The sequence below is a fragment of the Anopheles coustani genome, chromosome 2 (genome assembly GCF_943734705.1).
Source record: "Anopheles coustani chromosome 2, idAnoCousDA_361_x.2, whole genome shotgun sequence".
Lineage (NCBI taxonomy): Eukaryota > Metazoa > Arthropoda > Insecta > Diptera > Culicidae > Anopheles > Anopheles coustani.
Window position 1 is genome coordinate 62,009,490 of NC_071289.1, and position 571,147 is coordinate 62,580,636.

Genomic DNA, 571,147 nt, shown 5'->3' on the forward strand with positions numbered 1-571,147 from the left:
ATACACATGAAAAGGCTGTAATTTTAAGAAATATAAACAATATAAAAAAGGAAAAACCCGAAACGAGAAAGTCAAAACCCGATAGCATGGAAAGGCGAAGTTAGAAAGAATGAGAAAGATACAATAAAAGAAAATTATACATAGATTAAAAAACAGTATGCTAAGGAGTACTATTAATTCAGTCAATGAAGAATGAGAACCGACAAATTCAATAAAAGTATAAAAAACAAAACATGGTATATACACAAATAAATATATATATACACTATTACATAAACACTCACATACACAAGAGACGAATAACCGAAGTGGTCAAAGGCTCTGAAATTAAAAAAAAACTCACATACACAAACACACTTGACTAGCATCTCTAGTTTGCATAATGAAAGCATATTGGCAGGTGAAGAAAAGCACAGAGAGTCAAATATCGGGCGCACCTTCGCACCTGCTCTGCAGACATTCAACATTGAATGAAAATAGTGAAACAACAAACAAGTGACAAGTGTTTCATCCAAAGCCAAACTGTCACCGAGGGCACCTGACAAAAGGAAAGTTGTTCTTTAAGAGGGTACGAACGAACGTAATAGGAAGCATAGTTGCGGGTGCTAGCTAGTGGTGGGCGGTAATGGGTGATCGCAATGCTGCTAAACGGCCGTTAGGCGTAACTGTGAAAATAATGTCAAATGTATTTAAATGTAAGAGAACAAGAAAAAGTCAAAATAAAGTCTATACATCAAGAGAAACGACGAACAGAAAAGATAACCGAGCGGGAGTTTGCAATCGTTTTTGTTATTTCGTTTTTCTACTATCATTAAAAGCTAAAGAATTTGATTTTTATTTCCTATTGGGCATTTAGTTTTAAAGATGCTTCAAAATAAAATAAAACCTAAAACTAGTTTACAGTTTTGGTAAGTACCAGGCGTCTCCATTGCGTCGTTTGAGGACTTAAGTAAAATATTGTATTTAGTTAAAACTATAAACCTATAGTTTTGTTTGTTCAAGTTATCGAGCAAATTGGCCGTCTTTTGTTTATTTTTTTTTTTTTTTTTTGTTAAATAAATGGTATGTAAATGCAAATCTATACACAAATTGCAACTAACAATTTGATGACTAATGCCTGTAGCCGTCTATCTCGCATCGGTAGAAGTCTACTGTGGGAAAAGCGCACTCTGTCGCAAAAAGCTTCCATTGCACGAAGAAGCTACATTGGACAAGCGGAAAACACAGTGGTCGAATGTTTTCCCGTGTGGCATATGGAACGAAAGGCCTCCATCGCGCGTCATCGGCGCCGTTAAACCGAAAGGTTTTGAAGAAGCAAACAAATTCCGTTCCAAGAAGCGTTTACCCGCTTCAGCGCCACCCCATCTTCCACTACTTGGACCAGCGGCCTGAACCTGGAAGTGTGTTCGGTTCCGTGAATCGAGCCCCATTCATGGGCTCCACAATGTACGGCCGTGTTCGGTGCCAATCTCCATTGACCGAGCCACTCTGTCCGTGGGTAGAGCAAGAGAGCGAGAGAGAGGGAGAGCGAGTCCAAGCAGTCCGGTATTTTCCGGCCCGCATCAAAGGAAAGTTCCACGAATTCAGTGCTCGGTGACTTGAATTTTCCTCGCCTTCTCGCTGGAAGGCGCCTAGCCTATCGGGCCTTTTAGCCCGACGCAGTAGGCATGCGCTGGAACATCCATTTTCCAGGCTCGCGCGTCCACCCGCCGTCCGCCCTGTCTCTCGCCTGCCTGCATCCGGCAGCAAACGGCAACCGTGGCTTCGGGTCGGGTTTTCGCGGCGTTGCGCTCGCAAACGGCATTTGGACGTCGTCTAGTCGAGAGTGGTAGCTCGGTGTCTACTGTTTCCCGCAGTGCGTGTGTGTGTGTGCGTGTGTCTATTCGAGTGCGGTCCTTTTCCCCCCTACGTGTGCGTGCCTGTGCGAGTGATTGTGAGTAGGGCAGGTGCCTTTAACCAGCTAGTTCCCAAGACCTCTTTTTCTCGTCCTGACACTCTGATCCTCTGGCTTGGTCTGGGATTGTTACGAGTACAATCGAAGCGATTTCGTTTGATAGCAATTTGTGATCACAGTAGCAGAACGTTTTGTCGATTTGGGTGTATGAGCCACGTATAAGAAACACACAGAGAAGCGAAAAAAGTGCACTGAAACCAAAAATAAAAACTGCCCAATTCTTGGTTCTACTCGGCTCGACTGCAACATTTCGTCCTTCACCGTGCAGAGAACAGTCAAACAGATAAATCGATTTCCCGTTTGCGTCCTGGAGTGGCAAGCAAGAACAAGAAAAAAAGGAACACACACTCATCGGTCAAACATCTTCCCAACAGGGAAAGAGGAGCGAATTTTCTTTCAATTCCCGTCGTGTGTCACAAAGAAAATACTTGTCTTCTCGTCATTGTTTCCATAAGGCATACGTGTGGAAAATTGTAAAAAAATGTGTCAATCTGGTTTCCTTTTCCCCTTTGTATCTCCTTCATCCATTCCGTCTTCGGATTGTGGCTTTTCACGCCAGAAAAAAAGCCTAGATTACGATGACCATTGTGATGTACAATGAAGTGGGTGTTAGAATATGTGGTTCCTTGCGTGTGTGGTTGGGGTATGTGTGTGCCTTGCCCTTTACTCTTGGACGGTGCAATGGGTTGTATGTTTGGAAACTCTGGTCAACTTTTCATCCCGAAGCTTGTGTTCACGTGGCTCGGGTGGAAGAAGCGTTTTTCATCTGCGTTCAGGACGAAATAGCATATCACTCCGGCACACATACACAGACGCGTGCGCGCACACGCATTCGCTCACACAACAGGCCATCTATTGTTGCCCGTCCCATTCCAACCGTAGGCGGGAGTGAACAGGATGGATTTAGCGTTTTTCTTCCACGAACGTTTACGTTTCGATTTTTCCTTCATCCTGCTCGCTCACTCTCCCATCATAACACTCACACACGAACATCAGGTTACGATTCGATCCGCATTGTCTGCCCACACACGGCTGACGTTGTGTGTCCTCCAAAATAAAATAAAATGCCACTGTCCTGGTTCAGAAAACATTGTAGAAGCTATTATTATTTTCACCCAAAAGTTAAGCTTTTTTGGTTAAGGTTTGTCAAGCTTAAACTCGTGACGTGCCAAGATTCGTACGCCCTGATTCATGTTTTTTCGTTACGCTCCGGTCAGTGCTGCTGGTCGATGACATTTCGTGCCGAAAGCGGCTCATCAGCGTTACGACATTTCTCACTCGCGCTCTGCTCACTCGTGAGACGCTTTTATGGGGCATGGGATTTTCATACGGCACTAGGCTGCTCCATTTGGTTTGTGTTTAATATTTTCAATCTCGTCAAATAATTGTGTATCATTAAGATAACATTTTCGTGATACCTCTTCTTTTAAGTTAATTTGTCTTCATTTATATGGATGTTCCTTAATGCTCGCCGAATCTAGTTTAGTAACATCTTTCTACTTTACTCTCTTCCACATTGTTTCCATGTGTCATTTCTTTAGTTTGTCGTTCGATTGGCTCTCACTTTTTCATATCTTTCTTGCTATCTACTCTGGTGTTTTCTGAGTTTATACTCCATCTCTTTTTATTCTTCACGATAATTTCATACCCTTCGTGTTCTGTCTTCACCTGCCTCAGAATCCACCGAGTACCGCTTTCCCCAAAGTTGAGCAAAACTTAAACGTTGGAAATCGATCAAAGGCAGCCAGCATAAAACGTCAGTCAGCCAGTAACTGAACTCTATAACTTTCGTTTGCTTTTCTTTTTCCTCCCACTTCCTCTGCTTGCAACGGACAGATTGAGCAGAAGGTTTATCCCAATTGTGCGAAGCAATAGTGAATGTCATCCGACAGCTAGCGACAGCGCAGTGTGGCTGGCAGGATACACGGCAGTGAAGGCGTGAAAATCGGAGAGACCCGTACACGACACGACAGCTCGAAAGTGTTTGTGAATGTGTCTGCTCCCTTCTTCGAGCACTTCGGTGAGTTAATGAAGTGCAAAGTGGCAAGTGGAAAGTAAAGGTGCGAAAACCGCGTCTGCAAAGCGGGCAAAAAGCTAAGAAGAGTGGAAATTATACCAAAAAACGACGCGTAAACGGTGGCAGTTGGTGTTTGGATAGGAGAAACCGGTCTAAAACGAATAGGAAATCGGATAAATCAAATCCCGAACGTCAAAGGATATCGGCGGAATTGTTCTGAAGGCCCCCACATCGTACAAAACTATCACAAAATTAAAATCACTGTTGATAGAAGACCGTTCTATTGTACTGCCAACAAGGAAGACCCGTGCTAAACACTAAACCTAACGAAAATGTAAGTATTCAGAGGAAGAAACATCCAAACAAATTACCCTACTGCATACAGGCAGCTGTCAAACTGGGAATACTGTGAAAAGGGATTGTTCATCTCATATGTAACTCACGTCTATGGTCGAATGGTCGTGAGGGTACTTTCATATCATATTCTATAGTTCTATAGGATGTTCCATCTACATTTTAATCGACTTTTTTATATATTTTTGTATGTTAAGATGATTGCGTCATGTCATTCAAATTGTCCATTACAGGAATCTGTTAAAGAGTTTATAAATTTCAAGTGACTCGAAAAACTCTTAACTTGCTAAACAAAATAAAAAATGCATAGGCTGAAGAAAAAGATATTTTATTTTCTCTTTCATACATTTTTCAACGTTCGCTTTTTACTATTGAGATCGTGAGAAAGGATCCGTTTAACGAACGTGTTGCTGTTCCTTGCTTGCGGCCATCCTAGAGGTTTAAGCGTTTTTACTCACTTTTTTCGCATCTGCTATAGCGACATTGGCAGTCGTGTGAAAAATGTTTGTATGTGTGTGTGAAGGTAGTGTTTTTGTGAAAAGTTGTATGCAAGCGAACGGCATCCGCGATGCAAGCTTCACGGTCTACTCGGATCGATGATACTTGCGTATGTGGCGATTTTCCAATGCACTTTTCGCTCTCACTTACTCTTCCACTCGCTGGATGTGCTTGGGAAAAGTGTTTCGCACTCGCATTATTTTCAACGCTCTTTCTTCTCTCGGCGTGGAGTCGGGAAACGTTTACTTTCTCTCGCAGTTCCATTTTCTTTCGCCCTACAAATCATTGTGAGAAAAGGGGCGAACGTGAAAACAAATTCTTTACTGGGGCGGGTTGCAACCAACGATCAATCAATAAGACCCCAATCGTACTCCAAAACGACACGGTTTCGTAATACGTTTAAGAAATGGCTTCAGGCACATCTTTCCCCGATAAGGGCACCAAATAATTTGGTCTTTGGGAAATGCACGACCGATTGACACGTATCCTATTTTTGGCCACAAACGAGAGAGATGAATTTCCCCTGTTTCACATACAGGCATACAGCGAGTAAACCAGCGTGCTGTTGCACACGTGTGCGATTGCAATAAACGCCATCGGAGATTTCTGTGGTCGAAATGGGCGATGCAGCATTTCTGCATCTTCGGGGAAAATTAGGCAATGAGAAACCGAAAGAGGTATCCATATTTTCGGAGTGAACCGATAAAACGGTTCTGGTTTGAAAGGATTTTGAATCCAATACTATACAACTATGTTTAAAATCGAGAATCAATCACAATTTTCATTATTAATGTTAATGTAAATTTTAACAGCCTCTCAAATTTCGTTAAAGACAATATCCAATTAAGCGGCGATGTTAGTAATAATGCTCAGAAAATGTGTTCTGTTTTATGGATCTTTTTGTTTCCAAATACTATTTCATCTGCAAACTATTCTTTCAAAAAAAAATTCATACACAGCTCGCGAGAAACAACAAAACGATACTCGAATACTGGTCGGATTTTCTAAAGTTTTGTTTCAAGTTTGATGGCTTCCAAAGAAAAAAAAAACAATTCGTCCAGAACAGACGGTATTTCGACCAGACAAAAAGGGCAAAGAATAGAAAGTCTTTGAAAAAAATGGCGAAGCTGTGGCTTTATAAAAATTAACCACCAAACTAACCGGCCTAAGTATTTTTTTGTATTCGGAAAAGGCCCAAAAGTAATAAGTTGTTAACGGAATATATTGAGAAAATTACCGCTTTTTTAATTCCATTTTGCTAAAGAGTTTTGGAGGCGAAAGGAAAACCAATTCAGTCAAAGCAATATTCTAAACATATTCTGTTTCAAAATAAGTGACACAATTTATGTGAAGAAATTGTTAATTCAAAAACAAAAACAAATAACCATATTCAATCTCGTTACAGTTTTGATATCCTACTAAATTGTTGACCATTGTTGACCATGTCTTTCAGGAATCACTAACCTGTAATTTGTTAGATGCTTATAAGCCATTTCTCGATTTCGATTGAATATTACGAACCTTTCTGGTCATTGAACCTTCCTGGTTATAATCCGTTCGTCAAAAAAGCTTGATTTGTTTCCTGCGCCTGGTTGACACATATTTATTCCACTACGAAACCAGACGACATCTAAATTTAATCTCTATGCATTGCGTGTCGCATGGCACGTAGACAACTCCACTTCAACCCGTTCCAACCTTGTCGCGCTCCACAAAACAAACGCATTCAAACACAAACGATTTATCGAAAACGCTACCGCTGATGTCGAAAACGCAGTCTCGAATGTTCTAGAAACAAACCGTGTAAAGCAAACAGCGGTTTCGGTTCACCGACTTGAAGTGTGAAACCACGTGTTTCGGTATGTAACGAGAACGTTTTGAAGAGCTGCCATTACGCGAAGGTTAACAACAGGGCTTGTTTTGTGGTTTGTTGTTTATTTGTGGGATGTTACGATACTAAACTCTAATAAACAAGTCAATTGTGGGCTTCTTGCTCAAGGGCATATGGGGTTCAAATGTAGCGATCATTTTATATCATTTTTTGTTTCTAAATTGCTCATCAGTCTTTGTATTTGTTGTACATTTTTGAGGATGTCTCAAAAACAGTAAACCTCATTCGCACACTTTGATCCGATGCATTTCAAAATAGTTACACCTTCGATTCCCATACCTTGGGTAAGCTCGCTCCTCCCGGAAGCTTTCGCCTTTAGGTAGTTTTCGCATCCCGCGATTGTCAATGTAAGAAGATTCCATCGCATTCGCGTTCGCTCAGCCCTTTGTGTGTTGTCCGGTTTTTTTTCTGACTATTTTTGTCCGAACATCGCGCTATTCCTTTGCCGGGAGCGGTTATTAAAAATGCTGATTGCACAAAACGCTTATCCGGCGGGAGAAGGGCATCACATAAAAATAGGCCACACTGGCGTTATCTTCCCGTGTTGTGCCTTTTTGTGTGTATTCTTCCACCCGTAACACGATAAGGGTTATCACCGGCGACCATCGAATTCGAGCAGGGCTTATGGAAGTTTCCTTTTTTTTCTTGCACATAAATCCAATATATTGTAACTACCGATTAAAACCGTTCCCTGCGCAGGCATGGGAAGCGCTAACAGTAAGAGGAAAACAAATCCAAAAACAACTTATTTCTTCCCGTCATACCACCCGTGTTTTGGCGGTGCCACTCCTGATAACTTTCACCTCACCTTCTTCCGCGCGTGGGGCGATAAAGTTTTGTTTTTACCGGGGTTTTGTTGGTTTGCTTGTTTTCTTCCGACCGGCTTCCCGAAGACACCCGGTCAAGAAACTTGACGCGCAGTTTCAAAACCCCGAGCGCCGAAACAAAATGTGGCAGGGAAGGTGACGCGCGTCGGACGGCACCACGCACGGTGTGTGGAGGGGTATTTACACACACGCCACACACACACACACGAACACAAAACGACCGAAATCGTTGTGCAAGCACGTCAGCTAGAAACATATGCTCGCGGGAGTTTAGAGGACTTTAGAAGGCCATAAACCTGAACCTAAGGCGCAGTAGATTGATAAACAACATTGAATGTAACGCTCAGAGCCGCAAGGTAAGAAGTGTAACTCGTTGGAGAATGAAGAAGGCAATCAGATGACTCCCGCATACCCCAGGCTAAAGCATAACAAAAGAAAGAAGGAAAAGACAACAACATATGGTTTTGCAGTATCACGCACCCGGCATGCAACGGAGTATTCGTTCCATCCCAAGGTGCCTGATAAGGGCTCTCTTTATTTTAATAGTATCTTATATCTAATTTTTAATCACACAAAGGGAGAAAAGTAATTATTATTCATTAAACACAGCTAGCCTTGGCCTTGTGTGTTCGAGCGCAACATGGCCGCGCACAAACAGCTAAACCTGCTTCGACATTTTTTTTCTTCTCTAGTGTGCTTCAACACAACCAAAGTTACAACTTAATAGCTACGCAATTAAAAAAAAAAAAACCTCGGCGATAAAAAACTTGTGACTACCGCTTTTCACCGGGGCGATCCTCTACCCTATGGCTATGCCCTTCCGCCTAACTTCCTCTGAGACTCGCAGCTGATGGGCGGCTTTGCCGTGTGCCTGCTTGTCGTATCCTTTCCCATTTGCTCGAGAATTAGGCCGCCCCGTCGCTGTTGTTGTTGTTGTTGTTGTTGGTGCGTGTATGCTCAACTGGTTTCTGCGATGCGTAGACTAAACGGTGTTGCAACCGAAGCGCCACAAAACAGCAACGCCAACAACGCCAGGGCACGGCAGGGTCAGTCGATATATTGCGTATTCCTTCCTGAATTTTCTAGCCAGTAGCAGCAGCAGCAGCAGTAGTAGCAGTAGCAGCACCCACGGTTCGCTCTACCAGTTGTTGTTTTTTCTGCCCCTCTCGCTCGTTGCCTCTTTGTTTTTGTCTGTTGCTCGCTACCATCATCAGAATTCCGAACCTGATGACCACGGCAGTGGCGCACGCGTGACCGGGAGACAGGAAAGAGAAGCGAGAAACGAAGGTGATCCGGGGTGGATGCGGGGGGCGAAATCGAAAGGATAGTGTGGAAGTAGGCAGCACGGACGCGATCGATGTTGTACGCGCTGGGAGAGGTCGCGGGGCGGCCCCGTTCTTCTCGACGACCATCTATTCCCCTACTTCGACGGCGTTTTCTTGTTTTGCTCCGTATTTTTTAGCTTGGTCACAATCTTGCGCGAATGGCCGCTCGGATCGTTATGGTTGGTGTGGTCGCTCGCTTCCTTCTTGCTTCGCTGCTTGCCACTGTGCCCCGAGTGGATGTGCTTCTCCAGCTCGATGTCATACTGATCGTAATCGTCCGACATTTTGTTCGACCGTGTGTGGTGTGCTTGTTAGAATAAGTTCTACTACTGCGGTGTAATGTACACGAACTGCTTGGTTGATACTCGCGAACAAAGCAGGCCTGTCAGAGGGCTTGTGCGAAGAAGAATATAATCCACTGTGTGTCGCAGTACAACACTTCAAGGTTTTGCTAGGGGTACTATTTGTTACCCGATGAGACGCCCTCACTACTTCTCGTAGGTCTTCACTGTTCCGTTGGCTAACAACGACTGGTGCGCTTTGTGCGATGCAGCGCTACTTTTTTGTACCTCCTACTCCGATTGGTTAGCATGATTTCGATGGCCGCTGTTCGGTTGTGTTGGTACCTTCGCCACGATGGATTCGCTGGGGTTGGTGCGAACCCAATCCTCTCTCTTATTTTTATGCGATCCGTGATGTCCCAAGCAACCAGAGTTGCTTTATGGGAAGGTCGATTTCCTGTACTATTCGGAAGACGAATAGCAGTAAACTTTGACAATTTGGGGTTTTACATTTGATTATCTGCTTTGTAGTTTTTTATCGTTTTCCGTATTTTGGAGACTTAGGATGTTTCCTATGCTCATTCAAACGATGGCTGCTTTTTATTCAAAGCGTCTCTGATACTCTGATGTTTTTCTTTAATTTAAACACCCAAACTTCTTGTTGAAAAAAGTTTTTTTTTACTGTGGTAGTTTTTAAGTTTTGGGGGGGTGCCCATGGCGCAGCGGTAGCGCGAGGAAACACCACACCACAGGTGTGGGATCGAATCTCGAGTCTGGCACCCTCCGGTATTACGAACGGCTGACCACCAATCTATAATATACCGTCTTTCGGTCACACAAACTCTCTTCGGAGAGAGGCCTTGTCCCAATAGGGGATGTCGTGCCACATAAAAAAAAAAGTTTTTAAGTTTAAAATCTCGCTTTTCATAATATACTATTATTAGCCGGAAGATTAATGAGACTTATTTCAGTTCCCCGATATCCGGGGAGTCGAAATACTCCAATTATAGTGAATTATCCATGAGACTTGTGGCCCCAGAGTCGAACAGGTGTAGACCAGCAAACGTGGTATGGATGCAATGTAAATATCGATTTTTCATTTCCATAGGCCCCCAGAGCCATGCAACGAATCATTGGACACAGTATGCGTCTATTCGTGACGGTGGTTACTTTCTGTAATGCTTTATGAAAAAAACAACGGGTATTCCTAAAACGAGGGGGAAAATTGAGGAGCTTTTTTTTATCTCCACAAAAAACCTCCATAACAGGCACATTCGTTGCCACTGTCATCCGACAGCCCATCGCGGCATCGACAGGGTGGCGCATTGTTTTGCATGCGAGTCGACACGAAAGCGTCGCCATGCAGGCGCGTCACCCGGACAGTCAATGTCATCCACAGTCAGACCGGAGAGTAAATATCCTTGCGGCACGGTCGCAAATAGAGACCAGCTGTCGTAATGAGCCCACCGTGGAAAGGGGTGTTTTTTAAAGGATCTGTTTTGCGTGTTTCATGGCGAGTAGAAGGATAAAAGGATTTCCATAGCAAAACCCCTTTATTCAATTTTCATCATGCTCAAACTGTCACTCCATTTGTTAAGCCATATAATTTTAACTTTACTAACACTGCGTTTTCTTCTGTTTGAATAAAAACAAACACAACCAATTTCAACACAAATTTCACAAATAATTAACCATGTGATGCCCGACACGACAACACATTGCACACACAGATGAGTGGAGAACAGACAGAGTAAGTCTACTAAACCTGGATCGTACAGTTCAAACTACAGTAAACAGTTAGCATGAACACAGCATTTAATGAACAGCATAAACAACTTTATTACACTGCTTTTTTAGTTTAAACGCAGATTTTATTACATTGTACACACTCTTCTGCCGTTACCCAATGCCATTACTGGTTGCTGCAAATCATGGCTTCCATTTTGTTACAGTTACTAGTATTTATGTTTTGTTTTACAATTACTATTTGCATGTAATTTTAATTAATTCTTCTTTAAATAATTTTTATTCGATTTGAGACAGGAATAGTAAAATAAAACATCTTATAAAATAATATACTATTACGGCTTTGTGAAAAACAAGAAAATAGTTGAAAGTTGTGGTTCGCTGCCTTTTATTGCTGTTGTGACATTTCTGCCCCACCATTAACGCTACAAATCCTAGCTGCAAGTCCAAAACAATTTTAATTGACTACATTACTGCGTTGGGCACTCCGGTAACGTGTTACTAATTAAGGTAAATTGATTTATTCAACGAGTGTTGCGGAAGTCCTTGAGTCGCGATAATAAACAGTCGCTCGCTGTCTTACGGTAGATTTTATTTTTATCACCCATCGTGGCTTTCCTTCCACCGATTTTCCCATTACACAAATGTACCCCACCACCGGGGACGCTGCGGTGCGGCCAGTGGGTCACCGGGTGGGCAGGAATGAAATAGGCCATCGGTATTCGGTTCGGTCCGCACGCCGGGATTACCTTTCCGCTTCCGCCTCGAGCGCGTGGCCGCTTTGCGACTTTCCACGGCGCGGTGGAAATGCTTTTCACTTTGCTTTGGCTCCCCCCAAGTAAGGATTTCGAATTATTCGGGTCGGCACAGAACGCCTGACGGTGCTGGACTGCTGCCAGCGCATGCGTCCTGCGCCGCACTCTATTGATTTCTTTGCACTATTATCTCCCATTCCGGTACATTCGTAACACGAACACACTCCTATAACACATTTTTCACACTTGTTGTGTGATGGCCCGTTCCCGGCCCGTGCTGGTTATGAAGGGATGCAAGGTGTGGAAAGTAAATTCTGCGGAAATCGGTTCTCGAAAGAGGCAAGTGGACTTACAACAAAAAAAAAAAAAAAAAGAAACTCTACCAAAGGAGATACAAAATGCCGCAGGAAATGTAAACGGAAGTTACTACCTTGCGCGAACGATGAGTGGAGCATCCTTCCGCATTACTGACACTCGTCATTAGCGCCACAACAATTGGCACAACTAGCCCGGCTTAAAATGTTCCCTGATACTTGGCGGTCAATCAAGTTTTTTTTTGTAGTCATCCTTATATTTCCATTTCCTCAAAGGTACCATATGCTCTAGGTACTGTTATACTTTGCTCGAAACATTTTTTTTACATTGTAATTACAATAAACATGCCTCCACAATTGTGCTAAAGAAAAGTTACTCAGCCACGGCACCCACCGGTGTTAGGAAAGAAACAGCTTAATTTAATTAGCTCTTGTTTAACTCAATACACGACAAGCGGATTCCGAATTCCTACTGCGCACCAACAGGTAATGTACTTACATATCGTTTAGCGGCCGATTTAGTTTCTTGTTGCGTAGTTTATTTTTCCAACACAACCGATAACATAACAAAACACAAAATAGGCATACTACTAAACACAACTGGCAACCAACGTTCCAATAATTAAATACGTGCAACAATTTGAAAGTTGGTGCCTGGAGGGATCCAATACGAAAATCGATTAAAATTCCATCACGAATCCTTTCGGTTTGCCGTTGCATTTTGTTCCACGTTGGATGCAGCTGCACAGTGATACCGTCAGAGGGAACTCCGGTAGGAAGTATGGATTAATTTCAAACCGTTGTTTTTGTCGTTCTTTTCCTTTAAACTTTCTCTGCAACCGTTGGAGAAACTGGCTTAGCGACATACTGGAGTGACTGTTATTGATTTTTTTTTCTTCTCCCTTCTTCTCCTTCTTCTTTCCCCTATTCGATGTTTTCTACGTGCGAACCAGGTCGGGCCCAGATGGACTCGCACCGGGAGCGGCAGGCGAGCCGGGAGCGGACGGAATCGTCGGAGGACCAAGGACACCCCAGCAGATCGCGGCACAGAAGCGACTGCAGCAGACGCAGGCACAGGTCGATGAGGTACGAGAGAGGGGGGAAGGGAAAAAGACAGCTTCCTTGTCTACAGTTCAGAAGGAAAATGGTTCTCATATACTTCGCTAATACACACACCCGCAGGTTGTGGACATCATGAAGACGAACGTCGAGAAGGTGCTGGAAAGAGATCAGAAGCTCTCGGAGCTGGACGATCGAGCCGACGCGCTGCAGCAGGGTGCGTCACAGTTTGAACAGCAGGCCGGCAAGTTGAAGAGGAAATTCTGGCTACAGAATCTAAAAGTGAGTGTTCTCCTCGTATATGTCATGATTTTGAAGTTTTGCTTTACGTTTTACCATCTTGTCAGTAAGTTTCATGTTTTATTATTTTCTTGCATTAACTTAACTCCAAACTAACGGCCTTTCTGGTGTGTTTTAGATGATGATAATAATGGGCGTGATTGGTCTCGTCATACTCGCAATTATTGTAGGTAAGTGAGCGTACGTAACCGGTGAACGGTGCAAAATAATTCCCAGATACAAAAGTCCCTCCGATTGTTACATTTTGCAGAATGATTTTTTTTTTTTATTTTCTTATTTAAGATTAATTTAGTCCCACGTTCTTTTTCGGTTTAATCTTACTTTAGACTTTGCAAATTTTTCACTTGCGCATAGGCATCTCGAAACATAGCGTGCCGTGTACTAAAAACGTGTCCATTTTGTACTAAAAAGCTGTCTCCGTCTCATCTTCATCCCGTTCTTCAGCGAATTACATGTAGACAAAATGGCGGGCACAACTGGAATGGCGAAAAGAAACATGGCAGCGAATAGTGTTACTATAAATGAATCGATAAAAATCAAATACGCACAAAATATCAACCGACACACGATCGTACACGAATGACGGAAAAAGGGAATTTAAATTTGTAAACAATAAAATAAATAAAAACCCCGCGAATTGCTGATGATGTCAACATGTTCCGGTGCCCCTGGCAGAAGACACGTGCCACGCCATACCCAAGACTCGTTTGAAATTGTTACCTCTCGTTTTTTAGCTTTACTGTGAAGAGATCGATCTGCTTCTAAGCTCGAAGAAAAAAAAGCTAGAAAAAATAGCAAAAGAACATCCAACGGACCTGTTTAGAAAATTGAAAATGGAGTTGATCACGTGTATTTGCAAAGAAGAAATGGTCCCAGCAAGCTCGTCCTGCTCGATCTGGGTGATGTACGAAAAGTAACACACTATTCTCATGAATGTTGGTATTTGGAAGCGTCTTTGGAGTGTGGCTTTATTGATTGATTGCTAGCTATGTCGGTACCCTTGGGTTTCGTCCGTTAATTTTATACCCAAGCGCATTCTCAACCGGCCTTCCCGTGTCCAAGATCGTATGCGTGCTGGAACGAAGCGCATGCACGTTATACTATGCCTTCTCTGTGCTGACTGTGTGCTTTAGGAGAGCCTGGCCTGTACTATGTTGCGTCTTGTATATTAAGCTTCTATTCTGTACCTCTTCAAGAAGGACCAAGCGGTTCAGTTCACCTTCTTCGATTCTACTGCAAACATCCCCCTTCGTATTCGTAAAATGTTCGTATCAAGTGCCAAATAATACTGAAGCAATGTACCGCGACGTACCTAAGTATTCCGTTGCCGGTCAGAATAACGAACCCAAACGCCCCCGTAGTGTACAATTACCACTGTTCGAAACTATAAACTGATGCTGATCGCTTTCTTTCTTTCTTTTTTTCTCTTCTTTATTCTACTTTCCCCTTTTAACGCCACATTTACAGCAAGAAATTAAGAACGGCCAATGCGGAATGCAAGCTTACCCAACCAATCTTAACTCGAACCGAAATCGAACGAGGCTTTCACGAAAGCCTTGTGTACCGAAATCCGACGGCAAAATTATTTTTGGGCAACCCAGCCCCAGCCCCGTTATTATTCCTCAACCTATTCGACTTCATCCTGTTCATCACCAAAAGTCCCCAGATGCAGATTGTTGTTCGACAATTGTAACCGCGCGACCGTTGTCCATCTCTTAGTCGACTTAGAGTTGTGAGGATCATCATCATCATCTTTTACCTCGTTTGGATTTCACCACCCCTTAGACTGGTGTATAAATTCCCACGCCCCACGTTTTTCCTCGCCATCCATCGTCGACCGACAAATGAGGAAAAACGAAACCAAACCCATCTATGCTTTGACGGCGGATTGAAGAGGTTGAAAACAGTATCTAACTAATATAACACTGGACTCGGAGATTGTGGACGATTTGTTTTTGGCTCGAGCGACCGACGACTCTAACGAATGGCGACTGGACGAAGATCGTCGGTGATCGTCGGTGAACGAATAGGCGGAGAGAAATCTCAAAGCGAACCAGTGTACTAAACCATATCCAACGTATATTCCAATATTACTCACCATTACTAAAGTGCGTTGTGTGAGTTGATGGTCCGAACCGAATGAAAACCCCCCTGATTAGGAAGGAACAGTTTCCTGGAGGGACAGTGGAGAGGAAAGTTTCCGCCAACGACCAGCGGGAAACCATTTTGGAGCTGAAAGATTGTGTCAAAATTGATTTGCCGGTTGCACGAAAAGTTCATCACGTTCACGATTGTCAACGATCACAACGTTCTCCTGGTGCTTCGACGTGCGCGTACTGCTTCGATCGGTCCTCCTTCTATCTGTCTTGCTCGCACTCCCTCTCTCTCTCTCTTTGACTCTTCTGAGCGTTTCCTGTCCTTCGAACTCCGTCGAATCGAAGTATATTGGCATGTCCATGTTAAAAATAGTAAAAACTACCGAACCATAATCCCAAACCTCAAACATTCGACATTGGACGATCGCGATCGATAGCCGCCATCGGGTGAGAACAATTTGACTTAATGTAGAGCCTGCCTTCCTAAATGATCAGTATTAGCGTCCGAAGCTACTCTTTCCCTCGCGCACTGTGGCTGCGTACTGTGCCTAGCCCTGTGGTTCTACCATGTGTTACGTTGTAGTGTGTGATAGTTTTAGCTCTAGCTCGTTCCATTCGTTCCAACAAACGTGTTCCAAAAACACAACCAGTAGTAAATCACGATGCAACGTATCTCGCACTTAGTAATGCTTTTAGATTTGAAAACGTTGTGCACAACTATCCCGAGAGCCAGTCAAGCTTGGGGGAAGTTTAGATGTAATACATTCAAGACATATCAGATTATACATAAATATTCCCGGCCTAGGTTTATGTTAAATTTTCTTCGGTTTAAACGTTTATTTATAGTAATTAAATTGTATTATTTCAAAAAATTGTTGCGGTAACAAATGCTTGTTGGAAAATTTTTCAGTAATCAAATTCAAAGATTTTAGTTTTTAATGAATGAAATGAAAGTAGAAACATTAACGAATACTGGTATATGCAAAACAATTCCAAATTTATTAAAGTCCTACCTTCTAGAGTATTCCCCGAGTAGGGCTAAGGTAGAAACTCCTTAGCCAGCATGATTGTGTTACAAAGGAACCGTTTACGATATTCCCAAACTGCTTTGAAGTAGCTGTCGTTGTAGAACAGAAGCTCTGTACTAACTCGATGTGCATGAACATAGTTTCGTTAATATTCTACTGATAATAGCACATAGGAAAAGGGTTGTTGTAAGCTAGGTTCTAAACAATTTGTGGAAAGAAGAACATTCATTTGCATTATGCTTTATGCGCCGGATTGCATTTTAGTTATACAAAACACGTGGAAATAGCTAAATCCGCCAACGTTTGCTATAGCTTTACAAGAAACAGATTATCAAAATTTTTTGGCTGTATTGGAAATCAATCCGGCTCATAAATTGTAGCACAAGTGCGAGTTGTTCTTTTTAACGAGATGTCTCTTGCTCATTTAAAATTTGTTTCTTTGAAATATTCGGCCCAAAATTGTATACCAAAATTCACATTTAGATGATATAACACTACAAGAATCAACAATAGCCAACTCAAACAAAACACGTACACTAAATTGAGGCATTTACCTTTTTCGATGTTATTTCTTTCACTTTTACCTTGTCTATCTCTTCCTCATTTATTCAGCTTTTTTTCAAAATGTCACATTATATTCTCAAAACTTTTTAAGACATTTATGTATTTTTTACACGATTTCATTCTCTAAGTAATAGTAAACGATAGAATCACAGTTTCTTCAACACATACTCAACGCAGTGCATTTTGAACTTTACAAAACCAGCAGCAGGCAACATAACAATAAAAACGGCATACGCCAAACGACAGATCTTGCCGATCGACACGACAGAGAAACTGACATTGCAAACAGGAACAAAAAGAAATCAGACGACACAATATTCAGTATCCGTCACCCATCAGCGTAACCACATCTCTACTTTTGGTGTATTATTTTGGTCCCTCGGTAACACTTGGTTCTGGCCGCAATCTCATGTGTTCCCTCGATTAGAAATCTATCGTCTTCTAAGCCACTTTCTACTGCAGATGCTCTTCGCAAACTTTCGTTTGTCACACCTCTCCGTGTAATGCACTATGTATTTCTGTCTATCGGTGGGCTTCCTCTACCTATTTAAGCCACTAGGGCACCCATCAACATATTCCGGCTGGGCCCTGTCCTCACCTTAGAGTTGTCCTGTTCCAATGTGTAGGGGTTTCTATGGTTTTTATCTTTCGTTTTATGTCGGGTGCACCCTTTGTGATGTATGGATTGTGTTAGCCTTGGGCGTGGGTTGAATCGTTGTAAAATATTAGATCAAAGTAAGCAGTAACTATATGCCGAGCGGTTTGCAGCGAACCGAATGGTTGCTAGGCGGGTACAACAACCGAAGGAACGTTTGCACACTACGCTTGGTAGTCATGTAAATTTTTAGTACAATTTAGTACAAACTGAGAACTCAAGGGTAACATCAATGTGAATGTTATTCCATGTAAATGCTTCTTTCAACATCGTAATGTGCTTCTTTTCTCCGGAAATTGTAACCGCAGCATCAATCGGCTCAGTCGAATTTGTAAATTATGAATTGTTTAACCACATTGTAAATGCTTCAGTGGAAAGTTAACATAATGGTCTTATTGTGCGCACCCGTCTGTATGCCTGTGAGTGTAAATGTGTGTATACAAAGCCAATCCGATTCCAAAAATCCATTTTCCTAGGCAAAGCGTGCCTCAAACCACAATTGGTGATTCTACAATGGCCTTATCCCTTTGGTCAGTTATGGCGACATGGCGAAGTCACTGGACTTGTAATATTTCGTTGCATATGATAATATCTGGTTGCATGTTAATATTTGTTGCCCCCCAGTTTGACGTAACAGTGCCTTTTGGTAGTGTGATTAGGCAGGTCACCTGGGTGTGGGCGATTATGTCATCCACTCTCGGTTCAAATAAGTTTCGGCAGATTTGAACTATACTGAAAGATTTTAAATTTACTATGCATGTAATTGATTGCTAATAGAATCAAGAAACATGAATCACTTTCAAATAAGTTAAACACGCCAAAGATAGGATGTTCAACACAATGGCTGCACAATGAGCAATTTTTTCACTTGGACGTCATACTCGTTTGACAGCCCATGACTTTGCCATGTCGCCATTGGTGACCAATGTAAGAACGTAGTAAAACCCCCGAAAATCGCCATTCTCCCAGATCCTCTTCCTCTACTACCAATGTATGCAGTGTGTGCGTGGGTGTGTGTGTAGTATATTTCTGTTTGTTCCACTTTGGAGCCATACAGACCAGCAACACATAACCATCGCAATTATGTTTGTGTGTGTGTGTGTGTTCGGAAAATCCGCCTACTAAGCCATGAGTACTAATGCCGAATGTTTTTCGTTCTCTTCATTTTCTGCCCACGTTCGGTTTGCGTAGCGAAATTCATGCCAGCCGACCAACCGCAGCAGAATATGATGATGATGGGTGGCCAGCCGATGCAGCAGATACCGATGCAGCAGATGCCGCCGCCAGCTCCACCAGCGCAACCGGCAGCCCCAGCAGCCCTGGTGCAGGACGTGTCGTCGCTGCTAACCGGCGAATCGCAGTACATCAAAAATTAAACGAAACCAAGCGAGGAATGGAGCGAAGGAAACGTAAACCAAGATTGCGAGAACGGCTGCATGGGCAGACGGGTCGAAAGAGCTGGGGAGCGAGATAATATGCAGTGAATGAGAAAGGGGTAGGCAGCATACGAAATTAAACTGCAAAGCAAAATTACATACTACACTAACGAACCTGCTGTTGTTGCTGATGGTGATGCTGCTGGCTATCGGATACATTTAGCACCATTCCTTTCCATCGAGGCGTAAAAGAAGGGCAGCTGCAACAGGGTGAATTCCTAACTGGAAAATACATCCAAACGAGGCTGAATTTAGGCAACACACTTCCAAACAGAAAAATTCAATAGAATATCCATCAAAAACAGAAATAGTGCAAAAAAGAACATAGCAGAACAAGACAAACCAAGGAAATAAAAGACACGCTGGTGGAAAGAATAAAAGGGCGAGACAGTATGGGATGGGACGTGTTCGGACAAACTAGACGCTAACAGGACAGATCAGATAGGGACAGTAACGGCGCGTAGAAGTGTTAGTCTATATGTTTTCTCTTTTCCAATATTAAGGTAGGCAAAGTAAAGTAAATGAACCCAGGATTGGTTGAACAACTTGAGCGATTTTATTTAGAAGTTTCGTTATGATGTTGGGAATGGAGAAGAAGGTCTAGAAACAAATGAGAAACGATAGGTTGTTTGTTGTTTATGTTATGGAATGCATATTTCCGCATAAGAAGATGATTTGCGCGTGAGGCGTTTTCAATTGGATTTGGGTGTTGCCAACATGTCGACACCCATAAGTATCAGATAGGTATCGAACCAAGTATGTTTGAACGTATGCTCTGCATTAGAGCTTCCAACGTTTTTAAAAGTACGACTCTTCTAGTGTACAACATGCAGATTAATCAGCAATTTTAAATTAGTGTTTGGAAGCTTTTCGAAAGACACAACAATCAGGATGACTATTTTTCATGATTAAGCTAGCCGTTCCATTTTAAACAGTGAGATTAAATCGATTAAGGTTTTCGATTTCTGAGAAATTGGTGGTGAAGCTCTTGATGTTTTCGGAGCGTTGATAAAATTAGATCGCTCGTGCAAAATGACGAGCATTCTTCAGCATTTCCTTAAATTGTGTTCCAAATTTGAATCAATACGGGATAGGGAATGGATTTGAAACGCACATTTGAATGGCGAGAATGTTTCCCACAAGAAGATTGATTTAAATTTTGAATTTAATTGCCGTCGAGCGCGCTTTCGTTTGGAGGAAAACTTAATTTTCGATTCACATTTCCTATTCCACACCTGCATACATTCCAACCCTGGTCAACCATACATATATATATATTAATATCTAAACCTCCGAAGGAGAGAATCACAGTTCATTAGTAATCTAGAAATGGGCCCCGGTGGGAAGCGACTCATGTAGGTGGAATTTGCGATACAATTAAATTAAAGAAAATGTTAAAATTTTGAATTTTAGAACAAAAGAAACTACACAGAGAAGAGGGTAATAATAAAGAGAAAACAAACCCCCCAAAACAAAAACACCTCTCATCTCGGCAAAGGGGATTGTAGGATCAGCATCGCAAAATGAATTACTTAACGGCAAACCTTATACTTATTGTTGCTGCAACGTTCGAATAGTAAGAGACACCAGAGGAGTAAAAGGAGTAAAAGTAAAATTAAAACATACGTTATCCACCATCCTCCCCAACCCCTTCCGTCGCAGTGGGTCGGGTTACCATCCCAGCACTACCCTTTCCGTAAAGGAGAAGTAGAAGAAGAAGAGATCATGTTATAGCAACAAGCAACGAAGCAAGAGCATCAATGTCAGCTAAAATATTATGCAACAATAAACTTATTTCAAAATGGATCAAACTGGCGAATACTGAGAGTTGACCAAGAACACAAAACAACCCGAAAATCAGATCATGGATAACGTCCGTGTGTGTGTGTGTGTGTATGATCGGATATGAAAGAAACGAAAGTAAATTGTTTAAATTGTTTAACGATGATGGTTTCGAAACCCAATTCCTTGGGTCGTATTTTTGCTCCAAAACTTTTCGGCTTACTTGTAAAAATTTCAATAATGCTTCCAGCGGCGATAATTTTGTGTTTGCGTGTTCTCACAGGATGTAATTAACACGAAACGGTGGAAACAACCATCTTTCACTTCCGCAGCAAATTGAGAACTAGAATGTTCAGACAAAAAAACAAATCAATATGGAAAGATTTTATTCTTTTAATTTATAAACAAAATATATTCTCCACCAAAACATCAGGTAGCATAACGTCGAACAACAAGAGTGGGAGTTCGATCATCTTGAAATGGAAAAAAATGGCTAGAGAATCAAAAAAAGAAAATGCATTCAAACATTGATAAGATCAAGTTGTTTGATGAAAATAAGTAGACGGTAAAATAATAAGTTAATTCAATCATGACAAGCAAACTGGATTAAATAGAAGGCAAGTATCCAAGAATAGTATGAGGCATACTAGCATACGTTACGTACATAGTATTGAAAAACACACGCACACACGGCCATAGACATAGTGGTTAGGGCACCCAGTCACAAAACTGGACAAACGATGGTGAAAATCGCACCGTCAGTAACAAGCATTGAAAAAACAATCGGAAGGAAATTCTTCGTCGAATTTCAGACAAAAACTCCAAACACGCCAGCAGCTCGTCGAATCTCTCATAGTGAAAGGAAAACCAGGTACATAGTCATTATATGGTATAAAAACTTTGAATTAAATAGAAACCGAAAGCTACCACAAATAAGGACATTAGGGAATGGAAAAATGAAACAAGAAGTTATGGAAAGAGTGTCGGAATCGGTGACATGCCGTGGTTTGAAGGAAGGAAACAAATCGAACCCGACTAGTAACCGAATCTGCAGGAAAATAAAACTAGTCCGCTTAACACCACGGCTGGAAGGGTGGACATATTCACGCTCCTCGGCAACGGCGGCAACGGAGAAGGGGACAAATAAGAACAATGAAAGGTTAAAAGGGCGATTGGCCGTGGAACTAGATGAAATTGAGATGAAAACAAAGACGAAGAAAATGGAAAAAGGGCATCCACTTACACACCAAAAACCCTACTAGCAAAGATTGTTTTGGTTTTCACTATTTTCTTTAGAATAATAATCTTGAACTACGAAACAGCTCGGAGCGAATCGGAAGAAAAATTATGAAACAGCAAAACCAAAAAAATGAAGAAATGAAAAAAAAACAAGGGAAGGCTGCAGAATTCGAACAACAATGACGAAGTAAAAGGGAAAACAAACGAAAACAAATAAACAAAGAACACACACATATATATACATTGAATGGTAAAGTGCGAACGGAAGGAAAAAAAAACTAAATCATAAAAACATGGTAAAACTAATAAACAAATGGGAAAACAACATATAAATACAAATATATATACATAGCTTTGAAAATTGTAAAAACACACAAACAAAGAAGAACTACAAGGATACAAAGAACAAAAAAAACATGTACGTGCTTCATTGTTATCTATACTTCTGTACCGTGGTGCAGTGTGCATCGGGAAGAGCTGATCGGTGTTTGTATTTGTTTGCCAGTTTGCTTGATCTTCATCGGTAGAATGAAAGTAGGTGGGCAAGCGAAGCTTACTAAGCCCAGGGATCATGTTGCCATGGCAACGGTAACGCCAACGTAACGTGATTAGCTAACATTACCAGCATACAACTGAAGGTGAAAGAAAAACTATCCCAAACAAACAAACAATCTTCAACTGAATAAAAATAAAAGCCGCCGTCGGATGAAAACCAATACGCAAAACATGAGAAAATAGAAAGGCGCGTTGATGGAAAGAAAAAAACGGAAATGAGTCGTCAAAATAAACGAAGAGCAAAATGAACGAATGGGACGGAAATCGGAAAAATAGAAAAAAGGGTTCAATACAATACATGCGCAACGTAAGGGAATCTCGCAGAACAGACGAAAACAACAAAATATTGAACGATGAAAGTATAGATAATAATGAACAGAGAATATATAATTAATGATTAATAAAGACAATTAACTAGTGTATGTAAATAGCTGCATGCGCATGTGATTCGTGGAATATCACCGAGAATGCAGTATTACATTTTTTTCAGAAACTTGCAAACAAAATCGTAATAATTTCCCACGGTAAGTTAAAAATGGAGATTTTCAGTCTAAAGACTTGCTTGCTACTTCCTATAAGTCTTATCGTTATTTTTATTTTTTTAGCAACGCTCATTTTGTGGGTAACAAATTAAATTGCCCCTTATCAGATGCTCGCTCTTCAAGCATAAAATTCTTCTATTTGTTCGTGATTATTCTGGTTCATCTTTCGATGCATTATCATGGTCTATCCGTTAATATTTATCCTTCCCTTCACGTTCGCGTTTTTGGCCACAATCACAACAGTTTGACCTAGGCAGAATTAAATTACCTGAACAAGTGGATATCGGTAGCTACTGCTTAAAAGAAATATGGGGGTTTGGTTACAATGACGGTGATTGGGTACGTTTGTTATAAATTCAAAACTAAAACTGCGAAGGAAAATGCAGGAGAAAGTAGGGCAAGGCATTGAGTTAAATTAATCGGAATGTTTTGAGCCGAATTTTCGTTCCGCCGATTTGGCTCGAGGTCCTTCTGGGTGAAGCAAATTGTATGAGGTGTGAAGTTGTATCTGTTTTTCCTAGCTGCATTTTACATCAACAAGGCCGGTGCCGTACTATATTCTCTTTAGTATTCGATCACCGACAGAAGATAATCGTGTTCACGGCTATGCTAAACACGATTACGGACGATAGGGGCTCATTTCGCTTCGATGTGTTGAGTGTGCGATTACAATTTCAACAATCGAGTTATATAGTAGACTGTAATGAAGGTGAAGCAAGATTTTATTCTTTGTCTGTCTGTTAGTCTCATCGGATGTAATCTGTGTTTCTGTTCAGTACGTGTAATAAAACCAGAGTAGTGCAGTGGAAGAGAATCAAATAACCAACACGATGGAGAAACATTTACGTTTTCTTCATTCTGTCCTTGATTGATATTTACTTATCGGCAACACTTCACCAACGAGCCGAGTCAAAGGCAACAAATTCAACAGCCACATGACTAGAAAAAAAAGAACAAGTGTTGGTATGTAGGAGAAAAAACTAAAACTCTGTCAACTGAGCTCTAAGTAGAAATTGCAACAATTTGAAATCTCAGCCAACTGAGATCTAAGTACAGATTGATTGAATGCAGATGTTCAAAAACTTGATGGGTATAATGGGTATAATCGATGTTTTTCGTTGTTTCAGGTGCTGTAAGGAGCCGGTAGAAGTGGAGGATGTACTAGAAGAGCAGGAGGATGTACTAGAAGAACAGGAGGACGTCCTGGAAGAGCAGGAAGAATTTATGGAAGAGCAGAAGGAAGTTTTGGAAGAGGAAGAGGATGAAGGAGGAAGAAAAAAAGAGAGAGTTATGGTAGGAAAGAGTAATGGTAAGAAAGAGAAACAATAAAACCTTACGTGTAGTAAAACTTTACATTTCCTCTCGTTTCCAGATCTGGAGTCCTTCGCTTGAAGATGTACAAGAAGATGATGAAACGGAGATGTTTAACGAAGATTACCCCCAAGCAGCCTCGGTGCCGAATATTGAAAACGACGCCAAACAGGAAACAAAATCAAGGATGGATGAGTCCGCCTGCCATGGACCAGTTTTTGGCAGTGTTACTTAATTTTTTTAGTAGCTAAAAGTAGTTAAATTTTTTATTATATTAATTATTTTGTAAAAATGTTATAATTTTGTAGTTTAATTACGAACATGTGTTAATGTGTTTAAAAAAAATCAAATTGAATAAAAATTTAAATCGCTGCACAAATGATGTTTTTGTTTTTGATCAATATCATTATGCTCAAGGAACCACGAACTAATTGTGGGTTTGGTTTACCATCACGATGCTCACGTTCACCAGATGTTCCTATACGAAAGCTACTCGGCCAACATAGTCGCCCTGCTGCAGAACTCCTCGACGAGGATTCAATCGTTGGATAATCTGCTCACGTCCCGGCTCAAGTTTGGCAACGGGCAATACTTCACGCACGCCACGGAGCAGACTCGTAGAGCGCTGTAAAAGCAGTAGATCCACGTACCGGAAGAACGTGACATCTTCATCCCGCTGGAGAAGGGTGTCGCCTCAACGAACATGGCATTCACTATCGGGAGAATCTAACTAAAATCTGGATAATTTTGTGAGGCGGTGGGTTGACTGTGAGCCTCTTTGTGGCGGAGTTGATCTACTTCAGGAGTCTGTTGGAAACAACGCGCACCAAAACTAAGTTCGTTTTTCGATACTTCCGAAGGCGATCATCGGGAACAAAGGCGAAGACCTAAGTCCGAAGACCCGAATGAACCGACGAGAAAAATCGTAGAACTGATCGCAATGTGTACTTTGATTTTACTCGTTATTCTTCAAAACGGAATGTCATCAACGAAATGTTTGCACGCCCGGCAGAAACAATAGGTTATTTGGTTTTTAAAATAATTGTATTTACTCAAAAAAGAGAAACAAAAAACATATAGCAAGTTTTGCACATCAACATAAGTTTTGATTTTTCATTTCTTTGTTTTTCATACTTCTTTCGTTTTACGAAGTTCACGTACAAACAAAAGCAAGATACACTACACCAAAAGTCAAATGTCTAACAAAATAAACAAGTTACACTAATAACAAATAAAATCAAAATTAGAAATGAAATGAAGCCAAAACTAATTAAATCTGAGAAAACTGAGTAGAATAATGATACCCTTGTTTACCGGAATAAACCACAGAAAAAGACAGTAAAGTAAACTTTGGCTTAAACTTGGACATATCGTGCTTCTGTTAAAGGCTTTTTTATAGAGTCGATAAACATATTTAAAAGTAGAGATAAAGTATATGCAAAACTCAGAAATTTAGTAAATAACAATATAATATGTTCCGTTTGTCCTATTGTCCGTTTCTTTCATCATTGGTTCATACAGCGTACGCAAGGTTTGTTGATATAATGATTTGTTTTTATTCCAGTGTACAATGATACAGTATTCTTTTCCATTCGATTGTTTCCACCATCGCGGGATGAGATGGGAAATACTGTCATAGTAATTTTAGTTCGCGCGTCTACCTCCCATTGCGCACCGTCCCATTTTCACCCCGTCGGTAATTCCCGTAAGGGACGGTGTCATATATACGTTGGTAATTATCGACGATTATACGAGCGATTAATCCGTGTTCCTCTCATGTCCGTTACAACGCCCAAAAGTGGATAGTTTTTCTGCCTAGTTAGTGTCTCATCGTCGCGTTTCCATAAAGTTGTTGGCTTGCTTTCGAGTTTCCGGTGCCTGCGGGTATGCAATACGTACGTACGTCTATGCTTACAGCTATAAGTAATTCCCAAATTACAGCAACTCTTTTACGCTTCGTTACCCTGGTCCGCGCGTTCGATCGCGTCGTGGACCATTTGCCTTTGTTCCAGCTCCACGTTCGTTCTCAGATCACCTCAGATTGTTAGGTTCGTGTGTATAAAAATAATATGCAACGTTACACTCTCAGACGACTCACAGTTCTCTAGTTCAAACTTGCAGTTGAGCCATCCAATCACGTTTGTTCATTAATTTTGTTATGCTTTTCTTATTGGACACCGATAGTGGAGAGCCATTTACGTCCGGTTACTTCTTATTTCATACGCAAAGTCATCACTTTTTTGGTTAGTGTGTTTAGATTATTTGATTCTGTTAACTTATACGTTTTAAGAATTACATTTTTTTTGTCGCATTTCTCCCCCTAAGAACTAGTTATTGTGTTTTGTTTGTGTGTTGCTGTTGCTTCCTTCTTTCTCCGAACGCACCCGCTCGCTTTCTTATTCGGCTCAGCGTTTTCGCGTCACTCTTAAATTTTTATTTAAATTCAAAATTTTACATGCCATCATTTCGCCACCAGGACAGGTTGTTATCGAATTAAGCGATCTTATCAGTGCAGTGATGTGGTAATAATATTCGTACATATTTACACGTAAATTTTTACGAAAAATAAAGTAAATAACAATTGGTGAGTAATTGAGGACAAGGAAGAGTGCGCAAACAAATAATAAATTATGGAAATCGCTTCATGAGTTCCGTAACAAAATTCGTATATATTTATATTACAAGCAAATAGTTAATGGGAAAAGCATAAAATGCTAACAAGGTAGAAAGAATCTGATAAATAAAAAAAAGTAAAGGCAAGATAAAGTTTTAAATTAAAACTTCAAAAATTGATAGTCGTTCAACTGAGTCATAGAACAATACAAAATAATTAAAGGAAATATCAAAACAAAAATAAGATACTAACGATGAACAGAAAAAAATAAATATTGAAAACTACCGACAGTTTTCCATAACTTTAGCCTCTGTCTTACGTTTGGTTTATGGTGTAATTCTTCACTTTCCACTTTTTTCCCGCGTATGGTAGCTCTCCTCTCTCTTATTTTTCGCTGGTCGTCTTTGGTGGAAGACTGAACGATCTCTTCTAATGTTTTTTTATTTTGTTATTATGTATGTTGATGTTTTGCTGCGCTTAACCCAATAAGGTTGGCTTTAATTGATGATACGCCTAGTGGATGTGGTAAAATTTTAACACAAACACACGCTTCCTACTGATACCGACCGGAAAGATATACATACGCTTTATACGAGAGAGGGCTCATGGTTTGTTTCATGTTTTGTTTTCCAGACTTGTTCAGTCTTTCAGTGTTTGTGGCGTGTAACACAATGCCACGATGTGTTTATAAATCCCCGCATGGGGTACCAATTTATTCCTGACTTTGTATAAGAAGCTTGTACCAACTGTAGGATTCCCTCTTTATTGAACCATTAACTTGATACATCGATAAAAGTGGTAAATGGTATGTTTTGGGGGGGTATTGAATGGAAAAAATGGTGATTAAAACGGCTCGAACATCACATTCGGTCACTTCCGTACGTAGATTTAGCGGAAGCTACAAGCTAGGTGTAACATTAAAATGATGGTTGTCCTTTTCATACTATTTTTTGTTTAGTTTTTCTTGGACGTAATGTTTTATTGATTTTCCTCTCCAACAATATTCCACAAATCGGTTTAAATCCATTGTTTTGCGAACCGAGCAGCTTGTTTAGGGGTAGTTAAGTTTGTCTACTTTCTTAATATGTTTCCAGTTGCTTGTTTGAGATTTTAGTCTTTTATAAGTGTTTTATACTTCTTCCTACCGAAAACTTGTATACATGAATTACTCATCCAAAAAAATACTAGAGTGTAATATGTTGATTATAAGGCGTTTCGCAATACAACAGAAGGAGAGTAGCTGCGGTTAGTCTTTTTTTATCTGAGTGCCGTTTATGTTTGTGTGTGTGTGTATATTTGTATGTATTGTGTCTTCTGGTTATTTGTACAGACGCTGATATTGACGCCCATACTCGATAGGAGATTCATTCCTTAAACATCGACGATTAAGGTTAATAATTGATATACGTTTTTATTTCCACTTTTGACAAACATTGTGTTTACGTTTAAGCAGCTTCTCACAGCACGTATTTCTTAAATCCATTTCTAGATACGGTTCTGATCTGGAGTTCTGATTTCTTGTTTGTTTCATTTCATTGCGTTAACACTGAGTTTCCTTACCACTGGTGCAATTTCATTGTTACTGTTTAACGTTTCCTTTCTCACTGGCCAGTATATATATTTCGAAGCCAACATACATTTTCGATCGGAGAGCAGAAATGGGACTTTTATAAGGCTTTTTTTACGATAAGATGATGCCTTTCGATAACGTGACGAGAGGTTGACAGACGAAACGTGTAACATTACATTTAATCAATACTCCAATACCGCTCTACGAGAACGAGGAACAAACATGAAGTGTGGCTAAACGATTTTAGGATTTTAACTACACAGCAACTTATCGGGGGGGAGGGTATGCATTTTGCATACAATAATTGTTACTTTCTGTGTCGAAAACGTGTTTGTTCTAGTTCAAGCGGCTCCTTCGGGTAATATTTTAAGAGTAGAGCATGATAACCCAAAACAACTGATACCTTCGTTTTGAAAATCGTACACCTTGTAGCTGCTGAAAATCTAGAGAATATTCTTTCCAACACCCTTCCTCTTATCTTTTCCATGACAATATTGGGACGTAAGGTTTGGCAATCCAATAAATCACCGGGAGATATGCATCTTCTTCAGCCTATCAGGTTTACTACCCTTCAGTAGTGTCTGTCTTATTATGTTCGCGGAAGTTAACTAGGGTAGGGCCCAGCGATCTCATCACGGCCGCTACTGACCCGCTATAACCTCCATCCGCTCCCCTGGGCCATGTGAGCGGTGGCTAAGTGAAGAGGGGATTTAATGGTTCTTCTCCAGCCGGTGGGTGTGTTCATAATTCGGTGCGTACTAACACTAACGTAATTGGCGAATGATCACTTCAGTGCTTCAGTGGATTTTCGGTGCGCTGCGGTCATTGATTGTGCGGTTCCGTTTGAGAGTGGCACCCCGTTTGATCTGATCCATCAGCGACTCGTGGCAGACACGTGGGTCCGGCTGCAATGAGCAGGGATTTGAAAAAAAAACACACACACAAAAGAAAGGAAATTAGTACATAATATCGAGTGTATTAACGCGGGACAGCATTCCGATAAAGCACATAACGAGCGCGCGCGGCAGCATGTGGAAGCATTATAGCCAAATATATGTGATAAAGAGGGTACTGAACGGATGTGATAAAAACATTAGCACAGATTCATCGTCGGCAATTTAAATGGGGAGGTAAGTTCAACAAAACACGAAGTAAAACGATAAACAACGCTGCGTATGTTGTATTTGCTGCTTGCTTCAAGCGAGTCGAAAGTGAGTGAAATCTTAATACGTGGTGAAGTAATTCCTATCTTTGGTGAAATGTACATCTCTTGCTTATTTGAATTAAAAGGATTTACAGCATTTACTAGTATTTACCACTAAAGCCTCGCTGGTAACAAAACATTGTTTATTGCATTCCATATTTCAGAAATGAAACGCTATATTCAATTATGAAATTTCAAAGAAAATAAACGATTGTGATCTCACCATTTACTGCTTGTGCCTAAAGGTATGCAATAAGCATGGCAAGTTTATGGCATCCATATGCCATAACTGTGCATTGTCTATTGCATATTTTTCGGCACAAACGAAACATGTCTACGATTGTAGGTAGCGTTCCGATTTGGTAATGTGGTGCGTTATGATAAATAAAAGGTGTGTTTTATTCACAACTAAGTGTGAAAAATTGATAAAATATCTCAACATGTTCACAGCGAAGTTCGCCTTTAGAATTAAACAATGGGAAATGCTGTAACACAAATTAAAGATTGAACTAGAGCCAGGTATGTAGACTTAAACTAAAATCAATAGGAGAACATTTAAGAAACGTGAGAAAATATATGCTAACAAAACTATGGAAAGGCATAAACATGTCGCAAAAGGAATGAAAACTGTGAACATTTATTTGTTATCTTTCAAGCAACATTACAGTGCGGGTCTAGTATGTTTTCATTCTTAGGCAAACGTTTGCAGTTTCAAGTGAAGAAGGAAAATATATCTATTTTATTTACGCCTGTTGGTTCAGTAAATCATAGTTGGGAAGGTAACACATTCAAGAAGTTTTTCTGTGCATATTTCCAAACTAGAATTGAATTTGAAACATTTATGTACCCGTCCGCGCACGAAGATGATATAATTTAGTCGATGAGAGAAAAGAAAGAAAGAAAGAACAAGTTGGAACCGTAAGGTCCAATGAAAAGGAATTAGAAAATTAGAACGAGCGAAAAAACAATCGGAGCGTTAAATATGTTTAAATATGTTCGAAACAACAACCCGAATTGAGCATCGTTTTTAGAGCAGCGTGTTAGTTCGGTAATAAAAACAGAAACAAACCACACGTATTCAGTCGAAAATGAGCGTTCGTTTCGCCACCGGATTGTATCCAAACTTGCGAAAGGCCAGTGGAATATGTCTCCACCAAAGGGAAACTTTATTGGGTGAATTGTTGTGTAGTAGTAGAAAAAATAAATTCAAACAATGTTTGTGTAACTCGGTTAGGTGAATCAACAAAACAGAGCAAAGGTAAGAAAAAAAACACGAACGTGTGGTTTACGAACGTATATATGATTAGATGGGAAGCTTTTAAACGAGGGGGAGCTATAACTGCAGCCACGCTATCTCACCTCTCAGAACAACATCACTTCTTTGACTAATTACCCACCCAAAGCGGGTTTAAAAATGAAACTGCTGGCTATAGTAACGGTCACCGTTGTCTTGCTACCGGTTTGCACAATCGGCCGATCCAAAGAAATAAAAGAAAAGAGAAACCAATAAGAATGTGTAACGACAAAAGTTTGTTGTTTCCTCGTACAGAAAAAGAAACTCATGTTGCAACAATGTGGAAAAATAAAACTGAGACACAAAAACCGAAGGCAAGTTGCGTTCCGTATCTCCACCCAAAGTCAACACTACCCTCGGTAAGTCCCCATCATCAGACGAAGAGTTGCAACGCTATTGTTCAAAATTAAACATGCTTACCAGTGCCTTGCTGTTGATCAAATTTCTGACCGCGAATGCTTTGCCGGAGAGCCGCTGTTCCGCCAGCCGTGCGTTGAGATTCTCTAGAAAACCGGCACTCGTTTTGGCCAGCACGTTGTGCGTTGAACCGGAACCGCCTTGTGCTCCTCCGCCGACAGCGCTATTGCTGCTGCCAGCCGAACCGTTATTGTTGCGAAGGTGATGATCTGAAATGGATAGTTGAAGAAATGGAATATTGATTATGAAAAAGTACTGGAGAAACAAACGGGTGGAAAAATAGTTAATTGAGTAAAAAGCACATGCTGCGTAAAATAGTAAATCTTTTCAAGGCGTCAAAACACAACACGGCTTGTCACGAACTACAAAAAAATCGAAGCGTCACATCTGAAACAGTTTTCTCATTGTAACAGTTAAGAGAAAGTTCATGATGTGTCGTACATAAATTTGATACCACACAATGCTTCTTATGAGTTTGGATTTTGGTGAACACACGGTATAACACAAAATAAATCACTTTGCATAACTGTAGGGTCACAAGTATTCCGATATTTAAAAATACGAAAGCCTAATCCTCGGTATCGAAGTCTTAGCCTGTAAACATCATTAAACCTATTATCGTTTCGCCACTTTTTTACCTGATGATTTTAAGCTTAAGCTTGCGCCATAATGTCTAATAAATCTTTGGTATACGCACAGTGAAAAAACAAATTTTAAATTTTAAACATGCCCCAAACTGATTCCCTCTATTGTTTCGAAAGCAAGTGGAAACAAAAATAAGAACACCCGGTTGACAGAAATTGACATTGTTGCTGGTACTATGTAGTTCCAGCAAGAGTCCCAGCAATCTGCCATGGAAAAACTTGCTGGTACTACATGACAGCTGCAAAAAATTTGAATTTTTGCCAACCCGGCATACTTCTACAACATTGTACGTTTGCATTTTCTAAAAACGGAAAAATTAATACGAAACAGACCACAAAAAAAAAACAAACAGCAACATGTAAGAAACAAAAACGAAAAAATTCACACTTGAACGAAGCGCACACAAGCGTCGCAACGGAGAGGAAAATAAAACCAAACAAAACGCCAAAGGACAAGGATGGGAAATAAGTTATTACTTGTCCGATTGGGGGTACTAGTGCCACTGCTGGCGCTACCGCTACCAGCGTCATCAACACCGTGACGAGTGCCTTTGCCGAAGGACGAGGGCGAATAGCTGCTGGCACCACTAGCCGAGGCACCGGCAGTCTGGCTTGCCTGGACGGAGCTGGCGAAGGGATTCGTCGAGACGTAAATGTTTTGCGTCGGGTAGCCACTACCACTACTACTATTGCTGGCTCCACCACTCGGTGGGAGTACGTGACCGTACGACGGGAGCTGCTGCGAATGCTGTTGTTTCTGCTGCGCTTGCTGCTGTTGTTGTTGGTAATAATATTGTGAAGATTGCTGCTGAGGCTGCTGTTGATACTGTTGTTGCTGCTGCTGATACTGACTCTGATAGTACTGCTGGTGGTGTTGCTGCTGCTGCTGCTGCTGATAGTGTGCTGAATGCTGCGAAAGGGACTGATTGGACGCGGAATACATAAGATTTTTACCCTCTCGAGGCGGATGCTGGGGCGGTTGTTGTTGCTGCTGCTGCTGCGAGTGATAGTATTGTTGCTGCTGCTGTTGCTGCTGATTATTGTTGTACGCTCGCGGATCGTGCACCGGAGTGGATCGCTGGTAGATCAGCTCGTTGCCCGATGGTGCCGTGGTGTAGACGTAATTATTCGCCGCCTGTTGCTGATGCAGCTGATTGGGATGTTGTTGATAGGCCGCTGCTGATGACTGCTGAGCCGGAGGGGGTGGTTTATTCGGAGCAATTTTAGCGTTCAGCTGGGCCAGAAAACTACTGTTCGGTTTCTGGGGTCCTAAAAGGAGTAGAATGTGGTATGGTGATTAGGTGTGAGCAATTCCCTGACGGCCGATTCGATAAAAGATTCCATTACCTGGACTTGAGGTACGGAAGCTGGACATACTTGCGAGTTGTTTCGGTTGTGCGTAGATGCCTCCAGGTTGTTGGAGGTTCGTTTTCGGAGATCGATTTGACAGCTGTTCCCCGCGGACCGGTTAGAATAATCCCATGCAGAAGAAAGAAGTTAAAAACAACAAATATTTAGAACCCGAAATAGTGCAATTGTCTATAATTAAAGTATGGCAGCAGTGAGGATGATAATGATGCGAAACGAAAATAAAAGTATAAAGAAAGGTACCGATTTGTTATTATCAGTCGCGTGGAATGAATTTGGGGTGCTTGGATGATGATGATGATGTTGTTGTTGCGATGGAGGGCAATGTGCCTGCTGCGTGGCAGCGGCTGATGACGATGCTGTGCTACTATGATCGGAATGATGCTTCGAGGGCAACGTGCCGTACAGATTAGTGTATTGCTGGTGAGAGATGAGTGACAGGAGAAAGGAAAATTACATTAAATGGAAGTGATAACGGTAGCAAGAGATCAATGAAAGAAAAAAAATGGCACAACTGCTTGCGCCATTCGATTCGTGATTGAAGGTTAAATTATTCCCCTACCGTAGGTGATCCTTGGGTAGAGGGTGGATTGCTTTGCTGCTGAGCCCGCCTTAGCACACCAGGGCTGGCTGGAGTGTGCCTTATTTCGTTCAGTGCCTTCACCGTACCCGCAACATTTCCTGAAACTACGAAGATGACACAACATGGAAAGAGAGAAACATGGCCCAGTGGCCAAGAGCCCAATGTTAGAAAAGGCGGTTATTTATCGATTTTCGCTTGGGGTCAGCATTTACATGCGAGTGAGTGCTCTACGACTGCAGTGATGTACCAGGGATGAGGGTTCAATCAACTAGTTATGTTTTTAAACCTTTGCGGGAATTTTCCGAGCAAATTGATGTTTTTTTGTTGTAAATCAACGAATAATCTAACTTGATTTAACAAGTTAACTGCCATGGCTATCATTCTTGATAGCCAGGTGAGTTTTAAAATATTGTTTCATCAAAAATAAATATATAATGACACATAAAAGCTGAAGCGATTCCAAAGCTTCATTCTGAAGTCAGCCGTTTATGAATTTTCTTTATAAAAACATTTGAATAAAAAATGCACTAATAATAGAGTGGCAGTCACAGTGCATCATTTTAGTACAACAGGTCGACTACCTGTATCCATGGTTTGGCATTGTGGCATAGTTCACTACTATAAAAGCAATGAATGAATTATACAATAGATTGAAACTGTGATGCCAAGAAACAATTTTCAAAACGTTTAGAAAAGGTCTAATTATAGTCTGAACCATTTTGTTTTTTGTTTGGCAAGGTACATCACTGATGCGACCCAAACGAACTAATACCAGATCTTTAATTGATCGTTTTTTACTAGTGCATCAACGAGCCTCATGCAATGCTAATGAATGTATGGTTGACCGATGATGCAACAGAAAATTGTTATATGTTCTAAATCCAAACCAACAAAACAAGCGAAACTGCTAGACAACGTCCGCTATTGGGATTGACATGAAGGAATAGGAGATGTACAATTAATGTAAATCCAAGTGCAGAATGCACGGTGATAGCAAAATTCATAATGAATAAACATTTCTGAACGGGTGAGTTGTAGTATACTGCCCCCTAGGATTCGCTTGTTTCGTTCGTACGATTTAGTAAACTTAGGTATGTATAGTGAAGTAAACGTGAAACGCACTACTAGGTGAACTTCCAGCGGCAGAATCTAATAGATAAGCAGGTGGTGGAGGTAAACTTTCTGATGAGGTGTAAGCTAGGCTTTGCTGGGCAAGATTTGTGATGGTTGTGGTGGAGTTCTGTGGAAAAGAAAAGAAGAAAAAAAAACACAAAAAAGGACGGGACAGAACGGAACGCGGGAACCGGAAACCAAGGAACGGAACGGCATATCCAAAAAAAAAAGAAAAAAAAAGAAAGAGAAAAAAAGAACAACGGTGAGTCGCTTCTGAGACGTTCGCTTGGTCGCACTGTACCTACAGTTCCTACGCTAGGACTAGGCGTTACGCTTGAGCTGCGCCGCACCGGCGGAGGCGGCTTGACGGTGTTGATCGAGGCGCGCCGCGTAACCCGTGTCGGTCCTGTAAGGAGTGATACAAGTAGTAAATTAGTATATTCATTACATTCCGCATCGTGGACAACAAAAAAGTGAAAGATTGAAAGAGAACGTATAGAAAGAAGAACACATCCAAAAGGGGAAAAATTTTGGCTTATGTTCATGAAAACCGTAAAATTGTGGAGGTTTATATAGCTACTCTTCAATTCTATTTTGCTAAATAATTAAGAAAATATCAATTTCTCCCCATTTGGATATGAGATTTATAAAGTTCAAGCTCACTTGTGAACGTTTATAGTTTCATGAAGTAAATAAATCTTCTAAAGCAATATAACAATTCCGGCGTATGATGGACATGAATGATGTATGATTGTAATATTTAGTTTTCTATTTAGCGATATTTTTTATGATACACACACAGACGCACACACACATGAAAAATCAGAACGTATTTGAACAAACGGAAATGTGTTCTGTGGTGATTTGGTGATTCGTTTCGAGGGTGAAAAAAGCAAACAACGAACAAGTGATGACAACATGGTGATGGGTAAACACATACACAGCACATAACGATGGTACAACACATAGACAATGCTATTTAAAAATAAGTAGATAGATCTGTTTTTGGCATTTAATTTCGATTGCAACAGAGCGGCGATGGCTAGAATGCGTACCAAACTAAGGAGGGATGAAGAAGAGCAAACTTGTAAAAGATGGCAACAGCATCGACTAAACACCGTAGCTGCAAAATAATACCGCACGGATCAAGTAGATCGCGCTGTTTCGCGATGGGACGAAAATCAGGTTAATGAAGATGAGATAACATGGGAAAGGTTGAATATGCATCAGTGGGAGGAGTGGGAAAATGAGGTGAAAAGGTAAAATGAACAAACAAACAAACAAACAAACAAACAAACAAACCAGATAACGATGCAGGTCTCGGGGTGATGGCGGGTTTATTGCGATTGATACGATCGTCGTACGGTGCCGCCGGGTGGTTGCCGACGGCGGAACTGGCGTGGACATTGGACGGCAAATCGTTCGTTTCGCCACCATTCGGGACATAATGGTGGTGGTTGTGGTGCTGGTGGGCAGGCGATGAGTTGGCAGTGGCAGGCAGCGAAAGGGACGGTGTGGGCGAGCGGGATGTGGCGGCGTTGGTAATGCCAAAAAAGGACGTCATCGAGGCGGGTGATGCGGGCCTTGATGTGGTCGAGCGGAACGAGCTGAGGCGCTGGTTCGAGCCACCGTGCTCTCCACCGTTGTTGATCGCCGATCCGTTCAGCTGCATCAATCCACTACCGGTCAGCAAATCATCCGGGGCGGTATTGAGACTGTTGCGGCTCGTGTCCTTGCACCGCAGAACGACCACCTCGCTTCGGTTCTGACTGTAGTAGTTCTCCATCATAAAGGATGGATTCTCAAAACCAGTCGTCGCAATCCCATCCAGACCTTGGGTGGATCCAGCGGATGTGCCGACGGATCCCAGCATCCCGAACGCATGCTGATGCTGATGGTACGGATTGTACTGGCCCGTACCGACACCGTACTCGCCATCGAGTGCACTGTGGTTGCTGTACTTTGCCGCCAGGTTTGTCATCGACCCGTTCGTTTCTTCAACCGAGCCGGACTGGTTGTTGCTCAGATACTCGTCCAGATTGCTGTTGCTGGACGAGATCGACGAGGGTAGTCTATTCTGCTGTGGCGGCGGCTGCTGCTGTAGGCCATCTTCCGCGTCCAAGATGCCGGCCGATCCGGATCCGTGGCGCAATGGCGCACTGTGATTATTATTCACTCCGTTTGCTACGATCATTTCCGGATCGGAGGAGCCGAGTCCGTTCGCGCACCGTTGGTGCGGGTGCTGATGACGGTGGCCGAGCAGGGCACTTTCATGCTCTCTTTGAAAGAGATCTAGTTCACCAATCAGATTGTTTAGTTCTTCGATCGTTTGCTTGTCGATGCAGTCTAGGAATTTTGATATTCGATTTTTTTTTTCGTTTTCATGTGCGATAATGAACGCAAAGTACAACAATGTTGGGCGCAGGCAGCAAACAATCAAATATTTGAGGCATTTTGCGTTTTGCCATTATTTATTTTTTTTTAAGTTTGTTTTTGCAACAGCAATAATTAGCAGCATTAGAGTGGCAGCAGCACGCAATCAATGGTGATATGGTGAGACGGTGGTGGGTGCAACCAAACGTGTTCGATTGATTCATTTTTTTTCACATAAATTATAGCATTTATGTGCAGTAGTATATTTTTTTTCATAAGTTGCAAACAAGACATATTTTTGGTACATTTGTTGGTGCAGTTTGCATTCGGCGGCGCGCGTGTATATTATGCAACGTACAGTGAGAGCAGGAGCAGGAGCACATTAACATAGCAGAGAGTGTAGTGTACATATTTTGGAAAAGGATTTTACAAAATAAAAGAAACGAAAAATACAATAGAACACATAAAAAACAAAATACAACGGAAACACGTGGAAAACAGTGAGAGAGGTGAGAGGAAGCAAGTGAGAGTGTGATGAAGAGGTAAAGTGAAGAAAAACAGAATATTGAAGCAGGCACACGAGTGCACAAAACGACATCTAGCGAAAATCACATATTCAGGCAAAGACGATAAAAGTCTAACGTTGCAGTACAAGAAGTTATAAAATGAAGCGAATTTTTTGCAAATAAATCAATGTAATAAACATGCTGTTCACATTAAATGATCTTGTTCTTTTGCATCTGTAACAGAATTTTAATATGCATTTTAAATGTGTGTATATTGCTAATTATTTGACTTTACCATTATTTGATGATGTTTTGCTATCTTTTGCTTGAGGTGGTTAAGAGTAAACTACATGCAAACGAACATTCATTACTTTTAAATTATTCATTATCTAAAATGCAAATCAAATGTCCTATGAAATGCTTCAATCTTTTCAAACTGGATCAGGATTAGAAAATGTGTTGGCTGGCTCCCGACATAATGGCAAAGAGTTCTTTTCATCACCATGCCAAGGAGTTTGCTTGAGAGGTTAGGGATCACTAAGTAGAAAGATAGAGAAATAGAGAGCGGCGGAAAGAGGAAAAGACAGAGCAAAAGAGAAAAGACAAAGAAAGTAGATCTTCCATCGACGGGCTTACCTGCATCGCGATCCAGGAGCAACTGGCCGGCGGATTTGTAGATTTCCTCGTTCGTCCGTCGTCCATATAGGGCGTTCGGGTCGTTGCTGCGGGCTGCCGGTGACGTCGGAACACTGAGTTGCTGCTGGTGCTGCTGCTGAAGTAGCGCCGGTGTCGCCGTCTGATTATTGTTGATCTGCTGCTCGAACATGGACGTTTTCTCTAGAACTGAACCGGTACGTTTGAGTATATCTTTGTCTTTATCGATCACCCCCTTCGTGCCACCCGCCGAAGCCGGGGAGCTGCTGCTAGTAGTAGTAGTGGTAGTAGTAGTAGTAGTGGTGGAGTTGATGGAGATGGTGCTAGTAGTGCTGTTGATGATGGTGCTGTTATTGGATGCAACCGTACTGGAGCTTTGGGGAGGAGATGGTGGCTTGTTAGTGGACTGGCTACTGGCCGCGGCACTGGCGGCCGTGGTGGTAGTGGTGTTGTTGGTGATGGTGTTGCTGGATGTTAAATTTGCGGACGCGGAGGTGCTGGTGTTATAATGCTCATCGTTGTCGTCGATCGTGATGGTATGGTTGGAGGAAGAGTCTATATTACTTTCGGTTGGCGTCGTCCCACCGGCCGCCGGATCGCAGGATAGTGTGCCACCCACGGCCCCGGCTATCGAGGACGACGGTGTGGAGCTGCGGTACCCGAGCATATGCGCACCACCGCCACTGTAGTTCGGCGTTCCCGGCGATCCCGTCTGCGGGGTGTTCTGGGGCGTTTGCGTACTGCACGCGGACGCATCCGGCGAGCTGATGGGATTGGTGGCATTCGAATCGGGTGAAATCAGAGACGATGCGGACGACAGGACGGGCGAGTTCGGTTGCTGCTGCTGCTGGTGGTGTGTCTGGTAGACTTGGGAATGCGATAACAGCGACGTACCCGACGTCGACGAAGACTGCTGTTGTTGCTGGTGCTGATTGGGGAAACCAGCGTTACTGTGCTGTCCACCATTGCTACTGCCGCCGGCGGTGTTGTTGTTAATGCTGTTGTTGTTGTTGCTGTTAGTGTTTTTAGAAGCAGCCATCGAAGCCAATTCCGTCATGTTGACGTAGGTGGGCTGGAGTTGTGGGTGTTCTGTAAATGTTGGTTTACGTGTGGTTCGATATTAGTACTGGGCATTGGTTTTTGTATTTTGGACAGGACTTGGAGTGTGTTAAAACAAATCAAAACAGACCCTATGCATGTGCGTTTAATTATGCTGCCAGAAATTTGACAGGGGTGACTAATATTTGCAGTAAATTTAAACAAATTAACAAATTAAAAAGACCGGTTTCGAATCTTATAATTCGTTAATGAAGCTTAAAAATATCCAATCGAAGTTTATCGATTTTGCACCAAGGTTTAACAATGCCCTGATGGGTTTAAAAAATTTAAAAATATATGTATTTTTCCCAAGATTAAGGGTGCACTCAATTTATTTAAACATAAAAAGACTGTAAACTGATCACTTTATCATCATCACAGACGTTTCATCTTCGTTTTTGTTATTATCGATAAGCTGAGTTAAAAAAACGAAGAAGTTTTCTGGACTTGAGTCGGGATTTACAAAATAATGTAACATGTACAGTTCAATTGAGACATTGGCGTTTTTACCTCAGGAAGATCCTACTTTGCTACGTTTAAGACGTAATGTATATTCAGAAGAATTAATATGATGATTCTATAGAAAAATTTAAATGTCTATAAACACTGGACGTGCACACGATGGTGCAAGAAAACAGAATTTAATTTACATTCATTTCTTTACCAAGAGCTTACGAAATTAAACCCACATACATGCTTGCTGCTGGCTCATAATTGGACCGACAAAAATCTAGGCTAATTCTGTTAGTCCACCAAAGGATCTAAGGAAAAGTTCCAGTCCCATACCTTTGGTAATGTGCGGTGGAATCGGTGACGGACATTGCCGTGGGACATTCGGATTGGCATTCTTAACGGACGTAGTCGAAAGTGGCCGCTCGAGTGAAGAACAGCGCTATTGGAGGAGAAACAAAAGGGAAAGGAAACGAAATTAGTTATAGTCCTTTGCTAATGAGCTCGATTTTACGATCATTGCAAATGCGTACCACTGGAAGCGGCGGCCGACAGGCAACGTTGGCCGGAGATTTCTGCGTTTCGGCGATCGTTTCCGGGCTCTGGAAGGTGTAGACGGTGAGGGCGGGCCGTTGGTGGCCCTTCTCGTAGGCGGACGAAATCGTGTGCGGACGGTCGGTGGTGGACGTTGCATCCTGGGTGTGCGGTGGCCACGTCGAGACGGCGTGCGATTGACTAGCTAGGGTGGACGCCTGCGAAAGGGAAATGGTGGGACGCCCGCGTTCGTGTGGCGGGGGCGTTTCCTTATCAGTTGTGGGTTTCACACTTCGCGTACGGTGCTTTCTCTCTCTCCCCGACCGATAGTATGGTTGCCAATTTACATTAATACAAAACAACACAGTAATCTACGGACTGCTGCTGCATCGCGTCACTAGCCAAAGCAGCACACAACTTCCAACGCTAATCACTCAAAACACAAAAAAAACTAAAACCGTTACAAGTTGTGCTCCTTTGGCACCGGGGATTAGGCGAGCAAGTGCAGCCGATGGCAAGTGAAAAGTAAATAAACGAAATATGAAACATGAATGTAGACTACTTGATGGAAAACAAAAAAAAATTACAAAAAAACAACACGTTAAACTTAAACCAAAGGTGTTTATAACCTGTGAAGTTAAAGCTGGTGAAGAGCAAAAGCCGCTATCGCTCGATTCGCCTGGTTTCAAACGTATCGCCGGAGAGTACTAAAAGTAAGTGGAACGGAAAAGAGAACAGAAAACACAAAATATAAATGAAAAACAAACGAATAAGATAAGTCAACGGTGTGGGAAAGGTGAAAGGGAAGGCTAGGTAGTCATAGGAAGGGGGTTAGAAGTAACGTATTGCGGAATGAGGAATTGTGAGGCTGGGAGAAAAAATACCCGCGGCTTAAAGTCGTGGCAATGGAGAAAAGATCAATGATAAGGAAGCAAAAAATAAAACTATCTCGCTAATGCTAAAGGAGGGAAAAACAACCATAGACAAATTTAATACAAAATATCATGCATCCTGAAGGGCACAATGCAAACACACAGCGCGAGCGAGCAAATCGTCACCACTTTCAGCCGGTTAGGGACATTGCAAAAAGGGACTAGCGATTGTGCGAGCGTCGTCGTCAGCCTTCCTTTTCCCATTACCTGCGATAGTGATCGCTGGAACTGGTGATGCCCGGGGGACCCGCTGCTACTGCTGTTGATCGAGCTGATCGAGCAGACGGAGCTCTTGCGCGAGCCGAGCGAGTTCGAGCAGCCTCCCTGGGAGTTAGAGCCTCCCGGTGAGTCCGGGTAGAGGCTGATGTTCGCCTTCGACTCGAGGATTAGTTCCTCCGACGCTTGGGGCAGCTGAGCGGGATCCTTCGTGACGATCGCTATCAATTGCATGGCCTCCTGCAATAGAAATTCAAAGAAGACGATGGTTAGCAACAGATTCCCAAACTCCAACTATCGATATACGCGGAACGGAGTACGTTACCTGTAGGTGGCTCAGCTCGGACATCACCTCGCACTCCTCGTGCACCACCGGCTGCAGCATGTTGACGAAGGTGCAGTATCGTGACCGCTCCTCGACCATGATCGCCCGCAGCGACTTGCGCTCCACCTCCTCCAGCTCGCAGCGTCGGAGCGTGACGTCCTGCATCGACGACTCGACCAGCACGTGCAGGTTGTCCGCCTGGCCCTTCTTGGCCTTCTTCTGCAGCCGGAGCGTGTCGCTCGAGCGCTTCTTCAGCTCCGCCCGGCACCGCTTGTACTCTTTGGCGTGGTCCTTGTCGATCACGGTCACCTGCTTGCGCCAGTCCTCGAGCCGCTCCTGCAGCGGCACGATCAGGCAGTCCATGAACGCGCTGGTGAACGTTTTCATCCGGCTCTCGACCGCCTTATGCCGCAGGCAGACGCGCGTCAGTGCGGTGCCGATTTCTTTGGTCGCTCCTACAAGAAAGATAAAACACATTTGGTGTCATTAGCGACTCATAGAAGAAATGGCCGAAACAGAAACTCCCATTATGCTGAAGGCTAGATCTATTCACACTCCTCCGGCTCTACTAAGAAACAACGAAATGAGTAAAACATCCCGTATGCATGACGCCATTAGGGTAGCTGAGTAGGTTTTGCTGTCCAATCCAAACAAGGTAAAGAAGCTAATCAAAACGTGATAATTGCTGTCTGTACTATCTACCAAATTGGTTGACGCCCCCGCTAGAAGATTGGAACGGATATCCCAAGTCCGAAAAAGGAACGTTACATCGATCATGCACGATCGAACGAGGGCTCTCCTTCTTCCAACAGTAGAATGGACTAGACCGGACTAACGGTGATCGGTTTACGTCAACATCGAACAGCACGTGCCTTACAAAAACCTTCAAGTGCAGTTGCATCGAACACAAACCGTCGAGGTGCGGACCCGGCTTATCACGGAAACCACAGTTTGTGTAATCTGCCGCGTTCAACGATCGGCCCCCGTGCATGTCAGCAAACCGCAAACATCGTCACCACCAAAGCTAACGGAACAGGCTGGGTGCGTCGTAGAAATCGTTAAGGTTTCGCTCCCTTACTGTCCCCCGCCCGCTTTGCAACGTCACGATCTCCAGCCATGGACCGGGCTCTGAATTGAAGTCAATGCAAGGTGAAGGGAGCTTCCGACACCAATTCGAGGCAACAACACAAATCACCAGTTGTTTAGGCAAGGCGATAACCGGGCAGTTTATTGACAAATTTTGATGGCCCTTCCCTTCAACCATTCCTTCCTTCCTTGGAGCGCGCCAAGACACACAAACTAATCGCCCGGTCCTAACCTTTCACTCATTTACACATGAATCGATCGGTTTGATACCGGCTTCCGTGGTGCTTCCACCGATTATCGCTGCTTCTAAGGCATAGACAATTTTAAACTATGCAGATGGTGATGGTGATTGAAACTTTCTCGATTCGTCCTGCTGCTAGTTTTATAGAGAAGTTCTGTTGCTCGACCCGTAGGAATGGGAGGTTTTGAAGTGTTTTGAATTCAATCAAAGGAAGATTTTTATTGATGCTAACGTTTTAAGATTTATTTTGTGAATCATTCACGCAGATAAAATGAATATTAAATATTTCCAACGAAGCAATCACCAGAAAAAGTCTTTAGAGCAGTAGAAGAATACAACGATAGTTGGCGTTCCAAGAGATTCACTTCGTGAATAAATAAATTCATCAGAAAGTGGGAAAATACAACTACTTCAAAACATGAGGGAAAAAAGTAACGGTTATAATAAAAGTCAAACCCCAAAAACATTTCAATTGGACTTGCCAAACCTCGAATAGCACAAAAGAACAGAGATCAGAAAGAAAACCAAAGCATAAACAACTTAATATTATCGATTCTTCAAAAATGTTCATATTTGTGATTAAATTTCATACATAACAAATTACATTTGAACTTCCGTTAAGAGATTAAATTTTCTTTTTAACACTTTTTATTTTAAAAATATTTGTATTTGAACAACTCGGATCAAATCTTCCAGAAGTATTCAAATCTACCAGAAGTCAGCCTGCAAATAAGAGAAAAGATTCTCAAGGATTCTTCTTTCCTTAAATCGCGAACGCGTTACCTGATATCAGCATGAAACAGTTTGTTAAATCCAAACTGTAAAGAGCAATTAGATTGAGAATCACTGCAGCAAGTTCACTCAATGTTTACGTGGTGTTTCCATTTCCTAAAGTATTCTTTTGGCGGACGAAGAAAAAAGCTGGCAGTTACCGCCGTAATGCTGATTGCGTGCATTACGACTGACGGAATTAATGAAGTGCCTTCCTTTCCCGTGATAATTAAAGCTCGACCAGAAGTACGTTCGCCACGGTACGCCATAAACCACGGTCGTGGGAGAGAAAAAAAGGAAAGGAAATCAAATTAAGAAACCTTAACCCGTTTCGTTTATGATTTTGGTGTTTTGTTTTGTTTGTTCATTTTGCCTAAAATATTGCCCTCACAATCCACTGAACCAGATAACAGTATCTACAAACATAAATACAGCCCTTCTTTTCACTACTACTTCGTGCGTGTTTATGCACAAAATGATCAATAGATCGCGCAGCACTCGAAACAAGCATGGAAAACATGGGCTTTCCACTCGAACACCATGAAGCAGCAATTAGTCAACTAGGTTGGAAGCCCTTCACGGCCAATCAGTTTCGGCTCAATTCAGTCAGTCAGTCAGTCAGTGAGTTAGTTGGTCATCACAGTCGGTTCGTTGGGCATAATAGCCGGTCAATTGATCAATCGGTGGTGGTTTTCGGACGAAGAAAAACATTAACGGTTTGCAGAAAACCCATTTGGCCAGCGGGTGTGGCGTTATTGTTTTTAACGGGATGTGAAGCATTTCCTTTCCCCGAGTCTTGCTCTATTAACTGATTTACTTGATTTTCCACTTAGTCGTTTACGGCCACGCAAAACTGAAACGAACGCAAACCGAACACGTTGGCAAGCGAGTGGCGGTCGTTTCTTATTACTTCTTTGCGGTAATGTTTATGTATTCGTTAACCCAACTTTTCTGTGCTGAAGAGGTTTGTTTTTATTTGGTTTGTTTGTAAGCATCTGTTTAAGTTTTTGATGTGAATAAACTCGAACGAAGCTGTTATTTGCCAACCAGGAATTACTTCAGCGAGCAGCGAGTGGAAAGCGGTATGGAAATGGACAGTCCAATCGTGGTGGATCATCATCAACAGATGTAAGTTGCACGTTGCACGGGGTCATCCATCCAGTAAGTACCCATTTTTGTCCGCCGAGTTGAGGTTGAAGAAACTGTATGCGTGTGGAATAATTTTACGCACGCAATATTTCCGTGTGTACTAGCGCAATGCTGTCATTTAAACATGAAAGAAAGCCATTTTTATGAAATAAACACGACGGTGATAACGGGAATCCATGTGTTTACATCCACGTTCCAGAGCTTTGCTATTCTGAACTAAAAAAATACTTCATTCGTTTTTCTGGATTGATGTTAGGTCATGATTTTAACTTCTTCCTCACAGTATTATTCTAATTTTACTGAGTTTTATCAGTACACAAAATTTACAGAGTAAATGCAGATTTACACTTACTTATTCAGCTAAAACTAACCACGATAGTAACGTTTGCATTAAGAAAATAAAAAAAATTTCATCGGTGATAAGCACAAAAAAGTTAACCACGCTAATTTATTGAAGTAAATTTTATTGTAAAATTACATCTTTTAAGTCATTTAAAACAATGTTCGGACTGCCAATAAATCGGCCTTACGGTCCTTGGCCGAAACTTTAGCCATAGCTGACAAAACCAATCATGTAACGATGTTTTTCAGTTGTGAGGCATTCATGATCAAATGCTACTCCGTTTGGACTATAAAATGTTGGGATAGGTCCTACCTATTCAATTGTTTTTTATTTATTTATTTTTAGTTTTTTAAGTGTTGTAAATGTTTTTTTTTCGATTGGTTGTAGTTGAGAGGCATAAGGAGGAATAGCAGTGTGGGATATTTCAATTATATTTGACCCGTTCAACTCCCCCGATTCTCTTTGCGCATGAATTATTGTGGCCAGTTATGTCCAAACCACTAAATCGTACTCTTTATGAAGTTTTCTGATAAAGTTACCTAATTCCGGAAGACACTGCACACTTTACACTTTTCCATACGACTTTGTGCATACAGCCACGATATGGCGGTCTATGGGAGTTAAGGGACCCCGAAACATTTTAAATATACTGAAACAAGCATCAAAAGTAATATAAAGTACGAAGGTTTTTACCACTTGTTGCAGTCTGGCTTTAAATAATCTTTGGTCATGTGGATGTTTTAACAGTTGTCAAACATGTTTAAAATTTAAAAGAAATGCTACTCTTTATTTTGCTTTCAACAGAAAGTTACTAGCGTTTTCCGTTTTTGCATGAAAAGTCGTTAAAATTTGTCTATTTTTTTAATGAAAACATTATCGAGTTAACATAATTGAAATTATTCATCTCTACCACGTGTGTACAATTCAAACCAGACAAATACAGAATTCATAGATTATTTTACACATAATTCAAACTAAACCAATTCATGAATGTTGTTATGTCTGTTGTAATGGGCCAGTCCATACGTCTTCGTGGTTAATCCTAGTGAACGGTAGCACGTGTTTATTTTGCTGCCCGTCCACAAATAGGCGATCGGACGTTCTGCACAAAGTAGCCCAACTAAAACCCGGATAAACTAGTGATCCCCCCGGTTGGAGCGGACGCTCGTAAACCTTTGGCCACGGCTAGCGCGACACGTCTTACGAAAAACACTTGTTCGTGCAGAACACGACCACGAGAAAACGGGAGGACATTAGGCTATGCACCGCGCACGGCCCGACATACAACATATGTTTGCGGACCCCCCGGACCGCAGTGTTCCTCGGGCTAAAAATACACATTTTCATCTTGCATGTGGTATCCGCCGGCGTGAAGTTCTCGCACGCTGTTTTGGCGACCACCGCACGGCCAGCGATTGTCGAAAAAAAAAAAACACAACCAGAACACGAAAACGGTGCGCGGTCGTCCGCGCGGAACAAATAAACAACGGACACATCACGACGCATACATCAGCTGCCCATCAATGTGCTATAAAGGAGGGTGGGGGGAGGTGGATAGGCTGTCGATAAAGCATGTTGGTGTTCTCGATTTTATGCTATTAGCCTTTAAAATCCCAATTTTTCCATGGACTGCCGTTGTGGATGGCTGGAAAGTCGTAAAAGATATCACGTTTCCTACACCAGCACACAAGCTCACAACAACATCCAATGTACACTAGTAGGATCGGTAAAAGCGAAGGGCGCTCGAGAATGAACAACCAGCAAATCAGAAACTAACGCACAACAGCACAACCGCACCATTAATCCGCAATGCAGTCGCCTCGAATACGCAGCAGTTTGAAGAAGTAAGAAGCCGTCGTGAAATGGAAACTCAAGCCGGCTTCCATCTCGTCCCATGTCCACACACACTCCCGACACACAGCACAAGACGCTGACCAGAGTTTTGATGCTTGTTTGTTTCCGCCCATCAAATGTGCGAAGCGTTTTAAAGTGACCCAATTGTTTTGAATATCCAAGTCGTGCTCTAATAGACTCAACCGCTCATAAATATTGGCCTTTAATAAAAAACAAAACGAAAATCCTCGGGATTAATTTGAATTAATGAAACATATTCATAAACCGTTGTAGGAAGCTTTACGATACAATAACGAATCGAGATGTTTACGTTCTAACGTTTTCTAACTTTTGTAATCCTAACCAAGGGAATTAGATCTATTTTTTATCTGAGATTAGCTCCGACCAAAAGCATTTCGAACTATGTCATATCGGTCACTGTTAAATAAAAAAATATACTAAACTTTTACGACCATTAGTAAACATTTCTAAATTTATATCATCAAAAGAGCGATTGTTGCACTTTTATATATTGTTAATTTGAGACAACTGAAATAAAAAACTATCATTCAAATTATTCTTTTTCCCTCCACTGGAGAACGCATTTAAAACTCGCTAACAAACATTTCAACTTTTTAAATTTAATTCCCTCCCCTGTGGGCTCTTTAAATTAATGATCGAATTGGGATAATTATTTCGCCATGGTAGAGAGATAAAAACGTCCACTGGTCATAACACAGCTGCTAGTGACACACGCTCCCTGTGTCCCTCCCACCCGAGTGTGGCATCTTTATTTCCCTCCCCCCTCGACATTTCGCTTACCTCGAGAGTTGGTGGCAGCATCGGCGATTTTTTGGAATGCATCCAAATAGGCCGCCAACGCCTGAATTGCAGCCCTGAAATTGGAAGCGAGAAAAAAGAGTTGGTAAATAAAAAAAAAAACCACGGTTCAGTTAAATTATGCTAAATTTATGACCACCTTGAACACAAACACGAACGTACACATTCCGCCACCCGTAGAGAAATTTGCACGAAGGAGGATGAAAATATGAATGAGGCACCATAGAAGAAAAAGGAAGAAAACTTTGCAAAAGTAGAGCAGTCCAACGGAATTGGCTTCAATCTATGGGAATTGGAACTGAATCGAGATGATGCAACGAAAGTGCATATAAAATGGCAATGGAGCGAACAATGGAAAACTCTATTAGCCCGGGAGTGGGAAATTGGAGCGGGTGCGATCGTCTTTTTTTATTGCTTTGGAAATATGGTGTGCGAAATTATGCCTTGTGTAAAACGATGGCTCCGAAATTGGCACAAGTTTATAAAAATGTCTAAGTGAAGTGCATCCAAAGGTGTTTCGGTTTATCTCGTTGGGTAACCTTTGCGGAAAACAAAACTACATGAGAATGTAATAGCTAATCGTTTTGTTACGAACAAAACACAAAAGTAAGAGATTCCGTCATCGCCTTTTTGTTGTAAAGATTTTAAATCAACCGTCAAGCTGTTAATTAGTTGGCTATCTCTTTCCGGCTAAAATATAAAATTCGCCAATCCAAGTACGCTTTATGTTGTTTGGTGGGATGATAGTCGATTACATCATAAGACAATTATTTCTCCTTTTTTATCTTCCCCGTGGGAGCCTCGTGAAACATTACGTGACGGAGCATGTTGTTTGTGCATCGCAGAACCGAATCGATGGTTAACATAATTTGAACGACAAAGTTTTGGCGCACAATCAAATCGGAAGATTTACTACCAATTTCCTTCCCAGTTGGTACTCCACTTGAATCTATCGATCAAACAAGGCATCATAAATTATGCTTCAAATTAGAGAAAAGCATTACCAGCACAAAAGCGATGTCACACAAACACAAAACAAGACCAGCGGGCATGTAATAAGCAAATGAAAAAGTGTACACAAACAGAACAAAACAAAAAGGGCAAACCTACCTTAAACAAGCGTGTAGCTTTGTTGCTTTGGCGATGAAGTCCTCCCACAGTGGGCTCGAGTTCTGCAAAGAAAGGGGAAATAAAACAATGACATATTTTCATTAGTCAAGGAGAAAAACGACAGGATTTCTTTATCACAGCAGAACAAATCTTTTGCATGTTGCCCGTGAAGTTGTTTATTGTATGCAGCTTATGCTGGCTTGTTTGAATCCAGGCGCGCTAGTGATGGTGTTAATGTTTCGTTCGTTTCGTTGAGTCGTGTATGATGACCGAACGGCCACTAGTCATCAGTCATCCCCGAGCTGAGGGGCTTTGCTGTGACGAGCCAGCACACGAGAAGCAACGACAAACCGCTTTTCATGCAAATGGTTCTAAAAGAAGGCAAGGCGGACGATAGACAGACACCAGAACACAGGCATATGCTGCTGCCAGCGCTCGTTTGTTCGATGCTGGATGACGAAACGTCATCGGATGGAAGTTGGACAGACGGACGAGAGCCGGCATCGCATCGCTTCGTTTGTACAAAGAAGTTCTCTTGATTGTAAGAAAGAAAAACAAAACTACCCAGCTTAAATTATGTACGACTACAAAGTACCTCTCCCTCGTAAAATACTACTGCACAGCAGCAACAACGGACTGCTATTGATGCCCACTGCTTGATTCCTCCTACCGTAAACCCCAAACTGTCAGCAGCGACATAAGAAAATAAGAGAGAGAGAGTCACAAGGCGATGCTATAAATGCGCAATGTGTGCGCTTTTCGGAGGGACCCGCCTCCGCCATTTGGAGTCATTTGTGAGTGAAAAGATTTATTCACCGCACACCATCGGCCTCATCGTCGGCGCAACTTGTTGAAATGCCACCAAGGGTTGCCCTAATATGGAGGCCTGCCTTCGGGAGGGAAAAATTATTGAAAAGTGGTTTATAAATCTTCCTATTGAGCAATCGAGTACAGATGTTACGGATGCATTTCACAAGCGCATAATGGAGAACGCAATCGAGAGGTTTCGAATCGAATCGAATTATACGATGAAAAGTTCGGTTGGTGAAATTTAATCCGCTGTGGAAGTCTTTACTACTATCGAACTTTTGGGTTGCAATCATGCAAACTTTATCGATTCCATTTTATTCCATAATCGTATTAAACGGAGACAAACTTTTCATCCAACAAAAACCCATTGGCGATTTGTTATATTAAAGATGCAATTTCTCGGAATTGCAGCTATTTCCTGGGCATTGCTTGTGCAATCCAATCTGCTGGATAGCACACCTCTTGGAGCTGTTGTCTAAATAATGCCGGTAAGATAAAAACAATACTCCATCGAAGGTAGCAGAAGAAAACAGATAAATACTGAGATAAAACTGGCATGGCTGTCGGTCGTGTTCGGAAAAGTGTTCCTGACCAACACACCACTATACGGTGGAAAACCTCGCTCGAACAAAAAGGCGACCAAAAACACCAGCGGAAAACTTAATCAAGATAAATGAGCGAACGAATTTCGTAACCATTTTTCCCAGTGCAGTTTTGTCTTCACCAACAACAAAACCATCGCCTTCCCGGGAAAAGCCAAATTTCACTCGTCTGTCTTTTAAGCGTTTTGGAAACTATCGGTGTTTTCTGCTGGCCGCTTCTTCAGAGCACCCAAAACAGCTGCTCTCGAAAGCGGATGGGCCTCGAGGTGGTGGGTGCGTTTGAGGGGAGGTGCTACACAACAGAGCACCGTTTGGGGAAGGGCAAGTTAATCGAATACGTGATGCTGTTTAGTTTGAGCGAAGAAGGGGAAAAAACAGCGGGTGTGAAGCTAAAGACACGCGCCGTCTTGGAGGCGTCTTAGCGGAACCATCTCGGCTGTCGACAAACCATTCGGGCCTTCGAGAGTGCGGAGGTCGCTCCGAGCGCCGTACACAATAGTTAAGAAAGAAGAGGGCAAATCCTCCGTATGTTCAGCGAACTACAGCACCGCAAGAGACCGCACGAGGGAAGAAGAAAACTACCGAACTGAAATGCATCCAAGGGATAATGTAAACAAAATGTCGACCGAAAGTTGCCGGAAACGGGGGCGGCGAGGGAAGACAAAGGCGAAGGCAGGCGTCGGTGGAAAGTCTTTTTCTGGGTCTAGCGTGCAGCTCCAGTTGTTCTGCTTGCATAACGAATTGCAGGGCAATGGCGATGATGCCGAGCCTGTAATTGAGCTGCCGCGAAGTTCGCAACTTGAGGCGAGAAATCGTTACGCCAAGGTGGATAAGAGAGGCGCAAGGAATGCGTTGGAGTGGCCATTCCGGGCCACGGCGTATGACGGAAGTGGACTGTGCAGCCGTTGAGTGTTATATGTTAAACAGTTTGCCTGATAATGCAGGGCCTGCTCGCCAAGAAGTGGCCCGTAGAAGGAACATTTCTAGAGAGCTCTGAAGCTGATAAGTTTTGAATTTAAAAATAGAACACTGTAAGATATTGATTTGAACCTTGCTCTCACAAATAAAACTATATGATATTCTCGGCTATGTAACACTTGTATCATACACGTTGGTGCAACGTCGGACATTTCAAATCATTAATCAAATAAAAAGTTTGTTGAATCCCTTTCATTTTCCGCATTTAATTTGTGGTGTTAATGAAGACATTAAACGAATGTTTTTGAAATAATCAAACATGAAACTGAATTTTACAGAGTTTAAACAGGTGAGTTTACTTTCATACATACAGTTTGTGTAAAGAAAATAGGTCAAAAAAGATACGATAAAGTTATTATAGTTCAACTAATGCTCGTGTGCTTGTCCTTAAAAATGATGTTGTCTTCGACCAGATGAAATTTACTTATATTGAGTTTTTTTGCGTTTCAAAGGAATTATATTTATCGTTATAACTATTATTCAAAACATTAAAATCGTCGGGAAAACGTCGTAATATTAACACTCACTTAATAATTAGGGCATCCAGGCAATTTTTTCATTTTTTATGTGCTTCGCCAAAATGAAAAAAAAAGTTGCTAAAAATAAATAAACATTAAATCAGCCTGATAAAAATAGGCCAACTGTAATAAGTACCGTGATTGAAGACATCGTACATTGGAAACAAACTAACGTCGGAAACGTGACTCAAATAGTGGAGGTACCTAAGCGGGAAAGTGTGTTGCATTTTAATTAATAGCTCGCTCTACACCACTCTTGGTTTTGAATTATTCATTACAACAGGTTTTAATTTCTACGCTGGAACATAATAACATGCACCCCGTGAGGTTCATGATTTGCATCCATTCCGAGGTTCGCACAGGTAGTTCCCAAAATGGGCATCACTTTATGACGAAACCATCGAATAATAAGAGGCATTTTTGATCCCAGCAAAGCCGATGGTGACTATGGGACACACCTCCACAGGAAATTAGTGGAATCTGCACGACGGAATGTTCGGAGAAGGATGCTTTTTCCAACGGTTATCTCCTAACGTTTGCTTCCTCATGCTGTCCCACCTTTTCCACGTGGAAAGCCTTGTTCTCTTTCCCGCAATGACGCTCCCTGGTGCAATGGTCTGATAAACAAACTAAACGTGCCGGCCAAAAGAAAAGAAAGAAATATTAAAAAAAAAAAACCTTCGAGGAAAAGGTAGGAAAAGCTGCTCAAATATAGGCTTTGGTCTGACCAACCTACCCCCGGTCGCCTAGACCAGCGCACACCAAGGCGAATGTCATTGACACCTTCCGTCTGCGCGCGGAAGAGGCAGAACGGAGAGAGAGAGACATAGAGGAGCGAGTGAAAGAAGAAGGGAAGGGGATGTTGGGGCGTAAATAAAGGTGCTCAAAGGCCGTTTTCCGGCGCGGTCGAGGCAGTTGCGTGCGTTACGCCACTGGGGCAGGATGCAGTCGGATTTCCCTGCGGCCTCTACCTCCACCACGGACCGCATGGCCACCGAAGCGTGGGGACACGTGTCTGCTAACTAACACCATCTATAGCACTCACTTCCCCCCGTCCTCCAAGTTGTTAGGCGGAAAAATTGAAGCATCTGTTGGCATCTTTTTTATCTCCTCACGAAAGCTTTTCCCCGCCCATTCGGTTTATTTTTCCTTCTTTCTCCTCGGTTCCTCGGATGCAATGCATGCACGGCCAAAGCCCTTGCCACCGATACGATTCTTTTCTTTTCCACAGGCCATCGTTTACTCGCGAGCCGTGAAGATAAACGTCGGGAGGGAAAAGCAAATAAACTGCGCTCGTTGCGCGGGAAACACGAACGTAAGCAAACAGTTGACGCTGCTCGGTTTGGAAAGCCTAGGTTAGTCTGCGCGCTGCTTTGGGTAGAGTTTCACGTGAAACTGTAGAAGCAAACATCCAAAAAAAACATTCCTGATTTAGAAATTTACGGAACACAAAATGAAACTTGTACAAAAAGGTACAGTTGATTTTTTTAAGGTTTTCAAATAGTATGTCATTTCAGAGCGGTTGAGAAATTTGACTTTTCGAAACATCGTAAAACAAACGAATCGGCCATGGCAAACAGGTTCCATTTTACAGCAGTGGTGTAAAATAATGTATTGTTCCGACCGAATTGTATCAAAGAGAAACGATTTCGAGTCCCAACAATTTCTACCGAACGCGAGAGATTTGGTGAAACTTTTCGCATTCGTAGCGGCTCAAGTTTCTTCTCCTTTTAATATTAGCATAATAAATGGATGGCTAGATAAGTGAACTCGTAAAGCAGTCCCAATTTCCCTCATCAGACATGCAAAAGAACAGGTTTTAATAGATAAAGGTTAAAAAAAAAGAACACAATGCTCTTAGCATGTTGAAAAACCGCCTCCAGTGGTTATCTGAACAACTTTTTGCGATCCCGGAACCACCTGATCGATATCTTGACGTGGACGATAAACGCCATTGCCTTGCTAACTCCCCGGGTGAGCTACAGCACCCACACAAAACATCGATTACACAATACTTCGAGAGCAGATGATCGTTTGTAGCGTCGTCATCTTTGCTGAACGAATTCTCACGGTCTTCACTATTGTGCTTGGCAAAAAAAAGAAGCACTTGCTTTCGATGTTGTTCGGGTGCAAAACTGTGTTCTTTATCGTTTTTACCTACGCACAGCACGCTGGGAAGATAATCGGGTTTGAACATCGCGCTATGTACAAACATTCCACACGCCAACCTTGTTCCCGCAGCCGTCTTTTTACTCGATCCGAAATTAAAACATGCCGGACAGAACAGCGATTCCCCACCAATATTAGAACCACGTTTGCTTGTTGTTGTTTTGCAAATGTTTGCACGCGGAAAAAAATTGAATAAATAAAACGGCTCCAAAGCCGCCCAAGTAGGCGCCGGTTTAGGATGAAGAAATTCTTAAGTGCAAAGTAAGCGAAACGTTTAAAAGGGGGAAAAAATAGAGAAAGAGAAATTCAATACACCGTACACAGAAGGAGCAATCATCACTGGATGTAATTGCGAGTAAAAGTGCGAGTAAAAGTGCGATAAATTGCGTCAATATTTGCCATGGAACTTTGGCGACTGCTAACAGCTGTTTACTTCTCTTATTTGTTATAGGCCAGAGAACTTCACTACAACCATATCTGAGAGGCCAATGAGGGCATTGGAATGTAAAAAAACACCGTTGGACTAGAAGGTAGCATTCGACTTTAGTGGACGACTTGGGAGTCACTTGGAGAGGAGACCTTGGAGTCCTCCAAAAGCGGAGCACGGTGGACGCAATAATGTCTTTCGGTCGATCACCGGCTACGAGACGACTTCGTGGTTCCCACTACCTTATCGGTGACATTACACACTCTATCGGAGCGCCTTGTTGTAGCGGTGTTCTTCCATCGGTTTCTTCCGGCCAGCGCCTCCGGAGTTCAATGGAGCACCGATACACCTATACCTTATCCATGTTGTCTACACGCGACGTTCCACGATAGAGCACACCCTCATGGGGAGGTGAATGCGATGTTGGACACCTTCGGTGCAGCTGATGTCGCATGTTACACCTTCGACGAACGGAGGGATTTCGAACATTGACTGATCGAACCCGGCTTCTACTATTCGCGAAAGACTGTTAGACGGTGGCATGCGGCCCATGAAGGTCAGATATGGGCAGGAACAAGTTTCCTTCGACCCGCATATCGACCCAATGTGTAACTGTCTCTGAGCGGTAACAAGGTTAATGGTGGACCATAACCATTAGAGTTCCCTCACTGCCCTCTGATTCGCTCATCGGTTGCAACTTCTTCAGAAATTCGCACAACCTCAATATTTGGGAACTGGACCATCACATTCCCGGTAAATCTTCGTCAGTTTGTTTCGCTGTCTAACAGACAAAGAAAAAAGTGAACGTCCAGAAATACGAGAACTTGGTGAGCGATAATTTGTTGACGCCCAGGTCACAAGACCTTTGAGGCGTCATCGAGAGTGCTATGACCACCTTTCCGGACAACTAATTGATTATTGACACAACACCTTGTCGAGTGATAGGAAAATGTCGGGATGTAGAAGTCCATCGATAGAAGTAATAGACGAAAGAACTTCAAATAACTTTGTTTAAGCGAATTTCATATTAACGCCATTTCATTGTGTGCGTTACTAAGCAAGAAAAGTTGACTAAATCTGTGGTAAGCAGTGTTGAGAACGGTGACGTTCATCGACATTCAATTGCTGACATTCATTCTGTTTGAAGCTCTACATTCGAATTTCGTTCATTCACTTGACCGTCACGTCAAAAAATGTCATTTGATACGACGACATTTTCTTGGTGAAATCCTATGACACTAATTTTTCAGGGATTCAAATGATCAAGTTAGCATACGAATATCCACCATTCAACATTCAGTAAAACCTGTCATACGATTGTTTTGGTCTAATTCTTTGTGCGTTTCCAGCGCTAGTGCTAAGGTTTTCTTTTTGAAATACAAAAATTTGTGTGTTGTGATTAACACGTTAACCTCGCAGCGGTAAAACGAAATGACGCAACGCATCGAGGAACTTTGCAATCAGGTAGGGGAGCAAACTTCCAACTTCCAACGCAAAACTGATCGTTTCTAGTTAGTAAATGATATTCCTATCGATAATAAAACCTTTGAAAATCGTTGTTTTTCACTAAAGAACATTTTTTCAACTAAAATATAAAAACATTTGTAGCGAATGTAGTTGATACCGGCGCGGATCTAAGTAAACAAACAAATTACAAACAAACGAGGAGATTTGTGAGGTTTATCTAACCGGTCAACTTTATCTAACCGGTTGCGAAACTCCCCGTTTGATATACACATTTCCCTAAGGTGACTAACATATTCTCCTATATGATTGCAATATTGTCACTACCGGTTGAAATTATGCCCTGTGCTTTTGAAATGTTCTCTATACGTATTGAAACATCTATATGTTAGCAATCGAATAATTTAACATTTGAAACAACATAAAAGAGATAAACGCGTACAGCAACCTAGAGAACATCGTTCGTTCAATTTCAGGATGAAATTTGTCTTTGTTCCTTTTAATTTTAACCTCTTTTTCGTAATTTTCTTGCATTACTTGTCTCCAAGGGACATTCGAGCCGTAGATGAAATTTTCGGCATGAGATTTCAGGACGGCACGCACCCCGCGGCGAACAATTTGCTGCTTCATCGAAACGATATTTAGTTGATTAGCTTTCTATTTACCAGCGTGCTGTAGAGGAGATGGAAAAGGCACCAACAAAACCCTACCCCATCTCTTCAGCAAACCCCTTGTCTATCTTTCTTTTCTCTCCTCTTCCTACCCTAAATATGTTTGTTTATCTTCTTTTGGGGGCGAATTGTGCAACAAAATTAGGTTATGTTTGCTACTCGATATACTACGCTATATCCGCACGCGCGTAAGTAGCTCCTCGCTCAAGACTTTTGGTGCGTATTTGCCCCAGCGGATCGATGCTTTGGCTATGTTTAGTTTTGCCAACGGGGAGACTGTGGGTGTGGGGTTTTTCTTGGTGGTCAAGAGATGGTGGTGGGTCGATGGGATTGAGATGGATGAGTTGGTTAGGATTCTTTCGCTGCTCCGGCTGACTCACACACGTTGTGAAAATAAATGTACTTCGCTAATGCGAGCGCACCTCGATCCGGGAGGGTTCGCATCAAAGAAAGGAAGGAGAAGGTTGATGCCTCTTCTGTAGAACCAATTCGATCGCGGTGTGTGATGAGCATCTCGAAACCTTCGGGTGCGGGAAATCGGTGCGAAAACAAACTTATCGCACAAATAATTCACCATCAAACACCCGGGGGTCTGCCCTGGGGTTCGATGAGAATGTGTTAATTAGTTTGCCGAGCGAGCGGCCGCCTTTATTACCGCGTGCGTACTCTGCTGGCGGCACGATTTAGTTAGTGGTTCTTGTGCGTGCCCCCACACCCCCCAACCACCAGTACACAGTCCCTTGCGTAAGCGCCTTCTTCTTGCGTGTTTTCTCCTCCTTGCCGATGGATCAAAGGAAGGCACTGGTGCGCGAAAATTCGTGAGCTAATGGGCAACAAAACATTCGATACGGTTGCGAGAAGAAACCGATTGGGGCCGTTGGGCGGTGGTTCGGAAAGCGGTAGGTAAGGTTTTGGGGAGTTCGCGGATGACAGCCATCTCCGGATGTGTTGCGGTTATCGTGTGTTAACTATAGCAACAGTTGGCTAATTGAGACCCGGCGGAGTGGTGGTGTGTTGAAACTAGCGCATTTCAAATTTGACACATTGCCGATCACACACTGAACGACGTTGTTGCCTACCAGTGTGAGACCAAAACAAAGGCAAATACAAAACAGTTGACAAAATGTTTACATTGGAGACTCAAGAAGGCATAGCGTTGGACACAATTTCGCTACAATGATATAATTTTCAAATACTGTATTTGGCAATCAAGAAATCATATTTCATGTGAAGTATGATACAAATAACATTGAAAAAATAATTTCAAATTCACTGCCATGGCTATCATTTTTGACATCCAAAATGTTGTTACACCAAAAATAAATAAAAAATAAAGCATTAATGCTAGAATAATAAAAAAAATATTTTCAGAAGATTATTTCCGACCGTTTTTGCTTTTCACCGAGCTAGCGGAATGATGAAGAAATGCATTAAAAACCAAAAACGTCCAAAAATAGTCATCAAATATACAAAAAAGTTACAGTACGGCAAAATTATAGCGTTTTAAAAATAGGGGTCAAAATGACCTCTGAAAAGCATTCTAGGGATAGTCAAGTTGGTTCTCGGAACTAGTCGAACAGAAAAATCTGAAATGTTTGTTTTAGATGTAGCTTTGGATTTTAAGAAAAGTTTTATGTTTTTGTAATAATATTCAGTCATATAATATTTTTGAATAAATATTGCAGCTAAGCCACTGGCTTTCAAAAACCAAGCATGAATTGAGCTCCTATTTTTGAAGCAAGCTTTTTGTAATTTGCAAGCAAGCTTTTTGTAAAATGGCAGTCAATTTGTTTAATATTAGCAAAAGCGACACCCAAACTTCAACAAAAATATATTTGAAGAAGTAACTAGAGAATGGAAACTGGTATGGAAAACGATGTAAATTTTCCGTTACATTTACACCGAAAACGCCACCGTTATTTGTACAAACTTAATATCTGCGGTACATCCATTTTATGTTTGTGCAAAATAAATTGCGTACTGTTTTCGCTCATTGTTTTAACGTAAAAGTGCGTCAAATTAATCTGCCAGCACTGGCTCGGCGTTTTTCCCGCCGGCCATTAACCGGGGGGCTTACTGGTGAAAAATACTCGTCGTAAATAAATTATTTGATAACCCCGCCGGCCGGTTCGTCCGTGGTTAATGTTCAACGAACCCCGGTGCGTTCGTTCTCTGCCCTTATGCGATAGACATGAAACTTTGAGCTTCGTTGAAAAAAAATGAATGAAATCCCTCTTAGACGGTTATGTTGGCTCAACAAAACCCCTCGCAAGTTCCTCCTCCCTCAATGTCTAGAGGGCCCCCACGCTACCCTGGAGGGCTTTCCCCGGCGTGCTAGCTAATAAGCTTCTTTTGCTCATCACCTTCATTCGCCTTTATGAAATTTAAACGCCAGCTCGACAAACCTTCCCCACGCCTTCCGCCAACCACCGGAAGGACGAAGTTCTGAGTAAAGGGAGTGCTGTGTTCTGCCGGTTTCATATCTACATAATTATTAGACCATTTCCATGCGGCAGGCAAGCAACGAGCCGAAGCGTGGCATGACCGCAAAATCGAGGCACACTGTATGTGTGTGTGTGTGTGTGGGGTGGCCACCCGGACACATATACCTATTGAAGACAAAAGAGACAAAATGTCACGCGCGTCTGGAGGCCCGAGTAACAAAAATACGCATGTTGCACTATCAAAAGAGCGTTTTTCATGGTATCATCAGAGTACTGATGGAACCCGCGAAATATGTAGGTCGCGTGACAAAAACGGCGTGACGCGATGTTTTTTATACAATGCGCGGTGTTTTAATGGAGGCGATGTTTTCAATATTTTGTCATCACATACAAAGGAAAATTCCCGAGTCGTAATTAAATAATAAAAGAACATTTTTTATTCAAATATATTTATAAACCACGTTACAAACCGCTTATTCGCCAGGAGCCGCCTTTACTGCAAAAATCAGTCATCTCCGCACGTAACTTGCATTCCACCGTGTGAAGACACCGCGGTTGGGCTTCTGGTGCCGCTGCTGCTTGCGTTGAACTTTGGAAGAGAAAATGCATAAAAATTAGCACAGTTTTGGATTCTTTCTGATTATCATTTATCTCAAAAACGTTTACTTACCGAATATAAACGAAAACTGCCGCTCTATTACTATTTTCTTCACATTTTTGGTGAACAGCAATTTCACTCTGCAAGCGGTGGCAAAATCAAAACAACTCTGCTGACAGCAGGCAAAACTGCCCAAGGCTCATAGAGCGGTAGGTTGGTTTACTTTGGCTTGTTGACATTTGGTTCAAATTCATAATTAATTGTCAAAATAATATTTTATTATTTCTTCATTGCTTGGTAATTATGAGCAGTGTTTGAAGTGATCATTGATATCAAACTGAACACATTGATTTTATTTTGCGCAATATTTGGATCTGGTTCACTTATCTTGCTTTCAGTCACTTAAAAAAGTGTCTTTTAAGTCTCCACTACACTTCTACGACTGAAAAAAATAGCTCGATAGAAGACCCATGTTTTTGACATAATATTTTGTTTCTTTACATTATGAATCATAATGAATCATGCTATGAGAAATGTATAGCGATTGTTTTGGGTTTTTCGCATTCGCAGTAATCAATAAACAATAATTTCGACCAGCCGGACACAAAGAACATCATAGCGTTACGTTAACGATAGGTGGCTGTGCGAGAGATCGTTCTGACTCTCGCAACTGCTCAAGATAAAACAAGTGCAGTGCCAATTTTCAACCTATTGATCGAGTATATACGCTGAAGCAAGAAGTTCAAGAACTTCCTGCGAAGTTTAATTTCGCCTGAGAAGCGCGAGAGAAAGTCCCTTAATGCGTTTAACGCAGCAATGCATAGAAAATACTGGCAGTTACGAAAACTGATTTCATTGGTATTTAATATAACTCATTTTTTAAGTGCCTTCATCGTAGTCATGGTTAAGTTTTGATATGAATCAATTTTCCGATTCAACTTCAGGGTTTTTATGGTTTGAAAAGTTTAACGACATTTATCAAACCTACCCTGTTTAATGCGCCTTGGTCCGAACCTTTCCGTGTTGCAGTTCTATCTGCATGTATGGGTCCATCAGGGGTGGGATGAGGAAATTCCTCCTGATGCATCGCTTCGTCGCGGTGTTTTGTTCGCGATGTTGTGCTACCGCTTGCAAGTATAGACTCGCGGAGAGGAGCACTGGGGTAGCACTTTCATCGCCCGGGCGTTTTGTATGGAAATTGTTGCTCCTAAACTCGCCGTCGCGCAACTTTGTTCGTCGGGGCCCGACGAACAAAGTTGCGCGACGGCGGGTTTAGGTGCAACTTTTTCCATACAAAACGCCCGGGCGATGAAAGTGCTACCCCAGTGCTCCTCTCCGCGAGTCTATACTTGCAAGCGGTAGCACAACATCGCGAACAAAACACCGCGACGAAGCGATGCATCAGGAGGAATTTCCCCATCCCACCCCTGATGGACCCATACTTGCAGATAGAACTGCAACACGGACAGGTTCGGACCAAGGCGTGTTAAACAGGGTAGGTTTGGTAAATGACGTTAAACATTTCAAACCATAAAAATCCTGAAGTTGAATCGGAGAATTGATTCATATCAAAATTTAACCATGGCTACGATGAAGGCTCTTAAAAAATGAGTTATATTAAATACCAGTGAAATCAGTTTTCTTAACTGTCAGTACTTTCTATGTATTGCTGCGTTAAACGCAGTAAGGGACTTTCTCTCGCGCATCTCAGGCGAAATCAAATTTCGCAGGAAGTTCTTGAACTTCTTGCTTCAGTAAATATACTCGATCAATAGGTTGAAAATTGGCACTGCACTTGTTTTATCTTGAGCAGTTGCGAGAGTAAGAACGATCGCTCGCACAGCCGCCTATCGACAACGTAACGCTATGATGTTCTTTGTGTACGGCTTAATTGATTACAGCGAATGCGAAAAACCAAAACAATCGCTATACATCACTCATACCATGATTCATCTTGATTCATAATGTAAAGAAACAAAATATTAAGTCAAAAACATGGGTATTCTACCGAGCTATTACTTTCATTCGTAGAAGTGTGGTGGAGAATTGAAAAACACTTTTTTGAGTGACTGAAAGTGAAATAAGTGAACCAGATTCAAATATTGAGCATCAAAAAGAATCAATGTGTTCAGTTTTATATCAATCATCACTTCAAACACTGCTCATAATTACCAAGCGATGAAGAAAAAATAAAATATTATTTTGACAATCATTTATGAATTTGAACCAAATGTCAACAATCCAAAGTAACCCAACCTACAGCTTTATAGGCCTTGGGCAGTTTTGCCTGTTGTCAACAGAGTTGTTTTGATTTTGCCACCGCTTGCAGAGTGAAATTGCAGTTCACCAAAAATGTGAAGAAAAGAGTAATATAACGGCAGTTTTCGTTAATATTCGGTAAGTAAACGTTATTGAGATGAATTATAATCAGAAAGAATCCAAACTATGCTAATTTTTGTTCATTTTCTCTTCCAAAGTTCAACGCGAGCAGCAGCGGCACCAGAAGCTCAACCGCGGTGTCATCGATGGAATTAAAGTTTGGTGCAAGGAGATGGCTGATTTTTGCGGTCCCAAGCTTGCGGCTCCAAGTGAACAAACGGTTTGTAAAGTGCTTAAATATATTTGAATAAAAAATGTTCGTTTAATATAAAATTACGACTTGGGAATTTTCCTTTGTATATGATGACAATATGTATATTAAAAACATCGCCTCCATTAAAACATCGCGCATTGTATAAAAAACATCGCGTCACGTCGTTTTTGTCACGCAACCTACATATTTCGCAGGTTCCATCAGGAGCCCGATGATACCATGAAAAACGCCCCTTTCATAGCGCAACATGGATATTCTTGTTACTCGGGGGGGCTAACCCGACGAACAAAGTTGCGCGACGGCGAGTTTAGGAGCAACAATTTCCATACAAAACGCCCGGGCGATGAAAGTGCTACCCCAGTGCTCCTCTCCGCGAGTCTATACTTGCAAGCGGTAGCACAACATCGCGAACAAAACACCGCGACGAAGCGATGCATCAGGAGGAATTTCCTCATCCCACCCCTGATGGACCCATACATGCAGATAGAACTGCAACACGGAAAGGTTCGGACCAAGGCGCATTAAACAGGGTAGGTTTGGTAAATGTCGTTAAACTTTTCAAACCATAAAAACCCTGAAGTTGAATCGGAAAATTGATTCATATCAAAACTTAACCATGACTACGATGAAGGCACTTAAAAAATGAGTTATATTAAATACCAATGAAATCAGTTTTCGTAACTGCCAGTATTTTCTATGCATTGCTGCGTTAAACGCATTAAGGGACTTTCTCTCGCGCTTCTCAGGCGAAATTAAACTTCGCAGGAAGTTCTTGAACTTCTTGCTTCAGCGTATATACTCGATTAATAGGTTGAAAATTAGCACTGCACTTGTTTTATCTTGAGCAGTTGCGAGAGTCAGAACGATCTCTCGCACAGCCACCTATCGTTAACGTAACGCTATGATGTTCTTTGTGTCCGGCTGGTCAAAATTATTGTTTATTGATTACTGCGAATGCGAAAAACCCAAAACAATCGCTATACATTTCTCATAGCATGATTCATTATGATTCATAATGTAAAGAAACAAAATATTATGTCAAAAACATGGGTCTTCTATCGAGCTATTTTTTTCAGTCGTAGAAGTGTAGTGGAGACTTAAAAGACACTTTTTTAAGTGACTGAAAGCAAGATAAGTGAACCAGATCCAAATATTGCGCAAAATAAAATCAATGTGTTCAGTTTGATATCAATGATCACTTCAAACACTGCTCATAATTACCAAGCAATGAAGAAATAATAAAATATTATTTTGACAATTAATTATGAATTTGAACCAAATGTCAACAAGCCAAAGTAAACCAACCTACCGCTCTATGAGCCTTGGGCAGTTTTGCCTGCTGTCAGCAGAGTTGTTTTGATTTTGCCACCGCTTGCAGAGTGAAATTGCTGTTCACCAAAAATGTGAAGAAAATAGTAATAGAGCGGCAGTTTTCGTTTATATTCGGTAAGTAAACGTTTTTGAGATAAATGATAATCAGAAAGAATCCAAAACTGTGCTAATTTTTATGCATTTTCTCTTCCAAAGTTCAACGCAAGCAGCAGCGGCACCAGAAGCCCAACCGCGGTGTCTTCACACGGTGGAATGCAAGTTACGTGCGGAGATGACTGATTTTTGCAGTAAAGGCGGCTCCTGGCGAATAAGCGGTTTGTAACGTGGTTTATAAATATATTTGAATAAAAAATGTTCTTTTATTATTTAATTACGACTCGGGAATTTTCCTTTGTATGTGATGACAAAATATTGAAAACATCGCCTCCATTAAAACACCGCGCATTGTATAAAAAACATCGCGTCACGCCGTTTTTGTCACGCGACCTACATATTTCGCGGGTTCCATCAGTACTCTGATGATACCATGAAAAACACTCTTTTGATAGTGCAACATGCGTATTTTTGTTACTCGGGAAGCTTTCGCACGGGATACACCAACCAACCAGGAACCAGCAGGGATCTGGCAGTAGCAGGACACGCCACCAACACACATATCGTCCTTCCCAGCTAATTTCCTCCTCATGGGGAGTGTTTAAACATAGCCGCGTTCATCCAATAAGCCGCGCTAAGTGGTTGAAGTGGAGCACACACTGTCGCGACTCACCAACCCTGGGCTGGGGCAAGGGGAGCCAGGGTAAGGGGATCGTCGGCAAAATGGCAAATTGGTGACATGCAGCAAATGGGGGAGAACTGAACCGTGTGTCTACCGTAGAATGGGGCAAAGCTAACGCGATTTACGGGAGGGTAAGTGTAAATCGTCTACCTCGCTTGTGATTGCCTGGCGATGATAGCGGGAACGTTGTCGTTGATAGGAAAATTTAAATCCAATGTAACCCGCTAGAACTTGTTAGCCCCCCCAACATGGAACGAAAGCCTCCAAAAGGGGAGCCTGCTGCCACAGTACCGCCATAAGGGCTTTGGAGGAGGACTTAAGTATTTACACGCACGCAATCAGGCACACTGGAGATATAAATTGAATTGAAGGGAGAAGTGAAAAATGAGTTAGCTACAGTGTGCTTCAGGAAATTTTCTTTAAAATAACGAATGGTTTAACTAATAACGAATGGTTTAACTCAACTCGAATTAAATTTACTTTAAAATTTACTAAAACTTTAAATAACGAATGGTTTAAATCAACTCGAATGATAGACGGAACTAAGTAAAAAATATATTCTAATTTTAACTCCAAACTCAGGAATAACAGGTTTATTTGGCCTATAATAGTAAAACACAATTTTTTTCAACAAACAACCATTTAAGGGTGATAAACCGATTATAGACAGAACTCGTTTCAAAGTTAGTGCAAACTAAAAATAATATGGATTTAACGCCAAACAATTATCACCCGATCTGTTACTAATGTTCTGGAGAAAAGGATCCGCAAGAAAAAAAAAAGGTAATTTAAATATATTAATTTCGTTGCTAACGAACAGATTGTCCAGTACGATGAATAAAATCTCATAATAAATGCTGAAAATGTTAATTCAAAGTGATTGAAAACTTGACACCCACTGTAACAGAAACACCGGAATGTAGAAAGGAAGTGAAACGCATGATCAATGTGTCTGCACACGTTATTATGCAACGGACTATGTAATCCATGCTTCCGTTCCTTTATCTAAAGCAGGGGTCGGCAAAGTCCGGCCCGCCAACTGATTTTATCCGGCCCGTAAGAAAATTTTAGTGGTTCATACAAAAAACGATTTCAATTTTTATCAGATTTATCAGTTTTGTTTTCTTGCCAAAAATGAAGATTAAAATTGGTCAACGAGGTGTTCCTGCTATATGTTGGGATCCAAAACAAAAATTCAACAAAAACAAGTATGAAAATGTTTAAAAAAGTTTAATGCTAAAATTTCAAATATTTTATCTTTTACTACTTTTTATACAACTTTACAATTTAGAAAGATGATATTCCATTAAAAAGATTACTACTTTGAAAATATTCACTCATCGTTTAAGGTATCCGGCCCGCGGTTTCAGCTTCCTTTTAATCATCCGGCCCTTTAGGGAAATGTATGCCGACCCCTGATCTAAAGCGAAGCGAGGGGGAAAATATTCTACCACGTTTCGTTGCGTGAGGCAAATGGGTCGTTTTTTCTTGCTTCTCTATGCCTGCCAGGACATTATTACACCGACGCACACAATACCACCTAATTGTCCATACTGTCGCAAAGGTGTTCCTGCTTCCTGGTGCAACCAAGTGGAATCGAATCTGGAGCAGCTGGGATGGCTAGGGTGGCCTATCTTGGTTGGGATGGGTTGCATGCTGCATGTGCACACCACCGTATTTCAACCTAGAAAACGACAGCTAGTGTCCAAGACTAGTGTCCCAAGGGAAGCCAGACGATCGGCAGAGCGATTGCGGGCAATGGTGCTCAAATGTGCGGAATTGGACGCCTACCCAACCCATGCGCAATCTCGGATCGTACCAGAAACGGTCAGATTTTAAGCGTCGATACACCGAACGAAGCAAAAACGTCCACCGCGGAAGAGGAGCTGGCAATTCGCCACAATTATGATAAATTGACCGCTGGCGACATGTCGTTCGTTAAAGGATTTTATAGAATTAAACAACGGCACATGCGAGCGGCCCTTTTTACCCTCGAGTACTGAAGCGGTAACAAAGTCGTGGGAGCATTGGGCCGGTCGTGTTCAACGAGCTATTAAGCGCCATATTCCAAGACGTCGCCCGGGCTAGAGCAAAGGTGGTAGCAGCTATAAATGTACCGTCTGTACCGGCAAACTAAGTGCTCGCCGTACGGATTTTAATTTTATTCACTCGCCCGGAAGACGATGGAGCCAATTCGGTTCATTGAGCCACTTGAGTTTTATGTCTTGCATAAGAAACTAAGCAAAAATACGCAGAAGTGTCCTCTACGAAGCGGAGAATAAATATATGCAAATTTTTATCACATGCGTACACGAACGCAGATTTCATAACACACTTGCTTGGTATTGCATAAGCCCCCGATTATCCACCCACTTTGACGCAGTCTATCATTGGTAAAAATAAAATTAAAGCTATCATCGTCCTACTTCACGCTCATCATCCAAGGGCAACGTCACGAAGCAATAAAATCTCATTTATGAACTTTCAAGTGCAAAGGTGCCATCAACATAAAAATACAAACCGCAACCGATTGGCCCCGCCGAGAATGTCGGTGTGCAAATAAAGGCAATATATAAAAAAACACACACACACACAACAACCCGTCACAATCGAGAGACCTCCCAAAGCGAAAACACTGCTTCGTAGGTCAACCGTGAATTTGGAACAGAAACGCCCGGGGAGGGAAGGCGTAACAATTTAAACCCAAATATTTCTTTATGCTAAACGAGTCCGAACCTCACCGTCACCCGTGGGGTCCCCGTCCGGGTGGCCATCACGCGCGCACATACATACACACACTCCCCCCTTGAACACCAGCAAGTAGGAGCCCCGTTTCGAAATTAGTTTCGGAAGTCGGACGCCGGAAAAGTGGACAGAGATTTTTTAGTTTTTCCTCCGCCTCTTCGGTGGACCACCCGATGGGCGGGGGGGTTGGACTAAAACAAAAAGAAAGTGCCCAAAAGAGGCCACACTGTCATTTCCTGACCAACCGAACCGTCGGCAGCTAATTTGAAGTTTTCAGCTACGACGTGCGTTCCCTCCCGGAGAGGAAAAGGTCAGGGACAGTAAATGAAAAAAAAAACATAGAGAAAAAGTGATAGAAAAACCCCTTTCCATGTTGGGGTCCCGGGGGCATTTTCCCCTTGCCAGCATAGAACAGGTTCGCCGTTTCCGCCGCGTTCGTTTTACAGCCACCAGCAGCCGTTACGCCAATCATAAGCTTCCGGTCCCGGTCCCTGGAGGTTCCGAGGCGGAGGGTTCCGTGTTCCAGTTTTGGGCTCTGGCACCAGCCCTATCAGCGCCTTACTTCCTCCCTCCTACGAGCCCTTCATGCCTCTCCCGATAACGTAATCTACTGCGCTCGTTGATGTGTGATGTGGCTTTTAAAAGGAAGTTCTACTTAAAATAATGGTTGTAAAATGAAGATTGGCCTTCCGAGAGGGTTTTGGTGGTGGACATTAAGCACGATACGATTTAGATGGTGGAGAAATTTAGCTTTAAGAAAACATGACACTTAAATACTAGAACTACCGCGATTTTAGCGCTTGAAACTTTATTGCGATTTATGTTCAATATTAAAATGAAAATTTTATTTTTGAATACTTTAAAATTAACATTCCATTTGATTTGTGAAAGTCATGCATTAACATTTGGTAGAAGTGTTCAACCTTAAGAAATAAATTTGATTGAAAAAGTACCTGACCAGTCAAAATTACTGGTACGGTAGTTCTCTAGTGTTAAAGAGAGTGAGAACGAGAAAAGAAAGTAAACATTGCACAAAACAAAATTGCTGTACATTCTAACTTAAACATACAATGAACAGTACTTGAACTTCTGTTAAAAAACACACACATTGTTGAACACCATTGCACTCTTGAAGATCAACTAAACAAGAATGCACCAAACAAACCAAGTGGAAGAGAAAACCGAAACACTAGCCCAGCACCTCGACCTTGCTGCTTCTCGCGGCGGGCGTATGAAGCAATCGCCAGCCTCGCCCGGTCCAATTGGCTGCGAGCGGAAATTAATTATTTCCTGTGTGATTCTCCCATATGCAGCAGTTAAAAACAGATGCCCGGGAAGGGCGCAACGGCGTGAAAGTCCGAGAATAGGCCAACGGAAAGAAGTAGCTAATGCTACCGCTGGAACATGAGAGCAACAAAGAAGCTCCTTGTGAGTGTGTGTGTGCTTGGTTATAATAAATGTAATTAAGTAGGAAACAATTTCTAGTTCTTTTTCTTCTGCAAACTCGGCGCCGAAGCGGAGTGGGTTGGTAGGAATAGAAAATAAAACACCAGAAGCGTGTTAGATGGAGCTGAATATTACCAGACGCACCGAAAAACTTGAGTAACCATCGGTTTTATGCTCTCGATCGATGTCTAACTAGATGGATGTATATAATACGCAATTGTTGAGCTTGAGCTCGTTCAATTCAATATCTAAGAGAGCTATAACACATTTTCCGGTAACCGTACTAGTAACATATCATTTGAATAAGTTACAATAAACAAAATTATAAAAAATTTAATTTTATATTACACTTCATTAACATGTTGACTGCTCCGTGTCACCCAAAAAGCGGATGACAGCAACAATGCTCATCAGCTCTTTACACTAACATAGCAGTGGACTTATGTAGTAGCAGGCAATAAAAATAGCTAAAATGTATACTTTGGGTACAGCCTACTTTTTGCTTAGTTTTCAAAAACAGAAAACCAACGACTTTCGCTTTTTGGGTGACACGGCCAAGTTAAACATTTTGACAAATAAAAATCTAAAATTTATAAATCTTACTTTGGCAATTTGACATTGAAATTGAACTATCGTGATTAATTAGTATTTTTAACGATCCCTAAATGTATCCTTTTATTCCAAGATCAAATCAAAGGCAGATTGGTTGGCGACAGTTGGTTGAAAAAGTGTTTAAAAACTTACTTGCATACTTGTGGGAGGATCTTCACAAAATCGTAGTTGGAAATTTTTGATCACAGTGTCCATGGTTTCGCGGATAGAAACTTCTCTTCTATGTGAAATCATGGGATTTGAATCCGCCATCATGCGCAGTCTTCCTCCAGAACATATTCCCAACGCCTCAATTCCTTGCTCTGTTGATGAACCTAATTTGCAGTTTTACCCAACTTTCCTGGATCCTAGTAAGAAGTAAACAAAATTTCAACCAACTGTCAAAAATATTCCCACCTCTTTTCCATTGATCTTGGTTTATTCTATTCTCTTGTTATGTTTACTAGGATGCGATAATTGTGTAGAGTTTATTTATGAAATGTCCTGAATCAAACTTCGAGCTCAATTAATGCTATGATAAGTATTTGTTGTTACAAAGAAAATTCGTTTGTGTTATTGATTTCATTAGTTATTGCTATTACCAAATCCATTACAAATTATACGCTCGACGCGTACATCACTTCTAAAAATAAATAGCACAAGCAGATTCAAATAAAGTCATCAATTCGAGGGTTAATAAAGAGATACCAGTTCGTGCGCTCTTCCACCATTCGGTGAATCGACAAGAAGTGACGACTGCTTACGCACGACGACACAGCATTGCACTCCATTACGAAAAGTGTTATTGCGACTTGTTATTCCGCGACCACAGATAGACACGGAGCCATATGAACTCTTCGTCCAATCGAACCGTGAAGGAGGGTCCTGCTCCATTCTCCTTGCGACGGCAAGCGTAGAAGTAGTAGTAGTAGTAGCAGTAGTAGTAGACGGCAGCCATTCCGAATCCGAAGAACACTCCGAAAAATAAAAGTTGCTTTGGTTCGAGAGGCCGGTTCGGTTCGCTCTTCTAACCTATCTCGATGAATAATTCAATCACTTCGAAAGCATTATTGCTCCAATCGAACTCGCGCGCCTTTTTCCCTCCGTTACCCCCGGCGTCACAGCAACCTTTACTTCCGTTCCCGGTCGGAAGAACCCATGGTGAACGGTAACGGGGCGGGGGAGGACAGGGGGAGGTGGTTAGCAAACGTCGTCGCATTTTATTTCTCACCCATTTAGGTAGGTGGTAACAACCTGCCCACCACCCCCAACACTCTGTCATTCTTCAGCTTCCCGCGGCCCATAATTATGGGTAAGTATGGTGTGCCCTGTGCCTGGGGCAGCAGTTGGGGGGTCGGTGGTTCCGTTGCGTAAAGCACAGGAAGACCGGCTAAGGCAAACCCCAACAACGCGCCGAGGTTCGTTACACCCGCGCACAGTAAACATACTCAACCGTGGCACGGTGCGTTGTCGTCGTCGTTCGATGTCATTCGCTGTGAGAAATATGTTTATTTTTTTCTATTCTTCTACCACCGTTTTGCCGGTTCCTCCGTGATTTCTGTCGCGAGAGGAAAGGTGATTTGCATATATTTTCCTTCGTCGCGGGGTTCGCTTTCAACAAAATTGAAAGCGATGCGAGCCTACTCATTCGGAGCAATTTAGCATCCTGCGCGGGCCATACTTTTTTGCAAAATCGGCTGTGGGCGGCAAACCAACACACTCGCACGCTCACTCACACAATGTTCGTTTAACCAGACCAGGACTGTAGCTAAATATTATGCTGGAGAACAATTTAGTTATCAACGCCCACACGCGTGGTCAGTGTAGCAATGGCCGATGTACATGAATGAAAACTGGTTGAATGGTGTGAGTTGATACGTTCCGGTAAGGGGCTACAAATATGGTTAAAAACCTGATTAGAAAACTAATGATATTTGAAAATGTTTTTGTTTGATGGGATTCATTGAAAACTAAATGCAGTGTATATTTCTGTTCAGCACCAATTTTATATCAGCACAAGTTTTTTTTTTGGGCTGCCTATGGCGCATCGGTACCGAGAGGAAACACCACGCCGCAGTTGTGGGATCGAATCTCGAGTCTTGGCACCCTTCCGGTATTACGAACGGTTGACCACCGATCTTGAAAATACCGTCTTTCGGTCACAGAAACTCTCTTCGGAGAGAGGCCTTGTTCCACTAGGGGATGTCGTGCCACATAAAAAAAGTAGATAATTTTTCAATAAAAACTTTGACTGGCAAACGTACATTGGAAAATATATGCACAGAAATATGTAAAAATAACATTTATAATTGTTGGTCATACATGGAATGTTCGATTTCAACGTTATCGTCCACTTAAAAACATATGAAAATAATAACACATTCTCCACTGTCGACTGTCATACATCAAATAATTAAATTGCAAATGTTTCATTGCACTTCAGACGTAACGAACGATGGAGGAATTAATTAAAATATTGCAAATTTAATAAATTTTGTAAGAAAGTTTTCAACAATTAGTTTGAAGTAAAATTTTCATGTGCCACTTGACGCACATAAAATGTTTTATATTGAATTCAAAATAACAAATCAAAGTGAGGACATCGAAACAAGTTTAATGTGACCCACAATCCACAAAATTTGATAAACATACTAGATGCGTACACTAGTAACATAACTTATCAATCCTTGGCATCAGAATGCTACCGTCCTCCGATGGACGAATTTACGAAGGTCGACATCGACCTCCGCTCGGCGTCGTACACACACAACTGACCATAAACCATGGTTGTATTTTGTTTCTCTTTCCCGGTTGTGTTTGGGGTACTTTATTTTCGCGGCCACCACACAACCCGAAAGGACATCGCACCAAGTGACCGGCGACGGCTCGGGAGCATGGCGTAGGGTGGCGCACCACGCGTGGTCGGAAGTGTGTTACGTGAATCCATGAAAGAAAACCACTTTCTGCTCCCCGAACAGAGAGATCACGTTATTACTGCCCCAAACCCACCCGTTGGTGGCCAGCCAACGCACTTCTTTCGTCCCACACGCAAACGGGCGAAGAGGAGGTGGAGGAAAATGGACCGAAGCCCGACAGCAAACGCAGGATTATGTCGACACCCACTGGAGAAGGACGTTTTCAATTTTTTAGCTTAAATTTGTTGTTGAAATTTTTCACGCCGTTGAGTTTCGCTTGCCAAAAACTGAACGCCGCGCACGGGTGGGTTGGAAGCTGTTGAAAATCGAGAAAATTTTGTCTCCCCAAACCGTGAGACCGTGTTTCCTGCAGTGGTCAATTCATCCGCACGCCGCGATGCGTGTGTTTTCTTAAAGTTCAACGACGGCACAACGTCTTGAGACACCCTTACCGGCAACGGCTACTGGGCAATCAATTCATCGGCCACTCTTCTTGGGCTGGTCGGCGTAAAAAAAACATGCGTTGGCTATAATGAAGTAATTTATTTTTATGTCTGTTTGAACTGCGGTTTCAGTTTTATATTTTTCGCTCGGCCGCGAATTAGCACAAGGCACGACGACGATATCGCCACACCGTATTGGCAATTTTAAACCGAAACAGATCGGTCAAATAAATCTTATGGCACTACACATTTGACAAATGGATTTCGGGTCGATGGTAAATAAATAAAAAAGGACTTAGACCTTTAGAGCACTTGGGAGAGGAAGGAAGGAAGTAAAGAAGAATATAGCGTTTTACTTTTTCAATATTTCCAGCCATTATGATTTACAGGAATGGAAAGATTAATGGATTAAATAAAAAATGAGTTTTGAAGAGGTTTGGCCCGCCGCAGTTTTTTATTAAGTAAAGGCCAAAAATATTGGAATTGAGCCTTGCCCCCAAGATTCACTTAATCTTTGGTTATTCGAATTTCAGTATATTGATAAATTTACAAACTTTCTTCATTTGTTTAGATTCGTCCAATTGAGTTAAATCAACATGAATTACATCCGATGGTCTTGTACGACAAATTCGACATGTTTCTTACTAAAATATAAAAACTTAATTATGATCTAAAACAAAACAAACGAAAAACGTTTCTCCATCAATCAAAAGAAACGACGATATGGCACGCGCGGTTAGTTAATTTATCTAAGTCTCCGGAGATTCCGACGAATCGTGGAATGGATTTTCGAGGGATGAACTACATTTTAACCCACTTTCACTCACATCATCTATAAAATACGCTGTTCTGACCCAAAAACAAAACAAAAATTTGTAAATGCAAAACAACTCACACTCCACTCGCGTAAAATTCACGATCTGAAGATCGCGCGAAGCTTAGGATCGTGTGCTGGTTGAACATAAAATCCGATTAGAGTGACACCAAACGAGACCGAAAACCCGCGTCCACGGCGCCAAGGCGCCTCCCGAAAATGGTCACAACGTCGTGGGAGGAAGAGGAGGTGCCGGTTCATCAGCGCAGAAACTGGCCACTTTGGGCCACCTCCTACACGCATTAGCATCAGGCCATTGGAGGGTTATATGTCTGCTTCCTTTTACCTTTTTCCACTGGACTGACATCTACCGGTGGTTCGTCTGTTCACTCGAACGTGAGATGGCAGGTGTCACGACAAGCTGCCATAATAAAAAGTGTCCATAAATCGATGACACTGGGAAGAGCCAATGTTTGGTAGGAAAAATAAACCCCTCCATCAACATCATCATCACAAAGCAAGAAGTGGATAACTCGCGCAAGAGCTTTCGACAAAGAAACGCTACCACCAACCAAGCAAGACCTGGTTCGATCGATTGGTGTGAAGGTATTGGAACGGCTTAATAAATCTGGGGACTTCATTCTCCCGTCGGTGCTGCCGAATTTGGAGTGCCACTTAGCAGCAAAAGCCACTCCAAGCGAAGGCGGAATGAGAGCTACTCTACTGCGGCCTGCGAAATCAGCAAGAAAATGTTTTCGGATCGCTCTCGATCGGGTCCTTCTGGCAATCAGATTTGTTTGACAAAAAGCTGACAGAAGGTAATTTATTAGCATAACGACAGTGAGATTTTGAAGTTTGAAATTTAGCGTAGGAATGTTCATCCTTGAAAGTGTTTAGAACTTCTATATTGATTGCCAACCAAAACAGGGATATTTATGATAGTCCACAAAGTACGGTATTCTCTAATAGGTTTTTTGTTTTTAAAGTACATTACTTAATTTTAAGAGTATTTTTTTAACCGTTCTTCTCAACAATGACACCAGTTAAAAAAGTTCATAAATCAATAAATAGCGCTCGCTGGAATTATGTCATCTGCGTGAGCGGAAACTTACTTCACAGAAAAGATAAGAAGTGAAACAAATGAGAATAAATATTTACCCCGCGAGCTGCAAAGAGGGGTTGACTAATTTGCAGCTTTCGAAAGAACGGCACAGCATATGGTAAGCAAAACAGATAAGCCACGTGCACTTGAAGATAGGTTTGTCTCGCATGACGAATACTGCAAGGACCGATGGAGTTTGCTAACAAACAAAATAATCATCATATTTACGCTACATCCGGTTGTTTGGACGCACAGTAAACGTCTGGGAGAAATTATGAATTAAAAACAATAAACAAAATTGTAAAATAGTTTCGAAGATTTTTGTGAATTCGACGATGAATTTAATAATCTATCCACCATCTTTAGTAATTACCAAAAGGCCGGATATTTCTTTTACGTAAAGCAAAAAGGTAAACCGGGGGGATCACTGCCCGAAGTAAACATGTTCAAAATGTGTTGCCGTTATGCATTCAGCTTACTCTGGAATTTCCGCGAACATAAGCGTAAAAATACCACCGATTGAAAAGCAAGCTCATAATGGCACGCGAAATGATACGCGTGTGCCTCGGACCCATTTAATCTTTCATTTGTTTTCTTCTCCCATCCAAACAAACAAATGCAACGTCAGCGGATGCGAGGGCATCAACAGCGACGGCGATCGTATCGCGCTATAAATATGCTCCCACACGGCCGTCCTTCCGCCAATATTATGCAACGGCAGAACGCACAGTTGGTGTGTTGTAGCTGATGCTGCCGTCTGTGATGACGATGTTGTGCGTGGTTCATCAAGCTAAATTACCGCAATCGTGTGGCGCGCGAATGGGCGGCGTGTGGTTCCACTCCCATCGAATTCAACCACCACGAGAGCCGGATTTTACTCCACGCCTGAGTGGAAATGAAGAGCGAGGAAGGAAAAGCAACTAAACCTCGAACGAAGAAGATATGCGCTGGGTTGTTCAGTGTGATCGACATCGATCACGCACAACCCACGGGCCACCGATCCCCGCTGGGAGGGGGGTGGGGGCAGCGAACGAGGCTGTATCCGCCTCCCAATCCAACCCAACACACAACAGCTGCAACAGCAGCAACAGTAGACGAAAAACGGACAGCAAATGCGAATGCGAGCAGCAAGTGTTACAACACAACAGTGAACCAAATCTCCCAAAATCATTCCAATGACGACGAGACGTAAGGGAGGTGGGGTCCAGAGGAAGAAGGAGCGAACGGAAATGGAGGCAGCGGAAACGGCAATCGCAACAAGATGCAGATGCATCGCATTAACGAGGCCGGTTGCATTTCCCAACTGTGAAGCTTTTCATACAGGGTTGTCGCCCAACAGAAGATGAGCGATGTAAATTTGTTTTTGGCAATTTTATTTTGGGTGTTCAACTAAAAAAATGGCGAAATGGACAATAGGTTTTTACTAAATTAATCAAAATTATTTTAAAAATAAAAAGACAACCAGGAAATGGAATGCATCAAAACAAAAGAAAGGATTGTTAGACATGATTTATAAATAACAAATGCATATGAATGTAGGAAATAAATACGAAGCTTCTTAAAGAACAAATTCAGACACGGCATTGCCATGTTTATGGAGCACTTGCTTTTAACAGAACAGCTAAAAACCTCACAGTTTACAAACATTCAAGTCTTTAAAACGATCCAAATATTTGAACTAATTGATGTAGAATTCAAACATCAAGTGATTTAAAATCGGGAAGTTATTGTCGTCATACTATTTCTATTTATACAAACAGAAACATTACATCATAGTTGTAATTTTCTAGTAAATGTAACATGAATATAAAAAATTAGTGTGCTTTAAATTATCAAATCTTTTTTATACATTCTTTAAAGCATGGTGCTACATTTCACTTTATGGATAAATGCTTTTACAATAACTACAAACGTTTGCAAACGAATTTCGTTTCGAACGAATCACATGGCCCAAATATTTCCTACATTTGATTTCGAATACTTAACATCAGATGGGATAGCATTATATATGAAGTAAAAAATGAATAAATAATAAATAAATAGTTACAAATGTAAACCCTGTTGCTTCCAAACCAATTCTTTCTCAATCGACAGATAGAAAGAGGGAACACAACCACGCGCTGTTAAAAGAACATGAAGAGCTTAGCAATAAGCAACACATCGATAGAAATTGCTTCTTTTCATCTTGTTCCAAACCAGACGTTGCTTTTGCGCTCGGGGTGGTGTTTTCCAACCGTCCCGTTCAATGTTCAGATTGTTGCTTTTCGATCTGGTCTGTTTAGCTTTACCGACACAGAGGCGGATGATGGTCTATCCCGTTCGTTTACTTTTTTGTTGTTTCTCTTTCCATCCTTCTCGTTTACTCCTTTTTACTATAACACATCGCCGTCAGCTGCATTCGAGCATAGAAGAAAAAAAAGATTCACGATGCACTCGGGTGTTATGCATCAGGCCCCTTTTCCTGGACCAGTTGCAACCTGCTCGGTATACTCAAGTAAAACCACACACACATCTATACGCGCGTGGTTGGATAGCGCTCAAGATCGAGCAGCAGAACGAGAGATAGGTTGAAGTCGGCTCGCGACCGAATTTCGCGAAGGATTCTTCCGTGCACCGTTAGGTTGCAGCAGTAATCTTCATCTCGCTGGCTCGCGATCAAGATGAAGGGGGGACAGAATTGAAGAGAAACGACAACAAACTTCGCGCAACAGAGCGCCATCACGATGGAGCTGAATGAATGAAGGAGATTTTCGTACCATCTTGCGGTTCCCTTTTCTTCGTTAGTCCTGAGACATCGGGTTTTATTTTTCATTTAACTGTTCCTCTGCCACTTGCCAGCCATCATCAGCAGCGTCATCAACAAACGGGAATCTCTCTCCTCTGTAGGACGCGATGAAGAAATGGCTGCTGCAAGAATCAGCCATCGAAAAAATGGGAAAAATAAATGCAACCGGAAATTGGAGGCCGCGCACGTTGCATCAACCGGGCACAAGATGAACGTTGGATGAAAACAAGTTTTCTTGCCGTTCTCGTAGAGAAAGAAACAACAAAAATAAGCTGCCAGAACCAGCTGCACTTCTCTACTGTTACGGTAATTCCCGGTATAAGTTTCTTCTCGAGCTGTTTAGCGCTTGGTTTACCGATGAGTGTTCGGTCACATTCCTCGCAACTTTAATCGTTTCCGAAGATTGATCGGATGAATAATCCAACTTGCTACATTTCCTTACGGAACCAAGTGTGGTAAGGATAGATATTGGCGTATCCATATGGAATATTTTTCAAATTTTGGTCACTACAAAAATGCACAATTTACTCTTTTTAAATACTTTTTTATATAAGTCTTAGTGTAATCCATCATCTTCATCTTTACATTCATATAAAATAACCAAAATTACTGGTCACCATATGACAAAATTAAAATCAGGAGACAAAACCATATGAACACGAGACAAAAGTAGTTGTGTTAAAGGCAAACCCAGATGCCTTAGAGATAAAAGTTGAAACTCTATTTCAATCATGGATGGGAGGTTAGAGACAAAGATTTAGATTGTAGTTTTGGTTCAGTATGCCAACACAGAGTGTGTTTCCTGTTATGGTTTATAGAGTTTGATCACTTTCATTTCACAAACATATAAAACAGCTTCTAAGTTTATTCATCGAAAGTATGTAACAGATCGCGCTCCATCAAGCAACATTCGAGTGTGAAGCTCTCCCTTTTCCCACCCAAATCAAACCTCACCCTCCCACTCACACTACCTTGATTAATTTCGAGCCTCTATGAAAGGTGTAAAAATAACAATTACAGTTTCGAGTTACTCAAGAACGCGGAGGTTGCGCAAAGTGGGTGGCAGCGAGAGGCGTGGAAAGCAGACACCTTTTGATCGAACCGAAGCACGGAAGATCTTACGTTTCTACGAGTTTCACGGTTTAATCACCTTGGGGTGGAAAGGAACCCTAAGCACACATACACTCACACACACATTCCACCCAGCGGAAATACGCTTAACGTGCCAGGCGCTTGAACTCGGCCCACTTTGCCGATTCAAGCGTTGGTGTCTGAGGAGAACCGGCTGAAGTGAGCATCATGCCCCACTGTGAATGGGCCGATTGTCGGGTTTAATGTTTTAAAAATAATTCTATGCTGGCACGTCCGGTCACATCACAATCGAGTGCGAGTCATGCTGCTGCGTCATGCAGCGGGGTTTCCGCAGCACCCACAGACGATACATATTGATCCAAAGAATTGGATTGGTTTTTCGGACGGGTATTCGAGGAGAAAATGCAAACAAGAAAATAGTAAAGTGGCTAATAAGGTGAGCTGCACAACAATTGATAATTAGTAAAAATAATTCGGAAACGGAAATAAGCCTTTTTCCATTCAAAAATGGCATAATGAATAAATTAGAAAAAAGTCATTACAATTCAAAAATAACAACATAAACAACACAGAAAAACATGAGTATAATAAAATGGCCAACGGTAATTGACGCGCATTAAAACGAATCCAACGCCGTAGACTTCAAAAATTTCACCATTCCAAGCAGAAAGGAAGGAAAACCTGACGGACGGACGCATTGATTGGATTTAACATTTATTACCCTTAACCGTAACCCACCGCCACGACAAGTGGCGAATGAAAAGGTCCCAGAAGCCCCGATTCTCCTCCGACCCAAGCAACATCGCGCGTACGTGCCAACTCCGGTTGATTTATGTGATCACCGCATCGCTAACCCGGGCCGGAAGACCGATCGTCCGATTGGAGCGTTAGTTTTCCACCCGCTCTGAAGGCAAATCATCCCCCATTGCAGCCCAGTGAAGTGTGTACACACATTTGCGTGTGCCTCCTGTCACTGCTCGCGCACCGGGGGGAGCATAAATTTCCCCATGCCATTCAGCCATTCGCGACATGATCGATCGGACGCCAAATGTTCGATCCGACGATGATCGGAGCGGACACAGAACGAAAGTCGTGGGGCGGATGGATATCGCGGGATCACCAGCATTTAACGGTCGTCCCCGCCATCATTTGCCGATGGAAACCTACACAGCGCGATGCGGATGTTTATTTATGTGCAATGCGCGCACACACGTTCGAACGAATTCGATAATCACGTGCGTGAAAACCCTTGTCAAACAGAAGAGAGCATCGGGCTGGGAACGGCGATTGATTGATGGATCGAACTCAAATGTCACGCAATAATCGCGACGCGCGGGGAGGTTTGTGCTGCTGTTCGGGAGCATAGATTTTCTTATGCTGCTATTTGGTCTACTCCTTCGAGGTAACACACACCACCCTCCCTACCCACTCGTTTGTTTCCCGGGTGGAGAGATGGATTGATTTGTCAGCTTTTTCTTCTCGCCTAGCAGCGCGATGGCAGCAACATTGTGTCTTTGAGCCTTCCATCTAGGCTTTGTGACTATTGAAAACGTGTGAGTAATATGATTTCGATACGCTTGAACGATCTTCTCCACTTCCAACACCGGCGAACGAACGATCGATTTCAATAGGCGTTGTGTAACATATTTCATCGAATTATTCACACCATTATAGGCGTGTCAAAATATGGATCCCGTCAGGCATTCTGATACCCTTTTGAATAAAAAGCAACCCTGGCCGACAAAAGAAACGGATCAAGGAAAAGCGCGGATAAAAAGCATTCAGTTTTAAAAAACATTAGCTTCTTTCTCATGGTGTCATGATATGCATGGTGCCACGAATGGAAAATAAACTTCACCAAAACCATCGGAATTGACCCATTTCCTGGCGTCGCCCCAAGGGTCTGCCCAGTGGGCTATAAACATTTTTACGATTTTGACACAAATTCCCTCTTCCTTCCTACGAGACCGGAAGCCACGTGAAACACATGTGGAGTGGACAATATGGGGATTATTTGGTCGTTCGATTTGTCACGTAAATGAGCAGCAAAATAGTCAAATAACTTTGGAGAAGTTTTCTTATATTATCCAAGCAACACAATAGCCAGATGTACGGGACATAAATTACATAGAAATATTATTTGCGTGAAACGGTTTTTAGTTTCTTTCCGATAAGAAATTCATTTTTATCGTTTATAATCATACGATAAAGAGTGCATACATTTGCTAAAATATTTTGAAATTGTTTTACATTGATCTCAAACTTTGATAACACGAGATTACGAGATAAACCCTCTATTGGAATTACAAAAACAAAAACGCCGGAAATCAATCGAGCCATACTGAAAATGCGTAAATTCCAATCAACCGCCAAAGCATTCCCCAAAAACAACGCAGGGTTGAACTAATCATCCGCAGAGGAAAACAAAATGTCCACAGCTGACACTTTCGAATTTTCTTTTTTTCCGCTCGCTGGTGATTTGGCGGGCAGAACAAGAACAACACTGGGTACTTCCCGGTAAACGGGCAGCCCAGCCACCATTCTCTTCTCGGTTTGGCGTTGTTTGAGTTTTAAGAATTTATGACAGATCGTGCCGTTGCCATCTTGGGCGGAGATTAAAAATAAAAATTACTTTTATCTCATTTCCTCTGGACCCACCGTGAAGGAGCATGTAGAGCAAAAGTGCGGATAGGAGAAGGAGGGAGACAGCAAGACGGGATGTGTGAAGGGTTTCAAGGGGTTCACAAGGAAACCGTCTCTGCAGAGCACGTCGCTGCGTTTTCGTTCCATTTCCTGATGGCGCTAAAGGGACTCGAAGGATTGCTAAGGGGAAGAAAAAGGGAGGGGAAAGAGAGCACAAAATATACGGCATGCCTTTAGGAAGAACGCATTCACAATCCGGTCGACGAGTCCGGTCGAACTGAAAATACGGTCAAAAAGTTCAACCACTTAGAGAAGCGTGGAAAGTGTATGGTAAAAGGCGAAGAATAAAGCGAAGACGGCAACGGCAAGGCAAAATCATATCGTTGTTGGATGAACGATCTAAGTTCTGCGAGAAGAAGAAATCATTTTGCGCAAGGCAAGAAATAGAAACAAACAAAAATACAAACAAAGTAAAATATTCGAAACAACAGCGACAGCATCACGGACAAATACCGGTACGTGACATAACCCCAAAAAACGTCTCCTCTGTGACCCGCTGAAAGAGGGACGTGAGTAAACTCGAATGTGGAAAACTAACGGGGCAATCGCAACAAAGCTCCCGGGGAGCATTGAGAAACTTTAGTTGCTTATTTGCCGGAAACTAAATCCCAAATTTTATTCACGTCTGTGCGCACCACCTCGGGTCCACAGTGGCCATGTGCAAATTTCTAGTTGGAAACTTGAAGGGACGTAGAGGAAAAAAGGCGATAAATGGGTAACCTAAAACAGGAGATGAAAATTGGTACGATTTTCCTACCTTCATGTCGTTGACGATGTGCTGGAACAGGGTGCCGATGGTGGCGACCCCCGCATCGGTTCCGCTGCGATCCATCCCGATGTCCATCTTGCAAATATGTTCGGCCTTATTTAATTTGTTTTCCTGTTTTTTTTACTTTGTTCGCTTCCTTGCTTCACTTCCGCAACCGTAACCGGATTCGTGTTATCCTTTTGGCAAACTCCAACGGATCCGGCCGCGAATACTTCTCCTCTGACCCTCGGGATAGTAGGTAGATTTATAGCCTCGAGGCAATATTATTATTTTTCCGTCCTTCCTTTTTTTGCCTCCCCCGGCGAGAGGCACGTGAGCGGAAAGGAAGAGCAAAAGCACAAACTGGACGGCAGGATGCGGAGAGTTGGCTTTGGACGAAGTGGTTCCGCGCGCCGGGTTTCGAGGACGTAAAGCCGATCGTTTTATTTTTCGCTTTGCCGACTTTCGACCGACCGGAAGAGGATCGGTAAAAGCTGAGCTGAAAAACGCAACTGCTCGTACAGAACTTTCCTCGGAATGGTACACACAAACGCACACACACACACGTCGATGGTTTCCTTCGATTCACCTTGCACGATTTCCGGCAAACGTGTGTTTCCTCCTTTGGCTGGTGGTGGCGGGTATGTTTTAGGATACCATTGCAGCAAGGTTTTTCTGATCCTTACTCAAAATGGCACCCCCACCAAGACACACGACCGCATGTAGTAGCACACGCACGAACACCTACACACGCACACACACACTCCCGAAGGACGAAAATCGATTTTCCACGGAATTTGGCCAGCAAACGGCCGGTCGCTTTCAGGATACCGGCGTCATCGTGCACTACTTGCACACTGACACACACACACATACACAAGTAGAACGCTGTTGGGCAGCTGTTGCCGGTTGCTGGTCACACGTTACACAACACCAACCTACCTACACACGAGAACCGAAACACGTAACGAGCACGTGACGAAAAGGAACTTCTTCTACAACACCGCGAACAGAAGACCAAAAAAAGAAGCACTGCGCCTTTTACTCCGATGTTTTTCTTTTTTCTTCTATCGCTTTTTGTTTTGCTTCCGGGGTCACCGCACGCCGCTACTGCTCATCTGCCCCTTTGGCGCACCAGGAACGCATTATGGCCCCCGGGAGCATTAATCCGATTCCGACCGGAAATGTATCGTACACATCCGGCGCCGCAACCGACCGGGGGGAGGAAGTCGCGGAAAACGTACCCAACACGCAACCGGCCAAGGATGTTTTCATGAGTGTGCGCGGGGGGCACACTACCTCTTTTCGGGTCACGTTTACTATTTTTTCGTTTCGTGTTTTGTTTTTCTTCTCTGGGAATGGGCAGGTCGTGAAGAAACTGGTTTCTCGGGGGGTTTCCACGAGGGATTATTTCCTACATGAATTACTTTTTCCAAACTTCACTTTTCACATTGGATGCCTTTCGATGCACTTTTCAAAGTTGAACGACTAAAATAGGGAGAAGAGAAATAATATTTTTACTCTATACGGTGAAATTGAGTGTCGAAATTTGATGAAATATTTGAACAAATTTAAAAAAAAATAGAAATTATACTTTTAATCCGACTACGACCATAATTAGGTTTAAATCCTTGCATAAATTGTTTCAGATCACCTAAAAAGCTTAGTTTCCCTAATCGTGTTTATGCTAGTACAGTGCATATGTTCCAATGAATAAAAGATTGATTTCGAATCGACTTTGTGGTTATGGCTCGATGGCGTTAAGGCATCGTGGATACAATAGTATGAATAAAGACGTTTACAGGTTCAAATCCCCCGATGGGACACTTTTTAATTTATCAATCAGGCTGAGTGTTGTAGTCTTATAAAGACAATTCGTTTACGTAAAAGAAAAAATAATGGAGAAAGAACATTTATCTTTAATCCAATCACCACATCAGCCACTAGCGCTTCCATTTCAATTCCCATTTTGCTTGTTATTTTGCGAAATCCAGACGAATTACATGCCGGAATAATCGATTGATCGTTCGTTCGATCGATGCTGAAGGTTGCGTGGCTTTGCGGCAAACCATGAGAACCACCGGGAGGGTGGCCACACGATGTGAAATGTTCGTTTCTATTCCGTTGAATGGAGGGATGTGTATATCGTGGTGGTAGGCACACGATAATCGCTAGCTGCCGGCGTAGAACGCATGGAATTTGGAGCACGGTTCGATTCCATGGACACACATCATCTCTCAATCTGATGACTACACGAGGAAGGTGCCTCGTTTGGAGGTAAGAAGCTCGGACGCATTCAACGGTTGGTGGAGGGGAGGGTGTATTCCGTGGCTCGCGGGCTTGATGTCATGTCACCGCTGTCATTTCTGGCTTCGCGAAGGGATGGTGGCACCGGGTAGGTGGGCGGTGGTATCGATGTCAGCTGGATTAGCAGGAATTTGATGACATCTCCACATACACACACACACACACACACATACGCTTGTGAGTATTGAGCACGAAAAATCCGCTAGAACGAGCAAAAGAAAGAAAAAAACGAAGGGATTACTTTTACGGTTAAATCACATGGCATTCTCACACACATACGTAAAGATAAGGTTATAAGAGGAGCGGCCCTTGACAAAAAAAAGCGAGGAAAAAGAGTAAGATGCAAAAAAAAGTCAACTCCAACCCATAACAGTTCACCAATGTCTAGGCGGAAAATGCATAACACGTCGGGCGCAACCTAATCCATTTTCGTGCCACTCTGTCCATGCCGTGGCCCATCCCCGCGCGTGTGTCCCTCCGCAAGGGTTTTCTGATTCGGTCGCTATTTTTGGACACTCCAAACCGTCCCTTTTAAGTCCTAAGAACGCTCCAAACGCTGGCCGCTTGTGGAAGACACCGCTTTAGCGAAGACACCGGCCGAGTGCGACTGGAGTTATTTTTATTTTCCGATCAATTTGTCCAATTTGTGACTGAAGAAAGCGTAACGTTGGAAGACGATGGTGCGTTTTCCACGTGATAGTGTCGATGGAAATGGGGAAAATGTCGTGTTAACCCGGGGCACCGGATTTTACGCAACAAACAGAAGGCCGTTCTCGATGAGTTTCGTTGGAAAAGAGGAGAAAAACGGATTACTTCACGATGACATTAGACTGATGGATCCTAATTGCAATGAGAATGTGGAGTTGATTAAACGTAAAACTCGTTTTATTCTTTTTTGAGAACATAGAAAGTAACATAGAAAAATAAAAATCAAGTAAAGACACAATGAGGTAAAAAATGCATCATCAATTGTAGTTAAATTATGCACACCCAAATTGAGCAAATGTTTAACACGAATATCTTTACATGAAACAAGAAATTAAATCAAATGGTTAAGACTTAAGCCAGAGACAAAACAAACAGTGACTTTAAAAAGGCCGTTAAATGTTTTGCATACCGCCTCAGCACCAACCAAAAATACTATTGCGATTGTTCCGCCAGATGTCCCACCGGGAAAGCGTGCAATGGCCAGTTTTTCTCCCGCTCCTCGCATATATCAAGTGACAGACGGCCGTAAACATGGCTAAATTATTGAACGACCCTTCGGCCGGCCCGTACTCTGGCATTCTACACTACTGGGCGACGGCATCGTTAATGACTTCGTTTTCCCTTTCGTGGGTGTGGCAAGATTTCCTTTCGTTGCCGTGAAGGCAGGCAAGACTGCGAGGAGGGCATTCTTTACCCATTTCAACCGAAGTCAGCTGCAATAGCAAATGGACGAAACCAGTGGACGAACCCCGAGGAGCCATTAAGGTATCCACCTTTGGATCGGAGGAATCAATCGCAGGCAGCACCCCGGGCACATTAATGCGATGGAACGAAAACAACACGAAGCTATCCGATCGTCCCATCCTGCCCTACCGAGGCGAGAAAACTCATTTTCCACCACTAAACGGTGTGGTTTATTTTCTTATCCCAGGGGGATGGATGAACGAGAAGCGAAAAATAGAAATCAAGCAGTAGAAAAAGGGGATGGTAAAGGTTGGGCATGAATGAATTTTCCTAACCACATCACGATTCGATCGTTCCCACTCGTTTCCAAAAAGGAAATTGAAAATAAATCCTCCGAAAACATTGAACTACTATACATTTCCTTTCGGATTCAGCTATGGTTACCTGCGCATAATGACTTTTTTGCAATTTTAACACCCAAAGTACACCTTCGTTAAGATTACATATAAGAAATGTTTTCCTAGTAAAATATTTCATGAAGAAAGTACGTGAAAGGTTTTTAAAAAAACAATCTAAAAGTCTGAACCACTAACACAATTTTAGTACATAACCAGCAACAATTGACTAAAAGTCACTTATATTCCACAACCATTGATTTGAACATAGTTGAGGTTAAGAGACGTCGAACCACTCCTCAAAATATACGAAACGTTTAAAACGTGCAGTTGCAAGCATCGTACAAACCATCAACAAAATGATCAACGTACACAAAACTAGCTGCGATTGGATTGCAACAGAGAAAAGGGAGAAGGTGCATTTATTGCACCACGCCAACATTGCAATGGAAGGGATAGAGATGCAATTCGAGACTGTGGTTACAAACAGACAAAAAGAGCACGCCAACTACTTGCAGAAGGCGAAAAGGGCAGAGGCAAAACAACACACAAACAAACACACAAAACATAGCACCAGATAACAGGTTAATTTGTGGTAAATGTCAATTGCATCTATTGGAGTGTGCAAAAGCAACAGAAAAAGATACAAGACTACAATCGAGGGTCTTTGAAACTGGTCCACTTAATTAAAGTATTCAGTCTGATTTGAACGATAAAGCGTTTCAGAACAGATCACACAATTACGATAATTTGTAGTTTGATGCAACCATTATAAAGAAAGAAATAAACATCATCTTAGATAATCAAAAACATAAAAACTTTCATAAATCTTTGACTTCAAGTGAAATGTTCAGATTGTTTCCCACGTTTTGTTGATAAAACAGTTATGCTTGGAACCATCTCAAAGGTTTTCATTTTTAAATCATCACAATGTTTTGTAACACTTTTGTGATTTGAATCAAAGATAACAGAGATGCAGCTAAGACACGTGGATTCTCTATCTGGGGTTCGAAATTTTCCTTAGAAATCAAAACTCTGTGGAGATAAGAATAGTAAAAGAAACACTAATAAAATTCAAATTTCTGATCACAAAAAAGTTAGAAACAGATTCCAATCTGCGTGAATATTGTGCAGTATGATTTAAATCTCTTAAAATAGATATTATTCCCAATCACTAGTTTGAAAAGAGACTGGCGTTGAAGTTTAATATATTGTGGTTAATGTTTCCTGAAAAAACTGTGCAAAGATAGGGAAAACCAAATTATAAGCACTTTCTCTTTTTTAAAGAAATCTGCGTGAAGTTTCATCAGATTTAGTTGTGTCGGCACAAGAGATACACGTCCCCAGTCCCGGACGTGCAGTTTGCATTAATTCGAAACGACACACCATCGGTATGCACATGACATCACACACCAAAAATCAGCCAGATGGAAAGAAAAAAAAAGTATACTGAACGCGATCATTAGCGGGAGCGTCGCTCGAGCGCAAAACGATCGATGACTGCAACCGATCGACTTGGTGAAACCTTACTCCGCGTTTTAACATCCCATTGCCACAAGACGACTTCTTCGAACAGGATTGCGTCATTGCGATCGACCGCGTTCTCGATCGATCACGGAGTCACAACGGAAGGCGATCGCGACGTTTAGCAGTTCAGTCAGGGCAAGAAAAACGGAATCGATTCATCGATCGAACAAGAAGACAAATTCCTTTCCGTTTCTCGATCACACAGTTTACCCGACGCAAGATATCGTGCTGGCTTGACAAGATCGATCAAGGGGCGAGATCGATACACGTACGCACAGAGACAACAGACACACTGTTGCTGGTACAATCGGTCTGCTCTCATTACTTATGTTAAACGCTGAAGGTTACCATAGCTGGAAACGAGTGGAACCTGAGCCTACGAGAATCCGTATGAATGTTCGCTGAAGCTTGGTGTAAGATGATTCGAAAAATAAGAAACGATCAAACATCACCCACAAAGAAGGTGGTCTCCACAACCGACAACACCACCGGTTCTTCCGCTGTCCCAAAGCTTCAGGAGTTCCAAAATACGACCGAAAAACGTGCGGCGAGTTCAGATTACAAAATTAAAAGAGCGGCTCGGGTGGCGACCGATCTTAGTTGCCTTTCCGTCAGAATGAAGCCGTCGTGAGGGAGCAGGGTGGGCCACTTTTCGGGCGGTAGTTGCGATTAGAGGCGGTAAATTTATTGCTACAAAAGGGAAAAATGAAGAAAAGATGGCGCAGCAAAGGAACGTCTTGTAAGGTGTACGAAATTGAGCGCAAGGTTTTGGGCGCCCGGTAGGCTTCTCGCAAATAAAGCACACACAAAAAGGCGGTGGTGTACCAATGGTCATAAACGAACGACGACCTTTGCATGCAAAGTGAGTCGTTAGTGTTCGGTGCGACTCGTAATCGAAACCGTTGTGAATTTTAAACGTTAGCTACGTTTCGTGAGATTATTTTAAGCGACCACCACACCACTGCTCCAATTCTACGAACTATGCATCTTACCTTTAAAAAAACCTGGAGAATAGTTCCTTAAATTATATTTTTTAAATTCCCACTACAGGGTAGCTTGGGGTGATATATAATAGCGGCTTATATTACCTTTTCAACTTTCGTCTTTTGGCTACCGATATAATCTTTATCAAAGTAATTAATTTCCATTGTATGAAACCATGTGTTAAAACCTAAATTTTCTGATAAGAGATCAATTTTGAATGTGGAAATACCAATAAAACCAGCGGCTCAACAAAACGGCCGCCGACAAAAACTAAATGAACATTTGACACTGTTGTCCAAACGTAAAATATTTGATCCAAATCAAAAACTAATGCTATGTGCATTGAATAGGAAACGCAGTTGAACATTGCTTCTAACTGTAAAAGTATTCTACAAGACATGCATTCATCTCCCAAAAGTGGTTAAAAGTGGTAGAGTACTAAATTAAATTTTCAATTTCATTTTTCTGTGATGCCTTCTGAATACTTCGGTATTCTTTCCTTGGCAACAAATTAAAAGCAATAGAAATGAAACGCATAATAAAGTTAAGATAACTTGCATATTACAAGGGGTTTCATCCAGTAAACTTATCTTTTCGACACATTTACCGACGAAAAATAAAATTACAATGGCCAACCGATGGCTCGCTAAGATTGATATCCTTGCGTTAAGTAATATCTGAACATTGTGAAGCAAAGATGAGAAAAAATTTATTCAAATTCACCAAAAAAAAAATTTCGCACCCTGTATTACAAGAATACAGTACATGGCTGTTGTGATTGTAATAAGTTATCCTTAGGGACAATTAGTCTATTTATTATTTGATTAAAAACAAGTCATAGTATTTATAAACAAGTTTTATCAAATACGATTGTATTAAAAATATTCTAAGAACGCATGACAGTCAAAATGTTTACAAACCGTGATACTTATTTATAAGAACTTGAGTATTTTGTGGAACTAAATCTTCAGTACACCCCAACTTCAGTATGATATTAAGTATTCCCCAATTGTCCCTAAAAGTCGAGTTTCTTATAAATGGTTACCTATTTTTCAACCAGCGAACTTTTGAGTGCCAGTTAGGACCCATTAAACCTACTCCGGTTTTATCAGCGATCATTTATTCAACCCGGTTTACAGCCACGGATTTGCCAATTCAAACAAAAAAAAAACAGACTCGCAAGTCATTTTAACACCAATGGAAACCTGCTATCCAATCCAATCCAGGAGACCCAACCACCTGCCTGCCTGTCTCTCTTGCCATCTCTTTATTCATAGCACAATCAACTTAGCCCAAGGCGTCACGGAAGTAACGCCAAAGTCATGCAGTTAGCTCCCCACCACCACACCACATCCACCACCCAATCCCGACTTCAATGGGATGCTGAAACCGAAAACCTGCCACCCGAAGCAAAGAAGGATAGGAGGAGGAAAAGGATTCCATCCACCGCAAAGCGATCTCAATGTTCGACTCAGGTTTTGCGCGTTGCGCCGTTCCGATGGCGCAAACGCTCGTCGCCGTTTAGGGGTTTTGATATGGTATGATATTTCGCGAAAGGTTTTATTTTTGTTTGTTTCCTCCTTTTTCTTTCTTGTTTCGAGAATGCTAACGGAACACACCATCATCTCGACCCTTTTTTGTCCCTTTATTTACGCACGTAGGCAAAGCAATTGGCAGCGCAGCTCTACGCCGGCGTCTTTCCGACACCTTATGCAGGCCACATTTCCGTGTGTCTAAGGTTTTCTGCCTCGTTCCTCGCGGCTGCTGGAACGATCAAGTAACGCGACCCCTCGGTTCGGCTAGTGTTGCTTTATGTTTTCTTCCCTTATTTACCTTCGCTCTGTCGAAGTGGTCTGTCTGCAGCGTTCGGCTCGAAGCGCGGCCCATAGAGAGTGGGCTCTTGTACCAACCTCTTTGCGTGGCCTTGTGGCTTCGCCGAGATTACCTCCGCGTTTCAGATTTATATTTGCATAGAACCCAACCCGAGCCAAAGAGGGATTGACTTATTTTTCTCTGCAGCGCACACTGTTTTTGATTACTGCATTTAATCCTGCACCGACACCACCACCGGAGAGATCCGCTGGGAACCGTTTCCTCGTTTTCTTCCGCGAACTAGATCCAGCCGGCACAGAGTCAGCCATTGCGAGGGATTTATTTCGTTTCGTACATGTTTTTTTTCTCCATTCTTTTTCTTTCCCACTTTTCATGATCCTTTGCCTTCTCGGCTTAGGTTTGGAACTGCAATCTCCCTTCCGAAGATATTCCGTGCGGCTGGGCTTTCACCTGCCACCCAAACCCACACTCACACATACATATACACAATCGTAAGCACACCGGAGAAATGAGAACTCCAATTGATGTCACGTTCCCATCTTCCCCACCCGTCTGCTCCTTCCTTTCCTGGAGGTCCATTTCACCCGTTTTTTCGCAAAGCCATCTAGCCGCCTTTTTAAATCCATCGCCCTTTTTCCCGGCGTTTTCACTGCGCCGTTTCGGACGGATCACAATCTCGTCTTCAATTACACAGTCGTCGTCCACAGTTGGCTCGGCTCACGCGGTTCCGGGTGTTTCATCACCCAACCCCCTCCTGCTGCGCGCCACGTGAAAAATGCACTATAAAATGCAAAACTGCAACAACTGGGCGCATTGAGTTTAGGGGGCGGTAAGTGAAGGGGGATGGTTTGCTATAATGTCCGGCGATGCTATGGCATCTCACCATGGGGACAACACACGGCCTGAAAAGATTGCTAAATGATACGGAAATTTGCCGCCGGACGAGTCAGCGCCTCCATCATCGAGCGCGACCGAGAGACGCCGGAATGTCGAAATGGAAAAGAAAAGGAAAAAATAATGCTCCCTTCTCATTGGAGCTTCGTTGTGTTGTCTTTAGAGGTTGGTTTTGGCTCGACGGTTCAAGGGGTCAGGGAAAAATGGGCCGCTTGAAATCGGTCTCCAACGGGGTGAGAAGGTGCGATTTTTCCCGAGCACAATCGTGCGACGCTTTCACGCGCTTGGCGTTTACAAATATGCGGCGAAGGTACAGTTTAGCATTTCACTCACTTTCTGTTTGACCGATCGTGTAAAAACTGAAGTTATTGTTATTATCTCTTACCTAAAAATCTTAATACCGCTTTAGAAAGGAGAAAAAAGCTGTATCAATTTTCGCATCGCACGATTACACACAAGTTCGTGTTTCGTTAGTATGTTTAAATGTCACCATAAAAAAAAACAAAATGTTACCAAAACTATCTACTAAATGGACACCTGGCGATGTCTTCCACTTGGAAAATAAAAAAACAAATTCCGAGAAAACAGAAAACGAATCCAAAGCACAGCGTTCTTTTTCATCAAACAAATAAATACACCCCGCAGGGCTGTAGCAGCTTTGTTTCATCACCGAACAACAACAAAAATTATCATTCTATCCAAGAAAAACCACCTGAAAATCCTCGGCCTGAAAATATCTCTTTCGTCACCTGTTAAAACCAAGCGCTTTTGTACAAACGTCCTCCCATTTGCGTTGGTTTGGAAAAATGCAAACGGGAAAAATAGGAGCACAGTAAATGGCAACAACGGGACACTCGAGATACGCGAACACACACACACGTAAACAAACTGCGGATCTCCGACCGGAGTGGTTCGTTGTGATGGCGGAAAATGGAGCTAAATAATGATTAAAACATCACACGATGCGCGATAAATCCACGTGCACACCGAAACCCACCCCCACATCACCTTCCCTTATCGCCCTCACCTTTCCTCATGGTTTTTCCTGGCAATGATCGTCGGACGAGATCGTGGCGGTGATGTCGGTGAGCCGGTGGTCCAGATCCCCGCCGTTCGTGTCGGCCGAGTTAGTGTTTATTCGAGCGGGTCGGAAAAATATGAAACTTTGCAAGACATGGAACCGAAGCAAAAGACCAGACATACTGTTTTTCTTTTTCGGTTTATTTTTTTCCCTATTCTCGCAAGTGCTGGTAAAAGTTGCAACTAAAGGGAAAACTCTGTGTGGAGAGGAGAAAAAAAATGATTACAACAGAGACAGAGAATGGCTGGAGGGCAAGAAAAACCTGCCTGCCATAAATACACCGCCAGCAATCAGATTGGAACGGAATTGGCGGCTTGATTGCGGAACGCCGCACACCAATACACACGCGCAGACAAACCCTCACACGCTTGACATGGCATAAAAGTTTTCCCAACGGTTCGTCACATTCGCGGGATGCATTTTCCGCGCCGGTTCTCCATGGACCGAGAGGGGGTCACTTTGGCAACTCACTCACTTTTGCCTTTCCCTCCTCCCCGTGCCTTTCGCGGACACCGAAGGTCCGAATTTATTGACACCGTTTGGCCCCGAAAACTCTCGAACGGCTTGTCGGTGCCTTTCGAAGGAGGGGGTGGCTTTGGCAGACCAACATCAATCAATTTCAACCCGACGAAAACGGACAAACGGATGGAGTCGAAGGAGGTGTGTGGAAGCTTTAGCAACTTGTGAACGAACTTTTCTCGAGCAGCAAACTTTACCAATTTATTGCCCCAGCTATAAGTTTCTTTTCGGGTTTTGAAATGTACAAAATCTCGAAAACGAATATCCGACCGGCATGTGACCGATTGCTGTCATGTCACGTTTTAACTATTTTTTACGAAACAATTTCAGTGCAAAAAAATGCATTTCGCTCTGATTTATTCATAAAAAGACTGTAGCTTGAATTTCTAGATATTTTATATATATACATTTCAAACCTGCTTAAGGTTGGTATTAGAGCTTTGACACATCCAATTTTGTCATACAATATTGCATGGATTTTTTTTGGTTAAATCAAAATTATTTGATTTTTTCGGATCGTCGTATCCACTTTTGTCTGTCACCAAACCCCAAAAATAGTACTTTTATCTACAAAAACTAATTAAATTAATTTAACTTTCATATTATTTTGACAATCGAATGACAGATATAATCGCATGGCTAAATGCTAATAATCTCATGTGATGTGGAAGAATTATTTTAAATACCAAGATATTTTGAAAATATTGGCCAATTTGAAGGACGCCTAATCTTTTTTCTACTATGAATCTTCTTCGTTTTACCAATGCCGTGAGTGATCGATGGGCAATCATGTTCTCAATTCACCGTAGCCCCAACACACTGAGCACGGCGGTTTAACAGGACTCCGGTCCATAAAATCACCTCAAGCGAAGTCGTGCAGACAAATTATGCCATATTCATGAAGTGCGTTTACCATTAGGAAGCCGCCCACTCGCCCGACCGGCAACTCCAACTCGAAGGTGCACATGAGCAGTTTCACGAATGCACACAAGCATAAGAGCACTAAAGCTCAAGGCACGCAAGGGAGGAAATAATGGTTGCAATTATTTTCGGCCACCTTTAATTTTGTGCATCATTTTCAATTTGTTCGCTGCTCCGACTCTCGTTTGGTGCGCTCGGTTCGGCTTTGCTGCATCTGTTGCACCGTGGAGGAGTCGAAAAAAACGCTTCTGCACTGTGTCGATCGTCTGAGGCGGCGAAAAGTAGCGCACCTAATTGGGAGAGTCAGCTTCTATCCGGCGTTGCACAACTTCGAACCGTTGCGGCGACTACTGCTCTGAAATCGGCGATCCATGAAACCTTGGTGGAGGATGCACCTTTCCGGACAAGGACTGCCCCCCCAGGGGCTGTCCGTCTGAATGGATGGATGAACGGACGTTTCTGCATCGTCCTCCTTTCAGTTGCTCTCAAGGAAGATCTCATCCGTGAATGCCATCTTCGCGGTCACCTGTCGGTCGGCAAAGCCAAACTTCTATGTTGTCTCACTAAATTAGAATGTAGCAAGATATTTGAGGCGCGAAGAGAGGAGACGATAACGAAGAGCAAGGGAAGGATGGATGGTTTGAACGGTTCATTAAGTGCGACTGTTTTTGTACAATGAACTGTACTTTTAATTTTTGAAATGTGGTTAATATTGTAATCTGTGACGTTTACGAATCGAGAAACAAAAGCTCAGTGTCATGGAAAACGTAAAAGTGATAATATGTTCATTTGAAGAACAGGTTAAATTTTATTTAGTTTAGTTTAGAGCCTTTCATGCTCTTCACTTGATCATGCCTACATTTATTCCAATATGGAAGCAAAATTAGATGTTCTAACCATGCCACTCACTTACGGGTCACGGTTTTAAGCAGCCTAAGAAAGGATTTGCTGGAAGAGAATTTACAAATCTGTCTACATTTAAACCATCTCTTTCTTCTTGTTAGTAAAAACAACAGGGTCATCTGTAACCCTGTCCCAAGTGTTCACCAATGACGCAGATACATTTTCCGAAATTCTACGTTCCACGTGATATGAAGACAACAAAGCAGATTACTTTTCATTTGTCCCACATAAAACTAGCCATAATCGCCATCCACTAACCAACACCCTCGGTTGTACATAGACCTAGAAAGGGCAAACGTTCGATGAGTTCGATCGGTTCTTCCATCAAAGCTATCTCGGCTCGTTAAGCTCCACACGCCACTCTTGGCGATCCGGTTCGGTTTAACATAGCATAAGTAATTTCGACGAACGGTTAACCATTGCAATGGAGTGGTTGCTGTTGATACGGGGATGATGATGCTGCTGCTGCTGCTGTTGCTAATGTTGCTGATGGTGCTCGCCAATAAATAACTCATCGAGAGATAGATTACTAGCGGAGGCCCACGATGGACGATAGAGATTTTGCCTACTGCCAAAGCGGAGCAGCGAAATAGACGAAGCAGAAAAATATCGAGGAACCGTACGTCAGATCCTCGAAGGGGGAACTTGAAGGAACGGGGAGTGGTGCTGCGGTTGTGTTGGGTTTACTGTGCTGATTATTATTACACACGGCCCGGCAGAAAACGGGTTGCGGCCGCCGTTCCGGAATGTGAACCCTGGTCTAAATGGTGGGTGCTACCACGGCCAACTTCCAAGGCCTCCCCTACCTACGAGCAGGCTGCGGATGTCGATGGACGATGTGCCAGTCTGCAGCATAAGATCCGACACTCGTGGGGGGATCGAATCGAAGGAAAGAATCACGACAAAACGATCCTTTCATACACAGCTTCGTCGAGCCAGTGGCGCGTGAGGTTAGGGAAGCGAACGGAGGCTTGGCGAGGGTGCCTTGCCAGCTCCGGCTTCTGATGTAGTATTCCTGCAACACCTACGGCACTAGTAGCTCGCCAATTTTGCCAGCACGGAAATGGGCTTTTAATGCACCATGACGGGGTGGTGGCGGGTGGATGATATGAATATGAGATGATCGGAGCATCGTTCCCTCATTCGCTCCGTCTAGCATAAACGCCTTGCTGTAGCGTGCCAAACGTACCTCATCATCATGCTCGGGAGACCCGTGGTCACCGTCTGGAGGGTACTGTTAATGCCTTTTAATCAATGCGCTCTTTTGGTGGAAGTAGGACGGACGTCGCAGACCGGAGAGGTGTTCGATGAGTTGGAAGGAGTGCATGATGAAAGCCATGGTCTACCCGGTTAACTGATTCTAAGCCACCGTGAAACGAACCTATCTATCGGGAGTGAAGTAAATCCAGCACGTTACGAGACAGTATCGGATGGAAAGAGAATGATTTAATGAATAGCGTCGCGTAAGTAGCTGAACAGAATTTGAAACCATCTTCTCACTCACTTTAAATTATTTTTCATATGAAATCCTTAAAAACTTGCTTTTTTATGTCAAAATTTCATTGAGAAATTGGAGTTTTGCAAATGAAACTTAAAACATCCGATAATTAACAATCGTGTTGTCAATCAAACATTTTATTTGAGTTTGAGGATATCATAAAATATAGAGCTACAAACATAGACTCTCGGCGAGATTGATCCATATGAATCGTGCAACAAAAACAGGTGTATGCCTTTCTCATTATGACGACTTTGGGTGTATCAATAATCTTTTTCTTTCAACAATCATGAACTTTTATTAATAAATCTCCCATTTATATTACTGAATCTCATCAAAATCGAAGCAAAATGTCATTCAGCTTCATGAATCTGAATCTCTACTTCTCAGCTCTAGTTTTAAAGCAAAAGTCTTGGAATGTCCCATTTCATTACCAACGAATACACTACATTCAATCCAAATTAATTTTTGCGAATGCTCAATAGCGAATTTTTTTATGCGTGCTTCATAAAATAAGAAACAGTTCAAATTATTTAGGCACTACAGAAAAACCAGAATGGGAAGAATTTGATATTTACATGATGCTAAAACTTTGAACTTTGTTATTTTAAAATTGGCACAATAATTGATTTTTTTTGTAAATATTTGTTAGCTAACCTAGTCAACAAATTAAATTTCCTTAAATTGCGATTTCAATCATTAAAAAAACTAACTAATTTACGAAAGTCCCTCTTTCAATCAAGATATCACAGAAAACGATAGTAACCAACTCGCTTCAACCATTCACGATGTCCGAAAAAAGGATTCTTCAAAAGGATTCACCGCACGCTCGCTACCTTTTTACGAGCTACAACATTTGTGCTGATGTTTTGCGTCTCTTCAGTCCTTTTTTGGTCGAACTGAATGTCAGAGATTATTGCCGACCGAGCGAGACACAGCAGTGGTGTGGAGTATTTTAACCTAATTGGCTGCCAACTCGAACCGTAATGGATGGTGAGGTCTGTTCTTCTGCCGTGAACATAAGCGTGACATACATAAGCCGGCGTGATTAAAATCTTACTATGGAACCATTTCCCCCAACATTGGCTGATTGGGGCGGTGGGGGATAAACACTAAAAAACCATACAACGGACTGCATTGTGTTGGAGATCTTGCTTGTTGCAGTGAAAGGGGGAATGTTACCAGTTTTGTATGCGGACTTTATAGAGCTTTCCAGCCGATGATGATTTACTGAAAGCATACCAGCTGTAGAACGAATGGTCGGGCATTTCGTTACGCACGAACGCACAGTTAAAGTCCCCATTTTACTGCTTCGTCTTTTTAATTCTCGGTCCGTTTGTCATTCTTTATCCATTGGACCTTGGTGCACTTGAACATGGCCATGACAGAGAGCCACAATCGTTAAAGTTCACAACAGTAGAATCCAAAATAATCAATAGCAGGCCACTGAAAATGGTTGATCCAACTACAATATGCTGGATCAGCACCATCCACCACGCACGGTGCATAAACATACTTTGCATTCCACGGAGCATTCCTGCCACAAAAAAGGGTTAGATCATGATCGAGAGCCCATCAATAGAAGCAACCGTTCGGGGTTTCATACCGGCGCAAACAATAGTGAGCATCCCCCAAAAAAGAGGTGCGCATTGGAACACATCGTAAAGCTAATGGAAAATGCAACAGCCGCACACGGTTGTGACGGAAACGAACCGAAGAGAAACAACAAAGGGACGGACGTGCAAGTGATCGAAAATGATGGGTTCGATTGGATTGGGACAAATCGTTACGGACAGAAGTAGGACTACTTGCCTATCCCTTCCTGTTTATCTCATCCCTATGCTCAACTCCGTAGCTAATGCAGGCTGTACGGTCGGAGTTGCCTACGGTCTAAGCGCCGGGGAAAAAGGGAGAAGCAGAAGCAAAAAAAGGGGCGCTTCGTGTACGCCCGTCCAAATGCAAGCGCCATTATTGTGACCGCTGTGAACGTTTCCCCAAACCAACCACGAGAAAGAGGCCAGCGCGCGGTCCACACTCACACAAACGAGCGGCAGAAGTGCAGATGAACGGCTGCAGTAGCGTCGAGGGATAAAAAGAGGCGACTGCACCATGGGCAGTTACAATGGAAAAACGCAAGGAAAGTCTATTTAACCTATCAAAACTCCTGGATCCGTTTGAATCCATTTTGAAAACATTATGGAGGAGGTATTAAAATTTCTTATAAATTAATAATAAGATATTTTTTCTTAAAAATAAGGACTTCCAATTAAAACAACATATTCCAGTTGAACCGGTTCAGTGAGAAAGTTTGTAGTAGGCGTAGAATAAACTCACAAACAAAACTCTGGTTTCAGAAACCAATCAACTTGCAAGGAAAATAATAATAATCGTATCTAAAGCCAAACCACAATTTTGTAGCAATTGTGTGTAACCAGAAAAAGTCACATCGAAATTTGTCGACAGTGTGAGAGCAATGAACATAGGAGATAGGGAGAAGATTTCCTTATCTATAGCCCCAGAGTGATAATGTTCGGCGTTTGCTGCTTTTTGTTTTCCTCTGACAGCGGACCCACTGTGCAGAGACCGGGTAGCACTGGAAAAAATACTCGCTTTTGCAATTTGTTTGTTGTTCGTTGTCCGTCGAGCAACTCCACCTCAGCATCCGGAAATTAGCAACCGGGAGCAGAGACGAAAAGGCACTTTACAACACGCTAGCAGTCTCATCCTAATTGCACGAAGTAGGCTGATGATAGCTTCGCAACGAGAACTATCGCCAATGCCTGCCGACGTGGTGGAAGGAAGCTGTGTGTGCAGCAATCGATTATTCGCAATTTATCACAAACACGCGCAAACGTTCCTGGTTCAGCCACCCGAGGGAGGGAGATTTCTAGTTTGGGAACCTTTTTTTCATGGTCACCAGCGTTTGCAAAGGGGGTGTTGCTCCGCTGTTTTCCGGAGGAGATAGAACCGGGAGGGTGGTCGAATGGTTGGGAAATTGCTACTTTCCCGACCCTTCGTCGAGCGGGAAGATACGACCCATAGAGTGGATGTTGGAAAGCTTACCTTGGATCGCTATTCCATTCCGCTTCATCGGACGATACTCTTGTTCTACTTTCGTTTGCAGCTCCTTTAGCATTTGGGCATCATTTCATGCCACAGAACACATTGAACCGACGCCGATCTCCTCCATCCAATCATCCGTCAATTGCACGCTTTTCATCTTGAACTCGCTTGACGATGGCATCCTACTCTCGCACATATGATCCTTTTTCGCCTTTGCACAAACAGCACGCAATATTGCGATCAAATCCATCCGACGCAACCGAGAAAAAGGATACACGTCCTGGTTCCGTCGAGTGTGTGCGTGCTTTGATGCTAGTGTTTGTGCACTATTGCGTTACGATGATGTTGGTGTCGCCTTTCCCGATCCTGTGGGCTGCGCTTTGTCTTTTATCCTTTCCATCATCGTAGCAGCCAGCAAGCTTGATTGTGTACAGGCGAGTTGTGTGTTTTTCATCCTCACACCCGTCCTAATAACCCGGTGCGCACAAACGTGTGCGTAGGACGCGGTACAACACACTCCATCATTTTCGTCCATCCATGTTCACCGTTCGCTGCTGTCTCACTACAGTTCAGCTGCCGTTTCCCTTTAAGCACACTACCTGAAAGCACAAACACACACTCACAACACGGCACACGTCCGCTAGAACACACAATGCTTCGCATCGAACATTTGTTTCTTTTGTGTGTAGACGACTTTTGACTTCCTGATTTCCAGTAAAAAAAAACCATTGGACGCCGGAATATCGGTTTCCTTATTTCTGTAGATGCAGTTCACTAAACACTTCGCAGATTATTCAAACACCATGCCACCAAGCTGAAGTCATGCGTTTGTTGGTTCCGTTTTCTATTCCACGCAAATCAGCATTTTACCGCACCGAGGGGTCAAAGAGGCATTGGAAAACGAAGCGGCATTACCGTAGGAGAACTTTGCGACAAGAGAGGAATGGAGGAAAGTGTACGCAGTTGTCTGGATGAATATTCGTGGCAAAACGTCCCTCGGGAGAAGCTTTTAACAACAGTTTGCGTCGCTTCAAAAGTAACTGCACTTTAAATGGAAGTACACAGATGAACTCAAGAATAAAGCAAATTCTAATAGCAAACCGTGTTTCACTTCAAGCTGCTCCGTCGTCCAAACGTGATCTTACACCGTCGACATTCCGAACTGTACTGTTTCGGTAATCCAAGAACTACTTGCGGATTAAAATAGTTCCTGAAAAAAGAATCATGATTCCAGTTCCTGCGTACCGACTGAAAATGATGTTTAGTTCGTAAAAACATTCTTTAAATGAGGGATAACAGATATAGTATCATTCCACATGTGTCTCTCGCTCTGCTTTAATTGTTTTCTCTGTGAAATAAAACGGTACAAAACTATATTTTGATCTAAACTTTTTCTAGTTTGTAAACATTCGGTCTGATCCGAATCCGAAAAATGTTCTCCATCTCTAGTTTTAATTCGAACAGTAATCCACGCGATAATTACAATACTTTCGAAAATAAGTTCGAAACATTTTAACGAATCCCCCTTGTTTTTAATCATCTTGGTCGCCCAAAGACGTTTCAAAACAACATTCGAAATCGGTATTGGTTGATCAAAAGACTGTAAAGAAGTGATGATTTTTAGTATTACTTAGGTTCCCATTCTTCAACTGAAATACGTAAAACAACCAGTGGAATAAGTGCATTAATTGATTCACCTGAAAGAAGTCGTGAAAATTACAATCTTCAGGAACTAGGTACTTCGGTTTACTCGGTATATGGTTCGAGAATAAGTGGTTCCTTGTAGACGTGGTTCACTATCTCGAGTTCACAAATCGGTTGAAAGAATACAAAAATATTAATAAATGTGTCATTCCATTTGAAAATACCAACCAACTCGATTCCCAATAGAATCAAATCGTTAAATGGGATTCTATTCTTTAGAATCCGTCAAATGGGATTCGAATCTTTGGAATCCGTCTTAGGAGTGAATCTTCGAATCTTCCGAATCTCGAGTCTTCCAACACTAGTCTGGTTTGTTTTGTTTTGAATCCATCGTGGTACTTATAGGATCGTCATTCGCTATTTATATTTCTTCTTCTTCTTCAATTCGGCGAGGATTTACTCCAGTACGGCTATTGAATCCAGCTTCCTGGACTATTTATATTTCAATTTACATCGTTCAAGAGCAGCGCGCGGTTGTGCGGAGCTCGTGTCTCCGGAGAAAAGTTAAATCGTTCTACTAAGCCCACGGACTATCGCAGCACATCGCGGTTGGCACATCAAACCAAAACGTATGGAAGCAAGAAGCAAAATTTAAATAAAACTTGTTTTCAGGAGAGATTGGGTGTGTTTTGGTTTTGCGCAAGGCAATCGAAGGTGGTCCGCAGCTGATGTGCATCAAGTGAACGTGGCTTATCGTGGAAAAATATCAACGATTTCGAGCCCTTTACCTAGTTTACGTTTTGGTGACAATTTCAGGTGCAACAACTGTGCAGCAGCAAATAGTGTGATTGTGTGTTCATAAGTGGAAAGTGCAACCAAGTGTACCCTCAGTGCAAGTGCAGTAAGTGGTGCGAGGAGAGGTTTTCCAACAGCGAGGTGGTGCACCAACCGAACGAAATCGGTGTTTTGCATGCACTTCCAATCGTCCGAGTGCACTTCGATTATTCCTTGACCTTTGCTGCCTAGGCGCGCTTTGTGTAGTGACCGGTTTCTCGTTTACCCGTGGAAAGCCAGTTCGCGGCGCAATGGAGGAGAAAAGCCTACTGCTGAACGTGCACAGCAACCTGGAACCGCCGAAACCGGACGGAAGCACCTATCTGATGCGCGGCAACTATCACTACTACCATTACGGCTGCGATGGATTTCAGGACATGGTAACGTACCGCTTGCCGAGGGGCTTTGGGGTGGAGATTGTTTTCTGTGTTTCCTGTGGCCCAGTTTTCCTAAAAGTACTCCAAATGCGGAACGCTTCAATAACAGGTTTTCCACCACCTGTGCTGCATAAAACTTACAGTGCCATCCCGTTTTCGACAGTATCCATGTTTTCAACGCTTTCGTGGTACAATGTAGTTTAGTTTTACAAACAGCTTCAATGTATGTTTCATTGGTAATTGATTAAATTGTATGTTATGCTAAAGCATCATACACATATTAATATTTAAATACAGTTTGTGAATACATCTAAACATATAAACGGGCAAATCGAAGAGTATGGAGTCGAAGGTGTTGTCGAACAGGTTTACTAAATTGTTTATTGTACTGTGACTGGATAAAAATTTGTTCAATATGATCTAAGAAGAAATTCTTTCAGTGAGAGGTGTTAGTTTTTTAATTCGTATATGATTTAAATGATTTTCTTACACAACTTTTGTATAAGGCTTGAAAACCCTGCGATATAGATTTTCTATGATTTTCTCCAAATGAATAAAAGTTTGAAAATGTTTTACACGTACCAAATTGTTAAAATAGCATTACGAAACATAAAATTATTAATGGGTCATGCTCTCATGAAATAGTGCCAAAACGGAAAGGAAAATTTTTCAAATGAAGGTAAAGTGCAATGAAAACTTTTGCAACGGCGTATTGCGTTCTACTACTTCTTCTGTCTTTGATATTAATGTATTTGCATTCGATCTTTCGGGATTGAGAAACACAACTGAACCAAGCTGTGGGCAGAAACAGGGAACAGCACTGTGCCATTATTGTTTCCACTTCGGCCGGCCGACTGTTTGTGTTCTACATCTTGCGCCGTGTGGGCGCAGAGGACGTGCTCAAGCTTCGAGAGTGCAGTTTTTCTTCGTTCCGTTGTCTGTCGATCTTGTGTCCTTTCCATCCTACCCCTTTTCCCACCCGGACGTTGTGAGAAAGGTAGATACACAGACAGAGAGCGAGATAGTAGCATTTGTTTTCCACTGTTTGGATTTCCTATTAATAGAAAATCTCTTCGGACCCATGTCCGTTGATTACTGATTTTTCTCCGCTCCCTGGCATTGTACAACGGAGGCCTCCTGCAGGTTTTGTTTCACTTTCTTCCCCACTATCTGCTTCCTCCCTCCAACCGAGCCATTTTTCATTGTGTCCCCGTGGCTGGTAGCAAATTTTCCACTGTGAAGTCATAAATGTGTTTCCCACTGGGGTTCTCAGCTGGCCACCAAACACCAGTGAGTCATACGCCAGGCAAGGCAGAGGCAAGGCACCATAGAGTGTGACCCTTCCACACTCCTTCTTGGTGCTGGTTCAACGAACTTGTCGCTGTGTCGTGCAATTTTTCCAGGTCGAATCCTGTCTTGCCTGGCGGACTAGTAGCCAAACACATGCAGGCCCTTCCTAGGTGTAAGTAGGTCGGTGTTGTCCTCGCGAGCATGTGCTTGGGTTGGTTTTTCCTACCTAATATAGGGGAAGGGTGACAGGTGGCTGGGGGCGGGGAAATGCTTCCTCTGCACCACTTGTTTATACCTGTCCAATGTAGTCCAATGTCACTGCAACATCACCACCACCACGACTAAAGTCGGTGAGAAAAACCTACAAGTTTCTATGTGTCCGGTTGTTTTCTTTTCCCTTGGGACCAACCGCGGTTTTTCTCTCTTTTCCAATTCCTTCCCTGTGAGCCGCGGGGTTGGGTGTTATAAACAAAAATATGGATCATTTCATAATTGGCTTCTTGCCCAGCCACACAACGCCATCGAAATGTCCAAAGAAAAGTGCCTTTCGGTCTTTTACAACCAGCATTATTTTGCTTTAAAATATGATAATTTCCCCGTATCATTGGTCAAATAAAAAAAGGCAAAAATAAAAAAACAATATTCGCCTCGAAACATTTCGTTTTCTCCATCCAGTTTGTTTTGTAATGGTGCCAAAAAAATAAAATTTTCTCACAGCGGAAATCTAAACATAAAGCGCGTCGCAATGGAAATGGTAGATAAATGTAGAACCGGCACAAAAATAAACCTTTCCAACATTTTACCGTCTAATTATGATGTGGGTTTCTGTTGTTTACACGCATGTTCAGCGGGAACGCGAATTATGGTGTGTTTAGAAAAAAAAAGTAAGCGATGTTTTCCACGTATGACGTACGTACGCTACGTGCGCCACGTGCAGCTCTATCTCTATGTGTGTATTTTATTTTTCCATCCCAGAATTTCACCTTCACATTCGAAAAATGTGAAGGTTTGGCGTGCGCCGCCGCCGGGGGTTGCGATTTTTGCTGACCTCGCGTGGAGGTTAATGATTGACCGGTTGCTAAAATTATGCTCTACGGCCTGTACGGCGAGGTGTATATCACCCCGTGCTCTAACCCCGATCCGACGATTATGTAAACGTTAGGGGAGGAATAATGAGCTCTTACCTCGAGCCCCGCCACGCGCAGGGGATGAAAAATGTCTTTCTAATGAATGGCTACACATTACTGGTTGCAGTGTAGCTGCTACAAGGGGAAATCATACGAAATAGCAATAATCACACTACCTTCAACTACCCAGCATTCCTTAACAACTGTAGTTTACTCATGTTGGTGAATTAAGTTCACTTTTCTTCAGCTTGGTTTTACTGTACAGTTCGATTGTACCTTAATCTTTGATGTTGTGCCATTAAATTGCTTTACTGTTTATTTAATTCATTGTTTTGTTTGAAATTTATTGAACTGGTACTTTCCGGTGTTTGACAGAATTATCTTGCAAACCATTAAAGTTCGAACAAGTGTAGTGTTTGTTCCCATTATTTTTACTTTCTAACCAATTTATGTCCAGAAAAATTAGTAGGTAAAGCGAATGTTTTTTTTTTCATAATAATTCAAAGAATCAAAAGAAAAGTGTAGAAACAAGAGATTGCGTATGACCCCATCAATTACTCACTAAACAGTTTACATTCAGTCTCGAAAATGGGATCAATTGGAAGAGGTTAAGTTTGTTTGAAAACAGAATTGATAAGGTGTGCAAAGAACAAAATATTCAATGTTGAAACCCTTAATCTAAGCATTATCATATACATAACAAATAAAATCGCAATTACGAATGTTTCCATCATTTCAATTTATGTAACAAATTATGTTCAATGCAGAAAAAAGATTCATATCGGTGGAATATAAGGTTGTTTGAACAATAACAAACGTTATAAAGTATAAGTATTTATACCAGATTACGCATGTCCCCGTGAATAACTTACTAAACAGTTTACGTTTCGGTGCAGGAGCTGGGATCAATTGGCAGAGGTTAAGTTTGTTTGAATTCCAGTTGATAAGGTATGAAATGTTGAAAAGTAGGTTCGATTGTAAAATCTATGAAATAAGGGTGTTGTTTCGCACGGTGAACTCCTTTGGTTTTCTCAGAAATATAATCAACGCGAACATCAGGCAATATTTTTGTTATTTACATGATTGCATGCAACTTAAATCTTTAAATAATTTGTTTTACCAAATGTCTATTTTGATATTTAAATTATTAGCAATTTACTTGTTGATTTCATGCAATATTTGTTTCAACCATTTTCTGTTTTGGAAATTAAAAGAAAAGTTTGCAGTATACAGTATGGAATTCTTTACCTATTTCATTTTTTTCTAATTGTTGCAACACTAATAGTTTCATCTACCTTGATTTTAAAGTGTTTGTTTTGCTACGCATTGAAACCCCCAAACCTTTTTCAAAAAAATGTTTTCAAAAGCTAGTTTTTTTTTAGTACGAGCTTTCTCCTCTTCATTTCAGTGTTCAACAATCCACTTGCTAAATTAGCTGTCCTTTCGTTTTATTGTCATTTGGTCAGTAAATTAAAATAAAGGGCAAACCCGTTGAGCCGACAGTTAAACTGGCACTTGAACAGATCGATTCGATCGATCGGTTTAGATTTAAACCAAAGGCAAATGCAGTTCCTCTTGCCCCCCTCAGTGGTAATCAATTTCAACCGTTTGCGCTTGACTAGTCGCATGCGAGGCGTATCGTCGTAGGAACCTTTCCTAGTGACGGTCCCTAGAAGCCACCCTAGTGAAACGCCGTTTGCACCGAAACCGGGCCACAATCTTCCACTTAAACCACCGAGCTCGATCGATCGATCCGGAGAGGGAACGAATCGAAATTGAAATACGCACGAAAGCACAACCGGTGTGTTGTCGGTCACGGAATCATGGCTCGAGGCAAACCTTCCCTCCGTCCCGGAAATTGGGAAGACATGTATCGACGTCCCCGGTGACATTGAACCACTTACGAATGGTGCATTGTTTCGCGGTGGTGTCGTTGAAGCTGCTGCAGAACTATTGTGTTGTCCGCCGTTTTCCGTTTCCAGCACACACACACACACTAAGGGCCCCGTTCCGATTGTCAGGCAAGAAATAATGCTGCTGAACGGGAGAACATGTGCCGGATCGATCAACTGCTGTCTTAAGAAAGAAGGCGCACGATGGCGTGATTTACTTCCGGTCGTTTCTTTCTTCAACCGCGCGTAATTTTCCATTATTTATCGCCAACTGAAGAGGTTGCCTGGGCAACTGGGGAACTTATTTGTTTTTCTTTTTTATTTCTTCTAAGCGTGAGTAATTGTCGCTGCGAAACTTCATTTCCTCATTTTCCGCCGCTGACAGTTTTTGCAGCTGCAGTCTCGGTTGCTTTCGCTCTGGAATGCGCTTTTAGATGACAAGGCAAGGTGAATAATTTATTTCAAGAGAACTGGTTCCTCACGTTAACGGGAAGCCTTGATTGATGGTGTCAAGGTCAGGCTTTTACTGATGCTGCCCGGAAATGGATGAGTTTTGAAGAGGATTCTTTGGCATTTGTCTATCCTTACACTGTTTTCAGGGCCAGTTTGTTCGCATCAAGCTGCTCTTTAGTAGGCAGTGCCAGTAGTAGGCAGTGAATTACACGAGCAAGGTTTTTGTTTGGCATCGTTAGGAACCAGTTTGGGTTTGTTAAGTTTAACTTTGCCGTTATCGGTAGCAACATTGGCGCGACAACAACGCGACCTTTTCTCGTCGCACCAATGTTGCAACCGATAACGGCAAAGTTAAACTTGACAAGCCCAAAGTGCTTCCTAACGAAACCAAACAAAAACCGTGCGCGTGCAATTGACTGCCTACTACCAACAAAGAGCAGCTTGATGCCGACGAATTGGCCCTGAAAACAGTGTATAAGCTGCTGAAGATAGCTTTGGCCAAATAGATAGATTTATTTTAAATTTTAAATTGTATTACTATGAAATGAGAATTGTTATTTTATTTTATTTACGAAGACAACTTCAAAAATTCAAGGAAATCTTCAAACATCAATAAACTGTATTGCTAAGGTTGGACGGTTTGTTGTACAACCGCTCATATTAAACATGCGCACTAAAAGTATTTAGAAGCAAAACAATATTTTACAAGCACCAAAACAAAGTACGAACACTATCAAGTTGATGGAGAATTTGCCAGTTAGCGGAACAAAGGCCAATTTGACTGAAGAATTCCAAAATCGGTTGACAGTAAATAACTATCCTCATCTAATAAGGCATAAATTCGAAGACGCATAAAGAAACATGTATGTACTCTAGCATCTTCAAGGCGCGCCAGTAGTTGTCAGTGGACAGCTGGACAGAACCTCGACCTTGACACCCCCTCTAGGGGGATGGGGGGAGGCTAGACTGGTATTTCATGTGCGGACAGGCGAAACATTTCACGCCGTCAACGATTGTCACCGTTCGCGTCACCAGCATTGTCACGGCGTTGTGCTCCGGCTGAAATGTGATCGTGAGGGTATAGTTTACACCATCTTGAACATGTTTGTTTACAGCTTCTTGTTCCTCGAGCAATATGAATATTTTCCAAAACATGCACCAAAATATCGAATTTTAAAAACATGTTTTTACTACGAATTGATTACCTTTATGGTTTAATCATGTTGAGAAAATGTTACAATGTGGTTTAATAACTTATGTGTATTTTTCAAATATTATAAGTACGCTTTTTAATTATCTTAATTTATTAATTTGTTTTAATTTGAATTATTAATCTGTTTTAATAATTCTATCTTTTATGTTACACCTTAAAAATTTTGTATCATATCACTGTGACTTTTCAACTTTAAGCTTTTGATTGTTTCCCATGCGAGCACAACATCTGTTGACTAACCAGTTGACAAAACCCGAACTCCCCGGCACACGTACCTTTGTGATACACTAAAATAAGTACGAGTCAGCTTTCTGCAGAAAAACCTCCCTTTTCCTGGTTTTTATCGCTCATATTGTGCGAAACTACAGCGTTATCTTTTGCGCGAATAACCTTCTCGATCGTTGTTTCTTTCGCGTTACCGATTATCTTCTTCGTTGCATGCGATAAGATTGACGAATAAAATAAACACTTCCATAATTGCGGTTGCATAACACATCGAACGTGAGTGCATCTAATAAATCCACCGCAAGTGTTAATGAATCACTTCCGAATCGTTTGATTTTGTCATTTAGAGAGAGGTTCAAGATTTGTTTGTTTGCCTGTTTGGCAATTTCTCTTCACCATTGTGAGTCAAGGTGGGATTTGGTGCATTATGGGTATGCTTTGGATTGGATCTTGAGAGAGTTTACATTAGTCATTAGTAACGTGTCAACGTGTCGTCCGTTAGCTGAGACGCCGGAAACAAATACTTTCCCTTTTTATTTTGAAGTGTGTTTACTAAGAAATCGTATTCTAATAAAGCTTTGTCAAACAGTAACAGCTGTTGATGGTAATATTTGATGTAAAAGACTATAATCCCCGTATCTGAAGGAAAATCTCTTTTTCATCGGAAATTTGATATGACGACGGAAAAAATAGTTTCACTTTTTATTTTGAAGTGGGTTTACTAAGAAATCTTATTCTGATAAAGCTTCGTCAAACATTATCGTTCATGACAATATTTGACGTAAAAGACTATAATCCCCGTTTCTGACGGAAAATCTTTCTTTCATCGGAACTTTGATAGAACGACGGATAAATTAGTTTTCCGCTTTATTTTGAAGTGGGTTTACTTAGAAATAGTATTCTGATAAACCTTCGTCAGACAGTATCGTTAAGGGCAATATTTCATGCAAAGACTATAATCCCTATATATATAAAGGGAAATCTGTTTTTCAACGGAAATTTGATATGATTGATTTCCTCCAGAGCGGTATTCTTTAATCATTCGTGTGTTTATTTATCTTCTGATTCATTAACGGGAATTATTGCTGGCCGTGTTGTTTCCTTCTGATGGCAGTCTTAGTACAAATTTCCTACGTTTCCCCGGCGAGAAATGGCGTGCACTATGGGATGTTTTCTTTTCGAACAACCCGGAAAAGGAAACTAACGCCACTTTCGGTAGGGCCATGCTCTTGCGTGTGTTATCATCGCCGTTCGACAACGATACGTGATTTACGTCGGTTGATTGAAACGTATCCCTTTAAAAAAACCCTCCACGCACAAACCAAACACACCCGGTAGCCACGCGGCTTTTGTGGCCAATTACCATCATCCGGTGGTGTTCCGGGAGACCGCGACGACCCGGCCTCTCCAGTGCGCGGCTAGGCCAACTCCCTTCGTCCAGTTCTGGGTCATTCAACCGCCCGGCAAAACTCGCCAGTGACGGATGATTACGACGACGACGATGATGATGATGATGGTGGTGACGATATCGCGATGGTGTGTCGCAAACCGGGGGACGGGAAAAAAAGTCATCCGTCAACAGTATCCACAACATGAATGAGTAGGTTTGGTCTTACCCGGACCCGGTCGTGAACATTGTGCGTCCGAAGTTGCGTCACGGCTTGGAGTTGGTGGCAGCGGACGGACGGCGTCTGACACGATCCGAGGGTTTTGTGGTGTTGTGGTAGGCGAAAAAGCGTGGCCCCAGGCGAGCTGAACGTGGTGATGAACGAAATGTTTTCTCTAGGACGATCGCCGGACACCCCCCGGGTTGATTGCAGCACGATGAGGATGGGAGCGAAAGAACACAAACATGGCATGGATGGACGAGATATTCATTGGTTTATTTTAGAATTGATTGAAGGCGATTCCGGCACGATGGGATGCATGTTAAACCCGTTGTCACTCAAAAGTGGGTAAACATTTTCCAGTGTCCAGTGAGTGTGTGTGTATTTTACTTTCTTTTTATAATTTAGTTATACGTTGATATCATTTTAGAACATCGCAATCAGAACAAAGTTGATCGAACGTTTCACCACGTATTCCCATTTTTTCTTAAATTCCTTTCAAGTACAACCGTTTTTCTCGCAAAATTTCCCTTCAGTACCACTTCAGTCCTCCCCTCCCACAACGGGTGCGTCGAATGACGACCGCGGATGATGATGTCATGGTGGCTAACGCTAATGTTTGTTGATTTGGCTTTGCTGCGTTCCCCGTTCCCCCGGACAATTTCACTGTCGCGACGAACCGTTTGCTTTTTGATTTTTATTCAGCTTTTTTTTACATTTTGCCAACGATGTCAGTAGCCTTGAAAAGTGGCAAATTGGTGGATACGAAGGGAAAGATTAGCGTTAGGTACGTCGTTTGGCAAAGGCTACAATCAATATTGATATGAGAAACGCCAACCAACTGGATCGGGAATCTTTTCTATTTATATTACATATATGATATTTATGTTTTGATAATGTTCTAAAGAAAATATTAACAGGTTTATGATAATAGTTTTGTTGCACTACTGCGCGTGGTCACAAAATACTGTGTGTTGCCAAAATCCTCAAAATTTTTATGGTTTTCCTTTTTACTCGACGGCAACAGAAATTGATATTCAACATTGCCAAAATCAGCCTTACGGGTTTGTGAGTGCACCCTTTTGAGCGATCGACGTCTTTTGGGGACAACATGCTGAATCGTGTAGTGGTGATTCCATTTTCGATTATATTTTCTACTAAATCCTCCTTCCTGGCTCCTTTTCTATAACATCACGTGTTGCGTTTGTAAATTAATGTCACAAATCGCATAGTTTTTGTTACATCCACATATTGATGATCGTTTTGAAATAGGTTAGACAGACTTATTGTGCCACTTATCTAGTACACATGATGAGTTCTTGTGAATAAATGGTACGTGATAAGGTATTCTTAATTTTGTTCATGATTTTTGAAATAAATGCGATATTTAATAGAAGACTTCGATCAATAAGAAGCTCAATCAACTCATTAAAACTACATCAGTTATCTTTTAGTGTTTGTTTGAATTTACCATCAAAATATTCAGATTTTGAAAACGCCTCAAACGATCGTTTCAAAAACTTTCGTTCGTTTGAGGACTGGTATTATTATTTTATCAAAATACTAAAAACTACCTTATCATTTTCAAATATTCAATCCGCGGGATTGTTTGGCGTAATAAAGTTTAACGGATTAAATTTTGTTGAACTATTGTGTGGTCACAAGATACTGTGATCTATCAGATTCTTCAAAATCCTAAAAAACCTTTTATTGTTTGCCTTTCGAACGGAAAAATTGCCTTAGTAGTATTTTTTTAAATTATTATTTGCTTTTTGAAAGGTAAATTAAATAAATGGAAACAACCAAAATTTGTATGCTGTATTGATGCCAAAATTAACCTCATAAGTTTGTAAGTACATCCTTTGGAGTGATCGGTATGTTCTGGGGAAACATGCTGAATCGTGTAATCTTGTTTAAATAATCTTCTTTCTTGAAATTAGACATTTTCTTTTTGCACAAAACTTACCCTTTGGCTCTTTTGTAATAAATTCACGTGTTGCGTTTGTAATAAAAGTAATATGTCATCTAATATTTTTAATTTTGATGGTGATTTTTAAGATGACTACCAGTTGACATAAAGTTGAAGAAGCTAACAATGATGTCAATGGTTTATGGATACAACAATCAAATACCCAATGGATCTCGCCACCATGACAGATTCATATACCAGTGATAGGTTGTTTCCTTTAAATAATACTCATAACACATGTGTTTTGTATGAAAGCAATGATAATATTTCCTACACTCTATTGTTTTCGTATAAGCTTTTCTGTAGCTAATAAAATTAACGTGACCAACTGTTTATCACCAGTTCTCCTACCGGGGATGACTTTCGATGCACATTAGTGTAGCAGAAAGTTGGCTTTCCCCGTTCGCCATCAGTTCCGGAGGTGTCGGTACATTACCGTTTCCCACGAGAAACGACAGTAGGCCACATTTTCCTATTTCATCCCCATGACGATCGGTCGAACAGTCGTGTTCTGCCTGGAGCATCCCACGAAGCAAGGCGTAGCTTTCAAGCTCTTTCTTTAAAGTGTGTGGAAATTACTTCCATATGTTTTTTGGAACGCAAAAATCCAGCCATCGAGACTCTGCTTAGAGGATCTTATACCTTCTACCGCATTTCGCAACAGTTTTTTCTTAAAGAGGTAATCCCGACTACGTTCCTGACTCAAGTTCGTACGTGAAACCAGACGCGAAATACCACAGTTTTTGTCATTCATTTAAACGGAACTGACGACTCGGTCAGTGTGAATCAGCGCGAAATAATTACTTAATTACGTTCATTTAGCAGCACAAACCTACCGTCCCGCTTGCCAAGACCGACACCGGGACGCCGGAAGTACGACGACGGTGTAAAATTCCGTTCGGAATAATTCCGTATCGGAAAAACGACGATTTAACGACTATTCCGAGAACCGCCCTGACGTTGCCGTCGATGCAGTCCACGTGAGGTCTGTCTGCTGGTAGTGCATTGGGCTGTGGTGATTTAGCGGTGGCCAAGTGGTTTTTTTTCGCAAACCCAGAACGGGCAATGTCAAGAAGGGAAACCGAAGAAGGTATAATTACTGCATTAACGTCGATCGCGCGGCCACCGGTTTCGAGTCGTGCAAAGGCCCTCCCAAAGTGCAGCGAAATGATGTTTCCCTCCCATTTAACTGCAGCCCGCCCCCCGGGGGACACCTTATTCGGTCGTCGATGGTGGCAATGGATGGGAACCGGGTGATGGTTTGCGCGAGCCAACCGAATGTAATGAAATAAAATAAACTCCGCCGGGAGACGGATTAAATGCTTCTCTCGGGGAGGTGTGGAGAGGAGGGGCTGTTTCAAGGAAGGGTAAAAGAAGGTAAAAACTGGGATATTAAATTTCCCTCCCATTTGCTTCGACTACTCGGGGTTTTTTACTTCTGCTTTGCCAGCTGATTGTTTCAACATACTTCCACCAAGCATGACCTTGCCACGGACTTACAGCTGTAAATTACGAATGCTAGACATCGGTATCAACAAGCAAACAAATGGCTCAATACGCCGAGCATTACACGCCAAAGGCACGACGTGATGGACATTGTCGGTGTTGAGTCTGGTACCATGACAGAAAGCATTAATTAGAAATTCTCATTTCTAGTTCGACGCGGACGGTCTGGGGGTGGTTTGAGGGTAGAAAAAGGGTCACAAAGAATGCATTTTCCTGGATTGGAGCGCTCGTAAATGATGCTCGAAACTGCCATAACATGCATGGCTGGATGCGCACAACAAAGCACGCAGATTGTTTGAGAGACGCAGTTGCAAATTGTGTAGACAAAACAAGAAGTCGCGTGTGAGAAATGCTTTGCATTGCTTTGCGATAGAATTGACTCACAAAACTCTGTCTGGAGCAGTGCTGTGCGTACTGAGTAAGAATGAGTAAGTGAATGAAATCTCACTAGCAATCAAAACTTTTTTAATCTCAAAAGAATGCACAAGTAAGAAAAGGAGTTATTAATCAATAGAGGATATTTAAATAATCTAGCAGGGATTTACATCTCAAACAGGGAAGCGAGTATGAAATAGAAATTCCATTCCGAAACTAATATGGATAGGAGACCGAAGGGTGAATAAGATAGTTTAAGAGCAAATGAACTGAAGAGTCATTGGGAAAATTTTCTCTTTTCTTGTAAAAGTGAGTAAGTTTGTACATTTTACCATTTACTTTCACTTGTTCATTCGGCATCCAAATTCTTATTTTGGTTTCAAATCGTTTGGGTTATCAATTAAAATTTTTGTTTCCAATCATCTCAAGGACTTTTAGCTCGTTTTGCGTGTGTTATGATTATTCAGTCTAATTTCAATCCATTTCAAATAACTAAAAATACTTCTTCCTGTTCGTATATCCGTCTTGAGGTCTGTTAAAACAATTGTAACACTTTTTTTTTCGATCGGATCAAAGATCAGATGTTAGTTGTTTTACATTATTTTGTTTATAGCTGTTATCTAGAAATCATGCAGTTTATACATAAGTAGCAAACATAGAGAACATCATTTCTTTAAAATCAACTTTCTAATTTTTATCAGAAAACATCGCACAAAGCCCATTTATGAATCAATATTCATGGTGGTCAGCTTTACCATAAAGTAAAGAAAAAGATCGTTCAACCTGATCTAAATAATTTGAAACACATATAGGGAAATAATAAAATAATATACAAAAAATACTTAACACAACAAGGGAACAAAAGACATTGAACTGTAAAAAAGAGATCAAGTGTTGTAATAATAAATCATTTATATTCAAACTTATTATTCGAAAAAATTCCTAAAAACTTATTTAAATTTAGCCTTTGCATTCCAACTGATTAATAATTTCACACTGATAAACATCCATTACAAGTATATTAAAAAATACAATACAATAAACTCAATCCGGCCAACGGCAATCTGAAGCGCGTGGGTTCAATATGTACCGATGACGCGACGAGTGGCCGTCTTCATGTGCCAAAGCGAAGAAAAGAAAAGCCTCCCCCTTTTCTCGCCACCCATCAACCGATTCGAAGATGTGCATGAGAAATGCGCCAACGGGCGCGGCTTCGTACTTTGAGTGGAAAATTGATCTCCCCTTGTCCGGCCGCAGGGTAAATATCCAACATCAACCGTCCATACACGCGCACCGCCAATCCCCGGAGTGGCTCACCCTGAGGGAAATGAGGGTTTCGCTCGTCAACCGGGCGCCAGCGAGTGGGAAATGGATTCACTCAGCTTAGTGACGTACGCTGACTCGCCAGGTTTCGCCTGGTTCCGGCATCGATCGGAACAGCAGAACCGAAACCAAAACGCGCGCGTGGTTGGCAATGATCGCATCATGGGCGTTCGGCAGAAAAAAACAACAACGCTCGGGAAAGACGGAACCAAGAAAACACGGTTGAAGGGAAATATGATGTTTTTCTTTTGCCAGAAAGATTGCACTTTCATCACATCGAATAGGGGGGGTCTTCTGGTTTGTGGTGTTTTAATTTAGCTCCGTGTCCGCTCATAAGCACCGATCTTAACGGTCGACTTATCGAACGTTCTAGCGATTGGCTTTCATCGGTTCTATTACGGTCGTATGATGGGGTTTCAATTGTACGTGAAGGAAGTAATTAAAAATGAAATCCCTGGGGGGGAAACGGGATTGAGATCTTCTTATTTTGCCATAAGAAACTAGACCATAAGACTGAAATTGTCTATCCCATCGATCAGCAACAAGAAAGCTTGCTGAAGTTAGTAACAAACTTTACCAATAAAAGTTTAATTTAACCATCAAAAAGAATGAGTTATAAAAAACATCAGAAATTCAGATACTGAAAATATCAGCTGTACTTACTCGTGTATTTTGATATTTTGCCAATTTACTTCATGGATATAATTTTGAGAGCCCTGAAGTGACGCAATCTTCAGGAAGAAGCATGAGTTTTACTTTTTATTTCAAAAATAAACATTCTTCTGAAGCACATCCAAACAGTTATGGAAAAAAAAGGATATGACATAAACGACAAATAAAACTGTAAGTAATTTCAACATTTTCAGTGATCTGTTACGGATGAAATGAGGTTTTTGTTGACCTTTGTTTTTGAGATGCAAAAATGAGTAGTCACTCCCGAAAATTTTAAAAAATGAGCAATGGTTGATAGCAAACAACCACCGCATTTTCGTATTTATAAATATACTCTTGTGTAACATCTCCTCAGTAATTTTCATTCCCTTTAGCTAAAGAACGAAGTGTTTAGACACCATTTTTCTTTTTAAATGTTTTCTATACATAGTGGGTAGGTTATTTTGATAAATTTCTTTCTTTTGTACATATTTTCAACTATTTAAAAGCTTTGTTTCTCGTAAGTACTGAATAAAGAATTAATTTGCGAATTTTCCCATAAATTATTTTTATGAAACAGACACACACAGGCACAGTATTGAAAAATAACCATAAAACTCCTTTTCCCCCAACTAATATGAAACCATTTGCTAGAACAATCGAAAACTAAATGGGTTTCAATTTATTGCAATTAAAATATCTTGATCTGAAAAACATCTCCATTGTTTTTAATCGTTTATTACTTGAAATAGGGAATTCTTACAAATTAATTTGACTTTAACAATTGATCATGTTGTGAACAGTGTGTTCATGTACGTTCGTTACACGTTCGTTAAAGTTCACTATCGTTTATTTTTCCTATCAAAACAATTAGTGGAAAACAGTTAACTGTAAAAATTACAATTTTGGTGCCACTCTTATGCGAATCGATTAAATTTGGAAATCAAATGGAACGCCGCTGGCCAATTGTTTATTTATTGTTTGTGGCCGTATGAACGGGAATTTTCATGTCTGCTTTCCTCTTTCTCTTTTCGCTCCAGGGCTGGGGTTGCGGCTACCGCACGCTGCAGTCGATCTGTTCGTGGATCCTCCAGAACGGCGTCAGCCCGAAGGTGGCGGCAGATGGGACTGCGGGCAGCAGCGACGTGCCAAACATTCCCACCATCCAGCAGACGCTGGTCGAGATCAAGGACAAGCCGGAGCGGTTCTTCGGGTCGCGCGAGTGGATCGGTACGCTCGAGGCGATCTACGTGATCGACACGCTGTACGACGTGTCCTGTCGGGTGCTGCACGTGGGCCGCAGCGACAGCATCGCCAAGCATGCCGACACGCTGCGCGACTACTTCGAGCAGTACGGCGGGCTGATCATGATGGGCGGCGATCTGGACGCCGCGGCCAAGGGCATCGCCGGGATCCACGTGAGCGCGGACCAGGCCGACGTGTACCTGCTGGTGGTCGATCCGCACTACGTCGGGAAGATCCGCACCAAGGAGGAGCTGTACACGAAGCAATACGTCATGTGGCAGAAGGTGGACGACTTCGTCGATAGTTCGTTTTACAACCTCTGCCTGCCGATGGTCAAGAGCCGGGAGCTGGCGGCGTAGATAACCCCTCCCTCACACCAGCAGCCGTTCACATTCGCTTCCAGTATCATATCATCCGTGACATGGGAATGAAAGGAGTCTTTATTTTAAACCGTATTTAATCGACCCTGGTTTTGGTTGCCTCCAGTGTAGAGCATCCTGATATTTACCATTCGAGGACTTGTCGACGCTCTTATATCCAGCGTATTGAACGCCTCCATGGCAGACTCCGCGAATCGATTTCGAATTGATCAAGTTAGGCAAAACAGAAATTACATTTCGAAAAAAGAAAGTGTATTTATAAGGAAACAGTTCACCCAAAAAGCAACGCAGCAAGACGATGAAAGGAAAGGATATAACGAAAAGAGATTTTATTTAATATTTTTTATCATTGATGAAAAGCAACGCGTTGTTGAAACCTCATAAGCGGGTTGTTTTCGTACGTCGTCTTACCAAATAATGCAGCACAACATCTACGAAGGTCGCCAAACGAAAAAGCAAAGTCCTTTGCATCACAACACATTCACATTCACACTTAGATATTGTAGTAAAAATGTATTCCTCACCTTTCTCACACACGATCGATCGAAAATCCCCTCCTTACCAACAGGGACCAACGATGCAAGGGTGAAGGAAACACAGAGCAGAAATGGACAAAGGACCGACGATTGTTGCCATTAATGTGTACGAAACATTTAACTGTATCCTCTCGAAATGTAGCGTAAAAGATTAGTGCGTTAAAATGTGAACGTGTCATACAACAGCCAACAAACGAACTCGTACATGCGACAAACTTACCTACTCTTCTCTCCAGTTGTGATCCAGCTGTGTGGTGTCAATCGTTTTTAAAAGAGAGCAAAACTATAGTTAGAGGATCTCCTCCCCTGGTAACGTGTCCTGGGCAGATGGTTCTGCGCTACCCGGAACGAAACGCCACTGCCATAAAGTCTTTGCCCTTCTATTCGAATTGGCACAAAACTACCAAAATGAACCAAGGGAAGCTAGGGTTAAATGATACCTTCTCACATCGACTAAATGTGTAGGTGTGCGTTTGTGTGTTTGTATAACTGTGTACTAATTTAAAGCAAGTTAATTAGAAAAAAACATTGGCAGCCAGGCTCAAACTAGGGAAAACGAAACATAGTGAACTTAACTTACAACTGTAGAGAGCTTGTGAAAAATTGTGACACTACTATTGGATGTAGAGGAAAAATCCACCCCCACGACACTGTATTAGATAGAATTACCGCCCTTCCAAGAGTAGTAGTCGGGATTGTCTAGTGGACGTAACCGGTTCATTGTTCGATTGTGTTGTAACGTCTAGCGAAACGTCAAACGAGAGTTTTTATTTTATTTTACAACCCGTATTCGAAAATGTACCAAAACGAGCGCCGTCAGTGAGTGTAGCTAATTTATCTATTTACGTTGTTATGTATTTATAGATTTTAAGTGCCGTTTGGACAGTGGAAAATGATGAAAAATAAATATTTACTCTTTAATTGAAAAAAAGAACTAGAGCTACATTATTTTAGGACATCGTAGTGAAATGGTCACTAGATTGATAAATAACAAAACCGAAGCGAACGATAAAAACAACACAGTAGGCTTATTCTGGCATGGTGAGGGACTTTTTATTTCCGTTGTTAACCAGGGAAGGAGGTGTATAAAGTTTCATTTTAAAAGTATGTGTATCTGTGTGCGCGTGTGTGTGTGTGTGTGTTTGTGAGTCCGGTCAAACCTCTGTTTCTCAAAACCGTTTTTCGTTGCATCTGATGCGTCTGTCGTTCACTTCTGTTCATTTGCACTGCTGCTTTCTACTTATGTTTTGTTTTTCCTGTTTTTGCTTAACGTTCTTTTACGCAACCTTATCGCCGACGAAGCGAACTAGTGTTTTTCGTTTAGTTTACATTTGCTGTGTACGTTTCCTTTCGTGGGGATTTTGATGCACTACTTTGTCTAACCGTTTCCATAACTCTCAGCCCGTGGTGTTTCGGTCTGTGTTTTTTTCAGCTACTTGAGTAGATTAGTAAGTATAATAGAATATGATTGTGAATATTTGTTGATATTACACAATGCTTTCTCATCAACTTTAACAGTGTGTGTTTGTCGCGTGGGTGTTTTTGTTAATTTAGTTTAGTGTGGTTTTGCATTAACTTTAAGGTCCATGCGCACGGCGTACTGGAAATATGCGTAGGGTATGCTGTACATTCCCAATTTGAACAGGCTATCCAAGGTAAGAATCTTTCGGCTTATGCAGAACTTGTGGTATATGTGTTATTCTCTCTTTTTAATATTGTATCATTGTATTGTTTGTTTTCGATTTCATCGGTAACGTAATGCGTTGCTATGTTGGTATAAGATTTTCTTCTTACTTTATCTAGCGTATCGTTCGTTTCGAGTGATGTTCAGTATAATGGACCTGTTGCATGCCTGTTTCGCGTTGCTGCTTTTTGTTTTGCTATTTTTTTCTATTTATATTTGTTTTGAAATTTACTTGGCTTTCTATAACAAGCGCATCAAAGTACGAGAGATAATATGTTGTTTCATTGTGTTTTTGTTGTTGTCATTTTATTCTCCTTGTTGTTTGTTCGGCATTTTGTTGTAACTCTTTCGCGCAATAACGCCGTGCAGTAACGCGAAGCAAACGAAAGAGCTCAAAATATGGGTTTGCCTTTATATATATATTTTTATTATATAGGTATATAAATGTTTACATCCGCTCTACTCATACGACGATAACAGTGATGAATGACCTTCGTGGGCGTTGGTGTGCGATTTTTTTACTATGAATCAGGAAAAAACAAGAACCATATTCTACCACCTTTCTTGTACAATCGTTTGTTCAGCGTTAGAGCATGTTGTTTCACTTAAGACTTGTTGTTTCAATAGAAAATATGTTTGCTGTTAACAAGTACGGGGTCATTATCGTCTTTCTCTTGGGGTGTTTTTTCCCCCTTATCAGATCAGATCTCTCAGAAAACTCAATAACTGGCTATACATATTTTGTATCCGTAGTCCAACGTTCGTTTTTAAGTCAAGTTGCTACCCAACCAGTTTGCGTATCGCAATCGATTTGTAGCTTAACCAAACCATTCGGACAGATTAGATGTTGGTTGTATATCTTTACTCTTGCCACGGTTTAACAACTCTTTTGTTTGCTTCACTAACAGGCGTGTGGCTTATCCTCTTTGTATTCATCTGTTTTCCTCTTTCTCTCTCTCTGTATTTCTCTCCGTCAGTAGATCGCCCTGGACACGTAGGTTTGTTTCGCTACCTCATGTTTGTTTCCTGCTAAAGTTTTGCTCTATGTTATTTGTGCATATCACATTGTTTTGTTTTTTTTTATTGTTTTTCGTACTTTTTTTTCTTTTGCTATAACAACATTAGACTAAAACTGAGAACTTCAACATCATTTTCGACCGTTTCCATGCATTTTTGTTTTCCTCGACCGATTACTTTAAACGATTTATGAAAATCCTGTTACGAAGGAGATTATTGATGGGCTTATGTGCAGTGCTTGAATGAATCTAGAAACAAAACCAAGGAGATACTATCAAATGTGGTACACACCGTTTGCAACCAATCATTCGACCATTCGTCTGTCGCCCCCAAAGATGAATTTTTTCTTACGTACCGAGTATATGTTAGTGAGAATATAAACCCGACAAGTCGCTACGGGCAAATTATACGCTGAGATACGACCGATCACAAAAGCAAAACCATAACTGTAGTATAAAATTAACATAAAATGCCATTGTTCGAGGAGCGTTAGAGTTTAGAGGCTTCCGATTTCTATTTGCAGCAGGAAACGGGACGCACAGTTTGATGCAACTGTTTATTAATGTTCGTTCTAGTATCGTTTAAGGTTTCTTTTGCCCCTCATATATGTTTTCTACCGTCTCTTTTCTTTACCCTTATCTCTAGGATAACGTTTAAACTGGCAGCAATATGAGAAATTAAATGAAGAAAACAGAAAATATATTTTGTTACACTTTCATCATTCCGAAGACTTTTCTGCTTATCTCTAGTTTCTACTAATCCCTATCTTCACCTCAGTAGCATTAAATTATTGAACATTGCATGTATTGATTTTGTTTGTAATAGTAATAGTAATAATAGTAGTAATAGTAGTCTGCGTTGAGTGTATATAGATATCGGTATATCTTCATATATACTTACGATTCTTATCTACTAAGTGTTGCTACCATTGTTGGTGGTGTTATCATATTCGTTCGATTGCTATCTTTTACTATCCCGTTTCTCCAGCGTTAACCTATGCAGCAGAGGATTGGTGTAGATCCACGACTCCCCTACACCCTTGAAGTACTGGCGAAGGTAAAGAAAAAAAGAAAAAATGCTCATTACAGCCTGCGTTCCGTCGTCGGTAGCTCAGAGTTCCCTTTGCTTACCTTCGTTTCCCATTCGCCGTACGTTTCCTTTCGCTCTTTGGCTTCCTCGCGTTGCTTCTGCTCCACCTGGAACTTTGCATTCGTTGCCTTTTCGATGTCGTTCATCCTGAAAATGGGTGCAAAACGCAAAAATGAAACCAACTGGCGATAAAGATTCACCATCCGAGATCCGAGCCACTCACTTCAAACCGGCCGTCACCTCACGCCACACCTTCCGTGACTCGTTATCGTTCTGTTCTGCGACCGGGCGCACCTTCTTCTTGTAGATCGGTATGCTGTTGACATCGACGAACGTTTCAAACTTGGAGGGTTTACTACCGTCGTTGAATTTGTACTCCATTAGGCCGCTCCATTCGCCGCTAATGCTTAGGAAAGACTTTTTATCATTCGGTCCGTAGATCTGTGCGTGGCGGGAAGAAAGAAGGAATGATTGAGAATTAGTAGTACTGTTTATAAAAAAAGAAAACAAAAACACATAGATGATCACAAACCTCGCCCTGTATTCGATTCTTTTTGCCACCGTAGAATGGTTTCGTGATGAAATCAATGTCCGCCCGGTAGCCCGTCTTCGGGCAGGTGATGGTTATCGTGCCACCGAGCTCGATCCAGGGTATCGTCAGAATGGACCTGTACCAAACAACAACCAAAAGCAAAGAGTTAGATTGGAGTCATCATCGCAATCGGCCAGTGGAGTTCCACCGATTGCACCTACCGTCCATAGCCGTTCGGAAAAGTGACGATATAGTCTTCGTTGAGATCGCAAAGCGTTACCGTGCCCTGGCCGATGTTGTGCACGCCTATCGAGAGCCCGAGAAATTTGGACTTGGTCCACACGTGCGCGGAAAAGCTGATCTTCTTATCGTAGTGCTCAGCATAGAACGCTGATACTGGTGGACAAAGAAAACGGTTGGTAAGGCAGGGGAGTGCTAATGAAAAGCGAGCGCAGTAGAGACTTACTGGGAGGATGGTGCGAGACCTGCTCGGCTATAAACGTAAGTTGGTCCTTGCGACACCATGGTATGGGTCCTTCTTTTACCTCGTCATTCTGTGACTCATCGCTGGTCTCTAAGAATGGGAAAGAACGTGGCGGAGGACAAACGCATGAGAACTTTTTACAATGAGCCTCCCAACTGGCCGCCCTGATCGACACCTACCGAACTCCGGAATATCCCAGTGGCACTGGAAGATCTCGCCCAGGATCGGATTGTACGGCTTCTTGGCGACGGAGCTCTTACGGCCGGCATGGTACGCGCTCAGGTACCACCGGACGACCTGTATCATGCGCTCGCGCGGCTCCTTCAGGTCCGCTATCCGCAGAAACAGGTCCGGATGGGCGAAGTAGTCGGCGTACATCTCCAGCAGCGAGCGCCGCTCGAGTATGAACGTCGGCAGCACGACCTTCGTCAGGTCCATGCCGATCTTGACCTGTGACAGCAGGTGCGTCACCACCGAGCCGTGCGACTCCATCGACAGGTCGTTGTCGGACTCGTCTTCGTATAAGGCATCGTAGTCGAGGCTGCCATCGGTGCGGATCGGGAGGGCACGCGAGTCGTACGACTTGCGGGGCAGCACACTGGAGGAGGCCACCCCCGGTACGATGGCACCGCCGCCGCCCGCCCCGATCGGCGATGTGGACGGTGAGCTGCTGCCGGCGCTGACGTCCTGCTTCTTGAGCGACGCCGCCACGCTGCTGCCGGTGCTATCCTCCGCCGACGCATAGTGTTCCTCGGTCGACAGACGGGCAGTGTGCTCGGAGAGGGTGCGCGTGTTGCTGGAACGGTAAGAGATGGCGCAAAAAGAGATGTTAAAACATTGTTCAATTGCGAACTTTTACCCAAACTTTTACTCCCAAATTCTTCTTCAATACTTAAAAATCTTTATGCAACTTCGAAGGCATCGGTAGTCTGTAGGTAATATAAAATTTTCTATGAAAAAGTTCTATGTTGTTTAATTTGCTTATCTCTGGACTCTTAAATTGAAGAAATTATACAATAGATGAAAAAAGCATCAATCTCACGTCGCTCAATGCTTTGGAACTTTCCATAAATATTGTAAAATATTTTCTTCTTTCATTCTAGTAAATGATTGATAATTTAGAACGTAAAGATTGATATTTTAGAACGCCGATAAATTGTGAAAAAATTGTGTGTTAAAGAATGATCGCTTAATCTGTCGTCTAGCGATCATATTTGATTCATTTATCAATCGATTATCCAAAAATAATCGATCGTATAATTCAGAAAAAACGATCGTTTCGCACTCAGGATAATCCCAAAGTCTCAAGTCAATGGAAATTTATGATCGTATAACCATCGTTCAATTTAAACGATGCAATTCTGATGATTGCATTAAGAATTACAATTTTTTTCAAACGCTGAATTATATAGAAAGTTTTTAAAATGTAAGAAATGTTTTTAAATTTTAAATATGTACGATTTAATGCTTTTTCGATCTTGTAGTATCCATTCAAAAACCTCCAGACAACTTTAGCACGTGAGTATCGCTTTACAAATAAAAATAAAGACGTATACCATTTAGTTGTTGTTCGCTAAATGCGGTACAATTGAAAATGAACGGCCAGAACTGACCCCGCACAAGGTACTGGAGCGCCGGTGGACAGATCGACAAGGCCTGGAATCCATTTTAACGATTATTATAAAAAAAGCTTTTTACTACATATTTACGTGTTGCCTGTTCTTATACTTTATTAAGTTTTTTTTTTTTTTGAAAGAACGGCCTGGCGGAGCTAAAATATACTTTGATTAAACGTAAATATTGCAACTTAAAAGCCATTTCATTAAACTTTACATACAAGCATTTCACCTCGCAGGGGAATAAACAATAATTTTAAACCATTCTCGAAAAAAAAAATAAAGTTCGCCTTTTTATGCAACCGGGAAAGGCGACCGATTGGACTGAAAATATACTCCCGACAACGTTTGCACGTCCTCTGGCAATCAATAATAATCCGGTCGCGTTTTATTCCGCTCACGTGAACCAAATAATTGACCGCCGAGAGGAGGCCGCGCTTGCATAAATCCCTCCCTTTTTCGCGATGACTCGGTCGGTTGGTGCAAAATCGGAGAAAAGCTGCGAAACATGTGCGAATCTACTGCAGCGATAGGAAAAACAACAAACCAAAGCAAAGCGGGGGGTTAAAAAACAAAACCTTTAGAGAAAATAAATAAATTCCGATCTGCAGTGCTTTCGAATCACAGCGATTTATATGCCTCCCCGCGTTCACAATATATATTATGGATGAAATATATCGAATGTACTAAACAAATACCGAAGGAAGAAGGCAAAATAAAAGTGGACTTCACTCGGGGTCGATTTGGGAATCGTGTCTGGGGCGAAAATACGCCACTGCCGGTCTCGGGGAAAGCCCGACTGGCAGCGGGTGAATAAATGGCCAACTTAACACACCGACCGTTACAAGTGCCTGCGGCGGTTTGGCGATTGAAATGGGCCAACAACGAAAGAATGGCAAAAATGAGGTCGGAAAGCAACCAACGTCGGAGAACGTGTAGCAAAAGGACGAACCGAATAAGCAAACCTTTTGACCCAACCCGGAAGGAAAATGGTCCGCTCGGGTGTACGTGTGCACCGAGTTTTTACCGCCAGCGTTTGCGTGGATACAAACGGCACTCGGTTGCCGTTTATGTTTTATTCTGCTTACATTATGCTACCTTCTCCTGCCCCAGCATGGTTATGGGACCCGATTTGCAACGAGAAAATCGATATCTTTTCCTCCGAGATTTGCATCTACGGCGCTTAACGACGACGACGACGAGGACGACGACGAGGACGACGACGACAGTTTGTTGGGTTGCGGTTGAGGATTTTCCGCGAGTTTTCCCGCAAGTCAACATACGAGAAAACCCTTTTTTTGCGGCATCAAACCCCAAACAAGGTAGGCAGAGGGTAGGGGAAAGGGACATAAATCATACAACATGAGGTCTGTCGGAAATGAAAAATGTCTCGCCATAATTTTATATTCAAGGATTATAAGATTTGAAAATAACGAAACGTCAGGGATGGTAATTAACACGGCATTTAAAGAAAAACTCCATGCAAAATTCAGAACACACATTTGAGAACAAAAACCGTTTATTATGCTGTGTCATGCTTGTCAAAACTGTGACCGTCAGCGGTTAAACAGTATGCTTTAAGAGAGCTGTATAAAATGAAGGGTTTTTTTTTTTAATTTTTCATCATGTCAAAGAGACTGTTAAATTTGGTTTATATTTTTCATTTTCTATTTCAAATAGATTACCCTGGTTCACTTTTGTTTTTCTTTATAAGTTTTTAAAAGCAATAGTTCTATGTGTATTTTTTTATTGAAACCAACATAAAAAATCCAGGTTTAATACGTTTGTTCCACTCCAAACGCCTGTTGAGAAAGCTCAACAGAATAATGTAGAAGTTTTTAATGAACAGGTACAATATAAAAGTAGCACGACAAAGTGTACAAAAGGAAAAATTATGTGTCTAAATCAGAACTTCAAAAGCATAATTAATTAAAAAAACGAAAATATATAAATTAACCGAAAACTAAAAACATGAATTCTACAAAATAATTCATTGCTGTGATGTATTTTTTTTCCTCACGTTTACGTTTACATTCTCAATGTCTTACGACAAGGGAAAATTCCTTCAAGCGAAGTAAAATTGTTGCAAAAACTAAAGCATTAAAATATGCTTAGACATGTCGCTTTGCAGATTGTTTTTGGAAGCGATAAATTTAACCATCAAACACCCCGGGGAAGATATCTGCTTTTCGAATAACGTCGAAAGAGAAATTCCCCTGAAGGCACCCGCCAAAATATGGATTAATAAAAAATAATAAAAAATTTGATGAAAATTACGTGGCATTTCCATCATTTCGATATGCTGCCCTTTTGCGAACGTAACGTTTTTCCGTTGCCCAGTTCGCTGGTGCCGTGCAAGTAAGAACACGGTTTAGAAATACTTTCCCCCCCCCACAGCAGAGCATGTTCCGAATTGGTAGCAAAGTGCCGTCCTATCGAGGGTTATAAAGTGAAACCAGAACAAAGTGAGAAAAAAACAGAATAAAAACGTTGAGAAGCATGCATGTGGTGCTTGCAAAAAGTGCCATAAAATGTTGCCATTACTTCGGAAAAGCGGCACCAACAGCAGAAGGTGGACGCTGCGTGGAAAAAGTAAACATTAATGGCGACGTGGCAACAAGCATGCCGAGTTGAGTAAAATCTCGTGCGTATATGCAGGGGGCGACGTACGGCCCATGTGTATAGTGCCGTGTCGTTGGTTTCACGTGTTGTTTCATAGGGTAGGGGCCGTAATATCTTAATCCGCGCCACGGAGCGCTCCCCAAAAATGCACCTCCAAGCTGGGGTGGAAATTTGGAGAGGGCGGTCCTTTAGGGTCGGGCGGTGTGGGGGGGACGAAAAATGATAGCAGATGTCGACTAAAAATATAGCTAAAAACACACACAGCTGACCGACCGACCGACCGCGACCGGTCCCCGCCTTTCGAGTTTTCCAACTAGCAACAGGAAGGCAGAGGTAAACAAGGAATATGAGAAGGTGTGTGTTGGGGGGTTTGGAGTGGATGTTTGGATCGTCTAGGACGCCTCCGGTCTCTTCGAAGTTCGTGGAAAAATCGTTCCATTTTCCTTTTCATTCGACAACAGCATCCCCGCACCCGGCGGGAGGTTTATTGTATGGGAAATATTGAATAGACCCTCCACTTGAGGCGGGGTCAAGAGAAGTGGCTCATGTGGAGAGACGAGTAAAGGTTTATGGCGTCATTTCGTCGTTGCCGTCGTCGTCGTCGTCATCGTACTCGTCGCCCATCTACTGCAGTGGACGCCGGGCCAAGTATAGATGGAAAAGTTGCAAGGGTTTTCGATAGCGCCCTACACAGAACACACACAAACGAGTGTGTGTGTGTGTGTTCGGCACAATGCACCACAGAGAGAGCGAGACAGGGACGCGGTCCTATGTAGACGACGATGTGTATTAACCCTGAAAGGCAGAATTTTGTTTTCAAATAGCATACCGTTCACGTTGGGCCATTTTATGGGCTTTAAGTTTAGGGATAAATAATCCATTACAGTGATAATCTATGCTACTATTTACGACCCAAAAACTATAAGGATGGACCAACACACTCGTGAAAATGTGATACATTTTGTATGGAAAATGCTGGATTTTTGTGTTTAAAAATCTGAAACAAAATTTAAAAATAAGTTGAAAAATTGATAAAAACAGTTTAACTAACATATTTTAAATTTTTTAAAATGTGTTTTAGTTCAAATTTTCAAAATAAATTTGCGATAAAAATAAAATAAAAAAAAATAAATAAAAGAAATACGTTACAAACGGGTAAAAATTTTTGTTATTGTTTGTGTTGATGTTGATTAGTATCGATAACAAAAGGCCAAGTAATATGAAAATTATTTTAATACTAGGTTTAATGATTTAAAAACAATGAAACTAAACTACAACATAAAAATGTCTTCCTTTTATATCATGTGTGTAATGACTAGCTCGTACGAAAATAGTATAAACTATGCAAAAAGATTTGCACAATTCACCATATCGTTTTCAAAAACACTTGTAGAGCAACTACGTAAGAGAGTCGTTCATTTAATTAACTTTTTTATAAACGTCATGGTAAAGTATTGTTTACAAAACAATGTACGCATTTGTCTTGCTTCAAAAAAGTGCTTTAACATTGTGTTCCTTGAAGGGTTTAGGACGTCCTTCGGGGGATAAATTGTACGGTTCTTTCCTATTATTTCGTGACCAAACTTTTCTGAGTGCGTTTTTGGCAGACGGAAAGGCCGGATCGTAAAACCTTCTAGAAGCCAACCCGCGGCCATTCCAATATACCGTTGGTGTGGTGTGGGCGGAAAAACTTTGCCATTCGCTTACGGAATCGGAAAACCCTCCCCCCGGCGCACCAGTGGCACTTGTTTGGGATTAGAATTTACAATCGATGACATTTTTGGTCTCTGTCGTAAGTTTTGAATTTATTTTTAGTTCGCCGGTCGCCTCTCCGGCTGCGTTGGTGAGCTTTTGGATGGAATTAATTTTCCCGCCCAAAGAACGCCACCCGTTCCGTCCGTTGGTTGTCGGCGAATGCGGGCTGAAATCATACGGAATTTTTCGAAACAGTGATACGTAAGCGGAACCTATTTACCTATCGACCGTCACGGAGCTGGCGCGGCGGAAGGAAAATCGCTCCGCCAGTGATTTGAACATGGTTTTTCCTTTTTTGTTTTCTACTTCCGGGTAAGTTCGTTCAGCAAGCTTTCGGGCAAGAAAATCCTCCCGGCGCGCGCGATGATTGCGGGAAAAGTGTAAGCTCCGTGCAAGAAAAAGGTTCCGAATCAAAAGCAACGAACGATCACTTCCGCAACGAAATCGTTTTCCCTTTTTTCTCTAGGCACACACACGCACGCACACAAAAACATGTACACGGAGGGCTGCCAACTTCCGTTCTCTATCGTATTGCTTTTCACGGATCACATTTTTCGTATTCTTTGGTCGGTTCGTAACGATCACACTGTGGCGTTCCCTCTGCGGTGATGTTGACTCCTGCGTACTTTATTATCGTCATCATCATCAGCATCATCATCATCGCCGTGGTCGCCGCCTTCGTCGTTTTTTGGCAATCTGATAGGAGGGCTCCATTTTCCGCTGGGTGGATGTGAAAGTGTCCCGCTGCCGCTGCTTGGCCGTGTGCGTCGTCCACAGGCCAGAACCAGCAAGTTGGTAAATTTTTAAGTAGTTTCTAATGACTTTGAGCCGTGAGTGTATTCGTCTGTGGGCTTCGCTGGGAAGCTGACTTTGCTTCCCTTTCCCCTTCGATTCTTTCCGCGTTTGTTTTTCTTTTATTTTCTTTTACAACACGACCATTTCCAAAATCACTCTAACAAAAGGGAAAACACACTCACAGAAGATATCACAGGACTGGACCAGACATTGGTGCGATGTAAGGAAGGCAGGAAAAACTGTTAAACCACTTGCACTGGTAGACCGTCACACCGTCTTGTTTCCAGGACCATACACTACAGAGGCGAGCGACGGGTTGGAAAACTGTGACAAAGAAAAGCCAAAAACTAAAGCAACTTCAAGAATCGTGCCCGTCTATCTGCTGCTAATCGTCCAATCGATAACCCGACGCACGAAGCGAAACGCTCAATGTAACGAACTAGAGCATATCCTCCGTTTGGTCGCTTATGTTATGCACATACGGTTTTCCCAAACGAAGCCCCCCACTGATGATGGTGGTGGTGGTGGTAAAGTGGGATCATCATCACCATAGCAAGAAACGAGAACGTTCACTACTTTTTCTTCGCCCGAAGGGGAATGGTATTTTCACGCAAGGCAAATGATTTGTAGGTTCTAGAATGTGACGCATAACGCTCGCTTGTCCTACAGCGTGGTGATGTAGCTTCATCGGAAAGCAAATAGTAAAAGAATATGCATGAAAATCTTCCTCAACTGCCTCTGGTTTGCGAAGCGGAAAACTTTCACTCCGTGCAGATATTATGGTTTTAAATCCCAGCACACCACCACCATGTGTTTTGCACACCAGAGACAAACATGCGCTTTCCTCCGTTTAAAAAGACTGCGAACAGAAAGAGTAGGCCGTTGTATTTATTTTCACCACAATGTTGACAGTTAAAGAAGCAACAACACATGAGTGACACTTCATCGGTGCCTCTTTTCATTAGTGGAGGTTGCGCTTCGTTGGTTGGTATTTTTTCGTTTTTTAAACACACGGCAACTTTAATGACTCGCGATTTTCGAGCAGCTCGGGTACCGATCGACCGTAGGGCAGTGTGTTTTTGGCCTCCGCGGGAAGAACCCTTTCGTTCCGGATTGCACGAACCGCACGAGTACACGCAAAAACCGACCAGAACACAGGCGCAGATAATGGAAGACATAGATTGCAGTGAGCTATGGGGACCACAGAGAACCGTCGTGTCGGCGGCAACCCGTACTGTGGAGACGGGAGGTCCGAGATGGTGTCGTCGTCGGGTGTCGCCGGAAGCGCACGGGACACGGGCCCGTAGGGAAGCCAGCAGTGCCGAGTGCAGGCCAATAACAGCCAAACACACACTCCGTGGGCCGATCTCGTCCGACGGCCGGCGGGCAGTATACTGACGCCACTAGGTTCGTGGCGTGTGGTCCGCATGGCATTCCCAAGAATTCTCGGATGCGCGAACAGCGCTGTGCACGTCACGCGAACGCCACCAAACGGCCTCGCGCTCTCGCCATTGCATCGTCACACTCTCGTGGTGTCTCTCGGTTTTACGCCACATCAACTGATGTCCTCTCTTTGTTTCCGCTCTTAGAACGCAGATCGGTCAAAGAGTCGTATGGCCACGGACGGCCACGATTTGCCGCAGTTTACGAGGTTTCGGGTCGCGATAATATTATTCCTTTCCTTTCAGCCCTTTCTGTACGCCGAATAATCTGCGTTCGCCAATGTTGCAACCAGCGGCCCCCCCTTCATACACGCTCTCGTAGTTTTGCCGATTTCCTACGATAGAAATCTGTACCCAACTTCCCGACACACACAGAGCAGCAGAACGCTCCCCAGAGAACTCTGATGCATCAAATAATAAAATAAAATAAACGAAAGTGGCATGGCCAACGGGAAGGTCCCCACTGCTGGCGGAACGGGGGATTTGAGGGGAGCCAAAGCACGTCGTTGAATAATTTATTCCTAACGAGAGCATTGCGGCGCGTTGGCATCCACATAGGCACATAGTTTCGATGTGACTCTGCTTTGCCCCGCGCCAGAAGCATTGCTTGATTTGGTTGATTCCGTAAATTGGCCGTGCACCTTTCTCTCGGTTGCATGCTGCCGAAAGATTCACTTTTGACAGCCACCCTGACCTTCGGGGGTAAGCTCGGGCAGCGCCAGTGCTGCACGCTACAGCAACGATGGTTTCTAATAGCACAAGGCATTTTAATTTGATACACGCTGGTGCAATGTTGCAGATTGTGACATGAAGGTGAAATATGATAGTAAGCTGATGCAAAGTATTAGTTCAATAAAATTCGAATCTGATCAGTATTCAAAAATGTTGTTACACTACAAATAAGTCATGAATAAATACCCATTAAGTTAATCCAAATTGTGTCAGACTCAAGAACACATTTTTCTAAATGATTAATTTAAAAAAAATATTGCATGTGACGCATGTTAAAAATATTTTCCAAAACAAAAAAACTAATGGCTGAATAAACCAAATGTGAGTTATCCATTCGAGAGTCCGTGTTCGTTTACATGGTGTCGAATATATTCTCGTACAAATTCAAGCATCAGTTATTTTAATAACTGGCATTGAACTGCGCCAAAGCGGAAATGTAACTAAACACATTATCATCTTTCCTCTACTTTTATCTATTTAGGTCTTTTAGGGCATGCTGTAAAACCCACTATAGAAAATTAAACTTTGAGTTTTCAGTTTTGTGATGAAAACAAGTGGAATTTTTGACCATTTTATACCCCCTAAGCCATAGAGACACGGGATTTTGGAAACATGGAATTTTTCTGTTAATATACGGAAAATCCTTCGACCTATAAGACCACAATATGTCATTTTGAACAGTGTGGGATTGCTATAGGAGAAATAACTTGCATCGGAAACGACGAACTCTCTGCCAACGTGCCGCGGGAACGTTTCTTCATCTCCTTCCGGAATTCTTTAATATTTTTTTAAAAATATGTAGAAAGCGCATGAACTGTGGCACTACGGCTCGATGAAAAAAGTGTATGAGAAAATACTTTTTTGAATCATTGAGTTCGCGACTGTCTAAAATTGTTAGTAAAAACAATCAGCACACTCTTTCATTCGTAAACCACTATATACCGTAAAATCCATAAAGGCATCAATGGCAATTTTAAGCTCAAACATAATTCAAAACACCAATCAAGGGCCGATCAATAAAGTCGGGTGATGATCATAGCACACAGGAAAAAACCAAACAAACAAATACAAATCAAGGATACGACACTATTTCCCAAGCGGCAAATGAAATTATTTCCGTAATTGAGTTGCCATTAGGGGTGAGATGATTTCGTGAGTCGGGCTGAAGAAGTGAGGCTGAGGAAAGAACATCACTGGTGAGTGCAATCCTTTCTATTCGACACCGTACTGTGAATCAATGAGGCCTAATTAGGGCGAATGAATGTGCGATAATTATTTATCAGAAACCGATACTGGGCATTGTTCATCGATTGGTATGAAAACGGTACGATTATCAGCATTAAATGGGCCATAAAATAGCGTCAAGAGTTCTTCACAATTTTCATTTCTTTGTGTCTGCATATCCCTCAATATGAAGCGGTGCACTAACTGAAACTTAAATCAAAGTTGTAATTTAAAGAATAAAATGTTTTATAATGGCAGTTGGTTGGTGGAAACGCAAAATAAAAAAACTTTACAGCTATATCGAGCATGTGCATTTTAATCCACAGCGAAGTGGATTACTCATTTCATAATTTAACATCTTCATAATTAAACAGCAGCTGGCTGCGAGCCAGCAATGCGCCAACGCCAACCCACGAGCAAAACGGGAAGGTGGTACCCGATGTCCAGTCATAGTACTTTCCCACAAAAGCTAGCCAGTTGTTGGTGATGCCGCGTGAAACAAACACCCTGTTATAACTCACTCTCGGTAGGGAAAAGTTTAATAACTTATTCCACCAGTGGGTGGAAACTCCGAAAATCCAAAGCCAACTTCCGCTCGGCGTTTCATACCGGTTCCGTAGCACGCTGGATGGGCGCACGTGGCATGGACTTTCGGGCTTCCATTGCATCAATGCTGGAACTGTCAACAATTGACAACCAGTGCGGCGAAAGCACGTGCTAACGGAACTTCCGCATCGTGTGGCGCAATATGACCTTTTGGGAAAATTCAACGCTGGTGGGAAAGTTTATTGTTTAGAGAAACCGTTGAAGTTAAAACATAAAACCAAACGTTCAGGAGCATTTTGTGTTCAAACCACAGATGTCTAGCGTGCTGGAAGGGGATAGAGAAAGTTTCCGAAATCCTACATTGTACATTTCCCCCCGCTAGGCTACGAGTACATGATCACTTCCGAGACGATTTCCTTAGGATGCAACTAGATATACAGACTTACCTGGTCGGTGTGTTTAATTGACTAGACGAGAACGGGTCATCGTTGGCGTCGAAAAAGTCGTCCTCGCCCTCCGAGCTCGAGTAGGACGTTTCCGGCACTGTGGAGAAGGTATGGATCGGTTCGGTTATCATGACGATGCTCGGCCGCCCCCTGCGCCGTCGCCGCCGCCGTCGGTTGCGCTTTGCCGTCAGTAGTGCATGCCTCGCCAGTACCAACAGTAACACCAAGACCAGCGCCGCCAAGCTGCCGCACAGCAGAACACATACGCACTCCAACGCTTCACCGCTCGTCCTGCGAGCGGATCCAAACGAAGGTCAGCTCTAAACTACGCACCTACTCTGCGAAGTCACACTTGTTTACGGAATGTTAGTACGATACAGCCGGATAGCGTGCGTCCCTAAGGAGTGTCTTCTGGCGTGAGAATCCGATGGTTACCTGAGATAACGCCACGTCGTACAAAAATGCGTTGTCTAGTGGATCTAATAGCTACGGCTACAAGTCGAGTATCGTTTGGTCGACGGTGCTGTGCGTGTAATGCTATCATTTACTATGCACCGAAAGTTCCGATGTCAAAAAAGAAAACAAGAATCTTTCGCACAAATTCTACACCACACGACACTACTTTTGACGTTTGATTTCAAACACGAATTTTCCCCCGCGACCGTGCAAGGATATCTTCTTGCTTTGCCTCAGTGCGCCACTAGGATACCGCACTCGCACCACGAGAGACAGGCAGGACGTTCTCTCGGTAAATCGGACCACCAGGCACGCAGCATCCTCTACTTCTTCATCAAACTCTCGTGCCAAGGATAACACGGTGAAACCTCAGTAAACTCTCTCGTTCTCTTCTTTGTCCAAAAATGGATACTGGTTCGCGTGATCGTTAGGCCAGCTCCGGTTCCTTTCCAGCTAAGCTACTAGGTTTGTACTAATCATCCCGTGCGAACCGCGCTCTCCATCGACAGCTGCAACACTACACACTACAACTACTAAAACGGCACAACTAAGTTATCGCAATCCAAACACTGCCAAACGGTTTCCCTTTCAACGGTTCGTCGTAAAAAAGGCTCTCCTGCTGTGCTGCCCCGTGCCGAGGTGTCCGCACGCGCCGGAACAGGATACAATACTACCGCTGGCCCATTAATTGGCGGTCGCTGTAAACCCCCCGAACGTTGCGGCAGAGACCCGTTTTGGCAAGCAGTGGGAGCATACGAGAGCCCGCGGCGTTCGGTGATCGGGGAACCGTCCACTCTCTGCTCACCGCCACATCCCTCACGGTGCAAGGGATTCCCTTTCTTTTGCCGTTGGTTTTGTTTTTGCGCTCATTCGCCTCACATGCCGTGTCCTTTCCCCTCAAACACATACGAGGACACTAACAGGACCTCACAAGTTCAATTGGAGTTTTTCTCACCACCATCCGCTGTGTGTGTGTGTGTGTGTTTCTCTCTGTTTCTCTCTACGTCCACGTCCTGTCAGATGTCTGTGTCTGTCCTTTTCTGTTTACGTACAGTGTGCGCTGCAGTAAAATAAATCGATAACCACGTGATTTCTGTGAACTTACGCACTACTCCTCCCACCTGCATGGCGCCAAGTGCGAGCAGAACAGAGCATGATCGCGAGAGAGCAAAAGGGGGAGCCATTAGCCGGAGAGTGCTGGAAGCCACCGCTACAGAGAGATGCAAATATATTTGAGAGCGGTTGGGAAAATGGGGAAAAACGGTGGAAAACCTCCGTTTTCGGCACCAGTCGGTATATAGCGGCACAAGGTTCCGGCTCGGTTCGGTGGATTTTTCCGGACATTTCCAGCACAGCACCATTGCTAGGCTTAGCCGGGCCGCGGGCAGGTCGTGCATATGGATTCACCGGCCACCGACTAAAAAGTAGCAGGAAGATAAAAAAAACCCCTAATAACAATCTACACCTCCTCCCCCGGTCCCCCCATTACTCGCATTGCGGTGCTTTGTTGTTGGGTTGAAGGTGTCTAAACACTTTTCCAACTGATGTTCAATCGTATAACCGGAAAATTTGCCCCGCCGTAAGTGTGCCTTAGTGTGGTTGTATTTGTGAGTGTGTGTGTGGGTGCTACGGAAGGATTGAAGTGGAAGAGCAATTCCCCCGTCCCGGGCCCGGGGCCGGTTCTTGATGATGGACGTTCGTGTAAAAAAGTGATTATTGTTTCCGAAATGCAAAAATTCAGCCGCATTGTATGGCATGCTGCGGTTCTGTCGCTACCTAGGATACCAAAAATATGCGGCATAAATTGGTCTTACTTGTCGGTGAACTATCGTGCAAGATTGCGCAACTAAGAAGGGATCCTAGTTGCCCGCAAAATGGTCAAATGGAACCGGTTGGGTTCTTTTTTTTATTATATGTGCGTGCCGTGTTGCAGAGGCCTTTAGGAGCGCGTGTGCTCGACCGCCCTTGGTTCATCAGCAAGAGGCAAAATATTTTTGCTGTTGCAGCAAGAGTTGTTATGTGTCGCCAAAATATGTACAAGGCGTCGCGTCGCAACGTCGAATGTGCGGCAAAGATGGCCGCTAAAATATTTATATGCATTTAAATAGCGTGTAGGAAAGTTGGAACTAACCCCCTACCAAATGCAAGGTACCTGGGCCGCAAAAGGTAATAAACTGGTTTTTGAGCGTGGCAAGTGGAAAACTGTGCCACTGTTATCTGCAACCCTCCGTTTGCGATTGATTGCAACATCATGCAGACACATGCGCCCTCTATTCAATTAACGCAACAGCTGTTCAGTTCTTACAGCATACTACTCTGACCGTTTCGCACCACCGCTGATAGTCTCATGAAACCATTCAACACCGAGAACTCTTAATTGAAACACTCACATCCAGTGACTAGCGGCATCCCACAGTCACTGGCGGATGTTCTCCTAACGGATAGCATTCAGGTGACGGCTGGCGGTAGCTGTGGAGGCACAGTTTTTGTCTCGGCCATCGCGCACTACTGAAGACAAACGGTAAACCAACCCTCGCTATACATACCGCTAATGGAAGCGTGTGGAATGGTGGCCCGCCGGACACTTTCACGACACTCGTCGGCTACTTCAATGTCGGTGGCCAGCGATGAGGACAGCAAAACGGGTACAAGCCCTGGTCGTGGGCGAAAAGAAAGAATGTTATAGAAGATAATCATCGGATACGTCAAACTGTTGGTCCTGGTGGCGGAATGAAGCTACCTACCGGAGTCGCTCGTTTCCGTCTCCGTCTCCGACTTGCTCGATATGGGACCTTGGTAGATTCCGTTGATTGGATTTGCCGTGTTCTAGACAATCGAGGAAGCGAATGCATGTTTTTAGTAAATAAATCTTTCCCGAAAAATAATTGCACACCAAAACGGGTTAATGTCCGCGGATCGATAGAGCTTACCTTCGCTATTTGCAGCAACACTATCGAATGTTTTATGTTGTCCAGCAGGGCCTATGGTAGAAGGAGTAGTAGGAACAGAAATAAGGTTTGCAAATTGCCTCAAACACACGTGCTTGTCCGTTCCGTTCGTAACTTACATTCACGTGGTCGTTGATGGTTTTCAGCTGACCGGCTTCCTCCGTGTCGCCGAGCGTTTCCAGTCTTGCCTCCAGTTTCTGTTCGGGTGCGAAAACACACTATGTATATAGCTCCGACACATCCTTCCGTTCTTCTACCTACCGTTGTTTGCTCAATCATCAGCTGCAGGAAAGCGTCCGCCTCCGTTACCTTCCGATCGAACTGGACCAGATTGGCCGACCGGCGGGCGCTTGAACCGGGCGTTCCACCGCCACCCGCCATCCCACCGGGACCAACGGCCATCCCCGGTCCAACTCCGCCACCGCCAATACCACCGCTCAGTGCACTCGAGGCCCCACTGTTGCCGCCGTTGTTGTACTGCTGGTCCCAAAGGGCCCGGCTTCGGTTGGCGTGGCGCAGAATCGTGTCCTCCAGCCGGCGTACCCACTTTTCGCGCTCGTCCGCATCACGCGCCTGTGATGGTGGTGGATCGATTCCGAAGCCGGTACATTATTGTTGTTGTCGTGCCGACCGAACGTTGTTGTGTGTCGCCCGACGAACGGCGAAGAGTAATGAGAAATACGTACGTTTAATGACGCGTGAGAAAACGTGCCAGAAACCGAAAATGCCAATGGCACACGCGAGCGATAAGCAAGTGGAACACACTCCTACCTGAAAGTGAAACGTCTTGTGATCGACAGTGATCGTGAATGTGTTCACGTCCTGGTCATCGATACCGATGATGGCGCCCTTCAGTCGAACGCAGCCCCGCCGGACGCCCTTCATCATTTTTTCCTTGGACTGTAACGACGGAAAGAAAGGGAGAAAAATTCTGTAATGCTTCAGATGACAAGTGGTGTTTTCCTACATCAAAATTGCAAAAGGATGTGATTTTAAACTGCTTCACTTATTTATGAACGTGTACAGCACAGCGTAAAGTCGTATTTAATGCAACACTTGTGCTGGTTGTGAACTAGACCTTGTTTCTTATCCACAGGGCATATCAATACCAAACTGTGGAAAAAGATCACAAATTTGTTAAATACTTTGACTTTTTATGTACAATCACTTTTGATAAAATTTGGTTACAACATGAATTAAACCAACGGTTTTCGAAAATTAAGCAAAGATCAAGCTTCCCAAGGAATTAATTTTTGTAATAATTAATGTTGATGTGTTGCATTTTTATTTATTCATGGGGTAACACAATTTTTAGATCATGACAGCTGGCTATAGCAATATTAAATTGATTTGTTTTGTACTACGAATTGACGTCGAAGAATACGCAATAATATGTTGCGCTCTGTTTGATTATGATTAACGATTTGGTTGATCAAATTTATTAATATTTAATTGTTGGACGAAAGTAACATTCTTTTGATACTTAAGCAAAAGCAGCACTATCAAATGCTACACTAATTACTTATTAAAACGTAACGCACGAAAAAAAAAACAGGTACGGCGGAAACCACGAATGGTACAGGTTCGGCTGGGATTAAGAAGGTTTCCGAAGGTTTCCGAAGGTCGATCACATCGTTCTCGTTTCAGTTTTCGGTTTTTGTTTTGCAAACCGTGCAATCGGCATGGTAATTAAATGCAGTACAATAAAAACCCCGACGACGAGCGAAGAACCGGCCGAAAATCAGCGAGTCCCTACAGTTTGCTCTTCACTATCGCCGTACCATCTAATTGGAAGGGACGCGTACGGTATATAATGCGTACGCACTAGCAAGACTAATTAGAAAGAAGGGCAAATATCCTACGTCAGCCCGAGCCGGGCCGGTTTGCGACGACGGGGCTGAAATATTCATGGAGACCATTTTCGGTGATCTCTTGCGGAGTGTGATGGTGGAAATGGAGGTACAGCAAAGTCGTTCCTTTTTTATTTCTGCACGTGCAGTGAGCTTGTTGATCATCGTTAATGTATGGCGACCGGCGTCAAACACTCTTAGGTTACTGGCAGTAATTAGCCATAGTTTATGATTTTCGGGGGCGCTCCGGAATATTGACGGAAATAATGTTCAATGCTGCCGAACATCATTGCCACTTTGGGCGAGCGCTTCTCAATCGATACCGTCCGTTTCGTTACGGTGTATTTGTTTTCTCTCCTTTTATAGCCAAAAATGTGTCCCCGGAATGCCGATATGAGTGACAATCGAATGCTGCTGTTCGTGTGGAATCGCGTCCAATCCTAGACGAAGAACTAACGGAAGAACGCCTATCAGGTCCGCAGAAGGGAGCCCTCATTTCCTTCTCCACTGGTGTCCTTTGGTGGTGTCCCCTCACATACACACACAGCTACTTGGGAGGCCACAACTAAACGCTTAAAAACAAAATAAAACGATGCTCCTTCGCTCGCTCTCTCTCTCGCTCTCCCACTCACCCTCTGACGTACGGTAAGGTCCAGGGTCGACCGGAGGAGACCGAGTTCTGGCCGCGACCGAAAGAAGTGGAAAATGCCGCCGGTTCAAACTAATGTGCTTATAAACAGGCGCATGGCTGACGCGGACCCTCAGTACGAACGCAGCATTTCGACAAACTTGACGTCCACGGGGTGATGATGCCGATGCCGGTGCCAGTGTGTTGTTGAGTGCGAAAGAAAAAAAAAAGAACTACCACCTACCACCCTCAGCTGTGTGTGGGGGGAACACGGAGGGAAAGCCCGGCAGAAATCAAGTGACAAGTGAAATCCGCACGCCAAAACGGGGACAAGAATCGCTGCGTCGCGTGTTTTATGAGCAAAACAGAGCCGCCCGGGTCAGTTTGGTGGCGTGTGCGTGCGGGGGGGAAAAGTGGTTTGGAAAAGAAGTAGTAAATCAGCTGTAGGCACAGTGATCTCGCATGTTTGGTACGCACGGTTTTGGTGACGCAAGGTACGGACGAGATTGGGCAAAAACGGACGAAGGAGTTCACTCCACCATTAGAACGATCTCCCGCACCGTCCATAGTTTCTACCTCACCCCCCCAAAGTGTACCCTTGTGAGGAAGACAGTTTAGTAGTGTGTTCATTTTTTTTCGCCCCCCGAGCTACCTTGTTCGGTTACAACATCAAAATGGACCTGTACGAGTACTACATCTACCAAAATGCTGGTAAGTTTGGAGTTTGCGAATGCAATCCACCCGAAGAGGCTATAAACCGGATTTTGTAATGGTGCATGGTGCTCTTTACCTTTATTTTTTTTTCTTCCTTCGCACAGATCAACGAACTAAAGACTGGTTTCTGGCGGGGTCACCCTTTCCAATCGCTGGCATCATAATCGCTTATCTGGCCCTTGTATACTACATAGTACCATGGTAGCGGCACAGCACGATCAAAGGATCTTTGTGGTTTACATTAACACATGACTTTGCTTCTAGGTATATGCGGAATCGGGAGGCCTATCAGCTGAAAACGTTCATGGGCTTCTACAACCTGTCCCAGGTTGTGTACTGTGTCTTCCTGGTAGCGAATGTATGTCCCCGTGTGTGTCCTTTCTAGACTCTGACCGGATTTGTCTAACTTTGGCCATTTTTGCTATCCTCCATTTGTAGCTGGTGAAGGCTGGTTGGCGGCCGTACTACTTCTATCGGTGCGTCGAGACCGACTACTCCGACGACCCGAAGGCGGTGCGCATGGTCGAGACGACCTGGTACCTGATGATGATCAAGCTGTTCGAGTTGCTCGAGACGGTCCTGTTCGTGCTGCGAAAGAAGCAGAATCAGGTCACGGTGCTGCACGTCTATCATCATATCAGCACGTTTGTGATAGCTTACATCTACACCAAGTACATCGGAGGTATACGTTCGCTCGCTGCAAAGAACTACTCTGCAGAGCAGCCTACTCACTAGGGCTGCTCCTTTCGATGATTTGGAATCGAATTAATCTATCCTTCCCTTTTTTTCTAGGCGGCATGCTCACCTTCTCCATCGTGGCGAACTGCATCGTCCACATCATTATGTACTCGTACTACTTTATGTCCGCCTACGACGTGCCCATCTTCAAGTTTCTGGTGGCAAAGTACAAAAAGTACATCACCAAAATTCAACTGGTACGTGACAAGTGCACACGCCACTGAGGCACCTCAGATCTAGGGGGAGGCTGGTGACAGAGCCTAAACCATTCACTTTTGCTTGTGTTCTCCCCACAGATCCAGTTCTGTCTGATGATGGCAAACAACTTGCTTGGCCTCAATCCAAACTGCAACATTTCGCGCCCCTTCCTGGCGATGTACATACCGAATATACTGATCCTGACCTATCTGTTTTACGACTTCTACCAGAAAGCGTACACCAAATCCAAAGCCGCCAAAGCGAAGCAGTAATTCACCGGTGGCGACCTTCAACAGGAACAGGAACCAGAATGGTTGGTCAATCATACCAGGTCGACCGGGCTACAGACCTTGGCCGACAAGATAGATCGATTTTTCGGCCACCGCGGTGCATTTCTACCGTTACGAACGCGTGTTCCGGGAACGCTCACGGATAATATAAATATCGTTGTAATTTTGCCTTAGAGGGAAAGCTTTAATAAATGTGATTATATTTGCAAGGGGGAGGGAAGGTTTCGTTATCGAGGTTCCTTTGGAGGCCCGGGAAAATCGAATGGAAAACGTTGACAATGCAGAAAAGCGGGTTGTTTATGTTTGTTTTGTCATATTTTTTTATTACTAGTGTACGTAAAAAAACACAATTTCAAAAACCTTGCTGATGGCTGTGCAGTCATCAGTCCATCATTTGGAGCTTTTAAGTTCCACCTAAGGGATAGAGCTAGATCAATTAGCCTCTAGTGATAAAGTGTAACTTAAAATCATTAGGTAGCCGCTGCCGAAATCAAATATAACGAAACAAATCAAATCAATTTGCTACTTGCAATAAAGTTCAATTAAAATAATGCTGTATGACTATTTTCTCTTCAATTTTATATGTTCTTTAACTCCTTCAGTTGAAGATTTTTTTTTTTTAATATGTGTAACATTTGACAGCAAAAACTATTATATCTTGCAATTATAGACGTATTTGAAGAGAATCACAAAACAGGTAGGATTTATGTTCAGAACCGCTGAACTATGGATGATAATAAATCTTAAATCCATAATGAATGACAACAACTTTCATCGAATGGTAACTTTCAATCACTTGGATTCAAAGCAACGCGATAATTAACCAAGCGCCGAGGGGTGACAGAGAAATACAGTATTCGTCTCGTGTTCATCTAGTTTTGTTTCTTGATTTCAATTTTGTCTCTATCTAAAAACTTGGTTATTGAAAATTAATTTGTTATGAATTCAATTTAGAATGAAATAGTTAGTTAGAACCAAAATTATTTTGTGAAGCGGCCTACAAAAGGGAAATGGGGCAAAATTATTAACAAATATAAAGGTTGGTACTGACCAAAATTTGAAAAAATATACGGGACCGATTGTACATAAGAAAAACAAGTGACATTTTGCTGCTATGAAAATAAGTTTATATCCTAGAATTCATCGCTTCTGTGCGATGTTCGAAATGTTTGGGCTATCCACAAAAACTGATCAGTTAGAGACAAAGTCAGATGCGTTAGAGACATCATCTGATGAGCTATTTCAAAGATTGGTGCCTTCTAGACAATAGCTCCTGCTTTCATGGTTCTAGACAACAGCTCCTTGCCATGGTAATTTATGCTTGTTAACAAATCCTAGTTGAAGTTTTGACGTTTGGTGAAGCGTTTGACAACAAGCGTGAAGTGAAAGTTGTTATCGTTTAAATTGAACTTTATCGCTTGTCGAAATTACTGATACATTCAATCTAGTATACATTCGAAGTTCTATCGAATCTGCTAGCACTAATTAAAAATGCGTTCTTTACCACCGCTTAATTATTTTGAGGTGAAGAATGAACAACAAACACGCTTCATAAGTATTTGTCTAACTTTCTTTTTTTTTTATGCATTTAGAAGCAGCAAAAAAACGGCACTAAACAATTGCAGCATGTTAAATATATTGTTATAAACCTACGAGTTTATTATCAATAAAACCCCAACGAATTTACACACACATGGTTTACGAAAGTTTTTGAGCGCCGTTAAAGTTTTCGATTGTATAGCTATTTTATCTATCACTATGACCAAAAAGGCAGTTTTCGATTTTAATATCTCGAAAACGGCTGAATATTTTTACAAACAAAAATAAGGCTTTTCTTAAAATCCAAAGCTATATCTAAAACAAAAATTTCAGATTTTTCTGTTCGACCAATTCCGAGAACCAACTTGACTATACTTAGAATGCTTGCTCGGTGTATAGCAAAACCGGTCGAAATTGCGTTTTCCAGCTTTTATTCATTTAAAATCTTTGATGTAAATCTAGAAAAAAAAGTGTGCGCTAGAAAGTTAGTATGCTGAGCAACATTTTAAAAATAAAATCATATTTTTGCCATTACAAATGACTCCATAAGTTGGCCGCAAAGATTAAAAATAACGCCAATTCCCATTGTAACGCATCGCGCATAACGCTTCGAAACGCTCGCGTAACGGAACAAAGCACAGAACGGAAACTTCCTTTGGAAAATGTTAAAATCCACATCTTCAAGATCAATTTATGGCGTTTTTTGTTAATTTAAAAATAAGAAATGATTTATCAAAGGTAGCCTAATATATCAACATCATAGCGCACACTTTTTTCTGAATTTACATGATACATTTTGAAAGAATAAAAGTTGAAAAGGATTAAAACTCGACTCATATCGATCTTTTTTGCTATACACCGAGCTAGCGGAATGGTGAAGTGGTACATTAAAAAATTAAAAACGCCAAAAGATAGTCAATAAATATACTAAAACGTAACAGTTTACGGATTTGAAAATATTTAAAAATAATAAAGTTATAGCGTTTTCAAAAAAGGGGTCAAAATGACCCCTAAAAAGCATTCGGGCAAGTTTCCAAAGCAATGTATTCTAGTGTTAAACATAAAAAGTATCCACAGATGATACACGAAGGGTTAGTGTGCCGTTATCTATTTTTCCTCGTCTGTTCAAAATTGTACAATGTGGCATGCAATGTTGCACGCATCTAGTACGAAAGCTGAACGCAAGCCGTGTAGAAACTACGAAAGACATGTGACTCGGAAAGATTTAAAATCAGTTGAAAGGAACAAGTCGGTTTCAAAGCAACCAAGTGAAGACCTTAAGAAAATGGTCAAAATAGTGTAGGGATTGAGCCGAGTTAGATAGAACTGAAATAATTGAACGAATTGACCGGAATGAATGAGTGATGAAATTATTCGCAAGCTGAAAATTTGGAAGAGCTATGGCCTACTAAAACGGAAATAGATCTGCGTATTGGAACAAAGTAGGGAAAAGTAGATATATTGAAACGAGAACGAATGAATGGGCAGTCTTGTGATTGATGTTGATTTGAGCGGATGGAGATTGGATAAAGAAAAGGAGCTTAGCTAGGAAAAATTAGTCGATTTCGGAATTTCAAATATACATATAGAGAAATGTTTCGTGGAGATCATCACATAAAAAAGATATAAATAAAATTTACGAATCATATAAAGATATCAGTCGTTAGTGAATTAGGATAGCGTGATAGATGTTTATATTGTTTTCTGCAGATTACCTAAGTTCTATAGAAGTTCGGAGCGATCATAGACAAATACTAACTAGGATGGTATCAATTATGCATGGCGCACTCTGTTTAGTAATGTAACTATGTAACCTCAATTGTATCACACCTTTAATTTCTACCTTGATTTCATCTCTGTAGAATAAACTCGGTTAGAAGAGCATCTAGAAAGCCGGACCTTGACTGCCTCGTGTGCAGGACAATGCAATGAAAATGAAATCAGAATGAGATTTTCGTTGCATAAGTGCATGTTTACTTTAAGATTTCAAGGAATTGAGATACCTTCGACCAACGTAAACTATCGCCATGCTTGATGCTATCAATGCAGATTGCACATAATAGAAGGAGAAAATTGTCTATTTGCGTGCACAGCAAATTGATAGATAATCCACCACGTATTATTTGTACAACGTTGCGTTTAACCGATCATTTGTGCGCGATCTGTTCTGTTACGTTTCAATATAAGGAATGTGCGGGTGTTCGGTTACACCCCTGCATTTGGCCAGTGTAAACAAAATGGTATTACCATCTTTAAATCAACGGTGCTTTTTCACCCAGCACAATGAAATACATTTTGAGAGAAGTAAACGAAAAAAAACGGAATATGTTATACCTTATATCATATTTATATAACATAGTGCAAAACCGTCCAGATGAAGATGGAATGGTTTGAAAAGCATAATGTTTCCGAGCGCTTCTGTTGCATTAACCATATCGTCACGTATGAGAGTTTCACGAGAGATAATTCACTTTCCTCATGAAATTCCAAGCCAACGACCTGCGATCGTTTGGTGCCCAATTTATAGCTTTATCATTTTTTTTTTTTTTATTGTCAAAATAACATTCGGCTCGGCACACGGTAAAGGGAAAACTATGCCGAATCATCTTGTACGGACAAGAAAGCTCTTAGAGACGATTTTTCAACCGCTTATCCTTAAAGGAGCAGCCCAAGCGCAACATTCGACCAACCGCGGACCGCGCTGTGGGGTTCGACGTGCAGCTTCACACGCCGATTGGAATCGAAGTTACGCACGTATCCCCACGCCACACGCACGTCGTGTGACGGCTGGGCCCATGTAGCACGACATCTCGGCGCGGCCAGCACGAACCGAGTCGAGTCGACTACGCGGCCCCAATCTCGGTACAACACGCGACGCAGCACACACGGCGGCATACCGGCGGCTGGAACACGGCAACGACGACGACGACGACGACGACGGACAGAACCACGATCGCGATCGCAGCCGTCGCTGCAGTAGGGTGAGTTGTGGCAAAAATTAATTTCGCACCAGTTCGCGACCGTCGCACAGTTCGCTTCCGAACGGCATCCCAGTTGCACCATACCAGTGCTAGCTCCCTAGGCGGCCATCCGTGCGGTTCTGGAGTGTGTGAGTTTTGGGAGTTTTGATCGCTGCGGCTTTGTTCAGTTCGGTTTGTTGTTGGTGTACTCGCGCTCTTGTCCGGTTGGGGAACAGAATCGGATTAGGTGCGCTATCGATAGTGCATGAATACACCCCTGCTACTAGCATCGGTAGTTAGTGCGCACACGGGACCAACAATGGACTCCAACTACACCGGTGGAGGTAACCTCGGTGAGGTGATCCATCAGCAGCTCGACCAGTGGTACACCTTCCTGGTGGATGATCTGAGCGATAAACGTGGCGAAAACTTTCCATTCCTGCACAGCCCGCTATGGCCGGTGTCCGTGCTTACCGTCTACTTCCTGCTCGTGTTCTACTGGATACCGAAGTGAGTACAGGAGGAGGAGGAGGAGGATGAGGAGAGTGCAGCAGCACGTCATCAGTACGGGTGGTGACGTTTTTGGCAATCAAAATTCCTAACCACACACAACACACATGCCCCATCTCCTCTCTCCCTCGTATACGTTTCCTCCCCTAGCTTTATGCGCGACCGCAAACCGTACGATCTGCGCCGGCTGCTGGTGGCGTACAACGTATTCCAGGTGGTGGTCTGCTACTGCCTGATCCGGCAGCACGTCCGCCACGGCTGGACGTTCCGCTACATGTACACGTGCGAGCTGGCCGACTACTCGAACGGCAAGGACGCGATCGGGTTCCTGCACGGTTCCTACCTCAACTACCTGGTGAAGACGGCCGAGCTGAGCGAGACGGTGATGTTTGCGCTCCGGAAGAAGCGTAGCCAGATCTCCTTCCTGCACGTCTACCACCATGTGTTCACCTATGTGCTGGCCTGGATTTTTGCCAAATATGTCGGAGGTACGTGAAATTCTACCCCTCTGGTGCCTTTACCTTCCGCTACTAACAACCGCCCGGGACGATTTGCCTTTTCGTGTCCTTCGTCTATCGCTTTGATTCTCCACAGGAAGCATGCTGACCTACACGATCATCGTCAACTCGATGGTGCACATGTGCATGTACTCCTACTATCTGCTCGCCGTCATCCCCGACTACGTGCCGTTCCGGCTGAACAAGCTGAAGCGCTACATCACCTCGATCCAAATTGTAAGTACCAGCGGAGGGATGAGACCAGACTGCAAGGGAATTTACAACAAATGACGTACTTCGTTCAATCCACCCCTCATTCCCAAAAATCAATAGCATTGAGTCCCCCAAATTTATGATTGAAAAATATTCGTTAAAATGTATTCAGCTCTCATATTGTGTTGCTAAAAATTGGATAAACATGCAACATCCACGACACGTCAACTTCACATGTTTTATATACCATGCACATTTTGTGTGAACCTCCTTCGCCCTAATCTCCCCAGATCCAACTGGTAAGCATCCTGGTGAACATCCTCTTCGCCGCCCGTAGCAGCTGCGCCATCCCCCGCACCCACATTCTGCTCTACCTGCCCTACATGGTCGTGCTGATATCGATGTTCGTCAACTTCTACCTCAAGACGTACAGCGGGCTCAGTAAAACGCTCGGCGTCTGCTACATGGACGGTGGTAGCACCACAACCGCGGCCATCACCAAACCGCTCGCGAACGAAAGGAAAACACAATAAGCGCCAATGCGCCATAACATTGCGGGGAAAATGGCGATCTTCGAACGTTCTGGGCGATTGAGGTGATCAGAAAAAGGGAATTCAATTCCAACGTGGTACAACAATTCGAAAGAGAAACAGTAAAAGTTTAGAGAAAAAAAACTAAGTAGAAAGAGGGGGGGAGGGGGACGAAGTAGCAATCCGGAAGCATTACACAAACCGAACACGCAGTGATTAGGAAAAACTAAGTTCAGCGGGCGTACGCGGGGGAAGGAAAATTGAACCAGGTTTGAGGGTTAAGTGAACCTGGGCGAAGGGGAAACGGAAGTCCGTAGGGTTGCGACCGGATCCACCCCGCGCCGATCCCATACCTACGCGCCATCCATTTGCAGCGATAAGCAGATGCAAAATAATTGCCATACACACCACACACCGCCGATGCCGACTGGAGATAGCAATTCGCGAGCTCGCTGTGTGTGTGTGTGTGTATGGAGGGTGGGTGATTGTTTTTGTGATCAAAAGCTGACCAACATTTGTTATTTATCACTGCACTTTGATTCATTTGACGCTGAGCAGCTGGATAGCATAAGCGGTGCGATATTGAAGGGTACAACTTGGGCGAGAACGAAAGTGCCCCGAACAAACTGCAATCGTAGCAATGTACAATAAACGATTATTATAGAATTCCTGCGGGTGGAATTGTGGCTAAGAAATAAATTATCTTGTTAATCTGTAAGTGAGAGGGATGGTCAGGGCGGGAAATATAGAGAGAGAGAGCTAGAGAGTGAGAAAAGCAGATAGTACACAAAGCGATGTAAGCCAATGCATGTGATCAATCCTTGACTGTTTATGTCCTTCTTGTAGTGCTAGACTAAGTCACTTATTCTTCCGAATAAATAAATTACGATCATCGTCTGATACGATCATCAGAATCAATATTTAATTCAATGCTACAAAATTCAATTAAAAAGGTATGCTTTACACGTACATTAAAACTATACTACCGTATATTGTTCATTATTTTCCGCTCCATAGCTCGTTGCGTTGAATTCGCCGTTTTTGACAGCACCGAAAAATGTTTGCCTTGGACCTTATCATGCTAGACCAAGGCGATAGTCTGCAGCTGACTTTGAAACTGTAAACCCCTATTTTAAAGGTTAACCAGGTAATTTCCAATAAATGAACGCTTGTGATTTGCGCTCAATTCGCGACTATTTAGCCCATCGTTTTTCGAATGGGGAAAAAAAAGTCGATGCGCGATGTTGCCCAGAACATTCACCGACGTGAGAGCAAGAGACCAAGGCAAGTTTGTTTTTACTTTTGTGAACAGGCCGAAAAGTATTGCCTTGGGCTTCTCTCGGCGATATGCTGTATCGGCGTGGCCTTGGCGATATTCTGTCGCGACTTTAAAATTCTAGATTACTTCGTCCGATGCATTGCGAATACCATGGAAGTTTAAGAACAGTGTGGTCGAATGCATTCACAAACGGCGGGGGAAGACTACAGCAGGTTTATAAGCAAGTTAGCTTCGTTATTGTTCAGTACTGACAAAGGGAGACATGGCTTCAGTTCCTGGTTCTTAACCCCTTAGAGATCTACATCTCCAGGTAACCTTGAGAAGGCCCAGGAAGCTGGATTCAATTGCCGAACTGGTGTAAGAAGATCTGACAAGACTAGACCAGAAAAACAACATTCGAAAACCTTTTTAAAAACGTAAAAACAAACTTGCCTTGGTCTCTCGCTCGTAGGTGAATGCCCCCGACCACATCGATATCCTAAAACTTCCCTGCAGTTGGACGAAACATGCGGGATTGAGTTTTGCAGTCACGATCACTGGATCACTGGATTTTCCAGCAATTTACTGGATCAAAGAATAGGTTTTCTTAATTTTCAAAATTAGTAAATACAGTGTAATTCAGCATTTTCTAGTTCAGACTCTTGTCTTCTTTCCTACGCCTTTGGTAAATATTTCACCATTATCCCAAAGTTCGTATCAGTTTTTCGATGTATCTCAAATCGAATCTGATAGCAATTGAACTTGCTACGAAAATGGTAATTTAAAAAAAAACCCCTAAACTAAACGAAAGCGAAAACTGACCCAAAATGTATGTATCGCTAATGAATATTCATTCAAAACGCGTGGCACAAAGTTGCGCCTAAAATCAGCGTGTTTCGGTTCCGCAACTGATAGGGAAAGTATGTAATGTTTGCATAAAACATTCGATTCCGATTTTAATTCCTATTCTCTAGAAGCACCTTTTTGCCGGCAGCGCCAGTTCGCACAGAATATGGGGACTTTTAACATTTGGCCGTGAATGAATAAAACATAAATAGGCAACAGAGTTGGATTTGTTCTTTTGGCGATGTGTGATAACTATTTTTAACCTAACCAGACAGGACACAACTGTTTAGTGATCTGTGCAAAAACTTTACCTTGCGTCTACAGCATACTCGAGGTAGATAAACAAATTAGCTGGAAGGTCCTTGGAATGTATTAGAAAAACGAGACGTGACGAAATTAGCTTACGTTTATGCGCAGGCTAAATGTATCCCAGCAGCATCATTCTACGCGTTACTGTAAGGTCGTCTCGCCGCCACGTGTTAAAGAAAACTTTATTATAGCGAACATCATTCAGTTCAAGTAATTCCATTTCATGTTGTTGTTCCTGAGCTATGCGATGTGGTAAACTGTCCTCGAGAAGCTAGTGGACTAGCTGGAAGCAAACAACTAGTTAGAAGTTCAAGTATAATGAAATGGGGGAAAACCCTAGGCCCCACAAAAAAAGCACTGACTTATTTTATAAGCATCATACATTATTTAATCTCCGAACACTAATCTGAGGCGAACGCCTTTATTGGAGTCGCTCCGAGTTGGTAAGGTTATGTGAAGCAATAGGTAATTTTGAGCGAAACTCATTAATTTTTCGCAGTCCAGCCAAAACAAAATTACCCAAATTTTCCAAGGAAAAAGCTCTAAAACGGGAATAAAAACCAAGATTTTAATGCGCATTCTTTTTCTACGCGTTAGTAAAAATTCCGAGGACCACGAGACTTAAAGTTTTAACTGTTCTCTAATTCTCTATCTATCGGTAAAAACCGATGTTGACCATTGCTGGAAATTCTAATTAATTCTTTTTCTAAGTCCAAATGAAAATTCATTTTGCAAAAAGCAAGTTTTTGAATATTGAATAGTGAAATGTCGGACTAGTAATCATTTAAGGAAGCATAATAAGTACAACCTTTCGTTGTTCTAGTTTGGACACTATCAAATTTTACAAGTTTAAAGGCTTACGTGTTAACCATAAAGCGCATTCTGTCCAACGTGGCGTATTATCCTCGGATGAGAATGTTTTAATCCTTGCCACCTTTTTATTATTCGTTAATTATATAACGGAGCAATGGTACTTGATGAATGTCTGCTTGATTGCAATATCACATTTCAACATTTGTTATAGCTAACATTATCGCGAAGAAATCATATCTGATTTCCGACTACATTTGCTGTAACTTGTTTTCTATGTTAAATTTTAATACAATACAATACGTCGTGAAATGTCCATTGGTCGGTAATATACTTATTCTTTCGCTATCATTATTTGAAAATTGCATAATTGAACTAAAATTATGCCATTGCATCTTGCCCCACTTTCCCCTACTAATGAGATAATGAAAAAAAAAATTGTACAGTGTTTCTAAAACAGTGGAGAAGTTCTTAGCTGTTTTTTTTTGTATTTGTTTGTGCCCTTTTAAGTGTGGACCCATGACCCTGGCCCAGCACGCTTATGACACTTGCGAGTGGGGGGGAAATAGTAAATCACTGCATACATTGAAACGGACAGCCCTGGCGGAGTTGACCGATGAATCTAATGTAGGGACAAGCGGTTCGGTTTGCGTCATATAAACGGTTGCGCACTTCTCGTACTGCTAAAGGAAGTTCCTCGCCGCGGAAAGCACTGCCCCACGAACTCATCGCAAACCGGGGACCCGAGAAGTTCCTGGCCAGCGTTCGATTGACGTGCGTTGGCGCCCTAATATGCAGGATATACCTAATGGCCGTTTTAATTACTGCAGCTCGGGTGTGCTTTCGCCTCAATACGCGCATTTGTCTTCGCGCAATGGTTCACCACTAACAGCCGATGCGCACTCTCTCTCCCCCCCGCAAGACATTGCGCCATTCTGACGCCAATACGTAGCGTGCGCAAATCGTACGGATTCGTTTCGCTCGAATCAGGGCGCAACACGGAAAGTTTTCCCCAAAACACCAAGCCTGGAGGAAGAGCGAAATCTGTAACCCGACCGCCTCTGGGATTGCATAAGGCGCAGCATCAGCCATCAATGGCAGCGCTCGTCTTGACCACTTCTGGGGGGTGGTGCGACTCCCACAGAACAAAGCCACTCAAACCGTTTATGCAAACACCTCCGGGGATGGACCCGAGGGATGCTGGTGGATTAAATGATTCCCGGGCGTCATATTTACGTCTCGTCTCGGCAACACGTGGTATCCTAGATTCCGGCGCCCTTCCCTTTTGTTGATCCTGGGGCGCGGCGGTGTTTACGCCTGGGTCTGGGCATATTTTTTCGGCGAAGCGTCCACATCCATCCATCCGAAGGGGGCCAGTTATTTAATGTTTGTCTCTTGACCAATTATTGACCGACTAAACGGCTCGGCGCAAAAGTGCGTTTCAAATTCAGCACTTCAGCCGAACCCGCCGAAGATGGCGATCGAAACGGGGAAAAGGTGAAGTAAAAAACTAAAAGTGAAAGAAAACACGCCCTGGAGAAGTAACAAAAATGTATGCACGAACCAACAACAACAGCAACAACAACGCGTGCACACCATTATCGAATCGGTAAGAAAAATCGGTCTCACCAAAATCGAGCACTGGGATAACGCCGCCGAATGCCGCTCCCCGCACCGGCATGAGGTAATGCCGCCGGCCGGTCGGGCGCGTTACAGCGTTTTCCATCCATACTGTAGTGTTGATTTGGATTCCACAGTTATTCACCGATAAATCCACAGCGCCAGTTAATCCTACGTAAAATAACGTTATTCTGAGAAATATCACTCTCAGCAGGATGGAAAAATAATTGTACTTTCGTTTAGCTAAAACATTATAATTTTAAAGTTTTTACTTTCATGTCATGCAAACGGAAAATGTTAGATTTTTGTGGTCTGTGGTTTCTTCGAGTGGGCTATCATAGAAACAGAAACGTTTTTTGAAACAAGCTTCATAATGTTCAAAAGAACAATAGAAAAACCTGTTCATCTGTTAGTTGCAATATGTTTAATTCCTTATATTGTGTCATAAGTCCAAATCTAATTTTCTTGGAATTCAAATCAACGAAAATATTTTTTTATCAATCATTCTCAATAATAATAGGAGAGAGATAATAATATCTCAATAGGAGTCGTGCGATATAACCTGGAATGTTGTAGAAGTAAACCTTAAGAACAACACAAACGATCATTAAAAACACTAAACCGAACAGTAAAAATACTCTTCCGGCAAAACAAGAAACTGTTTAAGAAATGTAAATCATTTAATCCTATTGCGAAAAATATACATAAGATCAAGAACGCCTGATGGATTCCCATTACAAAGAATTACTTTGAAATATATTCGATCATCGATCAACAACTGTGTTCGACGATCACGCTGAACGCACCCAAAAATATTCCTTTGACAAATCTGAAACTGGTTGGTTGCTATTTGTTCACATTTTGCTGGAAAAATCACCCAGCTGGGCAACACTGTAATGGATTTTTCGAAAACTTGCAGCACCGAATCCATCGACCGGGCCGCGCTAGCGCCGATCTTCACACGTCGACAATGGGCGGCCGGTTTTTCCGCATTTACCCCGCGTTGGATTATGATTTTCGGCCGACCATGCTTTCCCACCCCAGCCTTCCACAGCAAATGTTTCTGGTCCGAACCCCCAGGCCTCCGATGTGCTAGATTTGGTTTAACCTACGGATGCGAGACGCTGTCAAAATCATCAAATTAAAACCCAACACCGTATCACTACGTGAAGGGTGGAGGAACGTGGGGAATCCACTCAGTCCCCTTTTTTATCCCCAGCTAGTTACAGCTCCGGTGGAGTAAAAAGAAATGCCGAAGAAACGTGTAACGAAAACGAAAGTAAGTCAAACTTTGTGCAAAATTACACAACGATTCCGATTCGCGTTAATCTTGAAACGAATAAATGAAAGAAAAAAGATAATGGGTGGTTCAGAAAAAAAAATCGAAGAGGTCTCAAATAACCGACTAATAGACCACTATTATAGAAACGGCCAGCGTAATAGGCACGCGACCGTGGAAACCTACCGCCGCCCCGCGATCACAGGCGATGGATCGTCTTGTGGTGGACGTTAGCCAAAAAGTAGCCAACTGTCAAAATGTGGTTGCCTTTTTTGATCATCTCCGCCCCGTTTAGGATGGCCCGCAGGTTAAAAACTAATCAAACTCGCATCAAGTGAATCGTTTCGCATGCAATGCGAAGGTACTTGGACGAAAGGACGCACTTACAATGTGCATACTTTTAAATTGAGGCCAAACAGCAGTTCGTGGGAATAATCGAGCGGGCTGAAGAAGAAACATAAATTACTTTCCTTGCTGATAGAAAATTAAATTGTCCTACTCGATAGCAGCAAACACCCATTTTTGAATGGTTAGTTGATAGATACCGCGGACAAAGCCTCCGTTGGCACATTGTTTGCAAAGAAAGTACATCATCGAATCAAATGGAAAAGGGAAAAGCTGAAAAGCACAGGAACGGGACCGATCGCGAGCTTTGCGAAAGATGTAAAATCCCTGGGTTTGAGAGAGGAGATGACGGATTTCGCGCAGGAACTAATTGTGAGCTCGAACCGGACGGTTGCCGAACAAAAGAGCATATTCTGCTGTTTTGAAGCCGATGAAAGTTAAAGCATTTATGTGTATGAGGGAGAAGGAGAAAGGGAGAGAGAGAGAGAAGGAGAGTGTGTAGACTTTCTCCCGTGGATGTCATCATGGATGCACTTCGCAGGGCGCCGAATGCACTTGAACCCTTCAAGTGAAGACATTTGTGGTTGTAAAACACAGCAAGTAAAGACAAATACAGTACAGATACCAAAGAAAGGGCACTCGGGCGCATTTCACTTTCTTCCCCACCCGCCATATACCGAATACCGTATTGTTGGTTATCGGATGCATTAATTGTTTGAAAATAATTTATGAAAAGCGATAAAATGCGTTAGCACAGGTGCGACGCTATAACAAACGGTTGTAACGAAACGGAGGTAGTAAAGCAAAGCTGGACAGCTGGGGCTCTGTCGTGAACTGGAGCCGAACCGGATGATCCTACCGAGACGGTTGCACGACAGAACAGGACCGCGTGACGCGTGAAGGAAAGTGAAACAGAGTTTGCGTGGGGTGTGCCGTGGTGCTGGTGGCCCGTGACCGTGGGGGAGGAGGGTGGGGGAGTGGGCGAGTGTTACAAGGCGTCTGAGGCTGGGAAATGGCCTTGCCAAAACTGCCACCGGTGACGCCGCCGACGACAATTTATGCTGCGTTGTTGTTACCTGATTAAAACGCTAAAGATCGCGTCACAAAAGACGCGAAACGAAAGCGAACGAAAGGTGGTTGGTGGGATGGGGTGGGGTATGAGGAAAACAAAACCACTTCAGACCCAAAAAATGGGAAAAAAACACCACAACCACACCAGCATCTCAAGTGACTTCGAACGAACGCGTTACGTCTAGTTACGGAACCGCGTTTCTTATTTTCGCCTTTTCGTGATGCACACCCGGCCGGGCTCGAACCGTCCCCCTGGCGATCTGGCCCCTGGCCCTGGCCTGGTAGGGCGGCCTCACGGTACGCGGCGGTAAATGAGATTGCTTGTCTTGTGTACACCGAGGGCTGTCCGTTGTAGGAGAAGATGAATCCCAAGCAATGGGATGTTTTTGTCGCTACAGCGAAAACAAAAAACCAGCACAACTGACCATAGGCTTTTGTATGAAATATTTGTTACAAGAAGAAGAGGAGGGCTGGAGGCCGGGTTGGGCGGGGGTACGGATTGGTTTTTAGTTTGGCTCGGTTTTCCCACACGCCAACGCGTGATTGGCACCATCGGGTTGTTTGTGTCGCCAAGGACGCGTGCGGCCTTAAAATACCCTCGTTAACTAGCAAAAATAACTAAACATCTTTGGTTTAATGTAGCGTAGAGCTAGGAAAAACTACTATGACATTCAATCTCTTCCATTAATACACATGATTAAATAGCAAACAAAAAAATCCAACTACCTACACCAAAAAAGAATCGCGCATTACTTGTAGGTAAACGAAATTCAACTGTTCGCACGATTAAATTGCTTCATTAAATGTAGTTGGGTATTACTTTTTTTTAGATCTTATCTAGGGATTGTTTCCATGTATGGCCGTGTCAATGTTTCTTTTGTTTATAGGTTTACAGAGGCCAGTGCAAAAAGTACTATTAAACTGATCGCCAAATAATCCACGTTTCTTACAAGATTTTTTTTAAAACGATGATCTCGGGAGCATAAACGAAGTGTAATCGCTAGTGCAATCGAAAATTACGCCCGTGTATCATTGATATTCGGGCCGAACGTAATCTGTACTTTGATAATGTGTCACATCCTTTGTGGTCGGCGTTTTATAAGCAACATTGTGTAAAAGTTATACCATATTTTTTCGAAGGTACGGCTATTATTTAGTAGTTTATTGTTGAAAAATACATACAATTATAGGGTATGAAAGCCAACATTCTTTTTGACAGATAGAACAGCGTAATTGCACGATTACACTAGCGATTACGCTTCGTTTCCCGTACCCTTCAGCCAGAAAAGCAAACCAGTCCGGTTTTTAACGAAGTATCAGATCAAGTCGTTTTCCGGTTTCTCTTGCTTCCTGTAAGACGACGTTCGAGAAAAAAATCTATGGTATTGATTCTCTTCCATTGCTACATATGCTTGATTTAGGAGCAAAACATCAACTACCTGTACCGTAAAAGATTTCCAATCAACTTTTAGATTTTACGTGGTGAAATTGAAGGCTGAACTGACATGAAACCGTTTTTACGAATATTAGTTGGTACACTAAAGAGACACACAGAGTTGGATAATGGTTGGTTTTGGTTTTGGTGTGACAGGAAACCTTTTATTTTCAAGGGTTCTATTTACAGACTGTTCTCTAGTATGTGTATAGTATCAATTGTTTATGAGCCTTTTAGCAGGATCTATTAAACTGTCCAAAACATTGATTCTTCTTTCTTACCGGGATTTTTGAAACGAGTTTTTAATGATGAGGATAAAAAGGAGGTTAAATTGTCAGACAGGAAGGCAGACTGGGACCTCTGGATACAGTATTTCTTCCAACAAAGCCTTATTTTAAGAATTCGTACAGTAAATTTGTTTTCCGGTTTCTCTTGCGTTGTTCAAGGCGACGTCTATAAGATCAGGAAATAAAACATAGCGTGGGCTAGAATTATAGCCTACGAATAACTAGGCATGTTTGGTTCAATTGGAAGTTTATAGCAAAGAAAAAAAAACTTGTTAAACTGGAATTTGGTTCCGGCATTATTTTAAACTCTCTCTTGCAGTCAATTGTTCAAACAGTTAAGTTAACAGTTCAGAAAGAACTATCAAAACTGTCCCACATATGATCTACGTTTCTTACGGAAATGTTTAAAGCTTTCGAAGAACCATAGCTAATGAAGATGAAACGGTTGTTGAAAGATGAAAATTGTAAGACAGCGAGGCAGACTGCGGCCAATGGATGCAGCGTGTTGCATAACCATTTTTTTAGAACTGTGGTAACTAGTCTTTTTTGCTTTTTTTTCATACACGGCGACATGTATAAGGCCAGGAAATAAAATAGTCAACATTAGTCATTAGTTTACAAGAATCATTAACCATTTTCAAAATTGTTCCAGTAGAATAATGCTAGCTTTACAAGTGACAAGTTTACTTTACTTCACACAAGAACGCAATTAGTTCTTGTATTTTGTTTTACCTAACAAAACAAATTTAAAATGGTTCCAAAGAATGTGTCCAATGAAGTAAGACAACCAAATTTTAAAAAATATAAATTTATTAATCACGTCGCCCCTGTGTAATCTGCAACCCCTCTCGCCACCCCCCCCCCCCCCCCCCCCCTCCCTTCCTAGCCCGTGTTCACATCTAACGTTTCATTGCTTTGGAGTTTTTGCCGTTCCACTTACTTCTTACTAAATTTGTTATGTACTATTCTTACACCTGCGACCCTGCTTTCACTTAACAGAAAAGAGGATAATTGATTTAATTTATTGTCACATTCATGTTTTAAATCTGCTTGTAACATATTTTAATCGCAGCTTCCCAGCAAGGAAGTAACGATGATACCACTATCCAGAAAGCTTGTCTTGTATAAATCAACCGATTCTGCGTGTGACCCCTGATGCATAGCAGCAAAGTCGTAATAAAGGAGGATTGGCCGGTAAAAACGTTAACATAACTTCACGAAGAAACCAAATAAGCCAAAGAACGTCTGTAGAAAGCCAGAACTTTTCCCCCGGGTGTACGTGACTTCGAACACGTTCAGTCAAGCGGGTCGGCGGTGATCAACCGTCGGCAAAATTGCCAAACCTATACCTACGATACCGGTTTTGCGGAAGCATTTGGTGGTCGTTAGCAGATAATGGTTTCGCACTGATTCGGTTAGAGATGAGTCCACGGGAAAGGATATAAACACTAATAATACCGGTGGGTACATTTGACGAAATGTCCGTCGTTTTTTGAGTTGCTCCGTACATGACATATCAAGAGGGATTTTTTTAAAGGAAAATTAGTTTCGTCAAATTGACACATACGGTTTAATAAGATAAACTATGTCCGGTTACAATAATGCAGAGATTTTTAACAAAAACATGCAAAATGTGGAAACAAATTGACCATCGTAGCAATCCACCAAAAATAGATCAACATCTTTGTAAATTTGAAGCACCGGTATAACACATGTCAATGACCTGAGTGATCATCGCTGGTTTTCTATAAACCTACGGATTCACTACCCTGGAGTAATCATAGAAAACCGGCCAAGATCTCGTTCTAGATCTAGAAAAAGGCCAGGATGTCGATCGGGCACAGGTGTGTGCTGTTGCCGGGTTCAGTTTGCCAGAATCGAGAACAAATATAACTTCGCAAAAACTAAACCATTACCTAAGGCAGAATGACCGGTGATGAACGAAAAAGCTTAAGGATCTTTTGATGGTGATTTTAGCATATCTAGCATAAATTACCAAAAATAACTTTAACGTGGGTCCAAAAGTCCATATCTCGAAACGAAAGGAAGGCAAAGTGGATCACAAAATTATTACCATAAAAATGTCTTCCCCTTAGAAACAATCGTTTTACGGACTTGTCATATCGGAGTGAGAATTTTACCAACATTTTTTTTTACCTAGAAAACACTACACTACTAATTAAATCAGTTAAGTGTGAGTAAGTAATCGTTTATCTCATCTTAATTCTCTCCATTCGCTTCCGGAACCTGGTAAATGCAGTTTTGGATACAACCCCACGATCAGCGAAGGTGCATCAGGTTACGTCCGGGCTGATTTTGATCGCAGTTCAAAAATTCGATCTCTTTGTTACTGAAGCGCTCATTTTACATCGAATTAGTCAGTAAATCTTAACCGATAGAGATCGTATTGAGGCACCGTAGCAAAACGGCAGTCGAAAAAATACGCTCCACGAGATGATTCTCACTCTTCATTGCATTCATCCGATGAGATCGAGTTTCGGCAAAATAAAAATAACTCGCTGCGTATATTGCTATGATAGATTTTAGGACTCTCAACGTACTGAAAGGCAATAATTCTCTAAATAATTTTATATTCTATCCTTGTATAAGTTGTCTCAGTAGCGTAGGCGAATTAGGTTATATTTTGTTTGAAGGTAATAAAGTTATGGTCAAGAGAAAAAACAGATAAAAATCGTATAGGGAAAATTACTAAGATGGATAATAAGCGATAAACGAAAAGAATCAACAGACTTGGCAATCAATAAGATTCTCGGAATCTGCGAATCCGCTTCAAATACTTGATAAAAAGATCCCGAGGGATCCTACCCCCCAATCCAAAAATGTACAGATTTATCTCCTAAGAGATTTGAACTGAGATCCTGAGATCCTGGATGTATAACCCAATTCAGGTTCCCGGATCCAGAGAATCTAGTACTTCCATCCTAGAACCCTCTACGGATCCAAGTTTCGAACACAAAATGTTAATTATTTTCATCAATATGGGAGAGACAAAATTATAGGGAAGATAATCGAAATACGCAAAGAACGGAATAGAGCATGTGGAATATTTTCCTCTTAATATTACGTAGTATCAACGTTAATTTGTATAAAACTACAAGCACATAGGTGAAGCACATAGTTTTTCATTGTTTTCATTGCGACTCATTGAAGTGCATTTCATCGTAACGACGTGATGTGTGGGACAAATTGAGATGGCATTGAGGCACCGTGGAAAAACGATAATCGGAAAATGACGGTCAACGAGACGATGCTCGATACAACACTGGCGGATGGGAACTAACCACCCGCTACGATCGAGATCAGCCTAAATGCATTCGATACGCACATGAAGCACCTGAAGGTTCAAAGTTACGGTCAAGGATAAACTAGAAGCAACTACCGTGAGAGGAGGGAAGTACTTCGTTCCAGAAAGATGTTTAAGATTGGTAGAAACTTGTTTGTAAAGCTCTACCTCTGAAGGTATTGGAACAAACGTTACGACGTTTGCAAATTTCCAAAAATCAAAACACCTGCGAAAATTTTTAAAAGAACTTTTGACAAATTCATTCCATTTCAAACGGAAAACGCAACGAACGCACTGTTTCATATCGTTTCCCAATCAATGAATTCGCCTCGTGCCGCGATGTCAATGCCTTGCCGATAGGTCGCTATCATCGTAGTTCCCCCCGTGTTCGTGAACTCAACAAACACACAGTCCCCGGGTGGTTATATAGTTTTGTTTGTCCTTCTCGAGCTTTTCTGCGGCCAAATTTCTCCGCCCTGTTCCGGCGGTGCAAGGTGCATGGAAGACAAGTGAAAATAGGTCGACCGAAGGTGAAAAGCGCAATGCGTTTCTCCCATTCCCGTCCGCGAGCACGAGGCCGAACGATGTGTGGGTTGTGGGAGGTGCGGTGACCAAAGGGCAAAACCCTTCCACATCCGTAAAGCAGGATGGCAACGCAACTGATTCGGTCCCGACCCCCGGCGAAAGTGAAATGATGCAGCGATCTACGCCAGATATGTTCACCAGACTATGGTGAGTCGTCCGTTCCGCCGGGATAGCTGCGAGTGCAGAATCCTTCCTTCGCGTCCATCTCGTCGACCGAACCGTCCGCGCCGTGACGAAGAAAAACTGTTGCGCGATACACTTCGCTGTGGCCTTCGACGAAGAAAAAAAAAACACATCATCATCCCAGGCCGCGGTACGCGTGGATCGTACAACACGGCGCTGCTCGCGATCGCCACACAACACCCCATCGCGAAACACTCGCGCGCGCTCGAATCTAGCTTTCCAGGCCATCGGCAAGCCGGGGCGCTCGCAGTTTACAGCTGAAACGTGTCGCGTGTGGACGCGCACTCGCCTGAACAAACCCGCCTGGGAAAACGTGGATCCGCGCCACCATCACCACCCGTTCGACCACCCGATCGAAAGACTTCAATCTTCCGACTGCTGCTGCATATCCTCCCACTTCCCGAAGGGTCGAAGTTTGTGCTTGTGTTTGTGTGTGGGTGTGTGTGTGTGAGGGTGTCCGTGTTTGTGTGTATGCACACGAACGAGTGCATGTGTGGTTCCAGAGGGGTGTTTGCTAGCCGGGAAGGCAGAAATCACGCTCGACACAGCGGCAAGCGACGAACCCCCGTACGCATTTTGCGGAAGCCCTATCGAGCGAGTAGCGAATAATTAAAGCCGTGTTTTTCGGTCGCAACCGAACCCAACGCGCACAGTTCGGCCGCGTTGGGCTAGATTTTGAGTCCCTTCCGCAAAGGTCCCGGTAATTTTGGGGACAGCACACCAAACCAGCGGGTCGGTAAACCGCGATCGACGGACGTGATCGGAAAAGTGGCACGGTGTGTTGAATACGAAACGGAACGCACCACAACCTAAGTGACCATCGATTCGAACCGACGCTTCCTTCCTTCCGTTCCGCTCGGTGATACGCCAACGAGCTAGCGATCGGCGTCTGTGATAGAACTTTAACGGGTTGAACCTAAAATACTCGAGTACGATACCGGCAAGCGTTCGGTAGGCACCACATTTGGGGGTTTGTGGTTTTGCTCGTGACACACGCACCAACCCACACATACACGCCTATTCCACGTTCCTAAACGGTAGCCCGGTTCCTCCGCACATCACGCCACCCCCTGCCAGGATGGATTTTCTTCAGCAGATGAACCTCACCGACTTCACGATCTACGATCTCTTCAAAGTCAAAGGAGTCGGTAAGTCGGCGAACACACATATTTTCCGTGCTGCACCCAGGGTACCCGGGAGAGATTTCGGTGTGCTACAAAGAAAAAAAGGCAAAAAGATAGTAGTGGCTGATGACACAAACATTAAACCAACTGTTTGACTAACTGTTGTTTCCGAAAACCAACCGCAACACCTACCGGGTGGTGGGCTGGCATTTGATGCGGTGCAGGCAAAAACATTCCTACAGCAACAACCGGTAGAAAGGGGGTAGGGCCCAGTGATAAACATACACCAAACACACACACACACACCGTATACCATCGTTCTACACCGGGGTTTTCCGTTTTGCAGTGTGAACTTTTGCAATATCAGCACCTAGCGCGCCCGTTGCTTCGTAAGGAAACGTTTCACTCGCCCGATCGCAGCCAAAGGTGGCAAAAGAATGTTAAAGAAAGGTGACGAGGGGGGAGGGGCTTGGGGACATCTTTATTTTTCCCTACTGGGAGAAATTAACCAAAAAGCATTTGGATTTCGAAGGTGCACACCAACGGAATGACGACAGGAGATACGCGGGGGGGGGCAAAGAAAAGAAGGATGAGCAAAATTTTCCTTGCACGGGACGTTTCCCCAAAAGAGACCCATCAAGCCACATGCATACCAATCACACTGGTTGGCCGAAGAACGCATTTCTGTCCAGACTATGTCCAATATGTAATAGGCAATTTAATTTTGCCTGTCCAAAACATTCGTCAACCGTCTGCCGATTCGTTTGCGCTATTTAGGGGAGGGTGATCAGAGGCCCCCACGATCAGGAAAGGATTGGAAACTGGAAGACGAATAAGAAGCCTGCACCACCTCTCGCGGTCCACTTGCGTATGCTGCGCATGCGCAAAACCGAGCCGGATAACTTTGGGCGATGGGTGAAAATTTATCATACGAGACAGAACGTCACGTTATCGATTCGTTTTTGTTGCTAAGCTCGATTGGTTTCTGCCTTTTGTTTTATCATATGAAAACGAAATGTATGTCGACGAAATGTATTAGCACTTCAAATTGTCCCTTCTCTTCGCTTTCGGATGGATCTTCTTCGCAGTGTGTGTCTGACATTGGAAACAGCTTTCTAATATATTTGGTCTTTCGACAGATGGCGATACTCATGAACGTGATCGAGAATATAAATTATTGTAATTTTGGAAAAGTCTTTTAAAACCATAACATGTTTATACTTCCATTTGATGAATCAGCTATTACGTATGTTATCGTTTGAATTGATAGGATTCGGAAGCTTTTTTTAACACAAGTTTACCGAATGTTATGAAGAATCAATATCTATTCGCTCTGAAAGGGACAAGGATAATTTGAATAAATGATGTAGAAAAATATAGCTTTCATGTAACTAACATATGGCACCCGTGAGTTTACACCCTTATTAACTACATTTGAAAACTATTATGTGTTAGGATTGAATACTTTATTATGCTTGAGCATAGTTCAAATTGCAAGACATTAATTCAAATCAAAAACCTCGTCAAGCTAATGCATATTTCAGACATACTACGTAACTTGGTTCTCAAGTGCTTGACCTTGAATAAGTATAAGTGCTAACACTTTAGCAACACTTAAATTCAACCAGCAAAAACAAACCTTGAATCCGAACTCTTTCTCACAACGGAACAAAAAGTTTACTGAGTTTTAATTCAGTAACTAAAATTTAACAGTTCGGGGAAAGAAGGATTTAACAGTTCGGGCACAAAAAAAAAGGCTAATTAAATTTCCACTTAAGAGGACACCCGTACTCAAATATACGCAACTGCGATGGTAAATGCAAAGGAATTAGCAAAAAGTAATTGATGGGTCACCTAAAACAAACAACACACAAAAACAACGACGAAAAAACATAATATGCCAAAAAACCCACCAACACACCACAAGCTAATTAATTATTAATGGGTGCACTTGAAGTAGCGCAGGTTTAATTATGCACCTCTGAATATGCAACTTACCAAAGGTGTAAGCTTTTCTTTGGTAAAACCGAACCTCGTTGCTTCCTCGCGAATGTTACTTTCATACGCGTTTCTGCCATGTCATGACCTTTGCCTTCGTTAGTTTGGGTTCTTTGGTAGGCTACTAAAGGTCTCTCTCTCTATCTAGCCGAGAGCAACTCGTTTAAGTATAGAGTAAGTACGCCTAGCTAATTGTTTAATTCTCGCACGATTGACGTCAGTTGATGGTAACGTTAAAAAATCAAATTAGTTTCAACTCCTAAAGCGCTCGCAAGGATCATCAGCGATTAAGTAGGATCAAGGATCAAGCAGTCGTTCGGAATGCAGCATATAAATACTAGCGGTCACGCATGATTCACATGGTTTTGAGGGATTTAAAATTCCATTCGTACCGTACCGAGAAACCCGGCACATGCAAGCACGAGCAGAAGGCACTAAATTTACAAACGATACGCTATTTAATGAGACCTACTCGTCTCTCAGGTCCCTTCGGTTTCGCTTTGAATTTTGCTCGATCGTCAATAATTCGATGCTTCCCACCGAAACTTCACCGATTGGCGACAGATTAGCTTGTGCAGCAGCAGCAGAAGCAGTGGCCGATCATATGATCCGTCTTCCTTTTAAGTGACAACGTTTTCACCCTGCCCCCCGTTCGCGAAATCACACTATTCGGTCTCAGCACTTCATCTTTTCTTTGTTTTGCTTCAAATTTATTCTACCATGCCATACTTGCCGTATTGAAACTCCTCGCCGACGCATGCGTTCCGTATGACGCATTCGCAACACCAACCACTCAACAGAGGAACACATCGATGCCTACCCTTTGATGGCATCGCCCGTGCCGAGCTCCATCGTGATTGCCATATACCTCTACTTCGTCTACAAATATGGACCAAGGTAAGTTTGCACGCGGGATCTTCTTCTCGTCACCACGCGGAAAGCGCTCTGCTCTTTTTTTTTTCACTCTCCGTTTATGATGTACAGAAGAAAAAAAAAAATTCATTCTCACGCAGTGTCGTGGCATGGAGCAACCTGATTAGAATTAAAATGATCCCTTGTGCCATGCGCCTGAAATGCCGCCCCGATAACAAAGGGCCTAAAAGTACGGGGCATAAGATTCAAACGGCTACTAAAATCACATAGTATAAATTAACCACTTTTTGATAACGCTCCCCTCGCAGCTACATGGAGAACCGGAAGCCGTACAACCTGCGATGGATCATTGCGGCCTACAACATCTTCCAGGTGGTGGCGTGCGCCTATCTGGTTCTTAATGTAAGTATCGTCAAAGACAAATACAGGGTGCTTGATGAGTTTTTGCGGTACATTTGAACAAATTGTTTCTCATCTTTAAGTCACAATATTAAGATTCATTTGAAAGCACTGGAATGGTTATTATGTAAGGCAGGGGTTGGGATACATTTTCTAAAAAGAGCCAAATGATTAAAAGGAAACCGAAGGTGCGGGCCGGATACTTTACACGATCATTTAATGTTTTCAAAGTAGTACCATTTGAATGAAGTTTTAACTTTCCAAATAATATAGTTACATAAAAAGTGGCAAAAGATAAAATATTTGAAATTTTATTGTTAAACTTTTTCAAACATTTTCATACTTATTTTCGTTGAATTTTGATTTTTGCCACAACACCTCGTTAAACAATTTGAATCTTTGTTTTTTGGAAGAAAACAAACGAGACATCGTGAACAAATCCGATGAAAATTGAGATGGGCTTTTTGTATAAATCACTAACATTTTCTTACGGGCCGCATAAATTCAGTTGGACTTTGCCGACCCCTGGTGTAAGGCATAAGAAAAAAATAACCAGGGATTACTTGACGAAAACGATGCCGCACTGAGAGAACGATGGGTTGACCATCGTCATTACATTTTGCACCTGCTATTAAAACATAAAGGACATATGAATGAGCAGTTTGAACGAGTTTTTAAATGAAGAGTGCAAGGCTTAAAGTCATTCTCCGTCTTTTAACTACGAAAACTAGTCGTTATCCACGTTAGCGATACAGTTACACCCATCAGGGCATCTTTGAACTTCGGTTCTGTCAGGATTTGTCCTAACGAGCGTAGGGAAAAAAGTACGCAAAGAAATTAATTGGAACGCTTGCTCGAGCAAACCACAAATGCTGTCCTTTTGTCCGTACTGTAGTTTTCTTCAACTGCCTGATTTTGCCCTCACACGTACTAGTTTTTTAAATTCCACCCGGTGTCGATGGCCGACCTCAGGGGGTCATCGATCGGCGACGAATCAGTGGATCGCCGAAGTTCTCCGTTAGGCGTTTACATTATCAATCGTGACAGCCCTTCGTTGGGCTATCTTTTCTGAGCCGAATTGACAGATGGCGTTAGGAACGAAAGTGTTTCTAGCAGGTAACAAATCGGTAACGTTGATTGGGTTAAACGAAACGAAACGTTGCTATTTAAACTGCATTAGAAAATTGCAAGACGATTTGCTATAATTTTTTACACTTAAAAACCAAACCGACTTCCAATATTATAATTTGCTAAAGAAGTTCAAAAACACCCTATTGAGTATTATTGATTTGGCACCAAGATGTAACGATCCCTTGATGGATTTACCGGTGCCCTAGTCAGGGTTAAATCAGGTGAGACGGTCCACGAAAGTCGATCCATCTCAAAACCTCGACGGCTTCGGTTAGAATCCAAACTGATACCGGAGCACCCTCTGTACGAGAGGACTGACTGTCCACGTACTTAAAAAGGGAACCCATAACGGGAAGACATAACCAAGAAGTCGTTACGCCAAGCAGAAGAAGAATCAGGGTTAACAACTATTTTTCGAAATTTAAGGGTACACTCTACTTTTCTTGAGTTTCCAAATAAAATCACTGTAAACCGATGTTTCCAATACTTTCGCCATCGACACAAAATAAAATGATGGTAGTGGACCGATTGCTCGCTTAGTTCGATATAAATGCGATAAAGATGATGTCTAGTAATTTTTAAATATATTGTTTTATACCTAACCTTTCCAGTGCGTCAAATGGTTCAGATTTATGGCAAAAAATCGTCGCGCACCTTGTACAACATATAGTATATATGAAAACTATGTTCAAAATATTGTTCGTGTCCATAAACATGGCAACTGTAACTCATCGCACGCCGCTGTTACTCAAGATCTTGAAGTTAAATAATGTTTACAATTGCAACCCGAAAAAAGTTTCCTTTTCTTGCTCCTTCTGTTGCTGTGTTGTGCCTGATGTAATCAGCTATGACTCACACAGGAGAGATTCCTTCGTAACTTTTCCGTGCAATCTATGAACGTTCATTTTATGCAAATACGCACACACACATTGCGTCATAGCGTTGAACACACCTGAATCCGCTTTGCAAAGTACGAAACAAGCGACGACTCATCTGTACTCCGTCTTCCTTTCGTTCGTTTTGAACCAGTACATTAAGGTAGGATTCGAGTTCAACTTCATCGGAAGATGCACCCCGAAGCTGCCGGTGACCGAGTACGAGCACGGACTGGACGCAGTTTACTATGGCTGGCTTGCGATGTGCCTGCGCATGATCGAGTTCATCGAGACGGTGTTCTTCGTCCTGCGCAAGAAGCAGAACCAAGTGTCGACGCTGCACGTCTACCATCACATCAGCACGTTCCTGATCGTCTGGTGGAGCCTGAAGCTGAGTTTGTGTACGTAATGCATAGCCGCATCTAAAGGCCGTATTATATCATTGTTATTTTTCCCGTTTTCTTTGGAATTGCAGCATACCAAGAGATGTCCATCATGGTGCTGAACTCAATCGTGCACATGATCATGTATTCGTACTACTTCCTGTCGTCGTTCAAGCCCTGCCAGCCGTTCACCAACCGCGTCAAGCCGGCCATCACCATCATTCAGTTGGCGCAGCTGGTCACGATGCTGGTGCACGTCCATGCCGCCCTTCAGCCGTCCTGTGCCGCCAACAAGACAATCTACACCCTGCACGCCGTCAACCTTGTCATTCTTATCAGTCTCTTCACCAACTTCTACATCCAAACGTACGTCCGGAAGGCGCGAAAGCTGAAGCAAAACTAATCACTTTCCCGACCTGAGCTGAGAGCGCGCCTACATTTTGCGGGCGATGGATCACCAGTTCCAGCATGGGAGGCGGCTAGAGAAAGCCTTCGGAAAATTTAGTTTTGGACGTGAGATAGATATGTTAGAAAGTAAGAAAAGGGGTCATAAGGGGGCCAAATCACCTTACAGATAGCGTAGGTTCTTAGGGGAGAGCTGAAGTAAGAAAATACAAACCACCAGGGTCCAGGGATCGTTGTTACGTTGCATGCACGATAACAATTCCTTCCCGTCATACCTTCTCTTGCTAAAATATCAACAAACCACTTGAAACCAACCTTTCGACATTCTTGCCGTACCGGCGTTCCACCGGGACACATTAAACGTGAATACGCAATTTGTAAACTCTGTATGTCGAATGAATCAGGTTCGAAAGGGAAAGTGACTTTTTTTTTGTTTGCTAGGTAGCGCTTTTGCTCATATTTATAAGTACTTCATGATCCTACTGTGTGTTTGGTGGTTTTTTTTTCAACAGTCGTTTCTGTTTCGCATGCTCGAATCGAGATTGTGAACAAGAAATGCAAACTAAAATCACCTTAGCTCTCTCCGTATTGGTCGAACGTTTTATTTATGTTTCTTCATTCCCTACTGGCATCGGCCTTATGTAATACGGTTTTCATTGATAAAAAGAATAAAAATATTGAAAACAACACCACTACAGTTACTCACTTACGATCAATTTGGGGCACAATATGAGTGAATAACCCCCAACCCAAAGTATGGGCCGATCAGTCAAGACACGAAGCATCTGATGATAATCAGTTTATTTTTACCACTCCGAGACACTATCGTTATCAAAAGTGCTAAAAATCGCGATCAAATTCAGAGAATTCTTATCTATTTCTGCCGAGCGCCGAAAGCGTCAGGGAGCTGATAAGCGAATTCGGGCATGCGTAAACATAATCTTGACGTATCTGGAGATTTTATCGAAGAACCGAGTTGAACAGGGAAACTTTGCTCAACGGATCCATCCGAAATAAATGGAGTGCAAAAAGATGATCGATGCGGTTATAAGCTTTCTAAAATAGATGTAAATGAAAGTGGTTAAGTATGGAATGGCGAAACATAGAATAAATCTTAATCACGTTTAGATAAGAAAGCAGTTTGCTCAAAGACCTTTTGCAAAAAAAAAAGTTACTCTTGTTATCACATCGCTACTGTACCGCTACTACTGATAGGCCTGTGCGTGCACTTAACGCCATGTATGCCATATGGTACAAGGAAACAGTTATTAATAACATTCATAAATTGTGCCAAGACTTCTTGATTAAAACGGGTACCGTTTAGTTAGAAGCTCGTGGAATCATACGCAACAAAAATTTATCATGGAAGGATGGAGAATTTTGTTGATGTAATGTACGGCCATGTGACCATGTTCGGGCTCAAAGAATGTTCTCGACAGATGCTTTGAATAGCACCACATCACGATAGTGAATTATTGTTTTTGTGCGCTTTATCGCGTGCGCTATACTATACCGCGTCTTTTTGTGATCTACATACTGAGTCCCAAAATGCTAGGAGAACCATACCAGTTATGTATGCGTGGAGTTATGACATCATTGAGAAAAATCAGATCCAGACGCCGTCGGTTCATTCTACGATCTTGGACTCTTCTTTCAGAGCTGCCCCATGTGTTGATAAGATAATTTTGTGTTACTTAGTGCAAGCCACATCTGCCTGATCGCTGCGCTTCATCTTCACATAAATGAGCATAGAGAAAGAATCAACCAGCGAGTTTCTGTTCATCTACAAGTTGAAAACAAACATAAATTGCCTTTCGTAGAGTATGGTTAGCATCTTTACAAGAAAACAATCTTGCAGCAAAAATGACAACAAACAGCTTTCACGGTAGAAACGGTGCGAAAATGGGGCCAACAGTGCGGTTTCTCCGACTTCACATCACCCTCCTCGCCTTCAATGCAACGGTGAAGTAGTTCATGCATGGTCAACTTACGGTGTAATACGACAGTAATCCGGCGTACTCATCCAGAACGAACCACCGATACTGCCATCCTTTCATGACGTTCGTCCATTTGGACAGTGTTCCCTCCAGCATCGCCATTGCCAGCGAATGTAAGCTTCAGAAGAAGACGCAGGTTCGAAAGCTTCTCTGCTGCTAAGCTGCAGCCCTCAGAATGGACGAAAAGTGCTTCACTTGAACTGATTGCACCGAAACACTGATTTTTGTCGCCTTCGGACGATTGTTTCGCGAACAAATTGCACCACCGGACGACCCGCACGAAAACGATTCTGCAAGGCAAAACAACAAAGTACACGCTAGTGTTGGCAGAATCGAAATTCGGAAGATCCGAAGACTCCTTTCCATGACGGATTCTACCGGATTGGGTCCCATTTGACGGATTCGAAAATACTCGATTCCAACTCGATGTGACTCGATTAATACACGATGCTTTTCGAAATGTAGTAGAATTCAACAAATGATAGAAATAATTGGCAAATTGGATGTGCAAATGTTGGATAAGACGAATTGGGATTTGGTTTTGGAGATCCTGATCTAAGATCGGATTTGATTCAAAATATTGGAATCCCTACAGGAGTTTGATTATTCCACCACTAGTCACCAGCAAATGAAATGACATTCGGTATCTCTCGCGCGGCCTCGAAAAGTCATACTTTGATGATTTAAAACCGAGTCTCTATGAGCATCACTAAACAAAGCTTTGCGATTCTTTGCAGAAAAATCACAAAGTATAGAAAAATTCAATCATATTATACCTAATTGATAACCTATCCGTATGAGCGTTTTAATGTTTAGCATTCAATCTATTAACTTCGTTTATAACGATCGACAAATAGTGTATTTCTTGCATCTCTTCAAACCGTTCGGTTAACGTTCAAATCGTCTACCGTTAACCGTTGTAAACCGGTTGACCTATCTGGCACGTAACGCTATGTGTAACGTATCGAAAGCAATTCGATTTCATATTCAAAATACAAATGTGATACCCCATGGCTTATAAGCCATATATTATATAATCTTTTTCTTCTTGGCGTAACGACCTCTTGGTCATGCCTGCCCAAGGGCTTACGCGACTTATTTCCCTGTTGTACGTGGATAGTCAGTACTCTCGTACAGGGGAGGGGGTCCGGTCTCGGTTGGGATTCGAACCCACGCCGAAACCCATATTAGGCCGCGTCCACACTGCATCGTAGCGTAGCGATTTTGACACTCCGTCGTAGTGTCAACTATTTTTTATGGCCGTGGCTAAGGCCTCTCGACCAACATTTACACTACGACGGAGGGTCAAAATCCCTACGCTACTATGCCGTGTGGACGCGGGGTTATATAATATGTATATTAATTTGATTATTATATAATATGTATTTGCGGGGGGTCCGCGACAGCCGAGCGGTAGCGCCGGCTAGAAAATCGGCCCATGAGCGCCGGGGCTCACCACCTCGACAGCGTGGGTTCGAATCCCAACCGAGACCGGACCCTCCCCTATACGAGAGGACTGACTATCCACGTACAACAGGGAAACAAGTCTCGTAAGCCCTTAACGGGCAGGCATGACCAAGAGGTCGTTACGCCAAGAAGAAGAAGAAGAAGTATATTAATTTGATTGATTTTAATCATTTAGGTAGGAGAACATTAGATTTTAAATGATCATTTTCGCGTGAATTTGCCTGCATGGTACTTGAAGTCCAAGCATGTGCGTATCACCTTCACACGTGGAATTGAGTTTAATTTTTTTCGCCATTTTCAGATTGATTGTTTCAAATGATAAATGATTAAATTGTCAGATATAGTGAGTCATATTACTTTATTTAGTGTTTCAAATAATTAAAAAAATAAATATATCAAAACGTTAAGCATTAATTGTCAGAATCTATTGCTTCGACAGAAGGTATGGTCCAATTGGCTGATGAAAACCCACGTGGTGGTGTTACGTCGAACTGAATGAGAAACACCAAATACATAGCCATTGCCGATAGCATCTGAAAGCAACCCAGTCATATGGATCAGCAGAAACAATTCATTCTATATAACTTACCGAAAACTTACCGATCCAAAAAGGTTCCAGTCAAAATGAAACAATCCACAAGAGAAAGACATATCCCTCATTTTGATTTGCAACGATAGTGTCGAAAGCTGAAATACAAAAGACACGTTACTGAATTATTACACTAGTTCGCCACCAAGGTGCCAATTTCAGTATTTTTATAATAAAAAAAATTATTTCGATACCCGTTCGATGACTTCATCGGAGAAATTTTTCTGATGCTTTCGGATGATTTGATGAACGATGTCCCCCAGTGCCCGACCAGTATCTTGTGTGACTGTTGTGCTTGTGATAACTACTACAATACTCAACAAATAGAAAACAATCCACGTAGTGTTTGCGAACGCCATCGCTTGAAACGCCCAGGAGCCGGAATTAAATGCTCTAAGGGAGAAAAATTTGTTTCTTTAATTATTCGATCGGTCATTAAAGGATACGGAAATTGGCGAATCTTCTAATACTTACTTATAGATGGTGAATAATCCAAACACAAGAAACACAAACATCGCGCCAAAGTGAAACATTAGCTGGAGTGAACCAATTCTATTAACCAGCCTGATCGCGTCGCACAGATGGTAGTGAAGGACGGACAAACGATTGATGGTTTTTAACAACGATTCCATGTTTGACTGCTTATCTACCGTCAGTTTCGTGACGTAACTAAATAGGAAGATATGGGTATACAATTCAATTCATTGATCGAAGTTGATCTGAAAAGTTACTAAGGATCCGCAGATCTGGCTTACGTGTTATAGACAGTGTCCATCGACAGTTTGTTGAATCCAGCCGATGCAGGAGCGACCATAGTAATTTTCGGAAGGGCGGTACGCTTGGTAGTATGCTGGGCTCCAGCAACTTCTGATCCACGGTCCTTCGTGGGTTTCCCATAGATTGTAAAGATCTCGTCGTATGCGATGGTAGGTGTTCTACTTTTCCGGTTCTGATCAAGTAAAATCGTCTCACTGTTGGATTCTTCCAAAAGTAACTGCTTCATAAGTCGGTTAACGACTGAGAAAAGGCGGCGTATGTGTACAGCGAAATAGGTGTATTCATTCAACAACGCCAATGTTGTGACATTCATTAAATAGTATGACGCATAAAAGTAAGAAGTTTTTATCTCAAGGGTTCTATCGATCATGATGTAGTATCCGACGAGAATCACTATGAGGTAGACATTCTCAGCAATTACGACACACCAAATAAACCTTGAAGAATTGTAATCAATATATTAACACCTTTGCGAATAAGCTTCACAATGAGAACTTAGTTCTTACGTTTGAACAACTCGTACTGGATTCTTAACATAAAACTCCTGCTCTACTATCTTTGTGATGCTGTCCAGCAAGCTCATGTACTCCCATTTTCGCTTATACTGCACAATATTAATGGTGATGATTACCAAACCTAATAAACAAAATCCACAGCTCATTAGAGGCATTCCTCTTGCGCACTATATCCAGTGCATCACTTCCGCTTACCCAGATAGAGCCCGTTCACGATATGCGTTTGCAATCCGTACCGCAAAATATCCGACCCGAACGGCTGCATGTAGTAGTCCCACAACTTCCCGTTGGAATTAACGAGAATACAGAAAATAAACATGGCGTACAGTACCGCCAGATAGGCTATGTCGAGCACTGTGGTCCCGGGAGATGCAGGCAGGAACGATTGTGGCCACAATCCGGATACCTTCGAGACGAAGAAGATCGGTTTCATTATCTGGCAGAAGGTGCTGTCGGTAGGTTTAACGTTTCCGTTGCTCATGTTGTCTTATGCACGTAACTCGTGGTGTGCCTCAAACTTCTTGCTGATAACTCTTTCGACTGGAATGAACAAAACTAGACTACATCCACCGGTTTATAGCTCGAGTTCTTCCGTTAGATCAATTAAAACAATTGGTTTTTGGTAGATAAAAATCAAATTCTTTTACACTTTATTGGTTATTAATCTTATCAACTCCATCTAATCCTAGGGTAAAAAAAAGAACTATACAACACTACACCATGTCGAAAACGAACTAAATTGGTACTGTAGTTTCGTATCAAACCGAACCAAACGTTAAACATTAACACACGTGGATTGGTGAAAATGCGTGGAAATGGAAGAAATTTGGATCTACTAGTACCCACCAAACGAACCAAACGAAGGGGTGGATAGAAATGGTTTGAATTAGGGAGAAAACAATGTAACGCCGGCAACGGGGTATGATAATCTAACCCGCACGAACGACACCCAGGCCGGTATCGTGCTATGGGCAACTATGGATTAATTGCACCTAATCAAAAGAAAAACAAACGGTGGAACGGCGGGCTGCTTCTCCTGGGTCTGGTAACCCGCGGTGTCACCGAGTTAGACTGCGGTACGGTACGACGACGGCGGCAACAAGTGGCAGTCGCTGCGAACGGGAGCGTGGCTAGAACACGGACGCAAACAGCAGCGAGTAGAGCGCCTTCCCGATGTAGTAAATGAGCCCACCGTAGATTAATGTCTTACATATCTTGTCGACCCACCACATGCTGGTTTTGGTGAACCGGAAATCGTACCGGAAAAGTGTAAGATAAAAGAAATTTATGAGTTAGTGAAAGGTGATGTTGACCAACAAAAGATATACAAGTGGAAGTCGATATTACACCAATATCCAGTACTTACACTCTCATGTGTCTCTTGGCGGCGGGAATAGTGTCGTCGGTTTCTTTAAGAATGTACCACCGTGCGGCTCGTATACAGTTCTCAAAGTACTCCTGGATTTCCACACCTATTTGATGATTGGTAAAATAAATAGAATAATAAGAAGCAAATTAGTTCATGCTTCTGACACCTGTGCATTGTAAAGAATTTAGTTACCTCCAGCGTCTATTTTAAATTTCACCTTCTCCTCGTCGTTAATAATTGTTCTTAGGTACAGCACGGTGGCGTTATCAAAGTCCCACTGGTTGTTGGCGTAGTACTCGAACACTTCAAAACCCTTGGCAATACGCTGATGTATCCTCCATAGTCTGCGAGCATTTAAGGAAAGAAACAACTTATAAATCCATGCCGAATGTATTCTACTTGCTTCGCAACACTTACATTGGCTTATATCCGAAGCAGTAGAGCAGACAATCGATGAAAAACGCCGGTATCCAGTGGAAGAATAACGCCGCCAGGTTGTGCTCCCATCGGGTACGCTTCATCGAACCACCCGGATACCAGAGAACGCCATTCAGTGGGATCTTGTTCGAGACAATCCATTTGCCCCGCTCGATGATGCCCTCCCAGGATACCTTGATCTCGGCCGAGCTGACCAGATGGTAGATGTTTCGCTTGAAGTCCCTGGAAAAAAGGTTTATCAAAGTGAGTCCTCCAGATTCCCAGACTACATGAATGTTCTAGCAAGCTTACTTGTTTCCAACGTAGTTCCAAGTGCAGACACACATGGCGCTAACGGCAAAGTCAACCGGCAGGTAGTCTCCATATCCGGTCGAGTTGCAGTACATTGAACGGATGACACCCTTGCCGGCACCGATCAGTAATCCCACCGGTCCGTTGATGTTGTCCGTCCATCCGGGAATTGGCTCCCGCCAGGTGGGAATGACGATCGACGGCCGGAAGATGACTGCCGGAATTTCGCTCATCGACTCTACCACCAGGGCTTCCGCGAGGGCTTTGGTGTAGGCGTATGTATTCGGACAGTCGCCCAAAATTCTGTCGACGGAAGCAAATCGTTAGAGATCTAAATGCCTTTGAATGTATGATAGAAACCTACTTTGCGGTCATGCCGTCGACGACGCTTTCCTCGAGCCACTCGACGGCTTTGATGACCTTGTGCGGATCGGCCGGCGGTGGGTACGGTTTCTCGAGCAACAGCTTTTCGTTCAGGTGACAGTAGGAGGTGGAAACGTAGCCAAACATCTGCCGAAACATATTGCCACAGTGGTACAGTCAGTACACGCCTCTCAAGTCACACTCCTTTCCCCACGCCCCCCTACTTACGTCCAACTTTTTACACTGCTTCGCCAAATCGATCATAAACTTGGTGCCTCGCGTGTTTAGCATGACCGCCTTCTTGAGCGTTTCGTCGAAGCGGATCGTGGCGGCGCAGTGGTAGATGATGGAGACATTTTCCGCAATCAGCTTGCGATCCTCGGGCGAAATGGCCAGCTCCGGCTCCGTCACGTCACCACCGATCACGACACATTGGCTTATCAATGTATCGAGACCGCGCAGACCTTTGACAGTCTCGAACAGCTACGCAACAAGCGTATAGGTGAGGTGCGTTAAAAACGATATAAAGAAAAGGAAAAGTAATTAATTTATAAATTCCCTTGCCAGTTTCTCTGTGCCCCCTAAAACTGGGTGCGCTGTGCGGGGCAACACCTTGGCTATGTTTTATAACAGCGAAACTTATTCGCCAATTTTCGCTAATGGTGTATCAGCGATTTTTATCTGATTACAAACGGCCTTTCGATCGACTTTCATTATGGTGTATCATTTGTGTACATTTTCTCTAAATTGATAAATAAATAGTATTGTGAAACCTAGATTGAGGATATTCGTTGAACCTACTATTCGTTGAACCTGCTATTTTTAAATGCGGATAAAAACTATGCGGATTCTATAGCAGATAAAGATTTAAACATGACCTAACTAAAACAACAACTTGTTGTTCAAGGTAATACAGCAAAAAATATACAAATGTGGCAGAACCACATGCCCAGGTGTTTAGGTCAATGTAAATTGTAAAAAAATTAACCTTCATACCTCTGCTAAGCTGAACTAAAAAGTTCACGGTCTCATTAAAATAGCTAAAGTATACAAAAAAATCAAACCTACTATGATCCCCAAAACCAGACCAACTAAGTTGTTAGAAGCACAAACTTGTACGTTAAAGTTGTCGAAATGGCCGGTTTTGCGACAACGTTTGGTTTGCAAAGGCAAAGGCCAAGGAAAAGTCGACGCCGGCATCGGACTTGATGGGTTGTAAGATTAATGGGTTTGCGTGGCCGTGTAGGTTTTGGATTGAGAAAGAGTGCTTCGTGATGGATATGTAAGTGCTCACTTTGTGATAGTGAAATTTAATAGGTTCGTATCCTTCTACGATTAACGTCATATGCTATAAAACCTGTAAGAACTGGTGCACTAAGTGTTTAGTTGATTTTAACTAGTTGTAAGAACTAGTTTTTGTTTAGTTGATTTTTAATGTTCTGCTCTCGGTCTGTGATTTGATTTGATAAATGTATTTTCATAACAGACTTTGTCGCATACATTCCAACTCCGTCTAAACGATAACAATTCCTATATAAACTGTTAGTTTTATCACCTATTAGACTTGATATGAAAGATTCGATCAAATGTATTCCAACATCTCGTCGGGAAATGTGCCACGCTGCCATTCCCAATCGTGAAGCTATGCGGCATGCTGTCAATTTACGTCACACCCTTTCACAGAGGGCAAGCGAACCCCTGCCAACCCCCGGATGTGCAGCAAATAGAATTTCACGTAACCACTTTTCCCGACCCACCGAAAGGGTGCATGCAAAATATTCGACGGCAGGTAATGTGCTGCAATTATGCGTAATTGAGGACTCGATCAATTTTCACTTGCGCTAGCATTGGTGCGACCAGACTGATGTATCGGGTTGGATGTATTTCTTGATACCGCGCTATTGCGTGTCCATAGGAGATACCAGTTTTACCAGGGAAAAACCACCCCGGGTACGCAAAGGTGTGCGTGCGTGTTTGCCGTGGAATGGAATTATTCATCGCTTTAGTGCAATTTGACCTACTGCCGTGGGCCGATCGTAAACGTAGGTAATATATCCTGCCGTACTGGAAAAAATGTTATAACTTGCTTTGACACGTTGTAAAAAGAGGTTAGATTATTTTCTTACGAGATAATCTAAAGCTCTAACAATTTCCTTTGGTCTTGTATAGTTCTGGATTTGCATTTCTGAAAGTCCTCATCGTAAAGGAGGAGAATTTTTATGGTCACATCTAGATAAATAATGAGTTTGGCTGAGAAATTTTAGATTGATTTGGGTCCATAGTTCATAGGCCGAAGGTTCATAGGTTCAAGCTGTCGAAAAAGGCCATTCGTTGGTTCGGAGTTCAATATTTTCAACACCATGTAGTAGTGCTCCAAAGTCAATAGAAAGAAATAACATATATTGATTCAACACGAAATGCATACAATATATACAGTATGAAAACACCATAAAAAACGAATACTTTCAGTAGCCACACCTGGTATACCAGGTGAAAAACTAAAGCATTCATCTTGAATTTGTTTCACCCCGTTTCTTAAAAAATCATCATTTAATCGATCATGGTCACACAAATCTTTTGAATTGGGTTCTTCAAAAAACATGCTTCTCACCTGCCTGATCGGGTTACCCAAATGTACCGTGTGTTGATGTGAACCCTACGGTTGAAATCCCGCGACCTGAGGGTCGAAAAACCCGGCTGCACGATGTGGCATCGTACCGGCGATGGCAACGGAACCAACTGGCGGGCGCATGCAACCAGACGGCGTGTGCTAACGATTGCCACGGCGATTGCCCCATCTGACGCTCAAATGAGTGGTTCAAATATTCCACCGCTTCTGCACAAGCGTAAGAAAAATAAGAGCAGCAGCATCCCTACCACCCGTGGCGCTTGATGGACGGGTTGCCCAACTCAAGGTTGGCTTCTTATGCGACCCAGCGTCGAGGCGCCCGCCCGTCCTTTCCATAAAAAACCGTTACTTGGTGTGCATGATTTTTGAGTGCCGATGTGGAGAAACTTGAACCAATAGAAAGATTTTCTGTGTATGTGTCTGGGGGTGTGTGTTTGTGTGTGTGCGTGTGTGATGTGTTTGAATGTTTGGTACTGAAGCTGGGGGAGCGGTTTAAATAGGGGTGGATGGGGTAATACGCACCCCTTAAGGAAAACTATAAAATTTTCTAACAACTTGGCTCTTGATTGTTGATTTCATCACTGAATTGGATTCATTAAGGTTCAAACTAGTTACCAGTTCAGGAATTTTTGCTTTTTTTGCTAAGAAAAACGTAATTTTTTCAGTTTTGAAAAAGTTCAATTTTTGATCGATCTGTATCTGGTTGAGGCAAAACGCACCTTTGCTAGGGGCAATACGCACCACAACAAAGGGGCAATACGCACCACAACAAAGGGGCAATACGCACCACAACAAAGGGGCAATACGCACCACAACAAAGGGGCAATACGCACCACAACAAAGAGGCAACATCCACCGTCAATTAAAGATACAATTCACTCCTCAAAAAACAGTTTTGGATCATTTAAAAAGCTCAAAAATATCCTGTGATTTGACCGGAAGCTAATGAAATTCAACAAGTCAATGCTTTTATAAATCAACATTTTTATTTGGAACGATTAAAAATGTTAACATTTACTTCTAAGTTCGAGATCATAATTCATTCCATATTATAATTATAATGATGATAATGATTAAAGTAATAAAGATAAAAGGAACAATAATAGTAATCAATTTAATATTTTACAGTATAATTCATTGCATGTAATAATAATAATAATAATAATAATGATAATAATAACTGTAATAATGGTAAAAATATTCATGACCATAACTAATCCAACATATATTACAGTTTACATCACTTCTTAGTTCAGTTATCACTTCTATCTTCGAGATCATAATTCTTTGCTTATAATAATAAAAACAAAAAAGGTAATAATAATAATAAAGAATTCAATATTTCACAGTCCAGATGTAGATCAGCACTCATCACACTTCTCCACGGTCTCAGCACAAATCGCATGATACCACCCTTGACAATAAATGCAATTGGACCACCCATTTCCTTTCGCTGACTGTGAAAACATTTCCCCGCATTTGAAGCAAAGCACATCGTCTATCTTGTCGGATGATTTTGATTTCTGGCTTGTGCGCTTCCGACCTATTTTTTTAATGTTGGAAATGTCCTTTAGTGCAGTGGTTTCTGTTAGTTTTTTTCGGTAGGGTGATGATGTGAGTTCAACAGCACCTTCGCTTTTCTTCCCATCTTTCTTGCAACGACTGATACGAGGCTTTTCCTTCATTTTGCAGATTGTACTCGGAGATATGCTGAAATTCTTTGGCACAGTCTTATTTGCATGCTTTTCCCGGTTGTGGTCCCAGCGAACTTTTTTTACAGGATCATCAGATGCTCTGTTCAGAGCAGTGGCATCGACAAGAGGACTTAATGTTGTCGATGCTTCTGGGCAAACCGAAGAGTCACACAATGCATCTGATAAATCGGTTGGTTCCGTCTGCGTGTGTTGCTCAGTAAAAGAGCATGCGAGACTCACAGGTTCTCCCTCTGTACATGTATTTGTGCTGCTCATCGACATTGGTCCCAGCTCATTTTGCTCAGCGAATGAATGGCCACTGAAGCTGGTTGTAGGATGGTCAACCAATTGGTCCACAATCTCTGAAGATTTGTTCTTGGTTGCCAACAAATAATTTGCACCAGCGAAATCAGCCTCAGGAAAAATTGATCGATTGAAAGGATGAATACCGGTGGCACGAAATCCGTTTTGAGCTGTCTGCATGGTAGCTGCTTTCACAAAAGCTTGTTTGACCAGCGCACAGATGTTGTATGGTGTCACTGCTTTTCCTGCAAATAAATTTTAAATAAATCTTGTACTTCTAAAATTGCCGTCATTTTCATTAATACCTGGATTATGCTTATGAAAGTTTCCAACTGCCGTTGCATAGTATGTTTTTAGTGGACCCATCATTGAGACGTCTAGCGGTTGTACTTTGTGCGATGTGTGCGGTGGAATACAAAGGAGGCGCACATGATTCCGTTTGGCCTTTTCCAGCATTCGCAAATTTTTTGTATGGGTTGAATGTCCATCCATCACTAATAGTACTGGTGATTCAGCAGTTGGTCGTGTACGTTCCACAAAATGATCAAACCATTGATCCATCGTAGTGCACGTGCTCCAGCCAGTAGGATTGCACGCGAAAATGGATCCTTCAGGGGCACCAACTTTCAGACTGTCGTTCATTCGCATTCTGGCGAAGATAAACATAAGGTCTAAGAATTCCCCGGCAGCTGACATGGCCACGACCACCGTTGTGTTTATACCTCGCTCGCCTGACGAAATACCCGACACTTGATGCTGCCCTTTTTTGGCTAAAATTTTTGATGACCTTGTTGGAACCTAAAATTGAATATTTATTATGAAATCCGGAATAGTACAACAACTAGATCACTTACCGTAGAAAAACCAGTCTCATCCATGTTCCATATGCGATGAGCTGGATATTGATGCTCTTCCAAAATGTGCTCCAAAAGATTGAAAAATGTTCCAACACTCGTCTGATTAAATCCGTTTGCTCTTGCCAGGGACGTTCTTTCAGCAGTCCGCAACGAAAGCGCCGGATGCCTTTTCAAAAAGCCCCTAAGCCACTCGTGACCCGCTAACTTTTCAGACTGGTCGAAGGGATGCGGGATTCCGTTCATGTCAGCAAGTTCGAAAGCCAAACTTCTAACATCCCGTGGCGTAAGCCCGTAGAAACATTCGCTCATTTCCAAAATGTGAGCCATCAGTTCATTCTCTTGTTCTACAGTGAAGATCGATTGGAAACTTCCAAACCTGGACACAGAAGGTGGAAGCTCCATCTTGGATAAATATCGCAGTAGCGTTTTTTTTGGAATACCGTATTCCCGAGCAGCACTATTCTTTGGAAATCCATTGCGAACCGCAATTATCGCCCGCCGCAATTGCTCCAGGCTCCACGATTGCCGATTTGACTTCCGGATGTAATTGCGAACCATTTCTGCCAAAGAAAGCTAACGTCATTCTAGTTTGTTTACAAACTGGTGCATTTTACCCCGACATACTGGGTGCATATTGCCCCCATTCATAGTTGAACACATTTTCAACTAAAATATGAGTAAATATGCATACTTACCGAAATTTTCATGACCAGTCTCGAGCACCGATTCACAATCAACTAAACTTCACATTCCTCGTGGGTAAATAACTGTTTTGGCACTTACTATTCCTTAGCGGAATGGTACGTCAAATTATAACAAAAACTGTCAGAGCTGAGAATGATTTTGTTTTGCGTTTATTTCGCGTTTTTGTTGATGTAGAGCTGCCAAACTCACAGGGGGACCATATTTTAGATTGATCTTACAGGGTGACTACTTTTTACGCGTTAAAAACTCGTCTTTCAAGGAAAATTGGAAGGGGTGCGTATTGCCCCAGGGGTGCGTATTACCCCAGCCACCCCTACACCTGTATCGGCACGCGAACACACTCTCGGCTCCGAGGAGCAACGCGCGCAGACGGTCACTCATTATGCTGCGAAAGCATGGCGTATACCCGCGACAACTTTCAGCCCCATCATCGGCCAACTACCAGAAGGCGTACGTTTGACCGCAATGTTTCCCCCAGTACCGCGAGAGGCTGCGTACATCCTTGTACCCAATTCGGTACGATCATCAGCGGGGTTACAAGGCCGAACGCTGGAGTCATCGCTGACACTTTAGCTGCCGAAGGTTGCGGAGTTGCGTACGCAATCCCCCTGGAACCAGGGAAGTGACTTACCGGATTGGCAAAGATGTCCTCCAAGCGTTGGCGTGGCGACTTGCCCTTCTTCGCTCTGACTAGAAGATAGATCTTGCCGACCTCCGGACAGCATCTGGCACGGGTAAAAACAGAGTAGTAGTAAGTAATGAGGTGATGTTTTCTAGTTCTATCATAAGTCGGTTACTTACCGGAGTAGCTTCTCAATCAGCGCCTTGCCGAGGAATCCCGTTCCGCCCGTGATCAGCACGTGGCGATCTTTGAACATTGGCGCGATACGGTCGCGTCCGTCATTCAGGTCGACGTCCATCACGTTGGCAGGAAAAGCTAGATGGTAATGATGAAAACACCATGATGTGTGAGATAAAATAATTACAGCGATGATGATGGGGCGTAATCATGACGCCATTTAAACAGCGTCGTGATTACCGTAACTCTCAAATAACGGATTGAAACGGAAAGTACAGTAGCGATGTGCTAATTTATTCAACATGAACTACACACGGCGACCGTGAGCGTTGTTTGCATTGCCCGATTGCATAATAAGTAGCTGCAAACATCGTGGGTTTCTTTTCCCACAGACGGATTGCACACCGGATCGCTTCCGAAGGCTTTGCTGCGACGATACACAGGAACTTACGATTCACAGCCACCACAACGATAAGCAAAATATTGAATGAACTGATGTCAATATTTTCAATATCAAAATACCTAAATTTAATCATTGTAATTAAGGTAAACATTGTATTGGGGGACTTTCAGAAGGAAATATAATAGCAGAGAGGAAAAGTTAGACCATGTCAAATGTTCTCCGATAGATAAATGGTTTGTTGATTCAAAATAAGACGATTCAAAGCTAACCTATCCTGTAATTATTGATTGAGATAGTAATCTTTTCCTTGATTAAAAATAAAACATATTTACTTTGAACATTTGAACTCTTTTTTATTCGATAATAAAACAAAATGAAAAGCAAAAAAGTTTAAAAATCCTTTTTTTATTGCACATTCGAAAATAAAGGTCGCTCCATTTGGTTATTTTGGTTGATCAGTGTGAAATCAAGTCTAAAAATATGTTTTAAGTGCTGGTTAGAGATAGAGAAGTAACGAAAACAAAAACAAAAAAACCCGGACAATCTCAGATGGAAAGCTGGCTTCAATTATCGCAACCGGTTACGTGCTTGAAAGATATGATATTCAAACATGAAAAAATTACCTCTTCCCTTGTTTTGTTACAGTCCATTTGTTATTTGGATTTTTCTCATAAGTTATAATTATTTCATAAAGAAATTGTTTGAAATTTGTGATATAACACAAATGAAATTTGTAAATCTCTCGTGTATAACATTGAATCGAGTCGAAATAAGATCCTAGCGGTAAAATAAATAATAAATTGGCAAACCAGGGAATGACATTTTCTGATTTGATAAATCGTCTTTGAAATTTGGGAGGCTATATTGTGTTTTTATCAACCTGTTTTCCTTTTAATGATAATGAAGATATAATTCCTCTTATCATGCTATCGGCTTCCGAACACTTGGTTTGATCGAAGGAGACACTTGGTTTGATTGATTGAGGGAACATGTTTGCTTTACCAGCCATCCGAAAGATTAATGGAAGAGATTATACAATGGTGGACGCTCGCGAAGTGTGCATATACATTTTACAAAGTGGACTTTTGTTCGTCTGCCTTGCGTGTAGAAGCTTGTTAGGTTTAACTTTAACTAGCATAGCTTAAGGTTGTCATTACGTTTGTTCTCAATTTCCCCTCCCCTCCTCAAAGTAATTGAGGTGCCGGAATGGAAAACGGTGTCGTTGATCGTCAAGTGAACGGTGACGCAGCATAAACGAGAGTGTATCACGTTTCGGATCAAGTAAAGATCGAATTCTTTTGGAGTCTTATAGTTCCCCCGAAGCTCTTTCGAGATTCCATCTTCCTAGTCAGCTGAACCAGTTGGCATCAATATTCATCTCCACTCCGAATGCTCCCATCACACGCAGCGTACGTGCGTATCCGTTGCAGGTTAGCAGGTTTTTCGGCCCAAAAAGAGCATTCAAACGGCATTCCGTCGTTAGTTTCGTTCGTTTTCTTGCTATTAACCGCTTGACAAATGCGGTCGCTAGTCGTCCAGCATAAAGGGACAACCTTGACAAGTATTGGTATGGATCTCCAGTTGGGCAGCTATATATATATATATAAAAACAAACAAATCTAACAACCGTATGGCTTCTCGAGACCCGTGGCACAGTTTACCGCTCGCCGCGTAAAGCGTTTGTTCACCTCGCCTAACAAGCCACAATCGGCGGCCAACGGTTAATTGGTTGAATATTTTTTATTCTTCGACCTCAGCCGTGGCACCGGTGCGCCGAAGGAGATGAAATAAAACAACGCCAGCAGAGGAAGCAACAGAGATAACAAACACACAGAGAAAAGCCTCCCTGTCGCCCTTAACATACACGCTGCAGAAGGGTTTGGTTTGTGGTTATTTATCTAGCTTTTCTAGCGATTCTCATGGGGACGACCTTCGCCCAGTGCGGTCGCCTTTAATCTCTGGCCGATTAATAGGCAAAATGTCCAAGACCCACATCGGGAGGTCCGGTGTTCCGTGACCGTCAAGACATGGTTGAAATGACCTGCAGCAGTGCCAGAAGATTTGGACATGTTGGATAGGTCCAGATGGCCTTACGGATAGTTACTAGAGGTGTGCCTTATGATACTTTTAGGGAGATTCATTTTTATGAATCTTGCAACCAAGATTGATTCATTGATCTACGAGAAATCGATTCTTAAAACATGAATGAATCTTTGGACACATTCATGAATATGCATCAATCTTCAATGAATCGTTCATGAATCTTCATTATTCTTTCGTGGGCATGATCGATTTTTTGTGTGATACGTCGGGTTTCCATTAAACTGTTATTCTTAGATCTATGAATCTTTCTCCTTATATCTTAAACAAATACCATCCATGTTTGTCTGACAAGACTAACTATATTTAGAAGAAAAGCAATAAAAGTGTATTTGAGTTGTTGAATCGCTTGCGGTTGTAGGTTTAGCTTTTTCAACTTTTTTTTTATTGTTTTTATTTGTTTTCTATAACCAAGAGTTGAACCTGGTGAAATTGTTTATCCTTCGCATTTTTAATTCTGTGTTTATCTTACTTCATTATTCAACTCCGTCGATATCAAAAATGCATTTACTCAACAACTTCGACTACTCGACATTTTTTGCAAAATGTGTGATTTGCAATTCGATCATTGAGATTATCAACTCATGACAATTCAGTTACGAGGTTCCCAAAAACCATCCTTCAACTAATGCAAATGCTCTGTCTCGGGTCGCTTGTTTACGATAACATACATACTAAAATATGCCGGCTACAGTTCCCTACGGCATCTATAGATAGTGTCGTCGGGAGGTCGCGTGAGATAAGGCCCTCAACATGTGACGATCGATCTTCGCAAGGATTGGAGACAGTGCTAAATGTTTTTGGACCTTCCCTGTTATCAAACCTACGCGTGGTAACATAAAACCCCGCGAAATACCTACGAGACGTCCTTGGCCACCAATTTCCAATGACCCACTTTGTATTAAGCCGCCTATCGAAATTATTCACTGAAAAAGAAACACTTTCGGCTGCGCTCGAATGCTTATCCTTAATGACGAGAAACATACTCGTTTAGTGTATCGAGGCAGGCGACGGAATTTCGAATGTGTTGTTGATAGTTCCAAGATTGATCGGACATTTTCAAATTAATGCCGCTCACTAGTTTTCCTCCCCAATAAAGTCGTTGATTACCTTGTAAGTTCAGACGTTAGTTAAATAAGAAATAGTCACGCATCGATGCTAATCGACGATCTGCCATTCGACCGTTACGTCAGAGACTATAGGAAATAAGCTCAAAATATTACGCACCATCACTTTAGTTTAACGATCTGTTCGAAAAGTCAACCACAAAGGTTTTCCAAAATCTTCCGCAAGCCTGATTTCACGTGAGATCCGAATGCGAGAGCGTCACCTGGAACGACTACGTCAGGAAACGTGCTTTCCAAACCAAACCCAAATGCGGGAGCGGCTGAGGTTTGCAAAAAAAAAAAACCAACCCTACACCTTCAAGGTCAATGTCGGCAAGATCCGTGCAAGGTTAGTGCGGACGAAAGTGGAGCAGGTGGTACCCGAAGACTACGTCAGGAGAAACTAAAAGCGAACTAAGGGAATGACTTAGCGATCGCACGTGCGTCGTTCGTTGCTTCGCTACGCCGCTAATTAATCATTTCGTCAATTTTGATTGCCTTTTTATTTAAATTTCGTGTATCATCATCGCAAAGCGGATGTGGAGGAGAGAAAAGGGAAAACATAGCTAGGAAACAAACTAAAAGTTGATGATAAATTTTCCCTCATCATCAAATAAATTTGGAACGTCGCTTTACAAGTTCAAAACAAATATGTTTAAGATGGATCATGTTGCTGAAAGTTGCACTTTGCAAGTCGAATTTTTAAAAAGCCCCAAAAATTTGTGAAATTCCAGGAAACGTTTTTCATATTACATTCATTAAAATTATTCAAATTCTTGAAAATCTTAAAATGTAATCGTAATATGAAATTTCATTCTAACCATTAAACAGTGCAAACGTGAAGTGTGAAACCTGAAGAGTTATTTTCACCCAACCTAAGGTAATGATCTAACAGCGAACCCACTCAAAAATCTAGCACAGAGAAATCGCACTAAAATATGCTGAAAAACCAATTTTCATCCATTTCCTGTTACCAACCAACAACAACGATTCACCCCCGACTAACCATATTCATCGTACGATCACCTCGTCGGCGAAGGTCAATGACATCAGAGGCGGCATCCGTAATACAAGCCGTGGCCAGTTGGAACCAAAATTTAGAAAATGCAGCCTCCCGCGATCCACCGACCGTGAGACGATATCGAAGGGTACAACACCTTGAGGATGACAAATCGATGTCCGCCGATAAACTCAAGCGCTCCGCCTTAGCTTCGGAGTAGCTTGGTCGAAACAGTTAAAACTAAAACACGTCATCGACTGACAAACGAAACGGACAAAAACAAGTTTCTTCGGGGTGCTTTTGGGACATTCGAACGGGGTCGAAAACACATCGACTAAACCGGCATCGCCGGATGCCACATGCGACGTAACCTTGACCAACGGGGGTCGCATTCGCTTCGGCAATCGGGAAGGTGGAAGCAGGATCTGAATTCGGTTGGAGTCACATGATCCCCGTGTATTGGAAGGAAGATGAAGAAAAAAAGACATGCAGGAAGTGTTTGAAAGTTGACTAAAGACGATGAAAATGTATCTTTGAATCAAATATATTTAATTTGTTAGGAAGCTGTACTCACAGACAGTGGTACAACGAGGCGCCCTAAAACACACGGTGTTGATTATTTATCGATCAGACACAGAGCTAATCGAGAAATGAATTAGCAAACAACGCAAACATTCAATTAACTAAATTGTACAGGCCAGCGCCATTGATTACCTAAGGTAGCGAAATTGTGGCTTCCTTTTGGGATGTTCAACGATTCCAAACCGCTTGCCGAAGCGGCAACGTTACGTAATCAGTTTTTGGAAGGGTAATGAACGTACTGGAAACATTCCGGTTCCTTTGAAACCTCCGCCACGTGCGCCTCGTTGCAGAATGTCGCAAGAATCGACGGTTGCTGAAGTCGACAGCGTGATTTCACTTCTTCCGCGCGAGTGCAACTGAAAACAAGAAATGCACACCGAGGGTAGTTTGGTTCAACGACCATGGACCACGAGAGGCATAGTCGCTAAGCCCACCGCATGATCTTGCATGCGCCGAATTGCATCATTCCGCTGGCAGGAAACAAGTGGGGTTAGGAAAGGTGCTACTCGAACACGTGCAGACGTTCTGCACGGTGCAGCAGATTTAGAAATGCGTGTCGGTCGGTTGGAAGTTTGGATCGTAGTTGGGCGAACGGTCCTATGCACATTCGTAAGCACTACCAACCACTTTCGGTTTACTCTCCTTGGGTGGAATAACATTCCGGACAAACAGGTACGGGCAGTTGGTACCTCTCCAAAAAGGGTGCGCAACTAAGACCGGGGGATTGGAGCACGACATAGTGCGCGCTGGAGTTGGCATGGACTTTACGATCTTTTGCTACTGAGGTAGGTGGTGGTTTAGTTAGATTTATACTTTTAGGTCACCAAGAGGAATGGAGACACCTGAAGTTTTTTAGAGGCACAGTGTAGAAATTGTAGAAAGTAAAAGCTAATCGATCAATGAATCACAATTAAAGTTTTTGGTACCAAAACATTGGCAACAAATGACCAAATCGGGTGAACTCGTCAAGATCGTAGATGGCGGATGTTGTCAGACTTTTACGATGCAATTTTAAGCAGCTTCTATTGACCACAAAATAACGGCAGATCAAGATTGGTCGCATTTTGTGGAATGAAACAAAACAGGTTACGGGCCAACAGCTGAGAAACGTTACAACCCGAAACCGTTCGAAATAGTTTCTTCGTTCGATTTTTTTTGTGAGCTACTACATCTTCTCCGCGTCTCTGAAGCCGTGTTTTTCTCCATGGATTTCTCGATCGTCTTCCAAATCTAACACCTTTGGACGAGTAATGAAACGCGCCGCATACTCTGAATGTCGACGCTGGCCAAGCAAACGTAACCTTTACGTTTTGGCCATTCGAGGTACAGCGCAAAAGTGTAGCGATGCTGCCCGGTACCGATTCTCTGCCGAATATTTGCCGAAAGATGGGTGTGCGATGATGAGCAATGGCGAAAGAGAGCTCTCCCGCGCTAGCCCGCGCAGAGCTCGAAGTCCGCCGCCATGCTGCCTTTGATGGCTGACCTACCTTGCTGGAGGCTTTTTTTAACACCTGATTTTTTCGTCTATTCCAAAGCACTCTCGGTTGTTTACGATCACGCTAAACTCACGCAATCTTTCGAAATACTCAAACAACCGAATGGCAGCACAAACACTTTTCGAAAGTCTGCTTATTGTTAGAGGAAATAAACTAAAACTTCGCTTCCACAAATGAACGTTGACTCTCTGTAGGTCTCTCTAAGTCACAGTACAAGAAATTTAATCTTTAAGACCATACATTGGAACTCAAAAAACAAGGCTCGTTAACCTAATAACACTTTCCGGCTTGGTTGGTCCACGTCAATTGCACAATCCATCGGTGCTAGGAAACATGGAACACGGTTCGACTCCAAGCAGCACACTGCAGGATTACATTCACTCAAGAGTAGCGCACCACTCCACTGACGCCTCACCCATGACCCAAACTTACTTCTTGCACTTGACTTGCTGCTTGCAGAGTTTAGTGGCACTTTGGTTAACCGTTAGAACACCACAGAATCAGACAGCTGCGTACCGAACCGCTCACCAGTGAATCTACCGATCGACTGACCGACGGATCCTACGCGATCGAGCTCCAAACCGCGATCGCGAGATTCGAAACCAGTGCGTAGTGGAGTGGATGTAGTGTTTTACGGTGGCTGGTGCTTTTCTCACAAGGTCTCCCCACCACGGCTCGCTTTGATTTCAGCAGATATCAAGCTTCGCGCCAACAAAGAACGGTGAGCGGTTGGAAAATCCGATCCAAAGGCTGCGAGTCGACGTCATTTCGGGCAACATACAAGCGGACTCGTTCAATCCGCGGCCATCGCACATATGTAGGCACTATATCTCTTTTCCACCCACAGGCAGCGAACGCGTTGTAGCGATGAGGCAATCTTCTGGGAGTGTTTTTGATGCTTTCAGACATGCCTGCGCAGCCTTCTCTGCTCGCAATGACCCGCGCACATCGCGACTTTCCACGATCGACGTAAGGCTTTGTATTCAACTGTACCTAAGCCGCCTAGGTTTCCTTGCAAATGCACCGTTGACTACCAAAGCTCGCGTTTTCGGCATGCACACTTATTCGTTGAGCTTTGCGATCGTGCGAGCTTTTCGCGGTGATGCTCTGAACGATGGGTTTTGGGCCAGGTTTCTCTCTGCCTGCCATGGTTGTTTTTCTTCTCCGTGGGGCACGCTCGATCAACCGTGATTGCGCACGTGTCGGAAGCTATTGTGACTTTGGAATCGGTGGATATTGCGCAGAAATTATCACAATGAGAAGGTTCACAGCGCACGGGGTTACGTCGACCTCGTGTTCAACTTTCAATGGTGATTAACGTGCTCTAATCAAAGAGAGTAAGCAAATCCATTCGCAACGGCATTTTTATGTATCAGCAATATCATTAATTAATCTAAGGCAAGCCAAAGTTTCACCAACTATGGCAGAGTATGGCCCCTTGTAAACACAGTGCTAAATAAAAAGCTAGACAATAATTGACACAACCAATTACAGGTGAAACGATCAATTCAGCAAAAACATTAACAAAAAAGAAAAGTAAACGAAAAAAAGATTAAACTAACTCTACATGAACCCACAGAAAAACAAAAGGTTTCAGCCTGTAACATGTGAAAAAAATGTTAATACATGAATGAATTCATATGAAAATAAATTAATAGTTCATAATGATAAATTAAAATAATATAATATTGTAAAATTGTTATCAAGAAACTTCCCTTTTTGTCTTGAGGAGCTATCTTCTTCTTCTTCTTCGTTTCGTCGAGGATTTACTCCAGTACGGCTATTGAATCCAGCTTCCTGGGCCTTCGCAAGCTAACCTGGAGACATAGACCTCTTTAGGTTAAGGACTGGCAACTAAAGGCCATATGTCCTGATTTTCTGTGGTTTTCGATTTTCTGTAGGCGTCGCCTTTTGACTGCCACCATGCGGCCAGGAGCACTGCTAGCCAACCACGCTAGTGCGCAGTCAAAATGCGGCTGTTCACCCGCCGTAACGAAAGGAATATTTCCTTTCGTTTGTCAGATCGCACGAAACTCGTGATCCGCTTGATTACTCAAACAGCACGAGATGTGCGTCGGCTAGGATTTCTCTGACTTGAGCTATCTATGTAATGAAAACCATAAAAGAAAAATTCAAAACGTCAAAACAAAAATTAAACATTAAATTACAAAGTTGAACCAATCGGAAACTTTGCAATAAAGTTTCGTGATGTATGCATCAATACAATGTTTTGAATCTTAACAAAGTAATTTAAACTCCTTCGTCCTCTTCTTTTTGTTACCAAGAATTTACCTTAGAGCTTCATTATAACTGTTGACAAATCTAATCTGTTTGGTCAATTTATTAAATTACAGACAGACATGTAGTGCTAGTGTTATTTTTCCCTTTCCTTTGTAGCAGCAAATATTTAATAGATTATCAACACAAAGCCCAGGGTTGAAACTTTGTTTTCAAACCAAATAAACCAAAGCTCCTGCCAACCACGGAAGGTCGAACATATTGTCCAAATATTCGCAACTATTGGAAGGCCACTCCAGTGGCAGCCAGCTGGATAATATATTCGATGTGAACAAAATACACTGCTCCACTCCAATATTCTCTTTCGCACACATACACACACACACACATCCATAAACTCTCCTCATCCCACCAAACCGGATGCAGACAGGATCGGATCGGCAACGACGAGGTGCCCAAAACCGACAATGATGATTGAAAATCGATTGACTATCGACCAAGCCACAAACGCAAAAGCCAGACATCAGCAAAGATAAAGAAAACATCAAGCGGTACTGGGCGCTGGGAAAAATCGAACGAAACCGTATTGCGCTTATCGGACTCATTGCCGGTTCGGGAGTCAGTTTGTTGCTTTTCCTGCATCTGAATCCCGGCGTCCGGAACGCATTTTCTTCGAGCTCGTGCGAGTTTTCATCCAGACCGTTGTCTTGGCAGGTTTCTTTCTTCACTTTCTGTTTCATTTCTCGTATCGCTGAATAGCGTTAATGATGCGTGCACACGAATTTTGTTGCTGATGTTCGATTCGGTGGTGCAAATTGTAGTGTACACCAACGGTGATGGTTACTATAGATGATGTATTTTTTTTTTCTTCATCCCAACGAGCCAAGCGATTTTTATTGCAAAATAGTGATGTGCATAAATCAATAGCATTCCCGTGAACAAATCGTCTAAAGAAATCGCACAGGACGAACAGCCGTCCAAAAGATAAAAATCTGGTTTTTCTTTGTGCTAGATAAAAGAGTAACATGCTTAAAAAATTGCTTCATTTTGTATTTTTTTTTTCATTAGCTGATTTAAAACTCGTGCGTGGAGCATAGTTATTGAATTAAAGAACTTGTACTGCATATTCCTTCGGGATTTGTTTTTTATTCTATTGTATTAAACGAAGTAACTTGTGAAACTATTATGAAAAACAATCATTTTTACGTTCTAATTCTGAATCTTATTTATAATCCATCAATTTAAAAACATACAAAATAGTTAGTTTTTCCTTCTGTGTGGTTAGATGTTGTTGTAATTTACCATCAGTTACATTTTGGATAATTTTCTCTAACATGAACGAACCAAAGCAGAGTATTTTTAAATAATATTTATGCCTCGCAAAAGGTTCACCTCCTACCACGGCAACTCTGACTTTATTTTCTCCCAATTCAAAAACTTGTGATGGCCAAGAACATTTTATAGCCCTGCATTGAATCCCATTCACCGCATTGGCCACTTCCGCTAATCGATTTCGCGAACAACCTCTATGAAATCGACCTTTTGGGAGTTTTCCTGATGCAATTAAATCTTCCACATTACCACTTACGCGAAGTGTGTTGAACTGGCATGTTCGACGTGTATCATTGTAAAACGTACATGGCATTAAATGTCATATAAGCCAAGGTAGTGAAACGGAGTATAAAATTATTGTTGGCCATTCAATTGATGACAAAGCTTAGGAACTTTGTTCATGTTTAAAACCACCGTCATTTCTGATGCTAAGATTGTAATTGAGATGTACGTACATAATTAACATTTGTCTTGCGTGTTTGAAGTATGTTATAGGTATTATAAACGTAGAAAACATGAAAATTTAACATAAAGTTTTGAGCACACACGGTCTTTTGTCGCTGTCATCAGTTCCGTTTTGAGACGTAAACCGGGGACGGTATGTATAGCATTGCTCGTGGCCGTTATGAACAACGGGTTAATGGCTTCCTAATGGTAAACAATTTTTATAGAACGTAATGTTTTGTTTTTTTTTCCTAAGATGTACTCTTTGCATTGTGATAATACATTCATTGCTGATGTAAACGTTCGTACACTTTTTTTGTCACATACTCCAGGATGAAGAAAGCCACCTCCACAAAGCTGATAAAACTACATCCGAGAAAAAGTGCTGCACTACCACCGAAGGCAACTGAAATGAAAACGTGCTTAGTTAAAAGATAGTAAACAATGAATTCTCCGGAAAATGTACCGATCAGGTTGCTTAGATCGTACAGAACGTCACGCTTCATTCGCATCCTTGGATAGATGATCTGTGTTTCCAGCTTGCTGTTGGCCTGTTCCAGTACCTGTTGCAACAAAGCTTATGAGTGGCCCTTAACCTTCAACGGACTGGGACTGAATTTCCCCTAGCTTACCTTTTTCTTCACCGACACTTGCCGCAGAGAGAGGGACTCGCAAAGCTGCGGGCAGACACAAGTATCGTTGGGCGTATACCAGTTCTTGCGCGACAAGCAGTATAGGCCGGCCGGGTTGCAGATTCGCTTCCCTACATTGGTGTTTGCAAAAAGAATGAGGTACAAATTTTCATTATTAATAGTGCGAATCATTATACCACTCTGGAGACCTACCTATATTGTAGAAGAAGGGAACACACTTGCACATCTTTAGTGCGGCCTCGATCCGGCAGTTTATTCGACACAAATTGATGGTGTAAACCTTTCTTGCAGGAAAGTGGACGATAAGTGGCGTATTTCCGGTACAGGATATGCATACTTACGCTGAAATAGGGGAGACGTTCGTTCGGCAGGCGACATTTGCGCCGACGGGGCGACAACTGCTTGAGGGCCTTCGATGCGACCACCTGTTCCACCGAAAGTGTCGAGCTGATGATGTCGTGCTCGCCGAGTGTGTAATGGATCGGACTATCGCCCGTCATCACGTCCTGCTCGATATGAATGTACTGGAAAGGGAACATGTTTGAGAAAGTGAGGATCACTAATCTAATAATTGTATGAACAACACGATTATCGTAATCTATCAAATTTTTTCATGAAAAGATATAAACTTAAAACAGCTTTATGGCGAATATCAATCTTACAGAAACATCTAAATAATAGATTGCATACAAACATTCTTACTACTACACTCAATCAGCCAGCAGTCGTGGCCGAGTGGTTAAGGCGTCTGACTAGAAATCAGATTCCCTCTGGGAGCGTAGGTTCGAATCCTACCGACTGCGTGCTCAAAAACCTCTTTTATTTATTCCCTTGCCATGTTTTAATACCATTAATGCAAGTTTTTCTTGTTGTATGTAAGTTTTTTGCACACCTTTTTTAAACTAAACCAATAGTCTTATGCAATCGGCACTTACCACGTCGTTTCTTTTCGATTCCACATGACTCATCGCCACCATCGTTCGACAAACGTCCAGCGTGAAGCAATCAGGGGATTTCTCCTTCGAATAGTTTCCCAGCGAGCTAATCGTCAATGGTTAAGAGAACTAGTTAAGATCACTTCCATATTGTACTCGTACCAAATCGGTGCCTACCGAAGGCTGTCGGGACGCTGGAAGCGATAGAGCATCGTCGAGGAGTAACAGATGCCGACCTCGGTCAGGACGGGCGCAAACGTTTTCCAGGGTGACGTCAGCGGATCGTTCATTTCGCGCACCAACGAGAGGATATCGATCTTGGCCAGTGACGTATCGTTTGCGTACTCCTCAAAGTCGGCTAAGCTGTCGAACCGGGCGCGGTTCACCGTCAGCAGGTAATTCCGGTAGTGATTGTATCTTGTGTGGTTGCTGTCCACGTCCCAGTAGCTGTCGAAGTTCGACAATAGTTGGGAATTGTATGAAAATATGAACGAGTGAACGTTAAATCATCAAGAATTAAAATTGATTAAAGTATCTCACCGCTTCAGCAGCTGTTCCAGCTTCTGCTCGTTGACGTGGTCGGAGCAGACGGTGGCGGCCGGCGGTCGAAACACCCAGTTAAGGTAGTTCGTCTCGACGTTCAGCACGGTCGCGTTCTCATTGAAGCGCTCCCAGTGACTGTTGCAGATGCTGACCGAGCAGACGACGGACACGGTCAGCATTACCAGCCAGAACACCTTCTCCAGCAAGTTCGTACGCTGGCGCACCAGGTGGGAAAGGCCGTGGATGGACGATTCGCTCGCGAAGGTATACAGCAGATCCATAATTCCACCGGACTTCCTACTAGACGGAGGATAAGATTCGAACTGACCAAAATTAGGAAGCAGTAAAATGTAGAGCTTACGTTTACGATTTTATCAACACAAATTAATTTTTAATGTTCGGTGCATTTGATAATGGGCGATGAAATTTGCGTGGCCATGTTACTATTTCAAGCCAATTATTTAATTGAAATTTCAAGACGTTATTCTGTTGAATGTTTTAGTTTGTTTTGTTTTTAGTATAGTTGATATAACTTTCAGCTTGACGTTTTTTATAATAACTCAAGCATCATCCCATTGTCCTGTCACACCTTAAACTGTACAATGAAAATGCATTAATGTAAATGAAACGACGTTTTTCGGAAGCTAATCGAAAATGCATGCCATTCTGCAGCCCATAATTATGAATGACCACACGAACGACACGTTCACCGCTAATCCAAAGCATTCACTTCGGTGGGGTTTTCACCTTCGTCACTGAAAGACGTCACGGTGCAATCCGGTGTCGAAGTTATGCTGTAACGGTTTCGTCCAAATTAATGTTCTGTGCTTCAGCATGAGCAAAAGGGCGAAGGAAAAAATGCATCGAAGTAGCAGCAAATGTGCTTCTTAACGGAATGCAGTCGTTGCAGTTTGTTGATGAAGTCGGCAGAAGGGAATGATTGATTTACTGCATTATGCAATCGAGAAGACCGTCTTTAATGGAAAATAGTAAAAGGGCTTTTGGAAATGGTGATGGTTTTGATTTCGCGTACATACAACTATCTGTCAGCAAGTAATTATAAGCATTAATTTAAAATGCCATGGCTGTAGATAAGAGACATCTCTTTTGACAAACAGATATTTCATAAAATCTGCAAAATATGTTTAGTTGTTTACATTATCCATGAAAATCTCTATTGATCAGTATAAAACATATAAATGTATTAGAGCTTCCCAATCAACAGTTTCATTTTATTTGATTTGAAATCTAATGCATTCAATTTCTAAAACAACAAAACTGTAGAACTTCGGGTCAATATGACCACGTTAGGTCAAAATATCGCTTTGTATCAACGCACACAAATTTTAAAGTTATTTTTTGTTGTATATGGACTTTTCTGTAACTGGAATTAAACTGTTTTGGGATATGTCATTAGAAAATTAACAAGATGATCAACTATAACAACAACATGTATTTATTAGTTTAGTAAAGCGGAATATACAGCGGGATATTGTTATTGGGATATAATGAGATATTGGAATATTATTTTGGCAGCAATAAAAAGAAATAAAGCGTTCTATAACGATTATGACTATGAAAGAATAACATGAGCTATTCGTTTATGACAAAAGAAATTCTTAAAGAAAGTTTTCCTTGAGAACCAGAAACAGCACATTGAAACTAATAAAAACAAACGCTTCTAGGTTCGCAAACACTGTAACAAACAATGATGAACCAAATAAAATAGACCATCAAACTATATTTTAAGAACTGGATGATGTTGTTTTTGGAGAAGGTTTTATAAATATTGGAAAATTTAAAATAAAATAAATCAAGAAGGAAAAATACCTACTTGCATTCCGAGCTCACAACACACTGCTTCGAACTGAACTGAAACATGATGACGCAGGTGTGGAAATGTATGAAAAATGTTTCAAGTGGTACTAAACCTTCCCAAAACTACTTCCTCACTTACCAAAGAATAGGGTGTTGCTCCGGTTGCCATCATTATGCCGTTTTCCAGATAATGAACTCTTAGCACACACGCTACGAAGCCGTCCTCCGGCGCTCGTCATAGCTGGAAGGAGTGCAGGGTGTCTATTTAGACCCGTGTCAGCCTTCGATACTTGAGGAGGATGACTTCTTCCCCCGGCTGAAGCTGTCCGTCCGGCTAGAGTCCGTGTGGCTAGAAAGCATTAAATGAGCCATGACGTTACTTCTTGAGCAAAAGATGAGTCCACTAACTCCCCTACGCGCACGGTCCACCAATGCAGCCAGGTCTACCCTTCCATGTGGACTTAAGTGCGGTCGGTCTGACGACACTTCGTGCTTTCGCAAGCGTTTGCGTGAAGAAGGTCGGCCTTTTGCGCTAGCCTCCCCTAGCGAAGGGAAAGCAATTGAAGGGTTTTCCACGCCGCCCCGAGGGAGTAAATGTGTGTACCAAACGCGGCCATATATCATGCCTTCGGTGCACACCTCCGAAGAGGAAAAGTACAATAGGAAAGAATGGCCATATGTTCGCTGTTTGGATACTGGCGGGAAGAGAAAAAGAAAGAAGTCTCTATTAGCAAGGAGCATTGGCAGGATTACATCGGACGACAAAGGTCACCCGAAAGCGGAGTGAGCCGGCAGTGGCTTTCGTTTTTCATCGCACAGGGCTCATCTTACCGGGGAGGTTTGATAAATCACACACCCGCCAACCTAGCCGGAGCGTGCATGGAAAGCAGGCCGGGTAAAGGTGGCTAGGCTCCGGTATCGGGTGGTTCCAACAAAGACTCGCTGCACGCACGAGATGAAGAAACCAAGGCGTCTCTAAACGAGTGAGAAAAACGGAGGAGTCGAGCAAGTAAAAAGTGAGATCATAAAGCGGTTATTTGTTGGCTGTTGGTTGGAGGGAAAATTAAAATTAACTTCTTTAATTACAAACCACATCCGACACCCAGGGGGTTCCGCCTGCATGGGCTGCTGGCTTTCGAGCTAGTCGGGCAAACCGAACGACCCCCGACCACGTGCGGCGGTTATTATTGATAACGGTTCCGATAACAATGATAGATGGTGTGTCTTAGGCGTTGGCGAAAAATCGCGCGCCCGAGAGACCTGGCGGCAGGAATTAGCCGGATCATCCGATACTTTCTCATATTAGCCCGGTCCGAGATTGTGGCCCATGGCTACCCTCGGTATGGAGTCTAATTTGCAGGCGCCAGCTGTATCGAAGGGGGCTTGTAAAGTATCCTGTTTTTCACTTTCCCACCACCAGCAAGTCAAAGTAATGTACAGGAAGTAATAATTTGGCCAATGCGTGCGTAGGAAGAACCGTCGGTTATAAAATCGTTCGAATATGGACCCGAAGAGTTCAGAAGTTCGTCACTGTCGGAACGGGTCAGCAACGGTTTTTCTTTAAAAACAAAACCCGGCAGGAGCTCCTGTCATCGTGACAAAGCGAATAAAATATTCGAGTCGTGCAAACCTATAGACTGAAAGTTTTGTTTACGAAAAGTGAGTGGATTAAAACATAAATAGTTTTCCCCAAAGTGCCTCCAAGTTGTGAAGTCCTTAGACTGTACCGTAGCGAAACAAAGAAAGTTAAAATACTGAACGAAATCGAAGCTAAAACGTAAGATTCTTATAACATAGAGTGCCTTATTTTGTTCAATTCATATCTGAGCCATAGTATACATAATGCTACAACATCGTGTCAAAAATATTGAAATGATTTTCTTTACAATAACAAAATGAAATACTGCTACAGCTGTTCAAAGTTAATTTCCATGATATGTGTTTGTAAAGCAAATGCTCGCTTAATTTATTAAAACTAGCATTGTCATAAAGAACTGCTTATATTACAAAGCAAATACATACTCTGAAGTCGTTGTCCATGTTTAGGTTATAAATAGAAAACATTTGATTTGAAATATTTTCTAGACCTGTGTAACGAACAAATTGTTCTAAATTTACGAGATTTCATGAAACAATCGTGTATTGAAAGTACAGTTATATTGCATTTTACCTTCTTCGCTTTCGATAAATTGTTCATGAAAACTTGTTTTAATGTACCGTTATTACCTTCTTATTGTATGTATATTTCATTTTTATCCGTACGGTTGTGCGTTTCTTGTAACGGTTATCATTTGAAGTGTGTTCGTTAAACAAACTACTCCCAAACGTCTACACCAACAAAAACGTTCCAAATCAATGGAACACGCGACAAATCTAAGCGATTGTCGCTCAAACTTTGATAGCATCAGTTCTTTGCCCCAAACCCTGGCGTGAAAGCAATCAAGTTTGAATGACGACAATAAACATATCCTTCTTGTCATGATGTTCCGCGTCTATGGCCGTCTATTTCACTGTAATCTCTTCCCCCTTCCGTGGTATTTGGAAATATGAATGATTTATGACACAATTCTCTCCCCATCCGGATCCATTTGGGTGACTGAAAGCACGTGTCGTCACTTTATTTGCGTTGCATCTTCAGCGCGCTGTGATCAAAATGTGGGCAGCTCAGATTGAGTCAACTGAACAACTCGAACGAATGATTGTTGCAAAGAAGTGATGGAGAAGGAACCTGGCAAATCTATCTCGGTTGTCGAAAAGATTTTATTTACATTTTTCTAGAAGAACGAGATGAGTTCGAACCATTTTCAAAACCCTTAACCTCCGGCTAATGGCCATACCTTTTCACAATCATTCCGGTAGCTTTTCGAACTATAGCAATTTGAAGGGCACCGCCAGTCAAAACTATTCGTTGCACTGCGCTGCTACCGGAATGCATTTGCAAGCAGCACTGCACCGGTTGAGGTGGAGCAATCTGCAACCTTACCTAGCACGCTTTCCCTCACTCGGACGCGTTTGAAACAAGGCACATTCACAAATTCGTTCCTTGGCATCGAAACCATCGCTTTAGGTATTCTATGGCGAAAATCAGCGAGAAGCGAAAGGAAAACGACGATCGATTGAACGTAAGGAGAAAAAAGAAGTGTTGGCATTGGAAGTGGATGCACTAAAAGTGCACTACAACACGCCTGCAGTCGGAAGGAAACTTATGCTTACTCACCTACTTTTGCAACTACTCTTCCTACCTGAAACGGGAGTGGTTGTTCCCGCAGTCCTTGGGGTGCACTAAATCTCGATCTTGGATCGCAGGAGCGGCCATCGGTCACTCGGGAGGTTCGGAGGTGACTCTCTCGATGACCTTCCAACATGGAGAAACATGATGATAAAACGCCCCGTTCTTCTTTTCGTTCCAAGCAACGGTTGCTTCGATGTACTTGAAACTTTACAATAAAATTATAAATCTCATCAGCACACATTCCTGCTGCCTTGGGAAACTTTGAAGACTAAGTGCGCCGAAAGCCCACGCAGAAGCTCTCTCTCTCTCACACACACACACAAACGCTCGCCCAAACGAAGGATCGCTACCCAAATGCGCAGCGGAGTTCATCTTTTGACTTTCCGACAATGGAGCAAAGACAACGCAACATGTAGAAATGAAAAGAAAATCCATCCTGGAAGCGGCTTGGGAACGAAGAGTGTATGACACTGTTTGGGAACATTTTCATTGTTCCCTGCACGGGAACCTTCAGTAAGATGGCCGTACGTAATTGGGAAGGTGTCCCTGCACGAGTCTCACACCCTGCATTTACCTCTCTGTCGCTCTAAGGGTTGGTGTTAGTCGATCGAGACCCAAGCCAACCAATGCCCAGCACCGTGTCAGCACAAAGAGCACAATGTCATATGAAAACACCTTCCCTCCCCGACGATGTTGGAGGGAAAGGAAAACCCCGGTGAAAAGTTCATCCTGTCCTGTATACGGAGCTAGTTTATGGACGATGTCCAAGTGCGACCATGTGTTCGACGCTCGTAAAAAGAGTGTCAGCCAAATCTGAGTAGAAAAGTTTCCTTTTTAATGTCCTCGCACCCACGCATCGTCATGTGTGGATGTGTGCGGCTGTAAACATTCAATGGGTACGAGTTTGGGAAATTTATGAGATGTCTGTGTTTCTTTTTTTCATTTCAACTTCACCAGAGTAGCCGCAAAATGAAAACGGCACTTTAAATAAATTCTCATGAGCATTAGCGTGTTTATGTGGCTAGCAAATTGATGAAATCGGCAGTTTAGTTGCGTGAAAAACTCATCATCTGTTATTTTCGGCCGGTTTATTATCCGACAGTCTATAGGCTTGTACTTTGCGAGATTCTTTTTTGAAGCATAAGTTACTGTAGCTGCCAGCAATTTGTGACCAATTCGTTGGAACTGCTAGAAACACTTAGTGTGTCATCAAAACGATGAGTAAATTTATAGTTGAATTGCTTCAGAGCATTTACCAAAATAAAACACTATTCAGCGAAGGAGGCTAGAGCTCGCTACTGCTATTTTTACAGCTTTACGAAATTGAAAAACATACAAATTTATTCCATTAATACAACTGAAGCATCGTAACGTAAAATGAAAGTTAAAGTATAGCGAAAAATATAGAGCAGATAAATTTATCTGAAAACATTGAACAAACCGGTCACAAAATAAAAAGAATTAGTTGTAGTTCAAAATAACCAAACAAAGCAACGACAAAGTTTTGAATATTGATAAAACTAGAAGTTCTTGATCTACAAAACAGTATTTTAAACATTGTATCATTTTGTTGAATTCCAACTGTCTATTAAATTATCATGTTCTTCTAAACTATAGTGAAATGTTTTCATTTTTAGTTTCTCAACCTTCTTTTACTCTTATTTTTGGAGCGCTACACTTGAATGGAAAACTGTTTTATTTTGAAGAATAAAATTAGTAAAGCCAGTAACCGTGGTTCCGTCAAGCACGTTGCTCAATTTTCGTAATCATAATTAGCAATAGCTCAAAAGAATCACCGGGAAATACTTCCATTTTCCCAAGCTTCAGCTGCATTTTCTCCATCTGTTAACGACCACAGAACGAGCACCCATCCCCCTTCATCGCGACCTTCACTGAGTATTTGAGCCGAGAGTTGCGCTGCAAATGAAAGTTTGGAGAACGATAAAGTTTTCCTTCGACGGCCTCCGACGTCCCTGTGCTAACCATACGTGCATTGGAAAAGCATGGGAGCTGCTTAGGGACAGCGAAAAAAACCCCAGCGAACCGAACGAGTCCCAAACACGTCCTTCACCGTGACGTGTTTCCCCGTGCGGAAGTAGAACAATCTCCGCCACTATCGGCCACAAAACGAGTTATATGCACGGCTTTTCACGTACACCGTTCGAGTTTGGCAACAGTCGACGGCAACAGGTTTTCTGCTCCAGGAGAAACGTGAAGCTACCTTACGAGATTGAGTTTATTTTTATTATTATTACTTTTTTTTGTAATAACCTGCGAAATTTCTTTTTCATTTTGATTTCAAACTCCCCTTCATTGATGATGCGCTTTCCTTTTCGCTCGCAAATATAAGCTGCGAGGATAAGCTGCGAAGCGTGCCGGCTCGATCCTGACGGTTAACTGCTTGCGACAGGTTTCTCAAAAAAGACGTGCTCCGCCTTCAGAAAAATTTGACCCATCCACCACACCGGGGTTGCTTCTCGATTTTGTTTAAAGATTGTTCATAATTTACTTTGCACAAAGTTTTCACGCGTGCCTCAAGGAACAGTGAAGCTTAACAATCTTCCAGCAGGAGAAAGCTGCTACTTGTTGCTCCCAGCTTGTTGAGGGAAAATAATACGTTGCTCGATAATGCAGTTGACACCCGCTTTTCACCTACGTTTATTACACTAACCGAGTAAGGCGATCCATTTGCTCGTACTTAGATTTAGCAAAAGTCGTTTGGTAAAGTTTTCTACTCGATTTTTGGGATCCGTTTCGTTTTCTTTTTTCTTCCATACGCTGTAACAGTCTTCGATGGCCAACACCCTGGTCTTGGCTGACCAAGTGTAGGCGCTTTTCCGAGCCTATTAATGTTTTATTTTGTTTGCTTGTGTATGAAATGTGATAACTGAGAGTGGGGGAATTGTTTTCGAGCCTCGTATCGCCCGATGGACGCTGATCAAAAGTGATGTGAAGGATTTTCACGGATTAGATTTCCCAAAATATCAGTATTTGGTATGTATTTTTATTGCTCCCTCACATTTGAGGCCAATTTTATTTAGTTTGCTTATGATGGAGGCGCCTAGTACAAACAGCGGGTACAAAATATTACAGCACCTTCCACAGTAGATTTTGAACACGAAATTTTTAATCTATGGATTGGAGGTCGGCAAAGTTCGACCCGCGGGCCAAATTCAGCTGAATCTACCCAGCCCGTAAGAAAATATTAGAGCTTCATACAAAAAAAAAACCATTTCAATTTTTATCGAATTTGATCACGATGTCAGGTTTGTTTTCTTCCCAAAAATGAAGATTAAATTTTGTCAATACCAGGTGACTTTCTCGTATACTTTTCGTTCGTTTTTTTTCTATCGTACTCGCATTATTGAGCGTTCTCAAATTTCCTAGTCTCGTGAGTCTCGTCCAAAATCCGACGGCAATAACACGTTTACTTTGCATCCAAAATAGCTTCATTCAATGCAATTTCCATAAACATTACGACATAAAATAAAGCTTACAATATTAAAAACTTCTCGAAGCTGAATTATTTTAGTTACTGAGAGTACGCCAGTAAATCCAAGATACTTTAATTTATTAGAGTAGAAGATTAATTTCAAGCACAATTGAAAAAAATTTAACATTTTATCTTTTATTATTTTTATGTAACTTTAGTATTTAGAAAGTTAATCAAGGGTACCAGTTTAGAAACATTAAATTATCGTTTAAGGTATCCGGTTCGCGCTGTCCGTTTCATTTTAATCATCTGGCCGATTTTAGGAAATGCATGCCAATCCCTGCTATAAATTCAAAAATTAATTAGGAAGTTAAATTCTGTGCATTGTTAAAATGATATTGAAAATATAATTTACATTTTTGACGACTGAACATTTTTAAACATTTTCAAAACCAATCAACTGACAAAGAAATGGTTTCTGATTAATGCAAACAAAAGTGAATTCGAAATAAACAAATTTCATTCTTCTCCAATGAGGAATACCATCAATACATCATTTAGAATGAAGAGGTTTTGTGAGCGCAAAAAAGTTCTTGAAAACACGTGAAATTGTTTGCCAGTCTGTTGTTAAACCAAGATCAACATTCTCATTCTTTGCAACATCGTTTACAACACCGCTTCAGTACAGTGTCTGGTTAGTTTTTACCACAGGAACTGGCGAATGAATGTCATGGCAAAAGATAAGTAGTGCTCAGAAGAAAAACATCGGAAAATCCTCCACACCGATTCCGGTATGGCTAAGCTACGTTCTCGGGTTCGGTAGGTGTACTTTCGCTGGCCCTGCCGGGTGCGGTAACTAGTTTTTCCAGCGATCGGCCACAGGAAGTCCTGCCACAATGGCTCGCAACGGCACGGAATCCTAGCAACGCCAGGTCGCGGCAGAAACGGGCACGATTGCGGCCGCCGGCGATGCTGGTTTGCACTACAATAAAAGCTTCTTTTACGCGCGCCAAAGTAAATCTCTATTAAATACATTCTTCTCCAGACCCACACGACCCCTCCAAGACGACCGGGAAGGCTCTGGCCGCGTGCTAGGTTTTTGTGAAATGCTCCGGAATGCTACTCTTCCAGTAGCAGCTCGAAGGAAGCGGAAAAAAAACATGCAGCCTTCTTGTCGCTTGTTACGGTCGGATTGTTGGCACTAGGTGTTCTTTTCTTCTTCAGCCCGTGTGGCTTTTACATTTTGTTGCAACCACAATTTCCTTCCGGTGTGCGTGTGTATGCGGTTCTGTGTTTAGTGGATGGTTTTTTTTATTATGCTTCCCTTCGTTTGTTACAGTTTTGACTTGCAGGCAATGAAAAAGATTGTATTATTTTTCTAAATACATTTTTCACATTGCAAAACATTTAAGACACTTTGCTTTTCTCATACTTTTTTATCATTTCTTTTACCGAAAACTGCACTACAAATTGAAAGTCATTAGCTGTCATTTTTCAAAATATTACATAGCACAGCCAAACGAGACCGAAGCCATTGGCTTCCTAAGCAAAGAAAATGGTTACTGACAACTATCGAAAAAAGGCGAAACAAACAACAAAGATCAACATGCTCTCTGAAGGCCGTTCAAGTGTGAGTGCCAAAAAATGGACCATAAAATAAATCCCACTCGAAGCGACAATCCCAAGCACCGGGACGTGGTGCGCTGGTACATTGTGCCATTGCATTGTGTAATATTTTCCTTTGGCATCCTTAGGCCAACCCCTACTCCTAATACGCGAGCTGAGAGACTCGTTGGCGTTGGCGTTGGCGGGAAAATTAACACATCCTGCCGCACACCACCGGTTATGGTTCATTAATGGCAAATTGCTAATGCCGTAACCGTATCATCGATCATGGTTGCATTGGACATGATCGGCGTGGAACAATCCGCACTTCCGTTGTGGAAGGGAAGACAGTTTCGAGACGCATTTTCTGCGCATCCCGCCTGTCCGAGCGTTGTCGCACTGACTGACAGCTGAGAAGAAAGGGACAACCACGAAGCGCCCAGCATGTTCCACTAATGCAGCCTCTTACGAATTACGCTGGAACGAGATGCGCGTCACCACGTGGTGATTGAAAGTAATGTCGCATGCCGCATATATGGCAGCTGGCTCTGTACCATACCTAAGGAACCTTCGTCTTCCGTTTCAGCGATACACCGTGGGCAAAAGGAACTAAAGTAAGCGTAGAGTTTCACATTCCGCCTACGTTCGCTTCATGGCCGCAATTAGTGTGACTGGCATGCATACATATATGTACATCAAAAGTCGATCATCCTGGCCGACATGATCCGTTGGAAAATAAACCAAAAGCTTATCCCACAGTAAGCTTACTTTTTCCGGAGCCTGATGGTATCTTGCAATGGGAGGAGGAAAAGCGTAAAGATGACGAAAAATTGTAATGATTCAACTCATAATGCGATACGCTTATCCCTTGTTAGACTTTGATAATGTAAGTTATTTCACCTCAACTTAATGAAATCAAACCGTACAGAGGGAATTTCGCTGAATCATTCAATTTAGTTAATAAATACGCTTTGACATTTTAACTTACTTGCTTAGAACTTTATTTGACGAATAATGAAGGAACGAGCGTATAAACCGATTTTTAATAAAAATTTGAATCATTCCTGTATGTTCATAACATATTTATTTCACACGAAAAACAAATTGGTTTGTGGATACAGTAGTTCCCGTAAGAGAAAAATTACCTTAACAATATATTTTATAATTAAAATCATAACAAACAGATATTATTTGTTAAATCAAGTAGTAGTCAATTGTATATTTCATTAGGATACGCATTAAAATTAACAGATTTTTAGTAAACTCTGTTTTAGGTAAGAACACTACAATATGGGTAAGGAAACTAATCAATTAAAAACCAAATGGATAAATGAAAGCTAGAGAAGAGACACGATACACATCTCTCTGTATCCTCGACGTCAGAAGGATAAATGGTTTAATGCCGTAAATCTATTTAATTATTTTCAATTTGCTCCTTTTCCCGATGAAACACTTTACTGTTTTCATGCTTTTTGTATTGTTTCTCAGTTAAAGTTGTAGTCGGCCTTTTCTTTTGCGTGGATTGATCATGCTGTTAAAAATATCCTTGCAGCTGTAAAATAGATTCTGTATAGCTTAAATTGAGCAATTATGTAACTATTCTAGTATTAATGGTAAGTCTAAAAAAACTAAAAACTTTTGTATGGTGTTCTTTGGATTAACTAAAAAGCTTTAGCAAGTTTTACCAGATGCGGTATGAATAAGACTAGTATAAAGGTTAGTACGGACATCATTACCTTCGTTTTAATGTTCGGTTTCCGGACGGCAATCCCACATTATCCTGCCTAATGAACACATCCCATCGGTACGAAAATACTCTAACGATAGGCAGACGCATGTTTATTTTCAACCCACGAGTAGTTTGGTACATAGAAAAAGCTGGAGGAGTGGATAACTTACTAGGACCGTGCGAAAATGGTTTCCCAACGACTTGCCGCCTGAAAAACATCGACCACCGGAACTGGCGCCATCGGTATGAAAAATTCCCATTGTTGACCGCAACATAAATCCGCAAAAATGTGTTTCGTGAAACTCGATTAGTCGTGAAAATCATTGTGAGTGTGGGCGGTGTATAAAGCTTAAACCAAAACCTTTCCCCTTAAGTCTCAACCGAAGTATCATCGAACAGGCCAGTCCCGATGACCTGTTGCTCAAAAAGGTGAAACGGTGATAGTGTTTCTAATGCACGCCGCCTGAATTCCGGTACTAATTATCAAACCCAATGGCCACTGGACGCACCGTCGCGTTGGCGGCTAACGATGGTTGGTGGACGCACTTTTCGGGGACATAAATTCTGAAACATCGCTAACCTCTGTCGCTAACCAGCCGACCGGTCGAGGCCTTTGTACCGCCAACGTTTCGGTAGGCTCCATCCGTAGGGATTTTAACTAATGAACTTCCGTCATCAGCAGCGTTCCCGGTAACCGGCACTGTGGCCCAGTATATTGTACCGGGGATCTACAAGAATAAGCAATAGAGCAAATTGTCAAACGGTATACTTTGTATAACCTAATAGACAGTAAGAGGAATAAAAGTAGTACAACAGGATAGTATTAGGATAAACAAGAGTAAGGGCATTAAAAACACCCTCAATAAATCAATAATTGCATAAATATTAATCATTAAATGAATATGATAGTTAAGTTCAACCGAAACCAGTATTTCCATAGGAAAAAAAACTAATTTTGTACTCATACTGAAGCTTTTAAATGACCAACATATTTTTAGCAGGCCGTGTATGGTTTACCCTAGTGGGACGGCAACTACAAGGTAAATAATTTAATTAAACCCAAAATGAGACTAGACAGTTTCCATCCGTATGATTAATAGACATATCGTAAAAATTATCAAAGAAACTGGTGAAACCAACACCACAAAAACACGGATTACAAATTCCCCACCATTCATTATCCTGAAATGGTGAAAATGTGGGACACATTTATTCATTACCACTAGCTGACCATTAGCTTTTCCCGTTTTTCATCCGGTTTTTGGGGCAATTCGATCGAACAACAGGCACAGGGATGTTGTGTCTCCTGCAGTTTCTGTGATGTAACGAGTTCGACGAATTTGGACAGATTAACCTCCCAAAAATCCTACAACTAAGTGTAACAACAAAGTAAATCCATCCGGAATAAATACGACAGCTATATGTAACTAAGTAAAATAGTGTAAAACGTTTTTGTATTTCATGCAAACTATACACGAAAAGTATCATAGGCAAGGGAAAAAATACTACACACACCCAACAAATTATTACTCTGTCACAGCACAGATCATTGATAACACCGAATATACGGTTTAAGCTTAAGGCCTGCAATATACAATCCTGGGTTAAAACCACCAAAATTCAAAAAAAGAAAACCAAAGTTTACAGGCTAAAATTGGCTACATGGCATCAGCCCGCCTGGACACCATCAAAATGCGGTATCGACCGTAAACTGTTGGGATTAAATTTAATTGGCAACTACCGACGGTTGGCAGGGAAAGAAGAAAAAACAGAACTAGTGTCCAAAACCCACAACAAAAACCCTTCCGCTGCACTTTCACCCACACTTGGGCATATTTTTGCCACGGTGCGGCTCATGTGAGGACGAACGACCCGGATCCCGACCCAGACCTAGCAAAAAAGCCACCGAACTATTTTCTTTTGATTATCCAACCCCCGCCTTGAAAATGAGTTCCTCCATCGGTACATGTGATGCTGGCAAATAACCTTGTCGTAGATTATATAAATTTTTGTGCTAGATTGTTTTTATCTTTCCAACCAGTACAGTCGTCCTTAGTAGCAGCAATATCGGATAACATCCTTTGGATTGATTTTTATTTTAATATTGGTTAATCCTGTTTTTCATTCCAGCTTTCACGGGAACCAAACCTTTGGCACTTTCGGTTTTTGGTTCTTTTGGAAAACGTTTTCATTTGTTTTCCCCTCTTTTTTTGTTCAGCATGAATGCGCGACGTGGTTATTTTATAAATTGATTTTATGTTGAAATGTTGTTTTGATTTATTCTTTTTCGTACATAATCAATAACTGAGAACCTTTTTCTATGTTATTATTTTCTACTGCCGTTTTCTATCCTTGACACTAACGCGGGTGTTTTGGCACTAGTTCCCTTGCTTTATTATGTATACATATTTTCCTATTCGTCATTCACCACTGACGAGACGACGGTGGTGCCACCCATTGTTCTAACCAAAAAAAGGTTTTTTTTCATCCACTTGCTTTCTTAAAACTCAAACTCAACTTATACCCAACGGGGGAAAGCGAAAGCCATCCTGAAAATGACTATACTACTATGAATGAAAAATAAAACTATCCATCCCCGTTTGCGCCCAGTGACTCATTCGAGAACTATAAAAGCAACCGCGTCTTAGAGACGTCGATGGGTCGCTGATTCAGATGAAGATTCTCATCGTTCTTGGCGTCATTGGCCGACGGAAGGATTTGTTGATGTAAAGTGGCTAAAACGCAGTCAATGAATGCCGTTCGTCACGAGATTTTTCAACAGAGAAGGGCCACTGATTCGTTCCAATACGCAAAAGAACGATTGAAAGTGCCGGTTATTTTTTGTATTTGTGAAGCTTATTATGGGTTTATACCGTCACTTGGAGGTTTATTTTCAGCGGCTAGTCTTAATTAATGTTTGATGTAAGCAAATTGTTTACTGATGCTGAGAGAGCAGTCTACCAACGAATATTGAGCGCAATCGGTTTCAAAATTCCATTTACTTTTTCCAAATAAGGCTATAGCTTTCGTAATCGTCAACGTACATTCAACGTTTTTGAGATACTTTAAGTACACCATTGTCAATTATTTGTAAAAAAATGAAGAATTGTTTCATAGTCTTCGAAATGGTGTGTATCACAGTGAAATCATACCGAACTTTATAAAGTTAAAACCTTTAACATTGTCCCTTTTCGTTGATAGTTTTTTTTTTAATTTAAGAGACAGAAACGCACTATAGATATTTTTATTTCCGAGTAACTGCCGAACTGGCTACAAACCACCACCCATCGTATTAACTTTTCCTATCAAATGCACTTTCCGTCACGATGTCCGAGCATCTCAACTGCCATATCATTGCTACGTACCCACTCATGTGCGCCAATAACGACCTAAAAAGTCAATCGAGCCCAGAACAGCACCGAGAACGCACCGTGCAGGGCAACGGAAAATCCCATTTTTATTGAGAACTGCATTAAAAATCGCCCTGCAAACAGACCCGCCGACGACGACAACGACGACGACAACGGGCCAGTCTTTCGGGAACCGCGAGGGCCACATGGCCATTTGCACCGGTCTTATGACCGATGGCGAGGAATAGAGGAAGCTCGAGTTTTCTCCTTCCTGTTTTTTTTTTGCAAGAGTCCCATTGTTGAAACCCACTTTCGTCTCCTGGTGGCTTACTGGCCTGCAGCTGCAGTTGCAGATGCGATGATGATGCATCGGCGTCTGTTGGCGCCAAAAAGTATGCACTGGTGGGTGTTATTGCAATGGCTCGGGAAAGCTTTTGGGGAAAGTCATACCAACTCGCCGTCGTTGGGCGAGTCGTTTTACCCACGCATTATGCGACACTTGCCTAGCCTAGATAGGTCTAGCTAGGCAAACATATTGAACGGAACCAATTGAACCACGGGAAAAAACAATCCTTCAGGTCCTGTTTCGATATTTGAAATGTACGTTGAAATTTACCACGAATTGCATACTCAAGGAGCGAAATCGCTCTCCTTACTAACTCGGGGACAATTCGATCTACATGAAAGATCTGAAGTGTGATCGGGGATCATATAAAAAAGTAACAGCTATCGAAAAAACACATAACGTAACAAAACTGACCCACCGACAACATACGCGCTAGGAAACGGAAGAAAAATAAAAATCCTGAAGCTGAAAACAAACAAAAAATCAGAAAGAGCGAATATCAAACATCGTCGGTTTTCGTGTCCTTCCGTAAGCGGATACCATCAGTTCTAGCCCCGAAGTTGGAGGAAAGATAGTGGGACGATACTGGAAGCTTTCTACGCGGTACAGTGGTCGATGAGGTGGCCAAAGTTTGTAACAATTTTAGAGTTAGTAGATTTGTAAAATAAATATTCTTACACATGTGTCAATTGATTACGATTTCCAAACATGTTAAATAGTATAGTAAATATTTAAATGAAAGTTAAAACCAATACAAACTGCTAGCATGATCAGTTCTTTCAGAAGCTTTTCATTGCCGTGAAGCTTTATGTTGTTGGAATCGAGTTCTATCTGTAACACTAGGACTAGCGGTATTTGGCATATATAATTCCAACGCAACCAGGCAAAATAACTGTTGGTTTGTGATTTAGTTTGTTTTTGCACGAAATGTACATTTATTGTCATAACTCATAAATTGATATTTTGTTAATATTCGCATTGAATATGGCAGAGTGAATACCAAAGCAGTGTAAAATGAAGTTCTAGTATTAAATTTGGGCTGGTTCATATTGAATCCTGATTCTAACACTATCAATATGATAGTAATACGATGTAGTGAAGTTAGGTAAGAATAATTTTTATAACTAATTTTAAGTGGGGGTCCACGACAGCCGAGCGGTAGCGCCGGTTAAAAAATCGGCCCATGAGCGCCGGGGCTACCCACCTCGACAGCGTGGGTTCGAATCCCAACCGAGACCGGACCCTTCCCTGTCCTCTCGTACAGGCTATCCACGAACAACAGGGAAACAAGTCTCGTAAGCCCTTAACGGGCAGGCATGACCAAGAGGTCGTTACGCCAAGAAGAACTAATTTTACATGAAGAACACATTTACAAAGAAGAACATTTTACACAATTCATGTTTTCTAAACCTAAAATTTGTTCAACTCTTGAATTGTCTGTAAATTGATCAACTATATTTATTTGAATTATGTAATTTCACAATTCTTTTCGAATGTACAGATATGAGTTGGATATATTTTCGGATGCATTAAACATCCAAATTTCATCAATCCTCCTGTAGCTGTTCTCACTGTGCGCGGCTCGAAGATGATACCGAGTGCGTGTTTATGTGCGTGTGTACTGTTCGGTGCACGCATACGCAAGGCCACCACCGAAGCGAATTGGCCTCGACCACGACCGAGTACGACGAAAGTCGAGCCGACCACCGCAGGACAAAAACCGGCAGGAGCAGTTAAAAAGCCACGATGGCGTCCGTTTTGCTTTCAGTGTCGCCACGGAAGAGCACGCGAATCGACGCGGTGGGAAACGGAACCAAAACGGCCGAATCGGTCCCCGAACAAACACGCACCAGAGCGTCTAGAAGTAGGTGTAGGTCTTAAACCGAGCAACCACGCGGCCGAGTGACTTGGTTTAGTTTCAGTAGACTTGGCGTCTCCATCGCAGGCGAACGTCACCATCGGAGGGTCCTTCAGGCCCAACGGGTGGCCCAGCGTGGCTTGTGTGCGCTCGCTTCTCCGAGTTTACAAAATAAGGCAGTATAATTTTATGTTTTTAGATCCAAGCAAACCGAAAAGTGTCACTAACGTGGATTTAAATTTCAACCGCTTTTTCGCCGCTCCCGAAATGAATTTATTGCCGCTGGGTGTCCGTCGCTAGGCAAAGTGTGGATTCGCGGTGAGGTTTGTGTTTGGTATGCGAGTGCTTCTGGTGCGTGAAACCCGCGAAAAGACGAGTGGAAACGCCGGGCAGTGAATGATTGACAAATGTGCCCGCTGTCGGCGAGCCGGAGTGTCGGAGTTTTTCACGTTTCGCACCGCCGTCCCGTGCCGAAGGAGGCAAAGCCTGCGGGCAGTTCACAGTGACCTGACAGTGAAACCGGAGTAACGTGCGAAATGTTTCCATGCGCTGGTAATGCGGCCCGAGAGGCTTTCCGTGGTTCTCCCTGTTTTCCCCCAACATCCATAATTGGCAATCGACATTTTTATTTGCTAAAAACATCCACCCCCACAAAGTAAAGGAAAACCAGACGGGCTTGAATTTCCTCGTAGGTTTATTTTCGTAGTCCTTCTAAATTAAGCCAAAGACGAGCAACCGCTCGGGGAAGTGGAGGCAATAGTTTGTCCAAAAAATTAGGACAAATCCAACAGAGCAAATATGTACCCATATGCAGACCTCGTTCGCAATGGGTGGTCCTTCTAAATACGGAAAAAATCTTTCTATGACTCCTTTGACGTTTCCGCCGGGCAGAAATCAGGACAAGATAACTTTCACCAAAACTATCCTGAATTAAATTTGCCAAATCTCAGTGTCTGTGTTGTGTCATGGAGTGAACCAATACTAGCATTTTGCTTTTTTTTATTTCCGTTTTGACTTTCTTTACTCTGTTTTTTTTCCTTTTTATTTTCATTAAAATCAGTTTTGCTAAACTTTGCATTTCTTCTCCCAAAAAATATTTGTCTCTAAGTGTCATCGGACGTTCTTTGTTTTTTTTTCTTTTTCTATTTTTTTTTTCATTCATTCCTTCTTTAACTTGCTCCATTCTATCTTAGCTCCATTTCGACTTTCTTTACATCATTTCCATTTTCAATCTCATTGATTTCAGTGTTTCTAAATTTTGAATTTCTCTTCCCAAAAACTATTTTCCTTTATTTCCCATCGATACATTCTATGTTTGTTTGAGTTGTTCTATGAAAGCCCCTGCCTGCTAATTTCCTTCCCTCGCCCCACACACCTACTTGTTTGTGAATGATTTATTGATCGAAATTTTGTTGGCACTCGGTCAATTTTCGTCGGCATTTCGTCGGTCCGAGATGCATCCTATTCCGCCAAACGGCCAAAAGAAACGTCATAAAGCGACGGACACCGTGGCGTCACACTCCCGTGTCTGTGAGTGTGTATGCACACAGAGAGAGATAGAGAAAGAGTGAAATTTGGCAAAAGGCCGTTAAAATCTGACGCACGAGATGGTTCTTTACTTTTGCCTTTTTTTCATCGCGCCCAACCAAAAGTGTAGGAAATCAGTTCTTTAGCTCCGGGTCGGGGGAGGGGAGTTCGTGCATGTTTTAGCAGATTACAATCGTAATCGTGACCGAGCGAAAGATGCTCCAATCTCAGCAAAAAGGGAAAGGGTGAAGTTCCAGTGTCAAGTTTCCGGACGTACGCCGTACACTTTCATAATTTGTGCGTTTTTTCCGACTATAAAGGGAGATTTTCTTTCCTGCTATCTATAGATAGATATATTTAGAAGAAAAATACTACAGCCTCTGGAATGTGCCAATTCTCGTGTTTCGATACTTTTCTGCAACTGCTTAACGATCATAGGTTGTACTAATTTCGTAATTAAATGCGCACAACCGTTTTGACCATGATGGTGAGGAATGAAAGTTGTTTATAGTGATTCATACGCTATGCGAAATAACTTCTTCTCTTCTGTCGGTATATGGAAGAAAAACTATGATGGACAACGTGAATATACTTTAGGTCCTTGGGGAGTATTGATATCCGCCGAGGATGAAGATGTATAATTAATTGTAGCTCATTTTTACAAGAGCGATGTTGAACGTGCATTCAAAACGGTTGCTTCCAAGAATGCATTAATAAGTAGGAAAAGTTTCAAAGGTTTACTGTAAAGCAAATACTATTGAAATCCGTTCAAAGTAAAAGCTCATTAGTTTATAACTAGAAAATTATTCGTTTACCGAAAGTAGATAAAATTCACTCTTTCGAAGTTTTGAACGGATCCGATAACTCGCATGGCGTCAGTTATACAAGCGAAATCCCATGTTCTAGTTTATTTTTAGGTCAAGGAAAATTAAAAACTACCATCATACGATGCGTGCTTCCTTGAGTCTAGTTTACGAGTCGAGGCGAGCAATTGAATCGAATTGAACAGTTTTATATCGTGCCAGTGCCAAAAACACCCTATCCTTAGTAAAACATATGGGAATATATGCAACGGAACAGCAAAGCATAAAGTTGCGCGTTTATGTGCTTCCTGTTTGTGTGCTCCCGGGGAAAATTCATGGTCAACCCCAGTCGATGTGCATTGAATGTAGGTTTGGAAGACACAGTTTTTTCCTAGCGACATTGAAAGTGAGAGAAAAACCAGATGATACCATAAACAACGCGGAAAACGTGTTTTTTTTTTAAAGAATACGAAACTGTTGCATCACCACAGTTTGACGTTTCCGCCAACATTATCGTCTATGTTTGGTTGGATTCGATGAACATTTTTAGAATGTTGTCTTGCAGAGAATATAATACATTGGATTTTTCTATTTTATGTATTCTTCAAATATTGCCGAATTTATTTGCTCCTCTCCCGTGTTAAAGTCAAAACATCCCGAAATACCTTCGATGCGATCCCACGTTTCTTTTCCGCTCAGCGAAAACGTATAAAACACCTTCATAAAATGAACGCGTAAGCTTTACCTTTCCACCGTCGGTAAATTTAGGAATAAATGTGCTCAAGCTGTTCAACGACGTGAGAATGGAACACTGAACCTGACACACACTCTGGTGAGGAAAAACCACTTGTTACGCCCGCAAAACGGCTCGCCGCCAACCGATCGAGACGAAAAGTCAACATCAAACAAATGGTCGCCGTCGGGGAAAAATATCTAGCGATGGGCTGGTTCATTTTTCTTTTCTCTTGCTTGACACCACCACCATATCGCACCTTCATTTCTGGCCACCATTTCCCGCGTCATTCGAACCATTTTTTCCCGGACCACGTGGTGGTTTTCGGTTGCACATGGCTGGGGAAAAAATTGGTTCCATAGAAACCAACGGGCGAGAAGAAAAGTGAGCCACGGTTGACCTACGCGAAACTCTTTCCTTTGAGGTATACTTTTCCCGATATCTGCTAGTGAAGAAAGCATTTCTTGGAATCGAATTGTAAAGCTACCGTACGCCGAAAAGTACATAAATGGTGTGTCTGCCATCAGCGACCGCAGCGAAAAATTATACATAGAATAAAATATAATAACAACTGCAGACAAATAGGAATATAAATATTTATGCTCGTTTTGGCACCCGAACACCGAATGATTTGAAAAATCATTAAACAGCTTACGGATTAATCTATTTTTAGCGTGATGCAAAAATACCCCAAATTGATTCCTCAAGAAACACATCTGAATTTTTCTCAGGCACAACATCTGGCAACATTGCTGACTTTTAAGATTTTAAAGAATGTGCCATCAATCGTGTTCACAAAGTAAACAGATAGTGTATAAGTTCGTGGGGGAATATGGAATGAGAAAGAATCGAAGATACTCCCTTTTAGTTAAAAAAGTACCAAACTTCAGTTAAGTGGGTCGTTATAACTTTTCGATTCTAGCTCAATGAATTTAAGCTAGAGTTAATTCAATTTATGCAGTTAGTGATGACAAGAATAGTGTTAGTGATGAAATTGACTATTACGTTACTGATAATGTGTTTGAAAACACCAGCGAAGGCGATATGGAACAATATTATCTACTGTAATGTAAATTGTGAATTGAATCAGTAGAATTGTCAAAAGACTAAAAGTCTTTTTTCCTAAACATTATTCATAATTGTTTTCTGAAAAAATAATAAAAAACATTCATAATTGTCAATGGAGGTTGCAAACCCATTGGAGCTTGTTTTACTAGGTAAAAGGCGGTAGTTTTCAAGAACATCTACTTCTGTCATAGGGAAGAAAAAAATCGATTGTGTTCCCGAACATTGACAAAACATTAGAATTAGCAAAAGAATGAAAAAGAATAAATTTGTTGAATTTATTCTTCGTGTTTTATTTAGAATTTGTTGCATCACAAGTTCATTAATAAATACAAATCAAACAAAACAAATCGCTTATTTGCTGACATCAACTGAATATTTAGCAATACATCAGTCAAAAACAAAAAAACTAAAGTTTTACAATTACATGGAACTTTACGTTTAAATTTTCTTTAATAGATGAAAATATTTGAATCCAAATCATGCACATTAATCTTCGTCCGTTCGAGGTTCTGCATAAATTTTCATCCAGTATTTCTACTGATTCATACGCGGGAGAATCTTTCGTTATTGTCAATGGCAGCGTTTTTGTGTTCTTTCCTACTGTTCTCTTTATTTTGTGGGAAATGCAGGAAGAGGAGTTGTCGCAAAACTGGTTATTAATAGTCGCACTTTTTAACTTCCGTCCCTTTACGTATGGAGATAATCATAAAGATTCCGAAACAAAACGACCCCAAGGGAGGAGTGTGAACTTTGCTATTCAAACACCTACTTAAAATCTTAACAATTATCTTGACCGAATTCGATGTACTGGAGCCGCACCACAGCAACAGGAAAGGGCGAAAGAACTAAAAAAAGGCACATTTATATGCCGTTACCACAAACGTGCGCACAGGAACTCTTTCGAAAGCGATACAAACGGAAGGCGGTAGGAGAATTTAGAGAGTAAAAAAGATCTCTATAAAGAAAGGATATCACAAAACGCTGGATTCTCGTCGTTCAGCAGCGGGTCGTGGGCACGTATAACAATTAAATTCAAATTTATCTTCTCACTTCCCGGTGCCTTAGCGTTTTTACTTTCCTTCCTGCGTTCCTGCTTTCTGCGCGCCGCAACTCGGAAGTGAGAAATTTTCCGAGCGCCGCTTTTCCGTTTTCTACCTCCCTCGTGGTGTGTTTTATGGAATTTATTCATTCACAATGCCCCGTTTTGCTAGCCCCGACGACCTTTTCACTTTCCCATGCAAACTATTGTAATTGTTTCTAACGGGTTTTCTTTTCTCCATTTTCTCTTGCTCCTGGCGGGGTTTTGGCAGAAAGCAACAGCGGCACAATGAAGCTCTACCTATTTCTCGCCATCGTCGTGTGCAAATCGTGCAATTACTTCTCCCACGCCGAGTACGACTCCCTCGTCGACTGGGCCAACCGGGGCCCGGCGGAAGCGGACGCGTCGCTCGAGGGCGGTGAGTTCGAATGGTCCCCGTACGGGCGGCCCCCGTGGACGTCGGCGGTGAAGCGCAGCGCCAAGGCGGACATTCAGACGCGTCGGCGGAGCTCCCTGGACAAGAACTTCATGCGCTTTGGCCGGGCGGACCCGCAGGTGGTGCGCTACTCGCGGGCCTCCAACCTGATGCGCTTTGGCCGCCCGGACCGCAGCTTCATGCGCTTCGGGCGTGACAGTTGGACGGGCGCGGGACCCGACCAGCTGGACCTGGGCACGTTGGCTGGCGCGGAGGACCTGAGCAAGGAGTACGCGACCTCGACCGAGCAGCTGGAGCAGGCAGACCAGGCCTCGGGGTTGGCCTCGAAGCGCAATGCGGCGGGCGGCGCCTCGGAGGAGATGATGGCCGCGGGGCTGTCGGAGTCGGGCGAGCAGATCCGACCGAAGCAGGTCGTCTACTATCGGCGGGACTCGCCGAAGAATCTGATGCGTTTCGGCAAGCGGCGGCCGGCGGGCGCCTCCGGTTACATGCGCTTTGGCCGGGCGAACTTAATGCGCTTCGGTCGGCGAAGCGACGAACCCGAGCTGGACGACCGTGCCCCGTTGATGTTTGGGCGCATTGCCCGTGCCGGCTCGTCCAATCTGATGCGATTCGGGCGCGCCGGCAACCTGATGCGTTTCGGACGCTCCGGACCCAGTGAGACGGCCCCGGCCGGACCCGCAAGAAACCAACCCAGCAATGGAACATCCTCACTTCCGGCGGAAGACGGCAGCGCGCCGGTGGCCCGAGCAACCGCGACACTTCCCGCGAATCTGCTCGAACTACTCGACGGCGATCGATTGGTGCCGGGGCTGACGAAGGACCAGGAACTGGCACTGCTCGACGCGATCGACGCTGGCGAGGGTGGTGCAGCCCAACGCGTCGGTTCCAACGAACGACTACCGCTGTACGTCGTCGAGAAGTAGTCGGTTCCTCGACCCGATCACCCCAAACGATTTCCCTCGCTTGCCGCTTGATGCAAAAGTACGGATTGCAAACTCCTTCCCTTCTCCCAGAGTAATCCGCAAAATGGCGTATTGTTGATAAAATAACATAACATAACGAACGCGAATAATCCAACAGGACACGTTTCGAACTGGATGCATTCCACAATGTTAACAAAACAAAAAACATAAAGGCTGGTATCAACAATGCGGATCATTTTGCACTACCTATCGCGGGGAGAAATGGGCGAAATTTAAAGAGGACTTATTTAACAAATGCCAAAAAGTATTAACTAGCTCGCCGGAAGAAAGCTACGGATGGACAATGGAAAAAGTGGAAACTGCTTCGATGGGAATAAAGAACATTTGACGACGGACGCAACCGATGCAAACAGAAGACGAGAGGAAAACGAAAGCGAAAGAAAGTGAACTATGTATCAATTATCCTTCGCCCCAATACCTTTGCACGTAGTTTCCAAGATTTAAGGGGGGATCTAGTGGCAGCTCAGCAACAAAACAAAACAAAACAAAAAAACTAATACTAAATTAAACCTTAACGCAACCAACCACGGGAGCATTAGATGCTCGCCAAAAAAGGTATATTTAATGAGAGGACAATGTTAATGATCTTAGCAATTGAGAATATTAATTATATTATTGTATACATATACACACAGCACATTAAAGCATCCAAGCAAAAGAAAACTCATATAAACAGGCAAACAGAAGGAAACAAACCATCGGGGAAGGAAGGAGTTGGTTGATTGTTGGTTTTCCTCCTGGTGTACATTATGGCAGAGATCAGTGTCGTTATAGTCGGAGCAAACTCGGAACGCAAACGGAAAACTAAAGAAAAAAACAACTGTAAAAATAAAGTAATCAATCGATTTTACTCTTCATTGGCAAGTTTACTGGTGGGTCGATCAATTAGAGTGTTAATTATTTACAGCAGCATAAAAGGAGCTCATGATGTTTTTAATCAGGGTAAGTTTGGTAATCTAGATTCCAATATTGGTACTGGTTTCGCAGTTTAAACGACTTTCACTTTTACAAAACAAAAATGGTCTTGTGGGAGTATACACAAACAAAAATTTTATTTATTTTTTTCTCGATTGCATTCTTATTTAAAGCATAATTAATGATCTAAACATTCCATACAATTGGCATTAATTATGACCCTTTTGTTCGATTCAATGTCTATAGCCTTGTTCCATAGCCACAGATAAGATGTAAAACATCTACAAAATGTCCATCCGAATCACAAGGGTAAGTAAAAAATTTAATTACGATTTTTAACTGTAGAAAATCGATTTTAACCGTTTTCTAAAGTCATCTAAAATTCGATATATGTGAAACATTTCAAACGAGTTTTGCAGTGAATTATTTCAAAGTCAAACATGGAACTTTTTTATTCTGGCGCGAAAATTATACAACGGACTTTAAAAACTCTAAATATAATGTTTATTTTATTGTTCTTTTTATATTATTGTAATTGCCTCCGTTCATTATTTATACTTAAAAATTATGCTAAAGCTTTATGCTTCAACGCTGAGCACTTTTAGCTCTAAATATATCAATACAACTAAACATATTTGATCATGGCAGGCTTGGAAAATTGTTTATCCACATCAAGTGCTAAAATCTTTGGCATTGTACCACAAAATTTCAGTAGTGAAAATACACTATAAAAATCGAAAATAATAAAATTATGAGTCACCTTCCAGATAGTGAAAAATTGGTTGAAAGTAACCGGCGCTTCAAGAATGTTTCGAAAGAAAGTCACGGTGCGCAGGTTAAATTTTCAGCTGAAAGTGGTATGTTCTCAGGATCAATGTTTGGAGATGGTTATAACTTTTCTAATATAGATTTTCCCTTTGCTTAAAATAAACCGAAGATAATGCTGATAAAAAAGAATTCAAAACGGTTCAGTTACAATATCGTAACCTTTCCGAAACGCCACAAATAGGCATTCTGGCTGGGTCAGCTGCGTACAACAAATCCTACAATAATACGTAAGTATCGCTGGTATTTCATTGAATTGCTCGAATGTATAACGGTTCTCCATTTAAACGTTTTCAGTGACGACATTTTGAAACATCTCTGCGTAGTTTACCTCTTCACATTCCTGAAACCACCATCGAAATGGACGCCCGAAACATTTACTGAAGTAGCGGAGCTGGAGTCCACCATCGCCGCAACAAACCTGAAAACGGCCCTTCCCATTCGAAGGGAGGATAAACTGTACCACATCCATCTCTCTAGCAGTCCGCTGGTCAAAGGCCGTTTCATACCCACAGCCCGGCAAAGTTCTAAAAAGGCTCGCCTAGGTGTCCATCAGGCGTTGGCTCGAATTAAGCGTGGAAAGGCTGCAGTTTGGACCTGCGATACGAACTACTTTCTGATCCGGCGAGTACAGGAAGGTTTTTACTTCTACACCATGAACCTGCAGGGAAGACCAACACTGATGTTCTTTAGCTGCCACCGGCTGATGGTGGACTTCGTTCAGGAGACGTTCGGTTGCACGGAACAATCGAAGTATTTCCTCACGAATATGAGACTTCACTCGGTTGAGGAGAACGATGTTGTCCGTATCGTTTGGAAGATGAAACGTTGCGTCGGTATGCGGCTGATAGACCCCCACGAAGCTATTCTGCACGGAAACATCTGCCTGATTGGACCGAATTTAGAACGCTCGTTGGAGATTGGACTCAACGTTCTCGAACGTGTAGGACCAACGCAACCTAAGCCACGTTCCTGGGACAATAAAACACTGAATGGGTTCTACAAGAGATCGGCTAGCACCTGGACTGCTGCCGAGAAAATGGCGACGTTTCTGCGTGATCGAAACGAGCCGTCATTATCGATTGGCCCATACAGTATAGCGTGTAGAACAACTGCTATAGGTCACCGTCAACGGAAACACTTTGAGGAGCTCGTCAACTACTTTCTCGCATCCTGTACGGCATTATTCGTCGTTGGTCTCGACTGTTGTCTGCTGCTGTGGACATACGATAACTTTTTCCACTGGTTCAGCCCGTTTCGGTACAGTTCCCTTCAAGAGGCGGCCGACGTGGTACCCAATCGAGCCAGCTTCCTCATCATGACCAACGCACTGTCCAAGGCTTCACAAACGTTGTACGAATATTTGTTCGAGCTGGGCATTTTCCCGGAGCATAGCATCGAGCTAGTTCCGCTGTGCGTGGACGCAAGGCGAATTTCCGACATGCGCACCGGCAGTGAGGATGAAGATTCACTCGATCAGGAAGGCTTCACCATTTCTCCAGCGAACGAGCAGGGCTGGACTAGTTTCTACGCACCGACTTCAACCTCTCCATCGGTGTTGCGGTTAGCTCGTCAAATGTTGGACATGGTCTACCGAACGGCAGAGGATCGATGTGACTAACCTACGGTGGGAAGTGTGCCTAATATTAAATATCACTCCGGCAAATGGTTTAACCACAAACGTGACCACAAAGCAGGTGACAAACCTTTTTACGTCGATTCATTGAATGCTAAGGATATATTTTTAATTTACTGATGGCAATGTTCAAACGAAGGCTAAATAAAATAATTCTTTTGTATGCGAATAACCTTTCGATCTGCCCAGCTTCTCAATTAAGTCATTTTTTAGTCAATTTTTCAGTCAATTGGACCTTTTGTCGATATTTATGTTCTCGATACGATTTATTGTATGTATAGATTTACAATATTTAAAGCAACTTAGGCCCAGTGGAAGGATTCCTACTCTTTCTGCCAGACTAAACAGAGCACCAACTTTCAGTTAGTGAATTACTTTGTAGTAGAATCAATTCCACGAGACCTCGGGAATCTTTCGGTTGACTGTGTACCATACTTCGATAAATAGAATAATATATACAGATCGCTTTTCATGTAACTCAAACATCCAACCCTAAAGTACAGGTTAATAATACACACTCAATAGAATAGGAGCGACCCGCTGTTTCACGTTTCGTTCCTCAAAATGCACCACGCGATCGATCAATACTATGCTGCTTATGCTGGGTTACTTTCAGTATCCTTCCGGGTTTCTCTAGTTTTCACGTCTCTCTTTCACTCTAACACCAGGTTCAAAACAGGCTTGGGCAATGATTTTCGGAAGGATCCATATCGTTTGTGCTTACGAGGAGCCAACGCTGGCGCTGTGCGTTAGAAGCATCACGTCCTCGGGCAGAGGATATCGTTTGTACTGTCGTTCCGTCACCAGAAACACAACGAGACCACCGTACACGATGTAGAGCAATCCGAGCGTGTTGATTAGGATGGCTTGCGGGGGCAGAGTGGAGTAGTTCGGTCTGCGGAGAGAATGGAAGAGGCAGTTGAAAAGCTCGTTCGTGATTCGAAACGTGGTTATGTACTTACACGGAGAAGATGGCCTTTTCAAGCAGTCCCAGGAGTGCCGCGGCTATGGCCAGCACGAATCCGGCCACTCCGAAAAATACGTGAACTGGCATGTAGGACGCCCGCAGTTGTTCGCGTACCCCGGGGAAAAGATATGCCGCAAAGCCGAACACGTACTGCAAGATAAAAAGAACGAAAATGACATATCAGTACTAAGGACTTTTCATCTTATAAGTATTTTTTTTTGTTTTGGTACAGGTGACTGAAATAATTTAAAAAATTTACTAAACCACAAAAACTTAAGTATTCAAACCTAACATTTGTTTAGTGCATTTGACTATCTTTTTGAAGTTTTGATTTAGTCGTAAAGAAAAAGAAATCGATTGCAATGAGCTGTTATTAGTTTTTTAGAAGGAGGAGAAAAAATTAATTGACATCCAAAGAAAACATGTTCACTCAAAAGAGAAAGAAATTTGTTAGAAGATATGCAATATCAGCTGTTCTAGCTTCTATGTCAAGATTAGAAGAATCTTCATAAATTATATTTGTAGCATTTGTAAAATGAAAAGACAAACCTATGTTTTGTAGAGTTGAAATAATATAATTCGCAATTCAATTCCTTCATTAATAGATTTTTTAAAATTTCAAAACAGAAGTTCCGCATCTCGGCAACAAATAATTTAAGTGTAAGCGTGCGTGACGAATCTTTACAGTAAATGTAGGAAAATTATTTCTCATGCGTAGGTAACAATATTCAGGTTAATTCGACAGTAATTGAAAGCTCTTTGTGCTAGATATCGATTAGATTAATGTGTAGGAATGAACAGCTTTCAAAAAATATTTATAATTAGGGCAAGCCCAAACGCATGTAGCACACACTTGAATGTCAAACACTAGCCATTCCTTACGTTATTAGAGTACCGTAAGATTTATCTGAGTATCGTAAAACTTCGATAAAAAATCGATAACAGTGATCGATTATCTTTAAACGTAATTAGAAATTGTCAGAGAGATTGTGAAGACCGGTTTGTTTTGGTTCTTAACACGTTATCTGTATCTATAAAAAGCAAAACCAACCGATCTTCAATTTGATAATTCGTGGATGAAGTTCAAAATACCCTATTATCCAACGATGCCTTGATTGGATAAACAGTGCCTAGGGAGGTTTAACGATTTCAAAGTTTAAGGGGACACGCGACATGTTTAAGCTTGGCCCTGTGTACTGATCTCTCCGTCACTTTCACCGGACAAACACTCTTGTGTTGATATCGTTATGTTTTCTACATATTAGCTATTTTTTCCGAAACCCAGTACAATATCCTTTCCGTTGTGACCAAATGAAAAATAATTTTCTGAAATTTGCTGCAAAAAATCGTCAAGCACCTTGTGTATCATCACGATGACGATTTCCCATTTTGTTTGCTAGTACAAACACATGGACTTGTAACTCTTAAATATTAAATTTTTAATTGGCGTATCAAAACATGTGATGCGTCCTTTAACATTTCCTCTCAAATGTAATGAATAATAATCGGCCTATTCAGTTTCCTACCTGCAGCGAGAAGAGCAGCACCGCCGTCAATCCGACCCACGAGTGCAGCGTGTACATATTCGGAATCGCTGACGGTTTGGCAAGATTGTGCGAGTCGAAGACGGCCACCAGCGCCACGACGGTGAAAATGAAGGCCGCCCCGTGGATGGTGGCGTGCGTTATCTTGAGCGGCTTCTTGCGAGCGTACCGGAATCCGCGGTATATCAGAATGGCTGCAAAACAAAACACACATACGGAGTCGAAATGTACATGCTGACGATTCGATAGGCGGCCACATCCTGCCCACTTACAGTTTCCGTAGAGGAAAATCATGCCGACGGACATCAGCAGCGGATGCCAGTTGAACTGCACGGACGGCTTGGAGGACCAGGCGAGCCCATCGAGATGGATGCCGATCCAGCAGCTGACGAGGATGATGATCGTGATGCCGACGAGCTGCGTCACCAGGTAGATGATGCGAAAGTTGTTCAGGGCCGACGGTGGCGGCGGGCTGTTATCCATCCTGCTAACCGAGGGTGCCCAGTGCCACGTGGGTGAGCTGTAATGATAGAGGACATGTTCAAGACACGTGGTCAGCCTCGTTCAGTCTTCGCGAATCGTGAATATTGCCTGATGGCTTCTCCGCATCACTCATAGTGGAATGCTGATGGCATCCACTTTTGCGCCGCAAAGTCCCTCCTTCGATGGCAGTCATATTCACTAACAAAACGATGTTTTATGTAATGATAGCGTAAAGCAGAATTTAAGCGCTAGATTGTATTGAATTTCAAGAAATGCAACACGATGGTATCTTGAAACAATTGAAATGAATCATAGCTTAATGAGTCCAAATAACGCACCATAAAATTTCCTACAATCAGCTAGAACGTGGTTGTATCGCTTCAGATTACATTGAACAAATTAATTTGAAGAAAGCAAAGAGTTAGTCATAGCCTTGGAACTAGCAAATAGCCTGACCGATGACGTGTTCCCGCTTCAAGTGGAACAATCAGATAAAGTTTTTGTGTGGAAATAACGATTTTTGCTTCACTCACTATTTTTTGCACTTGGTGTTTGTTTAACTGTAGTACATAGTACAACGGGCGGAGATATTTGGCTTTATTTTTGGATATATTTTGCTTAATTTTAAATCATGTGCCAAACATTGTTCTCAACTATTTAAATCGTTGTGTTATTTTATTATTTTCCTTTTTCTACTCCTAATAGCTTAATTATTCAAACAGGGATAAACTATTAAACAGGACTAACTAACGGGACTAAACTATTTTCTTTAATTTCGCAAAGCATCGGAATTTTATTTAAAAATGCGACCTTCAAAATTCTGTATGTTTTTAAGTTACAACAACTGTCTCAATACTTCCATTCCTATGTAATGTAAAAGCTAGTTATATAGAAAAAATAATACTAGTTAAACATAAATTATATCACAAGCTCCGTCGGTAGAATTAGATAGTGAACTAAACTTGACAGACTCTTTTTCGCGCCAGATGGTCTAGACATGATACAATTGACTCACTTCGCTTATCGATAAACATTTACAACTTGGTCGTACAAATCGTCACTTCTTCGGTGAAATACGACATAATTTCGCTTCGTTCAGAGTTTTGTTGCCATCGTAATGGAATTGAAGTGTGTTCCATGATGATCAAGACATACGATAAGCACAGATGATTTTATTTGAAGTGGGAAAGGGTATTGATAATCGTGTGCGTTCTAAAGGATGGGCATTTTATTTGGAATAATCACAGAGCTTCATCGTGAAATTATCTTTATTCCATAGAATACACAGATCGAACGGCGACGATTCATCGTCAAACTGCTCAATTTAGCTGATCTGCCCACGAAGAAGACAATGTTGAAAAGATTTGAAAATTATTATTGCCTTCGTTGCTCAACTAGATAGCAATCACATGTTAAATCTTCAAATAACTTTCCTCAAATGCACACTTTATCTATGCTCGTCATCTTCAGGCATAACTGACATCCTTTTTATTTCATAGCTAAAAACGCGTATGGCATCGAAAATGACTACAAATCAAAAAGCGTCTTTGGAAAGCGACCTTGGCACGCACCGGCACGCGGCCTGACTCAAGTGCGGCCAACCGTATCATTCGGGCCTCTTTTGCAAGTAAAGAGTATCTTCTAAGCTCAAGCCATGCCACTCAACAGCGCCCTGATTAGGTTCTTCCGTAACGGGCCGTTTTAAAATAACCTTCCGATAACATCACATTCAAGAGGAACGTCACGTGTTGTGAATTCGCAGTGCATCTGTTTTTTCACTCTTCTCTATTCGTTCCACCATGACCTTCCCCGGTGGGCGTTGGTTTCTACATGGTTCGAATGTGTGGACGTTTTTGTTCTGGAATCAAACTTTACAGCTTATGATCACACGCGAATCGGCAAAACATTTGTGAGAAAGTTGCGGTTTTTTTAAAAGCGGAGCATGACCTCAAGAAGTGAGGCCGGAGTTTTCTTTGGCGAGTCCGCAACCTTGACGGCAGATAGTGCTCATTGTGAGGCGTGAAACAAATTAAGTCGCTTTCGCCATTTCAATCCGCGTCAGTCGCTCATTTTTCTGTCAGACATCTCAATTCGAAACCGCTTCTTGTTGTGACAATGTGTGGCTCAATTTGGTTGAATTTCACGATGCGATCGATCTCTCGAAAGATCTCTAGAGATGGATCTTCCTCGATTTATTACAAGCATATTTATGGGGTGGTGCTTGAAAGCTTATATTTAGCTTAAATTAAAAAAAAAACAAAACACAATGATTACAAAGAATTTTAAAAACCTGAAGAAAAGCGTTTCAAAACAAACATGTTCAAAAATACTTGGTCCATTATCTACGTTTAAAGCACTGGAAGTTTATTTCAAACAAATTCTAGAATTTGATTTAGCAGATGTGTCTACTAATTTTGCATCCACTTCAAGAAGTGCACATATGCAGAGGAGGATAAAAAATCAATTTACGATTTTTATGAATAAAACAAAAAGCACACAGTACATGAAGCAAATGGTGAGGAATCCATAGCATTCAACTCTTGAACAAGAGATTCAAAGGAAATTTAGAAATTCATTGAATGTTAACTCAACAAACCAACCGAGACGAACTCCTCTTCCGCCGCGATTCACACGGAATGTTTGCAAATGAAGGCAAATACCAAAACAAGTGAGGTGTTCATTATTCAGAGGGTTCAGTACCGGTATTAATTTATTCAAACCTACCGCCAACTTCACGCCTTCGTTACTCGACGAACATGAAAAATATTCTTATCCACAGCAGTGGAGGTCAATGGGAAAAGTGAAAAAAAAACATTAAAACCATGTTTTTATTGATTTTTCTTACCACCAATGGTTTTGTTCGCCATTGTCACATCATATTTGCCTCGTTCTTCTCACGCAAAGCGTGCAAGCATGTCGCCACGTAATGTCTCTATCGGCACGATTCGCCGGATTCGTCGAGGACTTTTAGAATGGGACACTCTGTCCGGACTTTCGTTTTCATCCCACCCTACACCAGAAAGATGAGGCATTCCTGGAATGCGTATATTAGATGAAGCGCTGGACGCTTAGAGTTAAGTACCGAAAGGATTTGAGAAACAATTCTACTTCACTCGAGGACCAGCTTAATGGTTGTTTTATGGTGCACGAAGGAAATGAGGCTCTCCACATAATTACTACGGTTATGGGGCAACATTTGTGAAAAATATGGACTCAACTAGACCAACACAATTCGGGAATAAAATATCACTTTATTGAACTTTTGTGTGTGCAAAATACTGTTATTGATACATGATGTTCTTGTTCAATTAAATGCTAATTGTTCTTTTCATTCAACTTTAATAACCTTGCTTTAAGTCATAAACATAGAATTCATCAAAATTTGTAATTAGGTTGTAAAATTACGTAGTTTAAATATTTTATAACGCAGATATTCGACATTTGCACGACGTTCAATTTAATTCAACTTGTTAGACTAACATCAACATTTCCGGATTTTTTTTAAATTATATTTTACAAATTGTAAAATAAATATGCCAAAAAGGTTGTAAAACAACACCCCCAGTATGCACATCAGAAAAGATAACTGATTTGTGTACAAATTACAAATTAATTCCACCTACTTATCGTCTGCTATGTTCTTCTGCTGGCAACACAACAAAGCCCTTTTACCATTAAACTGCCTCTATCCAACATGTTGGCACATTTACGCTGACTCGCAAACACTCGACCCTCCAAGACGGAGACAAATTGGCGGTTTGCAAAGGGGACACAAATCGTGCCGTCTTTGCATAACAAAAAACGATGGGAAGCAATATCGTTGGGCAGGGCAGTTCATTACAAGCATGTGAGCTCGCACAAGCAATAGTGCACAAGAGCTTTTTTTCTCTTTCAAAGAAATAACATCCGTGGCCCTGTTACCCCGTCCGGAAAGACGCACAACAATCGGTGCCTTTTTCTTCCAGGCTTTATGCGAATGAAAAGCGACTGCTTATCCACACGATTTGACCTTCCGCAGCATCAGAAGCAGAAGAAACGGCATCAGAAATCGCGAAATGCAGTTGGCTCGACAATGGCGAGGGCAGTAGGGACACGCAGCGCATAGGGGAGACCATCTGGGGACCACCTTATTTTCCATATGGTTAGAAACTTTATTCTCCCACAACGGCACAACGATGCTAACGATGTTAATGATTATTAATGATGGTAAGGTCTCGGTGGTGGAAAACTCCAACAAACTTATTTCGTGCCTTGGAGGAAATTGAAAATAACAGGAAAAATGGTCGCTAATGGAAAACTTTCCTCAACGCTTCCAGGGTACAATCACCTCCGAGTGAAAAATGCACTTTCAACATGATGGAACAAATAACATGGATAAAAAACGCGTGCAGAGGATCAGGTTCACATTACACCAATTTCTTGTGCAACTTGTTGAAGCAAGACGATAAAAAGTTCCATTAAAGGTATTTAATGCACAAATAAACATTACTCATTGGAGACACACACGCACTCGCTGACAAACACACTAGCAAAAAGATAAAATTTGAATCGAGGAAAATTACTCTCGCCAGGAGAGTTTCCCTTCTGACTCTTTATTCAGAGGATGGTCAGGATTCGTAATGGGGGGCGTAATGTTGGTTCATTAACTGTCGCTTTCACAACCAACTCGTGGCATGGAAAATCAATTTCTTGAACTTGATTTTAGTAAAAGTTACCTTGAAAATGCTTCTAACAATAATGTTTCCTACTACTATTACCGAAGTTGTTCACCCGTCCCATACGGGAGCTGAAGGTAATTTAGGAAAGGAAAATAAACGAATTGGCGTGGAAACTTCGTCGAAATGGTCCCCCGTGGGCATAACTTTCGTACAACAGGTCACCGTATGCTTCCTCTCCCTGATTCCCGTTCCACCGTTTGTTGCTTTCGGAAGCTGATATCCAAACACACGCAATGTGCTACGACTCCAGTTAGCCGCACGCACACGGGGAGCAGCAGTAAACCTACTTGCCTTTACTGTTGGGAGCACTTCCAGCGAACAATTAATCACTTTTTCGCGTTTTCCGCAGCCAGCTGGAAGCCCTCGACGCAGCTGTACCGGAACCGATCTGTGTGCCAGTCGGAAACTGTGTGACGGGTTTTCCCGTGATGATGATTTTGGTGGCGAACGCTTTTCACCTTTACTCTCGCTCTGTGTCGCCCTTTCTCTCTCACTCTCCTGCTCACTTCGGCACCGTTTTTCTGTCTTTCTTGGCGTGGCAAAACCGCGAAACGGGCTCCGTGCTCGATCGCGAATAACAGAACCTTCCAGTAGCGGAAAACGTACCGTAACCCGATGCCGCACGCGACACACTGACCGAAGCGCGTTCCAAAATACACTGCCGTGGAGCATCCGCGAGTTGTAAGCGGCTCGGTGGGGTTGTTTTCTGTGGGGTGCTTCGATGAGGGTGGAAAGCTCGTGAGAGACTCGCGAAACTCGGGGCGATTTGGGGAGATAAACTGGGAGAAAGAGCACAAGATAGAGAGAAAGAGCACGGAAAAGCTCGGAAGCTTATGGTAAAGGCTGGATTACGCCAAGTTGTAACATACAAGAAGAAAAATGAAACACAACTCCATTCAAGTTAACAGAACTTAGCTCGGGGTTTACTAAATTGAAAATTGTATCAGCTGTGGGAGAAAAAGGAAAATCATATGGATTTACATTTTTAAATTGACTACTACTCGTTCAAGGAAAGCTTTCAACTGCACGCCCACCTTTCGGTGTGATACAGAACTCAAATCTACTTATTTCAACTAACTCAAGCTATCGTTGATGATATCATAAAGATGAACCGTCACATTTCCTGTTCCTCCGCCGTGGCTTATCTTCCCAGTCTCTCGCAGTATCAACAACGTTGAGCGAGCCATCACGTTAACTCTTAAATGGAACATGCCTTTTTTAACAACGACGAATATCTGAAACATTATAAATTTTAATTTAAGTTGAATAAATTGTATAAACATATTCAAATGTTACATATTAGAAAAGGTTAGTCAATAAACATACAATAATATAATCCGTATGGATTATTTTATCAACTAAATGAGTAAACGATTGCATGCAAACCTGTTATTTGTTCCCAATTATTTAAATTATTTAAATAGTGTATAACTTTTTTAAAAAAGGGAATGGACATATTTTGTATAATACTTCTATTACTAAAAATTCCAACAACTCTCCTGTAACGGTTGCATTTCACCTGTTGGACATGACTGGTGACGTCTCATTAAAAAGGTTGCCCCAATATTTCCCCCAACGATATTATTTTATCTATCAATATGAATAAAATGATATTATATTTTTCAGCTATAGTTTAGTTAAATATGATTAAATATGAATATGAAATATGATCTACAACTATAGCTTATCTGTGTGATGTATAATTGTTAACAAATCAGGTTATCATTTCCAACATTGTCGCAGATTGTTTCATTGCATTACTGCAGGTTTGTTATCTTTATCTACCAGTCTACCGTGCAGTTTGAATTGCTAAGCAAGTCACTCATTACATTCTAACGAACCACAGAAAGATATGGCGATTTAGAGGGTATGAGGCAAGATTTTTACTTCGGGAGTATAATCGCTCAAATCACAATTTCACTTGAAAGGAGTATAATTTTGTTATAAATTTAAAGCAAAATCTTTTTTATAATTCTACATACGATCTGAAAAGAGAGAAAAAGTTAATCAGGTAAATTAAGTCTCATTGTGAAGTACCCAAACAAAAAAATTGAGAGAACACGATGTTGTAAGAGTTTGAAGCGCATTTGTTTGGATTTATTACCGGTCATGTAAGGGTGGCAAAAAAAAGAACGGGCCAACTTAGCAGAATTAACATCTATATCTCAAACGAGGCGCACAATGATAGAGGTGGTAATGCATGTCGGACACTATTTACAAAACGGTATACGGTTTGTTGTCTTCGGGCCGCAACAGTAAAGCTTAACCGTTGTCTCGCTTTCAGTAAACTACTACACTCCGAGTTTAAACCATAGGATAGAATGAAAATCAACATTCGGTTTCCCTAGCAAGTACGTTCTATTGCGGGAGGGGTCATTGCAACACTAGCTTCAATGCATCATATATGGTTGTTATTAAGACACCATGCCGTTTTATTATCATTATTATATCATCTGCGTGCAGGCGCGAGCCTCTTAGAAGAACATTTCTAACTCCTGTCGCTGTCGACACGCTGTCATTTTTTGTGAACGAATAATAATAATAAAAAAAAACAATGCAATACAATACAATACATCATCATACTTCATAATAGTCTAATTAATACTATCGGCTCCTGGCATATCATCGTATGCCGCAGTGTTTCTCGTGTTCGAGTAGGAAAGGGGAAACAACCTAGACACTCTGATAAAGGTTAGATTTTTTTAAAGGAAAATTGTCAAAGTATTGTTAAAATCATTTCATGAAAAAAATATTGTGTTGGCATTGAGATTGGATTGAAAAAATTGTTACTTCTATTCAACTGTGCCTCGCTACACAACTTAAATAGTCTGAGGAAATTCGAACTGAGGATGTTTTAGTAGTGTTTGTACACTTTTAACGGTTTTTTGCTGCCTCAAACTAGCGATTTGTTTGCTTTTATTAATTATTTTGTCGATCCTATCACTCTTTCAAACGCATGCTACTCCCGTCCCTCCGGTCCTTAACTTTTGTAAGCCACTTTTCTTCATCTTTTTCATCTAAAAAACAAACAAATATAATAACTTAACGAAAGGAAATCCACCTACCGACCTAGGACTTTCCGAAACAGTTCTCCTAAATGCTGAAATGAAGCTACCATATCCTGCTCTCGCTTCCCCTAGATCCCTGTTTCCTCTTTGCTCTTTCTCTGGACGGTCCCTTGCTGCCGCTCACCGATTCCCGTTCGTTGGCGAAAGTGAACCTAAATATTAATGCGTATGTGTTTTTTTGCCTCTTTCTAAGTTTAACTAATACATAAGAAACTAACAAGCCTAATAGAGTACTTGGTACATGAGGAAGAACAAATAAACCTATAAAGCAAGAGGCTACGAGTTGGCAAAAATGAACGAGAAGAACAACCCTTTGTGAAAGGAAATCCTTTTTTGGTTTGTTGTTTTACTTCTTTTGACACCCCAAAAAAAATCTTCCTGCTTTCAACGGATGGTCAAATTTGTTCGGTTTGCTATACGAAGGGGGAGGCTGTGACGTAGGGATGATCCCTGCGTTGCTGTTCCTGTCACAAATTTGTCTTCTCCCACAAAGCTTACGTCGTCGTGCAAAGCTTGATTTTAGCCGCTGCCGATTTCAGAACGTTCTATATTTTATTATCTTTGTATCTATTTACTTATATGGATCTATCCATGCTTCTCTATTTCACATTATGTTAAAGGATTTTTGTTTTGTTTAGTTTTTATTGCACACAGCAACCAGTCCATTGCTACTCTCATTCAGAATTACCTCTGTTACCGATTCGGGGTGTTTGTTTTGCCGTTCGGTTGCTCGTTTCTGGGCTGATACTCCGGTTCTCAGTCGACAATTTTTGTTTTGCTAATGCTGACGTATCTCTTCCTAGCGGTATGCAGGCAATTGATGATGCCTGCCTAACTGATCTTCATAAGAACAACCATCGGTCAGGGGAGACGTGGTGTCATAGTGGGTAAGAAACCGAGGACAAGGAGCGACAACATGTTTGAAATCGACCTAAAGTTATCGCTGGCAACGCAGCGTGGTCACTATATAGACATTAGGGGTAGTAGCAACCAGTCTTGCAAGCCCCCAAATCGATCACGGTGGTGCCCGCTGCTCCTGGCCACTGCCTGTGATACTTGCTTTCCTTTCGCTAATCCCGTTTCTTTTCGCTCGCACTAATATAGATCTGTTTCTATCGCACGCTCACAGCTCACTTTTTCGTCGGTGTACCGCGCTGGGTAAGGCTTTCGAACCTCCGGAAGGTGTAGTTGATGAAGACCCAATCCTTAAGCACTTCCCCTTCCGGCTGTGGATGTGCAGCTGTGTGAGTGTGTATGGGGGGGAAGAAAAAGAAATAAAAACACTAAGCCTTCTTGGAGACACACGATAGTAGTCCGCGGATCACACTTACGTATCTCTAGTGCCACGTCCGGGAAATCGTCAAAGTTCGATGTGTCATCGATGGAACGCACCTCCACGGGAATCGCTGCCGGTCGCTCTCGTATGTGCTCCCAGTCGACCCCGCGGAAGAATTGCACTAGCTTCAGATCCTCAATTCCACGCTGCGAACCGAGTCTATAAGGCAAGTAATATAATTATTGTTTTTTTTTATCGTAACTAGTACATTCGACGAGCAGTTGCTAAAAGCTAGTTAATATTCTCTGAATAAGAACAATATGATAATAAATCAGCAATATAAATCTTCAGAACTAGATTCCTGAATCTGAATGTCTCTTTGCTTCGTTTTGGAGATGCTTGAATCTTTTAATGAGAGATTCATGAATCCCAGGCATTCATTAATGTTAAAATAACAGAAAAGTAGAGCCCAAAAAAGCACAAAAAAGCGAGGAGAGTCCCCCTCCCTTTTGGTGAAAAATTCATATTAATGAATCTCACCTAAATATTCATAAGGCACAACACTACTGAAAAAGTCCGAAAATTTCTAAAAAAAATAAGCCCCAAAGCTTTAAGCCCACGCCAAAAGATAGTCAATGAGTATACTAAAAAGTAGCCATTTACGGAAATAACAATCCTTTAAAATGATGAATTTGTAGCATTTGTAAAAGAGCAGCCGAAAAATCGCTAAAAAGCATTCTGGCAACATTCCAAACTAATGGACACTAGTGTTGATTAATGAATGCTTTTTATCACCGAATTGAACAATAGCACAAATCGCTTAATTTAAAACATCTCAGCAAGAAAAACAATCTTTATCATATTCATACCTTCTTTCAGCTTCACAGCAAAACTTCACTATCGTATCACGTGCCTCCTCCGAGATGGGCGTCTCGGGCGGGAAGATGAGTGTCTCCCGCCAGTTCATCACTTTTCGGTACGTATCCTGCGGGTTGTCCGAGCAGAACGGTGGATAGCCCATCAGCATCTCGTACATGATTACACCGAGCGACCACCAGTCACAGGCCGGACCGTAGCCCGTCTGCAAGAACACCTCCGGTGCTATGTAGTCCGGTGTGCCCACCGTACTGTACGCCAGCGCCCGCCGATTGCGCTTCCAGCTTTCGGCCCTTCGCTTCGAGTCCATCGGGCTAGCGCACGTGCCGATGAAGTCGGACGGTTTCGCCTGCGACAGATCGCGATAGAAGTCGGTACGGTGTGACTTCTTCAGACCGGTACAGAGGCCAAAGTCGGACAGCTTCAGGTGGCCGCGCGCATCGAGCAGTAGGTTGTCTGGCTTGATATCGCGATGGATGAAACCGAGACGATGGATCGAATCGATCGCTAGGGCCGTCTCGACGATATAGAACTGTGTGCACTCCTCTGACAGGGTGTCCTTTTTCATTAGCAACGTCATCATGTCGCCGCCAGGCAGGAATTCCATAATCAAATACAAATTTACCGAGTCCTGTGGAAAGCGATCGTATCACTAAAGTGCATTCAAAAAATATACCACCCCATTACCATTACCAAAACCCACCTGAAAACTGTAGTACATCTTCACCACCCACTGATGGTCCGCCTCGACCAGCACGTCTCGCTCCGCCCGCACATGGGCCACCTGTTCCTTCTCGAGCATGTCCGCCTTTCGCAGCACCTTCATCGCGTACACGTGACCGGTGTCCTTCTTCTGCACCAACCGCACCTCGCCGAACGCACCGCGACCGATCACCTTCAGTGCCTCAAAGTCCTCTACCCCCAGGCGGGACCGTTTCAGGCGCAGAAACTCTGTTTCCTTCTGGGCATGCTGCATGCGCTTCTCCTGGCGCTGCGACTCGGAGAGCGTTTCATCCTTCAGCGACGCCTCCAGCTTCGCCTGCCGCTGTTTCCTCTCGCCGTGCTGTGTGATCAGGTTGCTGTAGTAGTTCTCCAGTGTGACTTTCGCCTTCGTCGCCTTATCGAGCGTATGATCGCTGAAGCGAACCGTGTTATCAGTCGCTGTCATGATGGGCGCCACTATCTATGATGTAGCCGACCGCTTGTTCCTGTTCGATTTTGATGGTGATATTGGTGCGGGAGGTGGGGCTTCCCTTGCGTTTCCGGGAAAGGGGATGTGGACTGTCCGCTGCTACCGTACTTTACTTGTTCTGCTGCACCGGAAGACTGGCACTATATCTTCACTACCGCAGACAGCCTACAAAGGTACGAGGAACGAGACGTATAATTAGATCAAGCTGATGTTGTTGTCTGGTGTTAGACCGTCAGCATTGTGTCTGGTACGTTACATTTGCCAAAAAAGGGAAGGATTGTTTTCATATCTAAAAAGTCCACGGAGAGCTTAGATCTATAAACATGCGTTTCTTGTGTATCAGCAGTGGTTCTTCAATTCCACCTTCGTTTGTCACCGTTTCCTATGATCGGTTGTCTATTTCGAAAAAGTGGAAAAAAAACTCTTTGTGATTTACAGCGCATACTAACGATGGCGAACGGTAAACCCGCTTCGCAAGTAGAAGCAAAACATAAAGAACGTAACAATAACCCTACTTGCATGTACAGTGTTTCGATCTTTTTTTTCATAATTCTCAGCGCGCCCGTTGCCCTCCCCGTTCTTGGTGTGGCTTGCATCTCCTCCGTATGGTGCCACCTAGTGAAGCGGAAAAGCTTCGCACTAGGTAGACCACATTACATTGGCTGAATCAGCGCTGGGAAGGTGGAATCAAGAAGAATCTACTGTACACAGCAGTAAAAGGGGTTAGAAAGAGGTCAACGAGTCTGGAGTGGCACTCGCTCGGCGAAATACGACGACCACAAGCGTCACCTTCCACAAGAGGAGCGAAAAAACAGTACTGATTTTCTCATGGAAGGTGGGTGAGGAATATTTTTATGTAACGGCAAAGGAAAAACGACAAAACTGCATCATCATATGCAAAAGGGCTCACTGCTTCGCGGGGAGAAGGGTTGCAATGTGGCTTCTCTCCTCGGTCATGTTTTCCACCTCCTCCCCTGAGCCCTGTAAATATTGTCAAGTGCGACCTTCGAAACTTTCGTCAATACTGCAAACAAGCATACTCCCCCTTCGCCACCAAGGCTACCCCGTTTCCACCGTTGGCGCACACAACATCACGAAACGATTCGGATCGAGGCTGGTGACAACATACGCACTTGAAGCAAAATAAATAATCAACGCAAACATCACGTCACGCAAAAGTGAAAGAATTACTTCCACCAAATCCCGCACTCATCACTCCCTGTGCGGAATCTTCACGGTACACGGAAACACACTTTTGCGCGAGCCATGTTCTTCTAGTATTATTATTATGCAAGAACCTTTTCCCGCAGTAGAAAGAGGAGGCATTTTTCCACCAGGTATCCTCTTCCCCCAACGATTTTTATTACACATGAAAATGTGGGCTGATTAACACGGATTCTCTTTCACCTTTCGATTCTGCACTGTACTCGACTGGCGCAGCTTCGATGTTTGCCCCCAGAGCTACGCGAATATCCAGCATGAACTGCCGATGCTTTAGAAGGCGATGATGGTTAACGCAACCAGCGAGCAGCACAACACAGCACCACTTCCCTAACGGGATCGCGCGACGATAATTCGGTTTTGGTTCTGAGAGAAAAGTATTTACGTACGCGCTGAAATTTCTTTGTAAATTGTGCCTCCAATGCACGGTCGTAACAGAGGGTTGTGCAATTTGTGACGACCCGCGTATGCTAGCGCAGCACTACTGACGTCATACTACAGCTGCAAGAAAGAGAACCCTATGTTAAGTGTACGAAAAAACATTACCTCCCATTAAAACGACTTCCTATTGTGAACTGTCAGCGAAGAAAAGGTTGTTGAACAGCTGTGCATTTTTGGAGTAAAATATTGAAACTGTTCAAACTTGGATTTTATCCTTTGTCTATTCTTGGCAACATAGATATATTTTAAACAAAATGCGAAGTGATAGCAATTATAAGCAAATGTATGAAATAAAAAGGGTTCATCGATCGGGGACTACCGTGCTGTAGTAATCTTGGAAAATAAGTTTGTCAAACAGCTCGTAAACAAAACGTAAACAAACAAACTCGTTTTGCGCGATTCTATCGTCTTGTAGTGCGTCCTGCATTCAGTTCGAATTTACTACAATGGAAAACATTCTGGAACCCAGCAGCTCCGACGATAATATGCCGCCGGATAACAAGAAAGATCTTCAGTCGCTGCTTTCATCGGAGGATGATTTATTCGAGCCACCCTCTACCAGCAGGCAGGATTCTTCGGGCAACGAAGGTCCGTCGAATCGTGCCCTCAAAACGGAATTCGAGGATATTATAATGCCTGAAATGGGGCATGATAACACCGTGGTCGTCAAAGAACAAAAGGAACGAGACCGCGAGAAGCGTAAGGAAAGCAAGAGCAAACGCGAACTTGAAGAAGAAGAACGTGAAAAAATGCAGTAAGCAATCAGCGGTCAACTGCAACGACTGCAGCATTCGACTACTGGTTGTACAGAGAGTAATTTTTTTTTATTCTTTCCCGTGTCTTTTCAGGGTCCTTGTATCAAACTTTACCGAAGAACAGCTTGACCGGTACGAGATGTACCGTCGAGCTGCATTTCCCAAGGCTGCCGTTAAAAGACTGATGCAAACAATTACCGGCTGCTCCGTGTCGCAGAATGTAGTCATCGCGATGTCTGGTATAGCGAAGGTGTTTGTAGGAGAAGTAGTTGAAGAGGCACTGGATATGATGGAACGATCTGGGGAAACTGGTGCAATCCAGCCTAAGTATTTGAGGGAAGCAGTTCGTCAGCTGCGAAACAAGGGCCAAATTCCTAATGGTCGAGGACACAAACAGTTTTTCAAACTGAACTAGTAGTATAGGATTCTAATCAACCCAACTTATATGTATGTAGGAATGTTAGTCTGGTTTGGTTCAATGTATGACCATGATATCTCTTAATTTTGTCATGAAAAGTAAGTCAGATGAATTTTCAAAAGAAAAATAAAAAGTGGAGGACAATGTGCAAAATGCGACCGTCTCAGCTCTTCGTTGTTACCTTCTCTCTAGTAACCTTCCATGTTCTCTTTTCCTAGACCGCCATTACTTTCAACTGTCATAAAGCGATCGAAACGTCAAAACTAAACGCTCATTCTACCCAACGTTCGATTTGAGTAAATTTAAATCAATTACATTGTCTCTAGATCGACTAGTTATGTGACTAATTCGACTCAAATCATTGTGAGTCGATTCAAACAGTTTAGGATCAAGTCAGAATCGAATCAAATCGAGTCCCAAACAAATCAAAACAGATTCGAGTCCTAAACAAATCAAATCAGATTAGAATCCCAAACAAATCAAAACAGATTCGAGTCCCAAACAAATCAAATCTTTAGAATCCGTCAAAAGGGATTCGAATCTTTAGAATCCGTCAAAAGGGATTCGAATCTTTAGAATCCGTCAAATGGGATTCGAATCTTTAGAATCCCTCTAGGGATCGAATCTTCGAATCTTCCGAGTCCCGATTCTGCCAACACTAATCGAAACGTCAAAACTAAACGCTCACAATTTGATGCGGTTTGAGAAGTTTTTGTTTCTCCAGGTAAAATTCAACATTCATCATTAAATCGGGTTAAAAGGCGTCAAAAACATCTATAGTTCTCTTCCGTGTGTGCTCAGGCACTAATTTTTTGCCAAAATGGTAAGTATATCGCTCCTTAAAAGCGCCAATACAACCAACAACAAGCGGCATCCTCTGGGCAATGCCAGGTTATGGCGTCTTCGTCAAAATGGATACGCCGAAGACTATTTTTAATGGAATACCGGAACATTTTCTTATTCTTCCCAGACGATCGGCAAAAATAATAAAATGATTCAGCTCCTGAACTACAGGGTGCGAATCGTTTTGCAAGACTCACGTACTTTCATCGGAACATTCAAGGCCTTCGACAAACACATGAACCTCATCCTGGGAGATTGCGAAGAGTTCAGAAAGATCAAACCGAAAAATACCAAACTGCCAGAGCGAGAGGAAAAGCGTGTCCTGGGTTTCGTGTTGTTACGTGGCGGGAACATTGTGTCGCTGACCATTGAAGGTCCCCCGCCACCGGAAGAGGGTCTTCCGCGAGTACCGATTCCGGGTGGTGCCGGTGGTCCAGGCATGGGACGTGTGACGGGTCGAGGCATGCCCGCCAACATTGCCGGTGTTCCGGCTGGGCTGCAGGGACCGGTACGCGGTGTTGGTGGTCCTTCGCAGCAGCATATGGCACCGGTCGGTCGGGGTCAGCAAGTGTCCGCCCCACCACAGATGCGTCCAATGATTCCGGGAGGTCCTCCGCCAGGTATGATGCCAGGCGCTGGTCTCAATCCAATGGCAGGGATGGGCCGGGGAGCTCCACCACCGATGCGAGGTCCGCCACCCGGTATGATGCGCGGTGGTCCTCCGCCTAGACCATACTAAGCGCTTCATTGCCCGCATACAAAAACTAGAATTTAGCGTCTTTCCCAACATTACAAACAAAATTGCGGAACCTCTGATTATCCTCAAAAATGTAACTCTTCTACATTGTGTATTGATGTAAGGAATAAAGCGAATACATTTCTTAAGCGAAAATATTTACTTCACAGTTTTAACTGTAATTTTTATACAAGTTTTATTTTAATATTAACCAGCCTTTTTCGCAATTTTATGTTTCTCTCAGATACGACACGAAAATGTTTGATGGAATTCCGGCATTTTGCTCATAGCGTGCACAAACTCTATCTCTGCTATATTACCATTATTTTGAAGATCTATTTCCTTAAGAAGCTGCAAGAAATACCGCGACGTGAAGTAAATTTTCTCGTTGCGTAAATATTTAGTGTCTAAAAGTCTTACCAAATCCGCGATATTCTGTTTTTCATTGTCTTCAAGTGATTCGTGCTTCGTTAACCGGTCGCACAGCATCAGAATGTCCTCTTTTGTTATTAAATTATCGTTATCAAAATCTAGCAGAACAACATTTTAAGTGTTAAAAAATCAAAAATGGCATACTCACGAAAGAAAAACTACCCACCGTAGAGTTGAAATGCCCACGTTGCTTTAACCGCTAGAGGACATTTGTCGGAAAGTACGCTGAACAAATCAAGGAGATCTTCGAAGGAAAATCGATCATCGTTTTCCGAAGAAAACACATACAACAAGCGATCGCGAAAAGGATTGTGCTAGAAGAGAGGTAATAAAATGCACAAATTTATCACCTTTTTTAAGATATTGCGAGCTTTTGGCTTATGGCTTACCTTTAATTGTGGAAACAAATCGACCACATCTGGCTCGGGGAACCGTTTCGTAAAGGAAAAATCCCGTGCTCCGTCTAGAGCGAGACATTTCTGCAAAATGTATATTATTTCTGACTTGTTCAAATACGTTAGCTCAACGTATTCTTCAAGCTGCTCGTTGGTTATAATGCTGGTTTTGCTACCCATGACAAACACAAGACTATCGGGGCAGTCGAATTTCTTCTGCCTACGTTTGGAAGCAATCGAATCAATTAGGATCAATCAGTTATGACAAACACAAGCACGATAGAAACACCCAAATCAGACTAGATCAATTTACAGACAACGACCAATGATCGAACATATATAAACCGTTTAAAATACAATTTTAGTAACTTTTTTATTGTTTCTTTATGTCGTTGTTTTCAGTTTTTACCCGTAGTATTCAAAACGATGCTAGTACGGTTTAGCGCGGTGACTAACGTGTAACTTTTGCTTCATACTTTTGCTCGCGCTATTGATGCTCGGTTCCGGTCCGTTCTGACAATTCCATAGCGTTATCAAGCCGCTTTCGCCCGTGGCAATCAGATACTGAGCCTATAGTTTGATGGGAGGAAAAACCATTAAAAAAGATACATACAGATAAGCAACCCAATGATAAGGATGGGGGCGTTCAAGTGGCCGACCAATGAATGGTAGGTATAGAGGTACTTAAACAAGATCAAACACAAAAAAGCAGACATCGATATTACATACCTGGTCATTGTAAACACTTGCGCGAACTATCTGCCTGTTGCCGCTGAACGATCGATCCGGCAGGAGACATTTGTTATCGTATCTCAGCGTTCGAAGACATTCAGAGCTGAAAAATAGAATTTTTTCGTCTATGTTATATTGTAGCTTTTATTTAATACACCTAGCACATACCCTTTGTTATAGTTTGACCCACAAAGAACAAAGAAGCTCCCATTGCCATAATTATGCGTCCCAACAACATTGCAATCGATCGCCGACGTACGACGCATGGCTTGGGTAATTCTTTCTCGATCAAACATGGCCACACTGTCCTGACTTTCTACATCGTACAAATGTAGATCGTTGGTCGTCGTAATGCAGGCCACCAGATCTCGACCGGTAGGATCTTTATGCCAGTTGATGGAGTCGATCGATGTTTCCACATTGAAGCAATACTCCATCGCATCGTCCTCGGTTGGTTTCGAAATATCGAACACATTGATAAGTCCGTCAACGCTTGCACTTGCAAAGCGATCTGGATTGGTCGGATGAAACCGCACATTTGTGATGTCGTCACTGTGACACTCCCAATAGCAGCCGAGGTTCTTGCGTTCCCGCACATCGAAGAAAAGCAAAAAACTATCTCCATTTTTCTGCACTTCAGTCGACGCACACAGCACCCGATCGTTCTGGTTGATATCACATGAGGTCATGCTTTTCTTCAATCCCTCCGAAGTATCTGGACGCAGAAAAAAAAGTAAGCCATTAAAATACTCATTCCAAATCACTCGATCGAATAAAGATACCTTCGAAACGGTGCACCTCCTTTCCGGATCGTACATCGTACATAAGAATGTCCCCTCCTTCCGTACAGCAGATAAGGCTGTTGGAATCGGAGTTGAAAAATCGAACACCACGAATCCTACTTTTGTACTGGCCGAGTGTTCCATTAGCAAGAGCTAGTTCACCGGTGTCACGCACGTGATACAATTGCAATTCCTTGCGAGACAATCCCACGGCTAGTGAGCTAGAATCGTTTGACTGCGAAAGGTGTAGGCCACAGGTGCGTTTCAGCGATGCAGCTACTTCGGAACTGGCCGATATATTGTGCTGAAACAAAACTATCAGTTCTTTACTGCTACAAGAATCGGCGTCCGGAACCGGGGACTCTTCGTCGGAACTTTCCGCATCTGGAAATGAACGATATCAGATTGATTATAGGTCAAGATTACCTGCAATGTAAAGCATACCGTCAAACATGTTTTACAGATCAAATGTAAGTTAAACAAACGATACGACGAACGTGGTGCACGAGGGATCTTCAAAAACAACATAAACACACGTGGAAAACAAACCGGCATTTTGACAGTTCCAAATGTAGCACGTGAAATACTGCCTTTTGAGCGGGAATTTGCCAGTTTGTTGATGCCAGTGTAATGTTTACTTCGATCCCGCCGGACAACGAACGACTGTTCAAATGAAATTGTACGGATTTGCTAATGTTATACGAAGCAAACCATGAGTCAAGCAAAAGTGGTTGTGAACGACGCAACAGATCTACTCTTAGTCGGAGATGCTGTAAAAGATGTGCCACTGAAAGAAATAACACAAGCCGTACTGAAGGGACTCTGCCAGCAGGAGAGCGATATTGGTTTGTACGAGTGTCTGTTTACAAAAGTTATCCCTCATTTTGAACCGAAGGAATTTGAAGCGGAAGTATCTTGCATCGTCCTACCGGAATTGGTCGCCTTGCTGGAAAAGGTTCGTTCATTTGCTTGCGGTATATTTCATTGATCTAACATCTAACACTTGTTCGTACCATTTCCAACAGATTCAGCACGAGCTGCAAACGAACGCTCTGCGGTACTTTTTTGTGGAAAATCTTACAATATTGCTCCGTCTGGCAGATGTTCTGCAGAAACTTATCGAATACCTCGTAGAACAAACGGAGCGTTGCCAGTTGTTTCACACTCTGGTGGTTTTTCCTGAATATTTACTACGATGCTACACGATCGTACGACAAAACTATGCGACGATGGCCAAGGAATCGGACGTGCTGGAAGTGATGAAAACGCTGTATGTAGAATGCAAGAAAATACTCATGGCATTTCTGGACCTTCTTTGTCCCCGGGATGTCACCTCCCGGATAAGTTATTTTCGTGCGATGGAAAGGGACGAAGAGTATGCTTGTTTGGAAAAAGGTAAGGTACTACCAAATTGAGAAATGCGCAATGTTTTTGACGATTGTATGTTTTTCCTCTTCTTAGTGTGCACCTTACTGGCCAGCGTTGGTAATGAGATTACCCCAATTGATTCACTGCTGGCCAGCGATGTCTGGAAGGCGATCGTCAAGCTGTCGACCGAGCACGCCGGACAATTGTTTACCGGAAATAGAACCGAGTGGTTGACACAAATCATCATTACGTTGAACACCGGAATCGATCAATCGTTCAATGAAATTAGAATGAAAAATGACCCATCCAAGCAGGTCACAATTTCTCTTAAATTAAATGCATTTTTTCTGCGGGTTATGCTGAAATTTTTATCCCTGTTGAAGCCGCATGCGACTCCAGAAGTTTTCCGACCAATAATAGCAACACTACTGCATGTTAAAACCAGCTTGAGACCAGGAGTGATGTGCAGTGAATTAACAGCGGGAATCGATCAATATTTGCATATTGGATACATGGCGATTGTTGAAAGTTCACTCCGTTCCGAACCTTTCGCAAAGGTAAGAAAAAAAAACGAATAGAGTCCTGATCATATTTTGTAACTTTTTCGTTTCTGCTCATGAATAGGAATTTTGTAACCACGAATGTAAGACAACTGAAGACATATACTCGTACTACAGTTTACTGATGCACATCGTCGGTCAAATCGTTTCAAACGCAAACGATCGGAATCTGGTGGCGATCTACGGCTACCGACATAATCTCCTCGCATACGTATGTACCCTTCTGAAACGTTCCGATTCCTTGCTCCTTCATAACGCCTCCCTGTATAAGCAACTACTCACAAATTGCTCGGGGTTAATTCTGATTGCCGCGCGGTTGAAAAATCGTGACGCTCAGAAAACAATCGAAGAGTCGTTAGTACGCATGGTGCTACAAGAGCACTATTACACGGGTTTGCTAGGTATCGACCTGTGGTCGGTGTTCGTTCGTTACCATTCCACGCAGCTGCTGTTCGGTTACTTTTTGTTTTGGAAGAAAATCAATGATCATCGACCGATCTTCCACACACGCCCGGAACAAATCTTTCCGGCCCAACTCCTTCGCAATCTTTGGGTCTTTTTACCCGCCACACAAAAGGCTAAAATCATCGACAAGTACCCAGTGTCCGATCTGGCAAATGACCGTCTATGGGCGATAGTTGACCTATCGGGGGATATCGATAAAATGCGCCAGAATCGGTTTGTAGAATCCGTGGAAAAGCGTTTGGTTAGTGGTATGAATGCACTGCGGCAACGTCCCAGTGTTGAAGGCTTTTATGAAACGCTAACACTTATCTCGATTGGAAACAACACGCCCAGATTGAGTGGCGTAGCAAAAGAAGCGAAACATGGATTGTGGAATACGATTTTGGAATCGAGTGAAATTTGGAGCACTTCAACGGCATGCAGTTTTTTCGCTTGTCTTTTGACTAGGGAAACGATACCTCATAGCATATTACGGTCGAGTGAAGGGATAGACATTTCGGATACACCCGTCTTCGTGAAGTATATCTCCTTAAAACTGATAGAAAAAGCTAATCCTAATACCAACCTTCCTACGTATGTTGGTTCGCTTCTCAGTGACAATTGTCCGTTGATCGCAGCCGTTGCATTTGATGTACTGCAAAAACTTATTGACAAGCAAAACCTCGCCGTTAAGCAGTTTCTTACAAAATCGCCCCACATAGGAACGCAACTTTCTGTGATGCAAACCAATCCTGCGTCGAAAACATTCCCAAATCTCTCGGAAAAATGTGAGTTTAGATTTTCGGTACACCACCGTTGCCGATCGTTGCTCGTACCGGCCAAATCCGACGCTTGTGGTGATATCACAATGATCATCAACAGTAAAATAGATGAACTATTTCCCGACACCATCGACGACGATGGCGACGATGACAGTATGTGCGATGTGGATATTGGTATGTTAAGTGATAATGTATCGGAGGCAAAAAAGCGTAAAATTGAGGACAAAGAAAGGAATGCCATCGAATCACCGACAACCATCTCCCGGTGCCTTGGTGAGCTGGAAGTTCAAGGGAATGTATTGGAAAATTTGGTGCAATCACAAGAGTTAGAGGGACCATCGAAAGCGAGGTTGAGAAGAATTATCTCTATATTGAATACGGTGTTGGATAGTTGACAGTGATAGGATAGACAACAAAATATATTGTTAATATGTGTGTTTTTAAAAGATGAGTATATTTTGTTGTAAGGAATTTACAATTAAGATATAGATTTTAAATGCTCGTTAGTTTATGTTTGCGATTTACAAAAAACTACACGGGAATAGCAACTACAAGGTGGAATCGCATATGAATTCGTTAATTTAAGGATTTTCGATTAATCGTAGTCACTTTTCAATCATTTGCGTAAATGGCAAGAAATGATCGATAAAATCAGAACAAACGTCCCTTATGTGGGGGTGCCCATGGTGCAGCGGTAGCGCGAGGAAACATCACACCACAGGTGTGGGAACGAATCTCGAGTCTGGCACCCTCCGGTTGTTGTGTCTTATGTTACATTAAAAAAAGTATTTTATTATCTATAAATTAACGATTAGACAATTACACTTTAAAACGGGTTGCGCGTGAAGGATGGACAAATACGGTACGGACGAATACGGTACGGACGAGGCAGCTCCCGGGAGACGATACGCGTCCTCTCGCTAGGCCGGTCGGGAAGCGAAGCGGCCATCCTGTTATTCACCTCGTCCGCTATCGGATACCGATAGCGGCGAGTGGAAGGATGGCTGCGTGCGTTGCAGCTTCCAGTGGATGATGAAGCTGGGTCTCCACAACACCGGTATTACGAACGGCTGACCACCACCGATCTATAATATTACCATCTTTCGGTCACACAAACTCTCTTCGGTGACAGGCCTTGTCCCACTAGGGAATGTCGTGCCACATATAAAAAAAAACATCCCTTAGTCGCTCAGCTCAATTTTAGATTCTTTCGATTCATTCACTCATATTTCGGCGATCGTTTGTTTTCAACTATCGTTAAATTCAAACATTCCTTATGCGATTCCATCTTCGGTTACATAGAACAGAGATTGTCAGCTCAAACATTCAACATATCTTTACTAATCAAGTTTGTTGAATATATGGTGTAGAATACATATTTTCAAATAGTAGTGCATAATTACTTTTCCCTAGTTTACTAAAACACAGTCCGAAGCTAATACGGTATTAAAAATTATTTTCATTTTTATGTTAACCGTTATGTTGATTTCCTTATTATATGCAAGGGGTTTTTCGAGGAGTAGTTTAATAGTCATTAACAGTGGCGCCTTTCTCAAGACTTATATACTTGATCATCCAACCAACGCCGGCAAAGTTTTGCGTTTTCTTGTATCGCACCTGCACGACGTTATTATTGCTAATGTAGTTCGCTGGTTTCTCGTTTCCACAATGCTGACGAACGACCTTTTCTTTGTCCGCCCCTGTCCTGCTAGCGTCAGTCAACTCCTCCTCCGTATCCAATATCTGCAAGTAATCCGTTCCGCAGGACGATTTGCTGCCCAAGTCAAACACTTCAAAACGCAGCGCGACCACGAGATTGGTGGGAACTCTCACCGTCCACAGGCACTCCATGCGCGTCCGATTGTTGTTCGGGTAAAGGGGGCTGGTGAAAATGCCCCCGTAGCTGAACAGCTCACCACCGCAGCCACGTCCCTGGTCGGTGGCAACGTAGGTCGCATCGAGCGACAGTGACACGAACTCTCGGTCGATGGCGGGTATGACCAACCGCAGCACATTGGTGCTCGTGAAGATTGGATTTGGTGTGACAAAGTTGCAGTACTCGCCGACCAGCCGATCCTCGCCCGAACCATCGTACGCTTTGATCGCGTGAATGGCGCAGTCCACGTTGTACAGGAAAAAGATGTTGAAGTACAGTGCGATCGTGTAGTTTTGCGGCACTTCGATGGAGACGGTGCACGCTTCGTCCTTGGAAACTTCGGACTGCTGCAGGCGTCCCTGCAAGGCGGTGTAGTTTTGTAAACACCGGCTGCTCTGGTGGACGCGCAGTACGACACCCCGGCTCTCGATGGTGGAGTCACTTTCGAACTTGACGTACACTCGGTTCGTAATGGACACGTATGTACCCGGCAGTTTACCAGTGCCACAGTAAATGTGGTTTCCATTGGGATAACGGCTTCCCTGTGGGGTTCAAAGAAAATGATTTAAAATGTTATTTGTTTAAATAACATCAATTGCTGAACAGAAGCTAAAGTGCGCTCTTTTTATGAACTATTCGATTAATACTCCACATTGATACGGTACATAAACCACTGAAAATCAGCCCATGAGCGCCGGAGCTCACCACCTCGACGACGTGGGTTCGAATCCCAACCAAGACCGGACCCTCCCCTGTACGAGAGCACTGACTATCCACGTACAACAGGGAAACAAGTCTCGTAAGCCCTTAACGGGCAGGCATGACCAAGAGGTCGTTACGCCAAGATGAAGAAAAAGAAGAAGAAACCACTGAAAAGTTTTTAAACTGATTGTATTAACATTAAACACTGGAAAATGCTCATAATTGATTCAAACTACAAAAGCTTTGCGGAGTGTGTCGATGAAGAATTTTGGACAGTAAACAGCACTTTACATTTTTTTAATGGTGTGAGAATTTCTATTGACATTTTTACATTATCTCATTATTAAACTATTTTATATTTTGTCCATGGTTTCAAAATGAGACGGGCTTGAACGGAACAAAAACAAAACGTCGCTTACTCTGATCGGTCGCTCTTACCTGATAGAAACTTGTTTTAATGGCGGAGCGTCCGTTGAAGATTACCGTACTACCGAGACCCTCGTATATGATAGATTTCATCTGTAAAGTAACGATAATTGCGTTGATATAAGCTCTCCCTGTTCGTTATGAATGTGTACTTACTGATGCGTCCTGAATGGACAAGGAATCCATACATTGCTTTTTCTGATCGTCGTAGGGTTGTAGATCCATCTGCATGAACTGTATTTCGATTTGCTTTCCTGCTGCGACCTCTAGCTCCCACAGACACTTGGTGTTCGGTGGGTATCGCTTTTGTTCCCCGTAGTTCGGCGTGTTGAGCGTCACGATCGCTCCGCCGGTGAGGTTGTGTTTCATCGCACCACAGAGGGATGGCACGATGGAGATATTTGCATCGAACAGCGTACCCTGGAGCATCGAGTCGGTCTTGTATCGTAAGTGCAGTGCCGATCCAAAGGTGGTTTGCGTTGCAACCGGATCATTACCGCAGAATCGTCCAATCAGCTGCGAGAACACACTAGCGCCGTCGCGCAGTTCGACGAAATTGTCCGAGCAGTCAGAAACATTCCGTTCTGTTCCAACGTGGAACTGGGAGAAGCTAACCTGCAGCGTGTAGCCGCTCGGTGCCTCATAGATGACCTCGCAGTCCATAATGCGCGCATTATCATTGCCTACCAGAGTCAATTTGGCCGACGGTGAGCGCTCGTCCAGTTTGTACTGCTTGTCGCAGGCGGGTGTGTAGAGAATCAAGGCGGACATCATGGCCACGGTGGAGGTGAACGATTCTGTCTTGAACACTACCAATCCGTGCGAACCGGTGATCGCGATCGGTGGGGCCTGCGCCGTCAGATTGCCACACAGCAGAGCCAAGCGGTGGTCCGAGGTCGGTTCCAGCCCACGGTACACCTCCACCTGGTCGAAGTAGCATGACTCGGTGTGCTCTATATCGAGCGTCTCGAACCGTACCGTCACCTTCTGGCCGGCAGGAATTTTAATGTACCAACGGCAAGTGATGGCCGGCCGATACGACCCATCCGGTGGCATGTGCTCCGGGCTGCGGATAACGCTCGTGTTGGTTATGTTGCCACCGCACGAGTCTAGCCGGTACTCAAACTTGAAGCCACGAGCTTGTATGTAGCGATCGGTTTTGAAAACGATCGCGGCCCGATCTTGCACCCGGAACCGCCCGGGCGGACTTTTCAAACAGTACGTCGCCATCTTGTCCCAGGTGAGCGGTTCTGCGAACTCCAACTTCCGGTAGACGGTCACGTTGTCGTACGCACACACTGAGGAAATCAGTGTGTCCTCGAGCTCAAAGTCGAGGAAGTTAAACACGATTCCACCATCGCTGCTGTTCGCGAGGAACGTGTAGTTACACGTCTGCATGTTGTTGTATTTGTCTGGGTAGTTAGGGCTGACCATAACTTTCGTTTCCTGGCTGGCGTAGAATATTCCTGCGGGTGATAGTAAGGATAATGGTCTGGTACAGTGCTAATGTTTCTTTACGTCATCTAAATTTAATTGAACTAGCTTATTTGCCCGGTAACACGGGCTCCATTGTACATTTTGTTTTTGTGAAACCTACCTAGGGAAAATTTGTAATTTCAGTTGGGATACTTTTCTAACCATGAAAATCGGTACTATCCAACTTCATCGTAGGAAGCTTTGAAACTATTCTTGCTAAAAAAATGTCGATCAACTATTTCCTTCCGTTTCCGAGTCCAACGAAGTGAGCTCTGGATTGCGTTCTGGTTGATTTGTGCATCTTGGTGGATTTTTTGTGTTGTTTGTGCTGTGGTTTATATGAATTTGTGTTTTGTTCGAGTTTTAAAACCCTTGTAGAACCGCGTATCCCGATATTCGAGAAGCCAATGTAAATTAAATTTACCATTACTGCTGTGCGTGATGTGTTTTGTTTTACTTTTTTGTGTTAAACGGTTATATGAAGAAATTTGTGAGTTACCCCTAGTCAAATTTTCATTTTCATTTTGTCACTGAATTGTAGGCCTTGTCATTTGAATGTATTTCATAAGGCTCTGGTGCCACGTGAACATTTGAAATTGCTTCAAAAATCAATTTTAACATGAAAAGTATTTTAGTAATTCGAGTATCCTTAAGGGTACGGGAAACGAAGCGTAATCGTTCATATATCTCTTTCCAGTATATATTCGTATATCTCTTTCCAGTTCCAGTTCCAGGTCACTGTGAACTGTGTTTTTGGTGTTTGTAGTGTCTCAGGAAATTGGTCGCATATTACGTAAAGTCTACGGAAAATCAAGTGACCTACAGAACAGTTTCTGTGATTTATGTCAACAAAGTGTTATTTGAAAATGAGTTTCATTATCCAAGTATCCTTTTATTTCACTCAAGCAATTACCATGGCGTTCAAGGTCGCCATCGCTATAAATTAACGTGTCAGGTTCCGCAAAATTGATTTTGGATTGTTTGGGTCATTTTGTAAGTGTTTGTTTTTGGAGGCGAGTGCGTTTGGTTTTTTGTGCAATCGGATCAGGAATTTGTCCTTAAGGAACTTAACTGTAGTGCGTTTATGTTAAGGGTTTTGTGATTGTGAACCGTATGATTCGAATGTGAACCGATTTCGTTCGTACATTTTCAGTATGGGAAAATACACAGCAAAAGCGATTCGATCGAGCTGAGCAGATTGCCCGTGCATATTGAACACGGATTTGATGCACATTTTAAGATCTTGCAGCACCATCACGCGCAACTCTCGGAAAGGAATGTGATGTGATGAAAAGTGTTTTGCGTTACATCGAAAAATATTCTCAGCGCAATCCTCAAAGAACGAATTCATAATTGTGGACAAAGTGAAAATATTAATCATCCGTGGCAAGTTAGAGACTTCAAAGCGAGAACAAAGCGCATCAAGATAGACCATTAAGACGCTTATTCCATTCTTCTGTTGCGGAAATGTTGGTTAGGATTTTTTTCCTAATCCAGCAGCAGGCTACCGAATGCATAGCATGTAAACTAAGACTGTACATCCTTGTGCCTTGCAACCGTACATTACTAAATTTTATAATTTAAAGAAGAAGAATAAGATAGATAGAAGATTTGTCATGTTTTGTAGTTTACGGGATTTGATGCCGTAATTTCTACATTCTTATGGAATTGAGATTCACCAGTCTAATTGTTGGGTTATAGTCTGTTGATTGGGTCTATGGAAATTACAGTACACAGAGGTCTACCAGAGATATTCCAACTCGAGAACTTTGATTTTTCCGTAAAGTGTTCAACGTGTAAAATAAAGTGATTTCAAGTTCTTTCTGAAAAAATAAGAAAAATAAATAAAGTGATTCAACGATTTCATAAAAAAAATAAAAAAAATAAAACAACTTTTTGTTATATCATCACCACGAGTGAACAAGTTGGATGTTGGAGACGCTTCCCGTCCGCCGAATTCAGCTGATATAGATTTTAATCCGGACAGGAAAGTACAAACGCTGAAGGGAAAGATATAAGGCAAAATGGTTTCCCTTCACAGCACACATTGTAAGCCGTAAGTGGCGTTCTTCAAAAGAAAAACTTATAAAGAATACGATACAGTATTTTGGTCAGACATGGTCTTATCACATAATGCATCACATTATTACTTTTGCAATTTAAACAAACCCGAAACACTTGATCCATTCTAATAATGTTGAAGCCCAAACGGAGTTGGACCAGTTGATCGTGTAGGCCACGAATGAGCTGTAAAACTGCCGTTAAGCTGCCTAACAGGATATAGTGGACATAATGGATTTGCGCTTTATAGAACAGGCCGGGTATGTTCGTACACTTACCTCCACAGTTCGATTCCCAGTTAATGGTGAATCCATCCGACTCGATGGAGTCATCGGTGTGGAAAACGACTTTCATATCGGTATCGGTGGAGTTGAAAGTGGGTGGAGTTTCCTTGCCACACACTCGCCCTAGACTGACCCATTCATCACCGCGCCGATCAAACAACTCCACGTAGTCTTTCGTGCAGTTGGTACTCTTCTCCAGATTAAACCGTTCGACGAAGCTGACACCGATATGTTGACCGGGGTTGGCTCGCAGTAACCACACGCACTCTTGGTTCGGTCGATACTTACCCTTCTCCAACGGTGCCCTGAACCGGTTCGAGCCCTGATGGAGCGTACCGCCACAACCGAACGTTTTGCTGCTGAGTCTCAGCTCGAAGTCGCCCGATTTGCTGTACGTTGTCGTATGGTACTCGACGAAGAGTAGATGTTTCTGGGTGGCGATGGTCCACCCAGGCTTCGGCAGGTTTTCCTTGCAGAACCGACCGAGCATTGGACTGAGGGGTGTGGGTCCGTTGTATACGGTTAGATATTCTGTTTCGCATGTAAACTGTGGATCGAACCGCGTGAAGTTGATCTCGATCAGTGTTTGATCCGGATAGCTTATGGACCACGCGCAGTGCAATGCCTTATCGCCGAAAGTTCCTTGCGGACGGGAAATGTTACCGATCGTGGCAAATCCGCCACCACACTGGTTGACCCGATAGTCCATCTTGAACGACTGCGGGAAAATGCTGTTTCGAACGAGCGCAATGGATGTATCATGAAACGGTGACAACACCATCTGCTGAGTGGTGTTTTGGCAGAATCGCTTCAATACCAACGAACCGGTAAAAGCAGCCATCGCTCTATGTGAAATCTCGATGCACATCCTATTGTACGGACCGGCTATCACCTCGCGGAAGTTCATCACCAGTGTACCGAGGTTTGGCTTTAGGGGATCGTTTGACAAAGAACCCTGCGTTCGTCTGTAGGTGCATACGGCCGTACTCACGTTGGTAGGACTCTCAATGCTTCCCTCCGATCCGTTCAGGTCGCCATCGCAAAGTGTTGACTGGTCACTGGAAAAGCGCAAGCGGAATCCTCGTTTCCCACTGGCAGGCCGGGCGAGATATTGTACCAGCATAACATTATCGCTTGAGTAGATTGGACCGACATCGTTGGGCGTTGTAGCGGACGTGATCACTTTGATGCGCGCATTATAGTTTAATCCATCGTAGAACGACAAGCGAGGGTACCAGAACGCCACTTCCGAGCCCTGGATGTCGAGATCCAGCAACTCGATCTTAACACGCCTTCCCAATGGGACGGTGATACGCCATTCGCAGTACGTAGACGTCTGTAAATCTTGCCCGTATCCTGGACTAGTGATCTCACCGGATTCGGCATTGAACGCGTGACTACAGCGGCTATAGTTGAGGGCGTAGTTAAGCCGGAAGCCGCGCCAAACTGCGTTCGCCTTGAACGTAGTGAAGACGATCTTCACGCTCGGCAGGAGACTTACGATCGGCTGGGTTGGTATGGTTGCGCCACAGAATGTACCAACTTCGACCGCGGTAGCGTTCGGTCCCGGAAAGAGTGTGTAGATCTTCACATTATCGTTGGCCGAACAGTTCACACTGGTCGGCAGGTGTAGATCGGCAAAGGTGAAACTAAGCGTTCCATGCAAACCTTCCTGTATGTAGTACTCACATACGGTCGCAGAAGGATAGCCACCAGGCTGGGGATAGTTCTTGGAAGAGATCGTTCCACGTGGTCCACGCACTGCTCCGCCACATTTTACTAGGCTTACCTGCAGCTTGAACCGTGCATGTGTTTCTGCGCGATTGTTAAAATACTTCACAGAAAGGGCATTTGTTTTGGTAACAATCCGTTTCGAGATGTCGCTTGTGCACGAGTTCACCAGTTCCGGTGCGGCCTCCGTGAGCCCTTCTCGCAGTGAAATGTACTCATCTTTGCAGTTAGGTAATCTTGCAAAGAAATCCATATCAACAAACTGGGCCTGCAGCAACTCTCCGGCTGGTGCTAGGAAGGACCAAAAGCATTCACTGTGCGGTGCCGGTACATCCGGATAGTTCGGCGATAATACCGTTGTCGAATTGTACTGCGAACGCAACACCATGCTACCGCCGCATTCGATGCTCACCTCGCGATAGAGCAAGCGGAATTTGTTCGGGCCAGCCATTCTATTGGGGATGTACCTCACGAATGCTTTATTGCTACTCGTTTGAATGCTGCTCGGTATCTCTACGCCACTGTACCGACCGAGCAGAGGCGAGTACTGATCTATACCGTTCCGGATTACTACGAAACCCTCGCGGATCAATGTAGACGTCCCGAGGGCGCTGATGTTAAGATGTTCGAAGCTAAACTCTATCGTGCGTCCCGCCCGTACACTGATGTTCCAGAAACATTCATTCGTCGAAATCCATGGATGTGGTATGTCACGTGGTGGAAGAGCTGTCACGTTGGGCTGCGTAATAACTCCATTCGGATCCGTTAGTAACCCTCCACAACGGAGTGAAACAGTTCCAATAAATCCGGTACGATTCATGTAGTAATCCGACCGGAACTCTACCTTTAAGTAGGGCATTCCGTCGTACTTTCGCTTCATGCGTAAACCGTAAGTGCAGATGCGCCCGAACGACTTCCAGGTGAGCAGATCCGTAGAACTAAACACCTCAACGTAGTCCGCCAAACAGTCACTCGTTTCGTCCAGGTCGATAAAGCTAAAATCTAGATACGGATGGTACGTTGGAATAGCCGACTGCAGGATCCAGCTACAGTTCAGACCCGTTTGGTAGCCGTTGGGGTAGCCTGGAGATGAGAGGTTGTACACTTGGTCGGTACCGTTCAGTACGATGGTCGTGTGGCCACCACAGAAGTTCTCGTCGGATTCGGAGGAAGATTCTTCCGTTTCACTGGCCTTCTGTTGCCAGCTGAGTGAGAACGTGGAGGAATCCGTTACGTCCGAATGGTCGAGCAAGATGTACACCACGTTAGTTGTTGAAACTATCGGGTCCGGTTTTGTGAAGCCACAGGCTGTGAGAAGTGGGACGGCCGTATCGTCGTAACCGTCGTAGATCTGCAAGCAGGGACAAAATATTATACCGTGTCTAAGGAGCTTTCAAAAAGCATATGTCCTACTATCAGGGTGCCTTCACACATAAACTGATCTATCGCCTGTCGGTCGATAGCAAAGTTGTTGAACTTTATCGCTATCACCGAACCGATATCCACGGTTATCCGCCAGCCTATATTTTCCATCTGAGTGTAGCCCTTCGGGTACATTGGCGATGTTACTGTGCCACTGGAACCGGAGATTTCACTTAAAGTATCTGGCGGACATATAAGAATATGATTTAATGAAGATAACAGCATAAGTTTAATACGCTCTCCATAAGGTTGCATAAATCACAAGGGAACCCAATAGCATACGACATACCATAGGAATACTCCGCTAGGAATCCTTTTGCCACACCGACACCATTTGAACGGAATTTGATCCAGAAACTGCTCGCCTCTGTCAGGTTCTTTGGAATTTGATTTCCACAAAAATCACCCAACAGTGGGCCACCACCGTTTCCTTCCCGAATCTCAAGATAATCTTCATTGCAGTTGTCCGATGATTGGATGTCCATCTCCTTAATAAACAGCGACATCTTGTTACCCGGGGAAGCCGAAAGCTCCCAGATGCACTCGACATTTAGTGGATATGTGTCCGGGTAGTTTGGTGAGGCAAACTCACCCGCCAGAGCTGTGAGACGTCCACCGCAAGCTGTGATGAAAGATACCAAAAGAGGGTAAGCCTTGAATTCCTTCAATCTCCAATCAAATGCGTACCATTTTCGAGCGTAGTGTACGTCATATCTATGAACAGATTGTCAATCTTTTGCAGATACAGATCTTCGGAGCTTATTAGCACCGTTAGGGCATTGCCACGACTAACGATTGCCGGTGGGATTTTGTGTCCGCAACCCTCGAACCGCATCGGACCGTCGGTGGTCTCGCCCTCGTAGACCGTAACAGTCGCATAGCACTCTCCCTCCTCGGACTGCATATCGAAAATGTTCAGATGTACGATCGTCAATGTAATGCGCTGAGTTTCCACCGGAGCCACCAGCACCCAGGTACAGTTGTCGGAAGACATCTTGTGTGCCTTATTGAGCGTGATGCTACCAGGCGTGGTCACCATAATACGTGATCCGCAGCTCTGTGAATTGAAGTTTTTGGAGAAGTAATGTAACATTTTCGACACATCACTTTCTCTGTGGGTATTTTACCGTCTGATAACTAGCTTGGAATCCTTTCGCCTCGTACATCTCGTCCGATTGGAACGTTACCAGCAGTTCGTTCCCGGTGGTCGAAACGGTGGTAATGTTGGACTCACTGCCACACACCGTCAGCAGAAGCTTGTCGATCGCACGTACATTACCATCGTACACCTTGAGTGAGTCACCGGAACAGTTGTCCGATTTATGGATTGCCCAATCTTTCAAGGCGAACTGAAGTGTGTGCGATGGATCAGTTCTGACGATCCACGAGCAGGAAGCGTTGCTTGGGTAGTTGCTTGGGTAATTGGGCGAAGAAATGTAACCCTCGTGGTTGATGATCCGTCCCCCACATTCTGGAAAACGTTCAAAGTTAATTAATTGCCTCGAACCGAACAAGATGGCCTCGCAATGTGTGACACTCACTCTGGTTGGAAGTTGTGTATCGTGCCCGGAACCCTTTATGCGTGAAGCTAGAATCGCTGTAGAACCTCAGAAAGAGCTGATTACTGCTACTGACAATGTTAACTGGTTCCTTCTGCTCGTGACAGAGTGTCACTAGCGGATTGGTGAAGTTGGCATCGCTTGCCACTCGCAGACCATCGAAGCGACAATCTTCGCCCGTTTCCATGTGAAAGTCTTCCACGATCAGATTGATCACCGTTTCCGGCTCGGTCGTGATGGTCCAGTGGCATTCCGTTTCCTTCGGGTACGGGTTTGGATAGTTCGGTGAACTCAAGACACCGGACGGTTTCGTCAGATCGCCACCACACCCATTGATGGACCATTCCGCCCGAAAGCCCATCTGTTCGCCGCTCGAATCCGTGTGGAAGATCAGATCAAGCGTGCGGCCCAAACTTACCATCGGCTTCGGCTTGACAGCACAATAGCGACGAGTGATCGGTAAATCGCCAGTGCCCATCTCCTGCAACTCAAGATAATCGAATGGACAGCGCTGGGATGAATTTTGCGCAGTCTGCGACTGTCCGATCGATTCGAAGTCAAAGTGTGAAAATTCCAGATTGATACGATTTCCCGGCGGCACCGTGATCGTCCACCGACAGTCCATCGAGGAAGAATACTCGTTCGGGAAGTTTGGTGACTCGATGAACCCACCGTAACCGGTGATATTACGTTTACAGATTATATTGTACTTGAGCTGGAAGCCACGTCGATGATTTGTGTCGTCTGTCCGCATACGGATATAGGCGTGGTTCGACTCGGTGTTCAACACGATCGGATCCGTATCGGAACTGCAGAAGCGTCCGAGCTTCTTACCGCTCACATCGAACCCATCGTAAATATCCAGATAGTCGTACTGACAGTTCTTGTGGCTTTCCATGTCCAAATCGGTGAACACGATATGTATGGCTGAACCAAGGCTGGTCGAGATGCGCCAAACGCACAAGGAATTGTGCCCGTACGGCTGCGGATAATTGGGAGAAATAATGGAGCCCCGCGGGGACGTCAGCACACCACCGCACCCGGTCGTCGCCGAATCCCATTCGATCTGGAACCCAGGATAGTTCCGTGAACCATCCGAGTAGAACCGCAGGTACAGCTGGTGACTAAACGAGATGGTCCCGTTGAAGTTGTCTTCGCCGCAGAAGTTTCCGATCAGCGGGGCAGTCGACGATCCACCGTTCCTAATTGTAAGGCCATCGAAACGGCAGGTTTTGTGTTTTTCCATCGTGAAATTTCGTACCAACAGCATGATCTGTTGGCCCATGGGAACGGTAATGATCCACTCGCACACCTTATTCGAGAGATAGTTCTTGGGCCAGCCGGGAGACCGGATAATGCCACTGGTTGCGAAATAGTTTCCACCACATGCTGAAATAAAGCGCATACGTCTGATGAGTTTGACTAGAACTACAATTACGAAAACGCTTTGAACAATGATGTGGTTCAATAATGCCTATACACTAAAAAATGCAATAGAATCGCTGTGTAATATAGAATTGTGACAACGAGATGATGTGGTTTTATACAATCTAGGTTCAAGTTGAACTGTTAATATCAATGCAATGAATATCGCTTACAAGTTATTCTCGCTCGTTCTTTTAATTTTACCCGTACACTGAAGATATAGTAGGAAACTATCAGAGGTGATTCCGAAAAGGGAGATGAACCATTTAAAGCTGAATACGATAGCAAAGCCAGGGTAAAACTGTATCAAGCCATGAGTTTATTTGGAGTCTTGGCTAAATTAAGATTGATCAAGGCCTACTTCACTTGTCAGGATATGGTGCATGAAAAACTCCATGTTCCTTTGCTAGCACCCAGGGCATGCGCCGAAGGGGTGACTCTCCTATGTTGCAGGCGCGGTTTTAGATGGAGCTTCGTCAGACCAAGACCGCTCAGCGGTTGCATCGCCAATTAAGTAAGTAATTAAGCATATCTAGTTCAATTTGGTGCAGAAAATCTCAAATGATCAGAGCATGGTCATGATAGAATTGACCAAGTTAATGCTCGAAATTGAATCAAAGTAAACAAAGTAAACCAATTCAAAAACTTACTCTTTTCAACGTCTATAAACGTAAACGCCAGACTGAAGCCATCCCTCGATGAAGATGAATCTGTTACGAATCGTATCGTAAGCATATTGCCAGAACTGGTGATCGTCGGTGGCTTGTCTGAGCCACAGTACCTCCCTACCACACTGTGTGCCATCGAAGAATTATCGAAGACCTGCACGTAGTCGTACATGCAGTTTGCACTCGGCTCCAGCTCGAAACTGTTCCACGTCAGCTGGACGGCGTGCCCCGCTGGTGCGACAATAATCCACTCGCAGCGAGAATCGTGTTGATACTTGCCCGTTTCGGCGATGGTTGGCGAACGTATGATGATGTCCTCCTTCGTCAGGACACCACCACAGCTCACGTTGAAGAAAGTAAAGTTTCCCTTAAAACCACGTCCTCCAACGGATCCATCCGAGACAAAGCGTACCAGCATGATGTTCTTGGACGAAATCGTGCGTGGTGGGGCCTTGCTGCTGCAGTACCGTCCGAGCAGCGTCACGTTCGACGGTATCAACCCATCGTACAGTTCCACATAGTCCAGCTCGCAACTCGGGTAGCTGTTCCTCTCGATTTCGAAGTCAAGGAAGTCAAAAGCGATCGCCTGACCAAGTGGGGCATGGATAATGTAGTCACACAACTGATCAGCGGAATACATCTGGGGATACGAGGGAGACTTAATTTCCATGCCCGGTTCGGTAAACGTGCCACCGCATTTAATCTTATAGGTCACGCTGAAGCCTGGATGTGGCGCTGACCAATCGGTGTGGAACTTCAGCAGTAGCGTGTTCCCGGTCGAGGTGTACTGTGGCGGTATGCGATCACCGCAGAACTTTCCCAGCGAAGGAGCAGCCGTGTTGCTACCATCGTATATTTCCAGGTAATCGAACTTGCAACCTTCGCTCTGCTCCAGAACGAACTTGTTAAACCGGATATCCACTCGACTTTCCGTCGGTAGTTTTATCAGATACTCGCAATTCAGATTGTTCGGGTATACGTTGTCCGTTTGCGAGAGCGGTGATGTAATAGTTCCCTCGCGTGCCGTGTAGATGCCACCACACCCGGGTACACCCTCCACAACCGAGTAACTAATCTGGAAGCCAGCATCATTTCCATTCTCATCACTGTGGAAATACACTGTGGCCTTATTGCTCGGTGTGACCAGCGGTTCCGGGTGTGTTGTGTTACAGTACTTTGCCAGTAGTGTACCCTCGTCCTCGACCCCGTCCGTAATCTGCACGAAGTCGTAGTTGCAATTTTCATGCGACTCGATTTTCATGGTGAAGAAGGTGAACTGTAATCGACGACCTTGCGGTGCCTCTAGGTACCACTTACAGTCTCGGTTCGGTGGATAGTTCCCGGGTGTTCCAGGTGACGTGATTATACCATGGCTAACGGCATTCACCGTGCCACCACATACCGGATCGATGCTTTCCCACTTCAGCTCGAAGCCCTCGTGTGCCGTGGAGTTATCGGAACGGAACCAAAGGTACAGCATATTGTGGGTGGATAGAAAGTTTCCACCGTGTGGAAGCGAGTTTCCGCAGAACCTCCCAATGATCTGAGCTGCCGATGTGCGACCGTCGTGAATCTGAACGAGCAAATCAGGCAGTTCAATTACTCAATTACATTAACCTGAGCTACTGAAATCCTTACCTGCAACCAGTCGTACTTGCACTCTCCATTACTGACCGCGTTCTCGAGGTTAAACTTCGTAAATGTCACATTCAGCACCTGCGTGTCGTTTGTCTTGATAAGCCAGGCACAACGCGCATTGTGATTGTATGTTCCGTTCAACTCGGGATAACGTAGCGTTCCAGACAGCTGATACCGAATACCCCCACAGGTACGTACATTCGTTTGACAGCGAGGTCCCGTGTAACCGTTCTGGCATCGACACATGGCGCGATTCAAGAAGGGAGTGCAAGTACCTCCGTTCATGCACGGGTTCGGTTCGCAGGGAGACTGGGTGCTTATACAGTTGGGAGGATTCGTACCAGGCGGACAGGTGCAGCTGTAGTTTTGTGCATCAATTTTTAAGCATGTTCCACCGTTCTGAAAGGAAGTAGTAAGAAAATCTGGTAAAAGCATATTTCGGAAGAGTGACGTCCCAAAGTAAATACTTGAAAGCAACTTGAACTCCCTCTATGATCTAGTAACCTGAATAGGTAAACTGGTTAGTTTGCTTTGATTCGAACAAATATGAAAAATAGGTTGAGAACAGATCACTAAACACAAAGGATTAGAACACATTAACCTTTAAATAACATCCAACTTGATAACCTTAGTCAAATGCGCCTTTAATAACGTCTCGGCCGGCAGGCAACTCGACGTCATTTACACTAACTTCAAAGAAGCCTTCGACTCGCTCCCGCACGACCTTCTGATGGCTATGCTAGAGCGGCTTGGCATCCGTGTTCCTTCCCTCTCCTGGATCAAATCCTTTCTGATCGATCGCGTCTACCGTGTGAAGGTGGTAGATAGCTTTACCGAATCCTTCGTGGGCGTCTCCGGATTCCTCAGGGAAGTGTTCTTGGTACCCTTCTGTTCTCTCTTTTCATTAACGAATGTATTTTCATTAACGAGTATCCTTCCTAGTGAAGGACAGCTGCTCTACGTCGATGATGTTAAGATCTTCCTGCCTATCTCCTCATTTGCCAATTCCCGTCCCCTTGTTAATCTGTCGTCTGTTCTTTGTAATCAGTGGTCTGTTTCTGAACGTGAAATAAACGAGGATTATATGCTTGATGCTGGAAACGCCTGATGTGCTTGATGCTACCTGGATCGTTAAAAATGGTAGGGCTTGTGTTCTCGTTGGTTTGTCCATCGGTGACATCATCGGTGACAGCATGTCACGTCATCCATTCCGCAACAGCGAGTTGTGGGAGTTGTGGCGAGTTCTGCCATGTATCGAGAAATGTGGGAAGCTATAAGAAAACATCATGCACAAGCCACGCTATCCTTCATAATCCACGTACTGAGAAATCTGATTCGTCTTCAACTGTCTGAAAATGGTAACATGGCAGAATATCTCGCCGAAATTACGCAATTGTCCACGGCGCGTATGAGGGATGCTCTGAAATACTATTGGCTGGTAGCCATTATTTTGTCCAGCCTCCATACGGCGCTTTGATCACCGCTCTAGAAAGCCGACCAGAAGAGGACTTGAAGCTGCAGTTCGTGAAAGGAAAGCTTATGGATGAGTGGCGGAAGCGAGTTAAGAGAGATGAGCATGGAAATGGAGAGTATTATTTTAATGTGCTGGCAAGAACAAAGCAACCAGTGAAGAAGAAAAAGCTTATTGCAGTAAAAAAGAACACATTCGGCGCGACTGTTGGAAGCTAGAACAGGATCGACTATCGAAAAAGACGGAGGACTAAATTAAGATCAGATCGTTTAGAAGGCGCATTTGGTGGTTGAAAATGCTGAAGTAGAAGCGTGTTTGGCGGCTAGATCTGAACAAGAAAATTGGTCTGCGTCGTGGATCTTCGATTCAGGAGCAACATCTCATATAACTAGCAACGTATTGCTACTAAAAGAAATACGTACGAACACCACAAATGTAACCTTGGCTAATCGAAGGGAAACATCTATAGCAGGGTTTGGACCTACTAAGTTTCGTGCCAGAAATGGGAATGAAAAGGACATCCTTGTGAGGCTGAAACATGTGTATCATGTGCCGTCACTGACAGGAAGTCTGCTGTCTGTAAGCAAGCTGTGTGATGAGGACTGCACTGTAACTTTTTACAAAAATGGCTGCGATGTGAAGAAAGACGGAAAAGTGTTGAAGGGGCAACACAACTGAAACTTTTATCAACTCATTACCGGTATACAGCGTACGGTGTTAGCAACGGCCGGGTATAATGGAAACTGGATTCACGTGTGGTATCGTTGCCTGGGTCACAGACACCATAATGCTGTGAAAACCATCATGCAGAAGAAACCCGGAATTGGATTAGACATATGCGAATGTTCTGTTGACTCGGCATGCGGTGCTTGCTTTGAAGGAAAAATGACAAGAACATCATTCCCGAAATCTGCAAAATCAAAGTCTAGCGCGGTAAAGTGGCTTGATCCATTCAGACGTATGTGGACCATTGATTGTCTAGACACCAAGTGCAAAGCGCAATTACATGACCATGGTTGACGATTTCAGTCGTTGCTGTGTGCTATATTTGTTAACACAAAAGTCAGAATCTACCGAAAAGATAGAAGAGTATGTTCAAATGATGTTCAGCTCAACAAATCGCCGAATGCATTAAGAGTTTTTTTTAACAAGAATGGAATTATTTTACAACAGACAGCTCCATAACAAAATGGTATTGCCGAGAAGAAGAATCGTTTGTTTAGCGAAATGATCCGATGGCAGTTGTCTGAATCAGGGCTGTCCAAGAAATATTACTGCATTTATGGAAGAATATTACTGCAGAATATTCTTCCAATCTTGTAAATAGTGAAACTGGTTTAATATATATATCCTTCAGATTGACTGGTTGCTCAAAGACTAACTGATATGTTCAGAGATGTGCTTCTTTTATAGACAGCTTTCTAGATTGCTTTGATATCACCCCCTCTCAATCCGACATTCCTATTTTTTCCACCAAACATTTGAATTGCTTCAACACTTAATTTTCCTTTTTCTATTAAATCTCTAATGAAGTGGTGTTTCACATCTATATGCTTAGTTCGTTTGTTTTCTAGATTTTTGGCCATACTTATACAGCCATGATTATCTTCAAAAATCCGAATTGGTCCAGTAACGATATGAAGATCCTCCAAAACACCACTTATCCATATGGCTTCTGCTGCTGCTGCACTGAGAGCAACGTATTCAGCTTCACTTGAAGACAACGATACAGTAGATTGTTTCTTGCTACTCCACACAGTATTTCCATATACTTTGAAAACTAATCCACTTACTGACTTTCGATCCTGAGTATCCGATGCCCAATCTGCATCAGCATAGCCTACAAGCGTTTCTTCATTATTATTCTTGTGAAACTCTAGGCCAAGAGATTTAGTTCCGTTCAAATATCGTACAACTCGATTTAGAACGTTCCAATGTGCCGTGGATGCATCTTGCTGAAACCTTCCGAGATAGCCAACTGGATAACACAAGTCTGGCCTATCGCATAGCATTACATACATTAAACTTCCAAGTAATTCTCGATAAGGTTCACCAGCAGCAGATCCACCACGTTCCAATTGAAGATCCTTTTCCATTGGTGTTTTTGTCGGATTGCATTCCTTCATTTTAAAGCAATTTATAAGTTTTTCAATGTTCGCTTCTTGTGACAACTTCAAAATTCCTTTGTCACGATTATATTCAATATGCATTCCAAGAAAATGTTTCAGTTCTCCACAGTCTTTCATTTCAAAAACTGTTGCCAATTTTCTTTTAATTTCTGTCAGAGACAGAGTTAAGGTTTCTTCCAGCTATTAAAAGATCGTCCACGTACAAGATGATGTATACTTCATCTCCTGACGTACATATAGACAATAGTCTCTCTTTGATCTGATAAAACCAAGCTTCTCGATCTGGCAAGTAAATTTCTGGTTCCAACATCGTGGGGATTGCTTTAACCTGTAAAGCGACTTTTCTAACTTGCATACCATTCCTTGAGGAGCCTTGATTCCTTCTGGGATATTTATGTAGATATTCTCTTTCAAATCCCCATTAAGAAATGCTGTGTTCACATCCATTTGATGAAAGAAGAAACTTTCGTGAACACCTACTGCAAGCACGATCCTGATCGTAGCCAACTTAGCTACTGGAGCGTATGTTTCTTCATAGTCCAAACCGGGTCTTTGTTCGAATCTTTTGGCCACAATTCGCGCCTTGTATCGCACTGCTCGACCTATTTCATCTTCTTTGATTCGAAAAACCCATTTTGTTTTTAATGGCTTTGCATTGGCAGGACACGGTATTAACTTCCAAACTTTGTTTTTCTCCATTGATTTCAACTCATCTTGTATAGCAGCCAACCACTTGTCAGAATCTTCACAATTCAAAGCCTCCTTGTAAGTTTCTGGAACATTCATTATAGATGAGTCTCTGGCAGTATATACCTTAAAATCTGAGAAGTGGCCAGGTACTTGGCGCTTCCTGTCACTGCGCCTTAGCAGGTTACCGTCTTCTAATTCCGTCTCATGTTCTTCCGATAAACAACTTTCTTCGCCACCGTCCAAATTTACATTTACCACTTCTTCATTCGGTATTGGTTCAACAACTGCAACGACTTCCCCTTCTTGCTTCGCTGTTTCTGGGTTTGATTCCGTCAAACATTCCGCAAGCAAATCTTGTGTATTGATAAACACTTTTCGTTCTTGCTTGTCGAAACTATGAACTGCCTTGTTTTTGTTCGTGTCTGTACTGTACGGAAAACAGGATTCGTCGAACCTTACATCTCGAGCGATGACCACTTTTCTTTTTCGACGATTTCAAAGGCGGTATCCATTAGGAGCGTAACCAATCATTATAACTTCCTCACTCTTGTCGTCCAATTTTTTTCGCAATTGAGTAGGAATCCACGCATACGCCTTACATCCAAAAACCCGTAGTTTTTACAAGTTTGGTTTTTCTCCAAACCAACATTCCGCCGGCGTTTTTTCTTCCGGTATTGCTTCCGTTGGACTGCGGTTCATTAAATACACCGCTGTTGAATCTGCTTCATACCACATCGATTTCGGCACCAAAGCATCTATCAACATAGTTCTTACTTTTTCCATCAATGTACGGTTAAAACGCTCAGCCACTCCATTCTGCTGAGGTGTGTATGCAACTGTAGACTCAACTTGTATACCTTTTTGCCTATAAAATTTTCGTTGCGCAATCGAGCCATATTCACGACCATGATCCACAGTAAGCTTTGATATTTTTGATCCAAATTGTGCGGTAACAAATGCTTCATACTCCTTGAACTTTTCAAATACTTCCGATTTGTTCTTTAATGAATAGATCATCGCGAAGTGTGTTTTGTCATCAATGAACGACACATAGTACCTAGTCCCATCCCATGCTGGTGGATTGATAGGTCCGAACACATCTGAATGAATTCGTACCAGAATTCGATTTGCTCTCAGTCGTGTTCCATGGAAAGTTTCGCGGCACTGCTTACCCTTTGCACAAGCGTCGCAAAATTTCCCTTCCGTTGCCAAATTCTTGCGCATAATTTTATTCATTTCATCTTGGCTTAAATGCCCTAGACGACGATGCCATATGTTATTTTCTAGTTTGTTACACATGTTGGCAGTATGTCTGTCCACTCCGAGTGCGAGTTCATACATGTTCCCTTTCACTGGCGCTGTAGCGATAATTTCATTATTCATTTTTATCACAGCTTGCTTCTTTCGGAACAAAACTTCTGCTCCTCCATCCGTTAACTTTTTTACGGATATCAGATTGTCGCGAAGGTCTTTTACATATAAAACATCACAAAAGTTCAATGGTACACCTTTGTTGCTAATGCCGTTAATTTCGCCAATTTAATGTGCTATTATATCAAAGATACTGGCGACGACAATTTTTTCACCAAATCGAAAAATATCTTTCGATTTACTAAATGGTCACTCGCTCCGGAGTCCATTTTGAATTTGATGAAATTATTCCCGTTCGTCTTAATAGGCAAATCTTTTGCTAGCATCAAGCTGCAACCTTTATACTGAGTAGCAACATTACTTTCTCTCTTTCGGCAGTTCTTCTTCATGTGTCCTACCTGACCACAAAGGTGACATTTTCCGTTAAATTTTCCAGCACGTTTGCTTCTAAACGATTTGTTCCCGGCAAACGCCATAGGTTTAACCTCATCCATACCGTTCTGACGATCCAAACGTTTATTTTCTGCGGCTAGCAGGCGTTGCTTCACAATTTCCAAGTTTAAATCCTCTTCTTTAATGTTTTCAAGGGCGAGAGGATCATATGAGTCGGGCAGACTCAAAAAGAGCTGGGACACCAGATCACTTTCTTCCATGTTCCCACCACTCATTTTCAGTTGCCTTACCAAGTCGTCAAAGGCCAACAAATGATACCTCATTGACGATTTCTCTTTCATCCTCAGACGCCCAAGTTGTTTCCGCAAGAGCGTCTGACTAGCCACAGATTTTTTAGCGAAGGTTTCCCTTAATCTTGCCCACATATCCTTGGCGGTTCTCTGGTCCTGGACCACTTCTAGGACTTCATCTGCTAGGAATCCGACGATATAATTTTATGATCTGCGATCCGCTTCCGTGAACAATTTTGCACTAGCCGCCTCTGATGGCACATCTTCGTTGAGCGTTTGCAACACACCAGCCGCATCCAAGAACATCTTTACACGGAAACTCCGAACCCAGGACCACCGGAATATTGTGGAATCCGGTGCGCAGCGTCTTTCGGCCCATAACCTCTTGTAAATAGTGAAACTGGTTTATTATATATATATCCTTCAGATTGACTAGTTGCTCAAAGACTAACTGATATGTTCAGAGGTGTGCTTCTATTATAGACAGCTTTCTAGATTGCTTTGATATCATCCAACATCAGCTGACAGTGTTACACCACATTTAATTTGGGGGGGGGGGGGGGGGGGGGGGGGGGGCATGAAGCCCGTGTATTGTTTTATTCGTGTATTTGGATCAGTAGCCTATGTCTACGTTCCTAGTGAAAAACGTCTGAAACTTGTTTTCAAGGAAAAGAAGCTTTTCTTTGTCGGCTACAAAAAAGATCGGAAAGCATATAGATTTCTGGATCCAGCTAAAAATCGAGTGACAATCAGTAGAGATGCACGAATTCTACAACTGATTGCTGGAGCTGAATTGACTAAGTTCCAATGTAACTGCCCCTAAAGAAATCGTTTTTTCGTATAAACACTGTAGGGATCCAATCACAATGCATGGCTTGCGGGAAGGCGAAGCGTAACATTCGGATTTCTCCGGTGAATACGACTCAGGCTCAGCAGGCGAAAATATCAGTGGGTCTTCGCTTGTGACGTTCGTCGTTCGGAAAGATCAAGGGTGTGCTGCCTAAACGGTTACTAGAAGAGATCACGTACATAAAAGCTGATATGGAGGAGCTGACATCTTTATCATGCCACTAGGAACATTAAGAAATTTATGAAGCTGTCTGGTTTCTTAGGTTGGACCAAGGTGAATTGTTGAAGCGGTTGTAATTGAGGAGTGTTGAATTATCTATTCCAGCTTCAACAATCTAGTAATCCGAAACAATCTAGTAGAATTTGATTGAGTTATACGTACACAGAAGATGCAGCAAGGAATATAGTTAGTCTGTCGTATAACGTCTGTAGTCTGTACCCTGTAGTCTGTGGTATGTTTCTGAACGTGGAATAAACGAGGATTGAAATAAGCAAAGTATATAACTAACACCGCATTGCCCCGGTAAATGTTGTGTGGTGTCGTTCGGCAGTCCGCTCAACCTTGTTCTTGCGGACTACACGGTCTGTGGATTCCCTCTATCCCGTGTGTCCGTGGTCAAGGACCTCGGCGTGGACAACGCCCTAACCTTCGACGCACATCTTTACGCGATCGTCGACAAGGCGAACAAATCGCTCGGGTTTATAACGCGAATTGCGACCGAGATCCGCAACCCTCTTTGACTTAAGTCGCTCTATTGTTGTTGGGTTCGCTCTGTCTCGACTACGCCCGTGTCGTGTGGTCTCCCCCTGGGGTTACCGCTATGAACAGGCTCGAGGACATTCAACGGAGGTTTACGCGAATTGCCGTCCGTCGGTTTCTTGGGAACAACTCTTCTCCTCTTCCTCCCTGTTCCTCTCGGTGTCATCTCCTGGGGTTGAAGGAGATTTGCGTGGGGCACAGAAACGCACAGGCACTCTTTATCGCGGGCGTTCTTCTCAATCAGTTGGACGCCCCTTTCCTCATCCCCTCCATTCTTTTCTACATCCCGTAGCGCCCGCTATGCGTCCGTTGGCTATCCCCCGTCGTCTCACCCGATATGGCCGAAACGACTTGTTCCTCATCGCATTGTCCGTCTTCAACGATGCCTGCAGTCTGTTTGACTTCAACCTCTCTCTCTCCCTCAATTCCGTTCTCTTCACCTCTCCTCTCATGCTTAATTCCTTTCGATTCGGCTACGTGATCCCTCTACCCCCTACACATTTTTGTAACTTAATTTTAAGCTTTATACGTTATAAAGCCGTCGGGGCAAATAACAGTAAGGATAATAAATAAATAAACAAATAAATAAATTACCCTGCACGGTCCGCTTGCACAAGGATTCAGCGAAGCTCGATAACACCCGGAAGGACCAAATCCGGACCCAATGTATCCGGGCATGCATATGCAGTTTGGTACCGCACTACCATAATCCACGCAGCGCGCCATTGGATGACAGAGACCAGGAGTACAGCGGGTACCCTGAGCGAGACACGTCCTTCCATCACCAGTGTATCCAGGAGGGCAACTTCCACATTGGTACGAACCCTAAGACGGGATATAAACTGCGGTAACTGATTGGTCACTTCTAAAACACCGTACTGCCATACCCTGGTATTGATGCAAGCCACGGAAGGGGACGTACTGCAGCCTCCGTTGTTCGTTTCGCACTCGTTGATGTCGACACAGTAGAACCCATTGCCAGTGTAGCCAGCGGGACAAGCGCCACACACAAACGAACCGGGGAGATTGATGCAGCTGACCTCCGGGTCCTTTGAGCAGTGCGGTCGCGACTCACTGCACTCGTCCACATCGACAGTGCAGGCCGGCGATAGACCGTTCGTTTTCCATCCCTGATCGCAGATGCACCGGTACCCATCCTTCGCCTGCACGCACGTTCCGTGCCCGCACAGATCCGATCCTGCCGTGCTGCAATCCTGTGCGCGGGTCGTGCAGTGGATTCCCCGGTATCCGTCCGGGCACATACACGTGTAGCCGCCGTGCGTATTCTTACAGGTGGCACCATTCTGACAGCCCAGATCCGTACCCGCGAAGTGGGCACACTCGTTCACGTCCGCCGTGCACGTTGGGCCATCCCAGCTGCTCGGGCACAGGCAAAAGAACGAATCGTACGTGCTTATGCAGGTGCCCCCGTTCTGACACGGTCCACTACTACACCGATTAGTCTGCAGGGTCGTCATCAGTGTTGCCAGCTTTGTCTCCACACTTCTTACTCGCCGCGCCAATGCACCGATCCGTGGTGTCTGTGAGGCGGACCGGTTCGAGGAACTGTAGGGAAAGCAAAAAGGGCCTCAATCTATAACGGGCCGATTTCTACTGCCGATTTATTTATCCCTAGAGGGTCACTTACTCTTTTTCGAGGGCTTCTACACGCTTAATCAGTCCGAAAGGACCACTCACGTACGTCGCTAGCAATTGTATCTGGTCAGCCACGTTGCCACCGGGCAGGAACGGCTGACTGTCACCGGGTCGTCCGTCGATCATCTTCGACAGAGTCTGCATCATGTGGTCGACGCAGATACCGCCAATGTTTAGGTGGCCGCTGCCCTTCAAGTGGAAGGTAATATTTTTGTCCTGGGCCGATTCGAACGTGATGTGGCCGTTGGTCGCAAGGATTTTAGCCCTATAAGGATTCAATGTCGGTAGATGAATCGTTTACATACCTTAAAACCCTGCTTTCCGATAAACTCCCCCTACATGTGCTGGCGACAAATAATACTTAAGGGCCGTTAGACATACAAAGATAACGATATACGCCCATCAATTTGTTTGTTCATCTCATCTAGCCTTTATTTTTCAAATATAGGGTGGAGAAAACTCCCGCTAATCTCACATACTACATACTGAATGTATGCAAATGTTATGAGTATAAATAAATTACTTTTATTTTCTAATAATGTTTCCCAGGTTTCTTAGCTAAAATAACTAGCTATAGTAGATATACTGATCTAATTATAATGTTTTTTCCAATTCTTAAATACTGTACTGATGCAGTTAATGTATGGAGATAATATGGATTCGAAGGAATACAAACGTAGACATAAATACACTATCCAATGAGATCCATTTTTGGCAGCGACTATTTGCATATCTTGGGGGTGGAATTGTAACACTTATCATTTCCAGAATACGCCCACATTTGTGAAGCGCTTTGCATTCACCGCTTTTAACCCGTTCACAGTTTTGCCCGAGGTTGGCTTGGGCAGTTTTTGTCGCCTGTTTTGTTTTTATTTTCATTGTGCAACGTTGATTCTAAGTGCACTTGCTTCAAAAACACGTCATTACATGTTTGTACATTTTAACTCATTTATGCGATACTAATCGATGAAATTGAACAAAATTTAACACAGTATCGATCTAAATCACAAAAAATCTTAAAAAAACACACTGAGACTGTAAGGGGTTAATTTAGCTTTCGTCCACAGGCTGCCAGGTAGTGTTATTTGGTTTATTGCACGATTTTCTTCCTAACCCGTCGCACACTTTCCCCAAAAATCAACAACATAAAAATCACATCTTGACTGGCCAAACTAGCATAGCAACACTTACTGGTCTTCGAATCCACAAAAAGCATTATCAAACAGTCCCACCAGGGCCAAAAGTGCCCAGTACAGTTTGGGCCGCATTTTCAACTTCATGCACTAGATTTTTTTTGTTTCCAATACACTGTCACATTTCCACTTCACTTCAACAACTTAGAGGAGAGCTTTTCTAAGCACACTTGGGATCACTGGAGGCACGAACTGAACTTCCGACTGGCAGGATGGGCCTTTTTATACCAATAGCCCGGGTGTGGATTATCACTTCTAAGGTTCGCCCCCTGTAAATAATACCGCACCTGATAAACAGATGGCTCTGGTTAGTGATGGGAGTTCCCCATCCTATCTTTTGTGTGATAAACTGTTGTGAATGAAAGTAGACTATGAATGAAAATGAAGCATGAAACATAATACAGAGTTTTGTGAAAATGGTAAGCTGTTGATAAAACAATGAGCATGCAGTTGATCATCAAAATTCGCGAAAGACAAGTATGTAGATCTCAGGATCGCTGATAGTGCGCGAATGCCGAGAACCGACAGGAATGATGATGAATATGTGTGTTTTTAACAGATGAGTATATTCTGTTGTAAGGAATATACAATTAAGTTATAGATTTTAAAAGCTCGTCAGTTTATGTAATAGAAATTACAGGCAGCGAACGCATATGAATTATTTTATTTAACTATAGTTTAATCTACCTTTCGATTCATCCAGCCAAATGTCGAGGTGCCAATGAATATTGACGATCGTTTGTTTTTAACGATCGTTAAAATTCAACCATTCGTTATGCGATTTCATCTATGGTTTGAATAAATAGAACAGAGATTGTCAGCTCAAACATTCAACATATCTTTACTAATCAAGTTTGTTGAATACATGGTTGATCTAGCGCGAAATTTCGGATCGTTGTTTCGGACGCGACAAATAGTTACCCAAACGGTGACAACGAAGTGCGAGGATCAAGAGAGAGAGTTGATTTATTGCGCTCTTATTTATACATTTCTAGGACGAAATATGTGCCTAGTGGTTGGTGCTAAGTTTACGTTAACTGGTCAACCAACTAGTCTAAACTCGATATTTTTACAAAGTACAAACATATTTTCAAATAGTACAGAATACATATTTTCAAATAGAAGTGCATAATTACTTTTCCATAGTGCACTAGAACACCATAGTCCGAAGCTAATACGGTATTAAAAATGATTTTCATTTGTATGTTAATCGTTATGTTGATTTCCTTATTATATGTAAGGGGGTTTTCGAGGAGTAGTTTAATAGTCATTGACAGTGGCGCCTTTCTCAAGACTTATATACTTGATCATCCAACCAACGCCGGCGAAGTTTTGCGTTTTCTTGTACCGCACCTGCACGACGTTATTATTGCTAATGTAGTTCGCTGGTTTCTCGTTTCCACAATGCTGACGAACGACCTTTTCTTTGTCCACCCCTGTCCTGCTAGCGTCAGTCAACTCCTCCTCCGTATCCAATATCTGCAAGTAATCCGTTCCGCAGGACGATTTGCTGCCCAAGTCGAATACTTCAAAGCGCAGCGCGACCACGAGATTGGTGGGAACTCTCACCGTCCACAGGCACTCCATGCGCGTCCGATTGTTGTTCGGGTAAAGGGGGCTGGTGAAAATGCCCCCGTAGCTGAACAGCTCACCACCGCAGCCACGTCCCTGGTCGGTGGCAACGTAGGTCGCATCGAGCGACAGTGACACGAACTCTCGGTCGATGGCGGGTATGACCAACCGCAGCACATTGGTGCTCGTGAAGATTGGATTTGGTGTGACAAAGTTGCAGTACTCGCCGACCAGCCGATCCTCGCCCGAACCATCGTACGCTTTGATCGCGTGAATGGCGCAGTCCACGTTGTACAGGAAAAAGATGTTGAAGTACAGTGCGATCGTGTAGTTTTGCGGCACTTCGATGGAGACGGTGCATGCTTCGTCCTTGGAAACTTCGGACTGCTGCAGGCGTCCCTGCAAGGCGGTGTAGTTTTGCAAACACCGGCTGCTCTGGTGGACGCGCAGTACGACACCCCGGCTCTCGATGGTGGAGTCACTTTCGAACTTGACGTACACTCGGTTCGTAATGGACACGTATGTACCCGGCAGTTTACCAGTACCACAGTAAATGTGGTTTCCATTGGGATAACGGCTTCCCTGTGGGGATCGAAGAAAATGATTTGAAACACACTCCGCGAAGGAAGAATACCTCTTCTCTGGTACACTGCTTATGTATAAAGTATTCGCCTATCTACCACCGTCAGCTGGATTTTGCATCCACGTTGGCCCTTGTGGCCGTCGTTACCTCCTTTTTCATGAGCCGTTTTGCTGTAGTATGTGATGAGAAGATTTTTTTATTGGTTTTCAACCAACAGAGGCGTCATGGTCAGTTATGATGTTCATCCAATTTTTACAAATTACTACTAAAATTCACTCATTCAAAATCTTAAAAGTGCGTTTCTCGTTGTTATTTGAATATGTTCGGTCGCACTTACCTGATAGAAACTTGTTTTAATGGCGGAGTGTCCGTTGAAGATCACCGTACTACCGAGTCCCTCGTATATGACAGGTTTCATCTGTAAAGTAACGGTAATTACGTTGATATGAGATAAGCCCTCCCTGTTCGTTATGAATGTGTACTTACTGATGCGTCCTGAATGGACAAGGAATCCATACATTGCTTTTTCTGATCGTCGTAGGGTTGTAGATCCATCTGCATGAACTGTATTTCGATTTGCTTTCCTGCTGCGACCTCTAGCTCCCACAGACACTTGGTGTTCGGTGGGTATCGCTTTTGTTCCCCGTAGTTCGGCGTGTTGAGCGTCACGATCGCTCCGCCGGTGAGGTTGTGTTTCATCGCACCGCAGAGGGATGGCACGATGGAAATATTTGCATCGAACAGCGTACCCTGGAGCATCGAGTCGGTCTTGTATCGTAGGTGCAGTGCCGATCCAAAGGTGGTTTGCGTTGCAACCGGATCATTACCGCAGAATCGTCCAATCAGCTGCGAGAACACACTGGCGCCGTCGCGCAGTTCGACGAAATTGTCCGAGCAGTCCGAAACATTCCGTTCTGTTCCAACGTGGAACTGGGAGAAGCTAACCTGCAGCGTGTAGCCGCTCGGTGCCTCGTAGATGACCTCGCAGTCCATAATGCGCGCATTATCATTGCCTACCAGAGTCAATTTAGCCGACGGTGAGCGCTCGTCCAGTTTGTACTGCTTGTCGCAGGCGGGTGTGTAGAGAATCAAGGCGGACATCATGGCCACGGTGGAGGTGAACGATTCTGTCTTGAACACTACCAATCCGTGCGAACCGGTGATCGCGATCGGTGGGGCCTGCGCCGTCAGATTGCCACACAGCAGAGCCAACCGGTGGTCCGAGGTCGGTTCCAGCCCACGGTACACCTCCACCTGGTGGAAGTAGCATGACTCGGTGTGCTCTATATCGAGCGTTTCGAACCGTACCGTCACCTTCTCGCCGGCAGGAATTTTAATGTACCAACGGCAAGTGATGGCCGGCCGATAAGACCCATCCGGTGGCATGTGCTCCGGGCTGCGGATAACGCTCGTGTTGGTTATGTTGCCACCGCACGAGTCCAGCCGGTACTCAAACTTGAAGCCACGAGCTTGTGTGTAACGATCGGTTTTGAAAACGATCGCGGCCCGATCCTGCACCCGGAACCGCCCGGGTGGACTTTTCAAACAATACGTCGCCATCTTTTCCCAGATGAGCGGTTCTGCGAACTGCAGCTTCCGGTAGACGGTCACGTTGTCGTAGGCACACACTGAGGAGATCAGTGTGTCCTCGAGCTCAAAGTCGATGAAGTTAAACACGATTCCACCATCGTTGCTGTTCGCGAGGAACGTGTAGTTACATGTCTGCATGTTGTTGTATTTGTCCGGGTAGTTAGGGCTGACCACAACTTTCGTTTCCTGGCTGGCGTAGAATATTCCTGCGGGTTAATGTTCTGGTACAGTGCTAATGTTTCTTTTCGTCATCAAAATTTAAAAGGGTTTGTCTTGTTTTGTAGTTTAGACCATTTGATACCGTAATTTCTACATTCTTATGGAATTGTGGTTCACTAATCTAATTGTTGGGAGATGGTCTGTTGATTGTGGCTGTGGAAATTACAGTACACAGAGGTCTGGCAGAGATACTCTAGCTGCATACTCTAACCTGCAAACTTTGATTTTTTTCCTACAATATTTAACGAATCCATTAAAAAATGAACTGTTGTAACGATTTTTCAAAGCAAAAATCAAGAAACAAGAACGCAAGAAAGGAACCTTTTTTTAGACCTTCACCAAGACTGAACAAGTTGGATGCTGTGAGATACTTCCCGTTCGCCGAATTCAGCCGATATGGGTTTTATAGTATTGCATGACGTATTGACAGGTTAAAGCATCAATCCGAGCAGGAAAGTGCAAACGCTGAGGGGAAAGATATAAGGCAAACTGGTTTCCCTGTTTCCCAGCCACCTCGAAAGATCATTATGGTAGTGAAGTTGATACTTTGCAACTCCCTTGAATCATTTTAACGATGATTATCAAACATATCTTCCATATGATCTGAGAATCCTTTTGAATTCCTTTTGGAACGAGAGGGCATTGTCAGGGCGCTGTACAACACACATTGTATGCCGTAAGTGGCCTTCTAAAAAATAAACTGATAAAGAATACGGTACAGGATTTTGGTCAGACATGGTCTCATCACATTGTGCATCACATTATTACTACCAATCGCAATTTGGACAAACCCTAAACACTGGATCCATTCTAATAATGTTGAAGCCCAAACGGAGTTGGACCAGTTGATCATGTAGGCCACGAATGAGCTGTAAAACTGCCGTTAAGCTGCCCAACAGGATATAGTGGACATCATGGATTTGCGCTTTATAGAACAGGCTGGGTATGTTCGTACACTTACCTCCACAGTTCGATTCCCAGTTAATGGTGAATCCATCCGACTCGATGGAGTCATCGGTGTGGAAAACGACTTTCATATCGGTATCGGTGGAGTTGAAAGTGGGTGGAGTTTCCTTGCCACACACTCGCCCTAGACTGATCCATTCATCACCGCGCCGATCAAACAACTCCACGTAGTCTTTCGTGCAGTTGGTACTTTTCTCCAGACTAAAGCGTTCGACGAAGCTGACACCGATATGTTGACCGGGGTTGGCTCGCAGTAACCACACGCACTCTTGGTTCGGTCGATACTTACCCTTCTCCAACGGTGCCCTGAACCGGTTTGAGCCGTGATGGAGCGTACCGCCACAACCGAACGTTTTGCTGCTGAGTCTCAGCTCGAAATCGCCCGATTTGCTGTACGTCGTCGTATGGTACTCGACGAAGAGTAGATGTTTCTGGGTGGCGATGGTCCACCCAGGCTTCGGCAGGTTTTCCTTGCAGAACCGACCGAGCATTGGACTGAGGGGTGTGGGTCCGTTGTATACGGTTAGATATTCCGTTTCGCATGTCAACTGTGGATCGAACCGGGTGAAGTTGATCTCGATCAGTGTTTGATCCGGATAGCTTATGGACCACGCGCAGTGCAATGCCTTATCGCCGAAAGCTCCTTGCGGACGGGAAATGTTACCGACCGTGGCAAATCTGCCACCACACTGGTTGACCCGATAGTCCATCTTGAACGACTGTGGCAAAAAGCCATTTCGAACGAGCACAATGGATGTATCATGAAATGGTGACAACACCATCTGCTGAGTGGCGTTTTGGCAGAATCGCTTCAATGTCAACGAACCGGTAAAAGCGGCCATCGCTCTATGTGAAATCTCGATGCACATCCTATTGTACGTACTGGCTATCACCTCGCGGAAGTTCATCACCAGTGTCCCGAGGTTTGGCTTCAGCGGATCGTTTGACAAAGAACCCTGCGTTCGTCTGTAGGTGCATACGACCGTACTCACGTTGGTAGGACTCTCAATGCTTCCCTCCGATCCGTTCAGGTCGCTATCGCAAAGTGTTGACTGGTCACTGGAAAAGCGCAAGCGGAATCCACGTTCTCCACTGTTGGGCCGGGCGAGATATATTACCAGCATAACATTATTGCTTGAGTAGATCGGACCAACATCACGGGACGATGTAGCAGACGTGATCACCTTGATTTGTGCTTCATAGTACAATCCATCGAAGAACCACATGCGATGGTGCCAGAACGACACTCCGGAATCCTCGATGTCGAGATCCAGAAACTCGATCTTAACACGCCTTCCCAATGGGACGGTGATACGCCAATCGCAGTACGTAGACGTTTGAAAATCTTGCCCGTATCCTCGACTAGTGATCTCACCGGATTCGGCGTTGACCACGTGACTACAGCGGCTATGGTCGAGAGCGTAGTTAAGCCGGAAGCCGCGCCAAACTGCGTTCGCCTTGAATGTTGTGAAGACGATTTTCACGCTCGGCAGGAGACTTACGATCGGCTGGGTTGGTATGGTTGCGCCACAGAATGTACCAACTTCGAACGCGGTAGCGTTCGGTCCCGGAAAGAGTGTGTAGATCTTCACATTATCGTTGGCCGAACAGTTCACACTGGTCGGCAGGTGTAGATCGTCAAAGGTAAAATTAAGCTTGCCATGCAAACCTTCCTGTATGTAGTACTCACAAACGGTCGCCGAAGGATAACCACCAGGCTGGGGATAGTTCTTGGAAGAGATCGTTCCACGTGGTCCACGCACTGCTCCGCCACATTTTACTAGGCTTACCTGCAGCTTGAACCGTGCATGTGTTTCTGCGCGATTGTTAAAATACTTCACAGAGAGGGCATTTGTTTTGGTAACAATCCGTTTCGAGATGACGCTTGTGCACGTGTTCATCAGTTCCGGTACGGCCTCCGTGAGCCCTTCTCGCAGTGAAATGTACTCATCTTTGCAGTTTGGTAACCTTGCGAAGAAATCCACATCAACAAACTGGGCCTGCAGCAACTCTCCGGCTGGTGCTAGGAAGGACCAAAAGCATTCACTGTGCGGTCCCGGTACATCCGGATAGTTCGGCGATAATACCGTCGTCGAATTGTACTGCGAGCGCAACACCATGCTACCGCCGCATTCGATGCTCACCTCGCGATAGAGCAAGCGGAATTTGTTCGGGCCAGCCATTCTATTGGGGATGTACCTCACGAATGCTCTATTACTGCTCGTTTGAATGCTGCTCGGTATCTCTACGCCACTGTACCGACCGAGCAGAGGCGAGTACTGATCTATACCGTTCCGGATTACTACGAAACCCTCGCGGATCAATGTAGACGTCCCGAGGGCGCTGATGTTAAGATGCTCGAAGCTAAACTCTATCGTGCGTCCCGCCCGTACACTGATATTCCAAAAGCATTCATTCATCGAATCCCATCGGTATGGTAGGTCGCTTGCTGGAAGAGCTGTTGCGTCAGGCTGCGTAATAACCCCATTCGGGTCCGTTAGTAACCCTCCACAACGGAGTGAAACAGTTCCAATAAATCCGGTACGATTCATGTAGTAGTCCGACCGGAACTCTACCTTCAAGTAGGGCACTCCGTCGTACTTTCGCTTCATGCGTAAACCGTAAGTGCAGATGCGTCCGAACGACTTCCAGGTGAGCAGATCCGTAGAACTAAACACCTCAACGTAGTCCGCCAAACAGTCACTCGTTTCGTCCAGGTCGATAAAGCTAAAATCTAGATACGGATGGTACGTTGGAATAGCCGACTGCAGGATCCAGCTACAGTTCAGACCCGTTTGGTAGCCGTTGGGGTAGCCTGGAGATGAGAGGTTGTACACTTGGTCGGTACCGTTCAGTACGATGGTCGTGTGGCCACCACAGAAGTTCTCGTCGGATTCGGAGGAAGATTCTTCCGTTTCACTGGCCTTCTGTTGCCAGCTGAGTGAGAACGTGGAGGAATCCGTTACGTCCGAATGGTCGAGCAAGATGTACACCACGTTAGTTGTTGAAACTATCGGGTCCGGTTTTGTGAAGCCACAGGCTGTGAGAAGTGGGACGGCCGTATCGTCGTAACCGTCGTAGATCTGCAAGCAGGGACAAAATATTATACCGTGTCTAAGGAGCTTTCAAAAAGCATATGTCCTACTATCAGGGTGCCTTCACACATAAACTGATCTATCGCCTGTCGGTCGATAGCAAAGTTGTTGAATTTTATCGCTATCACCGAACCGATATCCACGGTTATCCGCCAGCCTATATTTTCCATCTGAGTGTAGCCCTTCGGGTACATTGGTGATGTTACTGTGCCACTGGAACCGGAGATTTCACTTAAAGTATCTGGCGGACATATAAGAAAATGATTTAGTGAAGATAACAGCATAAGTTTAATACGCTCTCCATAAGGTTGCATAAATCACAAGGGAACCCAATAGCATATGACATACCATAGGAATACTCCGCTAGGAATCCTTTTGCCACACCGACACCATTTGAACGGAATTTGATCCAGAAACTGCTCGCCTCTGTCAGGTTCTTTGGAATTTGATTTCCACAAAAATCACCCAACAGTGGGCCACCACCGTTTCCTTCCCGAATCTCAAGATAATCTTCATTGCAGTTGTCCGATGATTGGATGTCCATCTCCTTAATAAACAGCGACATCTTGTTACCCGGGGAAGCCGAAAGCTCCCAGATGCACTCGACATTTAGTGGATATGTGTCCGGGTAGTTTGGTGAGGCAAACTCACCCGCCAGAGCTGTGAGACGTCCACCGCAAGCTATGATGAAAGATACCAAAATAGGGTAAGCCTTGAATTCCTTCAATCTCCAACCAAATGCGTACCATTTTCGAGCGTAGTGTACGTCATATCTATGAACAGATTGTCAATCTTTTGCAGATACAGATCTTCGGAGCTTATTAGCACCGTTAGGGCATTGCCACGACTAACGATTGCCGGTGGGATTTTGTGTCCGCAACCCTCGAACCGCATCGGACCGTCGGTGGTCTCGCCCTCGTAGACCGTAACAGTCGCATAGCACTCTCCCTCCTCGGACTGCATATCGAAAATGTTCAGATGTACGATCGTCAATGTAATGCGCTGAGTTTCCACCGGAGCTACCAGCACCCAGGTACAGTTGTCTGAGGACATCTTGTGTGCCTTATTCAGCGTGATGCTGCCAGGCATGGTCACCATAATACGTGATCCGCAGCTCTGTGAAATGAAGTTTTTGGAGAAGTAATGTAACATTTTCGACACATCACTTTCTCTGTGGGTATTTTACCGTCTGATAACTAGCTTGGAATCCTTTCGCCTCGTACATCTCGTCCGATTGGAACGTTACCAGCAATTCGTTCCCGGTGGTCGAAACAGTGGTAATGTTGGACTCACTGCCACACACCGTCAGCAGAAGCTTGTCGATCGCACGTACATTACCATCGTACACCTTGAGTGAGTCACCGGAACAGTTGTCCGATTTATGGATTGCCCAATCTTTCAAGGCGAACTGAAGTGTGTGCGATGGATCAGTTCTGACGATCCACGAGCAGGAAGCGTTGCTTGGGTAGTTGCTTGGGTAATTGGGCGAAGAAATGTAACCCTCGTGGTTGATGATCCGTCCCCCACATTCTGGAAAACGTTCAAAGTTAATTAATTGCCCCGAACCGAACAAGATGGCCTCGCAATGTGTGACACTCACTCTGGTTGGAAGTTGTGTATCGTGCCCGGAACCCTTTATGCGTGAAGCTAGAATCGCTGTAGAACCTCAGAAAGAGCTGATTACTGCTACTGACAATGTTAACTGGTTCCTTCTGCTCGTGACAGAGTGTCACTAGCGGATTGGTGAAGTTGGCATCGCTTGCCACTCGCAGACCATCGAAGCGACAATCTTTGCCCGTTTCCATGTGAAAGTCTTCCACGATCAGATTGATCACCGTTTCCGGCTCGGTCGTGATGGTCCAGTGGCATTCCGTTTCCTTCGGGTACGGGTTTGGATAGTTCGGTGAACTCAAGACACCGGACGGTTTCGTCAGATCGCCACCGCACCCATTGATGGACCATTCCGCCCGAAAGCCCATCTGTTCGCCGCTCGAATCCGTGTGGAAGATCAGATCAAGCGTGCGGCCCAAACTTACCATCGGCTTCGGCTTGCCAGCACAATAGCGACGAGTGATCGGTAAATCGCCAGTGCCCATCTCCTGCAACTCAAGATAATCGAATGGACAGCGCTGGGATGAATTTTGCGCAGTCTGCGACTGTCCGATCGATTCGAAGTCAAAGTGTGAAAACTCCAGATTGATACGATTTCCCGGCGGCACCGTGATCGTCCACCGACAGTCCATCAAGGAAGAATACTCGTTCGGGAAGTTTGGTGACTCGATGAACCCACCGTAACCGGTGATATTACGTTTACAGATTATATTGTACTTGAGCTGGAAGCCACGTCGATGATTTGTGTCGTCCGTCCGCATACGGATATAGGCGTGGTTCGACTCGGTGTTCAACACGATCGGATCCGTATCGGAACTGCAGAAGCGTCCGAGCTTCTTACCGCTCACATCGAACCCATCGTAAATATCCAGATAGTCGTACTGACAGTTCTTGTGGCTTTCCATGTCCAAATCGGTGAACACGATATGTATGGCTGAACCAAGGCTGGTCGAGATGCGCCAAACGCACATGGAATTGTGCCCGTACGGCTGCGGATAGTTGGGAGAAATAATGGAGCCCCGCGGGGACGTCAGCACACCACCGCACCCGGTCGTCGCCGAATCCCATTCGATCTGGAATCCAGGATAGTTCCGTGAACCATCCGAGTAGAACCGCAGGTACAGCTGGTGACTAAACGAGATGGTCCCGTTGAAGTTGTCTTCGCCGCAGAAGTTTCCGATCAGCGGTGCGGACGACGATCCACCGTTCCTAATCGTAAGCCCATCGTAACGGCAGGTTCTGTGGTTTTCCATCATGAAATTTCGTACCATCAGCATGATCTGTTGGCCCATGGGAACGGTAATGATCCACTCGCACACCTTATTCGAGAGATAGTTCTTGGGCCAGCCGGGAGACCGGATGATGCCACTGGTTGCGAAATAGTTTCCACCACATGCTGAAATAAAGCATACGTCTGATGAGTTTGACTAGAACTACAATTACGAGAACGCTCTGAAGAATGATGTTTTTCAATAATGCCTACACACTGAAAAATGCAATAGAATCGCTGTGTAATATAGAATTGTGACAACGAAATTCTTCTTCTTCTTCTTCTTGGCGTAACGACCTCTTGGTCATGCCTGCCCGTGAAGGGCTTACTAGACTTGTTGTACGTGGATAGTCAGTCCTCTCGTAAAGGGGAGAGTCAGGTCTCGGTTGGGATTCGAACCCACGCCGTCGAGGTGGTGTGCCTCGGCGCTCATGGGCCGATTTTCTAACCGGCGCTACCGCTCGGCTGTCGCGGACAACGAAATTACGTGGTTCTATACAATCTAGGTTCAAGTTGGACTGTTAATATCAATGCATTATGCATAGGTGGTTGAATATCGTCTGCAATATATTCTCCCTCGTTCTCTTGACTTGACTTGTACACTGATATAGTAGGAAACTATCAGAGGTGATTCCGAAAAGAGAGATCAACCACTGATCAGTGGTTTTAAAGCTGCTTACGATTGCAAAACCAGGGTAAAACTGTATCAAGCCATGAGTTCATTTAGAGTCCTGGCTAAATTAATCAGACGTGTAAGATTGATCATGACCAACTTCCCTTGTCAGATTACGGAGCATGGAAAACTCCAAATTCCTTTGCTGGGCTTGCGCCAAAGTAACGATTCTCCTATGTGACAGGCGCGGTTTTGGATAGAACTTCGTCAGACCAAGACCATTCTGCGGTTGCATCGCCAATTAAATAAGTAAGTAAGCCAGATCATCATGGTAGAATTGACCAAGTTAATCCTCGAAATCTTCTTCTTCTTCTTCTTGGTCTGTGAGGATTTACACCAGTACGGCTGTTGAACCCAGCTTCCTGGGGCTTCGCCAGCTATCCTGGTGATGTAGACTTCAAAGGGATAAGGACCGGCAACTAAGGCCATATGTCCCGATTTTCTGAATCCTCGAAATCAAAGTAAACAAAGTAAACCAATTAAAAAACTTACTCTTTTCAACGTCTATAAAGGTAAACGCCAGACTGAAGCCATCCCTCGATGAAGATGAATCTGTTACGAATCGTATCGTAAGCATATTGCCGGAACTGGTGATCGTCGGTGGCTTTTCCGAGCCACAGTATCTTCCTACCATACTGTGTGCCATCGAAGAATTATCGAAGATCTGCACGTAGTCGTACATGCAGTTTGCACTCGGCTCCAGCTCGAAACTGTTCCACGTCAGCTGGACGGCGTGCCCCGCTGGTGCGACAATAATCCACTCGCAGCGAGAATCGTGTTGATACTTGCCCGTTTCGGCGATGGCTGGCGAACGTATGATGATGTCCTCCTTCGTCAGGACACCACCACAGCTCACGTTGAAGAAAGTAAAGTTTCCCTTAAAACCACGTCCTCCAACGGATCCATCCGAGACAAAGCGTACCAGCATGATGTTCTTGGACGAAATCGTGCGTGGTGGGGCCTTGCTGCTACAGTACCGTCCGAGCAGCGTCACGTTCGACGGTATCAACCCATCGTACAGTTCCACATAGTCTAGCTCGCAACTCGGGTAGCTGTTCCTCTCGATTTCGAAGTCAAGGAAGTCAAAAGCGATCGCCTGACCAAGTGGGGCATGGATAATGTAGTCACACAACTGATCAGCGGAATACATCTGGGGATACGAGGGAGACTTAATTTCCATGCCCGGTTCGGTAAACGTGCCACCGCATTTAATCTTATAGGTCACGCTGAAGCCTGGATGTGGCGCTGACCAATCGGTGTGGAACTTCAGCAGTAGCGTGTTCCCGGTCGAGGTGTACTGTGGCGGTATGCGATCACCGCAGAACTTTCCCAGCGAAGGGGCAGCCGTGTTGCTACCATCGTATATCTCCAGGTAATCGAACTTGCAACCTTCGCTCTGCTCCAGAACGAACTTGTTAAACCGGATATCCACTCGACTTTCCGTCGGTAGTTTTATCAGATACTCGCAATTCAGATTGTTCGGGTATACGTTGTCCGTTTGCGAGAGCGGTGATGTAATAGTTCCCTCGCGTGCCGTGTAGATGCCACCACACCCGGGTACACCCTCCACAACCGAGTAACTAATCTGGAAGCCAGCATCATTTCCATTTTCATCACTGTGGAAATACACCGTGGCCTTATTGCTCGGTGTGACCAGCGGTTCCGGGTGTGTTGTGTTACAGTACTTTGCCAGTAGTGTACCCTCGTCCTCGACCCCGTCCGTAATCTGCACGAAGTCGTAGTTGCAATTTTCATGCGACTCGATTTTCATGGTGAAGAAGGTGAACTGTAATCGACGACCTTGCGGTGCCTCTAGGTACCACTTACAGTCTCGGTTCGGTGGATAGTTCCCGGGTGTTCCAGGTGACGTGATTATACCATGGCTAACGGCATTCACCGTGCCACCACATACCGGATCGATGCTTTCCCACTTCAGCTCGAAGCCCTCGTGTGCCGTGGAGTTATCGGAACGGAACCATAGGTACAGCATATTGTGGGAGGATATAAAGTTTCCACCGTGTGGGAGTGAGTTACCGCAGAACCGCCCAAATTTATAAGCTTGCGATGTGCGACCGTCGTGAATCTAAATGAGTAATACAGGCAGTTCAATTACTCAATTACGCTGGTATACTGAAATCCTTACCTGCAACCAGTCGTACATGCACTCGCCATTACTGACCGCGTTCTCGAGGTTAAACTTCGTAAATGTCACATTCAGCACCTGCGTGTCGTTTGTCTTGATAAGCCAGGCACAGCGCGCATTGTGGTTGTATGTTCCGTTCAACTCTGGATAACGTAAAGTTCCAGACAGCTGATACCGAATATTCCCACAGGCACGTACATTCGTTTGACAGCGAGGTCCCGTGTAACCGTTCTGGCATCGACACATGGCGCGATTCAAGAAGGGAGTGCAAGTACCTCCGTTCATGCACGGGTTCGGTTCGCAGGGAGACTGGGTGCTTATACAGTTGGGAGAATTCGTACCAGGCGGACAGGTGCAGCTGTAGTTTTGCGCATCAATTTTTAAGCATGTTCCACCGTTCTGAAAGGAAGTAGTAAGAAAATCTGGTAAAAGCATATTTCGGAAGAGTGACGTCGCAAAAGTAAATACTTGAAAGCAACTTGAACTCCCTCTATGATCTAGTAACCTGGTTGGTATGTATGAAAAGTAGGTTAAGAACAGATCACCACACAGAAAGGATTAGAACACATTACCCTGCACGGTCCGCTTGCACAAGGATTCAGTGACGCTCGATAGCACCCGGAAGGACCAAATCCGGTCCCAATGTATCCGGGCATGCATATGCAGTTTGGTACCGCACTACCATAATCCACGCAGCGCGCCATTGGATGACAGAGACCAGGAGTACAGCGGGTACCCTGAGCGAGACACGTCCTTCCATCACCAGTGTATCCAGGAGGGCAACTTCCACATTGGTACGAACCCTAAGACGGGATATAAACTGCGGTAACTGATTGGTCACTTCTAAAACATCGTACTGCCATACCCTGGTATTGATGCAAGCCACGGAAGGGGACGTACTGCAGCCTCCGTTGTTCGTTTCGCACTCGTTGATGTCGACACAGTAGAACCCATTGCCAGTGTAGCCAGCGGGACAAGCGCCACACACAAACGAACCGGGGAGATTGATGCAGCTGACCTCCGGGTCCTTTGAGCAGTGCGGTCGCGACTCACTGCACTCGTCCACATCGACAGTGCAGGCCGGCGATAGACCGTTCGTTTTCCATCCCTGATCGCAGATGCACCGGTACCCATCCTTCGCCTGCACGCACGTTCCGTGCCCGCACAGATCCGATCCTGCCGTGCTGCAATCCTGTGCGCGGGTCGTGCAGTGGATTCCCCGGTATCCGTCCGGGCACATACACGTGTAGCCGCCGTGCGTATTCTTACAGGTGGCACCATTCTGACAGCCCAGATCCGTACCCGCGAAGTGGGCACACTCGTTCACGTCTGCCGTGCACGTTGGGCCATCCCAGCTGCTCGGGCACAGGCAAAAGAACGAATCGTACGTGCTTATGCAGGTGCCCCCGTTCTGACACGGTCCACTACTACACCGATTAGTCTGCAGGGTCGTCATCAGTGTTGCCAGCTTTGTCTCCACGCTTCTCACTCGCCGTGCCAATGCACCGATCCGTGGTGTCTGTGAGGCGGACCGGTTCGAGGAACTGTAGGGAAAGCAAAAAGGGCCTCAAGCTATAACGGGCCGATTTCTACTGCCGATTTATTTATCCCTAGAGGGAGTTTCACTTACTATTTTTCGAGGGCTTCCACACGCTTGATCAGTCCAAAAGGACCACTCACGTACGTCGCTAGCAATTGTATCTGGTCCGCCACGTTGCCACCGGGCAGGAACGGCTGACTGTCACCGGGTCGTCCGTCGATCATCTTCGATAGAGTCTGCATCATGTGGTCGACGCAGATACCGCCAATGTTTAGGTGGCCGCTGCCCTTCAAGTGGAAGGTAATATTTTTGTCCTGGGCCGATTCGAACGTGATGTGGCCGTTGGTCGCAAGGATTTTAGCCCTATAAGAATTCAATGTCGGTAGATGAATCGTGTTCATATATTAAAACCCTGCTTTTCCGATAAACTCCCCCTACATTTGCTAACGACAAATAATATTTAAAGGAGGATACAAAGATAACAATATACGCCCATCAATTTGTTTGTTGATCTCATCTAGCCTATTTCTCATCTCATCTCAGCTTTCATCTCATCTAACCTTTCAAATATAAAGAGGAGGAAAGTTCCCGTTAATCTCACATGCTACATAATGAAAGTATGAAAATGTTATACAGGGTTTGACAGATCAACTACAAGATCCAGCAACATTCTTTGTAAATCATACTTTCTTTCACGTCGGGAACCAAATTGAGGTAGTAACATCAACGGCGTTATCAGTAAGCATAAAGCATTAACTAGACACGGAGAGCGTAACCGATCATTGCCACAACGGAAATTGTCAATGAAACGAGCGTTCTGAACACGCCAGAAAATCCCGAACCTTCGTTTCATATGATATGTACCGTATTTTTCCGTGTATAACGACTCCCAAAAAAAACTGTTCAAGGTTGATGAAAAATTTTTTTCTCTAATTTTCATCAATTGTAACAATGTTATACGTGTTTTAACCTCCACTCTATGATCGAATCGAAAAGTTACTACCCGTTTATAACGACCCCCTTAATCGGATTTTGAACATTTTTGAAAAAGAGTTCGTTATACACGGAAAAATACGCTACTTTTTGTTTGTACATTAAAAAAAACCGCGATTGCTTCGGCCCCATCCAAATGGTTCATCGTTGCCCATCCCTATGGCTCCTTTCGGTGTAAAATTGTCTGGCACGGTTCTCTATCCAATTGAGATTGGGACATCATACTGTTAAATTCAGAAAAGTAATATTTCGCTCGAAAATCCACCATAAAAATCAGGGTCAGGGTTTTAAAATAGTGATAGCGGTAAACCCAATAAAAAGTACGTATTATTTGAAACGTCCAAAGCGTCTGATAACGATGTTGATGTTACTACTTCAATTTTGTTGCTAACGTGAAAGGAAGTATAATTTACAAAGAATATTGATGGATCTTGCAGTTGTTCTGTCAAACCCTGGAAGTATAAATAAGTTACTTCTATTTTCTAATAATGTTTCCCAGGTTTCTTAGCTAAAACATCGAGCTATAGTGTATATACTGATCCATGAAATATTTTCCAATCCTTACATATAGTACTGAAGCAGATAATATATGTAGATAATATGGATTCGATGGAATACAAACGTGCACATAAATACATCATCCATTGAGATCCTTTGTTGATAGCGACTATTTGCACTACTTGGGGGTGGAATTGCAACAGTTATCATTTCCAGAATACGCCCACATGTGTTAAGCTCTTTATATGCACTGCCTTCAATTTTTCTTGCATGAGCGGAAAAAAGTGTTTTTTGGTTTATTGCACGATTTTCTTCCTAACCCATCGAACACTTTCGCACAAAAATCCATAACATAAAAATCACAAGCTGACTGACCAAACTAGCATAGTAACACTTACTGGTCTTCGAATCCACCAAAAGCATTATCAAACAGTCCCACCAGGGCCAAAAAGGCCCAGTATAGTCTGAGCCGCATGTTCAACTTCATGCACTAGACTTTTTCCAATGCACTTATAAGCTTCGTCACGGTGTCACTGGCGCTTTATTTATGTTACTTGTGCTTCCTCTGGTCACGATAAAAGAGATCCTCTCGAGTGCATCTCGGCTTCTTTTATACTCTCGTCGCCTGGCTTCCTGCCTATCACATGCCTATCCTGACTTAGTGTGTGTGTGTGTGCTTGACTTAGTATCCATCTATGCTATCACTGGCAGCACCAGCTACGCCAAACGTCAAGTATCGAAGGACACTAGAGTGTCTTACGGCTTACGGCTTGACTTATCGGTGGCGGTATCACTACACAAGTCAAGACAATTTAGTGAGATAGTTTAAAACTTGAAGAGCCGTCAAATACAATTCGTGTTTGACTCACAACTATTGGCTGTTGTCACATGTTTTTGGCACAACTCCTCTAAAGCGGATGTGACATGTTTTTGGCACAACTTTCCTTTTGGAATGCAGGTTTGAATCGATCTATCGATATTGACTCATTTTTATCTTTAAGTTTTACTTTGAAGTGTTTCCTAAAACTTCGTACAACTTCATGGGGTCCTTCATATGGGGTTTGTAGTTCGGTGTTGACTTAATCCACTCTCACTAGAACGTAGCTGCATGTATCTATACTTCTATATTGATTTTTTTTTTAATTTGAAGGGTAGGTTCGACCGATTTTAAGGCTTGTTTAAAATTTTGAATAAACTCCGGGAGGTCCTCCGTGCTCTTGGTATTCGTTGGTATAACTACCTCTCCTGGAAGCCTGAGACTTAGACCGTACGTCTTTTCCGCTGGCCAACCTTTCATTCTCGTAAGCTTATAAGCTACATTCGTCATTCTTGTAACCTACACATTCATTCTAATGTGTTATATCCCCTCCCGCTGTTATCGCTTTTTTCAAATGTCGATGGAATCTTTCCACCATTTCATAAGCCTGGGGCTGATAAACCGCGGTTTTGTTGTGATGAGTGCCTAAGATGAGTTTCGTAAGTTCTTCAAAGATTATTGATGTGAATTGTCATCCACGGTCGGTCGTAATTACCAACGGACAATCAAATCGCGAGACGTAGTGTTCTACAAATGTATTCGCCACGGTGCTTGTCTGTTATTGGAAAGCATTTCGGCCATTGAGTGTATCGGTCTACAATGATTAGCAAGTATTCTTTGCTCTCGGAAGGCGGCAGTGGACCAACTATATCCATGTTTTTTTTTATGTGGCACGACATCCCCAAGTGGGATAAGGCCTCTCTCCGAAGAGAGTTTTTCGGTGACCGAAAGACGGTATATTATAGATCGGTGGTCAGCCGTTCGTAATACATGGTTTTCCTAAGAGATAGCGGTACGTACAGTCGGATTGTTTTTGACGCCTCAGACACCAATTTTGTTTTGTCCAGTATAATTTTTTCAAGCTTGATTTTAAATTTGTTTTACTGCTGAAGCACACTGCATTAGTTTTTTCAGCCCTTTATCCTCCTTTTGCTCTCTGGAACAATGATCATATGTAATTTACGTGATCGCATGTGTTTCCCCAATCCTTGAAAAGGCGTCCGAAACTACATTTCTTTTCCCAGATATGTATTAGATGTCGGATGTGAACTGTGATATGAAGTCCAACTGCCGATTTTGATGTGGCGCTTTCTCTGCTTTGGAGGTTAGCCCTGTTGTTAAGGGTTTGTGATCTGTGAACACCTTGAATTATTTCCCTTGCAGAAAGTGACAGAAGTGTTTTATGCCCAAGACTATGGCGAGGAGTTCTGTCTCAAATGTGGTGTACCTTTGTTCCGTTAGCGTCATCATTTTTGAGACAAACACTAAAGGTTCCCAGTCTCGTTGCTTTAGTTGCTGCCGTACCTCCCTGATAGTAAAATTGGATGCGTCGGTTGTGAGGGAATATACCGCGTCACTGTTTGGGTGCACTTCTAAGTCCGATTAGCATACACAAGAATTCAAATAGCCCGAATGGCGTTGTTATTGCTGTTTTTAATGTCTTCCTCGGCCACCGGAATTAGATGATATGCCCGAACAATGTCCAATTCGGAAATGTATTCACATCCGTGCAGATTTAGTGTGAAATCATGCACGTGCTGAATAGGATACCTGTCCAGAACGGTGATCGCGTTTACGCGTCTATAATCCCCGCATGGCTGGCAGTCTTGGTCTTTCTTTCGCACCATGTGCAAAGGTGAGGATGCTGGAGAAGATGACACTCTGCAGATTCCAAGTCCAACACGTGTCAGAACTCTGCTTGAGTTATCTTCCGTTTTTTGGATTCAGACACCTAGGTTTCGCAAATGGTAAGGGGCCTTTTGTAGTTATATGATGTCTTGCTGTGTGGTATACTAGTTCGGTGTCCATCTGTGCTATCACTGCTAGCACTAGCTACGTCAAATGTAAACTATCGAAGGACACAAGAGTGTCCGCGCAGTGTATCGGCTCCGGTGCCGGCATCACTACACACTGTCACATTTCCACTTCACTTCAGCAACTTAAAGCAGAGCTTTTCTGAGCACACTTGGGATCACTGGAGGCACTAACTGAGATCGTGACTGGCTGGATGAGCCTTTTTATACCAATAGCCCGGGTGTGCACTATCACTTCTAAGGTTCGCCCCCTGTAAATAATACCGCACCTGATAGGCAGATGACTCCGCTTAGTGATGGGAGTTCCTCATCCTATCTTTTGCGTGATAAAATGTTGTGAATGAAAGTAGACTGTGAATGAAAATGAGCCATGAAACATAATATGCAGTTCTGTGAAAATTGTAAACTGTTGATAAAACATTGAGCATGCAGTTGATCAGCAAAATTTGATGGAGAAAAGTATGAAAGATCACAGGATCGTTGACAGCTATGCGCGAACGCAGAGAGCCAACGGAAATGAGCACTGTTGCATTCATCAGCATACAATTTTGACTGCTTTGAAACTTTTTTAACTACGAAATACTTACCTAAGTAATAATAATTGTTTTACTTTCGATTTGGTTCCAATATTACTTGTATATGTATGTATAAACCTATTAAAAGGTTTATAATGAAATGAAGATCACCAGAAACCCATCTTGGTTCACCAAACATTTTCTTTTATTATTCCATCTGCCCTACGTACGTTTATCGTTCTCTGAGGAAAAAATTGCGCATTGCTAAGTTCAATGGACGTTTCCGAATTTATTCGTAAGTTAACAGTTTCTTATCTACAAATATCTGTATATATATTTTTTTACTATGGCGCGTGTGTGTTTTGTTGTAAGTGTTGTTTTTTTTCGTGTGCAATTTTTTGTTTGTTTGTTCGTTCTACGTTGCTGTTTCCGCGCGTATTTGCTATTAAACTAGTTCTTTCGAATAGTAAATAGATTATGACCGTTCCTGCATCTAAGGTTTCAAGAGACATTTCGGTGTGTGCGACAACCATTTCAGACTACAAGAAGACGCATCACATCCAGCATCCAGGTAGTTTGCCAGGCAACTCATCATTTATCGTGGCTATGGTACGTTTTATTGCAGCCTGGAATGCTGCAAAGGGACTCGGTGCTAAAACGCAAACATAATAATCCCATCCTTTATCGTACCTGTGGTGGCCAGTGTGGAAAACGGTCATGCTTTTCAGAAGCTACAAGAGGTTCTTTTCCATGCCTGATATAAACACACACGTGAATGTACTCACTTTGTCATGCCTTTATTTGTTCTATGCGCAGATAACAACACATCTCTCCCCAAACAAACGGGGTGGGAATAAAACCGATTTGGCTAAGATCACTAGAAACTTTGTGCGAGTGTTGCGTAAATAGTTGGATGTGCAAAAACACGGTGTGCACTTTCCTCTCTGCATCTAAACGTGGTTAGTATCGTGTTAAAACATAACAGGTTAGCTTTAGAGTAAGAGCAAACTCGAACAAGTCTGACTTGGAACCTACTGGAAGGGCCTTTAAAAGGTCTTTACCAACGACGACAAATGGGAGCAACATCATTGAACGTAAAATCTTGATTCACCTGTGCGTACGAGATGTGCACTAATTAAATATAGTGTTTCGACATATTTGGCACTTTTTTCCAGTTCTATAGATAATAGATAATACCAAAAATGCTGTAATTAACCATTTTGCTGGTAAATGCGAATCACACAATATCATCATTAAACAGGCTGGCCCTCCCAGTGGATATCGTTCAGTTTAAAAGTTTTCAAATAAATGGCACTTGTTATACTAAATAATGTTCTAAACTGAAACCAATAAATAGTGCCTGTCCAACCAGTATTTCACTATCATAAGACTTCAACACTCTATGTGTGTTTTTCGTGTGTTAATGTATATGTTTCTCTGCCGTTGTTCATATCTCTCTCTTGTTCACATTTTCCAAAATCTAGAATTCTAATGGTAGTGGTGGAGTTAGTTTTGTTAATTTCTCTTTTACTCTTGTTGTTTTTTTTTTGTTTCATGTAATCCAAAAATCCAAAATACCTCTAACTTTTCATTTTCTAAACGAATGGCATTTAATTACGACAATCTTTAAATAGAGAATATCATACTTTTACCTTTTCTTTCTAATATATTTGGCGTTTTAAAGTTGTTTCTTTTTTGTCTCAGTTACGACTGTTTGTCTGAAGTGTATGGCTTTTTTTCTTCCATTATCTCGTTTATGAATGCTGTGTGTTCATGCTACTCCGAAAGTGTTGATAGTTACTTGTATAAGACGTCTTTTAAGAATTCGTATAGATTTTACTACCATCATCATACAATTACTATTGATTTTCGAGAAGAAACTCAAGTTAAAAATAGAGTTTGGCTTATTTGCTTTCACTTTTCGTTCCCATTTTGTATTAATTTGTTTCATTAATGTAAATTCCTTCCACTTATTTGCTCTCACTACGTTTGCCTTCGGGTTTTCTTTCGTTTACAATTTTGCTCTTCTAATTCTGTTTACTTTTCTTCAGCTTGCTTTCTGCTATCCCATCGTGTTTCAAACTTCTGTTTGTGTTTGTCAAAGTGGTAGACAATGTTTTTACAATCCAGTCTAAATTACACAGTGGCACAATTTACGCTCTACGGTTTTGTTCACTAGTGTTTTTAAATCACGTTTTGTAGTAGTTTGTTGTTTTTTTTTCTTCAATCGTACGTTACCATCAATCGCATCTTAAAGCTACCTTTTTTAATATTATATAATGTTGTTTCTGGTTTGTTATGTTTTTCTTTTTCATTACTTTTCTAAATCGCAAAATTCAACCCCCTTCAGACCTTTTGTGATGTTAGTGTACTTTTTCCATTTGCCTGTTTTTTGTCGTTATTGTTTTCCGTTTGTATATTACCGAGTTGTGGAACTTTTCTATTTTAATCCTTTGTTTTGCCTAAAAGGTGCTTTTAACTATCTGAAATGATATCTAATTACCTAATCAATATATTGCAATGAAAAACGGAAATTCAATAAACCAAGGTGGGATTCTGTTATGATGAACTGTAATGCAAAGAAACTATATGCATCAATATCCTATAGACATGTTAGCACAGGGAGCGGAATAAATATTGGAGCCATCAATGAACAGTAAAAATTAGCTTTAATTTTACAACTGCATGAAATTTAGTTCCTGTTAGTTGCCAATATCTTTCTTTTGTGAAGTGCTTATGGAAGATTTTTTTGTATTTTGTATCCTTATTTTTACAGTGTACGTATAATGGTTCAAGACCCCTGGACTGTTTTATAATTGGGAACATTGAAATTGCTTTCTGAAATTGGACCACAAAAGTTCTAGTATATTTACCCCTGCACAATCACCAATGTCGAATCGTCCCGTTGCTGGAAGTAGTAAGAAGCTTTAGTTCGTAAGAAAACAAATGTAGCATTGTGGTAAGTAAGCGCAAAAGTACCACTTTACGTGGCGTAATTGTGTCGTCACATATTTTCTTCATCCCCTGTACGCTACAGTTCCGCAAATGTACCACACAATCTCCCTTCGTATTAGGTCGTTAAATGATTGAATTTCAGTACGAAAAAGGCCTAACACCCGTTGGTTCCATTATATAGAGCCGCGATAGTTAAAATTAAAAACGTCCTCTGAACACAGGAGAGAAGGCTTGCTAGCAATATCAAAGTAGGCACTCCTAGACACAGAGAATGTCATGTTATGACAGTAAGTGTAAGAAAGCTCCCCCACCTTTTTGGTGGATGGAGTTTTAGCTTCGGTGCCAAGATACGTAATAGTAACGAGGACTGACAGGCTAAATGGTGGCCACTGAAAACACGAACAGAAACTCATCGGCAGTAGATCCTACAGCCATTGTTATCGCCACAACTTTACCTATGCGCGCTTAGCGCGCTCTTCCGTGGCTGATACGAATTTACAAATGCTTTAACCTTCTTCATGCTCGATGTCCATTTTTGGCGGGTATGAACAACGAAATGGTGGATCTATCCATCGCATGATATCGTGTGTAGCTAAGTTTTCGTTTCGTTAATTTTTTGTTTTTCTTGTGCCCTTTTCTAGGACTAAACACTGACATCTGTGTTTTTCTTGTTCCTTCCTACATCAATCGTATTCTCCGCAAAATTTGGTTTCTTTCTATACACTAATGAGCTCCACATACCAGATGTGCCTGTATATTAATGTTATCAGTTGTTTTTGTTGGTGTTCGATTTCTGACTGTAATTTTTTTTATAGTCGCCGGTTTGGTCGACGTTTACTGCTTCCTGCCTGGTTTTCCGTTGATTTGATGCTTTCCACCCCACCGTTTTCCACACTTTCCGATGCACCATTCCCAGAAGAAGAACCTTTCCAGCGCGTTTGCCCGTACTTGAGGCGCAACTCTTCGTGCAGCTTATCACGCAGCAATGCGCTGCCGGTGTCTGCCTCGAGGAATGGCGGTGCCAACCCTTGCGCCACACGCTCATTGATAGGTATTAGCCGCCGGCGGCTGGATTCGTACAGCTCGAGATTAAGTGGTGAGCGACGGGAACGTTTTCTGGTTTTCACTGGTAGGACGGGCTTTTCTTCTCCCTCGGGCATCACCCGTCCGGTGTCCTTGTTCACGCTCGTTGCCGAGTTTGACGATGCTCCCGCGTCTACCGTGTCCTGTCCGGCCGATAGCTTCCCGTTGAACGTGTCGCACTTGAACACGGCGACGATGCTCTCCTTGCTGTTGTTTTTTCCCGAGTAGGTGTCAAATTTGGACGCTTCCTTCGAAACCCCGCCACCCTTGCCAAACGTTTCGAAATGGTGCGAAAGATCTGGTGGCGAACTGGTTGCCGCATCTCGACTGAGCCGTCTTCCGATGGTCCCAAGCCGCTCGCTGATGATGCTGTCCGTGCTGAACCGGCGCACGTTCAACGATGACGCAAAGGACGAACTCTTGCTGGCGCTGGCATTGGCGTCTCGCTTGCCGAACCCGAACCCGGCCCGCAACCGTTGGCCAGGGCTGGCCCGGCGGCTGGCAGAAGCAGACACCGACAGTCGCCCACCACCGACCGGATGTGCCTCCGGCAGTAACGCCTGCGAAGTGCTCTCCGATGTCGCCGATAGGGACGCATCCACGTCAACGTCCGTGTCCAGCTGCACCCTGTTGAGTTTGATGTTTCTACGTTCGTTTAAAGCACACGCATAAAACACACTGACCACGTGGATAAGGGCAAACCGAAGGGTGGACTTACCTGCGTATCTCCTGGATCATCTCGAAGAACTGGGCCTTGCTCTTGCGCCGTCGCCTCTGCTCATCCTCCTTCTGGGTCAAAGGGAAAAGTGTGTTAATTGTTGCCACTAATACTGGCATTCGTTTCGTGAAGCCATGGCATATGGGTTGCTCGAATAGCAGATGTAAAGTTTACAACTCAAATACAAAAACATAAAAATTTTGCAAGTTTAGATACATTGAAGGGAATCCGTTTTCACACTTGAAAGATTTTGAAATAAATTTGAAGACAATTTGGATCTTTGATTCTCAATGTTAGAATCGTTTTGCATAAGATACATATCTTTTTTGCATAGAATAACATCTTGCAATCATCCATTTTTTTCGTTTATGCAGAGCTTCACTTCTAAGGTCCTTCTTTTTCGCCCAGCAACGAAAAAAAATGTTTAAAGTTTTTAAATATCCAACAAATATCAAAAACACCATAAGCAATACATTACCCGTTTGACGCTCTTCTGGAACAAGCTGGTAATTTGGCCTTGACGTATCGTGTGCACCAACTCCTTCGCCGCGTGATGCGGTGAGACCAGCTCGACGCAATTGATGAACCGGTACAGCTTCTGGCTGAAGAACATGATATTGCGGCTCTTCCAGATCGTGTCTTTCGGCTGATGGCGTAGTATCGGCAGCGTATACTTGTAGAACACGTGCTCGATGATTAGTATCAGTACGCCGAGCACCATGCCGACACCGAGCAACAAAAACACACCGGCTACCGCCGTCACACCGAGCGGTTTCGGTTGTGCCATCTCGCGGTCCAGCCGAAAGCAGGGTAGATCTCCATACCATTTCGCGGTGAGTATGTCCAGATAGCCGTCGTGGGAGTACTTGGATATAAGGGCGGACATAGTTTTCTTCAGCGGGAAGCTAGTGAAACCCGAAGATATTGTTATAAGATCGGTTTTAAACGTTATTATGAAGCAGGTTTAACTTACCCCTTGGACATTCCTATGGCATACGAATCTTCAATATAATTATCACCTATCCGCTGTAAGGAACAGCTTTGGTCCGTCCCGCGATAGTAATCCAATATAGGAGTATCACACATGAGTAAGTCGATGGTACCATTTCTAATGAGGGGCAAAACAAAGAGATTTGGTATTTCGATATCCAAGAAGTGGGTATTTTACATCCATACTTCAAACGTTGTATGCCTTCGTCGATGCTTTGTAGTTGATATTTTTTCATGTGTTCCCAGAGTCGCTTATCGTTCTGCTGGACGTACGATTCTGCTGCGGTAGCGATTGGCGAACCAACACGTTGCGTTAACATCTGACAAAGTTATGTATGAATTAAGAAGCAGAAGTAGTAAAGTTTCATCTCCAAGCATCATGAGGATCACACACTGTCTACACATACGTACCGACATTTCGTAGTACTTTCCCTCGTTGTGGAACAATAGGCCCGCTATGAGTGCCGCGATGTTGGCAGTGTAGGACGCAATAAAGATGACGCTGAAGCCACCCCACACGTTGATGAGAAATTTGTTGGGCCACGATTTCGGCGCCTTGAAGGCGACCAAGTGTCCGCAAAGTAGACCCCACATGACCCAAAGCGCTGTTACGTGAGACATATTAAGATTTTTAGCATATCATTAGAACAGTATTGAAATGTGTAGTATAAAGAATCTGGATAAACCGTACCGGAGGACATGCTAAAGTTCTTGCTCCGTTGCCTCCCCCAAGGGTTCAAGCCGAACGGACTCAACCACTCGTAGATCGCAACTGCAACGGCCGTGACGTTCAGCGAGGTAAAGATGGCTATCCAAAGTTCCGGCGAGAAGGGTAGCAAAAACGCCAGCAGTGGTATGTCGGTGGACGTTTCTGGTGCAGCCAGCAATGATACTCCCCCATGGAAGTATGGTATAGTAAAGTCGATAACCTCCGAGCGGGCCCTGAGATGAAACAAAAGCAAGCGAGTTAATAGATAACATAGTATCTTACATAGTATGTATGCCTACGGGGGTCCCGAAATACATACTTTGAGACGCTCAATGGAGCAAACGATAGATCAGCCGTCCCAGACATGAGGTCCCCGATAACACCGTTCCACTGTTGTCGAGTCCGAACCGGTGGAGCGGTAGAGAACTCAAACGGATAGTAGGATATCTCATCCCTACTGGCGTTTGCAGCAGCTTGTGCCTGTTTCAGTTTCGATCCACGCTTTAAACTTCTTCCCGATTGCGCTGGGAAGGGCAGGAATATTATTATTTACTTGATAGAACATTAAGGTTCTAGCTAAGCTTACTATGATTTTTACAATATATTTTACTAACTAAGCCTGCTATATTTAATACCAGATTCTTCGTTTTGGCAACGCTTACCGTCAAACTTTGACTTTGATTCCACGTTGGTCGATGGTGTGGGACTACGCACTGGGGGCACTGGTCCCGTCGTCTGCTTTTCATTCATTAAGCCAGGAATTCTACGTCCAAACAGTCCATCGTGGACAATATACAGATGGAAGTCAAAGTTTATCTCTGCCGCCAGCTTCTGCAGCAAGTCCATCGATAGACCGTAACAGCAGCGTTTGCTGAAGGGCGAAAAAAAAACATTAGTAAATAAGGAGGGCACACATCCCGACTTTACCATGAGAGTTGGCCATACTCACCGATAAAGCGGATATGCCTGATGGCGGTCCTCGTTATAGAGATGCGGTGCCGGATCGATCTCCCTCAAACGGTTACGCCGCTCGATTTCGTTGAACATCAACGTCAGGTTGTGACGACCGGTGGTATATATCTGGTAGCATATGAGGCCCCGAAGGCATTCGCCCTCCTCGTTTACCGGCGATTCCATTACGAATGGTGGCGCCACTGAAACTACCACTCGGAACATTGTTTTTGCTTTACCGGATAGACCTAGGGATGAGTTGAATATGTTAAGTTTAATGGTTCTTTTCAGTAAACCGAGTTAACATTTTGACATGTGGAAAATAGATGGAAGTGGTCTTCTCCTTCTTCTTGCCCGTTAAGGGCTTACGAGACTTTTTCCATATGTGTACGTGGATAGTCAATCCTCTCGTACAGGGGAGGGGTCCGGTCTCGGTTGGGATTCGAACCCACGCCGTTGAGGTGGTGAGCCTCGGCGATCATGGGCCGATTTTCTAACCGGCGCTACCGCTCGGCTGTCGCGAACCCCAGATGGGTCTTGCCCACTTTTTGAAAGTCGATGGAAATGTATAACTCACCCGAAACGGTAACATCTCCACCAGGCCAAATAATCGTATCCAGGTGGACCGATCGTCCCGTTATCAGCCCTACCCTCCGCCATTTTGTCGCGATGCCCAAATTGCCTTTCTCCGTATCCGTACCGATTGTTCCGGATCCGCTGGCCGTACCGTTCGTCGATGTGCCGTAGTGTTTGCCATGCGACGAATTATCACCGGAGTGGTCTGGTTTGGTTGATGATTGTCTCGTTGTTGGCACCAGGTTCAATATTTCAAAATGGCTTACAAGCGATTTTTCGATAAATCCACTCGCTATCGGAAATCCTGAGAGTGCTTGGCGTGCGTTTGTTTGGAGGTTTCTGGAAAAAAACCACAACAGATCAATAGAGTTCAACTGATGAAGACACATTTTCATTGTCTTTTATACCGTGCAAAGTTGTACGCTTTCGTCTGCTCTGCTCGGTTGATCGAACCCATACATCCTCCTTTGTAGCGAGTGGCACCGCCACCACCACCACCACTACGACCACGTCCACGGTCGCCACTTCCTGCCGGTCCTCCGCGGTCCGTATTATACTTATGGTTTGTGGGCGCTGACCACCAGGTGCTTTGGCGTTTAACTCTAGAACTATTTGTACTACCGACATCACTGAAATTTGCACTACTATTGCTTACAGGCGAAATAATATCGTATGTCACGTTCATCGTTTCCTTGGCCGCTCCCGTGTCTATCGCTACATTCCCTGGATATTCCTGCTTTTCCGCTTGCGGTGGTACCGACGTCCCCGCGCCGTCTACTATCGTCGAGTGGGGTTCATGTCTTAAAAAGCTAGTCTCGTGAACACTTTGTTGTGTATTTGCACTGTTAACTGGTAATGTTAAAATGTTGTCGACAACCGACCGCTTCCGGGGCGCTTGCCCTGGACGCTGACCGCGCTGTCCCTTGGGAAGATCCTGCGTTGTGCTTCGGGTGGTACTGATTGACCCGGAACTCTGCCACGAGCGTCCTTTCCCAATAGTCGGTGTATCTTCCCGTTCGACTTTGGCCCAGGTCGCGGCAAACAATCGTACAGCCGCACGGATGAAGTGGCGATCAATTTTCATCTTAACCGGTCGAAGGGCAAGTAGCCCAACCGGGAAATCCTGGTTATGGTGAAACAGTACGTGACCGGAGGAGTTGTGCGGCTTGAGCTGATATTCGCTGCTTCGTTTCAGCTTCATTTCCTGCCCAGCGATACTGTCCACTGCCGGCAGTCCCAGCTCATCGTCGACCGCAGCTAATGGAAGTACGCGTCCTTCATCCTCGAAGTCATCGAACTCCTCCGAGTCCTCTTCGAACCGATCTGAACGACGCAAAACGTCCACCAGGCTATGATTGCTATGTCCATCCTTTTCAACCCGGCCACTCTTCACCTTCTCCGGACGTCGTGCTTTACCTTGCTTCGAGTTTCCGGACGCCCCCAGGGAACCGATCGAATCCCCGTCCGGGTGCGGGTTGATTAATGCCGCACTCCCGTACCGCGCCGAGTAGCCTTCTACAAATGTGCGCGTCCGATTCTTTCGTCTCGGATCAAAGTCCTCAAACTCCATCCTCCGCTCCACCAGATCGGCCAGATGCGAATGGTGCCGCAAATCGAACGTGTCGTAGAAATCATTCTCTAGCTCGCTGCGTCCACCCATCCCGACACCGGTTTCCATCTGCTGTTTGGGGTTGTATGAAGCTTGGCCTGCCTCGTAGAACTCGGTTGCTGATGTCGTGTCCATCCACAGCCAGACAAAGTGTCCGTTTAGCATCTTCATGCGCTGTGCCTCGGCCATTATTAGTCGAGCAACTTTGAGATTGCAAAGTACCAACACCACGCCTTTGGTAGATCGAGAGATATAGGCTAATTTTCTAAAAAAAAAATAGATAAATTTGTTGATATTTTTATCTTCATCAAGATTCTTCCTGAAAAAAACTACTAACTTGTAAATTAAATCAAAGTTCGTTGGAAGTGTTATTATAATTGGATTCAGCGGCTTTTGACGAAGCGGAGTGCCTTTTTTGCCACTGATAAGAACGTATGTATCGACATCGCAGAGAATGTGGTATGAATGCCAATGAACCTTTAAATACGCGAAAAATGGATGTATTAAATATTATATAAAACCCGCGATAGATGCACTCTTACTTGTAAAAAGGTTGCTCTGATCGCTTCAAAAATTTCCCTAGAGGATGGCTGTAGTATTGCTTGTAATTTTGTTGATAGCTGCAATGGGACAAAAGAGAACCCGCTGGTAAAGTAAATCCAAATGATTCTGTGAGCCCCTTAGCTTACCTCATCGTGGGAATTATGAAGTGAGGCAATTCCTCCCTTCGCCCACAGGACGGGCACCTTCATCGCGTTACCAGCGAGGGCTAACGACTTTGCCGCTTGGCTGTCACCCACGATGACCATTCCGGCCAGTGGCACACCGTCGATCGAATCGCATGCCCCCGTGATGAGCTTAGAGGAAAACCGTCCATTGTCCGGAAGGTTGATGTAAATGGGCCTGAGTGGAGGTCCTTGCGGGTTCCCGAACGGTGGGCCCATATCGATGAGCGTGCGGGCCAACGTACGTCCCCATAGTTTAGCGCCACCACCCACGGCCACCGCAAAGTAAACAGCATCCGGTCGATCCGGAAAGACAGGCTGCGACCCATCGTCGAAGGAGGCCGGTGGTTGAGCCTTCAGCATTTCAGCGACCGGCGGTAGTGGTGAGGGTACTCCAGACAGCAACTCCGAATATTGGCCACCGATACCACGAACCAGCGTGGAACGTGTGCTTGTTTCATTTTTGGGCGTCCCAACCACGAACGAAATAACCAGTAAAAATATGCTGCAAACCGCTACGTGTGGGGATCCGCTCGGAGACCTCAGTTTTCGCATTATCCGGTCGAAATCCATCGCTTTCTAATCGTTGGCTTATTCCGTTACTGTTGCAGCAACACCTCCGGGGCTTTGTTTGAGGTCGAGTCAATCTAACCTTGCGGACTGTTTATGCATGTGCCAATCGTATTGTCCTGACGAATGGTAAAAAGTCTTCGTCTACGAAAGAAAAAAACACATTTTAATGAATTATCCAAATTCTATGCAAACAAATATTCCCGTACAAAAGCACCATGCCAAAAAAAGTTATAGAACATGATTTTATCACCAGATATCCTTCAATGCATCCACAAACACTCATGACCGTGATTGATTATATAATCGTTACATTGAAATCACCAGCTATCAAACCATTTCGATGTATCGATAGAGGGTTGAAAAAAGCGATGAAAATACTAACTGCTAATCTAGAATGTTCACATCTGACGCAAAAGATAAGTATCGTTGTTGGCGAAAAGTACTAATACACAAATATGTCAGTAAGTACCTAAAAGAATGTTCCTTGTCCAAACGTGTTTCATGGTAGTCACCATTGAAAACTTGTTGACATAATAGTGTCCTTCTGTAGTACTGCTTTTTTACACTCACCGATCAATGCTAGTGCCATATGCCGTCGTTAACGTTGGTTTCATAATTTATCCACTTTTGCTGGCGTTTTATGTCGCTGTAGTCAATGTGGTTTTGCACTATTGCTTTTTCAACTAGTGCGGAATGGCAGAGAATACAAATCAAACTCACTTTCGGAAGGAGTTTTTTTTTCTAGTTGCTTGAACTTATCAGCAGGACGTGAGATGGAGGGGTTGGGATGGATTCTTTTTTCGGTCTAGGAGAAACCCTCCGCTCCTGCAAATCCTCTACCGAAGAAGAGGCTGCAGCTCCTGCTGAGTTCACCGATGGCACGTAAATAACTCTTGCTTTTACAGCTTCCTACTTCAAAACAATGTCTTCATCTTGGCGAGGCTCCAGGTTGTGCGCATGTGCGAGGCAATGTTTTCATGTTGCTCAGCCCAGAGAAAAAGGATAATACACATCAGGCATTTACTCGCTAGGACTTCTCACTGGATCCGGGGGAGCTGCAAAGAGTGTTTGAAAGATATTCAAAGGAGTTGATCTAAAATATATGATAGAAATTGTTAGTAATCTTTGAGGGTAAAAGCGGGCTCCACTGGTGCTTGAAGTTTTAAAAAAATTGTCGTTCGGGTTTAGTTGACCTTTTGGATTCTTTTTCACTTACTTCCCGATTTTGAATTGAAATTATTGTAATACATACTTTTCAATCCCCGTCGGATTCTTAATATATTTTCATACAAATGTGCGTTTTTTCGAGGAACTTCAATTAAACTCAATACAAAAATTGTCATTAATTCGGTTAAAATGGAAAAATACCTAACATCGTGTGAATAAAGAACGTTTAAATTAATCATTCATTATAATGATTAAAATTTGCCTATTTAACGAAACTAAACGAACTTCAAAATTTTTAAACATAATGCCATAATTTATGTATCTATTCACCTTGGTCTATGGTTATGGCGTGTTGCCATACTTTTTTTTACATATGTCAGTACAGCAAAACCTGTTCAGAGCTTCGCTGAATGATATCTACGCAATAAAATCGAAAATAATTCTTCATATTTGTTTTTAATTAAAGGGAAAACTTTACCTGTTCCATAGCAGAATGCAAGGTAATAACATGAAATCAAAGTGTACCGCAATGATCGTGAAAACCACTACAAAGTGTACCAAAAGACGGCGACGGTCCTGTAGCCTGGAGCAGATGCTGACGCATCGGGGAATGTCCAAAAAAAATCAATTATCCCCGGTGTCAGCCTAATTCTTCAATCTGCTAATGTCTTGTTCTGTGTATGCATTTTCAGGTGATCAACAACAATTCTTTAGCGGACAATCGTACCCGCAACAACCAGGATACAATGTGGGCTTTGCTCCACAACCCGCCGTCGCTCCGGGTTTTCACCCAAGTGCGTTCGCTCCGTCACCGGAGGCCGCAGGATATGCCCCTTACGATGCCGAATCGACAACTGCTAAAGGCTTCGACTTCAGTGATCAATCCATAAGACGAGGCTTCATAAAAAAAGTTTACTCCATTTTGACCGTACGTATAGCTAGCAGCATACACTTGAAACCGATTGTTTCCTTATCATCTTTTACTGTTTATATGTTTGCTATATTATAGGTACAGCTGGCAATAACGTTTACTTTTGTCACTGTCGTCATGCTCCACAAGCCAACGAGGCGTGTGGTGCAAGAAAGTGTACCTCTATTTTGGATTGCATTCATCGTTATGTTCGTAGCGCTCATCGGCATCTCCTGCTGTGGGGAAATGCGGCGTAAAGCACCAATGAACTTTATACTGTTGGGCCTCTTTACTTTAGCCGAATCGTTCCTGGTTGCCGTGGTCTCTGCACAATACGATGCAGATGTGGTAAGTGATAATTTGTGTGTTAAAAGATTTACCGTTTGTCTTATAAACGTTCTTTAAATTACTTATACTTTTAGGTGATGATTGCACTTGGCATAACTGCTGTGATTTGTCTTGGGTTGACACTGTTCGCTTTCCAGACAAAGTATGACTTTACGATGATGGGTGGTTTCTTGTTCTGTGTCGTACTGGTGTTTTTCATGTTCGGGTTGATTGCTATCTTTTTTGAAGGAACAGTAATTACGCTAATTTATTCCGCACTCGGAGCATTGATTTTCTCCATGTACTTGGTCTACGATACGCAGATCATGCTCGGTGGAGAACACAAGTACTCAATCAGCCCAGAAGAGTACGTGTTTGCCGCGCTGAGCTTGTATCTTGATGTTATCAACATTTTTTTGCATATTCTTCGTATTGTTGCTGTATCGAGACGTTAAGCTACCGATGAAATGTATGTTCTTTTTGAATGGCATGATGTTTCAACGAAACGTGTCTAATGCGAGATTGTCATCGATTGAATGTCCGATCTGGTTCAAAAGTTCTAAAGAATCGAGATTTATCAGAATAATTTAAACGATATTAATGTCTCTACTAAAACACTCCGATATCGTCAGGTGCGAACACATTAGAAAGCATGTTTTTCTTACAATTGTATTCAGTGATAAATCTGTTATATGAGGTCATCATGATAGCTGGGGCGGAAACGACAGTACCTGTCAGTTCTCTCGACACTGTCCCATACAAAAGATAAACAACACTTTGGAATAGCGAAAAAATGACAAGAAGCGCCGTTTCGTTTCCGCGCAGACTCTCGACGCGTAAGGCTGGTGTCATTGCTTTACCGCACGATGTTTTGTCGGACGACAGGTCCACCAATTTTCCTGTAATTTTTCAATTTCTAAGGCGATTAAATGAATTTTATTATTTTTCTTAGATGAAAGCCACAACTCCGAGATTATAACGTCCAACTTTGTTGACAGATAAAATCGGATGCGTCCATCCGATAAAATCAAATGATTTTGATTTTGTCGTGCGGAGAAATCGTGCGAACCTTGCAGCTGTCAAATCCCATACATTTTCGCCTGTCGAAAGATCGTGCGGTAAAGCACTGACACCAGCCTAAGTGGCGTTGATTTGGATCGTCGAGAAGATATCGACACGGCCAGCCAATGTTAGTCACATTTTGTATACGACAGCGTCGAGAAAACTGACAAATACCGTCCGTGTTCCGTACCAGTAATCATGATGACCTCAATAATTTCTTTAAATGATAGTCATAACTAGTTTACCTCAACTAGATGCCAATGTGAATTTGATAATGTATTTGGACATAGCAGTCTAGCTTCTTCTAAAGGCGTCTCTAAATCTCAAGTCAAATATTAATTCAGTTTTGAATAAAGTCTAATTTTCCGACAATGCGCCCATAACAACGAAAACGAATGCGATATTTAAAAAAAACAGCTGGATTTGATTCGTAGAATAATGTTTATACAACATTTTTAACGAAGTATACATGTAGTATTTGTCGTAACCAACGTTCATTTTACGCTGTATGAACGAACCATGGTCTATATTCTCGGCAGAGAAACTTACTGTTTAATGTGGTAAACAAAAATAAAAATATGCAAACTATTTCAAAATTTTATTCCATTTTTTTAATACTTATTCTAATGCATTATCACTGAGCAGGAATTGAAGAAAACTAATTTTACTTCCCAGTTTCCAATAATACTGGCAATTACATCCATGATTACCTCATAACATTTAAGACACCATGCTTTTCTACCAAAGCAAAACGCAACCACCAAACACCATAAGGTATAACCACTGTGTTTTGCAAACAATGTTGGCTGAATCATAAAAATAATACTAAATTTAAACTGAACAAAAAGTATTGTTGCCTAGAAATCCGAAAACCGTTCACTTAATGTGTACCGTAACGTTAGTTTTGTCTGTTAACCGGTTGACCAAGGTATTCATGAAAAACTAAGTGCAACAATTGTTACATGCCAATCGGTTAAAGGGCATTTGCAAAATTCATCGTCAGGAGCTACTCACCGGTTATTTGGTTAATTTGTTTTGAATACGCTTCGTAATATACCGAACATCACTCAAATATTTGTTCGACTTCAGTGCAATACGAAACGCGGTCTCAAGAGCAGCAGGAGAGGCAACCAACATTTAGTTTCAACATTATGATAAGGTGCTAGCATTAGCAATAGCTGCAAGCTTTTGATTATCACGTAAAAAAGGAATGCCCGCAAAGAAGACGTAGTTTGTAATCTTCATGAGTTTTTCGTTTGTTTTTCTGCTCCTATCGAGTCGAATGAGGGGTGTTCATGTTTGCGTGCAAAGATTAATGAGTCTACAATTTACAATTACAATTGGTTTCTGATATCCTTATAGATTCAAATCAGCCCTCTACGACTACTACAGTGTAGGATATGCGCTACAGTCCAACTATCGCAATCCGGAAACCCACAACCCGGTTTCACACCGATTCTTCTTTCTCGGAAGGATCCGGCATAATTCGGCTTCGCCCGGGTCATAGCACTGCTCCTGTATCACCGGCCGACCCAGCTATGATTTTTAATCGTCAGATTGCGCTTGGCGTCATGATTTTGATACTGATCTCGATGGTTTACCGCGGCAGTGTGCGTCGGAAGGCTCCGATGGACTTGTGTGTGAGCCAGGATCAGCCGTGAGGAGGTATGTATTCTATATGGGAGCATCAGGAAGGGAAACTGCCATCGTATTGAAAGTGTAAGCCACGAATAAGAATAAGAATATAACGGGAGGAAAGTTTGTGCAAGGGCCTATGGGTTCCAAACATCATTTAAAACTACTTTGTCGCTAAATTCGGATCCAGTAGCATGAAATATTTGCTACGAATAGGTTTCCAATGATAACTTTGATGTGTTGAAGAAGTTGAGACTTGTCCGCTCAGTTTATAATTATTAAAAGACATTTTCAATGAATAGATATATGCCTATTTGCATTGTGTACATGCCGATTTCTTAAATTTGGCGGAAGGTATGGTGTTTTTTTGCGCGAATACGCAATCAACGAAACATAGTATGTACATCAAATCGAACCATGAATCAACGTACGCAGAACTTTTTCGTTCTGAGAGGCAACACGAATGATATTTCTATGTGGTGACACAGTTTGCCTTTCAAACGAAGTGGCACTTTACCGTGATGGGAGGCGTTCTGTTCATTGCCGTGCCGATTCTAACTGCTTGCGATCTTCATCCAGGACAAACATGAAGCTGATGAACGTTTCAGCTGAAGCCACGATATTCTTCATCGGTATTGTGTATGACACCCAGCTGATGATTGGGGATGAGTACAAGTACTCAGTCGGTTCGGAGGAGTACATCTTTGCCGCATTGAATTTCCAATCTAATCTTTGCTGATCTGCTTCGGTCCATGTGCATGATGGCATCTATGGGCAACAAATTCCTAATGCCGCACCAGACTCAACCCCAGTGTGCAAATTCATTGTTCTTTCTCGTTCTGTCTAATTGACAATTGTTAACAACGAAATGAGATAGCATGACGATTTTGCAGGCTGTTAACATAATATACCATATTTATATAACGAAACGTACGGATATACTAAATGCAGTTAAAATATTTAAACAAGATCCCATAATTGATGATCTATTCACCTTTATTATGGCAACATTATTTTTTCCATCGCATTTGTCAGTACAGCGAAAGCTGTTACGAGTGTACGATATCTACACAGGGAAATCGAAAATTTGTAATCTTATTTGATCTCAATTAAAGGAGCAAGTTCATCAAGTTTCAGAGCACAATGCAAGGTGATAATTTGAAATTAAAATATAACGAAATGCTTCGTAACAGACAAAGTGTATCAAAAGCCGGTCTCCGTTCTGTATGATTGAGTCTGAAGCTGACGCATTATTGAATATTCTAAAAATATATAAATATCGCTAGCCACAGCCTGCTATTTCAATCTGCTAAATTCTTCTTTCTTGTTGCGCGGCGTTCACGCGAAGACACACCACGGTAATAAACACCGTGGATCAATCAAGAATGATCTAGCCGTCGTAACATTTAAAAAATATATATAATTTGCTAAAATCTACTAACATCCATTATTGTGTTCAAATTTGTAGATGATAAACCGCAACAACCGGAGTGCAAAGCTCCGCAACCAGCCATCGCTGTTGGATTTCATCCAAATGTGTTCGCTCAAGCGCCGAAGGCTCCTGGATGTGCCCCTTACGATCCAGAATCGGCAACGGTTAAAGGCTTCGACTTCAGTGATCAATCCATAAGACGAGGTTTCATTAAAAAAGTCTACTCCATTTTGACGGTACGTATAAACGTGCCAAGTTTCGCTGGGTACGAAGAAGAATATCACTATAGTTATTTACATCATTTAATCAACCATATACGTGAACATCACTATATTATAGGTACAACTGGCAATAACGTTTACTTTTGTGTCTGCTGTCATGCTCCACGAGCCAACGAAAGGTGTGGTGCAAAGAAGCGCACCTCTATTTTGGCTTGCATTCATCGTCATGTTCATATCGATCATCTGTATCTCCTGCTGCGGGGAGATGAGGCGTAAAGCACCTATGAACTTTATACTGTTGGGCCTCTTTACTTTAGCCGAATCGTTCCTGGTTGCCGTAGTCACTGCACAATACAATGCTGATGAGGTAAGTGAACATGTTAATGGTAGTAAATTTCCACTGGTTTTTAACATTCTTTTTAATACTTATACTTTTAGGTGATGCTCGCACTTGGCATAACCGCTGCGATTTGTCTAGGGTTGACGCTATTCGCTTTTCAGACAAAGTATGACTTCACGATGATGGGTGGTTTTCTGTTCTGTGTCGTACTGGTGTTTTTCTTGTTTGGGTTGATTTCTATCTTTTTTGAAGGAAAAGTTATTACGCTAATTTATTCCGCACTTGGAGCATTGATATTCTCGATGTTCTTAGTCTACGATACGCAGATCATGCTTGATGGAAAACACAAGTTTTCAATCAGCCCAGAAGAGTACGTGTTTGCCGCGTTGAACTTGTATCTTGATGTTATTAATCTTTTTTTGCACATTCTTCGCTTCATTGGTGCTTCGAAACGTTAACCTGCCCATAAAATGTATGTTCGTTTTAAACGACCTAATATTTCATCAAAATATGTCTTATGCAGGATTGTCATCGATTTAAATGTCCGATCTAGATCAAAATGTCGAATGTAGCGAAATCCATCAAAATGTGTCTACTACAAATATTCGATATCATCAGGTACGAACACATAGGAACGCATGTTTTTCTTTCGGTTTCAGTGAAAAACTCTGTTAATACCTCATTCAGCATTTATAACTTTTTCTAGTCAAACTTATAAACAGAAGATGCCTTTAAACAATAGTCATAACTAAATTACCTCAACCTCAATGCCAACGTCAAGTTGATATGGTATTTGGACACTTCTGTGTGGCTTTGAATCTGTTCTAAAAGTATCTCTAGTATACAGTTGAAAACAGTTCAATTGTTGAACAACACATTCATAACAACGAAAATCATTTTTAACGAAATTACTAACGTTTTTGTACCGTAGGTTAGGGTATTTTTATACGGTCGAACGAATGAACGAATTATGATCTATATCGTCGGTAGCGAAACTTAATTGTTTAATTTGGTAATCGAAAATAAAAATATGCAAATGATTTCAACATTTTGTTTTATTCATTTATTCGTTCCTTAACACTGAGGACAAGTTGAAGACAATTATTCTTACTTCTCACTTTGCACACATATATTCCCTACACCAATAAAGTCAGATTAAAACAGAAACAAAAGCCTTATTTTAAAAAAGAAGAAGGATTGCTCTTTGCACTGTCCTTTTCATATTGATACACATTTCTATACGATACGAATTTTGGTTTCCGAGATATTCAGCCTCAGCACGAACTTAAGTGGAATTAATCCGGTAGAATCGATATACCAATTTTCATCATTCCAGCTGTGTACTGACTTTATTGATGTAGTGTATATGCATCAATAATTTAGTCCTTCGTTTAACGACATATGTTCCTAAAGAATTGAGTTTATCATGAAATAACGACGCGAACTGTCAGCTTTCTCGACACGAGCTGTCAAAACCCCATACTAAAAATAAACAACCAATGAAAAAATTACTAACAGCGACGAGAAGTCATCGACGCTTGCCTAAAACTGCTACAAAACACTAAAAGCGATAACCGTTTGTTTAAACATGATCCCAAAATTGATAATCTATTCACCTTTATTATGGTTATGGCATAATTATTTGTTTTCATCACATCTGTCATTACAGCAAAACCGGTCCAGAACGAAAAACAGGTCAATCTGCGCAGGAAAAGTTATTCTAGGACTCACCTTATCTGTTCTTAATTAAAGGAAAAACTTCATCTAGTACAGACCACGATGCAAGGTAATAGTTTGAAATCATAATATAACGAAAAGCATCGTGATAGGTCATACAAAGTGTGCCAAAAGTCGCCACCATGCTGTGTGCTACGATGGCGCATTGGGGAATATTCTAAAAATAAATAAATATCGCCGGACACAGTCTGCTTTTTCAATCTGTTTAATTCTTGTTGCCCATGGCCCAACGGTAGCGCGAAGACAGATCACATCAGAGGTCCTGGGTTCTAATCTCGAGTACGGCATTCTTCCCCAGGATTACGTACGGTTGCCCATGGATCTGCAATACATCCCTGTAGCACGTACTCCCCTCGAAACAAAGTCCCATAACAGGTTTTCGTTCGTACTGTGGAAGCGAGTTTATTGCTCAATCTTTTTGAATCTACACAGTTCAAACGTTTTTAACGTAAGTTCGACGTCTTTAACGTTCGATGAAAGCGTGCGATAAGACCGTTAGCTTCGGGGTCCCACGAAAAGACCCACGCAATCGCGTCAGTTCTGTGAATAAGATTCAAATTGATGTCCTTTAACCGTTTGGTTGTTTCGAGAAATCGAGGAAACCAACATCCACAAAAAGTCTTTGCCACTGTGAACAGCTTCTGGCCAACGATTGCGCCACTTGATCGTCATTAACAGGTACCGATTCCGATTCGATCCACTACCGAGGAAGTGGTCCTACCAGATCGATATGATCATGCCGGAAACGACTTTTGGAAAGATCGAATTCGCCAATTGCCGCAGGTGTATGGCGATGGCTCTTTGTTCGCCGACTGAAAACTGAACCTCTTAGTTCACCTGTAGCAGCTAGATCGAAACGTTTCTACTCAAAAGGATACGCCTCAGTACAAATAAAAAAAAATAGAACACCGTTTATTGTCTTTAAATCTGCTAACATTCTTTTCTGTGTACAATTTATCAGGTGATAAACCACTGTCCCCGCAACAACCGGAATACAACGAGAGCGTAGCTTCGCCACTCACCATCGCTCCGCAACCCGCCGTTACGCCAGGATTTCATCCAAGTGTCTTCACTCCGGCGCCGGAGGCACTCTCCCCCGGTATTAGGAATGGCAGTTCTATTATATGCCGTGGTTCGGTCACGGCCACAAAAGTTTCTCAGAAAGGGCTTAGTTCTCTTAGGGGACCTTTTCGTACAATTAAATTAATAACCTTTTATTTATTTTTTTTTCAGGTGATAAACCACAGTGCCCGCAACAACTGGAATGCAAAGAAGGCTTCGCTTCGCAACCCCTCGTTGCTCCGGGATTTCATCCAAGTGTCTTCGCACCGCCACCAGAAGCAGCTGAAGGTGTCCCTTACGATGCCGAATCGGCAACTGTTAAAGGCTTCGACTTTAGTGATCAATCCATAAGACGAGGTTTTATCAAGAAAGTGTACTCCATTTTGACCGTACGTTAGATTCAAAGACCATTCACTATAGTTATACTACAATTTAAGCAAGCAGCAAACACTTGTAACCTATTGTTTCTTTATCAACTTTTAAAATTTAATTTTTTTTGTTTGTTATTTAATAGGTACAACTGGCGATAACGTTTTCTTTTGTTGCCGCCGTCATGTTTCATGAGCCAACGAGGCGTCTGGTGCATAGAGATACACCTCTGTTCTGGGTTGCATTCATCGGCATGTTCGTATCGATCATCTGCATCTCCTGCTGCGGGGAGATGCGGCGTAAAGCACCAATGAACCTGATACTGTTGGGCATCTTTACTTTAGCCGAATCGTTCCTGGTTGCCGTAGTCACTGCACAATACGAAGCAACAGAAGTAAGTGATCATTTTTATGTTAGAAGAACTTCTGCTCGTCTGAAACATTTTAATTACTTATTTTTTTAGGTGATGCTCGCGCTTGGCATAACGGCTGCAATTTGTCTAGGATTGACGCTATTCGCTTTTCAGACAAAGTATGACTTCACGATGATGGGTGGTTTTCTGTTCTGTGTCGTACTGGTGTTTTTCTTGTTCGGACTGATTGCTATATTTGTCAAAGTGAAAATAATTTCGCTTATTTACTCCGCACTTGGAGCATTGGTATTCTCAATGTTCTTAGTCTACGATACGCAGGTCATGCTTGGTGGAGAACATAAGTTTTCAATCAGCCCAGAAGAGTACGTGTTTGCCGCGCTAAGCGTGTATCTTGATATTATCAACATTTTTTTACATATTCTTCGCTTTATTGCTGCTTCGAGACGTGCATAACCTACTAATGGTATGTCCGTTTTGAACCACTCAATATTCCAACAAAATGTGTCTTATGTAGGATTGTCATCGATTTAATGTCCGATCTAGATCGAAAGGTGAAATTGATCGAGATCCATCAGAAAGCTTGAACGCGAGAAACAAAACGATATTAATGTGTCCACGACAACATTTCGATATCATCAAGTGCGAACACATCGGATCGGATGCGTTTCCTTCGACTGTTTTGAACTGTATTCAGTGAAAACTCTGTTACTACCTCATTCAGCATTTATTATGTTTTCTGGTCAAACTTTTGAACTTATGAATCTTTAACTAATCTTAACAGTCTTAACTAGTTTAGTTTCCAAACATGTACTTATACACTGACATCAATAATTTAATCCTTCGTTTGGCGACTCCTGTTCTTACCTTTATTTCTTAAGCCACTTCCTCATAGTGTTTAATAAACCTAAATTTCAATTAGTTATTCAGGGAGTTATCCACGGAGGGCTGACTGCTCACGTGCATAAAGCGACAACGTCTAGTACGAGTATGACGGGCGGCCATGAACTATAAACGGTCGTTACGCCAACGAGAAGATGTATTCAGAATGTTTGCTGAATCGCGCAAATATAATTACATTTAAACTGAACAAAAACCACCAAACTCTTTAAAAATCGGAAAAAACCGTGCCTACGAAAAGAAATTATGTGAATCACTCTGATCATCACTCTGATGGAACCTACGAACAAAGCATAAAATCACGGGCGAAAGGAAAGGAATGGAAATTATCGTGCGGTTGCTCTGTAGCGGGTTATGCAAAATGCTTCGTGGTAGGTTCCATCAGAGCTCTGTTCATAACCATGATCAAAACTCTGGTAAATTTCGTTTGTTAGGCCTAACGTCAGTTTTGATTGCTAACCGGTTGGCCAAGATGCTTATGAAAAGCTAAGCGCAACAAAGATACGTAATGTGTGCCAATCGGTTGAAGGGTATTTATAAAATGCATGTTAAGGCATGTCGACCGGTTATTTTGTTATTTTGTTTTGTATATGCTTCGGTATATTACACCGCACGAACATTTGTACGGATTCAGTGCAATTCGAAACGCGATCACGAGAACAGCTTCGTTTAAAAAGATTTCACTCGCGAGTGTTTCAAGAAAAAGCCCAAAAAACGAAACGGAATTTTAGCCTCAACATTTTGATAAGGTAATACTGCATGCTAGCAATAAAAACCAGCTACCAGCATTTGGTTATCTCTAAAACAGGAACACCCGCAAAGAAGACGTAGTTAGTTAGTAGTGACCATGAGTCATACCGCCAATCGATGAGTTTTCCATTTGTCTTTTTTTTCTACTACCATCGTGTCGAATGAGGTGTTTTCATTTTTGCACTGCGCTAGTATGCGGTACTGACCGTAACAACGCTTCGCATTTAGCCTTTTCAGGCGTTGGTGGTGTGATGCAGGTTTTGCACCGTGAAGCTCGTTTTATTTTTTCGAGTGTCGGATACTAGAGCGTTTGTTTCCTTCTCTATTTCATCATTACAGATTATCTGTGCATATCGCGTGAACTAGAAAGATAATGCAAGGTAAGTACGGAAGGTACATTTGCTCGTTATCAATACTGATATCCTGTGTGTGTGGATATATGAAGCTTTGCCTTGAAATTAATTGGAAAAAAGTATCGTAAAGCGTAAAGTAATTTTTTTTCGCCAACAAAGCAACGGAAGAAAAAGATAGATTCCAAGAAGTGCAACAGATGTTCTAGATAAGGTATCTTCGAAAGCTCTAGAATCTTCGCCATACATTTGCACCCTTCCGTGATTCACCGTATCACCGCAGAATCAGAAGGGTTGTGAAATGATGAACCCCAAAAGATAAAATTTTGTTGACATTCTACATTGATACGCGGTCTCCGATGACCAACAGCGGACGCGCATTCAGTTTTCGTGGACATTACAGCGAATATCAGATAGTAGAAAAAGTAAACCGCGGGATGCAGCTTCAATTTTATGTTGTGTTTTTCTTCGTTTTCGTTAGCAGGTGGTTGTGTTTGAAACAGCTACACTCTCCACCGGCCGAAGCAACAGCGTGTATCTGCATCTGAACCGAACGTTTTCGTTCCTTGCTCCGTTCTACCAGGGTCCGCAAAAAATGGCTTATCAAGGAGGATATTACCAAGGTTTTTTTTTAAAAGTTTTAATACATTTGCATGAATTCGATTGGCCTTTACAAGTACTAACAAGCTTAATTTTTATCTCAACTTTATCTTTATGTCCATGGATCATGGTGACCGGGACATTCTCCGCAACCTTGTCTGATAACACTATGAATCGATACGCGACATTGAGCTCAATATATTTACAAACATATATTTGTGAAACTTTGGTTTTTCATGAGGGCTTAATTAGTTGCAATATATTGTGAAATTGGAATATTTATTTGAGCAGAAGGTTGTTTGATGATCCAATTAGTAACATAACCTAACGACTTTACACGAAACACGCAATCGATTTACACTTGCATGTAATACGTAAACACGTTTTTAAACCATATGGTAAAGTAGAAGAGAACTGGAAGAGATTAATGTGTCTTCGGCATGGTATCTAATTTCAATTGTTCTTTTTTCGGATATCCACTTAGATCCTAATCAACCCTACTACGGTGGAGGATATCCGCCGCAGCCCGGCTATAACCCGAACTATCCGCCGCAACAGCCCGGCGGTTATCCACCACAGCCTGGTTATCCACAGTCTGGCTACCCACAGCCCGGTTATCCGCAACCTGGTTACCCGCAACCCGGTTACCCACAAGATCCATCTTACCCGGGAGGATTCAACCCCGGCTATCCGCCACAACCAGGCTTCGCCCAACCAGCGCCACCGAACATGCCGACCGCATACGGTACCGGGTACGATCCCGAAACGGGCAGTGTGAAAGGGTTCGAGTTTAATGATCAATCCATTCGCCGCGGATTCATACGCAAGGTGTATTCCATTCTCACGGTACGTAGCACGATCCCATAAGTTGGGCTTTAACCCGTTGGCATGACAAAAAAAACTAACACTACCATTCGTATCTTCTAGGCACAACTGTTGATAACGCTTGGTTTTATAGCACTGTTTCTGTACCACCGACCGACCCAGCTATGGGTTCAAAACCATCAGGAAATGTTCTGGATTGCACTGGGCGTAATGATCGTGACACTGATCTCGATGGCTTGCTGTGGCAGTGTGCGCCGGAAGGCTCCGATGAACTTCATTTTCCTCACACTTTTCACACTTGCGCAAGCATTTCTGCTTGGTGTGTCGTCGGCCAGGTTCAGCCGTGAGGAGGTATGTATACTATATAGGAGCATCAGGAAGGGAAAATGCCATGGTGATGGTAGTGTAAGCCACCAGGATTAAATGGAAACGAAGATAAGATATAACGGGGGCAAGGGCCACTGCACTCCTCCTGGTTTGGGTTGCACCCATCGGTTAAAACCACTCTGTCCCAAACTTCGGATCCGGTAGCATAAAATATTTGCCACGAATAGGTTTTCAATGATAACTTTGATATGTTGAAGAAGTTGAGACTTGTCCGCTCAGTTTCTCATTACTGAAAGACATTTTCAATTAATAGAATAGGCTTATTTGCAGTGTATGCATGCCGATTTGTTAAATTTGGCGGAAGATACGGTATTGTTTTTTGCGAATAGGCAATCAACGAAACAGAGTACATCAAATCGAACCATGATTCAACGTACGCGGATCTATCGTCCTACTTGGACTTGTGCAAATGTATTAATGAATTTTTATGTAATGACTCTTCCAGGTAATGTTAGCGGTTGGCATAACAGCGGCCGTGTGTCTCGGACTGACACTGTTTGCCTTCCAAACGAAATGGGACTTTACCGTGATGGGCGGCGTTCTGTTCGTTGCCGTGCTGATTCTGATGCTGTTCGGACTGCTTGCTATCTTCATCCCGGGAAAAACCATGACGCTGGTGTACGCGTCGGCCGGTGCCCTGATATTCTCCATCTATCTCGTGTACGACACCCAGCTGATGATTGGTGGCGAGCACAAGTACTCGATCAGCCCGGAGGAGTACATCTTTGCCGCGTTGAATCTGTACCTGGACATCGTGAACATTTTCCTGTACATTCTCACCATCATTGGTGCGACGCGGGATTAAGTGAGTTTGTTTATACTTTTATTTCCGCCCACACGGACTGTTTGCGCCGTCATGCATTCCTAACGAACCAAGAGTACTAATGGTCCCGGTTACAAAGGGAAAATAAGAATGTTAACCTACCTATCTGAATCTAAGCCCTGTAATAGTTTTCTGTCATTGTTTGTCGACTGGAAATAATCATCCTATCGAACAATCAAGCTTGTTGTAAAATCTAGTTTAGTTGAGAGTTACAAAAACAAATTTTGACCATACGAGAGCTTGGAGTGGTTTGTTATTGGTAAACTTATCCCCAATAGAGGCTATTACGAAGAACGAATCTCAGACGATGGTTCTTTCTTCTTTTTTTATGTAAGCCGTCGCCAACATGTCTTAAATGGACAGATTTTGTCTTACTTCGAATGTTGCCTCTACGTCGATACAAACAATCCTTGATGTCATCAAATAAAAATCCAATGATACAAAAATAATAAATTTTTATGTGGACTACCCCAGACAGCTTTGAACTTACCTTTAGCGATTTGTTTCGGTCCATCTATATGATGGCTTATGAAGGCTACGAGTTCCTATTGCCGCGCTACCACCGACACAACGTACTATATTTTTACGATGATACAGAACGGTTTGTACAACACAACCTAATTAAAGTATTATCAAATGACTTAAACATCCACAGAACACAAAACACAGTTAAACAAATAGACCTCTTTTTTTCTGGTCCAAATCAGAAATATCCTGCTAAAATATTGAAAGAGTACTACAGCTTGCTTTACTTATGATACCGGCTATGAAAGCTTTCATTTTGTGATATGATTTTTATAACTTGAAACACGACCACATCGATCAGAATCGACGAAGAGGAAAGAATGTGAACCTTTTTTTGGTTTTGTTTTTTTTTAATGCATTCGTTAACCGTTTTGCAAAGTCTAATACCAAATATTTTACAATATATAAGAATCAACCAATTTAATGTTTGCTTTACAAGCACCAGCTTCACGTCTGGCGTCAAGTCTGGCAGTGAGGCATCGGACTCATAAAAAGTATATAACACGAAGATGGGTCAACTTTCAGGCTCTTAAAAACTATACCAAAAAAATATTCAAATTGTGACCTGCCGTCGCAAACTCGAGGCGACACTATTATTGCGCTGTGCAACAGCTGAATGCGCCGAAACGAAAATAACAGCCAATCTGTTCTGTAGTTGCCATTATAAATAAGTGTCGGCAGACACCGAGCAGGTCGTGCAAACTAGCGACCCTCACTACAAGTGTATATAAGGTTCTAACATTGGTTACATCAATAATATTTAACAACAAGCGCGTGCGGTGCTTCAAGGGAGCTGTTGAATAAATCAACCTACAATATGTAATAAGTAGCTTTGCAATGTGTTTTGGAATTGGGGATATTTTTTAGCTAGTCCGATGACAATAGAGAAACCACTCGATGATCAAATGATTAATTGAAACTCTTCGACCAGCGGTATACGTTTGATGAATTTATCATGTCCAACTATAACCTTTGCAATTTACAATTCAGTAATAAACACTCCTCTAACGATAGGCAATCGGGCAAAGGTGTCAAAGTAAATATTATATTACACATCCGAAAGCATTTTGATTCCTTCAGTCTAAATGATACCGGGGTAGAATTTTTTTTTTCTTGAAATGTAGTATGCTGTTTTGGACTGGAAACTCATTTTGTAAGTTCTATTGGTGTATTCATTATTTGTATTCGCAAAAAAAAATCTTATAATTTGATTCTCTAGTTCTTTGTTTTGTTTTTATTAGTTCATCAAATCGCTATCTTCTCTTGGATTTGATGGAACAATTGGCAAGGTCAACCGCAACTGCCGGCTTTTCAGGATAGAGATATATAGATAGAAAGGGGAACATGGATTATGGTTTCTGTAGAAACGATGACCGACAGGATGATTTACGAATTGCTTGTACTGCCCTGCTTTTCACGTGATGTAGCTTTTTCATGAAAAATATTGTGACGATGCTAAGGTTGATTTTGCAAACATTTGTGCTTCCAATTAGTCTAAATAACTCAAGCACGTTAGTGTGAATACGAATTGCCACATTCTTCTTCTCTTCTCCTTTACTACTCAGTCCTGTCCAACTACATCCGGATAGAAATGTTCGAGTGAAAACCATATCCAGTGCTTGGTGCATACGACTGGCACTGTCGACCGCTGTGACATTTAGGTCCAACCAACCTAGAACCTTTTCCATGTACTCTTCATCTTTCAACTGACTGTTTAAAGATATTAACTCATCATTAGAATTCACTGGAGTGAGCTGAAAAGATGAATGACGTATTCTGAATTGTTGTTTGCCGGAACTCCCTACGCGTTCTAGTAGCCAATCCATTTTTGTTGCTATAGTATCCATACGGTTTTCTACCATTGCTATACTCTTAGCGACCTCTTCTTCATCACATCCGTATGATGGTTCTTCGTCTGATGTTGCTTTGTTGGCTAAACTGTGCGAATTGCTGTGAACCAGGTGTGGTTTTCGTTTAGTCAACTTTGAACCATTCTCCCTGTTCGGGACAAATGTATCGAACGACAACTGAGAGGATACATTATTATCTATTATATCACTTGCATCGATACCATCATCAGGTTCTGCTTTTACGTACTGCAGGAGTTCGTCGAACGTACTTGAATCCGTACCCATACATTCTGTCAGCAGTTTTTTCTGGCTGGCTTCCGTCAGCTTGGTGAAACTATAAAAGTTCCGGACGGTACTGGAGCATTGCGGACACACCGTATGTGGTAACTTACAGCTTTTACCAGAGATTACTTGTACCGTCGGAAGCTAAAAGCATTCGGGAAACGTTAGATGCAAAACAAAAGAGGCATAACAAAGCTGTGATATAAATACCGGAAATCGAAACACGGTTTTGAGCATTTCGTGAAATCCATCGTCAGTGAGAGTAGCAGAGTATTCAGTTTCCTTCCCCACTGAGCATAGACATAAACGACACTTAGGTTTCATGTTTTCCGGCAACTAATGACCGTCTACTGTTACTTCTTCTTTGTTCTAACCGATCCGAAACCAACAGACTTTCGATGTAAACAAGCAAAGGCAACAAAACAGAAAATACAAAGGGCACAGCTCATTTCGGGGCTAGGGGTTTTCTATTATGAGATGTTGACATTTATAGTACTTTGACCAAGCTTAGTAGAGGTTGAAGGTTAGATTCCTATACCGCAATCCACTCGCCGTTTCAAATTAATTTCTTCGGCTAAACTCATGATTGGTTAAATGCTACTTATCCTGTTTAGTATAATTTAGAAGGTAACTCAATATGTAAATGTATATTAACCAGAATTCCACTGTATGATTAATTTTAGCCGTCAGAAAGGAGGTGAATAAATCTCGCTTTTGCTTTTTGAATATTGGCGAATGATAGTTACTTTTATTTTTCTCTTGCTATCAAATGCCTTCCAATGCTCAAATGAGCACTGTAAACTTAAATTACCATGGCAATAAGAATCGAAACGTAAGTCGAAGACAAACTATAGAATTCAAGCAACAATCAAGTTCTGTTTTTTTTTTTTTCATCGACGATGACAAGTTGATTTACGAAGACCTTTTAAGTTGAGTCTGTACTTTGAATAACGAAGTTTTTTAACGAAAAATAGTTGAAGAGTTTGTTGGTCGATGCTGCAATTATTTGTATTCCCAATTAATCTGAATAAATCAAGTACATTCCTATACTTAACCATTGGGATTTTATCGTTTTTACCAGTCCAAGTACATTCATTGAAAAATGTTTTAGTAAAAACCAAATCTCTCGCTTGATGCATGCGATTTTCACTGTCAACAGCTGTGATATTGGCGTCGAGCCAACCTGGAACTTTTTCCTTGTACTCTTTTTTGCCTAACTGATTGTTCAAGGATTCAAACTCAGCTTTTGAGTTAACTGCAGAAAACTCAAAGGATGCTCTATGAAACCGACTCAAGTGGGACCTTTTGCGTATAGTTCCTATACTGTTAAGAAGCATTTCCATTTTTGTTGAAACTAGGCTTACACGTTTTTCCACTTTTGTAATCCTAATACCGCATTCCTCCTTAATAACGCAAACAGAGGAATTATTGTCTTCAGTACAGTCTTGCGTTGCTTGGATGGCTGAACTAAATGAAAACCTGTTATCCCCGTCATTACTTTTACCTGCCAATAGCTTTGATTCATTATCGCTATCCGTGGCAACATCATCCGACAAGAACAGTGGCAGAGTGTTGGCATCGTTGACGTCTCTAGCATCGACATCAACATCTGGTTCCGCTTTTATGTACTGTAGGGGCTCATCGAGCGATGAGCTAGCACCTTTAACCATATATTTTGCTTGCAGCTTTTCCTGGCTGGCTTCCGTCAGCTTGGTGAAACTATAAAAATTTCGGACGGTAGTGGAACATGGTGGACACACCGTTAATGGTAAGTTACAGTTTTTACCGGAGATTGTTTGTACCGTCGGAAGCTAAAAGCATACGGAAATTGTTGTTTTGAAATCATTTGAGGAACACTATTCTCATACATACCGGAAAACGGAACACGGTTTTAAGCATTTTGTCAAAACCATCGTCTGTGAGAGAAGCAGAGAATTCGTTTTTCTTTCCCACTGAACATAAACATAAACGACACATGGAATTCATGTTTTCCGGCTACCACTGACTGTCTTCGAATTCGTTTGTTTTTAAATACCTAGACTAATCTTCCTGAATCTGTCCTGATCGACTGACGATCTGATCTGTTCTGAATCGTACTGGATCAGATCCAAACAAACAGATGAAAACAATAAACCCATCGGAAAGGTGCAAATTAGATTGACATTCATTGGACTTTGGCTAAGGTATATAGAGTCCTTGAGACAGAAGGAATTTGATCAATTCACTGGGCGGGAAAAATTCTACCTCGAAATAAATCAAAGTGCCAATGCTGCCGAGGAGCTTGATACTACTATATTGTTGGATTAGGAACAGAGATGCATAAATACTACATAAAGATTTTTTTTGAATTAGTATGATAACAAACTGTAGTTATGTATATGTATGAGTTTAGAGAATCAAATATGCGGAATTTTTCTAGCAAAAACGCGGAACTCGATCATAATAGGATCGATCTCGCGGTAAATGGCATATCTTTGCAAAGGTCTTGAGATGCTTCAACTACCCTGAAAATATGAGAACGCTATCTGGAAAACTCGGGGAGATATTAGACAAACATGGGGCCAAAAAGGTACCAAGTCAGTGGAAATGGGCCCTCCAAAGACACCCTAAAATCAAAGTTACGTCTACTTTGCAAGGCAGCTAGCGAAATTAAATGTTCTAGGCGTAACTAGAACACGTTAAGGCGCAACTTTTTTAATAAGAATATTTTGCGCAATCTGGCACCCAAAGTATCGCTTATAGCTCCGGCTGTAAGCAAGCTATTGACAAGCTAAGATATGATTATGAGATATGAAACGTGACAAATAGTACTGACTTACGCTAGAACATTGCAAAGCGCTATCTGTTCACAGCGAGAAGGAATTAGCAGCCAAAGTTGAAAAATGTTGACAAAACTTACAAAAATTACTTGGGTATGCGAATAGCGGCCAGGGGTTAAGAGGTACGGAGTTGGTGTAGAACAATTATAATTAGCTCTTGGCATGTTTTAAATGTTTGTCGAAGACCACGAAGCGATCCAACCGCTAGAAAGTTATGATATGGGCCCATTTGGAGAAGATTCGGAGGGGAAAATGTCTTCTTCTTCTTCTTCGGTTTTGCGAGCTAGATTGTATCCTCCTGTGACAGGTCACCCTTTCACATTCAGAGGCTTAAGCTGGCCGTAAACGTTGCGAACTTGTTCGTGCGAACAATTTGACAACCAGGCATTGGCTATGTTAAGGAAAGGAAAGGAAGATATCCTCTTATATCTTCCTTTCCTTTCCTTAACATAGGCAATGCCTGGTTGTCAAATTGTTCGCGCGAACAAGTTCGCAACGTTTACGGCCAGCTTTACTTGCTCTTTGATAGCTTTGACAGTAGAGTCATATCGCTTGGTTGTGTATATTGTGTCTGTCTATGTTTATACAAACTATTGGAAAGATTCAGCGCTCGCCCGTTTGAATTGTGCTCTGTTTGAGTAGTGTTCCGAAAAAGGTTTCATGCATCCTGCATTAGATTTTTATGTTATTACTATCCATGAAGTTGATTATTCCTTTTATCGTTTCTCCGGACTTATCCTTCCAGTGTCTTGCCAGTCTATCGAATGTGCAGTATTTGTTATTTGCTCTTTCTGATTCATATTTTTTGCAGTAGAAAATCAGATGTTCCGCTGTTTCTGGGGTTTGGCAGATGGCGCAATTCCCTTCAGGTATGATGTTCATTTTTGCTAGCCAGTAATTTGAAGTATCATGTCCTGCCAAGATACGGTTTGATATTTTGATTTCGTGTGCTGTAAGTGGTAGGCCGTGGTACCATGGCTTGATGTCGAAATCTGGTTGAAATCTTTCGAATTTTTTCCCTTTGTTTGCACAGGTTGTTCTGTACCAGTCTTTGGCTTTTTGTATCATGTGTATTTTGGCGATATGTGTAGCATCCTCGTAGCTGTACTTGTTTGTTATTTTGTTAGGAGCTGTTATTCCTTCTTTGGCTAGTGTGTCTGCCTTTTCATTTGGGGAAAATGTCCGTTGGCCAAAAAGTCTTATCTCATCGAGATCTACAACTTTGCTCAAGAACCCAAAGCGCTGGCTCGCAATCGAAAAATCGAGATTTCCGCGCGATTTCCTACCCTAAATTTTCTGGTTAATAAAATTGTGTCCCTCTGTTACCCTCGATTAATCCATCAATAGAGGATCGAAGTTAGTTTGTTTAACCGAATCAGAATCCAAAATAGGAATGGAATGGGTAAAGGTTCAATTTTTTCTTGTTTCATAAACTAATCGGAGAATGCTACATGCATAATTTTGAGTCTATTCTCGAGGTCATTTATTTTAAAGTCGGAAGGGAATATAACGGAATTTTCAGACTAGCATAACTCTAAAAAAAAAGAAACTGCTTCCAATAATCTGCTTATTCAATGTATAATACGTTGTTAATGTAACGGGTCATCGTCAAGTCCGAGCTATCGTGAAAGTAACAGTTTTTTTCAGGTAGTTATCCGTTTTAAGAGAAAAGAGAAGAGGGTCTTTATTGAAATTAAATTCAGTGGTCACTTTGTCGATACCTGTTTCATATAGTTCCATGTTGCTCTTTAAACCTGCAACTAGTTGTTTGGGGCTTGCAGTACATAGTCTCAATATGTTTAGATTAAGAATTTAACCATGCAACTGTCGCAAATTTCTTATCGTGGTGTTTTTCAATAAAAAAGATGATTTCGAAAAGGGTTTATAACTTTTATTTGATGATTTGACAATGATTTTCATGGTCGAGGTTTTAAATGAATTCTCGGTTTTGAATTTTTAGTCTTTTGGATGAAAAAACGTTTCAGCAGCCGTTCGTTGATGCTGCATATGTTTGTGCTTCCAATGAGCCTGAATAATTCCAGTACGTTGGTGCGGTTACCAATTTCGACCTTAAACCCGTAGGATTTGTGGGATCTCCCTGTCCAACTGCATTGGGCAAAAAACTTTCTACTAAACAACAGGTCTAGTGCTTTACTCATACGTTTGCCACTGTTGACTGCATTGATATTGGCATCAAGCCAGCCGAGGACATTTTCCTTGTACTCTTTTTGTTGCAAACGATCTTCAAAAGATGTAAGCTCGCCTTCCGAATTAAGTGCAGTGAATTTGAAAGACGAACTACGGGGTGAATGCTTATTGCTTCTGCTTGCTATGCTGTTTAGTAGCTTATCCATTTTAGTTGAAATCATATTGATGCGTCTTTCCACTCCTAAAATACTCTCGGTGACTTCTTCCTCATCTACACACCCGTATGATGGGTTTTCCACAGAGCATTCTCGCGATACTTGGTTGGCTGAACTGAACGAATGACTACTGTTTTCCTTGGATGTATTCCTTGTTATCAAATTTGACTCGTGATCTGATTGATTCTTGGAAGAAATGTTCCACATCAACAGGGGTGGTACATCATCATGATTCACGACAATATCATCTGGTTCCGTTTTTGCTTGCAGTAGGAGCTCGTCGAATGAAACTCCAGCTGTAACCGGACATTCTGTTTGCAGTTTTTTCTGGTTAGCTTCCGTTAGCCTGGTGAAACTATAAAAATTTCGCACGCTAGTAGAGCATTGCGGACACACCGTTACTGGTAAGTTGAAATTCTTACCAGAGATTATTTGTTTCGTCGGAAGCTGAAATCGGAAACCGTTGTCGTAAATGCATTACAGGAAATCGTTTCTTATACATACCGGAAAACGAAACACGATTTTGAGCATTTCGCAAAAACCATCGTCGTGTAGAGAAGCAGTGAATTGTGCATGCTTACCTACTGAGCACAAACACAAACGACACTTCGTATTCATGCTTTCCCAGCAACTATTCAACGTATTTTAAATTCTTTAATACTAAGTAGAATTTGACCTGAATCAAATAGGATGTAAACACACAAACGAAAGTAAACAAAAATATAGAAAGGACGCAAAGCATTTTGTGGCTGGCAGTTTTCGGTACCGATGTTGACAATCATTGTACTTAGGCCAAGGATAGTAGAGCTTGAAGTTGGTATCTTTTAGCAATACCCAAGGTATATAGGCTCTAAGGAAATTTGCGCGTTTCTAGCGGGCGTGTAGGGACTCAATCTTGAATAAATGTTCTTGAAACTTGAATAAATGTTCGCGTATTCAAAAAACGCATGGGGCACAGGGCAGCCGTTTAGAATGACACAATCTACCGCAATGAGAAAAACTGTTACCGACGCAACACGTGTACACAAACATCGGCAATTGGCGAAGACGAGCCTGCCACACGCAAACGAAGGCCGCGATCGGCCAGCAAATATTTCCAGCATTCGATAAGAACACGCATTAGTCCTCCTCCGGTCTCCTCCGGTCTAAATAAAGAAATAAAAAACGGCGTAACCGAGCAGAGGATTCTTCCGTTTCCGATGCCGCACTTTGGAAGTTAACTAGCCAGCTTGGAGTACCGCACTGGTGCTGGTCGCTGTGTTAGAGGATCTCCGGCGACAGCTAACAAAAACTATGCATGATATTTCCATACACACTCAAACCATTTTACCAGTTTTAATTTAAAACCCATTATAAAATTCATACTCATTCAAAATCCTCGCCTTAAATAAAGGTTTATTAGACACGATTAAACTTACAGCCTTTTACGATGGATAGCATAAGTTGAAACGCGTTGAACGCCTTTGTAAACTCCGTTATCGCGTCTGGAAACCGGAATATGACATCTTGCAATCCTTCATCGCGTTTGTTACCTTCATTAATGATTCTTTAAACTCGAATATGATATTTGTAAACTTCATTATCGCCCTGTCAGATTGGAGGCCGGTTTGTTTTGGGTTTCATAGATGCAAATTGTGTACACATACATATATAGTCAACCATTCGAAAAAGACGTTACTGTTCACAAATTGTATCCACGCTGTGAATCAATTATTTTAAACGATTGAACGGTTCTATTGAATATCTGTTATGGAAATGGTATATTGTGGTATACACAAATCATAGGAGGGCCCATAGAAACGGAAATGTAAGATTTATTCTTAGCAATCTAGTAAGCTTAGATGGGCTGCGGTGAAGGTAATTGCAAGTGAGAATTTCAGATTCCATGATAAACAAGCTCAGCGAAGGAGAAACAGGATTAATTTGCCCACTGAGGAGTAGTGAATTGGCCTTTTATTCCCCATTGAAACTGGAAAAGAAGTGTTGGCTCTCGTTTATGCCAAACTCGCATATCGAAACTTTTACAATATCGAGATGTTCCTATGTTACCTTTAAATTTAAATGTAAATGTGATATGCAACTAGTTCCTGTAAATGACCAGTGATTTATCAAATCATCCTTTGAATCCTTGCAGAATATAATAAAAACTATAGTTTGGTCGAAATAGCAAACAACAATGGTTTTCAGTGGTTTGAGATAAACTGATCCTCTGAAAATGTTTTGAACTGTGTATGAAAATGTTTTAAATCTAGGCCCTGCATGATTATTTGCATGGTATGCAACATTTTAGCGTGGGTTGTAGGAATTTATACATAGATCACCACAAAAATGAATAAAATATAAATAGCTTTCTTAGACTAGATGGGGTATCACAGATTTCTCAAAATAAACGCCCTAGTCCCTGCTCTTGCCCTTTGGTGTCCCCACACAGCATACACCTACACGTAGTGCTACATAGGGGCGGGCGTCTGGCTATCGAGCCGTGGTTCTACTTATCTAGCCCCTATTAGGCCTCGTTTCCGTTTTTTTGTTTAAACATTCCCGCGCTGGGATCGTTCTCTCGCTCGGGATGCCTGGCGCTGGCGTGCATTTCTGTGGAGGCGTCTTGCCTCTCGCAGGCTTCCCTCGGCGTCGTCTAGAGCCACTTGCGCCGCGTCCTGGTGCTATGGGGTTGCGTCATGAAGCCGCAGACGCGCCAGGTTGCGTTGCATGGTGCTGGCGTAAACCCCGGTTGGCATCCGCTGTTGGCGTCGTCGGAGTAGCCTGCTGTCCAAAAGCTGCCTTGCTCTACGCCGGAAGGCCAACCGCGTGTCCGGGTCCATGGCCTGGATCCTAGCCTAGTGGGGTCACGACCGAACCTGCTCGTTCTCGCTCGATCTTGGGCCGCTGCCCGTACCGCTGCTTGTTCCGTTGCTCGCCGCCTGGCCGCTGCCGTCTGCCGCTAAGCGATGGCTTCCCTCTCGGTGGTCCAGAGCCGCTGGAGCTCGGAACAGATGATTCTTGCTGCCTCCTCCAGTCGAACCCAGGCCTCCGTGCTATAGAGCAGGTGTTCGTGCATGTTGTCGGCGGTAACGGTTGCCAGCCCATGTCCAGACAGGAGCCGCTCGCGCACCCCGGCGAAACGGGGGCACTGGAACAGCACGTGTTCCGGCAACTCCTCGGCGTCAGGGCAGGCCGGACAGCCCGGGGATTGAGTAAAATTTTTGGCTGCGAGATACTGGCGGAAAAAGCCGTGCCCCGTCAACACCTTGGACAGGTAGAAGTTTACCCGTCCGTGTTTCCGGGCCATCCACCGCTCTACATCATCCGGTAGCTCCAGCGGACGAAAGCTTTCTTAGACTCGTCTTCGAACAATGAGGGCTCATTCAGAAAGCGGTAGGTTTGTTCGTTGCTTGTTGATTTCATCAAATCCCGTCGTTGCAGTGAAAGTTGCTGTTCATCGTCTTGAGCTGACACCATGCTTGTTTTCACATATGCACCCAGCAGGACCAGTGCCTCCAACGTGTCATTCTTTTCCAGTTTCAATGGGGAATAAAAGGCCAATTCACTACTCCTCAGTGGGCAAATTAATCCTGTTTCTCCTTCGCTGAGCTTGTTTATCATGGAATCTGAAATTCTCACTTGCAATTACCTTCACCGCAGCCCATCTAAGCTTACTAGATTGCTAAGAATAAATCTTACATTTCCGTTTCTATGGGCCCTCCTATGATTTGTGTATACCACAATATACCATTTCCATAACAGATATTCAATAGAACCGTTCAATCGTTTAAAATAATTGATTCACAGCGTGGATACAATTTGTGAACAGTAACGTCTTTTTCGAATGGTTGACTATATATGTATGTGTACACAATTTGCATCTATGAAACCCAAAACAAACCGGCCTCCAATCTGACAGGGCGATAATGAAGTTTACAAATATCATATTCGAGTTTAAAGAATCATTAATGAAGGTAACAAACGCGATGAAGGATTGCAAGATGTCATATTCCGGTTTCCAGACGCGATAACGGAGTTTACAAAGGCGTTCAACGCGTTTCAACTTATGCTATCCATCGTAAAAGGCTGTAACAATTATAACAGGTTGATCGCCGGTGACAAGATGTTTTACGCGTACCCATCAAATGAACCCTGTATTTGGAATAACGAAGCTTTCTGATCAAAAAATCTTTAATAGTGCTGGCATTAACGATGCAAATGTTTGTGCTTCCAATGAGCCTGAATAATTCCAGCACGTTGGTACGATTACCAATTTCTACCTTTTGTTCACAGGTTCCGTACGTTCTCCCGGTCCAACTGCATTTGGCAAAAAACTTCCTACTAAAAACCAAATCTATTGCTTGATGTATGCGATTGTCACTGTCAACGGCGGTTATGTTAGATTCAAGCCATCTTAGCACATTTTCCTTGTACTCTTTTTCTTGCAAACGATTCTCTAAAGCTTTAAGCTCATTTTCCGAACCAACTGCAGCGAATTCGAACCAAGAACTTCTTGATTTAGACCTGTTACTTGTGCTCGAAATGTTGTTCAGTAGCTTATCCATTTTAATTGAAATCACATTAATACGTTTTTCTACCCCTTTTATGCTCCGAATGACTTTTTCTCTGTCTATGCATTCATATGATGGCATTTCTCTACTATCATCATCCAATGCTTGGTTGGTTGTATCGAACAAATGATTACTACATTTTTTGTATGCTTTCCCTCTTACTAAAATTGATTCTGCTTCATTGTTTGTAACTCCAGCATCGCTTGATAAAAAGGACAGACTTTCATCACCATACATGGCCTTTGGGTCGAATCCGCCGTCCGGTTCCACATCTGCTTTACCAAAACATGCTGTTTGCAGTTCTTTCTGGCTGGCTTCTGCAAGTTTGGTGAAACTATAAAAGCTTCGGACGGTACTGGAGCATTGCGGACACACCGCATCTGGTAAGTTACAGCTTTTACCTGAGATTGTTTGTACCGTCGGAAGCTAAAAGCATTCAGGAAACGTTATATGCAAAAGCATTTAGAGACATAACAAAACTCTCATGTTTATACCGGAAAGCGGAACACAGTTTCGAGCATTTCGCGAAAACCATCGTCAGTGAGAGTAGCAAGGTATTCAGTATCCTTCCCCACTGAGCATAAGCACAAACGACACTTTATCTTTAAATTCATGTTTACTTCAGTGCGGCTTGTGTTGGTTCAACAGGATACGAGTAAACAAACAATCATATGCGAAGGACGCACTTTGTTAGATATCTTCAGCAACGGAATGTTGACATTCATTGTACTTTGACCAAAGTTGATGCAAATTAATGCACCTGGCTGTTCCCAAGGTACGTAGAACCAAAAACACCTCAGTTCGTTTCTGGAAAAAGGCGGGACAAAATATTCTCTCAAATTGTTCAATGCTAAGGGAAAGCTAAAAGAAATATTATATTATAACAAATCAATATTTTATTACACATTCGAATACAATTTCATTTTTGTCAGCTTTACACTTACGCCCTACTTACGCTGCATACTTTATTATCATGAAATCATTGCATTCGCTGGTGAACTGAAATTTGAAGAGTTAGAAGTGTACATCTAGTGCTTTCCTCCCAAAGGTGATGATCTTTTCCGTCTGTAAAACGGATCCAGAAATGGATTTGTCAGCGTTATCTTTTCCCCATCGGCCAGCGTTTGTGGAAGAGGCATGTTTTTAGTTTCCGGCAAGAAAAGGCTCGCTATTCCACCGGCCGTCAGAGCCAGTCCCATGATTACCAACGGTATTGCCACGTTTTCTTTACCCTGCAAACATATGTTGGCTGTTTTTAGGTATTCTTTTTTCGCATGGTGTGTTGCTACTTACAGTATAGTTCATTAGTGGTATGACGATCGGTCCGATCATGCCAACTACGGAGCAAAAACTCATGCCCAGGCCGCGTACGACGGTTGGATAGATTTCTGACGCCGTCAATGGCACCACTACGAACGCCGACGAAACGCCCATCTTGCCAATGCAGTACAGGAGAAGCGTTGTGCCGCGGCCTAGCGGGGAAATATATATTATTCCAGCGTATCGTAAAATGATGAGCTGAACTGCGTTTCACAAAATCGACTCCACATACCCTGCGGCACTATGGTTAGCGCACAGGCCAGTCCCCCGATGACCATCGTCGTGAAGAGAACGCCGCGTCGCCCGAACAGGTTAAGGCTTGGCCAAAGCACAATATATGTCGGCAGCTCGACTAGGCCGGCTAGAAAAAAGTTAAAAATTTCGTCCCCACCAAGGGCCGGCGCGTAATAGCTCAACCCAACGTAAACGCTCGTATTCGTCAACCAGATAAAAGCCACAAAAGTGGTTTTCCGGCGCATCTGTGGCTTCGCAAACAGGTGACGCAGGCCAATGTCTGGGCTACTGGTGACAACCGTACCGCTTGCAGCGCCGGACCCATTGATGGGCAGCACCGGGTCTTCTCCATCCGTCCTAGCGATTGCCTTGATGCGTTCATCTAGCAGCTGGCAGTAACCTTCATCAATTGTTTTTCCATTTACCCTGGAACAATCGCATTGAGGAACAATTAACAAAGGTCGAACAGCATAAATATTGTACTAAATAAATATCAAAATTTGAATTTAACATATGGTATTCAAACCCCATGGAATGAATGAAATAAACTGTATGCCTAGAAACACAGTAAGCTATGAAATGTAATTATGGACTAAAACATAACCATATTGCGTTTGTTTTTTTGTATTAATATTTGGACGGTCTTATGCACTATTAAACCTATCATCCTGTAGTAAAGTCATCCGGCTACATCCAGGCAAGAACCAAAAGACGTCGGGGGTTTTAGCCGATAAGAATCCTACACTAACCGTGGACCCATGGCAGGCCACGGGAACCGGTTGTCATTCAAAGATCTCCTCCGCCCAAAAAAACAAAATCATTGTTTATGAGGTGAATCAATTTTTGAATTATATTTATAATGAATGAGCAAGGATTTATATTTTTTTACGTGAATATGTTCTACGAATACCGTTTAAATGCAACCTACTTTTCGAACGCTGAAGCTTACCCATGAAAAAAAGTTTAAGATCACTAGAGTTGACACTGTTGTCTTTCGTAGTTCCAATAAGTCGGAATAACTCAAGCACGTTGGTGTATTTACTTATTGCTACTTTTTGTTGGCCTCTAATCGAACTTTTTCCTGTCCAATTACATTCGTCAAAAAATTTTCTAGTAAAAATCAAATCTAATGCTTCATTCATGCGATTGGCACTATCCACTGTGGTGATATTGGTTGCAAGCCAACCTAACACTTTTTCCTTGTACTGTTTTTCCTCCAACTGATTGTTTAAAGATATAAGCTCATCTTCCGTTTCGGTTGCATTGAACTCAAAAGATAGACGATGAAAGCGATTATAAATGGACTCGACGCGTGTTTTTCCTATGCTTTGAATAAGCATGTCAATTTTTGCCGTAACCAGACTTACACGTCGTTCAACTTTTGTAAGTTGTTTCGTAGCATTTACTTTGATAGCACATTCTGCAGAAGGAATTTCGCCAGTGTCGTCTGGCGTAGCTTGGTTGACTGAACTTCGCGAATGGCTACCGTTTTCATTGGATGTGTTTCTTGTCACCAAGTTGGATCCATGATTGCTCTCGACTGCAGCATCAACCCACATCAACAGAGGAGGTACATCGTCATGATTCACGTCGGTTGCATTAACAACAGAATCTTGTGACAAACTAGTAGCTTTATTGCCATATTCTGTTTGCAATTTTTCCTGGTTGGCTTCCGTGAGTTTAGTAAAACTGTAAAAGTTCCGAATGGTAGTGTAACATTGTGGGCACACCGTTACTGGTAAGTTGTAGTTGCTACCAGAAATAGTTTGGACCATTGGAAGCTGAAAGCATACGGAAACCTCGATATAGAACCATTCATGGAAGGCTCACAATTCGGATACGTACCGGGAAATGGAAAACTGTTTTAACCATTTCGCAAAACCCATTATCAGTAAGGGATCCACAGAACTCTATTTGATTCCCCACTGAGCATAAACACAAACGACACTTTAAATTCATGTTTTCCGCCGTCAACATCGTTGCGTTGCCATTCGCCTAAAGCCCACACGAGACAAACAAAACTTGTGCAGTTGATCAAAACAAAAATAAAACATTCAATGGTCGCAAATCAGGTGGCTTCGTGACGGGATTCTGTTGTTGACATTTATTGTAAGGTCAAGGTTGTTTTATCCGAGATCTTCACAATGACATTTTTCAAACACCAAATGAGATGAATTTGATTTTTCAAATATTCATGTTCGCGTACTTTGTTCAAGAATCCTTCATTAGTTCTTCCACTATTTCATGACTTCTGATGATACATAAAAGATTATGTACGATTCAGTAGTTTCGAAAGTGTTCCAAGGGAAGGAAACTTTAATTGCTTTTTTGTATTTTTCATCTTTGTTTGTGGAGAGATAGAAAATTGGACAATGTAGGGGTGGATGGGGTAATACGCACCCCTTAAGAAAAACTATAAAATTTTCTATTAAGTTGGCTCTTGATTGTTGATTTTATCACTGAATAGGATTCATAAAGGTTCAAACTAGTTACCAGTTCAAGAATGTTTGCTTTTTTAGCTAAGAAAATCGTAATTTCTTCAGTTTTGAAAAAGTTCAATTTTTGATCGATCTGTATCTGGTTGAGGCAAAACGCACCTGTGCTAGGGGTAATACGCACCCCAACAAAGGGGCAATACGCACCACAACAAAGGGGCAATACGCACCATAACAAAGAGGCAATACGCACCACAACAAAGAGGCAACATCCAACGTCAAATAAAGATAGTTTGTTTACAAACTGGTGCATTTTACCCCTACATACTGGGTGCATATTGCCCCCATTCATAGTTGAACACATTTTCAACTAAAATATGAGTAAATCTGCATTTTTCCCGAAATTTTCATGAACAGTCTCAAGCACTGATTCTCAATTCACGAAATTTCGTATTCCTCGTGGGTAAATATAGGTTTTTGCACTTAATATTTCTTAGCGGAACGGTACGTCACATTATAACAAAAACAGTCTGAGCTGAGAATGATTTTGTTTTGCGTTTATTTCGCGTTTCTGTTGATGTAGAGCTGCCAAACTCACAGGGTGACCATATTTTAGATTGATCTTACAGGGTGAAAACTTTTTACGCGTTAAAAACTCGTCTTTCAAGGGAAATTGGAAGGGGTGCGTATTGCCCCAGGGGTGCGTATTACCCCAGCCACCCCTATATTACATTTATGATTATGATGAGTTGGTGCCAACTCAAGCCAAAGAAACAAACAGTGTCTTCATTGTTAAACAAGGCAGTTTTGTTCTTCTGTCGAAAAGAGGCTGGTTTAGTTTTTCGTTGTTGATACGAACTGCGTGCGTAACTCGTAACAGATTTGTTTTTTATCCTGTATCATTGGCCTACTGGCTTTACATAGTATGATAGCACAGATAAGTTTCGGACTTCTCATGGCCATGGGCAGTTAAACGATTGCAGTACTCAGTTAACAATTTATGATAAAAACGTGTTGATGCGGAAACGTTAAAACTGGTAAGATTAAAACCTACCAACGCATTCATACGGTTCCAGAATGTCAAGGATAAAAACATAGGGGACAGCTAGCCTACCTGGCAATTTTCAGGAGAATTTGTTGCGCCTTGCCATACTGACCTCGAGCAGCCAGCCACCGGGGACTTTCGGGGATAAGTGAATAGAAGAATAACAGCATCAGAAGCGGCACGGATACGGCGATTGAGAGTGAACGCCAGTCTCGTTCATAATACACGATCACCGATAGCAGCACCAGTCCGACCGAGTAGGCAATGTTGGAAATTATGGTACAGAAGTTACGACGCTTCGGCTCGACGAGTTCGATCGCTGCAGAACAAGAAGCAGGCTTAGAGTTTGACACACATCCAGCCTCAGCAGTCCGTGGCTATCTTGATGTTGAATCATTCATGCATCCAAAATTTAAATTTACTTACCTAACATGTAAGGACTAGACAGAATAGCTGGAACGGTTAGTCCAACGATGATACGTGAGGTCAACCAGGACCCATAGCTCCAGACGGCGGATCCTAGGGCACCCGCCGTGACCTGTACCAGCAAACAGATGTAAAACGATAGCTTCCGGCCCCAGTAGTCCTGCATGTACCCAAAGCCTAGGTTCCCAATCAAACCGGCCACACCGAACACCATCAAAGCGACGGTGGTGTCAAAGTCTCGGTCGCAAACGAGATCCCACTTAGTCGAAAGAAAATAGAAAAACATAATATTCTGTAATGTTTGACATCAGCAAGCACTCCCATATTCCAAAGAAAAAGCTGCAATTCATTAATTTTAATGTGAATTTATTTCTGATACATGGTATGCAAAATGTATCAAATGCATCATCTTACTTCTGTCACCACGGTGGAGTTAAAGATGGACTTGTCGTAGCTCCATCCATTCTGGCACGAGGTAGTACCGTTGCTCGGTTCGACAATTTCTGCTAGGCCGCTACCACTGGCTTCGGTGTCCATCAAACGACTGACAATTTCCGAGTAATTTCGCGAATACATGGAACACTTGGAATACTCAATCCTTCCATCCGACTGCCGGTAGTAAGGTAAGCTGGTCCGAAAGAGAACCGTACCGAAAATTAACTTCAATAAAAAAATTGTTCTTCTTAATTCTGGAGACGAAAATCATTGGCCTGGGCCAGAAAAAATCATAACTTGTTTGAAGGTAAGCAACCACCATTAAGTAATGAAACTATCTGTGATGGTTTGATTGATACAATGAAGCGTACCTTATGTTTCTGGCAAAGCCAGTCAAATTGTACGAAAGTCCCTCCAATTCTGGTACCCGACACCAATGGTTCGGTTTTGCCGCTAAAAACAGTTGGCTGGAAAATGGAAGAAAATATGATTTAATTTCTGTTTATTTTTTTATTTCTGATTTATTTATTTATTTTATTTTAGATTTCTGTACTAAAGTAAATCTATATCATTAGGACGAGCAGTAGTAAAATTGTTACCGAGACAAAAAATAGCTCCTATGTGTCGAAAATAAACGACATGAGCCAAAACTAATTTCAATAAAAGATCGGTTATTTAAGGAGTATTTAAAAATCACTTGGATATTTTCCCGGAACAAACTACATACGTTTTACCTCCGGCCGATAAATCTTCACTACCCAGCCCTACCTGTAAGCGTGGAACGCGCAGGGAAATGTGGCTGGAAACAGCAGCACCCCGATGACGATCTTCTGGTACGCCCCGAATCCATCGCATAGTTCCAGCACGGAGTCAAAATCCATCACAACCACCTAAAACTCTCCCCGGTGGGAAAACGAACTTTTAAACACGGATCGGATTATAAATTTCCTTTATACCAAAGGATCACATGCGCTGCTCACGATTTCCCGCTCGAGACTGACCGTTGGATTCGAGCATTGGGTTCCCCTCATCAGTAGACTGAAGCAGTAGCTAAAGTAAATTGGAGCATTTATCTCATAATCGTATCGTCGAGGTAAAGTATAGGCTCGCTAAATGAAATGCGACGCACAGAGGATGGCGTTTTCAACGAACAGCATCCGAAGAAGGAGTTGCAGAGTGATAAATTAGCCACTCAACCTCTATTTGGTGTTTCTCTGATTCGAAAGGAACATTTGTGTGCAGTACAGAACAGAATGGCAAACGGAACGTGTGGGAAACTTCAACGGCACTGACACTATAAGTAATCAAACAGTAGTGAACAGACAGTGAACAGAGTTCTTGGTAGTACCATGTTGTAGATCGTGCTTATCATAGTTTTTTCGTGATGCAATTAAAAAAAATATGTGAAAAATAATGTATCTAATGATCGTGCATCAATATTTACTCCATTTCTTTGTTAAACTTAGTGACAACTTATTAACATTATAAATGCTTCATTTGATGGTTTTTAGGCCCATTGAGGAGTGGAAACTTCTCTAACAATTAATAATGATTCTACTTATCATCAAATTATCTTTAAATGGAGAGGGGTTCACGTCGATTCATTGAATGTTGCACACGGGCATGAAATTAATTCTAATTGAATTAAGACTCCCTAGAGTTTGTGTGGCGGCATTTGCGTTTGTTTTAAATTAGCCATTTAAATAAACAATCAGGCTACCGTTTTGGATTTGTGTTTCGTCATACCAAGGATTAAATAATTAATAATTTTGAATAGTCATCAAACGAGCGTGATGTGCGTTCGAAAGCCGAAAAGTCATGCCGAATGATACACATAATGATTCTCTAATAGACGCATTAAAAAAAGTGCTTTATTTGATAATCAATAGGAAAACGGGGGGAAACAGTACATAAATTCACAAATACAACTCAGTATATTCGCATGTGTTTGTTTTTTAAATATTGCGTGTTATCCATGTGGAAAAAGACCAAAAATACTCAGCAGATTCGAGCCTGTAATGTGCGCGGCTGTTTAAAACAGGTATAGCAGGGCCAATTCTAATAACTATCATACATAATGTTTCGAAAAATCTCGATTCTTTCAGTGTGGCTGGGTGATGAGTGTTCACCATCCCATTGGGTTGTTCGGGTTTGGCGCACCAGGTTGGTGTGCTCCAGGTTGTTGCTGGTGCTGCCCACCGTACGCACCCGGATACGTGCCGTAGTACGCCGGAGGCATCATGTTCGTGGCCGGTGGAAAACCGGTGTACGCTAAAAACGGAGAAAAGAGAACGCCAACATGTAACGAATCGATGCAAGCAATAATTGTTGTGCGAACATTTTACCTGTCGGGTAGGGCAGCGTTCCGTAGGGATTGAAACCTTGTGGCATCGGTGGCGGAACGTAACCGGTGAAACCAGCCCCAGGGGCTACCCCTCCAACGCCATACGCACCCGCCACCGGAATACCCTGCATTTGGTGAGGATAAGGCGCTGGGGCCATGCCCGATGGGGCGCTAGCGGATGCGGCTGGTTCCGCCGACGCAGTGGTAGAAGTGTGGTGTGTCGGGATGACCGGCGTGACTGCCGGGGCCTGTCGGCTTGATTCGTGCGTCAGATCCTTCATCAGCTCTTCCTTCTCAGTTTTGCGAGCGAAACAAAAGTCGCTGATTTTGCTCTGAAACACGAGCAGAATCTCCGTGAGCCCATTGTAGAACGTCTCACCCTCCTGCAGGTAGCCCTGTAGCTCGGTGAACACGTCATACGCGGCCGCCAGCTTCGATAGCATGTTGTCCCGCTGGTCGGTCGATACTCCCGACTCGGAGACAAATTTTTCGTGTGCCTCACGAATGTCGGCGGACAGCGTTTGCTGGCGGGCGAGCGTTTCGCCAACCTGTTCCTGCAGCGGTCCAATCAGTTTGCCGATTTCGGACAGCGAGATCGCTGCCTCGTTGATGACTCCCTCGGTGGCGAGGGCGCCCAGGAAGCGATCCTTCAGGTCAACCGTGAGAGACTTCAGCTCCGACTCTATGCACTCCCGCTCCGCTTTGATCGTGTCCACCGATTCCATCAGCGAGCGGAGCCGCTGGGCGGCGGATGAGTTCGAGGCCTGACTGTTGGCGCCCGCGCCGGCCGATGGAATCTCCTTCGCCAGCTGGTCGGCCGTCATCGATAGCAGCTCGAGACCGTGGCGGTGGGTGGCAAACTTCTCGCGAATCACCTTATCAGCCGCGGTTGCGTTGTTGATGATCGTACGATACTTTTCCCCGTTCGCTCGGAACGTTCCGGCCAGCTTGTCCGACGGTGTACGCGTCCAGCGATCCTTAAATTGTGCGCGCAACTGATTGTCCGAGTCTCGCTCCTCATCAAGCATACGGAAGGCCTGCGAAGAAAACCCGATTAACGTAGATGTAAATCCGTAAAATATTAAAAACAAATTACAATATTTTTAAGACTTCATTTAACGGGCCCTTTTTGGTGTATTAAAAAACAGTCGTTACCACTTCATATCGTCGTCTGTGCCATGACCTTCGGTTATTAGCCGCCGATTTTTTGTTTGAGTTAACTCGCTTTTGCGCCTATTGCTTTGTCTTGTTCGTTTCTAGGAAACGTTGCAAATAAGATGAGGCAATCGGAGCACAACTCTTCACTGTCGCCCATGCCATGATCTTCGGCTATTGTGCTACCGAGTCGTCGTTTGAACCAAATCGCTCAGCTATTCCGCAGTATGCCTTGTTTTGCTCGTCAGCGTTTCCCAGCAACCCGCTAGCCGAAGATCATGGCACGTACTTTACTGAGTGTTAATCGATGTAAAAAGAAATCTTTTCATATCATCTCGTTTTCAACCATAATCATTTGAAAATATTAAACCACCAATGCATATTGTATTAATACATCGTTGTATAATAGTTGAATAAATATGTACATATAAAAAGAAACGTTACCTCGTCAAGAATTTCCTTATTCCTGGTGAACAGTTCCGGGAGACGCTCGATCAAATCCTTCAATTGCCCGATGCCACCCTTCTCCCGCACCGCGCTTGCCTTCTCCTGCAGCGACGGTGGCAAACTGTCGCCCGACGCCGTCACTTCAATGATAGCCGGAAGGTTAAGACTAGACAGCAGCCCATTCATTGCTGTTGTTGCCTCGCGCAAACGCATAATCTCTCCATTGACCAGTTCCGTCTTTCGTCCCTCGCAGGCCGCTAGCGCCTGATTGACCGCAACCGGTACCAGGGCCGTGAAAAGGTCCCTAAAGCCTTCACTCAGATGGGCCGGCATAGGTAAAACCTTCGCCAGCTGCGCCTTGCCCGGGCCGGGGAGGCTGTTAACGTCCGGAATGATTTCGTTGTAGATAAAATCGTTGTCTTTCTTCGCCTCGGCCAGGTTCCTAGCTGCCCGGCTGGCGTACTCTTGAAAGAGCGTTGGTTTTGAGGCCCGCGACTGTGCCGTCTTGAATAGCTCTATCGATTTCTGCAGCCGACTGATTTCCTCCCCGAACGCCTTGTTGCTCTTTGAAACCAGACTGTGGTAGAGCATGGTAAGTGCGTGCATGGCCGCCTGACGACCGGCCACCTGGGATATCCACTCTTTGTCCCACAGAGCACGTACGGTGTCCCGCTGCATCGAACGCAACGCCTCCGAGTAAAGCTCCTCGCACTGGGCGCACAACTTTGCCACTATCAGCTCCTTCATGTTGTCCTTGATGGCCTTGATGACGAACATTTCCTGTGCCTGGGCGAGCATGAGATTGGCCAGTGCGGTGAGGCAGTCCTGCGACAAGTCAGGCGTAGGCTCGCCCTGGATCGTTGCCGAGGCGAGTGTTTTCAGGGCGGAAAGAATGCCCGCACTCTGCTGGAACAGTTTCGCCGCCAGCTTCAATCCTTCGTCAGTATCGATACCCTGGCTTGCTGCCACGCAGCTTTGCAGTGCGGCTATGTTGAACAGCACGCATGTCCTTTCGTAGGCAAGTGATGTTAGAGCTGTGTGAACGAAAAAGAAGCAATCGGAAAGAGCGTTGCTGGAAATTTTCTAGAAAACTATCTTCTCCTTCTTGTCGTTTATCGGCTTGCTTTTCCATACTCACTCAAACTGATACGGCCGCCGAAGATCGACCCCTTGTCGAAGGCATCCTTCCATTTGAATGGCACCTGGAGCTCCTGCACAGGAATTTTCGCCTCCAGTGAACACAGCTGATCGTAATACCGATAGTTTAGCTCCAGCCCCGACTCCTGTTTGTCGAACACCTTCCACACGGCCGTGTTTCGTAGCGTATTCAGCTCCGAAATTGCCTCATTTATGGCGTTCAACTTGTCCGCTTCCAGATTCTGATAGTTGCTCTGAATGAGCGTTTTCAGGGGCTTGGCAATATCCACTTCGGCAGGTTTTTTCAGTGGCACGGACAGCAGCTCCATTCTGAAAATGTTGTTACACTGAATCGGATGGTGGGGGACACAACCAGGGGACACTGTTATCTTTACTTCACGACACTGAAACTCTCGCGTTCTTATGGAAACCGAACGCACGGTGGACGTTACTTGTTCAATCAATGGTTCGCTGGAGTATGGTATTACTCAGACCCCAGTCGCGATGATGAGCTCGTTATTAGTTATCTCTAGTATGATTCATACGCCGAGGTGGTGGCTTGCGCTGCAGCGACGAAGGTTTGACACAGGTTTGTACGCGAGTGCATGGAAATAAAACAGCGTTCACACCTGTGCGAAAAATTGCATTGCATCTGATCTTATTTTACAATTATGGCGTAAAATAAAATGCAAATGGAATTGCATCGAAATACCTAGTTTGCAAAGTAAGCGGGTAGATTGATTGATTGGAGATTTTTATAAATTTTATCCGACTAGGAGAGGGACAAGTGTGAACTACAATAACTTCAAGGTTACTATACATTTGGCTTCATTACGCACCCTCGTTTCTCCGGGTTCACTTCAAATAAGTTGTTTTCAGGTTCCATTTTCAAACACACATGCCTTGAATTGTGTTTAAACATAGAATAATTAGCAACTTATTCAGGCAATTAGTTTTAAGTATGACTTCTCAACCAAGTTCCCTTTTCATATACTATATACATCTTGGGCAATGTTTGACATATGTGAGGAAAAAAGTAAAAAAAGAACTAATTCCAGCTGATGCATGAAATCAGCTGGTAAACATTGAAACGCTGTAATCTACGTCCAAAGATAACGAATACCGTGCAGTCCTTGCAGTACGCTCCGCGCACCCGACGACGTGTGACAAAACGAAAAATGAAAACTCTTGCAGAACGAACAAGTGGTTCACTTTATTGGTGGCTGTTTGCCACGCTGCTGCTACCGATAGCAATTCCCGGTCTTGTTTTCAAACTGTTAGGAAAAATGAAGGAAAAACGTTACGCCCGGAGTTTGAATGGGAAGGTAAAGTGGTTGCAAAACCTTACTGCTCGCTTTGCTTCCAAGAGATTGATTGTTTACGGGTAATTCTTTTCCATCAGGTGGTGCTCATAACTGGCGCAAGTGGCGGTCTGGGCGAAGCATTGGCGCATAGTTTTTTCCTTGCCGGTTGCAAAGTCATCCTAGCTGCCCGACGAAAGGAAGAGTTAGAGCGTGTCCGCAAGGACCTGTTGGCGGTTCATACGGTGCGTGCGTGTGGAAACGTTTTCAGAACTTTTTGTTGTTACGATTTCGCTGTGTTTCCCTTCCTAACAGACGGTCCCAACGCATCCGCCCGTCATTCTCCCGCTGGACCTCTCGGATCTGAACAGTATTGCCGGCAAAGTGCAAGAGATACTAGAAATTCATGGTGCTATCGATATTCTAATCAACAACGGGGGCATTAGTGTGCGAGGGGACGCCCTCTCAACCGCCATCGATGTGGACATACGGATCATGTTGGTAAACTACTTCGGCACCGTGGCCATGACGAAAGCCTGCCTGCCTTCGATGATAGCGCGCAAGGAGGGCCGTATTGTATGCATTTCCAGTGTGCAAGGAAAGTTTGCAATCCCGTACCGTTCGGCGTACAGCGCATCCAAGCACGCCCAGCAAGCCTTCTGCGACAGTCTACGGGCGGAAGTGGCGAAAGACAACATCAAAGTGACACTCGTTTCACCGGGCTACATTAACACCTCGATGTCGATAAATGCTCTCACCGGGTCTGGGCAGGCGTATGGAAGTAAGTGGACCGATTAAACCGACATGATTTCCTTCTCCGTGCCTAACCGACTGAATTGCTTTCTCTTTAGAAATGGATGCAGCAACAGCCGGAGGAGCGTCACCCGAAGCCACAGCGACCAGTATTCTTAAGGCAATTGCGCGGGATGAAAAGGACATAATCCTGGCTCCGATTGCACCGCGGGTAGCATACTGGCTAAGACATTTGATGCCACCAGTTTACTTCTGGGTCATGAAGAAACGAGCCGAAAAATTAAACACCGAGTAAAGTAGGCAATAATATAGGAAGCTCGTAACAACAGTTACCAGCAAAGTAGGCGGGTTTCTATTAGCTTTGCTTTGCGATATGTTACTTTTAGCTTTATGTTGGTATTTGTCTTTAGTTATCATCGCTGACGTTTACCGTTCAGTGTTTGGGCATTAATTTAAAGTAACAAATAACTCCAAAAATGACCATGTCACAAAGAAACCACATTGATATGAATAAAGTTCAAACTATATACCAAAAAAAGACCTCATTTGATCTGGAAGATTAACCTTGATGTAAAGATTTTTGCTTTTCGTTATCCGATGCATACGATGATTTTGATTACAGATAAAGAAACCCCGCCCGTTAGATAACAAACCTGCCTTCCAATCTGGATGATATAATGTCAATAGCGCGATACAGGAAGAATGAAATACGTAACTCATCTAAAACATCAACCGCTGCTGTATCAAGCGTGATTATAATTTTACACGGATCCATTGAATATAATCTCGACCTTCATGCCGTCTCATTGCCAGAAATGAAACAAGTGCAATTTATTGCTTCCATTATCCATGACGCCACGTCTGCAAAGTGTCGACAATCATAATGACTCAACAAAACACGACGAGACTCTGGCGCGACGAATCTTATGTAGGACCGTCGGGCAAGAGTTAATTGATGTCTGGAAATAAGAACAAGCTTCGTTTATGTGCTTCGTCATAAAAACATTCAGTTGCAAAGTAGTAACAAAACGCTTAAGAAATAAGTTTAACGATCAAGATTAGTGTTACGAATCATAAGATTTATTAATTTTCAATTCATATTATTTTCAGAGTAAAACCTTCACACCACATTCTGCGCAAACTTTCTTAATGCTAAGTTCCTTTAGATTATTGTACGTTACGTTCCGATTCTATACCTTTTACTTGCCTTTTTTATTTTGCTCTTTACAACCATGGATGCCAGGCGGGATCCATCAGGCATAGATTGTCTGAGTTGGTTGCCACGTGCACGAAGGTGCTCATCCGGTTCGACTCTCCACTGTCGATGCGCGAAAGGTTGTTCAGCCGGCCCATAATGGTGCTGACGGCTTTGGTGACCGTCGTGATGACGGTTTCTGCGTCGATTTCAATCGATGCATTATCCTGATCGCCTTGGCCACCTTGGGTGGAGTTTGTGGCGCTACTGGCACCCTGCGTCTGCGTGCCGCCCGCCGAGTGCGTCGATGTGCTAGAAGAGATGTTGTTCGCGCTGATTGCCGTAGTTGATGCCTGCGTCGAAGTTGTACCACCCGCTTGGCTTGTCTGATCGAGTACCTTCTCGTCGATCAGGCGTTTCTTGTGGAACGCGATGATTTCGTCCTTGAGGATCGCTTTCAGGATTGTGGTCAGCTTAAAGTTCGGCTGGATGAAGCAGCGAGCGGTCGCCACGGCCGAAGCGGTAAACGGTCCAGCCACACCGACCGACGAGATGAACTCGGCAATGTTGGGCGTCAAGCGGAACGGTACCGGTCGGTTAACATCCAGAAAGCCCGTACTGTCGTCCATCTCGAAGCGGAAGTACGACACGTTCATCAGGCCCGAATCCTGGTGCAGGTAGATCATGTCCGGGTTGAGCCGCGTCAGGCAGAGTGCGTACTCGAGCAGACAGGACAGCGACAGCTGTAGCGTGAACATCTTCCGGAACTGCCAGTAGTCGGTGGCGGACGGGAACGTTCGAACGGCCCACTCCTTCAGCAGCGTCTTTGGAACCATCTGCGCCTGCGTCTCCTTGAGGATGTCACGTAGAATGACGTGATTCGTGGGCGATCCGCGCGCCTGAATTTTCGCTAGTCGATCGTAGTACCGCGTGATCGGTGCATCGTGCTCCATGTTTAGCATCGCGCAGCACGATTTATACACCTCCAGCAGTGAAACCGATGCCGGGTTGTCCTCGACCAGTCGCATCTGCGGCGAGACAGCCACGACTCGCGGCACGGTGAGATAGAGGAACCGACGGGACGTTTCCTTGCGCTTCACCAGATACGAGTTGAGCATGCGGAGCAGCTGCAGGAGACGCTCTTCGCGCCGTGCATCTGCAATGCCCGTGTCGTTCACGACGAGATACGGGTAGATTTTACCATTCGTACCACGAATGTACAACCGGCGGGCGGCCGTATTGTGCTTCTGCACGATGTCAACACGCGGCATGAAACGCGCGATACGAATATGGTAGTGAGAATTCTTCGGCAACAGCAGCTCACCCGGTAATTCCACCTCGGCCGTTTTTTGACTAAAGTTGGACAGGAAGCGGCACTTTTCTTCGATCAGGAATGATCTATGGAAGATAAAAAGAAAATATTATTTTCCATTCAATCAGGCTACTAATAGAGCGTATTATGTCTAATGTTAATTTCAATGGTTTACCATGAATAAATCTATTTTAAAGAGATAAGACATTTATCAGTGTTCCTCCGCGTTCCATTTTATTTGAACGCATTTTCAAATAACTATCATTTTAAAATGAAGAATGATTTTATTTACTTATTAACGTTACTTATTTTTTAGCTATCTACAAACAAGAAAAAGTCACAAACCAATACTTACTTGGGCAATTGTTTCGTTTTGCTCTCGAGAATCTTGATCCACATTTTCAGCTTCATTATCAGGTTGTGCAGCTTAATGGCACCAGGTTGAGAAAAATCGAAATCGCTCGTAAACTGACCCTTCATCTTCTGGAACACGGGATCCTGCACGGTGGCTTGGGCGCGCCGTGCTAGTGATTCCGAGGCGGCCGACGCGAATGTGGTTGATACCGAGCTGGAGATGTTCTCTGGTTGGGGGGATGGTATGAAAAAGAAAAACATAAGCAACCGATTCATTCGCCCGAGTCGACTACCACGACTATGGCGACTTACCGATACCGATTCCAAACGTGGACACAAGCTTTTTGATGAAGTTGAGCGTGTGTTGCGTGATGGTGGCTTCGTTCACAGCGCCCCGATTGTCAAACGCGATCGCGTAGCACTTGGTCAGTCCCTGGCGGAGTTGACGCAGTACCTCCTCATACCAGTTTTCCCGGAACCAAACCATCTGATCGATGATACCCTCCAGCGAGCTCAGCACGGTTGGGTGAATGTCCCGCTGAAGGTGCATAATTTTCGAACAGCGCCACATCGGTGGGGTAGCCCGGATAGGCGTTGTGGTGGCACCGGCACCAGCACCGGCACTAGCAGCGCCCTGGGGAGGGTTTGCACCAGCAACCGGTGTTGTACCCGTTGCGGTAGCACCTGCTGCCGAAGTGGAGCTCACATCGTTCGTGGACTGTGAGGCTGACGATCCAGGTGTTTGTGTTGGAGCGCCATTCATGGTGGCATTCGTCACCTCAGTACCTTTTGTAGCATTCTGATGCTGCTGCTGTTGTTGTTGTTGTTGCTGCTGCTGTTGTTGTTGTTGCTGCTGCTGCTGCTGTTGTTGTACGATAGAAGCCTGCTCGAGACTCTTATATCGTTCACGCTGTTCTATCTTCAACGTGAGGTAGAGCGTACGAATGGGGAAGTAAACGGCTTGCGGGAACATCCGACCTACTTGGCTGAGCAGGTTCATAATCACGTTGCCATCGTACTGCACCAAACTGCATAGCAGCTGGGGGATCCACGGAACCCATTGACCCGGCGGTACACCGACGGCATACTTATCGAGTGCATCCAGCAGCGATGACTTATCGTCGTCGTACGAAAGTAGCCACAGCACCTTGGCCAGATATTTGCGTGACTTGCTCTCGATCTGGCTGCGGCAGGCGTGCAGGAAGCAGGTGACGGCCGACACACCGAGATGGATCTGGCGGTAGTCACGGGTAAAGATGTGCTCCAGGTAGTCGCCCCAGAAGGCCCACGCCTTGATCAGCGTGTCATGCAGCTGGGCCGCGGCACTGAACGCTTTGTTCGCTTCCTCCGAGCGTCCAGTTTGCGCCAGTAGCAAACCCTTCAGCGCGAAAAATTCGGCAGTCATCTCTTTTGTGAAGTAGTCCAGGTTCGTCGGTTCGATCACCTCGAGTGCTTCGGCGAGTTCGGCTCGGCTAGTTACGGATGCCATCTGCAAGCAGCACTTTACTTGTTGTCTTATTTTCTGTAAAAACATAAATTTAAAGTAAATCATAGTCGATCGAAATTTCGAAATGGCTGCGTACTCTAATATTTTAGGCTGCTGTTACCAAAAGGATATACCTCTCTCCTTCTAAGCACTTTGGTTTCATATGAGAATGTATGCGTTACTAGGATTCTGACAGAAGACAAGAGAGGCTATCCTTTTCGTTCTAGGATCCTATCCTAGGAATGAGACGCGTGTATGAGCATATTATTTCAAAAAGAACGCTTCGTACACTCCAGTATAAAACTAGTATGCTATGAAGCAAGATCCCAGGTGGCAGCGGGAACTCAAAATTCCATGTCACGTCTACGTCTCTCCCGTCTCCACCCGTTTCCACCCCTCATTGGCCCACACTTTTTAAACGAAATGCAACACCGTTGATACACGCAGCAGGCCATCCTACTCCCACCTTCGACCGCGGATTTTCGTACTCGCTCTTTTGGGACTTAGTCAATTTTTCAAACAGTTTTCAGTTTTGCAAAACATAAAGAAATAACGTCGATTTGATCAATGACCTTGTTGGTCATTCAAACCTAGTTGGTTCAATTTCAAACTTATTATAAAACTAATCAGATTAAACGTACTTAAAAAGCATGTCCATAATGCACTTGAAATGATTTCAGCACATTTTACAACGGAAATAAACATAGAAAAGAGATTATGCGTTCGATTCCATCATTTTCAATATGATTTACGTCCGTGTATTTGAAAATAACAATGAAAATCAAATTCACACTTCGACCAGATTTTCAATCACTCCATGCCAAGCCAAACAGTCTTCATTATTATGGGATTTGGTTGTTCCATGGACAAAATTATTGCGGGTGGACAAATTATTTTTGTCACCGATTTTTCATGCAATTGTTGAATAGGCGAAACCTCAACCACGTACAAAAAACCATTATCAAATTTAAAAAATTTTAGGGCAGATAAATTTTCGTCACACGCGTTTTTTGTTCTACGATCACACTTATTTTTGACCACCATAGTCTCAAACCCAAGCTCACAGTCAAGCTGTCAGGGGAGCGTTCAGTGATGGCAGCCACCGGGACCGCTTGGTACGCGTCGAGTGCAGTGATAATAAAGTGCGTAAAATAGTGATGTTTTCAGTGTTATTTAGTGAACTTTACAGATAAGACTGAAGATATTGTGTATGTGTTTCGTCTACGGCTCATATTCAGCCCAAAAATGGAAAATGTAGTGTTGTTTACATCGCTATTCTTCCGCATGGAGAGGTACTGCTGCTGCTGGCGTCCGATCCGATCTCGCAGAATTCATCGATGGAAAACAAAACAAGATGAGTATTTCATCACTTATTGCCTATAAACACCAATAATAACTGATTTCCTCTCTATTTTCATTTCTAGAGCATCTTCCGTCGGAAGTTTGTTTTGGATCCCGATCCCGCTGCTCGGATGTGCATCAGAAGATATGCTAGATATCGATATTCCCTAGTGTGCAAGTGTGGTGTGTAGTGTAGTGATGTTAAGTGAACTTTATCATTTAAAATAGTCTTAAGCAGTGTCGTTAAACTATGGTAATCCTAAATAAATATATATTGATAAAAATATTTCGGAACTGGTGGACTTATGTTTGCATGATGACCATCACTATACAGGGTACTCGGGGGCCGCCATTACTGACCCATGCGCATGCGCAAAATCGCCCACGAGGGTATCTCAGACCCGCTGGTTGCGTGTCACAACCAGCGCCAAACCAGCGCCAAACCAGCGGGGTCTACAACATTTTTACGCGTCGCGTGACATTTTCTGCCTCCAGGGATATTTCGATTTTACCGGAGGTGTAATTTTGCGTTCGTCCATTCAATTATACTTTCAGCCAGTGAATATCAACAAAGTAATTTCAAAAGATTATAAATTATCTCCAAGTATACGCCGAAATCACACAGCAGAGCATCCAGCAAATAATCGAAGTGCTTAGCAAAGGTATGATTCCTAGCCAACGTAAAACAGCATAATATTTAATTCGATTGGTTTCATTTGTGTGATGTAAAATTATGTTCATGTTGTGTCACCTTGTTTAGACTTCCACGCCAGCACAGCAAAATGGCCGGATGGAGAGTAGCTGGACTAAATTATGTTAACTATTCCAACATCGTGGCCCGTTTGGTACGACAGGCTTTGAAGCCTGAACAACGAGCGTTGGCTGCCCGTCGGGAAGAATCGCATATCAAGTTGACCAAATGGATGGATGGGAAGCCAAAAAAAGCTAATAACATTGAATGAGTGCAGTGTCATGTAAAGCCATTTTACTAACAACTTCCATGGGCTGACTGTCCTTATTATCGTAATAAGCAGTGAGAAGGTTTGCAAAACTCTTCTACAATACATAAACATGGGCTGAAATAACTACTTGATGTTTTGTATTACTTGTTTGTGACCTGAATGGAAGGGTGCAAAATATCTACGCCTACTAATAAACTTCCTTCATAATTGAATGTAACTAACCTGGAAGCAGTCTACCACCGGCACCGATGGGATGGTGTAGATGCGCGACAACGAATCCTGGCAGACGCTGGTAAGGTTCTGCTTACGCGCAATCTTTCCAAAGTGTATGATCGTTTGGGCGGATGCGTGTGCGCCTAGCATGCACTGCGCATTCGATTCGTTGTGCTGCTCCAGGTGCGCCGTGATGATTTGGTAGTGATGCTGGCGCCACGTGAATATGTCGCTCCAGTGGGACAGGTCGTCCGCGATAACCGGCAAACGATTGCGCCAAGTCTTCACTATCGCCTTCATGTCGTGCAGCGAGGTAGTCCGGTTTTGCAGCAGCCCCTGGTGGATCTGACTCGCCTCCTGCAGCTCCATGATCTGCTGCGAGGCTTGCAGGATCGGTAGGTGAATGTGCGACACGATCGGTGGCAAACGGCGCCACTCGCGCATACAGTACGCCGATGCCATTTCAACGTACCGCTCCACCGAAACGTTACCGGCCAGTTGTGACTCTTCCTGGCTTAGGATGGCCAGGTAGCCGCGGTACAGATTGATCTTATACCCGACCTGCTTCGGGCAGGACTGTTCCACCTTCAGTAGGGCTTGCTTCATTAGATTCCAGTCCGGCACGCGCCACGCACTGTCCATGATCAGGTGCGTGTTCTTGTCCCGACACAGCTGCCCGAAGTCCATCAGGATGTCCCACTGGTTCAGCTCCTTAGCACATCGAATCCAGTGCGTCTCCCACAGCTGCACCTCGCTGTTCATGTCCGTCGGTGTCTGACCGTTGCTGAGGTCCTGCTTGAAGCGCGTCATGGCTGAATCGTAGATACCTTGCGCTTCCTCGAAGTAACCCATCTGCTCGTGCGCGATCGCGCGACTTGTCTCGGCGTACTTCGCGTACTTCTGCCAGAGCCCGGCCCACAGGTCCTCTTCGTACAGCGCCGAGTACATCTGTGACAGTGGCTCACGCACGATCGAACAGTCGCGCATGCCATGGTCGTCCTGATCGACGCACTCGGGCAGCAGCTCTTTCACGTTCGCCCAATCATCCGCCAGCGACTCGAGCATCAGGGTCATCCGGTGCCAGAGGTTGTGCGACTTGCCGAGGTAACCCATCACCTTCGGCGGCAGATAGACAGGTGGCTGACACTGTGCGACCGCCTCCACAAACGTGTGCATCGCGCTCGGGTTGCAATCACGCTGGATGATGTGCGCCCCGGACCCGACGAACGGAATGATTTCTCGATCGAGCGATTGCTGCTGGATCGGGTCCAGCACCTCCCAAAGCTTCGGGAACATGTCGAGCCATACTTTCTCGGCCAGCTGCGTGTCCATGTGGCAAAGCTGAGCCGTCGCAACGAGCAGCTGCTCGGTGCGCACCTTTCGGTTCGCTTCCATAAACTCGGCCTGCCGGCTAATGAGCTTGGCGAGTGCCGCGTGACGGTTGGCCACCGGCCGCTCGCTCTCCTCGTGCCGGGAAATGTTCGAGTCCACGCTCATGTCCATGTCGAACGCGTCCTCCTTGTCCTCGATTGGATCGAACGCGTCCGTTGAGTCGTTGTGGATCGTTGTATAGATGACAAAGTTCTTACGCTCGTCTGCGTCGGCAAAGTTGATTACCTAAAAACAGAATATGGTAAGGAATGTAAATATCGTATGCTTGCCATTCTTATGAAATACCTACCGACGATATACTGGGTAGCAAGTGGCTTTCCACACTGTTCTGTATCTGTGTGGTCGTATTGGCCGTCAGTATGAGCAGCTCGATGCACTGTTTGATCCAGTAGTGCTGCCCGATCGAGTCCCACGAGTGCGAGCATATGATGTAAAGCAGTCGATCGTGTAGCCGGCGACGCATCGACCCGTCGAACACTTCGAAGAACTTCGCCCGTATACGCGGCACCGGACAACGAAGACCGGCCACAAAGGCTGCCTCCAGTTTCGAGGTCAGCTCGGTCGTCTTGAGCACCTCATCGCGGTAGATATAGTTCACCAACTCGAGAAACTGTCCGTTCAGCTCCAGATCGTCCGCGAATCGCTTCTCGACGTACTGCATCAGCTTTACGAGCAGGATCGACTTTTCCCGCAGCGTTGGCGCCTGCTGCACCGTGACCGGAGTGTTTTTGTTGCTCTTCATCCACTCCTCGATGATCTTTACGATCGCTTTGATCACCTTCGAGTCGTTGCTCTTCTCGATCAGCCCGACCAGTATGGCGCCGATGAACATCTTACGCAGCTCGACGCTCATCACGACGACCCGATTCTTCACCAGATCGAGCGAAACCACCAGCAGCTCTAGCGCGATCGAGCTTGTGTTCGCGACGTCGCTCAGGGAAGCACCCGGACCGAGCCCGGCGACAACTCCCGCTCCAACACCACCACCACCTGCACCTCCTCCACCGACCATTCCTCCCGGTCCGGGACCACCTAGTACGCCACCAAACCCGGTCAGATGATCTTTTGTTAAGCGATTGAGAAGTCGCATAAAGGGCACGATCAACCGATCGATGTAGCCTGGGTTGTTCGAGCAGGCCGCCTTAAGCGTCATGAGTGTACCGAACAGGGATGACGGATTCGCCTGGGACGTTTTCTCGTATGTCGCCAGCCCCTCGTAGATCATGCGTGAGATGGTGCTATAAAGAGTTTCCAGTTCGTCGCATTTGTGCTGCGCATCGGTAGGGAAGATTGCCATTAGTCGCGAAAGCAAACCATGCATCAGTTTGATGACGCGCGTATTTGAGCAAGTTACGCAAGCGGACAGTCCACGTTGCAGTGGCCGCAGCATGTTCAGGATCTGGTCCTTCTTCAGCACACCGAGCAGGAAGGTGAGCAACTCCAGAGCCGTGCAGATGTTTCCGGTGCTTGCCTGCTGCGTTTCGACACTGAGGAATATTTTATCCAACCAAACTAGCTTCAGGTCAACCGGAGTGTCCGGTTTGATGGCCACTTTCAGTAGGTTCACACAACGTCGGGACAGGTTGTCACCCGTCGTCACAATTCCGGGCGTACCTGGTGTGGTGTCGTTGAACTGACACGCCATCCGGAAGAGAAAGTTGAGCACCGTATCGTACTGAGCACGGTCGATTGGACGGTTCGATCCATCGGTCTTCGCTGCGGTCACCGAAGACGCACCGGACGAAGTCGATGGTTGCGGTTCGTTTTCTCCAACCGCTTGCTTTTTCTTCACTCCCGCCGTCGTGTCTTCGTCGAGGCCAGACGCGGTCCGCTTCACGGCACCACTTGACTGCGGTTTGTTTGAACCGTCGGCCGAATCGCCTCCTTCCACTCCGAGCGATCCCGCTGTATCCATTGCTTCATCGCCACCGGGCGCCGCAGTTCCCGGTTCTCCGGCGGCAGCCCCACTACCGATGGCTGCCGCAGCCTCATCCACCTCGTCTTTCACCCGTTGCATCTCCCACTTGATGATAACGTCCGCCAGTTCAATCGACAGCTTGCGATACTCGGCCGAGGTGTTGCCGACGTAGCCCAATCGGTGCATCGAGTTGATCATCTGCTGCACGAGGTGGTGGCGCACGGGGTAGTAAACCTTGTAGTGGCGCACGATCAACTGTAGAATGTGGAACAGTTGCTGCATGGAGTGACCCTCCTCCACGATAATCTTTTTCGTCCAGTGGGTTAGCATCGTGTTGCCGTCTTCCATGCGCAATGGCATTGCGGGGGTGAGAACCTCAAGCGCTTGCTGAACGACCTTACGTGCTTCGACGGCGTGAGCTTTAAGCAGCGAGTGAAACACTACAAAAGAGTAACGCAAAAAAAAAAAATGAACATCAGGAAAAGGTTTTTAACGAACCATAAACGTATTTGGTATTAGTCAAATATAAATTGTTTATCAGCCAGGTCAATTATTCTTAAATTATCTTCGATTTTCTTCTGCTGGGATTTCATTGTTATGATTCACATGTTAATAGTTAACAATGTATTTTAAACATTTACATTTTGCACAATTCCTTACCTTGCAGAACGATGCGCTTGTGAATGGCCAGTCTCGCGATGATGTGACTCAACAACAGATGCCCGTGGTACCTCGCCGACGGATCAACGCAGTTCTTCGGCAACAAACACGGCCACGCAAACGTCATCAACCGGCGGAGTTTGTTACCCTCGCGCTTATTGTTTGCGTCACCGTCGTGGATGTGCGGGGACGCTTTTTCTACCAGTAGGCACGCGAACTGCAGCAGCGCAATGCGCACGCAGTCTTCGTTAGCGAACGGTTTGTCCGGGTCGATTACCTTGTTGATAAACACCGAAACCACGTTGCTATCGTCCTCCTGGTAGGGAGCCGGTGGCGCACCGACCAGTTTGTTTCCTTCTCCCTTCTCGAAGCTCAGCGCAAAGCTCGGTATAATGATCATCGTTAGGATCTTCGCCTTCAGGTCCTGTGCCAGTTCGGCGCTAGTGAACACCTCGACAAACTGGAAGAACGCTTTACGCTTCCACTCGACCGTGTAGCTCTGGCACACGGTGTTCTGGAGGAAGTCGCGCAGGAACTGAAAATCCGGTACAAAACGCAGGCAGAGCGCTCGGAGTAGCTGGAATAGTAGGAGAATCTCGTTCGTGTTGTAGGAGAAGTATTCGATCAGAATCTTGGCGATCAGATGCCACAAATCGCACACCACCGCTGTTTGGCATGTCTATGAAATGAAGAAGGTAAAGGAAATAAGTCTCTCTTTTGCTCTCTTCATATGTACCTCTCACTTACCTTGTAGAGATCATTCTTCCATATATTTTTAAGTGCCGTAATAATTTCCACCTGACTTGTAATCCACGGCCCATCGTATTCCACCAGCGTGTGTATGACCAGGACAGCCTGATGCTGTGCTTCATAGCGCTCTTCGTACGTCTTCGCACCTGCACCAGCTGCTACAGAAGATTCTGAATTAAGCAGGATGAGTTGGGTCAAACGTTGACCCCTCAGCTGTGCTGCGTTCCGGAACGTGGTTCCTTCCTTGTGGCGAAGTAGGAAGATCGTGAATCGGTTCCACTGGGCGTCTTTTATTACGGCATCGCTCAGTAGAAGTTCAATCGTTTCCTTCGGATAGCGTAGCAGGAACTTCACCAACGCCGGTCGGTACGGGGATGATGGTTCAATCTGGAATCGGAAATCGTAATCGTCACCGTTGAAACCAGTAGTAAAACAAAACTTCCAACCTACCATTAAACTTTTCTCCGCTTGCAAAATTAGCTTGCAGAGGCTCTCGATGAACTTGGGTGAGGCGGCCGGTATCTGGTGGAAAATGCCGAGGATCGTCACGATCTTCTTCTCCATTTCGCTGGATTTGGAGGTTGCCAGAAAATTGCCCTTGTTGTTGGTGATTGTCACCTCGAGCATTTTCTTTAAAATTTGCAACAACGAGTCGCACAGCTTCTCGTTGAACATGGCCGGGAAGAGCTGCGTCAGGTAGGAAAGTCGGCGTGTTCCGCTGAGCGTAAGATTGCGGTGATCCCCGAGAAGCAACAGCAGCGGACGTATCACCGTGTGGATCTATAGGGAAAGAGAATGAATATAAATTGAATTGAAACATAAACATAGTAGTCCTCTATGCTACCCTGCACTCACCGTTTCTTTGGTGACCGTGCATCCTTGAAGGAAATTTTTCATACACTGAAAAGCCGCCTCCTGCAGCTCGACGTTATTTTTCTCAAGTGCCTTGAACAAAATACCAAAAATTTTATCGCGTGAGCCGTTCGGTATGTAATGACATGCGGCCAATGCGTTCAGTGCACTTTTACGCAGCGGCACCAAGTTTGTAACCGTTTTGTAACATTCCAGCTTGTTCAGTGTGGCGTCTTCCGCATCCGAGAGCGTCAATACTTCGTGATAGAACACTTTATGCGTCAAAATGGCGAGATCTATCGAAGAGAAAGAAAACGAGTAAATCTGAGCTCTAACACATGTAGATTTCGCAAGTCTGCAGTTGTTGCAGTTGTACGTGTAAATTGACACTATATGATCCCTTTTGAGATTAACTATGTACACCGAAAACAAGTCTTGCTACGAAGTCCCTGAGACATACCAATTGTAAAAAGACGAGGTTCCAGAGTAGTGCAGAAGGTGTTTCCATCCATCAGGCCAATCTGAGCGGCGGCCGGTTGATGACGTAGTAGGTGCTTTTTCGGAGGTATCATATCCACCAGAACTTCCCGGTGGGGGCTCATTACCTCCGTGACCGTTTTCTCCTGAAGCTCCGCGATCAAACGTAGAGAAGCCATGGCCTGCGATATAGAGGAATAAATATAAACGAATCATTATAGATTAAACTGCGAGCGCATTTGAGCCGCTCTTTGTCTTACCGTCTCCCGAACTAGCGTGTGGGGACTCGTGACCTGGCGCACCAGCTCGTGGATCACGTCGTACATGGCTTTCTTCTGCGTCGCCAGTAGCTCCTCGTTCTTACAGTCCTTCTCCAGCGGTGTCATGCAGATGCGCAGCATCTTCTCCAGGAACGTGCGGGCCATATCGATCGCGCCGCTTGACACTTCACCCGTGAGGTCCATGATGATAAACATGAACGCCTTCAGGAAGACGAATAAGTGCTGGTAGAGCCACCGAAGTGCCATGTTCTGGTAGAGAAACTTGAGTGCGATGCAGCCGCCCATCTTCGAATACCACGGCCGCTCGTAGCAGAGCGCGGCCATCTTCTCCCCGAGATAGTTCATCAGCGGCAGTCGGCAGGCGCGCTCCTTTGAGCCCATTATATTGGTGGCCGTCTCAAGAATAAGCACCATCGCCAGGTTACCCGGTTTACACAGTTCCTTTTCCTCATGGCCCATGATTTCCGCCAGCGCATCGATCAGCACGAGCGGATCCATGCCCCGGTCGCTCTGCTGTGGATGCTTGTGAAGCGGAAACGGACCTGCCTGCTGGGCGATTGCTACCATCGTGTAGTGACGTACCACGGCCACCATCGTGGGGAGCACGGAACCGCGAAGTTCTTTCGTCGCCGCCGCTACAAACATTCCGGTCAGAGCCGTCTGGTGCGTAAGCCGGGCACGCCGATCCGGTGCGATATAGTTCGCTGCCGGTCCACACTGCACGTTGTTTTCGGTGAAGCTTGGGTGCATGAACAGCTTCTGCAGTGTGTACTTGTCGTCGTCCAGGGTAATTGAGGCGGCCAGATAACAGCGAATCACTTCCCAGCTCTGCCGCCAATAGAACGGATCGGTTGTGCTGCACTTGAGTGCGTTGAATGCGGTCTCGATAACTTTGTCCACGGCGAAATTGATCGGATTCCGGTGGTCTTGGAAGTAGGCCACCACGGCCGGGTGGGTTATATTGTGTTCCTGGTACTTGAGCTTTTGTGGTTCAATCATCATCTTTCGGTTGCCACCACCAAACTTGCCCAGCACACGGAACGCCACAACGGCCGCACTATCCTGGTTGCGGAGTGTGCGCCATAGTGCCTGCATAAGGTCGGCACGAACCGGTTGAATATGATCGTACAGGAAATCAGGCTGTAGATTGTCCACGCACAGCTCTAGCGTTCGCAACCCCTGCGAAGAGAAATCAATAAAGGTCACTAGGAAATTACAACACATTTGTAGCACACTATACCTGACTGATGAGAGTATGTGAGCCATTCAAAGCAGACACGAGTGGATCCATGAGCATCGGCAGGTAGGGCAGCAAGGAAGACAACCGCACCGGCACGGTAAGACACAGCTCGACAAACAGATCCTTCATGTGCTGCTTGTGGAAGCCACTTTGCAGCCGATTTAACCCTTCGAGAAGATTCGGCAGCAATGGTAAAAACTCCTGATATAGCAGATCGTGGGATCCACCGCCGATCGAACGGAACAGGGCCCGCAGCAGCAGGAAGTAGTTGTACGGTTCCTTGGCCGTCATCGCCAGCTCCATTGATCGGTTCACGATGTTGTGCAGATGTGGCCGCAGCATGTGTTCGTTCTCGGCCGCAAACAAACTCACGCTGCCAAACACAAGTTTGAACAGGCGCAGGTACAGATTCGACCGCTCGATGTTCGAACCCATCTCGTCCATGCGCTCGAGCAGATACTCGACCAATACGGTCGCAAACAGAGGCGACGTTTTCGGGTTCGCTAGGAACGAGTTTGCGATCACCTGTAGATTGGTGTTTTTGTATAAACGATCAACCATAAAGTCAATAGTGGATGCGAATATTTCCTGAAAATTCTGTGGATCCATCGTGAGAAACTGCAAAAAATAGACAATGGAACATCAGTTAAGAACAAGATGAAGCTACAATTTACCCCCAATTCTGTGGGCTCAATACATTTATGAAATCACACTTACCACGCCACTGAAATGTTCTAACACTTCCTTCTCGTCCTTTGAGCGTGGCATCTGGAGCGTTTGCTTCTGAATCGGGATGGCCTGCGCCATGCCGGCCGTTGGGATGTTGATGGTGTAGATGTCCAACGTTTCCAACGCCCAATGGAACAGGTCTATAAAGATGATAATTTCGTTCGGATTGAAAAGTTTCGCCGGTCCCTGGTGGTCGTTAGGGTTGAGCGGTTTCGGTGATGGGCATCCCCACGTGATAGTCTTCACGCCGCACACTAGCGTTTTGATCAGACTGCGATACTCGGACACGTTTAGGTTGCTTGGCACTGGTAACCCAATACTGGTAGCCTTCTGTCCTGCACCGTCCGTGCCGTCTATCGAACAGGCGGTAAGCAAATCTTTTGGTTCTCCCTGGCCTGGCGTTGTAGCACAATCGGTTGGTTTGGCTTTCCTAAAGTGTAATGAAAAGAAGAGAGTCATGATGAATTGAATTGATCAATATACATCAAAATAAGTAGTCTAATCCCGGGAAGATAACTAATCATAAATTTTAATATCGCAAAAATGTGCCCCTTAATGTGAGAATGGAAATCATAATATTTGGGAACTCTGGTCTATAACAAACACTTGGGAACTTACCATTTCTGCATCAACTGTGGGAGTTGGAGTTTGGCAATAGTTTGAAATTTAATCGTAAACACACGCAACATGGTTATCATCAGTTCGCGGGCGGCCACTGGTTCAACCTCGCTCTTCAATCGAATACACTCGACCAGGTTGAGCAACAGCTTGCAGGACATGGTCTGAATGGTGGTCGGTAATGATTCGTCGTGTATGTTTTTTGCGAACAGGTGCACCGCCTTCGAGAGGGCCTGCAGGTTCAGTTGTTGCCGAATGTGGTGCACCAGGTCGGCCAGCGTCGAGTAGGCCAGTGGGCGTAGGTTTTCGTACGTCGTCCAACCCTTTCCGAGCAGTACGTCATCATCGAAAAGCTTCTCAATCATTGGCACAAAGTCTACGATTTAAAAAAGAGGAGAAGCAGATGAAACAATGCCCACAGCTTGAGTAATAAATTTTGCGTTACATACGATTTCTGAACTCTGTCTGCAGAATGTGTCTCGATGCCACTAATAACTCCTTGCGCAAGCTAGCAACCTCTTTCGGGCAGCTTTCCAGCAGGTTTATCATACCCTTCACCATCGTCGTGGCATGTGTGTTTACTACCTCCGGAAACAGCCGCAGGATGTAGGCCGAAAAGGTAAGCGTTTTAATTTGCGCACCCATAAAATCGACGTAGATCTCTTTGTTGAATCCGGGCGAATTTCTAAAATACCACAAAAAAAAAATACAAATATTTGTATCACACAAGTTGTGATGTTCATTTTTTTAAAATAAATCAACACTTACTTATGAGCAAGCGATGGCTGTAAGATGATTGTGCTCATTACCAACGGTATGAATTCTCCCACCTCTTGGTGGAGATTTTGTTTGTATATTTGATACAAAAGAACTACGATGATTGGTAGTTCTTGTAGCACTTTCAACGAATTGATACCTTTTGGTATCAGATTGTACTGCAAAGGGAAGGTAAAAGGAAGAGTATGGGCTATCATTGAAGCTTAATAGCAATTAATCTACTCGTTGTCAACACACAACACCTACCGCCGCGGTGGTCGTCTTCCCATCGGCAGTTTTCTTCTCCAGCTGGATCGGTGTGACGGTGAAAATATCTGGCAGAACCGTCTCAAAGTTGAGCTCCTTCAAATCCTTCACCTTTATTGGTTGCCGCGGTTCAAACATCACACCCATGTGCTTCGGCAGATCGGTGTAGATCTTTTTCAAGTACGCCAGAAAGTCCTGAATTTCCGCATGGAATGGTGGTCGGTACTGCTTGTGGATATCAACAATGATGCGCAGGCACACCAGAACGTTTTCTTCGTTCTCCGTCTGGAGCAGCTTGATGGTCAGGATGATGATTGACTTAACGAATGGCCGCACGAGCTCATTGTTGGGCAACCGGTGGATCATTTCCAAAATTAGCTTTCGAACCTTAAAGAAAGCACACAAACGTCGTGAAACTTTGTACAAAATCAAAGGACCTGCCCCTCCTCCTCCCCCTTACCTGTTGCATATTGAATTCGGAAATAAACATTGGTTCACCGTCCTGCAGAACCTTCAGGAACACACGCATCGCCTGCTCCAGAAAGCTCTGGTACCCGCTGCATTGGGTGATCAGCTCAAAATGCTCGCTCAGCTCCTGGGCGGCCTTGAGCTTGAACTCATCCTTTGCACCGGTATCGCCCAGCATGTTTACAAAGCTTCGGAAGTGGCTCATTTGCGTCGGATCAACCGCCTGCTGCGCGGCCGGCTGTGCGGACACATTTGTTGGGTAGTTTGTTGCCATTGTGCGCCGCAAAAAACAGCACCCGGTTGAGAAAAGTATAGTACAAGGAGCACCAAGCACAGCCACTTGAGGATGCTACCCACGCTCGCCGGATGAGCGCTGCCAATCCTAGCCGCGCTACATTCGCACTCGATTGAACGCTGTGTATCGAGTGTAGACCAACAATTTCAGCTCACGTTAGCTTGCTGACCTGTTCACTGGGAAATTGCACCAAAAATAATGAAAATAAAACGATTCAACAAGCACACTTTTTCGCGTTCACTTTTTGGCGTGGTTCCGCGACTTCTGTCGAAAAAGCGTCGATTATTGTAGAGCTGTCATCGTGACAGCAGGAGTGGAAAGCGAACTGGATCGTATGAAAACAGAGGTGAAATGATCACACCTGCCATTGCGCACCTTGGCAAAAAACAAACATTTTTCGAGTTGGTACCAAAACAAACCCTCCCTTCTTTTCATTCGCAGCCCACTCTCTGGACCCCTTTCCCGAAACCCTGGACAGACATCCCGAACGGATCGACCAAGCGAAAACTTTTTTCATCGCATACACCGGTACTTGACAGATCTATTTCAGTGTGTATTTTGAGTTGGACAGAATACACTCGTGGCTCGCAAAGTCGGTAATTTTTTAAAGAAGTTTAAAGTGAAAAAGATTCTGACTATTCAAAACAGCCCCGGATATCTAAAATTTCTCCAGCAGGAAGAATAGAACGTTTCTCCACATCGATCTCCTACGTGCAATTTTTTATCCACAGATTTCCCTACAAGTACGTGGAGTTTTTTTCTTGTTTGCACAATTTTGGAAAAACAAATGTGTCTCAATCAATAGGATTATTGTGCTGTTTTACCCCCGGCAAAGTTGATTCTCATTCACCCCGTGGATTTTTATTTGTGCAAGCTTATTTTTATCGTGGTGTTTTCTAACCATGAAGAAAACACAAATCATCAGGTTGAAAAATTCCTAGTTGGTACATGCCAGTTGGCGCAGTTAGTGCTACATTTTAACTACACAGTAATCGGACAGCGTATTCATTTTTCGCAGAAATAACCATCACAAAACCTTAAGCAGCTTAATTTCGTAAAGTATGGAACATTAGGTTATTTAATTTCGAAAAATGGAAAAATACGCCCTGCCCTATGCCATAAATGGGTACACACCTGGCCTTTCTCTGTCCAGTAAAATGTGTAATTATGTAATCCAGGATATGGATCGCTGATTTTCAGTGCAGTGTCTGTTATTAGAAAAGAAAATTGCACGGAGTTAATCACTATGGCTGTTTGTCCAGAAAAGGGTACTTTATATTATTTCATATTTAACATTAACCATTCCAGCCATGACGAACATCGATATTGTTCAACCGCTGTGGGATTTGAGTACTTTCTCCGGTCGTTTGAAGCACTACTTCTGGATAACGGACCCGCGCACATGCTTTGCCACCGATGAAGAACTGGATCGTGCAAAGGATCTTTACTTGAGCGTCAAGTAAGACAATACACTAAGCTGGTTGGTTTAGGTGCTATTTTGATTTTTTTTTGTTTTTTTTTTCGCAGAGCTGGAACTATACCTCAAAATGCGACCATTGATCAGATTCATTATGCGAAAAAGTTATACGAAAGTGCATTCCATCCGGACAGTGGAGAGAAGCAAAATGTGTTTGGACGCATGAGTTTCCAGATGCCAGGCGGAATGGCCATAACGGGCGCTATGCTACAGTGGTACCAGTAAGATTAGGAATTGCTACACCGTTTATACAAATTGCCATTTTACTGATTTTTTATCTTTCCCGTAGAACTACAACGGGTGTCGTATTCTGGCAGTGGGTCAACCAATCGTTCAATGCACTAGTGAACTACACGAACCGTAATGCCAACTCGTCCCTTTCCACCACTCAGCTAGGGGTGGCTTACGTGTCAGCGACAACCTCCGCGCTGGTAGCCGCGGTTGGATACAAGGCGTACCTGGCCAAACGAGCCTCTCCCCTGTTTCAACGTTACGTACCCTTCGTGGCAGTTGCGGCCGCCAATTGCATCAACATACCTCTGATGCGACAAAACGAACTCATTCACGGTATCAGCATTGAAGACGAGGAAGGAAATGTGGTTGGATCAAGCAGGTTGGCCGCCGGCAAAGGAATTGCGCAAGTATGACCAGAAAAGGATATTTTTATTCCCGTTGAGTTGCGGAATGTAGCGTTTTCGTGTGTTTTCTTTCTAGGTTGTATTTTCACGAATTGCTATGTGTGCACCGGGAATGTTGATTTTACCGATAATAATGGAACGTTTGGACAAGTATCAATCGTTTAGACGGTTGGCGATTTTACACGCACCATTCCAGGTCTTGGTTGTTGGTTGTTTGTAAGTTATTGTGATACAGTAGGCTTATATCGTCATTATCTGAAAATATGATTTCGAATTTTCTTACAGCCTGACCGTTATGGTTCCTACAGCTTGTGCTCTGTTCCCGCAAAAAGCTGAACTAAGCACGAGCATGATAAAGCTGGTGGAACCGGACTTCTACGAGGATATTCGCAAAAAGACCGATCGCATACCAGAGCTTGTGTACTTCAACAAGGGATTGTAAAGCAGTTTTGCTGAATAAAAAGGGTACTTACGAAAGCGACTACACTAGCCACAGTAAAACAAGAAGACTTGTTATAGGCTTACTTCTCACGCTGAAAAAATGTATTTCAAGTAATAAATTTCATGCATGTTAACGAGATACCTTGCTTGTATAGTTGTTAATATGATAATTTAATCCACTTCGTTTCTATTTATCACTACAAACGTAAGCATCCTGCTTTTCTTGTCACTTAGTCATCAACTGCTTTCAATCGTTTTAAAACAGCCAACAACATGCGATTCGAATAGAAGACTGCATTTTCGACACGAACAAAATTGTCATTAACTGCTGACCAACCGGTAAAAGGTTATTGAACCGGTAATTACCTCTTGAGAAGTTTTCCGAAGGAATCCTAATTTCTCTAAAACTGCAAAAGGTGCGAAAATGTTATCTTAAACAAAGTGGTGTGTCGCAGAAAGACCTTTTATTTGAAGAGTCAGCGTAGTAAACTCGTCCAGAGACTAGAATTTTATTAACAGAGTAGCTATTTCTGCTTGACATTCTAACCAAGATTTCTCCACCAATAACCGCTTAAATTATTTTGTCAAAAACTCAAAAGTATGGAATAGTCTCACTCCTCAAAACTTATTTGTTTTAAAAAGACCTTTTATTTAAGTGGTTGATTGTACAAATCGAGTTAGGAACTGAAAAGTTATTTGCAAAGTAGTTATTTCACCCATTATTTAATCTGGTCCCTTTTTGTTTGAAGCTTTGCTCAAGTTACCTTCGTCAAAAGGTAAATATTTCGATCTACTACTGCAAAAGACAACTCCGCTGACAGTAAAAAAATATCGTGGCAAAGACGTACATGGTACTGTGGATTCCACAATTGTGCAGGTAAACGAAAACGAAAAGAACATTTTTGTACGGTTTTTGTCAGCTTTCGAGTCAACATCTACCACCGTAGGCAATATTAGTCAGAAAGACGCCAATAGCGCGCTAGGTGATATGAAATTTGTCTTACGCATCGATTGGTTAAAAAACTTTGAAGAGGAACGCGTTTCGCAGATTTCACTACGGCCGTGTTGTTGTGTGTAACTTTTAAAAGAATCCTTGCCGTGAGCTGCGTGCTTTGGCGTGGATTGCGAATACAAGATGTGACCACCAGTACCGTCTGTTTCGAGCCAAAGCGAGCTCGAAGGGCAAGACTAGTGAAAGGCAGGTTGTTTCGTGTGGTGACCCGTATTCATACAGCATCTCGGAAACCTTGCGTTTGTCGTGAAAAAAATGACTAATTAGAAACGAGCAGGCCGCCGTTGGGTTTTGTTTAGCGCTAACTAAAAACGGTGACGCAAAAATGCTACGCTTGCAGTTTAACAACAAATATCTTATTGGATCGGAGAGATCTTGATGTGACATTTGTGGTCCTCGAAATTGTGATGTTTAGTTTCTGTGGATATTAGGGCAAGATAGAAAAAAAAAGAAACAAGAAAGTTCATAACGTTTCTCTTGTCCAACTAATCCAATCAAGGTCGGTGCTGCCTAGCTCTCGATGGCTAATAACATCTAGTGATACGTTTTCTTCTAAGGGGAGGCGGTCTTTGTAGGTGGGCGCTAGGTCGCTGGAGGTCAATATAGCGGAAATCGCTTTACAACGAAGACTGTGTGAGCACTAAGAGATGTGGCCATCGACAGTTGATTGGTATGACATGCAGTTAATCGTGCAAGACTTAACAAAGCTGGGGAAAAGAAATAACTCTGAATGAACGAATCTGGTGCACGATAATGTCGAAAACTTCCGCCATCACACATATCTGGTCGATCTGTATGTAAACCAATCACCAACAAACGTCCGACGGATTGCGTCGTTTAATAGTAGAAATGAATAATGGTACGTTTAAAAAAGATCTCTTGTTTTAGCAGTTAAGATTGAGCACCAAACTTCTTTTGTTTAAGGATTTATCTAACGATCGTTTTAACCGTTTTTCGTAGTCATCAACATGCCACCAGTCAGCTGGATGCCAAAAGGAAAAGAAATCGGTTCGTCAGCAACGGAACCGTCGTCGTCATTTCGACCGATTGCTCATGAAGCGCAATTTGTGTCTCGTCGGTAAAGAAAATGCTGTATGCTGCACCGTATCCCCGTGCTCGTCGTCGATTGCTGCGATTGCTGCTCGTTGTAAGCGCTGTATGTGCTGCGGATGTCCTCGCATCACCGACCACCGCGTATGATAGCTATGATAGCAACCACCATGCGGGTCTGGTGAGACAAGGTGTCGAAACGCCATCAAATGGGCGAGAGTATCATTCTCTTCATCTCCAGCATCATCATCTTCATCATCGTAACGCCCTGTCACCGGCGTCTTCTATCGAGGTAGGGCCGCAGGAGGTGCAGGAAGCTGCTCAAACGCTTCCGGTACAGCAACAGTATCTGGCAAACGGTGGTGGCGACAGTGTGACGCGTGTGCCCTGGTACGGACTAACTGAGTTATCCGATGTGCTACTGCTCGCGGTACTAGTGACGTTCGTTGTGCTTGGGCTACTACTGTTTTCCGTGTTAGTGTTGGGTTTGCGGTCAAAGTTGCAGTTTTTTGCTCGTTCAACCAGGCAGCAGGAACAGCAGGAACAACCGGACGGTTTCCTGCTTTCGGACTATGCAGATCAAAAGAAGGAGTGTAGTGCAGCAAAGTGCAGTGTCGGTGGTAGTGCAAAACTTCAGACAAAACTACCGGCACCATCGCTCATACTAGTGGAAACTGGGCACGTTCTAGTCCGACCCGTGCCTGCGACGTGCGTTGCGGTTACCGTGCGGGATAAGAAAAGCGATCGTGAAACGGCGCCTCGCGGTCGACGGCGCATCGAGCAACCACTGAGTTTATCAGACAAACGCCATCTAACATTTCCATCAGCTCAGTCGGCGGCAACATCGGAGGCGGCGACGTCGGCGGCTGGGAAACGACAATCTCCGTTGCCGATCGCTATTACGTTGCCAACGGCAACCATGAGTGCGACGACGATCGAGCCTGCCAACAACAGTAGCCAAGGCCCAACCGTATCCAATGTAGAGGGTAGCTCAGCTAATGACGACAAGGAAAATTGCCTTCAGCAGCACAACAGCAGCGAGCCCACCGTAGAACAGTCGCAGCACCAGCAGCATCCGGTGCTTCCTACAAGCCAGCGGAATGTGTTGAAACGTCAACCGGTGGCGGAAATATCGTTATTCGGTCCGCCGGGTACACCCGGTCCGGCGGGTTCGCCGACCACCTTCATCCAGCTTCTTACACCCTCCTCCGCGTCATCGCTGTCGACTTCCGCTACTACCACCGATAACAATGCGACCCCGACGAAAGGTGCTTCCACCGGGGGTGGTGCTCCTGGACCTGTGCTGTCGGCCGCTGAAACGATGGCCGCAGCACGCTTTGGCTTTTCCCCCCGCTCGATACACTCGTTCACAGTGCAAACGGCCACCTATTTTCGCTTTCCAGATGTGGATGATTTCACTCCAACGCCACGGTCCATGCGTTCCGCTGCAAAACATCACGGGGCGACCGAATCGTCCTCTACACCGCCTGCCGTTGATGGATGTACGGAAGAGGAAGGGGTGGCGGTGTCTACAGAAAAAATACCGGCAGTGGAACCTCCGGTGGTAAAGTGCGAGCTACAACCGTCGAACGCTGAAGCGAAACCAGCTGAACCAGTGCCACCCGAACGGGAACCACGTCCGGCGCACCGAATCTGTGCCCCGATGGCAAACCGACGTGTACGCTTGAAGTCCATTTCGCTCGATTCTGAAGGCGCGCGACTGGTGGAAGAGAATCTCACCTCAACCATACCGGTCCAGGAGTTGGTGGGAATGGCTCAGCAGCGCACCACCGGTCGCTTCGATGAAGACGACAATGACGATGAAGATGACGATGAGGACGACGACGAAGACGACCCAGATGGGAACCATCGTCAAAACAGAAATGATAACGACGACGGCGTGGCAGGTGGCAGCAGCAGCAAACATGCGAGAAGAGTACGGAATATTTTAAACCTTCGACTGAACATACCACCGGCCGGGTCGGCGTTGGCCACTGCACCCCTCGCACCACCCGGTGCGTCCCAATCGACCGGCTCGATGGCGAAGTCTGCTCCACGAACGATGGTGACCGTGTCGGGGTCAATTTCGAATCCGACAATGAGTAGCACTAACACAACAACTTACCCGCCGCTCCAGCATCAGCACCACGGGATGATGGCGGTGCTGGGCGTGGGAGGTGGTGGTGGCCAAATGGACGAAAGTAATGAGCAATTTTACTTCGAGTACTATGACTACGGTGACACGGACGAGGAGGATGAGTACGACGGGGTAGACTACGACGAGGAGCACGAGGACAATAACAACAACAGCATGGTGGTAGCGGGCGCGGTGGCCGTTTCACTGCCTCCGGCACCGAAAACACCCACTCTGTCGCAGTCGAAGCAGAAGGCGAGCTCGCTCGATTCGGACAAGCTGCGACTGACGACGGCAACCGTTCCGTACGGTGGCAGCGGAAGTGTTGCGTCCGGCGCACCGGGCGGCTCGGTAAGCTGCAGTGGTGGCATAAGTCACATCTTGAGCATTGCACAATCTACCAGTGGACACAGCATGTCCACGCTTTCCTACCCCAACTCTCAACACCCGAGGGAACAACAGTCCGGCCGGCAACAACAGCAACTGCAGCATGGACAGTACCATGGACAGCAACAGCACCACCAACAACAACTGCAGCAACCACCGAGGCGCGTTTCTTCCGCATCAGTGCCAACCACGCCGAAGAGATACCAGTATCGGACGGCGGTTAACCATCACTACCATCATACTCATCACCAGCAGCAGGCAAGTGGACAATCAAAACTTAAACCCTCACATCATCCCGGAACGGCACCGATGCACCTCTCGATGCCGGTTGGTGGTGGTGGTGGCGGTGGAGGTGAGCCAAATCGAAAGGATAAGTCACCGGTGAGTGGTCACAAAGGAACAGCAGCGGGAGGTGCCACAACAACAACTGTCGCTTTACCACCGTCTTCTTCATCAACCACGATCGACGCAATGAAAGGAGGCCAACAGACGAACGAAGAACCGGGTGGTAAGTCGACAAAGGATCCGGTGACCGGCAAAGTTCCAACCAGCGGTCGGTCTAGCATTCTGCAGCGGCGGGGCTCAAACCATAGTCTGACACTGAACCTGGACGTGTACACGCGTGGTGGTAGCGTCGATCTGACATCATCCAGCTGCAGTCTGTACCGAGGCTCGTATAAAAATCTTCATCAAGTGCAATCGCACTCGCAGCTCTATCAGCAGTACCCGGACGCCGGAAGCACGGTACGCGTGCAGTGCCACCAAGCTTCACCCCAGCAGCAACAGGGAGGACCACTTTCCTCCTCCAGCCAGGCTGGTACACCCCATACTAATGCTAGTAGTAACGCCAACAACAATAACAATGCAAGCAGCAAAAAGAATCTCCTACAAAGACGTGGCTCGAACACGAGCTTAACATTGAATCTCCGCTCGGGGTTAGGGGGGACTGGTGCCGGTGGTGGTGGTGGTGGAGTAGGCGGAGGCGGTGCCGGTGGAGTTGGCGGTTCCGCGTTTGGATTGAATCGCTTCAGCAGCCACAATTCGCTCAACATGACGCACATGTCCACGCTCGGCACGATCAATTCGAGCGCCATGGGAGGCAGTATCAGTGGAACGGGAATCAGTACCGTTGGTGGTGGTGGTGGGCCTCATCACTCGTCGTCGCTCGTCCGACCAGCCGGATCGCGCAAGAGTCTGCTCGAGCGGCGCAACTCGAACGCCAGCCTCACGCTAATCAACGTCAACCAGCGGACCCTATCGGTTTCGAACTGCAATCTCCGCGGATCAATCTGCAGTCTTAACAGTCTGCTGACAACGCATACCCAGAACGAAGGGACCGGTCCCGGCGGCATGATGCTAGAGGAGGACGAGATGGACTGCACCGGTGCGGGCAATGGCGAGGGCGAGCATCATCATCATCATCATAACCATCACCATCACCAGCACCATCATCATCAGCACGGTGACCGTTGCCACCATTCTCGTGGTGGTTGTGCGCACGGTGGTGGCAACCAACATGGACATGGACGAGGTGGTGGTGAAGGCGAATTACGCCGCTTCGGAAGCAGCATGGATGCCGGAATGCTTCACGAGGGTGGTGGTTGCGGTAGCGAAAGAGCCAGCGGTGGCGATGGATCCGGAGTGCAAGCTCGCGCTGGACGGTCGGCCAATTATGGTCGGCTCACGGTGGCTACGATGCACGGAACTTCGATGGACACCGGCAGCAACGCTTGTGGTGGTGGTGGTCAGCAACATGGCGGTGGGATGGAGGATGCCGCAGGGCGTGCTGGTGCCTCGTGCGGTGGGCGCACTGGAGGACATCATTATACGGTGGGAGCGAGGCAGCGCAAGTTCCGCAGCTCGGACAGTTTGCACAATATTAACTCCGTGCGAGAACATGCCGTGCTCGGTTGTGAGCGGCATCAGCACGGTTCTGGCGCAGTAGACAGCCATCATCAGACGGAGGCGAAAATGATGTCGGTCAGCAACTATCAGCGCAGTTGTCAGTCGTCGTTTGATGATCGTCATCACTTCGGTAAGATTTGTTTCAAATTTCGTATTAATAGAATTTTATGCGGGGTTCCATGACAATCGAGCGGTTTCGCCGGTTAGAAAATCGGCCCACGAGCGTCGAGGCGCTCCGCAGTGGGATATATTAGAACAATCAAGTGGACATTTCAATCTTTTGATGAATTTCTCGATGATTTTATTGTTTTTAACCAAAACTGATTAAAACTCACGGCATAAATTCAAAATTTCTATTGGAAATCCAGAAAACGCTACTGTAATATAAAAAAGGCTATACAAACACTTCGACTTTTCCCGCCGAAATATTCGCCTCTCATCCCATCGTGCCTCCACTGGAACGAAAAAAAGTCTATAAAGGGCTCTTGCCGGGAGGAAGACGGTCGTTACGCCAAAGAAGAAGTTTATTAATTAAGTAAATTCCATTGATGGAATCGAATCAACTGCAGTATTTCGGGTGGCTCTTTTATTGTCTTATGTTTTCAACCAGCGCTCAGTTCTGTTTCAACTATCATATCTTTGCGATTCACGAAAGCTGAGGGATAAAAGATACACAGTTTACGTTTGTTACTAGCCAACCCATCATTATATTTTGAAAATATGCTCTTTTATGCAGGATCTTCGGAGAACGTCAAGGATCATCAAAGTAAACTCTCAACCCACCGCGGCCTGTTCCAGCGGGATCCGGCCACCGTCACATCTACATCTTCGGCCAATAACTTATCGGCACTTGGCACAAGCTCACTGTGTACTTGCTGCTGCTGTTGCTGTTGCTGCTGCTGCGCCGGTGGCGATCCAATGGACGGCGGAACCTGTTGCGCCCAGTCGGGGCTGATCGTTAAGACGGGCAACCTAAGTATTAGCAACTCGAACATACGCAACATCTCTACGAAACCGCTTAGCCCTCAGACGACCAGTGAAGACTTTAAGATCTACCTGGCGAACATACAGTTTCTCCAGAATGCATCCAACGTACTTACGATTGCGTACCTTCGGAAGCTGCACAACTTTTTCAGCAAAACCTACCGTCGGATGCTCTCAAGCGTATCTGGAGCTGACCAGCGTCATCCATCGAATGAACAGCAGCAGCTGCAGGAACCTACTGAACCCCATGGTAGGGGCATTGACGGTGGATCAAAGATGATGCTACTGCACAGTGACAGCCTACACCATCCACCGGTGTGCGATGACGAGACGTACGATGAGGAGCACAAGAAGATGGTGCTCAAAATCCATCAGGAGTTCTGGGACCTCCCCACCAACTACCAGGAAAAGCCGCTAGTGTTCGGATCGCAGGCGAAGAATCGCTACAAAACAATCTTACCGAACGAACATTCACGGGTGATACTGGAAGCGGAACGAGCGGTTGTCCCTAGCGGTGAGCCGTACATCAACGCCAATTACATCAAGGTAGGTATCATTGGATCGCTTATGCATGCATGATGGAATCTACGAGAGCAGTAAACAGGGCGTTTAAGTGGACTTTTTATTACTGTTACTGATACATTTTAATTTCCACAATCATATAAACTTACGATACGCATCTGATTTCATTAACATTTTCGAGCTAAGATTAAACAAATAGACCAAATTTGTAGTAGTTGATCGCCTGCCGCTTTTCAAGAAATTTAAGAACTTTTACCTGTAATAGACCCGAAGGAGTCGATAAACAGACTCGAATCGACTACATATTTCGAGAGCGACACTTCAAAATTACATCACCACTATAAATCTATAATTTACTATCATTTAAGGGTCCGGATTATGCCAGTAACTGCTACATTGCAACCCAGGGTCCATTGCCAAACACAATCTACGAGTTTTGGCTGATGGTTCACCAAAACATTATTCGCGCTGCAACAGCTTCGCCAGCGTCACCTGGCTCACCCACCGGTACCACCGCCGAGCAGGCACAGAAAATTGTCATGCTGACTAATTTTGTGGAAAATGGGCGTCAAAAGTGTGCCGTTTATTTCCCCCAGGAAGAGGACGATTGGTTGGCGTTCGGCATCACCGCAGACGTGGACGTGAGTAACGTTCTGGAGCACAAGGCAGAGCTAGAGGCATCTGCCGGGGAGCGAACGGACCAGACGGAACGGAACAGACCCACAAAACTGCGCTGTGCCAGTGGTTTCTTTCTCGTGCATAATCACTGCGTAGAGCAGCGAAATGGCTACACGGTACGGACATTAGGCGTAGTCTATGGGGTGCGGAAGGACACAGTCGGTGTTGCTGGCAGCAGTGTTGGATCAAGGACGGAATCCGTTGATCACGGGGACGACGGTGACGAATTCGAACTGACCAGCTTTCGAGCACATCACTACTGGTTCCCGGATTGGCCCGACCATCGCTCTCCAAACGACATCAACGTTCTGCTCGATCTGAGCCTCGATGTACTGGGAAAGGATGGTGCTTCGTTATCGTTAGCGGGTACCGACCGCGATGAACCATCATCAAAAGAGGGTTACGCCACAAGAAACTGTGCCTCCCCGATAGGTTCCGCTTCCCGAGCCGCGACACAAGGGTGCGTTGTGCTGCCAATCATCCACTGTTCAGCGGGAATTGGCCGCACGGGCTGTTTGATAGCAATCTTAAACGGATTGCGTCAGCTTCGATTATCCGTTTCGGCTCACACAAAACGAAGGCAAATGAAACGGCATCCGCAACTGCACCCTACACAGATCTGTTCCTCCCTTCCAGCAGACATTGACGATGGTGCGGAACCAATAACCGATGGCGCACTGAATGAAGTAAGCGGTGTCGCTATCACTGGCACGGAACCAGGCCATGTTCCTCTTCCGGACGATGATGAGTTGGAGCAGCGGTTTCCTTTGCCACCGGTTCCTGGCGGCGCTATAGAAGCTCGCATTAATGGCCGCGGCTCACAACTGACTGGAGCGCAGCGAGGAGAATCCGGTCAAGTGGACATCTTAGGTATCGTTTGTAATCTACGCCTTCAGCGTGGAGGCATGGTGCAGAACTCGGAGCAGTACGAGTTGATCCATCGGGCCCTCTGTCTGTACCTGCAGCAGCTTACACAAGAAGGGCACATTTAGATCAGGAGACCCTGGTTACGTAGTCCTGGTAGTTGAGTGGTGTGTAGATGCTTTTAAAAGTGGTGAGATGTACGATATTCTAGCTTTCATGAAATTTATTATCCTTGTGAGGTTGAATAATACCAAAGAACACTGACTTTGAATACACACACACATACACACACACACACACACACACACACACACACAGAAATACACACAAATACGCGCTAGCGAGCGCTTAACACGTAAACGAAGGCAAATCAAGGGATATTCTATACTTTCTACAAATTGTACACACAACGCGTAACAATCAAACGAGGAAATACAACAAAAATTAAAAGATAACACAACTAGTAGCGAACATAGCTGTACCAAGTGAAAAATAGGCATAACATTGATCTGAGCAGGCTTGTTTAGAATACAAAACAAAGCTTATGAATCGCAAAATACCCAACGTTGGGTGGAAGGGCAGCAGATAAGAAAATCGAATATCAAAGGACTCATTGATCTGTGCGTATGTGGGTGTGCGTGTGATATGGTGTGCAAATCTAATCGAATTATGAATTCATTGTATGTTTGTTGTAAGTGTTTCGATGGGCGGCAGGGTACGAATACGAAAGGGATTGTCATGGGAATTAGTCAAAGGAAACACAAAATATGAAACTTAGTGATTATTATTATAATTATTATTATTATTATTATTATTATTATTATTATTATTATATAGTAAAAAACAAGAACAAGGGACTACATAACTTGAGAGCTCGCGCAGGAAAAGTAAATTGCAAGCAGACAGACGCACTACTAATAATAGCAAGCCGGGAAAGAGTATTAGTGCAAGAAAGATATTGGAAATAATAGTTGATATAGTAATGGTACAGATTTTACAAAGCACAAAGGAACTAAATTATTGCATAAATGGAACCTATATATATTATATGACTATACACATACATATACTTATACCTATGATAACAAATAACTAAACCATTAGTAAAATCGGAATAAGGCTGGTTTTTTTAATTGAAGGATATTATAGGTGGTTTGTTTTTTCGTATAAACACAAACTACATCACGAGGCGACCACAACCAAACCGAGGGTCACTAGCATCTCTACAATCTTGAGCACCATCATCATACCATCCTTAGCAGAATCGGTACCAGAAAATACAAATTTGAGACACACACAAAGAGTTGCATTGGAGACGAATCATTTTGCATTTCGGTAATAGGGTCATTGTGAAGCATAAAAAAATGAAACATAGAGCCAATATAAATAAACAATTGAAACAATTTATATCGCTGGTAGAGATTGGAAAAAATACTAGGATGGAGTAGGCATTTCTACTAAAAAATATCAGGAAAAGTATAACAAAACTAACACATATACACACATAACATACAATTTTATGTTCAATCGGCAAGGGATAACTCAGCATACTAAAATACTTACTAAAATATTCAATAGAAATTAAGCAGGGAAAACAACATTTTTAAAGCAGACATAACCACAGGAAAGTTGAAGGGGCAGTCGATTTTAAAAGCACAGTCATTGGGATATTACCGCATTATTCAACCCATCGTTCGTGTTGCGAGGGGTAAGATGCAATTTAATTGATTTTGCCCAGCTGTGCTTAAAATGTACGGTGTGAATGTTGGAACAGTTGAGATTTTATGTAACATCGCATGGTAAGCTGGGAAAAAACTACACAATGAATCTGCTCAAAGTAAGAGAAAAATGGTCGTACTGATTCACCAAATCCGGCTCGTACTTCTGTGTATTATTATTGTTTTTATTGATGTATAACACGATTGAACATTGCAATTGCTGCAGGCAGCGGTGATCTTGTGTACCTTGAGATTGGCTATTAATCGTTACAGCTCATTTAAATTAAGTGCTTGCATAAGTTTTGATCAGTTAGTAAATGGTTACACTGGTAAAATCTTTGGTAAAAATTTGAATCACCAATATAAGCAACAATCAGCGTTTGTATGCCATCGAGCTTTAACCATTTTGCTTCGATGTCCAACAAACGATTTCGGTGGATTAATGTTTTGATGATGATGGTATTTGGTATCACTGTTGTCGGATAAGTTTTTTTTTATTGGGCATTCAACACTGCCCGAATGTTGAGAAAAGTTTTTCTTTTCAATCCTCGATTCTGTCGAAATGATGAGCCACATGGAAGCCGAGACGATGGTCAAAGCATATGCAAGCACCTAACCACTATGTACCTCTTTTACTACTAGACGATTGCTATACTACGAGCGACAGGAACGTGACCGATAGGAATGAATAGAAAGGCATGTAAGATGGTTTAGGCGTTGGAATGAACAGAACAGTTTCGTACAAAAATCAAGAAATACGCATAGCAGTAAACCAAAAGAAAAAAAAAAGAAGATTAACAGCAAGATGAATCAGGAACCACCAAAACCACCAATATGTGTGTAAATAAATGTGTGAAAAATAACGCTTCTACAATTTCTTTCTATTCAGATGGTGATGGTAAGTTTTTAAGTTTGGCACGTCGACACGAACATGGCATGACATCATCGGTTTGTATATAATTTGCATATCAAAATTCCACATTTTATTCGTGCCAAATTACCGGATGTTTGCGTTAAGATTGGTTTATTTTTAAATAAGTTCTTATATATCTGTTACAGTTTCAGTTCCTGTACGAAGCGCGCTTGCTTACATAAAAAAATCCCCCGAAAGTTTGTAATTTATTTTCCCTACTCACTCATTTGCCGGTACCTGTCATTGCCCACTTTCTTTTAGTGACTGACTAGCGCTTCCGCTGCCCCCAACCCCACTACCGGTCGCTCCTTGATCAAGCTCAAGCTGCTTTAACAATCGATACAATGCAGCCGCCTCCCGGATGCGACTGAACTCGATGCAAAACGCTTCGATCTCGATGTACAGTTGCTTAACGTCGATGATCTTATTCCGGATGAGACTCTGCAGAAATACGCAAACCAGTCGCACCAGCCGGTTCTGCATGTACTTATCCTTGATGGTCGAGCACGTCGCAATGCTATTGACGATGTAAAGGTGCACGAAGTGCGCCGGCAGGTCGACTGACGTTGTTAGCCGATTGACCACTTCCATCGAGTGCAGCGACAGTTCCATGTTGACGATCTCGTCAAGGTAGGCGTTGATGTGGCGCGTTTTTAGCATTTTCATGAGAATTTCGATCGCAATAATTGGATTGTATTCGATCAGGTTGGGAAGCTGCGAAAAAGATTAATATATATAAAGGTAGAAACATACGAAACCAGCCTGGACAAAAGAGAAGGAATGGCAACATCCCGTATAAAGATGTGCACATTCCCGTCATCTATTATCTTTATCACCTTTTCCGGTGTTACGCACGACAGATGGGTCTGTTGCGTGTCCTTCTCTAGCTCAGTGAGTAACGTCTGCTGATCCGCAATGCTGAGAGCCTGCCGGAAGGATTGAAGTAGTAGCGTGCGCAAGCACTTGTCCGGGGTTGGTTCCGCATCGCTGCAGCTGTTGTAGACTGGTTTGTGATACGACGGGCTACCCAGGTCCAGCCATATCAACTCTTCCTCGCACGTTAGTAGGGGTGGTGCGACCGACATAAACGTCGGCCCGAGGGCATTCGTGAGCGGGTTGCTCGTGTGCAATGTCATGGCAGAGATGAGCTCTTCCACGGCTGCACCGGTGTAGTTTTTGTGGGTTTGTTCCCGGCCAGGCATCATCTGAATGGCAGGGATGACGTTCATGATGTTTGAACGTACCGTCAGCGGAAGCTCTTTCAGCCTTTCGGTAACCTTTGCCTGAATGTACACGATTTCGGCCGGCGTAGTTGGTAGCATGGTGCCGAACGTTTGGCACAACAGTCGGGGAGATTTTTTCTCGATCTGTAGGAAGGAAGAAAACATGCATAAGGTTTGGGTCACTGTGGTTGTCTGTTGAACTTTACCTCCGGATCACCATTAGACAATAGAAGATGGATAAACTTGAGTTCGAGTGAGTGACCAGGGCTGCTGGTTGCGAGCAGCCCATTGGTTGGCTCAAGAAAACGTGCTAGGAAAAGGAAGAATGGCGATTCCGCTTGCTCTCTTCGGCGGATATCGTGCAGTACATAAATTGCAGCTAATCTATGAACAGGCATTGATAGATCATCTTCCAGCAACAGCAAAGCAAGCGCCGATCCAACTAAAATTAGATGAAACGCACAGCCATGGTCACTTAAAGCTAAACGCTTGAGTGCTGATCGTTATTACCCTGAAACCAATTTCCCACATTCATAAACCGTTTCTGCACAATCGTGGATATACTCTCGAACGTCTGATGGTCGATGTTCTTCCCGGTTAGTAAACTGAAAAAGGCGTAGAGCGATGCTGTTACTTGCAATTCAATGAAACAGCCAAAAAGATACTTACTCGTACATGTCTCGAAAACTAGACATCCTGGTACGCTTTGCAAGTCTATGGTGCGCCGTAAAAGATCACTCCAAGGCTTGCAATTGTTCAGCATCCAACAAAACACTGGGCAACCACAACAAAACCAAAATATTACATTTCACACATTTGACAGCTGTTTCTGCAACAGCACATCGGCCACGATCGGTTGAAGGGGAAAACGAAAAGTAGCCACTAAAGGAAGAAGCAGGAAAATCGTTAATTACAAATTGCTTGGTGGCGATCGCCTGGATACTGCATGCGGATCGCAATTTGTTTGTCATCAACAAATCATCTGTAGTAACGGTAACCAATGGCAACGGAAGTAATTCTGGCTATAGGGTCAACGCCAAAGAAAACAAGCCCTTTTTCGGATAACTTTTTATGTAACGATGAAAAGAAGAATGATAACATTTAAGTAAGCTGGTGTATAATTTATTTGTTCCGTTATTTGTGTAAGATCCAGCGCCATTATACTAGCACTAGAGCACGCTTCACTTTGGAAGTAATAATACCATACGCAAATACAATAGAAAGTAGTTTTTAAGTTTTGTTTTGTTAGATTTGTGTCGTCTTTTTGGCAGTATAGCTAGCTATCCCTTAACGAATAGCGAAGAGAGTGGGTGTGAGTTTAAAAAGCTATCAAGTCTTGAAAAGGAGGTACACACAAGTTACAAACAAAATGGAACTTCCCACGGAGACTGACGGCCAGGGCGATGGCCGCACTGGCTCGCCAGCGGGAGGTAGGCTAGGCTGGATGTAAACAACACATAGAGGGATATCTGGCGAGTGAGCGGCCACATCCGACAGTTTGGTTCCGATGTATGGAGTGCAATGCAAGCCTGCGATGCTGCTGCGTCTTTATAGAGGAAGGAAATCACCAAAAGCCCTGCGAGTGTCCGCCCGGTGGAACACGCGCCCGCTGGGAATCCGATCCAGCTGCTTTGTTCTCGGCACCGCCGTTGGGCGAGCCCCCACCATTTTGGGGCGCCGATGGCGACGACGCGTCACCAGACGATGGGGCGACGCTACCAACCTCACGCTTTCCGGAGTCGAGCGACTCGTTCGGGTCGACCGTGCCCATCACGGCGTTCATGTTGGACGAGTTTTGCTGGTTGTTCTTTGGTCGCGGTGGGTTATGTCGCACGTCGGACGAACCGAAAATGTCCGAATGGCCACCGCCCGGTGGCTTCAGGACGCGGCTCGATGGCTTCGTTTCACCGCTCACTCCAACGTTGAAGCTAGTCGACGACATCTTGGAAGTTCCTGGGCACCGGTTGAAGACTTTCGTTAGAAGGAAAACTCAACTACACACTGGTCTTTAATGGGAGCACACCAAACACACGAGCTCTTCAGCTGGCGTTTTTTGGATCAATAAAATGAATCAACGCAAGGTGCAGTCGCAACGCAGAAAATTCAGTTCAGGCACGTTTGACAGATGGCACGATAAAAAATAGGTCGAATGGAGAAGTGCTAGAATCGGATAATACTGCTCGAATATGAATATTATCCTCAATTGACAAAATTTCCTGAATTGCACCTGGCGCGGCAAGAGACAACTCTTTTGTTGAACATGTGTTTTTTTAAGCAGTTGTATTGTTGAACAGAAATGTATTTCAACGCAGTTTTGAATTGCAAATATGTTTTGATAAAGCATCCCACTTCATTTCGGTAGTAAAATGAACCTAAAAATTCTACATATTACTCTATACATTTGTCTATTTATTTCATGAAACGTTATGATAGTGCCGGACAGTAGAATCAAGAGATCTGTAGTGAGGGTAGCACACGTATTGCTAGTTGGTCAGTTGAGAGGCTTCTGGCAGACCAGATATATGCTGTTGTAATGGCTTTGGTGCATGGAGTTGGGATTTTGGGAATATGTAGTCACAATATCTGTTTCATTTTTCTGAAAAGAAACCAACATTAGCTTCTCATACACGCCTGTAAAAGAAACCGCATACTCACAAGAATAATAAAGCCAAGAGAGCGAATGATCTCGATCAGATCCTCATAGGTAGGTTCGATGCTACCTTCGTGGGGCACATCCGAAAAATGGTACAGCAGTGGACCAAGGTTCACCCAAATACCACCGGGTTTTAGTATGTTTTTTATCACCTCAATGAACTCAATGATGTTATTGGCACAATCGATGAAGAAACAAGTGGCGATACAATCCCAGTAATTTTCGTCTCGGTAAACCTGTGGAAATATTGGAACATTGAGCAGCGGTAGCACACAACGAACGATCTCAGATCGATATAGAAATACCTGCAAAAAATCTCCCGCAACCATGTTCATGGTGCCTTTCGGAGGAAATTTAGTTGGGCTGACATCCGGGAAGGAAACAGGCAGAAGCTGATGTTTCTTACTAAGATTGTTCACAAACTGATGAACCCAGGGGTAGATTGTACATTGATTTTCAATAACACATCTGCAAGCAATAACAATACTTTGAATATTAAACACCAAGTAATAAGGATGCAAAATTGAAGCTTTACCGATTGAGAACAAAGTTCGATGCAATCAACATGAACAGGGAAAATTCGTTTCCTTCGCAGTAGAATCCTTGACAGGCGAGCTCATAAATCAGTCGCCCCAAACCAGCGCCAGGGACGAGAATTTTTACCTTAGAAATGTCACTATCCCAAAGAAAATGGTAACGAATATCCTTTTTAAGTGAATGTTGACAAAAATCAAATCCATCGTAAGATACTCACTATTTTGCAGCATTGAAGAATGTAGTTATTTCCTCTATTATAGGTTTATAACATTGGTCACGTTCCAGTTTACCATGCTCACTCCAATCCCGGAAAATTTGTTTCAACGTTATTTGTACCTAGAAATGAAACCGAGAAAGTGTAGAATGGTTGGACCGTCTACAAGCGACACGATCGTCGTTTGATCGTTAAAGACACTGCATACACACCTTTTGAAAATCCTGATAACGTATCTTCAGACCCTCAGAAGGTTGCTGATCCGGTTCAATGTTATGGTCCGCATTTTGAAACAGGCAGTTCGCATCCTGTATGATTTGCTTGATCACCTGCGCGTTCATGTCGATGCACCGTTTTAGGTTACGCAAATGCTCCTGATAACTATGCAGCATATCTTGATGGCTAACGGGCAGGGTTTGCAGGAAGCATTCCTTACGTTTCAGCTCAGCCACCGAGCTATGTCTGCAAAAATGGTACAAAGAAAGTATTGAATGGAGCTGTTCTTGCAACAATTGATCTGATGCACTATCCGAACCTGTAGTATTTGAAGGCAGCGATAATTTTGAGGAAGTTTTTGCGCTCCTCTTCCATATCTTCCACGACCGGGTCGCCTACCGTTTCGTCGAAACTTGCCGACGGAACGTAGTTTCGTTTTGTCGAAGAGGGTTGCTCCATGATGCGATGTTGTTTTCGACCGGCGTTCTTTTGTTTTCCAGTGAAGGTCAATGAAAACAAACATCATGCGTTTATGACAGCTGTTGTTGCTTTTTGTGCAATGTGTTTAAAATAGAGTGCCGAATGCTGTATTTTTATGAATTGGCATGTCAAACCACCATCTGCAGAAAACCCAAATTTTATCGTAATTTTTTTATTAATACTGCTAACTCCAAAGGTACTAAAATTTCTATGCATTGCAAAAAAGGTTTAACATCCCTGTACGTACAATTTGCGAACGAAAAATAGAGCAAGAAGTAGAATGTTTTGACTATTCAACTCGGGGAACAGACTGTTTCACTATTAAAGTGCATCGGCATATAAGATTTCGTATTTATTTGTAGCTTTATAACTTTATACGCATCTGGGAAATATCTTAAAATGGTTTGATAATCTTTTATTTTTGTAAGCAAATCGCAAATGTTGTGCCAAATCGGTAACGTCAGATAAGACTAAATGACATCACCTGGTTCTGTTCAGAGCCTCGAAAGGGGGAGGAAGGTTTTGGGCTCCCTACTAAAGAAAGGGATGCACGAAACGTGCAATAGCATCGGAGCAGTGGCACGATAAAGTGAAAAATTAAGCAACGGACGTCTAACCTTTAGATTTTGTGTCTTCTGTGATGACCAGATAACGTGAAGCAGTCGCCATTACTCCCACTTTCACAAACCGTGCGTAAAGTGTACCAACCTGCCACCGAGTGGGCGAATGAGAAAGAAACAACGTGTGTTGAAATCTGCACACGGAGCGGGGAGAAGGCAAAAGTGTAAGTGAGTTGTCAAAAAGTGAAACTTTTGTCCAGCTTGCAGAACCGTCCGATCGCGGTTCCTCAGAAGTCTATTACCGAACGTCGAAGAAGGCTGCAAATGGTGTCGTGCAAACCAAGTGAGTACTCGGATTGTTCCTCCGCCGTCGTCTGCAGTCGCGAAGGTGGAGATTTGGTAGAATCATCGCACCAGTTGGGACCAGCTGTCTTCTAAAATTGTCCTAGTTTAGTCCACCCGGGATTGCACAGTATCTTTTTGTGCTCCCCCTTACACGCAGCGACAAGTGGTAGAGGGCGAGGGTACAATTTGGGTCGTGTCCGGCGACGGAGACTCAACGGGACTGTTTCGTTGTGACCTCTAAACAAAACAGTTCCAAGGATTGCTTTTACGGAGAATATTCAGGCAAGGACAAGTGAAATAAAATTCGTGCCGAGCGGTACCTTTTGCTTTTGCTTGAGAAGCAGCTGGTGCTACGGTACGGGGTTACACATTTGTTAAACCCGGATGTGCAACGCACCACCAACGCATCAAATATCCACACTGCTTGACGGTCGACGGGGCCACGAAGAAACGACTAGAAAAAAGGAATAATAAACTAATGAAGACGACAAGTGAAAAAGAATGAATGAAAAAACATCATGAAAGAATTGGCTTGCCACGCAAGGATTGCTTTGTGAAAGGCGCAACATCACCATCACAACCGTCGTAGTGTCGTCGTCGTAGTCGTCATCATACTCATTGTGACTGCGTGAACATTACGATTAGAAACCTTTGCTTGGTCAGTGCTACTAGAGGCAGGCGCAACTATGGCAGTGAAATTGATTCGCTTACCAGTCGGTGCAAGTTAGTGAATAAAGTGATCAAATGTAATCAAAGTAACCATCTAAAAAAGGCTCCTCTACACATGCAGTACCCCGTCAAGGGTCACGCGAATGAATGGTGGATACTTGCGCGAGTGAGTCAGAGCCGTGTGTCCGTTTTGCGTGTCTCCACTCGCGATCGTATGTGTGTCCAATATTGTCCCCCTCTCGGCGGTTCTCGATACGTCATCTTACTTCGAGCTGCTGCTAGCTGTCATCCGACGGACACCGTTTGTCGTACTCGGACCGATACTGGCCAGTATCGGTTTCGGTGAACGTGTGTTTCGTGCGGCCCCACACGGACACACGATGAACCGGAACCGGTCCAGTTCAGCGGTCACAATGGTCCCCACCACGCGGTATAATTTGTCCCCGGTCACAAATGATTGACTTTGCGAGGGGGGCAAAGCTCCGCCCTGGATCGTGGTTTGCCAAAGCGGCAGGGTCATTATTCCGTGCCTTCAAAAGGCGATAGTGCGAAGAAACACAGCTGATGACGTTACCATTGTGCCACTGCTTGGCCACCCAAAAGGGGGAGGTGGAACCACCGCCGTGCTGCTGCTGTGTCATGGCATATTTCGCTTGTATATTCTTGAGCTTCTTCGCTCAGTTGTCACTTGTTGGCGGCGTTGGTGTGTGTTGAAAGTTTGAATAAAGACTTTTTGCCTTCTGTACCCGGGCGGTGCGGCGGGACAATTTTCTTTGCTTCTACTTCAATGACTTTCCTGGGAATTTCGATTCGTTTGCCGATAGCTTTTTGTTGGTAGTTGCGTCCTTTAAAAATAAAATTATACAATCCTGCACTGTTTCCATTCATCGAGTAGGAAATCGTATGCGAAGAAAATGGGAATTGTCTACGTGACAATTCGTTTGCATGAGATTTTTGGGCCAACCGATGGTGTATAGTAGAATTAATGAAATGATGGATCGCGTAGGTAAAAGGTAATTGTTTCCCTAGCTGATTGGAAAGAGCTGTAAACAATCGGCAATGAATTCGGGCTGCTATGGAAACCTATCGGGTAGTGATGAAGGAAAAAGAAAGCAAGTGTATCATACTTTGCCACTTATTTTTCGCTGATTGGGTTGATCAAGTGTTGTAAATAGATTTTACTAGTCGAGGAACGACACTGGTGCACCAACGTTCAGGTTTTCTATGAAAACATTGGAACATTATCATTATAGAGTACGCCAATTAGTTCTTTCCCCTGATGTCGTCCATCGAGACAGCCGGACGAAAATAAAACTCCTAACGGTGGTACAGTGACGATCCACTTTATCAGATGTCACCTGCAATTGTCGTGTGTGAGTGTGTACACATAAAGCACAATTTCGACTTGATGCAACAGAAAAATTGCATCGTCCACTGGTGAGAAATGGCAAGTACGATGGGGGCGACGCAAAGACGGCGACGAACTGCGATGGGGATGGTGGGATGATCATTGAAGGTTGACATCGTTGGTCATCGCGTGCGTAAATAATGGAAAATTTCATTTATTTATTTTTTTTGGTTGCTTTTGTATATTTCACATCACCATCAACATGTTTCAGCTAGATAACGGGACTTTTATGGTGATTTTTAATTTTCGGTCTGTAAATCGTGAAAAGTTCGGGACTAATAATCTTGCTTCTTAAACCTTCCTAATAAATTTCTCTTCTTTTGCAAGCCTATAGCAGCAGGAAGTGTGATTGTTTTTTCCCTGCAGTACAGGGAAATGAAAAACGCAACGCACGCAACGAAAAATAATAAAAAAAATTAAGTGTGGTGTTGAAAAAGGGGTTGGTATTTCGAATGCCAGTGAGAGTGGTAAGGGAAAGGTAATAGTTGGGGAAAAAGAGAGTGGAACCGCTGCCCCAAGTCGAACGGAGGAGGGAAACAGCGAGCGGAAAGTGCGGAAAAAGCGAAAGGTAACCTGCAGCAGCACTACATCGTCGTTGTACACACTACTGCGATCGGCTGTAGGTAGTGGTGGTAGTGCCCTAGTGATTCGTAGTGCCCGAGCAGTGGCGGCGCCTTCGAGTAGGGAAAAGTGTTCTGCACCCCGCGGCGGGGCTACAGTGAAGCTGGAGATCGGCCTGATCATTTTACCTTAGCCTACGGATGAGAAAGTGCGCTCGCGAAGTGTGAGCTCGGGTGAGAAAGTTTCGCGACAAAACACAAGATGCAAGTTTGGTCTGGTGGTGTGTGGGATTGAAGAAAAAAAAGTGAGAAGGAAAGAGTGGAGCAAAGCAAAGGGTATTCGTAGATAAAGTGGATCCCGCGTGTAACCACCTGTTTCGGTAAACCTGGCGCCCTTGTGTGTGAGGGAGAAAAGTGGCATCGATTGTTTTTTCTCGCAGTGTGTGCACTAGCGACTGTTCGTTACTGGTCCGTGTTTGTGTGTGCGTGTACATTTTGTTTGGCGTATCGCTTTATCGTCCGCGTAGGGAAAGTTTGAAAGGAATCGCGAGTCGCGCACTCTCCGCGCAGATCAGACGGTGACGAAAGGTAGTTTAACGGTAGACCCAGTACCGGTTGTGCGCGTGTGTGTGTTCGTGTGTGGGGGGGATTTGTGAATAGTTTTGCCAGCTGTCATCCGCTACCTACCGGCGATATTACTAAAACGTCAGCTGTCAGACAGTCCCGGACGATAGGTTTGCAAGGAGAAGTAAACCCCCAAACCCCAAAGCCTACCCGAACCTTCTCCTGCGCAAATCACCTGATCCGTGGTTCCGCGATCAATCTTTCACTCGCTGGCCGGAAGAAAGGTGACACAAGGCGACACGCTGATAGCGAAAGGAACGCGAGCCTAGCGTGTGGTGATCGTGGTGCCAACATCGACTGCCGGAGCGAGTGCTACATTCCTCCACGGATATCATCTGGTGACGTGTGTCTGGTGCACGGAAGGAAATGTAATGTGTTTGAAAGTTAACACACAAGGTAAGTGAAGCTGCGTGCGTGGTTATCATCATCGATTGTTGTATTTTTCTTCGTTTTTCTCATTTGGTTTCACGGATCTCCTCAATGCACAAGTGCAATTGTTGAAAACACCGCATAATTCCTTTTCATGCACACCCTTTTTCAAAACCCTGGGATGTGCATGTTCAAACAAGCACCGATAGGCTCCTGATGACGTCAGACGTAGTGAATGTACCGTTGGCATTCTTCTTACCCCGACCCGTCTCGTTCTCCCAGTGACCATCTCGTTCGAAGTAGTCATTGCTGATTCATCGTACGCATCATGATGCGGAAGTCAGGAGAAAGGGAAAAACAAAGCACATCATAGAAAAACCCCTAGCGCAAACTAGCGATCAAAGAAGGCTCGGACAAATGATGTCATTATGTCGCGCCGTTTGCAAACTGCAATTGCAATTTTCTGCCCGAATGGAGCCACACTAGAAAGAACATGCGTCTGTAGGATGAAGTTTGCTAAAGGAACACTTCAACAGGCTGAAACAATTGTCTCAAAACGTTGGCAGCGTTTCAACGTCAATAGAAGGTTTGTTTGTTGTTGAGTTAGCGACCAACATGATATGGGTTCCAGATAGCCAAATATGTTCAACTCTTAAGATTTACTGCCAATTAAAGCCATTGAAGGCATGTAGACGAAGGCATTTAAAACGCGTACAGAACTTTGAATTCGTCTCATTCTATCGGTCTGCAATAGATTTGCTTTAGTTGATGAGTGATGAAAGATCATCCATAAAATTACTTTAAGTAGCGGTCCATGCAATTGTTCATGAAAAGTGTGGTTTTTATCGGCCTTTCAAAAATATATTGACCTTTGAATTAGGTTAGTTTCATTCATAAATTTGAAACATAAATGAATGAACCATTGGTAACGGAGAATTAAAAAGCCTCGTCGTAGTCTAATCGTAAAAAATCGAATTGCTCAAAACTCATATCAGTCTTTTCTTTTTTGTCGTCTCGTTAGTGTTGGTATTGAGACGCACTAACTTGCCTCTTAAAGAATTTCTTCCCTGCTATTGTGGGCTTTTTATTCCCTTATCCTGGGCTTTCTCGATTGATCAATCTTATCTAATCGTTAAACATATTATTAAGCTTCAAGCATATCGCGTTTAACTCCTGTTCATGTTTCATAAGCTAAACTTGATACCGCTTAAACAGCAAAAATGTGTTAGATGTATTAAGTTGCCATGTGCAATCATTTTCAGATTCAAACATCAAACAAATACGTTACAACTTCTTCTTGGCGTAACGACCTTGTTGGTCATGCCTGCCTCATGAAGGGCTTACAAGACTTTTCCCGTTGAGTATGTGGATAGTCAGCCCCCTCGTACAGGGGAGGGTTCGGTCTCGGTTGGGATTCGAACCCACGCCACCCACGTGTAAACTAGAAACTTTATTGTATCATAAACGGGATTGTAATTTGAATTGTTACCGTATTGTTAAGAAGTGTTGTGAAACAAAAGCGTGCGTTTAACATTTCGGGCTCAAAAAGTTTTTTTCGAAAAGATAAAAAAAACCTATCATCGTTTTTATGTTTATTACGGCTCGTCCAAAACTGTCGCCTTGAGGAGGCTTGAATCGAAACCATTTCTTTGTCAATTCATGTTCTTGTACAGAGAAAGTGTTAAAAATGATGACCATTGGATCTGCACAACAAGTGCCTTGGCGGAGTAACGCCGAGCCCTTTGACCGTAAAACTAATAATCTACTTCACGACAACCATCCTCTCTTTCTATGTTGCGAGACACGCAATGTTTTTCTCGACCATGCAACAAACCATAGCCAACCGATTATGATGATTACGTTTTCTGCCCTTTCGGGTATTATGCAATGGCATTCAAGAAGTCCTGCCGTGGCGTGCCCATGTTCGTCCTCTATAGCAGAGCGGCCTTCATGAGCTCCTGGCTGGTTCATAACTTTGTGCGCGGGAGATTACATCAACCCTTAAAATAAAAAGGATTCTCGCACGTACGACACCGACGATGGTTTAAAAAGGGATTTTTGTCGGCTGGCGAGTTGGACCGGACGTTCCGGGCAGATCCCAATTAAATGAAATGAAAATGTCACCCTGGGGCTGTTTTTTCTTCATTCGCGATCTTTACCTCGTTGTTAGAAAGGGGAAACTTTTTCGGAAGCTTTCCGTAGCACCGTTTTTGGCATACAAAAACTTCTCAGCCCTCGTGATGTTGTTGGTGTTGTTTTGGTCAGCGTGTCTTTCTGTTCTATTCTAGAAAACAGATGACATTTTGTAGAAAATGTATGGACTAGGAAGGTTGTTTTATCAAGGGCGGAAATACTAAAAAGTGTGTGTACGGATAATTTTCAGAAATATTTCCTATGAGAAAATTCAGCTGCCGGAAGTAAAAGAATCGAGTAAAAATATAATTTTCTTTTATTTTTTCTCTTACCTGAACATTTTCCTAGGCTTGCGAGGGCGTTGTTCTATAATCTTAATTTCTTGTCTAATTCTGTCTATAGTTACAATAATTTCAAACTATGTTTAGAAATGTAGCGCACTTGTATGAACGATGCCATACCAGGTTTTGGACCAGAATAATGGGTAATGGATAAATTGATAGCTGGTTGTTAGAGTTTTTTGCTTATTGTTGGGCGTTTTTTTTTGTCGTCAAAATAAAATTTTTGACTGGTCATTGTGGAATAATGGGTAATTTTGTCCGAGAAAAGGAGAACAGCTTTTTTCTTTATTCAATTTTGTTTAATATCTGGCATGGTCATTTCCCCTGCGACCACAGAAAAAACGAGGGTAGTTTGTTATCCTTAATTGAAGAAATTGTTATTTGATCTTCCCAAAACCCAAGGATCGTTTAAAATTTCACAAAAATTTGATTGGAGAGAATTGAGAGATTTTTTCATTCCAGCAATTTCATTGAGCTCTTCCAACCCACCAAAATTTGCGATCCATTCTCCTGTTCATCTACATTTGATGGACTTTCTTCTTTTCTTTTATTACAATTAATCAAACTTTAAAAAATTGTCGGTCAGTTTTGCTTTATGTTTTTGATTTCAATTGTTTGTCTTTAGTTTTCGCTAAGTTCGCTTTCATCCATCTTCCGACGGGCAGCTAGCAACAGCAAAATGCTGCAACGCGAGTTTTAATCTTTCGTTTCTCGATGCCTTTTGCTGCTTTTGGAATTCCTTGCCATTTACTACCGTTACTGCCTCTCTTTCACGTTTCCTTGTCTTGCTCGGCCTTTATTTCTCTATTCGCTTTTCCTTTCCTAAAGCGACTTGGAAAGTGAAAATGATGTATGTGTTTCGCTCTTCGCAGCCTCGATTGCACAATAGGAGGAAGTTATAATGTTCACCGAGTAGTATAGGTTTCTCGTCACGCTACTAACTAGCACGCTACACATTTTCCACCCGTCTTTAGCTATGATGCGATGAGTTTGGGTTGTTGTTAATTACTTAAGTCTTCTACCGGCGATGGAGCTGGAATTGAAGAAGATCAAACCAGACCAAAGTGGATGTTACATTTTAAACTTTTTTGAAAGTTGTGATTTGTTGATATTTATTTTAGTTTTATTTCCTAAACACATTTAACCTTGAAGATAATGCCATGTTGGTTTTGGAGAACAGCGTTTAAGTTTAGTTGCAAAGCTGTTTAAAGTAAGTCTGTTAGATAAAAAAACATGATATAAATTTCACACCTTTCCAAAGCCTAGTCTTTCGGAGGTTGTCTTGGTTAGCGCTGTTTTAAAATCGTATCAAAATAAAGGGTAGTCGAGGTTGAAAAATGGCTGATATCCTTAAAAAAACGAAGAAGACAAATAATAGTTCCACACGATTGCAATTTACTCTTGAGGAAATGTTACCATTACGATGCTTTTGCAACCACCACTAAAAGGTGTCTTCTGCTGCTGCTTCACCACGAAATCGCATTTCGTTTTTGTAATCGTTTTTGGAAAGTGACCGTTAAAATAAACGTTCGATGTGGCAATTTTTAGGTGGCCAAAATGCCTGTCCGCTGGAAAACAAACCACCAGACAACGTAGCGTAAGTTTTACGTCGTTGAACTGTTCAATGTTTTCATACGGTCTGCACCGGACTCGGGCTCGTTCAGATAACGAGCTTTCACATTAACAGGCCCAGTGGGAAAAATGTCAGTGTGCGCTCGGTGGTTACTCTATCCAATGGGAAGTAGAACAGACCTTTTCATCTTTCGGACCTATATGAGCTATACCCAATTCGATGTATTCCAAGCTATTTTATTTGCCGAAATGTTCCGTCCTTTCCGGTTAGGTTTTAATAACTACTGGAAAACCTCTCGCCATGTGCTGCCAGGGTGATACATATCGGAGAAGGGCAAAAGTAAGGCGAAAAGGGGGAGGCATTTGGGAAAGATCATACCTAACTTACACAACTTGAGCATTGCCTTTTTCGCAGCCATAACCAACGCTGTAAGGTGGGTTTTCCTTCACCGTTTCCTCCATGCCTCGATCACTCGGTGAAAAGAAAAGTGGTTTCACGTACACGAAAACCCCTTTGCTTTCGATCAGCCTTCCTTCTTACGGCGTGTGGCGGAAGTGTGGCTGGCGGATCCTTTTGCCGATGGGGCCGCCAAATAGGGCATTTTACAAGCGCCCACACTCGCATAGAGAAAAACAGGACGGGACCTGTATGCGTTTATGCGCGCTGGCGGGCACTAATTAGTGCAACCATATCATCACCGACGACGACGACGACGACGACGACGACGACGACGTGGCTGGCACGTAATCAGGCCATTACCGGTTTCGAGACGGACGACAGAGAGAGAGGATAGAGAGCGAGAGTCTCTCAGTGATGCACTGCAAAACTGCAGCGGAAACCTCCGGTGCACCGTAGCAACACCTGGCTTTTTGGCACGGAAGCTGACGTCGGATGGTTTTGTAACAAATGGGAATGAAATGGACTACGTCGGTACACACACACACACACACACACACACACCCACCCAAACACAGAGGCACACATACGTGCATTACGAGGAGGCAGTAGTGACTAACAGGTTGCAGCGGTTTTGTCTCGCTGCAGACTTGCATTTACCATATGTGTTAGCTCAAATCCACATACTGAACTGGAAGTAAAGAGATGTCATGGGAAGAAGGAAACAACTTTTCAACAGGAAGCGACTCCCAACGAGGCCACAATTTAATGTTTCATTTCAATTAATGAACGTAATTAATTTGGCATTTTCTAATTATTTCTTATCGCTCTAATGAAAATATAAAGGTGATGAAGTTTACATTTGAAATTTGGTACCCTATGCTACAATAGTACCGTTTAAAATAAAATAGTCACAAACGCTCTTACTCCATTGCACAAGAACCTGGCGGAGGTATTTTTTATTTATTAAATGGTGCATATCAAGCAATATCGTCAATTTTCTTCTGTTTTAATATCCATTTCTATCTATTTGACCCACTTTACAAACCTTTTTAATTTAAGAACCTTTAAAATATGAACTCGAATGCTGAGAATAGTTATAAAATTACCACCATTTTACCACCGCTGTTCTTGTGCAATGGACATTAAACTACAGCTAACCTAGTTTCTCTAAACACTCGATCTTCACTGCTATAAAGCATATCATGTTGTTGCCACATACTGGCATATTTTTACCAGGTGCTTTTTATTCTTCTTCAGAAAATGCGCACGCGATCGCGCAGCGGAAAGATCCGGCTGTCATTTATACGCTCCGGTGACGTGAAAGTTAGAAGAAGATCGAAGCAATTCGCCGTGAGCGCGGTCTTTATGCTGCAGATGACTCTTTTTCGTTTCCCATCAATGCGACCCCGGAATGATGGCATTCGACGTGGGTGTACGTAGCGTTTGAATACTTGGTGTGTCATAGTAGTAGTAGTAGAACACTGTGTGTAGTTTAAATCTGGCATTTTTCGATCTTAGATTCCGCGATCAAGAGATATATTTAAGACTATGATCTTTCTAAAACTCTTCGATCGATTAAGTGGTATTTTGATCTCTGTGTGTATGTTAGAAGCCTTTTTTTCTATAGAATATGAACGGTATTTTTTCCAATTTTGTTAAACCCACCGCGACTTTGGCTGCAACTTTACGCAATTTCCCCCCCATCTTTTGTCGTTCGTCCCGATGCCGTGCGCGGTATTACCGCGTTTTCCGTTGGTACCCGTTCGAGTATTTATGAGGAGCGACGCGCCTCAACTATCGGATCGGAATCGATTTTCCTCCGGTGCGAACAAATTTATGTAAGCTTGTTTTTGCAGTATAAAAACAGAGTTTATTACGCCGGTGTTAGGACACTATGTGTTAGTTATATAAGACTTTTGTCTTTGATACGCCCGATTTTGTTGTGCCTTGATGAGTCTTTTTTTTAGTTGAAATATAGTGTAACTTGCTGAACTGAGTGTGTTTCTATTCCATTCGAATATTTCCCATTGAAAATATGAATAAAAGTAAATTCTTGCAGGGTTTTAAAAAACACATATTTAATTACTTTGAAATCATTATGAGTAATGAAAGCGAAACCGTGTAATTTCTGGATTGAAAACATGCGGCATAACATGTGTCTTCAAAGATGTATCGGAATGAACGGAATGAATGAATTGTTCTTTAGGTCTTCTAAATCTAATTGTATGGAATATTTCGTAACGCTGTTCACCCAACTGAAATCTGAGTCTGACGGAACATATTTCTCTGTTTGGACAAATATCTGTCTTCCTTTTAATTTCTCCGTCAGTGTCTCGAAGCGCGTGAAAAACGTCATCGTTACCCCGAAACACTCCCGGGAGAAATGGGCAGTTGGTCGGTGAATTCAAAGGTAGAGACAACACTGATCAATCCACCAGGCGATGGTTTTCGTTCTGGCCCCGCATCTCCCGTAAGCAATTTGTTGTTCGGTCAGGCGGCAGGGAAGAGGGAGGGGGATTGTGTTTCGATCGGTTGTTGGATGTCGTCTGGTGGTTGGATGCTGTTGGCATATTGACGATACGGTCACGTTTTCACGTTCATGTTCGCATCGAGAGTGCAGCAGAAGCAGCCCCGGGTTTCGCTGACGTTGCCATTATGTTTTGATTGGATGACACATAATTATTAGAGCAAATAATAATGGAAGCATCTTCGAAGCACCGAGAGACGGGAGGGGGGGGGGAGGGGGGGGGGGGGGAAGGGGTTTTGGCGGATTGGCCTCCCCAGGGGATTCGCCAGCAGAAGCAGAAGGATCATGGCGTACGTAAGGGTACCTCTTTTTTGTGGTCGTATCAAAACACAGGCTCCCCCATCCGCTGTGTGGTGTAATTTGAAATTGAGACATTTGCAATCGATTTCTCCGAGTCTCCGCTATCGGCTCGGATGAAGCAATTTGGGTAGCTTTTATTTTAAAAGAAAAAGCTTAAATTTTAATTGAAATATGAGCCATCCGGGCCACGAATTTAAGTGAAGTTTGAATGAAAGTTAAAGGGGGTTATGGATAGGTACAAGACCATCCCTTAAACAAAGTACTGATATCTAATAAAACCCAACAAATGATCGAATCGAAGAAGTTTAAATATATTCTACCCACTTTTTTCATTCATTCTAAAAAAACTACTTTTCGTCGAACAAATTAATGTAATAAGCACACCGCTGTTATTTAGTTAAACTTTGTTTAACAAAATAATACTAGTTTATTTATTTTACAAAAACACACCGAAACTTTTGGAAGACAAAAATTTCATCTCTGGTGGCGTTCTACTTCCAAACATTGCACGGGCAAGTTCTTACCGGCTCATAACTTTTTGCGTACCTCGAACCGTAGCCTCCCTTTCTGTTAACTTCTTTCCATGTGCTAAAAGAACCGAAGTGTGCGGAACGTTGAGTCGTACTTAACGCTAATTAAATGCTCCCATGGGAAAGGGAGAAACAGAGAGAGAGAGAGAGAGGGAGTGGGCTCCCCAATTTGAACCAAAACGAACCAAAGAAAAAAAAGGCACATGAAGATTGGGAAGAAATCAACCCATAACACAAGGTCGGAATGTCCTGATAAAAACAACCCCCCGATCGCCCTTCCGTGTGTATACTGCCTTCCCCGGTGGCCTTTTGCTTGCTGCTGGTGGCACCGTGGTCACCGTTAATGCTGTTAGGTCCGAAGGGCCAAACTTACTTAACCGCCGGGGTCTCCGTCTATTTGCGGCATCGTTTAATCGTTTTACTTTTCCATTAAGTACACCCCTGTGCGCTGCCATTATTTTTCGGGAGGCTGTAGTGTTCTCTACCACGGGGTGATGGTGAGATTATTGTGGGAAGGTTGGTATTGAGAAGAAAATTGATTCGGTGTGTGAAGGTTCATCGATGGGCGGAGTTTTGTGCTTGTGAAAGTATCCGCAGTACTTAATATCTTTTACGAATTCCAACTTTGACTATTTATTAATATCTTGCTGAATCTACTGAAAATCAGAAAAATGTGGTAATTGCAAAATATTTGTACTGCTAAATACACCTTCAACCATTTTCTCACGATTTTCGCGTTTTTTCACACAAAAACACTGGCCAAAACAAAAACATCAACACCCTTGTGCGAAGTTTTCCGGGACACAAAAAAGGGACATTTGAACGATCAGAAAATCGTTCGAGAGAGGTCCGTTCGATGAAATGGGTTTCCATTTTCAGTTCATTTTGTAGTGCCTTTAGATGGCTTTATTTTTTACACCCCGTCGTCGTCGTCGCCGCACAAAAAGGTCGTTGGCACCTTTACCCTCGTTCTACGAAAGTCACTTTCCGAATCCGGCCGAATGTTTTTCCCCTCTTTCCCAGCACGTAATCGAGAGAAAAGTGTTTAGCGGTTATGTCTCGATTTTCGCTCGAGTGTATCGGTAGTGTTTAGAAGAAGAAAAAAAAACTAGCCGGAAAAAGGATTCATGCTTTCACAACGCTCTCGTGATCATGTCGAACACTTTCTTTGCTTTTGCACTCTTTTTCTCTAAATCTCCCCATGCCCATGTTTGTTGCTTTCGCAAATTGCAAATTCTGATTCGACGACAGCCAAACATTTCGGAACCGGTTTGGGTTCTCTCGCACCGTATAAGGTTCAGTGAGCCTCCTTCGGAGTGCCGCGCTGGCAAAGTTTTGTTGGTAGCTGTTGGGAAATGACGATAAGAGGGAGATCAGTATGGACGTCTTCAGCATCTGACGGGGAGTAAAAAACATAAACGCATAAAAATATAAAGATCTTTGAGCGCCTCATTTGGAAAGCAAGAGGAGGGAGGGGGTGGTTGGTAAGGAAGCGGTATGTGTGTTTTTCCTTGATTCGGAAACACCAACCCAGCTGTGTCGGGTCTTGCTAGCCCTGGCCAGCTTTGTGCCTGGTTGGACTCAAGAATAAAAAAAAAAAACAAAAACAACCCAAAGCGCACAGAACGAAAACGCAAAAGTATAAAAATCCTAAATTCAATTTTGTCCTAACGGATTTTTTGGAAGGCTGCATCTGGTGGGGTCTGACTTTGCAGATATTCGATGTTGTTGTTGGGACCGAGCATCTGAAGGCTGTGTGTAGGTGTTTGTATGTCACATTATTCCGAATGTTTCAGGTTTCAGTTCGCTGGTTTTATCGTCCGTTTTTCGTACATGTTATTTGTATAGCCTTTTGCTCCGAACGCTCAGCATCATTGTCGTAAGGTTTGTCCATCGGGGAAAGTGGGGTAATAGGCAACTTCTATGTGAAAAAAAGTTGAAGTCTCGTGGTCGTAATCATAGAACAAATTCTTACTTTCTCCTTACAAATCCTTACTTGCTTTAAGAACTCGATGAATTTTGAATATTAACACTAAACCATATACTGTACATTCAATGATTGGTGATAAACTTTATGTTCTATTCTATTCAATGAGTGCTTAATATTTCGATGAAGTAACTTCTATGTAATTTAGTTTTAGAGAAACCCAGAGGAAACAAAGAGGCTCAAAATTGATGGCAAAAAACTGGATTTAAACTGGATGTCAATAAAAAATGCAATCCCATGGAATTCATATAACAAAATAAATTTAAAGAAATGCATTCGTAAAGACTCTACAAAACCATGTTTAAGATCTCTTTTTGGGGTAAAATATTTTACTAAAGCTGTCGCAGTGTATATTTTGACCGACATTCCCTTACGCACCTTGTGTTTGGTGCTGCGCGCGATAGAACAACAATTTCGAACGAAAGCAATGTACAAATACCACACGACAGTTGTATGTGCGCGATGGTCCGTCGTGTTTCAGTTGGCGGAAGGAGAGTTTTTCCAACGTTCCTCTTCAGCTTGTCGAAAAATCTTGTGCTTGTCTTCGTCCATCCTTCGTGGGACATTTTATCACCGGGTTCTTATTTTTTCCTCCCCTTTCTCTTTCATTATCGGAAACTCCACTGTTTCGACTGGGCGCTCGGAACTGAAGAAAGGCACAGAAAGTATTCGCCATCGTTCCCAAGGCGGCTTCCGTGTGTGCGGTGTGGGAAAGTTTCAAGCACGGGGAAAACAGGCAGGCACCTTGTTTTCAAACAAACGCGCCCGGAAATCGCCAACCAAAACTGTGGCGAACACACACAAGCACCTTCCAGCCGCGCGTTGGCTTTTAGGGACCCCGGCCCTCGGGTGATGAGCGCCTTAGTACTTTGCTGCGGAAAAACCTTTCGTGCTATTCGCGTGGGCATGTCTATTCAAGCGCCTGGCTGGCAGGTTGTTTCGGGTCGGCGTGGAAGGAGGGTGGGTTGCACCGTGTTGAGTTACGTGACACGAAAGCAAAGCCCTGAATGGCGGGGAAAAAATGGGCCGAAAGAGGAAGGAAGGTAATGAGTAACAGTGTTACGAAATTATATGAATCGTGGTATTGATGAGGAAAACGCGTTTTTCCAATGGAGGAAAAATGTAAGACTGTGCGTGAAGAAGAGAGAGTGTGATGGGGGTGCAAGAGTGATATGGGATTGAATGGAAAATAACGAACGAAATGCCGGCTATTTTCGCAACGCGTCTTGCAATCGTGGTGCTTTAACTTGTTTTTCGAGTTGTTAAACAAAAATAAATAAAAAAAAGAGAAGAAAAGGTCACGACAGTGGCACACAAAACGCCACGAAACGTCTTATGGAACCGGCAGAAGCATCAACAGCAGCAGCAGAGGCCACCTCATCTTCTTCATACACTCTCCGCCGCGCCGCAACGCTCTTAAATGACACAAACAAACCGAAGTGTCTCAAGCTTTTCCCTGCAGTTTCCATTTGCGCTCGCCGTGTGCAACGGATTGCCGGATGACAGGGTTATCCAATCTGCCTGTCGGCTGCTTCCCTTTTGCACCGTGGTGATTACGAGTGTGCCTCCAGACCAGCCCGCCTGGTGGAATGGAAAACCTAGGGAAAAGTGGCTGAATAAATCATTCGTATTGTTTTGGCCCGATTGGAACTGGCAGTTGACGATGAGATTGCAATAATAACTCAGCACGAGCGTGAACAGTTTAGTTGCGCTCGTCATAATCGGGTGACAAACGCACTACAATGTGGTATACTCGATAAACTGCTAGTTCACTCGTAACCGTGCTTTGTATGATACGCCAAATTTAAACCAAGTGCAAGTCGGTCTTGCAATCTAGGCAAGATATGGAACGAATTGCACGGTTTTATCAATTAACACATTGACTGTCAAGCGTTTTTAGCACACTGTTTTAGAACAATCTTTTTTAATATAATTTGTTTATAACATTTATTAAATCAACAATTTTAAGGCTAAGCTAAAATTTAGCTTCCCAAAGAATTGATATTAAATATTACTATAATTTTTTTGTTGCATTTTCATTTATTTATGGGTCAAAAACTTTTTAGAACTGAGTTTTGCTGTCACCCACTTTTGAGTGACATGACAGTGAACTTGTTAATATTTTGTAGATCAAACTAATCAACTTGAGTGCCAAATGATTCGTCGTTAAACTGCTTGAAGGAAACGAAATCCATATTTACTAGCGCCAGTATTGGGTACGTGAGCTCGCAACACTAATGCATGGAAATGCTATTCCTTATTTAAACAAATCGTAAATGCGTTCAAGCTTGCCAGCATTGAGTCATATGTCAACATGTTTCCGTTTTGTACTGAAATATGACATCACATTGCTTGGAACTCCTGATTGGAAACGAGTTATGCGCAGGAAACGATACAATATAATTTAAGCAAACTTTAAACTGTTTCTAATCCTACAATGTATGTTTCGATCAAAAGTCAAGGATGTTTATTATTTTAATTGATTTTTAGAATGTTAGTATAAATTTTTTTTCACTCATCATACTGACAAACAAAATGCCTTTAACACAATGAAAACGATTTCAAAAGTGAGGAATTTTGTTTTTGAACTTCACTTGCATTTAGCTAAATGCGTATTCGATATTATCCAAACGTAAACAAAGGTTTTAAAAACATGTCTACACTAATGTGTTACGTTTCTTGCAACTGTGTATAATTTTGTTTTAGGAATCGTATAATATTTTAGTTTCCATATTTTTGGTTTATGTTGGTTCCCATTTAGAGAAAGAGAAATTTCCTCCCAACTCTATCTCTACAGAATATTGGATTGCTGTTGGGTGTTTCACTGGATCAACTCTGATTCCGCGAACAGAAAGGATTTTGGATGAGCGACTGTTCATTAACATTTTAAAGCAATCAGTAACATCCGCCCTAACCCCTCTCACCCCCTGATTGGGTAGCTCTCTTCTCCTAATCGCCTAAATATTCCAATTGGCGAGCAGGTCTGGGTAAATGTTATGATTTCTGCAATCCTATTTTCCTCATTGATTCATCAGATACAAAAGTTTGAACCAGAGGGACATAACGAAAAATTGCGGACGAAGTACGGAAGGAAATTCCCCGTCGTTGATTGACGTGATTGCGTTGGTTTAGGAAATAGGATGAGCTGACTTTCGCAGTCGGAACGTCAACACGCGGAACATCACATTCCTCTAAAAATATTTCCAACTCCTACTCTGATTTGATTCTAATCGTTGGACGCAAGAGGAAGTAACGGTGTGGTTCCTTAGCACAGCCATAGCTTGCAGCTTCCACATCCGGCCGGTGTTTGCCCGTGGCCGTTTGCGTTTTGCCACCTCGAAGAAATTGCAAACAAGCGAACGAGCTTCGAAGAAGACGAAGAACGTTAAGAACCATGCTCTCCGGACGGTTCATCAAGGCTGTTGCCGGCGCAATAACGATAAAACTTTAACCGACCGAGCGAATCCATCGCACACAGCACCGGCGCGCCCCCCAAAAGGACACTTTGCCCAGCCTTCCAAGGTGGAGACGAAGAAAATTCTGCCATAATCCCGCGCATCCCCCTATCGTCTTCCTGCCTCGGTCGTTGTTGTTCACGGCGCTCGGCGCGAGCTTTCGCCTAAACACGGTCCAAGCTGGTTCGCGGCAGAAATGAAACCACATCACGATGGGCCCGGGAGTGTATCTTTTGGCGGTGGTGGACCAAAGAACCGCAGAGCCATTTCCACGACCCATCCAGATGTGTCCGAATGCCACTTTCGGTTGTTTCTGGCTTGCGGCGGAAGGAAGTGGAATCGGTTTCTCCTGGTCACCGCTGGCAAACAATTCCAATTGCAAATCTACGATGGCGCTCTCGCAAACCCTTCGATGCAAATTGCTGTATTGATTTTTTCGTGTCCGTTACCTTGCGCTTCGAGGTTAAAGGTGATTTTAAACGGTTGCAGCTTTCAGTTTTCGTCAATTGGCAAACGCTTTCTGTGTGGCTGTTTTGTCGTTTCTATCGCAAAGTAAAATGCTTTATTTCAATTTCAATTTCGTTTATTAATTTATCTGGCCTTATGGCCTACATAAATCTTAAGACTAGACTTAACAATTAAACGCGAAGATAGCGTAAAATATTATAAACCGAATCCGCAGTCATATTAAAGTCCAAGGAATGCGTCAAGTTATACGCGGAAGCCATCCGGAGCAAAGGGTCACGAGCACAAAAAACATTACGACGAAAAGCGTATTTTATCAGCGTAAATCTCCTTAACAACCAACATGTCGGATTGATTAATTATTGCGTTGGACTGCAACTTTTGGTTGCGCAAGTTTGTCATAAAGGCTCTACAAGGAATTTAACAGACAAATATTTAATTCTAATTCAGGTATTTCTTAATTCGATGAATTATCTCACAATGTCCGTAATTGTTAGGTTAAAGATTCATCAGAACGTCAAAACGTGAGTCTACAACACAATTCTGAAGAACGGAAATGATATTGTCAACACTTTCATTAGTGTTTTGGTGACAATTTGATATTCTTCTTCTATTCCAGCTGCTTCTGGTTTGCCTTATTCATAAATACAGTTCCGCCTACCAAACAAAACAATAGTAGTGGGATTATTTCCTCATATCCGCCAAACTTTTATTAAATAAACTTTTGTTCATGGGATTTTTATCAAATTGATTTTTTTAAAGCGACTATCTCGGCTGTGATTCAGAGTAAAATTTGAAAAGAAAATGGTATGAATTTTTATTAAATATTTCATTGTGTACTACAAAAAACACCGTTTGTATTGTGTTTCTTTGTTGTATACACTGAGATATTTAATAAGCAGATTGGCATAATTTTGAGCATACAACTTTGTCGAATTGTTCCGCGAAGGTTTGCAGTGCGCACTTAAGGGTTTATATGTTCTTCTCGATAAGAGAACCGTTCTCATTACGCCCAGAAGTGTTATGGCAAAGATCTTTTTGAGATGTGGCTCTGATGAGCGGGTGGAGGGGCGTAATTTACTGCAATTGTTTTCCTTCCTTCACGGCGACTTCAGCAGCGCGCTCCCGTTGTGAGAAGCTCTGCGTAACGAAAGAACGCGCGCCCAGGTGCTGCCACGGAGCGACGTTGTTATCATTCGGATGTCCTAAAGCTTCATCTCACCGAAGGGCTTGGAATGTGTATACCACCTGCGTGTGTGTGTGTGTGTGTGTGTGTGTTGGGAAGGTAAATAGTCCGTGTGCACACTGCGCCCTTAAAACGATTTAATCGAGATTGGCAGCCCAATTTTCGGTGGTGGTGACCCGGCGAGGATCGGTATTTTACCACGACAAGAAAAACCGCACGTAAACGCTGAGACACGATGGTTGGCGGCGGCGGCCAGTTTGGAAATTGAGTCTTGAAAATTTGAGGTGAAAGTTTTGTCTCTAACTTTTTCCCCCTTTCGCTACCGGACTGCCGCTTCCAAACTGCTGCTGCAGCGGCGCGCCGTCTTATGTCTTCGCAACAAACTCTCGGTGAAGAAGGTTGCGGTGTGGCACGGTGGCGCGAACGGGTTGGAAGTAAAATTCCGGACTCGTTTCTTAATACACACTTTGTCTCTTGGTTGGCCGGCTGCCCCTTCCGTTTCTTTGCTCTTTCCTTCTCTTCCCTTTCAGCCGGAAGTGAACGTCTTCGGCAATGTGTGCGAGAGGAAAACAAGCCGGCGCGGAAATAATTGGAGTGGTACGGGGAGGGAAAAAGTTTGGAATTTGTTTGGCCATAGTGTTCCCCCTTTTTTCCTACCGCTATTTTTCATCCCCTCCCCTCCCCAGGCCAGTTTTCTTTGCAAAAGGCTTTCTTCTTCGTGTGTTGCAGATCCGAAACACTTTCATTAGATGTAAAAGCACTTTTTTATATACCTTTTGTATAGGTGTGTGTGTGTGTGTGTTTCAATGGGGGTCTGCCGGAGGGTGGATAAAATATTACTCACCGAAAAGGTTTGGCGGGAAATCCCGGGGGGAGGATCCGTCCGGATGTTCCGGTTTGCTCGGAGGGTGCAGAAGGGAGCATTATGCTGTAATAGTTGAGCATTGTGAGGATAAAAGTTTCGATTTCCGGCTTCCGGTTTCCTTTTCCAGCCGGGGCATTGTTCTGCGTGTATAGGCATCCCTGGGATAAAGTGTGTTTGGAAGTACTGATTGGGGGAGAGATTACATTCCTTCCAGGGGGGAACGGGTAGTATAGTGTTACAATGTAGATTGCCTTCCCAAGTTGATAAGTTTCTCGAAGCGCACGGTCTAGTTTATCTGTTTACTTTGACAGACTTACAGTCGTTGTCTTTAATATTTTTTTCTCGTTAATTTTTGTCTCTCTGCCATCCATTGCTGTTGCTAATTGTTTTATGTTTTTGAGAGTTTATGATTATAAATGTTTTCAGTTCTGTACTTGTGCGATATATGTTGTGTGCAAAAAGTTATATTTTCCCAAGTAAGCGCGCCACCGGAATAGTTACATCTCCCGGCTGCTAAACTTATTCTTCCACGCGAAAGCTCTCCCGGGAACTTATCCGTTCGTCGCCTGGATGGCATTACCTCGGCAAATCACCCCCCGGGGCAGATAGAAAGTGAGAGGTGCCATCGGGAGCGATGGTGTGGCCGTAAAAGACGTTGCGCTAGTGCTGCTCTCAGGGGCCTGGGCATTATTTGTGGCATTTGTGGCATTTGTTGTGGGTCTCAGTGCGATGGCGCCTGGGTCTGCTTCGGTTCGGGTTGTGTCGTACGCCTGCCCTGCCATGCTTTGCATCCCCCCAGGGCACCGTTCGGGGATCGTTCCATAAAGTTATGAATAATAACTAGCCAACGGTGCGGGCAGAGTGAACCGTCGTTCCTGCAGCCAAAGCTCTGGAGTATGCGGGCGGATTTGTGAATTTCTCCGTCTGCCTCCGCCGCTGTGCGTAAGATGGCCGATGGTGTCTTCTCCTTGGTTGTGCTCGATGGAATGAGGATTTTGCTCTTTACGCTGAGGCTTTTCTTGCGTGCTCCATCTTGTGTTTGACGGAATAGTGCCACCAAGACAACATTCAGAATGGTGAGAGATACATTTTTGGTGTGTTATTTGACGGAAGTTGTCCCACTGATGCTATTCTCTTGTTTCCACATCATACAGCGGTAATCAAGAAGTTATGCTAGTTTTAATTGAAATTGTTCAGTTAATTTCGACTCCACAATTTAAGACAACAGGACGCGTTTGTCCTACTAGGAATGCACGAATTTGTGTAGAAATAGCCGTAAAAACTAAACTGAACTAACGTGAAAACACGATTTTGAACAAAATCGCCATAACGAAAAACATAAACCCCAGAATCAAATGGCATGAATATAGTGAACGAATAGGCTCACAAATGTTGTTCCCTTTTTATGACCTCTAACGAAATATTATAAGTATCTTATAGCGCGCTTCTCATCTCATCAAAGTTCTCGCTCATCTTGGTATTATTTAATTTACTTACCCAAGAACGCTGGCCAGCCTCGACCGGAGAATGTTACCGAAGGGCTGAAAACGGCACAAGAAATTCCATGACGCGACTTCCTACTCCCGGCTTTCGCACAACCAGTACCGCTCTCTTCACCGGAACCGGAAGGAAACGCGTTCCGTTTTCGCTCTTTTCCTTGCTCTTCGTCTGCTCCTCCAGTCGCTGTCGCTATATGAAGCCGATACCAATGCTCCAAGGTACGGGCTTAATTGTGCGGAAAATTGGGTTCATTGAAAATGAATCCTTTCCCCCCCCCCAACTTCGGTGGCATCCTCTTGGTGTCCCGTGTTGCCTGCACCGGGTTAGCTGGCTTAGCGGCAGCATAGTAGTAGTAGTATAGTAGCTGAGAATGGGCTGAAGTGTTGTGCATATCTTCTGTCTAGTTTTCACAACTTTCGACGCCGTGGTGGTTTGTGTGCGACGTGTGCTTTTTTTCCCTCGTCCCTGTCCCAAACTTCGAGCCCAGTGGAAGACAAACTTTTTCCTTTCCCCCTTTTTACCAACCACTTAATGGGAAGAAACTTCCAAAATCTTAACCTTAACAGCTGAGCGGAACGGGGCCCGCCTGTGATAGAGTGGCGCGCCTCTTAAACGGTAATGGCACATCGTCGTCGTACAAGTCGCTACCGGTGCCTATACCGGTACGAAAGTTACCAAATTTCCATTCTTCGTCACATTCCACGATTTGGGTGCGTAATTGGTAGGGCACGCTTTTTCGGGTGGGGAAAAGTTTTCCCTTCATTACGTGCCCCATTTTGCTCTACCCGCTCTGGGAACATGGTCAGGAACAGATGGCTACTACAAGCCAGCAGCAGCAGAAGAACCAGGTTCGCCCTATCACTTAGCCGAACTTTTTACACATTTAATGAGTACGGTCCTATCTTACGAACGTGTGAGCCCTCAAGCTCTGGTGCTGGATGGGTGGTGGTGGTGGTGGTAATTGTTTGTTACAAAAGTTTTATTCGATTTTTTTACACATCACACGCACCGGTTTTGAATATTAATACACAGTTAATAGGATTCCAATGAGGAGTTCATTAAACGTGTTGTCTTCACAGGGACAGTGGTTCACATGATTATGTTTTGTTAATTTGTTTACTTGACATAAAATCCAAAACAAGACTATTTTTGTTTATAATTCTGTTGGAATGGATAAGATATCTTACAGCCGTTGTCACTAAACTTTATCTCGCAAGCAAGGCGGTGTTGTCTTTAGGACAGCAAGTTTTGAAACAGCAAGAGAAGCTCATCAGCTTCTGTCTCTAACGCATCTGACTTTGTCTACTCTAACTCCAAGCTTTTGTTTGTTGGTGAAAACATGAAAATAAAAAAGTGTAAGTGTGGTTTTCCCAGAAAACGGTGAATTCGGGGATATAAACTTATTTTCATAGCTCCCAAACGTCACTTGTTTTGTTTGTTTACAATCACTGTCGTACATTTTCCAAACTTTTTGTCACTACCAAACTTTTATTCTGATGCTTAATTTGCTTTCTATAGGCAACGTTATAACATAATTTTAGACAAAAATTGAAAAAATAAGAACAAACTTTAAATAACGGTACAAAACCATATGAACACGAGACAAAAGCTGATGAGTTAGAGACAAACTCAGATGCGCTAGAGACAGAAGTTGATGCGCTATTCCAATCATGAGTGGGTGATAGGCAAAATTAAGAGTCGACGACTTTATTTACTTATTTACTACTACAAAATAGTATTATTAGGCATACCAGATAAGAAAAATCAAGTCTAGTAGTGTTAGGTGGTTATTTATAATGCTACTTTGATATTAATTTATGGTTTCCAAAAGTGTGGTACACCTCACGGAAAAAGGTAACAAATCACAAGCATTGGTTTTATGCAATTTGATTTTCCATTTACTTGATCCGTCTGCCCTCACTTGGAGCCATTTTTGTGCCGTCGAAAAAGTGACGCGAGAAAGAAGGTGCCAGTAAAGGCCAACCATTAGTTCAAAAATTCATCATTCGCCATTGACAACGACCCGTCGCTCTCGTTTGCCCTCCAATCCCCGTACCACCTTTCAGGGTGCTGGGCCAGGGCCACCGTGTTCGGTATTGTGTTTTTCTTCGGCAAGTGCTAAATTATTCGTTACCAGATCACCATTTTCTCTCTCGCAAAGCCACGGCAAATCCCCCACCCCGCCGGGCTTTGGCCGCACGCGTGTTCCTCCTTCTTTCTCCTTTTCCGGAGCGCGACCGGATGTAACCCGCTGGCCAATAATGCCGGTCGATGGAAGGAAGGTTGGCTTCGGTCGGTGGAATTTAGCGGGGACCGGTTTCGATCGGTATGTGTTGGGGTTGGATGGGTGCGGCGTTGCTGTGGGTGTGCGGCACCGAAGGAGGGGAGGGACAACGTGTAAAGACACTTTTTTCGTTTGCCTTTCCTTCGAATGTCACCCACTCGCCATCGTCGTCGTCGGTGACTGTCGTTTTCAGCGTACGTAAGCCCAACGAGCAACTGTTGTGCTGGCCTCAACAATGTTGCCGGTCGTGTCGTGATGGTGATGGCCGCGGTGGCGTGGCCCTACTCCCATGGGGGTCCCCCGGTGGTCGTGTACTCGTGGGATCAGCTTGTAAGAACACGCAAAAACTCTTTGTGGGATTTGTCATTTTCTTCCGTTTTCTTCCGTCCACTCATTTCTATGTTTTCTGCCGTTGCGGCGGTGGTCCAACGTAGTTTTGTGCCACCGATCGGACGTGTTTTCATCCTCATTGTCTGTCCGGTCGTGAGTTCGCGATCAGGTTTGTTTTTTCAACAAGTCAACGGAGCTTTTTTAACTCTTATATTTGCAAGTGGAACATTTTATATAAAGCTCTTTGTTCGTGCTTGGGATGGAATAAAGATTGTACACGCCAATTAGCAAGTCGGTAAAAAAGGGTACGAATCTTTTGTAACGTAAATTTGGTAAACTATTTACGTAGGAATAAGTTATTTGGTGAGTTAAATTTAATTTTATTTCATTCGTGTTTCTTTCTGTACAAAAAATAATATCTAAGTTATATGAAGAAATTTAAAGAAAAAACTTTCTCTCAAAAAATGAAATCCAAGCAGGTAACGATCATGCGGTCACATTATTTGTCTTACCTTTGTTCGTTAAATATTCGTTGCAGTATGTTGTCCCAGTTGGAAAATGGTTTCCCAATCGTCCTTCGCTGTACAATATTGTTCCCTCTCTCTGCATCTATTTGTAGAACGGAATTAATAGAAAAGAAGAAACAAATTTGCAACTGCATCAACTGTCATTTTTCTGGGCATGAGAAAAAGGGGCATTGCTTGGCACAAATAAATTGCTCTGCGGGACGATGCGCTGACATATTTCTGTTTAAAAATTCATTCGTTCCCGCTGTTTTAGTTGTTGTTCGAGCATTTGTATGTGGGTCGATGTTTTATTTATATTTTTATACATTTCAATCGCCATCCTTTTACCAATCAAAAGCATTAAGAGATTGTTCGTGATAAGTGCAGTAGCAACATGGTGTTTATTCTTTTTTGCTCTTACACAATGTACAGGAAATGAATAGGATGTGGGATTTTTTCATAATTATTCTATTTTTAAATATCTCATTCGTGGTCATGCGAGCCTCCTAGCTCAAACCATAATAGTGCTACGTTGAAATGGAAAGGAAAAGTTCGTTTCTCCCTCGGTTTCGCTTTTTCTTCCAGCTTTTCTTAAAGCAATTCAACTATTCCGGAAACGATTGGAGACCGGCCAAGAAAATGGACGGGGCTGGAGAGAGAGAGAAGAAAAAAAACTTGCTCCGAACAAATTCGATTATGTTGCGGAAGAGATTGTCAACGCTTTTTGACATTGGTCGCTTTGATTGTCGAAAGCGCCTTTTGCGATGAAGCGGGTCCGCGCCGGATTCTCTGTTCAAATACGGGGAAAATTGGTCTTCCAACCGCTTACACACTCACACATGGCGTCTAGCAAATAGACGAAGGGATGCATGACTGGGGAAAAAAAACGACGGGGACTAATTCGGAACCTAGCCTCCGGGCTCCTTCCCCCCGCTTCTCTACGTCTATCCAAGGCAAAGTGGCAATCAAACCCGCTAGAAAGCGTGAATCGAGAGTGAAAATCACGACGATCATGGCTAGCGAAAGATGGTGGTACCCCAAGACGATGATGACGATGATGATGTTGGTGATGTGGGGAAGTAGAGATTATATGGCAGCGTTCCAGTGTGGCGCGCGCACAACTTTCTGCCGATGACGGCTGCCTTTACGCGAACTTCTCATCCCCATCGAGAGTGGGAGAGGAATGGCTTTTTAAAGCTTCATTTTCATTTTTTTTCCATTTTCCTTCATGTTTAGTCTGCAGAGGTCGTGATTTTTTTGGCAGAACCGAAACATCACCCGGATACCAACGTCGAAGGAACAAAAAAAAAACTAAACGCCGGTTGCATGAAACGTTTCTATATCCGCTGCCCAAAAACCAATTCCTTTTTCTAAAAATAAGTGTTTCATTTCTTATACAAATTCTTTCTGTCATTGTACCTTGCGTCTAACAACTTCAACTCAGCCTTAAGGCTTCATGCTCCATATAAACAAAATAATATGTAAATAAGATAGCACAACATCAATTCATTTGAAATTGACATTACTTGTTTTTAATTGTTTCTATGTCACACAAGATTTGCTTCGACTCATTTTTTTTCGAATTTTAATGAATGGTAATGTTGTTTGGGTTCTCAAAAATATATCAAATTCAACATCTCAATTCAGAGAAATAATTTTCAATCAATAAATCCGCAGCCTAAAAATTAAGTTCAGTTCCTGCAAGCCAGCTGTTTAAAAGACTTCAGTTAGATATTTATGTTACTTAGCCTTGAAACTAGATAATCCTTCTAAACAAAAATAGAATGAATGAGATCGATTTTTCCTATAACTTCCTCCATATAGAACAAGATCATTTTATTAAATGATGATACTAGTTTGTGATTAACCAAAATTGCATATAACATATAAATAGTAACCATAAACGGGGGCTGCACTTAAACCGGTTGTATATTAATAAATGCCTAAATAAAACTTAAAAGCAATTACAAACTATTCGCGAAATATATCTCAGATCTGTTCGGTTCAAGATAATCCAATCAAATGAATTTAATTTGTTCCATTGACTTCTCAATCCGCTAAAATCACGAACGATCTCTTCGCAGCTCGTTGAACAATTTTTGGTTTCTAAGCCATTTAGAGATCGTGACGATTGCTGTTGACCTAATCCAACGATTATTCATTAAAGGACGGGAATGTTCAAGCTGGAATGTAGGGTGTTTGCGAAGGACAGCACAAACGCCTTTCGCCCGACTGCTTTTACCCCTTTTGGGTACTGATTTTCCCTTTTTTTTTATTTTGTCGTTTTATGCAATCAAAATGCGTCCAACAACGACGACGTGGAGAGCGCATTTGGTTGAAGGTTTTGTTGATGGTGGTTGTGTGGGACTTCTCGATCCGCTTTCTCCGACGAGTATCCGAGCCACGTTTCAGTAGTTTTTAGAAACCTCCCTCCCCTCCATCCTCCATGACCACCAAGTCTCCGAGGGAGTAAAGCGAGTCACGGAGGAGTAGCGCATCCGGTTCCGTCGGATCAACCGGGCGACCTTCCAGACGACCTTGCCACAGTGATTGGCATGCGTTCGCGGCTTCAACGTTGCCGTGTTCGGGTTTTGCGACGCGACTGGAAACCACTATTCGGTGCATTTTTCCCTCGGGTGCCCTTTCCTCAACGCCGGCAGTGCACCAGGAAATGCAAAAGTGGGAAAGTGGGCACACGGGGGTAGTGAATCTGATCCAGCAATCCGATCTTCGACTACTTTCACCAACCGCGGTGCCATTAATCCTGCTCAACATTTTTCTACCACCCTCTTTGCTTTCGCTCTATGCTTCTTCACTATTATAATTTTAAGTTGTCTTTTCTTCCCAACCGAAACTACAACCCCGGCATTTTCTTGCGTTTCTATTTTCCACAGAATGCCAATACAGGCGCCCCAATGGACAGAGTTTCTCAGCTGTCCCGTCTGCTGCAACGAGTTTGCGGCGAACCTGCGCCCACCGATCAGCCTAGGATGCGGTCACACCATCTGCCGCACCTGCCTCGCCACCCTCCACCACAGGCAGTGCCCCTTCGATCAGGTAAGCTTGGCGAAGAGCCATCAAGTCCAGATGGCGTGATACTATTTAGTAGATATGCGCGAATGTCAAAGTGTTGCCCAAATTTGCTGACAATTCGGGGTCGCTTATTACATGTAGTAAAACAACGATGAGATTAGCTAAGAATGAGTGAAAGTTACAAAATATTATCAATTAGTATTATCACTAGTAGATTTCTTACAAAAAGTGAGCGTCAAAGATTCAATACTCGCTCTGGAAAACATACTTTTGCCGTCATAGGACATTAAAGTCCATAGAGCAGAAATGGAACACTATTCCGAATAATTGTGAGGATAGATACCTCATAGCAAGGGTCTGTAATAATAAATAATGATAACGAAGATAACATTTTAATTAGGCTGTCATACCGTTCGCACGTAAAACCATCGAATGTTTCGGATACAAAATCTAAAGTCTAAAGCTCTGCCGTAGATATTTGACTTTTTGTTTATTGTTGACGGATAAAAATTGTTGAAAAACTGCAGAAATATTGTTTTGTTTATCTTTGACACTGTAGAAAATAAATTATATTCTAATAGCAATATTGAAATGAGCTTGAATTGTAAAAAATCATCATAACTGTATCCGAGTGGTTTACGTATTCGAAAATTGTTGTATGCAAAAAAGGCACAAGCATAAGTATCCCGCATTGTTGATGTTGTTCGAATCCAAATTCAAAAAACAGCTACGCAAAACAAATAGAACATTCTTCAAACAAGCTGGGAGGAAGTAGCAGCGAAAAGCATGAAACGAAACGAAGTTAAATGCCAGTTTTGCTTGGATTTTCCACCAATCAATGACGGATGTAAAATTGCAACCGACCTTCCTTCCTCGCTTATTTTTACCATTCTGTTGACTTTTATTTTGCCACCAATAGCAAATACAAAGTTTCCACATAAAACCAAATAACTCACGTGGAAGAAGTAATCAAATAAAGACACAAAGGGAAGTGTGGCACACGGCGAGGTAAGGGAAAAAAGCGAACCAAATCAACTTCCTTCCTTCCGGTGTGATCCCGGGGACGAGAACCAAAAGGTGTTGGAAAAGAAGAGAACGGTAGCGGAAGGTTGAGCAATAAAACTTTATCATCTTCTCGCGTCAGCCGGTGAGACCACCCCTCCTGGGCTCGGAAGGGAGGACAAGGGCACAGGTTGCCACGTGCGTCGATCGACAGCTTTCCGTGATGTCATGTAATATTGATGTTCATTTTGCCTGCCCAGAAACCTGCCGAAGCGAAAAGGTGCAAACAAAAAAAAAAAAAGGGGTTCATGTACCGTTCTGGTGATACACTTGAATTTTTATTGAGGTGTGCCCCTCGACACGACGAAGAGTTGCCCGAAAGGGCGAGGAAGGTTCGTTCGGAAGGCAGGGAATATCCTTATCCCCCGAACCCGGTTCTGATTATGGTTTGGCTTCCTCGTTTTGGTTCACGAGCTTTTCTCGGGCACGGGTGTTTGGTTCCGGCGGGAAATAAAGGATTTCTTGCATTATTCCTAGATTCTCCTATGTGATCTTGCGCGCAATTTCAAGCACGGCCATGTGCACGGGGAGTTCTATTTCGGTGTGTTTCTGTAGCGTGTTCGGAAGCCGTCGCCGTGGAAGCAGGCCGAAGTTGGAAAGCTTTTTCCTTTTCTAATCGGATTTACCGGAAAACATGCACCGGTTGTCTTTTTTTTATCATTTCGCTATTGTTTGGAGTGGGTCGAGGAGAAATATTTGGCTAGATAGATTTTTTCCCATGTGTCCGTGTCCGAAACCACCCGCTCCCCGTTTCAGGCGACACGACACCCCCTTCCCCTTGTCACGGCACGGTCGGAATCACAGCCCCAAAAAGTGGCAACGGGGAAAGGCGGTAAAAAAAAAAAGAAATAGAACGGCTCGAAAGGTATTAAATTTTGATGCCTTCGGGAAGGGAATTATTTTGTTCCTGCGTGTTGTTACCTTCTCGAAATTCGGTGCCCCGGAAAAGCCCCCTCCCCAAAAGGGAGGGGATGAGACCCTTCCCGAGGGGGAGGTATTTTCCAAAGCACGCATTGTGTGCGTGTGTGTGTGTGTGTGTGTGTGTGTGTGTGTGCTGTTTTGCGCTTTGTTTGGTGGTCCTATGTCCGCTTCGGTTGGCGTTTGGTGGATTGACGAGATGTAATACAGCTTGGCAAGACGGACGGCGGCGTGCTGTGTGGTGTATATTGGTCCTCTCGGCGCGTGGTGTCGGCGAGGTTCTTTTTTCTGACCTTTTTAAAATGTCCCTTCTGACTTTCCACTCTCCTTTGGTGTGAGATTTGAGCGGGTTTGTAAAAAAAAAGGTAACACGCAGCTTTTTCTGTTCTGGCGGTTGAGTTTCGTTTAAATCCATGTCGAAACGTTTAAGCCATTGTCTGTGTGTGTGTCGATGCCAATATGGCAACCAATAAGCCTCCTTTCGCCGGCCAAAGAACCCCTCTCATATCACCCCCTTGCGCATGCAGATGGTGATGCTGGAAGCTCTATTTAGCCGCGTTCGAGACCGTGGTCTGGGTTCTATTTATGTAATGCGGTGAAAAACTCGCCGTATAAAGGATAAGCCATCACGCGGTGGTGTTGTTTTTCCTTCGTTCCATCGGTTCTGTGTATTATTTAGCATGTATCCATTTCCCGAGCAGCCGTTCTTTTCCGTGTGCCGGTTTGTTTTGTTTCATCTTGTTGTACAACTCTTGTTGTTTGTTTATTGTTTGATTCTTTTTGCTTCTCATTCACCGAAATTGCTGATCCACTTGACAATTCAGCTATTTGTTCTTACTTTGCCGTGTAAACAGTGGATTTCGTGTGTATGTTTTTCTTCGTGTCATGATCAGTGACATAACAAATCGACTTTCTAACGACCAAGGAAAAATGTTCCAAGATATTTTTTTTCAATCAAAACATTTTCTCAGTAGGAAATGATCATTTTTACGTAAACCAGAGCCTTTTAAAAGCACAAGAAAAAAGATATCCGTCTTACTTAGCCAGGAATTTTTTTTTTGTTTTTTTTTTTTATATTTCTGTGAGTGCTTATCAAAAAGTTAAATTGAATGGATTTAATTTTATAATTTTAATACAGCTAAATTGTTCGCGTTGTCTTCACTTGTCCGGGATCGGTTCGAATCCCTTTGGCATTAATCCATCAGCACAGTTTCGTACCAGCACATAAGGATGCTGCAGAAACATATATACCAGCTTGATGGAATGGCCATCCGACGAGGGAAACATTTTCCACAAGATAAATGAGACTGTTCAAAAATGCAAAATTTCATACACATAAATGGTGCCCCCTACCTTCCCCTTTAATCTCCGCTGTAACTACCCTTATGTGGGAAATTTTCTTTTATACTTGAATCAACATAAAAATTACCCTTTTTAAAAACTTCACTGTGTGTACCGTGGACTTGACTGGCATCATTTGGGAGAAACATTTAATAGGAACACTCACGGAAGCAACACCGCTTGTTTGTCATATCCTCTGGCTGGCTTTTGTCGAACAGCGCTGGGGGGGAGAGGAAAGAATTTATTTAATTTCTTCCGTTTCTCCTTTGACCCTGCAGCCATTATTTGGTTAACACGCGGCGAACGGCACCGGTACAAATATTCATAAGCAAACGGCGCGCACCACACCACAGAAGTAAATGGATTTCCACCACTTAATCTGAATAAGTTTATATTAACTTTACGATTTTTCGCGATGGCGGAGCGCGTTAGTGGTGGAGCTTTTTCGCTGTTGGTGTAAAAAAAAAACACACACACACACACACTCACACACACTGTACCATCCCGTAGTTGGTTCCAGGAAGGGACGAGATTTTACGATGCCAACGGCGCCGATAGCTCGTGGTTACGCACGTTATTATACGGCACATGCTAACGATGCTCCGGTGGCGTAAAGTAAAATAAATAACTAAAAGGAGTTCCGTTCCGAGCGCCGGAAAGTGGATATGGGAAGGACGTGGAGGGACGACACGGCGGGGCGGGCTGGCAGGAATCGGGCTTTAGCATTGACTTCCGTAGTTGGTGGTGGGTTTGCTTTTTTTCTTTGTATTTTACATCACCGGAACTCTTCTGTTCGAAGCGGCAGCGGATCAGCATATTGCGCTGCACAGTAAATCCTTTTCATCCCGCGTCTCGCGGTTTGTGTAAGATAAGATTTAGGAGGTCGCGTGCGCGGCCTCGTGTGCAAGAAGAAGGAACGCAGCAGAAATGGTTATGCATTTGATGATGGGTTGGCGCGGATGGTTGCCGTTGCTCGGTTCATAAAGTTTGCTGGCTGCTGCCGGAGCTTGGCCTGTTCGGTGCAGATAAGAAGTTCTTCGCCTCTGACTTCTGCGCGACTCGCCGGAAAGCACTACCCCACTATACATCTCGTATTTTCCATCGGCAAACACACATACGCGGACAGAGGCTCGCCTGGCGCTAGCTGGTGGGACCAATAAATCTAAATCCGGTCCGTAACCACAAACTTTCCGACGCTTGTTTAAACCGTTCCGGTACGCCAAAAGCCGACCGGCAAATGTGGTCGTTTCCGATGACTGAACGGGGGGAGGGAGGGAGAGTCGGGAAAGGCATCGAAAAAGGTACGACAAGAAAATATTGCATCCCTTACGGGGCGACAACGTCCTCGGAGTGGAAGGATTACGTGCGGCAATATCTTCGGAGACGTTTGCACAAGAAAAGCTCCTCAGCCTGTCGGATAAAACGATGTACTCTGCTGTTTGGTTTCGTAGTGCTGGCTGTAAAGTATGGTATTTGCATCATACGCTGTGGGCGTTCGGGTGAAAAAGTGGGGGTGTGGTTCGGGGAAGAAGAAGTCGTGTCTCGCCATTCGAATGGGGGGACTGTGGTTTAAGGATAAGAATCCGTAGATGGACCCAAAGCAATATCTCGCGTCGTTAGGGAGGGCAGTATCATGTTTGATTTCGATGCAATATCGCACGTAATTGCGCATTTCGAATCACACGTTTCAGACACACGAATCAAACTTACCTCAATTTTAGGTTATGATAATTTTATTGACGGGCTTCATGCGTTTCAAAGATCATGTGGAAAGCGGCCAGGTGGGGCTCTGATGGATGAACCCGTCTACAATTAAACTACATTCATTTTCATTTGCGGACAGGATCGTTATCTTTAAAAGCTTTTCAAGGTACAGTTTTTTTCAAAAAGCATTTGTTTGACCAGCTATGATCAGGAGAAATGAATAACCGGGTTTCCCACAATTAATAATCCTAAATTTTTTAGTAAAATATCATATTTTCTTCTAGTCTAGATCAAAAACTATATAAAAATGTACAATGTAAAAATGTTTTGAACCATTTTCTCAACTTGGCAGGACGGCGAAGGAGTTATTTTCTTAAAAGTTGAACATAGCTTTTCGTGGGTTTAAATTTATGGCCATCGCGAATGTTAGCTGGATGTATTGAAAATGCGGAGTTCCGATCCGAATACTTGTAAAGTTTCTGAGATTTTAACATGCAGAAACTAACATGTTGCTGAAGTTTAATTCCAACGACAAAAATAAAATATGTTGTAAATAGTGTTGTGCCTTATGAAGCTTTTGGCGAGATTCATTCATATGACTCTTTCACCTGAGATTCATTCAGATGGATTCATAAATCTTTTTGGATTAGAATCTTCAATTGTTTATGAATCTTTCGAAACATTCATGAATTTTAATGAATCTTTCATGGCTGTTTCACGAATTTCCATGATTCTTTCATTGCCATTCATTTCATGGAGAGGGTCCCTTACACATTGTTTGTTCATCGCCTTTTCATCAGTTGATGATTTTTTGGGACTCATGAATCTCTAAAACACAAAGAACCAATCAGATTCATGAATCTGAATCTGAATTACATAATTCTATTTGTAAACCGAGAGAATGTCTACAACGCACGGTAAACTTCAATTCATACTTCTGATACTTAATTGCTCTACCTCGCTTTTAGTGGAATATAGAAGTACAATCGATTGAAGGAAGTCCGGAAGTTGGTAATGGCAAGGCTTATTAGTAACTAGTCGCCATAGATTTTTCTGTGTTAACTATTTCTTTCCATTCCATGACATTTTCGCTGAGCAATGGCACCCAGATACTAATGGATTTCGTTTCAACGCTTTTCGCTTTCTTGCAGACTGTTATATCGACTGACTTAGACTATCTACCGATCAACAATGCGTTGCTGCAGTTAGTCAGTTCGCCCGGCTCGCCCGCGGCACCGTCTTCCTATGGCGGTGGCAAGAGCGGCACGGGAAGCTCCGGTGGCAGCATCATCAAACCGATCGGCAATGGAGGCAGCGCGTCACCGGGAGCCGGCAGCTCGCAGGGGGCCGTTTGTGGCAGCAGCAACAGCAGCCCCACAAGCAGCGTTTCCGGCAGCAGCGGGAAAAGCTCCAGCTCCAGCTCGAGCAGCTCGAGTACCAGTAGCAGCACCAGTAGCGGCACGAATGGCACGAACAGTAGCACGGCCTCGCCAATCACCGGCGGTGGTGGTGGTGGTGGTTTGAGCACCACCTCCCCAACTGGAGGTGCGGTCGATCCAGATCTATGCTCGACGAGTGTGCAGAGTCTCGGACCGGAGGACCTGCAATGCTACAAAACGGCCAAGGCGTGCATCGAAGAGCTGGCACTCTACCTCAAGCCCTGCTCGGTAGGTGGTGGTGGTGGGCTAGGGGCTGGCAGTGGCGCTGGCGGGCTCGGTGCAACAGGAGGATGTAGCGGTGGAACGGGTGGTGGCGGCGGTGGTAGTCTGCTTTCGCGGCAGATGCAGCGCAAGCTGGTGATTCTGGTCAACTGTCAGCTGATTGAGGATGAAGGCCGCGCTAGGTCGTTGCGTGCCGCCCGGTCTCTCGGGGAGCGCACGGTCATGGAGCTGATTCTGCACCACCAGAACCCGCAGCAGCTGAGCACGAACCTATGGGCGGCGGTGCGGGCCCGTGGCTGCCAGTTTCTCGGTCCGGCCATGCAAGAAGAGGTGCTGAAGCTGGTGCTGCTGGCGCTCGAGGACGGGTCGGCATTGTCGCGCAAGGTTCTGGTGATGTTCGTCGTCCAGCGACTCGAGCCACACTTTTCCCAAGCGTCCAAGACGTCGATCGGACACGTGGTGCAGCTATTGTACCGCGCGAGCTGCTTTAAGGTGTCCAAGCGCGAAGGGGACTCATCGCTGATGCAGCTGAAGGAAGAGTTCCGCACGTACGAGGCGCTGCGTCGCGAGCACGACGCACAGATCGTGCAGATCGCGACCGAGGCTGGTCTGCGGATCGCACCGGATCAGTGGTCCTCGCTGCTGTACGGCGACACCGCGCACAAGTCCCACATGCAGAGCATTAACGACAAGCTGCAGACGCCGCAGTCGTTCGTACAGTCGGTGCAGGAGCTTATCATCGCGCTACAGCGCACGGGCGATCCGGCCAACCTGTCGGGGCTTCGCGTGCACCTAAAGCACCTGGCCGGGATCGACTGGAACGCGGAGAACCACATCCCGAGCTGGGGAGAGTGTGCGGCTGCACTGCAGGCGGTCAAGCGCGTCGTGGCTGGGCTGGTGGACTTCGTACAACACCACGGCAATCGGAAACTGCAGGAGGCAGGCCATCTGGCGCATAATCGTAACTACAAGATAAGTTTGTGTCGCGATTTGAACAACCGGGGCACTTGTCCGCGCGGCCCCAACTGCACCTTTGCCCACTCGGAGGAGGAGCTGGAGAAGTATCGGACGAAGTTGCGTAAAAACCACAGTAACTCCGGTGCCGGGGCCGCCATGCGTTTGCCGAATGGGAAAGATCACCATCTAGGGCAGGGTCCGGGGGGTGGTGGATCGACGGTTGGCGGAGGTGTGCAGCTAATGAACCGGACCCGAGTCGGTGGCATGGATTACCATTCAACCGGCGGATTGGACGGAGGAGGGGGAGGGATGCATCAGAGTTCCTCTTCCTCGCACGGCTATCACTCTTCGGGTGAGGAAGCGTCGCCGGTGCGCGGTGGATATCAGAAGCCGCCTGTGTCGAGTTCTGGTACTGGGCATCACCGCATGATGGACAAGTCGCCCATCGGAAGTCACGCCAGTAGCGGTGGCGGAAGTAGCGGCGGCGGTGGTGGTGTAAACGGCACCGGTGGTGGTCATCACCTAAGCTCCCATGGGGGGACGGGAGGCGTTCATTCACCATTCGCACAACAACAGCAGGGAGCGATGTCTCAACAAGGACCGGTGTCAATAAACGGTGGACGAGGATCTTATGGCCCCGGTCACTACCAACAGCAACACGGAGGAGGAGGAGGAGGAGGAGTTGGTAGCGGTGGCGGAAACTTCCATCATCCAAGTGGTCGTCCACCACATCATCCGTCACAGGGTGGTGGCCATCATAACAACGCCGCATCCTCTTTACGCTACCGTCCACCACCGCATATGGGACCGGGTAATTCGGGGGGAAGCGGAGGAGCATACCATCCGGGCATGCTCCAGCATGGTAGTGGAAGCAACCGTGGTGATTATCCTCCCGTTCAGCAGTTGGAGCCGCATCACCAAGCGTCTGTTCATCCACTGCTCGGTGGTGGTACCGGTGGCCAGAGTGAATATCTTCCGCCGTCCGTGCCCGGAGACAAGATTGCGGAGCATCACCACCAACACCACAGTCAGCAGCAGCATCAACAACGGGGTCGGGGTGCAAACTTTGGCTGGGATAACCTCGCTAGTCCAGGTGTGTCCATGGTTGGTCAGCAACAACAACCACCGCCACCACCGCCGCCTCACATGGGAGGAGGAGGGCCACATCCTGGCGGTGGGTTGGGCAAATTGTCACCGTCCTCCGCCCCTGGTGGCTCTTCCCAGCAGGGTGCTGGGTATGGCGCAGGCCCACCACTTCCACCACCACCGCCACCGTCAGGGTCGAATGTCAAGTGGAATGGACACATGCCACCTCCATCGGGTGCCGGAGCAGCAGCCGGATTGCAATCACAGTCGAAGTACGCGTCACCCGGTAGTGGAAATGGTGGTGGTCATCAGCAGCACGGTCCGCACTACCATCACCACAAAATGGGACCCCAGCGAGACTATAATAAAGAGAAACAACATCGGATGCAACCAGGTGCAGCAGTACCGCAGGCATCGTCGGGCCATGGTTTAAGCGGCCACCACACTGGACACGGTCATCTACCGTTCGGCGGCGCACGTAATGGTGGATCGCAAACTCCGTATCTCACTTCCCCTCTTCCGGGCGGAGAGATTCCCGTCGGCGGAGGTGGTGGTGGTCACCTTAACGGGCATAATGCTGGGGCTGGGTATCACCATCACCACATGGGGACGAACCCGATGTACCAGCAACAACGTTCATCCGGAGTTGGTGGTGAAGGATTTCTGCCCAAAATGTTCCACGACGGAACACCTAGCGGCGGTAAGAAGCCATCCTATAGCCAGCAGCTGATCAACCAACATTTGAGCGATATTGGAATGGCGAATCCATCGGCCGGCGCAGGTATCCACCACCCTGGTAGTAAGGACATATTTATCCGCTCGGACTCGCTGCTCGCTGACGATGACGCGCTTATGGTGGCCGAGCAGGAGTTTAATAATATCGCATCCTCTCAGTATGGACCGATCTCGCGCATGAACCCGATCGGCACGGAGCGCATTGATTTGGGTCTAACGCCACGAGCACACTCGGCCGGCCTGCGCACCTCCACGCAGACATCTCGCGGGTTGTGGTCAACCTCTTCGCTCGGAGAAAGCCCTTCGCCCACCGGCGGCGGATCGACACCGACCAACGTCGCGTTTTATCACCCAGGTGAATCGATGCCACCAGCGTCCCAGCCACCACCACACGCCACCACCCTTCAGCAGCATAAGCAACACCCGCTGCAGCAGCAGCAACACGTTCACGTACATCATCACCAACAACCAGTGTTGCACCAGCATCCATACCACGTACAGCATCATCCAATGGGTGGCGGTGGTAAGATGGTCGCACCGGAACCAAACAACAATACGCTCGACTTCGATACGCTGCTGCACGCCGACAAGAAGGCGCTGAGCGAGTACGAGCGTCACGGATCGGGAACGATCGTGGACTGCTGCGTCGAAGCACCTGGCGGCGGACCGACGAATGCCGCTGGCACCGGTGAACCGGATTTCCTACTGCAATCGTTGGTTTCACCGACGGCACACGGACAGTACGGACAGCAGCAGCAGCAGCAGCAGCAACAACACCAGCACCACCAACATCAACACCACAACCAACACCATCATCATCATAATCATCATCAACAGCCACAACACTATCCAGCTGTGGGAGGTGTTTCTTCGACGATGCTCCTGGGAGACAACAATGGCGGTGGTGACTCGTCGCAACACCAGCAGCCTCATCCGATGCCATCACAGTTGCTTTCCGTCCCGCAAGGGGTGGATCGATGCAACGGTGGTGGAAGCTTGAGCGACCGGCTGGTGCCCAACGCACAACAAACGCTGTCCAACCCCGCTTGTCTAAGCGATCGGACGAATGAGGATCAGCGCAAATTGATGGAGATGAAGGTAAGCCTCGGCTATCGCTGGAACTTTGTTTGTTTTCTCATTCGAAAACTGTGAACACAGTCTTACCAAAGAATATGAATCGAACAAATAAGTATTTCGATATTCGACCATGCTTCTTTCAGTATGGAAGGTAGTTTATTGGTAGTATGGAAGGTAGCGACTACCTATGTAGGTGTGCTTCATTGATACATTTCATCATCAAAGGCTACTTCGATATCAATGATAAATTCAGAACTATGAATTAGAGTACTCGATATTTATATACATCGTTTTACATACCATATCGCAACGCCGGCAGTGCAGGCCTACTGTAATGTATTTGATATTGAATCACCAAACCTCCAAGTTGGATCACCAAACAGGTCAACGACACGACCGAGTCGAGAGGTGCAGGTAAAAATAGGGGAAATCGCTTGTCGGTCAAAAAACATACTTCTGAGAGGATTGCGGTAATTGGAGGTTTGGTGATTCAATATCAAATGCTTTACAGTACGCGGTTATCATTGTTTAATGTTCTACGTACACTGCCGGAGTTGCGAGATGATATGTGAAACGCTGTGAAGTACGGTAAATTCGTTTAAAATACCTAATATCGAATAATTCTTCATTTGTTTTCATTTGTGTTCTTTTTTAGAGCCCACAATCCTGCATGCAGTCTCCCTCCGTTGGTATGCTCGTGTCGGTGGCTACGGAATCATCATCCTGCCAGACACCTTCGTCTGGGACCGCCGTGTCATCCGCCGGGCCCGGTTCCATGTGGAACACCTTCACCGGGCTCGATTTGCCCAGCCTTAAACCGCCACCGTTGACCGCCGCTGACACGCCAATATCAATCGCTGCTCCGAACGATCCGGATACGACAACCGGTGGCAGGTCGACCGGTGGTGGAGGTTTTCCGCAGGCATCTTTCATACGCCAGCAGGAGAAATTCAAGCTCAACAAGATGCTTATGGACTCCACGGCGGTTAATCAGCAGCAGCAGCAGCAGCAGCAGCAACCGTGCTTCCTGGGACAGCAAACGAACGGTGGTGGGTCGCTTGGATTCCACGAAATGCTCAACACGAGCCAACCGTCGTCTCCAAACTGTCTGAACGATCGCTCCGATGATTCACGCAAGTTGGCTGCATATGGTGAACTGAATGATTTAAGGGTACGGATACGGGCATGTTGTGTGAGGGTTGCAAATGTGCAAAATATTGACGATCAATTCACTTCCACCTTCCTGCAGCTTCAACAAGCTTCTTCCATCCAGACGCCCACGTCTTCGATGCTTACCTCGACTTCCTCTTCGTCGTCTACCGGGGCCGGCCCCACCGATGGCAACACGAACAACAATAGATCATCGCCCGTGACGGGCACCTCGATCGGGTGGAACAACTTGCTCGATCTGTCCCCACTAGCCGCCGCTGGCGCTTCCAACAGTTGCAACACGACGGCCAGCAGCAGCAGCGTCATTATGAACACCAGCAACAGCTGCAGCAGCAGCTGTGAGGACTCGTATGAGGCGGGTATTGCAGACGATATGCGTGAACTGGAACTGCGTCTCGAGACCGAGCTGCAGCTGGACGAGAATGGCATATAACACAGGAGAAAGTGGGTAGTCGTTGCGAGGAGCCAGGGTTTCTGATTCTCGCGACGACGAGCAATCGTAGGTGTAAGCGAAAGAACTAGTTCTCCGAAGCTGACGAAGACGATAAGACACGAGAGACGCACATACAGTAGAAGTATGGTAAAGTATAGGACTCTTCAGGTGGAGAGAAACCGCACCGGGTGACGAAGTGCCCCACAATGTCGATCCAGATTGAACCATCACGAAGTGATGCTTTTGGTACTATTTTAATTTTTATGCATAAGGTTTTGTTTATGATCTATTTCCTTGGGTGTCTTAGCTTTGATGTGGGCCGTTATTTTACTAGCAAATGTTATGACTCGCGAGAAGCGTGTATAAAAACCCTATTTGACTCAAAACACACAAAGGCCGGAGGACACGACCCAGGTCTGTTTTTGTACACGATCCGCTGCCAATCATGCTTCGTGGGGAAAAAGTGTCTCCAAATGGGAATGGTTGCCGCCGCACAGTGCGATCGGTAGGTAAATGTGTTTTAAACATTTTGCTTCTGATAATGAAAAAGTTATCGCTTGCATCGGTCGCAGTAATCGTGTGGTTGGCCTCGACGAATGCCGATTGTGCACCTGGCTTGTACGCCTGTTTTCAACATCATATTAACCATTGAAGTGTGTATTGTGAAATTTCCTTCTGACGACTATTTAGAATCACGCCTTTTCTAACCCATTACACACACCAGACCTTGTACGAAACGAAATGAATCGAAGTCCGATTGCGAGGCAAATGAAACGGATGGGTTACAAAGTTCGCTTAACCGCGTTACTTTGAGTTCTGTTTACAAAATAATGGAAAAAGATCGTACCCCCGAATAGCTTGGGCCGTAAGACCACATCCGGCAATGTTAGCGATAGTTAAATTATATTCTAGCTCAATTTAAACAATCATCCTTACCCTGTTGTTAAGTCCTTAAAATCAATGACGACGCCACGCCATGCTCAGGTTCCCCGCAATCAAATGGAACCGAGCGATGATGAGAGACGGAAATGAATTTTAATAGGACTAATGTAACGATGGTTCAGCATATGTATGCCTTTTACTGACCCTTTGATCCGTTCGTGTGATTTTGAACTTTTATTCGTTTTCCAAGAAAAAGAAAGTTATGAAAACTTTTAGGATATAATGTTATTTGAGTTACGAAATACTGGTTTTTTTGTCATAAATTGCTTATAAAGCTTCTATAAATTATCGTTATAGTGTGAAATTATGTATAAGTAAAATATTATTATCGTTGTTTTTTATACACACAGTTATACATATGTATATTCATTTGTACATATGTATAAATGAATGTCATGTGGGCGCATGGCACTGCTTCGATTTTTCGTAAAGCAACATTATCAACTGTTTTAAGTCGTTCAACCATACTTTCCTAGATACGAGTGACGACTACCAGAACAAAAGGTGTCGGTAACAGCAAGAGCCAGCCGCAGTTGGTTTGACGTTGATGAGATAATGTAGTAGAATAATAATACTCCACCTCCTGTCCGGTGTCCACCATGCGTGCTTCCCCTTGATCACTTCTCTATCGATCTACTGAGCATTGTTTGATTAGTAAATTATGTATCGTTTGAACCGCTCAACGCAGGAAGTTCAACGGGTGGAGGTTTTACACCAGGCAAGAAGGCAGACGAAAGTGGTTTGTTGTTACCCATTTTGTTTGTACCGAATTTCTAATGCCACTAGCAAAATGTAGCGAATATGGACGAGCACCTTAGAACAGCCGTACCTTCTATATTACGAGCTAGCGTTACTGAAGGCGGCATAAAGCACTCAGGAACGCAAATGCTCGGTCGGATCATCTCTTGCATTGAAGCAGGAAATTTGATTAAATTATGGTACAACGTAAGTACTTTCATTTTGTTTGCCCCTTCGTGCTTGTAAAATAGATAAAAAAAAGGTGATGGTTATCCTTAAACAATATAATAGTTCAATTCTCCTACTGAACGGGCAGAGTCTATATATATAAATGTTTATAGCTACTCTGTCATTAGATAAGCGTGCCGTATGCAAACAGTGTTTATCAATATTCGCTAGTGTGCACAACAGGGAACCGCTGCCCTAGTAGTTTACCGGAATCGCTTCACAAACCAACCGAACGAAAAGTTTGTCTTTGTTCTGGGTTTACGGATTTTTCCTGTTTTTGTGGTTTTACACAAGAAAAAAAAACGAGAAACGAAAGGCAGAGAAATGCAAACCTACAAGTTATCGGAAGAGATGTGCATGCCCATCAAGACAAGGGTACAAGAGAAAACGAAACTGTAAGTTAGTGTTCGTAGCAAATCACTTTGACGTTCCGTATCGTGCGCTAATGTCGAAGCGGAGCTGTTGGAAAATGGTTAACATGATGAAGGGGTGAAGGGACGAAAAAGAGCCTAGATTAATGTATAAACTAGTTTGGCTTCAGAAGAGGTCAGATCAAATTGAACGATCGTAACTATAGCATATAAGAGAAAAATTTTTGCTTGAACACATCTCGTAGAGAGTAGATCAATTTTCACACATTGGATTTTTCGCATTGTTCCGATCACGATCGAAACAAAAGCAAACGCTGTGTTTACTGTTGAGAGAAAATAGGAAGAAGAAAATATGACCACCATGTACCGATTTGTTTTTTTCTTGCGTAAACAAACGGAAACTATTTTCACCAGGCTGTTATTTAGCAGTGCTCGACGCGTTGGCTTAATGTTGGCTTCCCCTGTCGTTTTGTGAATGGCTCTAAGTGACGGGGTAATTCCATGCGTTTCGGTGGAAACATACCATCCTGCCTACGGGTTTCCATCGGACGCGGGGGACAAGGGTCATCTTTCGTGGGCAATAATTCGCTTTTATAAAGCTACTGCCCCTTACGATGGATTCTCAGTCACTTACAAAGTTCACAAGAAACAGTAGAAGTTGCGCTGCGAATATTGTAACACGGTGCACGTTTAAGCAAACCGCGAAGGGTGCTGCAGATGTTTTGTTTTCTAAACCCAATGGGTTCATTGTGAATGGTATACATTCGGTCAACATATAAATCTATTTATTGTAGAAAAAGTGCGAAAACAGCGAGCAAGCAAGGCGAGACAAAATCGAGAGAATAGAACAAACGAAATAATCGCAAAAGACAAATACGTCTTTAGTCCGTTCCTTGAACGATTCCTAGTACATCGTGCGTGTGGACAGCATGCTGATTAATGAGCTACAAGATAAAATGAAAAGGAATTAACCATGTGGCCCACTGTGGCAAGTGGATGTTAAGCGCGATTTGGAATAGAGACCTTTAGCTATGTGCGTCAAATATCCTATCATCATACCAATACACGACAAGGAGTGATGATTGCTAGTAGTGAAGTGGCTCAAAATGAAGCGTGTAATGTAAAGTTTGCTGCCACACTTGGCTCAAAGAGATAATTTCTGCTCGGTTAAGAAAAAAAAAACCGATCGCCGAAAGAAGTCAACAATTGAATCAATTTAGCGATTCTATGCCACCATCACCACCATTCGTTATCGTGTCGAAATAAGCACTAACTGAACGTTTTGGGAACGTTATTTAGGAAAAAACGATCGTATAGCAAATGATACCCATTGCATTGCAGAGAGAGAAATCAACCGGAGATCTGTAGAGAGAATTCGGTTTGTGGAAAAAACGGATAGCAAAATAGTAACCTAAAATGCGGTGAATAGTCGAATTAGCATCGGGCTATGTCTAGAAAGACAAGTAAGCACCAATACGTAGGCAATTTGGCTAGAGAGCTTGCTAGCAAAATGATAAAACTAAATTTAAAAAATCGATCATATGATCGATCGCAAACAAAATCTTCGATTAGCCGAAGGTGTATGCCCCTTGGGAGTCGATTTCCACTGAGAATATGCCAGAAAGAGTTAATCAGTAACATACACAACACCGTGTGGACAATGCGTGTCCAGTTTCTAAAAGAACAAACAACAACAAAAAAAACAAAACAAGAACACAAAATCACTTAATACTGAAATCATTTATACATTTGAAATTCTATACATGATGGCGGTAAAGGAAGCATAAACGATGGTAAAAAAAATGGAAGGAAACAGAGTTAACATTTAATATATATATTAAAACATATACATACCTATAAACAAATATATATATATATACATAAATATATGTATATGAAAATATATATTTTTAATATTCAGAGGAGCAAAGAAGAAAATCATTTATTAAATTGTCATTGGCTGCAAAGTAACCGATGTAAAAGAGTAGCAGAAATATGAGAATGAGTAACAAAATAATAGAGAATAGATGGAAAAGAAACTTTTATCACTCATGACTGCGTCGATCGAAAGGTCCGGTTCGTATAAGATACGAATGTGTTGGATTTTTATTATCTACGCGAAATGATAGGTATTGCAGCGACACTGAATAGTATGCTTATTTTAAATTGAGATTGAGCAATGTTTTATGAATTTTTGCTACAACTTTATTTGCTTATTTGCAAAACTTTCGTTAAACACAATTGCTTCCGACTCGATTAATTTACTGCGTTGCTTGACGTTTATCTGTTTCTGTTTCTTTGAGGTGTTGTGGATCAACTGTACTGTGGCAGGGCGTACTGTGTTAGGCGGTTTAGTGTTGTTTTTATGTTTAGCAAAGTTATGTAAGCGGTTAAATATATTTTTTTATTTGACCTAACATTACCTGGGTGACATTCTTGCGAAGCGTTGTCTAAATAGGAGACATATACATCGCTCGTTTGTCCATGGGACCTACGTACACAAGCTACTGTATCTGAGCAGAAAATAGTCCCACAGCTGGTGATGTAACTAACGACTCACTTAGTTTAGTTTAAAATTTTCATTTTGTTGATACAATTATAATAACCCGTTAGCTCAAAAATCCTCCCTCCCTTAGGGTTGCCCTGTATATACGTGGCAAAATTTGCAGAAATATAGCGTTCATATCTATTCATTGTTCTTCTTTCGCGTTAGTTGTTGATGAATTTACGATTTTTATTAACTTTGTATCGATACATCATGGGATGCACCGCCACAATCGCTCGCTACGGTGTTTATGATTATTATGTTTACCGTTTATTACTTCTATTCTATGCTGATGTTCGGTTGTTTTAGTTTGGCGAACTATCGATAACTAACTTAGTTACGCTTCATTTTCATTCTGAAACGTGTTTCTTTCTTCCTGTTCTTGCGACCAGCATCAGTCACCTGTTGACTTAGTTTGTTTACCGACAGTTAAATTTAGTTTCTCACGATATAGTTTCCCTAGATTTTACGAACGCTTAACCATAGACACATTATGTAGCGGACAAACGAAGCACTATCGGTGAAAAAAGGAAACAACGTTATACATTGACATAATCCATTAGCGCTGGTTAATCTTTGTGCGTTGGTTTGCGTGGTTAAACTGATTTGTATTTCGCAAACAGCAAAGCGATGGGTAGCAGAGTTTAACCGAGCATTGAAAAATACAAGAGTTACTGGTGTTGAACTATGTTTCGTTTATTGATTTTCTCGTAGTTGGCGATTTTTAAGTTATGTTTTCGTTTCACTGTAATATCACATGGTTGCGTTTTGTCATGGTTATGATTTTTTCTTTTTAGGTTTCGGTATATTCATTTTACAGTTCATGACAACATTTCAGTGATAAGTTGCAATAACATTCATAGTCTCCGTCATCTTAACGTGTTGCATAATACTAGAAGGTGTGACAGAAAAAAGCAGCAAAAGTGTAACGACTCATAAAACTAATCAGATAATGTTTTTCCTTGCTTGTATCGAGCGCAGATGAGATGAAAAGATATTTAAAAAATGAAAGCGAAACTATGTTTATTCGAATCCTAATCGCACTGGAAAGTGTCTATTAATGGTAAGGATACACTAGCATTTACTTATCCGTTAATGTCATCATTCGTATCGAATAGAGTAAAGCCACAAGTAGCGTTAGCCCAGATGGCAGTCATAGATGAAATCGACATAACAAAACAAGCATGCAAAGTAAAGCAAGCAACATCTTCTAACATATACTTACAAACTGAGAACAAACTCATAAAATAGTAAAAGCAACTAACTAACAAAAATTAAACATTAAAAAAACATACACAAACATCCACACACACACACACACATAAATAATTAAGAAAACTGCATACCCTGGAATGTGCGTAGCTTAAATCTTACCGTTGTTTGTTAACATTTTGCTAGAGAAGGATGTGGGTGGACAGAACGACGAGTTAGTAAATAGTTCTACAAGCCGGTGAAAAGAAGGCACCTGTATCAGAATGGAAATATTAACACAAACAAAGACAGTTTATGAATGACCAATATAAGTGTCCCTGCACTGGAAGTGGAGTGGAGATATCATAGTTTATAGTACGTAGGTAGATCATCTAGCAAACATATGAAGGCCACGGTTATTCGACTTTTTTATGCGTCGTCTAGTGTATGACGGAGAGAAGTTTCTACTCCCTTTACTTTTTGTTTATATATTATATATCATCAAATTTGACTTATCATTTAGTTTTTATTTTACCCTGACCCTACCCTTTATTAACTTAACACATATGAAGAGGCATCATTGTGAGTACTTTTACACTGGAAGGGGAATCAACTAGGACGGTGTTTGTTTCGTTTGCTACTAGAGTAAAAGTGCCTTTTTAATACTTGTAGTTAACTTTCACGTGTATTTGCTATACAACATCTTTTGCAAACAGCTAGAAGAAACCCACAAACACTCTTTATCGGGAAGGAGGAAAAAATCGTTGTCTTAAAATATACCCATTTCGCAATGTAGGCAATGTTTGGTAGGAACTAGTAGGAAGCTATAATTGGTAGATTGATGATTTGAAACGAGCCCTTTTAACGTTACAGTTCTGAAACTCGCAAAATATCTCCCTTCAATTAAAGTTCACCTTTCCAATTTGGTTGCTCCATACACAAAAAAAATCTTTACACTTTAAAGGTGAAGTTTAAAGTGAATGTTGGCGAAACCTACATTTGTATCACATCTCATTTGTAATCACATTGTATTATATATTATCGTTGCTTACTCAATACTGATAATAATGTGAATTTATTAACAGCTTGACCGTTTACAAAAATGCACGTTTTTTAAAACTATTTCTTAAACGGTGGAAGTATATCGTTTCTCCACACAATAGGCGTTGAAGTTTATATGATAAAGCATGTGCTGCACAATACTTACAGGACGTGATTTCACTCTAGTTCCTAAATTCTTAATTCTCATCTACATTGAGAGTATCACGCAGAATTTCCCCTTCAAGAGAGAAGTACTTATGATTGAGGCGTTCATTAAAAATCATGATTACGTTCGTACTAAATACTTGAGTTTTACAATCCGCTTGCTTTGTTTACGGTTTTCTCACTTCGACGTAAATATTAAACACTGAATAAAACATCACCCATCCCATATTGTCCAGCGTGGTCCAAGGATTAGCCGAGCAAGAATTTAAATTAGTATTCGATCCGGGTGAGGATCTTCTCTCTACTTACCCCGGGAAGCATATAGCATACAATATTGGCCCCCTCAAGAGACGGAACGCAGCAGCGGCAGCAGTAGCAGCACCAGAACAGACATTTTTTCCTTCGAACTTGTGATGTGAAATTTAGAAGTTAACATTGGTTCATCCTCCAGTTTAATGGAAGCGGTGGGCATCATACTTTAAGACGGTATTATTGTAATTCAATGCAACCACCAACCAAACATACAAAACAAGCAGCAGCTGCAGCATAATGCATAACCGACTTTGTGTCCTCCTAGAACAACTCAACCTACCGGGAAAGGTACGTTACAGCAGATCAGATAATTTACAAAACTATATAGTATAAATATATACACATCGTAAAGAACCTTGGGAAGGAAAGTAAATCAACCAATTCAATCAATAGGTAATAGGAACAATACAAGAGATATTGGTCTACGATGTTGGAAAACACTCACACACATATTTATTGAACTATTGCAACATTCTGTTTCATGTTGACCAAAGGTGGAAATCAAAGCAACCTATTGTTTTACTTCTTTCAAATTACAAGCTTTCATTGTGGAATGAAACGGAAACATGAAAGTAATAACGGTGAATTCGATTAAAACATTCATAAACATAGCGCAACGGACATCATCAAATGATCAGGAATGGTACCATTATTCCCACTACAAGTGCTGATATTATTTACTTTTTATGACCAAGGATTCTTCTTTCATTTCGTCATAAACAAACGTTACCGGCATTGTTTAAAGGCACATTGTACGTGAACTGTGCAACCAGAAATAAGACAAATATCGAGTAACGATATTCGATGCAAACGTAAAGGAGGGCATAAACATTAGTTAACATTTTTACAGTTTCTCTGGCTATTTTGTATACAAAAGAAGATGAAGCTAAACATAAATGATAACAAACTAGAGATTACTATGTAATACATTAAGAAGCACATAAAAAGGGTGAGTTGGTATTGGTTGGGCAAGATAACGAAGAACACACGGTACACAAACATACACACTTTTCAATTCAAAGTATCTAACAGACTTGTTGGGCGAAGGGGAAGGCCCGGTCCAATTTAATTGTGTATTAACAGTTGACAAATAGGGAAGCGGTGAGTTGTGTGAAATAATTGAAAACATTAATTGATGGCACCTAAAACCAGATTTAAGCGAGCAGCATATAAATCAATGGCTAAAGAAATTACCATACAGCAAACAAACAACCACTAAACCAAACAATGGAAAATTCAAGAAAAAAGGTCAAGTGGTACTGCTTGATTGAAAAAAAATGTTAATCGTGTATGCAACCACATGTAAAAGTAACAATGAAGAAAGTCATGTAAGTAAAGGTTAAAAAGGCAACAACAAACTACTTAAATGAATATTTAACGTATTTACATTTTTAAGCTTGAACATATACAAAACTGACTAAATGTAGATCAAGTAAACTACGACGAACGAGTAGACTAACCATCATTTCAAAACGAGAAAAGAGCGAAGCGGCGCAGTTGGTTTTTTGCTCGGGTCAGATGGCCAGGGTCTGTGCCCAACCACCGGGAAGTCTACTACGTTCTGTGCAATAAAAAAAGCAAAAATTGCCTCTATTTGCTATGGTTTTCCATGTTTTCATGAAACTATAAAATCTTTAACTTAAATAAAATGAGACAAAACAAAAAACCATAAAAAACCACAGCCAAGAGTCTCGAAGTCGAAGACCGCAAATAGAAGCTTCCGAAATTTTGCGTCACTTTTCGGGTATGAATGTAGTAAGTAAAAAAAAGCTTAACCTAATACAATATAGTATAACCTCCTGTTGACATCCATCTTCTTCTTCTACTTCTTGTTTGACGGTGTGAAAAGTTTCCACCCAAGTGTTACACATTGGAACGTTGAATTTGCTGTTTTTCGACCCAAGCGAAGCCTTCTTGGGTATGCCATCGTTGCGTCACGTTGCTTTGTGGCATTTTTTCTTTTTCAGATAAAAAGTAAATTGAAAGTTAAAAACCTAAACCTAAAATAACTCGCTCGCTTAAAAAACGGCCAAAATCATCCTATATACCTAGCATAATAACCATGGTTAACATTTTCTCACTCGCTCGCCAGCACGGAGTGGACAGTTTTTCACCTAATCGTAGCAAAAAAAGATAGCGTTAGTCAAAACAAACAACAAACAATACCGTAAATCGAAGAACAACACGAGCAACAAAAAGTTCCAAAAGGTTCAGAAAGACGATAACAATAGGAAGACGATCACATCTATTGAGAGAAACAACTCATATCCGCAAAATAAGAAGGAAAACTGATTAAAGACTCACTGTTTCCTCACCTTTCCAACAAAAACACACATACATTTACTGACAAACGTTATAAAATGTTTCGTTATGAGAAAAAGGTGGTAGTTGACATAAAATGTGCAGGATTATACAATTTTGCGGTAAAACACAAACAAGAACAACAACAACATACTAGTATGTATAGTATGTCAAATCGATTGCGTGCTAATGAGTGGAGGTAAATTAAAACTTGACAACATAACTTTTGTAGAGAATATTTTGGTTTGTTTCTTTCAAACTTTTTTACACAAAGCTTTGATTTGAACGACTAACTAATGTGAAGGTAACAGAGGTTTTGCCAGCTACATTTCAATTTGAATGACAGACAAAAAATAAGAGGTTTTTCACCGTCTTACTTTCAGTTCAGCCTTTGCAAAAGATACCAGTGGATGTTGATAGTGATAGTAGTTATAAAAATCGATTTTTTTGCAAATCATTATGTGTAATAGGTCTTTGATGTTTGGTACATAGTCAGTTATATATTTTTTACATAATGTCACGTATGATTGATAATACATCATTTGCTTAACCTTTATTTGTAATCCTCTACAGACAGACCTGGAGAATAGTTAGCATCAATAGCTAAAGTTTTACAAACTAGTCAGAGGATGAGAAAAATAGCTAAAGAAAAAATGAAAACCAAATTCCAGCGTGAGTACCAGTGCTCCGATTTACGACAAACATTTAACCAACTAAAAAGACGTTAAACAAAAGGAAAAATAGCTTGGAAGATAGAATGGAGGCGTACAAAATCATAAAATTATACACGGTTAAGAGCATTTGTTTTAAAAATGCGTGTCATGTTTGAGTACTTTTACTGAAAGATTACTGGTAATTTATTGCTGATTCGGCATGAATAAGCAGGATGCCGGGCATACATTAAAGATGGACACGTTTTGCGCGCTTGAATGCGTGTGTGCGAGCTGTTTAAAGAGCTAGAGTTTTCATCTAGCTCGTCGTTTGATTTGAGTTTTATTATGTAAAAAACAAAGAACAAACAATTGCAAAATTGTTGTGAAAGATAAGTCCTAAATTCGAAAATGAATCCCAGTTGATTGACGTGATGAATCGGGTATCTCGAGGTGCATAGTTTATAACGTTTTGTGAGCATATTTTTCCACCAATTAATATAGCCATATTGGTCTAGCAGATCGTTCATAGAGAGCGTTGTTTAGCAAGCGATCGATCACTTTCATTATGGTGGAGTTTCGTTCAGAATGGATACGGCTATCTTGCGCTGGTTAGATAATTCCATTTGCCTATTTTTTTTAAACTTATCAATGCATCTTTTGAGAGTAGAAAAGTTATTGATTGTTAAACATAGAACCGAAAATAGCAATGTTTAATTTCTGTGGCCTACGCAACGAACGTTCTGATACAAATATAGCTGAAACAATCAAAACCAATTTCAAAGAAATAGCAAACTGCATTGCCATTGACAACAACAAGATAAATACACGGATACATAGTATTGGAAACGAAATAGAAAACACAAAATTATCAAAGAAAAAACTATCATTTTAGAACAGAACCCACTAAGAAAAAAAAAACATATGAGTAAAATCACGATCCTTTTGACTCGATCTTCGGTTTCGTTCTCTTAAATAGAAACCGTTTCACCCAGGGGGAGCAAAAGTCGGTGGATCGTAGTGTTTGCCGTTTGTAATCAATAGATTGTGTAGAGAAACTACGATTTGTCGGGTTTCTATCGAACCGGATAGCGCGTGGACGCGGAAACATAAATCAACGTTAACAATTTTGTCTAACATAGCGTAATAACTAGCACGACTGGTAGTAAAGATAAAGACAATGCGGTAGTTCCGAATGCCGGTGGTAAATCAGTAGACAAACGGTGCAGCTTCTTGGGAAGCTCCCAATCTATCGCTCTCGCCCCCCTGGTAGAAAGGAGGGGCTATCCTATTTAGAAGAGTGGTAGAAGAAAATCGCACCGAACCGCGTGAACGTAGACAAATTCACAATCAACCACGAGGGGAAGCTAATAACGATGGAAAGTGGAACAAATTTAATAAAAAAAACTATATAAACTTACAGAAAGAAACAGCTAGCTAACATTAGAGAATATGGTGGTGGAACACTACTAACAATTTGATAACAAGAAAATAAAGATGAAGCATAAAAGGAGAAAAATCAAGGAAACTTAAATTAAAACAAATAATGAAACACATATTTGATTACATTAATCATTAACAAATATTTGTGCGTGCGGCAAGCGGGAAACATGAACAAGATTAAAAGCTACAAACTATACTGAAAGCCAAGACAGACCGAAAGTCATCAAGCGAAAACTAACAATTGGATATTTGTAACCGTTTTTTTCGTTGTTGGAAATTCAAAGTCAAGTCGGTTTTGGATGGATGAACCGATGCGAAAGTTAATGAAAAATGCAAGCCAATAAACGATTCAAAGATCTTAATGAAACCACAGTAATGCATGTGTTTTGCTATGAAAGTTTGTATAACAGTTAAGAGAACCAAGGATAATACGTCGGTGTAAGGTAAGTCTGAAGCGGTTCTATTGGAGTGGTAACATATTTTGTTATTATTTTAAATGTTGCAATGCCCTAACGTGTAGAATGTCCACGATCAGAATACCAACACCCGCTCTTACTTTTCAATTTTTGAAAAAAAAAAATTGAAACTTGAAGCGAACATATTTTTTAAGCTTGCCTATCTCGAAAAACAACCTAAAAATTGAATAATGGTAAATTTAATTTAGAGAGAGTTATGACTAACTTCAACATTCAAAGTCACCAAAGTAATACTCATGGTCAGATTCTCTTTTTGTCAACGTAGACATGAAGCGCAAAAGACTGTAAACACACGCGCTAATATCAATTTTGCTGTTATTTTTATTGCGTTTCATGTAGACGTTAATATTGATTTGTGTGTTGAACTTTGAACAAACAGCAGAGAGATTTTTATCGCAAACAATACCAAGTGCACAAATCTTTTTTAAATCGTATTTATTATTCGCTGACACGGTTGCGCATATTTTGACCGACTGACAGTAATTTACTGTTTGCAAAGGTTGCTTTGTGCTCCTTATAAACCTAGCATCTGAGCAAATAAAACACATAGAAAAACCCCTTTGTTTTCGTGTTGTTCATTCCGAAATCCTTTCGCAAACAGATCGTTTTATTCCATTCGGTATCCACTGTTCACACCACATTCAACAAGCGAACATAACACGGCGCGTGTCAACTTGTTCGGAAGCGTGGAACAACATTGACATTGAATAAAAACCAATAAAACCGACCATAAAAACGGCGATGGGAAGCTTTCTTAATAGCTGACCCCTGACTGGATACATCGGAGAGAAAGGATGATGTAATAAATGATGCCGAAGAGAGTTCCCTTACGGGGCTTTAAGCTCAGTTTTAAGTTTGTATCTGCGTACTTTTAGTTTGAAATATAATTCTCAAAATTGTGTGCCAAGTTTTACTTTTAACCGCGTTCATATCCCTTCGAAACCCTCATTTCGCATAGTTACAATCAGGTTTTCCCCTTACTATGTCCTTTTTGGCATTTTTATGTTTGTTTTTCTTTTTAATTGCAAACAAAATTTCATTACACCGTTTAAAACAATTCGCTTTATTCAACACAACTGGTTACGAACAATGAACTGGATGATGATCGCGTATACTAAACTTTATTCATTACAAAACTAGCAACTTACGGTAGGATGTTCTTGAAAGGAAGTACGTAAGTAAAAACAAACATGAGTAAAGCAAGTCAACCGTAATATTTTACCGTCGGAAGAACTGGTTGATGCGAGCAGCGGAAGAGTTCTGTAATATTATAATCGAAAATAGTGTTTACAAATTTGCGCGCCCTTATTAATCCATGATGTTGAGCATTTACATTATTCGAAAAGTTGTGCAGTTGCATTTTTGCAACATTTTACTCATCATTACTGGAAGATACTGGAGCAATTTAGGTGCCGATAAGAAAAAACAAATCCCGCCATTTGCATGCTTCGAGCTAGCGTCTCTAAAATAGCGTCAACCTCACTAGCTACCATTGAACAGATCATCTTGTGCCCGCCGTTCCGTTGTGCCTTTTTTGACGGTTCGTAAAAATATTTCAATGAATACATATATTTCGTTGCCTATCCGGTTAGAGATAAAAACACATGTTAGTAAGGAAAATAGGGAACTGAAAAAATCTTTCAAACCAATTTCGCGCGTCACACACGTCGATGAAATCAAAAACTACGACCACCGCCCTGAAAAAAAACTTAAACCGAATGATGTTTCCACATTCCGACCGGCTGCCATACTGCTAACACCTAGCAAAAGTTCAAACTAATTTATAATTCATTTTCTCCAATTCGAATGTCCACTTACCGAACCTACCCTCTCTTCATAGCGCTTTTGTAAGATTTGTGTGTGTGTGTGTGTTTTTTTTTTCTTCAATTTTTGGTTTCTGTGGCCTCTACTGTACACCGTTTAGCAAAAAACCCCTCCAGCGTTTGGTTTGTGCGGGCTTCCCAATAAATAAACTGTTATAAAATAGCTGTGTTCTGCAATGGTTCCGGGAGTTCGACGGCGTTCCGTTATGCGTGGCCTTACATGGCGACCAGCATGCGGTTTCTGCACGCACAATCCCACGACGCGGGATCACATTTTACATTCCTACCCAGGTGGTTCCCCTAGAGGGACACGGGTGTTCCTTTAGACCTCAACAGTTTTGCTCCTTCCGTGCTTTGAACTTGTCGTGTGAACCACAGTACATATATTCATAGTTTTACATATATGTATATATCCGTGTATATATTATCTATATATAGAATTATAAAGTCGTTTCCCTGCTTCGCTCATCACACACATGCCTTGTTGCTTGTTATTCTTTTTCTTTTGTTTGTGCATTCGCTTTCTCTATGTTTTGCTACTTGTAGTTTAGCCCTTTTCCATACTGCACACAAATTCGTATCCCAAATTTGGCCACACGCTGTCACATAGTTCCTGTTTCGATTCGTTCGGCTACCAGTCTAACAACAAAACCATCATCATCGGGTGGGTGTAAATATTTTTTTTTGTTCGAAGTGTAAACATCTTATCGCGCGTCAGAACGCCAGTTCTAAGGATGACGACGGAGAAGAAAAATCACACGCGCATCATTCACATCGACTATTGTCTCCATTTCCTGCCTCCCCTTTTTGCGTCCTCAACGTCCGGAAGGGTAAACTTACACGGTACCGGAGACGGTGGAGAGTTCCTTTCGTACGCTCCTTTTGCAATCTGCGTTGTTACTGCTTCTTTTTCGGTTTCGTTTATCCTACTTATCCTTGGCCGACTCGGAGAAACCGGTCGTTCCGGCCGGTCGATGATCCGGACTGTGTCCACCGTTCTTCTGCTGCTGTGCACCGTACGACGAACCTTTGCTGATCTTCGACATTCCGATCGCCTTCACCATCAGCATGTAGACTGCAATAGGGTAAGGGGGTAGGGTAGGGGGCGATTATTTGAATGTTTGATTAGCTTTGATCGAGTGCTAATGAGTGTCAAACACTTACAGGCAAAAATGATACCGGCACCGATCGAGAAGTACAGAATTTCGCCACTGAACAGTAGCTTCATCAGGTAGTACAGCATCGGGGTGAGGGTGGCCACGACCCAGAAGGCCGTGTTTATCAGCGTCGCCGGCCGACGGTGGAGCGTGAACAGCGGCCGCTCGGTGATGCCGGAGTCGGTGAAGAAGTTGCCGTGCCGGTGGAAGCTGTCCTGCATGCGATCCTTCTCCCGGAACAGCTGTTGCAGCCAGGCGGCGGCTTCCCCCTCGCTCTCGGGTAGCGTGGCGGTGGGAAAGCGGCGGACACACATGTGTGCCGTGATCGGTTTGCCGTTCAGAATATTGAAAATTGTAGGTTTTACCTGCAAAGGTTGCGGAAGTAAGCATATCATGGGGTAATTTTAGTCTCTCTAGTCCATGATAAATGATCCATGAACTTAAATTTTCTTAACGCGGTTACTTCAAACACGGCACACAATTTTATAGAATAACAAACTCTGAATGGAACAGTAGATTTATAAGAGAACTAAAAAAAAAGAAAGCATTCGCTCGGGTTGGAACGCTTTGTGGAACGTTCAACATGAAATATTGCATGGGAACGAAATAATTTTCCAAGATCGGTAAAAAGTGTGGTCAAGAAAGGCAAATTTCTGCACTACCATTGTTTTAACAGTTAGTTCAATTTAAGTTGCATAAGTTGCATTATGTAGAAGAACTTCGGCACAAGCCTCAATAACCTCACGAATAATCGAAAAAAAAAATCCAGAGCAGTTTAAAGGTCCTGGGTGCGAAGTTATTGAAGGATCCTCTTGATCAGTAAGATATGGCCGAAATCAAGTACGAGGGGCCTTCTTCACGTGGAACCTTCTTCCAGAACGTAAAAAGGAAGGCCTCAAATGCTGCTCAGTTGATGAAATATTCCAAATGTGCCGGTTTAACCTACCTTTCTGTTTAAATCAGAAATGGTGACAAAATTCAATGTAACAATCAAAAATATTTCCACGGTTTCGGGCTCGCTATATGATATGCTGTGGCCTCTTTTTTATCGATCTTGAAATTAACCAAGACATGGTATTTAATGCTTGTTAAAGCTTGAATGATATAGTTTTAAAACCAAAAATGCCATAAGATAGTCAACAAATAAAGTAAAAAGTAACCGTTTACGGATTTAAAAAATCTTCAAAAATGACGAAGTTATATTTCATCTATAAAAGAGTGATCAACAAGTCCGCTAAAAAGCTTTCTGGCAAGTTTCCAAAGCAATGTATTCTAGTGTTAAGCAACAAGCTTTCTGCCATGCTTACCGTCGAGTCCTTGCTGATGGCCAGCTGAATATCCAGCACCGCGGGGCACTTCTTGCGCAGGTACGGCAAGCTCGCGGTGAATCCTTTCGTGCGCGGTATCAGATGGTGCTTGAGCGGCACCATGCCCTTCTCCTCGGCGAACTTCACCGACGCTTCGTGCTTCTGCTCGGTGAACCGCGTACCCTCGGCGTTCAGCAGTAGCCAGACCGGGTCGGGATAGTCGTAGATTTCGTTAATCTGTCGGCCGATGATTTCGCGATCCTTCTCGAATGAACGCTCGAGAAACACAAACTCGGCGAACTTCCACGCCCAGCCGATGGTCGGGATGTATTGGATCACCTTCTTCGCGTACGCCTTGCAGTTACCGAGGACGCGCATCTTCTCGCAGAACATCCACCCGATCAGCCAATCGATCTCGTACGTGTGGTTCATCAGCAGCAGCACGTGCTCCGAGCCGCAGTACTTGATGTCCTCATCGCTCACGTACACGTTGAGCTTCGTATTGGACCACCAGTCGGCCAGGAAGACAAGCTCTGAAGGGAGAAGGAAGGAAAAAAGCACAGGTTATAACCCGAAAAATCGGTCAAACGCATGTGGCACGATGGCGCTTCGCCAAGGAAACTTACGCGAGTAAAACGAATAGCACAGGTAGTATCCGATCGTTCGGTAAAGACGCTTGTTGAATGGCTTCAGTCCAAGGTACAGTACACACTGTACCGTGTTGATGATCAGACCGGAGGTGAAGAACGATATCGCAAAGCAAAGGTGGACCAGCGTGGACTGCTTCAACATCGGCACCAGGCCCGCCATTTCTGTTGTGCTAGTGTTTTGTTTTGCTTGAGCTAAAACCTTTCTCTACAAGATCAATCGAAACCCTTCCGTACGATCCGCCAGTCAAGGCCAAAAAATGGCAAAAAGCAACGTCCTTCTCTTTGGTTCAGTTGTTCAAGTGGCACGATTAAAAATGATATCTAAGCAAAAGTTAAAAAAAAAAACAAAATGCCACTACTGCTTGCTGAAGAGATGCTGGAAACTACTACGGTTGGCGCAGTGCGTGTTCAAAGCATCATAATTTAATCGATGCCAACCGGACAAAACACAAACCGTTTGTCAACGTTCGTGCTGGATGCTGCATGCGGAAAACGTTTCTCCTGGTTTCTTGTGGTCCAGTTTTGTTTTGTTGTTTTTTTGTTTCTCTATCGATCGTTTGAAACAATTAATTTACAACTAACACTTCCGAGACTTTGGTGGGATGTGTTTTCTCACGGAAAGACCACGGAGTCCCACCAGCACATGGAGAGTACTGGACGGTGGCAGCAGATATCGATTCGATTGTTTCCTATCTTTGAATATCTACAAGTAAAATAGAGAAATGAGAAACAATTCATAAGACGTTAAAAACAGATTTTTCAACATTTAATTTCGTATTCGAATTTGTTACCGATCACGAAGGAAGTTACGTACACACCATTCAAATAGCAACAACTTAATATATTCTATACCAAAAATGAGCGACCTCGGAGTGCTGGAAGAGCGATAAGGAATGGGAGGTTGGCTTAATTCGGTGGACTAGACCGCCACAACCAGGACCAGAGTCACTTAGGCGCGTGCGATTTGATTTCATTTATTGTTTTTTGTTCCGCTCGTTGACTTTCGGCACCTAATCCAGTACGCGCACCGGAACGAGCTCCCGACCCGGTCTAGTGCGCGGGATTTAGGTTAGATTAAGACCACGAAACACTTAAATAGCTCGACTGCGAGACGACCGATAACAGCGAGCCTCGGATACCTGTGGACATATGACCCCTCGTGTCTCGTTTGTATTTTTGCAACCTAACGCTCTGAGACTTCCAACGACACCCTAGGGACAGGGTACTGTGTAGACAGAGACGGAACAAAGCAACTCCTAATCCCCACATGGGAATCATATCTTTTGGGTGGATTTTCGTGTGGAATTTCCAGTAAATGCAGTCCATTCGATTTGGGCTTGAAACTGGGTGTAAACAAAATTGAAGACACCAATAAGTATTTTAGGGTGCTTACGATTTGAACCATTCGCATAGCAGATTGATTTCCATTATGATCAAGGCAATCATTGAAGGGGTCATAATGATTGACTTTTAAATACTTCAACACTCGACTAAGACTACCTATCATCCATCCTAATTAACACCATCCTTCGGGCGATGTAATAAGTGCACAGAGTTCCTTCTAGTCAAACGTGTTACCGTTCTAAGCTCTGTTGACTTTGCTTATCACATGACGTTCCATTCCGTTCGTTGCTCCTCATTTCTTTTTTTTTTTTTTTTTGCAAAGCTAATGAGAAAACCAAACATTGAAAGAGTAAAAAAATCGCAGGGTTTCAGGTTAAACACAGGCGTTGTCAGGCAACTTTGCCTCGAAAGCTGATGATTTTCACTCTAACGCACTTTATTTTGAAATAACTTATCAACTGTTGTCTCTAAAGCAACTGGTATTGAAACAGCTCATCGACAGTTGTCTCTAACTCATCTGAGTTTGCCTGTGTGCGAGTTTTTGTATGCTTTAAAGCTATTTTTATGTATTTTTAAACAATTTTGAGTATACTTTTCATTCGTGCATGCATACGCATGTCAACAAAGAAGCCTGCATTGTGGTGTATAACCCGGTGGCATATAATCAATCAATAATCAATATCCCATTTGCTCTACAAAGCAGACGTGAAGTTTGATTGACAACATGCTATTTAAAATCAAACAAAAAACACAAAAATTAATAAATAAAACACACACTCATTAAACGAATACTACAATTTGGTTCTGTTCATTTGTGCGGCAAGGTCGTTGTGTTGTTTTAAGGACATTCAATTTTAAAATCTCCAACGAAAACCCAAACGAATCACACAACAAATTAGAAAAATATGGTAATTTGTTTCGCTTCTGAATATGAATGAATAATGAGTATGTAAACAACTATCCTAGCGAAACAAACGACCGAATGGTTATCGCAAGGAAACCAAAACGAAAAAAACAAAAATCTCAAACGTACTATTGCAACAATTAGTTGCGCTAATTTTAGCATCGTCAAACTTCCGTCCGACGCGTTTGTAGGTTTCGTGTTATTTTTAAAACCGAGGGTCATGTTTTTCAACTAATTTAGCGGTACGTTGGACTTTGAATACTTTCCCTTTTTGAAGCCGATTTTTATTTTAAACTGCAACTTTCTTGTACAAAATAGGGATCGGACAAAATTCGTTTCATTAAAAGACCATGATTACGGTGGGGGTTACAACGGCCTTACCTTAAAAAGACCGTAGAACAATAAAATCTTATTTGATATGGCTGTGTTTCGACTTTCTCTTGTCAAAAGAACCCTATATTTACCATAATCAAAATTATTGAAACCTTCCAGACCTGCTTATCACTAAATGCAATCACAAACCACCTGCATGCCCCCAACATGGCATTGATGGGATTGATAAAGTCAATCAGGGAGTGGAGAAGTGTGTGTTAATCTGAAACTCGATGAAACTTTGAACCTTTTCCCGCGAAGCGGGAACAAACAAACGATGACTCGGTTCGCGCTTCACGAGGAGGATATGGTGAAAACATCTGACGATAAGAACAGCTGAGTAGGGAGGGGTAACCGCCTAACCGGAGGGTTGTGTTTTGTCTTTCGAAAGCTGCTATCTCTAGTATAGGTCACAAAATGATGTGTCTAGAAATGTTAAATTATGTTGAGGATCACTTCTAAGCCACCGCTCACGAAATGGCAAACGAAATCATAGCACTCTACTATTCTCAACAGGTGGTGGTGTTTCTTGCAAAAAACAAATAAAATGAATTAGCTTCAACTCGAACGAATCTCTGGATTATGTGCGGGCACGTTGCCTCAAACAACAAATGCTTAAAGCCTGCCCGAGGGACAAGACCATCGCGTCGATGTTATCAGAAAAGACAGCCGCAAGAAGCCGGACACAAAGAAAGACAACCGTTTGCTGATAAATCAATCAAAACCGGCCCCATCAATCAACAGCCGAGCGAAGCTGCCCGGCGTTTTGTGAGGCGGTGAGAAGCTGAAGGAGCTTTCTTCCATCAACTGGTGCACCTTTGTTGCTATAGTAATGATGTTTCGCTGATGGACGCTAATTGTGCAGAGATATCTATCGTCCGATGCACGGTTGGTCTATGTTGATATCCTTCCGCAAAATAAAGAAAATTTAACAAAAATCTTTCTGGTCGTTTTTTGAACATAATGTTCCGTTTAGCAATATGTTTGGGGGAAAATTCACGCAATAATTGAAAGCGTTTGTCGTTCGCGTGATAAAAAATTTTTGCCCCCGGGACGTTTTCGTATCTCCTTACGCGGCATAAACTACTGCGTAACATGTGAAGAACTCGCTCGAACTTCCCTTGACATGACGTAATGGTTTATTGCATTAGTGCGATTGGCGCATGGTAGTGTTGGTAGTGGCAATGCATACTTTCGACTAGCGGATTTCGCGCCGCCGCTGCTGCACTGCAACAAGTGCAACATGCAACCAGATGTGCATCCAAAGGGATGGATTCTTTACGTGGAGGTAAATCTCTAATACCGTATCAATAACTGCTAGCTAAAGTGGACTGCCAATCGAGGGGTCGTTTCATGACCTGTGCAGTTAAAATGTTCTATGGTTCGATGTTCACAAGCAGGTCAAAGTGCGATCGATTGCACGGTCGGGACGGTGTGAGATGGAATTATTAATTACACACTTCCAATGCGCATTGTAGCAGCTGAAAATGTAAAAAAAACAAGAAGTAGAATGAAATATCGGAATCGATACGGAATGCCGGGTGAACCGTTGCGAACAAGGGAAATGCAATGAATTCCAGTCAGAAAGTGTGGTTGTGTGGTGGCCATAAAATTGTACCGACCGGGTGTGCACTACCGTTAATCATTTGGTAACCAGCTCGCTGGTTGGTAAGCTTCCGGCGCGAGGTGGGTGCCCTTGAGCTGCATGGTATGCACCGTTTTCCCGAACGGGAGTTTTTCGTTCCGTTCTGATTGCCCACGGTACTTTGTTGTTCCGGTTACTACGGAGCGCGGCGATTGCACTGGGCGTATGAGAAGATGCAGGCGGAAAACACGCATTTGGAGCCAACACTGTTTGGTCAAGAAGATGCTTTTGACATCTTGTTCCATTTAGCAAACGGAAGTATATAGAGTAGAACATTTTATCTACTAGCGGCCTGCTGATCAATTCGATCACTTTGCTGACTATTTGCTCCCGAATGTTCTGACACGACACTATCTATCCGAGAACTTACGCTGTTGGGGACAAAGCTCACACTGCACTAAATTACGTCTTCCTCAATTTGCGTCAAAGAAAAAAAACAACGCCCGCCTTTCGGTCTACTTACAACTGCCAATCGCCGTTGTTGGTGATGGAAGAAATCGAACTCGTTGACGCACCGATGTGCGGGAAACACTAGATGGACCGCACAAGAGCGCACCGACAACGCGATAACGTCGACATTCGCAAGTGAAAAACAGAAAGAAACTGTTTCTGAAACTTGGTGTTGGCAGAATCGGGATTCGGAAGATCCGAAGATTAGGGATCGAACACGGATTTCAAAGATTCGAATCCTATTTGACGGATTCTAAAGATTGCTATTTGAATCAGATTTGATTTGTTTGAGATTCGTTTCAGATTTGAATTTCAGATGGTTTGTCTTGTTCGATAACTCAGGACCGTTGCATAATAAAAGAACTGTGCCCGATTTTCAATGCCTGCGAAGAGCATTGTTTTCATACGTTAGTTGATTTTCAAAATCAACAGGGCAGTTCCAGTTCGGCGTTGCATCAGAGCGGATGGTTAGCAGTGCACGAGGTTCCTGAAAGGGTTAGCGGAAAAGTAAGGTTATCTTAGTCACGACCGCGTGGTGTCGCCGAGCTGGAGCTCAAGTCAGAGAAATCCTAGCCGACGCACATCTCGTGCTGTTTGAGTAATCAAGCGGATCACGAGTTTCGTGCGATCTGACAAACGGAAGGAAATATTCCTTTCGTTACGGCGGGTGAACAGCCGCATTTTGACTGCGCACTAGCGTGGTTGGCTAGCAGTGCTCCTGGCCGCATGGTGGCAGTCAAAATGTGACGCCTACAGAAAATCTGAACAACAACAAAAAAACAGGACATATGGTCTTTAGCAGCCAGTCCTTAACCAATAGAGGTCTATGTCTCCAGGTTAGCTTGCGAAGGCCCAGGAAGCTGGATTCAATAGCCGTACTGGAGTAAATCCTCGACGAAGTGAAGAAGAAGAAGAAAATCAACAGGACTACTAGCAGCGATGAAGCTGACATTGGAAATGTGTGGGATGTTTTTATTACGGAAAAGTGAGTTATCAGTTGTGATTTGATGGGGAATCAGATTAGGACAAACGATTTCCAGATCGGCATTGATTGGTTTACTTCGTTTCGCGACTGTTTGATGGATTGTGATCCGGATCACCGAATGGATTCGGATCAAAAGATTGGAATCCCAACCGGGAATTGAATTCTCCAACACTAGTTGAACTCTCCGATTATTTGGAGAGTTGCCAAATAATGAGTGGTATAAATAATGAGGTGGCATCTGGAAGTTAACTTTGACATACCTTTTTTGACATGTTGGAATCTCGATTCCAATGGAAAGTTTTTAATAATTTTCATAATATTTGAGTTTACTTGGATGATTATAAACAATCAAACCTTTCAATTCATCCAGCAGACTTTAGTTTTTTTCTAGTAGGTGCGTAGAAACGGTACAAAATGCCATCACCAACGTTCTTCCAGGGTTGAGTTGAACCTTAAGAAACGGCCTTTTTTGACAGCAACACTTGTGGAGACTTGAAAACTGTTTCGAAACGTCATAACAATCCTTTTCTTCGTTCTTCGCACGACATGTGCGGTTGGTGTTTTGTTCGCAGTGGTACAAAACGTGATATTTTATCCTGAATCGTGGTCTTTTAGTGGTTTTGTTTGATTCTCGTTGCGAAGCGTTTCATTCGGTTGTACAAGTGCGTCGCGTTCATACTACTCCGCTACAATGGTGAAGCGATTTCACAAGGTATGTGCTTTTGGTTGAGAGTGAGGTTATGTACAGATAACAGCATGCTGTGTTGAATGGTAAATAAGTGGCCAAAATGTTACCCCCGTTTGTTTTTACTTGCAGTACAAAACGGGTGAGGGTGCCCTGTACTACACGCGGAAAGCTGCGATGAATAAACTGCAGCTATCCATGCGTGACTTCCGGCAGCTATGCATCCTGAAGGGAATTTATCCGCGCGAGCCGAAGAACCGGGCCCGTGCTCAGCAAGGCTCGCGGGATATCAAAATCCTGTATCACAAGAAAGACATCACCTTCTTGCTGCACGAACCGATCGTTTGGACACTGCGTGATCGTAAGATTTACAACCGACGCATCTCGGAAGCCTCGCACAAGAAAAATGGCAAGCTGCTAAATATCCGCATGAACAACTATCCAGAAATGAAGCTCGACCACATCGTCAAGGAGCGCTACCCGACGTTCATTGATGCGATCAAGGAGCTCGACGACTGTATGACCCTGCTGTTTCTGTTCAGCACCTTTCCGGCTTCGAAAGTTATTACCCGCGACCTGACGAAAATGGCCCGCAGGCTGACGGTCGAGTTTATGCACTACATCATCGTTGCTCAGGCGCTGCGCAAGGTGTTCGTTTCTATCAAAGGCTACTACTTCCAGGCGGAAATTAAGGGCGAAACGGTGACGTGGATCGTGCCACACTACTTCCCACACTCGCCGCATCGCGGGGAAATGGTTGATTATGGCATCATGCGATCGTTCGCGGACTTCTTCGTTGTGATGGCCGGGTTCATTAACTTCCGCCTGTACCATTCGGTCAATCTCGTGTACCCACCACAGTTTTCGCACTCGCTAGATTCTGATGAAACTATCGACAAAGAGGATTCATTTATTTCCGAACGCATTGCGGCCCTGAACACGGAGCTGCTTCGGTCGGACGGAGGCAACTCGGGTACGGCTGAGGAAGAAACGGAGACGCTCGATTGGACGGGCATCAACGAAGACGTACCGCACGTGAATCAGATCCGCGAGGAGGCGCAAAGCGTGCAGAAACTCAAAACGCTCTTTAAAGGTCTCAAGTTTTTCCTGAACCGTGAGGTGCCCCGTGAACCACTGGTGTTTATCATTCGTTGCTTCGGTGGTAAGGTGTCCTGGGATCGGAAAATGTATGTTGGCGCGACGTTCGACGAGTCGGACGAAACGATCACGCACCAGATCGTCGATCGGCCGAGCGTGCCCAAGCAGTACATTTCACGCGATTACATCCAACCGCAGTGGTTGTTCGATAGCGTTAACCAACGGAAGCTTCTACCCACGAACAAGTATTTCATCGGTGCCGTTCTGCCACCGCATCTGTCTCCGTTCAATCGGGACAATGTGATTTACGTACCGCCGGAGGAGCTGTCACTTAAGCAGGGCGGTGATGACGGAAACGGTAACGAGTTCGAGCGACCGGGTCGACGACGCGGTGAGGAACAGGTATCTGACGACGAGGAAGTGGTGGATACATTCAAAGAACAGCAGGAGCAGGTACAGCGTGATTATGCGCTGTTGAAGGCATTCAACGATGAGAAAACGACAGATTTTAATTCGGGCCCCGATGTGAACGATGCCGCCAGTGATGCGGAAAAGAACGATCAGGATGCGGAAGGAGAAGACGATGAGGAGCAAGAGAGCTCAAATGCCGGAGCAAAGAAGAAATCGGCCCAAAAGAAAACAGGTGCCCCGAAGGGTATGGCCGTCGTGAGTGGAAAGGTGTTCAAGGAGGATGAAGTCGAGCAGAGGAAATTAACCAAGCAGGAGGAGGCGCTCCGGGCGAAGTTGGTCAAATCGAAGCACCGTAAACTGTACAAGATGATGATGGAGAAGAAAAAGAAGGCCGAAAAGGAGGCGAACATCCTGGCGATGAAGCGTGCGAAGATCGAGAAGGACAAGAAGCGCGACCAGGTGACGAAGCGGAAGGAACAGAGAAAGAAAATTTTGACGTAAACGAACATGAAACGTGGCGTGATGCGATTGGGCAGAAGTTTCCAAGAAATGCATCTTATTCTAATGCTTGTTGTGCAAACGGTTTTTGTCCAACATTAATAAATTTCTCTTATTACACACTTTTCGCTCCAGTCCGTAAGCTTTGTACAGTTGGTGAGGAAAAAAGTCAAATGAGAAACTACCAAAGTACGTCATTTTAAAATGCACGTAAGTATATTCTTTAACAGCTAACATGTTTTCCCTTATACATTAGAACTTAATGTAATAATTTTATCCACACGCTCGCTACGGTTGATAGCCAGTTTGACAGTGATTCGACTTTTGACTTACTTTGCAAGGATTTCCTTTCTTCCTTGCGCTTTTATGGCGGGAGAAATTCTACATTCTAGCTTTGCCGTTAGTTCAAGAGGAAAAACAAGTAACGAAGAGCATGCGAGTACGAAATCCATGCTACCTAGCAACCGTGCTCTTTTCCAAGCACATTAAGTAGACCGATCAGTTCGGCAGAGTTCAGATGTCTAGAAACCGATCAGGTGATCATTTTCACACCTCCCGCGAAGCAACTGTACTTTTGTTTCCACTAAGGCCAATGGCGATTATATATGCACTTTTATAGAAGGTAAGTACCAAAGATGCTGCTTTACTATCGCTTGGCCGACCCTAGGATTGCAAATTTCTCGATGGTCGATGCGGAAGAGCGGGACACAGAATTTTCGTAGTGCAATACTATCGGAACAGGATGGCGAGGTGCTACCAGCAGGGTCCGTGTTCAGTCAGTTCCGAAGTACTTCTGGCCGAAATGATTCGGTGCGACCGGATTTAACTCGGAGGTAAGTATCTTCAGATCCGGAAAGGCCGTCACTACCATCCGAGCGGCTATCGGTGTACAGAACAGGTTCGACAGGATGATCGAACTTTCCTTAACGCCGTGATCCTTTAGTACGTTCACTGCCTGCGAAGTAGAGAGGAGATGAGCGCATGAAGGGATGGCATTTAAAGGAATCCTCGTCTTGATTACCTGTATTACGGTGTTTCCCGTTGCCATGATCGGGTACATCAGTAGCACCTGCCGCCTTGCAATGTCATCGGGAAATCGTGCGTAAACCACCTTGGCCGCATGTGTTTCCGCGTCCGACTCGACCAGAATCTTCCCGATTCGTATCGATCGACAGCAGTCGCGCAAACCCTTTATGAACGAAGCGCATCGTATGCTTGTAATCGATAGTTTACTGGAGGCTGAAACAACAACGTACCTGCTCCATCGCTTCACCCGATCGTATGATTGACACGCCGCAGTTTCCCGACCGGTACCGCAGCCCATCGTAGATAGCGCCGGTCGGCGTGACAACCGAGCAGTCCGAGTATGGTAGCTGATTAAGGCTTTCCTCGATCACCAGCCTTATTAGCCGGTCCGCGTAGAATTTGAAATCGCTCCTCGTGGTGTTTCTAAAATTAGATACCGGTCCGGAAGGAAATGACAACGAATTGTGAAACCGTCTTTTGCCGATTTAACATCGCATGCAATGCATATGGAAAGGTATTTGCGTCATGTTTTTTCCCCTGTTTCCACATACTTATCCCGGATGATCGTCTGCAGCTCCTTCACCTGATCGTTACAGTCCAGTATTTTTAAATTATCACCATAATCAGCTGGATTTTCCGAAAGTACCGGCGTGGTCGTGCCATTGCTTTCGTTGCCGCTGCACATTGTTTTTTTCTGATAGTATCTTGTTTATTAATCTATACTGTTTTGTATTGAATACTATGATTGAAGCCGGGTGTTACGATTTTTCTAACGTTTTCTTTGTGCTCGTTGCAGTGTCGGTTTCTTTCAGCCGTGCTCTAGTTTAGATGGCACCTTTCGAATTGGCAAGAATCGGTAATGTTGTTGGTACGATATACAGAGGAAACGGGATGGAGAGTATAGGAAAATCGTTCACTTTCGCATTTCTGACGACACAATGAAGCTGTCTGCGTCAATGTAGGTCGAATCGGATCAGATCCTACAAACGATACTGCCTAGCAAAGCACGCCGCCGGCTGGTTTATCTGAGGTCGTCTTTTACCAACATCGGTCAATACCTTGCGCTTCTGTCCGGCACGGCACGTTATGTGGAGTTGAAAATGGAACACGTTTTACTCATGCCCCAGGACGAATGTGCTTCCGAGACCGATAACAATCTCCGTACAGGGCACGTAAACGACTGATTCTAGTGTTGGCAGAATCGGGTTCGGAAGACTCGATGACTCGTTCTCTAGGCGGCTTCTGAAGGATGATCGATCATCGACTCGAGTCCCATTTGACAGATTCGGCTCAGGTTTGATTCGTTTGGGATTTGAATCAGATTTGATTGGTTTGGGACTCGAATTGACTCGATTATGACTTAATCCGAATCTATTTTAATTTGATGTACCTCGATCTAGATTCGAAAAAATGCATAAACCTTTTTTTAAAAAAAAAATACTATAGAACGTCGATAATCATTAACACCTCAATTCTACCATTTTATTTATCCCACGGAGTGAAAATGACTCAGACCAAGATCTGATTCACATGCTTTCTGGATTTTTATCAAAAACATCACTCTACATTGAGAATCTTCTTTAGACAGTGTTCAATACAAAAATCAATGTGCCCGATTTTCAATCGGGCGAAGCACATTGTTTCCATACGTTAGTTGATTTTCAAGATCAACAGGACTACTAACAGCGATGAAATGTGTGACATGTTTTTATTACGCTCAGATTACGATAAACGATTTCCAGCCTCGCGACTTTTTGATGGATTGGGATTCGGATTTGGGGATTCGAGTGCCTAGAAGGGATTCGATTTACCCACCACTAGAACGAACAACAATCTTCAAATACCTTGGATACAATTTAAAAAAAAAAACACCGTTTTCATTGATAATTCGTCCATGTAAACCTGGTTTGTCTGTTTAAACAAGTAAATTGCATGCTCGGCGAAGTGATTTGTATCTCGTCTGTGAATAGAGAAAAAATACTTACATGTAGCGCTACTGTTGCTATTCACGACGTCAATGTTACTCTTTTATCTAATTTGTATATAGCCAAAAACAAGGATTCGATATGCTTGTTGAACTTTGTTGCAAACCATGATTTTGGTATTGCGTTTTTGGCACCACTGTAGTACTACAGTTTTTACAAACAAATTCAAAAAATGCAAAAATAATTATTATTTACATTAAAGACATTTAAAAAGCTATTTAAAGCATTTGATATGGCCGTAAAAGTGTCTAAAAGTAGTAAAAGCGATGATGAATTCCATCAAAATTTGATTAACCCTTTGGTGGTCAACAGCAGATATTCATTGAAGATATTAAAAATGCCAAACATTGTCAGGCTTACACAATTTTCATGCTTGAAATGAGCCTCAATGCACATCATTCGATCCTTTTTTATATTATGAAATCATCTGCGACGCGGCAACGTTTCCTTTGGGCCAGCTACATCGGTTCCAACATTAAAAAATCCAGCTCAAACTATTATTAAATTTACATTTTGAAAAGGCTTTCCAACTGTATCATAAACTTATAAACTATGCTTAATTTGTGTGGAAACTATACTCCTTTAGTTAAAATATATACCTAAAATTTTTACATTTTGAAACTATCAAACTAAGTAACAAAACTTTCAAACAAACTAACAAAAATCACAATACCAAGATTTAAAGATCGTTTCTTCTTCTTCTTGGCGTAACGACCTCTTGGTCATGCCTGCCCGTTAGTGGCTTACGTACTTGTTTCCCTGTTGTACGTGGATAGTCAGTCCTCTCGTACAGGGGAGGGTCCGGTGTCGATTGGGATTCGAACCCACGCCGTCGAGGTGGTGAGCCCCGGCGCTCATGGGCCGATTTTCTAACCGGCGCGACCGCTCGGCTGTCGCGAACCCCTCGTGATCGTTTAAAGTATCTTATTCGAAAAGCTAAAATTTATTAACATTGTTTACTACATTAAATAAAATTCGTATACTTGCATTGAATTATTTGATAATACATTTCAATATGAAATATTTAGAGACGGTGCGTTTTGCTGGTGTACCTTTAAATATGATAGCTAAATTAAATGTTTTCAATACACCAATGTTTCATCTTGCTGTACTTTCCCGTCCATCAATAGCCGGTCGTCCATCATTGCCGTTATTTTAAAACAGACATTCTAGATTTTTTTTAAAATTATAAATTATACACAGCACTATCTTTGGCTTGTTTAAAACATAACTCAATCTTAGTTTTCTTTCACTCAAGAATTCGATGATGTGATAAAATATAGTCCTTTTGTGATTTCTACACAATTTTTATTTGAATTTGAATTAAAATACAGATCAATTTCACACAACTGGTTCGTCTCGTTGTAATCGCGTATAAATTTTGGCCAAAACAATCTTAACAAGCGACATTTATTGTATGATATTTCTAAGCGATGTGCTAGAAAATGATTTATTACAACTTCCATCTTAACTATATACAATCTTTGGTATGTTGAATGTTTTATTGTACGCCGTCAAGTGCGCTCCAAATATTGGCAATTAAAACTTAACTGCAGACGCTCATAGCATAGCCTTACAATCCTACATTGTGCTAAACTGATCAACATTGAAAGCACAGATACTTTTATTCGTTATATGCCTGTTTCACTTGCTTCTTAGCGTTCAGCAGCACTTGGTAAGGTGTTTTCACTGGTAGCAAGTTGCGTAAGAAGGTGTATAATGTCCGAAAGATTGCTCGGGAAGTAGCGTATCACAAATTTCAGTGTGCTCAATTTTCCTCGTCCTCGTAGTCGTACATGCCCGGTGGCGGGGAGTCCATCACGAAAAAGTCCATACATTCGGTGTACAGGCGCCCTGAGGAAGTGGAAAAACCATCATTAGTTGTGGAACTCTTGCCGATTGGTGCACAGTGCATACGCAAGAGGAAAATATTATTTAAAATGAACAGTTATCCAGAACGTTAGAGGAGTAATACAATTCGTTAGTAAATGCAGCATGACGGGCCTGGTTAGTGGAAGAGTTGTAGTAAAGTAGTGATTCTTCATGTGTCATATGTTTGAAGGTGATTTTCTGACCTGTTTATACTGTTTAAGCTAAATGCATCTTTTCATATGCCACATGAAGGAATATTATGTTTCTCAATCAGTGTATTGACTTTTCGTTGTTTTCTTGTATTGTTTCCAAAGCCAAAGCCTTTCGCTCCAGTCTAGCTTTCTCTTGTCGAATTGTCGTTTATGTCTTCTCTAATCCAGTACATTTGTACCAAATTCGTACACTTTGTTTTGTTTTTTCTATTTTTAAATTATTTTTGCAGTTGATAAATTTCACCATGGTCTTGATACATGTTGTGCGTTTCGCATAGCGTGTTTTTTTTTAATTTACAGAGTGATTTCTTTGTTCAATGTGCTTTTTGATGACATCCGCCTTGCCTTCCTATATCTTGCATATTTGGCATATGAATATTACTAATGCTGTAAATCTCCGGTTGCTTCGATTCCTCGGCTGTCGTTTTGCAATCAAACAGGAGAAGATAGTTAACAAAGGTAACGTCCAAAAACATATTAGAGCGAATATTTACGATGAAAAATGGAAAGATAGCAACTACATGTATAATACAGATGTAAGGTAGCGAAAATGTGAATGTTGTTTTTTGAAAATATAAGTAATAGTTATTTACACACGTTTACATTGGTTATTATTGATGCATTTGCTAGTGTTAAATAGGGACACAACAGAGTGGGAAAAAGTTACGACATGAATAGGGCGTGGATGCAAGTTTGTAAGTACTGAACAAACGTCAGAGTCGCTCACCTTTGGTGATCGGGGATGTAATGCTGATCGTTACTTTCAAAGGGCTTCATCGGTCGTACAAATAATGTTCAAAAAAGGCAAATTATTGCTGCACGCACGAGTTTTCCTGTGAGTTTCATTTTTAATAGAACTTTTCTTCTTCTATCGTAGCATGTTCGTTTTTTATCCCCCGTTGTGTATACTAAGTGTACGGTGGAATTCGAACTCTCGTAACGGCAATGTAAACAGCTTCCAGTGGTTTTTCACGAACCTACGATCAAGATTGCGAAATGCTCCCGCAGAAGATGGAAGAAACTGCATATACCCCACATGCTAAGGATTTATTTTTCTTTTGCTGCAGTACACATATACTCATAAAGTGATGAGAGAGAGAAATAGAGAGAAAAAACAGGAGGATTTGATAGGATCTGCCTTGATTTTATTGCATACACGTGTTCCTCATTTCGCTCCAATAGAGCCCAACCGATGGTCTCCCTAAACGTTAGCACCTAAATCTTATACTTTCAGCCAGGCCTTGCTGTTCCGTTTGGTTTGAGTGGTTTGTTTATTTTTTGGTTACTTTGTTATTCCTTCTGCTACGGGGTTTTGCTAGTGACGTTGGACAATTTTAGGGCAACATTAACATTCATTTACCACACGATTTACTGATACGTTTTGTAGTTTTTTTGTTTTCTCTTGCCATGGCGTCTACTGAAGGCAGGTAGTAGACTAGTTAGTTTTGCATCATTCTTCCCCCGGTAGGTCCGCTGTGGTTCATGATGTACCTCTAAAGTGTGCTGCGACAGTTGTTTGTTTGTTAATACTTACGCCGTTTTGTGAGATTAAAAAAAGGTCTATCTATATCTGCTAGTTGTATGTACAAATCAACAGTTAAAAAAGAAATTTTAACAGCTCATCGTTTTTACTATCTTTTCTATTCCCTGTTCACCTCTTCATTCCTAACCCTTGTCTCACTTCCTTAAGCATATTTTCTAGCTTTACCGGGAAGAGGATCCGCTCATTATCTTTAGTTATTTTCTGTACAGCTCCTTCGCTCGAAGGCAGATATCTATACAAAACAACTGCCATACTAAAACGACCTATTGCTGTTTGTGCCCCGAAGGGTTTTAATGGCTGAAACAGTTGTTCTGTAATAGTTTTTCATTTTTGAAACTCGATTTTCTACTTCACATATCATTTCTTTTTGTATGCAAAAGGGGGAAACACGGGAGTGATCAGACCGCTTTGGTTCTGCTATAACCTTGGCGCTCACCTAGTTCTTTTGAACAACTGTTCCGAATCAGCTTTTAAGCGACTTCTTCGACGATTGTTGACGACGTTATCAGAGGGATGATGCTTGGGATACAGGGGAGAAAAAAGTATAACAAAAAAGCTCTAAACCAACACCATAGCCAGAAGCAAGAGCGTGCGCAACTCCTGCAGAGAATATTATTGCGTGTGTGTGTATGTGAAGGAGAGAGAAAGTGTATGAAGATTATATTTTCAAGGATATTTGAGAGATAATTGTCCATTTCGATATTTAGTTAATCTCATGTCAATTAGCAGTAGTAGAGGAAGAAGGCAGAACTGCAAAACCATGGTGTGTCCGTCTGCTTTTCCCATCCCATTGGTGGGCTACCGGAAAGTGGCAATAATGAACACTAACTAAAGAAAGCTCCCCAGCTTTCGGTGCGCGGTTATGCGGTTTCAAAAACTCCTTTTGATTTTAATAACAGTTAGTGAAAAATCAAAAATATTCGTCGGACATGGACGGTTATTGTTAAAAAGACAAGGAATTAAAAAATTTGAAAAACTATCCCACGAGTGTTGGTCGCGGAAGTTGCGAGCATAGTCGATGCATTGAAGCTCTTGCAAGCTGTTTCATTCTTTTAGACACACGTGGTGAAAAGGTAAAAATAATGCTGCGCTGTGAGTGAGTGGAAAATTTGTGATTTTAATTTACACTTTTGTATAATTTCTTCGACGAGCCTTACAATAGACATTTATTTGTTTCGTTTGACAGCATCGTCGGAAAACGATTGCATTACTTGCATTTTGTTTTTTGCAGCTTGGTGTTTGCATTTATTCCTATTGGTTTTTATCTGCACTTGTTACTTCCTTTGCACACATCCACTTTAAACGTGCTTTCATTTCCATCGTTTTGGTTACTCTTTTGCGTTTGTTTTCGTGTTTTTCTTCATTTGCTTTCAATACGGGTTCGATTCTAGAGTCGCGTTGGCATAATCCAAGAGAATTGGAATGTTGGTTGATGATTCATTTTTAGTTTATTTGTCGGATTTGTATTTGTTTTCATTTTTTAAATATTATTATTTTTCTTAGTTCGTTTGTTATTTCGTCGTGTTAGCTGCAAAAGTACGGATACATTTTTTACTAGGGCCCGGTCGAAGGATTTCATTCGCTGTTTTTTCCGCCGTCTGTCCGTTTCTTTTGGTAGTTTTATCCGTTTCGGTCGGCACTTCTTAAATAAACATAAACAATAAATAAGTTTCACTTTATACATTATACACAAATTTGTACTATCAAATTCTCTTCTCATGGAGCAACGCGCCTTTCGATCTGCAATCGATCGATCTCCTTCCTCCGTGCTGCCTTTTGTCGTCCTTTACGCGGTTTTGTTTACTACTCGTTCCGTTGTGCACACTTTCGGGACGTTATAAGTGTTTCCCTTTCATATTCATATTTACAACCGACTAATCCGGGGATGGAAGGAGATTCTGTGGCGCTTGTGTCCGTCGTGTCGGCTGCTGGCTTCGATAGCACGATAAGCACCAGGCCGGATGTAGACTGCAGGCACAGAACCATTTGTTTTCCTACGGTCTAGAGATTGTCTACTAGCGTTAATTTTTGGTTTTGATCGTTTGACTAACTGCTACGGCGTACGAGAGTCGAGTCTCTGGAAGGCAAGACACCGATGGAAAACTAGTGCTGGTCCTCCACAAATCTGGCTCGTTTCAGTGCTAGGGGTTTTGTGTTTTGTGCTCCAGCTTCCAAGACACCCCGCTATTGCATTTCGGGCCTGTTTCTATTATTTTCTTGGGCGCTATCAAGCAGACCTGCCCTTCAACTCAACGCTTATTGTGCTCATGTGCTGCCATTTGTTTTTTTTTTTAGCAAACTGCCCGAAGTGCAGCAGTGGTTAATGGTCTAACGATTGTTGTTGTTTTTTTTTGTTGATTTTTTGGTGTTATAAAGCCTAGGGGTTGTTTTAGCAATAATAACCTGCGTATCGCTGTGATGTACAGTCTTGCTGCTTATTCGACGAAGTCGGCTGGAAGTTGCTGTCCTTGCTTTCGCACCGCAGACCAGAGAATCCAACCGGACACCTGAAAATGAAGGAGAGGTCGAAAGAAAGGAAACGTTGTTGGTGAAATTGGCAATCAGCTAGGGGATTGGTTGGAATTAACAATCCTTGTTCAGCAAGGCCCAGTATATGATTTCCTAAGTCCTTTTTTATAACATGTTGTATGCAAAATTTATTCATTCCAATGTGGAATGAATACTAACATGATTGAAGTATACTTTTAAATTATTATAATTAGGCCTCGAAATCCAGAGCTTGGAAGAATTTTCTATAAATGAATTGGAATTGTGCTATAAATATATGAGATTTGCCATAAAAAAACATCTTTGTTAGGTCAGTCTCCAGGTTAGTCTAACCCCAAAAAAGATTGAAATATTACGGATTCTAGAGATGTAAGTTCGAGCTCGAAAGATTTTCAAGTTCATACTTGACTTTACCAACGTTAATCAACACGATCAACTGGCAAACCGCTGTAAGATACCTATTAATTTACCATTTTTGTTTGATTTTCGTATTTTAGCCTTTGGAAACGGGGTAATTGAGGGAACGGTAAGTTTGAACCCACGATACAGGACATGAGAGAGCGATCGATCTACATACTGAAGTGCGAAACTTTAAATTTAAATCAAATAAAGATCATTCATATACATGTAAATTGAAAATAATACTCTTCTGCTTTGAAAGTAATCAATACTATACAGTAATGGAAGTGTAAAAAAAGCTGCATCAAGCCACACTTTTTAAGTAGTAAGGAGTACATCAAACAACAGTCTCAAGTGATTGGGTCACTTAGCTATGGTGGGTTTACAACGGCGTTACCCGATGATCGTGTCAAAAATGTTTTCTTAGTGTTTTTCTGATAGAAAAAGGTATGCATTGGGATATTTACGAGCACCCCAGTTCGCCGAGGCTGTCGAAGTCGTGGCACGTTCCGCCGTTGTGACAGAAGACCTCCCGGTGGCTGTCCGTGCAGGTCCGCCAGTAGCCGGTCGGGGCGGCTAGTTCTGTAAAAAGGGAAAGAGATAGAGAGATAGAAAGAATGGTCGAGGGTAGGGTTAAAAATGGTAAGTCGCGTGTTAAGTGTTGAGCCTGACCCGGGGTTGACTTACTTGGTAAGGTAATTTTAACGTGCGTCGAGTTGAACGCGGACGAATTGTTGTATCTATTTTTGGCCCGACACTCGTACTCTCCAGAATCGGCCGCACTGGTGTTGAAGATGATCAGCTCGGACCGTTTTCTGCACAAAAAAAAAAAAAAAAAATGGGGGCGAAAAGAAAAATGGCAAATCCCGCGGTTAAAAAGTGGGTGGCGACCGACGGTTTGGAGGGGTTGGTTGGGTGTTTAACACTTACTTGAGATGCACTTGTGCGTACTTGGTGGCGTTTCGGTTGATCAGCCGCTTATCTTTAAACCAGGCAACCTTCGGCGGCGGCTGGCCACCGACCCGACACACCAGCTTCACCCGCTTGCCCTCGACGCGCGTCACGTTCGGTGTGATGGAGTGGATTACTGGCCGGGTACCTGAAGAGAGGAAGAAGGGGGAAAAAGTCATGAAATTCTCTGTGAATAAAAACGTCAGCGTTTTAGTGCTAGGAGTTGGCGAGAACTCTTAGTTGAATATTTGTTTACTAGACAAGCCGGTTTTTCGTTTACTTTTCCGGCAAACCAACACACCACCCGGCCATCGGTCGTTTCCTGTCTACCCTGCGGGGAGAGATGGGAGAAACGGCGAGGTGTGTGGAAATTTGCACCACACTTCGGGGCCATGTTCGAAAAGCGATAAATTCGTCCGGTGGCCACACACGTACCCGGGTAGCAGCATCAGCAGCTGTTCTTCACTTTTGGAAAGAAACCTCTCCTGCTAAGAAAGCAGAAGGGAACAGCTTTACTGAGCAGCAGCTGCTGCAGCTCCTCTCTATTGGTCCACGACCAGGTTTTTATTTTGCCCGCTAGGTGGTTTTTCCTGCCAACGTGTGTTTTTTCCTCCCCCCCCCCCCTGCCTCCCTCCCTACGATTTTCACCAAGTCCATTTTTACGGCCTCTTCAGCATGTGTGGAAAAATAGAAAACACACCCTGGGAACATGCGAAATTTGATGAGGTTTTTGAACTGGCCGGACAGTGAGTGAGCTCTATGATCTGGATCGGTGGAGGGGAGGCGCGTGCGCACAACGGCCATGTCCCACCTTGTTCCACCCCCAAACGCCACCGACTAGGTTGGGGCCCGCTGATCGAGGACCTCCCAGTGCAGAGCTGTTAAATGGCTTGTTGGAGGAAGGAAGGCGGCTGGGTGTGGTTCACTGGTTCATTGGATGTTGATTTATGGACGCCCAGATCCGGGACGCCGGTAGCGAGCGGTTGTTAACGCCCAGCGGCAGGTTTTGCGTATAAGAACCCCGTCCAATCTTACCTGTGTCATTTGATTTTTGTCTAGAGGGACGCTGATGTGGTGCGACTTGAGATCAGAGGAAAATCGTTTTTTGCGCCATCTTGTACACATTTCTGGTAAAGTTTGTTGGTAAACTATTATCTCCATGCCATGGATGTACCTCGCGGCATATACCTTAGGACTCCGGTATTTACTATATAACACGTGTTGCTGATGTGGAAAGACACCGATTGGGACAAACAATGACATTGAGCACAAGACTTAGTCTGTGTGAGACTTGTGGACAACGCGGATAAGTACAAATCTGTTACCAAACTCCGTATCATGTTTCTCTTTCGAGTACCCCCCCCCCCCCACCCATCGAAACATCTCGAAAGTCCCAGTGCCTCATTGCAGCCGACACGGTTTCGAAGCCACATCATCCTCCTCGGGTACCTTTGTCACCCCCCAAAGGTACACCTGTGTCAACGGTGATGTCATGGGACTTTCCAGTACATCAGCGCGATTGGGCCTCCCCCAGTTTCCTATATAAGCCGCCCTCTTTCCGGGACCGGCCTGACAATCGTCGACGTTCAGTAAAAACGCCAATCTTTGCCAAGATGTCTCAGGAACTGATCATTTTCGTAGCCGCCGTCATCTCGATGATCGGCGCAGCGGCCGACTACTGGCCCTGCCTGAACAATTAAGCTGCACGGATCTAGCCCGCTCACCATCTACTTCTACCAAGGCCCTAACCATCGGCACCGCTGACCCCGCTCAAGGATGAACATAGTTACGTACCACTGATTGAACCTATCGTAGACATGAACATCGTCTAATAAAAAAGCAATAGCACGTAAAGTTGGTTGAATTGGTACCGTGTGTTTGTCTGTATTTTCCGAGTGTATGCGTGTGTGTGAGTAATGGTCGTGGGGCAAAGGAATTACTAGTCAATATCACAGCCGATCAGATCCTGAACAAGGAAAGTTCTGACTTTGGGGAATGTTTCAGATTTGAAGCCTATTTCAAACGAACTTCAGTGGAGGATGTTGTATCAAGACCTGACATTTCGATGAATTGGGAAGTTGAACAGTTCTACATAACAGTTCTACCGCAGTTTTAGGTAGAATTAAACCAAGTTAGATATCGGAGGGTTACTCACGGTTATTCGGTTGTTAACGGTTGTTCATAAAGATTGTTACTGGGGGCTTCATTTGTACTTCGTGATAACTAAAGAGGACTTTACGAGCTGGAAGGTCATTTGACCAACCGAAATTGCAGACAGACAGTGAGATGGCCGTACAGTCAAGTAGCGATTGATCCTTTGTCGATCCTTTCATATAGAGCCTCACAAATCCTCCAACACATCTTTTATTTCTTCCACAAGCGTAAGTAGGCGTTGCGTCAGTTTTCGACCAAGTTCGATTCCTCGGAGGTACAATGTAAAAATTAAGTGAAAACTCGAAGAGCTGGAGATACTTTACTTCCGGGCTTACAACTTTGAAACTGAGTAGGATTGATCAATGCTATATTATATTCCTCCTCTGAGCCTGATCCTCTTGTTGATCAGTCAGTTGTGAGCTATTTTCAGGTGTCGCTCGAAGAGCGAAAGACTATTCAGTTTCCCACTCTGCGATTACCTGTTATCGCGTTAAACTTTTGGGCCGTTTCGATTACAAAATTAAACCTGTAAACCCATTTCCACCGCTCCTATCCCAACTGCATACTGGGGGTTTCTTCCGCTTTTCCAATGTTTTGGGCGGACTTTTGTGGCGTTGCAGTGCCAACGAAATTGGATGCTCGGCTTAAGTTCAGCCACGTCGGCATGCCGTACGGTGGGCAAAGGGGGAAGGGTGGGTACCTTTGTGAATATATGCGGAGACCAGTGCGGTCGGATTCTCTACCCCTCTCCCCGGTTCGCCCTTCCTTTTCATCGCTTTGGTTCCGACGCGATCGACAGGGGAATAATGTGCGCAGACCCCGAAAGCGGGAGCGCGAAGGACGATGGCGACGACGGTGATCAAATAAACAAATCATTGTTTGCAAATCGCAAACAGACACACTCCGGCACGGGCGCGGAGCATGGACGGTGTTTGTCGGCAACGGCTTCGCGGTAGCGGCGGGACGAGAATCTGCCAAAACCATCCATGGTGGCGGCCAATGTTGGCCCGGTGCTGCCACTCGCCCCCGACGCCCTCCATCGCACCTCCCCCTCTCCCCCCCCCCTCCACCCATCACTTCCTCATCACCGTTTGCCGCCGCCGAGATTGATCGATTTCAATCTATATTCTTTCCAGTTTGGGAATTTTTATTATGCTTGCAGTTTTATTTCACCACACTCCTTCGGCGGTGTGCGTTTATTTATAAGTTGTTTCGAACATTGTTTTTTTTTAACTCTTCGTTGCTGCTGCTGTTTTCTGCTTCACGAATATTACTTTTCCTCTTCTTCGTGGTTGTTTTTGGAGGATTGGAGATTTTTAAACTCATCGAAAAAAAAACAATTTGAGTTTGCGATTTTTTTCGGCCCCCCCAAACCCTCCCCCCCTCCCCTTCTTGATTCTTTTCTATTTGTTGAATTGTTGAATTTTAAAACTGCCTCACCCCTGCCCCGATCACCATCGTTCGCATGGTTAGTTGCGTTTTGATGCTTATTTATTTCATTTTAAGTACGCCGACGCAGCCACGTTTGCAAGTTTGGCACTCCGGTTCGGTTGCATGTCCGGCCGGACGCACCACAGAAGTCTGAACCGTTTGTTTATTTATTTATAAAAATATAAAAATAAAATTAAAAAAAAACAGCGAGTTGCACTTTTATTACTGCACCCAAAAGTCGGCGGGCGTTGGTGGAGATGAATCGATGTGTTTACAGACATACTGGAGCTGAGCAGAATGGTACCCTTCAATTATTGGCAACAATTTTTGGAATTTGTTAATTGTTATTTGCAACACCTTGCACAGATATTAGTACATCGTCCACTTTTTTTTCAAAATAAAAAAACAATCATGAAAGTATTTCCAACGCCATTATGGCACCTTCCTCCGATTGCATATAAATAGGTGCATACAATGTAAGGCCGCGTCATTTGAAGCCATCACCGTAAGCGTGCATTCGCCAAGTGCACGCGCTTCCCGCTGAAAATAGCATCCGTGGGACAGGTGGGACGCATCTCGATTGTCTGGCCTCAGCCCGGAGGAGGTTCATCCCGGACCGGCAACGCCCCGACCGTGGTTGAGCAATCCAGATGGAAGGGAACAAGGTGGCGAGAGAGGGGAAAACCCAACAGCCCCAAAAACGAGAACGAGAACACGCAATATGGATGACAACTCTAAAAGAACAACGTGCAGCGGCGCCCGTACGGTGAAAATGCATTTCGGTATGGTACACCGCAGCGACCGATATCGATTTCACATCGGTGACATCGGCGAGACAAGATGTGGCCCGTCCGAACGCTGTTCACGCTGATGATGGCGATGATGGTGATGCTGATGGAAAGCCATACGATCCGATCTGCTTCCACTCCGAGAACGGTGGGTGATATTTGTTTTATCTCGTTTTTTATCCATCTCCGAAAAAGGCACAACCCGGCGTTCACCCGGTCTCTACATTCTCGCTTGCGGCTTGGTCTCTGCATGGTCGTGCGCATACCTTACGGCGTTCTAGCAACGGAACGAACTCTGGACTGAAAGTTAAATTTCCACTTTTGTGTCTATTGTTTTCGTATTCACCTTCGCATGAGTTGGCAATTAGTTTACTCAAACTGTAGAGAATACCTTAATAATATCTAAACCCCTCCAAACTGTGGTAAATACCAATTTGCCCTATTTGTTTTAAAAATGAGCGTTCAATTTCGAAATTATTTTAGAGTTCACTCTAAAAAAGCAATACTTTTTTAGTTTTTATCACATTTGAAAAGTTCAATAGTTTTACTGCAGGTTTCTTTCACCCACCCTTCAAAGCAGAAACCCGTATTTGTCCTAAATTATGTAATTTGTTCGCCCGTGTTCGAAACTGGTTGTGAAAGAAATACAAAACCAAACTAAACGTAATACTGGTTTTTAGAAACTGCATCAAAGGGCCGTGACAAGAATTGATATTGAACATCATAAAGGTGATTTAGACTGTAACGCGATGCGAAGCGCTAGACCCGAAATGCACGATCGCGATCTAACGGACTCTACACGGTGTTTCCTTGGACCAGGCTGTCGCGCGCAGAAGATTAAAAGCTGAATGAATTTGTTGAATTTTCCGAACATCCGTATTTTCGCTCTGCTCTATCGCGTTGAACGATCGCCCGCGCGGAAATGTCATTGGCCCGTCAAACAGGAAGGCGCCCCGGGTTAGGAAACACTGCCAAACACTGTCGGGTCCTCCTCTCGGCCGTGCTCAATGATGTGCCCGTCTGGCGTACGGCTCTTACGAAGTGCCCAGTGACGCCAGTTACCGTCTCCAGACAGGGCTACTGACGGCGGTAGGGACAAACGAGGATCGCCTGGGGGTGGATGGATGTCCTCGGGGCGGAAGCCACTTTGGCAGCGGTTCAAGTCGTCGTCGTAGTCATTCATATCCCGCACTCGTACTATATTGAGCGGTTCTATTTTAGTGCGAAACCAGTAGGTGGAAATACAGAACAGGAAAAAGGGTAAAACCGTCGAGGAGAACTGCACGTCGTCGTCGAGGACCAACGAGGATCGACGCTAGACGTCTGCAAATGCTTTAACGAAATTAGTCATTACCTGCCCAGTCAATGAACAGGTCGGAAGTGGCACGTACAAGGGATAGAAAAATAGTTGGCCCCAGTTCTTGGCAATTGCGACTGAGGAGAAAAAAGGTGGCAGACCGTAAAATGTCTCCATTGGATGCCCGGAACAGTGCACCCGCCCGAATTACGGTGCATTTGATTTTGATGGTTAAACAAACACAAAACTAGAGTTGTGTATTTCAGATTCAGATTCATGAATCTGAATGAATCTTTCAACAAAATTAATGAATCTGAATCGCTGAACGAAAGATTCATGAATCTTTGGGGATTCATGAAGATTCATGAATCTCTCGGGATTCATGAATCTCTCAGGATTCATGAATCTCTCAGGATTCATGAATCTCTCGGGATTCATGAATCTCTCGGGATTCATGAATCTCTCGGGATTCATGAATCTCTCGGGATTCATGAATCTCTCGGGATTCATGAATCTCTCGGGATTCATGAATCTCTCGGTATTAATGAATCTTCATTGACTAATGAATCTTCATTGATTTATGAATCCTTAGGGATAGGAATCTTTAGGGAACAGCAAAGCGCGATAGAGGTAGGGGAGTTTTGGGAAATATATATTACATTTGAGCACAAATTCGGCCCAAAAAGTTGGTTGAATTTTGGCATATTTGTTTAGTTACGTATTTCATTCAACCTTGGTTAGTTTGGCGCAAAAGAAATTCACTGAGAAAACAAACTAAAACAGACAACGACGATGTTTTGCCCCACCGTAGGAGGTATATATTTTCCCATCATCTCCTATTTTAATTAAGTGCACCCGGTTGACAAAAATTCAATTTTTTTGCAGCTGTCATGTAGTAACAGCAAGTTTTTCCATGGCAGATTGCTGGGACTCTTGCTGGAACTACATGATAGCAGTAAAAATTTAAATTTCTGTCAACCGGCCAGTTTGTTTTCGTTTCGGCACCGGAAGAAACGTTGGAAATATCAATTAAAACGGAGTTTTATAACTGAACTACATTTCAGAAGAGTAGAAATAAGTAGTAAAACAAAAACTCCGATGTTTCGTGGAGAATATTGCTCGTTTTGTTCGCGTTTGTGTTTCGGTTTGTCTACATTTTGTCCAGTTGTCGGTTTGTTTACGTTTTGAATTGACATTTGACAAGAGCTAAAGCGACGTCGCGTTTTTCGCGAGCTAATTTACCAAACTTAAAATTTCGAATCTTCCCGACGTCTAGATAAAAAGTTATTTGGTCTGAAGTACAGGAAAACGGAATCTCCCATACAAAATGTATGGACTACCCGGGTAGTCCGGTTGAACGTTTGAGGGGTATCAACCGAAAAACTTGAATAAAAATTATTTAAATTCCTTGGAAATTTTTTTTTCTTTAAACGACATCTCGTAGATAAACTTCTATTCTATCCAATGAGGTCTTAACATTTCGAAAAAGTTACTTGTAGATCACATTGTTCTATAGGAACCCAAAAAAAGGCTCAAAATCGATGACAAAAAAGTATTCGTACACCCGACTTTCTTGACCAAAAACACCGGTTTGGTGAGGTTCTAGTAGTCAAAATATCAGCCTAGTCATTATTTAGAGTTATCAAGTGTCTAAAAGTATGGCGGCAACAATTTTATATCTATTATTTTTATATTTTAACGTGAAATGGCCGGTGAAACTAGGCAAACAGCTGCAACCGATAGAGAACTATCTTTTTCTTGTGATGTAAAGGGAACCTAACTTGGCAAGTTTATGAACCCTGTGAAAAATCTCATGCTAAGTCTCAGGAACTTATAATTCGTCGAATTAACCAGGATGCAACTAGACTAAACCCTGCAAACAGACACCTTTCGTGGTTACTCAATCGCTATGGGAGGGTGATTGCTCGAAAAGCTATTAAGTTCTCCATACTTCGAGTCCTCAAACATGACGAACGAAGTGTCTAGTGCATCAATCATATGATTTGGATTTCAACTCTTAAGAAGGTTTTTTGTAAATAACAATTACATTGCATTATTGTAAGTTGCAAACTTGTCATTTCCTAGGAAAGAATAAGAAAGACTGGGGATTTGCAAATCGCTGTATTTTGATGCCATTGGCGTGTAGGCTCAGTGTTTTATACACTATATACAGACAAAATTAAACAAATTTTGGCCAAAAAACGAGTAACAATAGACACCAGACGTCGAACTCAACCATCATTACGAGCAACGTTGTTCCAACTATAAAACACAGTAGTTGAGAGTTTGTGTTATGGTGTTCCATTAAGACCATTAATCGAACTGGAAATATTGAATTAAATATGAATCATCTGTGGGACATAGTCTACTTCGCCCATTTTGTCACTTCGACAAGCCATGGCTAGGTTAAATTTTAAATGTTCAATAATATGCTCTCTGAGTAAAATAACGATCCCAAGAATAGACCATGTATTGTCCAAGAATTATCACTTTATGAGACCGTACAAGTGTTGACGATACTCCTAAAGTCTCCGGAATCGATCTCTGTACAACATTTGTCGAAAGACGCCTAGATTTACCATGAACGGGACATTATCTTGATCTTAGTAGACCCCTTTAGAAACATTATAGAAATCGGGTCAAATTTCCAGCATCTTTCGAAAAAAAAACTTGTAGAAATGATGCCTTGGCAATTGCTGGCCATTATTGAGGCAAGTGGCATTGATTGTAACATATTGGCACATCAGGTACCGATAGCACATCATCAATACTCATCGTGTACGGATACTTTTTTGTCATCGATTTTGAGCCTTTTTTATGGTTTCTATAGAACAAAGTGACCTACAAGTAACTTTTTCGAAATGTTAAGACCTCATTGGATAGAATAGAAGTTTATGTACGATATGTCGTTTAAATGGTTGTCCTAGGTCACGTAGTCGCTGAGATAACTAGGCTTGAAGTTGAAATTGATGACTGTACGGATACTTTCTTGTCAGACTGTACCTCCTACGGTGGGGCAAAGCATCGTCGTTGTCTGTTTTAGTTTGTTCCCTTAAGATTCCTATCCCTAAGGATTCATTAATCAATGAAGATTCATGAATCTTTCAATGAAGATTCATGAAGATTCATGAATCTGAAGATTCATGAATCCCGAAAGATTCATGAATCCCGAGAGATTCATGAATCCCAAGAGATTCATGAATCCCGAGAGATTCATGAATCCTGAGAGATTCATGAATCCCAAGAGATTCATGAATCCCGAGAGATTCATGAATCCTGAGAGATTCATGAATCCCAAGAGATTCATGAATCCCGAGAGATTCATGAATGATTCTGAATGAATCTTCCGTAAAAGATTCATGTGAATGAATCTCGTCGAAAGATTCATATGACCCAACACTACACAAAACCTTTGCCGAACCGGAGTTTTCTAGCACATAGCTCCGATTAAGCGGTCCTTGGATTACGCTCTGGAAAGGGGTTCACTTTGCGTATGGGTGGACGTGAATCGAAAACACGAAACCCCGACGCTAGGAGGTGTCACACATGGACTCAGTGGACCGCCGACGTGCGCCGTGTTAAAGACCTGGGTGTTGGGGAACAAAAATAAAACCAATTATGCGCCGTCTGCACTGGGATGGATGATGAATTTGGGGAAGGAACCAACACACACAACAGACACACCGACCCAAAGAAAACCGTCCATCCTGCCTCCTCTTCTCCGTTCTTCCCGGACAGTCAACGGGTGGCAGTTATTATGCCGTAGTGGCAGCAGCTCTCCTGGATGGGGCCGAATTGGAGATGGATGGCTGTCTATTTTTGTGATTTATGAACCGAAAGTACCGTCTCGTGCGTGCGTGCGTACGCGTGCGGCCATGCGTCTATTCCGCCGTAGTAAGTCCGCCCGAAGAAACGCTGTTGTACTCCACGCACGCAGACTAGTCCTGCGAGCGAGAAGTAGACCGGGAAAGTATGGTCTTGGGATATTTATTCGACTCTTTCACCGCAGTTTTCCCTCGAGTCTTAAACTACTCCGTAGAGGATGGCCAAGAAAAACACCGGCCACGTAAGTACCCCGCTTCTTTCTTGTGCCTGAGATGAAACGTAACGTTGGGCCACCGCCTCCCCCGTGCCCTTCATGTCAAGAACTGTCTCGTGTTTTTTCTTTTATTTTTCATGTAGTAGAAGAGAAGAAAAGTTTAAACAAACTAGTGTACCATCGGTAATGGTTGTTATTGGAGCAAATATTGACCCTCCATCAATAAATTTCCAATAAACATGTAACCGTATATCTCGGCCGGCCAGATGCACCCTGGGACTACTCTTCCCTTGGGGGAATGCAATTTCGTCCACAAATCTTCGTAGACAGACAGAGACAGAGAGAGAGAGAGAGGGAGGTATATAGGGTGCGATTTCGGGTGGAAAACTCAGATCCAGGATAGACGGGGACACAATACGAACGGCGTGACGTATTTGCGACTAAGTGTCTACGCAACGTGCGTCAGTTCACACCCAAACGGGAAAGGAAACGCAAATGATGGTTCTCAATGAAACCCACGCAAAATAACAAAAAAAAAAAAAACCCCGCCAGCAGGAATCCTTCTGAGGGGGCGAAACTGAAAAACAACGTCCCGTGCGTAGGGCATAAGGAATTAGTCGTCCAACGTTTTGAGGATCACGAAAACCAGATTTTGGTAGATCGTCTACTGCGTAGGCTTAGGAGCACGCCAACGCTGGGTGCTCCACTAAATACGGCAGGCCGAGAGCCCTTGACCGAAGCTGGCGGTACGTGGTGGTCCGGTAATTAGTGACAAATTGGCAGATTGACAACTGTCAATCCGCACGCACCGCTCGAGACGTTGCAGCGATCGCTCTCGGGTAGTACACGCCTGAGTGATCGTCATCCGCGTTCAAGATCTCCAATGTCGGTCCCGTTGAACAATGGTCGATATTGATTCGGACTGCGGTAAAAGCCGAACACAAGTGCACACATTGCGAATGGTTGTGTTCGCCCCGTCAGTGTCAAACTGAGGCGAATAAACCCGCCGTCCGTCTGGTGTTTCGATTGCTCGCTTATGATCGCTGCAATCCTAGGTGACACGATCGTAACACCATCGGTAGGAACTGCCGCAGGGGTCTGCGGTTGGTCCGTGCCCGGATGGTGCAGATGCCGATGCCTGGATGCATCGTCTGCTTGATTCGACCGCTCGAACTCACCCGGTGCCATCATCGTCCATCATCAAAGGGTTGCGGGCGTGCCAGGTTTCTGCATTAGCAATTAAATGAAACCTCACACCACTCGTTGGTGTTTCCTACCCCTTCACACCCTTTAGGAGAGGGGCAGGGGGTGGGGGGTTGGTTGGTCATATCTTAGCACCCCCGCGAGCGTTTCGTCGATTTCGATGCGTTTGAAGTCATGCGCAAGACGCATTTGCCGATGGCCACATGTATGTGCGAACGTGCCTGGTGGCGCGTCATTCTGCAGCAAGCTTCGGTAAGATTTTTGCCAGATTTTTCCCGACAGCGTTAAGCAGTCGTGGTTTGAACTTCGAGTGTTCGAGCGTCACTGCTTAAGCGCGGTAATTAACGCCGCCGCGTGCGCCGTGTTGCGGGCGGGGAATGATGATAGGAAGATCCGAGCGATTGTTGATGTGAAGATACAGCAAATGATGATGATGATGATGGTGGTAGCCAAACATGCGATTCGTTGTATTAATATGTCGACCAGTGAAGTCAAATCAAATGTGCACAATCCTGTAGTGAAATCATCCGGAAGAACAAAATTTGTATGTCTCCCAACGGAGTGAATCAGGCGAATTTCTTAATACAATTAGAATACAATGCTATCAACTATTTTCGTAAAGATACACATCTTTTGTGAAGTCACAGTTGCGAGGGGATACAGTTCACACTTGATTTTTTTATTACACAAACATCTGCTCCAGAATTGGTTCGGAATTAATTGAATAAAAGGCTGAAGTTGTAAATTATACGTCACATTGATTTAGTCCATTAGATCGATTTAAAATAGATAAATTGCGATGAAGTCAGTAATTGTTTCATGTTTCTTGTTCTTGAATCAAAATGAAAGGTAAGAGCTGTCAAATCAACAGCGAGATGAAACATGTTAGATATTGAAATGTGGCTTTGTAGAACGGTAATGTTGCCATGCCATCGGTGATGCGTTGTTGTCAGTGTGAAGCGCTACTTGTTAGATGAAACCTGGCACTTGTTAGTGTTTGGATGGGACTTTGGAATAAAAAGCCGGGAAATGCTGGAATATGTAATAATATGTGAAATATTGTGATAAGTTACATCATGTTGTCAGTTACATGACAAAACGCGCCACCATTAGTACCATTACACTACAAAATGAAAATAAATTAAAAAAAGCTTCTTTGGTTATAGAATAAACTTTAAGGAACAATATAAATAACAATTAGATGCAGTAAAAAGATGCAGGCCATTTCGGAAACATGCCGGCCATTCAGAAAGTACGAGAAAAATTTTGCAAATTACCCTATAAAATGAAAAGAAATTGAAAACCAAGCTTCTTAGGTAACAGACTGTAAAGTATCATAATAACAATCAGATTAAAAAAAAGAAAACATGCAGGCCATTTGGAAAGTACGAGAAAAATTCTTTGATTGAGTCGCTTCACACAAAATAAATGAGGTCGAAGATATGCGCTCACAGTAGGCTTGGCGAGCGTCCAAATGGACGGTTCAGGTCGATTTAATCATGCTGGCACTTTTCATTGACGACTGTGCTGGGGAAAAGGGTTCCATTGAATCCCGCCCGGGAGGAACAAACGCGAGCGGGAGGAACAAACGAATTTTGTCAACGTAGCTGTAATCGATGACGCGATTGGATGAAAAATTATGAATGGCCAGTCAAACGTAACCTTGTCGTACGATAGACTTTTTGGCAAGCGTTGGGGAAAAACCGAACTGTTTTGGGGATACAAAAGCGAAAAAAAAGTCACAAATTGAATCGTGTTGAACCTTTAAAAATACTGACTACCGGCGCACAAATGCAAACGGAAGGAACTATACCGTCTATGTCTGCAGTGCGTAGTGTGCTCAGCTTTCAGTTGCTCGAGTTGGATGGCCGGAAAAAATCGGACTGATTTTTCGTTTTTTGCTAACCCAGCCAAACACATTGGGAGTTAGTTTTTTTGTTTAGCGCGTACCATTGCTGTTCGGTTATTTCCTATTTTTTACCCCCCGATGTCCCATTGAAAAGTTTACACCAAACCGCAGCCCTCGAGGGCCGAGGTCGTGGCGTTGTGGGAAGGTAAAATAAAATTTCGAAAAATTGTTGCAAACTAGCAAAACAGAGCGCGACGCGGGCTGGCAGGAAAATTTCGCTACTTCAGGTTCTTTGTTATTTGTATTTACTTATATTGTTTTTTTCGGCAGTGTGCAAAAATTAAATCTCGTTCGGTTTTTTTTTGTACGGTGCGTGTGTGTGTTTTCTTGCTTTACTTTAGCCCGTCAACCAATCTACTACCCGCGCGCATATTTATGCTTCAAAAACCCCGAAAACCGGGATTCGCAAACCGCCTCACTGGGGTGGACCCATCCTCCCGCTCCATACCTGCGCCTCCCTCCGTCCTTTCCTCCCTCATTGCACTAATGACAGTGATTGAACGAGCGGCAACACCGCAAGAGTCGCCGGTTTTGTGGTGAGCCGAACCGAAACCGAGTGGAGTGTGAAAACAATGGCCAGCCGGTGGTCCCCGGAAGCTTCCGGGGCTAGGAACTAGCCGCGCAGGAAGCGAGATCAGCGAAAAAATGGCAAATCGCGATCGCAATCTTGACGTGCGCTTTTTTTCTCTCCCTCTCTTTCTCGCTATCTCCCGCTGCACGTTTTTGGCAAACGAAAACAAAGGAGCCGAACGAGCGAAAAAAAAAACTAAAACTAAAATAAAGAAAATTGCGGAAAAGTAGCGCAAGAATTAAGTCGATCGCATGGGCGCACAATACGTGACGGGAAGGAAGCAAAGTTCGTGTACTCCATCTCCCCGCGATGCGTTCACCCAAATCCCCCCAAGAGGAGCTTTAGGATGGGCTATGAGAAGTTCTATAAAATCACAAACACACCAATTGAGGCTGATTGTAGGCACTGAAAGTTCTTCCATATTACAATAAAAAGTGCTAAATTTAACAAACATGTGGTGGAATCGCATACGGAATCATCTAGTTTTATGCGAGGTATGTTTTGTTTTCACAATTTTCACTTCCAAAGAGACTTTCAAATTTAAATAGTATAATAAGCCGGTAAAGTTTTCTTAAGCTTTATTATGTTTGAAAGTTCAAATATCGGCTAGTAACGCCAACATGTCCTGCTAAAGAGGGCAAACCTTTAGACTGGCGAAACCTTATGTTTTACTGTGTGTCTTGAATTTAAATTAAATACAGTCGGACGTCGATTATCCGGGGCCGGATTAACCGGGGGGCGGATTATCCGGGGGTCTTGCAACTGACAACTGCACAACCGGGCTTAAATGTTTCCATGAATATTAGGTTGGTTCACAACATTTTGTAGCAATAATGTGTCAAATAAATTTTCTCTGATCGAAAATAGCAATAAAAATACCATAGGAAAATAATTCAAACATTTTTTATGATTAATCAACTAACTGGAACTGGTCAAAAGTGAACTAGCCGAGACTCAAACCAGGTATTATAAACGTATTTTAGTATATGTTCGATTATCCGTGGAATTCGGTTATCCGGGGACCTCTCGGTCCCGACACCCCCGGATAATCGACGTTCACCTGTAATTACCATTTGGTTAATAGTCAAGCATGGAATCTAATATTGTACGATCCATTTTATTTGCAGCTTTATCCCCTAGAGCGTGCAAAATGATGCTGTTCTAAGATCATCATTTAAGAATGGTAACTAATTCGCCAACTAATCCAGAGGTACTGCCGTTTGACTGTTACGATTCGAAAATCTGTGGCATCGCTTATTCCTAGTTTTTTTTTGTATGTTTACTGCTTGCCAACCAGGTCCGTGCACCATTTAAACGCTAAGCCTGTGTGCGTGTTTCTATTTTTTTATATTCTTCATCCACCGGGCAGTCATGGTGATTAGCGGCGCGCAAAACCAGCGTTACGTGACTACTTCCGGTCAGTGGCAGCCAGACGAAGCAGGCGGGCGAAGTTTGCAATTTTTGCCACCGCGAGAGCATCCGCCGCAACATTAATGACAAGCCGCTTTCCCGTGTCTCTGTGTCTCTCCCTCTCTGTCTCTCTCTCTCTCTTTCTGCCTTTCCCACCCAACTGACACACGGCGGCCAAACAAAAGGGATCACACCACGGCAAGATGGATCAACTTGTCTGTATCTTCGCGTTCGCTCCTCTTCGGTGCTACATTTGGCAAAACAATTTCGCAAACAATTGCAAACGAGCGGGAGCGGTCGGGTGACAGCCCGTGGTGATGTGGGGTGGAAGAATTGGCAAACTACTTGAGCCAAAACTCCCAGGAAATGTAGGGAACTAAAATCTGCGCCATCAGAAGGTTTGGTTGGCTGAGCGGGAAAACAAAAACAAAAAAGGTACTTTAAAACGCAACATAGCGGAACATGCGCCAGTGGCTTCACCGTTTCGCTCTATGATGCAAAACGCAACGAGAGGCTTAAAAATGAAAAATGTAACGCCGAATAAGAATCCAAAAGAAACCGCACATACACTATCTGCTGGTCCCATGGCGTCTGGCTCTGAAGGAAATGGCGCAAAGTTGGACACAATCCCACGAAAATGAAACGATCACCAACGTTCGCGAATTACAACCGAAACCTTCCGGGTGGACTCCGGGTGGTCCCGCTTCCGGTGTGGGTTCGTCGCACGCTAGGAACAGATTCAGATGCAACGGTTCGACTTCTTGGAGAAGTAAGAAGACATCATGCGATTGTAGGAACATTGGTGGCAGCTTAATCGTACCTTCTCGGTGGTTGTTCTCGAACGACAAGGCAGTCGTGAAAGAGAAGGTGCCGAGGATTATGTGCAAACGCTAACCTGGGCAGCAGCAGAATAGATAGAAAACTTTAAACCCAAAAGTCCGCCGACGAGAATGGAACGAATGGGAAATGGTGTTCGGTGCTTGTCATGAGAGGCTTTTACGTCCATGCGATTCTTGTAGTGCACCTGTGCGTGTGTGTAAGGCGGGTAGTTTTTCATTTTGGTCAATTGGCTCCCGTGCGAAAACCACGCGAAACTGCGCGCGCTGATCGTGCTTTGTGTCGCGATCAATGCATCCATTCCCAGGGCCAATTTCAATCAATCAATTCGCTACAACTCATTTAGAGAAAAACAAACCTGAGAGACCAAAATCAATCAGGGATTCAACATTTTCGGTTGGTTTTAAATTTGATTCACGCTGGAGAAACGAGAAAACCCGTATGGCGAAGTCAGTTTACAGTTTACAATCCCAATCAGGCTACTGAATTTTTATTCATTTCAGTGTGTGTGTTTTTTACAAATTCTAATATATTATGAGAAACTAAGAAATATTACATAATATATTTCTTTAAAATAAAGAAAGGAAAGGAGTGAAATTAAGAGATGTAAAAGCACAACGCAAAGTAAAAACACGCACAGTACAATTTAAAATATTTTCTAATATTGCCCAAAGCTGAACTAACTACTTGTATAAAATTCATCATCGTAGAAAATTTTTAATAACTATTATAAAAGCATGAACTAAATAAATATTACGTCCAAGTGTCTATTTTTTGTGTGAATTCGAACATTTGGCATAAAATTAAGGATTAAAATAAATAAGTAGGCAAATTTCGTTATTCACTTTTAGTATCAAGGAAATTTTACGTATCTGATACTAAGTAGCTGAAAGAAACAAGCGAGGATGGACGCCAATGTCCGGAGAATATCCAGCTCCTAACGAAAGGATATCAAGCTGAAGTACCAAAGGAAATTAAAAAAAAAACGGTAAACCCTTACACACTGTTTCAATAAGCATGTAGAGCCATTACTCAGTAGCATTTGTTCGTCACAGAGAGTTTAATGAAAACCAAATACACCCAACTCTCAATTCATTCAGCCCCGAGCCTCTTCTTAACGAGATCTGATAATGGATAGATTTAGTTTATTGGGAAAATTTCTCTATAAATCTATCCTTTTTGCGTTGCTTTAGCTACTGGAGCAATTTAGAAAAAGAAGGTTTGTTTCCCGCAATCGCCGACCTTTGGGAATATCATTTTGGGGAACAAATGTAGTGCTAAAAGTAGCGCTCCGCAGGGAACACCCGAAATACCAACCACCCTTCGGGACCGCAACAAGCGAATCCGGTGTGCCTCTGGCTTTAATCTTCCTCAATTGCGCACAGCGGTGTTTGTTTGGACTGTTTCGGGTCGGTCTGTCTAGCCGTCGGTCGATTAACTCCGATGTTCGTGAATGTTTTGAGAATCCACCGGAGTTGGTTCTTTTCCTCCCCTTTCCGGTGGATTACCGAAATCGGAACCCTCATAGCTGGTGCGCAATGTCTGAGCATTGCCCTTGATTAAAACGTAACGGCGGGGTGGAGTTTTCATTTTTGTTCTATTTTGCCATTTGCCCCCCGTTTGACCCGCGAAGAGAGATATGCCCATTAGATCCTCAAAGAAAGCATCCACCCCGCCACCGATCGTATGCTTCCGCCCAGATTTCGTTTCATTTCGCAAACCATGTAGCGAAGATCGTTCCCCATTTCAATTCGCCGCTTCGCATCCATTAGGACCCTCCCAGCGATGACAGAGGCTCGCGTTTCATACACTTTTCACGTAGTAAGAAAAACAAAGTCGGGAATACAAACATTGCCAGACAGTATTTTTATCGCCAGTACCATCGGCCCCGCCGGTGGTACACGTCAGTCGCGAGAAAATTGCCGGCGAACTCGAAGTAATGTTTTCCTTCCCAGGCCGGCACCGGGCACGACGTTCGGACGCCGACGATCCTCGTCCCCCCCGCGACGGGGTTGTGCAGTGCAAATTATTGCGCCAGTTTGGCAAAACGAAACCCATTATCCGTTAGGGATAAATTCATCACTCGAGGTTTTTCCGTTTCGACACCAACTTTCCTCCATCATTTTGTGTCCCTCGCACCGGCAAGGGAAAAACCGCAGCAGACGTTTTGGGAGACGCAAAGGCCACGATCTTGTGTGTACCTTTTTTTTTTCTTTACGCTTGTGCAGCCTTTGTCCAACACTAATGTTGGTATGTTTTGGTTTTTTTCCTGACCGCTGCAGAGACTTTGAAGGTCACTTTGCGTCTAGGATGTGTCTACCGTCTGCAGTTTGGCGCTCGGTTTGCTTAACGGCAGCGCATAAAACGGCACGCCACTTGGAAAGTGTGTTTGTCTGTGCGTGTTTTTGTCTTTATCTGCACATTTTGCCCTAGTTAACTTTGTGTTTTGGGTTACACATTTTTATTTTTGAAATTTTACACAGTAAAACCAATGTTTTCCCCAACCACCATCAGTCGAGACACTTCGACGATGTATAAAATCATCTAAACCACCAAATTATAATACGGCTGGAGAAAGGAAAGGGATTTCAGTGTCTCTCAGCTCAAAGTTCGGTCGGTTTCGACGAGCCAATGCCATGACCTTTCTTTGCACGAGTGTTTTAAAATCTAGTTAAATAAAAATAGCGTTTCACGGAACCTTCACATGTTATTACGTACAGCAAACGAAGAGGCTCACGAAAAGGTCATCGAGTTGGTTAGTTTGCGTATTTTGTGAAGAGAAACAAGATGATTGTTGAAATACTTTACAAAGTGGCAATGACAATGGCATTGGTAAGTATGAAGGAAAATGTTGGATTTTTGTTTTTTACTAGTTGACATTGTCGCTTCCAACCTCCGCCTTACAATTTACGTACTGCGTGTTATATTGAGAACCTGTGCAGGATCTGTTTTTAAATTTTAAGCAATGCTTCACTCCCACAAACTCGAAACATGATCGAGTACTTCCGGTTGCGGTGGATTGGAAACAAACGGCTTACTGTTAGCTAATAACAAACTCCTCCCCCGCAGCTAAACAGTTCACCCTTCGCCGACTATAGGTGAACTCTACCCAAACTCCACGAGCGAACCTAGGATCTTTTCGCCCTCAGCAACGATCGCGTGTGTTTCCTGTTTTGGCTACTTCTCGCCCATGTGCACGGGAGGCGGTCGGGCGGTTTAAAAAACGCTGAAACATTTCGTCCGTCGAGTCCGCAGGTGGTCTCCGGGCAGGTGAAAAAAGCCGGCCAGAACCGACGGGCCGATCGATTAATCCAAGCCGTGCCCAAGCTGAACACACCCGGACACCGGATGCCAGCTTCGGACATTCCTTGATCCGTCCGCCAGGGTGTCCCGGTGCGGCGAAAGAAAAGCATAAGCGATAAACAAGTAAATAATGTCTATCGAGGCGCGGTGATACTGTTGGATGCTGGATGTGGCTGGGATAAGTGAAAAGAAAACTCACCGCGTGCACTGCGCGTGTGGTGGAAATAGTCTATCGGGCACCTTCATCCCCTCCCCCCCACCCCACTCTTTCTCCTGTCGATGATTTTCCGGCGCTCACTCGACGCCAGATTTTTTTCGAAAAAGTTCCTTCCTTCGGGGGAGGGGAAGGAACATTTTCCTTTGCCGAGTGCCAACTCAAAGGCCACTCGCCGGCAGTGCCGCCCCGGCGTGCCAACGGACACGTTCCAGATGCGGGTTCCGCCGATCGCATTGTATGGCCATGGCAACAGCTATTGCGTCAACGGTGTTTCTTTTCTAGTCGCAATTGGTTCGAAGGGGAAAATTTGCAGCGAATGTTGCAATAACACTTAGAATTGCCATTTTCTTTGAAGAGGTGCCTTAATTTCGACCTACGGATTGGTTTTCAAATTCATTATAATTGACTATCCAACTTTGATGTCCTCTTGTGTAACAGATCGAGAGAAGCTCCTTGTTTATCTTTGAAAGGCAATTATCTTTAATAAACGATTAAACACAACAAAGAAGAACAAAACATATGAAACATAGACAGAATCATTGGCTCTTACCTGTTGTTTATTTTAAATACATCTCGAATCTTTTCTAAGAAAATCAAATTGAGTTGAGTTCAGTACTCCTTAATTCGCATTCTTTAGCTACTTCTTTTGCGTAACGGCTTTGATTATGGGTGCCCATGAGATCTTTTCCTTTTGCATGCGTGATTATTCCGTATTCCAGAAAGTATACCGATCTGTGATACATCATCCCAGGTCAACAAAAGTGGAATTAATCAGAGCCTACTACAAGAAAATCCAATATGTATGCTTTCTGCTCTCGCTTGAACCAAAGTCTGCCGCGTGTGGTTACCAATTAAAAGAAAAAACATGTAAATACTGCCAAATATAACTACTGTGCCGATCATTGCATTCAAACGTTTTGCAACTAAGTCAGATATAAAAAGAACTGCAACATACAAATAAAACAAAACTTGGTCTCCGGATTTGGCTCCAAAATTTGTTAGGTTTATCAAACGGACTGTTTCGGTTAAACCATGATTCACCACAGACGATCGAATGCAAAAATAAACAATCGCGTGCAAATCTCCAAAACCGTTCGCTGGACGTGTGAAAAAGTCATCATAATGAAATTGATCACTTTGTAAGCGATCAGAGCAGTGCGAGGAATACTCGAGAGCGGGCAAAATCGCGTTTTAAATCGTTGTGCTCACTGTGATAATATTTTCTCGCAGGGTTTTTCTCCTGGGGAACTCATGGGCGCTCTTCAGGAGAGAATTTTGGCAGCCTCACATCTCGCGTTCACCTTGTTGATCTCCACAAGGCGCAATCTCACCTCGTTGCTCGCCGGGGTGAACGTTCACGATCGCGGTGATGAGTTATCTCACGCTTCAAATGTGTTCAAGTTCGCGCTGCTCACGTAGTTACCGCCGCAGACAAATTTGATCCGCCGATCATTCGATCATGATTTCGCGGTGTTCGATCTATTGTTGATTTTCCGCCGCGTCCACCGCCGATCGGTTCTTTCGTTCCGCTCCGTTGCGCCACCTACCGTGTATTGTGTTGCTTCACCGCGCTGTCAAACGACCGACCGTTCGGTCCGTTGACAGTTGCCACAGTAGGCGCTCGGATCGTGTCGTCCACACGCAGACGTTCGGAAAACTAAGAGGAAAGCGGAGGGGTGGGACGCACATCGAGATGGAACAGTCGGCAGACACATTACACCGCCGCCCACCCCTCCCCTTGGCCAACATGCTGCCACCTTCCCCGCTTAACCTCCTTTCGAGCGAGAACAAACGAGAGTCGAGCGCGTCGAGGCCCGTCGATGCAAAAATAAAAATTTGAACTCGTGAAAAAGATTTTATAATTAGTCAGCGCGCGGGTGAACGAGCGATGCGACTTTTTCGCCATGTACAACACGTTAACAAACGAACAAAAAAAAGAAACAAAACGAGCACGGGTGGACGCGCACATCACCACGCGCTTGGGGTTGGTCGGTTTTGGATCGGTTTGATCACTTTTTCCTCCAACAGCCACTCACCCCTCACTCAAAGCAATGCAGTAGACGGTCCGAGATGTCTGTATCGGATGATGCGTTTCCACACAGCGCGGGTTTGGCTGAGCCGTTGTAATATGGGTGATTGGCGATCGGGCGATGTTGCTGTTAAGCGCACGATTCCATCGCTACACATTTCGGACTAATTTTGTTGCTCAATTGGATTGTTTGATTGCTTTCCAATGTTTGTTTGTAACAGAAGTCCAACTACATTATTATTATTTACATTTCTGTTTCAACACGATACTGAGCAGCCTCATTTGTATGTTTTCAACAAGAAAACACGGGATGGACATTGGATATTCGAATATTTTATTAGAATTAGAATTAAAGAATAGTTAAACTTATTTTCCATATGAAAAGTGATCTTCTAAAACATTGCAGTCCATCCTGTATGTCCAATGAACAACCGGATTTGATCGCTAATACATTGCTTGTAATATGGAAACGTTAGCTACTGATAAACCTGCCATAACATTTGTTGGATCGAAGAAGCCTCAAATTTACAATCGAGCGAGGTTTTGATAAGAAATCTAAATGTAGTGATCTATGCGTTGATTTGATTACCTTACCGTAAAGATGGCGGTATTTCATGGGTAATTTTCAGCAAGATCTATCACCATCCGGAAGGAAAAAGACTCTTCTGCCAGCCAATGAAATTCTTCCTGTTCTCATCGCCTCTAATCCAATCGTTGTGCATAATTGGTGTAAAACAAAAACAAAAAAAAAACATTCCTGCAGTGTAACGGACGATCCTTCTCAGGCACAGCGGAAAAGAGATTCCAGCCAGATCGTTTCCCATGGTCCACAACTCGTGCAACCGGCTGGAACTGTCACAACACGCGACGCACACGCTCTCGCTGGAGATGGGGCATATCAGACGGGTGCAGCAGGGCCGGGTTGGAGCCGGGTTGGCCAACACACGAGAGCCCCTGAGAGCGTACGGCGTACGTATCGTCCCAAAACGGTCAGTGCCATCGGGGCCCGCCGACCGCAGCGATGGCGAAGGGCCGCGCAAAAGGGAACCGAAACAAAAACAGAAGCCCATCCGAAACCCCATACCCATACCCGGACCGAGAGCGGCTGGTGGCCATTCGGGCCGCTGTCCGATCGATCGCCACTCCAGCTAGAAACACAGTTTTCCCTAGCTGCCACGGCACGGCGGAGGTGGGCGGAAAAGTTTGTGGAAAGCGCATCGACTACGTCAGTTTTTGAACAATGTTTTTTTTTGTAACTGACAACCTTACATGTAAGATTTTGGAATCCTTTCTAAACCTCATAACACAATAAATATAACAATTTATAAAATGCACCGTAAATATAAATAGTTTTTAAGTGCTAACATCCCTTTTAAGTTCTAAAACTTCTTTTTACAAACACTGCAACGTCCGCAATATCATAAAAAATAAATGAAAAACCTCTTTTTAACAGTTAGCAACTTGTCATCAACGCAAACCTGTCAAATTCTTAGTTTGAGTTGAGCTTGTAAACTCAAATAATCATGGTGACGAGGAATATTTGATTCATTGCCGTGATAGTTTGAGTATAAAAGTGCTATGCTAAGTTGATGGAGCGTGGATGTCGTTTAAAAGAAGCTTAAGATATTTCTTTAAACATGGAACTTCAGGACTAGTATGAATTGAATTGAATATTTATTGGTAGAAAGATTTCTTTTGCTTCTTTCGAGAGGAAATTTAGGTTAGGCGCTTATTGATGAGTAATTCGAAACACCAAGAACCCCAATCTGTGATTAACAACCGAGTGTTCCATTGTACTTGTAGAAGCTCGACTAGCCTTCACGTAATCACGTATCATTCACGCGAAACTTATCAATCCACGGCAGTACCATAAAACCGGCTAAACCATAATAAAACCGACTGCGACACCGCAAACAGCAAACGGCAGTCTCTCCCTGGTACGGCCATATTCGGCAATCCGGGTAACTGTCCCTGCTTCATCCCTGCACTCCCACTAGACCCCCATCGCTTACCCTTGCGCCGGCCCGCTCCCACACTTCATCCCTTAGCTCCAGCGGCATTCGGCATACGGCGTACGAAGTTACCCACGGCCTGCGCAGGCCAACCCGGACAGGACTTATTATATGGTAAACGACAACATACACCTGATATTCCACATTTGGTAGGTTAGGATTTACTGTTTTTTCCCCCGCAATTCGCTAGACTTCCTTCGCTCTCTTTCTTCTCCCGGGCCCGCTTCCGGGCCATCCCTCGTTCTCTCCTACCCCGTCCGTCGCCACCGCCCGCTCTCCGCGAGGGGATGCTTCGCAGAGCTAAAATGCAACTCGCGTTGGTGGAGTGTGCAATCTTCACGATCTCTGGCCCGCGTTTGTCTGCCTCCTTCTGCACAGCTACCACTACCATTCTGTCGGTCTCGCTGGGACGTACGCGCTTCGGTGCACTGCCTGGCCTGGCCGCTTCTTGGGCGTTTGTGTTTGTTTGTTTTTATCCGCCCGCCTTTCGCGCTTCGTTTTTCTCCTCCAACCGTCTCTCTCTCTTGCTAGTTTCGATCCATCTAACGCTCTTCGGACGGTGGCGATGGCCGCCAGACGAAAATATTCCCATCCCCGCAAAACCCATCAGACCATCGTGGCGCATTTGGTCGATCAGTGTGCCACAGGCGGCTCACAGGGTGTTTTTCCAGTCGGAAAGGTTCTGGTATTTGCATTCTGGCCAGCGTTCTCTGCAGTCACATTCTGAGACACCGATCATCACACGTAAGATGCACCACCACCACACCGCCGTGGCGATCGTCGACGTTCTTGCATCAAGGTGGGAGTGGTCTAGGGGAGTTTGGGCGTTGCAAATACTGGTGTTGTACCGCGGTGTCACCAGACCGGAAAATTGGTTTTTCAACAGATGCCACCGAAATCGATTGCCTCGTCGGTATGGCGGATTTTAAGTTCGGGTAACGTTCGAGCAGATTCATGCTCGGGACCGAAACGGTGCGGAAGAGTTGGAGAGTAAATCAAAGCGAATCGAAAATGACACTGAAAGCCAATGATCGAAACTCAAGGAGACTAACCTTCTGAGCGCCATTTTAGGTAGCCGATCAGTTCACGGTTTCAAGTTGATCGAAAAGGCAAGAAAATACCTGCATTGCATGTGAGGTTTAGATTTTCAAAAATTCGTAAATTAACTACCATAGCCAAATATTAACATTTATTTCTTTGAAGCAATATTGGCAAAAAAAAGGTCGCAGCATATCATGCAAGGAGCCAGAAACCTTGGGAATATCTTTGACAGGTACGATGATTTTTGTTTTCAATTATTTTTAAGCCAAAAAAAAGTCGGTTAAAGTCGGTCCGAACAGCCTTTGTGGCGTTCTTTGCATTCTTCTGGGAGAACGTTGCTCGTGAGGAACCATTTTCTTACTTGATTTTGGTCGTATCATAGTGACCAAGAGGATTCATGTTCCATCCTTTCGAAACCAAGAGTTTTGGACTACTGTCATTAATATTTTTGGATAATAATCGTGATGGCTTACAAGACTTTTTCCCTTTGTGTACGTGGATATTCAGTCCACTCGAACAGGGGAGGGTCCGGTCTCGGTTGGGATTTGAACCCACGCCGTCCAGGTGGTGAGCCCCGGCGCTCATGTTCCGATTTTGTATTTGGGATGTTTCATCAACAGAGTAAGAAATTGAGACGTTCGGAATATGTTCTGGAGGAAGGCTGCGCATGAAACAGACCAACACAAGTATGATTGTATGAACACTTGTTAAACCAACTGTCACAACAATGGAAAAAACAGAAAAAAGCATTAACCCGACCTGTCCATGAATTAATCTTGATCAAGTCGAATTTCAACGTTTTAGACCCTCTAAAGTCTGCACGTATTCCTTCCTTCTTTTCCCTATCGTAGCAACAAAAAATTTCTCTTGGATGGTTTGGCAGTAAGGTACAGCAATAATTGTGTAGACCTTGTGTCGGTCAACACGCATATAATATCTTCAGAAACCGGGCAATAAGTAAGATACTCAATTACAGGTGTACTCTGTACATACTTTTGGGTACGAAGGGTATCATTTCTTTAAACAATATTTCATTGGAGGTGATCGCAAACTGAAAATTGCGCAAGAATTTAGTAGGATCTAGATTAGTTCACTCACCGTAATTTGGATTGACGCCCTGCAGCACCCCGCTCTCGGACCGCTTGGTCTTCCGTATCGGCTGGCCGAGGATAGTGAAGTTGGTGTAGCGCACGTTCGGCTTCAGGAACAGGAAGTACACCTTGCCTAGCTCGAGCTCCTCGCGCACGAACCCTCGCTCGCGGAACTTCCCCCGAAAGATGTCGCAGTCGTTGGTGGTGGTCAAATTGAACTGCAACCGCACGGTTAACCCTCGCAGCGGTCGTCCCTTCGCCGGCAGCTTGTGCAGTGACAGGATCTCGAAGGTGGCCGCAAAGATCGGTCTCCGGTCGCTCATCGACTTAACCTTCGCCTCGCACACGATTGGTGCCTCGAACGCCAGCGTGGCTGGATCCCGTGCCGAACAGTACCGTCGCTGTCCACCGCCCCCGCCGGCCCCGTTTCGCCGTTGCCCGGGTCGTATCGATGGGTGCTGCCTCGTACCCGGCACCGCCGAATCGCGCCGATTGCGATTAGCGGACGAGTCCGGCCCGACCGCTCGCCAACGTCTCCGGTGTAGCCGGCGACGTTCCGCCTTCTGGCGCATCTGCAGCGCCCAGCGGAGCTGCAGCGATCGTTCGGCCGCGTCTTCGATATCGCGATCCTGCTGGTCACCGTTAATACTGCCGTCGGCTATCGACACCTCTCGCGGATCGCTCCTTCGGTCCTTCCCTCTGGCGGATGGTGGAGTACCTTCGCCATCGGTTGCTCCCGCTCTGGCCGTGGTGAACATTTGGTGCAATTGGTTTGGTTGGTTCGGTGGCCCACTCCCGCGGTGGTGCTCCCTGAGGTTCGATCGGTTGCCGCCGGTGCGCCGCAGAGCACTTCCGGCCGGAAGTGGCTCCCGGGTGGCGGACGTCATCCATGGGATGGAGCTCGCGCTGCTGCCCATATCCACCAGTGGCAGGGGCAGTAGTGGTAGTTGCGCCGGTCTCGTGTACGGCCCGCCGTATAACCGGGGTGGTATTGGACCACCGGACAATCCTTCCACCGCCAGCTGTCCGCCCGTCAGCGGTTCCCGACTACTAATGCTAGTTGGTGTCCTACTGCTATCACTAACATATCTACCACTACTGCTAATGCTGTTGCTGTTGCTGCTAATGCTGCTGCTGCTGCTGCTGCTAATGCTACTGGAGTGACCACCGGTGGAGGTGCCCTGGTGGCCACTGCTTGCAAACGGTGGCGGGGCCAGGTGCATCGTGGCGGCGGTATCACACCGAGCGAACATCCAAACCAGAATTGCTAGCCAAAGGTACATCAAATATTTTACTGGACTCCATTTGCGTAAGTACATGGCGTCTCGTCAGTTTGACTGCTATTGTAGTTTGTTGTGTGTTGTTTATGTTTATCTCTTATCGCACACAGCTGCTTGGTTCCTTTGCTCAGGAATTCTGTGTGTCTGTGTTTGCTTTTCCTGCTCGAGGGTGGAAGCGTGTTCTCGTGTTTGAGAGATCCTTCGAGTTCTTCTGCTCTTCAAGAGATCGCTGGGAACGCCTGGGGGACTTCTGTATTGTCCAACGTCAAATTAAAACAACGAGACACTTCTAGTGTAGACCTCGTTCTCCCGAATACTGGCTGCTACTGTCTCCTCCCGCACAAGATTTTCCAGAACTCCTGCCCTGGAGGAGGATTTCGATTTTTTTCCCTTGCCTCTCCTTCACGTCTCCACTGTCTACACGCCGTTGTTCCGCGAGGGGAACGTTCGCAAAAATAAAAATAATACAATCGAATACGCTCACCACAACTGACACGCAACCGCGGATCTCCACTCGTTCCGGTTCGCGACGTTCATCACCACCTCCACTCCTTAAGGTGCTTCCCGGTAGCGCGGACTGGCTCGGATTTTGGGCAATAATTTAAACTTCTTCGCTGATCGATAGTGACGCATGTCAGTTGATTTCTTCATGATTTTCCGCTCGGTCACTCTGTCTCACGCGGCGACACAACGCGGGCCCAAACGCTCGGTGCTCGAAAGCTAAAGAAAACAAAAAAAGTAGCAACGCACAACTGCTCGAATGAACGCAAGGCGTGGAATATAAACACACAAACAACCAGTTGATAGTCGAGCTATGTAGACACCGCACGCTTTACACACGGCACTTGACCGTCGCGTTATCCTCTGCTCGATTCGACACTTTCGACACTGCTACCCGATCTTTCATTCTGCTGTGGATGGGCATTATTTGGCGTTTCGGAGGCAGGGGGGGCTTTCTAATCTCTTTCTTCCTTCCCCTTGGTCACTTAAACGCAATCGGTTGCCACAATTATATGACCGAAAACTAGAACAGGTATGATCGGTTATTTTTTATGCACCACTGTGTGCACAACGGGATTTTTGCTAACACTTTCACTCCACAAACACAACGTTTCTACTTGATCGAAGGATGGAGAATTCGAACACCTCAAATGCACACACGCACAACTTCTACAAGTAACACGTTGGAAATGGGGAGAACTAAGTTTCCTACGTTTAGGTTCGTTCACTAAGTGGTCGCTTGGGAGGGGTGTTGGAAACCGTCAATCTCAAGCTGTCACACCGATGATCGTGAAATCCTGTGGAAGAAAAAATATATTAGCGATTAGTGTTTTGCTTGGGGTTACCACTTAATAGAAGATTTTGCATTAAACGATCATTAATCTAACTAGCAACAGTTGCGTAAACACAAGACAATTTGCTCAATTTATAAACTGATACGGCTCGTCGCTTGGATTATTTTTAAGTGTTAGTTTTACTTACAACCATTTGTTGATGACTATTTTAAAATATTTCAATGAGATCTTCACAAATTGGTCCTGTTCGTGACCAGACCCGGGTAATCGATCTGTTCCTACTAAACGGACTCGAACCGGTGTGAACACTATCGCTTCCACCAATTTGTAAGGTCCGTTTGGCCAGAGCCGGCCGGCTTTATAGTCGTCTACGTCCAACGTGCTAATCGAGCTGTTCGCCCTCCCCCCCGCTCTCTCTCTCTCACGCAATCGCCCAGAGACGCGATTAAAACTATCGCGATTAGGATCTTGTTAGGTGAAGCTGGCCACTACTTAGTACGCCACAATCGCTAAACACGATCTAGAGCATGTCCATCTTGATGGGCTCGGCCTGAGGCGTTGTAGAACATCACGGCTACACTTTTCGTTCGTTATGATTATTTGTTCGCGCTCACCTGCTGCCGGGGAATCTTCCCCGCGTCGACAACAAAGAAATTGCACCCGGGAAAGCCCCGAGACTCCCGTTTCGGAGGCGGATATCGCATGTGTGTAGATGGTGGCTGCAGGTGGTGACGTTCCTCCCTTCGTTTTCCACCGGTGCGGTGCGGATTGTTTCGAGACGCCAATAGATTCTCGCAGCTGACCCCGGTATTCCCCAAACTTATGCAAACGCACACGTCAATCGGAAGCACACGTGGATGCCGGAGGTCCCCGGGGCCAACGGATTGGAGGTAAAAGAGGGCGCCACCAAAGAAAAAAAAACAAGACTGCATAACACCGCACGGCGAAGGGGCTCGATTAGGCTAATGCAATTCATCGCACCAACCCTTATCTCAGTGTCTAATTGGCGTTATATTAAGAAAATTGCTATTTCATGATGCACGCATGCGGCGAACGTGCTGGGCTGTGTGTGTGTGTGTGTGTATGTGCGTGGAAAATAGGGAATTCCCGACCCGGAGAAACAAGCCAAAAGCCGGGTGCATTAACGTGTTTTCGAGTGGTTGTTATTTGTTTTTTAAATTCTCTGCTGCGTTTCGTGGTCGCGTGCTCAATCGTACTCCAAAGGCACGCTAGAACGTTGACCTTGCTTTGGATGTCTTTTCACCAAGTATTAAGTAGATTAACCCTTCTATGGGTAGCTGAACGATTTGGTTTATCAGAATTAGCGATTGATACATATTACTTTTATTTATTTATTTATTTATTTATTTATTGTCGTCAAACAAGTAGACCATGTACAAACTTAGAGATAACTTATTTCTAGTTTAAATTAAAACAGTTAAACAAAAAATAAAAACAAAACTAACAACAAAAATTACCGGTGATTGGATTTAAAATAATTTTTAAGCATTGGCTTTGACATTGTTAGATCAATAGATTCAGAATGTTTGTTATAACTTGCCATCATTTGATTAAGAGGTCCGAATCTAGCATAATCGGTACGGTATTGGTTCGTTGCAAATAGTTCTCTGTTTCGTAATTGTCGGGATGGTACGTATATATTTAGCTTAGACAAAATTTCTGGTGCATCAATGCGTTGAGAGACCAAATCGTTAACAAAAGATACCTTAGCAAATTCGCGGCGTTCTTTTAATGTTTGCATGTCTATTAGCTTGCAACGGGCCTCGTAGGACGGAAGGGGATATTGTGTCCAGCCTAATTTTCGAAGGGCGAATAATAAAAATTGCTTTTGGACCGATTCAATCAAGTTTTGTCGAGAGGAAGCGAACGGTGACCAAACCACACTGCAGTATTCAAGGATGGATCGGACATAGGCATTGTATAACGTTTTTAATGTATATGGATCTTGAAAATTTAGACTAAAACGTTTGATGAACCCTAACATGCTCCTAGCTCTTCCTATTATAAAGTTGTTATGTGGAATAAATGTGAGCTTGGAGTCTATGATGACCCCCAAGTCTCTTACATTCTCGCACCTACCGACTACTTGGGATCCTAAGTATATTGAACTTGTAGGGGTGTTACGCTTCCTGCTTACAGTGAGAGAGTGGCATTTTCCAATATTCAATTGTAACAGGCTTTTGTTACACCAGATGTAGAATTTATTGATTTCTTCCTGAAATAGTTCGATATCGTTAACTTCTTTGATCTCCAGAAAGAGTTTCATATCATCTGCATACATAAGAATTTTTACATTCTGGAGTACAAATGAAATATCATTAACAAACATGATGAAAAGAAGTGGGCCGAGATGCGAGCCTTGGGGGACTCCAGAAGTGACTGATATGGGATCGCCTTGTTTCCCATTGAATCTAACAATTTGTTTACGACCAGTTAGATAAGACTCCAGCCATTTTAGAAAGATAGGTTTAACTCCAAATTTTTGCAATTTAAACAATAACAGAGGTATATCAATGCGATCGAAAGCTTTACTAAAATCTGTGTAAAGAGTTTCTACATAGTTACCATTGTCCATTGCTGTCAAAGAATAATCAACAAACTCGAGAAGATTTGTAGCGGTTGAGCGTCCTTTGAAAAATCCGTGCTGCATAGTGGTTAATTTGTGTTTGGTTTGATCAAAAAGTTTTTTGTTAATAATGGATTCAAAAAGTTTAGGGATGCATGACATTATTGCGATGCCGCGGTAATTACAGATATCAGATTTCTTGCCACTTTTAAAGATTGGAATTAGGAAAGACTTTTTCCACGGTGTTGGGAATACACCAGATGCAAGTGACAAATTAAAAATAAAAAGTAAGGGTATAACAATCTCTTCTTTAACATTAATTAGGAAGATCGGTGGGATCCCATCAGGGCCAGAACTTTTAGAGGCATCCAATTTGTTTATAGCTTCTAGTATATCCTGTTTGTTTACTGCACTCACATTGACGTCTTCAGCAAAGTCGGGATAGAAATCAAAATATTCGCGATCGCGATCTATGTCAGAGAATGTTGTATATATTGTTTCGAAGAAAAGAGAGAACAGTTTGCAGATGTCGAACGAGTTTTCACCGATTGATTCGTTAAAGTGCATTTTGGATGGAAAGTTGTTAGATTTAAGTTTGGTTCTGACAAATTTGAAGAATGACTTGGGTCGTGTTCTTATTTCTGACTCTGTTTTTGAGTTGTATTCTTCGTATGCAAATTGAATTGCACGATTGAGTTGGTTGCAAATATTAAGGTAATTTGTAAGGTTCCTATCGTTCATATTTTGTTTATAAAATTTATGTGCTTTTTGCTTCCGATTCTTTAGATGTTTTATATCCTTATTGAACCAAACTGGTTGGCCTATTCTGCAGTTTCGCCTAACAGATTTAGATGGTACATGTTCAACTACAACATCATCAAGTATTTTATAAAATTCTTGAACTGCAGTTTCAACAGATTCTGCGGATGCTGAAAGTATCTGCCAGTTTATCATTTTAAGTTTATGCCTAATTTCTGAGTAGTTTGCGAGATGATATTGGTATACGAGTTCGAATTCACATTCAGAAGGCCGTTGATTGCTATGTATAAATAACGAAAACTCTATGGCAGTGTGAAATGCTTCGTTCTTCCAAAGAGGGGATAAGCATTGAGTAACGTAAAAGTCTTCATAGATGTTAGTGAGGAAAAAATCTAGGTAACAATTTTGCGTATTTTTAACATGATTTATCTGATTTAGACCTAAATTAGCAGTTTTTTCAAAGATATACTGATGTGTTTCATTTTCACCAATCAGTGGAATCAGAATACATTCGTTATCTGAATCTGGAATGAAATCAATGGTGCGCTGGTTAAAGTCACCATATATATGAACTTTGACCGCAGGAAGCAAACTGGACATTATATCGTCTGCGGTGTTGAAGAAAAGTTCATAAGCCTCTTTTCGGGCATTGTGTGGGGGAAAATATACTGAGACGAATACGTGTGTTTCACCCAGGAGATTCACCTTAACCCAAACATGTTCAAATTCAGCAAATTTCCTAGCGGGGATGAGCTCAGAATTGAATTTCATTAATATTGCTATAAGTACTCCTCCACCCGACTTCTTTTCTGAATGCAGACAATCGCGGTCGTCGCGAAATACGTTGTAAATATTTCCAAATACTTCTTCACTTTTGACACTCTCATCCCAACTAGTTTCGTTTGCTAAAATAATGGAGTAAGAAGAACTTTGCACATTGTTATGAATTTCACGAATCTTAGTGGCACTTTTCATACGATTAAAATTTTGACAGTAAATAAGAATTTCAGTGCCTGTGTTGTTTGGTTGTGTATATATACGTTCAACAACCTGGGGAGGTGTCGATTGCTCAAGATCAGCGATTTTCCGTTTACTGGCCTTATCAACTTTTTTTTCCTGCGCAACACGTCGTTGTTTACATATATCAGGCTCAGATCGATTTTCTGGTATCGATTTTAACTCATCGAGTTTGTTTTGACAGAAAAAATCTGTCCAAAGTCAGCTGTTGGGCCGAAGCAGGCCTGTTTGGTATGCGGGAAGATGTATTGTTGGTGACACCAGGGAGAGAGGCCGGGGACACAAGAGTGGCGTTGGCGCTCGCATCGCATGGCGAATCAGCTGAGTTAGGAATGCCGGATTGTTGGTATGGACGGGTATTGGTGTGCGGTAACCGTTGACGGTTATATGGATGATCGATGAAAGGTCTAACACGCAGACCATCGGGCCAAATGTCAGGATTAAAGGCCGCCTCACGAAATGATACCGGTATCCTCACTTTAAATGATAAAGAACGTTGAGAAGAAGCTTCAACTCCTTTCTTCAGAAGGACGAAGGACAACACGTCATCCGTATTTAAACGTCGTTCTATTGATGTAGACACTTGATCGGCTGTTGTTGTGTTTGGAAGGCCTGATAGATGAATCCAGCAGTGACGTACTACAGATGCTAATGTTGGAGATGACGATGTATTTGTACCCGTAATATATTCATGGCGGGCGTGACGACTGGTTGGGTTGTTTTGCATCAGATTGGGCGTCTCGGTATTGGTAACAGCAGGCACGGGCGTTTGAGGTTCAAGGACCTCGGCAAAAGTTCTGCGTCGTTTGGGGACAGGAAACATTGGGCGATCCACACCGGCCGCTCGGCTGCTAACTGGACTGGAGTGTTGGGCCAACAATGCATTGCGAATCTCCGACTTCAATGGCTCAAGAATTACTGCCTTCATGGATTCCACTGTTGACGAAAGAGCCGCTTGAAAGCCGACAAGGAGACCGGCTTCTTTTACCGCCCGTGATCGGGGATTTTTAAGTACAGCAGTACAACCGGCGCAGCTCCAATGCAAGTCAATGCGCTGGTTCACTTCATTTAAGAGCGCATCAGGTAAATGGATGCACTTGAAGTGAAAGGGAGCCTCACAGTAGCAGCAACTGATCATAGCATCACAGGGTTCCATCTCGGACGCACACGACGAGCAGACAGCCACCATTTTGAGTACACTGGCGTTCTGAAGCGCACAACAATCCACTCAGAAAACAGGCAACAGCAACCGAAATACAACGATTAGGCAACACACCACAGTTGAGAGTCAGACGCGTGAAGTTAATTATGCCTTTGAACACAAAAAGATACGTAAACAGCACCGAAAACACGGTTAATTTTAAGAAAAAATCAGCACCGATACAGGAATAAACCAGCTTTGTTGACGACCTGTCAAAATCGACATTGCTTTTGCAATATGTACAACAATGGCAAATAATGGAAAAAGACTTCTCTCCGTGGAGGATAACTTTAACCTACTTAGCGACGGTATATTTTATGTAGACGATTTTCTGAAAGGTTATTTTGACTTTAAACCAGAAGTTAATTTATATGATATCAAAAAGGCTAAAATGTAATCAGAATAAAGTAGAATAGCGATGGGTTCGTTTAGTTTTTCAATATAGAAGAAGTTCGGAAAAGATTGTTTATTTTTACTTGCTAGTTAAATAAATTGTTAGTGTCGAGTGACATATAGGGTCTATTGGGTATTTCTTGTGTATTAAGTGGAACAAGTAAGAAACGTACAAGAAAAACACCATACAGTTTGTCCGCATTTCGCTACTTACCAATACAAAACATTGAATCGCGATATTCAAAAACTGGTTTATCAAATCTCTATGAAACTAAATGTGTTTGTAAAAACTGTTCAAAATTTTGGTTGCAAATCGAAATGTTATCCAAAATATAGCGATACATTCAAGGGTTGATTTCTCTCTTCTCTTACCTCCCTCCATTCTAAGACTCCTTTTCTTTTCACGAGACTGTGACACTCCTGTCGGCTGATGTGATCTTCCGATCCGATCTCGGAAAACGCACACCAGCGCACGCTGTGGTGTGATAATTCAAGACCTTCGCGATTTGCATTTTCGCGCATGACTCATCGTGCGGGTTTCCGTCTGGCGCTGTCGGAACCGTTTCGAAACGACGAACGCGCAGAAGAGAATAAAACCAGCACCGTCGGTCCGACCGAGATCGCCGAAATCCGTTTGTCGTTCGGCGACCGCTTCTTCTGCCAACTGAAATAAGGCTAAAGCGTGTATTCCCCACCGCACAAAAAAAGGAGCATCCAAAAGCCGAATGTCTCATCTAGCCGTGCCAGCACGAGTTGGCCGCTCTTACCTTTCCGACGGCCGTCCGCGCACGGAGCTCTGATTTTAATTGATGAGCGTCGGTTGATGAGTCGGGGAAAACGAACGACGGAGAAGCAAGATGCAGAGCATATGCCAAAAACAAAAATAAAAAAACAAAAACGATCGTTAGGAGACATTTTCACTTTTCCTCAGCGCTCGATGCCGGGTGGGGGGCGAAGAAAATCTAGTTCGGGTGAAAATTCACCGCGCGGAGTCGCGAGCAACGCGCAGCGCGAGACTTTCTGGCAAGTGGCGCAACACTTTGGGGACCCCATTTTCGACGGTGGCGAAAGCGAAAAAAAAACGAAGAAAAAAACTAGACGAAAAAACCGCGCTACCCTCGTCGTCCGATCCGATCAGACGGTCGGACGCACTCGCTGTCTCACCACGATGACACTGGGGTGAGTTTTCTTGTTTTTTCCCGTTGGGACTTTCTTCCCGACCGGTAATCGACCCAGCCCCCTTGCCCAAATCCCCGCAACTGAGGATATCTTTTCCCAATACATGGTCAACACGATGCGACCGTGTGCGTGGCTATGTTTTCCCACTGTTTTTCACCCGATGCCTCATTCAATTATTGTTGATGAACTTACACCGATTACTTTGCACCCTCATGGCATTTATCATTGCGCGTCTTATTTTGGGAGATGTCTCTGTTGGGGAATATTGAAGCAAATGTTCTGCACACTGATTATTTTTCACAAAAAAGAAACATCACTTTCAAAACCCCCCCTTTACTTCCTTTAAACCGCGCGGGTTTATTGAGCAGTAAAAGTGAATGAAAAGATGGTAAAAAATATTCCATCTGCATTTTTTGACCTACTTATGGCGAGACAGTATCAAATTGGGCGTCACTAAGACCCACGAAACTGTTTGGTTATAAATACTCTTTTAATAAACTTGATTCATTCTTTTGACGCCATCTCAATTAGTAAAAAAAAAAAAAAATCAATGAAAGAATATCAAAGATAAACTTGTTATATACTACAAAAAACATTTGAGAAAACCCCAAATTCTTTCAAATACTGCAGTATTGAAAAAGGTCTACATAAAGACGTTCGGTGCGAAATAAATTGATTGCTTTGCGTTTTTGTGTGCCTGTTTTACATTTCCGCTGCGAAAAAGTTATTTTACAGCCTATTTTACCTGTCAAGGATTACCGAAGTAATTTATAAACTCCACGTTTCTCAACATGGATTGACCAACTTTTCAGCCGGCGTATCATCCCTCTCTGGGGTGCTGCCGTTGTTAAATGATGTTTGTTTTTCGTTTCCCTTCTGGGAGACCGACAGTCTCGCCGTGCAAAACTGCACTTTGCCAGTTTGCACGCGCGGATCGGATCTCAGGGTCGGAAACAGACAAAAAAAATAAGGAAAAAACACCCCCCACCACCGACCGATTGCAGCCTTCAAACGATTTTCTCGCCTCCAAACAACCGCACCCCTTCGTTGTCAGGCCGTTGTCTCCGATGCTCGACTTTTTCACTTCGCACACTTATTCTCGCAAATTCGGACGACGACAACGGACCATCGGCCGTCCATCGAGACTGTGCAACAAATTAATTAAATTAGCTCATCCAATCCCCCCAATCCGCACGCAGGCGAGATTCGCGCGCCATTGCACGAGCTTCGTGTCACGCAGTGGGGGCACAACCCAGCGGACCACGGCAGACCCCACCGAGCGGCCGGGCACGAGGATCGAGGACGATGACGACGTTGAAAATATGTGTTTTTATTTTGCCCCGATCCGTGCGATGATGGGTCATGATGATGTTGATGCTTCGGACAAACGGGCTGGCACGAGATGTAGGGAAAAAAGGGCGAAAATAAATGACTAACATTATTTACGGGGTGATATTTGCCGATAGAGTCTTTTTTCACTTTTACTGCCTCACCCACCCAGTGGAGCGACGGTGAAACGGTCAGGGAATATTCAAACATGTATTGGAAAAAATATTTTTCCACAAATTTTCGATAGCTAAATTTACAGCTGAATTTTATTCAACAATACAAATAATTAAGATCAAAACTATTTTTGGATGAAGTGGCTAGTCCTTTTTGTAATACATAACAAAAGTGTGACACAAACAACAAACTAACACATTTACATTATTGGTTGTACTAAAAAAATTATCAAGAAATAACTATATTTAATAAAGTCGTTGCCATCCATCGTTGCCTGTAACTCACCCACGAATGAATTAGAGTTTCAAGTTTAGCTCAAAGGCTTCTGGGTTTGGCTCTAACTCAACAACTTTTGTCTCTTGTTCATCTGGTTTTGTCATTTGATTTCCATTTTTTCATATCTAAACATTTTGGTTATTATAAATGTAACTATTTACTTGTTTGTTTGCACTAAAAATTATGTTATAATGCTGCCTATAAAAGAAAAAATAGATTAACTACCAATTTAAAAAAATTGGCACTAACTTTTGGTTATTATAAATGTAACTATGAATTTGTTTGTTTGCACTAAAAATTATGTTATAATGCTGCCTATAAAAGAAAAAATAGATTAACTACCAAATAAAAAAATTGGCACTAACTAACAAATGTTGAAAAATTAACGGCAGTGCTTGTTAGCAAACAAGTGGCGATTAGCAGCTATGAAAATAAGTATATATCCCAAAATCCAAAAATGTAGTTGGAAAATCGGTGAAAAATGTCATGGTAATAGGTTATATTTAAAGCGCAAATTAAATATTGTTCATTTTTTTTATAGTGTAACTATCTAGGAAAACCCCAATACCCTTTTATTTTTATGTTTTTGGCAAGCGACAAAAGCTTATGAGTTTGAGACAAAGGCGTAACACCCTGATTAGACGTGGGTTTATACTGTCATCTGTGCTTAGACATGTTTGGTCCAAATAGGCTCTGGCAGTTTGCTCGTGTAATAACGCATTTTCTACCAATAGGGTTTGCAGTCATAAATTGACACAAAATTTCCAAACCATAGCAGAAAAAAGTCAAGTATACGAGGTTCTGTTTTTTAGGAAGGAGTTTTCCTGTCAAACGGGATTTGACGGTAAATTTCTAGGCACGGATGAAAGTAAACACCAACTAATAAGGGTATTATAGAGGGAGAGAACACCACCTGCTTTTTGGCTAAAGTTTAGTGGCAACGGCTGTATTTGATTAATTCAACTTCAAGCGCTATGGAGCGCTCTTGTGGTTCATTACCATTGGACAACTCATGGAAAAAATGGGGAAATAAATGTTTAAAAAACGTGTAGGATACCATTGCAGTGCATAAACGTTTGTTTAACAACCGCACTTGGTTTTACAGGATCAAACACAGGGTGTTTCCCTCGCCGGCCAGCAATTGGAGGATGGTTGACTGTTGGCGCAGTGCCCTCTAAAATTAGATCCTCCAAAGGTCACGCCATGCATAGCAGCTCGGCACACCCACCCACCCACACACCGATAAGCGAAGGAGGCCTGTGAAGAGTGAATTATATCACGCGTCGGCTGACGATGATGGATGCGCGCGGTTTGTCGAAGGCGAACGCCTCCTTCGGTTGACAGCCGTGCGATGACAATCGAAACCGAAACCGTCGGGCCCTGGCCCTGGCTTTTGCCGTTACGCAATGCCACTGGCTCTCAAACAGAAAGTGCATCTCAAAAGGTTTTGGCGCAGAATTGTAGACGAATCGTCGCAGGGTGCATTGCGGGAACATATCCGATCAGCTGGCTTATTGTGAATCTTGGGCGTTTAAAATATACTCACTATTGCATATTAAATATACCTAATTCGAAATGGAATGGATGGAAACAAGCAGTCTAGTAACGTGTCAACAAAAACGGAAAAAACACATTTATTTATAGAAAAGATTCAACGGGCGCTTCTCCTTCAAAACTTTAAATTCACTTCACACAGTTGGACAGAGAAATGTAAAAGTTCACACCAACCGCGGACCCCTGATGGATCCTGACAGTCCTGTGCGCGCTCGACCCTCTGACAACAATTTGTTCCGTGGTTTTTAATGCGTCGGCTTTTCTGCCACCGCCAGCTCCCTGCGGTACATTTTTGACACTTTGCCGTGCACGACAGCCCCAGCCCTAAGCCCGCTTTAAAGTGATTCTCACCGGAGGGCATTTGAGGAAAGTAAAATAAAACAAAGAATGGTAGCTGAAGGAAATGGAAGGAGCCGGCCGGAAACTCCGCGTACATGGGAAGCTCTTCCTCCCCGTCGTTCGGGGTCATCACGGTTTTTATCTTTCATCATGATCGAAACGAACAAATTCAAATGTGCAACCCCGCGGGAACGCAGATGCGGTTGCGCTTGCCCGGGCTTCGGCATTAGGATGCACCTTGGAGCCGCACTCGCACTCGTGACCCCTTTGCCGCAAAAGGTCGCAAAGTAACGCAGAAGGCTGCCTTCCCCCGGGCCCGGGTTTCATAATGTTCCCTTTACGTACGTTTTCGGGCTTTTCTGCGCCTTCAGCTAGGGCTGTGTTTATATTTTCTCACCCTATTTCACTCTTCCATTCTTGGGGTTTTTTCCTACCCTTCTCCTCGGCTCGTCTTCTCGGGACGTGTTCCCCTAGTTTTCCCGCCAGGGCAGACGGGTGCGAGCCACATGACAACCATATCCAGCGGTATGCGATCCTTTGCTGCCTGTGCCGAACACGGAGCGAGGCAAAGCAGAATGGTTCCAACGACGAACGTTCGGAAAAGCGAAGGACGAAACTGGGAATTGGCTGGCAGGTCGGGACGCCAGAAGTTTTGTTGTTTGTTGTTCGTCAATTTTACGCGCCACCTACGAGCGGACCCATTTTCCCTACTAATAGTGCATGAAACTGCCTCTTTTTTTCCATTTGCTTTTTGTTTGCGTATCTGCGCCCGAAAATTACGCATTCATCGTTACAGTTTATGGTACATTTTCCAACGGTGGCGATGACGGCTGGAGTGAGGGTTGGTTTGGAATATAGCTTTTCGTTGCAACAAAGTTAGTTCACCTTTTGCAGTAGATAAATGTGCTTTTCAAGAACATGGTCAGATTTTTATTTATTTTACTTGTCTTGCTATTAGTTTCATAGTTATCGTTATTCTTATGAAGAATAACATATCTTTACTTTATTTTGTAAAGTAAAATAGAATCATTTATTAAACAGCATTTGTACCTTATGAATTTGATCCTTTTACCTATTGTTTCGCAATTTAAGGGTGTTCTTAGTATTATTTCTCAATTTAATAAATAATTTTCTTTTGTTTTGTAAGTGTATATTTTCACTACTTTTACTTTTCGTGGTTCAACTATTTTGGATAAAATGTTTTGCTGATATTTTATACAAATCCGTCTTTCTAGAAATATTCTCTCAATAAGGATTATGTTTAAACACATATTACTCACGTCTACTAAGCATCTTGTTTATGTTTTTATTCTGGGCTCAATCTAATTTTATTCAAAAGCATGATCAATTGCACGATCATTGTTTGCATAAGATAGAATTACAATGATGAACTACATCATGGATGCATGAGAAGAAGAACATCTTCCCCAGCCACCGAGCCGCACTGCCGTGCCGTGACCTTCTCCGCCTGTAATGAGTTCCATTTTGGAAAAGCGAAATTTAAACTATGGTTGTGAAAACCGCCCCCAAACCGAACCAGAGCCGATGGAAAACGTGGGAAAATCGAGGGCGCACTGCGCTGCCGCAAACCGATCGATCTATTTTTAACCAGTGGTAGCTTCCTCTTGCTTCCCCCCCGACCTCTCTTATGCACCCGTTGCACATTTGACTCGTGAATGCACATTGTTTTGTCACGCTCGCTAAGGAAGGCCGCAATATCGCAGGGCCGCAGGGCAAGCAATGCGTCGGGCGCATTAGCCAATTAGAGTTCATAAGCTATCGATTGTATTTGTCTCTCATCTGTTTTCTATTTGGTTTGTTTGTTTTTGTTTCCCCTGCCCGTTGCCCGCCGCCCGCGGCACACGCATCGTCCTCCCCTGTCGACACACAAACCTGCCCAGCTTTTCCGCACCCTCTAGTTTCGCTAGCGTAATTGCAACGCTGCAGGTATTGCTTTCCTGCCGCTAGCCATACTTTCAGGGCCTCCGTTTTTTTTCTCTCGCCCCACCGGGAGATCGCAAAATTAGAAGCAACAACAACGGCAAGGGAAAGGAAAATAAAAAGAAAAGCGAGAAAAACAAAACCTTAAACACAACCGAACGCGCCCCGAGCGGCATACGGAAAATATTAATAGTTAAAAGAAGGTGACAGAAGGGCCCCCATCGATCGAAAGGGAGAGAAATGCAAACAAACAAGAAAGGCAGACAGAAGAACTGATAGATAGCAGGGCAAAGCCGGGGACAAACGGGGAATCTCTACATCGGCGATCTGCAATTTCCTTTTCCGTAGATTCCGGGGCTACCGGATCCCAGCTGGATCGTGTCAAATCTCACCGTTCCCCCCACAACACATGGACACACACATACACGCGTTCGCTGGCTCCCTTTTTCACCCCCTCCGTCCCCCTCTCAGGCCCATGGGGACGACGAAATTGCCTTCGACATCTTAAGTGCTTCATCCCCGTCGTCATCGCCAGCGCGTCCCAGAAGGGAAAAGGGAAAAGAAACAGTAGCAGCACTTGTTCCGTTGCTCATCGCGATGCTGGTGGATCCACGTTGTGGGTCACATATATTGGCCTGACAGACAAACACACACACCGGCACACATTGTACAGAAGTGCAGCACAATCAGCCTGGCATGATCGTGGGATCCTAGCGCGCCAAGTAGTCACAACGAACCTTCTCGTGGTATCCCTCCCTCCCTCTCGGTCCGACTGTTTCTTTCTTGGTCGAGCCCCATTTCGCAAGTTGCATAAACAATTAAGACAGAAGACACACATCATCATTTTTAGCCATTACAGCCCACCGCCGGTCGGCCCGTTTGGCTGTGTGTGCGCGCGCGCACGCATCTTCGGGCTTGTTGCTTGTTTTTCTTTTTTTTTTTTATAGACTCAATTTCACTCACTAAACTGATTATCTTAAAAAGGAAACTTGCCGTCTCGAGTGTTTGGCGTTCGCTCGCGATGCCCGAGGAGGCACGCTGGGAGGGTTGGCGTTCTCTTTGTCGCGGCGGTGCGCGATTTTGGGCTCCCGCACATTTCGCTTGACAGTTTTTTGTAGACGCTCTAAAGCCAGCGAATATAGTTACTCATCTGCGAATCGCACAGCTGTGCGCAGAATGTTGGTGGCCTGCATCAGCATGGAATGGAATTGCTGTTAGGAAGCACTTTTTATTTTTCATACAATGGTTTCTCCCACTGGTCATTTGTTGAGAGATCCCATCGAGTTACTGAAGGAAAAGTTCTATGTATGCACGTAACGATTATTTTATCTCTTTTCCTAGGTAATTTGCACAGAAAAGTGTGGTACCACATCTCAAAAAAAAAAAAAAATCAGCGCTCTCAAAAAAAAAAAATTGGTAGAACAATAAAGTTTCATACCGTCAAGGCAATAAAGCGTAAAACGCCTATTGACTGGTGGAAGTTGGAGAAACATAATTTTCCAATCTTGTATGAAATACCAATTATACGAACAGTGTCTTGCAAACGAGTACTTTCAAAACCCGACTATGTATAAACAAAAAAGAAGCATTGGCAGAGAAAAAGTGAAATTTCAAGTGCATTTTAATGCATAACGTGTATGAGTTATGGGTGTATATTGTGAGGACCACAAAACAAATTAAAGAGAATAATCTAAACTTTGTGCGCAGTATTTTTATTGACCATCCAAAATTGAACTTTCGAGTTGAAGTTGGACAAAACATACATACGTGAAATAAAATCGCCTAAAATTGATAGGTGTTATTCAACAAATAGTGATGTTGTATGACATAAGCAGAGAACAATAAACTGTGTGTAGTACCTCAGCGCGGCACATCGAAAAGTGTTACTTGACCCAACACTAGTACTACAAACACCATACTGATGTTCAACCTTAACGTTCAGTATTAAATAGGTTGTTTAAATTTGAATTTTTATATTTTAACAATTTTATAGTAATAAGGAATTGAACTGTGGTTCTTGTGATTTTTTTTTGTTCTTATTTTTTCGTACATAGCACCTCTTTTTCTATACACTATTGGTGCGTCGAGTATTAGTAGTTGTGTTTTTATACACATGGATTAGTTTTGCTGTAATTTTTTACGCTGTCAATTACTGAATAGCTGTCAGTTGCAACTTATATTTAACACCACGAACTTATATTTGGTAAAAATCATTTAGAAAAATTTGATGATTTTGATGATATTATAACGTTTTCGTGCATTTTGAATGTATTATGCATACTTCAATTCCAAATGAATTGTATCTTTCCAAATTGCGGTTGATTGTTTTACAAATCAATCCTGAAAATCTTCATCTAATGTATGCAAAACATTATTGTTGCCCTTTTACTCAAAAATAGAAACACGACTTTTATTTGCCAACTTTCTGCTCATCAGTGTTGCTTAAAAAAACACAAGGAAAAACAAAAATGAACCCACATTTGTACATCATCGAGCGCATCGGGCCTCCAACAATGTCATTTCGCGCCTTCACACCCGATCCCAAGTGCATTTCACTTGGGCCAGGACTGCCCGGTTTCCGCACCCTCGTCCCTTCGTCCCCTCTACGTCTTCCCCCTCCGACCGGCGTAAGCGACAGTTCCCGCCTGTCTGGCAGGTGACGATGATGATGGCGGTTGCTTCGGTTGATTGGCCGACGGGATCGCCCTTTACCTTTCAAGATGCTTCCCATTTTGAGTGATCTCGTTTCTCTTCCGTTCCGTTCACCTCTTCCACTGGGCCCTTCTCCTTGTCGGCGGGGAGCTCCTCGCCGTTGCCAAGCGCGGACTCTGTTCACACGCGGGGCGTAAAATTTCCTTACTCTCTTAGACGCATTTCCTTGTCGCTGAACGGCGGCTAACCCTTCGATGCGAAGCGATCGTCTTCATTTACCAATTTATTCTCGATTCCAGATGATGGAGTTTTTGGGAAATTCTTTAAAAAATTGGTCCTAAAGCGAATCATTTGCTTTTTGAATTGATCCCTCAACGACCCGTTATAGAAGGGTTGCTTGTCATGCAAAGGTTTACGATTTATGCACCGCGGTGCTGAAATGGCTCACCGGAATGGAAGCGTCTTTCACTTTCTTGCACCGTCTTGACGTGGTGCAAGCGTGTTGCCTGTAATCTTTCCATTTCATCTGCCCGAATTGATGCAAATGTACAATCGTGGAGTGTGTCACCTATTTTAAAATTTACGTTTCTTTTTTTGTTGCTATAACTCTCCTCCCGTTGCAGAAAATGGTGCAAAACATTCTCTTACCATTTCCAAAAAGGCGATAATGTGAGCTGTATCTTTTCGTGGCATGTCCTATCGGGCCGATCGTATCGGTTTTAATGACTCTTGCGACTCTCTGCTAGATTGGCCAGAAAATAGTTCACTCGCCCAGTCGTAACCCCCGGCGACTCGCACCCGTTGTATAATCTTTAATTAATTACACTATTAATTAGCTGGCGTGCGAGTCCCCAGCGCCCGTGCGCTCTATTTTGGGGTGGTTTTTGTTCGATTTTCCCTATTTCATAGCATCTCGCCACCTCCGCCGGTCGGGTTTAATTAAAATTATTGGACGCCATTGCTTCGCACCGCGGCGGCGTACGTGGGCCAAAACCGGTGTACGTTTGGGAATTTGCTGGCAGAAACCGGCAGCCAGCTGCAGCCTTGTTTGCGAAGAGTTGTGTAAAACGATGATGGACGACGGAGTTTATGGGGTCGTCTAGCGCCATAAAGTCACTCCGCACACACGCCGAGCACATGCTCCAGGATGTAGGGCTTGCAGCAGGATTAGACCACCGCGACCGGATGAGTAATTGTTGGACGTGCCGAACGGGCCGGTTGCACTTGGTGACGTCGTTGTCGCTGAAGGGAGGATTATTTTTAAAAGCCAACAACCTTTTTTCCCTCCAGGAACACGATCCACCGTTCGGGCCGGAAAGTGGTTCCAAAAATAGTACGGTTTATTTTGAGCCCACATGGCCGTATCGTAAAAGAGCACATTTGCAAAGGCATTCATTGTGCGAGCTTCGAAATCCATTGCCCAAAATCGACTCACCGGTAAGTCGCGATCGATGAGTAATTCTCTAAATTTGGCGGCAGGAATGCAGTTTCCTAAACAGTATACCCACAGGAACCCGGCTAAGGTTTACGCCAGGAAAATATTTCTAGGAAATAATTTTCCACTGCTAGCATCTTCCCAGTTCTACCATTTTCCACCCACTTTCTGTACCACGTTTTCCGCAAACAAGCCAAGCTGCAAGTAAATGAAGTTCCGATTTTCCATCCACTGGAAGCATTGACGAAAGCGCTCCTACACTTTTCCTCGCCGTATTATTAGCAATGACCGTTGAAACAAGTGTAAGCGTAATGATTTTTTCGATCTGAAATACCGACACTCCTACGTTCGACAGGCTTTTTGTTTATAGTGTTGTGTGGGCCACTTAGCATAGCAGGGCGTTAATGTTTGCGCTCCCATCGGACGGATTGAGAAAGGTCTTGTGATGTGCAAGACAACGTGGGCGCCATGACACCATCGATAGGAATTAGTTTTTGGTTTTCCGAGAAAAAGTAAACACTGGATGACTAACAGTCGTAGCGGTAGAATCTAATTCAGAGAAGGATATGCAATCCTTCAATGCAAACGGTACAGATAAGACCAACGGAATCGAGTTGGCTGGTTAGTTTTACCTATTTTCCTGTTATTTTATATTTAATCCATCCACTATTCGATCGACTTCATAATTTAAGAAGTCTCGAGAAATCAGTTTTGATCACTTTTTTCGTGGTTCTAGTAAAGAAGGATAGGTTAAAGAGATCTGAAAAAAATTGTTGCTATCAAATAAAACATTCTAAAACGCGCTCTCTATATCATTCTTGGGAAGTAAATAAACGAATGACTAAAAAATTAAAATTCAAGTTTTTCCGTTTCGAGCGTTAGAGGCTAAAACATAATTACTTGTCGTTAAGACGTACATAAATGTGTGAATTTGATTCTTAGGATAACACCCACTAAAGAATATACAAAATTAATTTTGATATAACTCTTTGCTTTTGGATAAAATAAATTCTCTTGGGTAGGACGAAAACTTATGTACAAAATATGAATAAATTACAAAAAGGAACAAAACAATAAGAAAGCCATAAAAATCTTACTACAGCTAACGTGTACGTCTTCTTTTCGTTCTATAATTGTGCAACATTTTGGTCCGTGGTGAAAACCGAAATTTATTACCTTGCCAAGTTCCCCAATTGAGTCTGACACCTTCCAAGGGTCCCGCGTAGACGCCACATTACGGGTGGGAGAGATGAAAAAAATGGTTAAACGGTAGGGCAACCTCTAATCCTGCAAACACTTCTGACATTGAAGCTCTTCGTTGATCAACTCGATATGAATTGTCTAGCGTTTGAGGGCGTTTGAGCTAAATGTTGTAGAAACATTATATAAACATTCAAGAGGATCAGTTACTCCCACCCAAGCGCATGCACAGGCATGGGTTTATGTGTGCAAGCTTCCACATATTTCAAGTGTGCCTCAACCTAACCCAACCGAACCGAAACAGTGCGTGGCCGAAAGAACGCCACGGATGCGTTCGGGTAGAACGTAATTCCTTTTCGGTTTCCTACTTTGCTGCTGCTTTACTTTCAAACATGCTGTCTAGTGACGCATGATGAATGGTGATGATAATCATAATAACGAGTGTGAAAAACATGAAGCAGAACTCCGCGCATCCACCCCAGCGCTTTTCCCCGGTTCTTGAACGCCGCCTCTGCCCGTAGGAGCGGAAACATACGGCAGGAAGGATGTGAAGGTGCAACAGGCCGTCTGCATTCGTCACTCGAGATTCTTCGCGCAGTTGTTTCTTTTTTTTTGTTTTTCCTTCCTTCTTTCTTTCTTCGAGGACTTTGGGGGTGGCTGAACGCAGGCTGCTGTCTGCTTAATTTTTATTTAATTTCATTCCATTTTCCTCCGCCGACTTTTCCGCCAGCGCAAGGCCCCGGGCCGAGCCGGCGACCGAGAAGTGATCATCCGAAATTAAAGATTCTTGCTCCCTCGCACTCCATCAATGTGGTTCTTTTTTCCCCTCCCGTTCCGTTTTTGCTTCCTTGCCACACCGACGACTTCGTGGTTCGTTTGCAGTAAGATTCTTTTCTTCGCTAGTACACACTGCGGTCGTTTTTCAGCACCCTCTCCCCGTCGCTTGCAATGCATGAATGCATCGCACGATGCACCGCAAAGCTCGCTCACTGTTAATTCTAGCCGAGGGATGCGTGCGGCGCAATGAATGGCCGGCACTGTTGCACGCCCCGACTGCACGCCGAGCCATTGCACCGATCGTCACAAACTCAGCTGTGTAAAATATGATTCGTTCCGGTGTGGAAATGGGCATGGGCAAAATAAATACCTTTTTTTTCGTTTCCACATGTTCAGAGGCACACATTGCGATCGCAATGAGATTCACCGACGGACGCGGACGGATTGCATCGAAATGTAAAACCACCACCACCCCTGCCTCCCGAGAGCGTCTTGTGCAACTGCGATCTAGGTGCGCTTTTGTGTGTTTCATCCTCGGTACGCCAAATAATGATCGAGCGATCGTGATTGATCCAAAAATAAAGTGCAACATGACACCGCGTCATTCCCACCCACCAGGTGGTCTCGTTTCACCGATGTCGTTTGTCGGTGTGCATAGATCGGGTGGATATGTGCACATTGGAGTTTTTTTTTTTTCATCTTTTTACGATCATTCGATTTTTCGCGAGACATACGGTCTCAAGGATATTGTTTTTCTGTGCCAATTGAGCTGTCAGTGGAGCACACTGTTTTTTTTTATTCCTACCGATGTTAGTGATGAGGTTCATCTTCTTGTTTTTGGCTTGAGTTTGTTCTTATATTTAAAAGCAGACTTCAGTTTCAACAACATACAAAAACGGTGTAGGTTAAGCATTGACGAAGATATTCAGCCGTTCTTACGAAACATACATCCGCCCTGAGAGTCAAGAGGCAACTTACGTTAGGTTTATTTTCACGACGAAATTCTCTGCAGCCGCCCCGAGTCACTCTAGCCGTGAAGAAAAGTCGTTCACGTTCGGATGGTAAGGATGGAAAGAAAACCCGTCCGATCGGCAGTAAGTTCTTCTTGTTTCCTACACTCACATTTAACAATGTTTTCAAACGGGAACTACACTTTTCCGAAACATACGTTCTTTTTCACTTTGGAAACACTTGCACTAAACATTGATAATCTATCGGCGATTAGGTCGACTGCCTCTCTTATCGGCCATAAGCTGGCGGGGCTGAAAAATAAGTAATCTATTTAAAATTTTCTTTAAAACAACTTGTGCGGATAGCTGTCAAATGACAGTGTGTTATATATTTATATAACATCCTTTCCGCGCTATAAACGACTCTTTCGCACACTTGCACACTGTTCTCGTGTTCGGGGGGATTTCCACAATGTCGTATAGCACAATCATTGTTGCTCTTTAAAAAACATTAGCCTTGTTAACAGAAAATTAACAAACATATTCTAAATTTGGGAGACAAAAATAACCGTTGGGAAATTTCGATGGTACTCGATAACCTCATAACTATGTTCCAACCTGTATCGTTCACTAATGTTTCGATGAGTTGAGCCAGTAGGTTTGTTTTTCCTACCCAAGTGCGGCCTCCCCATTATTTCTCTCGCTACCACTTTTGCATCCTTTCCTACTTACAACACACGCACACACACACACACACACACACACACACACACGCACACGTCACAAACACTTCGCCACGTGCATTGACACTTTTCACTAGCCGCCCACCTTTTGCTTATGTCTCTCTAATCGCCACGGGGTGGGGAACATTCAATCACCATGATGAAAACGTAGCCGGCGATCGAACGGGAAAAACTCTCAACTAAGATGGCGAAAACATTTAAAAAAAATAAAACAAACCCACGGATGAGACACAGACGGAAAATCTTACGCGCGTTGACTTCTGGGTAGTGCATTCGGGGCAACGAAAAGAAAAACTACTAGCTCGACACACACACTCACGCATGCACACGATCGCACAAGGAAATCCACGAACACCGACTGCTACACCGTTTTTCCACGGCACTCCGTTTCGTCGCAGTTTTCGTTACGGCAGTTCTTCGCCCCGCGTCTCGTATGCTCATTTTTCTTTTCAATTTTCCCTTAAAATTCACACATCCTAGAGCAGATCGGTGCTCGGGGTGCGAGGCGTCTACCGTTCGCCGGTGTGACAGTTCCGCGAGAGCGCACGGTTCGACGTTTATTTTTATTTCATCGCCGCCAACTTCGAGGACGACGATCCTCGGACGACCATCCGGCGGCCGAACGATGGACCCATTTTCTTCGCTCGGCGGGTTTTATCACCGTTAGAACTGGGTGGAGGTGGGGGGGGGGGGGCGTGTGTGGGGGCGTGTGTGTTTGTGAAAAACGACTGTCGTACTAGTTTGAATATTACGGTAGAACTTTATCGCTTGAAAACCCGATTTGTAGGAGGCCCTGTGCCTACTGTGGAGAAAATGTTAAATTTCCTACGACTTCTAAATGTTGTAAAAAATGGACTAACTCGCTCACTACAAAACTGCAACTTTGCACACTTACATCCCAGTACGCGTTGGAATTTATTTAAAACCACACAATCACTAGGGGGGCATCGATCGGAAAGGGGACGCGCGCACTGTGGCCCCGTACTACGCTCCGGTAGCGATCCGGAGTACAGAGCCGGTGTTCGATCGGATCGGATTGGGGCTGGACTTGGTGTGGTTTTCGGTTGGCTGGGCACTTCTTCGGGTTGCTCGTCGGACGGCTCGAAACGCACTGACCGCGGCCCAACCGTTTGACAGGCCGACCCGACTTCTGGGCTTACGAAGGGTGCGCGCTGGCCCGTGCGTGCTCTCGCGACGCCACACACAGATGCGTGGTGAGTCGCGGACGAGTTTTGCGTTTTCTCCCTGCGCCGGGTGTGAGAGGAACCGAGAAGTCGTACGTGACCCGCACGATCCTCACGCCCCCGGTTCATGCTTATGCTCCCGCGAACAACATTTGTCTACTGTGTGTGTATGTGTGTGTGTGCGTATGTGTGTTGGCGAAGCAGCGAAGCGAGGAAAACCGCGAGCATCCCAAATTTGAAAAACATAAAAATATAAAACAAAACCAAAAAAAAAAAAAATAGCAACCAAGCGAGAGATCACAATGGAAACCAAGAGTGATCAGTCTGTTCACGCTCTCTCCCTCTCTCTCTCGCTGTCGTTCTCTACGTTACCTTCAACGCCGTTGACCTCCGACGATCACGTTTGGTCGTTATTTTGTGCGCGAACTTAGGGGCTGCTAAAACGCTGTCGAAAAACGCAACCTGCAGAGTGTGCGAGTGAGGCTGCAGGCGCCATAGAAAATGTGCGTGTGTGACAGGCATCGGCCATCGTGGCGCGAGCTGTGAAAAGCCAACCTCACTCGAATGCACTGATGGGATGTGAGAAATGAGTTTCATTTTCTCACCATTCGAGATTGAGAACCAAACGGGGGTAGTGAGAAAATGATGGAAATTCGGTAAATGTCTTTCTCTTGATCATTCTCCCACTTTCCGTTCGCTCCTTGTCTTATCGGTAGTATCCTGTTTTCGTTTCCCTTTTCTCACGCGACGAATCGCAGACGAGCGTGTGATCGTCCAGAGAGGAATTCACGGCATCGGGATACATTTTTCGGGTATCTCACAAAGCTCTCTTTCTCATCACGTACTGGAACTGCTAGTTGGAGGAAATCCCGTCCGATGGTCAACTGGGCATCACAGAGCAACCGTTATCGATCTCCAGCGGAGATCACCCGATCGGTCTGCAATTCATCAAATTTTCGTGTGAAGGGTTCGGCTGAGATAATAGATGTTCGGCAGATGTTGTTGATAAATCATTTAAAAGGAATTTATTCTCCATTTTCTGAGTTCATATTTGTTACTACAGGGTATGTCTGTAGGTTACGTGGGTTAAATTATATATTTATTATCGGCATATTTTGCCGAAGCGTTGGACAAGTGTCAGTTTAATAAACGTAACGCACAATTTGAAAGCAAATGCTTTTCCTCTAATAATAAACATGAGTTTACTTTAACCAATGAGCAAATCACAGTGAAGTAGAGGTGCAATTGTAATTTAGCTCGAAGAAGCAAAAGTAGAGGGTGGTAATAAATTATCTCCGAAACCACCACACATAAATCTTCTCCTCAAACCGAAGTTCACAAATCACCCCAAAAGCCGTCCGGTCAGGACGAATTGAGTTGAACACACGCTTCCGAGTCCCTTCAGAAGTGACCGAAGAAAATTTACGTTCCTACAATCGCTAAGGATTTTTCGCTCGCCAATGAAATAGGAGGAAGAAAATCAACCACGCCACAGAGCAGACACAGATCGCATGGATCAAACATCGGAACATGTTCTAGTGTCGGGGCAAAACACACAAACACCAGCCGCGCAGCCCGCGGTCCGCCCGGCCAGTCCGCCTCGCCCAGCTCCCGAGGATGATGGAAATGTGTGGCTGCAAGGCAGCTCCGGGAAAAATGCTTTACAGGGCGCATCGGCCATTTGCGGGTGGGACGGGAGTTTTTCTCGCATTTTGCCTTGCACCCGCGATCTATATTTACATTTCAGACCGCGGATCGGCATGTTTCTTGGGCTGGTTTGCGCTGCTCTCGGGCGGCCATTCGCTCGTGCGTGCGTTCGCTCGGTTGTCCGCGCCAGGTCGTTCGATCATGCGGCATACGGTACGTTCGTTCGCTCGTGTGCCGACAGACGCAACAGGCACACGACGACCATCGCCAGGAGCATGCGGCAACCGCCAAGGGAACTACGCACACATATACACACTCACACCTATGCCCACAGCGTGCGCAGACAGTCACGATAGAGGCCGTTCCACGGGGCAGGGTGAAGTTCAGGCACGACGAAGTGGCATTTTCGTGGCCGGAATCACGCCCGCACCGGCTTCACCTTCACCATCTTCACTATCGCCGCCAGCGACGGCAGCAGCGCACACTCGTGTGGCTCGTGGATGTGATGGAACGCTAACGATGCTGCATGCTTCTGCCCATAGCAACATACGCAGACACTGGCTGCACGAGCCGGATCGTGAACACTAAGCTGACCACGGCTGATCAATTACCCGTTGTTAAATTTGCATTCGTCCGTCGGAGTATTGTTGCTTCCCAAAAATGTTATCGTGCAAATAAGCCATACTTCAGCTGCATTTTTCTCCAGACAATCATTCCATAACAGGACAAACCTTAATTGACCTTTAATTAAACTGAATATTATATTATGGATAATTTCAAATCACATTCATTAATCTAAATTTGTCATTTGTTTCGAATGTGAGATTCACGAGAGAATTCAAATGAGAGATTCAAGAATCACAAAAAATCGTGAACTATTAAAAAAACAGATAAATTGTGCTTCAAAAAATGCAAAAAGAAGCTCCTGTCCTTTTTCTTTTTGATAGCTATCAATGAATCATGAAAATGCGAGAACCTTTCTCGTGAAATATTAATGAAAACTCATACATGTTTCGATTCATGAAACAATCTTAATGATACTTGGATGAAACATTCGTGTGAATGAATTTTTCCTAAAAATTTATGAGACATTCTATTTATTACTTGAATTATTTAGTATAAGCATTAAGTATAGCAAAATAGACAGAAGTTAAGTAAACTTATACAAATCATAAAATGTAGGTCAGAATGCTCCAACGGTGAATGTAGTGTAAAAAACTGAAGAAATTATTTTGGAATTTCTGATCGTTCACAAGGCAGTCTTTGCACTTCGTAGTAACAATCATCTAATTAGACTGAAAAAAACTCATCCAATAATTTTCTTTATTTTATGTATTGGTCTTTTTTAATAAATAATGGAATATTATTTTACATTTTCCAAATTTTTCCCAACGTAACTAGAGCGTTTTCCAAACCGGTTCTAAATTAGATCGTTTGGAAACGTTATGGTACAAGCTGCCTTGCTGTAGCTAAAACGTTGTGGTGTGCTGCTTGTTGGAGGAAATTAGTGTGCTTAGTTTAGCCCACAGTTCAATGTAAGAAGCGCACCTCGAAAGGCGAGAAATTATTAGAAGCAGTGCGCGCAGGCGACTGACATTGAGCCTTGAGTTTTTTCTTCTCGCTTTCCATCAGTTTTTTTTCCAAGCATTACATGCGTGCGTTTGTATGTGTGATTTTCATCCCTGCCCCTCGCCTTGCCAGTTCCGATCCGCGAAACTTCACACTTTGGCCTCGCAAAACCACCGCTCGCGCCGCCCCCATCACCTCCCGGCTCCACCGACAGGAGGAAAACCCTGGCAGGCGGAAGAGCAAACAGGAAAGGCGGCGGCCAATAAATCAATTTACCAGACGAAAGCAAACACACGGATAATTGTAACCGAAAATAGACTCCCGGTCGGGGCGCGGAACGGTGCGCGAAATGTTTTATTGAATAATTATCTGGTGGGCTCGTCCGCCGGTTCTGCTCTCCTCCGCGTTGGCTCTTGCAGAACTGGCAGCGGTGCCCCGATAGGGGAAAATCCAAATCAAATAATCCCATCGGCTGGCTCACGTTACCGAACGCGATCCGATCGATATATCGATATCGGCAAATGGATAAGTGAAGCAGTAATTATTGCTGTAACGAGCCCGTCGCCATTTTGGGGAGCAAAGTATCTAACAGACTTGTCTGTGCAAATTCATGTCCGGAAATTATTTCTGCTTGGCTATGGGTTTAGAAGAGGTAATTGAGTCGTACTACATAAACCCAGAATACAAACGAAATATATTTATTTAAATATTTTAAACGCAATTTAAATAGGAAGCATTAAAGCGAGTAGAGTCGAGCGAAACATAACATGATTGGTGAACACAAACCCCAGATGGAAAAGCGAACTTGCATTTGAAACACTGTCGATTCAGCACTACACAAACCGCAGCCCGACCCAGGATGTACTGTTTATTTGATTATCACTGTTCATTAGAGATCGAAATCAATCGAACGAACCCCAGAACCCCCGGCGGCATCCGCTTCCACGGTGCGATTGATAAATTAATTTATCCGCCACTTCCTCGCATCCCCGTGCACCGAGGGATCGTCCCTTTCGGGCACCGCGTGTTTCTCCGTTCTCCGGCTGTAGGAAAGAGGATCAAACAAGACAGAGAATGGAAGGAAAAGGTTTTCAAAACAGTAGAATCCAAATCTATGCTATCCAACGTATGAACTTGAAAATGAAATAATTACACACTACGACCTGCGCCGAAATGGATCGGATCACACAAACGCACACACATACCCACTGAATCACAGGTTCTCAACCGATCGGTCTATGCGGGTTATGATCAGAACGAGAACGATCGGTGCACGGAAGCTTTTTAAGGCAATGATATGGGCTTCGTTTGAAAGAGGGCCGAAGAAGGTGATCAAGGTGAAGGAAAACAACGGGAAAATCGGACCCGGAATCGGAAGCGCTGATTACGGCGGGCGCATCAATCGTGGTTTTAGACACCGCCGGGGTCGGTTTCTTTGCGTATTCTAGTTTCAGAGTGGAAACAAATAATTTAATATGCATCCCGTGAGGTAGCGATCGAATTGAGTTCTGAATGGTGCAGGAACATAAGTGGAAGTTTGCTGTTACATGTGTAACTTATGTAAGGTATAACTTGTGTAGAGAACTTGTGAGGAGAGTTCATAAACGAAATAGTTCGACAAACCAACTAGTTGAATGAGTTAAACTAATTTGTCGAATGCAAACCTACCCAATTCACTTTAGTTCACTTTTATTCACCTAGTCACATTTCACGTTTGCACACCATTTAGGATCCCGCACTCTGGGGTTTTTCTTTAGTGCTTACTTTGAGCCATATTTTGCCGTTCTTTATATTTTTATACGACACTAGTGAACATTTTGTACACGAAGCGATGACACTTTTCACTTTCAATTATTTGACCGTAAAGTATTATTCATGAATTGAGCACGCCGCTTGTAACTCATTGCACTGACTTTTATCACTTAAAAAGTCGAAATGTTTAGGACACTTTGGTGGAACTGCTCACGTTTCACGCAACATATCGTCAGTTTTAGCCGAAAAAGCACCCGATTTTCTTGTTTGCTGCCAAATCTGACGTTTCCAATTTTGTTTTTTTTTTCTTTAGACTTTATTTCAACATCAAAACAACTTTTCCAAATCGTTTTCTACATTTGTTCACTGCACTTGCCAACTATCCTCGGATAATTCGAACCAGTATACGGTGCTTTACTAGCGATGGATCTTCCCGTTTCAGACGGTTACCCGGACGGACTGACACTGGCTGGCGAAATGGCTTGCGAACAGCTCGACGGTCGAATCGTGACTGTTGGGACTATGCTCGGGAAAACTGAATCACCGTCTTCACCGGAACGGCATGCGGTAGCGAGAAGAAAATATGAGCTTCCCATTCCCGCGAACGGCCGCACTCATCTTTTTCGGCTCGGGCAAGTCGTTTGGGTTCCTTGGGAGATTTCCGCGCACGCAGCAGTACGTACGGTGAGTTTTCCGAGCACAGGGAGGGGAAATGCATCGCTACACGCGCGTGTAGGGTTTCGAAGTATGAGATTCGTCCGGATTAATCGCGTGGACCATTGGACGGAACAGCTTGAGACGGCTCGCTGACGGGAGAGTTGCGTTTTTCGTGAGAACACGCGATGACTTCACTGATGAGCCGTCAAAATGCACGACACCACGGATCGCGAGCGAGATCCCACCACCAAAAGGGCACTCATTCTCAAAGGGTTAGACGATCGCAGGCGCAGATATTCCTGTGAAAGAGTTCGTTTCCGCTCGGACGACCAAGCCAGGGTGGGCTTGCAATCGCCGTTAGAATTATGAGCGTTGAGAAATTCTTTTAAACGCAGCCACAAGCTATATGAATGATAACGAAACATCTAATAGACATAAATTCAATGTTTACCATGTGCTTATCTAATATTTTTGAATGCTGTTCGAACCCATTTTTGATAAAGTTTTTTAGATACCAGTCGCGTGGCCTTATCAGCTCTATTACATACAAAGCATGTGTAAACAACACAAACTGCTTTGTCACCGTTGTAATTCCTCGTAATGTTCTGAGTTGGCAAAATTCATGCTTTCAAACACGATCTCTTCTATCTCTGTTCTGTAAACTAGTTTTCATTGGAATAACACTTTACGTTACGGTTCAATGAAAATACTAATTGAAATGAAGTCATAAAGAAAAGACCTTAGTTTGTGTATGTAGTCCTACAAAAGTATTTGTATAGCAGCAAAAAAAGGTACGCAAAACTGAAACTGTTCAAATATGATGTCTAACATGGTTTGTATTTCCCAAATTTCATACCATTCGCGCGTCTATTGTCGAGAGACAATCTTTACTGACCTATAACAATTTTCTGTAGAAAAACCTATAACAATCGTATCTCAGTCAGGATTATTTTATTTTTATCTTAACCATTTGTAATTGCAAACAAGCAAATCATTTTAATGTTATTTTGACTTCAACTAATTCTAAATCTAACATTGAGATTTGTTTATACATTTATTTGATGCCGTTTTTATTTTACCTAATTATGGTTATTAGCTATATTCTATTTCCTATGAATCCGAGAAATGAAGGCATCATGTTCACTTTTAACGTCATAGCCATCAACTATTTGTTATTTACCCTTTGCCGGATTCAAATAAACTGAACGTGACTCATAGAGCTTACACAAGATAACATTATTGGAAGCGTAGGCTCAGAATTGAGTTATCTCTCTTTAATGTCGAAAAAGTTCTTCAATTAAACGAGGTTTATGTGGTTGTCAATAACCACAAATAATTATATTGAAGATTTGAAAACCACCGAACCACGTCCACTGCACAGAATCTGAAGCGGTTCCATACTTCTGTTCCCCCCTTTGGCGCGAGAGTGTCTTTTCCGTCCGTGGGAAAGGGTTAGTGTGGCGGGGTGGACGGGGGGTAAATCGGAAGGCACAAAAGCCGCCGTCGAAGCCGCAAGAGCACATGGCAAGCACCGAAAGTACCAATACCTGGGTAGAAAAAGAAGAAACGGCCCACCCGGCCCCTGGGGGCCCCCTCTCCCCGTCCTGCAGCCGCCCTCGGTGGGAAACCCGGGTGTCCGAAAACATCGGTTGGTACCGACACAATGCGTGCCCGGCCAGGCGGAACAGCGAGGCGTAACGACGATGCGAAGGGAACGCGTGCGCGAGCGCCCGCCAAGAGGTCGTCTTCCTGCGCCAAGTGACTCGCAGTTTTCGTGGCCGCGTTTTCGTGGCCGCTTTGTGAAGTCAAGCACCGAAACTGCTTCCAGGTGTGCGTGCGTGCCTGTGTGTGTGTGTGTGTTTGTGGGTGTTTGAGAGCGGCTGGCGCATCCTGACATTAGAACAGGGCGCGAGAGGGTGCTTCGCGATCGCGATCAGCGAAACGGAAACACGCCACCGAACAACAAAGCGGCTGGGAAGTTCGGAAGCTCCGAGGGTTTCCGCCTTTGGTCAGTCGGCACCCCCGGGAGAGGATGGGAGGGAGGGGGAAGGAGGGTTGATTAGCGAAGTTGGCGTCTCCCACGGCAGCCCAAGTCATCAAAGAGGTGCGGGATCAAAGAGGGGCAGCAAACGCACCCATACAAACTCACCTGCATAGACAAAAAAAAAAGTTGGGGAACCACGAAACTATTTCGCTAATGATGCCGCCAACTTCCACGCTGCTAGCCAACGACGATTGTCCGGCGACGTTTCCGGTCGAGCTCGAGTGGAAAATCGGAACAAATTGATAACACGATGCGATGAAGCGATTTACAAAATGTGGAGACCCAGCGCTTGTGCGATAGAGTTAGACACGAAACCCAAAAAAAAAAAGTGAACCCCAAAAGGTTCCTCCTCCGGCCTGTGACCGAAGTGACCGGGCTAATGAGCTAATGAAAGACGTGAAGGGGGCCACTTGAGAGTTGCCTGGTTGATCCCTTCAACCCACGACGGGGTGAGGGCGTTCTGGGGGACGTTTATGATAAACACATTAATGTCGCTGGCGGGGCTTGAAATGTTGGCGTCGAACGTCGAACGCGTCCGCTGGTTTCAAGTGGACGTTGGCTTTAACAAGGCAAGACTTCGTTCCACTGGCTCTATCGAATAAATGAAAGAGACCCTCTAATGAGGAATCTGTTTTCCAAAGCGTTAACATTTAATGGTGAAAATGCACACGCTGCTGAACAACTTGATGAAAGGCAAACTCGAATGAAATATTTTACGTTCAATTTTGGAGCGTAAGCAATTAACATGGAAGCGATGGATATTCTTGGGGAAAAATAGAGAGGAAATGGAAGGAAAAAATGTAAATCCACTGTTAGAAACCCAGAACAAGGTTTCATTTGTAAGGAGAAATAGTGTTTGTGTTGCTAAATGTGAATTCTTGAATCTAAATTACAATCCGAATTTTAAAGCAAAACAGTTATTAACATGGAAGGAGTTGGTAAGAATATGAACGGATATCCTCATTACCCGAGGTGTGCGTTGAAGTTTTCGTTAGTTCATTTCTTAATTAATGCAAACCAAATAGAGCCGCACTTTTTAATCCACATTACATTAGCGAACGCTCTGCCATTTTTCACGTGTCTGGACATATTTCTCACTGCATACATTTTTGCACACAACTTCGAGCGATGCATTTTTGTAGATGCACTGAAGCTTCCATTCTTTCTGGCCCGTTTACCTTCGGTGGGACCATTTCCATGCATTATTCCATTGCCATGTGGTCGGCCCACAGGCGAGAGCACGGTAGAATGAAGTCATGAAATTAGTTAATCCACCGCTGACCATTAACAGTGGTGCCACCTTTAGACTTATCAATTCTCGCACAGACTCACACACACGCTACACTCCCAGACTGAGGCCCTGAGAGACGTCGGCAGTCTGGCTGCCCGATTTTGCGCATTCGCCATAAATTTCGCGCTGAATTATAATCGTCATAATTTGTCCGGTGAGTGGCGGGTTCGGCCTGAGAAACCTGTCAGTTGCGCGCCGCAAACTCACCACGCCGTGTCGGGAACGGCAACCTATTGTTTTTGTTTTCGCCGGGCAACAACCGCCACCTCACGGGTGGAAGCTGGTGTCGCTGGTCTGTCCGTTTAAACGCGTGGTTGGTGAACCTTTTGTACACGTCGTTTTTAATTTCAATATCTTCTTTCCAGAATCCATATCTTTTTCTCGATAGGTTTGATATCCCAAAAGTTTGTACAAAGTTTGTAGATGTATATTAGCACTCATTATATTGCCACACACTACTTTACTCCATCAAAAAATATATATGTTATCTCATAAATATATATGTTATCCTCTTGCTTCGTTATTGATAAGGAATTTATCATTAGTTTCTTTGTTTATTGTGAAATTTAATCAATTTTAAATTTACTTCTTATATTTCTCATTTGTATCAACTAGAATCAATAGAAAAATTTCTTCCTATGTATATTTCACTGCTACAATTATCATTTAATTGCTTTTATGAATTATTTTAAACTTGGACACTAACTTTCTTCACCAAATGTTTCAAGTTTCAAAATTTCTAGTTCAGTTACATTTACATATTATGATACATTTTGCCAAGTGATTACCGTGTCAACAATGCATTTTTCAAATTTCATTTTATTCCACGATTCATTCTTGTTGGTTTCAAATGCACTTCGCCATTGTTGCGTTCGTCTTGGGTCGCTAACTTTTTAAGCGCACAACTCCATCACTGCTGCGCACGGACACACCCTGCACGGGTGGGGGCAAGGAATCACCCTACCCCCAAATTCCGCGTTTATCCTCCCCTTCCCTGTTGCGCCCGCAAGGTGCTTTTGTTTTGAAATTCTGAACTTGCAAGTAAGACAACTTAATGACAAATTTATTTTGACGAAATATTTACGAGCGGTCATTTCGGTGGCGTTCCCGTGAAACGCCTGAGATTCTTTTCCTTTTAGTTTGCCCCGCTTTTGCGCTTCTGTTGCTTAATCTCCTGCTAGCGCGCGCGTGCGTTTGTGTTTGTCAGACGTGTCGTCCGGAGCGATTGAGTCAGGACGGTTTTCGTTCCCATAATTTTTTTTTCTGTTTTGTTTCTTTTACATACAGTCTCTGTTTTGACTGTCCCATCTTAATCGTTTCGCTTTTCCGACCGTGGCGATGGATGTTGGTGCGGTTGGTTTTGCTCCTGTTTTTAGTTTTCTGCCATTTCATTTTCGGACCTTTTGCAAATCTCTGCGCCAAACGCCATGACCGAAACGGCTCGCGGTCGTTCGTGGTCTCCTGCCGGGTTTTGCTGGGGAGGGTGGGAAAATTCGAGGGAACGGGAGGGATAGAGGATGAACCCTAGATGTTTACATTTTCACGAGAACATCTGACTCACTGTCATGTCTAGTGCGGGTTCAAGTACGAAATGTAGATCACGCCAAATGCGTACGGAACCAGCATGAGTAGTTGGGTGGCCGGGGGTTGCGGCGGTTCCTTTCCCCCGAGAAGGAAATAAGAGAGCGAAGTAAAGAGAACACGCGCTTTGACCCCAATGGGCAAAAGAGAGATTAAAATCTTTTTTCCCGACCTGGGCAGCGCATCGAATTACCTAGCAGTATTTATGGTTAGCGAGATCGTATGGCATCGTAGTATTTAAAGTTTTTACTTTTCAATTTCAAAAGAAATGTCTTAACCAAAAGACTCATCCAATGGATCTCAGGAAATTGGAAGTAAAAGGAAAAATACTCTTAATTACTTTCCTCTAAAAACTCCATATTTTGCATTCAATATGCGGTACTTTAAATATTGTTTGTTAAATCATCAAAACATTCGCAGCTCACTCGAATTCGTTTGATTTCTATTCTAAAGTAAACCTTTATGACCCCACTGCAGCGACATAGGTTTGGAAAATAGCCAGTTTACCCTAAACCAGCTGATAATGGATACCAATTACCGAAACCTAAACGATGTGATGTACCACCCATAAACACTCTCCCGATGGAGCCGCCAAAGTCCGCTAATTTCGTTCACACCAACACCTCCTAGCCGTTGTTCGGTTTCGGGGAATTTCCTTCCACGATCGGCTGGCACAAATGTGCGTACGGTGAACAGTAAAGTCGAGCCAACCCAATAGTAAACGGTAACTGAAAATCTGCACATCACCCCGCGGGGAAATCGGTGGCGCTCTTAGCTGGTCGGTGGAAACGACAAGGAGTGGATCCGGTTAGCCAGTGCTGACATTCCGGAATCCCGGTTGGCGCCACTAGTAAACCGGCGCATGCCACTGAAGTTATGGAAAGTAATATTTGTTTACATTTCAACCGGCTCTTGCCTGATTTTGCTTCCCCTTTATCCTCTATTTGCTGGGAGAGGGAAGGCACTGTTCAGTGGTAAGGCAAAGTACATCCGACGCATCGGTGGTAGAACGGCAGCCACCGGGGGAAAGAAAACAAACGCAGCTTGGCGAAGTAGTTTTCACAGTTTTTCTGCAACAAAACGGGACGAGCAAACAGAGAATCTCACGTTCCGTTGGGAAAAGTTGCATCCCATGCAGCGGTTCTTGAGCGGTTGAATAATAAAAGACGTTGCCTTGTGCGAGTGATGAAACGCGTAACGAATGGCGACATAAAGTTGTAAAGACGAGTCTCGATAGGGTACTGTTGCACAGGAACGCTTGATTCCGCTCGGAGGGAAAACGATCGAACGATCCCGGGTAAATCACGCGGCCTTTTAATTCGAACCGATCGGTCCGTAACATTGTCGGAAGCGCGAGCCGGCGATTCGGAGCTAGCGAAAAGCACTTCGCGGAAACGCTAAATAGATCTCTACTGGCGGGGTAAAGGTAAATAAATACGCACGTTATTTATTACGTGCGCAACGAGATTGAACAAATCTGCCACTCGACGAGAATTTCGAACGGCGATCGCAAAAAGAAAATTCACCGACAGACTGGGCAATCGATTACATTACCTTGGGCTCGTTTTTTTCCACATAAACCGTAAAGATAAGCTGGATGGAATGCGAGTTTTCGGAGCAATATACAAGGAATGGCAAACAATACAAGAATTTATGCAAACGAATGATTTCTTAAGTTGGATTGCGTCTTGGAATGGTGTAAACGCATTTGATTCAAAGAACCAAGTACTTAGTAATCAATTCTTTATCGAAAAGTTCCAGCGTGCACATTATGAGGAGATAATCAAAGTAAAAACCAACTATGACTCCAAAAAAACTTGTTTTTCATAAAATGTCGTATTCCAAAAGTAATTTCATAAGTATAGTTCATAACTAATAATTCCACAATACCTTAACTGTGCCTTATGTCAAACTGTAACATAAGCGATTTATTTTTACTACTCTTACGCCTTTTTTCACAAAACATTATTTCTTTATTTATTTGCAGAAGGGTACGTCGGGTAGTATTGCTTAATTTTCACAAAACTATTTCTATACAGTTTTCGAAAATCAAAACAAACTTTTGTGTGTTGATCATCTTCAAATTTGGGAATCTCCTTTGAACCAAACCTTGTTAGTATCTGTTCGCGAAACATTCAACCCTGCCATGGAGACGCAAGGTACTTTGTAGAATTATTTGAATTTGCGCTATAATTAGTTTAATATATACTAAAAATGTATAACACACTTTTCGTCTCTAATTAGCAATTACTAAAACATATGCGTACAACAAGCTCATCAATCGTTATTTTTCTTATTCTCTTTTGCAAATGCGGAACGAAATTTTCCATTCTTTCTCGAACAAAGTCGTTAAAACCATTTACCAACTCTAAACCAAATTTGCAGAACCAGTTAGCAACCCACCTGAACCATAAAAAGCGTGACTGCCGAAACCACAATGCAGTCGCTTTCCACGTGGGGCCAGTGAATCAGATACTATTAATCGCTCATTTGGAGGTTTAACAACGCCGCAAGTACGTCAAATTAGAAGCATGACTCTGTTGGTCGGTGTGACGGTGACTGACTGTGCTATTCCAAAAATACGGCCCTACACAAAAGGCCGATGTTTGGAGGCGGAACTGCGCCACCGAAGCACCGTGTACCACCGTATGCGTGGGTCAATCGTGTCCGTGTGGACAGAATGCATGAATCATGAGCTATTTGCACGGGTCGCTGCAATCGACGCCGTGATGCATGTGCATCTAGAAATAGCAAGTTTGCGGAACATTGTTTATCTTAGCTGTAGACATTGCGACAACATGAAATAAGCCATGATACGGTGTTCTTGAAGTCAAGAACTCAGAATTAGCATTTCTATAAAAACGGCATAATATAAAAACGGCATAAAGAGAAGCCAAGAACCTTCTTATATAAATTAATCAAATTTGGGGTAAACTTTAATGCAAACTATTATTTCAATGTTCACAACACAGGATATATCTTCTCAATCGAATATAATCTGCTAAATCTGAGTATATTTGAGCTAAGTTACCTCTAACGCGGAATTAGAACACCACATTTCCCTTGTGCTACCGCCAACACCAGGCTAGGTTTGGCTGAACATAAATGTTTCAACAAGCCTGCGGGAACCAAATGCCCAAACTCGGCCACGCTCGACTCGGTTTCGCAGGCGAATCCAATCCGGAGAATACCTGGGGCATAAAAAAGGGCATCACCACCGCCGGCGGCTAAGCGATCGGACGCCGTATGCAAAGCAGCCCCCGGGCCAGATCAAAGGCGGCGCACAAGACCGGGGAGCCACACACGCACACCAAATTTAGATCATAATAATGCGAAATGCACCGCCGTCTACGCGCTCCACCAAAGTTTGACGCCGCGCGTGGCCAAAACCCGTGGCGCGAGGAAAATCCGATTGCGTAGCGCACGATCTTCCCATGGTCGTTCGCTCGCCAAATGGTCAAGTGGTGTTGTGCAAAATGGCCGAACGTGCACGGTGCTGCGGAACGGAGAACTCGGAGCCACGGCAACATCACGGTGGCGGCAGTGGCGGCAGCGTGTTGACTTGTCGGTAAAAGCCGTCTACGCGACGTAGCGAAAAGTTTCTGGAATAGAAATATAATTGAGAAATAAAATGTGCACCTTGCTCGAAGAAAATGCAGAATCGAAAAAAATAAAATAGTTTAGCAGTGGCCAAATTGAAACCATGTGTTAATGGAATATATTTTCATCGAATGGTTTCTTATTATAGTCTTGATTTTGAAAAGATTTAAACTTGTTTGTCCTAGTATAAAGACAAAAATTAAATTACGAACAGAATAAAAAAATAAAATGAAATATCGGATATGAAATACCATGTCACAATATTATTATTATTATTATTATTATTATTTGTTATTAATTAACAAAATATAAAAATAAATAAAACGTGGTAAAGTAAACCTAGGGATCGTCAAACAAGTTGTCTTAAACAATTTTTAACCTGGTTAACCGTCATATTCATATCAACTAGATTACTTATAGAATTATATGCCTTCATCATTTGGGTTAAAGGGTCCCTAGTGCTATGTATTGAGCATCTGTATTCTAGAAGGTTGATTTTACTTAAACGTTAACGGGGCGCCTATGGTTCCTGATAAAGACTTGTGTAGAAATATGCACTGTGCCGTCCTTCTTCTGTGTTCTAATGAATCGAGTCCAAAAAGTAAACATCTAGTTCGGAAGTCAGGACAGGCAATATTACTAGACCATAGTAAAAGATAGAATTTTTTTCAATGATGGTTCGAACCAATGAACAGAACAAAGATTTTAAACAAAAAGGAACTAAAAAAAAACAGACAAACTCGCAAAAGAATCACAGAATGCCCATGTAACTTTATGATGTTAATTTGTGTGAATATCATGTAACGGATGAGTGAAGATTGTTTGCTGTAAATTCAAAGAAATTATTTATCATGTTTGATTACCAATATTCAGATAAATTTGAGATTTATGAGAAGGTTATTTGTAAAGGTATCAGAAAAAGTAACTAAGGATTGTTTGACGTAACGTTGTCGAGCTACAATTTGTTTCAAACAGTTTGTATAAATTTACTATAAAAAACTCATTTGGTCAAATTTACTGCGAACACCCTTTAAATGGACTAAAGTAGTGTTTTCATTTCATATTTCATTCATTTCATTAGTGAGGACGCTTACTCGAGCGAACCAAAAATTTAGCCTTTACTCTAGTGCTCGAATTTTTATTGCGACTGACCGCTTTTTGCACGACTTACCCTATTTATACATTCGACACGGAGTCGATGGTCGATCTCAGGGGTCTTCGATCGGCGACCAGTCAGCTGATCGCTGAAGTTCCCTTTTTTGGCGTTTACGTTCTCTATCGGGCGCTCTTTTCGGAGTCGAATTGACAGCTGGCATTACGAACGAAAATAGTTTCTAGCAATATAGTTTGTGAAATATTTAGAAACCAGTAAATTTACACCATGATTAACCGGGTACGTAAAGTATCATGAGACACATTTCAAAATCTAAAACAAACAAAACACCAATGAAACAAACTTATCAATCCATGCCTCGGCCAGCACCTTCCACGGGCGATCGAAAGTCGGTAACGATGTGTCGTAGCGCGTCTTCCAGCATCACCTTGCACAAGCCAACCCCAGCCACCAGTTCGTTCCCCCTCACCCCCATGGCCTCGCGGTAGGCAATAATAAAATACATAATATTTCTGCTGAAAACGAAAATAAAATCCGCAATTGTTCTTTATTTGGCTAAGCCCGGTGGAGCGCCCCCGACGCATCGTCCGTCCCATCGCGTCGCACGCCGTCCCAAACGCTACCAAGTTCAGCACGGTCACACGGGCGGCGTGGGTTTTGCGCGACGGTTTTCTTGTCCGTGCGCAAAAGAGGTCGCGCGCATCAAGCGTGCGCCGGCCCCGGGGAAGGCGGACTCCAGCGGAGGACGCGAGGGAAACAGGAGCACGTGAACCGGTAGCATGCCATCGGCGGCGTGTAACCTGCTGCCTCGCTGAGTTCGTGGACTCGCGCTGTCGTCGCCGTCGCCGGTGCCGTTATTAACTATTGAGTGCGATGCGTACACACGTCGTGGGAGGGGGTATGCTGTGCTTGACTATGCTACGACATAAACACACGCCGCAGCGCCAACGGAAATCGGCAGGACTAAGGCATTTACTCATCGAAGTTACCTTCTGCCGAAAGGGCAGCCAGGGCGGTGACACACATTAAACCGATGAGGTTAAAGCTGCCCAGAGCGAACAAAGTCCTTTGGATGGAAACATTGATTTATTGGGGTACATTCTAAACTTATGTAATCCCCAATGTATGTTCACGCGATGGAGAAACCAAGAAATAAGTCAAGCAATGAGGCACCGATTGGCCACCCCTGGACTCCCAAGTGCAGCGCGCAAGCAAAACAACTAGCAAACGCAATGGCCAAGTTTGGCGCCCGCTTCAAAAGGATAAGCCATGTTGCGCCGTTTCGGATCTTCGCTGCGCCGCATCTGCACCTTTGCTTCGCACCACGTGCGTGCGTACGCGGCGTGCGAAATAGCTCACGGAAAGGGAATGGACGGCCACGGGTTGCGCGATGCACCGACAGCTCACGGTAGCAGATCCAAACTCTTCGCGATGGCCGATCCGGCAGGGCTGCCCAACCCTTGCGAGGCTAACCATATAATGCGTCCACTTACTGTGCTAAATATAAGATTGATTTAAATCTTTTGGAAATATATTTAATAAAATAGCGTCCACGCCTTTCATTTCAATAAAGTTTTGATCACCGCATCTAGCTTGGAAGGCACCCATAACACCATAAAGGTTGGACAAGTCTGGAAAAGAGGGCACTAGTGGATATGATCGCGTAGGAGACGAAGCACGCGAGACTTCAGACACTGCTTGATACAATGTTGTGGTACGAAAATATCTTAAACGAACCATATCAGCCCCTTTTTCCAACATGGTACGTTCCCTCGACCACCTCATACGTTTCTTCTCCCTCCCGTTGAAGCCTGCTGACGGCTGCTCTGTGCCCTTCCGTGATGCTGTATGTGACGAACTCTGAAAACGATAGATTATTTTAAAATTGGTTGCATGACAACTGTAAAATTGAGATAGAATACATAAGCCAACACACATTAACGCGAAAAGGTAATTTGGGTTATCAAAAGTGGTAGATTCAAACTAGAGAAATTATTTCGAACACTTTTAAATAATACTCTGAAATAAATGTTTAAAAAAATAATAATTAAATTCTTCAGATAGTTGCATTATAAATAAGAGGTTTGATGGCAACTGAATTAATTCATCACAAAAGATTCTTTCAGTAACTGTGTTTTTTTCTACTTTCGTAAGTCGACTTACTTCATTGCAACATCACCCTTTTGCATCAATTATTATTGGTATGAAAAGTGGGAACAGTTGTATATACAGGATAAAGTAGGTTGTTTGTACCAATTTCTGTATTCGCAACAGTTTGGAACCTATTGTTTATGGGTTGATTTCAATGTTTATAATAAATTTTGAAAAACTTTCCATCAACAAACAAATTTGACTTTTGTTCTCTACTACAGAAGGACGAGGAGTTGAAAACAACGGAGGTAAATTATCGAACATTTTAAAAACATGTAATCAAAAACGCGATGTAGAAATTAATAATTTAAAAACTATTCGTTTTTAACTCTTATAAACTTCATAGAATATTATGTATGATAAAAAGAAAAATTGTGCAAAAACTAATAGACATAAATGTGTTTCTAACAAAAAATTAGTCGAACATATTGAGTGGGTGTTATACACGCGAAAATGCTGTAAATTAAATTCAGTTGTTATTTTGTGTTAGATATATTGGATACAAATACGATTAATTCTGCAGTTTTTTGATGTTTCAGAAGACGAGCGGTCGACTCTCCTGTTATTAGGAAATCCAGCTAGAGATTAATGCATCAATCCAGACAATCGCCTGCGCGGAGGAATAATCTGGCATAACCGCATTCGAAATCCGCCGTAACATTCCTGCAAAACCAACGACAGCTGACCTGAGCTGGGGCCTCGTCCACCATCAAGGTGAACGAAGAAGAAAAAGACAAAAACACATAGACACCAATGGCCACGGCGGTGCAGTTTGTCTTCGGAAAGCCTGAGAATAATCGACAGTAGCCTTGGCTCTTGACCATGGGAATGTCCACAATCCCGGCCAAGCCGTGGGCTCTGTCGCCGCCGAATGCGGTCATCTGGATCGGGGAGATTGGGAAACAGGTTTGCCCTTCGCGGACAGAAGGTGGACCCGCCCTTCCTTGACCCTCCCCTCAGCCGCATCCACCGCCGGGTGCCGTGCACGTGAAGAAGTGTGAGAACAGAAGCTGCACAGTTCGGTGGCATGCAGACGAAGGTCAAATATGGCATATGGGAACCCCGAGAGCCGCAGCCCACGGGAACCGTCGTCCTGAAGCTCCGCGCTGCGCGGACCAAAGCCCGTTTGCAAGCCCGCCCCTATACACCCAAATGCATCAAAACGAGAGGCCGTTTTTCTTCCCCATTTCCTCCCCCTTAGGTTTTTGTCTTTTCGCGACTCGTCGGCGTTGCGTCGGCATCGCGGGTTTTTGATGTGATAATTTATTCATTCCATACGTATGGTCATGGTGTCCAAAAATTTGGACTGAATTTTCGCCTCACTTTTTCGCCCGCCAAATGTCCATCCCGGTGTCGATGTGTGTCTTACCTCCCACTCGTCCCATTTCTCCATTCTCCCTTTGTTCCGCCGTTGATTTCTCTCGAGACAACAATCGGGCTCGGCCGCGAAAATTCCCCGTCGAGCTCAGTTTTGGCGGTTGCATTTCGGGAACTCCCGCTACTGGAAAGTGCGTATTGCGCGAAAACATAACTGTTCACCGGACATCGGAATGGAATGTGTGCAGTTCGGGCAGTCCTCCAGTTGCAATCGAACGGGAATCAGTATGGGAAGGAACGCAGGACAAAGTTTTAGATAGAAGAGAAAATGTTGTTCTTCTTTCTTCCTTCAGTATTCGGTCTCAAATCCAGTAGATTCGGTCTCAAATCCAGATCTAAGAGTGGGATCCAGAATAAGAAGCCGAATTCAAAATCCTTAAAATACAAATTCAAACCCCGTCACCTCTCGTATGTCTTAGCAGGGATTGAGATTGGAAACGAAGGATCATGACCATAATCGTCAAGGTCTTTTTAAGAATAATTGATGAAACATTTCCTAAGATACTAAACTAAAATTTTCATTACATCAGGTCTCATTACACAAAATTATCGGAGCGGGTAAACTAATTTCCATCCAGCACGATTCATCAAATCGATGACAAAACCGCGATTGACACTCAATCTCAATAAAACCATTCTTTCGGCTATGTCTACAGTAGTAGCGCAAGGAAATAGTGAAACAAAACAACTGAAAAATAGCGCTTCGGGACATTCCCGTTAGCCGGCAGGCTTGTGCCTTGTCCTTGTTGTGATCGGAAAAACGAACCGGAAAAATGTCGAGCCACGCTAGACATGCGAACAAGAATGGAAAAACATACTGCTTTCATCGCAGCATCGTCTCCGCGTAAGTTTGACCTGAGCGAGACATAGCTTGACGCTGCGAGAAGAAAGAACAAACGTCGGCCAGCAACCTAAGCAAAAATCCTCCCATTTATGCGAGCAGCTATCAAACGACGGCAGTGGCGTCGACGCGTAGCCGAAACGGATGGAAAAACTTCCGGCCGACCGAGGAAGGCACGTCGTACGAATTTTCCGCGTGTTTCCTCCTCCAGCTCCGGTACGTCGAGCAAAGGAGTTGCTCGGTACGCTGTTTTTGGCGCCAAATATCCTCCGGCCGGTGTTGAGCGGCGGGCTCGGCAAGAAAAGATAAAAAATACCACCCACCCGGTCCACACAAACACTATCGAATCATCACTATCCCACCGCCCAACCGGAAACTGTAAGACCGACCGGAAACGTGGCAGGCGGAGGAGGAGAATAAGAAGCTACGAGACACACGTCTCGACGTTGCCGCCGCGCTGGAAAATGTTGGTGTTCGGTTTTTTCTCCCAGTTTCACCGCTTTTCCTGCCCACGATCAGCATCCCAAGCTTCCCTTCTCCTTTTCCGTTTATCGTCTGCCAGCAGCTTTCGGAGACACGATGGAATTTTCTACGTTCCACCGTTCTCTCGGATATGATGTCGGAGTATTTGATGCGTTAGTCGTATGCTTTTACGAAATAATATTTTTTTATTACCCCTTCACACCGCCCGGGAGTGCCTCTCCCAAGCCACGAGACGATGGCGCCCGTGGTTTTCCGTGGTAAACAGGACTGATGAAGGCACTAGGTTTGGAAACCGCCACCAATGATGGGTGCAAGGTTAGGCAGGCTGTAACCTAGCAACTGTTCTGCGGAGCCGAGGGACATCAAGGCTTGCTTAATGGCACGGTTTAACTGCCCACCAATTACGAAACGTTCATTTGCGGGCGCTACGCTTCGTTCGCGGAATCTTGATGTAGTGGAATTTGTAGCCTTGGCGAGAAAGAATGTAAGTACACCAATTTACTAAACACTTGTCTTGGAATTGTTTTTACCATAGCAACGCATGGTAATACTAAAAGCGATTCGCATTCGCATTCGATCGCCAGCTCAAAGAGAGGTTTTATACAATTTTCAGAAATAAACACCTCTGTTTAAACTTAGCTCCAACCATGTGGAATGAATTATCTTTTTGTCTTCTTAATTTGTTAACGTAAATAAATTTCGATGTTCCATCGTAATCTATTTTATAGAACTCAATGTTGTACAAATATTGATATAATTTTTATCCTTTATACAATAGCAATATACAAGCCGTATCCATAAAATTGAATAATAGTCCAATGACATCGAGTTACATTAGCCTTGCATAAAAGTACAATGACATGTAAGTGAACCGACAAAAATTTACCACCGAGACCAAGTAAAGACAAGTGCACTAGCGATGTCTCAGGACTTTCTTTGCTCGGATTGTTCGATTGTTGCATGTTGTCAGTATTTTTCCCACCCATAAAACCCATCGAGGTTGCTGGTAATTCTTCAAAATCACTTACAATTCTATGCTGGCGCCTGACTCGGTTTTGTCTTAGCGCTTCCATCCTAGTTTCCCGCGGGGAATTGCGTGGAAATGCTTTCACTTACATAATGCTACATTGTCTCCAGCTCAAAACGGTATGGTTTTGGTCGAAGGTCGCATGAGTCCGCAACTTTCTTGTACGCAAAAAAAATGTTCATAGAACGTCTCGTTAAAGGACGGACCCGGAGCAGCACATGGTGGAAGGGCGGGTGTTTTCTAACCTCTGACCCCCGGCGTCATCCATTCTCGCTCGCCGCCAGAACGGGGCGCGGCAATTGACGATGATAGTGCCATCGTCGCTGGTTTATGGTGTGCTTCCGCCGAGGGAAAATATTTATTGCCAGGAGTGCAAGAAGAGCGAATAAAAACTACGCACAGACATCGGCGGAACTATCGCAGCAATCCTTCGTGGTTCCGGTTCTGTCGACGGAAAGCCGGTCCGGCAACGGGGCGAAATAGGACACAGCTCTACACACACTCACACACATACGCTCGCGCGAAGTATGCTCCATTCCACCAGCAAGACGAAGAGCAAGAAAGTTGATTGCGTCGATGATAGAAAACTTCTAGCAAGTAAGACCTCAAAAAAACAAGGAAAACTACAATTCGGCTACGATGATGATGGGAGATTTCTTTTCTGTTGGCAAACCGGATGGCAGGCGGAAAAAAAACCCCACCGGATGGCGATGGCAGGGAAAGGACGCAGCGCCAGCGCCGAGCAACAATATTATGTAAGCGAGTTCAACAACCTAGCCATAAACTGGCAGACACGCCACGCCGGGCGGAGGAATTTGCTGGCGATGCTGAGCCAACTCCACCAAATCGCACACAATGGACTAACTGCCTGCCCGGAATGGCATTTCGGGTCCTTCCAGTTGATCATTTTTATTACCACTATCAACCGATATTAAGCAGATAGGATGGGCATGGCAGAACATTGGAAAAGTGGAAGATACAATAAGGAAACGACCCGAAGGATAGCTTCCCGTTGTGTAAAAAACAAAAAGAAGAAACCATTGCACAAAATAAGGAAATATTCAGTTAAATCTTTTAAATTATGTTTAGAAGTTGGCAGGCATTAAGATATATTAACTACGATATTCGATGAAACAAAGCATAGTTTGATTAAGACAACACAGTCATTGAATCAAATCCTTACTTGCATTCATTATCAAAAGTGCACATAATTTTTATTGCTTTATGTATCGATGACTTTTTTAAATTTCATGCTCAGCTTAAGATGAACTCAAACCGAAGAAACCATCCTACTAAAGACAATCTGGTAATGCTGGAAACTCCTTGATACCGTTACTCGAATTGTTAAAAATATCCTTGAAAAGCTTAAAGCGTTTCCAAATATCCTAGAAGTCACAACTATCCTTAGCTTTTGCAAACGAAAGTTTTCCGTCTGCTTTTGCTACGCACCACTAGAGGTCTATAGAGTAAGATCCCGCAAACCAGGACAAAACATCAAAATACGAACGTATGGAGATCAGGGCAATGGTACATATTCATACATGTTTATGTTTGAGTTTGATAACATAAAATTTAATCTGTTAATAAGCTTGTTCTCTCTATTACATTTTGTTTTACATGTTCGTAAACGTAATCAACTGCGCGGAACTTTTCCGAGCATCATCTCGTCACCAACATATCCTGTTGCACTTTTAACCAGTAATAACCAAAACAGATCCGCGGGGGTCCGCGACAGCCGAGCGGTAGCGCCGGTTAGAAAATCGGCCCATGAGCGCCGGGGCTCACCACCTCGACGGCGTGGGTTCGAATCCCAACCGAGACCGGACCCTCCCCTGTACGAGAAGACTGACTATCCACGTACAACAGGGAAACAAGTCTCGTAAGCCCTTAACGGGCAGGCATGACCAAGAGGTCGTTACCCCAAGAAGAAGAAGAAGTAGAACCAAAACAGATACTTATGCGCTTACTGCTACACAAAAACGCGAAAGAATAAATGCTAGGTATTGAAAGCGATACGAAACAGACAAGAGGAAATGTTATTGCGTCGTTGTTTACAAGCACCATTGGAAAGATCATTTGTTTTCCAATTTGCTTACTATGAATACCAAATGAGCCAGGAGCCGAAATTCCGTCGCGAGCTTCTGCACAACATGGGAATCTACTACCTTTAACAACTCTTCCTACCTTATTTTATGAGTATTTGACCGGAACAACATTGTTTGCCCTATGGTACAGTTCAGGGTAAAGTTATTCTGAAGTTAATATATTATCAGAATTATAAATTAAATCTGTCCACTGTTAATAACACTAATAGTTCACTTCATTTACGCATTGTTTGATTAATAATTTGAGTAATTTAAAGTTACTTACATAAACTGATTTTCAAATTTAAACATTATTCAAATTTCTATCATGTTTTGGATAGAATTTAAACTTGGTTATTAACACAACATTTAAACTTGACATGTGTTGATCATGTTCTACAAAAACATGATTGTGGTCGGTATACGCCCATAACAGAGGCACTTTGAAAAACCAATCCCTCCCGGCGAATCCTTGGGCGACTACCAAGAAAAGGGCAGTGATATTTATGCAGATTGCCTCACTTCCATTCTCTTAGTCGACGATGGAATTATGAACATAACAACTATATCCTCATATTCCATTATGTTCTACCACACACTCTCTCTCTCCTTCGTCCTATCCTATCGTTTGACAGCGAACGAATGGCGGTCCGCTTCAGCGTTCCGAAAGACACCTGAGGACATGAACAGAGGCACATCATAATCTCGCCAGAACCATCGGCCTGCAGCGGTCCGTTTTCTTAACCGACCCCCGACGGAGTGAGTAAGAATTTATTAAATATTCTGTTTAACACTGCAACCTTTCGTGTAAACAACAATCAGAGCAGTTCGATGTATTATCGCGTTTTAGCATAAACAAATTGTCAGTTTATTGAGTTGCGATGGACGGGCCGCCGATCGGTTTTGGCCGATCCACGAACTGGTTTCGAAGCTGGCATGTGCTTTGCCTCCGTCCCAATTCAGAGCGGAAAGGAACTTGCCACTTTCCGAGATGCATCACGGTCGCTGTCAATAACCTCATCCCGAAAATGTGTGCGTGGACTAGATGGGGTTTCGGTGATTGTTCGACCCACTTACTGGCATGCTCTCATAACGGAATATGGGTACTGAGGAAGACAAACTAATTCTAATTAAATTCTGTTGCAAAATTCAGTAGATTTTGGAGAGTTTGTTTGTTGTTTCGGTTGATGCTTCGGAAACGAAGGAAAATACAAAATCAATAAATCTTCTCCGAAATACATTCTGAAATTTGTTAAAACATGTTTGGAACTGATGTACATAGCAATTAATTTTTGTTTTTTAAAGTAAATGTTACATTTGTAAAAAAAAAGTCTCCTTTACAAATATCACATTTACCATTTAAATGTACCAAGGTCATATGAAATTAAAATCAATCTTTTATATGCCAAACAAACTTATTGTTTCCTGCTACTTCTCATTTGGTTCGGGTCATAAATCTTTGTATTATCATCATTCAAGATCATGGTTTGAATCTTTTCAGTATGTTCTCAATTCGTTTCGACCATAACATGCTTTAAAATGGTGCTGCACGACCAACACTAATTGGTTGGCGAAAGACATTAACCATCCACGGGCGCACACTTTTCAGTAAAACATGGGAAAATAAAACGATTATCCTTTTCAGCACAACAAGAAACGCTTCCGCCGAAAATGCAAAAAATCTCCTTCACGTCGTCGCGCGTGTGGAAAATTCATCCACGTGTCCTTCGGACGAAAACATATTCATGTAAGCAAATCAATTCGTTTTCAAGAAGATCCACGTTTTACGGTCCGCCGGCAAGAAGTAGCACAGAAATAAAATGAAATTTGCATCGCATGAACGATCATCCTGGGAATGGTTTCCTGGGTCGCGCCACGAGTGAAGTGCCACGGCGGAAGCTGTGGCTACTATGGTTTACAATCCCCTAGCTCTCTTTCTCTCTCACGCTCCTTCCCGCGCACTTGTCGTTGTCTCGTTATCTTCCCGAAACCCCAACACCACGGCTAATTCAATTGGTGACGAGTTGTTCACTTTTCACCCTTCGCGAGAAACGCGCACACGAGGGTGACAACAACGAAATCAAACAGGACATTTACTTCCATATCGATGTCCCGGCGTTTCCCGGTGGCCCCTTTTTTCGTGACCCTCGTCTAGCGGTGGGGGAACGCAACCAACGGACAAGATGACAACTCCCGAACGCTCGCGGGAGGGTTTAAAAAACATAATTTAGATTATTACGCGTGACCAACGACGACAACAGCTCACATATTTTGACACCGGGTGATCTGCTGTGTGTGTGTTCTTTTCGCGCTCGGTGATTAACCCTTGGCTCTGCTGTAGTGTTTTATAAAAGTTTTTCGTACTTTATACGTTTTAGAAGCCATAATTAATGATTCCTGTTTGTTTAGTTGAAATTGACTTTGCGCCTGTATGTATGCAAAAGATGTGCAAGTTCAAACTTCGAATATTAAATGAATTTGTTGTGAGTTTTTTTGTGAGGGAAACAATCACGTCAAATAAAAGAATACAGATTTCAAACATTTTGACAAACTATTTTACATTTAAGGGGAGGTTTTATGACTAAACCGCACTAATTCTGATATACGAACATAATATGCAAGGGTTATTTTGCAGAAGCTACGTGAAAATTGCCTTCAAACTCTACGGAAGATACGATCACCACCCATCCATCTGCTTCTGCTCCTGTTGGCTACCGTTCCTTCCAAACCGAAAGGAAAAATATCCACGGTTGGTCAGAAACATTTGCTTCCCGGCTCGGAAGGCAGCGCTTTTCCCCGGTAGCTTTGCGGTAATCGCGCGAAAATCCCACAAATCCCGGATCCCACACAACAACAATCCGGCTAACAATACCGGACCCGCCTCCCCTCCCCGAAGCGAGACATCCCTCTTCAAATAACCCTGCTTGGGGTACTTCTCCCTGTGCTGACAATGAAATTATAACAAGATCATTTAAAAACATAAAATCCGTGACGGAATAAATTTCACCCAACAATCGCCGGCGGCCGTAACGCTTCGTTGTCCGGGCGGTCGTCGTTCGTCCGGGTAGAAAGTACTGGCAGGGGCCCGCCCGTGTGCCGAGGATGATACACCCATCAACCCACGACGACCGAATGCAAACCGGATTTGCACCGAACCGTGCAAAATTCCGACCCAACGCCATCCGGATTTTGTCCTTCCGCACGACCATCGAAAGGACCATCGAAAGGAGGAAGTTTGTCGACGGCATTACAACAGTTCGGCGGTTCCTCTTCTTCTTCCGGGGCCCTCCCTTCCCTTGCTGGGATCCGTCGGTAATTGAATTAGCCTTCGCCCTTTTCTCCTCCTGCTCAGTTGTGCCGCTCGATGGAGTTTGTTTGAATTTGATTATTTCCCCATTTCCGCTTCCGCCGGCGACCACCGTACGGAACGCGGAGGACGGTTCGGAACACCATAAAACTCACACAGCAACTGGCAAAAAACCCACTTTAGGATTTTCGACTAGAATCTTCCGACGACGACGACGACGCCGACAACCATCCTCCCTCCGAATATCCGTTATCCTTGTACCCGCGTTCCGAACCGTTTCGCTCGCCGCCGACAAACGGCTTCCGGAATGTCCTCGGGCGGAAGTGCAACCGGCAGCAGTGAGTGTAAATTTAAATGCTAATGTTTACACAAAATTTCACCCGCGGTCCGGTCGGGTGCCTCTCGTTTGCGAGGTTTACTCACTTTTGACACTTACCAGTTGACAGTTTTCCGTCCCGTTGTTCCCAGCCCCGAAACCAATGGGGTGGCTTCATCCGACGAGCGCCATCGTTAAATGGCACATTTAATCCTCCCGCTCCTGCGGATCTATTCAACACGCCCGTGAGTGGCACGATGGATGTTTTATTTTTCTCATTTTTTGAAGTACCCAACTTACGCTACTTTGCACCGGAATGTTACGTTGTTTTGCGGCATTTTCGCGGTGGAAAATTAGCATACCCACCCACTAACCGGATCCGATCGGAACCATAGAGCCCGCAGCACTGGGCATTGTTTTGTTTACTTATTTCATTATTTAACTCCTCATTGCGCGCTAAGGAAATAAATTTTCCTACCTCCCGTCTGAAAAGATTTGAAAATTGTGGTTTTTCGAGCGTAAATGAGGCTTAAAAACACACACACACATTTGGACGCACTTGAAATTAACTTAATGTAATGTAAATTTTATTGTTTGAAATTATTTCACATTTCGTTGACACTGATTGTAACATCGCAGGGCTATGGGTTGATTGTCGATCAATCAATTCAGAATAAAAAATTGCAGATGTTTGAAATCCAGCAAGTGATGTGATTTAAATTCACTGAATTTTTCAAAAAGTCATGCTTTGAACAAGTTGTATTATGAAAGTGGATGATTGTAGCACCATTCACCACTAGCAATGCCTGCACTTGACGTCATCTCAATCACGCGCCGGTTAATGAGTTGCCAACGAGCAGCAATTAGCAAATCGAATGGTTTCTCTGAAGTTGCCGACGGTTACAGTGCTCTTATAACCTTTTCATGACCCCCCAGATCTGCTCCTCTGAGTAGGTTAAACATTCTCTTCATCGATCCATTCAAAAGTCGTTCCACAAAAACGACTCTTTTATTGAATTACAAAGTTACCTTCGCGCCCGCCGCGAAACAAAAACCTCGAAGAAACGAGTACGCATAGATTTTCCCCCTTTTATTCACCCCCTGGTCAGGTCGCGAGCGAAGGGTCGAGGAGTTAAAGTGCCCTAAACGTTACCCCATATCTCGGTAAATAAAACACTTCATCAGGTGGCCACGAGGGTCTGGGACCGGTAGTGCCGTCGTTGTTTCGCCGTAAACCGGAAGGGCAACAGCAGAATGCAGCGTTTCCCTTTCGCTCATGTGAGGACGGCTACGAACGTTGCTAAACGGAAGGGAAGCGACGGTATTGGCAGCACTTGAAAAAGGGGTGTTTATGGAAAAACAAATGGGGTTAAACCGCACCGTGATCCATACATTTGTGTTTTTGGTTCGGTATTCCGACAGTTGGTATCGTCGGTGCCGAGATTTCCGATCGATCTTCTTCAAATAAGGATACTTATCACCGGTGTAAGGCTGGGATAAATAAACAACTTGTTGAAAACGACTCCCATTGCTGCAAAGGAGTCTCTTCTAATCAATAGTACAATGAATTAATTTATAAAACATAAAATAGTGTAAAATGAAAGCTATAAATGGAACTTTTCAAATATGGATTTTTTGGAGGAGTTTGTTCTCTATCAACATACAGCAATTTTATCAACAATGCATTTCAACCATTTGTCAACGAAAAGGTAAACTGAAGATGGCTGAAAATAAAAAAATGTCTAATAATTAATAATATGAAACATGCAATATTGACTAAATCAAAGCGTACCAATGCACTACAAAAAAAAAAGCTAAATTCATATCACTGTCCAACATACTGCTAAAAGGAATGTCAAAAATTTGATTCAGTCCGTTGAATGTTAAAAATGAGAAATACTTGAATTCAATATGTGAAAAAAATATATAAAAAGGCCTCTTTTCAACATTTTATCCATGTACTTTTAAAGCCCATCTCGTTTTTAACAGAAATAAACAAAACACTCTTCAATATTGAGTTGAGTTAAATTTTGAGAAAATGTTTTTCATTTCAGAGAACGATTCCATTTAAGGCGCATAATTTCCATTTACCATAAACGACTTTCTTTAACTTGAGCGAAGCATCAGTATTTATTATGTTTGCCTTTGTAAGGCATAATGAAAAGTTCTTATAAAATATTTTAATGTCTATGCGGATGCACAACATATGCAACATATGCATTTCTGGTCTCAAACATCCCACGCGCGGTGAATATGTTAGTGTACCGCAAGCATATGGCAGCCACCCGGAAGTAGTTACTGATATTTAACCGTTCGGTTCAGTGAACAGCTCAATCGCTCTCCCGATCGTGCGACTTTTACTTCGGTCATCAACTATCCTGCAATCGTTTTCCATAACGCATCTAAAACAGGAAGCCCTACGCCACCGGTGAACCTTGACCGGAAGCGCACAAAACCGCGCTGCACTCCGAGACCAATCGCGACAAATGTGTCCCGGTTGGCTCCGAACCATCTGTTCGCACTTCCTTCGCGAGCATCTTTCATCTTTCGCGAATCGAACCATATGCTTCATGCTGGCCCGCCTCACCACAACGCCACCGAAACGCGGAATACAGCCCTACAACATTTTGAGCTATCTCTCCCTAACCTTGCCAAGCTCAAACACATCCGTCCGGGTGACTGGGTGAAAGATAATATTTGTGGAACTCTTCAGGAGAAAAACAAAACCGAACAGCGCGGAGATACCTCGGCGATGTCTTCCAGTCCAAAAAAACAGAAATATTCAGCTTAACAAAAACCTGCTATATGAATCCCATTTTCTGAGCCTTATGTCCCCGTCGGTGACCTCACCGGGATGGGCTTTTCCGCCGGGTTGCAGGTCCCCTCGGACCGAATGGTCCATAATTGCAGCCGCAGCATAATCGGTGCAGCGCACATGTTACACTCTGTTAACACATATGTAATCTGTAGCCATGAATCGCCGCACGAGAGCCCAAATCGCTTATAAAGGCATTTATTTTATCTCTCCGACCGGCGAGGGTTCATCCGATGAGGCCCTAAAACCCTACACCCCTAAATACCGGGACGCCCATTAACGACAGAGTAACAGAGAAAGCGGGATAGAGTGTGAGCGTTTTTCACCCGCCACCACCCTCGGTGCCGACGCACCGGAACCCTTCTTTTCCTTCGGACGGCATTTAATTGTGATTAACCCAGCCGAGCGGCGCACAAATGCGGGAAATAGTGGCCCCTTTCGGTGCATTTCGGTGCAAAAGCCGCACCGCCGACCTCGCAACGCAAGAAGTTAAATCCAAACATATGCGCTAGTGGTTGCGCTTGAGCCTCCGATAATCGAGCTGCCTGGGCGAGTGGTTTTTCCTTTCCATCTGGGCCGTTTTTCCTGGCCTCGAGGTAGTTCGGAAATGAATAGCGAATCCTTCGGGCTTTCGGTCCTTAAATCTGTCACTTTTTATGCGAATTGCAACGTGAAATGTGTCACCAAAGAACAAGGAGGGTGTATGGAAAAACTGTCCACCTCAACTCTCTTCCTTCCTTCGCCCAACTAACCGCGCTAACCACCAATGCTGCTGATGATTTGAGGATTTGTTTTAGCACCTCGTAAGGTCGAATAGGAAAAGAATAAAAAACTACCCTCTGCAGAAAAAAAAAAAATCAACGTCACCCCAGTGTCAAGTGCGTTTTTCCGGCGACCATATGGACTCGGTGTTACGGATGTTACGTTTTTAAATAGTTCCTTGATTGACTGCACTCACGAACGGAGGGTGAGTCACTTGTGCAAGTGTGCGAATACATTGAGTTGAGTTTCTTGTTAAAAGCTATTTAGTGTTGGCGTGAATTTGTAATTATGATTATTTTCAATAGGTTCTACAGTATTTGTAAAATTTAGGCATTACTTAATAAAATATTTCAAAACTATAAGCTATACGAGGTCTCAATGATTTTTCTTTATTGAACACTATTATTTTGAGACGCATTTGTCAGCGAAAAAGGTTCTATACAAACATATTTACATAAAAAAACAACTTGTCTACAATTCGAAAAAAACACCCGAAACTACAAAAAAGGAAAATAAACAAGCACGAGTTGATGGCATGTTTGATTTAAAACTTAAACTATTCCTTTAATCAATGTTTCAAGAAAATAAACTTTTTAACATGTATGCTAACCAAATTTTCATTAATTTAAGATTATAATGTATTCACCAAATACAATTGCTAATAAGAAAACATGCCGTTTTAGTTAGGTCGGAATAGTGAAAATGTTGGCTACGCAAGATAAATACAAGATCCCTGCTCATACTTGTTTTTGATTTTACAAACATATCGATGAAACATTTCTCTTTTTAAGATTTTATTAGCGATAATAAAATCGATTATTAGCGATAGTTTACTATATTAGCGGGAAATTATTTTTAAATACCCTATGTCATACACCATTAAAATGAAAGCATCTTTTTATTATATCGTATATTCTACAGCCCACCAAAGTTGCAAATATGCTCCACAGGACGTCTTGTTCCGGTGCTAAACAAACTCCACACAAGAAAATCCTCCCCATGCCAAACCAGAACCATATCGTCGTATGGCCATTTTGTGCAAGAGATACGTGCCCAACCTTCTACTGCTGCCCCACCTCGTGGCCGCTTGCTCGACGCAAGGTGCGGGAAAAGCGGAACGTACTTCTAATTGTTATTAGATTATGGTTAGAAAAATCTGTGCATGTCTGTTACAGCCTTTCCCTGCCAACAACAGCCATCAACGTTCCCCAGTTTGGCTTGGTTTTCCACGAGCGGCAAAATGGTGAGCTGTTTCTTATTCACAAGATGTGCTGAATCTGCCACCATGTCCCTTTCTCGGCCTTTTCGCCACTCGCCACATATTTAACGTGGAGTATAGCTCCTTCAGTTCGTTTCAGGGTCTTAGCATAACTTTTTTTCGTTCCACTCTTTCTTTGCACACTTTTCCCTTGGCGTTCTTATCGCATCATGTTCCCCAACAGACTTCTAGCGTCGTTCCAAAGAAAGGATATTTAATATAGCCGTTCTTGTGCCATGTGCGAGTGTCGCTTGTGCCATGCATACATAGGTGGACGACAAAAAAAATTAATAAATAGAGGTAACCCCGGCCCCCCAGAAGAGCAACACACTCCTAACTCACTCCCTCGAGCCTGTAGTTCAATGGGAGGGTATGGGGGAGGGAGGTGGGGAGGGGAAGGGGCTCGAGAGTTTCTGGTTGATGTATAGAAACAACATGTTTTCCACCGATTTGCCACATTTTCACTACCAGCGAAACAGATCTAGGACATAAAATAGCGCCTGCCTGTCTGCCTTCCGGTGCTCCCCAGCTGTACTCCATAGCCCGCGAGGCGAAACAAAAAGCGGCCTCCCAAAATCCACCCAATCGCAGCGACGGGGGCCACCCGTGTTTACCGGGGCCGTTTTCCACCATCTGGCCGCGTCATGGCACACGCGGCTTCGGGTTTTTACAACACAAATATGCTCGCACCGACGAAACCCGTTGATGGCCGGGGCTGTTGCTCCACCCTTATTTTTTGGGGATAGCCGTCCCGTGAATTATCCGAGAAAATGGGAGAAAGAGGCAGACAATATCGGAAAACGAGACGGAAAAAACACAACGCTCGTCCCCAACGAGGGTGGCAAAAACGAAAAGAAAATGACGTCTATGTTGTACCTTGACTAAACAGATAGGAGAAGAGAGGGGGGGGGGGGGGGGGGAAAGGGAGGTGTGAGGAACCTATACATAAAAGCTGCTCAACTTCCAAAAAGTGCCACTATCAGAGCAACCAAAGGATCTGTTCGCTCACCAACACAAACTCACTAACAAATAACCAACATTTCCAAGTCACAACTTCTCTGCTGGAAAACCCCCCAAAAAAAGGACGAAAGTTTTTCATAGCAACAAAAAACAACCCACAACTTCTCCCAAAACTCGTTCGAGCAAGTTTCCATTGAATTTTCCTTTCTTTTCCACACAACCACACATGGCGGCAAAATATGCTCGCGTTAGAGCAACCTGCTCCTGCTCAGAGCATCATCATCAGCGTGCGGAAGAAAAACGGGACCGAATCGTATGATCGTATAAAAATATTTCATATTGAAAGCTTTTCTCCATGTGCCGGTGCATATGTACGCCGGCTTGGAAGGAGCGCAACGAAGAGGTGAAGGAAAAACTAAGCGAGAAAACTCAACCCAGCTTCTCGGCAGAAGGAAACCCCATACACACTGGCTGCGCTTGCGTGAAAAGTTTCCTTCGATCTTTCCAAGGATGGAAACATTTTCATTAGCTTTCCCTTATGTGTTGGTAGACAATCCGTGCCAATCGTTCACTGTCTCGCTCTTCGGTTAGCTCTGCTTGCCAAGCGACAAGTGAAACGAGTGGTCCCTTCCCACCCTGGCAGAAGGGTGGAAGGGGGCGCGCGGGGCGGGAAAATGCCGAGAAAATGATGAGGGACAATATTTTCCAACCCTATGCTGTCGGCTGCCGTCGCCCTATGTTTATGTACATTATAGCGAATCCTCCATTACGGTGCGGTGCCTTTGCAAGGGAGGGAAAAAGAAAAAGACACAGAGCGAGAGAGAGAGAGAGGACCATCGACAACAGAAAACATGCGCTACACCGAGCACCTTGGACGAGTTGCACCATTTTATGTGGGCCGCGCGGTGGCCACGATGACGATCCCCGACGATATGTTTCTGATTTTATGCTCACTCAGCGTCCCGTTTTCTCGTTTGCACACGCGAAACATGGACCGGGAGGAGTGGAGCGCTGGGTCTCTTTCACTCGGGACACATGCTCGTCGCCTACTGCGTGCACGTGTGTATGTGTGTGGTTTTCAGCAGGACTCTGGCAGGAGGACTCAAGGGTAGCATGGATAGTTCGATGTCAGGTTCTGCTCAGTACAGCAGAGATCGTCGGAACAAGTGGTACGCTCGCACGTCCATCCAGAAGAACTAGACGGTGTTTGGAGTGTGGACCGAGTGCACCTTTGAAGGAAGTTGGTGAACCTTGTGCAGAATGTATCTTGGTGTGATTATATCTCAACTGATATTTAAACTTTACATGTGATTCCAAGAAAACTAACGAGTTGAAGTGTCAGTGTTTATGGTGACTACCTTTGTAGTCCAATTAAGAAATTCCAGAATTTGGACAAAGCACCAAGGAAATGAACTCCAATTCAAATTATTTGTCTAAGTCTCTCAATATTCGATGAGCCCTAAGTAGTGAGCTGCTGGTCAGATAATTTACCCAAGTCCTTAAATATTCGGACAAGGAACCAACAAGGAAGTAGTGAGCAAGCAAGAGAATCCAGAGTGCACCACCTGCGGACCATGACGATGGACATCAAGCAGTCGCGAATGAATGTGAAAATAAACTCTGTGGCTCCGGATGGTCAAGTGCAGCTTTCAGAACTTCCCCAACACCAGAACCACCATAACCACCAGGGTGCGACGAAGCTTCCAGAGTCCGGATTCCGCGGCTCCGGTCGAGGAACCGCCGGTAAGCGTTCGTTCGATGTAGCCTTCCTGATGCTGCCGGACGAGAAGCTGACGACCAATGGCCGCAATGGCAAGCAACCGCGAATACGTCAGCAGCCTCCACCGTCCCCATCGCCCACCATCGACGTTGAGAGTGACTCGACGCAGTCGGAACCGCGCTCCGAGGATCTTTCCCTGAAGAGCGGCTTTAGTCCGATCCGCTCGCCGGATCACGTCGCCGAACGGCACTTCAATCTGGACATGCTCCGCCAACGGGCACTACTGGTCGATCACCATCAGCATTCGCAGCCACTCGCAACCGCAGCCCACCAACAGCAACCGCACGAGCCGATGCTCCCAGGAGGTCACGAGCGGTTGGCCTATCTGTTTCCTGGCGCGCGGTTCTACGAACATCCCTTCGGAAGTCTGGTACGGGGCGAGTTCCCACCGGGAGAGCTTCCACGCAGTGCGTTCTCGAAGGTGACAAGCGTCAGTGTGCCCACCGAGTCACCGCTACCGCCGCTAAGTCCCGACCGACATAGCTGCCCCTCGACAAGTCCACCGATTTCACTAAGTCCCGGCTCGCAGACTTCCGCCGCCGGCTTTCGAGCATACGAGTACGGACCGTTCCTTTCGCCCAGCCCCGGCAGTCCCGCTCCGGGAAGTTCCCTCACGGCCGTCGGTGAGTCGCTGGTACGCAAATCTTCGTCCCCCGCCAAACATGGACCGCCGGGTCACGTCACCATTCCGCTCTACCACCATCCCAACGATCCTAGCGCCCCCGGCGGTGGTTCTCCGTACTTTCCGTCGCATCCGTTCGGACTCCCGTCGCCGTTCGGTGGCGGTGGTACGGGTGGACCAGGGCCGACGGTAGGTGGTCATCACCAACCGCCTCCACCACCACCACCAGGTGGCCATCCCGGTGGCCTTCATCCGCAGCACCCACATCAAGCCGGCGGACCGAACGGACCGCTGCTGCCCGAGGTCGATGGACTGATCCGCAATCCGGCCGCGGCCGCCATCCTCTCCACGCTGCTACCGTCGGCCATGAGCACCTTCACGCTGTCCGCGCAGAACGTGTGCGCCAAGTGCAACATCAGCTTCCGGATGACCAGCGATCTGGTGTACCATATGCGATCGCACCACAAGAGCGAACACGTGCACGACCACGCCCGGCGGAAGCGCGAGGACAAGCTGAAGTGTCCGGTGTGCAACGAGAGCTTCCGGGAGCGGCACCACCTGACGCGCCACATGACCGCCCATCAGGACAAGGCGGGCGATCTGCTCGAGAAGACTCCCTCGTCCTCGGGAGCGGCGGCGTCGGCTTCCAACAAGCGCGCTCTGGACACATCGCGTCATCACCAGCAGCAACAGCAACATTTGAATCTTTCGGCCGTAGGAGGAGGACGGCATGCGTAACACGTCGGGACTTTTCTCGCCAGCAGGACGACACACAAGGGCATGAATTGGAACATCTGTTAGGATTTTCCCCGTGCGCGAAACAAGTGCACGCAGCGAACGCAGCTGAAACGCTCAACCCTTATCCCGTCGACCACTTGGTTCCGGTGGTTTTGCACAACGAGAGACGATTAAAATATGCTTTAATCAGGATCCCCTATCCCCTGGTGCTCGAGAGGAGATGTGCTAAGGGACCGAAAGGGTCCACTTTCGAGGGATCCGATTATCCCATTTTACAAACGAATGCTAAAGGATTCCTTCAAGGACCGTACGCAACAATGGATCAGTACTAGACAATGGTAATGAAAACATCTGAAACGGCGCGAAGAAACATGTGCAAGAATAATAGAAGTTAAAGGGCGCATATAGGGTCTATGTACAATTAAAATCGTAAAGCAGGACCGACTAATGAACATATTTAAATACCCATCCATTGAACAAGCATATAGGTGTACAAAACAAAAACAATTATCCTAGTCCGGAAGCAAAAAAAGAGGAATGAAGGAAAAAACCAAACTGGATGGTTGCCAATGTTGAGTTTAAATATTAAGTATTATTCAAATGTGATATTAAATGTACTCTAGGAACAGCGATAAGACAAAAAGCAAATAATCAATCTCCGTGCGACTTTAGCGAATCTATAACCTAAGTGAATATCCTAGGTAGACCGAGAAAAAAGCAGGGGTGGTATGTTTAAAGTGGTATAAATGTAAAGAAGGAAACTGTAAAGCAAAACATGTAGAAGGAACACAAAATCCATTAAACACTCACACACACCATACACACATTAACACAAAATGTATTTAATAAATGTTGTCTTATCGTAAATGGGTAATTTTTATTAATGATGCCGTTTGTGCGGCGTTTACAGGGGGTGTGTTTTGAGGGAAATTCAACGAATGCAAGAACACTTATCGGAGCATCCGAAAAATTGATTACACAACGGAGCAGTTTATTTTTCATTCGTCGTCAAGCTTGAAAGGTGCAACATCATAAATCATCCGTTTGTCTGCTGGATTATCTTTTTTGGTTTTTTATTCTGATTCACTCAAAGTTACGCGATCATTAGTGCAAATGCAACGCGAGTGGCGTTAAACTCTCATTACAGAGTACGATCCTGTTTTATTTCTGGATCATGTCTAAATATTATACAATATTACTTTTATGACTGAACAAAATTGGATATCTTTGCCCAAAATTGGATGTAGATAAACATTCCTATTCTTTTTGAACCTTGAATTTCAAAAAATCCTTCAAATAAAACGAAGTAAAACAAGTTTTGCAAATATGTTCATAGAAATAAAAGACATTTGCTAAACGTTTAATGGATTAGATGATCTTCCAAGACACTTTTACTAAACTTTGGATTTTTGTCGGTCACTTATTTATCACCTATTAATTTAGTTTTGAGCTGGTTTTTAATAAACCTAAGCATTTTAGAATGATTAGCAAGATGTAACAAGTTAATAGTATTAATTGTTACTCCAGAAAAATACGGAATTGGAAGAACCGGTTCACTGTGAGTTGATAGCATTTGGAGAATCAATCTTTGTAGCTAAGCTGATAAGTTCGAACGGATTTGCTATTTTAAACAGACAACTAAATATCAAGCGACGTGCAATTATTTTTACTGAAGAATTAATTTTAATCGCAATTTGGTTCCTTTCTGGAATGTACAGAGCGTTCATATATATATACGAAACAATTACGAACGCTCTGTACATTCTTATTTGGCGTTTATCGTAGAACAATTAAATAAAAGCACCAATTAACACAATGGTTCGCATCAAAACAAAACAAAATTGCATATTATGTGATTACATTTATTTGTATTAAGTAAAAATAAAGTAAATATTAGATTAAAAAATCTGGTTCAGGTAAGCTTTATGGATGATTATAATGAAGAGTGGATATTATTCATAACAGTAACTTTCAAAAATTCCCTTCATTAAAATCGCACTTTCCGGTACGGTTGCAGATGATCCGAAATTCCCAACAGCTCGGAAAACAGGTCCCTGCTGTTTATTTTTCCTGTTTACTCTCAAGATTAACAACTCGCCGCGCATTAGGCCAACAACCTGTTCGTTTAGGCCGCACAAGCAAACAGTGAACACATTGTCTTGCTACAAACGCCCTCCTATGGCTCCTTTTTCTCCACTCATGTCTCGCTTCCGTTTGGTTGAACACTCTATTGCCCGTCAATCAGAGACGCATTCAGAACCGGCAATTGGCCGGGCGATTTTCCGATCCTATTAGCACTTCATTGCAGCCTCGTCTTCATCCCTCCCCAGCAGGGCAGGAGGCTTTTCACCCTCGCGCGATCCGACGATGTGTAGTTAAATTTTCATTCACTAAATGCTTTCCCAGCTTTGGCCGAGGTGGGAAAAGCGAGGGCCGGCAAGAACATTGGCAAATATTGACATAGCCCAAGCGGAAGGAAAACGTTTGCAAACACATATCATATGCGCCAGCAGATGATACACAGAGGAGCTAACAAAAAAATAAGTGTAAACCGTGCCACCATGTGCTAGGCTGCCAATTTTCCTGATGGGAAATATGCTTTCTTGTTTACCGACTGTCGATGGAAGCGAAACATATACGGCACACATTGGGGCATACATGGTGGGGAGCGGAAAAAAAACTTCCTCGACCGCCGATGACACTTTTCCAGCCCGTTCGATCATCACCCAAGCGAAAAACTAGCTAGATGTTGGTTGCATTTTCCGACCCAGCAAAACGCTGCGACCCCAGCATTAGCCGCCCGTAACATGCGTCTCTCGCGAAGGCATGCGGCTGTCGAAACCCAACTTGTCGAGGGGTGGATGGCAGATTTCATATATCAAAATTATAGTTTATCATATGTGCTCGCATGGGAGGGGAAAACTCCCGCCTTCTCTCCCAACATGCCTTTCAAAGGGACAAACTAGCTCGAGGAAAAGGATACATTGGAACATGAGGAAAAAAATCGGTTTGGCGCCGCTCGGTGATGAACGATGGACCACTTAAAATTATTAAAAACGAAATTTCAATTCCATAACCCGGAAAGCCACGAATTGGATGGCACGGGTGGAAAAACCGCATCCTCCGCAGTGTCCATTTTCCGACTGTCACAACGGGGACCGTGATCCAGCGGAAGGCTAGAAAATATCGTTCTGGTTGGTTGGAAAATATGTTTGCTTTAAACATTTGGCCAAACACTCCCAGGAAATCGCATTACCGAACGGGAATGAGATAAAGAAGATGAGCTGGCCGTAAAATGGAAGTGCTTGGGGTTCTAGAAGAAGGCTCGGATGCGCTTCGTTTGCATCCACAGCCGATTCGATCCGACATATGTCGTGTCAGATTTGGCTTTTTGGCGTTCCGCATTGGCACTTTTTCGAGGTTTTGCACCGCGGTGGAAGTTGTGTATGACACGCGAGTTGCAAAAGGCAATGGTTTGCCATAGGAACGCGTGCCAAAATATCCCGCTTGCCAGCGGACATTTGAATATGTCAAATGCACCGCAGCGACACATTTGTGAAACACGTTTTTTATTTTTTGTAAATTTTCATTATCATTAGGATACCACGAAGCTTATTTAACTATGTTATCACTTACATGTGTCCGTTTTTAGTTATTTAGTGAAAAAATATTTCAAAGACATACCTTTACCATTTGAAGAGATTTAAAGTTAATAACTGAACTTAAAGATGAATACTGAAAAGAAAAAGGAAAATAAATTGAGAAAAGAATTATAAATTTGAGATAACTTAAGTTGTAACACTACGTGGTTCAGTTAACAAAACGTTTGACAAACCAAAAACAAAAATGGATATTAATATAAAACAAGACAAAAAAATAAAGAATACTTTAATCACAATCAATTGCTAAACGCTCAATGTTATTCTAAACAGCATACGATGTAGCTCGATTTTTTTTTAATTTATTAGTTTACTTAGCAACTTTTTCTGTATGTATGTGTTGCATACAATGTGTAAAAAAATAGATCAAGTTTGTTTCAAGCATACTTTCCATCAAAAACATAAAATGTAGAAAGAAAACAACGAAATAAATTGTAACATTGTATTAACGTCAGCAACGACGTGACAAAGTGAGTTGGAAAACTTTGTCACACTGCAAGAGACTCAATTGTGAAAAGTACTCCGCTTCAACACGCCGCACATCATTGCGACAGATTTTCACTCACATGAACGATGACACATTTTCGTGCCCATCCTATTAATTTTATTTTTTTGTTTATTTTCCGCTAGCTGTAAAGTTTTCCAAGACTTCACCCCCGGTCCGGAATCACTTACTCCGTATCAAGACAGTGGAAAATTTCTTTGTTTGTTGAAGCGATCCACAACCGCAACCTCGACAGGACCGTTCTGTCCACGGGATAAAAGGGGGCTAAGAAACCGATAAGAAGAGAACCATGGAGGGAGGAAAGAGGCTGTACGCTGTACGGATAGCAAAAGCAACAATTGTCCTGATGACACTCTCCGGCGCAGTACCGTGGAAAAGTCGACTTGCAGTTCATCCCTTTCTCGTTCCTTTCCGGAGGCTTTTCGGGGGAGATTTATGAAGTAAAAGTTTTACGAGCCGCTCCGTGCGCGGGAAAAACACACCCAAGCAACGGTTGGTAACGGTATGGCCTGCCCGATCAATGTGGCAACTTTTCCCGGCTTTATCATTTCACCGCCTCTTTAATTCCGTGCTAGGAAAATCCTCCCCAACGGTTTGCGAGCAAAAGGAACGACACAGGAACGCCGTCCATGGCCGTGGATGGCCTGGCGTAAACCAAACCGGCCGAGAAATGATGAATTTTCCACCAGTCCGCCGAGGTGGACCCGCAAGGATTTGCGAAAACTTACGACCGAGGGTGCGAAACGGTCGCCAGGAGTGGACACGGATGACCGATTCCGACGGATGATATGTTTGCTTTTCTAATTAACAAATTAAATCACTGCGGACGCGTTGTAGGGCGTAAAATCCGCCCTGAGTTCGCCACTTTCGTGTTGTACGGCGGACGAACGGGAAAATCGAGTTCCTAACACCTACAAGAGCATGGACACAAGCCTATATCAATTATGGTCATTCCGTGTTTTGGGTAGAGAACTAGCAAAACATACTAAACCGTGTTGTCGGGGAGCGTTTGGGGGCTCGATAAATTAAATTAAAGCTTTTAATTTATTGAACGACGGGATTAGTCGCTACTTACGTGAATTATTTAATAAATACATGAAATATGTCCGAAGGTGCTTTTGTTTCGATGGACTGTGGTAACGTTTGAAATTGGATCGTTTAAGTAAAAACAAATCTGGATTATTAGAAACTCTCTGTGCTATGTATAGACAATCTGAATCCAAGCAATTCGTTAGGAATGTTGAAATACACCAGCTTGACAAAATAACGTTCAAGTAAAAGTTCAAAAACTTTGACAATAATTTCGTTGATTTGTTTTTTTTTTAATAAACATGAATTAACATTAATCTTCTTAAAAAATGAATTAATAAAAATTACACAGATGGGGTTTCCCCGAGATTAGACACTTTTAATCGATCAATTTTATGCAATACTTGGCAAAATCTCTATATATATTATTCTTGTGTCACGGTGTTAGTGTTCAAACTCCTCCTAAACGACTGAACCATTTAAACTCAAACTTTGCACACACGTTCCTTAGGTATGAGAATAGAATTTTAACTATATCTCATATCTGAAAATTTTATACTTTTTTAATTAATTACAATTTTCTGTCGTCATACATTGGTTTGTTTGTTTTGTTTACATTCAGCAATAACACATAAAGTGAACTACACAAGTATAAACAAGGGGTGGTGAGTTTAATACGTAGGTGGTGAGTTTAATTCAAACAAGTCGTTTCATATAAGTGACGATAGTAAAATCTTTGTTAATTTTTGATAATAATAATAAATGTTGTTAATTGGTAGTAATAGAATATGTGCGCAAATTATTGATGCTTAGAGCAGTGAGAAAACCTTCTCATTTACCAGTGTTGTGAAAACGAATTTCAGTATAGCTACTACAGCGAGGCTATGAACTCGCGAATAGGGACGAGCATGCTTATTCGTCACGTTTACATGCAATCCAACGTGGCGTAATTTTTACTGTTACCAGGACAAAATGCGGCGCATAGTCATGATATAACAAAACGTGTGTTCAAACATTAATGTCGCTGATAAACTCTGTTACAAAACTACATGTATTTAGTCCAACACGCTATGATTAGTATCGAGGATCTTTGCATGGTAATTGAAAATTTCCCGGTAAGTTATTATTATGTTTTGAGTTCACCGAATCGAAGTGCATCTAATTTGATGGACACTGAAATAAGTCGTGAACTGCAGCATAATATTGCAGTCAAGTTGGATATCGTTTCTCACAACGTATCAATGTTGACTGATGAACAAGCATATGTTTACGAACGCATTATCATGGCAGTATCAACGGGACAAAGTGGTATCTTTTCTTGGATGCCGCAGTCCGAACTGGCAAAACATTTCTCATATCGCTCTTGCTTTCCAAAATACGAGCAAACAATGACATTGCAATATCAGTTGCTTCATCTGGAATTGTAGCTGGAAATGGAAGTAGAACGACGCATTCATCATTTAGGCTACTTCTAAACATCAATAGGAACCCAAAAGCCGTATGAAACATCCAAAATCAATCACTCATGGCCTAGGTCATGGAACAGTGAAAAATAATTATCTGGGAAGAATGCACCATGGCAAAGAAGCATTCTCTTGAGGCGCTGTACAGAACACTCAAATACGTGAAGTGTAATAAAGATTGTTCCAGTAAAACAGTAGGTCCCTGCAGTACGCTATTCGCGATATACGCGAATTCGCAATACGCGATTTTTTACAACTGACAGCTCATAGGGTTGCCCGACTTCTGATTAGTCAATTTTACTTTGTTTTGGTAGAATGAAGTTTTTAATATGCACTTTTTAACAGAGATATAATGATACAATAGAAAAAATGGAACACTTATTAGTGATTTGGATTGAAGATATGTTAAATAAGCGGTTCCCTCTCAGTGTCAACTCTTCAATATGAAGTATAAACGATATGGCAGAGGAAATCCGCAATACGCGAAAATTCGATATACGCTATTGCGTTCGGTCCCAAACATTCGCGTACTGCGGAGACCAACTGTACTGTGTTTCTCCTCTCAGGTGATTTCAGGCAAACTCTTCCTGTAGTGCCACGATCCACCTATGCTGATAAGATCACCTGAACTTGCCTTACTCATCGGTGTTGTGGAACAATTTTGAAAAACTTTAGCTAAGCATAAACAGGCACGTCCAAATGCTACAGGATCCATCAGCTTCTACTTTCTCCAAACAGTTATTAGACATCGGCAATACACCTTAGCAGATTCTTAAAAAGCTCTAATAGAAACCCGATTTAGAAAACTAATATGTACGTCATACATGGCTTACCAGGCGTACATAAAACATCGTTCATTCAATTGGTCTGCTTGATTAATAACAAAATAAGGATGATAATCATTAGCAGCCTCACTATAAGCTTATTACGACGTAAAAAGTGTAAATACAATGAAATTAATGTATCTAAGAAATATAATGTAACCTTTAAACCAATTTTTAACAACATCAAACGGGTCAGCTAGTAACATATAATTAAGAGATTTTTTTAAGATACAGATACTGATAAGTGTTGATACCCACAAATTACCAATAAGCATCTGCACAGTCATCGAATTTGCTTTACCACTCATTCAACAAGCTATGAAATAAATTTTTAAGGTGGACGAGGTCCACAAGAAAATCTGACATGGTCCATCGGTTTTCCCTCTCTCTCTCACCTTCTTTTCAAGTTTGGTTTAACGTTAGCGTGTCGCGGTGACAAACGTGACCAGCCGGGCTTCGGGGCAGCGCATAAAACATAATTTAACGTTTTATTTGCATACTTCTTTTTTATGGTGCGACGCACAAATTCGAGCAATAAGGTAATAAATTTTACGATATGCTAAAATTTCACTGCCCGAAACTATTGCGTTGGATTTGTTTTTCTTTTTCTTACGGAATGTTCTATTCATAGATACACACCAGCTGATGTAGGAAAGCAGGAAAAATGTGGAAACTCATTCCGATCCAGAGTCACAGAAACGATGGCCCCGCGTGGCTGAGAAAAGACGCTGGTGTCGCTGGAGGAAAAGTCGGCCTTCCTTCCAACGACAGTAACTTTCCTGCACGCTCGCAAAGGAAACAGAACGTTATGGAAAATAGTTTTTCCTCCCCTCCAACGAAAAAAGATGATTCGATGCGGTGACGGAAAGTTTTTCTTCGATTATGCGCCGATGAATATTACGTCGGCGATACTGACGTTGCCGAAGTTGGACCATAAAAGAGATGGAACAAATGCGTGCAAATATTCAAAACATAATCATTTTTTGTGGTTCCGTTGCCGGGAAGTTTTTCCAACAAGTCATGCTGCTTCTCTGGCCTTTCTTTCCTCCGTCAGAACAATGTTCGCAAATTTCCATTTTCGTGTTTGATTTTTTTTATTTTTGCAAGAGATAAAAAAAAGTTCAAGATGAAGCAGAACTTATTGCGACCGGTTGTGGCTAGTTGGCGGTCTCTTGTCGCATAAAGTATTTAACCAAATAAAACTTGTACCCGAGCGCGAAGCCCACCCCGGGACTACCAACTCTGCAAATATTCAGCATCCGGCGAAAAGTTTGATCGTTTTGGTCGATTAAAGTTCCCGGTTGTCCTCGAGTTGGTGTTGAATTTTCTACACTTCAACTCAATACACCAATACTTTGCCGCTGCAAAACGACGACTCGTTAAGATTTCTTGTTCGGACGAGTAAAGCACTGGATTTTTCTTCGGTCCTCGGTCGAGTGGAGCAATAAGAACTTGTAATAGATCATTACACCATCGCCGGCCAAGAAACACTGCTCTGTTTGCCTTCACAAATGAACCGAGCGGCGGCGCCGACGGTTTGGAAAACGAACGTAATTTACGAGCAATCAATACCGAATCGACAGCCAAACGATGAATAATGTTTTTATAGCACTCGACCCGAGACGCCGCGTTTCATTAGCGATGGATTGCGAAATTTGATTAGTATTGCATTGCTCCGTTCATACTTGTGCATCGCCTTGCAAGGATAGGTTCTCGTTCGATCGGTGATATATTTTAATGGTACAAAATATGCTAATAAGAAAAGACAACCATTTCAACAAACGAGTGAAAACGTATTAAAGTAGAGATTCGATGGGATCGATTTGTGTTTGTTTGTTTAATCTCGGATTCTAACTTTTACGACGCAGCTTAAATAAAATAATACTTAAATAAAATAAATAAATCCTGCATTAAACCAGGATTGTAAGTTTTGTAATAAAACTCAAATAAACTAATATCTCTCCATCATTTATGAGCTACGACGTTAGGCAAACAATCTATAAAGTAAGCTGTATTGCATCTAATTTTTTGTGAAAATTATCTTCAACTAAAAATGTAACTGCTAAACTTTTCAGGTATTTAAAACAAATCTTTCTTCTTGTACTGAGCATATAACAATCAAGAGACCACTCCGAAACACTTTTGGCATACTGCCGTCTCAACTTGGCGAACAGTTTTTTCCTATCTTTGCATCCTTTCCCGCCGCCCCAGATGATCACTAGAGAGCACAGATTTTTTTCGACCCATACTTGCCCAGAAGCAGTCAAGATTTCCAGCATTAAAGCCCCCTACATCTTAGTATTCCGAGCACAAATCCGACTGCATTCGCTTTTTCCCCCGTATCCACTTAGAACGCCCAACTCTGACGAGACGTTTGTGTAGCCACCGAACCCTACGGGCGACAGTTTGATTAATGTCTTTTCGATTGACTTGTCCACCTCTGAGTGAAACACGTCGAGCTGCCGGAACCGGTTGCCCCGTGGGTTCGAAAACTATTTCCATGCCCTTGTGGTGTCCCGTGCTGATCCCGGCGGGAGAAAATAAATCGAAACATAATTTCCCAACCGACTACATCATCATTCTTGCTCCTCCTAATGGGAGCAGCAGTAAGCTCCCTCAATTGTACTGGAATTGTTTTTTCCGCCAAGTATGAGGAAAAGAAAAAGATAGATTTTCATGTATCGAGGGCTAGCTGGGAGCACTTCGAGCAGTATTTGTCCTGGCAGCCGACATTCCGTTGGAAGGAGGAAAAAATTGTGCTATCTTAAGGAGAGAAGAAGAAAACAATTAAACACTGCCAATTGACAAACCCGTAACGAGAAAATCGTGTCCCACGAGACTGAAATATTTCCCATGTCAGGACACCAACTCGATTACTCAATCAGCGATTGGACACTTCTGGATTGCGTAACTGATTCGATATCGATTCCTGTGGATCGTAACGAGTTCACGTGCTATTGGTATCTGATTACACGTACTAAATGATAATGTAATATGTTACACGTATTTTAATGATTAAATTTATCAGTTCACCTTTACGTTTCGCAAACAGCATTGCTTTTCTTCCTTCGCTATTTTATTTTCTTTTACAACAACTAGAAAAAACTATGACAAAAGAGTATAGTAGTTGCGATTCTCTTATTTTCAGTCAATGTTTATGCTATTTTTAAATTTGTTTCTTGACTGTTTGGTAAAATCTCTAGTTGTTGGCCATCTCCAGTTGTTTTTGCATAACTTTTGGAACTTGACAGATACGATTTAAGATAACTATTTAAGTAATGCCAAAAATTTTCTTCCATTTTCCAAGTGTGATCAATCATTTCACGCCTTCAAAACAGTTAAGTAATGGGTTTTGCGAATACAACTTTATAAGTAAAACTATCGGAAAGATAGAAATTTAGTCCTTTATTTCGTCCAACAATTACTTTTGATTTATCGTGTATCCCATCAAAAGATGGCGATGCTATCGAGTTCTGTTTCATGTGTTTGCCCGGTTTTGTCACCAACATTTAACGCTGTAAATTCTATCCATTGCAACGATTGCCATCGACCCATAGATTTGAATGATGCTTACCATACCTTGGTACAGTTTTTTAATTAAACTAGCTAAGGCCCGGTAGAACCTACCGGTTGAACCGGTGAATTCTGAATTTCCTGCAACTTCCAAGAGTAATTTTTTGTGGCCAGGCTACATGGGTTCATGTATAGCCAAAAATCTGCTTTGCTATTGGTGGTAAGCTAAAGAAAATGTTAGTAAAGTAAAAATTTCGAAAACCCTTTCTCGATAGGTTCGATCCAACCGATCGTTGTTTTAATCTGTGGATGGTTAAACTGTCGACGATACACAGCCTAACGTGAAAATGATCGACATTAACCAATGCTGTATAGACAATGCAGCGGTTCGATAGTCCAAAAATTCTGGAAAAATCTTGTAAATCTCATCTTTACATTGTTTCATGCTCAACTATTTTAAATGCACGGACCACTAAATGGACTATTGTTCAACCAAAGTCATTGTTAAAGGTGCAAGACTTTAGTCATTCGATAGTTGACTTCGAATAGTATTGCTCAATTGTGTTATTACGAAAAACTACAGTTTAAAAGTTAAAATTTCTCGTTTCATTCAAATGATTCCGTTTTTGTCTTCTATTGCTTTCATTCAATATAGTGTATGACTGATCTTTTATTTTAGTTTACCAATGCACTAACTATGCTTCCATTAATAAAAATCTAAGCATACATGTTAAATTTGGTTCCGTTGGTTGAGTGTTCGTCCTAAAAATCTGAGCCTTATCGCTTAAATAGGCACATTATTTCCCACGCCCTTGATGCTGCCCGAGTCTGTGATTGTGAAGACGAAAATAAGATCAGTTTTTGGGGTGTCTAATGTTTGGATAAATTCAACTTACCACTATGTTCAATGTTTTTGTTTGATCATGTTTGCCATATCCGATCAAATCATCAAAGTTCTGTTTTGACCACACACAATCAACTGCCGTGTTTTTTCCGGCGTCAAAATTATCGGAATATATAGCGCCTTCAAAGATTTTATAGAAGTGATTGGCAGAAAAAAGTGTTGATTGACCTTCGGAGTAATATTACAGCATGCAGGATAATAGCGTCTACTGGATTTTTCGTGAGTACATAAAAGCATCAGAACACCAAAGCTATGAGCTGTTTCGGGTATTTGATGTCGACCTCCAAAACTATACCATTTCTTAAATATTCTCAACTATTTGGCCAGTTCCAGCGACCTTCCAGCACAAAGAAATGAACTATTAAGCCATTTTGTGTAATGTTTTTTGCGTCGATTTCTGTTACACCTGGCGTTTTGACAGCACTGTCTATGGCTGTAACCAAGTTCTGTTATATTTCATCTTCTTGATCCCCCAAAATAATACATCATTTCGAAAAGCAAATTTTACTTTGTGAAAGTTATTGGTTATGCGAATATGCGTGTTGCTCTGATTCGCTGGTTGGTGGTGATCAATGTAAAATGGTTAGAGTTAAGCGTGATTCCGTACAACGGGAGGGTTTTACATCATTTCCGAGCTTCAGTCGTAAGTGCCACTTTTAAAATATCCTTCGTTTTTCATTGAAGAACGACACACTCCTGGTATGTTGCATAGCATTCACATATACTATTGCGCACGCGTAGTATATAGACATTCTGTTCTTGGGGCTTAGCTACATCGTTTAGTTCCGGTTTCTCATAAACTAAAAGTTAGAGAAAAACGATAGTTGCGCGAAGAAACTTGCCTTGAGGAGATGTTTTGTTGGAAATATCATTTGTAAAAATCCCGAGATCTGGTGTGAGGTTACATGAGTGCAAGTGGAGTCGAAAACTGTCTTACTATTGTCGATGATACAGAGCTACTCGTGTGAATATGATCGATATTAACCAATACCGTATGAAAAATGGTAGAGAATATAAACAATACCCGAACAAACTTGTAGCAAACATGTTGACTGTGTTTCATGTCAATCATTTTTTAATACCCAGTTTAATACAGGACTTTGTTCACTCGATAATTGACTTGGGATACGAATGTATGCATTAAGAATAATAGACCTGCTTTCTTAATGGATTGAATGCAGCAAAGTTTATTGCAAACATTTTCACTGCAACATAACTTTGTTAATGGTTTGTTAGCCAACCATTCCGGAGTTGGTCAGAACTTTAGCCATGACCGAATAAAATATGGTTTTTGACATGTGCTTCAGTTCTGCCATGGAAAACACGATCAATTGTTTTTAGCTTAATTCTCGGAATATATTGTGTTTTTAAGTATGACCTTCGGATTCGGAGATTGAACAGAGCATGTGCGCTGCTTCGGGCAGATGACCTTGATCGACACTTCCCCTTTACTATATCTTCTTATTTTTTCCGTTTTTATGAACTATTCGCCAGTTTAAGCGACCTTCCGGTCCAGAAAAAGGTCCAGAAAAGGAACGGTTTGACGTGAAAGACGAAAAGACACGCCTAAAACTTTCTGTTTTTTAAAGTTATTTTCTTTTTTTCACGTTGCAAAAAGAACGGTAGTTTTCGAATTGTTGCAAACGTCTTTTCCCTATGAGTTATCGCGCAGTAGACGACATTTCGGGGCTTATTCTCTAGCAACTGATCTACAGTACAACTTAAGTTCTTAATCTTCCTTTTGTTTTGTTTTGTATGCGGTTTTATACACATATTAATTTTGTGTTTTCTGTTTTTTTTTGTTTAGGCTGTTTCTGTCTCAAACTCGCCGTATAATGTATTTACTTACTTACTTATGTGGCGCCACAACCGCTGAGCGGTACTTGGCCTAGCGAAGCTCGGCCTAAGGAACATGACGACACCCTGTCAGATTTGGACAGGGTCCATGGCGAGTCTCGGAGGCGTATGTGAGCACTGGTACTATGTATGCCACGTATAGTCCCAGCCTCGACTGTCTAGACTCTAGACAGGTATCATGAGTGGAAGAGTTTTCTCAGACTGTACCGCGAATATAACCGCGCGAATTTCATCTTCAATGTTGTTGTTGGTGCTGACCTTTGACCCAAGATAGGTGAAATTTTGGACGACTTTAAAAGTGCGTTCACCTATGTGTACGTCAACCCCGCGTAGGCTTTCGGCAATTGCTGGCAGGGCCGCTGATGGTGCCACTATCATCTTGGTTTTTCCCTCGTTAATCTGCAGTTCGAGGTTATTCGCCGCTTGCTCGATCCTTTGGTATGCTGCAATATTATCAGCGTATGCCAGGATCTGGATTGACTTATAGAAGATGGTCACCGAAGTTTTCACCTCCGAGTCTCGGATGGCCCTCTCTAACGGTAAGTTGAAGAGTATGCAGGCATGAATGAATGTAGAATGCATTTAGCTTACCATGTATTTAGGAAGAGCGCCCATCCCAGGATCATCCCCGTGCCGCGTAAATTTATTTTGTTCATCTCCCAAAATCTTCAAAATTATCAAAATATAAAATTTTATTTTGTGAAACATTTTGGTTCTACAAAAAAACTTGCTTGATCCTCTGGTGTGCTGGTGTTTATGGTGAATAACGTGAAGGAGGTGAAGCTGGTGGATAAAGCGTAAGTGTTTCCATGCAACACCAACTTTACCCGTAAGCGCCAGGTCCTTTGTTTTTCCTTGAAAATGTGCAACATACTCAAAACATTCCATGTACCATCACACACGGTACTGATAACAATCTGTTCTGGTCGGTAAGCTACATCTTTTCGCTGCGGTTGCTCTGAAACTAAAAGCCATCTATAGTTGTTTTCTGGACCATCCGAGATACCTTGAAGGGATCTTTCATTTGAAATGTAGTCTGCATAAATCGTCCAAAGGGTTAAAAAATGACAAAAAATTGATTGAAATTGTACCCATAACCGATTGACTGATTTTCGCAAACAACATTTCAAATGAAAGGGCACTTCAATACAAACAACTTTGTGCAAGAAACCATCTTTCTATAACTTTTAGTTTATGCGAAACCGCAACGAAAAGTTATAGCCTTTAGCATTGAGAAGAAAGCCAGGTGGGCCAGTGTGTGTCTACCGTGCATGCGATCACGATGGCACTTGCTACCACAGATGCACAATTGGGCAACTGGTGGATAACCGCCAAAAAGAAATGAAATGCGTATTTTGCTTGCTTTGAATACAGTTCGTTGATCGTACGTGATGCAATTATGTGTAACATTTTAGACCGATTCGTTTGTTTTGTAGTCTAGTTTAAAACAACAAATTTATTTTCAAACGAATACCAAGTTTTAGTTCGGACTTTTATCCCAATACGGTTCCACAGTGTTTGTACCTGAGTGGAGTTTCCAACGTTTCTGTTCGCACTCCCGTTCGGCTCGCGCGGTGTCTCGCTCGCGTACGCCCGTTCAGGCGGCGGAAAAAAAACAGTGCGAGAGCGGAAGCAGTGTTCGTGCACCGTTTTTGCACCATAGCCGCGTTGTTTGCTTGTACCCGATGTGTGAAGCACGGGTTGCGCGCCTCTGAGTTTTTATTCTCTTGTGCACCGTTCGCATGACGCACTCCCCATCTCGGTTGCGCGGGCGCGATGCCGTATGCGCCGTTCGCTTGCTTTCGCTTCGCTCGTTTGGTGCACGTTTGCTCTCACAATGACGCGAAAAGCGTTACACTCCCCATCTCGGTTGTGCGGGCGCGATGCGCTATCTTGCATCCTACCTGCGATTAGCGATTATTTATATTAGATTATTTATATTAGATTCATATTTCCATGGCCATTGACGGCCATGATTTTTAATCTTGTATGCTTAGAGTTTTCTTTGTCCAAAACCAAAACAATAAAACTTTTTCCATTAAAACAATGGGACAATGGGTTTCAAAACTTATAACTGCAAATTTATGAATAACTGCAAATTATTTCCATTTAGGCAAATCGATATAGTTAGTTTTGAGAAAAGTTTGCTTAGGTCTTTCGTTTTCCATTGGTGCTCTTATCAGTGATAATAATGCTTTAAGAATAGGTCAAGAGCAAAACTCAGCTAACGTATTTTTCCTATACTTAGTTTTCCTTTGGAGGTAAACCCCCGATTTGAGTCGTACCACCTAACACCAACTTTAAAACAAAGCTAAAACACATTTCGCAGGCTTTATTTGAATCATATCAATGTGGTTTGGCAGTCATACATGTTTCTTATAACTATTTTAAAACTTTATCGAAATATTAAAAATCAGAACTGTTTCTTACACAACGGATCAATTGATTACAATAAAATAATAGCCCAGGTAAACACCAAAGCCACACTGCGGTACAACATAAAGACGATAGTATCTAGCACACGCCGGGGTGCATAAGGGAAAACCAAAACATCGGCACTATTTACAAAACACAGCCACACGCACTTTTTGATTTCGGTCGGGCGTTCGTCGACCGTTTACCCAACAACCGATCGAACCATGTTGCGTGAGCTGCAGCACTCATTTGTCAACGGTTTCGGCATTCCCAGATCGAGCGTTCGACTTTGTGCTTCGCCGATTAGCGTCGGGGTGTGGCTCGCCACGCACCGCCGCGATTATCGATGATGAGCTTCTGTGCAGCGAACCGCTCATGTATCGAATTACGATAAAAAGGGCTAATCTGTTTATCAGTCCCGGACAGGGCGGCCACCCGCCGACATGGCCCGGCTGCAAACACATGCGCCGGCGGAGGTGTCAAGCCGCAAGGCAACATGTTTGCCCACGTTTTTCCTCATCTTCACAGCTTTTCCTTTTCAGAAACAAGCGAGAAGATGTTTTAGGCCGGTGGTTGAGTTAGGGAAAAAGTTTGTATTTTACGTTTTGAAGTTAAATTTAATTAGTTTTCCTGACTTTAATTCATATAGTGAAACTGCTTAGTTACTAACAATTGCAAAGAATACTTTTTGTAAACCATTCCGAAAATATTAAATCCTACGAATCCTGAAGAAACCGAGAACGAAAGATGATTCCAAGAGTGTTAAACAAATCCGGATACACTTTTCCTCACACCTAATGCATCTTCGCAATGACTTTAACTTACGGCTTCGACCGGAATGTTTTCCGATCCCATATAGAGACATCAATTCACACCCCGGAACGGGGGTGGACGGTAGGCAGTAGCTCGGACATAAATTACTCAATCTGGTACTTCCGGTGCGCGCTCCGGCACGTGGCCACGTCCTTTCGGGTGGCAATCCACCCGTCCCCGGACCCATCGCCCCGCCAGGGGGCCACGTGCCGTCAATTTACGGTGGATTATAAACCGACACTTCCGCCGAGCTGTGATTCGATTTGCTGCTCGTAAAATCTTCCCCCGCGCCACGCCAAATGGACGTCCACGGTCGTCCCGGCCGCTTGCTCGGTCGGCGGCGGATGATTATACTTCATTAATATCAATAAAAAAAGGACGAGAGCCGGTGAAATCGTCACCGAAGTGGGTTCACAAAATGGCCACCCTCGTGGGAGTCGTTCGAGTGCCGACAGGCGGAATGTGTTCCGAGCGACCGAAGATGAAGTGAAGGGCACCCCGTCAGGATGGTGACCCTTGCGCCAAGCGGGTGCAACGTATTAATATGTTCGGCTATTATTTATGCTAATTTGATTATGCTCGAAGTGCCACTGAACCGTCTGGCGGCGAATCGGAACGGGATTCGGATTAACAGAAGTTTCGCCAAGAACGGTTGCGGATGAGAATGTGTCTCTGTCCGTTGACTTGTTGGAGATAAATCTTTCCCGCAAAACAATGGTGCATTTGTTTTCGTTTTTTTTGCGCAAGAGCAGAAGGAGATTTTGATTCAGTAACAAAAAACGAAAATCAAATAGAGTCTGCTTCTTTGACGCAGTGTAAAAAATGCTGACCTGAACAAAATAGATCGGTTTGGAATACCAAAAGAAAAACTTTATCAAAATACCAACGAACGAAAAAGAAGTTAAACGTACCATAACAGAGTTTCAAAAGAGAGTTCAAATTGCGGTTAAACTTCCTGCCACAACCGGAAATGATGAAGTTGTAAGCAGTCCCGGTTACTGCTGGAGAGTTTCAATTCGTACGGGTGCTCAAATATTAACGTTGCTAGCTCTCGTTATAAAATCTACAATAAATATAATAAATTTAAGCAAAACCTGAAGGAAAAGTAGCTTGTTTAACGAACAAAAATAAATATTAGTTTTGGTTTAAGTGTTTTGCAATTAAAAACAAGTGCTTTTTTTTACCTTACGTGAATTGATGAAAATTTAGTTGTCATAAACAGAAAATAAGAAGAGAATGCTTTCTAAAATAATTCATAAAGCTCACCTATTTTCGAACAATTTTGTGCTAGCAGAAATCCTAAATGGCACCAAGGCTAACGTTTCAAATTTAACTAACAGTGGCCTCGTGAGTGAGTGTGTGTACGCACAGTAGTGAACATTGTTTCCGTTCGCGTACCGGATGCCCGGTGCTCCAACATTCTGCTCCAGCCGTGCGGAAGTCGAACGGATTCGTCCTTTACATTATTATTATTTAAATGTCCTCCGGCATTTCCCGCACCACAAGGAAAACCGGTGTGGTGACAACTCGCGGCCCAAACTCAGCACACCGCAGCATGCTTCATGCAAAACCTGCTGAAACAATAGAGGAAACCCTGCACGCTCAAAGTGCAATCGGTGAAACGGACACCAAACGCACGGGCGGTACGGGAAAACGCCTGGAAAACCGGAAAACATCTCGCCCGAGTTCGCGTGCGTGGAATCGTATGTGTTCCACCTTCCTCACCGCCCATCGCCTACCCCCGTTTGCATGAAGGGCCTTTCGGCAGGAACATTTTCATTTAATTTCGCCACTAAAATTTATTCCACCGACAAAGATAATGGACCGCACGCGGATGGGCGCACACAACAATCCCATTTCTATTGTGCACTTCCTTCTGTCGACCTATGCCGTGTCCCGCACTTCCTCCGTTCGCTCTGCATCCTCCCTTCTGCCCTTTTCGGTGCATATTGTCCAAGGTTTTCCTCTCGCAAAGATCTCTCGGAGTCGGCTAAGCCAACGGGTGAACAATTTTCGGAATTTGATTTATCACCCGAACCGTTTTGCGAGCGAACCATTTCGTCCTTGTTAGAATACTAACACACACACAAACACTTTTATCCATAATTTGGGGCCACCAATGCTCGTGTGGCACCGAACGGTCGCGTCTGCAGCCTGATATCGGAAGGATAAGGTCAAAGGAGGCCGGTGTCGGATTAAAATTTGAATGAGGATAACTGTCAGCGCGCGCACCGGTGAAAACCTTCGCCGGAACTGGTACCAGATTTATGCAACTATTCTGCTCCCTACTCCCCAGCCCCCTCTCGCAAAGCCTTTTGACGTTTGATTTTTCTCCTTGCTTCACTTCCGTTCTGCTGAGTTCGAGGAAAATTTGCATTAAAACACTGCACGGCAGCTAATCTGCTCGGTTGCAAATTGGCTGTCAGAGAACACAAAATATAAGCTCTCTTGGTTTAGAACTAAATTTAAAACAACAATGATTCATCGCAATGGTAAGTATACATACATTACTTTACTTTTTACTGTCCAGAATTAAAATGTACAACATTCATGTACGATAGAAAATCTGTTATACTGGGAGTTGTTGTAGAACGTCAATTTAAGGGTTAGAAAATAATAAATGGACCACGGTAGACTACCAATTATATGTGATCGTTTTTTATAAACTTTTTTTAAATTGGCATACTGTATGCGATGCAATGTCATTAAAAATGTCCAATGAAAAAAAAACATTGAAATTTAAATATACCGTCTGTTAACTCATTTTTACCAACAGACTATGGAAAATAGAGACCGGTTCTTAAAAATCGAACCGTGATTTGTTTTGAAATATAAACAGACCTAGTGAAAAACTAGGTAAATATGAACCATGTTACTTTTTGTTGTTTATTTAACAAAATTCGTGTTTAACCGATTTGCTTTTTTGTTACTCTGCTTTTAAAAACGAGTTCTGTAACAAGTATGCATCTTTCTTTCATGTTTTTATCCACTGGAATATTCCATCAAGCAAAATATCTTCCCAAAACTTAGCATCATTTCCAATATTTATGAATTGCTGACCTCAGGCAAATAACTCCTTTACCGACGTCGATGGTGCATTGCATGTATGGAAAATGTTAAAGAACATAATGGCTAGAGGTATGAATATAGCCTTTTAATATGTTTTTTTTTCATTTTGCTTGTTCCAATAATCAACCCTGTTCCATTGCCACCTTCTCCTACAGCGGTGGGTCAATTTTCCCGCCATACATAAAAAAATAACACCCATCCACGGCTGAACGTGTTGCAGAATGTTCCATCCATCCTCACCGTACCGGTTTGATGCTCGGTGTTGCTGCTCAATGGTGAAGAAATAGCCGCAACGTTCGCATAAACTTATGTAAATAACAATATGATTCTCGCCACGAATCGGCCACCGCTGCCAGCTTTCGAAGGATGCCGCCATACTGTAGCGTCGAACCAAAACAATACAAAAAAAAAACGGTTGGGAAAACCGTTTGCGTGGTGGAATCGTGGGTACGAGGTTTTCCCTCACACAGACACGTGCGCACATCGCAAAGCAACGCCCAATCGAGCTGGTTATGTACCAAACATTCCGCCACCGTTTACCACCCCAACAATATGGGCGGAGCATGCATCCTGACTCGGGCTGGATGGCGAAAAAGGACAACCAAAGGACGATAAGGACAAGGACGCCACGTGCGGGATGTTGATAAGCTCGCTCCCCAGCATAGCGTATAGAAGTTCTCCATTGCCCTGCGCCACCCATTCATGTCCTCCCCTGTTGTTGCTTGGAGTCCGTTCCAGGACGAAGGGCGAGTACAATTTAACACGTCCATATTTGCACGCTCACAGGCGCACATTCAAGCAAGCAGCAGAAGCATATCGAGAAGCATAAGTTGCCGGAAAATATTACCGAACGCCCGGACGAAGCTTGGGCCTCCCTCCCCTTTCCCCACCACGGCATGCTCTCCTTTCCGAGGTAGCGACATCCGGTGGAAAATATAAGGGCGGAGGCAGTTTTATGTCATGTTTCATATTTTTCTCGCACCCAGACAAAGGACATCAGCGCTTCCAGCGCGAACCCATCTACGGGGTCGGGTGAAGGAAAGGAGTTGATTGCAACCAGCACCGGGTTTACTCGGTTGTGGTGAAAGTGGCTAACAGAAAGAAGGAAAAAATGTAAATGAAATGGAATTTCCTCACCCAGCTTTTTCCTATCGTTTGAGGAAATTTTCTTTTATGACACCACAACACATTCTACGGGGTTACCGTGCTCGTGGTGCTATTTGCATTTTCATTTTTTCGCCTTCTGATTCAGCCTGCCCTATTTTCAATTCTACCTTGGCCACCCAAGGATCGCGGAAATCGGGGGAAATGACAAAATGGAGCAAAAACTGCGGTCAAGAAACAGACGAGAGAAATCACGACACGGAACCACAAACTGCCGGTTGGTGGCGCGCAAAAGGGTGTTATTATTTTTTATGAGGGTTTATGAAAATTGTTAATATTGTAACACAGCGTTTTTTTGTGTATGGAATACTGTTTTCTGTAGTCTAGAATGAATTTCTTCCTTTTCCTGGGTCCATAACAAAATCTTTTAGTTCAGATAAAAACGAGTTGTCTTTATTTTTGAAGATTTTCGTTTTCGGTTAGTTTTTGAAAAATCATTTTTAATGTAGTAGTTTTAGTCCTACGAATTTTTTTTGTATAGACCTAGTTTGAAGATTTTTATGATAAAAAGCTAGTCCTATTTTTCAATTTGATTATTTAAATCACCTTAACATGATTTATCAAATCCATGTTGAATTCGTTCTCCGTATCTTTCCTGTTATGCTTCGTGTTATTGATACATATGTTTTGTTTGCTTCATTTTTATGCTAAAAAAAAGTATCATGTATCATAAACTACATTGTAACAAACACAATTGTAATTGTAGAAACTATATAAGCTTAAAAGTATTTAAAACAAACTTTTAATCAACGTCATGTTGATGCTCAAATTGTTCACATAGATGAAATATGAATTGCATTTAATCAAAAAGATTTTAAGTACAAAATTAATCGATCATATGTTGAACGTTAAGAATCAATGATCTGTTAAGTAATCCTAATGTTTGCATAATTGCCCGAAATTATTTTATTTTCTGAAACACAAATACTATTATTGTCTCAACAATGCAGAACAGCAATCTAACCCATTCATTAATAAAATACTTTTCTGTACCAAACGATGCCTTGACACACAAAACTAAATAATGACACACTTCTAGTGAAAAGCTGGGAAAAGTTGATCATCACAACCTGAGCAGCTACCTGGCATTCGTTTCCCCGCTATGAGGTAAAACTCTCGTATGAGAAACGTAACAACTTCGACAAGAAATCGATCACACAATACGGTGTCTTGAGGAAAGCGCCAGCAAGAAACACCGTTCCTTATGTCCTCGGATACGGCATTTCCCTACAAATATGTATATGCACTCTCCCCATTGCTCAAACATACCCACTACCTCTTTGTGCCAACATTTGCTTCCTTTCAACTCGCTTTGGCTTACACTTTCTGCTGCTTTTTGCCAAACCGATGCAACCTGCAGCCTTCGGGTAAGAAAGGACAAACTTTTCAATTCAATTTTCATCTCGCACTTAAGAATGCCCGGGCCGAGCATATTTTTCCCGGCTGCAGGGAAAAGCTGTTCCTCGGGTAACTTTTCCCGTTGGAAAACACTGCCATTTAAATATCAAAACACAAGTGCCCCCATAAATAAGTGTGTACAAGTGCAGCACTGTATGCATACCGCTCCCCCCGTGTCCTTCGCCTTCACCAACCCTCCTCCTTTGGTCCCGTTCCTGCAGGCAGCATATTGTTTTGCGTTGCGCCGTAGGTTTGCAGTACCTTCTGCAGTTCGGTTCGAGTTCGGTTTTGCTATTCTTTTTGCGGCCCATTATTACTGGCCGCCTCTCGCTCACTTTCCATCGCTTTTCCCGTAGCCCGGTGCTCATTATTTACCCCCTTTATCGACCCTCTGCACGTCCTTCAGGCCCTGAAACGACCTCCTGAAGGTACGGAGAACGGGGAAAATCCTCTCCAGTGCAAACTGCACAAAATTTATGTGCATAATCAGACGGGCTGTGTCCGAATCGGTGTCATTGGTCGCAGCATGCAGCAGCAGCATCGTATGTTGCTGGCACTTGTGACACTAAAAATGTTTGCCAGATCCTTTATCCTTATCGCCCCTTTCCGACTCCATTTGGATTCAGTTTTGTTTCCGAACAATGTACATATGCGTCGCAGAATTTATATTCCTATAGTTCGGCAAGGGTTGAATGTGATTCAATTAAAATTTAATTAATGAATTGTACTTTTTTAAATACAATTCTGATATCTTTTGTTGCTTTTAGTCACACCTTTTACTCTTAAGAAAGTTGGGCAAGTATGGTTCATCAAATTCATATTAATAAAATGATAATGCATAATAAAACACCTTGGTGAGTTCATAAATCTCACAAACAAGTGCTTCCGGAAAACGGGTTTTGAACTACGTCGAATGGTTAGTTGGTTGCTAACCTGATAGTTCTGGAATTCTATAAACATTAAAATTTGGATTTGCTGTTCTATTTTAACGACTTTGTTCTATTGTTAATTTAATTTTTTGTTTTTTTTTTATCTTGTTATTATACACTTTTACTTTTTAAGCACTAGAGAAATTTAAAATGGGGTTCTGTTATTTAAACAGGTCATCGTTTGCACAGAGCATCTCTTTCAAATACATTTCTCATTTGATCCATAGCAGTTTGAAAATTCTTGAGCGAAAGTGTTCGTCTGTAAAAGTCTTTACATACAGTGACCGGCAGGAAAAAGTGCCCACTTAGAATTTTGTTGATTTTCGCTCAATATTTTTTTCTCAATCCATTTAAATATACTGAAAGTATTTTTCGTATATTGATTTTGAGAAAAAAATAATAAAAAAAAGTATCTAAAAAAACCGTGACAAGAAAAAGTGCCCACTTCAGTTATCCATTATTATACATAAAAATAAGAAATAATAAATGCATTTTGATATTTTATGTGTTCTCTTTTAGCTTTTAGAACCTGCTGAAGGCGCTTTGGCATGCTTTCTACTAGGATTTTTAGTTTTTGGGGATTTTATTCTTCTCAAGCGCGCATTAGAGCTTCAAAATTGTCGTTTTTATTCGATACATCAGTTTTGTCCACCCTGGCATCGAGAACTGCCCACAAATTCTTAATCTCCGGGCTCTGAGGAGGCCATTTCAACAGTTTTGTCCGACAAGACGGGAAGAAAGACTTCGTCTTCTTGGCAGTATGTCGAACTTGGCCCCGCCGGGCTGCGTGGAACTTGCCCACGCCGGGAGAACGAACTTCTCTTCAAGGCCCGTCAGGATCAGTGAAATCTCCAGATTTTGTTGCAGGATGTTTATGTTTATGTTGTAAGCTGCAGTTTTAACACGGTTAATGTTCCCAAGGCTCCTCACTCCACTAGACGAAAAACAACACCAGACCACCATATTGCCTCCTTCATGGCATACTGTGCCCTGGATGTGGCGAACCTGCAGCATTGCCTTCTTCGATCTGCGCTGTATACGTTCATGCCATCTTCGATTAAAAAGTTCAAATTTTTATTGGTTAGACCACAGAACCGTTTACCAGGATTCCAGAGGCATAGCAGCATGTTCCTCAGCGAGCTTAAGACGCTTGGCCTTATTGGTCATGCTCATATAAAGAAGCCTCCTAGCAAGTCTGCTCTGTAACCCGTATGCAACAAGCCGACGACGGATAGTTCTTTCGAAAGCTGATGAGTGAAGTGTTTCCATGACCTCTCTGACAGTTACTTTTGGATTTTTTTGATCTCACGAATGATCTTAGTGTCCATGTGTGCATCTGTTTTGCACATTCACCCCTACCAGGGCGATCCGCCTAAGTTTAAAATTTCATTGTGATTTTTCCTACCGCTGCCTTGTGGATTTCGTGCTTTGAATGAATTACTTCAATGTAAATGAGTGTCATAAAACATATTTTATGCAAGGTAATTTCTTGTAACACTCAAATTAATGAGATACCAAAACCTGATATTAACAAATTGTATATCTACAACCAAATATGAATTAAACAGGTGATCTTTCATGTATAAATATCAGAAATGGTGCTAACAGACCTGAAAAATATTAAAACGCAATAAATTGGTTAGCCCTCAATGGAAAAGTTTATGCAAAGCTCTAATTTTAAAAGTGGGCACTTTTTCTTGTCACTGATTTTTTAGATTCTTTTTTTTATTATTTTTTTCTCAAAATCAAAATATGTTTGTTTTCGCTTACTCATTAGTGGATTTTATGTGAAATATGTAATTCAATATACGAAAAATACTTGCAGTATATTTAGTTGGATTGAGAAAAAATTATTGAGCGAAAATCAACAAAATTCGAAGTGGGCACTTTTTCCTGCCGGTCACTGTAAAACAAACACACTTTCTATAACCGATGATTTACAAAATCTAAAAAAAATCTTAATAAAAAGTTCTTTAATTTGACTTCAGTCCTGCTGCACAATTGAGAGAATACGAAACAATACAGAGGGCACGCACATTTTTCAACTCATTAAAATACCGCAGACACATACAGATTGAACGATCTGTTCAACTCTTTTTGTTTTTCACAAACCTGTTATTCTACAATAGACTCACTTCCTTGCTCATTAACGTATGGTTTTCGCTCACCGCTTCCCTTCATACCCGCGTATCCTGGGAACCCCGGAACAGGGCTGAACGCCGAGTCCCACATTATGTTAGCATTTTTATGCTCCGCTTGTCAAGGCAATGTGCTCGCCGCCCCCTGTCACAACCCGCCCAGCACTGCACGACAAGTGAAATGGACACACACACTCATACACAGTGGCACGCATTGGAAACTCAACAGCTTGTTCGGGATGCACATCCTGGACCGCCAAACCAACACCTTACACCGGGTTCCCTCGTTCGGTCG

The 571,147-nt window shown here is 43.3% G+C and overlaps 45 protein-coding genes and 1 non-coding gene across 60 annotated transcripts; 20 read left to right on the plus strand and 26 right to left on the minus strand.

Annotated features, from left to right (window-relative positions):
• Positions 1-7,998: 7,998 nt before the first annotated feature.
• LOC131262652 (nuclear protein 1) lies at positions 7,999-9,411 on the minus strand. Its single transcript, XM_058264705.1, has one exon. It carries the CDS (start codon positions 9,148-9,150, stop codon positions 8,962-8,964), a length of 189 nt encoding a protein of 62 aa, XP_058120688.1. The 5' UTR covers positions 9,151-9,411; the 3' UTR covers positions 7,999-8,961.
• Positions 9,412-10,877: 1,466 nt separating this feature from the next.
• On the plus strand, positions 10,878-19,040 carry LOC131262651 (vesicle-associated membrane protein 2). The gene is made up of 5 exons (XM_058264704.1): positions 10,878-10,897; positions 12,916-13,048; positions 13,145-13,303; positions 13,440-13,491; positions 18,856-19,040. The coding sequence occupies exons 1-5, from the start codon at positions 10,878-10,880 to the stop codon at positions 19,038-19,040; spliced, it is 549 nt and encodes a 182-aa protein (XP_058120687.1).
• A 10,216-nt stretch (positions 19,041-29,256) lies between these two features.
• LOC131266840 (probable serine/threonine-protein kinase DDB_G0282963) lies at positions 29,257-101,029 on the minus strand. Its single transcript, XM_058269497.1, has 20 exons — positions 100,991-101,029; positions 82,572-84,050; positions 49,798-49,859; positions 48,670-48,743; positions 42,425-42,879; positions 42,091-42,339; positions 41,581-41,658; positions 40,951-41,169; positions 40,754-40,859; positions 39,247-39,958; positions 38,852-39,171; positions 36,639-37,682; positions 35,642-35,742; positions 35,346-35,463; positions 34,203-34,327; positions 33,884-34,060; positions 33,620-33,722; positions 32,750-33,541; positions 31,632-31,837; positions 29,257-29,618 (listed from the first exon to the last, which is right to left on the minus strand). Exons 2-20 carry the CDS (start codon positions 82,656-82,658, stop codon positions 29,511-29,513), a joined length of 5,136 nt encoding a protein of 1,711 aa, XP_058125480.1. The 5' UTR covers positions 82,659-84,050; positions 100,991-101,029; the 3' UTR covers positions 29,257-29,510.
• A 995-nt stretch (positions 101,030-102,024) lies between these two features.
• Positions 102,025-119,435, plus strand: LOC131262790 (probable Ufm1-specific protease 1). Of its 2 annotated transcripts, XM_058264866.1 has the most exons (3): positions 102,025-102,152; positions 102,340-102,737; positions 117,406-119,435. In XM_058264866.1, the coding sequence occupies exons 2-3, from the start codon at positions 102,609-102,611 to the stop codon at positions 117,967-117,969; spliced, it is 693 nt and encodes a 230-aa protein (XP_058120849.1). In that variant the 5' UTR covers positions 102,025-102,152; positions 102,340-102,608; the 3' UTR covers positions 117,970-119,435. The 2 variants fall into 2 exon arrangements, with proteins under 2 accessions (XP_058120849.1, XP_058120848.1); XM_058264865.1 differs by having other exon boundaries at positions 102,068-102,737.
• A 1,772-nt stretch (positions 119,436-121,207) lies between these two features.
• Positions 121,208-171,382, minus strand: LOC131266304 (oxysterol-binding protein-related protein 9). Its single transcript, XM_058268761.1, has 15 exons — positions 171,093-171,382; positions 138,686-138,814; positions 138,176-138,487; positions 138,034-138,111; positions 137,897-137,947; positions 137,711-137,792; positions 137,513-137,620; positions 134,511-134,607; positions 123,512-124,128; positions 123,315-123,422; positions 123,070-123,244; positions 122,849-122,984; positions 122,540-122,757; positions 122,358-122,463; positions 121,208-122,274 (listed from the first exon to the last, which is right to left on the minus strand). The coding sequence occupies exons 1-15, from the start codon at positions 171,198-171,200 to the stop codon at positions 122,188-122,190; spliced, it is 2,412 nt and encodes an 803-aa protein (XP_058124744.1). The 5' UTR covers positions 171,201-171,382; the 3' UTR covers positions 121,208-122,187.
• Positions 141,067-142,469, plus strand: LOC131266308 (elongation of very long chain fatty acids protein AAEL008004-like). The gene is made up of 6 exons (XM_058268764.1): positions 141,067-141,103; positions 141,211-141,307; positions 141,371-141,464; positions 141,545-141,788; positions 141,899-142,041; positions 142,141-142,469. Exons 1-6 carry the CDS (start codon positions 141,067-141,069, stop codon positions 142,312-142,314), a joined length of 789 nt encoding a protein of 262 aa, XP_058124747.1. The 3' UTR covers positions 142,315-142,469.
• Positions 162,992-169,099, plus strand: LOC131266307 (elongation of very long chain fatty acids protein 1-like). The gene is made up of 5 exons (XM_058268763.1): positions 162,992-163,061; positions 165,836-165,932; positions 166,217-166,310; positions 168,468-168,714; positions 168,789-169,099. Exons 1-5 carry the CDS (start codon positions 162,992-162,994, stop codon positions 169,097-169,099), a joined length of 819 nt encoding a protein of 272 aa, XP_058124746.1.
• A 1,593-nt stretch (positions 171,383-172,975) lies between the features above and the next one.
• LOC131264781 (uncharacterized) lies at positions 172,976-174,927 on the minus strand. Its single transcript, XM_058267048.1, has 7 exons — positions 174,642-174,927; positions 174,438-174,567; positions 173,910-174,368; positions 173,629-173,823; positions 173,349-173,547; positions 173,166-173,252; positions 172,976-173,098 (listed from the first exon to the last, which is right to left on the minus strand). Exons 1-7 carry the CDS (start codon positions 174,925-174,927, stop codon positions 172,976-172,978), a joined length of 1,479 nt encoding a protein of 492 aa, XP_058123031.1.
• Positions 174,928-175,129: 202 nt separating this feature from the next.
• LOC131266305 (putative fatty acyl-CoA reductase CG5065) lies at positions 175,130-191,094 on the minus strand. The gene is made up of 10 exons (XM_058268762.1): positions 191,014-191,094; positions 183,897-184,032; positions 183,727-183,820; positions 177,136-177,390; positions 176,909-177,054; positions 176,545-176,847; positions 176,233-176,475; positions 176,008-176,159; positions 175,813-175,918; positions 175,130-175,679 (listed from the first exon to the last, which is right to left on the minus strand). The coding sequence occupies exons 2-10, from the start codon at positions 184,013-184,015 to the stop codon at positions 175,577-175,579; spliced, it is 1,521 nt and encodes a 506-aa protein (XP_058124745.1). The 5' UTR covers positions 184,016-184,032; positions 191,014-191,094; the 3' UTR covers positions 175,130-175,576.
• A 3,785-nt stretch (positions 191,095-194,879) lies between these two features.
• On the minus strand, positions 194,880-197,007 carry LOC131264782 (sodium channel protein Nach). The gene is made up of 8 exons (XM_058267049.1): positions 196,724-197,007; positions 196,361-196,630; positions 196,184-196,289; positions 195,590-195,772; positions 195,441-195,528; positions 195,228-195,358; positions 195,062-195,158; positions 194,880-195,001 (listed from the first exon to the last, which is right to left on the minus strand). The coding sequence occupies exons 1-8, from the start codon at positions 197,005-197,007 to the stop codon at positions 194,880-194,882; spliced, it is 1,281 nt and encodes a 426-aa protein (XP_058123032.1).
• On the plus strand, positions 195,970-196,051 carry Trnas-aga (transfer RNA serine (anticodon AGA)). The gene has a single exon. It is a non-coding gene; the product is annotated as a tRNA-Ser (tRNA).
• A 17,531-nt stretch (positions 197,008-214,538) lies between the features above and the next one.
• LOC131263303 (FMRFamide-related peptides) lies at positions 214,539-221,374 on the plus strand. The gene is made up of 2 exons (XM_058265480.1): positions 214,539-214,649; positions 219,539-221,374. Exons 1-2 carry the CDS (start codon positions 214,634-214,636, stop codon positions 220,627-220,629), a joined length of 1,107 nt encoding a protein of 368 aa, XP_058121463.1. The 5' UTR covers positions 214,539-214,633; the 3' UTR covers positions 220,630-221,374.
• A 518-nt stretch (positions 221,375-221,892) lies between these two features.
• On the plus strand, positions 221,893-224,050 carry LOC131264783 (uncharacterized). Its single transcript, XM_058267050.1, has 3 exons — positions 221,893-221,913; positions 222,577-222,659; positions 222,727-224,050. Exons 1-3 carry the CDS (start codon positions 221,893-221,895, stop codon positions 224,048-224,050), a joined length of 1,428 nt encoding a protein of 475 aa, XP_058123033.1.
• A 253-nt stretch (positions 224,051-224,303) lies between these two features.
• On the minus strand, positions 224,304-227,059 carry LOC131263416 (plasma membrane ascorbate-dependent reductase CYBRD1). The gene is made up of 4 exons (XM_058265613.1): positions 226,849-227,059; positions 226,559-226,770; positions 225,028-225,182; positions 224,304-224,960 (listed from the first exon to the last, which is right to left on the minus strand). Exons 1-4 carry the CDS (start codon positions 227,057-227,059, stop codon positions 224,786-224,788), a joined length of 753 nt encoding a protein of 250 aa, XP_058121596.1. The 3' UTR covers positions 224,304-224,785.
• A 7,121-nt stretch (positions 227,060-234,180) lies between these two features.
• LOC131266974 (serine/threonine-protein kinase tricornered) lies at positions 234,181-239,808 on the minus strand. Its single transcript, XM_058269684.1, has 5 exons — positions 239,597-239,808; positions 237,701-238,354; positions 236,991-237,628; positions 236,177-236,340; positions 234,181-236,085 (listed from the first exon to the last, which is right to left on the minus strand). The coding sequence occupies exons 2-5, from the start codon at positions 238,163-238,165 to the stop codon at positions 235,976-235,978; spliced, it is 1,377 nt and encodes a 458-aa protein (XP_058125667.1). The 5' UTR covers positions 238,166-238,354; positions 239,597-239,808; the 3' UTR covers positions 234,181-235,975.
• Positions 239,809-240,131: 323 nt separating this feature from the next.
• LOC131263645 (transcription initiation factor TFIID subunit 11) lies at positions 240,132-241,174 on the plus strand. The gene is made up of 2 exons (XM_058265877.1): positions 240,132-240,605; positions 240,700-241,174. Exons 1-2 carry the CDS (start codon positions 240,298-240,300, stop codon positions 241,019-241,021), a joined length of 630 nt encoding a protein of 209 aa, XP_058121860.1. The 5' UTR covers positions 240,132-240,297; the 3' UTR covers positions 241,022-241,174.
• Positions 241,175-241,694: 520 nt separating this feature from the next.
• LOC131262710 (small nuclear ribonucleoprotein-associated protein B) lies at positions 241,695-242,777 on the plus strand. Its single transcript, XM_058264771.1, has 2 exons — positions 241,695-241,847; positions 241,995-242,777. Exons 1-2 carry the CDS (start codon positions 241,845-241,847, stop codon positions 242,604-242,606), a joined length of 615 nt encoding a protein of 204 aa, XP_058120754.1. The 5' UTR covers positions 241,695-241,844; the 3' UTR covers positions 242,607-242,777.
• LOC131262711 (calcium and integrin-binding family member 2-like) lies at positions 242,760-243,610 on the minus strand. Its single transcript, XM_058264772.1, has 4 exons — positions 243,425-243,610; positions 243,202-243,349; positions 243,024-243,133; positions 242,760-242,954 (listed from the first exon to the last, which is right to left on the minus strand). Exons 1-4 carry the CDS (start codon positions 243,608-243,610, stop codon positions 242,844-242,846), a joined length of 555 nt encoding a protein of 184 aa, XP_058120755.1. The 3' UTR covers positions 242,760-242,843.
• Positions 243,611-243,793: 183 nt separating this feature from the next.
• LOC131262916 (WD repeat-containing protein 89) lies at positions 243,794-245,539 on the minus strand. Its single transcript, XM_058265013.1, has 5 exons — positions 245,389-245,539; positions 244,945-245,328; positions 244,331-244,877; positions 244,160-244,265; positions 243,794-244,000 (listed from the first exon to the last, which is right to left on the minus strand). Exons 1-5 carry the CDS (start codon positions 245,396-245,398, stop codon positions 243,860-243,862), a joined length of 1,188 nt encoding a protein of 395 aa, XP_058120996.1. The 5' UTR covers positions 245,399-245,539; the 3' UTR covers positions 243,794-243,859.
• A 30-nt stretch (positions 245,540-245,569) lies between these two features.
• On the plus strand, positions 245,570-249,457 carry LOC131262915 (uncharacterized). Of its 2 annotated transcripts, XR_009178239.1 has the most exons (5): positions 245,570-245,899; positions 245,970-246,339; positions 246,406-246,869; positions 246,937-248,769; positions 249,284-249,457. XR_009178239.1 is itself a non-coding variant. In XM_058265012.1 (4 exons), the coding sequence occupies exons 1-4, from the start codon at positions 245,657-245,659 to the stop codon at positions 248,491-248,493; spliced, it is 2,634 nt and encodes an 877-aa protein (XP_058120995.1). In that variant the 5' UTR covers positions 245,570-245,656; the 3' UTR covers positions 248,494-249,260. The 2 variants fall into 2 exon arrangements, 1 of the variants encoding a protein (XP_058120995.1); XM_058265012.1 differs by lacking the exon at positions 249,284-249,457 and having other exon boundaries at positions 246,937-249,260.
• A 165-nt stretch (positions 249,458-249,622) lies between these two features.
• On the minus strand, positions 249,623-274,243 carry LOC131264784 (cubilin homolog). Its single transcript, XM_058267051.1, has 15 exons — positions 274,167-274,243; positions 272,968-273,240; positions 272,207-272,885; positions 271,914-272,144; positions 263,367-263,765; positions 261,711-263,301; positions 259,618-261,024; positions 259,204-259,547; positions 258,764-259,133; positions 258,366-258,698; positions 258,068-258,258; positions 254,918-258,005; positions 251,259-252,568; positions 251,115-251,195; positions 249,623-250,516 (listed from the first exon to the last, which is right to left on the minus strand). The coding sequence occupies exons 1-15, from the start codon at positions 274,241-274,243 to the stop codon at positions 249,623-249,625; spliced, it is 11,268 nt and encodes a 3,755-aa protein (XP_058123034.1).
• Positions 274,244-275,374: 1,131 nt separating this feature from the next.
• On the minus strand, positions 275,375-291,396 carry LOC131264785 (cubilin homolog). The gene is made up of 15 exons (XM_058267052.1): positions 291,320-291,396; positions 289,521-289,793; positions 288,756-289,434; positions 288,463-288,693; positions 287,891-288,289; positions 286,240-287,830; positions 283,794-285,200; positions 283,380-283,723; positions 282,940-283,309; positions 282,542-282,874; positions 282,244-282,434; positions 279,094-282,181; positions 276,810-278,119; positions 276,661-276,741; positions 275,375-276,322 (listed from the first exon to the last, which is right to left on the minus strand). Exons 1-15 carry the CDS (start codon positions 291,394-291,396, stop codon positions 275,429-275,431), a joined length of 11,268 nt encoding a protein of 3,755 aa, XP_058123035.1. The 3' UTR covers positions 275,375-275,428.
• A 5,068-nt stretch (positions 291,397-296,464) lies between these two features.
• LOC131266194 (uncharacterized) lies at positions 296,465-302,999 on the minus strand. The gene is made up of 12 exons (XM_058268588.1): positions 302,676-302,999; positions 302,270-302,607; positions 301,691-301,940; positions 301,404-301,612; positions 301,061-301,265; positions 300,724-300,974; positions 300,444-300,637; positions 300,219-300,352; positions 300,016-300,150; positions 299,521-299,947; positions 299,043-299,113; positions 296,465-298,969 (listed from the first exon to the last, which is right to left on the minus strand). Exons 1-12 carry the CDS (start codon positions 302,951-302,953, stop codon positions 298,051-298,053), a joined length of 3,411 nt encoding a protein of 1,136 aa, XP_058124571.1. The 5' UTR covers positions 302,954-302,999; the 3' UTR covers positions 296,465-298,050.
• A 3,718-nt stretch (positions 303,000-306,717) lies between these two features.
• Positions 306,718-308,414, plus strand: LOC131266197 (protein lifeguard 1-like). The gene is made up of 4 exons (XM_058268590.1): positions 306,718-306,842; positions 307,035-307,270; positions 307,352-307,600; positions 307,675-308,414. The coding sequence occupies exons 1-4, from the start codon at positions 306,836-306,838 to the stop codon at positions 308,032-308,034; spliced, it is 852 nt and encodes a 283-aa protein (XP_058124573.1). The 5' UTR covers positions 306,718-306,835; the 3' UTR covers positions 308,035-308,414.
• A 1,336-nt stretch (positions 308,415-309,750) lies between these two features.
• On the plus strand, positions 309,751-313,309 carry LOC131266198 (protein lifeguard 1-like). Its single transcript, XM_058268591.1, has 5 exons — positions 309,751-309,800; positions 310,004-310,306; positions 311,745-311,944; positions 312,048-312,296; positions 312,368-313,309. Exons 4-5 carry the CDS (start codon positions 312,087-312,089, stop codon positions 312,725-312,727), a joined length of 570 nt encoding a protein of 189 aa, XP_058124574.1. The 5' UTR covers positions 309,751-309,800; positions 310,004-310,306; positions 311,745-311,944; positions 312,048-312,086; the 3' UTR covers positions 312,728-313,309.
• Positions 313,310-313,954: 645 nt separating this feature from the next.
• On the plus strand, positions 313,955-316,873 carry LOC131266196 (protein lifeguard 1-like). Its single transcript, XM_058268589.1, has 5 exons — positions 313,955-314,055; positions 314,968-315,105; positions 315,240-315,457; positions 315,583-315,831; positions 315,901-316,873. The coding sequence occupies exons 1-5, from the start codon at positions 314,049-314,051 to the stop codon at positions 316,261-316,263; spliced, it is 975 nt and encodes a 324-aa protein (XP_058124572.1). The 5' UTR covers positions 313,955-314,048; the 3' UTR covers positions 316,264-316,873.
• A 478-nt stretch (positions 316,874-317,351) lies between these two features.
• On the plus strand, positions 317,352-321,964 carry LOC131266447 (protein lifeguard 1-like). 5 transcript variants are annotated; one of them, XM_058268972.1, is made up of 6 exons: positions 317,354-317,456; positions 317,797-317,837; positions 318,289-318,430; positions 318,892-319,253; positions 319,335-319,583; positions 320,065-321,964. In XM_058268972.1, the coding sequence occupies exons 3-6, from the start codon at positions 318,403-318,405 to the stop codon at positions 320,422-320,424; spliced, it is 999 nt and encodes a 332-aa protein (XP_058124955.1). In that variant the 5' UTR covers positions 317,354-317,456; positions 317,797-317,837; positions 318,289-318,402; the 3' UTR covers positions 320,425-321,964. The 5 variants fall into 5 exon arrangements, with proteins under 5 accessions (XP_058124956.1, XP_058124955.1, XP_058124960.1 ...); XM_058268975.1 differs by having other exon boundaries at positions 317,363-317,456; positions 318,292-318,430; XM_058268973.1 differs by lacking the exon at positions 317,797-317,837 and having other exon boundaries at positions 317,352-317,456.
• A 179-nt stretch (positions 321,965-322,143) lies between these two features.
• On the minus strand, positions 322,144-333,408 carry LOC131266443 (uncharacterized). 2 transcript variants are annotated; one of them, XM_058268969.1, is made up of 2 exons: positions 333,329-333,408; positions 322,144-323,243 (listed from the first exon to the last, which is right to left on the minus strand). In XM_058268969.1, the coding sequence occupies exons 1-2, from the start codon at positions 333,353-333,355 to the stop codon at positions 322,317-322,319; spliced, it is 954 nt and encodes a 317-aa protein (XP_058124952.1). In that variant the 5' UTR covers positions 333,356-333,408; the 3' UTR covers positions 322,144-322,316. The 2 variants fall into 2 exon arrangements, with proteins under 2 accessions (XP_058124952.1, XP_058124951.1); XM_058268968.1 differs by lacking the exon at positions 333,329-333,408 and adding an exon at positions 323,310-323,457.
• LOC131266444 (uncharacterized) lies at positions 323,956-325,154 on the minus strand. Its single transcript, XM_058268970.1, has 2 exons — positions 324,972-325,154; positions 323,956-324,910 (listed from the first exon to the last, which is right to left on the minus strand). Exons 1-2 carry the CDS (start codon positions 325,083-325,085, stop codon positions 323,990-323,992), a joined length of 1,035 nt encoding a protein of 344 aa, XP_058124953.1. The 5' UTR covers positions 325,086-325,154; the 3' UTR covers positions 323,956-323,989.
• LOC131266446 (uncharacterized) lies at positions 327,691-328,922 on the minus strand. The gene is made up of 2 exons (XM_058268971.1): positions 328,786-328,922; positions 327,691-328,728 (listed from the first exon to the last, which is right to left on the minus strand). The coding sequence occupies exons 1-2, from the start codon at positions 328,897-328,899 to the stop codon at positions 327,835-327,837; spliced, it is 1,008 nt and encodes a 335-aa protein (XP_058124954.1). The 5' UTR covers positions 328,900-328,922; the 3' UTR covers positions 327,691-327,834.
• A 360-nt stretch (positions 333,409-333,768) lies between the features above and the next one.
• Positions 333,769-339,610, minus strand: LOC131263203 (beta-alanine transporter). Its single transcript, XM_058265370.1, has 8 exons — positions 339,498-339,610; positions 339,101-339,196; positions 338,709-338,922; positions 338,295-338,553; positions 337,938-338,187; positions 334,387-334,814; positions 334,128-334,306; positions 333,769-334,066 (listed from the first exon to the last, which is right to left on the minus strand). The coding sequence occupies exons 1-8, from the start codon at positions 339,608-339,610 to the stop codon at positions 333,863-333,865; spliced, it is 1,743 nt and encodes a 580-aa protein (XP_058121353.1). The 3' UTR covers positions 333,769-333,862.
• Positions 335,110-336,398, minus strand: LOC131263204 (uncharacterized). The gene is made up of 2 exons (XM_058265371.1): positions 336,234-336,398; positions 335,110-336,169 (listed from the first exon to the last, which is right to left on the minus strand). Exons 1-2 carry the CDS (start codon positions 336,363-336,365, stop codon positions 335,264-335,266), a joined length of 1,038 nt encoding a protein of 345 aa, XP_058121354.1. The 5' UTR covers positions 336,366-336,398; the 3' UTR covers positions 335,110-335,263.
• Positions 339,611-340,576: 966 nt separating the features above from the next.
• LOC131261854 (programmed cell death 6-interacting protein) lies at positions 340,577-344,358 on the minus strand. The gene is made up of 4 exons (XM_058263699.1): positions 343,814-344,358; positions 342,673-343,709; positions 341,075-342,110; positions 340,577-341,000 (listed from the first exon to the last, which is right to left on the minus strand). Exons 1-4 carry the CDS (start codon positions 344,139-344,141, stop codon positions 340,855-340,857), a joined length of 2,547 nt encoding a protein of 848 aa, XP_058119682.1. The 5' UTR covers positions 344,142-344,358; the 3' UTR covers positions 340,577-340,854.
• A 523-nt stretch (positions 344,359-344,881) lies between these two features.
• Positions 344,882-346,395, plus strand: LOC131263623 (dehydrogenase/reductase SDR family protein 7-like). The gene is made up of 4 exons (XM_058265853.1): positions 344,882-345,137; positions 345,215-345,358; positions 345,429-345,894; positions 345,965-346,395. The coding sequence occupies exons 1-4, from the start codon at positions 344,991-344,993 to the stop codon at positions 346,159-346,161; spliced, it is 954 nt and encodes a 317-aa protein (XP_058121836.1). The 5' UTR covers positions 344,882-344,990; the 3' UTR covers positions 346,162-346,395.
• Positions 346,396-346,937: 542 nt separating this feature from the next.
• Positions 346,938-363,648, minus strand: LOC131264786 (transcription-associated protein 1). Its single transcript, XM_058267053.1, has 21 exons — positions 363,130-363,648; positions 362,670-363,056; positions 362,415-362,581; positions 362,096-362,331; positions 361,647-362,022; positions 361,017-361,458; positions 360,300-360,917; positions 359,039-360,238; positions 358,762-358,960; positions 358,305-358,597; positions 357,900-358,229; positions 357,447-357,836; positions 356,700-357,378; positions 356,090-356,479; positions 355,154-355,837; positions 354,411-355,087; positions 352,739-354,346; positions 349,602-350,249; positions 349,040-349,361; positions 348,729-348,954; positions 346,938-348,459 (listed from the first exon to the last, which is right to left on the minus strand). The coding sequence occupies exons 1-21, from the start codon at positions 363,409-363,411 to the stop codon at positions 347,091-347,093; spliced, it is 11,523 nt and encodes a 3,840-aa protein (XP_058123036.1). The 5' UTR covers positions 363,412-363,648; the 3' UTR covers positions 346,938-347,090.
• A 361-nt stretch (positions 363,649-364,009) lies between these two features.
• Positions 364,010-366,113, plus strand: LOC131263743 (sideroflexin-2). Of its 3 annotated transcripts, XM_058265999.1 has the most exons (7): positions 364,010-364,028; positions 364,106-364,175; positions 364,741-364,891; positions 364,960-365,130; positions 365,199-365,550; positions 365,624-365,763; positions 365,833-366,113. In XM_058265999.1, the coding sequence occupies exons 3-7, from the start codon at positions 364,743-364,745 to the stop codon at positions 365,987-365,989; spliced, it is 969 nt and encodes a 322-aa protein (XP_058121982.1). In that variant the 5' UTR covers positions 364,010-364,028; positions 364,106-364,175; positions 364,741-364,742; the 3' UTR covers positions 365,990-366,113. The 3 variants fall into 3 exon arrangements, with proteins under 3 accessions (XP_058121982.1, XP_058121980.1, XP_058121983.1); XM_058265997.1 differs by having other exon boundaries at positions 364,015-364,175; XM_058266000.1 differs by lacking the exons at positions 364,010-364,028; positions 364,106-364,175 and adding an exon at positions 364,354-364,376.
• A 705-nt stretch (positions 366,114-366,818) lies between these two features.
• LOC131262961 (filaggrin) lies at positions 366,819-376,321 on the plus strand. Its single transcript, XM_058265067.1, has 5 exons — positions 366,819-366,865; positions 367,500-367,859; positions 367,961-372,606; positions 373,213-374,006; positions 374,351-376,321. The coding sequence occupies exons 3-5, from the start codon at positions 368,088-368,090 to the stop codon at positions 375,650-375,652; spliced, it is 6,615 nt and encodes a 2,204-aa protein (XP_058121050.1). The 5' UTR covers positions 366,819-366,865; positions 367,500-367,859; positions 367,961-368,087; the 3' UTR covers positions 375,653-376,321.
• Positions 376,322-378,249: 1,928 nt separating this feature from the next.
• Positions 378,250-380,109, minus strand: LOC131263161 (CCR4-NOT transcription complex subunit 11). The gene is made up of 5 exons (XM_058265319.1): positions 380,048-380,109; positions 379,889-379,983; positions 379,585-379,820; positions 378,992-379,522; positions 378,250-378,869 (listed from the first exon to the last, which is right to left on the minus strand). Exons 1-5 carry the CDS (start codon positions 380,071-380,073, stop codon positions 378,396-378,398), a joined length of 1,362 nt encoding a protein of 453 aa, XP_058121302.1. The 5' UTR covers positions 380,074-380,109; the 3' UTR covers positions 378,250-378,395.
• A 375-nt stretch (positions 380,110-380,484) lies between these two features.
• On the minus strand, positions 380,485-381,516 carry LOC131263013 (uncharacterized). The gene has a single exon (XM_058265138.1). The coding sequence runs from the start codon at positions 381,318-381,320 to the stop codon at positions 380,943-380,945; it is 378 nt and encodes a 125-aa protein (XP_058121121.1). The 5' UTR covers positions 381,321-381,516; the 3' UTR covers positions 380,485-380,942.
• Positions 381,517-381,775: 259 nt separating this feature from the next.
• Positions 381,776-383,476, minus strand: LOC131263837 (carnosine N-methyltransferase). The gene is made up of 7 exons (XM_058266101.1): positions 383,318-383,476; positions 382,995-383,244; positions 382,786-382,904; positions 382,567-382,707; positions 382,337-382,499; positions 382,034-382,267; positions 381,776-381,974 (listed from the first exon to the last, which is right to left on the minus strand). Exons 1-7 carry the CDS (start codon positions 383,455-383,457, stop codon positions 381,870-381,872), a joined length of 1,152 nt encoding a protein of 383 aa, XP_058122084.1. The 5' UTR covers positions 383,458-383,476; the 3' UTR covers positions 381,776-381,869.
• Positions 383,477-384,008: 532 nt separating this feature from the next.
• On the plus strand, positions 384,009-424,694 carry LOC131262347 (AT-rich interactive domain-containing protein 1B). Of its 6 annotated transcripts, none has more exons than XM_058264333.1 (6): positions 384,009-384,426; positions 386,795-388,040; positions 411,289-411,451; positions 417,604-421,989; positions 422,624-423,139; positions 423,218-424,694. In XM_058264333.1, the coding sequence occupies exons 3-6, from the start codon at positions 411,290-411,292 to the stop codon at positions 423,569-423,571; spliced, it is 5,418 nt and encodes a 1,805-aa protein (XP_058120316.1). In that variant the 5' UTR covers positions 384,009-384,426; positions 386,795-388,040; position 411,289; the 3' UTR covers positions 423,572-424,694. The 6 variants fall into 6 exon arrangements, with proteins under 6 accessions (XP_058120316.1, XP_058120312.1, XP_058120314.1 ...); XM_058264329.1 differs by having other exon boundaries at positions 384,009-384,381; positions 386,788-388,040; XM_058264331.1 differs by having other exon boundaries at positions 384,009-384,381.
• A 12,475-nt stretch (positions 424,695-437,169) lies between these two features.
• Positions 437,170-445,780, minus strand: LOC131262431 (1-acyl-sn-glycerol-3-phosphate acyltransferase gamma-like). Its single transcript, XM_058264427.1, has 5 exons — positions 445,640-445,780; positions 440,888-441,614; positions 440,262-440,794; positions 438,962-439,319; positions 437,170-438,872 (listed from the first exon to the last, which is right to left on the minus strand). The coding sequence occupies exons 2-5, from the start codon at positions 441,069-441,071 to the stop codon at positions 438,724-438,726; spliced, it is 1,224 nt and encodes a 407-aa protein (XP_058120410.1). The 5' UTR covers positions 441,072-441,614; positions 445,640-445,780; the 3' UTR covers positions 437,170-438,723.
• Positions 445,781-447,157: 1,377 nt separating this feature from the next.
• On the plus strand, positions 447,158-449,430 carry LOC131261988 (pescadillo homolog). The gene is made up of 2 exons (XM_058263875.1): positions 447,158-447,323; positions 447,429-449,430. Exons 1-2 carry the CDS (start codon positions 447,303-447,305, stop codon positions 449,304-449,306), a joined length of 1,899 nt encoding a protein of 632 aa, XP_058119858.1. The 5' UTR covers positions 447,158-447,302; the 3' UTR covers positions 449,307-449,430.
• Positions 449,431-449,502: 72 nt separating this feature from the next.
• Positions 449,503-451,484, minus strand: LOC131262894 (uracil phosphoribosyltransferase homolog). The gene is made up of 4 exons (XM_058264987.1): positions 450,881-451,484; positions 450,560-450,752; positions 450,325-450,492; positions 449,503-450,258 (listed from the first exon to the last, which is right to left on the minus strand). Exons 1-4 carry the CDS (start codon positions 451,012-451,014, stop codon positions 450,076-450,078), a joined length of 678 nt encoding a protein of 225 aa, XP_058120970.1. The 5' UTR covers positions 451,015-451,484; the 3' UTR covers positions 449,503-450,075.
• Positions 451,485-456,996: 5,512 nt separating this feature from the next.
• On the minus strand, positions 456,997-486,450 carry LOC131262619 (protein vein). Its single transcript, XM_058264666.1, has 5 exons — positions 485,139-486,450; positions 459,779-459,947; positions 459,536-459,663; positions 459,316-459,430; positions 456,997-458,448 (listed from the first exon to the last, which is right to left on the minus strand). Exons 1-5 carry the CDS (start codon positions 486,448-486,450, stop codon positions 458,331-458,333), a joined length of 1,842 nt encoding a protein of 613 aa, XP_058120649.1. The 3' UTR covers positions 456,997-458,330.
• A 57,156-nt stretch (positions 486,451-543,606) lies between these two features.
• On the plus strand, positions 543,607-545,172 carry LOC131264787 (uncharacterized). Its single transcript, XM_058267054.1, has 2 exons — positions 543,607-544,591; positions 544,706-545,172. The coding sequence occupies exons 1-2, from the start codon at positions 543,607-543,609 to the stop codon at positions 545,170-545,172; spliced, it is 1,452 nt and encodes a 483-aa protein (XP_058123037.1).
• The last annotated feature ends 25,975 nt before the right edge of the window (positions 545,173-571,147 follow it).

Coding starts and splice junctions, on each gene's coding strand:
- LOC131262652 (XM_058264705.1), bottom strand. CDS start 9,150: ATGTCGGACGATTACGATCAGTATGACATCGAGCTGGAGAAGCACATC.
- LOC131262651 (XM_058264704.1), top strand. CDS start 10,878: ATGAGTGGAGAACAGACAGA. Junction 13,304..13,439: donor TCTGGCTACAGAATCTAAAA/GTGAGTGTTCTC, acceptor GGTGTGTTTTAG/ATGATGATAATAATGGGCGT. Junction 13,492..18,855: donor CATACTCGCAATTATTGTAG/GTAAGTGAGCGT, acceptor CGGTTTGCGTAG/CGAAATTCATGCCAGCCGAC.
- LOC131266840 (XM_058269497.1), bottom strand. CDS start 82,658: ATGGACATCGGGATGGATCGCAGCGGAACCGATGCGGGGGTCGCCACC. Junction 34,061..34,202: donor CTACCCAAGGATCACCTACG/GTAGGGGAATAA, acceptor ATCTCTCACCAG/CAATACACTAATCTGTACGG. Junction 31,838..32,749: donor TAGTACCCCCAATCGGACAA/GTAATAACTTAT, acceptor TATCCATTTCAG/ATCATCACCTTCGCAACAAT.
- LOC131262790 (XM_058264866.1), top strand. CDS start 102,609: ATGGAGGAGAAAAGCCTACTGCTGAACGTGCACAGCAACCTGGAACCG. Junction 102,738..117,405: donor GCGATGGATTTCAGGACATG/GTAACGTACCGC, acceptor TTTTCGCTCCAG/GGCTGGGGTTGCGGCTACCG.
- LOC131266308 (XM_058268764.1), top strand. CDS start 141,067: ATGGACCTGTACGAGTACTACATCTACCAAAATGCTG. Junction 141,308..141,370: donor GTATACTACATAGTACCATG/GTAGCGGCACAG, acceptor CTTTGCTTCTAG/GTATATGCGGAATCGGGAGG. Junction 141,789..141,898: donor CTACACCAAGTACATCGGAG/GTATACGTTCGC, acceptor CTTTTTTTCTAG/GCGGCATGCTCACCTTCTCC.
- LOC131266307 (XM_058268763.1), top strand. CDS start 162,992: ATGGATTTTCTTCAGCAGATGAACCTCACCGACTTCACGATCTACGAT. Junction 163,062..165,835: donor CTTCAAAGTCAAAGGAGTCG/GTAAGTCGGCGA, acceptor ACCACTCAACAG/AGGAACACATCGATGCCTAC. Junction 168,715..168,788: donor GAGCCTGAAGCTGAGTTTGT/GTACGTAATGCA, acceptor TTGGAATTGCAG/CATACCAAGAGATGTCCATC.
- LOC131266304 (XM_058268761.1), bottom strand. CDS start 171,200: ATGGCGATGCTGGAGGGAACACTGTCCAAATGGACGAACGTCATGAAA. Junction 134,608..137,512: donor TCCACACGCTTCCATTAGCG/GTATGTATAGCG, acceptor CCTTCTCCACAG/TGCCGGAAACGTCCTACTCG. Junction 123,245..123,314: donor GGTCTCGCACCATCCTCCCA/GTAAGTCTCTAC, acceptor TTTGTCCACCAG/TATCAGCGTTCTATGCTGAG.
- LOC131264781 (XM_058267048.1), bottom strand. CDS start 174,927: ATGAGCAACGGAAACGTTAAACCTACCGACAGCACCTTCTGCCAGATA. Junction 173,253..173,348: donor CCGATGAAGTCATCGAACGG/GTATCGAAATAA, acceptor TTTGTATTTCAG/CTTTCGACACTATCGTTGCA. Junction 173,099..173,165: donor ACTGGAACCTTTTTGGATCG/GTAAGTTTTCGG, acceptor GGTTGCTTTCAG/ATGCTATCGGCAATGGCTAT.
- LOC131266305 (XM_058268762.1), bottom strand. CDS start 184,015: ATGGACGTCGACCTGAATGACGGACGCGACCGTATCGCGCCAATGTTC. Junction 177,055..177,135: donor AGCAGTGTAAAAAGTTGGAC/GTAAGTAGGGGG, acceptor ATGTTTCGGCAG/ATGTTTGGCTACGTTTCCAC. Junction 176,160..176,232: donor TGCTTCGGATATAAGCCAAT/GTAAGTGTTGCG, acceptor AAATGCTCGCAG/ACTATGGAGGATACATCAGC.
- LOC131264782 (XM_058267049.1), bottom strand. CDS start 197,007: ATGGATCTGCTGTATACCTTCGCGAGCGAATCGTCCATCCACGGCCTT. Junction 195,773..196,183: donor AATCGAAAAGAAACGACGTG/GTAAGTGCCGAT, acceptor TTCCCTTTCCAG/TACATTCATATCGAGCAGGA. Junction 195,002..195,061: donor CGATCTAAGCAACCTGATCG/GTACATTTTCCG, acceptor TTTTCATTTCAG/TTGCCTTCGGTGGTAGTGCA.
- LOC131264783 (XM_058267050.1), top strand. CDS start 221,893: ATGTCCATCCGAATCACAAGG. Junction 221,914..222,576: donor TGTCCATCCGAATCACAAGG/GTAAGTAAAAAA, acceptor AAAACGGTTCAG/TTACAATATCGTAACCTTTC. Junction 222,660..222,726: donor AACAAATCCTACAATAATAC/GTAAGTATCGCT, acceptor AAACGTTTTCAG/TGACGACATTTTGAAACATC.
- LOC131263416 (XM_058265613.1), bottom strand. CDS start 227,059: ATGGATAACAGCCCGCCGCCACCGTCGGCCCTGAACAACTTTCGCATC. Junction 225,183..226,558: donor TGCTGCTCTTCTCGCTGCAG/GTAGGAAACTGA, acceptor TTTATCTTGCAG/TACGTGTTCGGCTTTGCGGC. Junction 224,961..225,027: donor GAAAAGGCCATCTTCTCCGT/GTAAGTACATAA, acceptor TTCTCTCCGCAG/ACCGAACTACTCCACTCTGC.
- LOC131266974 (XM_058269684.1), bottom strand. CDS start 238,165: ATGACAGCGACTGATAACACGGTTCGCTTCAGCGATCATACGCTCGAT. Junction 236,341..236,990: donor TGCTGTGAAGCTGAAAGAAG/GTATGAATATGA, acceptor CTTGCCTTATAG/ACTCGGTTCGCAGCGTGGAA. Junction 236,086..236,176: donor GGACGTGGCACTAGAGATAC/GTAAGTGTGATC, acceptor ACACTCACACAG/CTGCACATCCACAGCCGGAA.
- LOC131263645 (XM_058265877.1), top strand. CDS start 240,298: ATGGAAAACATTCTGGAACCCAGCAGCTCCGACGATAATATGCCGCCG. Junction 240,606..240,699: donor GAAGAACGTGAAAAAATGCA/GTAAGCAATCAG, acceptor GTGTCTTTTCAG/GGTCCTTGTATCAAACTTTA.
- LOC131262711 (XM_058264772.1), bottom strand. CDS start 243,610: ATGGGTAGCAAAACCAGCATTATAACCAACGAGCAGCTTGAAGAATAC. Junction 243,134..243,201: donor GTGGGCATTTCAACTCTACG/GTGGGTAGTTTT, acceptor TTGTTCTGCTAG/ATTTTGATAACGATAATTTA. Junction 242,955..243,023: donor AACAGAATATCGCGGATTTG/GTAAGACTTTTA, acceptor TATTTCTTGCAG/CTTCTTAAGGAAATAGATCT.
- LOC131262916 (XM_058265013.1), bottom strand. Junction 244,878..244,944: donor GGAGGTGCACCGTTTCGAAG/GTATCTTTATTC, acceptor TTCTGCGTCCAG/ATACTTCGGAGGGATTGAAG. Junction 244,001..244,159: donor CAAGTGTTTACAATGACCAG/GTATGTAATATC, acceptor ATCAAACTATAG/GCTCAGTATCTGATTGCCAC.
- LOC131262915 (XM_058265012.1), top strand. CDS start 245,657: ATGAGTCAAGCAAAAGTGGTTGTGAACGACGCAACAGATCTACTCTTA. Junction 245,900..245,969: donor TGGTCGCCTTGCTGGAAAAG/GTTCGTTCATTT, acceptor CATTTCCAACAG/ATTCAGCACGAGCTGCAAAC. Junction 246,870..246,936: donor GTTCCGAACCTTTCGCAAAG/GTAAGAAAAAAA, acceptor GCTCATGAATAG/GAATTTTGTAACCACGAATG.
- LOC131264784 (XM_058267051.1), bottom strand. CDS start 274,243: ATGCGGCCCAAACTGTACTGGGCACTTTTGGCCCTGGTGGGACTGTTT. Junction 272,886..272,967: donor GTAGAAGCCCTCGAAAAAGA/GTAAGTGACCCT, acceptor CTTTCCCTACAG/TTCCTCGAACCGGTCCGCCT. Junction 250,517..251,114: donor TTAAAACAAGTTTCTATCAG/GTAAGAGCGACC, acceptor TGAACCCCACAG/GGAAGCCGTTATCCCAATGG.
- LOC131264785 (XM_058267052.1), bottom strand. CDS start 291,396: ATGCGGCTCAGACTATACTGGGCCTTTTTGGCCCTGGTGGGACTGTTT. Junction 289,435..289,520: donor GTGGAAGCCCTCGAAAAATA/GTAAGTGAAACT, acceptor CTTTCCCTACAG/TTCCTCGAACCGGTCCGCCT. Junction 282,182..282,243: donor TGTGTGAAGGCACCCTGATA/GTAGGACATATG, acceptor CCCTGCTTGCAG/ATCTACGACGGTTACGACGA.
- LOC131266194 (XM_058268588.1), bottom strand. CDS start 302,953: ATGAACGTGACATACGATATTATTTCGCCTGTAAGCAATAGTAGTGCA. Junction 301,613..301,690: donor CAGGCATATCCGCTTTATCG/GTGAGTATGGCC, acceptor TTCGCCCTTCAG/CAAACGCTGCTGTTACGGTC. Junction 301,266..301,403: donor ATCAAAGTCAAAGTTTGACG/GTAAGCGTTGCC, acceptor TGCCCTTCCCAG/CGCAATCGGGAAGAAGTTTA.
- LOC131266197 (XM_058268590.1), top strand. Junction 307,271..307,351: donor AAGTTTACTCCATTTTGACC/GTACGTATAGCT, acceptor GCTATATTATAG/GTACAGCTGGCAATAACGTT. Junction 307,601..307,674: donor CACAATACGATGCAGATGTG/GTAAGTGATAAT, acceptor TTATACTTTTAG/GTGATGATTGCACTTGGCAT.
- LOC131266198 (XM_058268591.1), top strand. CDS start 312,087: ATGCTCCACGAGCCAACGAAAGGTGTGGTGCAAAGAAGCGCACCTCTA. Junction 312,297..312,367: donor CACAATACAATGCTGATGAG/GTAAGTGAACAT, acceptor TTATACTTTTAG/GTGATGCTCGCACTTGGCAT.
- LOC131266196 (XM_058268589.1), top strand. Junction 315,106..315,239: donor GCCGGAGGCACTCTCCCCCG/GTATTAGGAATG, acceptor TTTTTTTTTCAG/GTGATAAACCACAGTGCCCG. Junction 315,832..315,900: donor CACAATACGAAGCAACAGAA/GTAAGTGATCAT, acceptor TTATTTTTTTAG/GTGATGCTCGCGCTTGGCAT.
- LOC131266447 (XM_058268973.1), top strand. CDS start 318,403: ATGGCTTATCAAGGAGGATATTACCAAG. Junction 319,254..319,334: donor AGGTGTATTCCATTCTCACG/GTACGTAGCACG, acceptor CGTATCTTCTAG/GCACAACTGTTGATAACGCT. Junction 319,584..320,064: donor CCAGGTTCAGCCGTGAGGAG/GTATGTATACTA, acceptor TGACTCTTCCAG/GTAATGTTAGCGGTTGGCAT.
- LOC131266443 (XM_058268968.1), bottom strand. CDS start 323,423: ATGAAACCTAAGTGTCGTTTATGTCTATGCTCAGTGGGGAAGGAAACT. Junction 323,244..323,309: donor AAACCGTGTTTCGATTTCCG/GTATTTATATCA, acceptor GAATGCTTTTAG/CTTCCGACGGTACAAGTAAT.
- LOC131266444 (XM_058268970.1), bottom strand. CDS start 325,085: ATGAATTCCATGTGTCGTTTATGTTTATGTTCAGTGGGAAAGAAAAAC. Junction 324,911..324,971: donor AAACCGTGTTCCGTTTTCCG/GTATGTATGAGA, acceptor GTATGCTTTTAG/CTTCCGACGGTACAAACAAT.
- LOC131266446 (XM_058268971.1), bottom strand. CDS start 328,899: ATGAATACGAAGTGTCGTTTGTGTTTGTGCTCAGTAGGTAAGCATGCA. Junction 328,729..328,785: donor AAATCGTGTTTCGTTTTCCG/GTATGTATAAGA, acceptor TTCCGATTTCAG/CTTCCGACGAAACAAATAAT.
- LOC131263204 (XM_058265371.1), bottom strand. CDS start 336,365: ATGTTGACGGCGGAAAACATGAATTTAAAGTGTCGTTTGTGTTTATGC. Junction 336,170..336,233: donor AAACAGTTTTCCATTTCCCG/GTACGTATCCGA, acceptor GTATGCTTTCAG/CTTCCAATGGTCCAAACTAT.
- LOC131263203 (XM_058265370.1), bottom strand. CDS start 339,610: ATGGATTTTGACTCCGTGCTGGAACTATGCGATGGATTCGGGGCGTAC. Junction 338,188..338,294: donor GTCTAGTCCTTACATGTTAG/GTAAGTAAATTT, acceptor CTTGTTCTGCAG/CGATCGAACTCGTCGAGCCG. Junction 334,067..334,127: donor TACCACTAATGAACTATACT/GTAAGTAGCAAC, acceptor ATATGTTTGCAG/GGTAAAGAAAACGTGGCAAT.
- LOC131261854 (XM_058263699.1), bottom strand. CDS start 344,141: ATGGAGCTGCTGTCCGTGCCACTGAAAAAACCTGCCGAAGTGGATATT. Junction 342,111..342,672: donor ATAAGGAAATTCTTGACGAG/GTAACGTTTCTT, acceptor TTTTCTTCGCAG/GCCTTCCGTATGCTTGATGA. Junction 341,001..341,074: donor AACGCTGCCCTACCCGACAG/GTAAAATGTTCG, acceptor CTCCGTTTTTAG/CGTACACCGGTTTTCCACCG.
- LOC131263623 (XM_058265853.1), top strand. CDS start 344,991: ATGAAAACTCTTGCAGAACGAACAAGTGGTTCACTTTATTGGTGGCTG. Junction 345,138..345,214: donor CCCGGAGTTTGAATGGGAAG/GTAAAGTGGTTG, acceptor CTTTTCCATCAG/GTGGTGCTCATAACTGGCGC. Junction 345,359..345,428: donor ACCTGTTGGCGGTTCATACG/GTGCGTGCGTGT, acceptor CCTTCCTAACAG/ACGGTCCCAACGCATCCGCC.
- LOC131264786 (XM_058267053.1), bottom strand. CDS start 363,411: ATGGCAACAAACTACCCAACAAATGTGTCCGCACAGCCGGCCGCGCAG. Junction 356,480..356,699: donor CAAGCGCATCGTTCTGCAAG/GTAAGGAATTGT, acceptor ACTCTTTTGTAG/TGTTTCACTCGCTGCTTAAA. Junction 349,362..349,601: donor GTCTCGAGCAGGCTTCTATC/GTACAACAACAG, acceptor AACCCTCCCCAG/GGCGCTGCTAGTGCCGGTGC.
- LOC131263743 (XM_058265999.1), top strand. CDS start 364,743: ATGACGAACATCGATATTGTTCAACCGCTGTGGGATTTGAGTACTTTC. Junction 364,892..364,959: donor GATCTTTACTTGAGCGTCAA/GTAAGACAATAC, acceptor TTTTTTTCGCAG/AGCTGGAACTATACCTCAAA. Junction 365,551..365,623: donor CCGGCAAAGGAATTGCGCAA/GTATGACCAGAA, acceptor TTTTCTTTCTAG/GTTGTATTTTCACGAATTGC.
- LOC131262961 (XM_058265067.1), top strand. CDS start 368,088: ATGCTGTATGCTGCACCGTATCCCCGTGCTCGTCGTCGATTGCTGCGA. Junction 372,607..373,212: donor TGATGATCGTCATCACTTCG/GTAAGATTTGTT, acceptor TCTTTTATGCAG/GATCTTCGGAGAACGTCAAG. Junction 374,007..374,350: donor TCAACGCCAATTACATCAAG/GTAGGTATCATT, acceptor CTATCATTTAAG/GGTCCGGATTATGCCAGTAA.
- LOC131263161 (XM_058265319.1), bottom strand. CDS start 380,073: ATGTCTAGTTTTCGAGACATGTACGA. Junction 379,821..379,888: donor TGTGGGAAATTGGTTTCAGG/GTAATAACGATC, acceptor ATCTAATTTTAG/TTGGATCGGCGCTTGCTTTG. Junction 379,523..379,584: donor TGTCTAATGGTGATCCGGAG/GTAAAGTTCAAC, acceptor TCCTTCCTACAG/ATCGAGAAAAAATCTCCCCG.
- LOC131263013 (XM_058265138.1), bottom strand. CDS start 381,320: ATGTCGTCGACTAGCTTCAACGTTGGAGTGAGCGGTGAAACGAAGCCA.
- LOC131263837 (XM_058266101.1), bottom strand. CDS start 383,457: ATGGAGCAACCCTCTTCGACAAAACGAAACTACGTTCCGTCGGCAAGT. Junction 383,245..383,317: donor GCTGCCTTCAAATACTACAG/GTTCGGATAGTG, acceptor CCATTTTTGCAG/ACATAGCTCGGTGGCTGAGC. Junction 382,905..382,994: donor GTTATCAGGATTTTCAAAAG/GTGTGTATGCAG, acceptor TTTCATTTCTAG/GTACAAATAACGTTGAAACA.
- LOC131262347 (XM_058264333.1), top strand. CDS start 411,290: ATGCCAATACAGGCGCCCCAATGGACAGAGTTTCTCAGCTGTCCCGTC. Junction 411,452..417,603: donor GGCAGTGCCCCTTCGATCAG/GTAAGCTTGGCG, acceptor GCTTTCTTGCAG/ACTGTTATATCGACTGACTT. Junction 423,140..423,217: donor GTGAACTGAATGATTTAAGG/GTACGGATACGG, acceptor ACCTTCCTGCAG/CTTCAACAAGCTTCTTCCAT.
- LOC131262431 (XM_058264427.1), bottom strand. CDS start 441,071: ATGGCGGGCCTGGTGCCGATGTTGAAGCAGTCCACGCTGGTCCACCTT. Junction 440,795..440,887: donor GTGCTATTCGTTTTACTCGC/GTAAGTTTCCTT, acceptor TTCTCCCTTCAG/AGCTTGTCTTCCTGGCCGAC. Junction 438,873..438,961: donor TGCCGGTATCATTTTTGCCT/GTAAGTGTTTGA, acceptor ACCCTATTGCAG/TCTACATGCTGATGGTGAAG.
- LOC131261988 (XM_058263875.1), top strand. CDS start 447,303: ATGGTGAAGCGATTTCACAAG. Junction 447,324..447,428: donor TGGTGAAGCGATTTCACAAG/GTATGTGCTTTT, acceptor TTTTACTTGCAG/TACAAAACGGGTGAGGGTGC.
- LOC131262894 (XM_058264987.1), bottom strand. CDS start 451,014: ATGTGCAGCGGCAACGAAAGCAATGGCACGACCACGCCGGTACTTTCG. Junction 450,753..450,880: donor CAGACGATCATCCGGGATAA/GTATGTGGAAAC, acceptor ATCTAATTTTAG/AAACACCACGAGGAGCGATT. Junction 450,493..450,559: donor CGGGTGAAGCGATGGAGCAG/GTACGTTGTTGT, acceptor TCGTTCATAAAG/GGTTTGCGCGACTGCTGTCG.
- LOC131262619 (XM_058264666.1), bottom strand. CDS start 486,450: ATGTACTTACGCAAATGGAGTCCAGTAAAATATTTGATGTACCTTTGG. Junction 459,948..485,138: donor GGGCGTCAATCCAAATTACG/GTGAGTGAACTA, acceptor TCCTCTCTTCAG/GTACCCGGCCAGTAATCCAC. Junction 459,431..459,535: donor CGTTAAAATTACCTTACCAA/GTAAGTCAACCC, acceptor CCCTTTTTACAG/AACTAGCCGCCCCGACCGGC.
- LOC131264787 (XM_058267054.1), top strand. CDS start 543,607: ATGACGATGGACATCAAGCAGTCGCGAATGAATGTGAAAATAAACTCT. Junction 544,592..544,705: donor CGGACTCCCGTCGCCGTTCG/GTGGCGGTGGTA, acceptor ACCCACATCAAG/CCGGCGGACCGAACGGACCG.